The sequence below is a fragment of the Pleurodeles waltl genome, chromosome 6, assembly GCF_031143425.1.
Source record: "Pleurodeles waltl isolate 20211129_DDA chromosome 6, aPleWal1.hap1.20221129, whole genome shotgun sequence".
NCBI lineage: Eukaryota > Metazoa > Chordata > Amphibia > Caudata > Salamandridae > Pleurodeles > Pleurodeles waltl.
In genome coordinates this window covers 344,411,727-344,988,442 of record NC_090445.1, presented here as the reverse complement: position 1 = coordinate 344,988,442, position 576,716 = coordinate 344,411,727, and the positions used below count along the sequence as shown (strand labels likewise).

General features: G+C 45.8%; 1 protein-coding gene across 1 annotated transcript; it reads left to right on the top strand.

Annotated features, from left to right (window-relative positions):
- The first annotated feature begins 273,160 nt into the window (after nucleotides 1–273,160).
- LRP10 (LDL receptor related protein 10) lies at nucleotides 273,161–517,457 on the top strand. The gene is made up of 8 exons (XM_069238242.1): nucleotides 273,161–273,288; nucleotides 273,747–273,830; nucleotides 296,429–296,473; nucleotides 317,597–317,735; nucleotides 323,722–323,906; nucleotides 353,903–354,908; nucleotides 450,703–450,832; nucleotides 513,984–517,457. The coding sequence occupies exons 1-8, from the start codon at nucleotides 273,195–273,197 to the stop codon at nucleotides 514,680–514,682; spliced, it is 2,382 nt and encodes a 793-aa protein (XP_069094343.1). The 5' UTR covers nucleotides 273,161–273,194; the 3' UTR covers nucleotides 514,683–517,457.
- The last annotated feature ends 59,259 nt before the right edge of the window (nucleotides 517,458–576,716 follow it).

Below are 576,716 nucleotides of genomic sequence, written 5' to 3'. Positions count from 1 at the left end.
CCAATCAGAATTGGAATATGGGGTCACTAAACTATAGCAACAAATTTGGTACACAGAGAGAGCATAGGCACTGGAGTTCTAGTTAGCAGAACTCCAGTGACACAGTCAAACATTCTGGCAACACATATAGGCCACAAACTATGAGCACTGGGGTCCTGGCTAGCAGGATCCCAGTGAGACAGTAAAAACACACTGACAAATAGGTCTCAAACTATGAGCACTGGGGTCCTGGCTAGCAGGACCCCAGTGAGACAGTAAAAACACACTGACAAACAATGACAAACAGGCCAAAAATGGGGGTAACCATGCTAGAAAGAGGCTATTTTCTCACAGAGAGGCCTAGGTATCAACCTTGAAAAAACAAAATTTATGGTTTTTAATCCTTGCCACTCCACCGACTCACTAGAGCGAGTCCATACCTTTGAAAATGTGGGTGTAATTTTGACTGAGCACTTCAAATGGCACCCCCACACAAGGTGTGGTCTAAAATTAACTCAAACTGTTAAAGACAATTGGGACCTCACAGTGCTGCCCTGTTTCCCCAGTCCTGCAGGTTTACAAACATCAGTTTCTGGGATCTGCTCTGTATGGAGATGAATTATGGGGACACAGGGTGGTACAATCTTTGATTGCAGCAGAGAACCACTTTATGCAGCAATTGTTTGGTCTACCAATCAGTATACCACTGCTCCCTTTGTGGGTGAATCTGGGACTCAAAAATGTGTCCCATATAGTGAGGTTACGGCTTCTTTTGTTCTGGAGGAGGATTTGGGCAACTACGGAACTGAGTTCTTATCAACAGGAATTGGCAAAGGTGCTGCGTCTGCCAGGGGCAGGTACTATCCCATGGGTTAAGTGTGTGAGGGCTGCACTGACGTCCAACGACCTCGAGTACCTCTCAACTAATCCAGAAGAGGTGCGTGCGATCTCTAAAGGGCAAATTAAGAGAGGCTATTGGTCTCTTCAAATGGGCCTATTGCATCGCCGCCCCAATTTTAGGTCAATGACACAGGCCTTCCTTTAATAGAAAGGTGAATTTGAATAAGAGCAGTTCATGTATAAAATTGAGCCCAGCACTGCGAGAAAGCTTTATTTCCAATTTAGATACAGGAATCTTCCCTTTGCTTTGTACATTATTAGGTGGAATCGGCCGGCAAATTTAAACTAAAGCCATTGTCTAATCTGCAATACATAGCAGGAAACTATAGAGCACATTTTATTATTTTGCCCTACATACTATAGTTTAAGGATGAGATAGGTTGATCCTCTATGTCTCAATCTTGGGGAAAGAGAATTTAAAGAAGCTTTGAGAATTATTTAAACACACAATAGGCAAATTTGTTCCTTTTGTGGTTTCAAATATATTTTATATGGTCGCTCCTTATTTGATGCACTTAGTTTTAACTGCTTTGTATTTATTATCATGTTTTCTTATTTATTCATTTAATGTTTTATTCATTTTATCACATATATGACTTTTTTTATTCCTGTTTTTCGATTAACATTTTGTGTATGTACATGTTTGAATTCTTTTGACTTTTGATGGTGAGATTTGCCAGATAAAGATTTGACTTGACTTAACTTAACATGCCCCTTCCTAATAGCGATTTGCAAACTATTTAGCAGTCACAAACAGACTGATTCTCCAATTGCAACCGCTGAAACCTTTTGTACACGTGGCCCGATATTCTCTGCCAGCAGTCCATTAAGAGGAGTGTGGTAATTGGCTGATGGGGCTCAGGGGCCACAGGGTTTGTCAGTAGCCTGCTACTTCTTTGCCAGTGCTGTCCAAAAGCATGTGATTAAGAATGTTTTAGAGTGGCCAAAGGAACACATTCTAATGCAGTGTTCTTCATTTTTTTAATGCCAAGTCCCCTTGAGTCAAAGACAATTTGGTCCCTACCACCGCTTAATGAAACCTGCTATAAGTTTATCAGTGAACATTAAATTCTGTTGGTGTTTCACATTAGACATAAAGGGGTACTTCTTTGGACCAAAATCTAAGATTTCAGAACAAACCTCATTTTCTATAGTTCTTTTAAACACTTCACTCTCCAAACATGAAATGTTACTTCAAACGCAGCACTTCAATCTTCCTGCATGCACACACTAAACTGTCACACCATAAACAGTGCATATACATATTTTTCTCACACACAAAACATGTACATCTTTAGCAACAGCAATACATGCTGACTTCCGACAGAACACACATAACATGAGAGCCCAAAGCAGAACCTGAGGGCTACCTGACACTAACAGCATATGTAGGCTGGTGTGAGAGGCAGGGTTCTGTTATGATGAGCATCCTGGCATTGAAGTGCGTGCCCGGAGGTAGAGTAGGTACAGAGTCTTCTCCGAGGTCCCCACAATGTATGTAGAAAGGAGGGAGTTGGTAGACACTGGCTCGGATTCGTGGGTCAGTGTCCTGCTAATGACACCTCTGTCATCCCCCAGAACTCCCCAGTCTTCCCTCGATGCTAATCTTCAGGCTACCCAGTCTCTCACATTTTTTCTTCTTACCCATAGGAAGTCCTCAGCCAGCTGTTTAGAGAGCGCCTTGTCTACCTTCATTGGCTGTTTGCTGGCTTTAAGAGACCTTGAATTGGTCCTTGCATTAAATTGTTGCCCATATCTTATGCACTCTCTCATCGGATCATTTGTCTGGAAACCTGTTGCTCTTAGGAAGCTGTGATGGGTGCAATGCTTGAATTAGTCACTGGTAATTACTTGGAAAAACAATCCAGTCCATTATGTTTTTAGTCCACTGCGCCAACTCAGACAGAAACCAGAGAGTTGCATATCAGCCTTGGTCCTGCTCTAATTTTGCATCACTGTAAATCACATGTACTGGCCTTAACTCAGCGGTATATATAGTTTATCAATCTTGAAATTATAAACTTTTGAGACACACATGCTAGAATTAAAAATGTCTACAGGTTGTGCTTTGATGTATGCAGACGGCCCAATAATGGTACGTATCACTACCTATACTCAGTTGTATATAACAAATTGCTAGAACAATCTGATTTCCTTGACTTCAAAATCTAATATTTATTTTGTGTGCTTTGTGTTCCAACAGTGATGCACACTATTAATGGCTTCTCAGCTCCAAGAAAATGAAACAAAGCACTATTAAAATGTATGTTGTAAGTTGTACTTTAATACAAAGGGCTAATGTTATAGACTTTTTTGGAAGGTGAAAGTCTTCTGGCACAGCACGGTCATTTAGCTGCCATTTGAAGGATACTCATTCTAGCTCTTTGGCTTAAATTACAGTTTTGATGGGTACCCTTGCTGTTTGTTGTGGGATGCGAAAAATTGCAGTTTTGACCCCTGATGACTCCCATCTCTCTACTACGAGGTAAGGTGGATGCTGGAGGGTCAAGGTCATCTCAGACACACTCACTCTGTAGGACATGATGTCTGTTCTCTGGGGGTGCTTTGCAGGCGAGCAATGGGGAAAGGACCTTCTGAACCAGGTAGTGAATGGGTCCCATAAACATGCACTAGATTTACTAGTGACTATTCCTACAATGTGTTTATCAACTGCCCTGTTATTTTGTAAGTTGTGGGTGTTTATATAACTTGTTTATGTCGTAAGAGTAGTTTACAAATGGTGTAAAACGATTTGCATGTATAGTAATTATAGCTTGTGGTACTGGGTGTACTGCTGTAATAGGCACACATAGGAGTCTTTCTGGGTTTAGAAGTATTGCTTGCATTACAAAAGTGGGGTGATTGTGGTGTTGTCAATTGCATTTACAGATAATGGGATGTGCTTAAATGTCACACTCCTTGATAATCGCTTGTAAAGTGAAGCACTGGGTTTCCTTTTTGTAGTGAGGTAAGTATCTGTGCCACCTCTTTAAAAGGTAAATGTCTCTCAATCAATCAATCAATCAATCATTGAATTTATAAAGCGCGCTACGTACCCGTAAGGGTTTCAAGGTGCTGGGGGGGGGGGAGAGCTGGTGTTACTGGTCGAAGAGCCAGGTCTTGAGGAGTCTTCTGAAGGTGAGTAGGTCTTGAGTCTGTTGCAGGTTGATGGGGAGGGTGTTCCAGGTTTTGGCGGCGAGGTATGAGAAGGATCTGCCACCGGTGGTCTTTCTTCAAATGCGGGGGACGACGGCGAGGGCGAGGAGTTAGTGGAGCGGAGCTAACGGGTGGGGGTGTAAAAGCTGAGTCTGTTGTTTAGGTAGGATGGTCCGGTGTCGTGGAGCGCTTTGTGAGTGTGGGTAAGAAGCTTGAAAGTGATCCTTTTGTCCACAGGGAGCCAGTGAAGGTTTCTCAGGTGGTGGGAGATGTGGCTGTGGCGGGGTACGTTGAGGATCAGCCGGGCGGAGGCGTTTTGGATACGGTGGAGGCGTAGTAGGTCTTTTGCTGGGATGCCTGTATAGAGTGCGTTGCCGTAGTCCAGCCTGCTGCTGACGAGGGCCTGAGTGACTGTTCTTCTTGTTTCTGTCGGGATCCACTTGTAAATTCTGCGGAGCATGCAGAGTGTGTTGTAGCAGGAGGAGGAAACTGCATTGACCTGTTTAGACAAGGTGAGGGAGGAGTCGAGGATGAAGCCCAGGTTGCGAGTGTGGTCGGACGGTGTCGGCGGGGTTCCTAGTGCGGTGGGCCACCAGGAGTCGTCCCAGGCGGAGGGGGTGGGTCCGAGGATGAGGACCTCCGTTTTGTCCGAGTTCAGTTTCAGACGGCTGTTTCTCATCCATTCGGCGATGGATTTCATTCCCTCGTGGAGGTTGGTTTTGGCGGTGTGGGGGTCTTTGGTGAGTGAGAGGATGAGCTGGGTGTCGTCGGCGTAGGTGAGAATGTTGAGGTTGTGTTGTCGGGCCACTTGAGCGAGGGGGGCCATGTAGATGTTGAACAGCGTCGGGCTGAGGGATGAGCCTTGGGGGACGCCGCAGATGATGTCGGTGGCTTCGGAGCGGAAGGGGGGAGGCGGACTCTCTGGGTTCTGCCGGAGAGGAATTAGACGATCCAGTCGAGGGCTTTACCTTGAATTCCGGTTTCGTGGAGGCTGATTTCAGGGTGCGGTGGCAGACTGTGTCGAAGGCGGCAGATAGGTCCAGGAGGATGAGGGCTGATGTTTCGCCGTTGTCCATTTGGCGTCTGGTGTTGTCTGTGGCGGCGAGGAGGGCGGTTTCGGTGCTGTGGTTTCGTCTGAAGCCGGACTGGGAGGGGTCTAGGATGCCGTTGTATTCGAGGTGGCTGGTTAGTTGTGTGTTTGTGATTTTTTCAATCACCTTTGCTGGGAAAGGGAGCAGGGAGATGGGTCGTAAGTTCTTGAGGTCGTTGGGGTCTGCTTTGGGCTTCTTGAGGAAGGCGCAGATTTCGGCGTGTTTCCATTTTTCAGGGAATGTCGCTGTTTCGAAGGAAATGCTGATGACCTTCCGTAGTTGGGGGGCGATGGTGGAGTCGGCTTTGTTGTATACGTGGTGGGGGCAGGGGTCTGACGGAGATCCTGAGTGGATGGAGTTCATGACCTTGCGTGTCTCTGTGTTGTTCACGTTGATCCAGGAGGTCAGGTGGTTTGCACAGGTGGAGTGTTCAGGGGTGGGGTCTGGCGTGGGAGTGGCGTCAAAGCTGTCGTGGATGTCGGTGATCTTCCGGTGGAAGAAGGTGGACACTGCGTTGCAGAGTTCTTGGGATGGAGGGATGTCGTTGATGTTGGCGCTGGGGTTGGAGAGTTCTTTCACGATGCTGAAGAGCTCTTTGCTGTTGTGTGCGTTGTTGTCCAGACGGTCTTTGAAGTGGGATCGTTTGGCTTCTCTGATGAGTTGGTGGTGTTTGCGGGTGGCGTCCTTGTGGACTGTGAGGCTGTCAGGTGTGCATTTGAGGAGCCATTCCTTTTTTAGCTTCCGACAGTCGTGTTTGGAATTTAGGAGCTTGTCGGTGAACCAGGCGGCTTTTCTTCTGGCTTGGTTGTCGTGGCACGAGGGTGTTGGCGCAGTCGTTGATCCACAGGATGAGGTTGTTGGCGGCGGTGTCCGGGTCAGTGGAGTCGTGGGGTGGGTTCTGGGCGAGGGTGTTGGTAAGCTGGTCTTCCGTAACTTTGCTCCAGCATCGGCGGGGTGGTTGTTGGGTGCGGTGGTACTCGGTAGGTTTCTTGTAGGTGAAGTGGATGCAGTGGTGGTCGGTCCAGTGAAGTACGGTGGTATGGTTGAAGGTGACCTGGGCGCTTGAGGAGAAGATGGGATCAAGCGTATGGCCGGCGATGTGGGTTGGTGTGTTGATGAGTTGTCTGAGGCCGTGGTTGGTGAGGTTGTTGATCAGGGTAGTGGAGTTGGTGTCCTTGTTGTTCTCCAGGTGGAAATTTAGGTCCCCAAGGAGGATGTAATCCGTTGAGGTGAGTGCGTGGGTGCTGGTGAGGTCGGCGAGGGATTCGCTGAATGGTGCTCGTGGTCCGGGGGGTCTGTAGATGAGCGTTCCTCTGAGAGTGGTGTTGGGGTCGGTGTGGATGCGGACGTGTAGGTGTTCGGCGGTCTTGAGGGAGTCGTCAGTGTGGGTGTCGACCTTGAGGGAGGATTTGTGGGCGATGGCTATGCCTCCTCCGATTCAGTTTTTGCGGTCCCTGCGGATGATCTTGTAGCCGCCCGGGATGGCTATTGCGATGTCGGGCGCCGAGGAGTCGTTCCACCAGATTTCGGTAAGGAAGGTTACGTCTGGGGCGGTGGAGTCGAGCAGGTCCCAGAGCTCGATGGCGTGCTTGCGTGCGGAGCGGGTGTTGAGGAGTATGCAGTGGAGGTGGTTAGTTTCGGTCTTTGTTGGTTTTGTTGTTCTGTCACAGGTAAATCTGCAGGTGCGGCATGTGAAGGGTCCGTGGGTGTTCCTTGGTGAGGACTGGGAGCATGCTGCGATGCAGCCGGGTTGAGGGCGTTGAGTTGATCGGACGTGTAGCGGCGTCTGGAGGTGCAGGGGTCTCGCGGACCAGGGGGTGTGGCGCTGGGCGCGGTCCAGGCGCGGACGGGCGCAGATGGGCTTGCCTTTGGCAATCCTTAACAAAGATTGTTAAAAGCCACATTCCTTCAGATCAGAATTTTAAAATGTTTCCTTCCACATGATTACATCTACGATTGCATATCATTGCAAAAAGTATCCACCTGCTATCTTCCTTAAAATCCTGCATGAGCAACTGACCTTGAATTAAATGTAATTGCTCCCTCTCTTATCTATTTTGAACGCACCCCTGCTTCCACTGAATCTTCTGCATGCCTCTTCTGTGTGTAAACTACTTATGCCTGTCTTAAGCTCCTTTTTTTAAACCATAACAATATTTGTTCCAGAAAGCATTAGTGTTGTGTGTTGCTTATGTCATTGTCATGACATAATGGGGTTCCAAGTTCCAAGGATAGCGAGGCTCGACTGGGAGACAGTTGGGACTCTCAGTGTCTGAGAAGTGTGGTGCCCTGTTTCCTGTATTGATGCAACTTACATTAAGGAAGAATCCACATGTACTTACCGTCTGGTATCTGTTTGTGGAACTAGCATACTGCAATTTGGCATCCAGCTGGTTGATGGGCCGGAAATAACCTTCTTTGTGGAGAATCTGTGATGGTGTTACCAAGACCAGCGTGTGTTCTCAAGTCTCAGTCTGGCGAGTCATTGGACCCCAACGGTCGGAGTTTGCAATTGTGGTAAGAAGGGAGGTTGGTAGGATTTGGGGCCACGTAAACTGGATTTTGGTGCCACGTAGTTCACCATTACACCATAGGTTGGAGTTTGCAATTGCAGTAAGAAGGGAGGTTGGCAGGATTTGGGGCCACGTAAACTGGGTTTTGGTGCCACGTAGTTCACCATTACACGGCGCGAGAAGGTGCGTGTGTTATGCACTTCTTACGTCTTGCGACATCATCGTTGAGGTCACGGGGCATCGCTGCCTACGTTACGTGGTGGCCATCTTGGTTGCCAGGACAACAGAGACGCTTTTCAATGCTGCCTACGTTACGTGGCAGCCATCTCGGTTGCCAAGACAACGGAGGCGCTTTTCAAGCCGTGTTCGGAGTATCGTGTATACGTGTTGCTTGAATTAGGTGGGTTGTTGTATGTTTTAAGACGCTTAGCTGAAAATGTGATAGGCGTCTTGGCATCATAAAATGTACAGGAAACAGGGGTAACTGGAAAAAAAGTAATGGAATAAAAAGGATCTTTAGTTACAGGGAAACAGAATATACTGATTGTGTCTCTCCCTGCATAGTGCAATATGGCTCAGCAGAATTTCACTATTAAACTGCCACAAGCATTTTGGTCCACAGGGAATTAACCAATACTAAAATGGGTAGAGTGGAAAGACTATTTTTGAAATTATATTTAATGCAATAGATGAAGAGAATAAAATGACATCAGAACAGAAAAAAATCATTCTTCTGCACTCGTTAGGTCCTCTTGGCCTAAAAACGTACAACAAAATGTCAAAAGTCCTGCATGCGGGGAGTTCAGTGTGTTTAATGCCGCTCTACAGAAGCTTGATAAATATTTTGCACTAAAGGTCTGCATAGGTATCGTCAGATATAAAAAAAATCAGCAGAAACAAAGTAAGGAAGAGTCCGCAGATGATTATGTGTCTGATTTAAAAAGGCTAGCAATTGATTGTAAGTTTGGTGCAATTCAAGATGATTTGATAAGGGACCAACTAGTTATGCATACTTGTCACCCAACCATACAAGAAAGGTTGTAGATTAATGGAGATTCACCTTTGGAGGATGTCCTAGCAATGGTACGGAAGCCAAAGATATCCAGAAGGTATGCCTTGGAACTTAAGCAATCTGAAAAAGGAAGTGAATGTGTTTATAAGGTGACAAACCGGAAACAAGTGAAGGAACAGAGAACAAGTCACAAAGAAAAGAATGATAATGGTGAGAGAAGATGTTATAGGTGCAACAGCAAAGAACATTTAGCATACGCTAAAACATGCCCTGCGTCGAAACAGAGATGTACTAATTGTGGCATCAGTGGGCATTTTGCAAGAGTGTGTAGAAAGAAAAATAAATCTGTTAAGTACATATATGATGGCAAGAGTCAGAGTGGAAATGATGAGGAGGAGAAAAATACGTACTCAGGAGATGCTGGAAATGGACCAGGGAAGTTTATGCTAAATATAAATGACAACAGTACGAGGGACAAACCTGTATGTGAAATGGAAACTGGTGGTGTACCTATTATGATATATGCGGATTCAGGTCACCTTTTACCATAATCAACGAAGAAGTGTGGAGGAGGAATTTTGTGGAGAAGATTGGTACATAATTGTTGGAACTGTATATAAGTCCTGAAAGTTATACCGGCGAGAAGATCGACCTTTTGGGGTTCAGATGGTTACTATTTTCATTTAAGAATAGGAATGCTAGAGGAAAACTTTATGCAGCTAAAGGTGGACCATTGGTCCTTGGATGGAAGGACCAAGGAAATTTACATATGGTCTTGGATCCTTATAGTGAAGAGAACGTTTTGGTGGTGAACGACGGTACTGTGTTGATCAAGGAAATGGAAGAAAAATTCCCAAAAGTGTTTAGTAAACAATTGGGGAACTTGAAGAAATTTGAACATGACATTGTGCTAAAGTATGATGCTGTTCCGAAAATACACAAATTGAGGACTGTATAGATAATGATAAGGGACGATGTGTCTAGGGAACTAGAAAAACTAGTACAAATGGATGTTATCGAACCCATAGAGAGCTCAGAATGGATTTCACCAATGGTAGGAGCTCGACGCAGCAATGGAAAAATGTGTCTATGTATAGTCTTGCGTCATTTGAACAATAACATTGTTGTTGATTGTTTTCCATTACCTAGGATCACAGAAATGGCCTCAAGTCTTCAGGGGCCAAAATGGTTCTCAACTATAGACTTATCTGCAGTCTACCACCAAATTTCGCTCTTCCCTAGGTCAAGGAAACTCACAGCTTTCATAACCCCTTTTGGGTGCTTCCAATTTAAAAGGATGACGTTTGGACTAGCATCGGCTGCTGCTGTGTTTCAGAGTTTAATGCATAAGCTTTTTGGGAAAGTGAAGGGTGTGATGTTCTTTCAGGACGATATATTGGTGTTTGGGGAGAAGAGGGAAGCACATGATGAGAGATTACAGAAAGTGCTACGAGTGTTAGAGGACAAGGGTTTAACAGTGGAATTGAGTAAGTGTAAATTTGCCGAAAGGAGTGTGAATTATCTTGGACATTAAATCAATGATGAAGGAGTGAACCCTAAATCATCTTTGATTAACCCCATTGTTAGCGCACCATCGCCTATCAGCAAAGATTATGTTAGGTCATTCCTCGGAATGGCTGAATATTGTGCAAAATTAATTCAAAATGTTACGGAAAAGGTTTATAACATATGACTTTTACTAAAAAAGAATGTGCAATTTGTATGGAATTCAGAATGTGAGGAGGAATTTGTGAGAATTAAGAAAGAACTTAGTAAAGTAGCTCATCTAGGGAGTTTTGATGCTATGTTGGACTGTTTTTTGACGACAGATGCTAGTAACAGGGGTCTAGGTGCAGTTCTGTCACAAAAAGATGACAAAGGTAAAGAAACTATTATTATGTTTGCCTCCAGGTCCTTATCACCGTCGGAGGAGGCATTCGCTTGTGCATGGGCATTGGAGCAATTCCGTACGTTTGTGTGGGGTAAGACTGTCACCATCCAGTGTGATCATAAACCTCTTTTCAAATTACTTACGAGTGAAGGAAGTGTGGGCGCTTCAGCGAGAATTGCTAGGTTATCCATGAGAATGAAGGATTACTTGTACTGCATGGTGTATGTACAGGGTAAAAATAATTGTGTTGCTGACTGTTTGTCTAGAATGCCTTGTTTGTTAGAAAAATGTGAGAAGGACAGGTGGAATGATTGTAAAGTGGCTTTAAAACATGACTCTGGTAAACCCGCCATCAAGGAAGAGTGTTGGAAGAGGGAGATGGGAAAAGATACTGGGCCACATGTACGAAGATCCGATTTTGCGAGTTGCAAATTGCGAGTCGCAAAACCGGATGTACAACAGTGTCAATGACACTGTCTGCGATTCGTAATGGGGTTGCAAATGACCTACCTCATGAATATTCATGAGGTAAGTCGCAATTTGCGACCCCCTTGGGAATGGCGGCACCACTGTGTCTGTGATTGCTTTTAAATAAAGCAGTATTTTTTTTAAAATGCAGCCCGTTTTCCTTAAAGGAAAATGGAATGCATTTCGGAAAAAAAAAGAGAAGTTTTCTTTTCATTCACTGCCTGCTCTGAAAAAAAGTTTTTGCATGCATTCACAAAGGGGAAAGGGTCCCATGGGCTTCTCACAGACACCCCCTCCCCCACCACAAAGGTAACTAATGTAGCACAAGGAAACTGGCATGGATTGGTTTCCTTTAGTATGCAAAAGTAACCCAAGTAACCAATGGCCTGACCACTTACTGGTGCTCCCGCATAACTCACTGTAATGAGGGGACCCGCAGAGAGAGAGACGCAGTCTAGTCTCTCCGCGGGTTGATTCGGGACGGGGGAAGTGGCGCGCAAGGCGCCCGATTGGACATAAGGTAAGTGGGGGCGGGTTTCTCTAGCTAGGTTTATAAGGGGGGTGGAGGGTGGGGTCGGCCCTTTTGCGCGCCGACTAGGAGGGAAGAAGGTGTAATTTAGGTAGGTTTAATTTAGGTAGTTTTAGGCCAGCTAGGCCCCGAAGCAGCGTGGGTGTTGCCCGGTTGCCAAAGAACCGAGGCGCGGCCGGGAGGAAACAGGTGAGCGCCGGAGAAAAGGGGGGGCGGCCCCGCGGGCAAGTTTCTCGGCGTTTTTTTACCAGCCGGGAGGGGGGGAAGCCACTCCTTGGGCTGCAGCAGAGGGAGCTGGCCCCTCGGGCAATTTCAAAGTTATTTTAACGCGCGGAGAGCGCGCGGGGCAGCACGAGGCGGCCCCCTGGATCGAGGCCAACTCCAGGAGGCCGCGTTAATTTGTGGGAAGGCCGGCTGAGGCAGGCCCAGCGGCGCCAGCGGCCCCCACACCCCCGAGGGGGCCCCCCAGAAGGGGAAAAAAGCGAATAAGGCGGCGTGGGGCCCCAAAAAAAAAAAAGGAGAAAAATACATATATTTTTGTAAGGCCTTGGGAAAGGCAGATTCAGCCCCCACCCCCCCCCCCAAGCGAGGGGCCACTGGGAGTAGAATTGAGGGCAGGACAGCTACAAAAATATATATATATATATATATATACACATATTAAAAATAAAAAATAAAAAATAATAGCTGTTAAAAACTCACCCAAGTTTATTTATAAAAGTCATCAGATACATCCCCCCAGAGCCCGGGGAAGGGAGAACACGACCATATTAGGACGGCGTTGGGCCGGGTCTGCGGGCGGTATGGCCACAGGTCACGACGCAGAGGCAGTGAGGGCTGCGCTGCGCATACTCGGCGAAGCAGGGAGGGCAGATTTGCTCAGGCCAGGGGTTTTAGACCAGGCTTGGGTCGGGATGGCACGCCCCACCAGGGCGGCATCGGGCAGGGTCGCGCCCGCAGTTGCGGCCTGTGAGTCTCTGGAATCCGAAGGGGAAAAGGATGAAGGGCAGATACCCCCCGGACAGGGCACGTCGGAACAATCACTTCACGGTGCACAGAGCCCGCTGATGTTTGGAGAGGGGACACAAGCCCCCCAGGCTAAGGGCACAGACAGCGCATAGGCAGATTTGGACCCCGCTGGCCCGGGCGGGCAGGCAGCGGGGGGGGCCGGGTTTGAAAGGCAAGGCAGAGAGGCAGAGCAGCCCATACCAGGGACTAGCGGGGTTTGCGCCCCCCTAGATTTGTCATACCACAGAGGGGAGGCCCCCAACACAGGTTGGTCCGGGGCGCCAGTCAAGAAAAGAGGCAAGTACGCCGGGAAAAACAGGGGAGGGCCGGGGAGGGCCAAGACGGCGCCCCGCCAGGCTAGGGGGGGAAAGTTAAGTCACCACAGGAACCAAGGGCCGTGGTGAGCCAGAGTTCGCACACACAGGGGAACTGGGACCAGGCAGATACATGGGACCTAGAAGCCAGAATCAGGGAACAGCGTAGGGCGGTATTGGAGACAGAGGCCAGGTGGGCACAGCTGTGCAAAGACAGGGAAGAGGTGTGTGCCCACAGCGAGACAACTCCTAATACTAGAGAGGCCAGCGGGCAACCAGGTATGCGGCAGCCAGGGCAAGAGAGAGGGACCTGGGAATGGGTGCCGCAGGTAAGAGGAGAACAGGGCCAGGAGGCTAGAGCGGCCGAAGGGTTAGTCGGCGCGGGGAAGCCCGGTGACGCAGACGGTCACAGGGTCAGCAAGGCAGCAATGCTAACGACAGAGGTTGGCAAGAGGAGGTACACGCCGACTGGGCGCAAGACGGCCCAAACGCGTTGGCATGAAGCGCTGGAGGGGTCTACAGCGGCCTTCTCCACACCGAGGGACCGAGGACAACGTCAAGAGGACACGCTTTATGCGGGCAGGGAGGCAAACGAGAGTGCCTCAACCAATGTGAGAGATGTGGGTCAAAGCAAAGGCCAGTGGGAAGGCGAAGATGAGTTGGAATTGGATTGCGAGGAGGAAGGGGATGAATGGGAGGACGGTGAAATACGCGATTGGGAGGTGAGCGCTGTGAAAAAGGGTGGCGGGCGAGGGCGCAAGAGCGGCGCAACCTCTTCTTCGTGCTCTGTTTTGCAGGTTACGGCTCCGCTGGAAGGCCCCACTGGTGTTCGGCAATTTACGCCACGTGGCAGAAGCCAAAAAAGAATACCAAGGAGTTTTGGAGACACCGCTGGAGGTAAGAATTGGTGGTCAGTGTGGGGTGAAGGGAGCGGGACAACAAGGGAGACTAACACGAAAAGGTCCATTGGGGTGGGAGAAGGGTCAGTAGTAGAGAAGGCAGGTGACAGCGACATTCAGAAGACTGTAGAGAACAAAGATAAAGAAGGCACCGCCACGAGTGGGACGGACACAACAGGGAAGGTGGATACAGGAGAAAAGACGGGAGACGACAAGGAAGGGGGAGGACACAGAAAGAGATTGCCGTACATGGGTTTAGCCATGCCACTAGGCTTGCATGTGGCCGAGAAAACAAAAAACAAAATATGGAAACACGAATATGTAGATGTGTTTAAACTGTTACACAGGGACATACAGGCAAAGGAAGGGTCCAAAGAGGAAGAATGGGAATTAGCACGTAGGCCCCGGGTACCGATAACAATGGACAACTGGACATCGGCCTTTTTGATATTCGCCAGTATATACTGCGAGAAATACCCGGACAGGGCCATTGCACTTTTTAAATACATGGATATAATTAGGAAGGCCCAAATGCATTTCGGAGGTTTCGCATGGCTCAGTTACGATGAGGAATTCAGGGCCCGGGTGAGTGTCAATCCGGAAAAACCATGGGGTGACGTGGACCCCGAATTGTGGATGCAATGGATGGCATCGGCACAGACAGCGGCGTCCACTCACACCGCGAGTGGCCTGCCAGTGACTTACAAGCCCTTTCAAGCTCGCCCCGCCCAGGGTGGGGCGGGCAATGCCACTAAGACAACAGGGACAACGGCAGGGGCTTGTTGGAACTTTAACAAAGGTTTTTGTTCCCGGGCACAATGCAGGTTCAAGCACGACTGCTCCAAGTGCGGGGGCCGTCACCCAGTCACCCAATGTTTCTCCTTGTCCAGCCCAGCTGAACAGTGGAGGGCCGCCAGAGGGAGAGGGGGACATGGCACTCCTGAGCAAAAAGGGGCCTACACCAGTTAGACTGGAATTCCTGTTACCATGGTTACATAGATACCCAGACAGGGAAAAAGCGCGTCTACTCGAATGGGGTTTTAGAGAGGGTTTTAGAATAGGTTACCAGGGCCCTCGGCAACGGAGATGGGCTGACAATTTGCAGTCAGCCAAAGCCCTGTGCCGATTTTGACTTTTTTGGGCATTGAATTGGATACGAAAGACCTGGTCGCCCGGTTGCCAGCGGCAAAGGTGGGAGAAATGCTGTTTTGCCTAGCGGAGGTACGCACCTTGCATAAAATGGACTTGAGAACGGCTCAGAAGCTATTAGGCTACCTGAATTTTGCGTGCAGAGTAGTTAGGGGAGGTAGAACTTTTTGTAGGCGTTTGGGACTTTCCATGTCAGGTGCTGTACTTCCGCACCACAGGATAAGAGTATCATTGACATTACGAGAAGACATTAGAATATGGGAGATTTTTCTGAGACATTTCAATGGAGTGCCGATGTCTTTTGGGGAGTCAGACACGGTATGGCAAGTACAAATATTTTCAGACGCGGCAGGTGCAGCAGGTTTTGGTTTGTATTGGGACGGGAGGTGGTGTGCGGAGACATGGCCGGCATCTTGGATGCATCAAGGAAGAAGCATTGCGTTTTTGGAGTTTTTTCCCCTGTTAGTTGCGCTGGCAGTGTGGGGACAAGAATTAGCTAACAGGAGAGTGATTTTTCAGATAGACAACATGGCAGTGGTAGAACTAGTCAATAGACAGAGAGCAAGGGACCTCAGAGTTTTGCGCTTGTTGCGCCAGTTCATGTTGTTATGCCTGTCTCTGAATGTTATTTTTAAAGCTGCGCATATACCAGGGATTTACAACGAGATTGCAGACTCACTATCTCGTTCACAGTGTGGGCGTTTCCGCAAATTGGCACCTGGAGCGGATCAGATCAAGACTGTGGTCCCGGCAGACATCTGGGAATGGGGGGCATGATGATCACGGGGCTGGTGGAGATGTCATTAGCAGTATCCACGCGGCGTAATTACAGAATGGCATGGTTGGAGTTTCAATCTTTTGAACAGTTTTGGGGCAATTTTTGGGCACAAAGCCTGCCAATGCTGGAAGCCAGGACTAGACGTTTCGTGCTGTTTCTGATCGGGGAGGGTTTATCTCCAGCCACAATTGGGGGGAAATTGGCGGGCGTGTCTTTTTATGGCAAATTGTTTTTCAGTTATGACCCAGCGCGCAATGATTTATTGGGTAAAATGCTGAAAGGATGGAGCAGGGTTAGAGCGAGCGGTGACAAGCCAGCAAGGGAACCCATTACGTTCGAAATGTTGGTAGAGATGGTACAGGTGCTACCAGTTTGTTGTAGGGATGACTACGAGGTGAGTTTATTTAGGCTATGTATGTTGTGGATGTTTTTTGGAGCATTTAGAGTATCAGAATTGTTGGGGGTGGGGAAAGAAATCGGGGTACGAAGGAAAGAGGTATGCGTGCATAGAGACAGGCTGGGGATATGGCTAAGACGGTCAAAAACCGACCAGCTGGGGAAAGGCAAGTGGATATGGTTGAGAAAAGGGGGTGTGGAGTTAGCTTGCCCGAATGGGTCATTTTCAAAGAGAGATGGCCAGGGGCAGGTGAAACAGGGGTTTTTATACATGCGTCAGGGAAGAAGCTAACGAGTTATCAACTTTTACAAGTTATGAGGATGGCCTTAGGAAGGATAGGGCGGCGCGCAGGTGACTATGGAACACACTCATTTAGGATTGGCGCAGCAACTGAGGCAGCACATTTGGGATGGGATTGGGCAAAGATCAAGGCTATAGGGAGATGGAAGTCTAGGTGCTGTGAGAGATATGTTAGGCCTTGAAGATCACGGAGCGGATAGAAGGAAGAGAAAAGGGGGGGGGGTTTGTATATTTCAGGCATTTGTTACAATGTTTTTTCTTTCCAGGCTGTGTGGCCGGGCCGGAGACGGGGAAGATGACGACATGGTTGGTCGGCCATTCGTTTGTGCACTCGGCAGCGAAATTCGCAGAGAAGCAGGTTTACGGCAGATCATTGGGACTGCCCAGCAGAAGCCATGAAGTGCGTTGGTGGGGCAAGAGCGGTATGAGGTGGGGGAGCCTGCTTCCATTTATCACGAGTAACTTGCCTCAGTGGGGATGCCCAGATTTGTTATTGATACATCTGGGGGAGAATGATCTGGTGAAGCTATTGGGGCTCACTTTGATTCAATTGATGCAGAGGGATTTGGAACTGTTAAAACAAAAGCTATATGGAACATGCTTGATATGGACGGAATTTGTGCCGAGAAGGGTATGGAGAGGGGCGATCAATCACGGAGCCATAGAGCGGGCTCTGAAAAAATTGAACAGAGCTATGAGAGTCTTCTGCTGGGCCCAGGGGATTAAAGTTTTGAGACATCGGGACATAAAAGAACAAGAACAAGTGTTGTTTTGAGACGATGGGGTCCATTTATCTCAGTATGGTATGGTATATTATATCACAGAGTTGAGACTGATGCTAGAAAGCGCATGGGGTACAAATTTGTGTACCCGGAAATAGGGGGGGTGGGGCAGCGAAACGCCTCACGGGTTTCTCTGGTTGGCAGGAGATGGGGGAGGGTGGAGAGCCAGGTGCGGGCTTGTCCACCCTTCCAGGGGGAAAACAAGGAGGTGAAGCATCAGAGCGGGGAGGGGTAGGCTACAGGCAAGGAAGGCATGGGCGGAATAGGGGAGCATATACGGCAGGAAAATTGAAGGGAGACATTTGAGGAGAAAATGAAGGCGAGGGAGTTTTGTAAAAGTTAAAGTCTGCTTTAAAGATATGCAGTTAAAAGGTTTAAAGTATTGTTTGTGTTTAAATCCTGTTCTAATAAAATGACCTTTTACACCAACAAGAGCGTCACGTATGTATGTCCCGATGAGGGGACCCGCGGAGAGAGAGACGCAGTCTAGTCTCTCCGCGGGTTGATTCGGGACGGGGGAAGTGGCGCGCAAGGCGCCCGATTGGACATAAGGTAAGTGGGGGAGGGTTTCTCTAGCTAGGTTTATAAGGGGGGTGGAGGGTGGGGTCGGCCCTTTTGCGCGCCGACTAGGAGGGAAGAAGGTGTAATTTAGGTACCACCCACCCACCCAGCTAGGAAGACAGGGGGAGAAAGGGTTTTTAGTTAGGTATATTAGTTATGTCAGGTAGGGGGGGTCAACAGTCATTTAGGACAGGTGAGTTGTAAAGAGGTAGCAGGAGATGGGGGAGGGTGGAGAGCCAGGTGCGGGCTTGTCCACCCTTCCAGGGGGAAAACAAGGAGGTGAAGCATCAGAGCGGGGAGGGGTAGGCTACAGGCAAGGAAGGCATGGGCGAAATAGGGGAGCATATACGGCAGGAAAATTGAAGGGAGACATTTGAGGAGAAAATGAAGGCGAGGGAGTTTTGTAAAAGTTAAAGTCTGCTTTAAAGATATGCAGTTAAAAGGTTTAAAGTATTGTTTGTGTTTAAATCCTGTTCTAATAAAATGACCTTTTACACCAACAAGAGCGTCACGTATGTATGTCCCGAAGGGTTTCGCTGCCTCGCTAGGAGTAGTAAGCGCTATATAAGTGCAATTTTAATATTAACTAGCCCAAGCCACAGCTTTTAATCGTGAAACTGAAATAATCATGCTCTGTAATAGTCGTTGAGCACCAGTGTACCGCGCATTACTATGACATATCGAGCGCATAAACTGTACTACGTGGTTTAGTGAAATTTGATATATAATTTTCACTAACTTAAGTAGGACAGTATAAACGAAATTGCTTATTTCCCCTCGCCTCTTATGAAGACTGAGCCCAAAGCGATTGGCTGACCGCACACCCCACCTTTAATCGCGCACATCAAAGGTTTGAGCTTTTTCTTTAAATATGACCGCCAAAACTTCGCCCCTCTTCCTGGTCTCCCGCCTTGGCCCAAGTTCTGTGTCATAAGCGCGACTAAAAATCTGCAATTCAAAGCCTCGCCATATATGGTCCGAGTCAGCTTTCTTGTGCAAAGCGTAGCATTCTTCGGGCGGTTTTTCGGTTCTTTCCTTGCGCTCTCGCTCTGTCAGCCCTTTTTTCTGCTGCAAATATTGCACATATCCTGGAAGCCGCCTGGCCGAGGGCCACTAAATCCCGGAGTGTTCCTGTGCTGGAGGTGCCGGCGGCCTACTCATCCTCGTCTGATTCAGCCAGAGGAAGTGATGGGGCTGCCACGCAGAAACCGCCAATTACCTCCTTCCCTTCCTAAATATACCTGTCTCTGTTTACCCGGAAAGAATTAAGCCCACGATGTTTGTCGAAGTTCTATAACCCCCCCACTCCCCGTTGTTTACAAACTTTGAAGGACTGTTTTGGCAGCCCTGGCCTGTAAACAGCCAGGGGTGAGTTTATATGGTTATTTATCACATTTCTGCCGCCCCTCGAGACAGCGGAGACTGCTTTGTAGGTAACCTGTGGGTCACCTGTTCGAATAGATATGTGAGGTAACGGCGCATTTATAACGCTTGACAAACACTTCTTCAAACTAAAGCACTTTCATTTCCCGACGTTGCAATTTATAGCTTTTTTGACCGAACTCGGAAGGATGGAAAGCTAGTATGTTTCCCAGGGATTCGAACTAAACACAGGTCACCGCGGGCAACTTTCTGCTGCACTTGCCCTCAGAGAGTGGTGCTCAGCCTTTAGGGCAACTCTGAATCCATACGGAAACCACATATGTTCTTGGGTAACAAGTAGTCTGCTAAAAAAAAAGCAGTGATTGAACTGTGTTCATTAAAGTACACGTGGGTATCCAGAAATCCGTTTTGGTGCATTGTTGGGACCTATTGTGTTGTGTGGTTAGGGCCCAGGGTAACCAGGGAAACAAGGAGACACATACAGAATGGGTCGTGATTACTAACTGGCTCGCCGGACCATGGTGGCCATTTTCTTGTTAACCTCACATCACTTGTGGGTCCTATCAGTACACCCCCATCCTTCAGGCGTAGACCTTCAGGACCCCATATACATGGGAATTCATGTTACGTGTCAAAGGGACATTATATTCCTCCCCAAAATACATGTTAGAAATTCACCATCACATGAACGCCATAATCATGTCACAACAGCTAAAAAAACTCCCGCCACAAAATCCCGGAGGCGAGTAGATGCAGCTGAATTCACACACACATTGTATCAATGGTGTCCCCTTGATTACCGGTCATCTGGGACTTCGTCTGACCGCTTGGAGCACCACAGCCTCTCCGCTGCAGGGCACTGCCCCAAAGGGTGAAGGAGGCACCTGACATCCAATTCAGCATTATCATCTATAGCACTCTAAGCAAAGTTATCTCTCCCTCATGAAGCTCAAGCACCGTGCCCGGAAGATCCTGAAGAATATACATTTTTCGTGACTCCCTCTCCACGGAGTGCCATCACCATGGTGCCTTCTCAGCAGGTCACCTGCCAGGGGATCAGTTCAAACCCAGTCAGAACTTACTTCAGGAGGAAACAAGCCTTCATAAGGACCACATCACAGACTCCCAGGTCAGAGGATTTGGTTGCCTCTTCCTTCTGAGCTGAGGATTACATTTTTTCTGATTCCGTAGCCCTTGCTCCATGTCTGTGGAACCAAGCACCTAACTCACATGATGTGTGAAAGCCCCTTTGACAACTTGCATCATGCATATCTGGCTCAGCACCTGCCCAGTCCTCGCATGAAGAGCTAGTCGTTACTAATGAAGGATCGACCAGATGGCCCACTGTAGAGGCTGGGAATTGGCAAGGGCAATTCAAATCACCTCGTTCATTGTTCTCATACAACGTTCAACCTCTCTCAGTGTTATAGGATTTTAGGTAGTCTGCCATTTCCAGGCCATGGAATGGGACACTGCTGTCAGTCTGAACCGCTGGTAAAAGGGCATGGGTGGACATGATCTTTTCCAGCTCGGGTAATCCTTTCGTGGTGCCGGTCGTGAATACTATTTCCACTTTAGTGTATTTTCAATAGTCATCCATTTCTTTCAACATGTTCTGCCCATCACAGCTCCCTGGTTGTCTCAGGCCCTTTTCAGTTATAACACAAGCTGGTGGATCAGCTTTTTCTGCAGCCTGACACGTGGCAGACTCCCACCGCCATCTCCACCTGCTCGTCCAGTTGGGGAACCAACACCTTGTTCCATATACGATTTTCAGTTTTCACTATTCCTTGGGGTCCCACATTGGCCAAATGAATCACATGGGCCCCAAGGCTACTTTGAATGACCAGTCAGTAGTCTCTGAGGAGTCAGCAATCAATACCTGCCGGCAATGCATGCTGCACATTGTATGGTACTCTAGTGTTCTCATGGCTTTGGTGGACCGTTGTGACCAATGAGACTTCAGGATCCCCCATTACTCAGTCTTCAAGAAGTCTAACGCCTCCTGCACACAGTCATTTTTGTGACAGGCTTCCTTTAAAGCATCTAACAAGATGGGCACTGATCATGACCATTCGGACCACATACCATACACTTTCTTCTGTTTCGTGAGCTGTTTGTTCTGTATTATGAGTGGCTAGTTGGGGACACCTGGATAAGTAATCCTCTGGATTCTGAAGTTTATATTCTACCCGGGAGGAGAATTTTTGTAATTGAAACACCTGTTTATCTATACAGGATCAGGGTTTAGATGATGACCCTTGGAACAGTGGGATTAAGGGTGTGTGGACAGTATGGACTACAAACAGATGCCTGTACACATACCAGTGGAAGTGGCAGCACCCCCTATGGATGTCTATTGCTTGATGCTCTATTTGTGAGTACCGCTACTCCATGGGAGTAAGCCCATGGCTGGAATAAGCTATGGGGACCACTCTCCACAGTCTTACTTTTGAAACAGCACTACCCTCAACCCTATGGGAATGGCATCCATCAACAACTCAGTGACTCTTGCCTGGCTGAAGTACGCTAGGGTGGTATCAGTAGATAGGGCTTCCCTGGTGCTTTGGTAGGCCTCTTCATGTTCTTCACCACATAACCATAGAGTCGACATCTTGATAATTTCACGTAGGAGTTTGGTAAAAAAATGTATAGTCTTTAATGAACTGGCCACAATAATTTATCATTCATAGAAAGCTTTGTAGAGTGTGAACTGGGGTTGGAGGTAGAGCTATCATAATGTCTTGTACTTTACCTGGTTTAGGGCCTACCTCTTATGCTGAAAATCTGTATCTGAAGAAACTAATCAGGATTAGCATGAACTTGTACCTCTTCGTGTATGGGGTAAGGCCACACTCCTACAGTCTCTGCAGCACCTATCACAGCCAGACATGGTATTCTTTGATGGACAATGCGTATACCATGATGTCATCACTCACTTTGATGACACCAGGCAGTCCAGATAATGCATCTTGGTTCACATTTTGAAAAACGTCAACTGTGGTGAATACCCCAAAGTTGAGATGTTTATAGCGACGGAGACCCAGGTGCATAGAGAATGTCATGGCAAATCAGGATATGGGACCAACAGTATCTGATGATAGCCTGACTGGAGCTCCATCTGGGGATCCACCCAGCCCTGTTCAGTTTACCGACTGTGTCATCCACAGTAAGGCTCATATGCCGTTCCCTCTAAATCATGTAATTCAGGAAGTGTATGTCTATGCATAACCTCACCTCCCCTTGTTCTCTTCCAGATGACAATGATGGGAGGCATCCACGGGATGAGGCCTTGAACTCTCTCAGTTATGTCTGCCTCTTCCATCTCTCTCAGCTGAGCTTTGACGTTTGACCTCAGATGTAAAACCATTTGTCTGACTCTGGGAAAGGGCTAAACTGAGTTGGGCTATGTTTAATGTGATGGTTTTCCCTTTAAAGTACCCTATGCTTCTGAATAAACCCTGGAATTTTTCTAGGATGCCATCTATCTCACCAGCATGTAGTCTTCTGGGTGTCTGGCAGCTCAGCAGCATGCCTGTGCCATCTTGAGTGACAAACACTTTGGCTGTCACTGTTACCTGGTTGTGCTATATGTCTGCCACAGACATCCATAATGGGCAGTGGCTGTGTCTGCTCATAGACATACTATTTGACTTTTGCAGACTGGAGGGCAAGTTGGTCATTCAGAGTCTCGGATGTTTCTTTGACCATGATATTAAATTAATGGAAGTCCCGGTGTCTACAATGGCTGCCACTTGCTAGGTTTCCACTTTGGCCTGTCATTTTAGGGGCAGAGTGAGTTTCTGTGTGGAGCTGGCTAATGGCAAAACAAGTGTGTACCATGCCTTCTGTTTCACCATTGTCCATGGCACCTTATCTCCTTCCCCTTGGGAGTTGGGGACCACAATGACTGATGAGGACATGGTAAGCTTCAGATCACAATATCATGCATGTCACTGCATCTATAAATTGCTTTTTTTGTTTTAAGTTTTAGACTATATCTTTAATATGTTCTTATTTTGTTCATATGAAAAGTCCCTCTAAGATGGGGCTCCTTTTGATTGCATTATGTTTTTATCCCATTTCAAGTAATTCCCTTGCAATTGGATAGGGGACTACATTTCCAAGCCTAGACCCCCTTTCAACCAATAGGGTTCTTAGAAGGCCGGACCACAATTCCCTGCTTCCCCTCTCTCTGTGATGCCAGTATTCAATAGGAAATGTGATCGTCATACCAGGATCACGTGACCTGGATCATATGACTAGAGCCTCATTTCCTCACGCAGCTTAAAAGACAGCCTGACTCAGGGCAGGCTGGAGTCGGAGGAGTACGGGGAGCCAAATAGATGATTAGGAGGACGATATCCCTTGGTGTAGTAGGTGCAGGGAGTACCATGACATTCAAGTTCCTTCCTCTTGGAACAATTAGGTAAACATTATGTTTTCTACCTCTGTCGAGTGTGACTACAGGGATCCCCTACTGCCTCATGGACCCTGAATTCTTAAGGATTACGAAGGTGTCTTAGACATGATGTATGATTTGATTTAACTAGCTTGTGCATGCTTAACACTACTGGCTATTTTTTTCATTTGTGTTATTGTTTTATGTGTGTGTTTATTTGCATATACTTGTTGAGTCTATCACCTAGGGAAACTCATGTGACAGCATGTTTTTTTTGCACACAAGAACTGCAGTGTGCATAAGCATGAGACAACTACATGAACATGGGCGGTAACCACCCATTAATAATACTTTTTTTGTGTTTTTGTGTTTTTGTGTTTCAGAGACCATTAACCGGAAAAGGTCCTAATGGTCTGTATGATTGCATGCTTCCTGTTTAGCACACTTTGTAGGCCAGCATTAGGAGTTGGTATATATTATAATCTGTAGAATTTCTACTGATGTAGTCGGTCCTGAAGAAAGCATGCTGACCCTAAGTGGAACTTGAGATAGGCTAAAACATGTCGACCTTATTGAATTATAAATGTTAGGGGGTCGTTGCACCCTTTATACATCACACCGTTTTTATCCCAGCTTAAGGACCTTATTAATAAACAAGAAGTAGGATCCTAAAGGCTTTTTTAAATTGCACTTAGGTTTAGAGCTCATCTTACAAACTACATTGAGCACACCCACGCACACTAGGTGAAGTGGGTGAGAATCCAATGATGAAGCATGCCACTGGTGGTACTAGTGGGTGAGGATCCTAGGTTTAATTATGTTTTGTTGTGTATATCTTTTTCTTTTTTCAGTTTCCGTTTATTGGGGAAGAGGACTGGAACAGGGCTCAGAATGGCTAGAAAGGTCTTAAGTACTTTGAGAAATTAGGACAGAGCAGCGAGGTTAAGTAATCCAGCCCACTTGGGCAATAGTTTGAGGAATGGGATTGTATATTTTATACTTTACACCTTATTATACATTTTTCTTTTTATATTGTGGCAGATTGTGTTTCCATTGTGAGGTTATAATGAATCAAATTAAAAACTATATATGATGTACCAGAGATTATTATGGAACCTACACAGTAATTATGCTTGTTATGTGGACATTTATATGATTAGAACCTTATAAGATGGCTGCCATCATTACAATTCTTCCTGTACCAGTCCTCTCTCTAGATCAATTTAAGTATGGTATTTAAATGAGAAATGGAAAATGCACTCTACCCGTGAACAAGGCCTAGTGCCGAAACTCGTTGGACTGGTTTTTGTTTTGCTGTTCAATAAATCAGAGAAATATTTTTACGGAGGTGTCCTGGCTCTCTTGCAATTTTAAGAGTGTTTTTTTCTATATTGGGCGACTCGGAGCCCTGGCCAGGACCGCTGTGTTGCTAGCGGCCGCACTCCGAGTTCAAGTTTGTGGATTATTATTATTTTCGTAAGTGCGGCAGCCGTTGCAGTATTGGATTGTTGGTGAATAGGGAGTTCAATATACGAGCTTACGGCATTATTCATAATAGTGTGGAACATCGATATTGTTTGTTTGCGGTCGGAAACGTTCAGAGGAGGACCGCTGTTGAGTACGGAAGTCAATTTCAACATGCATGGAATGCGCAATTCAATTCACTAATGGGAACCCACCACGGGACGTGTAATAAATTGAAGTGTGCCGATTGAAGTTGAGGGGTGCGAGACAGCGCCTCCTTTGTTGATGGACCGGAGAGTGAAGACTGCAATGTGAGACCGAAGGAAATTCCAAACGCACATGGTACACGCGTGTTGAAATGCAAATTAAAAACAATGGAGTACAACTTGTGAGTAACCCTGCAAGTTTACGCTGTGTAAAAGCGGCGCACTGCAGAGATAACTCCTTTTGAATATTGTTCGACGAGTTGTGATGGTTAAACAACGTTGGCAGCGTCCCCGAAGCATGAGCAATACGAGGTAAACTAATTATAACTGTTATGCAATATAGCTGGGGATGTGCTTGAAATGGAATTCCTTGGTATGCAGCACGAAGATATATATATATATCACAGTTAAGTAAGAGGAATGCAAAGCTTGTGATACTATAGGCATATTCTGGTGTGTAAAGACTCCCTTTGGTATTTTGACAAACTCACCATTTACAATAAGGGTTACTGCAACAACAGAGTGGATGATGGAGAATTGGTACTATTAATTGTTGTCCATATCCGTAAAGAGTCTGAAAAGTGTGTTGAGACTGTTATAGCAAAACATGGCTTCTACGTGGGAAGCACGACGCAAAGAGAAATCTAGTAAATTGATTTTTTCCCAAATGGAAGGAATACAATCCACCCAATCTGGTCAAAGCAATTTAGGAATGGAAGTAAGAATACAGATCTTATACGATAAATTGGAGAAATTACATAAAAAAGAGCTTTCCAAATGGTGGGAGGTAGAGTCACTACAAAAATATATAGATGTGGAACGAGTCCATAGGGGACTGAGTATCTATACTATACCAACATATGAAGACCCAGACCGGAGATGTTGGAAGAATGGGCAGAGAATTCTAAACAAAGCTCATTAAATATGATGCGGATACTTACGAAGTACGCAGCTAAGGACAGGAACCGAATTCTAGAGGACATTGAAAAAACTCGCTTGGAATTATTAACTATTACCACACAAGAGTCAGTAGATGAGTTTATGAAGGGCCTGGAGAGGAAATTGATGAAATTGGAGGAAGATATTACGAACAAGAAACAAAGGAAATTGATAAGAGACTTCAAGGATTATCAGTCAGGTCGTATTCTAACCTTCCATCGTAAATATGATCATATGTATAAGGATGAAGGGTCTGGTGTGAAGGCGAAAAATGTGGATGTGACAACTACCTCCACAGAGGAACAAGTGGAAAGTGATGTTTCTGATGGCAATCTATCTGATGTTTTGGACACGACATTGTCCAAAGGTTTGTTCCTTGACAAGGGGATTGAGAGATCCAATTTTTTAAAACAGTTTCGACTTTTAAATCAGGGTGGGACAGACCAGTACAAGGACTCTCAATCCCAGAGGGGCAGGGGTGGTGGATCCAGAGGAAGAAGAAGAGGAACAGACAGGCAAAGAACAGGAGACGGAGAAGGAAACGCAAGATCAGTGGGAGTGGTGACTCGGGCTCGAAAGTAAACACCATGAATGTCATCAACCTATCCAATAGAATGTTGTCTGTTGTGGAAGAAAGGCTCCTGGCATTGGGTCTATTCTTCTGCCCCACAAGCTGCTTTAATTATGTTCAAACTAGGATAGATATGTTTAAATTTGTACGGAAATTGAGACTGAAGAAGTGGCATGAAAGCAAAGCCAAAACTGATAGGATGATGAAAACAGGAGCACGTGAATATAGTAATCTTTGTATTTCAGACATTGAAACTTTACATACACTTTCAGATCTATATGATGGGACATCTGCACATGAAGATCCAATTTTGAATTTGGAAGGGTGTGGCATCCCTCTGGACGATGCATGTCCCAGTAATTTCAAACCTAAATCTACATTCCTGCCCATGATTCATTGTGATGCTATTGATGTGTTTGAACGTGAGGTCATAAAACAATTGAAAAAGATGAGATATGAGGGTAAAAACAACACTAAGAATCTAACGGGAGCTCAATGGAAAGTTCTCCAGGAGTTGAAAGAAGATTGCTCTATAGTTATTCGACAGTCAGACAAGGGGAGCAATGTAGTGGTGCAGGATGTCAACAAATATGTGGCCAAAGGGTTAAGGCAATTGAGTCAAAGTGAATGTTATAAACAAGTTCACTATGAGGATGTCAAATCAATGAATGATGAATACTATAACATGTTGATTGATTGGAGGGAGAAGGGTTTATTAGAGTGGGAGGAATTAATGTTTCTTAGATGTGACTATCCTAGAATCCCGATATTATACCTTCTACCAAAAATTCATAAGGACAGGTTCAATCCGCCAGGCAGGCCTATCTTGTCCGCCATGGGCTCTCTCCTAGAAAACACGTCTAAGTACATTGATTATTACTTACGCCCTTTTGTAGAGGCACTACCATCTTATTTGAAGGATACCACACATTTTTTGAAGATCATTGAGTGCATCCAGTGGGAGGATGATTATCTCCTTGTAACATTGGATGTCACCAGTCTATACACCTGTATAGATCATGATTTAGGTTTGAATGCCACGAAACACTTTTTAAGGGCAAGATCCTTATCGTTGTTCTTCTTTTCAGAAATGCTGTGTGATATGATGAACTTTTGTCTCAGAAACAATTTGTTTATTTTTTATAACAAACTGTACAGGCAGTTACAAGGTACAGCTATGGGTACCTGTTTTGCCCCCAGCTACGCAAATCTATTCATGGGCTGGTGGGAGGAACAGGTATCGGAGTCTATGATTGAATTTGAGAGGCATGTGATTCTGTGGTGTCGTTTCATTGACGACATCTTTGTGATCTGGAAAGGGAATCAGGTGTCAGCAGTGCAGTTTATACAGAAACTAAATGTGAATGAGTATAATTTGAGATTTACAGAACATATACATTCCAGTTATGTAGAATTTTTGGATGTAGAAGTGACAGTGAGCAAGGAGGGCCTAATTCCAAAACTACACAGGAAAGAGACAGTAGGCAACAGCCTACTGGATGCACGGAGTGCACACCCTGCAAATTTAATTCAGAGTATTCCCTATGGCGAGCTCTTAAGAGCTCGGAGAAATTGTGGTAATGTGGTGGATTTCCATCAAGAGTGTGACAGGATGTGTGAAAGATTTAAGGAGAGGGGGTATGGAACAAGGACCATTGAACAAGCAAGAAGGAAAGTTGAAAAATTGAGGAGAGATGATTTATTATATCTTGTTAACAAGAATAAGAGCGAAAATGAAGACACAGTTAGATTTGTGACTACCTTCAGTAATCAAGCATATGGAGTACGCAACATATTAAGCAAGAGTTGGCATATTTTGCAAACCGACTCAGTGCTTAATGATTGTATCTATGAGAGACCTCAGATAACGTTGAAAAGGAGTAGATCACTGAGGGATGAGTTGTGACACAATGACGTATCAAGTTTGAGAGTGATTAGAGATGATCGAGACAGCGGCTTCTCGTGCTGTATGAAATGTAAAGCATGCAGAACGAGCAATAATGTAAAAAACTGAGGATACCAGGGAGAGATCAGGATTTTAACATCAAGGGGAAATACGACTGTATGACAACATATTGTGTGTATTTTTTAATATGCCCATGTGAGAAACTATACAGAGGGAGCACGATTCACTGTGCTAAGAAACGAGTGTTAGAACATAGACGTGCAATCAAAAATAACAATAAAAGTTATCCAGTAGCGAGACACTTTGCTAAACAACATCATGGCAACGGAAATCTCCTAAGGATTGTAGTGATTGACCAGGTTGCAAATAATAAACTGGGTGGTAACAGAGAAAAGGCATTGAGAATTATGGAATCATGTTATATTATAAATTTTGAAACATTGGATACAATAGGGTTCGACTCTAGTGAGGAGTTAAATACACATTTGGGATAAACATGAAAAAATGAAAATGAATGAAAGAATGAAAAAATATTAAAAAAAAGAAATGTACAAGTAATATAAACAATACATGTAGTGTGCTTGGTAGTTTTTATAAGCAGATTGGAATTTTAGGTTTCATTATGTTTTGTTGTGTATATCTTTTTCTTTTTTCAGTTTCTGTTTATTGGGGAAGAGGACTGGAACAGGGCTCAGAATGGCTAGAAAGGTCTTAAGTACTTTGAGAAAATTAGAAGGACAGAGCAGCGAGGTTAAGTAATCCAGCCCACTTGGGCAATAGTTTGAGGAATGGGATTGTATATTTTAGACTTTACACCTTATTATACATTTTTCTTTTTATATTGTGGCAGATTGTGTTTCCATTGTGAGATTATAATGAATCAAATTAAAAACTATATATGATGTACTAGAGATTATTATGGAACCTACGCAGTAATTGTGCTTGTTATGTGGACATTTATATGGTTAGAACCTTATAAGATGGCTGCCATAGTTACGATTCTTCCTGTACCAGTCCTCTCTCTAGATCAATTTAAGTGTGGTATTTAAAAGAGAAATGGAAAATGCACTCTACTCGTGAACAAGGCTTAGTTCCGAAACGCGTTGGAGAGGTTTTTGTTTTGCTGTTCAATAAATCAGAGACATTTTTTTACGGAGGTGTCCTGGCTCTCTTGGAATTTTAAGAGTGTGTTTTTCTATACTGGGCGACTCGGAGCCCTGGCCAGGACCGCTGTGTTGCTAGCAGCCACACTCTGAGTTCAAGTTTGTGGATTATAATTAATATATATATATATATATATATATATATATATATATATATATATATATATATATATATATGTGTGTGATGCAAGGGTCATACTGCTTTACCTGGGCGCAGATCCTTTTCAAATTGGTATATATTTAGACCAGTGATTTTGAAACTCTTAAAACATTTAGAGTTTACTAGCTGCAAGTTTCCCCTCTCTTGTGTAAAACATGCTCTACTTAACCCTTTAATCAATATGGCACTTCATTAATCAGCAGACACTGCTGTTTTCTTAACATCTGCAGTGTGTACTCATATATCCAACACTTTATATTTCATTGGTATAATTTAATCTCTGTGCAAACATACTATGCCTTTGATGAAGTGGACTATTTCACTTTTGTGAAAGAAGCACAGGTTCTTAGCATTTTAATTTCTAATGCTGCACATACATTTTGAACCTTTTTTCGGCAGACCCATATGTCTTATTACAAAGTAAAAAAAGATGCATTAAAAAACTTCCACGGATCTGCCTGCCCAGAGCATCACAACAACCTTAATACAACCATCTGAGCAGCTCTGTTGAAATGTGACATATATAGTACAATTTAGATGGGAGAGAGAGTGAGGGTGACAGAGATTTGTGTGCATGGCACACAATTCCACTCTACACTACACAATGCCACACAATTCCACCGTACACCACACAGTTCTACTCCACTCAATGTCTCACAATCCCACTCCACTCCACACAATTCCACACCACTCCACACAATCCCGCACAATTCCACCACACTCTGCTCCACGCCACACAATATCTCTCTACTCCACATCACACAATGTCATTCAGCCCTAGTCCTTTCCACTCAATCCAGGCAATTCCACGCCACACAATTCCATTGCATACAATGCCACTCCACACAATTCCCCTTCACTCCACTTCACACAATGCCACTCTTCTCAACACAATTCTACTCCGTTCCACACAATTGTATTCCATACAATGCTACACAATTCCATTACACGCCAAACAATGCCACATAATTCCACCACAAGTCACAGAAATCCACTCCATGCCACACAATGCCACTCCATGTCACACAATGCCACTCCATTCCATGCCATATACCACTCCCATCCATGCCACACAATACCACTCCACACCACAAAATGTCTCTCCACTCTATGCTATACAATGCTGCTCCTCTCAAGCCACGCAGTGCCACTCTACTAAAGCCAATAGGTCTCACAAAGGCAAGACATATTGGCCCCAATGATTGTTATTCAGCTCCTCACATCATGTATGTCTTACCATTAAAACCCAACCCCTTGGGTGTTGACCTTCTGGATCCTACCTACATGTGACACCACGTTACGCATCACAGGGACATTACACATTATTGCTCGAAATCGCATCCCTGTGCCTGTGAATGTCGAGCCTGATATATCCATAATTTGGGGTAATATGTCACCCTTTGACTTTTCATGACTTTAGCACTAGTGCTATTCTAGTGTAAAATGAAGACTGTAGTCGTCTTCCAGGTCTCTGGCTATACTGCAGGTAAAAATGAGTTTTTACAGATAACCCTATATACAGACATCAACAAAAGACAAAACCATTCAGGGTTCAAAAGACAGGAGCAAGGATGGTCCTGAGAAACTGAAGATGAAGCTGGCCAAGTGTACAGCCTCCACTGGCGCAGCAGGTGTAGTGGCACCATGATCCAGAGAGTTGAGAGGCCAACTGAAGCCTAATTTCTGTATGTTATAATTCAAGCAGCAGTGAGGGTCCCATTGCCTTACTTGCACTACTGATGCTGGTATTTGTGTTGCTAGCAGGCATGAAACAGCTAAGTAAAGCAGGTCTCTGTTTCTGTGTTATCTAGTGTGCCCTGAATGAAAAATGCCTGATGGTGTATTGGTGGTTTCCAGTTGAAGTGGTTTTGATCAACAATTATGTAATGTTAAAGGTAATCAGATCAGAAGCTGGTACAGTAGATGCTGGTGAAAATTATGATGTGATGTTAGTGATACACAGTGAGGATTTTTTTTTTTTTTTAAAAAGGTGATGCTTGCACTTTCACATCAGCACTCAAAAGCTACACAGGTATTGACATCCCAGCGTGAACCAGTGCATTCCGGTGTGTACATAGGGGGTCATTACAACATTGGCGTTAAAAGGCGCTTACTGCCGTGCAGTAGACCGCCAATACACCGCGGTAGTCCACCACAGCTATTATGACACACATCTCGGAATCCGCCGAAATTCAGACACCCACACAACTCCGCCACACCAAAGGTCAGTGTTAAAGTGGCGAAAACAAAACCTCCACCTCCAAGCCAACAGAAACACGCCCATGCTATTACGACCCACGAATCCACGCAGCGGTCTTTCAAACGCGGTATTCCATTGGCGGTATACACCGCTGCGCTCAAAATACACACACATCTCCAAAACACCACCACATTGGACAATTCAAAACACACACACCTGATACACATACAAACACCACTCCCACACACCCAACTCAATATAAAACACACCCCCACATCACCCACAAACCCCTACGACCACAATTCACGGACGAAGGCCAGAGAGACAGCACAGCCAAGACAACACCACCATACAGAGGCACACAACACCATCACCCACACCACATCCACGCACAAAACACCACACACCACTACACATCACCACACACATCAACACTCACACTGCCCCACACATCACACACACCACCCCATGTCACACCAAAGACACCCCCGCTTTTCCGAGGAGGAGCTCAGGGTCATGGTGGAGGAAACCACCTGGGTAGAGCTCACAGGTACAGCACACCTCCATAGCCAGGAAGATGGAGCTATGGTGAAGAATCGTGGACAGGGTCAACGCTGTGGGACAGCACCCAAGAAATAGGGAGGACATCAGGAAGAGGTGGAATGACCTACGGGGGAAGAAGCGTTCAACGGTCTCCAGGTACAACATCACGGTTCAGTGGACTAGCGGCGGACCCCCACCTCCTCCCCCACAACTAACAACATGGGAGGAGCAAGTCTTGACCATCATGCATCCAGAGGGCCTCGGAGGAGTCGGTGGAGGATGGGACACTGGTAAGTCAAATCTTAACTATCATATCCCCCACCCTACCTGCATGCTATCACAAACCCCCACCCTCATCCCCTCCCCTATCACCCAAAATCCTCACTAATGTACTAATAACACAAACCACCCATCCCAACACCAAGCCCTGCATGACACAACTAAGCATGGGCCCCCAGCACTAAATCATGCCCACTGCACATACCCATAACACCCCCCAGCCATCATCACACAAGCCCCCACACAGGAATGCCTGCACTGGGGTACACAGACACCCACCCATTGCACACCATCACACACACAAATGCATTAATCATGCTTTTATGCCCCTGTAGGAACCCGAAGGACCGTCACCACACCAGACGGTCCAGACAACACCACTCCACCCCCGGAAGAGGCCCACAGTGACGATAGCAGCTCTGCCCTACTGGATCCTGATGACCAGCCCGGACCATCGTGGGCCTCGGGACAGTCGGTTCCCCTTGCACAGGCACAGCCCAACACTGACCTTCCACCCTCTGGTAACACCAGCACAGCACCCACCCAGCGGGCCCAAACCTCCGTACCCAGGACAGGTCAATCAGTGGTGTGTCCCCCACTACAGGGAACCCAGGGTAACCCACCACCCAAAAAACAACAACAGGGACCTGGGGGCAGTGGTAGTGGGCACACAGTCCAGGGGACGGAGGCCCAGGAACACAGGGGAACTGGGAGGGCTGCTGTGCGACAGGAGGCGGACAGGCCAAGGGAACCCACTCTCCACGAGGCCCTATCCTCCATCATGGGAGCATACCACCACTCCCAGGAGACAATGGCAACGGTCCTGGACAAGTTGCAGGAGACCCTGCGTCTGCAGGAGGAACAGTATTTGGGGTTCAGGGAGGAGCTCAGGACCATCAGCTCCGCCCTGGGCACCATCGTAGGGGTGCTGAAGGACGTACACCAGACCTTGAGGGACACCGTGGCACTCCAAGGGGCCCCTGACACTAGCCAGGACGATGAAATGCCCACCACCTCCGCCGGCGCTAGTGGACAGGACGCCCCGCCACAGGACCACCACACCAGCACCCCACCCCCTGCAGACGGACAACCACCACGCAAGCTGTCCCTGAGATCCAGGAACAGGACAGAGCAAGATGGCAAGACCCCCGCCAGGAAATGAGACCACCCTGATTGTCCTCCCACTGTCCCACTTTGTTACCCTGTCCATACTTAAACTGCCCCAGCTCCACTTCCTATGCCCAGATGGGCAGTGCACCTGTGAGACTAATAGACTGGACTCTGCCATGGACATTCCTCCACCATCACCCATCCTCATTTAACAACCCCCTCCCATTTCTGAGCACTTCAATAAACATCCTTGAAACACAAAACAATCTGGAGTCAGTCTATGATATTGTAAATATGTATTATCAATTACAGAGTCATAATGTGTTTCCCATTGTAAAGCCAACATACCTATGTCACACATCACAAGTCCTTGAAGGATGCAAGCAGATGACACACGTTGGTAACCACACCTGTGAAACCGTAATGGAAAGGTACAACTCAGTTACCAGATACTGGTTGAAATCGACAGACAGGATAGAGGTAGACGTGTGAAAGTTAATGTAATGGTAAAAATTAAAATGTTCTCACCTGTGTCTCACTGGAAATATTGCTGTATGACTGACTCCCTCTTGTCGTTGTCTTCTTCCTCAGCTTCCTCCTCATCACTGTCCACAGGCTCCACAGGCTCCACAGCTGCTACAACACCATCATCTGGACCATCCTCCTGCAGAAAAGGCACCTGGCGTCGCAAAGCCAAATTATGAAGCATCGAGCAGGCGATGATGATCTGGGACACCTTCTTCGGTGAGTAGAATAGGGAACCACCTGTCATATGGAGGCACCTGAACCTGGCCTTCAGGAGGCGAAGGTGCGTTCGATCACCCTCCTAGTCCGCCCATGGGCCTCATTGTACCGTTCCTCTGCCCTGGTCCTGGGATTCCTCACTGGGGTCAGTAGCCATGACAGGTTGGGGTAACCAGAGTCCCCCAATAGCCATACACGGTGCCTCTGGAGTTGAGCCATCATATCAGGGATGCTGCTATTCCGCAGGATGTAGGCGTCATGCACTGAGCCAGGGAACATAGCATTTACCTGGGAGATGTACTGGTCTGCCAAACAGACCATCTGAACCTTCATAGAATGATAACTCTTCCTGTTCCTGTACACCTGTTCACTCCTGTGGGGGGGGACCAGAGCTACATGGGTCCCATCAATGGCACCTATGACGTTGGGGATATGTCCAAGGGCATAGAAGTCACCTTTAACTGTAGGCAAATCTTCCGCCTCAGGGAAAATGATGTATCTCCTTACGTGTTTAAGCAGGGCAGACAACACTCAGGACAAAACGTTGGAAAACATAGGCTGGGACATCCCTGATGCCATGGCCACTGTTGTCTGGAATGACCCACTTGCAAGGAAATGAAGCACTGACAGCACCTGCACGTCAGGGGGGATTCCAGTCGGATGGCGGATTGGTGACATCAGGTCTGGCTCCAACTGGGTACATAGTTCCTGGATTGTGGCACGGTCAAACCGGTAGGTGACGATGACATGTCGCTCTTCCATTGTCAACAGGTCCACCAGCGGTCGGTACACAGGAGGATTCCACCATCTTCTCACATTTCCCAGCTGACGGTGCCTACGAAGGACAACATCGACGAATCAGTCATTTTTCATCCAGGTATGTACCCACACTTACACACAAGACTACACCAATCACAAAACCCTTCCTGTATGTGTGTTGAGTGTAGGCCTAGCTATGTGTGACGCAGAGGTAAATGAAACCATGTGGACCCCTGAAATGGCGGCTGCCTGACCTCTAAAGTGGGATAATGGGATTGTGGGGTAACAGCGCTGGCGTTGCACACCGCTGCGGTAGGCGGTCGTAGACCGCGGCGCAATGCTGCATTGGTTAACATAGGACCGTATGGGTCCCAGGAGCCAATGAACAGGTGCGCCGGCGGTGATGATGCGCACCGCCGCGGACGTCACCGCCATTTTATATCTGTTCAATCACTAGATACCTGACCTTCGACAGGAGAGGACCTACACTGCAAGTGCTGCTGTGACCTCGGTCTGGAAGCGACGATGGCTGCTGCGTCTGGGGAAAGGGCCCCTGCCTTCACTGCTCAGGAGTTGGAGAAACTGGTAGACGGGGTCCTCCCCCAGTACACGCTACTCTACGGTCCTCCAGACCAACAGGTTAGTACACAGGGAGCACGTTGTATGGGCTAGGCCTGGGTGGAGAGGGCTGGTTGGAAGAGGGAAGGGGGCAGAGTTCATAGAACAATAATGCATGTGAATGAATGGGTCACATGGCCAGAGTAGGGAGGGGGCCACTCACATCGACGGTGCAGTTGGTAATGACTGTTCCTCTTCACTTGTGACTGTCATGTAGGTCAGCGCCCACCAGAAGAGGGACATTTGGCGTGCCATCGCCAAGGAGGTCCGGACCCTGGGGGCCCACCAGAGACGGGGCACCCACTGCCGGAAAAGATGGGAGGACATTCGCCGCTGCAGCAAGAAGACGGCGGAGGCTCAGCTGGGGATGGCCTCCCAACGTGGGAGGGGTGCCCGTCGCACCATGACCCCCCTGATGTTCCGGATCCTGGTGGTGGCCTACCCGGAGTTGGATGGGCCCTTGAGGGCATCACAGCAGACACAAGGGGGTGAGTACAACCTCATTCTGCGGACTTTGCGTGCAGTAGAGGGGTCTGGGTGGGGGAGGAGGCCTGTGGGTGTACCTAGGCCAGCCAGAAACACGAAGACTAGGCCCCTCTGTAATGCAGCCCATGTGGCACTCTACCCCCCTCAGTAGAGTGCCAAGTACAGGTATAGTTGCCCCTGTGGCATCCATGTGTGCAGATGTCCACCATTGCCATGTAGGCCATATCCCAGAAATTGCATGTGCAGAGGGCAGGAGCACGGCGTAATGCAGGGGGCTGCTGTGTCTGTCTTGTCCGCCAACGGTAGCGGTATGCCATGTACTCAACCTGTCTTTCTTCTGTCCCCCCACCCTTTTTCTGCTCTCCCTGTTCTTTTGTACATCAGCATCATCAGGCGGAGGTACAGTGGCACCAGAGCACGAGGGAGCTGCATCCCACATGGCCATGGAGGGCCACACCACGGACTCAGAATGCACCAGTGGGATGGAGGGTGAGGGAAGCTTCACGTCGGCCACCGGATCACCAACCAGCGACACAGACTCGTCCGCCGATGGGGGCTCCCTTGTGGGGGCGGCATCATCTGTGCACCCCACTTCTACAGGTACAGCCGCCACCTCCCCTACCAGCACCGCCCTCCCAGCAGCCCCTCAGCGTTCGCCCCGTGCCCGCTCACCCAGGAGGGTGGGCATCACCTTCGCTCCAGGCACCTCAGGCTCTGCCCCAGTCACCCCTGCTGCCCTCAGTGAGGAGGCCATTGACCTCCTCAGGTCACTCACTGTTGGGCAGTCTACCATTGTGAATGCCATCCAGGGTGTAGAACGAGAGTTGCAACACAGTAATGCATTCCTGGAGGGCATTCATTCTGGTCAGGCTGTCCTTCAGCGAACCCTGCAATCTCTGGCCTCACCACTGATGGCAGCCATTGCCCCTGTGTCTAGCCTCCCCCCTCCAACTCCCTCCACCCAGACCCAATCCCCTGTACCCCAGCCCATCCCAAGCACACCTACAGACCAGCATGCACACAAGTAAGCACACACAAGTAGCTCAAGCAAACATAGGCACCACACAACCCACAGGCACTCACACAAGCCTCACCCACATACAGACACAGCAACATCCACTGACTCCACCATGTCCCCCTCCTCCTCTTCTCCCTCCTCCCTCCCAGTCTCGTCTACACACACACCTGCATGCACCACATCTACAGGCACCATGAATCGCACAAGGACACCCAGCACCCAAAGCCGCTCACCTGCACTCACCACCTCCACTGCCATTTACACGTCCCCTGTGTCCTCTCCCAGTGTGTCTGTGACGCCCCCTCCCAAAGTACACAAACGCCGGCAATCACACACCCAACATCCATCCATCTCACGACAGCCTCCAGTACCTGCACCTGCACCCAAAACACCTAAAGTGACACCTCCTACAACCACCTTTCTCCACTCCCAGACCCCCTCCAACTACCCATCCCAGTGTTCGTCAGAAAATGTCCCTCTGTAAAGTTGACCTTTTTGCCCCCATCCAATTAATCAGTCCCGTCGTAGCGCCTCAGCCACAAAGCCTCCAATACCAGTGGTGCCTGTTCAAGGTTTGTGGAGTGCACCGGCCTCCAGGGCAGGCAGTGTGACCCGGAGCCAAGGCACTGGCAGCCCACCCCCTGTAAAGGCTCTGAAATTGGAGAGTGGACGACGGGACCGTGTGAAGACTCCTGGTGGGAAAACAACTCACATGGGTTCCAAGGGGATTGGAGAGTCAGCTGTGACTCCACCAAAGGTGGGGAAGGGCCAGAGGAAGTCTGCCCAGAGTGTTGTGAGTATCACGGCGGAGAAGGGCGGCATCATTCCCGGCGGTCGAGACACAACCGCCAGCACCGTCGTCACTGGTCAGGAGACCACCGCCACCACCGGAGTCATTGCCCAGGAGGGCCCAAGTATCGTCACTGGTCAGGAGACCACCGCCGGAGTCATAGCCCGGGAGGGCCCAAGTATCGTCACTGGTCAGGAGACCACCGCCGGAGTCATAGCCCAGGAGGGCCCAAGTATCGTCACTGGTCAGGAGACCACCGCCGGAGTCATAGCCCAAGAGGGCCCAAGTATCGTCACTGGTCAGGAGACCACCGCCGGAGTCATAGCCCAGGAGGGCCCAAGTATTGTCACTGGTCAGGAGACCACCGCCGGAGTCAGTGCCCAGGAGGGCCCAAGTATCGTCACTGGTCAGGAGACCAACGCCGGAGTCATAGCCCAGGAGGGCCCAAGTATCGTCACTGGTCAGGAGACCACCGCCGGAGTCAGTGCCCAGGAGGGCCCTGGCTGCCACAGCCCAGGTGGGCTATGAGGGAACGTCATGCCACACACCAATGCCCAGTCTAGGGAACGTCATGCCACACACCAATGTCCGTACCAGAACCGCCATGGCAAAGCACCGCTGAACAGTCCAGAACCGCCATGGCAAAGCACCGCTGAACAGGGCAAAGACCGCCATGGTGAAGACCGCTGAACAGTGCAAGCACCGCCATGGCAAAGCACCGCTGAACAGTCCAGAACCGCCATGGCAGAGCACCGCTGAACAGGGCAAAGACCCCCATGGTGAAGACAGCTGAACAGGACAAGCACCGCCATGGCAAAGCACCGCTGAACAGTCCAGAACCGCCATGGCAGAGCTCCGCTGTACAGGGCATGCACCGGGTAAGAATGAATAGACCGCCACTTCAAGGATCCTTATCCCATGTGCAGCTGGGACAGTGACAGGACAGGAACTTGCACGGGGAGACTAATCCAGTCTGGGCACCAGTCCCCCTCACGAGCCACTGGCCGATGTTATCTACTTGCAAAATTGAGGCTTTGCACTCCCCAGGATGGAACAGTGGCAAGCCACCCACTTGTGAGACTTGAGAGACTGTGGCTTTGCACTCCCCAGGATGGCACAGTGGGCAAGCCACCCACTTGTGAGAATTGAGAGACTGTGGCTTTGCACTCCCCAGGATGGCACAGTGGGCAAGCCACCCACTGTAGGGACTTGAGAGACTGTGGCTTTGCACTCCCCAGGATGGCACAGTGGGCAAGCCACCCACTTGTGAGACTTGAGAGACTGTGGCTTTGCACTCCCCAGGATGGCACAGTGGGCAAGCCACCCACTGTAGGGACTTAAGAGACTGTGGCTTTGCACTCCCCAGGATGGCACAGTGGGCAAGTCACCCACTGTAGGGACTTGAGAGACTGTGGCTTTGCACTCCCCAGGATGGCACAGTGGGCATGGAGCCCCGTCGTGGATCTGGCTTTGCAGTCATCCGGCTGAGGTGCCCCCCCTTCCCCCTGAGGTGCCTGTAGTATTTCTATCTGATGCCCCGGCAGTGTTCTCTCTGATTGTGGTCAGGTATCTTTTGTGGGCCTCGCCCATGCATTTTTGGACTGTTGGTGCACGGACATTGTTATGTACATATCTGCACTACTTCTCCTAATGTATATATTTCTGCCTGATTTTCGTATATATCTGTATATTTTTGCAAGACATGTATATTGCAACATTACAATGTTTGAACGGATTTCGCTTTGTCTTTTCATTCTTCCAGGGGGATTGTGGGTTGTTACTGTGATTTTTGTGGATGCATTGGTGTGTACGTTGTAATATGTGAGGGTGGGGGTGTTTCGTGGGTGTCCCCCTAACTTTTGCCTCCCCCATGTCGCAGGTGCAGTACTCACCGTTGTCTTCGGCGCCTACGTAAATGGTGGTCGTAGAGCAGCAGAAAGACAAGCGCAGGGAGTATTTGGAGTTCCGGCTCCATGGAGTCCTCGTTCCTCGCGGGATGTGATCAGGTGAGCGTTTTCCATTGCAGCAACTGTTTTCGCCGTGTTTTTATCCACGGTGAATCCGCCCCGGAAAAGGTGGCGGATTGGCGGGTTGTGATACTATGGGTGGTACATTGTCTTCCGCCTGTCTGTTGGCGGTGACCGCCGCTCTGCTTGTCCGTACCACTGTGGCGGGCGGTGTGTTAAAGTGGCTGTCTTTGTTGGTGGTTTCCGCCTGGGTCATAATTCCCTTTTTTTGTCCGCCGGCCTGTTTGCGGTATTACCGCAGCTTTAACACCGTCTGCCAGGGTTGTAATGACCACCATAGTCTTCTAATTTGCATGGCAGGTTTTCATTTTAGCATTGCCATAACAGTAATTGTTCGCACTATTAATGATTAATTTCTTCAGTTCACAGTTATTACTGGTCATACGAGGAGCTGAAATGTATGTTTGTCATGATATGCAGACATGTTACTTGATAATCAAATTGGCTCCAGTACTGCCAGGAGTGTGGTGCATGTCAGACCCAAGTAAACCAGCACAAGTTATTTTGGAAACGGGTCTGGTTCACCCTAACACAAGAGCACACATTGTGCATTCTGGGACATGCAGTCCAATAAGTTGGATTTTAGATTGATCAATTTAGTATTTTCGTCACAGCTATTGCACTGTATTTTAACATGTACATAGGATTTAATTCCCCTGCCTAAGGCCCTGCTGTGCTTCTGGGTTTTAGTTAAGACGCTACTTTTTTATGGTTGGTAGAGAGTGACTTGTAGTATGTGAGAAGGGTTGATTGTGGGTGAGGTTCATAAAGGCAGTCCAGTTGTGTAGCAGCAAACGTGTAGTTCCTGAAAGCATGGACTGTAGCAGAGAAGAGTAAGCTGGAGTACTTCCTACCCCCTGAACTGTTTAGAAACCGATCATGTTTTGGGGAACCGGCAGGTTTTTACTGTTTTGCGGAATATGGGATCGTTGTGGATGAACATCATTTTTTTCAGCTAGTGTTCGACAATTTGGCTGCATTTGCATTGGCATATTTGCATTTTAACATAGCCACAATTATTCAAAGGGATGCTGCTGGATGAAAGCAGGTACAGCAGTATGCACTTCCCAGATTTAATTTTGCAAGGAGTTTGGGTTCTGCTCGGTCTAGGCCCCCACTTTTTTTTAGGTCTTGCCTGATGCTTCGTCATCACTGTCATTTCCTTGCTTCTCTTTAGTCTGCGCATGCTGGCTTCACTTCTTCCAGTGTTTGCCGGCCCCTGAAAATGGCCCAAGTACTGCTTCCTTGTCTACTGTGTGCCCTTCTACTGCACATTGAACTAAGGAGGTATGTTTTTTTCCCTTTTAGTTGCAGCGGGGCATGTTTTTGCAGGCCACCCACCCCCCACTCTCCCATCCGCATGTTGCTTGCCCTGTTGTTTGTTGCTTGCCCTATGTTTATTGGTTTATTGTTGCTTGGTCCTTCATTTGTTGCACCTCCCATCGTTTGCTGCTTGTCCCGTTGTTTGTTGCTTGCCTCATTGTTTCTTCCTTGCCCCGGGGTCTTTGCTTACCCTCATCACTGTTGCCTGCCCCCTCCTGCCCCAACCACCACTCCAGCATTGTTGTTTGCTTCCTCCTGCCCCCCTCCAGGATGCCAGATGAAAAATCATTAGCAAGGCCAATAGGTCTCACCTACGTGAGAGCTATTGGGTTTGTCAATGCTTTTATGTTGTACAACACTGTAGCTGTTAAAAATGTTTTACAAAAAAGTAAAAACAAAAAAGTGTTATGACGCGGACAACAATAACTGCATCATAGCTTTTCTGTTTTTTTACTTTAAGCTGCTATAAAACAGGGCTAAAACATTGACAAAACAATAGCTCTTGTGTAGGTGAGACCTATTGTCTTTGCCAGTCCTTGTTCTCCTTTGTGGTGTACATTCCTTTATCTCCTCCCATGCAATATCAACAAGTAATTTACAGATTAGAAGATTACATGTCCTAGAATGATTGGAATCTTACTGACCTACCAAGACATGTTATCTGTGTGGTATCTTCAGAGAATTTGACCAGCTATATATATATACATCCACTAAAAAAAACAAAGATTACAGGGAAGTTATAGTAAGGAAATAGAATTTAAAAAACATAGAAATTCACTTTAAAAACTAAAGGTTACAGGGACGTTATAGTTAGGCTCACATTCTCACATTTTAAACTTACGAAACCATAGAAATGTACCAGTTATAGTTAAAGTTACTTCAAGTAACTATAACTCGTGCACTAAGGTAACTATAACTCGCGCCCTCGCTATGCACAGTTTTTTCATCAAACATTTGACATTGATATTATCAATGATGTTATCAAAGATGTCATGAGTGCTGTACTTTGTGGGGCAATTAGCAGTGCATGGCAAGGGTGTGAGTTAAAGTTACCTTAGGGCATACCCTGTCTCCCATTGGATGTTCAGGATGGTTGGAGGGCAAACTAATGAGGTTTGGAGGCAGCGGTTGCCAGGAAAGTCCACTGGCTTCCTGTCTCATTGGACCTGCGCCCTCCACCATGAAGAGGCTGGGAAGCCTGTTGGCTGTTGTGGCTATTGTTGCAGTTGGAGATTCCTTCTGTGGCCCGGAAAGAGGCAATTGCAAATTTGGTGTTGGCGAGGGGCCATAGACAGGCCCAAGGACCTGGCTATAGCTTTGCTGTCCTTAAAGCGGTCAGCACTGAATCCGCCTCTTCTCCAAAGAACAACAGCCATTAAAGGGCATGTCGATGAAGGAAGCCTGGACATCCCCCCAAAAAACTGCTATTCTCAGCCAGGCGTGGTGTTGCAAGGCCACGGACGAAGAAATCGCGCTCCCTAGCGAGCCATTGGTTTCGAGCCCACACCTTATGGTGGACTTTGCTGTATCTTGCCCGTCAGCTTTAGCCTGGGCAAGTATGGCTCAGGCCTCCTCCAAGATAATGGGCAGTACTTGTTCAACCGACTTCCTTATCGTAAGGGAATAATGGCCCAAAAGCCACACAGTGTTCACTGACCGCAGTGTTAAAATGGAGGAAGAGACCATTCTCTTATCAAAGTCCAGCCTCTTGGATTCCCTCTCTGGTGGGGTGGTAGGGAATGCACCCGGGTTAATCCTGGGCATGGAGACTTGGACCATCAAGCTGTTTGGGGTGGGGTGCTGGTGAGGAAACTGAGATCCCCAGGAGTGGGGCAATGGCGGCAGGCAATTGTCCTGTGCAAAGAAACCCCTCTCTCTGCAGGGCTTGGACCAGGCCTCGAGTAGTAAGGGCTTCATTGAAGGCGAGAAAGGGTTCCGAAGGGGATACTCCTGGCTGAAGCAGCTCAATCAATAGTACCACTGTAGGCAAAAAAAGGTCCAAAACCTCATCCGCCCTACTCACCACGATTGCAAAACAAGCACCCTCCTCCATAGCCAGGGTAAGAGGAGAGACCAGGCCATTGTCGGGTTAGGTGTCTAACCCTCTGGCCTCTGCCAGTTCCCCATTCCAGTTGTCCTTTTCCTGTTCTTCTTCAGGGATCTGGTGACCATAAGTGTCCATAGACTCCTTCTACTCATCTTCCTCTCAAGGTCTGTCAAATAAATAAGGCATTGGCTCTGCTCCGGGAAGCTTGGTCCCAGTTGGTGCCTCAGTCAGCATTAGATGACATTGCTCTGACTCCGTGTCGGAATCAGGACTAGCGATAGGGGCGGTGCCACCTGGGGGTGTTAGCGACACCTAGGGTGTCAGCATTGGAGCAGGCATCAAGGAAGGTCACGGCCTCTCTGACGGCACAGCTCCAGATCCAGCAAGGAATCTGTGGGGCACAACTGGTGCGGAGGACGAACCCGCCGGTGTGGATCCAGAAAAGATCTATTCCATGCCCAAGGGGCACAAAAGCACTCCAGAGAGCCAGGGCCATCCAAGTATGGGGCTCATGGCCTCATAAAACTCTTTCAGCTAAGCAAGAGTCACTCCAGTTCTGGGAAAATCAGGGAAGCATACAAAGCAGACTCAGGTCCAGGTTCCACTGACTTGGGGGGCCTGGAGTGCCGACGCTCCCTTATCTTGTCGGAAGACTACAATGGATGTGGCAAAATCAAAGACCTCTTCGACTTCTTTGATTTCTTATGCCTGTAGGACTCACCCGATGACTTGGAATGTGTCAACAAATGCCGGGAAGGGCTCCGCGAATGAGCCTGGGACCTTCCACAAAAACAAGACCTGGACCATCGCAGAGTCGACCAACTTCGGGGATGAGGAGCTTGATTGACCGCTCCCTCAATGCCTTGGGATGCATGGCACTTCAGTCCTCACAGGTCTTGGAGCTGGGGTCCCGCTCCAAGCACCACAAGCACACCAAGTGGGTGGTCTATCACTAACATTTGCCTGTGACAGGCCTCACATGGTTTGAAACCAGCCAGTGTCTTGTGTGACATACCTTTGCACTAGGAGGAAAATCTCAAAATAGATAAACAAAATATAAAAAAAGGCAGTCAAAAATTGTCTGAGGGGTAGCACAGACCAGCTCAGCACTATTTGGTGAAGAAAGGAAAGAACTGACATCAGAGCGCCGAGGTGGCACCTAAATAGGTACAGTGCACATCACTTCTGCCACAGGCGACGCCACATAGAGCCGAATAATGCTACCTACCGGTGCACAGTGGTACTGCTGAAAAATCTTCCAGATCTAGTCTGACACTTGTGGATTATTCTAAAGTAAAGAATCTGCAGCTAGAAGTCTCTATCAGATAAAGAAATGTGCTAAAGTTGAAACCCTATACTTTGTACTAACCTGGCTGGAAAAGACTGTGTGGTAAGGTTCTGTGTGGTAAACTCTGGGTGGCAAAGGTTGCTTTCCGAAAGATAATTTTAAAGCAGCATGGTAATGTGCTTTGACAAAGGAACATTTCCTCTGGTGATTTCACAGTATATGTTGGTGAGGATTGTATAAAGGTTGCCTTTACTGGGTGGTCACAATAGTTTTTTGCCTTTTTTCAGGGCCTATTTTTGCTGGCATGAGGACTAAAATTCACTGCCACCTAAAATGGCACTGTTAAAATTGTTTTCTTCCAGTTGGTTTATTTAACTTTTCTAGAAGGCCATGGCAGGTGACGCAGAAAATGTACAAAGGCATTAGAGTTAAATGTAATATGTGGGCTGCAGTGTGTATTTAGATAATCCTGAATTTTACAAAACAAATATGGTTGACAGCAGCACCACTGTCCTCTGGCTAAGCTGCAGTTTAAAAGTTTAAAAGCATTGCAGTTACATATGAAAATGAAAAGTGCCTTTGCTAAGTATGAAAGCCTATTTCACATTGTCAGGTTATACGTCTTCCTGAAATAAGAAACCAACAGCTTGATGGAGGTTTCTTAAAGTTATTATGGTTATTATTATTGTTATTTCTATATGAGGTATTGGGTCTCTTTGTAACTCTTTATTCTTTTTCAGCCAGCGTCTCCAGTTGGGGAATTACCACACCGGGTACCTCGGGAGGGAAGACGAAGAATGGCACAGGCAAGCCTTTCTATTAGGGTAAGTAATAGTTTCAAGTTTATGTTTATTTATGTTAAGGAACTCTCAAAGAGATCCACATAAAAAATAGATAAATAGCCCCCCTACAAACATTACACACATGTAAGTTTAAAAATCACAATAATCAAATTCATTGCAGGTAATACAAATATAAAAAAAAACGTAAACATGTCAAAAATCCTGTAACAAAACATTTCTTTAGGAGGTGCATACAATGATTGTAGTAACTCTGAGGCAGAGAGAACCGACAACTGAAGGTAAATGGGTCTCAACCATTTGCGTTGAAATGGCGAAAGTGCAGGACAAATAAATAACACATGATTAGATCTTGGACTTTAGATTGACAAGGGTGGCAATCCGCTGCAGATCCAGAACCATCTAACCCCATGCAGCACATTCTGTATAATATAGGGTTGCTGGGCTGGACAGAGCCTACACAGGCTCCCAGTCTGCCTGGGAGCGCCCAGCCAGGGCACTCCCAGCCAATCCTGGTGATGCTCTGAGCAGCGTCAGGATTGGCCTCAGGGCAGGCTGGGAGCTTGTTTCTGCCTGCAGCCTGAGGAGACGGAGGAGAGGTGCGGCGAGGAGCAGGTAAGTTTTTATTTTATTTTAATAAATTTTTTGACACGCTTCTGCACGATGCCCAACCCCTCAGCACCCGCGTACCGTCCCGCCCCCCTCCTCATTAAAGATGTGAGCCGCAACTGCATCTGCGTATAATAGACACACTATAGATTTACCACCAACTATCAGGGCAAAGCCTCTATCACCAACTAATAATACTCTGCGCCAGGTGGAAGAATGTAGAGCGATAACTAGATCTAATAGGGTGCTCGGCATAACCAGGTTAGCGAGCTTTTCCGACAGCAAGGCCTGATCTGCTTTATCAAATGTAGTCAAGAAAACTATGAAGGCTGCATAAACCACTCCTCCTTTTGCTTTCACATATTTTTCACTAATCACTTGAAGAGCTACTATGTTGTCGTAGTTTGACTCTTGCTCTAGGCAAGACTTTTGGTTTAAGGATAACAGTACTTATGTTTGTAGGCAACTATGCCAATCCTACAATAACTCGCAACTGTCGTCCCAACCCTCCCGCTCACAAGCAGCACCTCACCAAAAACCCAAACAGTAAAAGGTGATTTGTGGCAGCCTTTTTCTCATGGACTCAAGAGTGTGACATCTCAGGAAGTGTCGTGGTTGAACGGAGATTACCACTTTCTCACATAAACACCATGTCTTAATCAAACACAGTCAATGAAGAAGATGCAGTATAGTTTCAATAGGTTTTATTTAGCACAGCTGCAATCCGTGATAAGTTGCATGGGCTGCAATGATTAGGATAATGAACAGTGCAAGAAACAGAATGGTAAAGACAAGAGTCATTAATACAAAGACCCCCCACCATCTTGCAATAACATGAAATTATATGAAATGTGAAATATTTCCTAATACCCTAGCATAATGAGCCTAACCTCTAACCTAAAAGAGAGCTAGGTATGTTAAACCTAATCTGCCAATGCCATGTCCATGAGAAGAGCCCCCAACCCTCGTTACCTTGGAATGAGGTCTCTAGTTTAGACTCTGTAGGGACACAAAGACTGGGTCAGTGCCAAGGCGACGTGCAGCATCAATAGCAGCGATGGCATCTGATTGGAATCCCTCTGACTATATGTTTAAGTGAGGAGTATTTATACACAGATCTGCTTGGACCCCTGACGTAGGTCTGTTCCCAAACAATAGATAACAAGACATGCTTGGAAAGGTAATTTATGTAAACAATTGCCTCGAAAGCGTGAAGAGGGAAAGTACCTAATGTGAACACCTACAGTTTGTTTATCTTTGTCGCTTGATATTGACTCGTATTGGAATCCTTTTTAATATACATTTACCTGCCATGGCTTTCCTTTAGTTCTTCGCCCTTTTATGTTTTATGCTCCGTCTTTCCCACAGAGTGTGACTATAAGGGGCAACCCCACTTCGTTATCTTCCAGACCAGAGGCTAACCGCCTTTTCTCGCAGGGTAAGTCCAATTCTTTAGGCTCCCCTGTCTTTTGGTCCCCAGTTTTTCCTGCATGTGTTTGATTGTGACATCCATGCCATGTTTCTGACATCCCTGTGTGCTGTGTTTTTGATTGAAGTTGCACTTTCATTTCACCACTGTTTACTTTATTTTCCCTTTAGGCCTCCCCCATAACAAAATGTTCAGGTAGGCCCGACATATATTTATTCAGTTTGAGCACTTTCCATATTATCGAGCATGCATCCGTGCTCCTTGTCCTATAGGGATCCCCAACCCTGATGAATGCCCTAGACCTTCCAGCTCTTAGTGCGGGCTGAAACATGTTGGTCCCTTACTTTTAGACTCCATGAGTCATCGTTCGCACCGGAGTTCCTACCCTGGTTTTTATTCTTACCTACCAACACCTATATTAAAAAATCCCCAAGCGAAACAGGTGATTTGTAAGGTAATCTTATTATTATTCACCAATTCTTTATCTGGATCCCTTGTACTATTCAGCTAGATCTAATTTCAGCACTCCCTCTGCAGTTCTTTTAACAACGAGGTTGATTCCGCCCAGGTAGTATCATCCTACCTGGGTGGGGCTAGGTGGTCAAATGATGAAGCATAACACTATAATGTGTGTGAGACCACCTAGTCCGTAAAGGGAACTCCCTCTAAGGCACAGTCACTCTCCACACCCATTCCCTACCTGGACAATACGCGCCCAACTAGCGCTTCCTGAACAGGACCTAATAGTCCAGTTTCCTCCAACTACAGCCCACACCTTTTGTGTATTTACGCTTGTGACCCCTTAGCCTGGTGGTACTGATAACACAAAACTAAAACATAGGCCTAACTAAAAACAAGGCAGTCATCTTAAAAGATTTTATTAAATAAATGCACTAAAACAGAGCAAGCTAAGTAGGGAAAAAATGTCACTAGGTGACTGTGGCACAAGTCTGCAAGCCAAAGGCTAAGCTAACTCCTGTATCCCATTAAAATAAACTAGGATTCACTTCAATGTTATCCATAGTGCTATGTTTGCTCCTAAACCCTGTTTACTCCAGGGAAATGATTTTAGTTTCTTCCACCCACTCACTTAACCGGGACAGTAGACATTTAGCAATAACTTTGCCCATCGCCTCTAAGAGAGCAATCTGGAGGTAACTCCCTGGAGAGTTTAGATCACACTTCTTGAACAGTGGTACTATAATACTTCCTGTCCAAAAGGGGGGAACTTTTTTTTTTCGTAACAACTTTTAAAAACCAAATATAGTATCTTGCTCCAGGAGTGGGTGTCTTGCTTTATCACCGAAATTGGTAATTCATCTGGGCTCATCGTGGCGAAGGAACACATTCCTTGAATAGCCAACTATCTCTTTTTCAGACGGGAAATCATAAGGGGGTAAATCCCCTTCTGCAATGGGCCATTTCACCTCATCCCCATTATGAGCATAAAGGTTGGAAATAAACTCAATCCAGCAAACATCGTCGATAGCTATGGGAGATGAACGCACTCTAGACTCGCATCCTTCTGCGACCAAGGACCAGAAACACCTTCCCTGCCCTTTTACTGCAGCTTTCCTTAGGATGAACTAAAGCCTGTCCCATGCTTCCCTGTTCAGATGGGACTTCGAAGACCTCATTCTCATCTTTAATAGAGACAGTCTTGTTTTCCTGTCAGAACAGTATACAATTTATTGATTCCTAACTAAGGCATTTAGGGCCAGATGTATGAAAGCATTTTGCATTCGCAAACGGTACAAATGCCCGTTTGCGAATGCAAAATGCTATTTCAGAATGTATGAAATACATTCTGAACGCAATTTTAAGGAATCCCTAAAATAGCGATTCCTTAAAATGCGACCCTGTTTAGAGAGTCGCAAATTGCGACTCTCTAAATTAGAAATCGCAAATAAGGATTCCTTATTTGCGATTTCTTAGCACATATATGAAGCAATTCCTGAATGCAATTTTGGCATTTAGGAGTCGCTAATTACCATCAAGTTGAACTTGGGGGTAACCATGTGCAAAATTTAAAAATGCATTTTTAAATTGTACATGTAAAGCACACATGCCCTTTTGGCATGTGTGCACCTTACGTGTCCCCCAATTTTTTGGGGGGGTGCAGCAGAGGGGGCCTTAGCCCCCCCCAGCACCCTGGGGTTTTGCATTTCCAAAATTGCGATTTCTGGTTCAGAAATCACAATTTTGGAAATGCAAAAAATTCGCAGATATGGGCCAACAGGCCCATAGCTGCGAATGGGGCCGGTATCGCAATTTGCGATTCGGTAATAGCATTTGCGATTTTTAAGAAATCGCTATTACCGAATCGCAAATGTGATACATGGCACTTTGCGAGTCGGAAATAACGATTTCTTAAAAATCGCTATTTCCGAATCGCAAAGGGCCGTGATGATACATCTGGCCCCTTGTTTCTACATGGTGCCAAAGATTCATAAGGATAGTCAGAATCCTCTGGGCAGACCTATAGTGTCAGCGAAAGGCAGCCTTCTGGAGAATGCTTCAATTTATTTAGACTATTTTTTATGTCTATATGTATTAAGTTTGGCTTCTTACTGTAGAGACACTATGGACCTTATTACAAAAATACAAGGTATTCCGTGGAAACCCCACTATATTATGGTGACCATAGATGTAGTATCGTTATATACATGCATCCCACATGACCTAGGAATTAGGGCATGTAAGCATTTCTTTAGGGACAAACCTATTAGGTTATATGAACATTCTGAATTGCTCCTAAGAATGCTAAGATTTTGCCTGGAGAATAATGTTTTCCTTTTTGAGGATCAATGGTTTCGACAGGTTACTGGGACTGCAGTTGGGAGTTCCTTTGCTCCAAGCTATGCCTGCCTCTATATGGGTTGGTGGGAGACACAGCAAGTTATGTCAGATGAGAATGAGCAATGCTGTAATCATATAGTTTTTGGGACAAGATACATTGATGACATTTTTGCAATTTGGGATGGCCCAGAGGCATTACTATATGATTTCTTGAACTGCTTACCTACTAAGGATTTGAACCTCAAATTTACATATAAGATACACACACAAGTTATTGAATTCTTGGATGTTGAGGTTACAGTTAATGGAGACACACTTCAGACCAATCTCTTTAGGAAGAGTACGGCGGGAAACAGTATTTTGCATGCTCGCAGCCATCACCCACCCAAGCTCAAGTGGAGCATACCATATGGGGAATTACTTAGGGCAAAAAGAAATTGCAGTGCATCTCACAGTTTCCTAAATGAACGAGCAAATATGATTAGGAGGTTCAGATCTAGGGGATATCTGACTAGAGTAATCAAAAATGCTTGTCAAAAGGTGGACGAGGTTCAGAGGAATGCCCTTTTAATTCCAAGGAAAAATAATAAAGATAGTGATAATACTTTGAGATTAATAACTAGCTTTAATGCCTATTCGCCTGAGGTAAAGAAAATTATATCTCAATATTGGCATTTGATAAAGGCAGATAAGGTAATTGGTCAAAAGGTCAGTTCCCAGCCAAGAAAGAGCAACTTTTTACAGGATCTGCTAGTACATAGTTATCAACTTAAAAGCAGGGAGACTTTCCTAGGCAAACAATATGGCTTTTACAAATGTGCCAGATGTAAGGCCTGCAGATACAGCGTTAACTGTAAAGGATATCTCCTACCGACAGGGAAGGAAGCAAAGATCAAAAAATTCCTCAACTGCAATTCAGACTTTGCCATCTATGTATCATTTGTCCTTGTGGATTGCGATATGTGGGTAGTACGATTTTCCCCATGAAAAAACGGACTTTGGAACATTGGCGCGCCATCAAAAACAATGATATAACCTATCCGGTGGCCCGCTATTGTAATTTGGTACAGAGAGGTAAAATCGAGGCAATGTCGTTCTTTGGAATTGATAGGGTATCTCCAACCCCGAGGGGAGTTGATAGGGAGCTTAGACTAAGAAGGATGGAATCCCAGTACATAATCCGACTTAACAGTAAGCACCCGTGGGGTTTAAACCAGGATGAGGAACTTTTTGTGCACATTGGGTAATTTTGACCTTGCATGGACAATAGTGTAAATTACAATTGAACCATTCAGAATCTGTTAACTCAATTGGTGTTTTAATATTGGTCATTCCCCAGGAATTATATACCATCTGGATGTGTATTGTTCATTTATTAGGTTTCAACAGGACTGTCATTGAGTATGTTGCTTGGAAGTTTGACAGCAACAACTGACTATTATTTGCTAATTTTAATTGTTTCTTAGTTGGGCATAATTGTCCCCATTTGTGAAAAGATTGAAGATGGAATTTTGAATGCATGTGCTTAAAATGTGTTAGCTGAATTATGTCAAATTGGGGTAGTTCAAATTTACTTTTAGGATTTACTGAAGATTTCTTTTATGTCTATGATGACGAATGGTATTTAATACATGGGAGGGGGGCCTCTGTAATGACTTGGGACAAAGTATATATATATATATTCAATGAAAACAAAACAAAGGTTACAGGGACGTTATAGTTAAGAAATAGAATTAAAAAGCCTTAGAAATTCACTGGAAAACAACAAAGGTTACAGGGACGTTATAGTTAGGTTCTGAATTTACTCGTACAAAACCATAGAAATTCAGCAGTTATACTTAGGGGGTTGGTATGACCGGGTCACTTTCTGAACGAAACCAAAGCGGTGGTCTGACCACTTTGGTGGCGGTCTGACTGCCACATTACCACGTGGCACTACCGCCAGTTTCCCTCCACAGGAGACAGTGGAGACGGGCCCCAGGGAGGCCCCTGCACTGCCTGTGCACTTGGCATGGGCAGTGCAGAGGCCCCCATGCTTAGCTCCGTTGAACTGTATACATTGAAATGCACAACGGGTGCTGGTGCACCCTACGCACTGCAGCATTGCTGCAAGCTCAGTTATGAGCTGATGTCAATGTTGTAGGCTGTTCCCCACTGGGCCAGCAGGCGTAAACACTGTTTCCGCCCGCTGACCCAGCTGGGAACGCGTAATGAGGCCGGTGGAAAGCCGGCCGCACTGACAACAATCTGACCGCAGGAGTTTTGCGGACAGCCTTTTCCGTCCGCCAAACTCAAAATAACCCCCTTAGAGTTATTTCAAGTAACTATAACTCGTGCCCTAAGGTAACTATAACTCGCTCCCTTGCCATGCACTGCTAATTACCCCAGATTTTACAGCAATTATGACAAATTCTATACCCTCCTTAAAACTATAAATGAAACATTAGCATTTTTGAAGCTAAAGCTTTGCATGGCAAGGGTGCGAGTTATAGTTACCTTAGGGCACAAGTTATAGTTACTTGAAAGAAAGTCCCTGGGGTCTGAATACAGATGCCGATCTGCACGTGCACCTGTAATAAACATTAGACAATTTGATGAAGAACTGATGGGCAGACTCTGTAGCAAAAATAGACTTGTTTGCTTTGCAGACAGTAAACATTGTGAGGGTCCTAGTCCACCCTACTGGCTGCAGCATTGCCACTGGCTTGATTACGAGCCAGATGTAATGCTGTAGCTGTTTTCCCACTAGGCCAGTGGGCAGAAACTTAGGTTTATGCCCGCCGAACTAGTGTAAACCCTTAATAAATCCAGCAGGGAGGTCACCAGCTAGGCAATGGTCACCCTGTCTGGAGCTTGGCGGACGGAGTTTGCTGTCCCCCAAACTCATAATGACCTCCTTTGTGTCATTCCGTCCAGCGGTCCAGACTATAGTCGTGTTCTAAACTCCCATGGGAATTAACATAGGAAATAAAAAAAAATTGCTCCCCCCTTTCTCTTGGTCCCCGCTTGACGGATCATCCTAAAACATATCATGTGCAACAAAAATCACTGGCACACTTGTTTTAGAAGGGTTGTGAAGTTTTGCCAAACGATGCCAAAGATATAAGCAAGTCAGAAAATGCTTTTTCTATGGAAACATGGTCCTAACTATAACTACCTACTGACGACCACCAGCAGCAAGTATATATATATATATATATATATATATATATATATATATTATGCAGAATTCCTTCGCATTAAACTCCAGAAAGAAGCCCGCACTCCAGGAAACTGTTACAAAAATGTATAAACGGGCAATCCAGAAAGTAGAACCAACCTGCAGAGAGAGCCTTTTAGCAATTGGAGACAGTATAAAGAAGGTGAAGAAAGAGAATAATGATGTGATCAGAATGATTATTACTTTTAATAATGAATCAGAGAATGTCAGAAATATCCTGAACAAACACTGGTACTTGGTGAGATCGGATCAGGTGATTGGGAATCTAGTGACACCACGTCCTAACATTACTCATAGGAAATGTAGTTCTATGAAGGACATTCTGGTTCGTAGTCATTTTAGTAAAGGTAGTAAGAGCACATGGCTGCAGGAACAAAAAGGTTTTTTCGAATGTCGAAAATGTAAAGCCTGTAGATACAGTACCAATAAGAAAACATTCACATTGCTCACGGGTAGGAATGTAAGGATAAATACATTTATCAACTGTAACAGTGATTATGTGATTTATGTTCTGGTTTGCCCTTGTGGTTTGATGTATGTAGGTAGTAAGATTTTTCTAGTTAAAATTTTTGGAACATTATCGAGCCATTGCTTGGTATTACTGGTAAGGGAATCAAGTGCTTTTTTTCTGCTTAAAGGTTAAATTACAGGCATACTTGTTCTTACTATCTTTCCACAATTTCATAAGTTCTGAGGTAACAACCTCCTGGAAACAATCAATAAAGTCATGGGATGTCACAGGGTTACACTTCTATTTTTCTTTGAAATGATTCGAGCTAGGCCTATCCATTTCTATTCCTAAATTCGAGAGTAACTCACTTTCTGATATCCAATCCTTTTCCCCAATGTACAATTCTCTTAACAAAGCCAAACCCTCAATGTCTCCCATATTCACATTATCGAAGGTATGATCATATTCAGTCACAATATTAGGTGGCATATAGCCTTTCTGTTTCTCTTTCTGTGAGGTAAATACCTTTAACAGCTTGAGCTTTCCTATGAAATTAAACAAATCGATACGCGTCTTAGGATAATCAAATCCAGCAGTAGGACAGAATGATAGTCCTAGTTGTAACAAAGAACGTTCATCTTCACTAAGTACATAGTCTGAAAGATTCACAACAGGTAAAATATCCTCATTCATTATTTGTTTTTCTTGTTTTGCCGAGTGTTCCTCCCATGCGGCACATTTCCTTTTGTCAACATATCTACCCCTCCTGATTCTATTTCTCCTCCGCTGCCTCCTCCTCTTCCTTTTGGAGGCCTGCGAGGGGAAGCTTTGTTCATCTGTAAAAAACGGTATTCCTCAACTGTGGTAAAAGACAATGCATCAGTATCCCTTGTGTCACCTGACTCTGAAAGGTTTTCCGAACTTGACTCACTAGTTAACAATTCTTGTTTCCGTAGATAGTCCATGTGTCTAAACTTCTGTTGTGCTGAATCATATTTCTTTCCAAAGGTCAAGATTCTCCCTGTTGTATAATCAATTTTATCTCGTAAAATTTATTTTTCTTTTTAGACTTGATCTCCTCCTCATATTTCGACAATCTCTTTTCCAGACCAACCAAAAATTGTTCAATCTCTTCCTTGGACTCATGTTCATCAAACAAAGCCTTCATTTCACCTATTTCCTCAGTAATTTCCTCGAGTTCAATAGCTGCACATTTAGATAACAGGCCCAACATTTTCTTACACATTGTTGCCATAAGAGTAGATCATTCTTCAGGAAGTTTGGGATGCGGGTTTTGATAGGTAGGTGTAATTAATATTCTTAAACCCAAGCTAATTGTTTAAAGAAATCACCTCCCAGCATCGATTAATTTCCTTTTTGCTTAGTCTCTCATACCTAAATAGATCTAGTCTGTGTTCTGGATCCCTCCAAATCTGTCCTAACAATGCCTCCATCATCCACATTATATCCCCCATCATTCTCATCAAACAGACTGCGTGCTGCCTCCAAGCGTTTATGTATCGCCTCACGCATTTAGATTCCTTCCAAAAAGATATCCTTCTTTGAGATATTCTTTCTAAATACAGCTCCTGCTGTCTTACATCGAAGAACTACTCGGAAAACGGAACCCTGCCGCGTATTTCACATTCCTAATCAGACACGACAACAGAGAAAAATTAAATCCGAAGCCCCTTCTGAGATGCGGAAAACAACACTCCACAGGCCACAGTCCGACTCAAGAAAATACTCGATAGACCCAAAACGTGGCAGCGGGAATCAGAAAAGAAACGTATTTTTGATGCTCCTGCATTAATCCGATTACTTGCACCAGCCGGCCAGTGCCCGGCAAGCGGGTGCAGGACCCGCTACAGATTATGCAGAATTCCTTTGCATTAAACTCCAGAAAGAAGCCTACACTCTAGGAAACTGTTATAAAATGTACTAAACGCTCACGCTTGTCGACCACCCTGTCTTCATCAGAGCAAATATAGTGGAAACAATGTCACCACATTTAAAGACACATCAGCACATTTTCAACATAAACATAACAGAAATACTTCAAACACTTCAAACACTGTTAATGTGTTTCCCTTACCCCAATTGTTACGGCACAGCAATTGTATACAATATTACATCCCCACATCAACACATCTTATGAAACTAACGAAGGTGGCTAATATTTTGTTTACAGCTGTCCGATCAGCATTTTCCATTCTCCTATAACCATTAACTTCAATTGTCTAAATACTGATCGTTATTACAACGTATATGTAAACAAAACAAGAAAAAGAAAGCTTGCTATCTAGTCTATTTCGACGGCGTTTATATAAAACTATCAAAAATATAATCTATTTTCCTTTGCTAATCAAAGCTTATCAAACCCACCCAAGTGTCTGAGTATCAATTACCCGTTCTAATTGACTGCAAGCTAAACAATTTATATAAGCCACCTAACTAACTTTTCGACAAAAGAGTATAAAAAGCCACAGAATGTGCAAGAAATTACTTCAGAAAAATCCAACACTGCAAGAAATCAATACAGCCAATCTGCTGAGATATAACTAAAGAAAACGTCTCCTCTAAAGAAGAGGAACAGCTTATTTAAAAGTATGTTCAATAAAAATACATGAATTACAGCTATACTACAACACAAGACTAAACTTTTACTTTAACAAAACAAAATATACCTTTCTCTTCAGCACTCCTACATACAGATAACATAAACAGACCCTGACTGAAAACTACAACAACAGAAAAAGACAAGATCTTTCCTACACACTGTATTTGGCAACCCAAATTAACAAGTCAGGGATAACAAAATATTTTAAAAAATGTATGACCGAATTGTAGTTTAAAATTAAAATTAAACCAAAGGACCCCAAAAGTAAATAACATGTTAAAATACGTAACACTAAAAATGCTCTTTTTTTCAACAGACAATATAAAAAACCCATTAAAAAAACTTCCACCATAAAGCAAAAGCGCAAAAAACATCACAGAAAAATTACCACAACATCAAAACTTTAAGGATACATGTGCAAAGATATGTAATATCTGTTTAAAGATATTAGATAAAAATATTATTTTAATTTAATATTTTAAAATCTACTAATAAATGTCAGAAGAGCCATATACGTCAATTCTTAGAAATGGAAATTGTTATTAAGTTATATGAAATATATTTATAATAAAGAAAGTTCAAGCAGTGAGGAAACATGCTGGAAGTGTAAGATACACTATTGTAATGCATGTTGTGGCAGGACTGCTTCAAAGAAAGCACAATAATCCCCTACCATTACAAAAACTGAACTTAGAGATGTATTTGTAGGTACAGTTTTAGAAATATAATACCCAATGTTCCTGATTATACTGCAGGCCAACCCTCAAGCCTAACCTAATTTAAACAAACTCATAGCCAGAACTAGATGAGCAAGCAGAGAAACCCCTCCTGCTCCAAGAAGATTCCAGGATATAAATATCCCTGAAAACTTAACTGTTACTCACACCAAAGAAACTTTCCTTTTTTATCTGCATAAACAACAATCTACTAACATTAACGCAGAACAACACATGGATGATGGATAGCATATTTAGTCGTGTCCTCCACAATTCAGACACATCTACACAATCCCTGAGGAATACTACAACACAAATATACTATTAGTCTATGCACTTCAAGGAGTGCAACATTACAGAAATAATTAAATAAATGCAAAATCTACAATTACTATCCACAGAAAATTATCATTGACTTTGAAAATCAATGACTTCAAGTATATTTAAATAAATAATAACAAAATGAATACATTAAATGTATCCAGTTAAATAATAAAAACAATAATTCAGTGTATAAAATTAAGTTAATTACCATTTTTATAAATTGTAAATGTATATAATTTAAATGTATTCTAAAATGTTAAGTGTTCACACTTTCCTAAACATTATTAAAAAAGCACTTTTGTAAAACAATAATTAAGATCAAAAGCCTAAAAAAAAATTAAAAATGATTTGGATAAAACATATTTCTAAGTAAAATTACAATTATGTAAACCTTATTACTATTCTCACAAAAATATAAACATTTACATGTAAACATAAATATACATAAACAAATTATTATCAATAAATCCTAATAATAACTTTAATTATAAAGTTATATGAAGACATTTCTTAGACTAGCTTGTAATACATACAATTAAAAATAAAGAATAAATATACATTAAAATATTAGATTGCATTGTATTGTTTTAAAAAAAACTAAAAACATTAACATTTTTGATTAAATATTTCACATAAAGTACAAATTGTTTTTTAAAATAAACAAATCCAATTAAAAGACTTCCACCCACACTATTCCTCTATAAACCACACATTTCATCCTAAAACATTTTCAATAACATAAAAACTAAAATAAACATTTCCAAAAAATACACAAACTATAGAAAATAATTGTATATCTGATGAATTACATTAAACACTATAAAAAAATATTCTGTTACCAGCTAACTTTGAAATAATGATATTTGTGTCACCGCAATACAAATACCAATGTATTAATGAATCACAACATTCTTTTACCAATATTTTGGTAAAACACCTCTGTAACATCTATATAAGTGAAACCTTTTTGCCCTCTATTCCAGGTGGACCTTAAACAGCGAGCAACCATCTGGGTGCATGTGCTTTGGCAGAAAAGGCTGGTTTATTAAAAAGGTCACTGGGATAAGACTGGAGTTCAGGGCTCCGTGTGGAATGCAGAAGTGCATTCCAGTGACACAGCATCAAGTCGCCGTAGCAGTGGAACTCAGACATGCTCTCCTTTGATGTGCTGCATAAGCAACAGAGGAAGCCATGTTAAGATGGTGGTTTGTGGAAGGCAACACTGTGCACCATTGATCAAGTCAACCTTTGTCACTGTGGAAGGACCTGTAAACCAAGGAAAGAATAATCTCTGCATCAGGACAATCTGCTGACAGCAGCACGGTGTGTTTTCAACCTGCAAACAAACTGTTCATGCTGGCATATACTGCCAAACCAGCTACGTTTAGCATTTGGTAGAAGGAATTTTCTGCCTCCATGTTGGGTAAGGCTTGTTAACTTCCTTCCTTTACAGTGTGGGTGAAATCTATTCCCCTTTGACTCAGGATTGGAAACTAAGAACCATTCGGTGATGGGCACACCTACACAACACGAGTCAAAAGCATGCATAACTAATCACAACTAATCAGTGACAGTCACAGGTTTGGGTGTAATTCAGTCCAACACAGCTAGCCAGTGTTTGCAACACAATTCCATCTTTTGGGGTGACATGTGCAATGCAACACCCAATTCAAGGCTATTCCACTCTACATTGTACACAGGACTTATCTCACACCTGCCAAAATCAACAGGTTTTACCACAGGGAGGATGCAGCTTGTCCACGCTGTTGCTATGTAGATGCTGAATTACTGTACAAGCTTTTGTCCTGCCACTACTTACATAGATACTAGACCAGTGTCACCGCAAGATTGTCTGCCTACACTGGGCACCCTGAACCTCATAAATGGGAGGTATGTCTTTTGGGACTGTTTTGTAGGGAAAAGAAACATAGTGCTACATCCTGCTTTCTAAATCTGAGCTTCATAGTGGCTATCAACGTTGTTACCCATAGATGGAAAGCTCCAGACCCCCATTGATCACAGCTTGGGAGCATTTGATGCTCAGGTAGGCTCAAGCCGAAGGTGTAGTCCTGCACAGGGAAGACACGCTTGGACTGAAAAAATACTCCATTGCTACTTACTGGGACACCGTATTATCTGACCTGCAGTCTAATCACCCTTCCACAATGGGCAGTAGCCCTGGCACAGTGGAGGAGACACCAGATGAGCAGACAACGGTTATGGGCTGATGTTGCTTGTAGCACTTATGACACCCCTCACACACAGTCCTTTTCTCTAGGGTCTAGGGTGGTGCCTTATTTGCACAGCATTTGTCGAAGACGACAAACAGGGAGAATAATGGTAGAATGTTAAGTCATGGGAACGGTTATGATGTTTTTGTTTGGGTATTATTGTTCCACATTTATCAAAATACATGATTCTGTTTCCAATGTGAGTTATGACTCCATTGGCGCTCCGCTTCTCCTATTCCTTACTGCAGGTGTTGCTGTATAGGAGTCCCATTACTTGTGCAAGTATAAAGATCTTGGTTGCATATTCTACTCTGAAGCTCGCCTCTAAGGTTTTTCATTTTACATTGACTTACCGGTGCACACTCACCACTAGGACTCAACTGTAATTTTTCCCTCCATAACATTACAGAGATCTCTCTTGTGTTGCGAGATAAACATTTTACCACACACAACATTACCTCTGCTTATCACCAGATCAGATGTAAGATCTTACTGCACTTATCACACTCATGAGATCATTTGTTGGAATCATTAAGTTTTGAATAATACTTTCCTGACTAGTTTAAGCAGAATCAGCCATCCAAAAGATTATGAGTTCCTTACTGCGTGATTTAGCAGGAATGAAGTGTTTCCAAACTGATATGCTGATATTTGGTGATACCCTGGGAAAGCATGACAGGGTGCAGGTGTATTTTTGAAAGAGTGCTAAAGAATGGTTTGACCAGAAAGGCAGATAAGTTCAAGTCTGGTGAGAACATACTATAGTTTCTGGGGCATAAATTCTCTGCTGATGGGTGTGAAACCAAAAAAGATTTAATTAATGCTGTTTACAAATTGGAAGCATCAAAGGAAGAAATGTCAAGTTACTGTCTTTCTTTGGAATGATGAGTACTACAATAGATTTGTCAATAACCAGCTGGGGAGATGAGGACTATGAGGAAATTACTTTAAAAATAGAGAATTCCACTAGAGTGTATAGTGTAAAACTGAGTAAAACATTTCATTCATTTCAAGGCAAGGAAGCAGCAGTTGTTGCTGACATTAGTTGGAAGGATTTAGAGGCTTTGCTTTTGCAAGTGAGAGATAGATCTGGAAAACCACAGAATAATGTATAGGGTGCTAAATGCAGCTGCTCAGTAACTGGGAACGAGGCATTATTTCTGACTTAGGCATTCAAGAAATTCAGGATTTTTTGTGGCACAACATTTACTCCGTAAGATGTAACCATAAACCAGTGATGAGGCAATGGGTGAGCCCACTTTAGCCAATGATCAATTACTGTGCCATCCACATTTTACTTCCGCCCATCGCAGCATATATTGTGGGTCAATGGGTGAGCCCACTTCAGCCACTGATCAGTTAGCCAGCTGTTCACATTTTACTTCCACTCACCACAGAACAGGGCAAAGTGTCACTGATCAGTTATGGTGCCACTCACATTTCGTTTGCACCCATCACATTCATCCCCCTCTTTATTTAGTGTATTGCCAGGAAGAGAGGACAGAACGGTCATAAACTTTTCCTTCATGGGGGATGGGGGATGGGGTTCGGGATTAACCAGTTTTGTGGAGGTATTTACTCATATCTGCAGGGCTGAGCTCTGACCCTCAAAAATTGTTTTAATAAATAAACAGATCCCTGGTTTCTAGTGGGATCTAGGCTCGTGGTTCATGTGCACCCGCCATCTATGAGCAAGGGCGTGTCTGAAAGAGGCATTTCTTAAAAGGGCAGACACTCCCCTTTCTTGTGATGCCCCCCTCAAGGCATGTGCAGCCCACTGGGAGCCAGAAAATCCCTGGGAAGGAGAAGTAAAACATAAAAATGACCACCCAAGTTTCCCTTCCCTGGGGGAGCTGATTTCGTGCCATTGGGTGCCAAACCCACACACCCAGGGAAGGGAAAATTGTTCACTTAAGTCTGGGCAGTCGAACCATGCCTGTACCCCCCATAACACACACACAAAACATATATCCCTGGCCTCTAGTGGGATCCCTGCTTGTGGATCACAGTGGTGCACTCTTGATCTGCAAGCAGAGATTTGTTTGAAAAGGGCTTCCTTTCCAGCAGTGGCTCCCTCAGATTGAGAAGCAGAGGTAGGGGGTAGATATCCTACTCGACCTATGCGGAGCTCCCCTTACCTGCTCCTAGTGGTGCAGTTTGCTGTGATTTGTAACATCTTCACTTGAGGTTACTGATGGATGAGGGGAGAGAGGGGTTGACCTGTCAGTCCCCAAAGGTGCCTACATGTGGGGAAGCCTCCAGTGCAAGCACTGGAGGTTCCACCAGGCTCTCTTCTCTGGACCCAATGACATCCTATGCACAGTCAGTAGATTGTCCTCTGCAGTAGAGGGGTTAACTGGCATGCAATGCCAAATAATGGTCTGCCACAGAAAGAATCTCGCCTGAGGAAAAAAACATTTGTTTGCTAGCTTATAGCCATTTAACTGCAATGTGAGGAGGAACAGGTTGAGACAATAGAGATTTCTCAGAGTAATAAAAATCAATGCACAAAGCAGGGAGTTTTGAAGATGATGCCTTGTTTTATTGTAAGTCAGTAGAGCCTACTGTGATGTAAGATGATCAAATCTGTGGAGTTTAAAAACCACAAAAACTGACAAATTTTGAATTCTTAGCAGTTTCAAAAGGAAGGAGTCTGGAATGCCCAAGTAGAGGGTGTTACAATAGTAAGGTCTTGTGAAAACACACAGTGAGATCATCTGAGCATACATGTGGACAGGCAAAAGTGGAAGGATCTTTTTCAGAAGTTTTAGTAAGCAGAAGATGGCAAAACTGAACTGGTTTGAGCTGAGAGTGGCATGTCATTATCAAACACCTTCCAGAGATTTTCTTTTGGGTGTGAGGGAAGAGGAGTCATGGCTTTCAGCAACTCATGTGGCATCCACAAAGTAGTATTCGTATAGCGCTGAAACCTTGTCTGTTCTCTTGCCCCCTTTTAGTACTGTGCTTTTAATCTTGGTACACCCCTGACTTTTTAATGCCAAGACACCCTCAGGTACTCGCACACTCTACAAATTAAAATTCAAATATTACCAATTTGGTATAATTAAGCTTTAGACAGTTAGACAACATATAGCTGTAAACTTTTAGGAGACAAGCTGATGAGCAAGTTACTTACCTTCGATAATGCTTTATCTGGTAGAGATTCTATCTAGCTGCAGATTCTTTACCTTAGAATTTTCCCCAGGCGTCAGACTTGATCAGTAAATCTTTTCGTGAGCAGTACACCTGTGCACAGGTAGGAGGCATTGTTCAGCTCCATGTGGAATCGTTGCACCAAATTCACGTGTGCGATGCCTATGTTGGCACTACCCCAGCGGGCTGACGCTAGTTTCTTTTAACGAGTTTCCATACCAGAAGCACTGAGCCACAAAGAACACTGATCACTAGTGTGTGAAACTAGAGCCATGAAAGGGGAAAGCCCTGTACCTGAAAATCTGTGTGCAAAGCGGGGGGGATGGATGGGTCAGTAAGGAATATACAGCTAGATAGAGTCTCTACCAGAGAAAGGCATTACCGAAGGTAACTATCTTGTTCATCTGACAGTGACTTCTAGCCGCAGATTCCTTACGAATAGATACCCAAGCAATACCACCCCAGAAGTGGGTCTGCTAACCCGATTTAGAATAGAAAGTCCTGCAGGACCGAATGGGCAAAGTGCCCATCCCAGTGGACCTGACTGTCCAGGAGGTAGTGCTTGGTGTACATGTGCAACAAAGCCCTCGCTGCAGCCTGACAGATGTCCAGGACCAGAACTCGGCATGTTATACAGTGGTCACAGCCTTTACTCTGGTGGAATGAGTATGCAAGCCCCCTGGGGATTGCTTCTCTGCCAGTGCATAGCAGATCTTAAGGCAGAGCACAATCTATCAGTAGATGGTTCATTTCTGAACAGCCTTTGCTTTCTTGACTCCGACATACCCCACAAAGACTTGATCTTCCACCCTGAACAGTTTTGTGTGGTCATTGTAGAATGAAAATGCTCTTTTTGGGTTCACTCTTTTTCCTTAGAGGGATGAGGTGGAGCACAAAAGGTAGGCAAAGTGATGGACTGGCCTACGTGGAACGGCAAAAAGGATACTCGAGTCCGAAGAACTAGAATGTCCGGGTAAAAGGGAAGGTACAGAGGCTGAGATGTTAGCAGCTGCAGTTCAACGACCCTTTGGGCATAAGTAATTGCCACCAGAAAGGCTGCCGTGACAGTGAGGAGCCTCAGAGGACAGTTATGAAGTAAATTAAAGGGAGCACACTTTAAAAAAGTCTGAATCAAGTTGAGGTCCCATTGAGGCATAACCAAGAGAGATGAAGGAAACATGCTGAAGAACTTTAGGGAACCTATTTTACAATAGGGCACTTGAAAAAGGAGGGTTGATCTGGCAACAGCAGAAAAGCTGAGATAGCAGACAAATAACCCTTCAATGTGCCCAATGCAATGCCATGCTGGGCCAGGGTAAGAATAAACAAAAGAACTTGGGCAAAATGTGCAGATAAAGGGTCAACCTGTTTATCTGTGCCTTGTGGGAAACAGGCTACAGCATCGTCTCTGGCTCGTAATCAAGCCGTCGGCAATGCTGTAGCCTGCAGGGTGCACCAGCACCCTTGCAATGTTCACTGTCTGCAAAGCACATAGTGAACACTGCAAGGGTGCTGGCCGGGGAGGGGTCCCTGCACTGCCCATGCCAAGTTCAAGGGCAGTGCAGCCCCGCCCCCCCCCCCCCGGGCCTGCTGCACCCATTCTCTGCCAGCATTTTTGTGGCGGTGGTACCACCATGAAACTGCTGGTAGAGAAAAGGGTCGTAATCCCCAGGGCAGCGCTGCCATGGCGAATTAGAACCGCCACCACATCTAGACTGCCAGGATCTCTGATCCTGGATGGAGCTGGAGGTTTCCTGGCGATCCGATCGTCAGGGTTGTAATGTGGCGATCGGGCCGCCGTCCTACTGGTGACCGTCAGGTTCGTAATGAGGTCCAAAGTCTCAAAAATGTATTGACAAAAAGTCGAAAAAGTGTCAGTCAAAAAAGACTGGGGTAGCACTTCTCCAGATATGCACTGTCTTGCATGGAAAGAAAAGAACTTATGTCAGCATGCCGGGGTGGCACCTATATAGGTACTGCACGTCACTTCCGGTGCAGATGATGCCATGCAGAGCCGAATGACACCACCTACCAGTGCAGAGCGGTTTTGCTCATAAAAAAATACTGGATCCAGTCTGATGCCTGGCAAAAATGTTAAGTTAAGCAATCTGCGGCTAGACAACTCTCTCAGATATGTCAGCTGTTGAAGAAGAAGCATAGGAGGTGAGCTTGATGATAATTTGGGTATCACTGGCGTACAGTCAAAGGAATGAATCAAGAAGATCAAAGGATAGATATAAACAGTAAAACGCATAGGTGAAATTGCGGAACATTGGGGGAACTTTCACTACCCACAAAAACTAACAACAGATTGGACTGAAAAGGCTGAAGAGACACAAATAGGGTGCAATTAGAGGGAAAGCACATCAGTTCCTCAAGCGCTACGGCTAAAACTGTTTATGTGTGGTGCAGAAACTCAAGATGGCGCTGCAAGTGATTAAAGGTGTTATTGTCTTTCGAATACATGGAATGCTGTACAGCAGAATATTTCTGAGGCATCTTTCTTCGGTTGGCCTTTTTTGTGCATTTCGCCCTTACATTCAGGACAGTGCACTGCTCTCACTTCACCCCAAATCTGCACCAGTTTGGACATAACCGTAAAATTGTCAATCCACTCATAAGTAACTGAAAAATGTGCATCCCTATGGTGTTATGGGACATTTAAATTCTCTGCTGATTTATGGACACAGAGGTAACCAATGCCAGAGCCTTCGGAAATTCAGACCAGCTCATTCTTGGTGTAAACATTGAATGGAGGTGATGTAATACATTGCTCAGAAAAGATGGACTTGATAGGTTGCTTTTATTATCAGATATGAATTTTGCTGGCTGCGAAGGTAGCCCACTTAGGCAAACAGTCCAAAGCCGATAAAGAGCATGTATACCACACGGAGGATCTGGGGATGAATGTCAGTGTTGTGTTCCACCATTCCACGACTTGGCCCTCTTTCTTTAAACATAGCTCTTGCAGTGTTCAACACTGAGAGGGGTTTACAGACGCACAATGCGCGCGGAGTACTCTAAAGATAGAGGAGTGTGTGATCGCTTTCCGCCACTTCTCGGAAAGTAGACGGAAAAGTATGTGGTCACCCCGACTACATTATTTCCCAAAGGCGGCTAGGACGAGAAGCAGATGCATCAGTCCTAGGTAGGGGATTTTTGTGATTACTATGGTAAGGGTGCGTTGTGCACCAGCCATGCCTGACGCACCGCCGACGTGTGGGCAGCAACCCGGACAACCGACATGAGGGCCCGGGGAACGTTCTGTCTCTATGGCAGCAGCGTAGACCGGCTTCGTAGCGTGGAGCCATCTGCGTGAGGCTCGAAAGTCCTACTGGTGAGATAAAGCGCTCGAACACCAGGGGACGTCCGCAGCGATGGCGTGGGGTGCCACAGGACCTCCCACTCCCCCCCAACATTATACGGCGCCTTCCCAGCCTAGCACCCGTGCTATTTCTGCTTCCCGTTTTTTACGACTATGTCATCTATGTGCCTTGTGTAACCTACGGTGACACTATACAGCGATTTAAAGCCTTGGGTAATGGCCACGCTATGTGAAAGTGCATAAGTACAGCAATAAAACGGACACCGTTGTCCTTTGGCTGTACCATCCTCAAATCCATTAGCTCTTCTAGCCCGTGGTCGCCCGCCTAGTACTTGGTGACTGTTTGCCTGTTTCGGTCCTCGGCGCAGTCTGTGGCGGTTTGCGTTTACAGGTCACCTCTGTGACACTGACCCTATAATACTGTGCGTTACTTTGCTGCATTTGACATTTGCGCGTGACTGCGACCGACGACTATGTCCAAGCCCTTTTCAGTATGCGGTATATTAACACCGCCTGCAGTGTCGGTTTCAGTCTCTCTCCTGTGGCCACTAACTCTGAGTGGTCATTATTTAATAAACATGTTTGGGATCCCCGTGTCTCTGGGATCAGTCTCCAGCCTGTGCCCTCGAACCTTGTACCCGGCTTCAGACTCTCTCCTGAAGCCCCTGACCCTGGCGGGCCTCTGTATCGGTTCCAGACACCAGCTTGTGGTCACTGACCATGAACATGGTCATCCAGTGCCTGTGTCTGGAACCACCTACTTAGCGGCGGTGTAAGTCTCCATCCTGTGGTCTTCTGCACTGTACCTACTCATTAAGAGTCAGTGCGCGACGTGCGGCTCGCGTCAGACCCCTCCCGCTGCGCCCCGTGCATCTGGTGCGACACATCACAGGCCCGACGGAATGAAGAGGGAAGTGGCTCACAGGAGCCCTGCTGAGAGCAGCCATATGGCAGCCAGATGTGGGCAGCGTCTGCAATCATAAGCCAGGAAACCCGTGGGGGAAAAGGTGTAGAGGAGGGGTGGGAGGCAGGGGGCATGGGCGGCTTAGGGGTGGGACGGTGATCAGAAACCAGTGATTGGAGAAGGCTAGTCACAGGACAAGTGCTCAAAGATGCACAAACGTATATGCTACGCAGACACACAATAACAAAACACTGACACTGGGATAAAAAAAACACACCCACAACACCCCGTACATGAGTGTACAACCAAAGAACACCCTTCTAGACAAGCATACACACATACAAACCTGGAGTGGAGACACCCCCGCCGGTGGTGCCTTCCGTGGACTAGTACGCGTCCACCATGGTACCACCTATGTGATGGAGAAGATGAGAGCCAGGCATGTGAACTCTCCCCACTACAGGAGGTGAAGCTGAACCACAGCATCCCCTCCCTGCTGGTGGTAATCCTGCCCCACAGCTACAGGTGGGTTATGCTGATTTTCACAAAGACACCGCTTTCACTGTGGAATTTGGTTTATTGAAGATGAAGTACATAAATAATACAAACAGCCAACCCCTGGCAGATTGACACTTCGTCTGGCTCAAGTTCCATTCCAACCCCTTAGTAACCATGGAACACAATGATTTAATGGCTTGCCATAGTTAACTACAGAATGTAACAACCACCCCCTTCCTATACGAACAAAATACATAAAGTAATGAAATAACACGGAGAACATGAACAATACAACTATAAAAATATATGAATGAACAACTCAAATTGCCTAATATACATTAATGAAGTTGGGTCTCATAGTCATCAGATTTGACTGTTTTTTATTACTCTTTTACCCACACTACTCATAGGTATCTGGGGATCCTCACGTTTACTTTCCTTCTCACACAACTTCTTGTGCAAACATGTATATTCCAGTTTGCCACACTTGGTTATTTTTCTCATATTCCATTTTTTCCCATCTTTCAACCAGACATTGTTTTCATTGACCTTTTCAACTCTTTGGGGATTTGACCACCTGGACAATTTACCATCACTCCGAGTTCTTACCCAATCACCATCTTGAATTTCGGGTACACCTTTACTTAGCCTTCCATTGTGCCTGGCCACATATTTATCCTGATACTCACTTACTCGCCTCCTAAATTTGTCACGATCTACCCACAACTTGTTCATTCTCTCCATCCAATGAGGTGCAACCTTGGTGCATGCTTCTTTACCTCTTAGTAAACTAAATGGTGTTTCATTAGTAGCAGTGTGGAGTGTGTTGTGATAACTCCATAATGTGTTTTTAATCTCATTTCTACAGTCTATTTCCGATTCCATGGTCAATTGCACACATTCTTTTAACACCCTATTAAAGCTCTCCACAAGACCATTTTCTGGTCGGTTATATACACCTGTCTTGTGGTGGCTAATACCATGATTTTGGAGAAATTTCTGGAACTTATCAGCTACAAACTGTGGTCCATTATCCGACACCAACCATTCTGGATAACCTTCTCTTCTAAACACCTAATCACAAATTGCTATTATGTCTGGAGATCTTATTTCCTTGGTAACCTTCCGGCCACTTGGAATGATAATCCACAAGTACTACACTGTACTTGCCCTCAAGCCCCTTTGGATGGAATGGACCTCAAATGTCAATTCCAACCTGTTCCCATGCCCTTGATAGAAACTCCATAGCTTTGATGGGGGTATCAACTGGACTTGACACAACAATTCCTCACACATCTTTCAATCTCTCTGTCCATACCTGGCCACCAGAAATCCATCATGCCCTCCTCTTCGTGGCAGACATACCACCATGCCTTTCATGTATAAGTTCCATGAGTCTTAAAAACAATTAGCTAGGAACCACAAACCTACCACCCCTTCTGACAATACCATTCTCCACAGATAATTCAGACCATATTTTAGCATAATCACACAACTCCGGCCATTCCTCTTTGTTGACTTTGGGATGTGATATGTTCAAGAATATCAATTGTAAAACCGTGTCTTTAAACACAGCCTGTTGCTACTCTAGTTGCGAAATTGCCCATTTGACACATCCTTAATGCTAGCTACTAACTATTCTTCTTCATTACCTGGTTCCCACTCACTCTGTAAGGGTGAACGTGACAAACAATCTGCATTTACATTTTTAGTCCCAGGAACATATTTGACTTTGAAATTATACTCTTGTAACCGGAATAACCATTTAGCAATTCTGGGAGTTGCTCGAGTTGCACCTCCTGTGGAAAACAAATCCACTAAGGGTTTATGATCCATCTGTAGTTCAAATGGTGTACCTCGAATATACGTTCTAAAGTGTTGTACTCGCCACCAAGCTAAGGCTTCTTTCTCAATGGTGTAGTACGTTTCCTCTGCTCCTTTTAAAGTATGAGATGCAAAAGCAACCACCCTCTCTTGATTGCCTCTCTGCTGCATCAATACAGCCCCTAAACCATACCTGCAAGCATCTGTAACAACTAACATCTTATCTTGAGGATTGAAAGGTTTCAAGACAACAGCCTAATTGATGGCTTTTTTATATCTTCAAAAGCAGTTTGAAACTCCTTGGTGCAGGCATAGCGCACTCCCTTCTTCATCAACGCTCGCAAAACATGCACTCTGTCAGAAAAACGTTCCACTAATTTTGAATAATACTCGGCCAAACCTAAAAAGGATCAAAGCTGTTCCATATTTGTTGGTGGAGATGCCTTCTCAATAGCTTCCACCAATTTTAGCTTAGGTCGAATCCCTTCACAAAATAAAGTATGCCGAAAGTATTCTGCTTCCTGAACACAAAATTTACACTTTTCCTTGCTCAGAGTCAATCCAGTCCTTTCAACTCTTTGTAACACAGTACACAACACCTAATTGTGTTTTGTTTTGTCAGAGCCCCATACCAAAACATCATCTTGAAAATGCAATACCCCAGTTATGCCCGATAAAATGTTCTGCATCACAAGCTTGAATACAGCTGACACAGAAGCTATACCAAATGACATGTGTACAAACTGAAAAGTACCTTCAGGAGTGATAAGTGATGTGAGAGGTTTTGACTCCGCATGTAGTTTCACTTGATAAGCGCTAGAAAGATCTTGCGAGGAAAAATATTTAGCATCTCTTATGTTCATCAACATTTCATTTATGCATGGAAGAGGATGTCGGTCTACCCATATGCATTCATTTAGGTCCTTAGGTTGACGCACATTCTAAGTTTGCAATTAGCCTTGTTTGCCAAAACCACTGGACTTAACCACTCAGATGATTCTATAGGTTCAGTTACCCCCGCATTACATAATCGATCAAGCTCCTCTTTCAGTTGACCCCTCAAGGCTATAGGTACATTCCTCACTTTGTGTACTTTTGGAATGCTATTCTTCTTCAACACAATTTTGTGTACAAATTTTTCCAAACACCCCAAATGATTTGAAAAGAGATTGGGGAACTTGTTACTCCTCAACTCTTCTATTGAAATCTCTTCGTTCACTGTCAAAAGTACTTCATCAGGATGATTTGGATCTACAATTATGCCTAAACTTCTCCGCTCTTTCCATCCTTACAGTTCTCTCCCATGTACCACCATATATACTATAGCTTCAGAAACTCGTCCTTTATATTCTAGACTGGCTTTGAAAACCCTGATCAAAGGTATTTTAACTCCAGAATAGCCTTCTGGTTGGACATCAGGTGTAACAAGATCAGCATTCAACATTCCTTCCCACATATCACGGTTGATGATGGTAAAGGGAGACCATGAATCAGCTCACATGTGCATCCCTTTGCCATTCACATTCAGCCGGCACACAGGGGGGATGATAATCCACTTTGTAATTTCCAATAAGGTCGTCATGGTGTCTATTATCATTTACCACCAATATTTCCACTTCACTATCATCTGACGAATTCACGTTCAAAACTGGAATTCAATTTACATGCCACATCTTGTACAATATTCACATTCATGTTATCATTATGCATACTTTGTCTACACATCCTCCTGGAAAAATGTCAATTTTTCTTGCACTTAAAATATCTGGCTTTGATAGAAGGACAAGAATCAGATTTTGCTAAATGCCTAGTGCTTCCACACCGATAACATTGGCGTCTGGAAGATTGCCCTTTATATGATGATTGAGTGCTAACATTGCCTCTGAGTCAATCAGGCAGGTTCTTCGTTCTCTGTACTAGATGAACATTGTCAGTTTTGATACCATCCTTTGCCTGTTCCACATTTAACTCCTTCACATACCTGGAGGTATTTTCTTTATGTGTCTAGCTATCATTATAGTGTTGTCAAGTGATGGATTCTTCAACCCTAGAAGTTTTTCTTGTATCTTGGCACAATTTGTAATAAATTGATATCACTATTTTATTTTGCAAGTCTTTAAATTTACAAATGCTTGCTAATATTCTTCAAACCAATATATACTGTTCCACACTTTCCCCAGACTGCTGTGCTGTTAAAAACATATCTGTGACGTTCAACCACTATACTGGTTTTTGTTCCAAAGTTGTCCTCCAAGGCTTTAATTATTTTCCCATATTCATCCTCCATTGCCTCATCATGCTCTGAGGATTCATCATCCTCATTGTTTTCATTGTTGACTTGGATAGGTAAAGTTCTCAAAACGTTCCTGCCTTCCACACCCAAACTAAGTCTTAAAATTGCTAATTTCCATTTAGAATTAAATACTTCTTATCCTACAGCCTCCAAATATGTTTCAAAAGCTTCTTTCCATTCTTCCCATGGCATTATTGGATGGCCTGGATTCTGTACAAATTTTGGAGGAGGTGTAATTGATCGAATATCCATGCTGTATTATATACTCTAAGATAATGTTTCAGAATAACTAACAAAAATATATTATTTCTTTTCTTTTTTTATATAATAACAAAACAAAAGTAGTCACCGTAGTCTAGCAGTTGATAATAAATTCTTTACAATGATCGACTATTTCCTGAAAATGAAATGGTCCCTTTTTAATTTCCATGAACGTCCTGGAGTTGGTCCTTCTTTACTTGCTGATATTTATAATAGGGAGGAACTTCCCGCTGTCAAACTACCTGCTGCAGTCAATAAGGCTTCATTTCCGGTTTGCTGCTACACAGGCAATTAAACATTGAGGGGTAAGTCACATTTACTATGTTTATGTTTATACGCGCTGCCTTTGATTCGCGATGAGGGCTTGGGGAGAGTAAATGGCTAGCCCTGTCTCCCCCCGGGCTTATTGGGCTGTTGTGGAATGATCCACAAGCCCGAAATGGGATTGGTTGGGGATACGGATAGGACGGTGCTTTGGGCAGGGGGATAAAAGGTAGGGGCTGGGTGTGGGCTGCCTCTTTGGCCGTTATCACACCCAGTGGGCGTTTTGTCTTCGTGCCAAGGTTTGTAGGGAGGCGTGTTAGAGGCAAGAGTAGATGGTTTTGAGTTGTGTGGGCAGAGTTTTTTGTATTTGGAGGATAGTTTAAATAGTATCTGTTATGGAGCCGAACAGGGTGGTTAAAGCGCTAAAAGTCCTTCAAGATGAAGGGAGGGAACATTTAATAAAAGAGGGTGTGCTGGAAGAGGCGTGGGTGGGTTTAAGGAGACCGAAACGGCTTTCGGCTGAAGGGGTGTCGGCCGCTGTAGCGGCTTGTTCTTCGGCGTTAAAGGCATATAAGAAATTTAAAACTAAGAGCGCCGCCGGGAGGAAAGTTTCACGCTCACCTGAGCTTGTGGAGGTGCTGGATGACTCAAGCTTGGCTCCGCAGTCTGTGGCGGGGATGCGGGGGAGGCGCGGGGTTTCTTTGCCCTGGCGTCAGGGCTCGTCTTTATTGCAGCGGGTCTCGGCGGGCGGGAGAGGCGCTGGCCTCATGCCTACGGTGACGGGAGGCGGCCGCATGGGGGCTCGGGCAAGAGGCGCGCATGCGCGTTTGGTTACGCGTGCGCAAACTCGATCGCCTTTAGAAAGAGGCGAAGAGCCTAAAATGAGTGAAGTTGAGGAAAGGCCCTTAGGAGGCGTTTCCAATATGGCGGCACCTACAAATTTTTCTCGGATGATGTCGGCTTCGGCAAAAAGTGAAGTGGGCACGCCAGTTAAGAGGGTGGCGCCCGGTCCTAAGGTGATTGAGGAGGTCGTTGTTATTTCTGATGAGGAGGAGGATCTGCAGGCGAGCACAGAAGGTGGTTTAGTTAAGGATTCAAGAGGTAGGTTGGGTTTTCATGGTCAGAGGTGTAGCAGATTTATGCAGTGGATACCTAGGGTGGTCAGTCCGATGCTGCACAGGGTGCAGTCTTGGGAGGTAGGTAAGCAGGCTGTTTTTCAGTTAGGTGAGCAGATTGAGTTAGTGGACAATAGTGGGGCTGTGTTTAAAGTTACGTGATGAGGCGAGTAGTTCTGGTGCAATAGGTAGGGCCTACGTTAGTCTAGATCTTTGGCAGCCTGATAGTGGTGAGGGAACCTCTGGGTGTGACACGTCCCATGCTTCGAGCGGACATGGGGTGCAGGTGAGTCACTGGCGATCTGGGCGGATGGTTGGTGATCAGAGCCTGCCGGTGAAGGTCAGGGCGCCTTCAGAAGACTGGCCTGAAGGGAGGGTTAGACCCGGAGCGGTCTACCCGACTTCGGGGGAGACAGCTGGAGCTGACGATGCACAGCCATCCACTAGCCAGGGCGCTGGTGTTGGATGGGCTTCTATGGACGAAGAATTACTTGATTATGAAGAGGACATGGAAGAACCAGTTACGTCACAAAAGTGGGTTGTGATGGCAGGTGACGTGCCTGGGGTGGTCCAGGGCGGCCATACTAAGGCTCACCGCCAAGATGTGTCGACTGGCAATTTGCCTAGAGGTGAGGATGGGTTTGTTGGGTCTTTGAGAGTGCATGAGTTGCAGGAGAATTTTGGGGGTTTGAGTCGGACAAGGGCCTTGAATGTTATTGGTGGTTCAAGGGAGTTAAGGATGGGTAAGGTGGATGCATCCATTCAGGTGAGTTCGGTCACGGAGGTAGATGGTAAGTTGGAGGTAAGTGGTGGTAATGGTGATGTGTCAGTTAAAAAGGTCGAATCGGGTGAAGGTGGTAAGACGGCTACAGGCGCTAATACGGGTGGTGATAAAGTGGGGGTTGGGATTAAGTCCAAGAAGCTACCTTATATGGGAGTGTCGATGCCTTTGGGGGCACATCTCACTCTGAATTTGAAAGAGAAAATTTGGAAAGGGGAGTTCATTGATGTTTTTAAATTGCTTCATAGGGAGGTTCAGGCGAAAGAAGGGTCAAAGGAAGAAGAATGGGAATTACCTAGGAGGCCTAGAGTCCCAACTACGATAGAGAATTGGACGTCGGCCTTTTTGATCTACGCTAGTGTTTATTGTGAGAAACATCAGGATTCTTCTGTGGCCTTGTTAAAGTATATGGACGTTGTGCGGAGAGCTCAAATGGATTTCGGTGGTTTTGGATGGTTTAGGTATGATGAAGAATTCAGGGCAAGGAAGGCAATGGACTCGACTAAAATGTGGGGCGAAATTGATAACGAGTTATGGATGCAGTGGTTACGAACTGCAAGGAATGCGCCCACAACGCATACGACGAGTGGATTACCGGTTCAATATAAGCCCTGCCAGGGTCCTCCCACCCAAGTTGGGGTGGGTTTCGGGCATAGAGGACAATTTCAAGCTAATGGGGCGTGCTGGTCCTTCAACAGCGGTCTCTGTAACAGACAGCAATGTAAGTTTAGGCATGATTGCTCCAATTGTGGTGGGAGACACCCAGCGTACCAATGCTTCGGTGGGCTACAGTGGTCTTGGCATGGGCCATCGTCAAGAGGTGGCGACAGAGATAGAGGTCATTTGTAGCAAGTGGCAGGAAAAGGGCCCTACACCTATTAAATTTGATGTGATTGCGTATTGGTTACAGTTTTATCCATTTTCTGAGGAGGCCAAGGTTCTTTTTAGTGGTTTTTCAGAAGGTTTTAGGCCGTGTTATCAAGGCCTGAGGTTGAGGAGATGGGCTAATAATTTGAAGTCGGCAAGGGAACATCCTGAGGTGGTGAGGGCTAAGTTAAAAAAAGAACTGGAATTGGGCAGGATTGTGGGGGCTTTTCTCGAATGGCCATTGCCGAATTTGACTATTTCCCCTTTGGGTGTTGTCCCTAAAAAACAGGCTTGTGAGTTTAGGCTGATCCATCACTTGTCTTGGCTGGCGGGTGCTTCAGTTAAGGATTTCATTGCAGCGGAAGATTCGATGGTGCATTATGCATCGGTTGATGAAGCTATTGCGTTGGTACGGAAGTGTGGGAAAGGTGCAGAAATGGCGAAATCAGACGTTGAGTCAGCTTTCAGACTGTTGCCGGTCCACCAGGGCGATTTTTCATTATTGGGAATGCAATTCGAGGAGGCAATATATGTTGATCGGATGTTGCCTATGGGTTGTTCAGTGTCATGTTCTTTGTTTGAGATGTTTAGTTCATTTTTGGAATGTTGTTTTAAATTTCCGGGTGGTGGCAGATTAGTGACTCATTACTTGCATGATTTTTTCTTTGTTGGGAGAGCCAAGTCGGGGGAGTGTGGCAGAGCATTGAGCGAATTTGAGCGTTTGATGTCTCTTTTTGGGGTTCCGTTGGCAAGAGACAAGACTGAAGGGCCTGCAAGATACCTCAATTTCTTGGGTATTGAATTGGACTCTGACAGAATGGAAGTGAGGTTGCCTAGGAATAAAGTACAGCAGTTGATTTCTATGTTGGACGAGGCTGTGAGAAAACCCAAGCTGGAGTTACGTCAGGCACAATCGTTGCTTGGGCATCTGAATTTTGCTTGCAAGGTGGTAAGGGGAGGCAGGGCGTTTTGCTGCAGGCTCGGTTTCGCGATGCGTGGTGCCTTTTTGCCACATCACCATATTCGCCTTCGGGCATGTGTTAAAGAAGATTTACGGATGTGGATTATGTTCCTGAGGGAGTTTAATGGTGTGTCAATGCTGGTGGAGGACGAGGACTGGTTTTGGCACATTCAGATATTTTCGGATGCGTCCGGTGCTCATGGATTTGGATTGTTCTGGGACGGTCATTGGGCGGCAGAGGCCTGGCCTGTGAGTTGGAAGCGAGCTAAATTTAGCATTGCATTTTTTGAATTTTTTCCTTTAGTGGTTGCTTTGACAATTTGGGGTCGGTTTTTGGCCAATAGGAATGTCGTTTTCAATGTGGACAATCAGACTGTGGTACATTTAGTTAATTCCCAGAAGTCAAAAGATAAGAAGGTGCTTAAGTTGTTGAGGACTTTCTTGCTGAATTGTTTGAAGTTCAATATTTTGTTCAAGGCTCGACATGTGCCTGGCATTAATAATGACATCGCTGATGCCCTATCTCGTTTTCAGTGGCAGAGATTCCGTGGTTTGGCGCCGGGAGCAGATGTTCAGAAGACGGTCATACCTGGGGAGTTGTGGGAGATAGGAGATTGAGGATGTTGAAGCTAGTTCAGCAGTCTATAGCTCTGTCGATGAGGAGGACTTATTTTCAGGCTTGGTTGGAGTTTCTGAACTCAGGTGCGGTACAAAGATCGGGTGGGTTTGATGTGATCTCTAGGAGATAGGATGATGCTGTCCGTTTTGTTATGCAACAGATTGAGGCTGGTTTAGCGGCGGTCACCATTTCGGGTAAGTTATCGGGGATTTCTTTTTATGGTAAGTATTTTTGGGGTTACGATCCTGTGGAAGATGAGTTATGTAGAAGGATTTTGGCAGGTTGGGATCGGTCAGGTGGTGTGAGGTGTGATCGGAGGCACCCCATCACGTCTCATATTTTGAGGGCCTCCTTGGGGATTTTGGGCGACATTTGTTTTTCGGATTGGGAAGTATGGGCCATATGTACAAACACATTTTCCCATAGACACAGAATTGGCAAAACTGCTTGCTACATCTGGCCCTATGTTTGTTTCCTCTATGTATGTCTTGGCTTTTTCATGGGGCATTTCGTATTTCTGAGCTTTTGGGTGTGAAAGGGAGAGACAGGCTTACACATGAGCATGTTCAAGTTGGAACCAAAGGTATTTGTATATGGTTGCCCTTTTCCAAAGGGGACCAGCTGGGGAGGGGTCAGGCGGTGATATTAAAAGCTAAACAATCAATTGATTGTCCAGTGCAATGTTGGTTTTCCTTTGCAGCGCTGTTGCCACACGCGTCAAGGTTTGTATTTGTCCATCAGGATGAGACGCATTTGTCAGCATCGCAGTTATTAGCTGTATTGAGGATGTCTGTCAGGAGGTTGGGCTTGGATCCCAGTAGCTACGGTACTCATTTATTTAGGATTGGGGCGGCTACTGAAGCGAGAAGTCAAGGTAAATCAGACCAGTCGATTAATCAATTGGGTAGGTGGAAATCGAGATGTTTTCAGAGGTATGTGCGCTCTTTTAAACAGTAGGATTTCTTTATGGGGTTCTTCAGATTGTTGTATTTTTTCCGTTTCATGCTCTTATCAGTCTTTTCTATACCCTTTACCCCTTTGCTATGTACTATTCCTTTTTCTTTCTTAGGGGCTTTGGTATACATGAATGCAAAATGGGTTACTCAACATATTTGTTCTTGTAGGTTGCGTCGGGGGCCCAGATAAGGCATGCGCCGTGTGGATTGTAGGACACTCCTTTGTTCGCTGGGCGGAGAAACAAGCTTCATCGAGGCATTTTGGGAGGCAATTGGGGCTTTATTGGACAAGGATAAAGATTAGTTGGGTGGGAAAGAGTGGTACGCGATGGGGTGAGTTACTTTATGTGTTGGCTAAAAGGATGGAACAGGGGGTTTGTCCAGATTTATTGGTATTACACTTGGGGGAGAATGACTTGGTCGCATTGTCAGGTATTGGTTTGTTAAAGGTCATGAAGTTAGATTTATGCAGGATTAAAGAACATTGGTCAGGGACGCATATCGTTTGGATGAGTTTGGTGCTGAGAAGGAGGTGGAGGGGCGCTAATTCCTTTAAAGGGATAGAGAAGCAGCATAGGAAAATTAACAGGGAAATGAGGAGTTTTTGTAAGTCTCAGGGGTTTTCGGTTCTTACACATGAGAATATTGTGGTTTCTGATGTGGAATTATTTCGGCAAGATGGTGTGCACTTATCGTTTTTGGGTAATGAGCTTTATTTGTTGGAGCTTCGGCTATTGATTGCTGAATTATTGGGGGAACGTTTATGGGACAGGTAGATGGGTTTTTGGGTGGGGCAGGAAAACGCCTGTTCGGGTTTTCCTGTGTGGCCTTTCGGGGGGAAGGGGTACATCAGAAAAGATGAGAGGGCAGGGAGTTTTCACAGACAAGGGTAACTGGAGAAGGTTACTGCAGGACAGATGGGTTAATGGGTTGGTGGTGTCAAGGTGGGGATGGGACAAAGAGTAGTGCGGTGGGGTCAGTTAGGAGGGAGGGGGAGGGGTTAGGTGATGAATTTGTATTAGTGAGGTTTGGGTAGTTTTGTGAGGCTTTTATGCCAAGGTTGTATTTTTTGCCAGACCTGTTCTATTAAAGCGGCCTTTTACCCCTTTTAAGGAGTGTCGTGGTCATTTCACTGTTTCAGCCCGATGGGGGCTTGGGGGGAGCAAAGGGCTAGTCCTGTCTCCCCCGGGCTTATCGGGCTGTTGTGGAATGATCCACAAGCCCGAAATGGGATTGGTTGGGGATACGGATAGGACGGTGCTTTGGGCAGGGGGATAAAAGGTAGGGGCTGGGTGTGGGCGGCCTCTTTTGCCGTTGTCACACCCAGTGGGCATTTTGTCTTCGCGCCTTCCCGTGAGAAATGTTTCCTTCCTTTTTGGTGTTTTCCTTGGGGAAGGGGGGGGTGGGGGGATGGGGTAGGTTTGTTGGTTATTCCCAGTTCCTTTTGGTTCCTTTCCCTGGGTCAGTTTTTCAAGTTTTAACAGGGCAGGTCTAATTGTTGTCTGTTTTTTTGCTTGTGTTGACTACGGTGTAGTGGGAATATGGAATTATTGGGGGGGGGTTTGTTGTTTTTGCCGCTGATAGTCAGGTCTGGTATGGGTAGGGTGGGTTAACTCTTCATTGAGGCCTTTTGGGGGGGAAGGGGTACATCAGAAAATATGAGAGGGCATGGAGTTTTCACAGACAAGGGTAACTGGAGAAGGTGACTGCAGGACAGATGGGTTAATGGGTTGGTCGGGTGAAGGTGGGGATGGGACAAGGGGTAGCGCGGTGGGGTCAGTTTAGAGGGGGGGGAGGGGTTAGGTGATGAATTTGTATTAGTGAGGTTTGGGTAGTTTTGTGAGGCTTTTATGCCAAGGTTGTATTTTTTGCCAGACCTGTTCTATTAAAGCGGCCTTTTAACTCTTTTAAGGAGTGTCGTGGTCATTTCACTGTTTCAGCCCGATGATTATATAAAAGTCTGGACACACGCTGTTCCCAGCTCGCGACGCACTGCTTCTTGCAAGCAATGTCCCAGCAGCGTGCCAAACTATTCGGTTGCTAGCTGTGATGAACATGTGCTGCTGCTTGCGACGCGCTGCTTCCTGCACACAATGTCACAGTGGTGTGTTAACAGAAGAGTAACTGGTGCAAGTAACGGTTACTCAAGCATTACTGTACTTGCCCATACATCAATAAATACATCGCCCAAAGTTCTTCCATCGTCCACAGACAGTAAATCAATACAAATCTGTCAGAGCGATGTGAGGAAAAAGGAGAATATCCTCCTGTTGGCTTTTAGGCAATACTAACGTGTATTCGCCCGTTCCTTTGACACAGTCCTTCAGGGGTTGAACTTCGCAGGTCCGTTGCTATGTACTAGCAACCCTTTTCTTGTATGTACAGTGATCACTGTTGGGAGGTTAGGTGCACATAAGTTAACTTAAACAGTACTGGCGTTTTTGTATGGATATTGCAAATTGTGTAGTTATATATATATATATATATATATATATATATATATATATATATAAACATATATATATATTTCTCTCTCTCTCTCTCTCTATATATATATATATATATATATATATATATATAAAACAGAGTTGACCCCATTCTTGTGTTTCTTAAGAAAATAGCAATTTCTTTCTTTAACCCACATTAAAACTTGAACTGAGGGCCCTGTACCACCTAGAGACCTACTCCTTAAAGAATGTCCTTGCCCACAAACTCTTAGTATGAATTCCACAGTTCTAGCCACTGCTGAATTCTCCTAGAAATAAATCTGACTCCCCACCATCAACCTTTGTGAATTCAGCCTCCATGTTAGGCTACACCTGAGGTTGTGATGCCTCCTGGTGGTGAATTTCATGCATCTAGGTGCTAAACTGGACAGCACTTTGATGTGTCAATCTTGGAGGGTAGTCACATAGACCAACCCACCCAATATAGCTAGCTTTTTGCTAAGAGAAAACACCTGCTAGGCATTGAATGTGGCTGTATAGGAACGTGAGCAAGCACACTGAATGTTTTCCTCAAGAACGCAAGACGCAGGGCAGTCGAGTGCAGTTCATACAGGCTGCACAGACAGGCTACATAGACTTACCATCTTACTGCTTGACGCTCTTACCCTCTGATGTGACTGCTGTGGGTTTTGCCCATGGCCCTGTGGTGTACAAGTACACAGCAATGACACCATCAATCACTAACTGAACAGGCTGGGAATAAGAGATGTACCACATGCTGATGGCCAATGGAGGAATGACATGTACTCCTCCACTGTAGATCTCAACAAGCTATATACCAAAATCATGTATTTTAACATCTCACAATGACAATCAGACATGGAATAATAATAACAAAGTCCATCCAAGCAGAACTCACCAACAATTCTTCGCCCAACCTATGCCTGCTCAGGACCATAAACTTTAAACAAAATATCTCAGAATGGGCACAAAATAGTGCTGTAACCAGCTAATTGAACTATGATCATACGAAATGCCATAAAGGGACCTTAAGAGCTGCTCGCTTAGTGAAAAACATAAACTGTGCACGTCTTCATCCAACACACTGCTAAGGGCTGCATACCGTAACATGATAACCACACCTCGGTGGACATAACGCACATCATGGAAACACTTCCCATGTAGGATGAAGACAAACCTTCCACCTACACACCCTACAAAGTGTAACATGCTATCCATGTAGGCAAGTGCTTCAGCTCCCAAAATGCGATTTTAAGAGCTATATAAATGCTGTAATACAATACAATACAAATAGTGTTAAGGGATACTCTTAGATGATTCAGGCACGCACAGATACACAAATTGGTATCCTCACATACAATAAACAGCACAGTTCAAAATACTTGGGATATATAATAAGCACTGGCAAAGCCAATAGATCTTGCCTTGTACATCTTTTTCATATGCAAGTGTTTTTTTGCTGATGCTATGCTGCATCAGCAAAAAACAAACAAACACAAAAAAAACACAATGATGTGGCCGCTGTTGCCAACTGTGTCATTCTGTAGGTGCATATGTGATGTGGTCACCATTTTTTCTAATTGAGCAATCTAATACGGCAAATACCACCCACATAGGTAAATAAAAAACACAGCACTGTAAAAAAAAAGGTAAAAAAGGCACATTGACACAACCACCTATGGTCATTCGTCATTTCAGTGCTGGCAGTCGAGACATTCCACTGGCGCATCCATGCTTGATGTATTGGTGCCAGAGCAATGATGCAGGTGGCATTTTCTTAAATTTTGTATTTACTGTTCCAAGATTGCTGACACTATTTGGATCAGTAAATAACATTTCTTTAAGCAAAAGTGCATTTTTGTAAATAAAAAGAGTGCAGGAGAGAATAGGGGGAGTGGGTGGGACTGATGAAGGAAAAAACACCACAGGAGGGAGAGGGAACTCTGGGGGAAAAGCACACATTGGGAGAAGAATGCAAAGCACAAGATAGAAGCACACAGGAGAGCGAGAAGCACACAAAAGTAACAGCTACATGGTAAGCGGGTAAAGCACACAAGGGTGAGAACAACACGGAAAAAGAGGAGGGTGAGGGTCAGGTACACAAGAGAGAAACACAGTTCAAGGGGAAAGCATTTCAGAGGAGCTCAAAGGGAAGACAGAGGAAAGAGCTAAAAAACAAGAAGGAGAGAGCTAAAAATGTGCACTCTCATGTAGTAGTTAACCAGAAAGATGATACTGGGGCAATACTCCAAGCTGGGACAAGGAAAGCCATCAAATGAGTGAGCAAGCGACAGTGAGAATGAAGCCAACCTAAGGTAAAAGAGGGGCAGGCTGCAATCCCCTGTAAGCCCACAACAGGCATTTTACAATTAGCTTGCGGTGTCTTATGGGCTCAGCCTAAAAGGTAGTTTCCCAAATGTGAGTTCTGGAAGATTACAAGTCACCCATTCAAAAGGATGATAAAGAGGATACGCTCCAGGGAGGTACAACCACAAGACAGACAAGGGAAGCCATTGAATAGAGAACAAGCCAACAAGTGTGACAAGAACAGCAAACAATGTTAAGCAATGGATTGGGTTTTTGATTGAGAAATAAAGAAAGGATTCCCACATAAGAGTGTGTATGTTTCTAGGAACACCAGAGACAAATCATTACCACGTTTGCCGGCAACCTATCTTACTGCAGCCTTGAGAAAAGCACAGAGTGAAAGAAATGTCTTGTTTAATAACGCAGTGCTGGCTTAGGCAAAGAACAGCTAGATAGAGAAAATAAAACAAGACAGCAAATGTAGCTATTGTTAAAATAATAAAACAAAGCTGAATAAAATATTTCTAGGTTAAAGTGAACAGCGGCAGGCCTGGTTCGCTAAAATAATGTGTATGAAGCTATAACTAAAATGGCTACACAACACCCTCCCCTTGATGGTTCATAGGTATCTCAAAGCCTAATTATGTATAAAAGCTACTAAAATTCAACCAAAGACATATATATATAAGAATGTCAATAATGACAAGTTGAAAGACACTTGAGCATGTATCAAAAGGACAATTTAAAAATGTTAACTGTGGCATTAAAAAGGCTGAATCATTTTAGAAGTTGCCAATCGAATCCGAGATAATTGAAGACAGGAAATCTTCCACTTCAGCAGGTGGTAATGTAGGAAATTAATCGCCAAGGAAAACCAAGGAGCATTCATGTTCCAAAGCCTGAGCTCTAGAACAAGGCAGCAGCATTCCGTGGTGGGCCCAACAATGAGTTTAGAGCTGCATCCTCCACGAAGGGCAACTCATAAGCAGCTTTCGGTAGCAAATGCACCCTCAACACGTATGTCTGGTAATAAGCCCTCAGCCAGAACATCAACAGATCAGCGTTCAATGAACGCAAGTGCTGCGTAGAAAGACAAACTTTCGGTGCATGTTCGAACGAGCACCACAGGCACAGGCTGCACACAATACAAAACCGGTCTAAATGACAGAAACCAGTCACATTCCAATTGCTCCAGGAGTGATGCTCCAAAGTACTGCATCATGCGTTCACGACACAGCTGCGCTGGTGGAAGCCCTTTCAGTCCTCCTTGTTGCTGCGGGACAGCCATTGCGCGGAAAAAGTAGCAACAGCAAAATGCCACCTATTTTAGCCAAAGTTATCGGAAATCCCCCGAAAATGCTGGAGAATATTGAGTGGATGGTTGATGGTATTAAGCCGAAAATGGAGGAGAAGGTGTGAATGAAACTAGAACCAACAGCCTTAAAGAAATTTCCGATTCCAGTAATACTGGAGGCATTACATATTCGTCCCACAAGCTCACCAAAGTGTCGCGGAAAGTTGGTACTTAAAAGGGACTGTATCTTTGCTGATGACCTTGCCACCTGAAGCGCATAGGTCTCAAGTGAAGATGTGAGCGCCACGTGTTTTTGAAACAATAAAGCCTTGAGTCTGCTCAACTTGTCAAAATTCGCATTTGAAGTAGCGATATGGGGCCAAATCTCAGCTACTTTCCTCTGTTGTGTAGGAGGAAAAAGTACGTTCCCGCAGCATATAACAATCTTAGAGACCGAAATTACATAAACTATTCCAGCTCACATCCCACAACAGTTTTCACTATTGAGGAGGACGTAGCTGCCATTCAAGAGCACCTGGAACACAGTTCTAATCAAGGGGACTGGAACTCCCTTCAGATAACAATCCAAGTTCGCTGCCGAAGCGTTACACGCCCTATGCAAGGACAGCTGTTTACAAACCATTAAATGGCCGACAGACGTCTCACATTCACTACTGCTAAGAAAAACCTCTTTACTGCCACTGAGACATTTGTACGAGAAGGGTAGCTCCAACACCTCATGGATGTAACTACCTCCTAGCCTTTCATATCTGCCTACTGGAATGTGTTTTAAGCAGGACATGAACTGAGGTGCTGAAATAGGCAGGTTAATGACCCCGTGTATTAACCACTCAGAAGATGGTATTACAGTGTAGGAGGCTGGCCTGGCTTATAGTGGGTACCCAGTGGTACTTACACCTTGTGCCAGGTCCAGGTATCCCTTATTAGTAGAATAGAAGTGTTTCAAGCAGCTTAAGCTGTTAGAGGTAGCTATGGCAAAACAGCTTAGGCTGAACTAGGAGACATGCAAAGCTCCTACAATACCACTTATATCATATAGCACAATATCATAGGAAAACACAATACTCAGAGTTACTAAAAATAAAGCTACTTTATTTTAGTGACAATATGCCAAAAGTATCTCAGAGGATACCCTCACTTAGGAGGTAAGTAATATACACAAATTATATGCACACAAACCAAAATCAGGTAAGTAACAGTAAGTAACAGTAAGAACAGTAGTGCAAACAATGTAGAATCACAATAGGATGCAATAGGTAGACATAGGTCTAGGGGCAACACAAACCATATACTCCAAAGGTGGAATGCAAATCACAAATGGACCCCAGACCTATGGGAGGTTGTAGAGGGATGCTGGGACTGTAAGAAAACAGTAAGGGTGTCCAATAAACCCCACCCCAAGACCCTAAAAAGTAGGAGTAAAGTTACCCTACTACCCCAGAAAGACAGTATAGTCGCGATAGGGGTTTCTGCAAGAACCACAAGCACCAGCAAAACACTGAAGACGGATTCCTGGACCTGGGGACCTGTAAAGGAAGAGGACCAAGTCCAAGAGTCACGCAATTGTCCAGGAGGGGCAGGAGCCCACTAAACCTCAGATGAAGGTGCAAAGGGGCTGCCTCTGGGTGGAAGAAGCCGATGATTCTGCAACGACAGAAGGGGCCAGGAACATCTCCCTTGGATGGAAGATGTCCCACGGCATGCTGAAGGTTGCAGAAGTGTTTCCACACAGAAGTACCGCAAACAAGCCTTGCTAGCTGCAAGAGTCACGGGTGAGGAGTTTGGGTGCTGCTGGGGACCAGGAAGGACCAGGATGTCACCCCTTGGAAGAGGGGACGGAGAGGGTGCTCAGCAACTCAGAGAGCCCCTGCAGAAGCAGGCAGCACCTGCAGAAGTACTGGAACAGGCACTTAGAAGATCTGAGGACAGTGGACGACTCAGAGTCACAAAGGAGGGCCCCACGATGTTGGAGTCCAACTCAGCGAGTTGGGCAATGCAGAACGGAGTGCTGGGGACCCAGGCTTGGCTGTGCACAAAGGAAGTCCTGGAAAAGTGCACAGAAGCCGGAGCAGCAGCAAATCACGCAGTACACAGGTTTGCTGTCTGGCGTGGGGAGGCAAGGACTTAACTCCACCAAATGTGGACAGAAGGGCCACTGGACTGTGGGAGACACTTGGACCCAACTCCTGTGTTCCAGGGACCATGCCCGTCAGGATGAGAGGGGACCCAGAGGACCGGTGATGGAGAATTTTGGTGCCTGTGTTGGCAGGGGGAAGATTCCGTCGACCCACAGGAGATTTCTTCTTCTTACCTTCCAGTGCAGGGTGAAGGCAGGCAGCCCTCAGAGCATGCACCACCAGGCAACAGTCGAGAAAGCCAGCAGGATGAGGTGCTACAATGTTGCTGGTAGTCGTCTTGCTACTTTCTTGCGGTTTTGCAGGTGTCCTGGAGCAGTCAGCGGTCGCTCCTTGGCAGAAGTAGAAGAGGGAAGTGCAGAGGAACTCTGGTGAGCTCTTGCATTCGTTATCTGAGGAACAGCCCAGAGGAGAGACCCTAAATAGCCAAAAAAAGGTGGTTTGGCTACTAAGAAAGGAGGTTTGGCTACTGAAAGAGGTAAGCACCTATCAGGAGGGGTCTCTGATGTCACCTGCTGGCACTGGCCACTCAGAGCAGTCCACTGTGCCCCAACACCTCTGTATCCAAGATGGCAGAGGTCTGGGACACTCTGGAGGAGCTCTGGGCACCACCCCCTGGGAGGTGCTGGTCAGGGGAGTGGTCACTCCTCTTTCCTTTGTCCAGTTTCGTGCCAGAGCAGGGCTGGGGGATCCCTGAACCGGTGTAGACTGGCTTATGCAGAGATGGGCACCATCTGTGCCCATCAAAGCATTTCCAGAGGCTGGGGGAGGCTACTCCTTCCCAGCCCTTCACACCTATTTCCAAAGGGAGAGGGTGTAACACCCTCTCTCAGAGGAAATCCTTTGTTCTGCCTTCCTGGGACTGGACTGCCCAGGCACCAGTGGGGCAGAAACCTGTCTGAGGGGTTGGCAGGAGCAGCAGCTGCAGTGGAAATTCTGAAAGGCAGTTTGGCAGTACCTGGGTTCTGTGCTAGAGACCCGGGGATGCATGGAATTGTCACCCCAATACCAGAAGGTATTGGGGTGACAATTCCATGATCCTATACATGTTACATGGCCATGTTCGGAGTTACCATTGTGACGCCACACATAGGTAGTGACCTATGTGTAGTGCATGTGTGTAATGGTGTCCCCGCACTCACAAAGTTCAGGGAATTTGCCCTGAACAATGTGGGGGCAGCCTGGCTAGTGCCGGGTGCCCACACACTAAGTAACTTGGCACCTAACCTTCACCAAGTGAGGGTGAGACATATAGGTGACATATAAGTTACTTATGTGCAGTGAAAAATGGCTGTGAAATAACATGGACATTATTTCACTCAGGCTGCAGTGGCAGTCCTGTGTAAGAATTGTCGGAGCTCCCTATGGATGGCAAAAGAAATGCTGCAGCCCATAGGGATCTCCTGGAACCCCAATACCCTGGGTACCTAGGTACCATATACAAGGGAATTATAAGGGTGTTCCAGTGTGCCAATGAGAATTGGTAAAATGAGTTACTAGCCTTCAGTGACAATTTTAGAAAGCAGAGAGAGCATAAACACTGAGGTTCTGGTTAGCAGAGTCTCAGTGATACAGTTAGGCACCACACAGGGAACACATATACGCCACAAACTTATGAGCACTGGGATCCTGGCTAGAAGGGTCCCAGTGACACATATCAAACATACTGACAACATAGGGTTTTCACCATGAGCACTGGGCCCTGGCTAGCAGGATCCCAGTGAGACAGTAAAAACACCCTGATATATACTCACAAACAAGCCAAAAGTGGGGGTAAGAAGGCTAGAAAGAGGCTACTTCCTACACACAGCCACAGTAAAAGGCAACTTTTCTAATTTTTCAATATTTAACATGACATAAGTTGCTTCCTTCTTAGCCATTAATTGTTGTTGTCTCATTAAATAAAATGTGGAAAATATGTCCCTTGCGCTGGCGTGTTGCCAAGGAACGCAACCTGCCTTCAATGTTTGTAGTGTCCAACCCAACTGCATAATCGATCTTAGTTGACTCTGTCCATGATGTAAAGAGGACATATCACTTTGTATTATGTCTATTGCAGAAGAAACAATGTTGTTTAAGGTGTATATTCTGTCGGACAGGGGTTTAATCCCATTATCTACAACAGCTAATGACTTTTGTAAGTTTTCCTGATCTATTTGCCTTAACCGGGCAGCAGCTTCTTGTTGAGAAAGCTTCCAAATTTCATTATAAACTGCGTATAAGAAGCTCTTTCTGCAATGTTTTCTGGGGCCTAACAGGAAATCCTGTAAGTCAGTGTTATTAGACAGGAGACTGGGGTGTTCTTTAACAGCATCTAGTGAGGAACTCTTCAACCATTGCTGGCATAGTTTCCCTACACTGTATGTTGTTACTATTCCCGTATGTTCAGATGACACATAGCGAGGGTCAGGCCTACTTGTTCTAAAACCCCCGTGGGGTTTATAAAACGTTTATGACACCCATTGGTATGTACTGACCACAATAACCACATGCCAGGACATGAAAGTGAAGCGTTAAAAGTGCCATTCTGGACCCAGTCATCAAGCTGATCTTCAGTTGCATTTATATACTTTTGCCATTTGTAAAATGTTGCTGGGGCAGGAATTCTGGGCGCATTAAATTCCTTAATTTTTGCTAAGCCTAAATAGCTTGCCTGTTGTACAGTTTAATTTAAAAATATCATTTGAACAGCTATCAGGCATGCTCTAAATAAAGCTTCCTTTCCCCTTATTTGCCAATTTTTTGTTCCCCATACACTTTTAAAGTCAATCGACTTAAGCCAATATTCATAGCCTTCTATAGCCAACCGAGAAACAAAGGAATCCGAATAAATTAACTTTGTATCAGTCAATAATATATGTACATTTTCCATCAATGGCAATTTGAAAATAATATGACTCAGCATTTTTAACATTGTGCCCAGAAAAATATGCACATTTTTCAGAATATGTTTTAGAACTCACTTGTGGTGGAGGTGGACAATGTTCCCATTGCGTGTAATTAAAATTAGTCTTTGGGTACTTGCTCTATGAATTAAATGGTGTCCATAATAATTATAGATAAATATGTCACCATAATTCTCTTTGGATTGATAAACATCCTCACTTTCAAATACAGTAAAATACTGCAATTCAGTCATCATAGAATCAACTGTTTTCACATCCCAGTCATCAGAAACAACTCCGGGTATTATTACATCGTTCATAGAAAGTTTAAACACATATGGTATTTGAATGACCTCTGTAGGGCCGTATATATCAAATGTGACTTTGTCCCAAACAATCCCATCAGGAATTCGTATAGCAGAAATGTTCACGAAAGACAAGTCTCTGCTGACCTTGTGAGAAGGAAAATGGGGTTTTAGGACCTCCGCCACCAGTTCAACTGTCGATCTTTCAGGAATGTTATGACAAATCCAAGCCAAAGGAGGAAAGCTAATACAGTCAAGAAAAGCCACAGCTAGTTCCATGGGAAAATAAAGTAATTTGTTTTAAGCCAGTTTATCACCTTACGTGTTTTTGGCAGTTCAGATATAGAAGAGGCAAATGAGTCTGAGAAAGTGTTGTTGATGTCGGCAAAGTGTCCAGAAGCAGTTTGTGCAAAAGCTGGAGCCGTATTTGTAGGAGGAGAATTGGTAGGGGTCTCCCGTGGTGGTTCACAGTAAATCTGTCTGTGTAGAAGTTGCGTCAAATAAATCAGTAATCTCTATATCGTTTGTTGTAACAGATGTTAGTGGAACTAATGCAAGATCATTTTCCACCCTCCCGAAGCTCAGAGAGGTGTCAGCGTTGCTGCTCAAAACTTATAGAGGGACATCTCGGCCAGTAGTGAGAGGGATTCGGGAACTACTGGCTGCTCCTCTTGGTCTGCTGTGCAGGATCGGCCACATGGTGTAACTTGACATTGTCGATAGATACAAAGCGGTTTCCTTTAGCGCCGGGCAACGGTGGTAGAATGACAGTTCTGGTGCTGTGTATTCCCAGGACTGGGACTCGTGCACGATAAAAAGGACCAAACTCCTTTTTCACAGCAACTTTTTCACGTATTGGAATCCAGCTGGTAGATGTTATTGGTACATCCTTAATTCCTGCGGAGACAGCACTGGCAGAAGCGTTGTCATCACGGAATTGTTGTAATTCCTGCAAGACAGTGACACGTTCATTTATGTCAAAAGGTGTTTCTGCCGCCTCCACGCCAGGACCATCAAGATCTGGAACATACCTTTGAGTTCCAAACTGGCACTCGTATGAAGTACGACCCTCCAGGGACCTTCTAGGCAGAATATTAAGTGCTCTCTGAACTCCACATAGGTGATTAAGCCAACTACGACCTATACCTAATACTCTGGCTGTTAAGGATTGCTTTAAATCACGGTTTTGTTGCTCCACAACACAATTTCCCTGGGGATGAAATGGAGACGAGTAATGGAGTTGGACCCCTAACAAAGTCATGGCGTCCCTGAATGCCCTTGAGGCAAAAGCAGAACCCTGGTCCGAGTGGAAAGCCGCAACTCCATATGTGCCATTAAAGACATGCAAATCTTTCATAACAGTCTGAGCGTCAGCTGAGCATTGTGGCCACACCCATAGAAATCTGGAGCAAGAGTCAACAGCGACTAAAATGTATTTGTTGCACTGTCCGGTGTTAGGGTGCCACAATGGTCCAAGTGCACACATTGTAAAGATTTGTTTGAAATTAGGAAGAGGTATCTGCAGTGGGTGTTTGACAGTGGAAGCCTTAATTTGTTGGCAGATGTCACAACAAAGTATATCCTGCTTGGTCTGTATAGACCTGGCCACCAATAACGTGCTTGCAATAATGATATAGTAGCCGCCACACAAGCTTGGACAGATGCGACCCCCTCATGCGCTGCTTTAATCAACTCTGGTCTTTATTTGGAATTATCCAAACCCCCACGCCTGGTATTTTTACTTCTGCGTCAAGGAATCCTCCCATGCAGTAGGAATATTTAGCAGGAAATGCTTTTGGATAGGGCGTCCCTTCAGCCGTGGCTTTCACGGGAGCCCAAACGTCATCATCCAGTTTTGTTCCAGAACGAGTTACTGCAGCAAACAGCAGCCGTGGCTACGGCTGATGTGGCTGCTTCATCAGCCAGTGTACTTCCAGCAACATGTGTTACAACATGCTGGTGTCCAAGTGTATGTACAACATGGACGTTTGGTAGCATTTCCTTCAGATCCGCTACTTTCCCCCACAGAAGTCTGTGTTTGATGGTGTTGCCTTTGGAATCTCTGAACCCATTCTGGCACCAGTAATGCAGGTATTCATTGAAGGACTGGACACAATAGTACGAATCACAGACAATCAGTGTTAGCTATGCAGGATCCGTATGTTCCAGTGCCATCACCAGAGCCTTGAGCTTTGCTAGTTGCGCTGTGCAATCCTCCATGGTTTGTCTGAATGTATGTTGTGGAAATGTATTACTCTCCATATAGCCACTTACGACTGCGGAAGCAACGGAGTATTGATGCTTTGTGCCTATTGCACACTGTGCTGAGCTATCGGTGTACATTACTCTTTGATATTGACCAATAGGCAGTGTATTTACCGGAACTGGATATTCTAGTTCACATTGCAAAAATTCTTGAGTTTATAATTTTGGGTCGAAGATATAGTCAACATCGGTGGCTGTCAACGACGTTGCCCATTGAATCCAACATGGATGTAATGCTTTAGCGTGTGGAATGCTGGCTTTAGTAACAGCCTCAAGGGCTGGAATTGGAGTTATCACAATAATGCGTTTCCCCTGGGGCAGTGGTCTTTCCTTAATGACAGCCATCTGAACAGTAGTGTTGGAAAATGGGTTATTGGTAAGGGCAGGTAAGTACCTACACTTAGCAATAGGCCACTAACCTCCACTTAGGTCCAGTCAGGTCTCAGTAAATTAAACCCAGCTCAACCCTTGGTAGCTTGGCAACGAGCGACAAGGCTTAACTTAGAAGACAAAGCGTGAAGCATTCAAATATCACAAAACAGTAATTAAATAAAACACAGTAAACCGTTTAAAAATCCAAAACCAATTTATAGAAATAGATTATATTGTTATCTTTAAAATGACACCAAAACGAATAAACTCGGATAAGGGGAACCGGAGATATGAATTTTTAAAGAATTAATGCTTTCTAGTGCATAGAAGCAACTAGCGCTCAAAGAGTTAAAAAAAGGTCACACTGGAAAGGAACAAAGTCCAGAGGTCAGGCCACCCACGAGGTAGTACTGTCACACCTACTTTCAGAAGTGTTTGATTCAGGAAAGAGGTCCACAGCACCAGCCAAGGGTTCAGAGGCTCTGGTGTGACTCTTGGGGTCTGGGACTACAACTCCCACAATGCACCTCTTCAACTTATGGAGTTGCTCCAAACATCTCCAAACTTCTGGATCTTCTTCCAGAGGTCCTTTTTGGGTCCTTGAAGTGTCCACAACTTGATCCAAGGTTCCAGAAGCTCTGAGTTGCTCCTTGGGAGTTGGGACTACAATTCCTAGAATGCACCTGGTCAGAATCCTCAAATGGCCACTAGACACTAGTCAGCTGGGCTCTGCTTGTAGGACTTGATGCAGGGGACTCTGGGCAGCTCCTTTGTACCTGTAGCAAACAGAGAGTCCCTTCTTGAAGCAGTAGAAGACAGGTAAAGTCCTTTTAGTGGTGAAGCCCAAGTGTGCAGCTGGTGCAGTCCTCTAGAGTGCAGTGTCCAGGTGCAGGTCAGGGGCCCAGCAGGTCAGTCCTTCTTCTCCTGTAGTTCTTCTTTGTTGGAATCTGATAGGGATCTGAGGTGTGGGTGCAGGTCTGCCAGTTTTATCCTTGCTCCTGGGTGAAAAACGGGGGGGAGGGGGTCCTGGTTCTCTAGTCAGGAGCCGGGTCCTTCCCCCTGTGATGACCACTTCCTGGGAAGTGTGTCAAAAATCAATCCCAGGGAGCAACATTCCTCAAACATCTGTCATGGCTGAAAGTGATTTTTGGAGGTTACCCACTGGTGTAGCTAAACATCCTAAACATAACCCTCTCCTGCCCTCTCCTAATCTAATCAAGGGGGCACCTAATTGTCTGGGTTTGCAGGATGTGAGGGTGTTGCTGGGTTGCTCCAAATATCCTTCTCTGCCTTTGAAGACCAGTTTGGCAGCCCTCCCCCTTCCTGCTTCCTCATCTGCTGAGGGGAGATCTCCTCCTCCAGGCACATCTCTTTGTGTGGAGCCAGGCCACTTCACACCTCATCAAGGCAGGCTGGCCAATCAGAGCACAGCAGCAACAACACTGCAGGGCTGAAGTTGGCAACTTTTAAGGTAAAGTTTAAAACTCTTTACCTGAACAAGTTATATTAAATCCCACAACTGGAAGTTGTGGGATTTATTAAAACAAATAATTTGAATACCAAACTTCTGGTATCTGTTACTTAAGGAGATTTTTAAAATTAAAATAAAGTCTCCCCATTCTAGCCAATGAAGGCCATTCACTACAATGAGGTAAAAACGAACTTAGCTGTTTTACCTCACCAGGGCTTATAAAACTATTTTTATAAGGTCCCTGCTTATAGTTACATGGCACCCAGCCCTAGGGGCACATAGGGCACACCTTAGGGGTGACATATGTAAAAATAAGGTAGTTTAAGACTTTGGAACTGCTTTTAATTCCAAAGTCGAATTTGCATGTAACTTTTATTTAAAAGCAGCCAGCAAGGCAGGCCTGCCTTTAGAATGACACTGGGCACCTCAGAAGTGCACCTATGGAGGCAATACCTATGCTGGGGTCCCTAAACCTCCATGCCCAACCATATACTAGGGACTTATAGGTAGGTTAATTTTGCCAATTATAATGAGCCTAATTTGCATACTGATTTTACACAGAGCACAGGCCCTGGGACTGGTTAGCAGTACCCAGGGCCCATCAGAGTCAGGAAAACACCAGCAAAAAGTAGAGAATGGGAAAAAACGTTAGGGGGCCTCTGCAATCAGCCCTGTTCTCTCACAAGTAGTGAGAATTTTCTCAGTGGGAGCAAAGCGTTGTTCTGCTGCAGAATACAAATGTGATTTGTATGCAATCGGGACTGCCTCACCCTAATTGAAAGTTACATAGGTGAAACCAATGGCACCAGCAATTACTATGATGACCAGATGTTTTTTATTGTGCTTTGTGTGTTAGTGTTGTGCTGCAAGCATGTCTGTTTTGCAAAGCTCTGAGAATGCATTTGTTTGACTGTCCAAAATTTACTGGAAACGTCAGGACGTACTAAGTCATATAATGGTTTTATACGTGATGCATAATCTGGAATGTAAGTTCTGACAATATTTAGGAAACCCAATAGTGATTGGAGTTTTTTTATGGTATTTGGAGGTTGTAAATGCACATATTTTTCTAAGAATTGTGGCTTAAGGCTCTTTCCTTCACTTGATAATTCGTATCCCAGAAACAGGACACTAAGGAAGGCTATTTTTTTTTTTATTGAATTTATAGCCGCATTTGGCAAATCCCACAACAGTGTGGGCTACCCGTCTTAGATGTTGCAGTCATTCATCATCTGTGATATAAATGTCATGTACATAGGACAATGCTCCAGGGTCAATGTCGTGCAATATTGAAGTCACACGAGCCGTGAACAGTACTGGACTGTTCTTGTACCTCTGGGTAAACTACTGAAGTTTTTCTGGGAGTCTAGTTCGCTGAAACTTGTTAAGTCTCTACTCTCAGGCACTATGTTTTGCCAGAAGAAACCATTGGAAATATCCAGTGTTGTTCTGTATTTCTTGCACACTATGTTGTTCATGAGTGCTGTGCTGTGAGAGTTTTGTATAGCATATGTATGTGTATGATTGTTTAAATGTCTGTAGTCTAAGACTATTCTGTACGAATGGTCCGGTTTAGCTACTGAGAATAAGGGATTATTCATTGGTGAGACACAAGGTTCGATTACACCCTGGTACTCCAGTTGTGTGAGGATTTCCCTCACAGGAGCTTTAGCATCATGTTTTATTGGATATTGTGATTGAGGTTGAGGTTGATTTTTTATTGGAATTACATGATAGGGGGAATCTTTCTCCCCCTCGGGTGCCTGCGCCAATGCCCAATTGATGGCATAGAATTCTGTGAGCTCATCGGGAACAAGGGCTGAGAACGAAGGTTTGATAACCTTTTCCCCATATGGGCAAGTACTCACAAATTCTGGTGGTCAATCCCTTTCGGCCGGTAGAATATCATATATATTTATGACAGGGTCCCAAAAGATTGCCTCTATTGTGTGTTCAATGTCTTCTTCTAACTGTAACATTACTTTGTACACCCTATCAGGCGTGGATACATGCATGTCCACAGTTTCAACTTGTTAGAAGTCATCAGTTGCTTTTACCTCCAGATGCTCTTGAAGATCCCGGTGAACTATTATGACCTCTGCCGCGCTAATAGCGCTAATGCCCACTTCTTGTTCTTCAATAGAGCCCTCTTCTTGAGTGGTATGATGGACTGCAACTGCTGCCTCTATTGTCTTTTTAAATTGGGGTTTTTGTTGTGGAAGTTTCTCTTCTTTTTTAACAGAAACTTCTGTGGAGCGTTGTGATTCCTGTCTCGGTTTCACATACTCATTTCTTCGCTCTGACCGCCCACCTCTCTCACTGTGTTTTTCCGGTGAGTCCTGAAAGGAACAAGATTAGGCGTGTATCAGTATGTTGATATCTGTCAGGCATTTTTATATTATCTCTATTTCTGAGATTATATCTATTCTGTGGGGTCTCCATATGTGGAGATTCTCCCTTTTCTTTTTTAGGTGTTTGTTGTTTTTTTATCCCAGCATTTCTTAGTACCCTCAGGAGCTTGCTTGGTAGAATCTTTATTAGATGTATCCTGAAATTGTGGTTTTGTAGGTCTGGCCCCCAGACTATCTTGACCAATACTAGAGTAGGTCTCCGCGATAATCTTTGGCAGCTCACATTCTAGATCATGTGAAGGAAGATCCCAGAGCCACATGTGCACTACTAGTGCAACTGCTCCCCCTTTAAGGTTACTTAATATTATTGAGGATACTGTGGCAAAATTGCCCATTAGTTGTATCCCTAAATCCAGGACTGGAGCAGCCCTGTATTCATCTTGAATTTGTTTTAACACTTTTGGTAAATTGGCAAGTGTTGGTGTATCATGTGCTGTAATATAGAGCGTGGCAAATACCGTGCCCCATGTATTGAAGTTATCTACTGTGGGAACCATCCAAAATGGCAAGCACATAGTTAATATTCTATGGTTATCCTGAGGCCCCATATCGGGAAATACTGCTTCCAGTGCATTTATTTTTTGAACTAACCAAAACAGAATCTCTTCTCGTTTGGTGGGTACTTCACCCATGATCGAATGTACGGTCGCAGGATTGAAGCCTGGCGCTACTGCATGTGGTTGCTTCGGAGCAGCACATGCTGGGTTTGTGTTTATTGTTAGCATTACAAACTGTACTAATCGTCTGTATATTGCAGTAAACTTAGCATATAAGTTACGGACTTCAGCTACCGTTAGGTTCGCTGCAGCAGGGTGAGGTGCATATGTGGTCAATAAAGGCCAGGTAGGACCATCTTTACTTAGAGGACCTAACCTAACATGTAGAATTGTATTGTGTTCCCATTAGCTGCTGGAAATGTGACACAGGAATAAAAAATGTCTGTTGTATAGGCTGCATGAGCCTAAAAAACAAATGTAACTAGACCCCCCTGGGCCGTTAGGCCATGTGCCAATAAATGTGCAGTAAGGGGTGGTCGCATATTGTTAGAAATGGGGTTTTTGGTTGGCAGTCAGGTTACCCTCTGTCCAAGCAAGAACCCTCACTCTAGTCAGGGCAAGCCACACACAATCCAAACTATCCTGTGCCCACCCTCTGGTAGCTTGGCACGAGCAGTCAGGCTTAACTTAGAAGGCAATGTGTAAAGCGTTCGTGCAATAAATCATACAATGACACAATATAGCACCACAAAAATACACCACACAGTGTTTAGAAAAATATATAATATTTATCTGGGTATTTGCAGGTCAAAACAATCAAAGATGCAATATGAATTTGTAAAGATATCACTAAAAAGTGATATGAAGTGCCTTAAGTCTTTAAAAAGTAAACAAAGTCTCTTTCAAGCACAAAGTACCTGGTTTAAAGTGGAAAATCTCTGCAAAGGGCCACAGGGGAGGAGATACGTGGAAAAATGGTGTGTGCGTCGGTTTTTCCCATTCACACACGGACTTGCATCGTTATTTTTCACGCGGGGAAGTCGTGCGTCGTTTTCCGGCACGCGGACAGTCTCCTTCTGTGGTTCGCAGGATTACCAGATGTCCCAGGGTCTGTGCGTGGAATCCTAGGCTTGTTTTCCGGCTGCGCGATGTTACGGTGGGCTGTGCGTGGAATCTTCTTCCTCATGGCCGGTGTCGCATACGATTTCCTTTCTGAAGTCGGGCGGCGTTGTCCAGGCGAGGCCGTGCGTCGAAGTTCCTGTCGCACCGCAGGCGGCGCATCGAGCGGCATCTTTGCAGATCGGCGTGCAGTGAATTTTTCACCGCGGAGCAAGCTGTGCGTCAAATTTTTCACCGCACTAGGAATCCAAATGAAAAAGAGAAGTCTTTTTGGTCCTGAGACTTCAGGGAACAGGAGGCAAGCTCTATCCAAGCCCTTGGAGAGCACTTTTGCAGCCAGAAAAGAGTTCAGCAAGGCAGCAGGCCAACAGCAAGGCAGCAGTCCTTTGTAGAAAGCAGACAGGTGAGTCCTTTGAGCAGCCAGGCAGTTGTTCTTGGCAGGATGCAGGTTCTGGTTCAGGTTTCTTCTCCAGCAAGTGTCTGAGGTGGTGGGGCAGAGGACCTGTTTTATACCCAAATGTGCCTTTGAAGTGGGGGAGACTTCAAAGAGTGGCTATAAAGTGCACCAGGTCCCCTTTCAGTTCAATCCTGTCTGCCAGAGTCCCAGTAGGGGGTGTGGCAGTCCTTTGTGTGAGGGCAGGCCCTCCACCCTCCCAGCCCAAGAAGACCCATTCAAAAAGCAGATGTATGCAAGTGAGGCTGAGTACCCTGTGTTTGGGGTGTGTCTGAGTGAATGCACAAGGAGCTGTCAACTAAACCCAGCCAGACGTGAATTGTAAGGCACAGAAAGATTTAAGTGCAAAGAAATGCTCACTTTCTAAAAGTGGCATTTCTAGAATAGTAATATTAAATCGAACTTCACCAGTCAGCAGGATTTGTATTACCATTCTGGCCATACTAAATATGACCTTCCTACTCCTTTCAGATCAGCAGCTACCACTTCAACAATGTACGCCTTTCTGAACTCAGTGAGGCTTCTTTGTCTATACTCTCTGGGGCCACTGATCTGGCCCATGGGGAACCCTTCTCATCACCTGAGGACCCCATCTGTAAAGCACCTAACCTTAATTTGCTTACAGATGCATCCCAGTATGCAGACAGTACCACCATGGCCAAAAAAGTGATGTGGCCCATTCCATTCCTTGGGTCTGACTTCTGTCCCCAACCCAGGGAAAACTCTGCCCACAAGGACAGAAACCAACAGATGCCACTGACAGCTGTCAGTGTCATGAGCCAGGCCCCAGGCCGTCCGCCGCTAAGTGGAGACCCTGAGGGGGGGCGTTAGATGAGCTTCTCCTCCAGCTGGGTGGCTGGTGGGGAGCTCCCAAGGGGCTCCTGAAGCATCCCAGAATGGGGGGCAGTAGCCCCAGAGGTCTTGCACCCCTTCTCCATTCTCACCAGGTCAGGGGTGGGTCCCTGATACTGGTCACTCAGCCCAGGGTCTGTACCCTGAGGCTGAACAGAGGACAGGGGTGAGTCCTTCCTCACCGTGCCTCCCCATCTGGGCTCACATACCCTCCTCTGGGGAGTGGTACTGCCAGACATCTGAACTGTCAGGGCACCCTTAGGGATCAACCCTCTCAGCTCTCCTGACACTAAGGGAAACTCATTCCCTAGAAAGCAGTCAATGGGCAGCTGGGGACTAACTATGACCCGCCTCTGGGTCACCTCCCCACCCCACTCTAGGGACACCCGGCCCAGTGGGGCGGAAGAAATCTCCCCCAATGGCTGGAGTCACTGTACACACATGTCCGGTGTACTGCTCTGGTGACAGTAGTCTCTCCACAATCATGGTAAGACTAGCCCCTGTGTCTCTCAGAGCGGTGACTGGGACCCCATTCACTCCCATCTGGTGGAAGTGACGACTCCCACCCTCAGGGATCACCAGTTTACCCTCTGAGTCCACCTCCCAACTAAAGGAGATGAAGGCATGGTCTACGACCGGCCCCTGGGGACTACTTTCCCCTAAGGCCACATGGGCCACCCCTGTAGAGGTCCCAATACTGGGTGAGTTCTTTGGACAGACAGAGTCCCCCTTCCTGTGTGCTAGCTGGGAACACTCAAAGCAGCAGGGTTGGGAATGGGATGCTTTGGGCTACTGCCCACCAGAACCACCACCCTGTTTCTCAGATGAGGCATGGGAACCCTTTCCTCCCCCCTTACTCTGGGACTCGTCTGGGTCATCTCTAACCTCCCCCTCACTCTGTCAGGGGGAACTGGAACCACCCTTCTTGGGGTCACTCCCAGATACCTTTTTGGACACTCTGGTGCTAGCCCAGCGGTCCGCCTCCTCAGAAAGCTTCCTGGGATCAGTCAGCTTACTGTCTACTAGGTGCTGGCGCAACTCTGTAAAACAAATACTGAGCATATGCTCTCTCAGAATCAAATTATATAATCCTGTGTAATCATCTACTTTGCAGCCCCGCACCCATCTATTACTGGAAAAGTCAAAGAAATCTACCCATGTTTGTGTGGATAGTTTGGTGCTGTCCCTGAACCTCTGACGGTATTTCTCAGGGGTCAGCCCAAACTTGGCAAGTAAAATTGCTTTCTGAAGTGGGTATGTGTTTTGATCCTTTATATCCAAGGTGAGAAGTGTGTCCCTCCCCAAAGGTGGCACATAACTCCACATAGCTGTACCCCATTGCCCTTCAGGAACCTCATGAGCCCTTAGTGCAACTTCATAAGCAGCTAACCATTTATCTATGTCATCTCCTACCACAATACTGGACACCACATTTTTGGGTATACGAACCTTCTTTTCTCCAGCAGGTCCTGTCTGTATGCTGCCACCATTACTGCTGGATTCAGACTGCTTTGCCTCGAGATCCAGCTCCTTGAGACTCAATTCATAAGCCAACAAAAGTTTATTTTCAGCCAAGGCTCTCTCAGCTGCAGCTTCAGCTCTTTCAACTTCAATCTGTTTGGCTGCTCTTTCAGCCTCAGCTTGCTTGGCTTCTCTCTCTGCCCTTCTTTCCTCCTGTTGAGCCTCAATTTTCAGTCTTGCCATTTGCAATTGGAACTCCCTTTCTTCTCTCCTTTCCTCTGCAGTCAGGCTTTGCACAGAGACATTGCTCCCTGGTCTGGAAGGGGGCACAATTGCAGTGGTAACATCACCCACGGATAGCAACAAATCCTCTGAGGGGCCATTTTCTGGCTCCTCTTCCTCATCATCCTCCTCTAAATGGGCTTCTGCCTAGGCCCTCAGGGTCACTGGAAATTCCTCCTTTTTGGAGGCCCCTTGGGTGTGTACTCTCATCACCTTGCAGAACCCTCTTAGCTGTTTGACAGTATCTGTATCCAACAGGGCTAGGTCAAAATCTCCTGCTTGAGACTCAGCCAGAGACATGTTGAGTGAGGATTTAGATTTAGAAAAGTTTCAGGAAAAAACTAATTTGAAAAAGAGATAAAAATCAATTTGACCCTCAACTGTGGGTAGGTAGTGAAATACTTAGCTACTGTATGTCACTGCACAAATACAAGTCCTATCCTCACTGCTGATCACCAATGTTAGAAATGGGGTTTTTGGTTGGCAGTCAGGTTACCCTCTGTCCAAGCAAGAACCTTCACTCTAGTCAGGGCAAGCCACACACAATCCAAACTATCCTGTGCCCACCCTCTGGTAGCTTGGCACGAGCAGTCAGGCTTAACTTAGAAGGCAATGTGTAAAGCGTTTGTGCAATAAATCATACAATAACACAATATAGCACCACAAAAATACACCACACAGGGCTTAGAAAAATACATAATATTTATCTGGGTATTTGCAGGTCAAAACAATCAAAGATGCAATATGAATTTATAAAGATATCACTAAAAAGTGATATGAAGTGCCTTAAGTCTTTAAAAAGTAAACAAAGTTTCTTTCAAGCACAAACTACCTGGTTTAAAGTGGAAAATCTCTGCAAAGGGCAGCAGGGGAGGAAATAAGTGGAAAAATGGTGTGTGCGTTGGTTTTTCCCCTTCCCACACGGACTTGCGTCGTTATTTTTCACGCGGGGAAGTCGTGCGTCGTTTTCCGGCACGCGGACAGTCTCCTTCTGTGGTTCGTGGGATTACCAGATGTCCCGGGGTCTGTGCGTGGAATCCTAGGCTTGTTTTCCGGCTGCGCGTCGTTCCGGTGGGCTGTGCGTGGAATCTTCTTCCTCACGGCCGGCGTTGCGTCGATTTCCTTTCTGAAGTCGGGCGGCGTTGTACAGGCGAGCCCGTGCGTCGAAGTTCCAGTCGCACCGAAGGCGGCGCGTCGAGCGGCATCTTTCCGGATCGGCGTGCAGTGAATTTTTCACCGCGGAGCAAGCTGTGCGTCTAATGTTTCGGCGCACGAGGAGTCCAAATGAAAAAGAGAAGTCTTTTTGGTCCTGAGACTTCAGGGAACAGGAGGCAAGCTCTATCTAAGCCCTTGGAGAGCACTTTTGCAACCAGACAAGAGTTCAGCAAGGCAGCAGGCCAACAGCAAGGCAGCAGTCCTTTGTAGAAAGCAGACAGGTGAGTCCTTTGAGCAGCCAGGCAGTTCTTCTTGGCACAATGCAGGTTCTGGTGGCACAAACAGTGCTGCAGGCCCACTAGTAGCATTTAATCTACAGGCCCTAGGCACATACAGTGCACATTACTAGGGACTTATAGGTAAATTAAATAGTCCAATTGGGTATGAACCAATGTTACCATGTTTAAAGGGAGAGAGCATATGCACTTTAGCACTGGTTAGCAGTGGTAAAGTGCGCAGAGTCTAGAAACCAGCAACAATGAGGTCAGAAAAAGAGAAGGAGGAAGGCAAAAAGTCTGGGGATAACCATGCAGAAGGGCCATTTCCAACACATATTGACTGCAATTGCTACCTGTTGTGGGTTTACCATAATGAATGGTGATGTTTGTTCGGAGATAAGCATACCAAATGGGGATTATCCTTTTAGGGTTCAGGATTGAATAACCTACAGCGTTAGTTTGGTATTCCCTACTTAGCTGAAAAGGAAAATCCTCAATACCACGGACGTCTCCATATCTAGTACTGAAGTGCCTTTGTATGTTTTGAGACAGAGATACTCAGGAGCTCCCGAAAATTAGAGCCTGACCAAACATTGGTAACCAAGAGACGTATTTGGTCGGAGTACTGGTAGCCTGGAGTTGACAGAGATGTAAAGCACCATATCAGAGAGTGTCTTTTGCGAAGTGACAAATCTCAGAAGGTGGTGAAAAAGCCTCTTATTGAATAGAACAAGTCTGATGGACCCTGGAAGAAAATATCCATTGATGTCATGGGGCCATTATATGCTTTGGGTAAGATATCTAAGTATGCTCTGGTGGTGGTTGACTATTTTTCAGGATGGCCAGTGGTAAAGTTTGTTGAAAATGTCACTAGTGAGTTAGTGGTAGAGTTCTTAAGCATATTATTTGAGTCAGAAGGTGTACCTGAAGCCACTGTTTCCGACAACGGGTTACAATTTTTGTCTACGGTCATGAATTATGTTTTTTAATTGTATGACATTGAACATATAAGAGCGTTGGTATACTACGCACAGAGTAACGGACTGGTTGAGAGGTCGAACAGAAATTTAAAGAAAGGCTTACAGTTGGCAATAAGCAATGGTGTGGGTTGGCGTAAACCAGTTAAGGAACTTATATGGTCATACCGCACAACTCCCCATAGTTTGATGAGAAAGTCTCCTTTTGAAGTGATGAGAGGCGGAAGTATAGAGCTTTGATTTTGAAAGGGGTAGAGAGGAAGAAAGTGGTGAGTGAAAATGTGGATGGGGGATTATGACATTAGTGATTGGGTACTCATTTTGAAAAGGGGTATGGTCAACAAGTGTGGGTCTATCTTCTCTGAATCTTTGAAGGCTGTGAAAGTATACAAATACTCTTTGTTGTTAACTGGTGGAAATGTGTGGAATCATAGAAAGATTGTGAAAATTCCAGAGTGTATTGATTAAAAGGCAATAACTCAAGATAACTCAAAGTCAACCATATTGGGAAGGAGTGGACATATCCCACATCTCCTAAACAAGGCAATTATAAGGTTGCCCAATAGATTAGAAGATTTTGAAATGTAATAAGTTTCCTTTAAGAAAAAATAATGGGGCATTGATCAAACCTCAATTTTGATAATGTGATATCTTATGCAGACAATGCAAGTGTAGTAATGTTTTCATTTGAGGTTAGTGCTGAACCTCTAAAAATGAATAATTGTTAGCACGTTCTAATTATTTCATAACAAGTTTCTTAAATGCTGTTGTGCACATTCATGAGGGAAGGGGGTGTGTTATGTTCCATGTGTTGGGTTCCATGTGCAAGCAGCTGTGTGCTGCTGAGTGTTGATGGATGAAAGATCACTCTTGGAACTATCAGGGGACAGTTGTTGGCGAGTCCGACGTATAAAATAAACTTGCCCTTTTTTTACCTGCCTATGGTGTACAGCAAGTTATTTCAATAAGCTTCGAGGAAGTGAGTAGAGTAATCAAAGGGCTGAAAAGGGGGAAGGCTTCAGGCCTAGATTGTTTACCTAACAAATTATATAGGATATTAAAGGGTGAGCTAATGCCGGTCCAGACTAGGCTGCTAAATGCTATATATATGTAGACAGTTGTGCACAACCTGGTTCATGGGATGAAGAGGTAATCAATATACTTTTAAAACCAAACAAAGATCCCAAAGCTTGTCACTCATATTGAAATATATTTTTGTTAAATAATAACTATACAATTTACACACAGGTCATAGCTAGAAGATTGGAAGAAGTGATGAGAGGGTTGGTGCATGAAAATCAGAAGGCTTTAAGAGAGGCAGACAATTACATGGGCTAAAGATGTAGCAATAGAAGGAAACATACCTCTCACTGTAATGACATTCGATGCTGCAAAGGCCTTTGACAGATTAAGTTGGCCTTTCATGTATGCAGTAATTAAGCACTACGGACTGGGGTATAGGTTCCTCAGAGCAATCAAGGCTATCTATAGGAAACAATCAGCAAGGAAAAAAGTTCATTTGAACCTAACTACTCAAATTCAGATACAGAGAGGAACACAGCAGTGGTGCCCCTTATTGCCACTTCTTTTCAATTTACATATTGAACCCTTAGCTATTCGGTTGAGGGGTGACCAGAAGATTGTCCCTTTTAAACATCATGAGTGGGTAATAAAGTGGCATTATATGAGGATGACCTGATGATTTATACACACAATTGTATAGGATACCTGCCCACCATTTTAAACATCGTACCTGATTTCAGGAGAGTAGCACAGTATTTAGTGAACCAACAGAAAACAGAACTAATGACCTGGAACACCCCCGCAATCAGCTCCTTTGATAGAAATGAGATTAGACATTTAGGGGGCCAGCTTGCTAACTGCCAAGCTTTTTCCTCAAGAGATCGTCAAGATAATCTGGCAGTTCTTCCGTGCCTCTCTAAGTTTATTATTGTGGTTAGTCTGCTCTCCATTGTTCCACTAGATTCTAGATCCCTTTGCTGGATCTCTATCTTCAATTGGAGCCCTCTTGTGCAGAAGGATCTCATGTTTGACTGCAGAGTGATTGGATTGGTGTTCCGGTTGATGCGCTACCTCTTTTATCAATCCGAGAGAACTCCACATATCCTCCAATCTCTCATCAAACAATGGACACAATCCCTCATCTTAGGGAAGTTAATCATTGGTCTCGATGATTATTTAGCTTGAGTGGGGTATATTAAAATTAAAATCCCCCCTCCACAAAATAATGTCCCACCTCCATTAGTTGTCTGTACAGCTCCTCGAGAGGGTGTTGGGTCATCGGTATTAGGACAGCAGTACTCTATAAATGAAACTTGGGCCCATATTTATACTTTTTGATGCACAACTGCGCCAACGCAGTTGTGCGTCAAAAAGTTTACCGCGGCTAACGCCATTCCAACGCACCATGCGGGCGCCTTATTTATGGAATGACGTTAGCCGGTGCTGCGGACTGGTGTGCGTCAAAAAAAATGACTCACGCCAGGCAGCGCCTGCGTATGGGAAAATGGGGGTTGTGCGTCAAAAAATGGGGCAAGTCAGGTCTGAGGCAAAATTCAGGCCTCAAACCGGATTTGCGCCATTCTTTTTTACGCCCAACCTCCATTTACATAACTCCTGTCTTAGCAAAGACAGGAGTCATGCCCCCTTGCCCAATGGCCATGCCCAGGGGACTTATATCCCCTGGGCATGGTCATTGGGCATAGTGGCATGTAGGGGGGCCCAAATCAGGCCCCCCTATGCCACAAAAAAGATCGGGAAAAAATACTTACCTGAACTTACCTTTACTTCCCTGGGATGGGTCCCTCCATCCTTGGGTGTCCTCCTGGGGTGGGCAAGGGTGGCAGGGGGTATCCCTGGGGGCAGGGGAGGGCACCTCTGGGCTCCTTCCGAGCCCACAGGTCCCTTAACGCCTGCCCTGACCCAGGCGTTAAAAAACGGCGCCCATCAGGCTGTACGCCGTTTTTTAAGGCCCACCCCCTCCTGTGCGTCAAAATGACATCAGAGTATAAATATGGGGCACAGGCCTTAAAGTCATTTTTTGGAAGGGAACGCCTACCTTGCATATAATTAACGTAAGGCAGGTTCCCCCTTCCAAAAAATGATGCACATGGTGGAATTTTGACGCCCGCGGGGTCGGACGTCAAAGTATAAATATGGGGCAGAGTTTGCGCCGATTGTGCGTCAAAATTTTTGACGCACATTCGGCACAAACAGAGTATAAATATGCCCCTTGGTCTTTACTATCAGTCATATCCCTCCTGGATCCACTGCATAATTTTCTACCTTGTCTGCACTGAGTTATTCAGCAGGATAGCTACCCCCTTTCCAGTACACCGCTGAGTTGTACATGGAAATTGACTGATCCATTTCTGCCCTTTTAGACTTTTTATACTGTTATCCTTGGAGTAAATGTGTTTCCTCCAGTATTATGACCTCATAGTCTGAATGTTTTAAATATTCTAAGATTCTTCTCCTTCTACATGTACCCTAAACCTGTTTACATTCCAAGACAGGAGCCTAATCTTGTTTTGTTCTTCATGTTAACTTTAGGCCCCTAGTTTTTATATCACTTGTCTCATATGAGGAAATCATTTTTCTTTTTTTTCCACATGCTCCCCACCTCATGAAACACCTCTGACCCCTAAACCTGCTTGTGTGTCCCTCCACCCCTTCCCCACCTCTCCACTCTCCCTAGGGAACCCTCTAAACCTCCTTATTGGGTATCTCTGATACCCTAATATGTCTTAAAGTTGACCAATATTTTCCTGGGTTTTTCCTTTTGTGGATTTCTCTTAAAAGGATCCCTGTGAACCCTCTGTATATCAACCCCAAATCCTCTAAGGCTACTTGGGATACATATTTCGGTACCACATTTATTCACAAAACGTTTTAGGCCTCCTCCTTCCATATCCCCCGAAATGTTTAACAGTCTAATATTATTCCCTCTGGCATTACTCTCCAGGGACTCTATCTTGTCATGTAACTCCTTTTCCCCAGATTTTATCGTTTGACTCTCTATGGCTCGTGTCAATCTCCTTATTCAAGGCCTCAATAGAAGCTTCCATGTTACACATCATCTCCGAGATGTCCTTCATTTTAATCTCCAGACTCTCACAGACACCCTGGAATTTTGCCTGGTTCTTCTCAGAAAGTGTGAATTTCTGTTTAATCTGCTCTGTGAGTACTGCTAGTAATGATAGCGAGGTTGACCTACAGTACTCTGCATGTGATTGCCCATTTCAGGAGGCACCGTTTAAGTTCCCCCTCTCTGTCCTCTCCTGTAAATCCTTGAGAGAGGGCATGAAACGTATTTGTGAGTGCTAGCTCTGGCCTTCGCCCCAGTCAAATTCTGTCTTGAATCCATAATTCTGGGGGCAGCTGTTATTTGTGGAGAATCTCCCCTCAGTAGGTTCTTCTTCTCTCCTACCCCATGTCTGGCTTGTACTTTAAACAGCATTTGCAATGCAACGGGTCTCGTGTTTGCTCGAGTTTGAGCTATTAGCGTTGTGAATTCCTAGCTGGACTTTTCTTGCAACATAAATTGAAAATGAAAAGTAAAACAGTTGACATAAGCAAGTCATTGCCAAGCGCCATAGCTGCCATGAGTGTGAGCACGAAGGAGAGACAAAAGGAAAAAGAAGTTTGCTCACAGTCAAATATATTGGCAAATGTGCAATTATCTATGTAACAGGGTCGGTCCCCAAGGAGGTAACAAAACCGCCTCAAGGGGGGACAAACGTAAAGCATTTACCAATGTCATCAAAGGATTTTTGAAAGGGCAAGCCCATGAACGAGTGAAAGTGATGGGTGTGCGGTCGGCGTGGTTGAAAGCCCAAATAGATACCAACACGTCAGAAAAGCAGTGATTGCACGCTGCTATGCTCAACCTAAAACAACCTAAAAAGGAGCACAGCGAAGGAGTGATTTTTAATCTATCCCCTTGATTTACTGGGGTACCACAGGTTTCCTTACTGTTTGTGCTTTTAATGGGTTGGACCAAAATCACAGGAGTACCAGCCTCACCTTCTGAAACATGTGAGGTAAGACCGAGGGCCAAAGGTGAAGCTACTGTTCTACCCAACTGAGTCTTATCACTGTTTCCCTTCCCACTTAAACATGAAGCAGCCCTTTCACTCTTATTTCTTAGCACATACATGTTTCCCTTCCCTCCATTTACTCCAGTCTTCACCCAGTCCATATTCTCCTTAATTTCTGTAGCTAGATGTGTTGTTTTCTTTATTTGAAATGTTTTTGGGGGATTGGTACTGCAGCAGTCTCTCCGAATCTCCTTTCACTGCCAACAACTGCCCCCTTCCTTGGAGACATTGAATGCTGCTTAGAGCATTCTTGAGTGCCCAACTCCCATTCAGCCGGTCAGACTTCCTTACTCTATGTGTCCCGTGTGCAGCCACTGTTAGCACGACTGATCTTAATAAGTAAACTTACAAGGGAACGCGAATAGGTCGATGAACCTTTGGACTCGCAATTAAGATGATCCCACCATAATTCCCGTACATACAGATCAATAATCAATAATCAACAATAATCAATGACATTAATAATCAATAGAGTCAGTAATTGTCACACACCATGACCTTTCAGTCTTGAATAACCACACCTTTTAGTAACAGTTAGAATATTTATTTCCCTATATTAACAATGCTAAAGTCATGTAAATGAATCTCAAAATAAAATGACACACATACAGAAACAACACTTGCTGTCCAAAGCGACAGAAGGAGCGTAATCTAATCAAAGCTTGAACTACGACACGTTCTAAGGTTATAGTGCAAATTAATAACAAGAAAAATTGCGCAAACGATATCACATACATTTAGGTTCAGCAGAGAAATTCATCAAGCGTTATTCCCTATTAGCAGAGTGAGGAACCTTAACTAACACCAGATTAGCATTGGCATGTGGGCTTCATGCAAAACAATTCAGTAACACAAATTTGGAAAAACATCTAACTATGGCTCTAAAAACATGCGGTTGGTACTTAAAAAAAAAGCAAATATGCATGACATTCACATAGTACAATAATACCTCTCCTCAATTGGATCAGCAAGCTAAGATAGTCATCAGGACATCAGTCGATCAGCAAGGCATCAGGATTCAGCATCAAAGTTCAGAAAACGCAAAGTCTTTAAGCAAAAAAGTTAAGCATGTGGTCTTGTCAAGATGGAAAATGGGCAAGAATGGGCTCAATTAGAAATGGCAAAATTCTTGTTTCTTCTCAGTGCAGTCCTGTTAAGTTAAATTCCCTAAAATTACTTCCCAAATCCCTATTTGTCAAGGGATCGCATGTTCACACTTTGTCCAATAAAACAAAAACTCCAAATCTATTAATTCTACCACTACTCCATTCACATGTCGCTGATTGGTTTTTCCTGCAATGTTCTCATCATCTGGCTCTTCAGGTAACAATATTGTTGCAGCTTCTTCTCAAGTCAGTGTCTCCATTGTTCTCCTCCTGGAAAAGTCAATCTTACACACATTACACACATAGGGGGTCATTCTGACCCCGGCGGGCGGCAGGAGCCGCCCGCCTGGAGGGAGGCGCCATATGGCCGCTCCGCGGTCGAAAGACCGCGGAGGCCATTCTGGCTTTCCCGCTGGGCTGGCGGGCGACCGCCAGAAGGCCGCCCGCCAGCCCAGCGGGAAACCCCTCCCCACGAGGAAGCCGGCTCCGAATGGAGCCGGCGGAGTGGAGGATGTGCGACGGGTGCAGTGGCACCCGTCACGAATTCCAGTGTCTGCAAAGCAGACACTGGAATTCAAAGTGGGGCCCTCTTATGGGGGCCCCTGCAGTGCCCATGCCGTTGGCATGGGCACTGCAGGGGCCCCCAGGGGCCCCACGACACCCCTCACCGCCATCCTGTTCCTGGCGGTCGGAACCGCCAGGAACAGGATGGCGGTGAGGGGGTCGGAATCCCCCATGGCGGCGCAGCAAGCTGCGCCGCCATGGGGGACTCCCAGGGCAGCGGAAAACCGGCGGGAGACCGCCGATTTTCCTGGTCTGACTGCAGCCAAACCGCCGCGGTCAGAATGCCCTGCGGGGCACCGCCAGCCTGTTGGCGGTGCTCCCGCATCCCCGGGTCGGAATGACCCCCATAATGTTACATTTAGCAGGAACAGCATCTTCTAGCAGTCGGTTCTCATGAGAAAAGATTCTCAGCTATGAGCACTTTTACACAATACAATGGAAAATCACAGTTTAACTCTCTAGGACAGCCATTGATTAAACATTAAGAAATACAGCTTGACATGAGGCCTGGCAAATCAACCAGCAAATAACCTTTGTTAAGTTAAGGCCTACAATTAATAAAACTAATACATAATGCATAACCTTTAATGTGACATATTACTACATTAATCAAACATATGCTCAACATTTCATATTAATACTATTAATAAGTACGCTTTGTGAACATTGGTGGCCACTCATCGTGATCACATTTTCAAATGCGTGCATTCATTTTCTATGTTATTATATTTTCTACACAAATCCACTACTCAGAATACATAGACACCTGTTAATAATTTTTATTAAAACACCTGCGCTAGCACCACCAACCTGTGCTGCTGCAGCCAGTGTGCCCCCCCTGCTATGCCACTCTCTACTGACCCCCTGGGCCGCACGCCTCCACACCTCCACTCTTCCCTGAGCTCCCCTGCTGCCGCCATCACTGCCTCCAAAATACTGCTTGGCTGCCAGAACATCCAGCTCCCCACCGGCGCGATTCCACAGAACAAGAGAAGACTGTTAAACCCAGAAGTCCACCGAGGTAAGTATCATAAAGCATTACATCTGCTCATAACCTGCTCAACCTGTGGCTACTGGAGGAAGCGTGAGCCTGCAGCCGGCTCCTCAGCAAGCCACCATGTTCCCCACAACACCCAAGTACAATCTTTATGTTATTGTGATTGGATACAACAAACACTGCACTAAAGGAGAATACAAGCTGAACTTCATCACAATATATATATCAAAGAGATGCCTTCATAACCATTTACTGCCTTGGTGTCACAAGCTTTTAGAGACTGGCCATTTTAGTGCAAAGAAGGCATAAGGCCTGCTCGCTAGGCACATCTAATGGCAAATATTTAATATGGAAATTAAATATATCAGAGCATGCACTTATTGCATGCAGATGCAGACCCCACATACTTTGCTAGCTAGTTTATTGAATGACCTACAAACACCCAAAATATTATGGAAAATGGTTTCATCTTTCTCACACCATGAACAATCAGGGATATTGTATGACTTGGATTCCGACAGGAGGATTTTTGTACAACAACTCCTTGTCTTCTCTTTTGGGCAGTCTCTTTTTTTTTGCACCAAGGGCTACCACCCACAGCTGCTACCTGATTCTGCCCCAGCTGCTCTGATGTCTTTGGTTTGCTTTTGGTTGCTCTTCAGCTCCCTGCTTGCTCCCATTCAGACTTCTTGGTTTTTCTCTCTACCCCACTGTTCGAAATTGGGTTACAAGTTGACTGGGGTGTGAGCCCTGGTCAAGCTGCAACCACAATCCTAGTAAGGAGAAGGAAAAAGCAACCCCAAATTAACCTGTGCTTAACCCCCTGGTAGCTTGGCACAGAGCATTCAGGCTTAACTTAGAGGCAATGTGTAAGTATTTGTGCAACACTTTAAACAGTAAAACCATTGAAACACCACACAAAAAGATGCCACACCACCAGTTGGAAAAACAGAGCAGAATTTAATGAATAAAAGAAGACTAAAACAACAAAAATCCAATCAGTAGAACCAGAGTTAATGATTTTTATATAATAAATTGCAACATAGCACATAAAGTATAAAGTGCCAACCGCGGCCATCTGGTCGTGCTAAACCAGGTCAAAGTCACAAGTTCAAGACAACTGCGAAGGAGCGTGAGTCGCATACAGTCCCCGATTAGTCCAGTTGAAGTTTTTGCCTTCTCAAGAATTATGCTAAGAGTCCTGTTCACGGGGAAGAAGTTCACCACCAGCAACGTGGGCGTCTCTGGGGATGGTCGGGGGAACCACAGACAGATGGGCAGCAGTCTTGCAGTTGTGGGAGGCGATACTTGCTGTGCAAAGAGACAAACTTGCAGCTACTTGCCCTAGATTTCCAGGTGAGCAACAAGGTTCTGAAGCAAATGGGATAAATTCTCTGGAGTATTGCCTGTACCTAGGGAGGACAAAGAAGATCAAATGCAGGAAGAGCAGAGCTCACAGATGGTGAGTGAGTACAACACAACAGAAGATTTAAAAACAAAATTAAAAAACAGTTAGCCTGTGCAAATTTGCCGTCAAAGGAATTCAATGATCCCTACAGGTAGTGTATGACAATGCAGAAACATACCTAAATATTTTGAAAACATTTCATCTCCACAGGCCTAAGAGAAGGAGAAAAGGTAACACGCTATTTACCTGGTTGTAATAATTGTTACTGCAAGCCAGGAACATGAAAAGATTACTAAGTGAGAAAATAAACTCCTCCAGGATACACAGGATCCTGATAGGGGTCTAGTCGGTTTCTTAGATGGAATTACTGCAAACGTGGAGTGCATTAACACTATCCTTCATCAAGTTTGTACAAGACCTCAGAGTACCACGTGAATGTCTCTTTCCAAAAGTCATCTCCATTTTGTTTGAGAAAATACACAAGTCTGAAGGAAATGTATCTGCCACTGTAAAACAACATACAGTAGAACTGAAGCAAGTAATGAATTAACTATGCAGAGGTAGCATAGCAAATAATTCACCTTTGCAAAACCAACAAAAAGAAAGATGGTCAACCTTTTTACCTAGACAAGAGGAACACCAACAGTTTGTATGGTCACAGGAAGCAATGGAATTGTCTGTTACTGAGAAGAAAGCTAAGAGGACATGTTCATGGTAAATTTGTCAAACAAAGTTTAAAGAATCTATCCCAAAAAGTGCATGAAGGTCCACCACTACTGCAATGTAACATAAAGATAACGTTTCTGGGAAAGAAGGAAAGTAAGTCATCAAGAAACATCACTGAGGTAAGTAGGAGCACCACTCAGAACCTCAAACAGGAATACCTGACATGCCAAAAGAAATGCTGAATTAAGAGCTGAAATTTGATTCAGGCCAACAACTCAGACAACTGACTTTGAGAGGTAGTCATACCCAGCTAGAGAGCTGGATAATTCGTATCTCATACTTTGCTGATTGGCCTAAAAGGACCAAAACTGGAATATACTGAATGATAGGAAACCAAAGCCCTTTTGGACCGTGGAATTCAAGAAACCATAATTTATAAAACTGCATCATAAATATGTGGTTCATTTGAGACCATAAATACTAACAGAGTAATTTTGAGTATGTGGGCCAGCAGACATATAGCTGGGTAAGCCAAATCGAAATGCCTCATTATGTTTTTGATTTCCACCAGTGTGACCCATGCGTCCATTCCTAGAATTACTTTGGTGATAGATTCCCAATCCATCATGGCATAATGAACCTTTTCAAATATTTTTTTATTTTCCAAACAGAGATCCCAAAAACGAAGGTTTGACTTAGGAAAAAAATGATATCTCTGATGTGCTGGGAGTTTTAATCCAATGTGTGGGAGACATGTATGTCTTTTTCCGGTCCAGGGCCACCATGATGCACATGGTGGCCCGAGACAGGAAAAAGGACGGCTGGTATTGCTGGAGAGAGGCAGTACTAAATAATGTGGACTTTCGAATGCCAGGTACACTGGAGGGTGCCTCTCCAAATGGTTGTCCTGATACTAGAGCCAGCAATGCCTCTGCCGTCTCAACAGACACGACCCCCAGCCTTGTACATAAGGTAGAGGATGCAAATGGTGGGCCAGTTTTTGGCATATGATCCCTTACTTCTCCCTTCACATGTCTATGACCTCTGCGTTAACTCAACAGACACTACCAATACAGCAAAATGTATGTTTAACACGGAGCAGTAAGCGAACGTTAGTCAAAAGCCAGACAGCACATCAGGTAAAGGAAACTGACGTTTTTTACTGACATTCCTCTGGGTAACTGCCTCAGAGAAATGCTGAAACCAACGAATAACTATAGAAATCAATACACAAACAAAGCCACCAGAGGCTAAGGAATGTTGATGCAGTGTGAACTCCACTGAGCACCAGCATGTCTAGACACAGAAGATAAATGTACCGAACATTGTACATTACAACAAAGCCTTTCCTTGTAAAATATTTTATAAATAAATAAAGGTAAGAAAGAGGAACATCTTGAAAGTAAGAAAGTAACAATGAACAACATATTAGTACAAAATATAATGATGTGATATGGGAGTTTAACACGTACCAAATTCTCGAGAGTTAACATATTCTCACAAGCACCAATTTTCCAGGCACAAACATATTCACTAAATCACTGTTATCATCATTATACCAAATTTTACTATATGATGATTTTTCTGAATTCTCTTTTCTCTGGTTGCCTTCATGCTTGGTAGATGAATATCCTTGCAAAAACACCATTTTATCTAAGTAGGATACTGATTTTTCTTTTAAAATATTATATTAGGATTTTAACATTACAGACAATAAAGATTGGCGAATCATAGGCGTGGCGCTGACCAAACATGCATAAGCAGTTCTAGTGGTGTAGGACCTGAGCGTATAGTCAGAGGGTGGAGTCGTACAATAAAGGGGGCAAAACCACACAGCTGCAGGAGTAATATTCTGTACTGCCCCTAAAGGGGTCTTCTCCACATGCCAAAGGAAACACGCACACAAACTGCTAATCTCTGGCTGTGGTCGCTGCTCCTACTGCCTGAGAGGTGGCAACCTCTCAGGCAGTAGGAGCAGCGACCACAGCCAGAGATTAGCAGTTTCTTCGCAAAACATATATCTTGGTGGGCAACACACATGCTAAATAGCGCTCACATTTTGCGCCATCTGCCGTGGGTCCACTTCTGAGTCCAACGGTGCACCTTCTGTCACATCCCCAGTCACCCTCTCACTCGGATAAATCAACAAAGCCTGATAGGGTCCCCAAATATCTTTCTGACTGCTGGAAACTGGTAACAGTTCACAGTAAGCACCCAACTGTATGTTGCAGTATGCCATTTCTACATGCTAGTCCTCTGGCCCAGTGCAGCGCAATTCGATGCCTCCCCAACAGCAGACCGATGGCCATTAAGCTCCTGGAAGCTGCAGGGATATCTCTGTCATATCCCAGCAGTTCCAAAACGGGGCCAATGACAGTTGATCGTCCATTATCATCCTAAATTGTTCAAACACCATTTCACAAAACCGCTGTATTCCCGGACAACCAGGCCATGTGAGTGAACTCCGCACCTTCCTCGCCACAGAAGACAACTAGAGTCTGCAGGTAGGCCATACCGGTAGAGACAAGCTGGTGTGTAGTACATTCTGTTGAGGAATTCGAACTGGAGTTGCCGGTGTCTGCTATTCAGGGACACGGATTTTACAAAGAAGCCCAATAGTTCCATTGTTTGTGGTTAATGGTAATGTCCAGATCCCTTTGCCAATCCACCCTCACCTTTGTGATGCCCGGTCGCCGCACTTCCTGGGTATACGCATAAAGTGTTGCAATAATGCGGGCATGGAGTAGCCACTTGGAGCAGATGTGTTAGAGCTGGCAGCTAGGGGTTTCCAGTAAGTCATCCCCCAAAAGGATTTGTGTCATATGGCGCGCTCAAAAATAATGGAATTGAGCCATGACAGTAGGCGCATCACTCCGCTCGCAGACCTGTTCCGAGCTGCACAGCACGCTATTGCAGAATAGGTTTCCTATAGTCATCATTCCCAGGTAATTGAGTGCTCTCACTGCCCCTTCCTCTTGTCCAAGGTGGAAACGTGCACAAATCGAGGGGCGCTGTGGGCGAGTAAAGCCATGATCCGGCCTACCACTCAAGGAGCCGCTGCCAGGAAAAGGCCGTTGTATTCAGCAGGTCAAAAACCTTGTAACGCTGTACTGGCATCACAAACAGTATCTGAGGGAGCAACAGTGTAGAGGCAGCATTAAGCTCTAACCACAAATGTGGTAGATCCCTCGGGCTGTGGGCGAACATACCCTGTGCGGCCCTATGATATGTCTCCAAATTCAGCACATTCAGTCCTCCCATATCATAAGGCAAAGTTAGTGTGCCCCAGCTCACCCGCGGCTGCTTCCCAGTTCATGCCAGATGAGCCAGAAGGGTCCGTAAGTTGTCAAACACCACTAGAGGCGGAAGGATAGGGATATTTTTAAAAAAGATATAGAAACCGGTGCAACACTACCATTTCATGATGGCTATACGGCCAGTGACTGATAGCGGGAGCCGTATCCAGTGGACTATGCCGTCTGAGAGCTTCTGCACTGCTTTACCATAATTGTTTTACAGTACCACAGACGGATCTGTGTGGATCTGTATCTCCAATGGACTGATTCAGTCGCCCATTTTAATGGGGATTCGAGTTGTACTGGAGTGGTGGCCGCCATGAGCTGAAATATCAGGGACTTCTCCTAGTTAATGCACAGACTGGAAAGCCCTCCCACAGGACCGCACAACCTCCTGGAAAACTGGGGACACGTTATGTTCCAGATTGCCCACGTACAGCAATAGGTCATCTGCGTATGCAGAGATTATCAGGTTATATTGCAGGAATCAGAGTCCTCTGAGGGTACTCACAGAGTGCACTTGCCTGCATCTCAGCTACCAGGGCATACAACAATGCCGATAGCGGGCAGCCCTATCTTGTGCCCCTTTAGATAGCTCTGATATCTGTGACCATGCCGTTGGTCCCGTGTAAAGTACCCACACCTGTTGCAATAAGTCATCCCCTACCTCGATACGCTTCAGCACCGCCAGCATGAACCCCCACTCCACTGAGTTGAACGCTTTTTCTGCATCTAAAAAGACAGCTGTGCCACGCACCTCTGGGTCCACTCGGGAGATTGCACCAAAACGTGCTTAAAGGTTGTATTACAGGGATTGGCCAGGGATAAAACCGACCTGTTCTGGACCCACCACCTCTAGGAGTAACAGTGGCAGCCGACTGGCAAAGGTTTTCGCAACAATGTTTTTGTCTACATTCAGTAGTGACTGCAGTCTGTAGGATGAGCAACGATCTGCTGGCTTACCTGGCTTCAACAGCGTGACCAGTAGAGCCTCACGCATCGTGGGCACCATACAGCCGCCCTTCACCATCTCTTCATATAAGGTGATCGGGGGGGGGTGAGTTTCTTCTAGTAGGCCTTAAAGAAGGACAATGTTAGCCAATCAGTACCAGGCGCTATCATCCCTAGCATGGTCTTCAGTGCTGCCATTATCTCTGCAGTGCACAGAGGGGCCATGGGGAGTTTCCTATGGGACACAGTGTGCCTCTTCATGGTTATTTGTCTGAGATAGTCTGCCATTGCCTTGTTGTCAAAAGAGAGTTGCAGCGTTTAGAGATCCGTATAATAACAGCAGAACTTTTCCATTATATGCCCAGTCGTACACAGGGGGACCCCTCGCTCATCTCACACCTCCAGGATTGCAGCATCCTCTCACCGAGACCACAGGAACAATGCCAGAGTGGCACCCGGGCGCTCTCCTTCACAGTACACCCTTGCAGTCGCGTATTTCCCTAAGTGGTTAACTTCGCTTTGTGCCACCTCATAAAATTCTTCCATCTTAATTTGTATGTCACTCTTGAGGCCTATCCTTCTGTCACTCTATGTCGCCATTAAAAGTGGGTGATTACAGCCTTACTCCTGCATGTTTGGAAATGGTGACCCCTCAGAAATAAACCTTAAAGGCTTCCCAAACTGTTGTGAAGAGTTCCATGGACCTAATATTATTGTGGAAATACTCATCTATGGGCTGTGCTAACTCATCGCAAAACACTGCATCTGTGAGAGAGTACGCTGGGAACTGCCATTTGAGTGTGTGGTAGGTGCTCACAGCGTTGTACGTGCAACACCAAGCACTGAGACACCAAACAAAAATCAATGTGTGTGTGAATGTCATGCACAGAGGAGTAGTGAGTGTAACCTGCGCCCATGGGGAACCTATAGTCCAATGCATCCAGCAGGCCATACTGGTTGGCAATCTGGCTGAAATTGCCTCCCCACATCTAAGGCAAGTCCTCCCAGTGGGCCAGTTGAGCACGCAAATCATGGTAAAACTGAGATCACCATAATCTGCATCATACACCCCCACCAGCAGCACTGGCAGATCATCTCACATGGGCCCACACATTCCTCCTGAATCCTAACACTGGAGCCCCTTGGAGCCCACACCCTGGCATGTGAAAAAATGCCAGCCACACAGCAAACTCCCTCCATAACGGTGAGTGATCAGACCACTCCTGGGTGGCAGATGCATCTCCTATAGTATATCCACATCTACGGCATTCCTCTGTAAGTATGCCACCACTTTCTGTACCTTTGACAATCATTCAAACCCCTGACATTCCAAGTGAGGAGCTTCAGCAGTGAGAATCTTTCAACATCCCTCATGGCATCCGCCAGTCCATCATCCATCAAGATGCAAAACACATCATATAGACAAGCCAATTGACAAAGCATGCAGAGTCTGAAACCAATGCCAACACCCAATAAACAGTTGCTACACATAAACCCTACCCACACTGTGTACTCCAGCAACAGACACAGCAACAACTCACTATCCCCAATCCCAGCCAAAACCAAACCAACAGAACCCCGAACAAAACCAGGTAGTACACACATGGGGACGGATGTAACCAAGCCAGTCTCCCCACCTCCACGCCGTGCTGCAGGGAACTGTACCACAAACATAATGTGTGCTTCAAAATGTGGATAATTGCCATACTGGACTGTGGACGCTAACCACATACGCTGCCCACACATGCAACTACATGCAAACACCCACAGTATTCCAGACACAATTCAGAAACATGTCCATACCACAGCAGCCCCAGAAAGCAGCCGACAGGTTCAGTATCCGATCACCTGCTATGGCGGTTCTGCACCAGTCCACAGAAAACCTGCTTCTTATGCAGCGGGCCGCCACATCATCCAGTATTTAAAGTTAAACTGCACCCACAATTATGGTAGTACAGTGAACTGCTATACTCGCAAGGCCACAAAGACACACGACCAAGGCAAGGAGCTTATGGGTAAAGAAGTGTCAATCCTGCTCCTCTAGGTTCTGGGATACCGCAGTATCCCCATCCTCCGATTTGGGAGAGCATCGCCATGCTCCCACTATCCCACGCTGCTTAAGAAACTGTTGTACTTGTTTGGGGTCATTTAAGATTGTCGCCTTCCCTTCCACCATTACCCGCAGATGTGCGGGATAGAGCATGCTATACTACATCTGCAGCTCCTGCAGCTTGCGCTTGGACAGAATGAACTGTCTCGAGGCCTCCTGGAGCTGTTGTGTAAAGTCTAGGAAGATCAACAGCTCAGCACCCTCAAGGCGCAGCACTTTCAGTTCACAAGATTTGTGGAGTGCAGCGTCTCGGTCTCTAAAGTTCAGAGGCCTCGCAATGATCGAACAAGGCCTCACTCCCAGCATGGGTCATACTGTGAGGGAGTGGTGGGCATGTTCCACAACAAAAATATCAAAAAGTTTCACGCCCCAGCAGATCAGATAGGAGTTGTTTTACAAACCGCTCCCTGTTGTCTGCATTAGTGGATTACGCCAATCCCACAAATGTGAGGTTGTTGCGCCACAATCTGGCTTCAAGGTCCTCTGCTCTAGCCTGCAGGTGAGGAGCATCTTATACAGCTTTTTTTTGAGCTGTGGAGGCTGTGACCTGTTCTTTCTCCACTTCTAAGCAACGTCTCTCCACCAGGTTCAGCTGTTCCACGTGTTTGTCAAGTCTCTCCAACACGTAGTGCATGATTAATGTCACAGCATCAATCTTGCCGTCTGTTTTCGTTAGACTGCATTGCTGCATTTTGATCACCTCTGGGTCAGCATCCTCCTGCCCAGGCGTCAACGCCACTGCGCCATCCTGAGAAGTTTTATGGGTCTTTCGGAGTTTAAATTTGGATTGTGACTTGGCAATTTCATACTGGGCACTCAGCTACTCCAAGTTTCTCAGATGGCAGCATGGGACACGGTCCTCCCCTCTACACTGCAGCCCCGCAGCAAAGGCAGATAGCCCACCATCACGGCGGGTCTAACTGCACCCGGGGCAACAATGGGAGGGGGGGCGAGTACACCAGTGTTCAGTGAGTCACAACAGTCTTCACTATTGAGAAGGACGTAGCTGCTGTTTGAAAGCACCTGGAACGTAGGTCTATTCAAGGGGACTGGGACTCCCTTAAGCCAAGTTTGCAGCCGAGGCGTTACACGCCCATGCAAGGACAGCTGTTTACAAATCATCGAATGGCTTTCTGAAGTCTCACATTCACTGCCGCTAAGAAAGACCTCTTTCATGCCATTGAAGCATTTGTACGAGAAGGGAAGCTCCCACACCTCATGGATGTAACTATCTCCCAGCTCTTCATATCTGCCTACTGGAATGTGTTTTAAACAGGAGGTGAATTGTAGTGTTGAAATAGGCAGATTAATAACCCCATGTATTAACCACTCAGCCGATGGTATTTCGGCCACGGTAAAGGGCAACTTTTCTAATTTCTCAATGTTAAGCATGACATAAGTCGCTTCTTTCTTAGCCATTAGTTGTTGTTGTCGCGTTAGATTAAAAGAAGAAAATATCTCCCTTGCACTGACGTGCTGCCATGGAACGCGACTCGCCTTCAGTGTTTGAAGCGTCCAACCCAACTGCATAATGGGCCTGATCTGACTCTGTCCATGGTATAAAGAAGACATATCAGATTGTATAATGTCTATAGCAGAAGAGACAATGTTGTTAATTGTATATATCCGGTCGTACAAGGTGTTAATCCCAATATCCACAACAGCTAATGCCTTTTTTAAATTTTCCTGATCTATTTGCCTTAACCGGGCAGCAGCATCTTGTTGGGAAAGTTTCCATATTTCATTATATACTGCATATAAGAAACGCTTCCTACGTGGTGTTCTGGGGCCTGGCAAGAAATCTTGTAAGTCAGTGGAGTTAGACAGGAGATTGAGGTGTTCTCTAACCGCGTTCAGTGAGGATAATTTTAGCCACTGTTGGCATAATTTTCCTACACTATATGTTGTAATGATATCTGCATGCTCTGGAGATATATAGCGAGGGTCTGGCCTACTCGTCCTAAAACCCCCAGAGGAGTTAATAAAACGTTGATGACACCCATTGGTATCTATTGGCCACAATAACCACCCGCCTGGACGTGTCAGTGAAGCATTAAACGTACCATTCTGGACCCACTCATCGAGCTCATCTTTAGTTGCATTCATATATTTTTGCCATTTGTAAAATTTTGCAGGGGCAGGTATACTGGGCATGTTTAATTCCCTGATTGTTGCTAAGCCTAAACAACTTGTTTGTTGCACTGTTTCATTTAAGAAGATCTTTTGAACAGGAATAAGACATGCTCTAAACAATGTTTCTTTTCCCTTAATTTGCCATTTTTTTTTTCCCCAGACACTTTTCAGATCAATTGATTTGGACCAATATTCATAGCCTTCTATCGATAGCCGGGAAACAAAGGATTCCGAATATAAAAATTTCGTATTGGTCAATAACATGTGTATATCCTTAGTAGGTGGTACCTTAAAGTAATATGACTCAGCATTCTTTTGGCTGTGCCCAGAAAAATATGCAAATTTTTCAGAATATGTTTTAGAACTCCCTTGCGGTGGAGTTGGACAATGTTCCCATTGCGTGTAATTAAATACCATTTTGGGACTGCTCGCTGTATATATGAAGTGGTGCCCATAATAATTATAGCAGAACATATCACCATAATTTTCTTTGAATTGGTAAACATCTTCGTTTTCAAAGACAGTATAATATTGCAATTCTGTCATCATAGAATCAACTGTTTTCACATCCCAATCATCACATACAATGCCTGGTATCACTATATCATTCATTGATAATTTGAACACATACGGTATTTGAATAATTTCTGTGGGACCATATATATCAAACATTACTTTGGGCCTCATTCTAAGTCTGGCGGGCGGCAGAGGCCGCCCGCCAGACTTCCTCCCTCCAGAATACCGCACCGCGGTCGGAAGACCGCTGCGGCTATTCTTTGTTTTACACTGGGCTGGCGGGCGACCGCCAAAAGGCCGCCCGCCAGCCCAGTGTAAAACTCCCTTCCCACGAGGACGCCGGCTCAGAATTGAGCCGGCGGAGTGGGAAGGTGCGACGGGTGCAGTTGCACCCGTCGCGAATTTCACTGTCTGCAATGCAGACAGTGAAATTCTTTGCGGGGCCCTCTTACGGGGGCCCCTGCAGCGCCCATGCCATTGGCATGGGCACTGCAGGGGCCCCCAGGGGCCCCACGACAACCCATACCGCCATCCTGTTCCTGGCGGGAGAACCGCCAGGAACAGGATGGCGGCATGGGCTGTCAGAATCCCCATGGCGGCGCAGCAAGCTGCGCCGCCATGGAGGATTCTAATGGGCAGCGGAAAACCGGCGGGAGACTGCCGGTTTTCCACTTCTGACCGCGGCAAAACCGCCGCGGTTAGAATGCCCTGCGGGGCACCGCCAGCCTGTTGGCGGTGCTCCCGCCGACCCTGGCCCCGGAGGTTCCTTACCGCCGGGGTCAGAATCAGGCCCTTTGTCCCAAACAATCCCATCAGGAATTGGCACTGCGAAATGTTCACAAAGGATAAATCTCTTTTGACTTTGTGTGACGAAAAATGTGGTTTCAAAACCTCCTCCACCTGTTCAACTGTTGATCTTTCAGGAAAAAAATGACCATGTATTAATAAGAAAAAGGTAATAACCAAACCAATCCAAAGTAGAAAGGCTAGGACAGTCAGAAAAAGCCATAGATAGTTCCATGGAAAAATGAAATACGTTTCTTTAAGACAGTTTGTTAGCTTACGTGCACTTGACAAATCAGCTGTCGAAGAGGCGAATGAGTCTGAGAAATCATCGTTGAAGTCGGCAAAATAACCAGAGGCAGTTCGTGCAAATGGCGGAGCCGTTGTCAGCGGTGGAGTTGGTATTTCCTACGGTGGCACACTATAGACAGCACCATCCGTTTGGCTTGAAATCGAATTGACCTGGTCAAATGTTTCTAAGTTAGTTGATGTTAGAGGAACTAATGCAAGATCATCTTCCACCCTCCCCAAGCTCGGAGAGGTGTTGGTGTTCGTGTAAACAACTTGTAGTGGAACTTCTTCGCCAGTAGTGAGAGGGATTCAAGAACTACTGGATGGTCCTCTTGCTCGGCTGTGCAGGATCGGCCACATGGTGTAATTTGACATTGTCAATAGAGACAAAACAATTTTCTTTGGCACCTACCAACGGTGGTAGAATAACAGTTCTGGTACAGTGTATCCCTAGTATAGGGACTGGTGCTCGATAAGAAGGGCCGAATTCCTTCACTGTGACTTTTTCACGTACAAGATCCCAAACTCTGGGAATCCAGCCGGTAGATGTTACTGGCACATCCTTAATTCCTGTGGAGGTGGCACTTTTGGAACTGTTGCAATTCCTGTAAGACAGTGACACGTTCATTTATGTCAAAAGGTGTTTCTGCTGCCTCCACGCCAGGACCATCAAGATCCGGAACATACATTCGAGTTCCGAACAGGCACTCATATGAAGTACGACCCCCCAGGGACCTTCTAGGCATGTTATTTAGTGCTCTCTGGACTCCATACAGGTGATTAAGCCAACTATGACCCGTACTTAAGACTCTGGCTGTTAAGGATTGCTTTAAATCACAGTTTAATCACTCCACAACACTATTTCCCTCAGGATGAAATGGAGACGAGTACTGGAGTTGGACCCCCAGCGAAACCATGGTGTCCCTGAATGCCCTTGAGGCAAAAGCAGGGCCCTGGTCCGAATGGAAGGCCTCAACTGCATATGTACCGATAAAGACTCGCAAATCTTTAATAACAGTCCGAGCGTCAGCCGAGCGTTGTGGCCACACCCATACAAATCTGGAGCATGAATCAACAGCGACTAATATATATTTGTATGCACTATCAGGTGTTAGGGGACCACAGTGGTCCAAGTACACACATTCTAACGGTTTGTTTGAAATTAAGAGGGGTGTCTGCGGCGGGCGTTTGGCAGTGGAAACTTTAATTTGTTGACAGATGTCACAACCAAGGGCATACTGCTTAGTCTCTTTGTAGAGACCTGGCCACCAATAACGGGCCTGTAAGATCAAAATAGTAGCCGCCACACCAGCATATGCAGATGCCACCCCCTCATGCGCTGCTTTAATCAATTGTGGTCTTATATCTTTGTTAGGCATGTCTTGTACACCTACGCCTGGTACCTTAACTTCAGCGTTCAGCATACTTCCCATATGATAATGATATTTGTTAGGAAATCCTTTAGGATGGGGCGTACCATCAGCCGTAGCTTTCACGGCAGCCCAAATGTCTCCGTCTGGTTTTGAACTCGAGCGAGTCACTGCAGCTACAGTGGCTACTGCCACTGCTGACTTTGCGGCTTCATCAGCCAATGTGTGTATTCCAACGCGCTGGTGTCCAAGTGTATGTACAACATGGACATTCTGTAGCGTCTCTTTCAGGTCAGCTACTTTCCCCCACAGTAGTCTATGTTTAATGGTGTTGCCTTTGGAGTCTCTGAACCCATTCTGATGCCAATAATGCAGGTACTCATTAAAGGACTGGACACAGTAATATGAATCACAAACAATCAGCGTAGGCTGTGCCGGATCCGTGTGTTCCAGTGCCATCAGCAGAGCTTTTAGCTCAGCCAATTGTGCTGTACAATCCCCTTGGTTCTGTGTAAAGGTATGTAGAGGACAAAATGTATCCCCTTCCATATAGCCACTGACGACTGCGCAAGCAGCAGAATATTGATGTTTAGTTCCAATTGCAGGTTGTGCAGAGCCATCGGTGTACATGACTCTATGATACTGATCAATAGGCAAAGTATTAGCTGGGACTGGATATTCTACTTCATATTGTAGGAATTCCTGAGTTTGTAACTTTGGGTCGAAAATGTAGTCTACATCAGTGGCTGTCAAAGACGTAGCCCATTGTATCCAACGTGGATGTAATGCTTTTGCGTTTGAAACGCTAGCTTTTGTAACAGCCTCTAGGGCTGGGATTGGAAAAACAACAATAATGCGTTTTCCTTGGGCAAGAGGTCTTTCTTAAATGCCAGCATCTGTACAGCAGTGAGAATTTTCTCTGTGGCAGCAAAGCGTTGTTCAGCTGCTGAATACATATGTGATTTGTATGCAATTGGGACTGTCTCACCTTCATTAAATGTCACATAGGTGGAACCGATGGCCCCAGCTATTACTCTGATGACCAAATGTGTTTTGTTGTCCCTGGTGTGTAAATGTTGTGCTGCAAGCATGTCTGTCTGCAAATATCTAAGAATACGTGTATATTCAATTGTCCAGAATTTACTTGAAAAATCGGGACATATTAGGTCATATAAAGGTTTTATGCGCGTAGCATAATCTGGAATGTAGGTTCTGCCAAAATTAAAGAAACCCAATAATGATTGGAGTTTTTTAATCGTATTCAGTGGTTGTAACTGTGCGCACTTTTCTAAGAATTGTGGCGCTAGGCTCTTCCCTTCACTTGACAGCTCATATCTTAGAAACAGGACGCTGAGGAAGGCTATTTTTGTGTTTTTGAAGTTAAATTTGTAGCCAAATTCGGCAAACCCTACAACAATGCGGGCTACCCGTCGTAAATGTTGTAGTAGTTCATCATCCGTGAGATATATATCATCTACATAGGACAATGCTTCAGGGTCGATCTCGTGCAAAATAGCAGTGACACGAGCTGCGAACAGTCCTGGGCTGTTCTTATTCCCCTGAGGTAAACAACAGGATTTTTTTGAGAGCCTAGTGCGCTAAAGCTTGTTAAGTCTCTACTTTCAGGTGCTATATCCTGGCAGAAAAACCCATTGGAAATGTCTAGTGTTGTTTTGTATTTTTTACGCACTATATTGCTCCTTAGTGCAGTGCTATGTGAGTTTTGTATAGCATAGGTATGTGTATGACTATTTAGATGTCTGTAGTCTAAGACTATTCTGTATGAATGGTCTGGTTTAGCTACGGGGAATAAAGGGTTATTCATTGGCGAGACACAGGGTTCAATCACACCCTGGTACTCTAATTGCGTGAGTATTTCTCTCACTGGTGCTTTTGCTTCATGTTTTATAGGATACTGCGGTTGTGGCTGAGGTTCACTTTTAATTGGAATTACATGGTAAGGGGATTCCTTATCCCATCCTACGTGATTTCTGTATAATGCAGGTGCTTGTGCTAGAGCTCATTCAATGGAATAGAATTCAGCTAGTTCCTCTGGAACAAGGGGCGAGAAGGAAGGCTTAATGACATCTTCTCCATATGGGCAGGTACAGACAAAGTCAAGCGGCCAATCTTGTTTGGCCAACAAGACATCATACACTTTTACTATGCGATCCCAAAAGATTTCATCTATTGTGCGTTCAATGTCTCCTTCTGACTGTAGCGTTACTTTGTACACCCTATCAGGCTTGGAGACACGCATGTCCGCTGTTTCTACTTGTATAAAGTCATGAGTTGCTTTCACCTCCAGATGCTCTAGAAGATTCCGGCGAACTATTGTGACCTCTGCCGCGGTGTCTAGCAAGGCTAGAGCCCAATTCTTGTTCTTCAAGAGGACCCTCTTCCTGTGTGGCATGTCGGACTGCGATTGCTGCCACTTTTTTCTTTTTAAATTGTTGTTTTTGTTGGGGGGGTTTCTCTTCCTTTTTAACAGAAACCTCTGAAGGGCGTTATGATTCCTGTCTCGGTTTTACGTACTCTGTTCTTCGCTCTGATCGCCCACCTCTCTCATTTCTCTTTTCTGATGAGTCCTGAAAGGAACGAGATTGGCGTGTATCAGTATATTGATAACTATCAGGCGTTTTGATATTATCTCTATTTCTGAGATTATACCTATTCTGTGGGGTCTCCGTACGTGGAGATTCTCCCCTTTCTTTTTTAGGCGTTTGTTGCTTTTTATCTCAGCGTTTCTCATTACCCTCAGGTGTTTGTTTGTGGGGTATCTTTATTTGATTTACCCTGAAATTGAGGTTTTTGTGGTCTGGCCCCTAGGCTATCTTGACAGATACTTGAATAGGTCTCTGTTATTATTTTAGGCAGCTCTCGTTCTTGATCTTGTTGCAGAACGTCACGAAGCTGCATGCGCACTGCAAGTGCGACTGCTTCCCCTTTAAGGTTACTTAAAATGATTGAGGACACTGTGGCAAAATTGCCCATCAATTGCATCCCCATATCTAGGGCCAGGGCAGCCCCATATTCATCTTGAATTTGTTTCAGCACTTGCAGTAAATTGGCAAGTGTCGGTGTACCGTGTGCGGTTGTGTAGAGCGAGGCAAATACCGTGCCCCAAGTATTACAGTTTTCTACTGTGGGGACCATTCCGAAAGGCAAGCACATCGTTAATATTCTATGTTTATCCTGAGGTCCCATATGGGGAAATACTGCCTACAGCGTATTAATTTTCTGTGCTAACCAAAACGGAGTTTCCTCTCGTGTGGCAGGTACTTTACCCATAATCGAATGTACAGTCACAGGATTTATACCTGGTGTTACTGCATGTGGATGTGCTGGAGCAGCACGTGCTGGGTTTGTATTTAATGTTTGCATCACAAATTGTACTAATCGTCTATATATTGCTGTTAATTCAATGTATAAGCGAAGAACCTCAGCTACTGCTAAATTTCCAACCGCAGGATGTGGTGTATAGGTGGCCAATAAAGGCCAGGTAGGACCGTCATTAATTAGTGGACCTAACCTTACTGGTAATATTGTATGGGGTAGGGCGCCATCAAGCCAATTATTATGTTCTTGATAAGAAAGAGGTATCTCTAAATATGCGTACGCTCTGTATTGTCCAGGCGTGTTCGCGGGTGTATATTGATGAAATGTATTAGTGTTCCCATCAACTGCTGGAAATGTGACCCAAGAGTAAAAAAGTTCTGTTCTATAAGCTGCATGGGCGTCCACCACAAATGTACACGCCGACCGGAGAATGGAACTTGGCTTTCCGGACACGCTATTCCGTGTCCCTTTGCTACTTTTAATATATGGAGGTGCTTATACACACACCCTTAATGCCTTAATGAGGAATTATATTTGCAGTTCTTATCACTGGATCATTAGGAATTGATACGTAAGGGGAATAAAGAATAGGCTCTGAACATTTCGGCATCATTTATACTTCTGTTTCAACAACTTATTGAGCCCTGAGGAAGTCATTGAGATTATCTTCTCTCAAGACGAAACACATGTTGGCTGTTTTTCTGCTATCAGACTTCAAGAATAAATTGGATTCATGCTAACACCTCTCGATCTACGTTGTACTTAACTATGTGAAAGAGGACCTTACCGTACACAGATATGGACTTTTGACTGTTTATTAATACATAAGTGCCTTGACATTTGTTGTCCACCACAAATGTGACTGGACCTCCCTGGGCTGTTAGGCCATTTGCTAGTAAGTGTGCTGTTAGAGGTTGTCTTATGTTAACAGCTATTTGTACATGTTGGGGATTCGCCATGATAGTAACACTCCTAGTTCAGAGAAGGCATACCAAAATGGGCTTTCCTTTTAAAGTCCAAGCTTGAACAACCGCCGGTTGTAGTAGGATTACCTACACAGCTGTGGTGGAAATCCTCAGTACCACGGACGTCTCCCCATACGGCATTGAGGTGTCATTGTATATAATGAGACAGAGATACTTCGGAGGACCCGAAAATTAGAGCCTGACCAAATGTTGGCAGCGCCATGTCGCGTAGGCTCTCATTATTCTAATGAGACTACTTGATTTTGAGCAGCAAGATCATCCACGGTGTGGGAGACTGAGTCTGACCCACAGTGGGTGACACCTGTAGCTTCAAATCCGGGTTTTGCTCCGGCTAACTAGCAGTGCCTCGTCTCTCCCAAGAGGTAGAGATGATTGGGCAGCCGAGCGCATGACATATCATACTTCTCAGGGAAGTCGTGGTCACTCAGGTCGCATCCGGTTCTCTCATTCGCAATTCAGTCTCATTTATACATGACAATAAAAGCTGTGTGAGTTTTAAAGACTGGTTTAATAAAATGACTGCAATTTAGATAGCAAAGCGTGAGCTGCAATAACCAGAATGACACAGCATGACAATATTAAAATGGTGACGATGAGAATGAAGCATAAGAATAACGCTATCATATTGCCGCTAGAATCGATGGACTATTTTCTATCTGAGTCATAATTTGAGCACAGCATGTTAAGCTCTAATTCTGCCTTTCAGGTTCCCCCGGGAGGACATCAACCCTCATACCTGAGCAAAGGCCTGTAGTCTGCGTTAGCATCTGCAGCGAAGCATTCATTAATTGGCATACAGTTGTGGTTCACTGGCTGGAATCTCCCTCTTAACGTGTAACTGGACTAGGAAGTGTTTTTATAATAACACAGCTAATGTTCTAAGAAAATGTCCCTACGTAAGGATGTGAATTTTCTACGAATGTTGGAGACTAACCTTCTACCACGTTCACCGGCAATGTACCAAACTGTAGCCGTGACTGCAGCGCAAAGTGATCAAGAATGTCTTGTTTGAGAACACAGTGCTGGGCTAAGCAAAACAGTTAGATAGATGAAATTAAAACAAGACCGTAAAACTGTTTATTGTAAAAATAACAATGCGAAGCCAAATAAAATATATCTAGGTCAAAGTGCACAGTGGCCCAGTGTATTAAACTAACGTGCATGAAGCTATAGCTGCACAACAGGGCCATCTGGGCTGAGGGGAGGTGTGGTCACTTACACCTGAAAGGGCTGTGCCTGCCTTCACACAATGCAGACTCCAACCCCCCTGGTGTGTGCCTGGTGCCTGGCCTGGGCAAGGCAGGATCTTGTTAACAACAGAGACTTCTCTTTGAAGTAGGCCTACTTCAAAGGCAGAAAGGGGTATAAGAAGAAGACCTCAAATCCCTGAAAATTAGATAACTTCTGGAATCAAGAGGAACCTCTGCCAAGGAGAAGAGCTGAAGAGCTGAGGAGAAGTGCTGCCCCTGCCTGTGACTGTGCTTTGTTGGGCTATCCTGCAGTTGCGGCTTCTGCCTGTGAAAGGGAACAAAGTCTGGACTTTGTTGTGCATTCCTGCTTGAGAAGAATCTCCAAGGGCTGGAACTAAGCTTGCTTCCTGTTGTTGAAGTCTCAGGGCCGTCAAAGACTTCCCCTGCCAGCACCTGGACTCTCTGCTGATACTCCTGCCCTGACAAGTGGTGCCCTATCCAGTCCCTGGGGCCTTAAGAGGTGAAGCTGGCAGCTAAGGACTGAAAATCCAAGACTGTAGTGCGGGGAAACTTTTGACACACCACCCGCCTCGCAGCTGATAAACTACGCAACCGGTCTCACGGCTAAAATCGACGCTCCTCCTGCATCAGAGCTGGAAGATCAACGCAATGTGGCTGGAGAAACAATACGCATCACCCGCAGCGGCTGCTGTTAACGACGCAAGCCCTCACGCAGAGCGGTTTCTTGACACCGTGTAACTGGATTTCAATGCAACATCGCTGGGTGCAGAAAATCAATGCAAAGCCTGCCCAGACCCGAGGTGCCCATCCGGATCGACGCATTGCTCTCTTGCGAGAGAGAAGAAACGATGAACGTTGACCTGACCGAAGGAGGACCGATGCACGTTCTCGCTTGCGGGTGAGAAATCAACGCTTCGCTGGCCGTTTTCGACGTACATTTGCCCGTGCGGCATAATTTTGATGCCACCCAGGGACTTTTGTTCGCTAACAGTGTTCTCACTGTTTTCTAAGGATAAAGACTCTTAGACCCTCATTTAGACTTTGGCGGTCTCAAAGCGAGACCGCCAAAGCCACGGGTGCCAGGAGACCGCCAGTGCTGGCGGTCTCCCGACCGCCATCTTATGGATACTGCCAGACTTCTGCCACACTTTGGGTGGAAATCGAGCAGTAGCCATGCTGGCGGTTGGAGGTGCCTGGGCGGTGCTACCACCTGCACCACCGCGCCAGAAGGATGCTGCCAGCCATATTAAGACCTGGCGGTGACCTGCTGGCGGGGCGCTGCCGTACGACCTCCTCGCCGGACAAGGTAAGTTGGGCGTCTGACAGGGGAGGGGGTGGGAGGGGGTGGGGTTTTGTGTGTGAGTGTGTGGTGTCTGCATGTGTGCATGAATGTGTGTGCATGTGTGAATGCGTCTTCAAGTGTTGTGGTGTATGCGTGGTCATATGCATGTGGGTGAATGTGTGTATGAATGTTGTAGTGAGTGCGTGTCTGCATGTCAGTGTGTATGTGTGTGAATATGCGTGTTTGGATGTATATGTGTTTGTGTGCCTGAGTGCGTGTGAGTATGTGTGAGTGAATGCGTGTGAGTATGTGGGAGTGAATGCGTGTACGGATGAGTGAATGCGTGTATGGATGAGTGTTAGTGAATGGGTGTATGGAAGTGTCAGTGAATGGGTGTATGCGTGGTACGTGTGGGTGTATGTGTGCATGTATGCGGGGAGGGGGTGGGGTGCTGTGACAGTAGGGGGGAGGAGGGTGGGAGGCACTGTGACAGTAGGAGGTGGGGCGCTGTGACAGCAGCGGTGTGGGGGGTGCTCTGTGTGTAGGGGGATTTGGGGATTCAGGTGCTTGCTGGGGGGATGGGGAGCTGTCTACTGGTAACATGGAAGAAATTCCCTGTCACCGCTAGCCCTACTGCCATGGTTTTTTGTGGCGGTGCTACCGCTGCGGAAACCATGGCGGTAGGCCGGCTCATAATGCCACCAGCGGTCTGCTGTGGACTAACGGGTCGGAGATGTACATCTCTGGCCCGGCGGTTTATACCGCCATGGTGGTATGAGTGGAGATGTGGCGGGATGGCAGCGGCCAACTCTCCACACTCATAATGTGGCAGTAAACACCACCAGCCTGTTGGCGGTGATACCGTCACATTAAACCTGGCGGTCAAAAGACTGCCAGGGTCATAATGAGGGCCTTATTCTTTTAAAAATTCATATCTTGACTTGTATATGTTGGATTTTTGTTGTTTTGGTCTTGTTTTGTTTAGGTAAATCTTACCTATTTTCCTAAACTTGTGTTGTGTCATTTTGTAGTGGTTCACTGCATTACTGTGTGTGTTGTTACAAATACTTTACACATCGCTTCTGTAGTGAAGTCTGCCTGCTCGTGCCAAGCTACCAAAGGGGTGAGCGGGGGTTAACTGTGTGTGATTCTCCTTTATCCTGACTAGAGTGAGGGTCCTTGCTTAGCCAGGTGGTAACCTGACTGCCAACCAAAGACCCCATTTCTAGCCCTAACCCAGTGCAAGCTGCCCCAGCGCAACCACATGTAGTCACACCAGACATTAACCATGCAACTGTACATTCGATTATGTGTAAAGTACCTGCCAAACGAGAGGAAATTCTGTTTTGGTTAGCTCAAAAAATAAACGCACTGGAAGCAGTTTTTCCCCATACGGGACCTCAGGATAAACATACAATTCTCTCTATGTGCTTGCTATTTGGGTGGTTCCCACAGTAGACAACTGCAATACTTGGGGCATGGTATTTCCACGCTATACACTACCACACATGGTACACCAACACTTGCCAATTTTCCAGAAGTGTTAAAACAAATTCAGGTGAATACAGGCCTGCCCTGGCCCTGGACTTGGGGGATGCAATTAATGGGCAATTTTGCCACTGTATCTTCAACAATATTAAGCAATATTAAAGGGGAAGCAGTTGCACTAGCAGTGCACCTGCAGCTGCAGGACTTTACTGTACAGGATCAAGAACGCGAGCTGCCAGAGATTATAGCTGAGACCTACTCTAGTATTGGTCGTGATAGTCTGTGAGCCAGACCTGATAAACTACAGTTACAGGGTAAATCCAATAAGGATTCTACCAAGCAAGAAAATGAGGGTTCTAAACTACGCTGGGATAAACAAAAACAAACACCTAAAAAAAAAGGGGAGACTCTCCGCTTTCGGAGACCCCTCAAAACCGCTATAATCTTAGAAATAGAGAACATATAAACTTGCTTGATAGATATCAATATACTGATACACGACAATCTTATTCCTTTCAGGACTCACTGGGTGAACGCAGTGAAAGAGGAGGGTGGTCAGAGCAGCGAACTGAGTATGTGAAACCGAGAAAGGAGTCACAAGTTTCTGTTAAAAAAGAAGAGAAACTTTCCCAAGAAAAACCTCAATTCAAAAAGAAAAAGGTGGCAGCAATTTCTATACGACATGCCACTCAGGATGAGAGCTTTACTGAAGAACAGCAAGTGGGCACTGGCCCTGCTAGACAGTGCAGCAGAGATCACAATAGTTTGCAGGAATCTTTAAGAGCATCTAGAGGTGAAAGCAACTGACGACTTTTTACAAGTCGAAACTGCAGGCATGCGCGTCCACACCCGATAGGGTGCATAAACTAAAAATACAATTAGAAGAAGACATTGAGCGCATAATAGATGCCATCTTTTAGGATCGCTTAGTTACCATTTATGATATTTTATGGGCTGAAAATGTTTGACCACCAGAATTTGTCTGTAACCTCCCATATGGGGAAGAGGTAATTGGACCCTCTCTCTCACCCCTTGTTCCCAGAGAGCTCAGGGAGGTTTGCACAATTGTGTGGGCAAAGGTGCAGGCACCCGCGTTATATCGGAACCATGTCGGATGGGATAAAGATTCTCCCTACCATATAATACCAATTAGATCCCAACCTCAACCCCAATATACAATAAAGCCTGAAGCTAGAGCACTTGTGAGGGAAATCCTCACAGAGCTAGAGAACCAGTGTGTAATTGAACCCTGTGTCTCACCAATGAACAACCCATTGTGCCCCATAGCTCCATGGCTAAACAGGACCATTCATATAGAATAGTCTTAGACTACAGACATTTAAATAGTCATACACACACATTTGCCATAAAAAATGCACACAATACTGCACTTATAAACAATAGTGCGCAAAAAATACAAAACAACCCTGGATATTTCCAACAGGTTTTTCTGCCAAAATTTTGCACCTGAAAGTAGGGATTTAACAGGTTTTAGTGCTTTAGGCTCACAAAAAATGTTGCAGACTGCCACAAGGGTATAAAAACAGTCCAGGATTATTTTCAGCTCATGTTACTTCAATTTTACATGACACTGACCCTGAGGCATTGTCCGACATAGAGGACATCTACCTTACAGATGAGAGTCTCTTTCAACATATAAAACGGGTAACCTGCATTGTTGTGGGATTTGCCAAATTAGGCTACAAATTTAATTAAAAAAAACAAAAATAGCCTTTGTTAGTGTCCTATTTTCGGGAAATGAACTATCAAATGAAGGCAAGAGCCTAGCGCCCCAATTTTTAGAAAAATGCGCACAACTGCAACCACCAAACACTATCAAAAAGCTCCAATCATTATTGGTCTTTTTAAACTTTGGCAGAACATACATTCCAGATTATGCACGACGAATCAAACCATTTTATGACTTCATACGTCATGACTTTTCAAGCAAATATTGAATGGGCGAACACACACGCATTCTCAGAGCACTGCAACAAGACATGCTTGCAGCTAGACATTTACACACCGGAAATAACAAGACACATTTGGTCATCAGAGTAATTGCTGGTGCCATTGGTTTCAGCTATGTAATGTTCAATGAGGGTGATACCGTCCCTTTTGCATTCAAATCACATTTGTATTCCACAGCTGAGCAACGCTTTGCTCGCACAGAAAAAATTCTGACTCCTGTTCAGATGGCTGTCATTAAAAAGAGAGACCTCTGGCCCAGCGGAAACGCATCATTGTCATATCTCCAATACCAGCCCCTGAAGCGGTCACCAAAGCCAATGTTCCAAATGCTAAGGCACTACATCCACGTTGGATTCAATGGGCAACTTCTCTGATGGCCACTGATGTTGACTATGTCTTTGACCCAAAATTACAAACTCAAGAATTTCTCCAATATGAACTTGAATACCCTGTTCCAGCAAACACATTGCCTATTGAACAATATCAAACAATTATGTACACTGATGGCTCAGCCCAACCCACAGTAGGACCAACACATCAAGACTCTGCCACCTGTGCGGTCATGAGTGGTTACATGAAACATGGTGAATTCCATATACAACACACTAACACACAGACCTTAGGGGACTGCACTGCACAACTAGCAGAGCTAAAGGCTCTGTTGATGGCACTGGAACACACGGATCCAGGAGAGTTAACATTAATCATCTGCGATTCGTATTACTGTGTCCAGTCCTTCAATTAACATCTGCATTACTGGCATGAGAATGAGTTCAGAGATTCAAAAGGTAACACCATTAAACACAAATTATTGTGGGGGAAAGTAGCGGATCTGAAAGAAACACTACCCAATGTCCATGTAGTTCATACATTGGGACATCAACATGTTGGAATATACATCACTGGCAATACCTTGGCTGATGAAGAGGCCAAGTCAGCAGTAGCTACGGCTTCTGTTGCTGCAATAACTCGTTCATGGACAAGGTTGGATGATGAAACACTGGCTGCTGTGAAAGCTTTGGATGAAAGCAAGCCCATGCCAAAGGCAGATCCTGCCAAATATTCCTGCCACATATCTAACCTCAATACTGCCCTAGTAACAATACCAGGTGTTAGACTTTTCATCCTTGGCGTGGTTTCCCCTAACGTTTTGCCTCTGTTTTCCTGTCCTGGTTGTTGATGTGTGCTGGACTCTGTTTTTGCTGTTTTTGTTACTCTGGGCACTTTACCACTGCTATCCAGTGCTAAAGTGCAAGTGCTCCTGTATAAAAATGTGTATGTGATTGGCTTTCCATGATTGGCATATTTGATTTACTGGTAAGTCCCTAGTACAGTGCACTACAGGTGCCCAGGGCCTGTAAATCAAATGCTACCAGTGGGCCTGCAGCACTGGTTGTGCCACCCACATTAGTAGCTCTGTAAACATGGCTCAGACCTGCCACTGCAGTGTCTGTGTGTGCAGTTTTAAACTGCCAATTCAACTTGGCAAGTGGACCCACTTGCCAGGCCTAAACCTTCCCTTTTCTTACATGTAAGACACCCCTAAGGTAGGCCTTAGGTAGCCCCATGGGCAGGGTGCAGTGTATGTTTAAGGTAGGACATATACCAATGTGTTTTATATGTCTTAACAATGAAATACTGCCAAATTCAGTTTTCACTGTTGCAAGGCCTATCTCCCTCATAGGTTAACATGGACATGTGAAGTTTGGGGTCTCTGAACTCACAAGTTAAAAATACATCTATTAGTAAAGTTGGTTTTAAGATTGTGTGTTTGAAAATGCCACTTTTAGAAAGTGGGCATTTTCTTGCCTAAACCATTCTGTGAATTTGCCTGTTTGTGGATTCCCTGTCTGGGTCAGTTTGACAGTTGGGCTGTTTGCACCTCTCTATAGACAGTGACACAAAGGGAGCTGGGGTGTAGCCTGCATATCCTGATGAGCCATCTGTGTAAGGAGGGAGGGGAGGAGTGGTCACTTACACCTTAAAGGGCTGTGCCCGCCCTCACAGAATGCAGTCTCCAACCCCCTTGTGTGTGTCTTGGGCCTGGCCTGGGCAAGGCAGGATTTCACAAACAAGAGACACTTCAAAGGGAAAAATGGGTATGAGAAGGGTACCCAAAACCATAGACTTTAGATCACTTCTGGACATCAAGAAGAATCTCTGCCTGGAGAAGAGATGAAAAGCTGAGGAGAAGTGCTGCCCTGCCTGAGACTGTGCTTTGTGGAGCTATCCTGAAGATGCTACTTCTGCCTGTGCAAGAGTACAAAGACTGGACTTTATGTGCCTTCCTGCTTGTGAAGAAATCTCTGAGGGCTTGTCCTGAGCTTGCATCCTGTTGTTGAAGTCTCAGGGCCATCCAAGACTTCTCCTGCTAGCACCTGGACTCTCTGCTGAGACTCCTCCCCTGCCAAGTGGTGCCCTATCCAATTCCTGGGGCCTTGGGAGGTGAAGCTGGCAGACCAAGACTGAAAATCCACACACAGACCGCCGTGCGGGGAAAAATTTGACGCACCTTCCAAGACTTGGCTGAAAAACGACGCACGCCGTCTTCGTGGCAGAAATCAACGCTCCACCGGCATCCCGGCTGAAAAATCAACACATGGAGCTGGAAGAACGACACTCACACCCGCTGATAGAGGCTGTTAACGTTGCAACCCCCATAGTGTGGGTTTGCAGATACCGTGCGGCAGGATTTTCGATGCAAACCTTGCTGGCCACGGAAAAATGACGCAGCGCCTGCCCAGACCCGAGTGCTGCCCGGATCGACGCATCGCTCCCTTGCTGGGAGGAAAAATGACGCACTCCGACCCGACCGGAGAAGGAGAAATGACGCATGGTCTCACCTGCAGGTGAGAAATTGACGCACTGCGTACCTTTTTCGACGCACACTCGCCCGTGCACATTATTTTCACGCTACGCAAGTACTTTTCAACGCTAACAGCGTTTTACCTGTTTGCTCAAGGATTTCAGATTCTTTTTGCTTTTTAATCAATAACTTGACTTTTGTATGTTGGATTTTTGTTGTTTTGGTCTTGTTTTGTTTAGATAAATGTTCTCTATTCTTCTAAACCTGTGTTGTGTGAATTTGTAGTGTTTTCATGAAGTAACTGTGCGTGTTGGTACAAATACTTTACACCAAGCACTCTGAAGTTAAGCCTGCCTGCTTGTGCCAAGCTACCAAGGGGGTGAGCGGGGATTGGCAGAGGGTGATTCTCTTTTACCCTGACTAGAGTGAGGGTCCTTGCTTAGACAGGGGGTATCCTGAGTGCCAACTAAACACCCCACATCTAACATTGGTGATCAGTGGTTGGGATTGGAGATGTATGGTTACTTGACCTACAGTGATTAAGTGTACACTACTGTTTTCAGTGCAGATCACTATGTGACCACATACTACTCGTCTCGTGATTTTGCTTTTTTCTCTTTTTTTGATTTTTCCCTACTTCCATTTTGTGGCAATCCTTGATTGACTTTTGAACTTCACTGGAAACTTTTTTTCTGCCTTTGGAACTTTGCACTTTTAACTCTCCATCATGTCTCAATCTGGAGATGCATCAGATGTAGCTGCTTTTGATTTAGGGAAACTGGAGAGTTACACAGTGGCCCAATTGAAACAGTTCTGTAAGGATTTAGCCTGCCCCATTAAGAGTTCCACCAGGAAGGCACCGAGGGTCTGGGTGGCAGCCAAGGAGGCTGAGGGGCACACAGAAGATGAGGGTGTGGAGGAGGAGGTGCAGAGTATTCACATTGTGGGTGGGCCTGTTCTGTTGGGGGGGATGATCTCCAGGGCAGGTAGCAGTGTCTCATCTAAGGGTCTGACTCATGAAGAGTTGCAGGACAGAGGAGAGGGCTCACCAGTTGGAGTTGGAGAAAATTAGGATGGCCATAGAGGAGAAAACGTTGTTGTTGGCTCATGAGCTCAGCTTGAGGGAGCTGGATCAGAGGAGCCAGTCTAGTAGGGATCGTGGCAGCAACATCACAGTGCAGCCTAAGAGGAGGGTGCACATTCCTAAGGACCTTGTCAAAGATTACAAAAGGGAGGGTGACATACTGCTGTGGTTTAAGGGGTATGAGCCTGCTCTCCATATGAATCTGGTCCCTGAAGCTCATTGGGTGGTGGGTCTGTGGAAGAACTTTGAGGTAGAGGGAAGAGATACTCTGACATCCTTAGGGGATCCCTAGGGGCTCACTTACCCTATCATGAAGGATGCCCTGATCACTAGGTATGGTCTCACCCCTGATCAGTATAAGGATAAGTGTAGGTCTTATAAGAAGAAGGAATCCCAAACACGTTTGGAATGTGTAGATTCATTCTGCAGGTCACTGGATGGCTGGGTGAAGGGCAGTAAGGTGACAACATATTAGGGACTTTACAATCTGATTGCTTGGGAGCACTTGTACAGTTTATGTTTTTCAGAGATGCGCCAGCACCTGATTGACAGCAAGCTGACTGACCCCAGGAAGCTTGCACAGGAAGCGGACTGCTGGGAGAGCACCAGGGTCCAAAAGAGGTATGGGGAAGACCACGCCAAGGGCGGGCAGGGTCCCTCTCAGAAGAAAGGGGGGGTAAGGATAAACAGGGGGAGTTCTCTAAAGGACACCATCTGATTCCCAGGGTAAGGATTCCCAGCCCCCCAGTGTGATGAAGCCATGGTTCGCCAAAGGGAAATGTGGCAGGGGGTCCCCCACGTAAGTGCTATGCATGTGACCAGATGGGTCATGTGAGGGGGGACTCCAAATGCCCAAGAGTACACCGGCACCCACTGGTGCGGAAGTCCCAGGGTTTGGCTAGTATAGCATTTGGGGAGGAGTTGTTCCAGGTGGGTGGGAGCCAGCTGAGATGACCCTTGTCTCACTAGGGGACAGTGAGATGGTCCGGAGAATCCTAGTGCCTGAGAACAGTAAAAAGTGCAGGCAGTGGATGACCATCAATGGACAGAGAGTGGAGGCTCTGAGAGACACAGGAGCCAGTGTGACTACAGTGATGAGTCACTTGGTGTCTGAAGAGCAGATAGATCCCCGGGTACTTCACCAAGTAGTTGCGGTAGACAACTCAGAGCGCCTGTGCAGAGTGGTGCAGGTTCCCTTTGAATGGGGGGGGGTCTCAGGTTCCTTGAAGGTAGCTGTGAGTCCATCCATGCCTGTAGATTGTTTGCTTGGCAATAACCTGAAGGATTCCCCTTGGAAGGAGGTGGAACACAGGTCACACTTGGAGATGTTGGGTCTGCCTGGGTTGGTATGCGTATCCACCAGTTCTATGGCAGCCCGTCAGGGTCATCAGGAGACCCTGGAGCCTGAAAGAGTGGCCCAGGTGTCTGCCAGAAGGAGGAAGGGCAAAGGGCGTGGGAAACCGGACCCAGAAGTTCCCACGGTCCAGAAGGAGGCTAAACCTGAGGGGATGGTCCTGGAGCCTACAGGGGAACAGGTGGCTGAACTGGGTGAGGTCCCTGAGTTGTCAAAGTGGCAGCAGTAAGGGAGGCCACCAGAGAAGCATTCTGAGAGGCACAGAAGTCATGCCCTACTCTGGAGGGTTTGCGGCAGCAGGCTGCAGACCAGGCGTCTGGCAAGGAGCCTCGATCACACTTGATTTACTGGGAGGATGGCCTCCCATATAGCGAGCCTAATGTTCCTGAGCCTGGGTCAGCCCGTGTGCTTCAGAGCCTTCCTCCTGGGTCTGGCTCATGATGTGCTTTTAGCTGGTCATTTGGGGCAGGATAAGACCTTTGAGCGGCTTGTCACCCACTCCTATTGGCCCCAAATGTGCAGGCACTCTGATGCTCATTGCAGGTCTTTCCCAACTTGTCAGGCAAGTGGCAAGAGTGGGGGGAAATGTAAGGCTCCCCTCTAACCTTTTCCTGTTGTCAGTACCCCCTTTGAAAGGGTTAGCATTGACATTGTGGGGCCTCTGGATCCCAAGACAGCCATGGGCAACAGGTGTATCCTGGTCTTGGTGGACCATGCCACCCGGTACCCATAAGCCATTCCTTTAAGATCAATCACTGCCACTGTGGTGGGCCATGCCTTGATGGGAGTTTTTACCCGCATGGGGTTCCCCATGGAAGTGGTATCTGATAGCGGGTACCAACTTCATATCTACTTATATGAAGACTCTGTGGAAGGTGTGTGGGGTAACGTATAAGTTCACCACACCTTACCACCCCCAAAGTAATGGTCTGGTTGAGAGATTCAACCGCACCTTAAAAGGAATGATCATGGGCCTGTCAGAGCCCTTGAGGCGGAAGTGGGACATCTTCTTGCCATGCCTTCTGTTCGCTCACAAGGAGGTACCTCAAAAGGGACTTGGCTGTAGTCCTTTTGAGCTAATTTATGGCCACCCTGTGAGGGGACCTTTAAGTCTGATCAAGGAGGCTTTGGAAAAAGCTCCTAGTAACTCCCCCCAGGATGTATTTAGTTACATGCTGGCTCTGAGAAACCAGACTGTCCGTTTCAGGAGTCTCGCATAGGAGAACCTGGAAGCAAGCCAGGAGGACATGAAACGCTGGAATGACCAGAATGCCACACTGGTCGAGTTTCAGCCTGGACAGAAAGTGTGGGTGATGGGACCAGTGGAGCCTAGGGCGCTCCAGGACAAGTGGACTGGCCCATTTGCGGTGGTGGAGCGCAAGAGCGAAGTCACCTACCTGGTGAACTTGCATACTCCCAGGAAACCTTTGAGGGTCCTGCATGTTAACTGGCTCACGCCACACTTTGAGCGGACAGAGTTGTCCATGCTCCTAGCGACAGATGACAGGGTGGAGAAGGAGAGTGAGCCTCTTCCTGACCTCCTGTCTGCAGCAGAGAAAGATGGGTCTGTGGAGGGAGTGAACCTCTCCCCCTCCTTGACTGCAGAGCAGCAGAGGGACTGTTGCCAGGTGTTGGGACAGTTCGCCTCACTGTTTTCCTTGATCCCAGGGGTCACACACTCGTGCACACATGATGTGGACACTGGGGACAGTACACCCATTAAACAAAAGGTTTATAGGGTGACTGACAAGCTCAGGGCTAGCATCAAGGGTAAGGTATCCAAGATGTTAACCCTAGGGGTTATTGAGCATTCCAGCAGTCCTTGGGTGGGCGGTGTCCACAGTCAAGGATGGTGCATAAGTCATTTGTGGCAATGATGAGGACTGTTTCAGTGCTGTGGTTGTTTTAGAATCCTGATTCTGTGGGTCATCCAGGAGCTTGTGGCGTTCTCGGTGGTCAGAGAGTTATCTGTTGATGGTCTTCTCAATGACTTTGGCTGGGAAGGGGTGCAGCGATATAGGTCGGTAGTAGTTGAGTGCTTTGGGATTGGCTGAAATTGTTTGTTGAGAGCAGTGATTTTGGCATGTTTCCAGCTATCTGTGAAGGTGGCTGTTTTGAGGGATTTGTTTATGATGGAAGTGAGTGCAGCACTGATCATGCTCTTTCCAGGTTGTAGATCTAGTGGGGGGGGAGTCTGTGGGAGCCCAAGTGGACTGTCTTCATTATTGCTGCTGTGTCCTCAGTGGATAGAGGGTTTCATGCTGTCAGTCAGTAGTCTTTGGTTGATGATGTGGGGTTTGAAGTAACTGTGGATCTTGGTGATTTTTTTCATGGAAGAGGTTGGAAAGGTTGCTCCAGAATTCTTGTGTAGGGGTGATGGTGTGGGTTGCGGCTGTTGGGTTGGTGAATTCTTGGATGATGGTGAAAAGTTCCTTGTTTCTTTACATAGTCTGAAAATGCCGCACTAACCTCATTCTGCGTTCCCATCATTTGGCCTATATTACTTTTCACCTGAATGTTCAGGGCTCCCATTTCCCTAGAATGAATAAGCCAAGCTAATAACATCTCAGCTTTGCCCCTCCTCCCCTTGCGTCCAAGCTATGTATTAGGTATAATTGTGGCACTGTCATCTTTTAATCAATTGAACATACCTCTCACACTCTGCCCCTAGTGCTACTAGCAGCTGCCTCATTTTCCAGATTGTGTAGAGATTTATCCAATTCATCTAGCTCTACTTATCTATTAATGCCCTCAACTTTGACAATATAATAACCTCCGATCACTGATTTAAACTCCCCCCACTCGAAAAGAGGGGTTGATGTTGTCCTCTGCATATACTCAAAATGATCATCAACAGCCCTTCTCAGAACTTATCTAAAAAGCTGGTCCTCCAGGTAGCAGACTCATAACCGCCAGGTGGGGATAGGTGACACACTCCTCCCGTCATGTATTTCCTGTAACAGGGGATTATGGTCAGATACTGTTCGCCAGAGGTATTCAGTAGCAGTAATGAGTGGGAAGAGGTCTGCTGTACATAACAACTTGTATAGGAGGACATGTACATTATGAAACAAAAGGAATAGTCCCTTTCTCCATTGTGCTGCAATCTCCATACATCTATAGGGCCCCACTCAGATTCCCATTGTAAAAACACCTTTGCAACCCTAGCTGGCTATGAGCTGGCTAAGGGTGGAGTAAAGTAGTCCAGACAAATGTCTGCAATACAATTAAAGACCCACAATTATCATAGGACAATGCTCCATTCCAGCCAGTTGTGAGGAAAGGGAATCGAGTTATCCCAACTGATCTTGATTAGGAACATATAGTAGAATTTCAGCATTGTCTAATCATTATTTCACCAGTAAATACCTACTCTTTCTGTCTATTTGAATATGTGAGGGGTCAAAAGGCAACCCCAGCTTCACCAAGATCATGCTCTCGCTTGCATATGAGGAGTATTCAGTGGAGAATATCTTCCCTCTCTATCTACATTCCATGCGGGTTGCCTCTAATCTGGTGAGGAATCTTTCCTGCAATAAAGCTTTCCTAATGCCTCCCCGCTCGAGTTACGCATACATTTTGAATTGTTAGACAGCCGATTCCATACCTCTTAAATTCCATGTAAGAAATTAATATTTACTGTTGGTGCGTGACATTTCCAAAACAACCCCCTCTTAATCCCACCAGTCTTTAGGCATCATCAATTTCTCTACATACAACCACTTAAGAATTATCTTGAGTGCCCTGTTTTGCACAAAGTTCATGACTCCATTGACTACCACTATGCACAAGTATGCCACTACAGCCTTAAGCTTAATCTTAAACATTTCCCGACTCCTTCTCCCTAAAGCGAAGTAGAAACTGCTCTTTACCCAAACTTGTAACTTGCAAAACTGATCTACTCCCATTCTCTCTTACATGAAATGGGTTTAAAATGGGAGAGGCATGTCAGACCCTTGCCTTTCGCTATTTTGTTCTGTTCCACCTATGTACTATAAATATTCCCACCATTTTATTACTTATTGTGTCATTGTAACCTCAATGGCACTTGTCTCATCATTATCAACTCATTCCTGAAGGGAGCGGCCTCCAACCCTAGTTCCCATTCCAATCATAATCAATAATACATGCTACAACCATCTTCCACAATCCCAATGTCATAGGTCATCAGCCTGCCATGGGATTATGTATGGAAGTTCAGCTTGACCATCACACTTTCCTCAAATTCCAATTCTGTTCCAGACGAGCCCTGCTCACTGCTGATTTCTAGCTCAAAGGTATATTTTCAGCCAGGTGTTGTTGCAGCTTTGACAGCTTCTGCTTTCTCCTTTCGGCTTGAGATTGTGAGGTGCCTGGCCTACCCCTGAGTACTTAATGTATTTTCCGGTTTCTTTGGGGGCTGGTATCTGCTCCATCTGTGTGTGTCTTTCCTGGCTTTGAATAGTTCCACCCAATCCCATGTTTCCAATGGCTCTGTGAAAACATGAGATTTACCATCATCCAGTAGCTTTAACTTGGACAGAAATATTAAGGCATACATGAGGCCAACTTCTCTTAGGGCTTTATTAATTTTGATGAAATAAGCTCTTTCATTGCTGCATAGGCAACTGGCGCGTGATACGGGAACAAAGATATTGTGGGATTCTCCACTTGGCAAGGGACCATAGATCATGCTTTCTGCAAGATCGTTCCTCTGTCACAGCAATGTAAGAGCAGGGCCACCACTGGCCATGAAGCACCCCCCTGGGGAGGGTGTGTGATGCACAGGGACCCTTGTGTGCCCTGTCAAGGGCAAAACATTTAAAAGTCTCTGGGGGCACTGCAGTCTCCAGCCATTGTTCTAACTAGGCAACCATATCTAACTCTTTACATCCTTTTGGTAGGTCCACAACACATATGGTTTTGAGTTCTGCCCTATATTTCAGTAAGAGCACTCACTCCATGAGGTCTGTCGTCCATTGTTCCAAATCCTTAGTGAAGGCCATATTTCATTCAGTGTATCGTCTGTGGTTTTCACTTTATATGCCAGCTTCCATTGATCATCTCTCAATAAGCCAACATCTGTTGCAACAGTCCTGATCTTTCAGTGCTTCTCTGGAATTCTAGATTGCTTCCAGTATCTTATCTATTTTTGTTGTAGACTGACCTAGATGGGCTGCATCTTGCCTCCGAGCCATTCCTTGACTACTTCTTCCATGTCTCCTTTCTGTGCAGCACTGCTCCCCAATTTTCTTAAACCTTTGATTGGTGTATGTTTAGTTTATAGGTCTGATTCTACTTTATAACGGACTTCCGTGCTATCCCTGGGGAAGCTGCAACCTCGTCCTCAGATGTCTATGGGCACACGCTGTCTCCTTCGTCCAGGATCTTAACTCATTGGCAGCCTCTCACCACCCCTCCTCTCTCACCGCCTGTCTCCAGCAGGCCATCTACTTACCTCAATCGCTCAGCAGTGCAGTGGGTCCCCCTCCGGTCATGCATAAGGGGTCTTACAGCGATCCAGGACCCCATTGCGTCTTTTCCATACCTGCGGTCGCCATCTTGTTTTTGCATTCCTTTGGTCTCTGCCCTGGTCACCAAATCTTTGTTTATAGGAAGGCAAAGCCCCTTCAGGTTCAGGTCCTCAACTTCTCCGGCTTTGCTCCAGAGTACACCTCTGTTACTTAACCTTGGATTTACTGGATGGTCAGGATTATCGAGGGAGAAGGGGGACTCGCACCAGAGTTCAGTCCAATGTGGCTTGCTCCATTCTCTGCAAGCTACACCCTTCTCCACTGCTGTCTCTCCTATTGTCACTGTACTGATATCTCTCTCATTGTCACTCTACTTTTCTTGCTGTCACTCTACTGCGCTCTCTCTCCAATTGTAACTCCACCATTGTCTCTCATTGTCACCCTATTCCTGCTCTTTCACTTTGTCCCTCCACTGCTCTCTTTCATTGCCTCTTTTTCTGTCACTCACTTATGTTTTTCTCTGCCCCCTCTCTTACCCTTTGACACTCCACTTCTGTCAGCATTACCATACTGCCGTCTCGCATTGTCACTTCACTCCTCTTTCTCATTGGCAGCTCACTGTTCACTCCCTCTCTCTCTCTCTATCACTGCAGGGTTGTGTTTCTCACTGTAAAGCCACTGCTGTCTCTCTCATTGTCATGCTGCTTCCCCACTCATCGCACTGTTACTCCACTGTTTTCTTTTTCGCTTTACTAGCATGTCTTAGTGTCACCTCACCACTCTTTCTCAGTATCGCTCAAAAGCCCTCTCCAATTGTCACTCTTCTGCTTTCTTTCTAGTTCCCATGCCACTATTTCTCATTGTCACTCCAGTGCTCTCTATTGTCACTATGCTGCTCTCTCCTTGACACTCTACCGTAATCTCACTTGCCGAGTCTCTGCTGTCTGTCCTGGTCATCCCAATGCCTCTCTTTCTCATTGTCCTTCCACTGTCCTCTCTTTGTCACTCCACTGCTCTTTCTCATTGTCACTCAGCTGCTGTCTATCCCGTTGATACTCCACTGCTCTCTCATTCTCACTCCACTGGTGACTCTCTCACTGCCACTCAATGGCTGCTTTTTCATTGACACTCTCTCTCATTGTTGCTCTACCACACTCTCTTAGCACTACTCAACTACGCCCTCTCATTGTCACTTAAATGAGCTGTTTCTCTGCTTGTCACTACACTTCTCTCCACTATTGGCATTCTACTGCTCTATCTTATTGTCCCTCCACTGCTTTCTCAATCACAATTCATTCCTCTCTCGCTGTCACTCCTTTGCTCTCTCATTGTCCTCCACTGGGTTCCCTCTCATTTTCACCCCTTCCATTTCTCTCATTGTCACTTTGTGTAGGAAAGTACCATCTTGCCTGGCATGTTACCCCCATTTTTACTTGTATGTCAGTTTGTTTTTGCCAGTCTCACTGGGATCCTGCTAGCCAGGACTCCAGTGCTCATACTTTTGGGGCCTATATGTGTTCCCTGTGTGGTGCCTAACTGTATCACTGAGGCTCTGCTAACCAGAACCTCAGTGTTTATGCTCGCTCTGATTTTAAAATTGTCACTGCAGTGACTAATTTTACCATTTCTGATTGGCACACTGGAACACCCTTATAATTCCCTATTATATGGTACCTAGGTTCCCAGGGTATTGGGGTTCCAGAAGATCCCTATGGGCTGCAGCATTTCTTTTGCCACCCATAGGGAGCTCAGACAAATCTTACACAGGACGGCCACTGCAGCCTGAGTGAAATAACATCCACGTTATTTCACAGCCATTTTACACTGCACTTAAGTAACTTATAAGTCACCTATATGTCTAACCCTCACTTAGTGAAGGTTAGGTGCAAAGTTACTAAGTGTGATTGCACCCTGGCACTAGCCAAGGTGCCCCCCATAGTTCAGGGCAATTTCCCCGGACTTTGTGAGTGCGGGGACACCATTACACACGTGCACTACAAATAGGTCAATACCGCTATGTAGCTTCACAATGGTAACTCCAAATGTGGCTATATAACATGTCTAAGATCATGGAATTGTCCCCCCATGCCAAATCTGGTATTGGGGTACCAATCCCATGCATCCCCGGGGCTCCACTATGGACCCTGAGTACTGCCAAACCAGCTCTCTGGGTTTTTCTCTGCAGCTACCGCTGTTGCCAACCCAGAGACAGGCTTCTGCCCTCCTGGTGTCTGGGCAGCAAAGTCCCAGGAAGGCAGAACAAAGAATTTCCGCTGAGAGAGGGTGTTACACCCTCTCCCTTTGGAAATAGGTGTTAAGGGCTGGGTAGGAGCCCAGCCTCTGGAAATGCTTTGGAGGGCACAGATGGTGCCCTCCTTGCATAAGCCAGTCTACACTGGTTCAGGGAACCCCCAGCCCCTGCTCTGGCGTGAAACTGGACAAAGGAAAGGGGAGTGACCACTCCCCTGTCCATCACCACCACAGGGGTGGTGCCCAGAGCTCCTCCAGTGTGTCCCAGACCTCTGCCATCTTGAATCCAGAGGTGTGAGGGCACAATGGAGGCCTCTGAGTGGCCAGTGCCAGCAAGTGACGTCAGAGACCCCTCCTGATAGGTGCTTACCTGACTAGGGGGCCAATCCTCCTCTGAGGGCTATTTAGGGTCTCTCCTGTGAGCTTTTCCTCAGGTAACGACTTGCAAGAATTCACCAGAGTTCCTCTGCATCTCGCTCTTTGACTTCTGCCAAGGATCGACTGCTGACTTCTCCAGGACGCCTGCAAAACTGCAACAAAGTAGCAAGAAGACTACCAGCGACATTGTAGCGCCTAATTCTGCCGGCTTTCTCGACTGTTTCCTGGTGGTGCATGCTCTGGGGGCTGCCTGCCTTCACCCTGCACTGGAAGCCAAGAAGAAATCTCCCGTAGGTTGACTGAATCTTCCCCCTGCTAACCCAGGCACCAAACTTCAGCTTCACTGGTCCTCTGGGTCCCCTCTCATCATGACGAGCATGGTCCCTGGAACACAGGTGGTGAATCCAAGTGACCCCGACAGTCCAGTGGTCCATCTGTCCAAATTTGGAGGAGGTAAGTCTTTGCCTCCCCTCGCCAGACAGTAATCCTGTGTACTGCGTGAACTGCAGCTGATTGGGCTTCTGTGCACTTTTGCAAGGAATCCTTTGTGCACAGTCTAGCCCAGGTCCCCAGCACTCCGTCCTGCATTGCTCAACTCGCTAAGTTGACCACCGGCTTCGTGGGGCCCTCCTTTGTAGTGTTGAGACGACTGCCATGCTCAGTTTTCTTGAACCCGTGTTTAAGTACTTCCGCGGGTGCTGCTTTCTTGTACATGGGCTCTCTGTATTGCTGAGGGCCCCCTCTGTCTCCTCTTCCAAGTGGCGACCTCCTGGTCCTTCCTGGGCCCGTGCAGCACCCTTTTTCTTCAACTGCAACCTCTGCAGCTAGCAAGGCTTGTTTGCAGTCTTTCTCCAAAGAAACAACTCTGCATCCTCCAGCACTCCGTGGCACATTTTCTGTACAAAGGAGAAGTTCCTGGCATCTTCCGTTGTTGCAGAATCTTCAGCTTCTTCCACCCAGAGGCAGCCATTTTGCACCTTCATCCGAGGTTTCGTGGGCTCCTGCCCCCCGGAACACTTTCGTGACTCTCGGACTTGGTCCCCTTCCTTTGCAGGTCCTCAGGTCCAGGAATCCGTCTTTAGTGCTTTGCCGTCTGTTGTGGTCTTTGCAGAATCTCCTATCACAACTTTAGTATGTTTCTGGGGAAGTTGGGTCAATTTACTCCTACTTTTCAGGGTCTTGGGTGGGGTGTCTTGGACACCCTTAGTGTTTTCTTACGCTCCCAGCGACCCTCTACTGTAACAGATGATCTCTAATATGGGTTTGTCCTGAAAAGGTCATGGTTATGAAACAAAATCCACATACTAACTGGGGAACAAGGAGTATATTATTTACACCGTCCTGTCCAAAACATTGTCGAATTGACAGAACCCAATCTTTTGATTCTTCAGTCCAGCCCTCAATACAGAATTATGGTGCAGCCATTGCAGCCAAAAAGGATGCTGCTATCCCTTTCAATATGCAGCCTTAGCTGGTGTTTATGAAATAAAAATGGCTAAGTTTTTACCCTGTGCACAAAGAGTAAGATTTGAGATAGATCTATTCCCAGGTTCCAAGGTACCTAACTGCAGAATCTAGTTGTTGGCCTAAGCTGCAAATAACCATTTGAGATACCACATAGATAAATACCTGTCCAACAGCTTTATTCGACCTTCAAGATTTCCTGCTCCTTCGCCATTAGTCTTTGTATGAAAATCTAATAACGAACTACTCAGCTGTATTGACAACTGGGCCCACAATAAGATTGATTAAGAATAAGTATCCTTTCCATTTGAATCCTGCCTTGCTTGAACAGGTGAAACAGGCCACAATCTATACAAAGCTAGACCTCAGGAGAGCTGCAACCTGGTACGAGTAAGGCAGGGAGATGGAAACTGCCTATAAAACACACTTTGAGCCCTGAGTATTATGTAATGCCATTTGGGCTTCGTAAGGCCCCAGTTGCAATTCAGTGTTTTATCGATGAAACAATCCAAGACATTCTGGATCATTTTTTCATACTCCATTTAGATGGCATTAGGGTGCACTCTCTCGGTGTAAAAACTCAAATTTAACATGTTTCTACTGTACTGCTGACACTGGGGAAAATCATTTGTACAGTAAATTGTTGAAATGTGATTTTCATGTGACCAACTTAGAATTATTTTTAGGGTCAAATTAACGTATACTGGTGTGAGCATAATGAGTGGAAGGTCCAGGCAGTCCAAGATTGGACAACCCCAAAAAATGTACGTGAAATGCAATGTCTAGGAAGCTGGCTCTTTACATACTATAAAAAAATAAGATATAGGCCCTCATTACAACCCTGGCGATCGGAGATAAAGTGGCAGTAATACTGCCAACAGGCAGGCGGTAATAAATATGAAATTATGACCAGGGCAGAAACCGCTCAGACAGACAGCCACTTTAACACACCGACAACCAGGGCAAAACCAACAGGCACCGCGGCGGTAACCGCCAAAAGGCAGGCGGAAGACAATGTACCGCCCACAGTAATATGACCCACCTATCCGCCACCTTTTCCGGGTCGGTACCAACAACATCAAAAGCCTGGCGGAAACACTGCACAGAAGGGAAACGAGTTACCTCTGGACACTCAAGGAACACCACAGCGCCATGGAGCCCGAGTTGCATGTCTCCCCCATGCTCTTCTACCTTCTGCTCCACTACGAACACCAACGCCGGCGAAGATGACCTCGGTGAGTACTGCCGCCTAGCACACAGGGGAGGGAGGGAGGAAAAAGAGAGGGACACACACACGCAACATGCACCACCCCCACCCCTAATACCACACACACAACCAGATGCACTAACATAACATATACACCCCGTACCCCTCAGGAATAATGCAAGGCAAACTACTATAGTGTAAAAATGCTGTAATAAGATAAATATAGATGGAATTTGTGCATCCAAATAAAAAAGTATATACATATTTACAATGCAAGGGGCACTGCCCAGTCCTCAATGTCCGTGGGCCACAGGGCCACATCACAAAGTCCAAGGCCCAACCTCACTCCTGCAACAACACGGAGAGAACACTGCAGGTTCATCAGGTCGAAAATAAACAGGCACCTCAGGGGGACGGGGAATGGGGGAGCACCTCAACCAGAAGATGGAACACCACTGGTCCTGGAGGGGGCAACATGGCCATCACTCTGTCCTGGGGAGTGCATGGCCACTGTCTCTCAAGTGGGTGACTTGCCCACATACTCTGGAGGGGGCAACATGCCCTGTGCTTGTTCCTGGGGAGTGCAAGGCCACAGTCTCTCAAGTGGGTGATTTGCCCACTTCCTGGTCCTGGGGAGTGCAAGGCCAAAGTCTCTCAAGTGGGTGACTTGCCCACTGCTTGGTCCTGGGATGTGCAAGGGCATTGTCTCTCAAGTGGGTGACTTGCCCACTGCTTGGTCCTGGGGAGTGCAAGGTCACAGTCTCTCAAGTGGGTGGCTTCTCCACTGGTTCTGGAGGGGGCATTGTGCCCAGTGTGCTTCATCCTGGGAAGGATGGGGTGAGTGGATGGCTTCTTCCACTGGTTCTGAAGGGGGCATTGTGCCCAGTGTGCTTCATCCTGGGAAGGATGAGGTGAGTGGATGGCTTCGCCACATGGCTTTGCCACAAGGCTTCTCCACTGGTTCTGGAGGGGCCATTGTGCCCAGTGTGCTTCATCCTGGGAAGGATGGGGTGAGTGGATGGCTTCTCCACTGGTTGTGGAGGGGGCATTGTGCCCAGTGTGCTTCATCCTGGGAAGGATGGGGTGAGTGGATAGCTTCCTCCACTGGTTCTGGAAGGGGCATTGTGCCCTGTGATGCAGATCTTGGGGAGTGCAAGGTCACAGTCTCTCACCTGGATGTAAGACCCACAGTATTTGAAGGGGCCAGGCCGCACAACAGCCCATGGATGCAGGACAACACACTGTCTGCCAGTGGTGACGGCTGCTCAGTGGTGGCAGTGGCAGTGTGGGTGGCGGTGCTGACAGTGGTGGGGGAGGCTCCAGCCCATCCCCTGCAGCCTCGGAAGGCTGCCCACTGAGACTGCTGCTGCTGGCAGTGGTGCTGTTGGCAGTGCTGGCAGTGGTGGGGGGAGGCTCCAGCCCATCTTCCGTAGCCTTGTACGGCTGCCCACGGGGGCTGCTGCTGCTGGCAGTGGTGCTGGCGGTGGTGCTAGCAGTAGTGGGGGGAGGCTCCAACCCATCCACTGCAGCCTCAGACAGCTGAACCACCATGGTTGGTTGTGGGGGCCTTTTGTCCTTTTTGCCTGCTAGTGCAGGCCCCTTGCCCTTCTTGACAGCAGCTTGGGATGGCTCCTTGCTCCTCTTGGCAGCAGCTGGGGACTGCTCCTTGCCCTTCCTTTTATCCGCTGTGGTGCCTCCTTGCCCTTCTTTGCAGCAGCTGGGGGTCCCTCCTTGCCCTTCCTTGCAGCACTTGATGCAGGCACCCTATCAGTGTGGCTGCCTGGTGCGCGGGATCCTCTCCCACCTGGTGTAGCTGTGGACACTACTGTGACCCTGGACTGGGTGGCTGAGGTGCTTGGCTGGGTTCTGACCACCCTGGCCTGATGTGAGGGACGGGGTGGGGAGGGCTAGGGAAGAGGTCAAGGGTGGAGAGGAAAAGCTTCTGAGGGACACTGGGGCAGGAAGAGGTCTGGGAGTGGAGGAAGGGGGAGTGGTTGTAGGAGGTGTCTGTCTGCTGAGTTTGGGTGTAGGTGCACGGGCTGGATGCTGTTGTGAGGTGGGTGGCTGTTGGGTGGGTGGGTGCTTTCGTTTGTGTACTTTGGGAGGGGGGTCACAGACACAGTGCGAGAGGACACAGGGGATGTGTGCATGGATGTGGGGGTGGTGACTGCCAGTGAGGGGTGTGTAGTGATGGGCGTGCTGGTGATGGAGGTATTGGATGAGGATGTAGTGCATGTAGGTGTGAGTGGATATGCTACTGGGAGGGAGGTGGACGAGGAGGGGGACACAGTGGAGGCAGTAGATGTTGGTGTGTCTGCATGTGGATGGTGGTTGTGTGAGTGCCTGTGAGATGAAGTGTGGTGGTTGGTATTTGCCTGAGCCACTTCTGTGTGTTGATTTGGGTGAATGCTGGTCTGAAGGTGTGCTTGGGATAGGCTGGGGTTGACGGGATTGGGACTGGGTAGAGGAAGTTGGAGGGGGGAGGCTGGATACAGGGACAATGGCTGCCACCAGTGCAGAGGCCAGAGCCTGAAATGCTCTTTGTTGGGCCGCCACACCAGAGTGAATGCCCTCCAGGTATGCATTTGTTTGTTGCAAATCCCTCTCGACACCCTGGATGGCATTCAGTATGGGTGACTGCCCAACAGTGAGGGATCTCAGGAGGTCAATAGCCTCCTCACTGACGGCAACAGGGCTGACTGGGGCAGGGCCTGAGGTGCCTGGGGCGAAGGAGATGCCCACCATCCTGGGTGAGCGAGCACGTGAAACACGCTGAGGCGCTGCTGGGAGGGCGGTGCTGGTAAGGGGGGGGGGCTGTACCTGTTGTTGGGATGGGCACAGAGGTGTCCGCCACCACCAGGGAGCTTTCATCGGAGGAAGAGTCGCTGTCTGGTCTGTGGTGTTTGACCTCTCCTGTTGAAGGTCAGGTAGCAAGTGAGTGAATAGATAGAAAATGGCGGTCATGTCCGTGGCGGTGCGTACCATCACAGCCGGCGTACATCGCCATTGGCTCTTGGAACCCATAGGGCCCAATGATAACCAATGCAAAGTTGCACGGCAGTCGTCGACCGCCTACCGCAATGGCGCACAACGCCAGCAGAATTACCTCATTTCCACTTGTCCCTCCTCACAGGTCAGACAGCCGCCATTTCAGGGGGCACAGGCCATGGCACGTAACTGCGTCACAGCAGACATTGGCACAGCAACTGACTCTCGGATTCACATACTGGTTCTGTAGATGTAGAAATGCATCATTATTGCAATAGATGTGTGATTATGACCCTCTGCTCACCGTTTTCCTCCATAGGCTTCAACCGCTGAGGATAAATATGAGATGGAGACATCCTCCAGTGTACAGACACCTGGTGGACCTTGCGACAATGGAGGACAGACACATTATACTGACATACAGACTTGATTGGGCCACAATCCAAGAACTGTGTGCCCAATTGGAGCCAGACCTGATGTTAGCTATCCGCCAGCCCACAGGTATCCCCCCTCTAGTGCAAGTCCTGTGAGTGCTCCATTTCCTGGCAAGTGGTTCCTTCTAAACAACAGTGGCCATGGCATCAGGGATGTCTCAGCCAATGTCCTCCAACGTGTTGACCAGAGTGTTGTCTGCCCTGCTTAAACACATGTGCAGCTACATTCTAAGTACACAGGTTGAGGATTTGGCCACAGTGAAAGCTGACTTTTATGCCCTGGAACATATCCTCAACATAATTGGTGCCATTGATGGTACACATGTAGCATTTGTCCCCCCCCTGGAGAAATGAACAAGTGTTCAGGAATAGAAAAAGCTATCACTCTATGAATGTGCAGATGGTGTGTTTGCAGACCAGTACATCTCCCATGTGAATGTCAAGTATCCTGGCTCTGTGCATGATGCCTTTATCTTGAGGAATAGCAGCATCCCATATGTGATGGGCCAACTCCAGAGGCACCGGGTGTGGCTAATAGGTGAGCCAAAGATTCCCACCCTGTACATGATGGTGTCTGGGTATGGGGTTGTCCCTAAGGGTTAGTTTGTGTCTAACAGTTGTCCCTCAATGTTTTCAGGTGACTCTGGCTACCCCAACCTCTCATGGCTACTGACCCCAGTGAGGAAAGCCAGGACAAGGGCAGAGGAACGTTACAATGAGGCACATGGGCGAACAAGGAGGATCATTGAATGAACCTTTGGCCTCCTGAAGGCCAGGTTCCGGTGCCTCCATCTGACAGGTGGATCCCTGTACTACTCACCCAAGAAGGTGTACCAGATCATCGTTGCATGTTGCACAGCCTGGCCTTGAGACGCCAGGTGCCTTTTCTGCAGGAGGATGAGCCTGGAGATGGTCTTGTGGCAGCAGTGGAGCCTGTGGACAGTGACGAAAAGGAGGCAGAGGAAGAAGATGTGGACAACAGAAGTAATATCATACAGCAGTACTTCCAGTGACACACAGGTAAGACACTGTAACTTCACTTTACTTTTCAGTTTTTTGTTGGACATTGTACATGGCAGCCTGATTTCCCCATGTCTATGGCCACTTACTGTACCCTTTGGCATCTCTATTTTCAGATCTCTGTGGCCCACTCTGACTCCTGGTATGTTTACTGCTGCCCACTAAAGGTCATACCAATGTTTATATAACTGTACATATGAATTGCAATGTTTTCAGAATGTTGACGAATACATATTTAAATCATTTGACAGACTCCAGATTTGTTGTTCTGCTTTCCTGCTTTTATCTCATAACCGAGCTTACAGAACCTCTCTGGAATGCACTTCTGAGTTTAAAGAAGACGTTTATTGTTATTATTGGGTTCCTGAGAGACGAAATTAGTAGATTGGAAGCACACGTTCAAAAGTAGTCGCAGCAGTGAAAGCAAAATATAACAAAGTACTTCTCAGTTGCAATGTACACAGCAAATATATGTGATTATATTACAGCATAACTTCAAAGCAAAGCATAAAAGTCAAAATTCATCACCGTAGGGCCTATAGCTCAGCTTCATCTTTCTGGGGTCTGCAAGTTGATGACTCCGGTCAACTGCGAGAAAGAGATTTTCTACCCAAACGGGAGACAGGCAACTGACATCTCCGTTCCTGTCTGAAGTCAGGCAGATTCAATCTACCCCTGCTGTAGTCCAGAGTCATCCTTAAAAGCAAACGCAGTGTGAGAACCGAAGAAACTTGGAGAGTGGCCACTTCTCCCGAGCTCACTCGTTCTCAGACTGGATTGCGAGGTAAACACAAAATCTACGTGCTCTTATCAGCTAAGGTCTGGTGTGAACAACACTGCTTGGTCTACCATGTGGAAAAACACAGCTTGGAAAAACACAGCTCATCTGCAATGTGTCAACACCAGAGCAGTACGCCCTCTATTGGCGACAAAAATGCAAAAACCCAGCACTCTCAAAACAACGTAATTTATGCATTGTGCTGATATGTTGTGGTTTAACCTTTTGCATTGCAGAGTTCAATCCCGAAAACTTATTTTTAATATGCTTACAAATACTGTTCCTTTGCAATGTATTGCTGCAGGTTTCCATAGTGTGTTAGGGTGTGGCCCCTTTCCAGGGCCTTCCAGAGACTTTCCCTGCGATATGCCTGGGCGTGGTTCTGGGCTGAGCCAAGACTCTATAAAAGAGAGCCAGCCCAACTCCCAGTGCTCACTATTCAAGAGGTCCCGGTGCAGAGCAGCAGCTTCTTCCTGAGCTCCTGTCCCGGCGGCCTATTTGGATCTTACAGTCTTCTACCCTTCATCCTTCATTGGTGATCATTGTTCCAGGCGGTAAGACGGTGGTTGGACTGTTCCGACACCGTTATTGAGAATTTTCATATTCTTGGTTTAATTCTTAAATGAGTAACAGATTACTTGCGCGCTACCATTTCTTGACATTTATATGGTAGTTTACAAATAGGCAAGGCGCGCGATTTGTTTCATAAAGGTTTGACTTTGTCATTGTCATTGCGAGCTACCATTTCTTGACATTGGCATGGTGGCTTAAGAATCGGCAAGACGCGCAATTCGTTTTATGGTGTTTAAACATTGTTGTCCATTGTGCGCTTCTATTTCTTGACGTTTACATGATGTTTTACGAATTGGCAAGACGCGCAACTCGTTTCGTGAGGATTTAACTTTGTTGTTCATTGTGCGCTACCATTTCTTGACATTTACATGGTGGCTTAAGAATTGGCAAAAGAAGCGCGATTCATTTCATTGTACTTTGATCTTGTTATTTATTGTGAGCTGTTATTTCTTGACATTTACTTCGTGTTTTACGAATCGGCAAGACGCGCAATTCGATTAATGATGATTTGACTTTGATATTCATTGTGTGCTACTATTTCTTGGTATTTTACATGGTGACACTTGAATCGGCAAGACGCACGATTCTCTCCTCGAGTTTATTTCATGTTGTTTATTGTATGCCACTATTCTAAGATATTTATTATGTAATATTCGAGTTGACAAGTTATGTGATTTGTTTCCTGAATCCACATTGTGTTATTCATGGTACACAATCCTTTTATGGTGTTTACTGTATATATATATATATATATCTGCAATATGTGCAATTTGTGTTGAAACATTTGAAGAGTATAAAGAAGGCCAGAGTTTCTAGATGTAATATTGTATGGTCCTAGTATACATTCTCAAAACAGGATTTATATGACTGGTTTAAAATTTAGTCAGAATGTTTTTTCTGATTCTCATGTAAAGGAAAGTACTTGAATAAGAAAGTTTTCATTTAATTCATCTTGATTCCCCTACAGGTATCCGGCCATCTTGAAACTTAGTCATTTTAAACTTAACTCTTAGATTGTTCATGTTTTCAGAGTGACTAGGCTTAGAATCATAGTCTAGTATTGATTTCAGGAGATATAGGGGGTGATTCTAACTTCGGCGGGCGGCGGAGGCCGCCCGCCGAAGTTCCCCCACCAAAATACCGCTCCGCGGTCGAAAGACCGCTGAGGGTATTTTGGGATTTGCCCTGGGCTGGCGGGCGGCCGCCAAAAGGCCGCCCGCCAGCCCAGGGCAAATCAGCCTTCCCACGAGGACGCCGGCTCAGAATTGAGCCGGCGTAGTGGGAAGGTGCGACGGGTGCAGTGGCACCCGTCGCGTATTTCAGTGTCTGCATAGCAGACACTGAAATACTTTGTGGGGCCCTCTTACGGGGGCCCCTGCAGTGCCCATACCATTGGCATGGGCACTGCAGGGGCCCCCAGGGGCCCCGCGGCACCCCCTACCGCCATCCTGTTCCTGGCGGGAGTCCCGCCAGGAACAGGATGGCGGTAGGGGGTGTCAGAATCCCCATGGCGGTGGAGCGCGCTCCGCCGCCATGGAGGATTCTGCTGGGCAGCGGGAAACCTGCGGGAGACCGCCGGTTTCCCGAATCTGACCGCGGCCGAACCGCCGCGGTCAGAATGCCCTGCTGGGCACCGCCGGTCTGTCGGCGGTGCTCCCGCCGACCCTGGCCGCCGGGGTCAGAATGACCCCCATAATTTTCATATTGTGAGTTCTAACCTTTTTCTTACTACAGGTCTCCTTCCCAGCTGTTCCCTTCCTAATCCCCTCTTCCCCTCTTGAACTCTCTCAGTCTTTGTGATTTATCTATCAGAGTCTTGGAGCTGTTCAGTGGTGGACGTGCTGGGAACGTGCACAGACCCAGAGGATCTTGTGACTCTGACACAATGTCTCAACTTCAATGTCTAACCCCACGTTAAAACCAATAGGCAGCTCACCTAAATATCAAATGTAATGTCTAATGTCAAGTCAAATCCAATACGCAGCTAAACTGAATACAGAATGTAATGGCTAATGCCATGGCAAAGCCAATAGGCAGCTAAACTGAAGACAGAATGTAATGGCTAATGCCATGTCAAAGCCTATAGGCAGCCAAACTGAACAAAACATATAGGCGGTCATTCTGACCGCGGCGGGCGGCGGTCATTCTGACCGCGGCGGGCGGCGGTCGCCGCCCTCCATGCGGTCACCGCCAAATGGCCGCTCCGCGGTCAGGAGACCGCGGATGCCATTCTGGCTTTCCCGCTGGGCCGGCGGGCGACCGCCAAAAGGCCGCCCGCCAGCCCAGCGGGAAAGCCCCTGCAACATAGAAGCCGGCTCCGAATGTGTTGCAGGGGTGCGACGGGTGCAAAGCAGACAGTGAAAATCTTCATGGGGCCCTGTTAGGGGGCCCCTGCCAGTGGCATGGGCAGTGCAGGGGCCCCCAGGGGCCCCACGACGCCCGTTCCCGCCATCCTGGTTCTGGCGGTGTAAACCGCCAGAAACAGGCTGGCGGGAAGGGGGTCGGAATCCCCATGGCGGCGCTGCAAGCAACGCCACCATGGAGGATTCCTTGGGCCAGGGGAAAACCGGCGGGAAACCGCCGGTTCCCCTTTTCTGACCGCAGCTTTACCGCCGCAGTCAGAATGGCCCTGGAAGCACCGCCAGCCTGTTGGCGGTGCTTCCGTGGTCCCCGGCCCTGGCGGTCATGGACCGCCAGGGTCGGAATGACCCCCATAATGTGCTACTGATGAACATTGAGCAACTAATATGCGCAGTGGTGAAACACAAAGTCATTGGTCAAACACCATTAATAGCATCACATTTGTATTTGTTCCAAGGGTGTTTATTTAAGTGCTCATAAGTAGAAGGGGATGTGCAATGGGCTGGGGTGATGGTGGAGGAATGTCCAGTTAGAGTCCAGTCTCTTGGTATCACAGGTGCATTGTCCAATGGGGCATAGGAAGGGGAGTAATGGCAGTTTAAGGTGGACAGGGTGACAGACTGGGGCAGAAGGGTGACAATCAGGAGAGTCCTATTTCCTGGCGGGGGTCTTGGCAATGTTCTCTGGCTTCTGCCTGGATCGCAGGGACCGTTTGCGGGGTGGTTCTCCTTCTGCAGGGGTGGGGTGCTGATGGCCTGGGTCTCCTGCAACTTGGCCAGTATCTGGCCCATCGTCTCCTGGGAATGGTGGTATGCTCCCAGGGTGTTGGTGAGTGCCTCCTGGAGAGTGGGTTCCCTAGGCCTGTCCTCCCCATGTTGCACAGCAGTCCTCCCAGCTTCCCTGTTGTCCTGTGCCTCTGTCCCCTGAACCGTGTGCCCACTGCCACTGACCCCAGGTCCCCGATCATCCTGTGTTTGTGGGGTTGCCTGGGGTCCCTGTAGTGGTGGACACACTGCTGATTGATATGTCCTGGGGACAGAGGGATGGGCCCGCTGGGTGGGTGCTGTGGTGGTGTTTCCTGAGGGGGGAGGATCTCTGTTGGGTTGGGACTGTGGCAGGGTAACCGACTGTCCAGAGGTCCCTGATGGTCCAGGTTGGTCATCGTGATCCAGGTGTGCAGAGCTGCTGTCATCACTGTGGGCCTCCTCTGGGGGGGACTGGATGTTGCTGGCAACTCCTCTCCGGTGACGTTGAGTAGGGGTCCTTTAGGGATGCAAATGCAGTGTTATTGTATCTCTGTGTGCCATCTTGTGCCTGGGTGTGTTTCCCTGCATGGTTGTGATTGCCCTGTCAGCTTTGCCTTGTGTGCGTGGTGATTTTGTGGGCTAGGTGATTCTCTCAAATGGGCATGCTGTGGTGATGGGTGTCCATGCAGGTCTGTGATGGGGGTTCATGGATTGTAGTGGCATGCAGGGCTTGGTATTGGGATGGGTGGGTTGTGATAGTGGGGTATATGTGAGGTGGTGGAGTGATGGGGGTGAGGGTAGGGGTAAGAGTTTGTGTTTGGCATGCAGGTAGGGTGGGGTATATAGTAGTAAAGATTTGACTTACCAGAGTCCAGTCCTCCTGCTACTCCTGCGAGGTCCTCAGGATGCATGATCGCCAAGACTTGCTCCGCCCATGTTGTTAGTTGTGGGGAAGGAGGTGGCGGTCCACCGCCAGTCCTCTGTACAGCTACCTGGTGTCTTGCAACCACGGAACGCACCTTCCACCGTAGGTCGTTTCACCTCTCCCTGATGTCATCCCTTGTTCTGGGGTGCTGTCCCACTGCGTTGACCCTGTCCATGATTCTCCCCCATAGCTCCATCTTCCTTGCAATGGACGTCTGCTGCACCTGTGATCTGAATAGCTGTGGCTCTACCCGGATGATTTCCTCCACCATGACCCTTAGCTCCTCCTCTGAAAACCTGGCATGTCTTTGGGGTGCCATGGATGTGGTGTGAGTGATATGTGTGAGGATGTGTGGGATCATGTGTTGGGGTGTGCGCTGTGCGGTTCGTGGATGGGGTATGGGTGATGGTGTTCTGTGGCTCAGATTGAGTGGGTGCTCCTGGCTTGTGTCTCTCTCTATTGGCAATCTTTTTTTTTTGTTGAAGGGGTTGTGGGTAATGTGGGTGTGTGTTTTATATTCGATTGGGTGTTCGGGTGTGGTGTGTGTATGTGTGTCAGGTGTGTGTAGTTTGAATTGTCCAATGTGGTTATGTTTTGTAAGCGTGTGTGTATTTTGAGCACAGCAGTGTGTACCACCAATGGTTTACCACGGTTGAAAGACCGCCACTGTGATTCGTGGGTCCTGATACCGTGGGCGTATTCCTGTTGGCGTAATGGTGTGGGTATTGGTACCGCCAGTTTATCACTGACCTATGGTCTGGCGGACTTGTGAGTGTGTCTGTATAGTGGCGGATTTCTCGGTGTGGGTCATAATACTCCTAGGGGTATACCGCCGCAGTCACGGTATGTTGGCGGACATCAGCACGGCGGTAGGTGGCATATACCACCAGGGTTGTAATGAGGGCCTAAGTCTCCCACACCGCAGGTGATTTTGCCGCTCAAAATCCAGTATTCTCATTAGAATATTGAGAGCCTACGCGACATGGCGCCGCCAACGTTTGGTCAGGCTCTAATTTTTGGGTCCTATTGAGTATCTCTGTCTCATTATATACAACAATACCTCAATACTGTATACAGAGACGTCCGTGGTACTGAGGATTTCCGCCCCAGCTGCTTAGGTTATCCTATCTGGTGCTGGAGGTTGTTCAAGCTTGAACTCTAAAAGGAAAAATCCTATTTGGTGTGCCTTCTCTGAACATATTTTCTATCTAGCATGGTGAATACGCAACAGGTAGCAATAGTAGTCAATATGAGACAACCTCTGACTACACATTTATTAGCAAATGGCCTAACGACCCAGGGGGGTCCAGTCACAATTCTGGTGGACGCCCATCCAGCTTATAGAACAGACCTTTTCTATTCTTGGGTCACATTTCCAGCAGTTGATGGGAACACCAACACATTTCATCACTGTACACTTGCAAACCTACCTGGACAATACAGGGCATATGCATATTTAGAAATACCTTTATCTTATCAAGAACATAATAATTGGCTTGATGGTGCCCTACCCCACACAATATTACCGGTAAGGTTAGGTCCTCTAAGTAATGATGGTCCTACCTGGCCTTTATTGGCCACCTATGCACCTCACCCTGCAGTAGCAAATTTAGCGGTAGCTGAGGTTTGTCGCTTATATACTGAACTAATAGTGACATATAGATGATTAGTACACTTTGGGCCTGATTATGACCCTGGCGGACGGCGGAGGCCGTCCGCCAAGGTACCGCCGCTGAATGACCGCACCGCGGTAAAAAGACCGCGGTGGCCATTTAGACATTTCCTCTGGGCCGGCGGGCGCTCTCCAAAAGAGCGCCCGCCGGCCCAGAGGAAATGCCCCTGCAACGAGGACGCCGGCTCAGAATTGAGCCGGCGGAGTTGCAGGGGTGCGACGGGTGCAGTTGCACCCGTCGCGTATTTCAGTGTCTGCTTAGCAGACACTGAAATACTTTGCGGGGCCCTCTTACGGGGGCCCCTGCCGTGCCCATGCCATTGGCATGGGCACGGCAGGGGCCCCCAGGGGCCCCGCGGCACCCCCTACCGCCATCCTGTTCCTGGCGGGCGAACCGCCAGGAACAGGATGGCGGTAGGGGGTGTCAGAATCCCCCATGGGGGATTCTAAGGGCAGCGGTAAACCGGCGGGAGACCGCCGGTTTGCCTCTTCTGACCGCGGCCGAACCACCGCGGTCAGAATGCCCTGCGGGGCACCGCCGGCCTGTCGGCGGTGCTCCCGCCGACCCTGGCCCCGGCGGTCTTGTACCGCCAGGGTCAGAATCACCCCCTTTGTAATGCAAACATTAAATACAAACCCTGTGACTGTACATTCGATCATGGGTAAAGTACCCGCCAAATGAGAGGAAACTCAGTTTTGGTTAGCACAAAAAATAAATGCATTGGAAGCAGTATTTCCCCATACGGGACCTCAGGATAAACATAGAATTCTAACGATGTCCTTTCCATTTGGGATGGTCCCCACAGTGGATAACTGTAATACCTGGGGCACGGTATTTGCCACGCTCTATACAACCACTCATGGTACACCAACACTTGCCAGTTTACCGGAAGTGATGAAGCAAATTCAAGATGAATACAGGGCTTCCCCGGCCCTGGACATGGGGATGCAATTAATGGGTAATTTTGTCACGGTATCCTCAATTATTTTAAGTAATCTTAAAGGGGAAGCAGTCGCACTAGCAGTGCGCATGCCGCTCCGTGACGTTCCTCAACAGGATCAGGAACGCAAGCTGCCTAAGATTATCGCAGAGACCTATTCTAGCATTGGTCGAGATAGTCCAGGGGCCAGACCAACTAAACCACAATTTCAGGGCAAATCTAATAAAGATTTTTCCAAGCAAGCTCCTGAGGGTAATAAGAAACGCTGGGATAAAAAACAACAAACTCCTAAAAAAGAGAGGGGAGAATCTCCGCATACGGAGACCCCACAGAATAGATATAATCTCAGAAATAGAGATAATATAAAAATGTCTGATAGATATCAATATACTGATACACGCAATCTCGTCCCTTTGAGGACTCCTCGGAAAAATGAGGTGAGAGAGGTGGGCGATCAGAGCGAAGAACAGAGTATGTGAAACCAAGCCAGAAATCACAACGCTCAACTGGATTTTTCCAATGGGTTTTTCTGCCAGAATATAGCACCTAAGAGTAGAGACTTAACAAGTTTCAGTGCACTAGACTTCCAGAAAAAATTCTGTCATTTACCTCAGGCATATAAGAACAGCCCAGGACTGTTCGCAGCTTGTGTCACTGCAATTCTGCACGAGATTGACCCTGAAGCATTGTCCTATGTAGATGATATATATCTTATGGATGATGAATTACTACAACATTTAAGACGAGTAGCCCACATTGTAGTCGGATTTGCTGAATTTGTCTACAAATTCAACTTAAAAAAAACAAGAATTGATTCCTTAGCATCCTGTTCCTGGGATATGAGCTATCAAGTGAAGGAAAGAGCCTAGCGCCACAATATTTAGAGAAATGCGCACAACTACAACCTCCAAACACGACAAAGAAACTCCAATCCCTATTGGTTTTTCTAAATTTTGGCAAAATTGACATTCCAGATTATGCTTCACGCATAAAACCTTTATATGACTTGATACGTCCTGATTTATCAAGTACATTTTGCACAATTGAACATACACACATTCTCAGAGATCTGCAGACAGACATGCTTGCAGCACAACATCTACACACATGGGACAACAAAACACACTTGGTTATCAGAGTAATTGCTGGTGCCATCGGTTTCACCTATGTGACATTTAATGAAGGTGAGACAGTCCTGATTGCATACAAATCATACTTGTACTCAGCAGCCGGAACAACGCTTTGCTCCCGCTGAGAAAATTCTCACTGCTGTACAGATGGCTGTCATTAAAGAAAGACCTCTAGCCCAGGGCAAACACATAATTGTTGTTTCCCCAATCCCAGCCGTAGGGGCTGTCACAAAAGCCAGCGTTCCAAACGCAAAAGCATTACATCCACGTTGGATACAATGGGCCACGTCTTTGATAACCACTGATGTAGACTGCATTTTTGGCCCAAAATTACAAACTCAAAAATGTTTGCAGTACGAACTAGAATATCCAGTTCCAGCAAACACATTGCTGCTTGCACAGTCATAAGCGGCTATATGGAGGACAATACATTTTGTCCCCTACATATGTTCAAGGAAACCATAGGGGTTGCACAGCACAATTGGCAGAGCTAAAAGCTCTGTTGATGGCACTGGAACATACGGATCCTGCACAGCCAACGCTGATTGTTTGTGATTCATACTATTGTGTACAGTCCTTCAAGGAATACCTGCATTACTGGCAGCAGAATGGGTTCAGAGATTCTATAGGCAACACCATTAAAGACAGACTTCTGTGGGGGAAAGTAGCGGATCTGAAGGAAACGCTACCAAATGTCCATGTTGTACACACACTTGGACACCAGCGTGTTGGAATACATGTTGCTGGGAATACACTGGCTGATGAAGCTGCAAAGTCAGCAGTGGCTGTGGCTGCTGTTGCTCGTTTGAGTTTGAAACCGGACGCAGACATATGGGCTACCGTGAAAGCTACAGCTGATGGTACACCCTATCCAAAAGCATTTCCTGATAAATATTCCTACCGAATGGGAGGTTTCCTGAATGCTGAAGTTAAGATATGAGGCGTAGGGGTGCAAGATATTCCCATCAGAGATATAAGATCACAATTGATTAAAGCAGCGCACGAAGAGGTAGCATCTGCCCATGCTGGTGTGGTGGCTACAATATCAATCTTACAAACATGCTATTGGTGGCCATGCTTCTACAAAGAGATCAAGCAATATATCCTTTGTTGTGACATCTGCCAACAAATTAAAGTTTCAACTGCGAAACGCCCGCCACAGACACCCCTGTTGATTTCAAATAAACCTTTACAATGTGTGTACTTGGACCATTGTGGTCCTCTAACACCGGACAGTGCATACAAGTATATTTTGGTCGCTTTTGACTCTTGCTTCAGATTTTTATGGGTGTGGCCACAATGCTCGGCTGACGCTCAGACTGTTATTAAAGATTTGCGAGTCTTTATCGGTGCAGTTGTGGCTTTCCACTCGGACCAGGGCCCTGCTTTTGCCTCAAGGGCATTCAGGGATGCCATGGCTTTGTTGGGGGTCCAACTCCAGTACTCGTCTCCATTTCATCCCAAGGGAAATAGTGTTGTGGAATGATTAAACTTTGATTTAAAGCAATCCTTAACAGCCAGAGTCTTAGGTATGGGTCGTACTTGGCATAATCACCTGTATGGAGTTCAGAGAGCACTGACCAATATGCCTAGAAGGTCCCTGGGGGGGTCATACTTCATTTGAGTGCCTGTTTGGAACTCAAATGTATGTTCCAGATCTTGATGGTCCTGGCGTGGAGGTGGCAGAAACACCTTTTGACATAAATGACCATGTCACTGTCTTACAGGAATTACAACAGTTCCGTGACGACGATTCTTCTGCCAATACTGCCTCCATAGGAATTAAGGATGTACCTGTAACATCTACCAGCTGGATTCCTAGAGTTGGGGATCTAGGGCCAGATGTAGGTAGGAAAAATTCGCTAAATGGTATCCAAGTAGAAAAAGCGACTTCATTTTGCGACTCGCAAATGAAGTCGCACCGCAGATTGCGAGTCCGCTGTTTGCGAGGTCGCTTTTTGCGACTGCGCTAAAAACGAACACGCAATTTGCGAGTGGGTGTCGCAAATTGCGACTGTGCTGGAAATTGAATGCAGGTGCAGCAGAAAACTCTGGAAAACACTTCCTGGCTCTTGATGATGACATCACAGCCAGGAAGTTTACAAATACACCTGGGAGGAGGGAGGACCACACCCATTTTCAACTGCTACACTGCAAACAGAGAGAACAGCAGCTACCATGGCTGAGACACCAAGGAAGTGCAAATTGAAATTTGCAGAGAAAGAGCTGGAGGTGCTGACAGAGGAGTGCTGCCAGCACCATGAACAACTTTTTGGGAGGGCAGCCCTCAGTGTGCCAGAGGTGGAGAAGAAAAGAATCTGGACGGAAATCCAAGACAAGGTGAACTCCCTGGGTGTCAGCCACCGGAGCATAGAAGAGTTTAAAAAACGGTGGTATGACCTGCGCTCCCGGACCAAGGAGAGGGTGGCAGAGCGGCTCCGGGAGATGAGGGGCACTGGAGGGGGACCGTCCACAGTACCACCACCCACACCCCTGGAGGAAAGACTTGAGGAGACCTTGGAGCCAGAGGCAGTGTGCGGGATGGGAGAGCTGGATACTTCAGAGCCAGGACCATCAACCGGTGAGTACCATGAGACATGCATGTACACCCAAATATGCCATACCCCCATCCACCTTGTACACAGTAGCATGCACAACCAAAATTGCTCCATTTCAGAGTAGCAACAACCAGAATGGTGCATTATGGGCAATGTAGTCAAGTAGGCAGCTGATAGGCAACAGTTTATTAGGAAGCATATAACAGATGGTAGATACTGACAGTGTGTTCCCTATGTCCCACAGGTCTCCCACACGACACCACCGCCAACCAAAGCATCCAGGGGCCACAGGTCAGCCACCAGCCTGCAGAGGAGTCAGGACCAGCCACCACAGAGACCTGCACCACCCACACACAGTCCCCTCATGATGTACCAGTTGCCATACTGGTGAGTGAGCCAGCACCTGGTCCCAGCCACAGTGCCACTGTAGATGACACGGAGCCTTCACTGCGTCACAGGCGACGTGTAAATATACCACCAGAGCCACAGGCTGAGTCAGGGGACGCATCCATATCACCCGCCGAGGCCGCACTCCTACGGGGTCGGCGCCTGCAAACACGGGAAATAAGGAGAATATCAGTGGCAATGCGGCGCATGGAGCAAAACCAAAACAGTGATATGCAGCTGGTACACACAGAGCTGCAACAACTCAACACACATGTCGGCGACCTTGCACTCTCAATGAGACAACTGGTGGCAGAACTCATAACTGGGTGCAAGGCGTCGTGACAGGCAGCTACTGAACCGGCTGGACCGCATGTCTGCCTCCATCGTCAGGCTGGCAGTGAACACTACTGGCCTTTCAAGGCGCACGGTCAGCCTCCAAGTAGACATGGGCCACTTTGCCAGTGATGTGGCACGTGGACTGGGACGTCTCAGCCACGCCGTAGATATCATGAAGGCACGGCAGGTGGCTAGGGGCGCGGCTGACACGCCGCAGGACAGCGAGGAGGGCTCCACCATCAGCAGTGTCTCAGCCAGTGACACCAGGGTGTTGCGCAGTGGAAGCGCAAGGCAGGGCACTGCTGACACACCAGGCACCAGCCATGCTGGCCGAGGCCGGCGTAGAATATGAGCTCCACACTGTCCTGGGGTAGAGGCACATGAGTTCAATGTGTCCTCATGCCAGATGGACTTTTACAGCCCCTGAACTGTTGTTAATGTATATAGTTTTGTTTGGTGCACATAATTAAATCACTTGGTAGTTCCACTTCACACCTGGACTCTTTGTGTGTGACATTATTGAGTGTGGTGACAGTTAGCACGTACCTTCCAAAGTATTGGTTTGCAATGTGGTCCCGTCTCAGTCTGCCTTGATTTGCAATGCTTCTATCCCCATGATGGCGATGTGGTAGCTCTTGCTCTTCATCCTCCGAATAAGGGTCTTCTGGGGTGAGAGGTAGCCCACGTCTGGTTGCAATGTTGTGCAGGATAGCGCATGCTCCAACTATCTTGAATGCTGTTACTGGGTTATACTGGAGGGCACCTCGACTTCTGTGGAGGCAAAGGTCCTCTCTATGATATTTCGGGTCCTCCTAGGGGCATTGTTGTATCGCCTCTCTGTCTCATTGCTGGGTGTTAAGTACGGGGTGAGTATCCATGGTCGTAGTGCATATGCACTGTCACCTGTTTGGCACAAAATGTACAATGTTAGCTGGGCATAGATGGGTTCCACATTGACCTGTGTGTATGTCTGCAAGGTGTATTCAGCTATACCTAGGAGATATCTGTCTCCAAACTCCCCATGTTCTAGGCGTTGGTGTATCCCACGGTGCCTGAAAATGTATGAGTCATTTGTACTCCCTGGAAATTTGGCAACCATGTCAGTGATAACATAATGGGTGTCACATACCACCTGAATGTTCAGTGAGTGGGTACACTTCCTGTTGCGGAACAGATATTCGAGATTTGCAGGAGGGCAGATCTGTACATGTGTCCCTTCCACACACCCTATGACACGGGGGAAGTTGGCAATCCTGTAGAATTCCAACTTGGTGCTGTTGATTTCTGCCTCATTCCTGGGTAGGTATATGTATCTGGACATGTGTGTGAGTAAGGCATCTAGGAATGCTCTAAAGAACCGTGATAGTGCACTTTGGGATACCCCACCTGCCACAGCAATGACCCCCTGATAGCTACCCGAGGCCAAGAGGTGCAGTGAGCATAGCACTTGCACATGCATAGGGAAGGCGCAGCCGCGCACAGTCTGGCGTTGAAGCTGCGGATTGAGTAAATCTATTAAATCTAGTATTGCTGAGTCTATATTTATCATATATCTCCTCCTCTGTTTGTTAGAAAAGTGTCTGCCTGGTTCTGTATATCTTCTCCTGTCTCTGGCTCCTCCTCCTCCTCTGATGTGCGGCGTGGGCTCTCCTCCTCATTCCTATCACATATATCTCCGCCATCTTGAGTAACCCAGATGCCTTCTGGGTCTCCTTTTATACTTTGGTTCTGGTTACCACTTGCTCTGAGTTAGTGGTAAATTGGAAGTGCAAAACGGGCTTTTTGCGACTGGTCGCAATTTGCAAGTGGCATGCATTTGGTTTGCGACTCGAAAATTGCGACTTCCTATTTGCGAGTCGCAAAATGGGGTCGCTATTTTTGCGAGTCGGTAATGGCTCGCGTCGCATTTTGCGAGTCGGAAATTGGATTTTTGCATCCCATTTCCACTTTTGCAGGGTCGCAAATTGCGATTCGGGCAATTTGCGACTCGCAAATGTTTGCCACATCTGGCCCCTAGTATGTGAAAAGGTCGCTGTGAAAAAGGAATTTGGTCCTTCTTATCGAGCACCAGTCCCAGTCTTGGGGATACACGGTACCAGAACTGTAATTCTACCACTGTTGGCAGGTGCCAAAGAAAACCGTTGTGTCTCTATCGACAATGTCAAACTACACCATGTGGCTGATCCTGCACAGCAGACCAAGAGGAACAACCAGACGTTCCTGAATCCCTCTCACTACCGGTAAAGAAGTCGCTCTACTAGTTGTGAGCATCAACACCGACACCTCGCAGGGGGTGGAAAATGATCTTGCATTGGTTCCACTAACATCAAATAATACAGAAATAGTTGATCAATTCGACACAGCTTCAACACAAACGAAGGGTGCTATTTATTCTGTGCCACCAAGAGAAACACCAACTCCACCAACTAACACAGCTCCAGTTTTTGCACGAACTGCTTCTGGATATTTTGCTGACATCAATAATGACGTCTCAGACTCATTCGCCTCTTCAATACCTGAACTGTCAAGAACACTTAAGCAAATGAACTGGCTCAAAATAACACACTTTATTTATCCATGGAACTATCTGTGGCTTTCCTTGACTGCACTAGCTTTCCTACTTTGGATTGGTTTTGTCATCACTTTCTTTTTGTTAATACATGGTCATTTTCTTCCTGAAAAATCAACAGTTGAATTGGTGGATGAGGTACTAAAACCACATTTTTCATCACACAAGGTCCGAAGAGACTTGTTCTTTGTGAACATTTCCGCGATACCAATTCCTGATGGGATTGTTTGGGATAAAGTAACATTTGATATATACGGTCCCATGGAGGTTATTCAAATACCATATGTGTTCAAACTTTCCATGAATTATATAATAATTCCAGGCATTGTTTCTGATGATTGGGATGTGAAAACAGTTGATTCTATGATGACTTAATTGCAGTATTACACTGTATTTGAAAACGAAGATGTTTATCAATCTAAAGATTATGGTGATATGTTTTGCTATAATTATTATGGGCACCATTTCATACACAGAGCAAGCAGCCCCAAAACTGTTTTTAACTATACACAATGGGAACAATGTCCGACTCCACCACAAGGGAGTTCCAAAACATATTCTGAAAAGTTTACATATTTTTCTTGGCATGATGTTAAAAATGCTGAGTCGTATTATTTTAAATTGCCACCTACTAAAGACATACACATATTATTGACTAATACGAAATTTATATATTCAGATTCCTTTGTTTCCCGGTTGACTATACAGTATAAGGCTATGAATATTGGCTGAAGTCGATTGACTTGAGAAGTGTGTGGGGAACTAGACATTGGCAAATAAGGGGGATGGAAGCTTTATTTAGAGCATGCCTGATACCTGTACAAATAATATTTTTAAATGAAACAGTACAACAAGCAAGTTGTCTAGGTTTAGCAAAAATCAAAGAATTAAACACGCCCAGTATACCTGCCAAATTTTACAAATGGCAAAAATATACAAATGCAACTGAAGATCAGCTCGACAAATGGGTCCAGAATGGTACATTTAATGTTTCACTGACACGTCCTGGTGGGTGATTATTGTGGCCAGTAGATGCCAATGGGTGGCACCAACGTTTTATCAACTCCTCGGGGGATTTTAGAACTAATAGGCAGGACCTATTAGGACATGTGGGTATAGTTACAACATACAGTGTAGGGAAACTATGCCAGCAGTGGTTAAGCACTTTCTCACTAGATGCGGTTAGAGACCCCCTCAGTCTCCTGTCCAATAATACCAATTTACAGGATTTCCTATTAGGCCCCAGAAAACACAGCAGAAAGCGTTTCTTATATGAAGAATATAATGAAATTTGGAAACCTTCTCAACAAGAAGCAGTTGCCCGATTAAGGCAAATAGATCCGGAAAAGCTAAAAAAGGCATTAGCTGTTGTGGATAACGGGATTAATACCCTGTCTGACCGGATATACACTTTAAATATCATTGTTTCTTCTGCTATGGACATTATAGAAACAGATATGTCTTCTTTACACCATAGACAGAGTCAGTTAAAGTCCATTATGCAGTTGGGTTGGACACTTCAAACACTGAAGGCGGGTCGCGTTTCCTGGCAACATGTCAGCGCAAGGGAAATATTTTCTTCCTTCAATTTAACGCGACAACAACAACTAATAGCTAAGAAAGAAATGAATAATGTCATGCTAAACATCGAGAAACTGGAAAAGTTGCATTTTACTGTGGCTGAAATACCATCTGCTGAGTGGCTAACACACAGGGTCATTAATCTGCCTATTTTTACACTTCAATTCACCTCATGTTTAAAACACATTCCGGTAGGCAGATATGAAAGGCTGGGAGATAGTTACATGGGAGCTTCCCTTCTCATACAAATGTCTCAGTGGCATGAAAGAAGTCTTTCTTAGCAGTAGTGAAAGTGAGACTTCAGTAAGCCATTCAATGGTTTTTAAACAGCTGTCCTTGCATGGGGCGTGTAATGCATCTGCAGCAAATTTAGCTTGTTATCTGAAGGGAGTTCCAGTCCCCTTGATTAGCCCTACGTTCCAGGTGCTTTCAAACAACAGCTATATCCTCCTCAATGGTGAGGACTGTTGTGGGATGGAAGCTGGAATAGTTTATGTTGTTTCGGCCACCAAGGTCGTTACATGCTGTGGGAACGTACTTTTTCCCCCTACTAAGATAAAGGAGGTAGCTGACATTTGGTCTCACATTGCTACTTCTAATGTGAATTTTGACAAGTTGAGCAGACTCAAGGCTTTATTGTTTCAAAAGCTTGTGGCCCTTACATCTGCACACAAGACCTATGCACTTCAGATGGCAAGGTCGTCAGCAGAGATACAGTCCCTTTTAAGTACAAACTTTACGAGACACTTTTGTGAACTCGTGGGATGGATATTTAATGCATCCAGTACAACTGGAATCACACACTTCCTTTGGTTCTGGTTTCATTTACACCTTCTCCTCCATCTTCGGTTTAATACCATCGGCCATCGAATATATGACGAAACAACGACTGCAAAAAAAACTACTGCTTTAACAACGAGGTCGGAACACCGACCTCGTTGCTACTACTAATGATTTTACCACGAATGCCTTAACAACGATATTTCGTTGTAAAGGCATTCCTGATAAAATCATTAGCAATAGGCACTATTCACCCTACATCCCTCACCCCACCCCCCCCAACCCCACCCCAAAACCTAAAACCCCCTGACCCCCCACCCACTCCCCAAAACCAAAAACGCCCCACCCCCCAACCCCACCCTAAAACCTAAAACCCCCTGACCCCCCACCCACTCCCCAAAACCCAAAACGCCCCACCCCCCCAACCCCACCCCAAAACCTAAAACCCTCCACCCACTCCCCAAAACCAAAAACACCCCACCCCAAAACCTAAAACCCCCTGACCCCCCACCCACTCCCCAAAACCAAAAACGCCACACCCCCCCAACCCCACCCCAAAACCTAAACCCACCACTTACCTTCGCCAAGTCCCTTCTTTGTACCTTAACCACGCATGTTCGTTGTTCAGAACATACGTAGTTAAGGCACAAAAAACCGAAGTTGTGGTTAAAAAAAGCGTTGTTGCGCTTTCGTTAACCACGACCTTCGTAAAAAAAAAGTCGTAAAAAAGGATGTTTCCCTCGGCCATCCACTCAATTTTCTCTAGTATTTTCGCGGGATTTCCAATAACTTTGGCTTAATTAGCTGGCATTTTGCTGTTGCTATTTTTTATGCGCAATGGCTGTCCCGCCGCAACGAGAAGAAATGAAAGCGCTTCCATCAGCGCAGCTGTGTCGTGAACGCATGATGCAGTATTTTGGAGCAACACTCCTGGAGCAATTGGAGTGTGACTGGTCTCTGTCATTCAGACCGGTTTTGCATTGTGTGCAGCCCGTGTGCCTGTGGTGCTCTTTTGAACACGCACTGGAAGTTTGTCTTTCTATGCAGCGCTTGCTTTCCTTGGACGCTGATCTGTTGATGTTCTCTCTGAGGGCTCATTACCAGACATGCATGTTGAGGTTGCGTTTGGTACGTGAAGCTACGTATGAGTTGCCCTTCCTGGAGGATGTGGCTCTTAACACATCTTTGGGTACACCATGGAATGCCGCCTTGGCTGAGGCTATGGAACACGACTGCTCCTTGATCCTTCTTGGCAATGCCTTTCCAACTTTAACACCTGCCGAAGTGGAAGATTTCCTGTCCTCTATGGTCCCAGAATCGATTGGAACTTTAAAAAAATAACTTTGACTCTTGAAATTCGGTCTTTTTATGCCACATGTTCATGTTTTAATTTGTCCTTTTTTCATATGCTCACGCGTCCCTTCGACTTGTCATAATTGACATTAATTTTTACATGTATATCTTAGATTGAGCTTTTTAGTAGCAATTTTATATGGCACTAGGCTTTGAACCACCTTCAACCGACAAGTGGAGGGTGTTGTGTAGCCATTTATCTATAGCTCCATGAACGTTATTTTAACACACTAGGCCAAGCCGCTGTGCACTCTAATCTAGATATATTTTATTCTGCTTTATTTTATTATTGTTAGAATAGCCACTTTTACGGTCTTGTTTTATTTTCTGTTTATTTAATTGTTTTTGCCTAGTCCAGCACTCTGTTCTCAAACAAGACATTCTTGCTCACTCTGTGCTTCTTCCAAGGCTACAGCACGGTACATTGCCAGTGAACGTGGTAGAAGTTTAGTCTCCAACATTCGTAGAAAACACACATCCTTACGTAGGGACATTTTCTCAGAACATCAGTTGTGTTATTATAAAAACACTTCCCTGTCCCTTACACGTGAGAGGGAGATTCCAGCCGGAGAACCACGTCTGTATGCTGATTGCCGAATGCTTCACTGCAACTGTTTTGCTGACCGCAGGTCTTTGCTCAAGTATGAGGGATGATGTCTTGAAGGGCAGAATTAGAGCTTAATACGCTGTTCTCTATTATAGCCTAGGTAGAAGTTAGTCTACTGACTGTAGTGACAATATGGTAGCGTTATTCTTATGCTTCACTCTCCTTGTCACAATTTCAATACTGTCATGCTGTGTCGTCCTGGTTATTGCAGCTTACGCTTTGCTATCTAAGATGCAGTCGTTTTATTAAAATCATTATTGAAACTTATACTGCCTCTGTTTGTCATTGTATATATGAGACTAATGTAACTGAGAGAAACGGATGAGACCTGAGTGACTACAGGTTCCCTGAGAAACCAATTATGTAATGAGGCATTGCTACTTGGCCAGAGCAATACCCGTATTGGAGTGACAGGTGTCACCTGCAGTGGGTTACACTTAGGCCCTCATTATGACATTAGAGGTAAGTGCCACTTACTGCCATGCTGACTGCCGCCAACATACCGCGACCGCGTCGGTATACCACTACCCGTATTATGACCCACATATAGAAATCTGTCACTATACAGACACACACACAAGTCCGTCAGACCAAAGGTCAGTGATAAACTGGCGGTACCAAAACCCACACTGTTATGCCAACAGAACTACGCCCACAGCATTATGACCCACGAATCACTGTGGCAGACATTCAACCGCGGTAAACCATTGGCGGTACATACCGCCGTGCTCAAAATACACACTCACTAGCAAAACTACACACACCTGACACACATACACACACCATACCCACACCACTATAAAACACACACCCACATTACCCACAACCCTTTACCACTACAAACAATTTACAACAGAGAGAGAGAGAGACACTAGGAGCACCCACAGAACCAGAGCCACAGACCACCATCACCCATACACCATCCACGCACCTCACAGCACACACCCCAACACATCACCCCACACACAATTACACACACCACTCACACTACACCCATGGCACCACAAAGACACCCCAGGTTCTCAGAAGAGGAGCTAAGGGTCATGGTGGAGGAAATCATCCGGGTAGAGCCACAGCTATTCGGATCACAGTTGCAGCAGACATCCATTGCAAGGAAGATGGAGCTATGGTGGAGGATCGTGGATAGGGTCAGCACCGTGGGACAGCACCCCAGAACAAGGGATGACATCAGGAAGAGGTGGAACAACCTATGGGGGAAGGTGCGTTCCGTGGTTGCAAGACATCAGGTAGCTGTACAGAGGACTGGCGGTGGACCCCCACCTCCTCCCCCACAACTAACAACATGGGAGGAGCAAGTCTTGGCAATCATGCATCCTGGGGGCCTGGCAGGAACAGCAGGAGGACTGGACTCTGGTAAGTCAAATCTTTACTACTTTCACCCACCTATGTACATGCCATCACATACCCCCACCCCTACCCTCACCCCACCACCTCACATACACCCCACCACCACAACCCACCCATCCCAGTACCCAGAACTGCATGCAACAACAATGCATGGACACCACTCACAGCCCTGCATGGACACCCATCACCACAGCATGCACACTAGTGACAATCATTTAGTCAATCAAATAACTACTCACACAAGCCAAAGCTGGCTTGGTAATAAAAACCATAGAAGGAAACATACCCATGCACAAGATGTCACAAGCAGAAAAAATAATATTTACATCCCCACAGGACCCCCACACAACGTCACCGGAGAGGTGGTGCCAGCAACATCCAGTGCCCCCCTAGAAGAGGCCTACAGTGATGACAGCAGCTCTGCACCCCTGGATCAGGATGACCAACCTGGCCCATGAGGGACCTCCGGACAGTCCGTTACCCAGCCAGAGTCCGATACCACCACAGAGCCTCCCTCCTCAGGAAACACCACCACAGCACCCACCTAGTGGGCCCATCCCTCTGTCCCCAGGACATGTCAATCAGCAGTGTGTCCACCTCTACAGGGATCCCAGGGAACACCTCGCTCCCAAGACAATCAGGGACCTGAGGTCAGTGGCAGTAGGCACACAGTTCAGGGGACAGAGGCACAGGACAACAGGGAAGCTGGGAGGACTGCTGTGTGAGAGGGGGAGGACAGGACCAGGGAACCGACTTTCCACGAGGCACTCACCAACATCCTGGGAGCATACCACCATTCCCAGGAGACCTTGGGCCAGATACTGGCCAAGTTGCAGGAGACCCAGTGGCTGCAGGAGGGACAATACCTGGGGATCAGGGAGGACCTGAGGGACATCCAAACTTCCTTGGTCACCATTGCAGAGGTGCTGGCAGACATGGCCAACACCATGAAGGAGGCAGTGGCACACCAACGGGCCCCTGACACTAGCCACACCGATGAACAGCCTTCCACCTCCGCTGACGCTAGTGGACAGGAGGCCCCGCCACAGGAACAACAGGCCACCAGCACCCCACCCCCTGCAGAAGGAGAACCACCCCGCTAACAGTCCCTGCGATCCAGACAGAAGCCAGAGAACATTGCGGAGACCCCCGCTAGGAAATATGACTCTCCTGATTGTCACCCTTTTGTCCCACTCTGTCACCCTGTCCACCTTGAACTGCCATTGCTCCCCTTCCTATGCCCCCTTGGACAATACACCTGTGATACCAATACATTGGACTCTATCCTGGACTTTCCTCCACCATCACCCAAGCCCATTGCACATCCCCATTTACTTCTCAGCACTGAAATAAACACCCTTGGAAAAAACAAGTATGGAGTATGTCAAATGATTTAAGGATGTAGTTGTTTAACAATCTGTAGACATTGCAAGTAGACTGTGCAGTGATGTATACATAGTTATGACCTGTAATGTGCTGCAGTCAATACACCAGGAGCCACAGGAGGGCACAAATATCTGCAAGTAGACATGTTAAAGGATACAATAAGTGGCCTTTGTAGTGGGAACAACAGCCAGCCAGAGAAAGTTCACTTCACAAAACAGCAAAGCAAGGTGAGGTTACAGTGTCTTACCTGTGTGTCACTGGAAGTACTGTTGCATTATAGTTGTTCTGTAGTCCACATCCTCTTCCTCTGCCTCCTCTTCGTCATTGTCCACAGACTCCACCGCTGCCACACGACCATCTCCAGCCTCATCCTCCTACAGAAAAGGCACCTGGCGTCTCAAGGCTAGGTTGTGCAACATGCAACAATGATCTGGCAGACCTTCTTGGGTGAGTAGCACAGGGATCCACCTCTCAGATGGAGGCACCTGAACCTGGCCTTCAGGAGGCCAAAGGTGCACTCAGTTATCCTCTGTGTTCACCCATGTGCCTCATTGTAAAGTTCCTCTGCCCTTGTCCTGGCATTCCTCACTGGGGTCAGTAGCAATGAGAGGTTGGGATAACCAGAGTCACCTGCAAATATCGAGGGATACCTGTTAGCCAGACACTTACCCTTAGGGCCAACCCCACACCCATATACCAACATACACTGGGTGGGGACCATGGGCTCACCTATTAGCCACACCCGGTGCATCTGGAGTTGAGACATCAAATATGGGATGCTGCTATTCCTCAGGATATAGGCATCATGCACAGACCCCGGATACTTTGCATTCACATGGGAGATGTACTGGTCCGCCAGGCACACTATCTGCACATTCATACAGTGAAAGCTCTTTCGATTTCTGTACACCTGTTAATTTCTCTGGGGCGGGGACAAAGGCAATATGTGTACCATCAATAGCACCAATGATGTTCGGGATATGTCCCATTGCATAGAAGTCAGCCTTCACTGTGGCCAAATCCTCCACCTGGGGGAAAACAATGTAGCTGTGCATGTGTTTCATCAGGGCAGACAACACTCTGGTCAGCACGTTTGAGAACATAGGCTGTGACATCCCTGCTGCCATTGCCACTGTCGCTTGAAAGGAGCCACTAGCCAAGAAATCGAGCACTCACAGGACTTGCACAAAAGGGGGGATCCCAGTGGGTCGACGGATAGCTGAGATCAGGTCTGGCTCCAATTGGGCACACAGCTCTTGGATTGTAGCCCTATCAAGTCAGTACATAAGGATAATGTGCCTGTCCTCCATTGTTGCCAGGTCCACCAGGGGTCTGTACAAGGGGTATGTCTCCATCTCCTATTCATCCTCAGCGGTTGAACTCTAGGGTGAAAAACGGTGAGCAGATGGTCATATTCAAACAGATCGTCTGAGTAAAATGCCTTGCATGTTGTGACAGAAACAGTATGTTAACGTGTAGTCCCGTAAATGTGCCTATGTCTGCTGTGACGCAGTTAGGTGCCATGGCCTGTTCCCCCCTGAAATGGCAGCCGCCTGACCTGTGTGGAGGGACAAGTGGAAATAAGGTAATTCCGCTGACGATGTGCGTCATTGCAGAAGGCCGTCGAGGACCACCATGCAATACCTCATTGGTTATCATTGGGCCCTATGGGTTCCAGTAGCCAATGGTGATGTACGCCAGTGGTGACAGTACCCATCGCCGCGGATGTGACCGCCATTTTCTATCTGTTCACTCACTTGCTACCTGACCTTCAACAGGCGAGGACCTACACTGCAAGTGCTGCTGTGACCTGTGTCTGGATGCGACCATGGCTGGAGTGTCTGGGGAAAGGGCCCCTGCCTTCACTTCGGAGGAATTGGAGAGACTAGTGGATGGGGTCTTACCCCAGTACTGTTTACTTTATGGTCCTCCAGACCAACAGGTGAGTGCACTGTGAGCACGATGCATGGGGCATGAATGGATAGAGTGCTGTGTGTGTAAGCCTCGTGTAAGGGGGGGGTGACTGATGGGTCCTGGGCAGAGAGCTTCATGTATGCTGGTCAATGTATGTGCATAAGGGGATGGGAGGGATATGGTGGGCCATGAGTGTAACAGGCCAGACGGTATGGCTGATCCCATTTTCTATGTATCATTGTCTGCAGGTCAGCGCCCATCAGAAAAAGGGTATTTGGTGTGCCATCACCAAGGACGTGCGGACCCTGGGGGTCTTTGACAGGGGGAGCACCCACTATTGCAAATGGTGGGAGGACCTGCGCCGCTGGGCAAGGAAGACGGCGGAGGCCCAGCTGGGGATGGCCTCCCAACGAGGAAGGGGTGCCCGTCGAACCATGACCCCCCTGGTGTTCCGCATCCTGTCAGTGGCCTATCTGGAGTTGGATGGGCGCTTGAAGGCATCACAACAGTCACAAGGGGTGAGTACAGTTTCAGAATCAGAAAATTGCACATGGTGAGGTTTTATCTGGGTGGGGAATGTGGGCATGTGGGTTCCCCTAGGCCAGGACGAACATGGCAGGGTAGGTTCCATGTTGGGCAGGCTCTGATGCACTCCAGCCCCAAATATGCTAGTGGGCATATACTACTGGGCAGGGTCCTGTGGGTTTCAGGTGTGCTGCTATTGGCGTTAGGCATTGTACTCCATGGCCTGGTGACTAGTAAGGTAACTGGTAGTGCATGGTCTTGTGCGTAGGGCTGTTCCCTATGTGTTGTGTACGCCAACGGTGGTGTTGTTGCTGGCATTGACCAAGTGTATCCTCTGTCGCTTCCCCCACCTTTTTGTTTTGTCACCCTGTCCTTGTGTGCATTAGCATCATCTGGTGGAGGTGCTGCATCCCATATAGCCCATGAGGCCGAATCCACCGACGGTGAGGGCACCAGTGGGATGGAGAGTGAGGGGAGCACCACGGCGGAGCCTGGAGGGGACAGTTCTGACTGCCACACCTCCTCCGATGGAAGCTGCCTGGTGGTGGTGGACACCTCTGTGGCCACCCCAACTACATGAACAGCCGCCACCACCGTACCAGCACCGCCCTTCCAGCAGCCCCTCAGCGTGTTTCCCGTGCCCGCTCACCCAGGAGGGTGGGCATCTCCTTCGCCCCAGGCACCTCAGGCCCTGCCCCAGTCAGCCCTGCTGCCCACAGTGAGGAGTCTATTGACCTCCTGCAATCCATCTCTGTTGGGCAGTCAACCATAGTGAATGCCATCCAGGGTCTGGCAGGGCATTTGCAACAACCAAATGTATTCCTGGAGGGTATTCACTCTGGCGTGGCAGCCCAACAGAGATCATTCCAGGCTCTGGCCAACTCCCAGATGGCAGCCATTGTCCCTGTCTCTAGCATCCCCCCTCCAACTTCCTCTACCCAGTCCCATTCCCCTCAACCCCAGCCTATCCCAAGCACATCATCAGACCAGCATGCACCCAAATCAACACACAGAAGTGGCTCTGGCAAACACAAGCACCACACTTGATCCCACAGGCACTTACACAAGCACCATCCAGATGCAGACACACCAATATCCACTGCCTCCACTGTGTCCCCCTCCTCCTCGTCTTCCACCACCCTCCCAGTAGCGTCTCTACTAACACCTGCATGCACTATTTCCTCATCCACTACCCCCATTACCATCACGCCTATCACTACACGCCCCTCACTGGCAGTCACCCCCCCCCCACATCCATGCACACGTCCCCTGTGTCCTCTCCCACTCTGTCTGTGCCCCCTCCTCCCAAGGTACACAAACGCAAGCACTCAGACACCCAACAGCCGTCCACCTCATGACAGCATCCAGCCCATGCACTGGCACCCAAACACAGCAGACACCTCCTACCACCAGTCCCTCTTCCTCCACTCCCAAGCCTCCACCCTCTTCCAGCCCCAGTGTCCCTAAAAAGCTTTTCCTCTCCACCCTTGACCTATTCCCTGCCCCTCAACCCCCCGTCCTTCACTTCGGGCCAGGGTGGTCATGACCCAGGCTAGCACCTCAGTCACCAAGTCCACGGCCACTGCCGTTTCTGCAGCCACTGCAGTTGTGAGAGGCTCCGAGAAGACACACGTCCATACAGCCAGTGTGTCAGCACCAGTTGCCAAGGGCAAAAAGGGAGCACCAGCTGGCAAGGACAAAAAGGGAGCACCAGCTGGCAAGGGCAAGGAGGCACCACCAGCTGGCAAAAGCAAGGAGGCACCACCAGCTGGCAAAAGCAAGGAGGCACCACCAGCTGGCAAAGGCAAGAAGGGGCCACCAGCTGCCCAGGGCAGGAAAGGACCACCAGCTGCCAAGGGCAATGACAAAGGCACAGACACCGCAGGCAGGATGGATATGGAGCCTGGTGCTGGAGCAGCATCTGGGCAAACAACACCAGCCATGGCACTTCAGCCGACCGAGGCTGCAGGGGAAGGGCTGGAGCCTCCCCCCACCATAGGTAGCACCACCGCCAGCACCACCACCTGCACCGCCACCTGCACCGCCACCAGCACCACTGCCAGCAGCAGCAGCCCCAGTGGACAGCCATCTGAGGCTGCAGGGGAAGGGCTGGAGCCTCTCCCCGCCACTGCCTGCACTGCCACCAGCACCGCCACTGCCACCATTGAGCAGCCGTCACCGCCGGCGGGCAGTGTGTAGTCGTGCCTCCATGCATGCTGTAGTGCATCCTGGGCCCCGCAAAAACTGTAGGTATGACACCCACATGAGAGACTGTGACCTTGCACTCCCCAAGATCTGCATCACACTCCCCAGGACCAAGCAGTGGGCAGACCACCCACTAGAGAGACTGTGGCTTTGCACTCCCAAGGACCAGGCAGTGGGCAGACCACCCACTAGAGAGACTGTGGTTTTGCACTCCCCAGGACAGAGTGATGGGCCTCGTGGCCCCCTCCAGGGGCAGTGGCGTTGTACCATCTTCCGGCTGATGTGCCCCTCATTCCCCTTCCCCCTGAGGTGCCTGTGTATTTTCGATCTGATGCCCCAGCAGTGTTCTCTCCGTATTGAGGCAGGAGTCAAGTGGGGCCTTGGCTTATGTGATATGGCCCTGTGGCCCACGGACATTATGGACTGGGCAGTATCCCTCCATTTGTATATATTGTGGATACTGTTTTGTGCTTTGAGGATGTATTTCTAGAACTTTATATTATTACACTGACTTTACTCACTTCCTTGTTTTAATCCTGAGGGGTATGGGTGGATTTGTAATGTTGTTGCATCTGTTTGTATGTATGTGGGCGATACATTGTCTTCTGCCTGGCTGTTGGCGGTTACCGCCGCGGTGCTTGTTGCTCCCATTGTGGCGGTCAGTGTGTTAAAGTGGCTGTCTGTGTTGGTGGTTTCTGCTGTGGTCATAATTCCATTTTTTTTACTGCCGGCCTGTTGGCGGTATTACCGCCGCTTTATCACCGACTGCCAGGGTTGTAATGAGGGCCTTAGTCTCCCACACCGTGGGCGATTCTGCCGCTCAAAATCCAGTAGTCTCATTAGAATAATGAGAGCCTACGCAACACCCCGTAGGTCGTTCCACCTCTTCCTGATGTCATCCCTTGTTGTTGGGTGCTGTCCCATGACATTGACCCTGTCCACGATTCTCCGCCATAGCTCCATCTCCCTAGCAATAGATGTCTGCTCCACCTGTGATACAAATAGCTGTGGCTTTACCCGGATGATTTCCTCCACCATGACCTTGTTTTGTTTGAGTGTGTATTTTGATTGAGGTAGTATGTCCCGCCAATGGTTTAACGCCATTGAATGTCTGCAGCGGTGAGTCATGGGTCATAATGCTGTGGGCGTTGTTCTGTTGGTGGACAGTGTGGGTTTTGCTACCGCCAGTTTATCACTGACCTTTTGGCTGGCGGACTTGTGTGTGTGGCTGTATAGTGATGGATTGGTATGTGTGTGTCATAATCTGCTTGGCGGTTATCCGCCGCCGCGGCATTATTTTGGCGCCAGTCAGCATGGCGGTAAGTGGGATTTACCGCCAATGTCACAGGTTCTGCCGGGCCTATGACCGCCAGTGCAGGCGATCGACCGCCAGTGCAGGCGGTCTCCCGCCAACTGTATTATGACTGCTAGCAGCCTTCCGTCCTTTTTCGGACAGAGAGCCACCAGCAGCCATACTGGCGGTTGGCGGTGAAGTGGAGGCTGCTCCACCTCCATTGCCATCAGAACACCGCCCACTGAATCACAACCCAGGATGCGGCGTGGCAGTGTTCTGGTGACGGGGTGCTGGCAGCTGAGCAGCCCCCATGGATCCCGTTCCCTCCTGGAGGATCACCGGAACAGGTAAGGTGATCATCCGTTAGGGGAGGGGGTGGGGTGTGTTGTGTTTTTGTGTGCTTGCATGGGGTGTGCCTGTGAGTATGTAGAGGGGTTGTGTGAGTGCCTGTATGCATGCAGTGGGTATGGGAATTGTGACGAATTTGTGTGCATGTATGTGTGCGTGTATGTATATGAGTGGTGTGGGCGTGTGTGTAGGGGGTGTAGGGGGGTGTGTGTGTATCTGGTGGGGGGCGGGGGAGGGGTCCTACCACCTTTGGGGGTTGGTAGGGGGTTCGTGGGGGTTGGGGGAGGACTCAGGGGAGACCCCAATCAGTGCCAGGGAACGTATTCGAATAGAGGAGCTCTGGACACCTCCCCTGGCAGGTGCTGGTCAGGGGAGTGGTCACTCCCCTTTCCTTTGTCCAGTTTCGCGTCAGAGCAGGGCTGGGGGGATCCCTGAACCGGTGTAGACTGGCTTATGCAAGGAGGGCACCATCTGTGCCCTTCAAAGCATTTCCAGAGGCCAGGAGAGGCTACTCCTCCCAGGCCCTTCACACCTATTTCCAAAGGGAGAGGGTGTAACACCGTCTCTCGGAGGAAATCCTTTGGTCTGCCTTCCTGGAACCAGGCTGCCCAGGCCCCAGGGGGGCAGAAACCTGTCTGAGGGTTGGCAGCAGCGGTAGCTGCAGAGAAAACCCCGGGAAGTTCGTTTGGCAGTACCCAGGCTCTATGCTGGATGCATGGAATTGTCCCCCCAATATCAGAATGGTATTGGGGGGACAATTCCATGATCCTAGACATGTTACATGGCCGTGTTCGGAGTTTTAATTTAGTAAAAAAGTAATCTTCTTCTTTAGTATCTATACACTGTAATGAGTGTTTTATAGTAGATCTGAAACTGTGTCAATATATTAGATGGTAATGTAAATAAGTTGCCAGAAGAATTTTTAATTGCAGATATCGTTCTGGAGGATTCTTGTTGCCGTAATTGATATGCCAAAAGTCTTCCAGGTTTCTCCCCCCTAATTGCATTGACGAATTAAAAAGATACATTTTTCAGCATAAGATGTTTATAGATTGTTAAGTAAAAATTTAACTGAGAGTAAATTCTTTAATATCTCAGGAGATTCGGTTTTATTATAATTTTTCATATGTGATGTAACCTCTTTTTCCAAGGAAAACCTTTCAGTATTTAATTGTATTTTGAAGACAGACAAATCTCTCATGATCATGCCTCTAATTACTGCTTTGCCAGCTCCCCAAAGTATACCAGCATCTGTAACTGAATTGTCATTTTCTTTAAGAAATTGTTCAACATGTTGACATAAATTTAGTTTTGCTTGAGGTGTTTTATATGAAAAAACATTAAATCTCCAGTTGGGTTTGGGTGGTGTCTGTGTTAATCCAACATTAATGCATATATCTATTAGATCATGATCTGGAAGGCTGCAGGGAATAAATTCTGCATGTGTTATCAACTGTAGTGTTGTAGAGGATATCAGGAAATAATCTATCCTAGAACGAATTAAATGAGAACAAGATGTAAAGGTATACTCTCTGTCATCTGGATGTAATAATCTCCATGGTTCCTGTAGTGCAAAATCTTCCATATGATCTTTTAAGATATGTCTGTCAAGTGTGTGATGGGTATCAGGTTTACCCGATCTGTCAATGAATGGGTCTATAGTGACATTCCAATCTCCCCCAATTATTAGTAGTGTGGATCCAAAAGATGATAATAACCTACTAATCTGAGAAATAAAGATCGTTTCGGAGTCAGTGGGTGCATAGATCGTACGCAAATGTTAGCAAATGTATATCTACCGTTATCATCTATCATCTAACCTCAATACCATTACCTCAACAGACGACTCTCCTTCTACACCCGACCCTGCATCTCCGCTCTGCCGACCTCGTCCTCGCAACTGTCCCACGGATCCGCAGAACTACAGCCGGCGGTAGATCATCTCGCACCTCGCTGCCAAAACGTGGAACACTCTTCCCACCCACCTGCGCCAGACCAAAGACCTCCTTTCCTTCAGGAAACTTCTCAAGACCTGGCTGTTCGAGCAGTAGCAGCACCTCCTCCCCCGCATTCTCCCCTCCCTCCTCAGAGCCTTGAGTCCCTCACGGGTGAGTAGTGCGCTTTACAAATCCCTGATTGATTGATTTATTGAACCATGTTTGAATCACTTTATATGGCAGATTTTTATGAAAAAGAATAGCTACCCTGCACTTACGAATGTGAGTATTATCATTATTAGAATTGCTATGGGTTATGCTAGCATGTATAACTTGACCAATCCAATCTCTTTTCAATTTTTCGCTTTCTGATTCAGTGAAATGAGTTTCTTGTAACAGTGCAATATCTGGTTTTCATTGTCCAAGATAATTGAGTATTTTCTTTCTCTTAATAAAAATGTGTTAAACCATTAACATTTAAGGAAACAACAATCAAAGGTTTCATCTTATAAGTTAACATATTCAAAATAAAGATAAAAAATTTATAATAAAAATAATAGAATTTATAGAGACGCAGAGAAATACAATTTTAACTTTATAAAAATAGTTGATGTATAGGAGAGAGGAAACTTAAAAAGGAGATAGAAAGAAATGCAAAAATTAGAATATGTCAATATAGATAAATGAATGTGATCATGGGGAAAGACAGAAAAAGTCGATACAGATTCAAATTAAATATTAGAAATAAGTTGAAATAAGAAATTATTATATAAGAAAACTATCAATACAAATTAGTTTTGTCCAACACAGAGTGATAAGACAATCACGTACACTTAACAACTAAGGCCCTCATTCTGAATACTGCGGTAAACACCGTCGACTGCCGTGGCTACGGTGAACAGAAGACTGCCATTGGTGGTGAACAGAAACAATGATCAAAAAATCTGAATCCGACAAAAATCACCCTGCCACCAGTCACTGCCAGGACCTTGTCGACGGAAATGCTGGACCTCCCACCCGCCACCCCCAAGCACACCAACACCCCGCCCAACAAATAATGAAGCACAAATCACTGCAGCGGTCAGTGGAAGCCGAACGACCATTGGCGGTGCAGACCGCCACGGGCAGCAAGTGGACCCAACAGTAAGAAGTGCACACATTGGATAAGTTAGAAACCCACACACATCCACAACACTGTAAAACACTCACAGACACACCCCACAAACCTTTGCAATGAAAGTAGGCCAACGAAGACAGAGAACACCAGAAGCAGACACCGAACGCCACAATCCATGATACTGACACCCAACCACACAAGAGCACCCTCACCTAGATTCACACAAGACACCATTCACAACACTCACCATGGCAACCCCCAAACACCCACGCTTCACAGAAAGGGAGCTAAGGACCATGGTGGATGAGATCCTTAAGGTCAAGCCACAACTATTCGGGGCACTGGTGCAGCACACACTCATCGCCAGGAAGATGGAGCTATGGCAGACAATAGTCAACAGGATCAATGCAGTGGGACACCATCCACGCACGAAAGACGACATCCGCAAGAGATGGAACGGCCTGCGAGGGAAGGTCAGGGCCATGGCATCCAGGCACCACATTGCAGTCCAGAGGACTGGGGGAGGACCTTCACCAACACCACCCGACTACACTGAGCTGGGAGGAAAATGTACTGGCCATCCTGCACCCTGAGGGCCTCACTGACCTCACTGGAGGAATGGACTCGGGTAAGTCGTCTACAATTACCCCATATCACTCACACCTGTAATGCATGCACCACCCCACCCCTCCAATACCCACCAGGACCACTACCCCACCCAGCCCACAAGCACTTAATCCAGTCCCCCTGCATGCCCACTAACCCACTAACAGGCCCACATCCCTCCCCCTGTGCACAGCCACCCACCCCTGCGAGGAAACACAATGGCCTACAGCACCCACAATGCTAAGCCCCACCCCTGTCGGAAACCCCCATCCCCATCACCTCCTGCCCTGTTCCCTGAGGTGCCTGGATGCCCCGTTGTTGCCCCTATGAGGGGGAGTACCGTAGCGCTTGTGGGTGTCAGGTTGGGGCCATTGTGGCCCATCTGACTTGTTTTCTGAAGGACTGGCCATTGGCCTTATATGCACTTCGGTTGCTCAGTGAGCATAATAAAGGTTAATGTGTGGCCTGTGTTTATGGAGGCACACCCTGGAGCCGTGGTCACTCGTTTCATTGTTTGTGGGTGTAGGGCACTTGTATGTACTTTGGTCAGGTTGGATTTGCCTTGTGTCGGGTAAGTACCTCTTGCTGTGGGGTGTATGGCTTGTGCTGCAGTGAAGGGTTGGGGGGAGCGTTGCAGGGTGGTTGGAGTGGGTGGGTATGTAACTGTGCCCTTTCTTCCCTTGTTTAGTAGGTTGCAGTACTTACCGTCGTCGTCTTCGTCATCGGTCTCGGTCATGGAGGAAGGACGGTTGGCACGATCTGCAGCTCTCTATCCATGTCTGCTTCATTGTGTTGTGTAAGCCTCCGGTGAGTGTTTCCTTATATTTGGTTCGTTTCTGCCAGGCTTTGTGTGGTGGCGGTTCCTGCCCCAGAACTGACGGCGGTCTTGTGCTTCATTATTTGATGGGTGGGTAGGGCCTTTCCATCGGCCTGTGGGCGGGCTCTGCCGTTGTTTTTCGGCACTCCTCTGCTGGCGGTGAGTGGTTTTCAGGGTGCCTGTGTTTCAGTTGGTTCATTATTTGGCGGTACGGACGTCTGTTGGCGGTTGTTACCGACACCGCCGGCGGTGCTGTGTTTACAGCCGTGTTCATAATGAGGGCCTAAATCTTTAAACTGAGGGGATAGAGAAATTGTGCCGTGGAGTGTTGAGCAGAGACTATAGTAATAATGCCAATTCAAATATAAGATAAAATATCCGAAAACATGTTAAGATATAATTGGAAAGAAAGAGAAGAGGACACCAACGGAGAAATTTATATATTTTTTTTAAATACACTAAATCCAAATTGGAGAAAAACAAGATGCGGAAAACTTCAGGACACAAAGAGGAATGAAGAGTGCAAAGCCGTAGTGCATAAATTATTATGTTTCTAACATAATCAAGGTTTCAAACATTATGTAGATTTAGCTCTAGGTTGATGTTTTTTCCATGCTTTAAGTTTACCGCCATGAGACCAATGACGTTGAACAGTCTCCCATTTCCCTTAATCCGCATCGTCTCGAGTAGTAGATGTAGAAGGTTCTTTTATGGGTGGTGGAGATGAATATTTGAGGTCCATCTCCAAATCTTTATTGTCTAAGTCATTCAAAAATTATTCCAAATCAGGAGGATCAAAATGTTCCTTGGTTTTCCCTTGAAAAGCCACAATCATAGTGGCAGGTTCCAAAAGACCATATTTTGGCCCTCATTATGACATTGGCGGTAAATCCCACTTACTGCCACGCTGACTGCCACCAACATACTGCCGCTGTGGCGGATATCCGTTCACCATATTATGACACACACACACCAATCCGTCACTATTCAGCTACAGACACAAGTCCGCCACACCAAAGGTCAGTCATAAACTGACGGTATCAAAACCCACACCGTTACGCCAACAGCCCATAACATTATGACCCACGAATCACCATGGCGGAATTCAATGGCGGTAAACCATTGGCGGTACATACCGCTGCGCTCAAAATACACACACACAAACAAAACAACACTACATTGAGCAATTCAAACTACACACACCTGACACCCATACACACACCACACCCCCACACCCACACCACTATAAAACACACGCCCACATTTCCCACAACCCTTTACGACTACAGTTAAGTGCCAACACATCACACACCCCAAAACAATACCCTACACACCCTCACCTACACACCTTACACAACAACCATGGCACGACAAAGACACACCCGATTCTTAGAGGAGGCACTAAGGGCCATGGTGGAGGAAATCATCAGGGTAGAGCCACAGCTATTTGGGTCACAGGTGCACCAGATATCCATTGCTAGGAAGATGGAGCTATGGCGGAGGATCGTGGACAGGGTCAACACAGTAGGACAGCACCCAAGAACCAGGGATGACATCAGGAAGAGATAGAACGACCTACGGGGGAAGGTACGTTCCATTGCAGCAAGACACCAACTCGCTGTACAGAGGACTGGCGGTGGGCCCCCACCTCCTCCCCCGCAACTAACAACATGCGAGGAGCAAGTCTTGGCAATCATGCATCCTGAGGGCCTGGCTGGAGTAGCAGGAGGACTTGACTCTGGTAAGTCAACTCTATACTACTACTACCCCCCTACCTGCATGCCATCACAGACCCCCACCCTAACCCTCGCTCTCATCACTCCACCACCTCACACACACCCCACCATCACATCTCACTTATCCCAATGCCAGGTCCTGCATGCCATTCAAATGCATGGACACCACTCACAGACCTGCATGGACACCTATCACTAAAGCATGCACAATAGAGAGAATCAGCTAGCCCACCACATACTAACTTAAACAAGTAAAAGCTGCCAGGGCAAATACAACCAAACAGGACAACCCACTGATGCACAATATTTCACACACAGAAACAATAACACTGCAGTTACATCCCCACAGGTACCCCAGCCAATGTCAGCAGCGAAGAGGTGCCAGCACTATCCAGTCCCCCCACAGAAGAGGCCCACAGTGATGACAGCAACTCTGGTTACCTGGATCTGGATGACCAACCTTCCCATCAGGGGCCTCTGGACAGTTGGTTACCCAGGCACAGTCACACACCACCACAGAGCCTCCCCCCTCAGGAAACACCACCACTGCACCCACCCAGCGTATCCATACCTCTGTCCCCAGGACACGTCAATCAGCAGTGTGCCCACCTCTACAGGGACCCCAGGCTACACCTCGCACCCAAGACAATCAGGGACCTGGGGTCAGTGGCAGTGGGCACACGGTTCAGGGAACAGAGGGACAGGACAACAGGGACACTGGGAGGACTGCTGTGCACCAGGGGGAGGACAGGCCAAGGGAACCGACTCTCCAGGAGGCACTCAACGAGATCCTGGGAGCATACCAACATTCCCAGGATACGCTGGGCCAGATCCTGGCCAACGTGAAGGAGAACAGGCGGCTGCAGGAGGGACAGTACCAGGGGATCAGGGAGGACTTGCAGGCCATTAACACCACCCTGGTCTCCATTGCAGGGGTGCTGGCAGACATGGCCAACTTCATGATGGAGGCAGTCTTACAACATCGAGCCCCTGCCACTAGCCAGACATCTGAATTGTCTTTCACCTCAGCTAGTGGACAGGAGGCCCCGCCACAGGACCAACAGGCCACCAGCACCCCTCCCTCTGCAGAAGGAGAACCAACCCGCATACGTTCCCTGCGATTCAGACAGAAGCCATAGACTATTGCCAAGACCTTCTGCCAGGAAATGAGACTCTCCTAATTTTCACCCTTGTGTCCTACTCTGTCACCCTGTCCACCTTGAACTGCCATTGCTCCCCTTCCTATGTCCCCTTGGACAATGCACCTATGCTACCAATAGACTGGAACAATGCCCTGGACTTTCCTCCATCATCACCCCAGCCCATTGCACTTGCCCCTCTACTTCTTAGCACTTAAATAAACACAATTAAAAAAAATACAAGTATGGAGTATGTTAAACTTATTTTAGTATGTATTGGTTTAATCAGGTTCAAACATTGCAATTCAACTGAACAGTAATGTTTAAATAGGAAAGACTTGTAGTTGGCTGCAGTGATCACACCAGGAGTGATAGTGGGGCACCAACATCTGCAAAATGAGTTGCCAAAGGGTACAGTGAGTGGGCATAGAAGTGGGAAATAACAGCATGCCAGTGACAAAGATAAACCATAAATTGAAAATGAAATATGAAGTAACGCTGTCTTACCTGTGTGTCATTGGAAGTATTGTCGAACCACTGCAGTTCTGTTGTCCTCATCCTCATCCTCTGTCTCCTCATCCTCACTGTACACAGGGTCCGCTGCTGCCACACGGCCATCTCCAGCCTCCTACTCCTGCAGAAAAGGCACATGGTGTCTGAGGGCCAGGTTGTGCAACATGCAGCATGCCACGATTATCTGGCAGACCTTTTTGGGTGAGTAGCACAGGGATCCACCTGTTAGATGGAGGCACTGAAACCTCGCTTTCAGGAGGCCAAAGGTACGTTCGATAATCATTCTTGTTCACCCATGTGCCTCATTGTAACGTTCTTCTGCCCTTGTCTTGGCATTCCTCGCAGGGGTCTGTAGCCATGATAGGTTTGGGTAACCAGAGTCACCTGCAAATATCGAGGGGCAACATTTAACCACACACTATCCTATATGGCCCACACCATACCCATACACCAACATCCAGTGGGTGGGAACTAGCGCTCACCTATTAGCCACACCCTGTGCCTCTGTAGTTGGCCCATCACATTTGGGATGCTGCTATTCCTCAGGATATAGGCATCATGCACCGACCCAGGATATTTAGCATTGACATGGGAGATGTACTGGTCGGCCAAGCACACCATCTGGACATTCATTGAGTGAAAACTCTTTCGATTTCTGGATACCTGTTCATTTTGACGGGGGTGACAAATGCTATATTGTAGGAAAGTACCATCTTGCCTGGCATGTTACCCCCATTTTTACTTGTGTGTCAGTTTGTTTTTGCCTGTCTCACTGGGATCCTGCTAGCCAGGAGAATGCTCATAGTTTGTGGCCTGAATGTGTTCCCTGTGTGGTGCCTAACTGTGTCATTGAGGCTCTGCTAACCAGAACCTCAGTGCTTATGCTCTCTCTGTCTTTAAAATTGTCACTGTATGCTAGTGACCATTTTACCAATTCTGATTGGCACACTGGAACACCCTTATAATTCCCTAGTATATGGGACCTAGGTACCCAGGGTATTGGGGTTCCAGGAGATCCCTATGGGCTACAGCATTTCTTTTGCCACCCATAGGGAGCTCAGACAATTCTTACACAGGACTGCCACTGCAGCCAGAGTGAAGTAACGTCCACGTTATTTCACAGCCATTTTACACTGCACTTAAGTAACTTATAAGTCACCTATATGTCTAACCCTCACTTATTGAAGGTTAGGTGCAAAGTTACTCAGTGTGTGGGCACCCTGGCACTAGCCAAGGTGCCCCCACATTGTTCAGGGCAAATTCCCCGGACTAAAATGTAATGTAATTCGAGATTTATAAAGCGCGTTCCTACTCAGAGAGCATCGATGCGCTGGGAAGAAAGCACGTAGTAAAAAATAGACAGAGGATAAGAAAAATAACAGAAATAATGAAGATAGAAAAACATCCAATAGAAGAAACTGAAACAAACTAAATCAAAGACCCTGATCTTGATGTACCAAAAAATTAACGAGTTAAGATCCAAGTTTTCAGCATTTTCCTAAATTTCATATAACCTGATTCTTGCCTAATATTCTGTGGGAGAGAGTTCCATCCTCTGGCTGCAGGTACTGTAAAAGCTTTGTCTCCCCATTTGGCTTTATGTGTGCGAGGGACCTGAATCAAGTGAGCTTGGGAAGACCTCAAGCTTCTTTTAGGTATATGCAGGAGGAGTCTGGAAGTCAGGTACCGTGGTCCTATTCCATGAACTGCCTTAAAAGTAAGGCACAGCGACTTAAACTGGATACGTTGCGCCACTGGTAACCAATGTAATTTCCTAAGACTCTCTCTAACTGATATACATTGTGGGAGATTAAGAACCGCTCTGACAGCGGAATTCTGAACTAATTGGAGTCTTTTTATCAGCCCCTTATCCAGATTAAGGAACAGTGCATTACAGTAGTCTATCTTGGACATTACCAATGGCAGGATAGCAGATACTCTCCATTTATGTAACAGATAGGGGAAGATTTTTCTGAGCATTTTAATTGACCATAAACTGATGTTTACCACATGATGATTCTGTTTTTTAAAAGACAGATTTTCGTCGAACAAGATGCTGAGGTTTCTAGTAACAGTAGTGGGCACAGGGCAGTTACCACATTCAGAGGGCCACCACCGTGAGTTCCATAAATTCTTTCCAGGTCCAAAACATAAAACTTCAGTTTTGGTGGCATTCATTTTTAGCCAATTGGTCTTCATCCATTTACTCACTTCCACCAATCAATTACTAAACTGATCTGCAACCTCCTCCCATGGCTGATGAATAGGAATAATAAGCTGGGAGTCATCAGCATAGGAAGATGGACTGAAACCAAAAGTACGAATTAGACTAGCCAAAGGCGCTACATACACATTAAACAATGTGGGGCTGAGGGAAGATCCCTGCGGAATCCCACATGGCAGAAGATAAGGTCTAGATTTGAAATCACCACAGCTAACTGTGGTCCATCTATTTGTAAGAAAAGACTTCAAAAGTTTAAGCGCCTTGTCCCTCAAACCCACATGATGCAAACGGGACATTAATAGTGTGGGAGAGATAGTGTCGAAGGCAGCAGATAAATCTAAAAGAACCAAAACGGCCCCCTTGCCTTCATCAACCATCCTTCGAATAGTATCAGAGGATGAGATTAGGGCAGTTTCAGTACTATGCCCTTTCCTGAACCCGTGTTGGGAGATATCAAGAGCATCCGCTTTTGTTAAAAACTCGATCAATTCAGGGTTCAAAGTTTTTTCTAGAATCTTTGCCAAAAACGGGAGACGTGCTATTGGCCGCAAATTACTCATGTCCTGATTATCCCCCTCTGGTTTTTTCTTGAGGGGTTCTACTATCGTTTCTTTCCAGATAGATGGGTACTCCCCAGACATAGCTACCTCTTGGTAAATGGGGACCAACATCCGTGCCATTAAATCCGGAACCAAGTGAAAAATGGAAGGAGGACACGGATCCAGAGGGGAGCCCGATTTAATTTCAAGAATATTCTTTTTAATAGTATCCATGGAAGGGGGTTGGAAATATGACATTAGTGACTGGTCATCTGCTGTAGCACTCTCTGTTATCATGGGGGCTAATGATCTGGGTATCAAAGTTGCTATGTATTTGCAATATCTTATTTTCAAAATGAAAAGCAACTTTGTCACAGAAACCCTGAGAGTTTTCTAGACCAGCCGGCTTCATGGGCACAGTTAGGGCCTTAATAGTCTTAAAAAGTTCCCTGGGGGCCTTAATAGCCTCCTTTACTTTGATAAAATTTAGATTTGGCCATAAATTGTGCTGCTTTATAAGCCTTTAGAGTGGACTTAAGGGCCACCCTTTCCTCAGGTACTGGATTAAGTTTCCACCTTTGTGAGTGCGGGGACACCATTACACATGTGTACTACATATAGGTCAATACCTATATGTAGCTTCACAATGGTAACTCTGAATATGGCCATGTAACATGTCTAGGAACATGGAATTGTCCCCCCATACCAAATCTGGTATTGGCGTGCCAATCCCATGCATCCCCGGGGCTCCAGCATAGACCCCGGGTACTGCCAAACTAGCTCTTTGGGGTTTTCACTGCAGCTACCACTGCTGCAAGCCCACAGACAGGCGTCTGCCCTCCTGGGGTCTGGGCAGCCCAGTCCCAGGAAGGCAGAACAAAGGATTTCCTCTGAGAGAGGGTGTTACACCCTCTCCCTTTAGAAATAGGTGTTAAGGGCTGGGGAGGAGTAGCCTCCCCCAGCCTCTGGAAATGCTTTGAAGGGCACAGATGGTGCCCTCCTTGCATAAGCCACTCTACACCGGTTCGGGGATTCCCCAGCCCCTGCTCTGGCACGAAACTGGACAAAGGAAAGGGGAGTGACCACTCCCCTGTCCATCACTACCAATGGGGTGGTGCCCAGAGCTCCTCCAGTGTGTCCCAGACCTCTGCCATCTTGAATGCAGAGGTGTGAGGGCACAGTGGAGGCCTCTGAGTGGCCAGTGCCAGCAGGTGACGTCAGAGACCCCTCCTGATAGGTGCTTACCTGACTAGGTGGCCAATCCTCCTCTGAGGGCTATTTAGGGTCTCTCCTGTGGGTTTCTCATCAGATAACGAATGCAAGAGCTCAACAGAGTACCTCTGCATCTCCCTCTTCGACTTCTGGCAAGGATCAACCGCTGACTGCTCCAGGATATCTGCAAAACCGCAACAAAGTAGCAAGAAGACTACCAGCAACATTGTAGCGCCTAAACCTGCCGGCTTTCTCGACTGTTTCCTGGTGGTGTATGCTCTGAGGGCTGACTGCCTTCACCCTGCACTGGAAGCCACGAAGAAATCTCCAGTGGGTCGACGGAATCGTCCCCCTACTAACGCAGGCACCAAACTTCTGCATCACCGGCCCTCTGGATCCCCTCTCATCTTGACAAGCATGGTCTCTGGAACACAGGAGCTAGATCCAAGTGACCCCGACAGTCCAGTGGTTCATCTGTCCAAATTTGGTGGAGGTAAGTCCTTGCCTCCCCACGCCAGACAGTAATCCTGTGTACTGCGTGAACTGCAGCTGCTAGGGTTTCTGTGCACTTTTGCAAGTAATCCTTTGTGCACAGCACAGCCCAGTTCCCCAGCACTCCATCCTGCATTGCTCAACTCGCTGAGTTGACCACCGGCTTCGTGGGACCCTCCTTTGTAGTGTTGAGACAACCGCTGTGCTCAGTTCTCTTGAACCTGTGTTCAAGTGCTTCTGCGGGTGCTGCCTGCTTCTGCGTGTGCTCTCTGTGTTGCTGAGCGTCCCGTCTGTCTCCTCTTCCAAGGGGCGACCTCCTGGTCCTTCCTGGGCCCGGGCAGCACCCATTTTCTTCAACTGCGACCTTTGCAGCTAGCAAGGCTTGTTTGCGGTCTTTTTGCGTGGAAACAACTCTGCGTCGTCAGCACGCCGTGGGAAGTTCCTGGCACCTTCCGTTGTTGCAGAATCATTAGCTTCTTCCACCCAGAGGCAGCCATTTTTCACCTTCATCCGGGGTTTAGTGGGCTCCGGCCCCCCCTGGACACTTTTGTGACTCTTGGACTTGGTCCCCTTCCTTTACCGGTCCTCAGGTCCAGGAATCAGTCTTCAGTGCTTTGCAGTCAGTTGTTGTCTTTGCAGAATCTCCTATCACGACTTTAGTGTGTTTCTGGGGAAGTAGGGTAACTTTACTCCTACTTTTCAGGGTCTTGTGGTGGGGTATCTTGGACACCCTTAGTGTTTTCTTACACTCCCAGCGACCCTCTACACACTACACTAGGCCTGCGGTCTCTAAGTGGTTCACATTCCACTTTCTTAGTATATGGTTTGTGTTGCCCCTAGGCCTATTGCATCCTATTGTATTCTAGTGTTTGCACTACTTTTCTAACTGTTTACTTACCTGATTTTGGTTTGTGTGTATATTTTGTGTATTTTACTTACCTTCTAAGGGAGTATATCCTCTGAGATATTTTTGGCACATTGTCACTAAAATAAAGTACAATATTTTTAGTAACTCTGAGTATTGTGATTCTTGTGATATAGTGCTATATGATATAAGTGGTATAGTAGGAGCTTTGCATGTCTCCTAGTTCAGCCTAAGCTGCTCTGCTATAGCTACCTCTATCAGCCTAAGCTGCTAGAACACTACTAATCTACTAATGAGGGATAACTGGACCTGGCACAAGGTGTAAGTACCATCAGGTACCCACTATAAGCCAGGCCAGCCTCCTACAAATATGTGTACCATCAATTGTCCCAATGATGTTGGGGATATGTTCCATTGCATAGAAGTCAGCTTTCACTGTGGCCAAATCCTCCACTTGGGGGAAAACAATGTAGCTGCACATGTGTTTAATCAGGGCAGACAACACTCTTGGAAGCACTAATGAGAACATTGGCTGTGGCATTCCTGCTGCCAAGCCCACTGTCACGTGGAAAGAACCAGTTGCCAAAAAATGGAGCACAGATAGGACTTGCACAAGAGGGGGGATCCCTGTGGGGTGACGGATAGCAGAAATCAGGTCAGGCTCCAGTTGGGCACACAGCTCTGTTATTGTGGCCCTGTCAAGTCTATAGGTGAGTATAATGTGCCTGTCCTCCAGTGTTGCCAAGTCCACCAGGGGTCTGTACACGGGGGTATGTCTCCATCTCCTATTCATCCGCAGCAATAGCAATCTATGGGGCAAAAGAGTGAGGAGCCGGTCACAAACTGAACATCGTAGCCACAACAGTACAATGCATGATGTTAACTTTCAATGTATAAGTGGCATTTGTCCTGTATGTCCAAATTTGAACTGTGACGCACTTATTGTCCAGGGCCTGCCCCCCCTCCCCCCCCCCCCGAAATGGCGTCCGCCTGTCCTGTGTGGACGGACAGGTGGAAGTGAGATAATTCCACTGACGTTGTGCGCCATTGCGGGAGGCGGTCATGAACCGCTGTGCAACTCCTCATTGGTTATTATTGGGCCCTAGTGGCCAATGGTGATGTACGCCGGCGGTGACGGTATGCATCTCCGCGCATTTTTATCTGATCACTCACTTGCTACCTGACCTTCAACAGGAGAGGACCTACACTGCATGTGCTGCTGTGACCTGTGTCTGGAACCTACCATAGCTTGTGTGACTCGGGAAAGGGCCCCTGCCTTCACCTCAACGGAGTTGGAGCGACTGGTGGATGGGGTCCTACCCCAGTACAACTGCTGTATGGGTCTCCAGGCCAGCAGGTGAGTACACTGTGAGCACGATGCATGGGGCATGAATGCATGGAGTGGTGTGTGTGAAGGCCTCGTGTACGGGGAGTGGGTGGATGTCCCCTGGGCGGTGTGCAGCTTGTGTGCTGGGCCCTGTGTGTGCAAATGGCGATGTGAAGGGATATGGTGGGCCATAAGTATAACAGGCAGGACTGTTCTAAATCTATTTTTCTGTGTGTATTACCTCTGCAGGACAACGCCCATCAAAAGAAGAGTATATGGCGTGCCATCGCCAAGGAGGTGCGGTCCCTGGGGGCCTATGGCAGGGGGAGCACCCACTGTCAGAAACGGTGGGAGGACCTGAGACGCTGGGCACGGAAGACGGCAGAGGTCCAGCTGGGGATGGCCTCTGAACGAGGAAGGGGTGCCCGTCGAACCCTGACCCCCTTGATGGCCTGCATACTGACGGTGGCCTATCCTGAGCTGGATGGGGCTTGAGGGCATCACAGCAGCCACAAGGGGGTGAGTACAGTTCCCATCATAACAACTTACGCATGGTAGTGGGGTACACCGGTGGGGGATGTGTGTCAATGGGTGCCCCTAGGGCAGTCCTGACATTGCAGCATAGGTCCCCTGGTGGCTAGGGTTCTGAAGGGATAATCCTGCTACCTAGCTTGTAGGCATCCACTGCTGGTCAGGGCTGTGTGGATCCAAGGTATGCTGCAGTTGGCGGTATGTGTCCCTCCCCATGCCCTGGTGGCTAGCATTATCACTGGCAGTGCATTGGTTTGTGCGTAGGGCTGTTCCCTGTGTGTGATGGTGGTGTGTATGCCAACAGTGGTGTTGGAGCAGCCATTGACCAAGTGTATCCTTTGTCTCTTCCCCCCCTTTTTGTTTTGTCACCCTGTCCTTATGTGCAATAGCATCATCTGATGGAGGAGCAGAGGCACCAGTGACGGAGGGAGCTGCATCCCATAGGTCCCAGGAGGCAGAGTCCACCGACGGTGAGGGCACCAGTGGGACAGAGGGCGAGGGGAGCATCACAGCAGAGACAGGAGGGGACAGTTCTGACACAGATACCTCCTCCAATGGAAGCTCCCTGGTGGTGGCGGACACTTCTGTGCCCACCCCAGCTACAGCCACCACCCCCCTACCAGCACCGCCCTCCCAGCAGCCCCTCAGCAAGTTGCCTGTGCCCGCTCACCCAGGCGCGTGGGCATCTCCTTCGCCCCAGGCACCTCAGGCCCTGCCCCAGTTAGCCCTACTGCCCTGAGTGAGGAGGCTATTGACCTCCTGCGATCCATCTCTGTAGGGCAGTCAACCATTATGAATGCCATCCAGGGGCTGGCCACCCAAATGCAACAGACTAATGCATTTTCTGGAGGGCATTCACACTGGCTTGGTGGCCCAACAGAGATCAATCCAGACTCTGGCCTCCTCTCTGATGGCAGCCATTGTCCCTGTTTGTACCATCCCCCCTCCAACTTCCTCTTCCCAAACCCATTCCCCTCAACTCCAACCTATCCCAACCACACAGGCAGACGAGCATGCACACAAGACAACATACAAGAGTGGCACAGGCAAACACAAGCACCACACATCATCCCACAGCAGTCACACGAACACCATCCAGATGCAGACATACCAACATCCACTGCCTCCACTGTGTCCCCCTCCTCCTCCTCCTCCACCTCCCTCCCAGTTCCGTCTACACTCACACCTGCATGCACTGCACCATCATCCACTACCAGCATCACCACCACACCTAGCAGAACATACACCTCACTTGCAGACACCACTACAACAGCCATGCACACGTCCCCTGTGTCCTCTCCCACTTTGTCTGTCCCCCCTCCCAAGGTACACAAACGCAAGCACTCAGACACCCAACAGCCATCCACCTCACAACGGCATCCAGCCCATTCACCTGCACCCAAACACAGCAGACAGACACCTCCTACAACCACTCCCTCTTTCTCCACTCCCAAACCTTCTCCCTCTTCCCACACCAGTGTCCCTAAGAAGGTTTTCCTCTCCACCATTGACCTCTTCCCTACGCCTCCCCCCATCCTTCACGTCTGGCCAGGGTGCCAAAAACCCAGGCAAGCACCTCATTTACCCAGTCCACGGGACCACTAGTCACCACACCCACTTGTGGTGGGAAAGGATCCAGGGCACCAGCCAGCCTCAAAGTAAGTGTGCCTGCCCCAGCTGCTGCCCGGAAGGGCTAGGAGCCATCCCCAGCTGCTGCCCGGAAGGGCAAGGAGCCTACCCAAGTGCCGCCCAGAAGGGTAAGGAGCCTGCCCCAAGTGCTGCCCTGAAGGGCAAGGAGCCGGCCCCATCTGCTGCCCGGAAGGGCAAGGAGCCTGCCCAAGTGCTGCCCAGAAGGGCAAGGAGCCATCCCCAGCTGTTGCCGGGAAGGGCCAGGGGCCTGCACCAGCAGGCAGGAAGCACAAGGGGCCTGGTGCAGGGACTTAGTCGGAACCCCCACTACCAACCATGGTTGTGCAGCCATCTGAGGGATGGGCTGGAGCTTTGCCCCACCACCAGCATCAGCAGCAGCACCGCCACCACCAGTAGTGGGTAGCCGTCCGAGGCTGCAGGGGATGGGCTGGAAATTGCCCCACCGCCACCACCAGCAGTGGGCAGCTGTCTGAGGCTGCAGGGGATGGGCTGGAGCCTCCCCCCACCACCAGCAGCAGCATCACCGCCACCACCAGCAGTGGGCAGCCATCCGAGGCTGCAGGGGATGGGCTGGAGCTTCCCCCCACCACCAGCAGCCGCACTGCCACCACCAGCAGTGGGCAGCCATCCGAGGCTGCAGGGGAAGGGCTGGAGCTTCCTCCCACCACCAGCAGCAGCAGCACCACTACTACCACTGAGCAGCCGTCACTGCTGGCGGGCAGTCTGTAGTCCTGCCTCCATGGGCTGCTGTGCGGCCTGCCCCCTGCAAATCCTGTGGGAATGACACCCAGCTGAGAGACTATGACCTTGCACTCCCCAGGATCAGAAGCACAGGGCACAATGCCTCCTCCAGAACCAGTGGGGAAGACACCCACTCACCCCATCCTCCCCAGGATCAGAAGCACAGGGCATGATGCCCCCTCCAGAACCAGTTGGGAAGACACTCACTTGAGAGACTGTGGCCTTGCACTCCCCAGGACAAAGAGCAATAGGCATGTTGCCCCCTCCAGAGCATGTAGGCAAGTCACCCACTTGAGAACCTGTGGCCTTGCACTCCCCTGGACCAAAAGCACAGGGCATGTTGCCCCCTCCAGAGCATGTGGGCAAGTCACCCACTTGAGAGACTGTGGCCTTGCACTCCCCAGGACCAAGAGCACAGGGCATGTGGGCAAGTCACCCACTTGAGAGACTGTGGCCTTGTACTCCCCATGACCAAGAGCACAGGTCATGTTGCCCCCTCCAGAGCATGTGAGCAAGTCACCCACTTAAGAGACTGTGGCCCTGTACTCCCCAGAACCAAGCACAAGGCGTGTTGCCCCCTCCAGGACCAGTGGTGTTGTTCTATCTCCGGGATGAGGTGCCCCCAGCCCCCCCCGTCACCCTGAGGTGCCTGCCTATTTTCTAAATGATGCCCCTGCAGTGTTCTCTCTGTGTTGTTGCAGGTGACAAGTGGGGCCTTGGACTTTGGCCTGTGGCCCACGGACAATATGGACTGGGCAGTGTCCCTTGAACTGTACATATATATATATACCATTAGATTGGTTTTTCGTATTTCTACTGTATTTATATTATTACACTCACTTTTCATCAATTCCTGTAGTCCTTGCATTATTTCTGAGGGGTGCGGGGTAATTAGGTTTTATTATTGCATCTGATTGTGTGTATGGTGTTGGGGGTGGGGGTGTTGCGTGTGTGCCACTGTCTCCCCCCTCCCCTGTGTGTTAGGCGGATGTACTCACCATTATCGTCTTCGCCGTCATTGGTGTTCGTGGTGGAGCAGGTCGTAGAAGAGAATGGGGAAGATCTGAAGTTCAGGCTCCATGGAGGCGTGGTTGTTCCCTGTGTCTCCCAAGGTGAGTCCTTTCCCTTCTGTGCATTGTTTCTGCCAGGCTTTTGATGTCGTTGGTACCGCCCCATAAAAGGTGGCGGATTGGGTTGTAATTATATGGTGGGCGAAACATTGACTTCCAACCTGGCTGTAGGCGGCTCCCGCCGTGGTGGCTGTTGTTTTCGCCCTGGCGGTCAGTGTGGTAAAGTGGCTGTCTATCTGAGTTCGCACCGCCATGGTCATAATTTGGCGATAGTTACCGCCAGCCTGTTGGCGGTATTACCACCACTTTATCACTGACCGCCAGGGTTGTAATGAAGGCCTTTATGTCTCTCTTCTTCAGTCTGGTGCAAAAATGAATACATTTTTTCCTTTTAAGATTGGTGGGTGCTGAAAAGTCTACAGTAATAATAACTTGTGATTTTTCATATGCATATTGACCATGTTTCTTTGCTACCATAATAATTTGATGAACTTGTTGATGTCGCAGGCAGCAAGCTAGAATATGTCGAGGATTTGTAGAACGATCTGATGTACAGGAGCGTACACGATGGACCCTCTGAAGTTCCAACGGAAAGGTGATGTTCATCAGGGTTGGTATTAAATTGGTAAAAAACTCTAAAATGTAATCTTTCTCTATTTGTTCTCTATTTGTTCCATAAGACCTACGATTCTAAGATTGTTCCTTCTACTGCAGTCTTGTAAGTCAGTTATTTTCTGCTGTAAGTCTTATCAAGAGGAAACTCAATTTCTGTGATGCGACTATCCAATGTTTGCATATGGGAATTAAATTTAGTAACATCATTTCTTAATCCTTGAACTTCGGTAGTATTTACAGAAACTGCATTATTTACCAACATAATTGAGGATTTTATATCTAATAGTTCTTTCAAAATTGTGTCCAGAGCTGCAGAAGGCAGTTCAGTGAATTCAGACATTTTACGCTTTAAGTCAGTGGTGCCTGATTTAGATAACAGAGCAGTGCTATATGATAATTGTTGCTTTAGATATATATATTTATTTTTTAATTTTCTTTCAGATAGTATAACTTGAATTTTATGCCCCTTGATGATAATATCTGTAGGGAGAGTAATGTCAGTTTTTAAAGACACTCTGGCAGCTAAATGAAATGAACACCAAGTGGCACCAGAAGTGACATAATTTCCTCAGGTACAAATTACCAACGGGCAGTTTAAGGCCTTCTAATGTGTGCCTGGGCCTCTCCAATCCCAATGTGTGCTTGCTGCTCTACAGTTTCCACAACCACACTATTACACCGATCACCAGGTGGGAGGGCTCACTCACCAGGGTGCACCTCCTCCGATGCAAGTATCCAGACCAGGCCAGGACTCTGTGGTAGAAGGCCCAAGGTCAAAATAATTCACCCTCACCAGAGTGGCAGCAGTGCCCATTCCGGCAGAGAGAGTGATGGTGCAGGTAGGAGCCCTTTGGAACTACTCAACGCAATGCCACAGCTGGCCACGCCACCAGGCTGTATAATACACCAGTGGCAGTGTCTCAGTCTGTCCCGGTACCCTCTCCTGTACTCCACTTTCACTGTCTCTCCTTCTGGTGAATTTAGCAGGCTTGTAGAAATCTCTGAGCAATGTAGATAAGAGTAAAAGGGGCTCAATAACCTGCAATACCCATAGTCAGCGGCAAATTGGGCGTCGTATCAATTTTGCACGTAAGTCGCTGTACTGGGGATGCACCTGTGTGCAGTCCTCTATTTTATTACTTTCTCTCGATGTTTACCTGCCCCTCAAGCAAGTGCACGACCTGAGCGCAGGAGAAAGCTGCAGTGCTTAAATACGGAAGAGGTTAGAATTCGTTCTTGGTAATCTTGAAAACTCTTCCCCCTTGGACCTCCAGAATAGCAGATTATAAACGTACTCCTTTTTTCTACAGGCGTTGTCATAAAGAGTCCAGCCTCTCTGTCTTCACGCTCCTCTCAGCCCTGTTCCTGGTTGGCAGTCCCGGCTCTGTTCTCAGTAATTAATAATGGCTGAAGTTTCTGGAGATGGCTCTCATAGGGGTGTGCTGCTCTTCCCGCTTGGATTTGTAAGCCTCTGCTTGGCCTCTCCGTCTGACGCTGCTGTTTCCTATCCTCAGGATTGATGTTGTATAGTGTAAGTAGAGGTGACAGGATTCACGGGCCGAGTCCAGGAACTTCAGATTATATGACCGTTGTCTCGTCAGCTAGCCACGCTCCCTCCATGTCGCCATTTTGAGCTTCATAGATCGTCATTTCTTTAACCCATAAGTTCAGTTGTAGAGTGATTTTACTTTAAACAATGAGTCAAGTGTTGTCCTCTCTTCTTCCGATATCGTATTCTCCTTTTATTTATGTCATAGAGTTCGGGAAAACGTATTTTGGCATGTTTCCCTGTCTCCATTTGTTCCGGCTCTAGATTGGAGCTGCCGTCTTCCTTGGCACCTGGCCCCGCCCCTTAAATGTGAAAAATTTTAACGTGGGCTCCTATGGAGACAGTGGGTATTCGGAATCAGGTCTACCAGCAGGTAAGTACCTGCGGCTCGGAGGGCAGACCAGGGAGGATTAGAAGAGCACTGGAGGGGCCACAAGTAGACACCATACACACACCCTCAGCAGCACAGGGGCGGACGGGTGCAGGGTGCAAACAGGATTTCGGGTTTCCAATGCTGGTCTACGAGGAGACCCTGGGGGTCACTCAGAGGCTGCAGGCGAGGTCCAGGAGGGGGTCTCGGGCACACCACCAGTCGGACATAGAAGAGGGCTGCCTGTTGATCGTTACTGCACCCGGTGTCGGTTTCTCCAAGGCTTAGGGACTGCAGGTGCAGTGGGTCCTTTGGTGTTGGATATCTTCGTCCGAAGCCTTCGCGGTCAGGGGGGTCCTTGGGATTTCCTCTGCAGGCATCGTCGTGTAGGGGTGGGGGGGTCTACCCAGGGTCAGCACTTACTCAGAACCGCCTGGGGACCCTCTCTGGCTAGGTGGACCACCTGAACACTGGCCGTGGGCGGTGCAGAGTGGTCAAGACTCACGCTTCTGGAGTGAGATGGGAGTCCTTTAGAAGAGGTTTCTTCTTCTTTTCTTCTTTGGACAGGGCCGCTGTCCACAGGAGTTCTTAATCCTCTGTGATGTAGGCAGTCCTCTGGAAGTTTTTCAGAGGACACTGGACCTACAGGATGCAGCGCCTTTCTTCTGCAGGTTCTTTGAAGCAGGAGACAGGCCGGTAGGGCTGGAGCCAAGTCAGTTGTTGTCCCCTTTCCTTCTCTGCAGGGGTTTCAGCTAAGTAGTGCTTCTTCTTCTTGTGAGGTCGTCAAGAATCTGGTGGGCTGGGTTAAGGGGAGCCCTTAAATACAAGGTTTAGGGGCATTACCGGGGTCAGAGAGCAATAGCCAATGGCTACTGTCCCATAGGGTGGATGCACCCTCCTTGCGTCCACTCACTTTGGGGAGGGGGGCACACTCCTATCCCTATTGGTCCCTGTCTTCTAAACCAAGATGTAGGATTCTGCAGGGAGGGAGTCACTTCAGCTGCTCTGGACACCTTTGGGTGGTTCCACCTCAAGTGGTCACTCCTCCTTGTTTTTCTTAAGTTTCCAGCCGAACTGGCTGCCAAAAGTGGGGGCTTGTCCGGGGCGGGCATCTCCAATAGCTGGAGAGCCGTGGGGCACTGTAACACGAGGCCTGAGTCTTTGAGGCTCACCGCCAGGTGTTACAGTTCCTGCAGGGGGGAGGTGTGAAACACATCCACCAAGGGCAGGCTTTGTTTCTGGCCTCAGAGGGCACAAAGGCCCTCACCCCAAGGGATCAGGAACTCATCTACTAGTGGCAGGCTGACACAGACCAGTCAGTCCTACACTAGAAGATTGGGTAAAATACACAGGGCATCTCTAAGGTGCCCTCTGTGTGCATTTCTTAACAAATCTCACACTGGCATCAGTCGGGGTTTATTGTGCTGAGAAGTTTGATACCAAACTTCCCAGTATTCAGTGTAGCCATTATGAAACTGTGGAGTTCGTTTTGACAAATTCCCAGACTATGGCCCTCATTACAACCTTGGCGGTCTTTTAAAAAGACCACTGAGGCTGCGGGAGCCAGAATACCGCCAGTGCCGGCGGTATTCCTGGCTCCTATTATGACTTTTCCGCTGGCCCAGCGGAAAAGTCACATCAACATTGCTGCTGGCTCGTAATAGAGCTGGCGGCAATGCTGATGTGCAGCGGGTGCAGTAGCACCCATTGCACATTTCACTGGCCGAAATTCAGGCAGTGAAATACGCGACGGGGCTATGCCTGGGGGCCCCTGCACTGCCCATGCCGAGTGCATGGGCAGTGCAGGGGCACCCAGGGGAACCCCAAGTCCCCCTTACCACCAGCCTTTTCATGGCGGTGTTTACTGCCATGGCCAGGCTGGCGGTCGGGGACTCATAATCCCCAGGGCAGCAGTGCTTGCACCGCTGCCCTAGGGATTATGACCACTAGGCGGAAGCCTGGCAGTATGTTGGAGGGGCTGGCAGTATGGCCGTGGCTATTGCGCCACGGTCATAATAGCTGGCGGAACACCGCCAGCTTACCGCCGGCCGCCAGGGTCGGAATGAGGCCATATATACTTAATATGGCCACACTGCACTTACAATATCCAAGAATGGACTTATACATTGTAGGGGCATTTTGCTCATGCAGCTATGCCCTCACCTGTGGTATACTGCACCCTGCCTTAGGGCAGTAAGGCCTGCTAGATGGGTGACTTAACTATGCCACAGGCAGTATTGTGTAGGCATGGCACCCTGATGGGGATGCTATGTCGACCTTGCCTTTTTCTCCCCACCAACACACACAATCTACAATGGCAGTGTGCAGGTGTCGGGTGAGGGGTCCCTTAGAGTGGCACAACACATGCTGCAGCCCTTAGGGACCCTCCCTGGTCACAGGGTGCTGGTACCTTTTACAAGGGATTTATATGTGTGCCAATTGTGGAAACAATGGTAAATTTTTAGGGAAAGAACACTGGTGCTGGGGCCTGATTAGCAGGATCCCAGCACACTCTCAGTCACGTCAGCACCAATATCAGGCAAAAAGTGTGGAGGAAGGATAACTGCAACAAGTGCCAGTTTCCTACACAATGCTTTTTGGAGTTTGCCAACTTCTACAGAACCGGCATTGACCACTTTTTATATAATTGCCCCTAGTATTCATCACATTTACTCAGGAAGAAGATCCCCTTTCAGTGGCCAGTGCAAGCAGAGTAGATTTTCCCAGACCTAAAAAAGACTTTCACTACTACCAGGGCCACTGGAATTATGCAATTTTACACAAATGCTGTTTTCTGCATAATTAAGGATTTGTCATATTATCCATTTTAACAAAAAAATATTTCTAACTCAAACAGATCGAAAGTTAGTAAAACATGGTGAAGTGTTGCTGTGCAGCAGGGGGGGGCTTATAAATGTGGACTGGCTGCCTTTCAGTTGTTTACTGCTGCATGCATAAAAAAGAGAAAATAATGAAGTACTAATATCACAAAATGTGCTGCTTTGTACTATATAAGAAAGGTGTTTTTTACTTGTAGTCCTACTTCTGAGTCGTAAGAATCTTGAAAGTATAAAAGCTGGATTAATTCTGCGCTGTGTGTGTAGACCTGGAGATGTGTAGACATCTGGATCTGCAATTTCTCACAACACACAGCCTCACTTAATAACAAGCATCCTGTATATGTTATCTGTGTCTAGGGAATAATGTCTAGTACATTTATGTACCGATTTCAAAGCGGCTTTAAAAAAATCAGTGACTGGAACATTCCTTCTTGTAGCCGCTATAGCCCAGGTGAAATGTGCTTTAGGATTGATTGTGAGAGGCTTGCTTCCTACATTATAGCATGTAGTAATGTAAGCAACTATTCTTCTAGCAACAAACTGTTTAGAGAATGGTAAACCCTGGTCAAGATGGCCCCTATTTCCATGTCCGGTGAGGACTGTGCAGCCCTCCTGAAGGACATAGACCTTCCAACACTCTCTGAGGATGATAGAAATGCCCAAGAGCGTGAACTGACAACAGAGGAAATAGCTAAGATGATACAGGCCCTCCCGTCAGAAAGGCAGTGGGGCCTAACTGCCTGCTGGTGGACCTCTTTAAAAGTATGGCAGATAAGATATTGGGACACATGTTGGCTATGTTCTACGCAGCACCAGAGGGGGAAAGCTAACCAGAGGATCAGAGGATTGCTACAATAGTGGTTATCCCCAAGAAAGACCAACCACCATCTGAATGTGGATCCTACAGACTGATATCTCTGCTTAATGTATAGGTCAAGGTGCTGCCAAAAGCCCTGGCGACCAGGCTACAGAAGGTGATCACCACAGTAGTTCATCCGGACCAATCAGGTTATATGCCGCACAGGGGAACCCGCTTGAACCTACGGCGTTTTTATGGAGTATTACACATGGCCTCTGCCCCAGTTTGAGCAGCTCCTGAGTGCTCCTATCCTTGGATGTCAGGATGGCATTCAACTGCATTGAATGGAACTACATTTTCGCAGCCGATAGTAGAGTTGGCTTTGGCCCCATATTCTGTGGTTTGCTGAAGCTCTTACATCAGAGCCCACTAGTGAGAGTACATGTTAATAACGCAGTGTCCTGAGTCTTCTCCCGCAGAAGGGCATGAGACAGGAGTGATCCATGTTCCTAATGATATTTGTTAGAGCTCAAACACTTGGCAGTGTGAAATCGCCAAGATCCCCTCATAAATGGGATGCGCAGCAATGGGGAATGGGAAGAAACGCTATCCCTATATGCTGACTACGTACTGATGTATGCCACTCAACCTGTCCTGTCTATAGATAGAAAATTGCACATTTTCAGAATCTTTGGGGACCACTCCAGGTACTGTATCAATTAGGGAAAGTCCTTGATTTTTTCTTTGGCAGGAGAGGTCCTGAGGCTCCTCCTGAGATGTACAGCACCCCGGGCGCTGAGAGGCTTTCGATACCTCAGGAGCTATGCCAGCCAGGATCCTGGGGAATTCCTGCAAAGGAACCTGTTTTTGCAATTAGATAGGCTCCACAGGGATGTTGAGCATTGGAGAACTCTTCTGCTCACCTTAATGGGCAGAGCTGCCCTTTATAAAATGATGACCTTCCCATGCCTCATATACGTTTTCCAGAATACACCATATAGAGTCCCCCCGGAATTCTTCAAGAAGGTCGACCATGAAGTAAAACTATTATTGTGGGACAGGGGTAGTTCTAGAATGGCACTTCACAAATTGCAGAGGAGTGTTTATGACAGGGGATTGGAGGTCCCCGACATACTCATATACTATTGGCTACACAGTTAATGGCGGTTAACGACTGGGTGTTTGCAGACCACAGCAACTCAGCTTCTGGGGTGACAGAGAGACGATGGGGTGCAGGGGATACCTGCAATTCTTTACAGACAGGAGTGGGAGCGCTACCTGCCCACCATACTCAGACAGTGGTGAGGTGAGCGTGTAGAGAGAGGCTACTAAGTACCTTGGATAGGAAGGTAAGCTGACAGATCAGACCACTCTCTGGGACAGTGACCTACTAAGGAAGGCTGGCAACTGGGGAGGTTTTTTGTGAGGGATCCTGATTGGCATAGAGCGCTAGGACGACCTTTGGAGGGGACAGTAACTGGTGGCATTCAAAGTCCTGCAGCAAGAATATGAGATGACGGAGACTGAGAGTTTTAGGTATCTACAGCTGGGGCACACCCTCAGATGCCTCATTCTTGAAGGGGAACAGCTACCTGAGGTGGCACCACTGGAGGACTGCCTCCTCCTAGGCCCGCTGACAGACAAGGCTATTTCCATGATCTATAGGAAAATATTGAATAACTCCCCTGACCCACTGACGTCTTTGAGAGAGGCCCGGGAAACAGACAACAGGGCCTGAAGGAGGTGGCTATATGGGCCTGATTCAGGCTAGTTTAATTGCGGATCTTGCATAGGTCTTACTATTCTAGTGTGCTTCTCCAAAAGATGGGGAGAGGTGACTCTGCATGCTATCTGAGGGGCCAAGGACAGACAGGCACCTTTTTCCATATACTCTGGGGCTGCCTGGAAAAACAACTTTAATTGGCAGGGGTGGTACAAATAATGACCTGTGTGCTTGGCCTGGTGGTTCCCCAATATGCAAAATGGCTCCTGCTAAACTTCATGGGATTGGCGACATGGCCTAGATAACAAAATATCTGGCTGACTGTAGCGTCGGGGTAGCTAAATGCAACATTGCGCATGCGTAGAGTACAACGTCGGCCCCCGAGATCACCGACTGAGAGTCTTACGATTGGTACCAATGGGAGGAGCAAACGGGCCATCAGAGAAGATACTGCCATAGGAAATGGGACAAAGTGTGGGACAACTGGCATACTTACAGAGGCTCCTAAGCCTGCAGGGATGAGGGTGGAGGGTGGGGTGGGAGGTGCCTGGCATCTCTGTGTTCCACAGCTGGGAGACTGAGATCTCTTCATTATGGCTCTGCTCATACCCACTGTCATTCTTATGCTGTTGTCTCCTCTGTTTGCAGTGTACACTGTACAATTACCACAACTATAGACTATTGCATTGATTGTACAATGAGCTAAGTTTAATATAAAGATTTTTTTTAAAGATGGCCCTTATTCACAAAGATCTGGTTGAATTGCCAAAGTTTTTTATCTTGTCAAGGTAGAATGAAAGTATTTTTATGGCTAATGTGTGAACAGTTGTTGAAGAATTAGGGAAGAAGGTGGGTAGAGTGATGGTTGGATGGATATGAAAATCAGAAGTTACCTTTGGAAGTAAAGAAAGATGTGTCCTCATCACTGCTCTGTTAGAATGGAATACTGTATTAGGTTTTATGGAAGAAAGAGCCTATATCTTGCTCACTCTTCGAGCAGAAGTGATGGCTACTAAAAAGACTGCTTTCCATGAAAGGTGCTGCAATATAGCCTTGTCAAAAGGCTCATAAAGAGGGCCCATTTTTATTTATTTATTGATTTTGCATAACCAAACAACATACAATGCGTACATGGTATCAAGAATCCTTAACATTGCAATCATTTACATTGCACAGAGTGCATTATACCTATAAAAATAAGTGTCATGTTCAACCTGGTGAGCAACGTCTTCAATCAATCAACATTTTGGAGAATGAACACAATCTCCATTTGCTACTCGCCGAAAAGTGCTTCAATGCCTCGTCAGGGGTAGTAAGCACTATATAAATACAATTACAATATAGCACAAGCATCCAGTCTATACCAACCAATAGCAACAACGCAATGATATCACTTCAATACTGTACTTAATTTTAGAATGGGGGCTTCACATTAAAGTTGTTAATAGAGTGGTGGTACTATGAAAAGAGGGTACCGTAGCCCGTATATCTTGAGGGTGGTTGGCAAGGGTTACAGTTGAGTGATAGGTTTCCAGTTCTTTGTTAAAATATATGAAATCTAACAAACAAGCTTTAATTACAGATGAAGACTTCTGTCCCACAAACAAGCGACTCGCCTCTGGGCAACAGGAGTGTCACTGATACCAATCTCTGAATACCTTTTGGAAGGTGTAGTACACAGCCCTGCAGCACCAGGGCTGGTGAAGGGGATATATCTACCCCAACCATTTGGTAAATATGACTAAATATTTCGCCCCAGTATCCATGCACTGAGGGGCAAGACCAGGTAAGGTACATAAAATATGATTCAGGGCATGACAGCATTGACAAGCGGAGTGTTCTATCAGGGATCGCTTTAGTAGTATCAAGGGAATGCTATACATCTGATGTATAAACTTAGAGTGTATAAGCCTCAGCATAATATTGGGGTAAATAGCACCCATCTGGGTGCAGCAATAGAGCCATTCTTTAACTGTAAGTGTGATGTGAAGACCATTCTCCCATTGTTCTTTGGTGCTGGAGTTCACTATAGGAGCTTCTGATTAGACTGATCTATACATCCTAGTAATGCTATGTCTAGCATTTGCTGTAGTAAAAAGTAGCAACCCTGTTTTACAGATTGTAGGCTTTTGTGGGAATGAGGGGAAATGCCTTCTGTATATTGCCTGCAGCCTACAGTAGTTCTGGCTCTAAGGCTGTGCAGTTGTGTTGTGTTGCAGGGTAAATAAAAACTTTAAAATGGCAAAAAAGACAAACTCTTATTTAGCAATGGAAAGACAGCCCTTTACTGTGGTGACAGGGAGATCGACCCTCCTCACATAGGGAGACAGCCGTCTCAAGTTGCTGTGGCACAGACAGTCTCTTACACAAAAACAAAATCACACAATGCTTTATAACAAGACAGTAAATAATGATTGACTGGCCAGCCACAGATTGAAACAGAAAAATGTTTGAATACCTGTGATCCCGTAACCCCTTAGCTCTAAACTAATATTCTACACATCGTTCACTTGTGGGTTTAACAATATTCAACAAACTATTCTTCACTCTTGAATACATACATTTCTACAGCAAATACAAACGTAATACTATGTGTGCCGTATCATTGTAACCCTAAGACCTCGGTGTAGACTGAGCGGATTGGATTTCTTGCACTCATTGTCTAAACAGGTTTACAATCTATTTGAAAATACAAAGTACTTGTCAGTGATCCTGTATGCCTGAAGTCGTAAATTCCTACATGTTTGCTAAACACGACTTAGCTTTTAACTGCAATCTTTTCAAGTTATTAATTTCAGTGTGTCCTCAAGTGAATTATTCACCTTATTCTGGTCAGCATCGGATTTTAGCTTTCAGTATTCTTTTATTTCATACAATGTAAAGTTTTCTGCTAATGTCTGTTGTTGAGCTATATTTTTGCATACATCTTCTACATTTTCTGGAACATTCTCCCTCTTGTTGATATTTCAACTATTGAATCTAAGCCTTGGTCTTCATTTGGCACCAAGTGATACACATTACCCTGACAATCGACCACACATGTTGGTGTCCTAATTGGAAACATCCCTGCCACCTTAGCACCTACTCTTTTACAACATGCCAGAATCAGCTGTATGACACAATATATTAATTATAAGGCTACAATAGATGGAATCAAAACTCCCGACATCCAGGATGGCAGTAATATCAACCACCCACTAAACCAACTATCTGGGGCACCACCTTCATCTACCATTTTCTTTTGTAGAGTATGCAGTGTATGTATAGGTTTTGATTACGTTCGATTATCTGCATCATTGTCTGGAAAAAAAGGTAAAACACAATGTTCCAATTAATTTACAGATACCCCCTTGCATGGCCGTCATGAGGTCAAGTCATAGCGGTACTGCACCACCATTATTCTCATTACCCGCAGATATTCTTTAACAGTGGTGAACCTATCCTTTGTAGCGTTGATAATCTTAGGAAGCTCCCATTGAGTTATCTACAACCATCGAGCTGTTGCTTTGGCCTGAACAAACAACAGAATACTTCTAAAAAATAGCTGTGCATCATTAACAAAGAGGATTCCTGAAGAATGTCCCTCCAAGTACTCGTACCATAATACTCTGCAGTTCTCATCTTTTGGTTATGATGCAGCAAGGTTGTTAGACGGCTCATGGAGTGTTCATGCAAAGTTGTTAGATTAATTCCAGGGATTATCAAAACCAGAGCGTGCAAAAATCACAATGGAGCATAGTCCACCCAAGTTTGGTGGCAACTGGGCATACAGTGGTTCTCCACACTGTCAATAATAGTCCATGAGTTTGGAAGTGCCCCCATGCATGTCAATGCCATCTATAGTAGTCTTACATCCAGTAATCTGGCCCATAACAATAGTGCCATTTCCTCTGAAAGATAAAGAACATAAGTTAGTCTCGTAACATGAACTGTTTTCATCCCAGATATGAGTAGACTTCCCTATTGCATCCTGACTAACATCAATACCTTTCTATAAATATATAACCCTACAAGAAAGTTGGATATCAGGATGCCATTGATCGTGGGCAAACACTGATCTGGTGACTCTAAATCCTAGCTCACTGACACAATTTGGGGGCAAAGGATTTATAAATAGCCGTTACACTCAGTGGGCGGGTTTGTTACTTGTAGAAAACCTAGATCTAGGACCATCTGAATCCAATCTGTAGTAGGAGGACAACCTGACTTCTTCATCTATGTAATCTCTTCTTTGATATACTTTCTGTCTGTGAAAATGTACACCACTTCTGCTAAAGAATCATATTTCGTTACCTTAACCAAGAAACGTGCTACTTTAACATGTGTCAACTGCATTTGGGCTTTAACCTTACATAAGTAAAGATGTAATAAACAAAATACTGTACTTGGGGGCACTTCTCTTGCTAAATATAGCCCATCGAATCCAGTAGCATGACGCATTAGGGAGCACACAAAACAAGACTCAATAGTAGTTTCCAAACCTATGTCTAACATATGCCAATACCACATCGTTTTTAACAAGTAAGTATGGGCATTACGGGTCACATTGTTACGATAAGAAAGTTATCTTTGTACATATAAAATATTATGGCAGAAGAACTCATTGTTGTAGAAAAATAGAGAGGATAGAATCAAGAGACAAAGAGAAACAAAAGAATTGCCCAAAAGCAGAGGTGGAGGGGACTATTTTTACAATTACAATCTTATTCCCCCCTCTTGTTCCATTTACATTGTTTAGAAGTCTTAATGAGATGCTGGACTTAGACAAACGTGGGTGCAGTGAATCCAGGGTTTTCTGCCATCCACATTGAGGGTGGTAGGGCTCACCGTGGTCACAGTGTACGGTCTAGTGATGTCCTCAGTGATATCACTGACCATGTCATGAATGATGTAATATGTGAGGTCATAAACAGTGCATTATGGGAGCGCAAGTTATATTTAGCTCAGGTACCTGCTGAATTTCTATGGTTTTGTACGAGTAAATTCAGAACCTAACTTTAACGTCCATGTAACCTTCAGTAAATGTCCAAGTTTTTTTTTTCTATTTACTAACCATAACGTCCCTGTAACCTTTGTTTTTTCAGCAAATTTCTAAGCTTTTTTTATCCCATTTCCTAACTTTAATGTCCCTTTAACCTTTTGTATTTTTATGGAACGTCTAAGATTTATTTAAGTGTATTTTAAAACTATAACTTGTGTATAATGTTTGGGTGTTTTAGGTAATTATAATTTTTTTCTCATACATACTTAGATATTAACCCCTAGATGTCTGTGGAAAAAAGAGTTAGGAATCCTTTCATTAAGCTCTCTGACCCAATGAAATACACCAACCCTGTACAGTGTTGCACATTAAATTGAAGAGGTACAATCCTCATTATAAAAGTGCTGCTGATACTGGTTTATACTTTATTCAGTATTTACACACTTCTGAAGTAGTATTGTAATAGTAATATTTTTTTAATTAATTTTGGAACCACAACGTTATTTGCGGGTCCGAAGAAACAGAGTGGCAAAGCTCTATAGTTTCCGTTCTTATCATGTGACCGGAATAACAATAAAAATACAATATGCACCTGATTCTTTACCATATAAATGGAAGAGTGAAAATATTTAGTTACTTACAATAGAACACAAAACTTATATTACAATTTTTGTGAAACCACTACTCCAGTTCAGAACCGCGGGCCGCTCAATGTGAGAAGAGCAATCTGGCATTTAATTGGTTACTTTTCAATCACACCTGATTTTGGGTAGGGTCACTCCCTAAAACAGTTATTATTCTGCTAGCTCTTGAGGGAGAAGCATCTCAGCTGTGATCATCCTGCTACAGAACTTTCCAGAATGGCTGAAGGGAGTGCTCTACCTGCACAGTCTCAAGATGTTTCTGAAGAAGATGATTCTCAACAGGTGTCTTTTTCATATAAAAAAGAGAGTGAAGTATGGACAAGTTTTACTATACCCGGAGGGGGGGGAAGTATGTGCAAGAATTGTGCAATGCAACCTCTGTGAAAAAAGCTCTCTCGTTGTACATCAAAGAAATACAGCCACGGAACATTGAGTATGTGGAAACATCTGCACACAACCCACGAACACACATACCGACAAATGATGAGTACATCATCATCTAGCCAAGCTACTGCTCAGAATACCAGCATGCCAGCCACATGCACTGAATTAGGATAAATGGTAACATCCTGCAGCATCTGCCATACTCTTGTGGTTGCAAAAGTTAAAAATGTCAACAACTTCTTTTTGCAGGTCAAAAACCATTGTTGTTAATTTGTTTTCACAAGGTTTTTCCTCAATCTAGATGTTAGTGCAAACTGTTGTGCTTTCAAACCGCAAACATATTGCATTTCAGTTTTTCTTAAGTTTTCTGTACATTAGATTAAATAGGGGTGTAAGAAAAATCTGTTCCTTAATAAGGCAAACTGTTTGAAAACAATGACGACATTTGAATATTGTAAATAGAAGGACTAATAAGATTTTAGATTTAAATGTTTTGTGATATATATTTATATATGTATGTATGTACTTATGTTATATATGTTTTTTGTATGGTTCTAGCCCTGAAGAAGTCTGTAAGGATGAAACACGTTGGCTATGGCTAGTCTGATTACTACAGTTTTGAGGATTATGGCCCTCATTATGAACATGGCGGTCTGTTACGCGCCGCTGTCGGTGGCAGTAAAAACCACCAACAGAAGAGCGGGCCGGACCGCCAAATAATGAACCAAATGAAAGACAGGCATCCCGAAAACCACCCACCGCCAGCAGAGGAGTGCCGACGACGATGGCAGAGTCCGCCCACAGGCCGACGGAAAGGCCAAAGCCGCCCATCAAATAATGAACCACCAGTCCGCCGCCAGTTCCAGGGCAGGAACCACCGCCACGCAAAGCCAGGCGGAAATGAACCAAATATAAGGAAACACTCACCGGAGGGCCACACAACACGCCGAAGCAGACATGGATAGAGAGCTGCAGATCATGCCAGCCCTGCTCCTTGCCATATACCTCCACGACCGAGACCGGTGACGAAGATGACGACGGTAAGTACCGCATTCCACGAAACAAGGGAGGAAAGGGCACAGTTACATACTCACTGACCCTGCTACGCCCCCCCAACCCTTCACAGCAGCACAAGTCATACACCCCACAGCAAGAGGTACTTACCCGACACAAGGCTACTCCACCATGACCATAGTACATACAAATGCCCATAAACAATGAAACAAAAGACCAGGGTTCAACAGCGTGCCGCCAAAACACAGGCGACACAGAAATCTTTAATGTGAAGCTCACAGAGCCAAACAGTCCAAACAGGTCCAATGGCCAGTCCGTATGGCTACAATTGCCATGGGCCACAACGGACCCAACCTGACTCCCACAAGTGCATGGTACTCCACCTAATGGGGCAACATATGGGCATCCAGGCACCTCACGGAACGGGGGTAGGAGGTGGGGATTTGCGACGGGGTGGGCCTTGGACTTTCATTTGGAAGGTGGAGGGGGTGGGTTTGTCCTTTGAAGGGGGTGAGGGTGTTTAGATCGGGTGGAGCTAGATGGACTCGGCTCAGTCCCGGACTTTTTTTTTATCTGGGAAAGGGGCACGGAAATGTGAAGGGCGGACATGGGTGGGCTGTGATGTGGAAGGAGTGGAAAGGGCAAGGAGGTGAGCACACTTGGGGACAAGACGGGGTGGCCCAGTGGGTTGGAAGAGGTCAGCACGGGAGAGGAAAAGTTTCTTCTGAGCAATTGGGGTGGTCCTGGATGAGGGCGTGGGAGTGGAGGCAGAGGCAGTGGATGTATGTGGTGTAGGGGTGCGTGTAGTGGGTGCAGGTGACTGGACAGTATGCTGTGGTGTGGTGGATGTCTGATGGGTGGGTGTCTCGGTGCGTTTGTGTGTTTTTGGAGGAGGGAGGTGGACACAGTGGGAGAAGACAGACAGCTAGTGTGGATGTATGTTGTGTGGGTGTCTGCAAGTCTGGTGAGTGTGCTGCATGTGTCAACTACAGTAGTTGTGGTGAGTGCAGGTGTGGTGTATGGGGTGCATGTATGGATGTCTGCTATTGTGGTGAGTGCAGTAAGAGGAGCAGCAACAGTGACTGAAGGTGCAGTGCATGAGGGTGTGGATGTAGAGGGGACAGACAGGGAGGCGAAAGAGGTTGGCACACTGGGGGAAGTGGATGTTGTTGTGTGTGCATGTGTCTGTTGGCTGTGTGAATGCTTGTGGTGGGAGGTGTGGTGCTTGTGTGTTGAAGTGTGTTTCTTGTGTTGAGGAAATTCGATTTTTAATACGATCGTATCGACCCGCCATTTTGTGGCCCGCCGCCATTTTATGTTGCCTTCACTCAGGCAGCACAGCGAACGAAGTCCATTCTGCCTTTTCTGCTTATTCTGCAACATGGTGTTCAAAACAGCCTTCTGCCTCTATCTTTACAAGGCTGGTATTAAGGTCTGACCGAGTACACTAATCCCTGTCTGGTTTTCTAATCCTTGTTTCAACTATCTGTAGGCTCACACTATTCTCCGCCGATCTTATCTTATCGTCTGGCCTTCGCTGTCCTTTGCTAGTATTCTCTCATTTCACAACTGTCCTCCAAACGCACACAAACTTATCACACCACATGCAACTTCGTTGTGGATCGGTTAATGAATTAGTTCAAGGGAGGGGTGACAAACACAGCTGGAGGGGAGGCAACCTTAAGTCACTTGATACTTTGTTTTCCAATTCCTTCTATTGGTGCTGTCTTGTTTTCCGACATTTCTATTGGCTCTGTTCTATCTTTACATTATTCTTACTGGCTCCTTTCTATGTGTTCTGGGAGTGTATGTAGTTAATAAATGGTTTTTATACGGTATATAAGATTGTGCGCCACAAAGTAAAGTGGCAGTCTCCTGAGAACATACCTTGTGTACTTCTTGGACAACTGTACTAGCTGCAGCTAATAAAATCTGATCTTTTACGCCTGACAGAGTGTCCCGTGTCTCTGTTAGTTGAGGCAGGTGAATCCAAGGAGATTTCAGGCGTACCCTGCGCCGCCAGGCCCATAAGGTTCTGGTTCTTCAACTGGCGCCCAACGTGGGGCGGCTTCAGCGGTACCGGTTCTGCCTGAAGGTCGTGAGGAACCCCGCAAGAAAATTCTGGAGGAATCGCGAGCCACGTCAAGCGACCCCTGTATGTCGAAGTGGTCCGAAGGTCTTTTTCAGCGCGGTTACTCCTTCCTGACGGCTACTGACGACTGCTGCCCTGACTGCCGCCCTGCCTTGGCCCTTTCTTTGATGATGTATGGTAAAGCGAGACGATAGACGGGCCTCTGTTGGTGTAAGAAGACATCCTTAGTTAAGTATTTGGTGGGTCGCGCCCACAAATTTTGGTCTTTGTTTTGTCCTTAGGTCCTTAGATTTGGCCATTGCAGTGGCCAAAGCCGAGGGGTAAGTGCATTTGTGCTGTGTAAACTGAAAGTTTTACCCCCTTGATGTTTGTGAACAGCCAGTAAAAATCGTGAGATGTCTGGTCTGACTAAGTTTGGAAAACTTTGTTGCTTTGGTTGTAATAGGGACTCCCAGCTTGAGGACTCCTGTCCGATTCCTTCGGTTGGAACTCCCACATATGAGCTCTATTCTAAACATGGTGTTGGTCCTATTGCCTTTAATAAGACATGGACCCGATATACAAAGAAAGATGGTGTTTTAAAATGGCCAGAAAATGGTAGTTTCGAAACTGATGTGCTAGATAATTTAGAAGCAACGTTATTTAAAAGAAAAGCCCGGCCGGCAATGTTTGACTCTTTTCGCCTTTGGCGTAAGGAAGCCAAACAGAGAGAAATTAAACAAGCGAAACGAGATAGGAAAACACAGGGAATGACGATTATACAGGCTGCTCAGCAATTCAAAGATGATGAAATAGATAATGCAATGGAAATTTCAGACAGACAGCATCGAATGGCAATAGATAAATGCTATCCGACGTTGCCTATCTCTTCCCTTGATAAGAGAAAAGATTTTGAGGAAGATCCCTTAATGTCCCACTTATTGAAATTGCCTCCGCCCTATGTACAAGGTGCTAATGCACCCCCGATGTTACAGCCTGTTCAGCCGCCAGTTGTGCTTCCGCCTGCTCCAGCTTTTCCACATTTGCCTCCTCAAGTATTGCCTATGCCAGCTTTGCCTTTAACTCCTTTGCCTTCTGCTCCTTTGGCAATTCCTAATGCTCCTTTAGTTAATTCACCTAATACCTTGTCCCCTATCCTTATGTCAAATTCTCCATCTATGCGTAAGCGATTTGCAGATACTGTCTCTGGTCTCTTATCACCTTTCTTTGAAGCTTTAAACGTGTCTCCAGCTTTTTCTCGAAGACAGTCTCGTAGTCAATTCCCAGACTCCGAAGAGCGAGAAAAATTGGACTCACTTGCTTGTAGATGGATCAAGAAGGGTCCCCAATATAGTACGTCTGATATTATGTCCACCTTTCTGCAATGGAATGCACCTACGCAGAGATATGTTTTTAAAGTTATGTGCGATACTCTCGCTAAAGAATGGGAGGATATGAATTTGGGTTCGGTCCCACAGGATCTGTTAGATGTTCAGGCTGACTTTGACAAAGGACTTATTGTGGGTCCTAAGGTTGAAAACGCTGTCAGAACACTTATTTCTTTCAGATCCCTATTGTTCTCACAGACTTTTCCTGATTCTGATCCTTCAGTTAGGACAGCACTGAAAAACTATCCCATGAGAGAGGTTTCTCCAATATGGAAGGAAGAAGTTGCAGCAGCAGGTGCTAATCCAGCTATTCCTGCGCATTTTCAGCGCATATGGATACATGTCCCCTGGAAAAGGTCTGAAGTTTTAGCACTTAAACAGTCACTACCAGATCCACGCAAAAATCCTGCTGGTTACTATAAAGAGTTGTCGCAAACAGTTGATGCATGTACTATGAATCTAGCAGATATTGACATGTTGATGGGAAATGTAGTTCCACAGACAATATGGGCTAAAATTCGTAGAGAGGATCACGCTCAAGAATTAGGCGGCGATTGGAACGCTATTATTGCCGCAGATAGAGGTCAAGTAGGTGGTGCAAAGCCCGACGCTTTGATCTCAGAACTCCCTGGTAGGATTATTACATTAATGAAAACAATGATGCCTGCTTTGAGAGTTAATTGGGATAAGCTAGCAGCATGTAAACAAAAGAAAGATGAAAGTGTTTCCGATTTCTTTACCCGATTCGAGGAGACATTCATTGATCACAGTGGTCAAGATATGGCTACAGAAGGGGGACAGCGATTATTTGTGGATAAGTTCGTATATAACTTGCTTCCTGAACTATCACACAAGCTAAAAGACTCCGAGAGTTCATGGGCAGTTTCTTCTTCCGCCCAGATATTGGCTACTGCACAATATTATGAAAATAGAGACAAAGAAGAAAGGGAAAAACAAGAGAAAAAGACGAAAGAATTAAAAACTAAAGTTCTCTTGCAACAGGCTTATCCTCCTCGTTATGTTCAGCCTCAGTTTCAACAGCCTCTGCAGTTTCAGAGGTTGTATCAAAAGCCTGAACCATTCATTCCAAGACCTTTGCTAGGTCCCAATCAATGTGCTTATTGTAGGGAGGAAGGTCATTTTAAGAACAGTTGTCCGGCATTGTTGCAGCGTAATGGAGCAACATCTGCTTCACGAGGTCGTGGTGGTCTTCAGTCAGCAAATAGAGGTAGAGGTCGAGGTGTGTTAACCCAAGAGCAGCGTTCTTTTGTTCCTCCAAACTCCGGAAATTACTTTGACCAGCAAAATGTTAGGTCTACACAGTATTACAGTGAGGATCAGTATATTGAAGGAGGGAATGAAAGTCTTCATTTTGAATAGGACAGCCATGGACAAAGTAAGGGGGTTACGTCAATTCCAGTGGATCAGAATGGACCTTATGTTAATGTCACTACAATGGGTGTTTCAGAGCCATTTCTTTTAGATACTGGTGCCATGAGAAGCTCTATCATTCATTCTAAACTCCCTGGCGCACCTTTGTCTGGCTTAACGAATGTATCTGTAGGATTTTCTGGCGCCCCTGTTCGCAATCCAGTTTCTTGCCCTTTGCCTGTTTCAATAGGCCCTTAAGATTTAGAAGCTCCGCTTCTTCTGACGAATGGTTGTGGTGAAAATCTGTTGGGTTTAGATCTATTAAAAAGAATGCATGCTACGATATATTGTTCACCTTCTGGTGTATACCTCACTCTAGGACAGAAAATGACTAGTCCAATGTACTTATCAAAAGATCAATTCCCACCTGAATTGCTTTCTCTTCCCGAAACGCTTTGGGCTACGGGTCCGAATGACGTTGGTTGTCTTGAGATCCCACCTTATGTTGTTACTCTTAAGCCCAATGCTGAAATGCCACGTATTCCGCAATACAGAATCTCTACTGAAGGTGAGAAAGCACTTCTGGAAATTGTCCATGATTTGATTCAGAAGGGTGTGGTTGAGGAAACGAGAGGAAATACATGTAACAGTCCTGTTCTTCCGGTTCTTAAACGCACTGATCCTTCTCAGCCTCCTGTTTATCGTTTTGTAATTGATCTTCGGGAGGTAAACAAGATTGTCGTACCGCAGTTTCCTGTAGTCCCAGATATCACTGCTCTGTTGACGATGATACCTTCTACAGCGACTTGGTTTTCAGTTATTGATCTAAAGAATGCTTTCTTTAGTATTCCCATCGCCGAAGAGAGTAGAGATATTTTTGGTTTTTCCCTCGGAGGCCGAAGCTTCCGGTTTAAACGCGCACCTCAAGGTTATTGTGAAAGTCCCTCTATTTACAGTCAAGCTCTAAAATGTCATCTTGATGCCTTTTCCTTACCGTCCGGTGCCGCTCTCATTCAGTACATGGATGACTTATTAGTTGCCGCTGATTCAGAGGAGATTTGCAAAAACGTGACCGTTGCACTGTTGCGTCATTTGTTTGATCTGAATCACAAGGTTTCTCCTTCTAAATTACAATATGTCTGTCGCGAGGTGACTTATTTGGGTCATCTCTTGTCAAAGGAGGGACGGCGATTGACCCCCGAACGAATTCAGGCAATTGCACAAATGTCAGTGCCATCCACACAAAGAGAGGTACGTGCCTTTTTGGGCATTACTTCTTATTGTAGACAGTGGATTCCGAGTTTCTCTTTATTGGCTAAACCGCTGTTGGCGCTAACTTTAAAAGATACGCCTCAGCCTCTTCCGTGGACTGACGAATGTCAGAAGAGTTTTACTGATTTGCGTATTGCTTTGTGTTCTGCTCCTGTATTGGGTACTCCTGATTACAGTAAGCCCTTTACGCTCTATGTCCACGAAAGAGAGGGTTGTGCATTGTCAGTCTTAACGCAGCGTTTTGGAGATCAACAGCGACCATGCGCATATTTCTCAGCTACGTTAGATCCAGTAGCTAAAGCATTGCCTAGTTGTCTTAAGGCGACAGCGGCAGCAGCAATTTCTATTCGACAGTCTGCTGGAGTAGTGCTAGATAATACTCTCATTGTTATGGTGCCACATGCAGTGGATACTTTACTAAATAGGACAAAAACGCAGCATCTTACGAGTGCTCGGTTGTCCGGATATGAGCTGACGCTTTTGGCTAGTCACATACACATCAAACGATGTAATACCCTGAATCCAGCTACTTTGTTGCCTCTTCCAGAAGAGAGAGATGTCTCTGAACAGCATGATTGTTTTCTCCGTACTGAAGAAGAGACTAAGGGTAGAATTGACCTAAAAGACACGCCATTAGTGAATCCAGATGGAACACTATGGGTAGATGGTTCTTGTTTCAAGCTCCCGAATGGAGATACAGTTTCAGCCTACGCTATTACTACTTTGCATACGATTGTGGAGACAGCACGCATTAGACATAATTCAGCTCAGGCAGCTGAATTGATAGCCTTAACTAGAGCGTGTGTGTTATCCAAAGGAAAAAGAGTAAACGTGTACACTGATAGCCAATACGCTTTTGGTGTAGCGTTTAACTTTGGGCGTTTATGGAAGGAAAGAGGATTCTTTACTTCCCATGGTACTAAGATACAACATGGTCCATTAGTGACTGAACTTCTTGAGTCACTTACAATGCCTACTCAGATAGCGATCGTGAAGTGTAGTGCACACAAAAAGATTGTGGACGATGTTGGTCGAGGAAATGCATTTGCAGATGAGGTAGCGAAAAAGACAGCCAGAGACAACACAAGTCGAATGTATGTTGCAGGTCCCGCAAACTGCGTAAGAGAAAAGGGAATGTGTGAAGATACAGTAGAGAGTGTGAAATCAATTCAAGGAGAGGCTACGGAGAATGAGTTGAGAAAGTGGAAGGAAAGTACAGGAATGTTAGATGAGATGGGATGTTGGGTTGAATTATCAGAACATCAACGTTGGCTGTTACCAGATGCTTATGTACTACCTGTAGTTACTATGGCACATGGTCCAGCTCACCTAAGTGCAAAAGGAATATGTAAACTTCTGGCTCCAGTGTGGCAAAATGAGGGGATCCCAAAGTGTGCAAATAATGTAGTAAAACATTGTATTGTTTGCTTGATGTACAATCCGGGAAAGGGAACCCCAACTCCAGCAGGTCATTTTGCTCCTCCAACATATCCATTTGAGGTGTTGCAGATCGATTATATTCACATGGAACGATGCAACAACCTCAAATATGTTCTGGTGGTAGTATGTGCTTTTTCTAGATGGGTAGAAGCCTACCCTCTGAAGGACAATACTGCTTTATCAACTGCCAAAATACTTTTGAAAGAATTCTTCCCTAGGTTTGGTTTGCCGCGCATTGTCTGGAGTGACAATGGGAGCGAATTTGTGGGTCAAGTCATGCAAAAAGTTTGTGCAGGTCTTGGCATAAAACAGAAGTTCCACGCGGCGAATCACCCACAGTCGGCTGGTTTAGTAGAATGCTACAATGGAACCTTGAAGCTTAAAATTGCTAAGGTGCAAGCTAGCACAGGACTTAATTGGCCTGATGCTTTACCATTGGCTCTTCTGTCCACCAGAACAGCAGTACACTCTCGTTTGGGGCTTAGCCCTTACGAAGTGATATTTGGTCGCCCAGCTAATGTATGGGGAGTTCCTCGCCCTAAGAAATACTCAGACTTGCCATACCCGATGTTGATTGACTACTTGCATGACCTTACAACTAAATTGCGTGTTCTTCATCAACAGGTTCAGAGTGCTCTACCAGAAGCTTCCACAGACCCAGGTCATTCCATCCGACCAGGTGACTGGGTCTGCACGAAAAATTTCCAACGACAGAGAAATTTGGAGCCCAGATGGAGAGAGCCACGCCTGGTTCTTTTGACCACAAGAACAGCAGTTAAAGTCGAAGGAAAGAAAAACTGGGTGCATGCCGTGCACTGCAAGAAAGTGCCTTTGCCCTTGCCTTTCGATCAGTGGGTCCGTAGAGGCATCAGTGACTCTGAAAGTGAGAAAGTTCCGCAATTTGTACCATTCAGTGATGCGCGTCTAATTGGAACACTTTCTGAGAAAGAGGACGACGACATCCTTCAAGAAGCAATACCATCGCATCGTCGCTTGAACACGACAAATCCAGGAACATTGTTTCAAAACCAGACTGCCTCTGGACAGGAACGCTATAATTTGAGACCAAGACCAAAGAACTTGTAAATTTCTCTCCTATGTAGTACTCTATCCCGGTTGCAGGGTCACGGTAGGAGTCTTAGTTACGACCTGAGTAAGTGGCAATAGGCCTGCAGGACCTCACAGTGTCATAGGACGGTAGATAATCGTGACTACAGTGATTGAGGAAGATTGCCGTGAGCATCCACTTAGAAAGATGGAGGCTACATTAGATAAAAGAGAAAGTAAAAATGTAAAGAATAATTGTAAAGAAATATATAGTCGTTGTAGTATTGCTCTATGCGTCATTATATTGTCGTGTATTCTTTTGGCATCTGTAAACTGGATCAGTATTACTCTGCAGCAAAAAGTTGTCTCTTCTCCTACCTCTACATCTTCTTCTACTATCTCTCCGCACCTATTTCACACTCTTCCCCAGCATGAACTCATCAGAAGAACTGAATACTTTAACAATTCCTTCGTCCAGTTGTTACATCAACATCAGTTAGTGATCAATACAACTGACTGTTGGGTGTGTGGACTCATACCACATACGGTAGAAAAAGGAATGCCATATATAGTTCTTCCATTCTCCTATGAAGGTTCCGCTTGGGCTTATTTTGTCATTTTCAATAATGCATATCAAAGTAAAATTAAACAACCTGTCAGTTCACATAGTGTTGGTTCAGATTTCAGTCATAGTTTATTGATAAAGGGAATGGTAGCTATGGCTAAAATCATGGAAAAAAGTGAAGCTTCCATAGATGAAAGAAAAGCATATACCAATTGGAACATAACTAATTACATTTCCAGCCTCAATGATAAGGTTAAGCAAGGAAAATCTCCTCCGATACGGGTCATACCCCAACAAGGAAATTTCTGTCTGCAAATAAATGGTAGAACTCCAAACACCGGACAAAGAGAAAGTTTATGTTCCCATACATATGTTTATTCAGCCCTGAATTCACTGCCGTTAGTACCATCTCAAGGTACATACTTCGTTTGCCACGATAGGGCTTATACATGGTTGCCAGCTGATTTCTCTGGTACTTGTTATATAGCCTTTCTTCTTCCCCCTACATACACCGCTCCTGCGAACCATCATAAAAATAGATATGGCAGAGGGATTGTAGATTCGAAAGACACAGCAGGACAAGAGGGAGGAGATTTCCTCAAAGGATTTCTTCCCTTCTGGGGTCCAATGGCCAACAGCAGAAATATAAGGGAATTGGTTTGTGTCGTAGAAACCACCATAGACATCACTGTAGGAGCTTTAAGTAACATTACAGCTGAACTACAGGCTGATCGTCTTATGACCTTGCAGAACCGTGTTGCCTTAGACTTTGTTCTTGCGGACCGTGGTGGAGTATGCAAATTGATCGGATCAAGTTGCTGTATTTTCATACCTAATGACGCTCCGACAGTATACCAAGCTATCTCTAAGTTACACATAATCTCCGAGTCGATTCATCAGGACGAAGGAGATTGGTCCTTTTCGGAGTGGTTTTGGGGATTACTGTCCAAATGGGGTTGGAAGGTATTGACATTCTTTGGAGTAATTTTAGCTTTTATATTCTCTTGTTGTCTTTGTATGCACTGCGGTCCTGCCATCTGTAACCTATGTGCTACTGCATGTATTCCCAAACCCAAGTCACAAAGAGCAGAGAATATCAAAATGATGGTACAGCAACAGCTTGATGACCTCATGGCCATAGACATCGACTCAGATTAACATGAGTTTGTGTATCTTGCCTGAGTTCTGGCAAAAGGAGGGTCTGAGGAAATTCGATTTTTAATACGATCGTATCGACCCGCCATTTTGTGGCCCGCCGCCATTTTATGTTGCCTTCACTCAGGCAGCACAGCGAACGAAGTCCATTCTGCCTTTTCTGCTTATTCTGCAACATGGTGTTCAAAACAGCCTTCTGCCTCTATCTTTACAAGGCTGGTATTAAGGTCTGACCGAGTACACTAATCCCTGTCTGGTTTTCTAATCCTTGTTTCAACTATCTGTAGGCTCACACTATTCTCCGCCGATCTTATCTTATCGTCTGGCCTTCGCTGTCCTTTGCTAGTATTCTCTCATTTCACAACTGTCCTCCAAACGCACACAAACTTATCACACCACATGCAACTTCGTTGTGGATCGGTTAATGAATTAGTTCAAGGGAGGGGTGACAAACACAGCTGGAGGGGAGGCAACCTTAAGTCACTTGATACTTTGTTTTCCAATTCCTTCTATTGGTGCTGTCTTGTTTTCCGACATTTCTATTGGCTCTGTTCTATCTTTACATTATTCTTACTGGCTCCTTTCTATGTGTTCTGGGAGTGTATGTAGTTAATAAATGGTTTTTATACGGTATATAAGATTGTGCGCCACAAAGTAAAGTGGCAGTCTCCTGAGAACATACCTTGTGTACTTCTTGGACAACTGTACTAGCTGCAGCTAATAAAATCTGATCTTTTACGCCTGACAGAGTGTCCCGTGTCTCTGTTAGTTGAGGCAGGTGAATCCAAGGAGATTTCAGACGTACCCTGCGCCGCCAGGCCCATAAGGTTCTGGTTCTTCAGTGTGTTGATGTGCTTGACTGCGTGTCTGAATGTGTGGCTTGGACGGGTGAAGGGAGTGGGGTGCTGGAAGGGGTAGAGGAGGTTGGAGGGGGGGCGGAATGGCCAGGGAAACTGGCTGCCATCCGAGAGGAGGCCAGAGCCTGATAAGATCTCTGTAGGGCAGACACGGCACCGTGAATGTCATCCAGATAGGCATTTGTCTGCTGCACCTCTGATGCTAGCCCCTGGATGGCATTGACAATGGTTGTCTGCCCTACAGAGATGGTTCTCAGGAGGTCAATAGCCTCCTCTGTGAGGGCAGCAGGGCTGACTGGGGCAGGGGAGGAGGTGCCTGGGGAGAAGGAGACGCCCACCTTTCTGGGTGAGCGGGCACAGGCAACTCAGTGGGGAGCAGAAGGGAGGGCCGTGATGGAATGGGGGGTGGCGGAAGATGTCACGGTAGTGGTGTGGCCTCTAGGGTCCGCCATTGCCGGGGAGCCCCCATCGGAGGAGGTCTCGGAGTCACTACCTCCTGTGGTAGTTGCCTCCCCCGTGGAACTCCCCTCGCCCTCCCACCCACTGGTCCCCTGAGAGTCAGTTGTCTCTGCCTCCGAGGATCCGTGGGCCGCTGCTTCCCCACTTGCCGGTGCCTCAGCTCCCTCGACAGATGTTGATGCTGTACCAAACCAACACAAGAGAACAGGGATGGGGAGACAAAACAGGAGGGACAATTGTAAGTAGCTGAATGGAGGTACATAATGGCCAGACATACATCCACCCAGAAGACACACCCAACAGGCAGCACCGTTCACTTTGCCCATGGCCATGTCCCTGACTACTGACCAGGGTACTGCTCTACACCCATCCCCTGGACTACCTAAGGAGGCAACGTATGGGAGACCTGACAAAGACACCCCTACACCCTTTGGGGGCCATAAAGTAGATGGACACCAGCCGAAGTCGCTGCCTCTAAGCAGCATGAACCCTAATGCACACACAGACCTCCTTCCAGACTGAAGTATGTGAAATGAGTACTCACCCCCTTGTGACTTCTGTGCAGCCTTCAAGCGCCCATCCAGGTCTGGGTACGCCACCACCAGGATCCGTCGCATGAGGGGGGTCAGTGCCCGATGGGCACCCCTTCCACGTTGGGAGGACTTCCCCAGCTGGGCTTCACTGATCTTACGCGCCCAACGCCACAGGTCCTCCCACCTCTTTCTGCAGTGGGTGCTCTGCCGGTTGTAGACCCCCAATGTCCACAACTCCTTGGCAATGGCATGCCAAAGTGCTCTTTTCTGGTGGGTGCTGACCTAAACGGGTGACACAGAAATGGAACACAGAGGTCAGGCACTTGCACAATAAGTACAGCTGGCTATTCGTCCACTATGGGACGGACAGTACTGTCAGACATATAGGACATACGCACGCAGCATGCCATGCACCATGGCCCATGCAGGCTCAGAGGTGCACACATATGTCCAATCAACACCATCCATTACACACACACAGTGCCCCCCAAACCCAGACTCACCTGTACCTCTGGCCATCCGTACAGTCTTGCGTACAGGGGCAGGACCCCGTCCACTAGCTTCTCCAGTTCCTCTTGGGTGAAGGCCAGGGCCCTTTCCCCTGCAACACGTGGCACATCCATAGCCAGAGGCAGGCCACAGCAGTACACACAGTGGAGTACCTGTCTGCACGAGATCAGGGAGTCAAGTGATCAAACGATGATGAACGCGCGTACGTTACGTGGCGGTGTGCACCATCACCGCCAGCGGCGATCATGATATGCCAGGATTCCCCATTGGCATCCATGTTAACCAATGAGGGTGCGAACAGCGGTAAACACCGCCTTACGCTGTGACGTCAACCGCTAGCAGTATGAGGTCACTTCCACAACGAAAGGGCAGAATTACAGTGGGCAGACATTTTGCCATGACCTACGCATCTAAAAAATAAACATTTCACAATGCAGGCCCTACTAGCCACATGAAGCACCTAGGCCTCTGTCCATTCAGTATTCTACCACACATGAAATACTCTGTTCCCTCTTGGTGATGTACATGTATATCTGTCAGGTAGCAGTTAATGTAGAGTCACTACAATGAACTATGTAGTGCACAAATGATGACAACTGTGCCTATGTATGTGTCTTCATCACACCTTTTTGAAACCCCTCGTAGGTACCGACCCTTGTGGCGAGGAAGGGCACAATCGGTGTACAGACCCCTTGTGGATATGAGGACCATGGTGGAGCGTCAGATCATAATCAATTACAGACTCACACGTGCAACAATTTAGGAACTTTGTGCTTTATTGGATCCTGCACTAACTCCGGGAAATCATAATCAGCATGTCATCCCAACTGAACTGCAGGTGCTCTCTGCACTCCATTTCCTCGCCACAGGCTCATTTCAAGTGACAGTGGGCACAGCCAATGTTCAGCATGGTACTGACAAGATTTCTGAAAGCATTTGTACGACACCTGCAGTCCTATGTCAGGTTTCCCCAAAGTACTGACCTCCCTGCCATCAAGTCTGAATTCTATGCCTTTGCCAACATACCCAATGTTATAGGTGCCATTGATGGCACCCACATACCGATCATCCCCCCAAGAGTGAGTGAACAGGTGTACAGAAATAGAAATAACTTTCACTCCATGATCATCCAATTGGTATGTACTGCAAACCAGTACATCTCACATGTGAATGCCATGTTCCCAGGTTCAGTCCATGATTCCTTTGTGTTGAGGAACAGTAGTGTGCCACAGAAGATGGAACAACTCCAAGAGAACAGAGGGTGGATCATAGGTAAGTGTGCCTATCACTAACTGACACATAGCAGACAGCCAGGCTTTCTGACTAAGGGGCATAACAATGACAACTCTGTATTGCTCCTTTTTCTAGGTGATTCTGGCTATCCAAACTTGAGTTGGCTCCTGACACCAGTGAGGAATCCCAGGACGGATGCAGAAAGGAATTACAATGAGGCCCATGGACGTACTATGAGGGTGATAGAGCGAACAATAGGTCTCCTGAAGGCTAGATTTCGTTGCCTACATATCTCTGGGGGTTCCCTGGCCTATGGGCCTGATAAGATGTGTAGAATAGTGGTGGCCTGCTGCATGCTGCACAACGTGGCAGTGAGACATTCTATCCCCCTCTTGGAGGTGGAGGGTGCTGTATGTCCTGATCAGCTACCTCAGAGAGGTGAGGAGAGTGATGGTGATGATGAGGAAGGGGAAGATGTCAATTCCAGGAACCAACTGATACAACTCTACTTCCAGTAAATGTGTGGGACGTGGGCCTGACTTTGGGGTTTGTGACAAATACTGTCAGTGTGCTCAGTCATATGGGGGGGTTGGTAATGATAGGCGAAACATGGTCCACTTCTGCATGGTACAGATTGAAATTTTATGCATTTACTCATTGCCACCATTTAGGCACACAGGACTCCCTTCAATCACAGATTTGACAATAAAGTAGTTCTCAGCCAGTTGAATCAATACTTCACTTTGTTCACAATTTAACACAGGGGACAGTGTTGCAGGTGTGATATGTGTTTTATTGGTTGAAGTGAGTGAATAGTGCTATTTACAGTGATGGCAAGTCGTAAGGGGTGGGTGTCCTCAAGACCAACATGGTGGCAGCCTTGTTGGTACTAATGATGGGTCCATCTTGTCTTACAGTAGTTCATATTGCCTCTTAGCAATGTGTGGTTGGTGACTGGGTGGGATGGTTGCTGTGCAGATTGTTGCTGAGTTACATTTTGAAGGGGGCCTTGTTCTTTGCTGGGGTTCCAGTGCCATATCTTGGCCTGAGGGTCCGTTTGGGCGCCTGCTGTTGATCTTCAGGGGAATGTCATGGTAGGCCCTTGGGTTTCCTGTGAGGGTAGTTCCTGGGATGTTTCTGCAGATGGGGTAATCTGATGCTGGTTGTCCGGTGCTGTTGTGGGGGCCTCTTGTCCTGTGTGGGTGTCAGACTGGTTTTGGACCTGCTGCAGCAGTGCTCCTGCTATGGTGGCCATTGTGGTGTGTGCTGTTTCCACTGCTCCATGGCCTGTTGGTGGTGTTCCTGCTGCATCCTCTGACTGTGCTCCAGGGTGGACACAATGTGTGCCAACCTGTCATGGGTATGCTGGTAGGCCCCCAATACCTCTGATATCACGTCTTGGGCTGCTGCATCCATCCTGTGGCCTCGCCCCTGGCCCACTGCCACCCTTGTACTTGCCCTAGCCCCCTGTGCCTGTGTCCCCTGCACAGGTCTGGCAGTACCACTTGTACTGGGGCCCTCGCCTTCCTGCATGTTGGGAGTGGGAGACTGTGGCCTCTGTACCTGTGTTCCACCAGTCTGTGGACTGGATATACTGGTGTGGGGACGCTTGCCCTGGCCTGCTGGTCTTGACTGGGTGGTAGGGGTGACAGTGGTTTCCTGGGTGGGGCTGCTGCATGGTGAGAGTTCAGGACTGTGTGATGGGCCTGTCTGCTCATCAGTGTCCAGGGATCTTTCACCAGTGTCCTGTGAGGTGCCTCTGTCTCCCTGGGGGGCACTGGCACTCCTTGTCCCGTCCGTTAGGGTTGCATGGGTGGTGGTGCCTGTTGGGGGACATAGACATGTCTGTTACAGCTGCATGAACGTTTAAGGTGAACAGGACTGGCCTATTTTGTGCTGGTGTTACTTTCAGTGGCCTTCCAGGGTGCCTTTGTGAGGCTGACATTACATTTAGCGCCAGTGTGGGGTTGCATTGTGGTGGGGGGTGTCGTTCCATTGTGGGTACTTGCAGGGGTGGGTGGCTGTGCACAGGGGGATGGATGTAGACCTGTTAGTGGGTTTGTGGTCATGCGGGGGTGGATTTAGTGGCTGATGCCTGGGTGGGGTGTTGGTCCTGGTGGGTGTGGGTGGGGTGGGGTGGTGCATGCATTACAGGTATGGTGTATATGGGGTATATGTTGATGACTTACCCGAGTCCATTCCTCCAGTGAGTCCAGTGAGTTCCTCAGGGTGCAGGATGGCCAGTACCTTTTCATCCCAGTCTGTGTATTCTAGTGGTGTTGGTGGCGGTCCTTCCCCAGTCTTCTGCACTGCAATGTGGTGCCTTGATGCCATGCCCCTGACCTTCCCCCACAGGTCATTCCATTTCTTCCGGATGTCGACCCTGGTGCTTGGATGGTGTCCCACTGCATTGACCCTGTTCACAATGGTCTGTCACAGCTCCATCTTCCTTGCGATGGGTGTGTGATGCACCTCGGCCCCGAATATTTGTGGCTCCACCTTCAAGATCTCGTCCACCATGGTCCTTAACTCCCTTTCGGCGAAGCGTGGATGTTTGGGGGGTGACATGGTGAGTGTGGTGAATGGTGTCGGGCTGGGAACGAGGTGAGGGTGCTCTGCTGTGCGTCAGTGTGCGTCTCCTGTATGCTGGCGTTCGCAGTCTGCCTCTGGTGCTCTCAGTCTTCTTGGCCTACTTTCGTTGCAAAGGATTGTGGGGTATGTCTGGTGGTGTTTTATGGGGTTCTGGATGTGTGTCAGGTGTGTGGGTGACACGCTAATCCAATGTGTGCACTTCTTGCTGTTGAGACCACTTGCCGCCAGTGGCGGTCGCAGCCGCCAATGGTCGTCCCGTCTCCACTATCCGGCAGGATGTGGGTGTGCTTGGCGGTGGTGGGGTAGGAAGGTCCGGGATTCCCGCCAACAGGATCATGGCGGGAGTGGTGGTCTGATGATTTTTGGCAGGGATGGGATTTTCGTTTATTATATGGCGGGTTTCCATTCACCACCAACGGCGGGATTCTGTTCACCGCAGCCACGGCGGTCAGCGGTGTTTCCCGCCATGTTCATAATGACCGCCTAAATGTGTATTACAAACTTGAAGAACATATTTATGGACAATGAGCGTTATGAATAAATAAATACTTTTTTTATGAAGAACTGACTGGTGGAAAATTACAATATATGGCATCCCACAAGGATATGTGATACAAAATAATTCTCTATTATAACACTGAATACATATGTGTATGGAGTCCCTTGTCAATTTTGTCTTACCAGGAATTTGTCCTGGTGTTCTGAGGATTAGGGACTGGTCCTCAAGACTCGTGCACTGTGTACATGGACTAAACTTCTACTTAACAGGGTTTAAAGGTGCGGCAGTGATCGCCTTGGCGCTTCTCTTTTTTATCTGGTTTACTGATTGGGCATTGTCTGCACTTTCACTCAAGTTATTTCAAAGAAAAGGACCATATAATGGAGTTTGACGATGATTGCGAGGCATTACTGGGGGATCTTTTTGCAAAGAATACATTGAAATCTACAACACAGACAATCACCTTGTCCAAAAGTGAGGGATTAAAAGCTAAATTCATGAATTTGGAGAAAATGAAAAAGCAGGAGTTGGCAAAGTGGTGGGATGGAGCCACTTTAAAGAAGTATAGAGAGAACAAACGAATACCAAGAGAACTTCGAATTTGGATTTTTCCAAATTTTGAGGATCTAGAGGCAGATCTTCTACTGAGTGGGAGGAAGGCTTATGTGAGGAATCTTATAAAATGATGGGCATTCTAGTAACAAATTCAGAAAGAAGAGCAAAGAAATTGAGGGAAGAGATTAGCTGTCTTAAGAAAGAAAAAAAAGAGATGCATTTACCAGAAGTTATACAGAAGAATATGAGATCTCAAAGAAAGAATTGTCCTGTTACCAGCTATACTTAAAGGATAAAAACAAAGAAAAATCAACCGTGATGACAATGATTATGCAAGAGGTCATATTTTTACTTTTGCAAGACGATATGATGATGTTGTTGTCAAGTCAGGCCATGTTGATCGTAGTAGACAGATAAGTACCTCTTCTAGCAGTATACCTCTGTCTTCGTACAATAGTGATCCTGGAGAGGGCACAAGTAATAATTACTTGACCAATATCAAATCAAGGTTTTTATGCGAAGTGCAAAGATTCAGCTTGGGCAACAAAAAGAGAGTCATCAAAGCAAAAGACATAGGACCAGAAGAGGAGGAAACAAACATAAAAGCAGGAGTACAGACAAGACCGCAGTCCAAGAGTCTACAAGAAAAGAAATGAATTCAGAATCTAAGCAGCATAATGATGATAAGTCAAATGATATTATATGTGATGATCATGTTTTGAATGATTTAAGGATTATCCATTTGTCCTCCTGAGTTCTAACTGAGGAGGAAATAAGAGTTTTGGGCAAGGGTTTAAGTTTTTGTCCAGGTGAAAAATTTAATTTTGTGGATTTACATGTGGATTTATTCAAATTTGTAAGAAGTCTAAAATTTAAAAAATACTTCAAAGAGCATCCTACTAAATGCGACCCTCCTTTGGACGCATCATGTTTATCTAGATTTTCAATTGCAGATTTAAAGGATATACATACTATTGCCACAATAGATGACACAGAGGAAGTGGGTGATTTAACTCATGTAGCAAGTGATCTTGATATACAAGAAAACATGAGAACACATAGCTGTCTGAAACTTCCATCGAAATGTATACCTCCAAGCACACAAGACAATGTGATTGACGAATTTTATCGTAGAGTGACAAAAGATTTGTATAAGATGGAAGATTTCCACTATAATAATAAGAAATGCACATATAAATTCAACTTAACAATAAGAGAAAAGGGTATTTTGAACATCTTGAAAAACAATTTGAATCTAGTCATACGTGATGCAGACAAGGGTGGTAATATTGTACTTCTGAACAAGATTGATTATTTAAAAGAAATTGAAAGGCAGCTGTTATGAGAAATTAGAAAATAACCCCACAATAGAGTTACAACAACAGATTAATGCCAAACTTTTAGATTGGCATGAATCATGTTTACTCACAGCCGATGAGTATAAATATTTGAGAGGATGTCATCCGAGATTTCCATGCATATATACCCTTCCCAAGATTCATAAATCAGGGATTTTTCCACCGGGAAGACCTATTATTTCTGGTAATGTGTCCCCTACTGAACATATAGCAGAATATGTAGATAGCTTTCTGTAACCTCTTGTTAAGAATTTACCTTCCTATTTGAGGGATAGTAAAGGTCTACTTAATAGATTAGAGGACTTTCCATGGGATAATGCTGGTCTTACTTTTGTAACCATGGATATTGAAAGCTTATATACATGTATACAAATGGAGTGTGGACTTGAAGCATTGAAGTTTTATCTCTTGCAATGTAATGCCAGTTTTGTGGACCATACGCTTATGTTACTAGATATGGCTAAGATGATTTTAACTAAGAACACCTTTCTGGATAATGGGGCATGGTATTTACAGAAACAAGGGACTGGGTTCTAGGTTTGCTCCCTCTTATGCAAACCTATTTATGGGTTTGTTTGAGGCAGAGCATGCCTGGGACCCAAAGCACATCAATGGATAGACAACATTATCTTTTATGTACGTTATATAGACGATATCCTTATTATATGGAATGGCAATATCAATTATCTTTTCACATATTGTGCTTTTTTTTAAATAAGAACAGATTTAATGTAAAGCTGACTTTAAAATATAATAAATATAAAATTGACTTTTTGGATTTACAGCTTTTTATACAGGATAATGTCATTAATAACGATGTTTTTAAAAAGCCCACTGCCTGTAATAGTGTACTTCATGCTACGAGTGCTCATCCTAAAAAGACCATTGAATCAATACCATATGGTGAAATGATAAAAGCTTGACGTAATTGCAGTCAAGAAAAAGATTTTGAAAAGAGACTCTAGGCAATAGAGTTAGAATTCCGGATTAGAGGCTATGATGAGGGTGTCCTTAGAAGGGCTAAAACTAAAATCTAAAGACTGGATAGGAGATTCACATTGAGAGAAGATTGTACAATGAGAGAAGAAAAGAAAAACAGGGAAATTAATAGGAAACAAGAGATATGTTTTATCACAAAATACAATATGTACAGTAATCATATTTTAATGCACTAAAGAAAATTTGGCACATCTTGGAATCATCAACATTACCGGAAGGGATTCTATCAAGAGACCTTGAAAGACGCGGCAGTGAGGACTAGGCTGTTTTTGTATGTTTATATCCTCACTGAGCTGGCATTTTTAACAATTTTAAATATTTTATAATCATTTTTAAGGTGGGATCTCTTTTAATCGAGGGATACATACCTCGATCTTTTGTCCTCATCCCCAATTTGTACCTGTATCCCGGTCTAGTATGGCTGTGCCAGTCCGTGTTCAGTGACCGACACGACCATTCACATCTGACCACCATTTTTACCCCTCGTAGGGGCACATTTCACGAGCACCATTTTGGGAGGTCAGCCGTCTAGCAGCTGTCTTCCCAATTACTTAAGGCACCCGATGACGCAGACGCGCCGAAGGCGTGCACAAGGCAAGCCCGTCTGCGCCCGTCTGTGCCAGGCCGGGCCTAGGGCCCCTCGTCCCTGGGCAATTAGGCCCTAAGAGGTTGGCCTATGACAGAAACGCCTTATAGTCCTGCAGGCCTGACACAGTATAAATAGGAGGGAAGGCTGTGGAACTTACTGTGGAATCAGACATATTGCCAAGCTCTTCCGCAGAGCGCTATTTCTCTTACACATATCAGGGATTCAACAGTATATAGGCAATACCTCGCTAATTGCAGATCACTAGTCGCACACAAATTGGATATTAACATACTCCTCAGTGCACAGAAACCCACAGTGTTTTTCATAACAGAAACCTGGCTACATGATAATTCAGAGCCTGACCTAATGTTGGCATTGCCAAAGGAGTATGCAATAAAAAGACTAGATAGACCTTCAGGGAAAGGAGGTGGAATTGCTATCATTTACAAAGACACCGTAAAGGTTTCCATTCACCCCTTCCATCTTCCTGACTGCAAGAGCCTTCTCTATTCAATCTATTTCAACCCCAGTACACCATGACAGGAGTACTATTACATCGGCACCCTGGGCCAGCACAACAGTTCCTTGACGCCCTTCCTGAGAAGGTGGCAGATTTAATCTGTACTAGACCAAATTTCACGATTTTAGGGGATTTTAATATCCACATAGACTCATCGAATAGTGCAGCGAGTAACCTTCTAGATAATATGAAAGCCTTAGATCTGATACAACTGGTGAGAGGACCTACCCATAATAAAGGGTACACCATCGACTTGGTCTTCAGCAATTTCCCGGAGTTAAGCACCCTCACACCGTCCTTGCTAGTCTGGTCCGACCATATGCTAATTCCACTGACCCTAAGACTAAAAAAAATCTGCCTCAATCTCTTCTACGAAATCTCTACCTTACAGACGGTGGTATCTGTTGAAGGCTAAAGAATGGGAGAGTACATTGGCTGGCTCGGTCCCAGTTTTTAATGGAAAGATAGCGGACACCTTAGTTGCCTTCAATAAATGGATAACCGACAGTCTAGACACTGTGCTTCCCCTAACAACTGGAACAACAAGGAACCGGAAAAAAGGTCCCCCTGGTTTTCCCTTCAGCTTCAGGGAAGGAAAAGAGAATGTAGGCGTCTCAAAAGGAAGTGGAGGAAATCCTACGACATGGTTACAAAAAGGGAATATAGAGAGGCGATTAGAAGATTTCATGCTGAAATTAAAACAGCACTGAGTAATATAAATTATTATGCCACAAAGTTTGAACAAACAGATAACTCACCGAAAGAGATCTTTCGTATTCTGAAATAAATTGTAGGTCCCAATACTCCACCTGAAGACAGAGAAGCCTCAGTGGAACATAGTAATAAGCTTGCCTCTTACTTCCAAGAAAAGATCGCGGACATCTATTTAACCTTCCCTAAACAGTCCCATAGTCCTCAGGAAGGAAGTAGATGCATGGACAATCATCCAACCTATTTAGCCAAAATCCTGAAGTTGTCCACAGAAACAACAACTAACCTCCTCAATGCCTTCAAATCTGGCTCCCCCTGGATCCTGTTCCCCCGTCTATCCTGGCCCAGGTGGCCTTGATTACGGTTCCCATTCTAACTGACCTGCTGAACAAGTAGTTCCCTGCCCCCCCCCCCCATGGAAACATGCCATTGTAAAGTCACTGCTAAAGAAACCCAATTTGGACTCAGCAGTAATGAATAACTATAGGCCAACCTCTATGCTGCCAATAGCAATAACAATTTTGGAAAAATATGTAAATACTTACCTGTCAAAGTACCTGGAAGAAAATCATATTCTCCACACCTCCCAGATGGGTTTTAGACCCGCTCATAGTACGGAGTCAGCCCTGCTAGCAATGACAGAAGAAGTAAAGATGCAAATGGATCAGGCCAAGATATCTGCAGTGGTGCTGCTTGACTTAAGTGCTGCATTTGATACCGTGGATCATGGTATCTTACTTCACAGATTAAGGGAAATCGGCATCACAGGAAGTGCCCTGAAATGGCTGTCGGCATTTCTGGAGGGAGAACCTTTCAAGTTCTCGATCGTGCCTGTTTCTCAGATAGTTTTGAGAGCCATTGGGGTGTTCCACAGGGCTCATCTTTAAGCCCCACGCTCTTCAATATTTATATGACTCCATTAGCGAGCATAGTGGAACCCTTTGGACTCTCGTTAGTGTCTTATGCAGACGACACCCAGTTGGTGGTCTCATTGTCATCCCCACAAGAGTCCTTCGAATCCCAGCTTGCCCCATGTTTACAAGCGGTTTCCAATTGGATGGCTGAGTGTGGGCTTAAGCTCAATGGCGAAAAAACAGAGGTTTTAATCATGGGACATCCTTCTCCCTTAGCCCGTGTATCACCGACTCAGGACCCGCCAGGAGCTCTACCACCACCCAAGAAACAGATTAAGAGTCTAGGGATATGGTTAGATCCAGGACTTACTATGGATCACCAGGCAAAGACAATTTTGTCCATATGTGTTGGGATACTTAGACTCCTGAGAAAGGTCTTTAAATTTCTTCCATTCACGGCCAAAAGACTTATAATACAAGCATTAATCATCTTGCGATGAGATTTTGGTAATGCTTTGCTTTTGGGATCACCAGCCTATGTCAAGATGAGACTTCAGGTTATCCAGAATATGGCGGCACCCAGATATTGCTCGGCCAAACCCGCCCTCTCAGAGCTACACTGGTTACCGATCGAGCAGCGGATTAAATTCAAGACCCTATGCTGCGTTCACAGAGCCTTGTATGCTACAGGCCCTCTGGTTCTACATTCTTTAGCCACTTTTTACGAGCCTACCAGGTGCTTGAGATCCTCACCAGCGCTATTAGCAACCCTGCCTTCCATAAAGAAAGCTAGATGGGGTGGAAGATCTATGGCATACTTGGGTGCCAAGCTCTGGAATTCTCTGCCGCTGTCCCTTCGGCAGATGAAGAACGAGCTCGCATTCCGGCGCCTAATAAAAACATGGCTGTTTTAATTGCCTCCTTCTTTTCTGCCATGGATTTTGAGGTCCTCCACAAAGAGCTGGGAAGCCTTAGGGCAGCTACGAGCTATACGAATTCATACAATACAATATAATATGCCAAATGGGAATCAATAAAATAAAGAAGTTTACATGTAATACTCAGATTGAATATACTATTGAATCTTTCGGCAATTGTAACACCACTCATGTAGTATATGTGTTAGGATGCTCATGCGGAAAATTATATGTAGGCCGTAGTGTTCGGAGTTTGAAAACGAGGGTAAAAGAACATATTAGGGCCATAAAAAATGCAGATGTGAGATATCCTGTGGCCACTCATATACAAGTGATCCATCCTACCAATACACGAATATGGTTTCCTGGTCTGGAACATGTGACTCATCATGAAAGAGGAGGAAATAGGGAATTCTTGCTTAGACAAGCGGAGGCAAGATGGATATGTCGCTTACGAACAGCACATGAGGGTCTGAACATTAATAATTAATTTCATTACTTCTTAGGAATTTGAATAGATAGGTGGCACATAATGGATAAAGTAGAGGTAGTTTTATGTACATGCTATCTAATATATTATTTCATTTTTTATGTTCATTTTCACTGGAAAGTTTGACTTCCCCCACCTAAGCATGGGTAATTCATGAAGATTGTTATGCATTATTTATATGAAGGTTTCTGTTGATGATGGATATAGAAATTTTAAGGTGACTATTAAGATTGACAAAGATACAAATAACCAGCATAATCTGGATGCCTGTTTTTTGGGGGTTGGAATGTGATTAGCATGGATATAGCTTGTCACATATTATCATTATATTGTATTTTAGAATGGTTGTTGCACATCATTTCATTTTTGTTGTGGTATTCGAAAACAATATAGGGCATGTAGAACACACAAATAGAGATATATATATCACATATGAAATCCTTTCCTCTTGATAGATTTAAGAACTCCAAGATGGCCTCCATGATTGCTAGAGATATAAATAGAGAGTTCAAGCCGATTGCTCGTTTACTGGAGGGTGAAGAGCTAGTACATTAAAAGGTACATTGGGCCGCTATATTATGTTGGAGATTATTCAATATTCCGGACGGATAATTTTCAGTAAAATCCTTAGTGTGTTACTTAATAATATCAATAGCTGATTAATGATGACCACAAGGTCTGAAAGAAATAACAAAGGCCTTCAGAAGAGTATGTTACTGCGTTAATGTTTTGATTACATATAGGTTTTCAACATATAATTTTGAGTAAGTAAAAGAATTGTGCAACATAACATGGGATATAACATGCTATTTAATACATACGCCCATAGCATTTCAAAATGGCCGCCACATTTATGCATGTTTGATTGCGGTCTGGGAAGAAAATCACAGGTGTTATCCATCACCCTGGACTATAGAAACAACGCAAATAAACGTAACAATATTTTTATGGTTTGTCGCCAGATGGGACGTCGCTATAATGGACACCAGAAGCTCTAAATTTGAGGTATGAGTTTGTGCAGGATAAATTATGAGTATGAATAGAGAGTTTCATCTAACTGCCCGTTTTTGGAGGGTGAGGCGACAGTACACTTAGAGTTATATTGGGTCGTTACATTATGTTTGAGATTAATCATTATTTAGGGTGGATACATTTTGGCAAAACTGCCAGTGTGCTAGTTTATAATATTGTTGAATAAGTAAATGAGTTGTGTATCAACACAACATTGGGCATAACACACTGGTTAATACACATGATCACTACACTTTAAAATGGCCGCCATATTTACGCTTGTTCTATTGCAGTCTAGACAGGCGTTATTTATTACCTTGGATTATAAAAATGACAATAATAAATGTAACAATATCTCTATGGGTTGTTGCCAGATGAAATTTGCATGATTATTTTTTGCCCATGTATTCGAGTAAATGTGGAATGTGAATCATGATATCATATGGTGTTTTTGAACAGATAATTGGTTATGTATAGATCTCAGAGAATATTGTTGAATAAGTAAATGACTTGTGTTGTGTGATAACACAACATCGGGTGTAACACTCTGTTTAACATACGTGACCACTACACTTTAAAATGTCCGCCATGTTCACACTTGTTTCATTGCGGTCTAGACAGGTGTTATCCATCATCAAGAACGACAATAATAAACATAACAATATCTTTATGGTTTGTTGCTAGATGAAATTTGCATGATTAGTTAGCCCATATATCCGAGTAGATGTGGAATGCGAACCATGATATCATATGACGTTTTTAAACAGATAATTGAATTAAATCCCCAGTCTGCCTTCTGCTCTGAGGACCTTTGAAATACATAATGATGTAGGAATGAGATATGATAGATACAAATAGATGTGCCCCTTGAAAGGTTGATAATAAATAGGGGTGTAAGAAAAATCTGTTCCTTAAAAAGGCATACTGTTAGAAAACAATGGCGGCATTTGAATATTGTAAATAGAAGGACTAATAAGATTTTAGATTTAAATGTTTTGTGATAAATATTTAGATATGTATGTACTTATGTTATATATGTTTTTTGTATGGTTCTAGCCCTGAAGATGTCCGAAAGGACGAAACGCGTTGGCTACGGCTAGTTTGATTACTACAAGTTTTCAGGATTATATGCGTATTACAAACTTATGAATTGAATGTTTATTTTATTAGGTAATTAAAACCATAAAAGTAATCCCTCAACATAAAATTTGACAGAACCATGTTAATACACTGAAACATATGAATTACACAAATTTATAAAACTGGGAAGAGCTAAATATATTCCACAAATTTAAAAAACTCCTACTTGACTCCGGATTCTGGTGCAGGACTTCATAGCGGTCTAGCTGTGTGGCGATGTTACCAAATTACCTTTCTTTCTTTGATGTGTTTACTCAGAGTAGGTGGATTATGTCTCTATTTGTGCCCTCCCTATCACAGGCTTGCTCCAGCAGACGTTATTTTACTGGAATAGATTTCCAAAAATTGAACCAATCTAATATTCAATATGGTGTTTTGTGGGTTGAATGCTTCAATTAGTGCTTGTCTACAGGATCTAATCCCTAGGCCGTTTAGTTATTTTTTTAGTAAGTGTTTTCTTTCTACAGCCAGTGCAGGGCAAATGCAGACCACATGCACCAAGTTTTCTACCGCCAGATGACAAAGGCGGCACTCATGTATGCCCTCTCGTGGCCCCTTCTTTCAATTTGGCAGGAGGTCTGGCGTTGGGACATCACCCAGCCTGAGCCTTAGAAACCGTTGCTTAATTTTCCATGAGTAGGGGGCGGCCATAAGTGTAGATTCTTTAAGAGTTTTATACGAATTAAGGGTCAGCCAGCCATGCAACCTTTTGGTCAGAGCCTCTCTGTCTTTTAACCAGCTAAGTAGTTTACTTGACTTATTGACTGCTTTGTTAAAAGCCGTCATGGTAAGCGACTGATCCCATACCCCACCTAGATTCAAGAGGCTTGTACTCATTTCCAGATACCTTTTGTAGTTTCCATTCCCTTTTTCTAGGGTGATTTCCTGCCAGACTAGGTTGGCTAGAGACCCTTTTTGGGAGTGGCTCAGTTTGTAACAACATTTGATGAATGCTGCCGGGCGAGCCAGCGACTGTTTAACCAACATGAATTCTAGTCTGACCTGGGCTGCGGAGGCATGCCTTGGTAGCCGAAAGACATGCTTGTACGTCTTTATCAAAAGCTTCTCCAAAAGAGCTACCTCCATACCCCTCATTATTTCTGCCCCATATGAGAGGGTTGGCAATAATTTTGCTCTCATCATGGCTGTTAAGGGATTCAAGGCATGGCCACAGATTGAATTAGAGAGTTTGCAGAAGGCATAAGCAAGAGTCTGCGCCTTGTTTTTTATTGCTTCTTTTAGTGACGCAAAGTTGCACCTGGCGTCGACCATGACTCCTAGGTATCTGTAGGAGCTTACTTCCTCCAGGGTCTTTTCATTTAGGAACCATTTACGCTGGCCGGTGGGTCTGCGATTTATGGTAATCATTTTAGATTTGTTGTGGTTGATTTCTAATTCATTTATCCTTGCAAACTCTTCTAATTTGTTTAGCAGTTTCTGCATGCCTATTCTGGTGTTGCTAATCAGTAATAGGTCATCTGCATATAACATACTAGATAGTTGCTGGCCACCCAGTGAGGGGGAATGGGATGATTCCACATTGAACTTTGCAGACAGATCCGCTATATACAGGTTAAAGAGTGTTGGGGCCAATAGGCAGCCTTGTTTAACACCAGCTGTTGTTTTAACCGCCCTGGATAGATGTGTGCCGCCCCCTAGTTTTACCTTCACCCATGTGTCAGAATAAATCATTTTGATGGCTTTTAAAATAGTAGCTGGAAGTCCCCAAAGCTGTAGTTTAACCCACAGTTTACCACGGGGGACACAATCAAAGGCAGCTTTAAAGTCAACAAAACACAGATAGGTGGAAGTCCTGGTTGCTTTTGCTCTTTTGGTAATGAGTCCCAGTGCCATGAGGTTTGTTAGTGTTCCTTGATATTTGGTAAAACCACTTTGATTGAACTGCAGAATGTTGTTGTCTGTAATCCAAGTCTCTAGGTGGTTTAACACACAAAATGAAAAATACTTAAGGTCGACATCTAGGAGAGCTATGAGTCTGTAATTACTTGGAGAAGCCGCGTTCCCTCCTTTGTAAATGGGGTGAATTTTTGAGCCTCTCCAGGCTGCAGGGACAATTCCTGTTGTGAGCACACAGTTGAACATCGCTGCCAGGAATCTGGCCCATCTTTCTGTTTCCTGTTTAAACAGTGCCTGTGGTAAATTGTTATGCCCTGGAGCACAATCAGTTTGCGACTTCCCAATAATGTTTATTAATTCTGATGATGAGATCTTTAGGCTTTCTACAAACTCGGGTTCTTGGCTTTCCGAAAACCCCTGGGTTTGCGGGTACGATTTTGGTGTCCAACTCCTTTAGATGCGACTTTAGATGGCAGACCCATGCTTCCTCTGAAATGTTTGCGTTATTAGCTGCCATTGGACCCTTGTCCATTGTATTGATGATTTTCCAGAATCTTTTGGGGTCAGATGATTTAGATGCATAGTGAAGTTTGGCCCAAAGTGTCTTCTGCTGCAGTTTTTTAAAGGACCATAATTCGCTTTTTTAAAGTTTCCTTTGATCTCGCAGGGGAGCCAATAGAGTTCTATTGTCTGGGAATTTTCGCATTTGCCTTAGTAGTTTAGCTACGATTGCTTTCCTGCTCCGTGCAGGCTGTGGTAGATGTAAACACTTTTTGTGGATCAATTGTGCTCCCTTTCTCGTGCTTCCTACGTTGACTTTGTTAATAAGGTCGGTAGCAAAGTTCTCCCAGACCGTTGTCAAATTCGCCCTGCCCGTGGCCATTGATTCTAGCCTTAGTAGAGCCCCTTCTGCTTGGCTTACAATGGTATTGGATGACCATTTAAGTCGTTTTAGGTTTTCGGTGCCAAATGCCCCTTCCCGGGCTACCTCTTTTTCCGGTTTGTGTGGTGATGAGCAGATCCCGATTATCTGAGTCTTGCGATCAATTTCCACTTGGTCCAAAATGCTGAAATTACTCACTAATGTATACAGGGTGGGGTTACCAGTGTATAGTCTAGGTGGGAGACTGATTTCCCAGAGGATCTTGTCCATGCTGGTGGGATGTCAGGCAGCTTTAGACAATTTAATGCGAACAGGCCTACACCTTCACAGGTGTGTATGAAACTCTCACCTAATTTGTCCTTCCTGTTTTTTTTTGGGCGGGTTTGGGCGTGCACTGTTGCCACTGTTTGGATGTGATTTTCGCCAGGAATATGGAGTAGATTGAGGTTGACATCGCCCGATATTAGCCAATATGCTGATTGTACCGTACTTTTCATCCTTATCAGTTCGGGTAATAACTTATTTGCTTCAATTGTTTTGGTTTTTGGGTTGATGTATATATTGACTAAAATAAAATCATTGGTTCCTGTATGTTCTTTCCCCATCCATCAAGCCTGATAAGTTGGAAGGGTAGGTCTTCCTCATTGTGCTCTGAGATCTTTGCTAGGATGCTCATGCTAATATATGTCACTAGGCCTCTCTTTGGCCGGCCGGGCCTGTTCATTTTTGTGGCTGGATTGAGATAATCTGTGAATCCTACTAACGGTATTGATTCCATCGCCCAGGATTCCTGTAGGATTATGATATCAAAGGTGCTAAAAAAATGTGTTACCTCTGGGTCCTCCATTTTTGCCCGCAGGCCACCTATGTTCCACAAGCAGATGTTCAATACTCCTTGTGGGAATGATTCTCCAGCTGTTCAGCTGTTATCCATCGCTCCTGGGGGAGGAGCCGGCACTACCCATTCCCTTCCGTGGAGGGGTCCCTGACCTCGAACCAGTCTTTTCCTGCCTTCTTCCTTCCAAATTTGGACTCGCAACGGGGATTTGGGAAGCCTTTTCTCGATAATGGTTTCTGCAGGGGCTCTGCTGTCAGGGGTGACTGCGCATGCTCTATGCAAGACGGGCTGCATGCCTTTTGGCGTTTCGAGATGTTGAGAGTCTAATAGTGGGGATGGATATCGTTCACCTTTGTAGATGACTACCTCAATACCCCAGGCTTTCAATAGGTCCCTTCTTTCCATAATCTGCATGGGTAGGACCAACTCTGCAAAGATACTAAGGTGGTCATTACAACCCTGGCGGTCGGTGTTAAAGTGGCAGTACGACCGCCAACAGGCCGGCGGTAAAAAAATTGCAATTACGACCATGGCGGAAACCGCCAACAAAGACAGCCACTTTAACACTCCGACCGCCACTGCGATACAAACAAAGAGCTTGGCGGTCACCGCCAACAGACAGGCGGGAGACAGTGTACCGCCCACAGTATTATGACAGGCCAATCCGCCCGAAGGGAAAACGCTCACCTCTACACACCCCACGAGGAACGAGGACGCCATGGATCCGGAACTCCAAATTCTCCCTGCAATGTCTTCCTGCTCCTCTACCAGGAGCACGAATGCCGGCGGTGAAGACCACAGTGAGTACTGCACCTACGACACAGGGGAGGGGAGAGGGAAAAAACAGGGACACACACACGCAACACCCCCACCCTCACCCACTACAAAACACACACTAATGCAAATCAATACATCACAGTTACACCCCCCAAACACCCCGGAAGAATCCAAAGACAATAGAAAATGAGTGCAACCAATGTAATATATTAAAAGCAAGTAGGCAGAAATATATTTATACACCATGTACAAAATATATACCAAGCATAGCAGTCCAGGTAGTGCTCTAAGAAAGTCCGTGGAACACTGGGACCACACGGTATGGGCGAGGCCCACACAAGATCCCCGACCATGATGGAGAGAACACTGCAGGGGCATCAGAGATCAACTAAACAGGCACCTCAGCGGGAGGGAAAGGGGGGGCACCTCAGCCGCTTGAGTGCACAACGCCAAATCCACGAGGGGGCCACATGCCCACTGTTCAATCCTGGGGAGTGCAAAGCCACAGTCTCTCAAGTCTCTACAGTGGGTGGGTTGCCCACTGCCATATCCTGGGGAGTGCAAAGCCACAGTCTCACAAGTCTCTACAGTGGGTGGTTTGCCCACTGTTCCATCCTGGGGACTGCAAAGCCACAGTCTCTCAAGTCTCTACAGTGGGTGGGTTGCCCACTGCCATATCCTGGGGAGTGCAAAGCCACAGTCTCTCAAGTCTCTACAGTGGGTAGGTTGCCCACTGCCATATCCTGGGGAGTGCAAAGCCACAGTCTCACAAGTCTCTACAGTGGGTGGTTTGCCCACTGTTCAATCCTGGGGCGTGCAAAGCCACAGTCTCACAAGTCTCTACAGTGGGTGGTTTGCCCACTGTTCAATCCTGGGGAGTGCAAAGCCACAGTCTCTCAAGTGGATAACAGTCTCCACTGGTTCTGGAGGGGGCATGGTACCCAGAGTGCTTCATCCTGCTAAGGACAGAGGTAGTGGATGGATCTCTCCACTGGTTCTGGAGGGGGCATGGTGCCCAGAGTGCTTCATCCTGCTGAGGACAGAGGTAGTGGATGAGATTCTCCACTGGTTCTGGAGGGGGCATGGTGCCCAGAGTGCTTCATACTGCTAAAAACAGAGGTAGTGGATGCTTTTCTCCACTGGTTCTGGAGGGGGCATGGTGCCCAGAGTGCTTCATCCTGCTAAGGACAGAGGTAGTGGATGTGATACTCCACTGGTTCTGGAGGGGGCATGGTGCCCAGAGTGCTTCATCCTGCCAAGGACAGAGGTAGTGGATGATAGTCTCCACTGGTTCTGGAGGCTGCATGGTGCCCAGAGTGCATCATTCACCCCGTGACGGACTCAGTTGCGTCAGCGCCCCTGCCGCTCATGGGCCTGCGTTGCTTGAGACGGCGGTGCCCTGTTCAGCAGTGCTTGAGATGGCAGTGCCCTGTTCAGCGGTGCTTGAGATGGCGGTGCCCTGTGCAGCGGTGCTTGATACGGCGGTGCCCTGTTCAGCGGTGCTTGATACGGCGGTGCCCTGTGCAGCGGTGCTTGAGACGGCGGTGCCCTGTGCAGCGGTGCTTGAGACGGCGGTGCCCTGTTCAGCGGTGCTTGAGACGGCGGTGCCCTGTTCAGCGGTGCTTGAGACGGGCGGCGGTCTCCATTGCAGGGTCTCAGCTGCTGGCGGTCCTTCATGGCCCAGCTGGGCTTTTGCTGGCGGTCCTACATGGCCCAGCGGGGCTTTTGCTGGCGGTCCTTCATGGCCCAGCGGGGCTTTTGCTGGCGGTCTTTCATGGCCCAGCGGGGCTAGTGCTGGCGGTGGCCTCCTGGGCAGGTGGGCTGGTGCTGGCGGTGGCCTCCTGGGCAGCTGGGCTGATGCTGGCGGTGGCCTCCTGGGCAGGTGGGCTGATGCTGGTGGTGGCCTCCTGGGCAGCTGGGCTGGTGCTGGCGGTGGCCTACTGGGCAGGTGGGCTGGTGCTGGCGGATTCCTCCTGGCCAGGTGGGCTGATGCTGGCGGTGGCCTCCTGGGCAGCTGGGCTGATGCTGGTGGTGGCTTCCGGGGCAGCTGCTGGCGGTGGCCTCCTGGGCAGTTGGGCTGATGCTGGCGGTGGCCTCCTGGGCAGCTGGGCTGGCGGTGGCCTCCTGGGCAGCTGGGCTGATGCTGGCGGTGGCCTACTGGGCAGGAGGGCTGATGCTGGCGGTGGCCTCCTGGGCAGCTGGGCTGGTGCTGGCGGTGGCCTCCTGGGCAGCTGGCCTGGTGCTGGCGGTGGCCTCCTGGGCAGCGGGGATGATGGCGGTCTTCTCCGCCGTGCTGCTCTTCCCAGACTTGCCAGGTTTCTTGTGGCCCTTCCCCACCTTGGAAGGTGTCACAGCTGACTCCACACTCCCACCGGGACCCCGGGAGTGGCTTTGGTGGCTGGAGTCTTCCCCCTCTCCCGCCGGGCACTGGCCAACTTCTGATGCTTCACAGGTGGGGGACTGTCTGTGCTGTGGCTCCGTGCCACACTGGCTGCCCTAGTGGGCGGTGCACTCCAGATTCCGGTGACTACAGGCACCACTGGTCCCGGAGATGTTGTGGCTGAGGTGCTGGTTCGGGACCTAGGAGACGGACGGGGTGGGGGAGGTGTGGGAAAGAGGTCAAGGGTGGACAGGAAAAGTTTTTGGGACACACTGGGACGGGTAGCTGGAGGGGGTTTGGGAGTGGAGGAAGAGGTGGTGGTTGTAGGTGTACTTTTGGTGACTTTGGGTGAAGGTGCATGCGCTGGAGGCTGTCGTGAGGTGGATGGCTGTTGGGTGGGTGTGTGCCTGCGTTTGTGTATCTTGGGAGGGGGCGTCACAGACACACTGAGAGAGGACACAGGGGACGTGTGAATGGTAGTGGGGTGGTGACTGCACGTGAGCGGGTGTGGTGGTGGGTGTGCTGGTGATGGCAGTAGTGGCTGTAGAGGTAGTGCAAGCAGGTGTGAGTGTAGACTAGACTGGGAGGGAGGACGGAGACGACGAGGAGGGGGACACAGTGGAGGCAGTGGATGTTGGTGTGTCTGCATGTATGTGATGCTTGCGTAAGTGCCTGTGGGATGTGTGGTGCTTATGTTTGCCAGAGCTTCCCTTGTGTGTTGACGTGTGTGCATGCTGGTCTGGACATGTGCTTGGGATAGGCTGAAGTACAGGGGATTGTGTCTGGGTGGAGGAAGTTGGAGGGGGGAGGCTAGAGACGGGGACAATGGCTGCCATCAGTGCTGAGGCCAGAGTCTGAAAAGCTAACTGAAGGGCCGCCTGACCAGAATGAATGCCCTCCAGGAATGCATTTGTTTGTTGCAACTGCCTCTCTACACCCTTGATGGCATTCAAAATGGTAGACTGCCCAACAGTGAGGGACCTGAGGAGGTCAATGGCCTCCTCACTGAGGGCAGCAGGGGTGGCTGGGGCAGGGCCTGAGGTGCCTGGGGCAAAGGTGATGCCCACCCTCCTGGGTGAGCGGGCACGAGGCAAAGTCTGAGGTGCTGCTGGGAGGGCGGTGCTGGTAGGGGGGGTGGCGGCTGTACCTGTAGATGAGAGGGGCACAGATGGTGCCGCCACCACAAGGGAGCTCCCATCAGAGGACGAGTCCGTGTCACTGGTGTCAGCTCCTGTTCCCGCCGTGGAGCTCCCCTCACCCTCCGTCCCACTGGTGAACTCTGTGTCCGTAGTCTCGCCCTCCAGGGCCATGTGGGATGCAGTTCCCTCGTGCTCCGGTGCCACTGCTCTTCCGCCTGATGATGCTAATGCACACAAGAACAGGGAGACCACAAAAAGGGGGGGGGGGAACAGAAGAAAGACAGGTTGAGTGCGTGCATTACCGCTACCGCTGGCGGACACAACAGACACAGAAGCCCCCTGCACTACACCGCGCTCTTGGGCTCCACTGTTCAATTCCTGGGAAATGGCCTACAAGGCTATGGATGACATCTGCACACATAGATGACACAGGGGCATGACTAGGTGTACTTGGCACTCTACAGAGGTGGGTTGGGGTGCCACATGGCCTGCCTTACGGAGGGACCTTGCCTATGGAACTCGCCCTGGCCTAGGAAAACCCACAGCCCACCTCCCCCACCCAGACCCCTCCACTGCGCGCAAAGTCAGCAGAATGAGAGTGTACTCACCCCCTTGTGGCTGCTGTGCTGCCCTCAAGCGCCCATCCAACTCCGGGTAGGCCACCGCCAGAATCCTGAACATCAGGGGGGTCATTGTGCGACGGGCACCCCTCCCACGTTGGGAGGCCATCCCCAGCTGGGCCTCCGCCGTCTTCGTGCTCCAGCGGCGAATGTCCTCCCATCTTTTCCGGCAGTGGGTGCTCCGTCTGTGGTAGACCCCCAGGGTCCGGACGTCCTTGGCGATGGCACGCCAAATATCTTTTTTCTGGTGGGTCCAATGTTAACCAAAGCAGCATTGCGCTGCGGTCTTCGACCGCCTACCGCGACGGTGTACAACGCCAGCGCAGTTACCTCACATCCCATTGTCCCACTTTACAGGTCAGGCAGCCGCCATTTCAGGGGCCCTTATGGCTTCATTTTCAACTGCGTCACACATACCTAGGCCTACACTCTACACACATACAGGCCATCTTTTGGGTATGAATGGTGTTCTGTGTAAACTGTGGGTACGTACCTCTGAGTTGTTTGACTCTGTGCTCGCTGTTGTCCTTCATAGGCACCGTCCGCTGGGACATGTGAAGAGATGGCGGCATCCTCCGGTGTACCGACCGTTGGTGGACCTGTCGACAATGGAGGAGCGACATGTGATTATCACATACAGGCTTGACCATGCCACAATCCAGGAACTGTGTACCCAGCTGGAGCAAGCCCTGATGTCTGCAATCCGCCATCCCACAGGAATCCCCCCTCAAGTGCAGGTGCTCTCAGTGCTCCATTTCCTTACAAGTGGGTCATTTCAAACAATAGTGGCCATAGCATCAGGGATGTCCCAGCCTATGTTTTCCAACGTATCTACCAGAGTGTTGTCTGCCCTTCTGAAACACATGCAGAGCTACATCGTTTTTCCTCAGGTGAAGGATTTGCCTACAGTGAAAGGTGATTTCTATGCCCTGGGACACATCCCCAACATCATGGGTGCCATTGATGGGACCCATGTGGCTTTGGTCCCCCCCCCACAGGAGTGAACAGGTGTACAGAAACCGGAAGAGTTATCATTCGATGAATGTACAGATGGTATGTTTGGCAGACCAGTACATCTCCCATGTGAATGCCATGTTCCCTGGCTCAGTGCATGACACCTACATCCTGCGGAATAGCAGCATCCCTTATGTGATGGGTCAACTCCAGAGGCACCGTGTGTGACTATTAGGTGAGCACCTGGAAGCAAGTCAGTGGGAATGGTTGTCTGGGTTTGGGGATATCCCTCCAGGTTAGTGCGTGTCTAACAGTTGTCCCTCGCCATTTGCAGGTGACTCTGGTTACCCCAACCTGTCATGGCTACTGACCCCAGTGAGGAATCCCAGGACAAGGGCAGAGGAACGCTACAATGAGGCCCCTGGGCGAACTAGGAGGGTGATCGAGCGGACCTTCGGCCTCCTGAAGGCCAGGTTCCGCTGCCTCCATATGACAGGTGGATCCCTATTCTACTCACCAAAGAATGTGTGCCAGGTCATCGTGGCCTGCTGTATGCTTCACAACTTGGCTTTGCGACGACAGGTGCCTTTTCTGCAGGAGGATGGTCCAGATGGTGGTGTTGTGGCAGCTGTGGAGCCTGCGGACAGTGAAGACGAGGAAGCAGAGGAAGAAGACATGAACAACAGGGACTCAGTGATCCAGAAATATTTCCAGTGAGACACAGGTAAGAGTACAGACCTGCCTACTACATGTACTTTAACACTACTACCTCTCTACTGTCTGTCGTTTTCACCCAGTGTATGGTCACTGAGTTGTCACTTTCCCTTACGATTTCACAGATGTGGGTCCCACTGTGTGACATCTGCTTAGATTCCTCATGGACTAGAGCTGTGTGACATAGGTATGGTGACATTACAATTGAAAGAGCATTTTGTCACTGTAATTGCTAATACACTATTTCGAAATCACAGACAGACTCCAGATTGTTTTGTGCTTTAAGTGTGTTTATTTCAGTGCTCAATATTGGAGGGGGTAGTGAAATGGTGAGGGGTGATGGCGGAGTAATGTCCATGGCAGAGTCCAGTCTATTAGTCTCACAGGTGCATTGCCCATATGGGCATAGGAAGTGGAGCTGGGGCAGTTTAAGTATGGACAGGGTGACAAAGTGGGACAGTAGGATGACAATCAGGGTGGTCTCATTTCTTGGCGGGGGTCTTGGCATCGTGCTCTGTCTTGTTCCTGGATCTCAGGGACCGTTTGCGGGGTGGTTCTCCCTCTGCAGGGGGTGGGGTGCTATTTGGTGGTCCTGTGACGGGGCGTCCTGTCCACTAGCGCCGGCGGAGGTGGTGGGCAGTTCATCGTCCATGCTAGTGTCAGGGGCCCCTTGTTGTGCCACAGTGTCCCTCCTGGTATTGAGTACTTCCTTCAGCACCCCTACGATGGTGCCCAGGGTGGAGCTGATGGTTCTGAGTTCCTCCCTGAAGCCCATATACTGTTCCTCCTGCAGGCGCTGGGTCTCCTGAAACTTGGCAAGTACCGTTGCCATTGTCTCCTGGGAGTGGTGGTAGGCTCCCATGATGGAGGAGAGGGCCTCGTGGAGAGTGGGTTCCCTTGGCCTGTCCGCCCCGTCGCACAGCAGCCCTCCCAGTTCCCCTGTGTTCCTGGGCCTCCGTCCCCTGGACCGTGTGCCCACTGCCACTGCCCCCAGGTCCCTGTTGTTGTTGGGGTGGTGGGTTAGCCTGGGTTCCCTGTAGTGGTGGACACACAGCTGATTGATATGTCCTGGGGACAGAGGTATGGGCCTGCTGGGTGGGTGCTGTGCTGGTGTTTCCAGAGAGGGAAGGTCTGTGGTGGCCGGTGACTGGGTAAGGGGAACCGACTGTCCCGAGGTCCCCGATGGGCCGGGCTGGTCATCTAGATCCAGTTCGACAGAGGTGCTGTCATCACTGTGGGCCTCTTCTGTTAGTGGTGTGGACATGTCTGGACCCTCCTGTCCGGTGACGTTGGGTAGGGGTCCTGCAGGGGTATAAAAGGATGGTTATTACATCTGTGTGTGGCATGGTGTGCAATGGGTGGGTGACCGTGTACCCCAGTGCTTGCATTCCTGTGTGGGACCTTGTGTGATGATGGTTTAGGGGGTTGTATGGGTATGTGCAGTGGGCATGCTTTAGTGATGGGTGTCCAAGCTTTGTTGTTGCATGCAGAGCTTGGTGTTGGGATGGGTGGTTTGTGATGTTGGGACATATGTGAGGAGTTGGGGTGCTGGGGGTGAGGGTGAGGGTTGGGGTATGTGTTGGCATGCAGGTAGGGTGGGGGATGTAATAGTTAAGATTTGTCTTACCAGAGTCCATTCCTCCACCTACTCCTGCGAGGCCCTCAGGATGCAGAATCGCCAAGACCTGCTCCTCCCATGTTGTTAGTTGTGGGGGAGCAGGTGGGGGTCCGCCGCCAGTCCGCTGAACTGCCAGGTGGTGTCTTGAGACCACAGAACGCACCTTCCCCCATAGGTCGTTCCACCTCTTCCTGATGTCCTCCCGATTTCTTAGGTGCTGTCCCACTGCGTTGACCCTGTCCACTATTCTTCGCCATGGGGTGTCTTTGCCGTGCCATGGGGTGGTGTAGGTGATGTGTGGGGTGGAGTGTGTGGTGATAAGTGGGCTGATATGTAGTGGTGTGTTGTGTGAGGTGTGTGGAGGTTCTGTGGGTGATGGTGTTGTGTGCCTGTGGATGCTGTTGTACTTGCTGGTGGTGTCTCTCTCTGGCCTTCTTTCGGAATTTTTTGTCGTAGGGGTTTGTGGGTGATGTGGGTGTGTGTTTTATATTGTAATGGGTGTGTGGGAGTGGTGTGTGTATGTGTATCAGGTGTGTGTATTTCGAATTGTCCAATGTGGCTGTGTTTTGTATATGTGAGTGTATTTTGAGCGCGGCGGTGTGTACGGCCAATGGAAGTCCGTGGTTGAAAGACCGCCGCGTGGATTAGTGTGCCGTGATAGTGTGGGCGTTTTTCTGTTGGCGTGACGGTGGAGGTTTTGTTTTTGCCAGTTTATCACTGACCTTTGGTGTGGCGGACTTTTGTGGGTGTCTGAATTTTGGCGGATTCCGAAATGTGGGTCATAATAGCTGTGGCGGAATTCCGCGGCCGCGGCGGTGTGTTGGAGGTCTTCTGCGCGGCGGTAAGCGGCTTTTACCGCCAGGGTTGTAATGACCACCTAAGCGTTGGGTCCGTGTGTTGGCTACCTCTGGCTTGGATAAATTTAATTGCAGCGATGTTGTCCGAGGCCATGTGCTGTAGATTCGGGAGTGCCTTTATGAGTCTTAGAATAGTAGAGCGATTGAGAACATTGGTGGGAGATCTTGAGGTGAACTCCGGAACCCAGAGCAGCTGGAGGTTTGGTTTGTCATTTTGGGTACCTGAATGAGGGGCCTGGATTTGCTCTGCGTGCTCGATATGTTCCATGTAGACCACTTCACCCAGCTTTGTGCCGTGGACATTCCTCTTGCTGCTTGAATTTGCCTGCGGTGGCTGTCTGAATTGTCCGAGCATAGTGGTTTATGATTTTGTGCTCTGCTGGTCCCCTTGGGGACTTGTACGATTGTCCATAGGTTTGCCAAGCACAGGGAGGGGCCCCAACGGGGGCTTTGTTAGCTGGACGACCCATATTGGGTCAGAAGTGGTCTTAGCTCCAGCTCCAGTTTTTGTGTCGATGCTAGTACTTGCTGGAACGTGGATATCGCCGTTCTGCCTAACACTTGAAGCCAAATGCTCCTGACTTTGTTCATATGAAATAATTTCTGTGGTTTTTGAGATGGATAGTTGAAGTGATCGAGCAGATCTCCTTCCTTTTCTTGGCCGTTTGCGTTCTCTTTTTTATAGAACCCGTATTGAGGGTTTCTCACAGTTCTCATGTTTGGCAGTGGCTTGCGATGAAAAGTGATTCTCCATGTTTTCCATTCTGAAGCTTGCTGAAGCAATACTTTCTGCCTGAGATCTTTTCTCTCTTATGGTCGACGGTGAGGTTGTTTGAGGAGAGCGGGGGTTCTCCTCTTGTTTTTGCACAAATGGGTCAGATGTTAGCAAGGTAGCAAGGGGAGTTGTATGTGCGTGTTCATCGTTCTGGGCGGAGCCGATTTCTTTAAGTATACCTTCTAGGATTTGCAGCAGTTGAGACAGTTTATCTACCCCCTCCTTGCAGGAGCAGATGGTAAAGTCATTGGCTTGTTTAGCTTGTGCCCTTGTGATTAAGGCGTTTAACTCTTCCAGCTTGCTGTCAATACCGGAGACAAATACTGCCATTGTATTTAACAAGTCTACTTGAATATCCATTTTATTTGAGTGGAACTGCAGAGCCATAACCGTTGCTTGCATTGAGTTTAGGATTGCAGCCCACATGTCATCTGCCCTTGTAACATCCGGGGGTCGTAGTTGTGATTGTGGTTGCAGGTTGGATTTGTAGTCCCTGCTTGGGGTACTTTCAGCTTTAGTTGCTTTATGGGCGTGGATCTGAGCGACTATCTCAGTTTCTTTCTCGGGTGGTCTAGATGGACAACCCTGATCTGTATTCCAGAGCTCTAATTCCTCACTTTCACATGCAAATGCTGGGAAGGAATGGAGTTTGAGGCTTAGGCACAGGGGGTCGCCTTGCCGGGGGTCTTGTTCTAGGATTTCCGCAGTTGCTACCATCTCTGAGTCCAGAATCAATTGGTTTGCCGAGCTGGATGTTCAACGGAGCTTTGCAGGATCTGCACTGGCGCTCCTTATGGTTCTCTCTTGCCCGAGAGTGGGGGGCGCTCCTTGTGCCAGAGTGCGGGGCTCCTGCGCTGTGTCCGGATCGCCTAGTTTCAGAGGCTGCTTCCTCATGATCACTATTGCTGGCGAAAGAGGGACGGGGAGGGGGACAGGTGAGTTCACTTTGGGACTCTCTCCGAGGATTCCTGGCATTTGCAAATCGGAGAAGGGTGATAGGCCGCCCCCTATGGATTGATAGCTTGGTGCCGGTGATCTGGTCCTTTTTCTGGCACCAGAAGTTGTTACAGCAACGAAGTAGTCAGTTATCTTGCGGTGACTGGGTGATGGGTTCCCCTCTTCCTTAGTGTCTGGTTGTCCCCAGTTTGTTTCTTCCGTGCTAGAGAATTGTTCAGCCTTCCCCCTGCCTGGGCCGTTGCCTGGGAAGTGTCTCCTTCACAAAATGGGGTGATCCAAGTCTAGGTCACTGCTTGCTCTCCTTTTTACTGCAACTCCGTCCGTAGTCGGTTCTCCTTTCCTTTTCCTATTCGTTTGATTTGTGGGTTGACTGGTGGCATTACTTCGTGCTTTACCTGATCTCATGCTCCTACCCCTGGTTGATCAATCTGTTTGCTTGTTTGCTGGCGGCAGGGTGGTCTACTCGAAGAGACCTTCAGAAAGCTTTCAGTTGAGAGTCGTTGAGAGTGGTTGTTGAGAGGCAATGGGAGTGTTCGCTCGCTTTTTCTCGCTGACTGCGCAACCTCCTATTGGAATTGGGGTTGTGGGTGATATGCCACTTTGCTTGCTTTCTCCTTGCGTTGTCGATGGGCGGGCAGGTGAGGAACTGCTACCCTGTGGCGCCAAAAGGCGGGTGCAGTGAATCCGATACTAAGGCTATCAGGGGTTTTGCTGGGCCGCCTCTCACTTCTTTCTGTTCCTGGTGAGGTTGAGTTGGGTTGAGCTGCGGTCGTGGTTTAAGGCTTGTGGCTTGGTATGCGGACTGTCAGTGGGCTCGCATGTCCAGGCCGAGCTCCTGCTCCGCTTCTCGCTGCTGCAGGACACTGAGCACTTTTACACACCTCTGCGCGCACTTCTACACTCCACTGCAGTCTGGGGCTGCTGCACGTGGCCTAGCAGGCGCGGTCCAGGACCTGGCCAGGTTGGGCTGCGCAAGGTTGGAGCTGGGGCAGGCGTTGTAGGAGGCTGCGGGGGGCCGCAGAAAAAAGACAGCGTTCTGGAGTTTTCTGGAGCCCAGTGTTGCCCCCTCCACCCCGCCACCCACTTCCAATGGTGCTTGCGGCGCTGGGGGCAGGCGGGATGGGATGGATTAGAGCTTTTGAACTTTGAGGTTGAACTTTAGTAGCAGGGCCTTGGGCCTTGGCCTTCTCAGCCAGATCCAAGGACTGGGGCCCTCACCCCCCCCCGCAAGCCGCACCCGCACAAGGCTAGAATAGTTTCTCTTTTTGTAATTTTGGTTCCCTCATGCCTACTCATTGGCTATACAAAAATATGCTCAATTATTTTATCATTGAATGTCCCTTCTTTTGGCCAGAGATACATATACGTTTTTGGCTGGCGTTAGACCATTCTAAAGAATATTGTTGTCATTTTCTTTGATTATGGGGAAACAAATTCTGCATATGTGGTAAGGGAGTCTCCATAATTACTTGTCTTCCCAATATGTTTAACCTTTTTATCTATTGTCGTGGGCCCATTTTAGTTAGTCGCTTGGCACAGTGATAGCTTAGCATAGGCTTCAGGCCTGTGCCCTTTTACCTAGTTATTATGCTCTGTATTCCTGTATTCATTTTTTCTTCATTTTATTATTACTTCTTTTAGTACCATTGTCTTAATTTCATTATCAGTGGCTATTCTGCGAAAGCGTCATTATCAGTGCTATGGATGACATATTTTACATCATGTTCTTTTCCTCGGAATTACAAGAACAGTATGCGAGACACACAGAATAATATTTTGTATTGCCAGCCCCAATACTGCGCACACAGTCCCACGCTTACGTTCATTCCCGCGTCACGTTTCTGTACATAAACATACAAAAACAACACAAAAACTATAAAAACATCTTGTAGGACAAAGGGCATTAGAGGAAGTTACAGACATAATTTCTATCCATGCTGCATGCAGGTTTTTGGCTGACCTCAGCCTTTGTGTCTCCATGAATCCTGATCTGCAGACTGGAAGCCTGACCTTGTACCATGGTAACGGGGGTGATGTGGGCTTCTCATGGACACTGTACAGACAGATTTGGCCTACATAGTCATGCTCTCGATCAGGGGCTAGAGATTAAGCTTTTAGGTAGGAATGTTATACTAATATCATGACAATATGTTAGGGCTGGTTATATTCACCTCTCTAATTTTCACAATCCTGATTTTGTTATTCCTCATTATCCTAATGATTGCAGCTAATGCACTTTATCATAGATTGCACTCTTTTCAACAAATGTATTGAAAACTGTCCTGTATCTCTTTTCTTGCATATTTGTGTGTAAGAAACTTGTATGTGGAGAGAAAAGGGTAAGGCTTGTCTGACCAGGGTTTCCCTGAGGGGGTCTTCAGAGTTCCATGCGCAAGTCTGCCACAAATCACCTTTACTGGTTGGGTTTTGGTGAGGTGCCTCTAGTGAGCCAGGAGGGTTGAGCCGACAGATGGCAACTGGTGTGGGAGTGACTCAGTCGCCTACAACGCAGAGGTGCTACCGCCCCAAATAGAGCAGTCTTGTTGGAGTACGAGTCCTTCTGACATGGCGCCACAGTAGTGTTATTTGAGTAGTGACCACTGATGTCGTGTCACACCGCTTTGCACCTGGCTTAGCTGCCTATTGTCACTTTAGTGGTCACTGGTTATAGACTCCATTTTGTATTCAGCCTAGACTCCATTTTGTGTTCAGCTTAGCTTCACCACCACGTTAAAGTATTTTTCTGTGCAAACATATTATGCAATGTGTTTTTCTACTTCTATGTGTTTTCTTTCTTACTGAAGAGCTAGGACTGGTACACGACATGTAGGGGGTGAGCAGTCAGTACGATAAGCTAGTGTTTATCATAGGCAAGAGAACAGTTTGACTTTGGGAGGCGTGCCTTGGGAAGATGGCCAGCTCCCGACGCATTCCTGTCAAGGTTTACCTAAACTAGCCAGCATTTTTTAATATTTCCATCTGAGGGGGGTCTTCTAGAAGGCTCTTTCGTGGTTGTTTAAGCTATAAAAAGGTGGCCCAGCTCAGTAGCGATGAATTCCGAGACCTCGGTCAGCACTGGATATCAAATGCCTGACACTGTTCCCGTGAGGGTGAAGATCTCTTTCTCGCAGTTGAACGGGGTCATCCTCTTGCTTGCATGAGAAAGATGAAGCATCTGGCAGGCCCTACAGTGATGAATTTTTATTAATTATTTGCTTTGCATTGCATATGAATACATATCTATATATCAATATAAGTGTTTGTATCCTTGCATGTATATATTTGCTGTTTATAGATTGAAGATTCTTTATACATGGTCTTACATTGTTGTTGCACATTTTGAAAGTACACTTTTTTACTATTCAAACCTTCCTTCACGAACCTTGCAAAAAGCTATAATAAGTGTCTTCATCAGATTAAGAAGTGCATTCCAGAGAATCTTTTCAACTCCTTTCAGTGTGTATATCTTGGCTCAGTCAAAAGTAAAGCAAAACAGCCACCAACGATGGAGTGGGCACTAATTTTACGAGCCTTTTGAGTATCTCTCTCTCACACACACTAAAGGTACCCTAAGTACCATCACACGGAGACGTCCACGGTCTTAGTGGCTATCCTCCCCAGCTAAATAGGTAGTACCTATCTAGGGTGTGAGTTGTTCAAGCTTGAACCACAAAGGGACTTTTTCCCCTGTTGGGGTTCCCAACCCTAACACCTATTCTCAAATATGACAAATTCTGTAAACATCAGGGATAACTGCAGACTTCCGCTCACACCGTTTCTTTTAGCCCACGGCTGAACAGAAGAGGGCATGTGTCACATTTGTCGTGGAAGCCCACGATGCATATAGGACACAAATATTCCACTCTTGGGTCACCTTTTCAGAAACAGATTCAAATTCACATACTTTTTATGCATACAGAATAGCAAACGTAACCCAACAGTACCAAGCTTATCAATACTTAGAGATACCTCTCTCTTTTCAAGTTCATCAAAACCTGTTCTATGGCAACCTCAACATGTAATACAACCCGTGAGATTAGGTCCTTTAAGCAATGATGGACCAATGTGCCTGACACTTGGCACTTACACACCACATCCCAATGTGCAGGCTATGAGAAGCTGAAGTACACACACTGTACAATAAGAAAGTAGAATATATAGACGGGTAATATAATGCGTAAAGCAGATACTGAACACCGCCCGAGCAAGGCTGCTCCAGCTTCCTATCAATTGGCTGTTCTGGGAATTAATCCACAAACAGTCCACTCAATAATGGGAAATGCACCCACAGAGCAGGAGAAAATTCTGTTCTGGATTGCACAAAAAACAAATCAGCTGGAAGCAGTGTTTCCCCATACAGCACCCCAAGACAAACAAATATACTTGAATTATATGTTCTCTTGGTTTGCCATGATTCCGAGGGTCACAGCTCAGATCTGGTGAAAAGCAGCACCATTAATCTTAATAACCCAATTATGGAAGACACAAGGTTGGTTCCCCACTCTTCTGGAGATGTTGGTTTCACTTTCCATTCTACTTCCAGTGTTACTGCAGCTTCTCTTGGATCCAGTGGGTTCTCCCCATCCTCTTCTGTTCCAAAGCCATCAAGTTCTCATGGCTTGGAAAATATCGGGAGACATGGTCAAGTTGAAGGCATTTCAACAGCAGGTGCCGCATTTATATAAGCTTGGGCTCCTTCCACCCACAAACTATATTCTTCTGCGTGGAAAAAATGGATGGGTTGGTGCCTTCAATGGGATGTGGATCCCATGGGATCACAGGGCTCAAAAAATTCACTCAACCACAGGCATTGGCGAGCCTTATTTGATCAGGGCGAGCTATTTTTAATACTTACTCATCCCTTCTGGTGAGTTGACACTGAACAGGTGTTCTGTTCAGTTGAAAAGTGGAGGGGCAATAAAAGATGCCTTTAAATGTTGTTCTTATGTCACATTTGCTCTGTGTTCACAGACAGAGGTCAAAAGTCAGTTTTTCTAACAATTAATTTCCCTTCTGACTGCAGAGTTCCAGGGCTTTGTAAGGTGAACTGTGTGACCTGCTGCTTAGAATGTAAAATAAAAGGGTATAGGGTATCAGGTGTTTCCTAACACACAACATTTAAATGAGTAAGTCAACTGTGCAAACATTTCAAAATATATTTCAGTAGTTGTGAAAGCCCTTTTTTATATTTCTGTGTGATGAAAAAATATTTTAATAGGATGAAAACATATCAGAATACTTTACATGTTGATGTGCAAAGGATATGATTTCTGGAACCCAATCTTCACAGGTTGGTAATACACTATATAGTTTTATCAGTAAAGCTGCAAGTTAGTGGAGAGGTTTTTGGACATTTTTTGGAAAGGTCCTGTTTTCTTGGAAAGTTACTGTGTGTAGATAACAATATGTTACCATATCATGGTTTAGTAATATACTTATTAAAATTGAGTGTTTAAACAAACTGAGAAACACTCCTGCCCCTGATGGCAATGTTGTTAGTCAACTAAAAGAAGTCCTAGGTTATGTGGGCTAGACCTCATGGGTAGGTGGGCTAGATTCTTGTGATTCATGCAGCAAACTTTTGTCTACTTAATCAAACAAAAGAGGGTTTTTTGTACTGAAGGTGCAATCTTATGTGAGAATGAAGAAAAAGGGCGACTCTGTAAACTAGTTCCCTAGGACCACACAATTTGAGACCCGTTTACGGGTCAAGTACATTACAGTTAGGTCGAGTAGATTATTTAAGTCACCCGACCTGCAGGTCTAGTAACATTTTTATGATTTTTTGATCCCTGAGAGCTCAGAGTTGAAAGATGTGCTCAATTTTCTTTCAGAATATGCTGAACCTGGGTTATGTTACAAGTCAGTAAACGATTTCAGATCACCTTTGTCTGCTTGGCATGACCTCATTGATGGTAAGTAGGTAGGTATACACCCTTTGAAGTGCAAAATGCTTAAAGGTATATGGGTAGCAAACCCTCCGAAACCTATATATTCTCAATTCTGGGATTTTAATAGTGTTCTCTCATTAATTGATTCTTGGCCAGATAATCCTGAGTTGTCTATCAAACAGATTTCTGCTAAATTATTAATGCTTCTATATTTGGCTTTGTGTCGAAGGGTGTCAGATATCAGAGCCCTTGACTTAGCTTGCAGGTTAGCGCCTCGAAGCCCTGACGGGTACATAGTGCGCTTTATAAATGTAATGATTGATTGATTGATTTACACCTGATGGAGTTTCATTTATTATTTCAAAACGGACAAAAACTATGTCTCAAGTGATTGATTACCCAGCTTTTCCTCATAATGCAATATTATGTTTAGTCAAATGTTTGAAGGTGCATGAGGAACGCATTCTGTCTTGTATGACTGATTCTTTAGGCCCTATTTTGTTAGCTCCTCAGAAACCTTTCAAACCAGTTTCTGCCGTGACCTTAGCCCGCTGGTTTAGTTGGATCACAGCAGAAGTTGGTATTGTTGTGTCTGTTTATGGAGATCATTCTGCTCGGGGCGATGGCCTCTAAGGCATTTGAGCTTGGCTCCAGACTGGAAGATATTTAACATGCAGCTGATTAGTCATCTGTGTTTAAAACCTTTTATTCTAAGCCTATTGTGCATGCTTCTTCTGCTGTGGTTTGTCAGCTTTGAATCAGCATAATTGGAGCCTCCGGTCCTGCCATAGAATAGAACATTTTCTAGCATATCCAACAAGGATTCTAAATTCCATTAAGGACACAGGGGTGAGGATTATTCCACCCACTAGGACAGGTAAGATATTGTAATACCCTTTCGTTTGATTTTTAATATGCATATTGATGGTGATGTTTACCTTTTGCCTGCCCTTGTGAAGATTTCAGGGTGATGGGCCTGAGTTCACATATCCATTCTTTATTTCCAGGATCAGATCAGAAGCAAGGATGAAGTGTTTTGGAGTACCAGAATTCTTTGGATGTCGATGCCTAGACTTTGGTTCCAGTTTTATGTTGGACTGTACTTACAGCAAAGAAAGAGGCAGTCAAGATGGTGCTTCACTCTTTTGTAGGTTATGCCTCGTTACTATTGGTCGATTATGAAGGAGGCGTAGTTCAAAGCATCATGGGAAATATGGTTTGTGGAGAATTGTTTTAATTTACTGTTTTTCGATTGGCTGCTACATTGAAGTAGTAAAGGCAGAGAAAGCATAATTCTCACCTCAGTGTCCTTAATAGAATCTAAAATTCTTGTTGTGTATGCTAGAAGATTTTCTGTTTGGCTCCCATGAGGAGTGCTCACATTCCTGCTATACTGTTGCATTTTTCCCTCTGAAGCAGTTAGCATCGTGTGGAGGTTCCTGGCTCCACTGATATTGGGAGCCATCTTAGAAGTGACTGCCCACTCTTAATTCGTTTGTGTTGCTTTTCCCTTTAGTTTACTGTTTCATTTTGGTTCCCAGTACTCTCTTCTGGAGGGGAAGCCTTCCAGTGGGGAGGGAAGTTGGTGGACTCCAGTTTGTATTTTAGTTGCCCATCGATTTTATGTGTGCCGTCACACCCACAGCCATGCTCGGGCTATTTTTACACGGAGGGTGAACGTCCGTGCAGTGAGTGCCCCAATGTCAAGCCCATCACCGACCGTCCATGCTAGAATGGCAGCAGGGCCCCTGGCCATTTTAGATCAGGCTCCATCTGGTACACTAGGCAGGAACTCTTGGATTGTCAAACCTAGACTATAAGGCCACCAAGCAGTGGACCAAATATCAGGCTGATTGCCCAAAATCAGTACCTCAGTCTTCTTAGCATTTAATTTTAAACAGTTATTATCCATCCAGCTGGCTACTTCTGAAAGGCGTAATAACAGTCAGGGGACAGTGATATTGCGTTTTTGGAAAAGACCATGGCCATGTATGCTCCTTCGTCTTGCCCAAGACATCATTCTTGGTATCCTCATTGACACCACTCTGACTCTCTTCAATGATTTGTTTAATCAGCAGATCCTGAAGTAGTCTTTGTAGGCCCTTTTTATATGCATAAAGGAGCACCTCTCAGTTTATGTTTCATGGGTATGTAACCTTTTTTAATTTGATAGTGCATTAATCCAGATAGTTTACTCTAACCAACACTGAAGGTATTTGGAAATTTGTCAACAGGTTTTGAACTTCATTTTTCCTCTTGAACGACCAATACTGAGTCAGGAGCACTAGGTTAAAAACAGTTTGCCCCTAGTCTCCCATATCGTGTACACAAAAAGCTTGTGAACTCCTTCCTTCGGAACTCACATTGGTGGTGAAATTACCACTGAATATTTTTGTTGTTCCATTGAAAGCTATGGCCTTGATGTTGGGGTTAGAAAGTACAAACTAGAGGTGCAAATTTCAAATCAAAATATTCCTGTTTTGTGATAGTGTATGTTGATCCAGAGTCATTCTAATTCTTGATTTGGTACTCACACTGTGCACGTTCGCAGTTTATCTGCCTCTTCAACCTAATTATTTTTAAGTCTTCAACTACTAAAATCTTGCTTGGTGGCTTAGATTCCTGTTCCATAAATCGGCCCATATTTTGGTTAGTGTCAGTTAAAATCTTAGCCAGCCTTGGACTTTGAGGGTATTTACCTTCCTTGCATACATTATTTGCCAGTGGGTAGACAGTACTTATAAAAAGCACAATGTGAATTGCTGCCACAGCTGAAGCAGGACAATTTTGATTTATTTTCTTCTGCTTGAAAGGTTCCATTTTGCTGGTCTTGTACTACACTACATACTTCATTGTTTTTGTTGACAGGTTGCTCTTCGTTGACTTATCCTGTCACGACTCACGTGCTGCTTGCGCCTGGAGTTTGCAGATCTTGAGGCGTGGATCTTGAGAGTTCGACTTTGGCCCAAAAAGGGGCGACTCTTTCTGGTAGCCACGGTGCTGTAGGCAAGGGAAACGCCAAGGACAGACCGTGACCGTGAGAAAGTAGCGCCAGAGGGAAAAAAAACCTTCAGAAGAAGAGGAAAAAACCTCCAAGAAGATTCGCAGAGGATTCCTGAAACAAGAACAGAGGAACAGGAATCAAAAGAACTGACGAATAACCCAGAAATGGCGAAATCCAGAGCTAAAGGCTAGGAAATCAGGAGCGAGGACACTAACTGAACAGAAAGTGTTGCAGCGCAAAGAGGAGAAGAAAGCACCACCCTTAAATACCATAAAACAGGAAGTGACCCACAGGAAGAAAAAGGACACCATCTTGGATAGGGAAAAGTAGATAGAATAGACTGGAGCAGAAACCATAGAGAATAGGGAAGGAGGAATGCTGGGAAGACAAGGGTAACCTGGGAAGGGGAAAAGACATAAAGGAAAGAGTAAGAAACAGACCCAAAAAGGAAGAAGACAGAAGAAAGAAGAAAAGGAGCCCAAACAGGTAAGGGGGGTCAGGAGACCCCAACAAAACGGAGGGAGAGAGCAGCGCGAGGCCCCAAGTAAGCCCTGGGGCCTCGTAGTGTGCAGGAAAGGCTCGGGGCGCGCCGCGTCCTAAAGACGCGAAGCGCGGCCCGAGCCGAACGCGCGGCTTGTGCCGAACGCTCGGCTCGCGCCGCACCGCGCGCCGCGACATATCCCACACAAGAAACTGATTGTGTAATTGCCACTACGGATTTGATCACTTTATACCATGCTGGATCTCCTATAACTCACAGCTTCTCCTGTATACGGTTGCCATTACTTTTGGCCATCAACTGGTCGTGTATAATCTCATCAGTTGGCTCTCCAAAAGTGCAAGTGGTCGACTATCCCCTCAATGCTGTAATACACTCCTCAAAAGATTCCCCTTACCTTTGTTTCCTTCTATATAGACATAGGGATGTGTGATGTTTATTGTAGGTTTAAACTTATTTTATTTTAAGTCTCATTAAAGCCTCTTCAGAAGCTCCAGCCTTTGGTACTATGCCGAAAATATCCTAAACCTCTGATGCCAAGAAATGCAGAAGGATGCCATTCTTAAGTTCCACTGACATCTTATTAGCCTAAATGTCCAGGAGATACGTTCGCAACTCATCTAGCCAACATTTCCAAGGAACAGGAGGATCTCTTTTATTTTGCTTTTTTTGTGGAGGATCAACCTGCATAATTGTAGGAAAGTACCATCTTGCCTGGCATGTTACCCCCATATTTCACTTTATATATGTTGTTTTAGTCTATGTGTCACTGAGACCCTGCCAGGCAGAGCCCCAGTGCTCATAAGTATGTGCCCTGTATGTGTTCCCTGTGTGATGCCTAACTGTCTCACTGAGGCTCTGCTAACCAGAACCTCAGTGGTTATGCTCTCTCTGCTGTCCAACTTTGTCACTAACAGGCTAGTGACTAAATTTACCAATTCACATTGGCATACTGGTACACCCATATAATTCCCTAGTACATGGTACTGAGGTACCCAGGGTATTGGGGTTCCAGGAGATCCCTATGGGCTGCGGCATTTCTTTTGCCACCCATAGGGAGCTCTGACAATTCTTACACAGGCCTGCCAGTGCAGCCTGAGTGAAATAACGTCCACGTTATTTCACAGCCATTTACCACTGCAGTTAAGTAACTTATAAGTCACCTATATGTCTAACCTTCACCTGGTGAAGGTTGGGTGCAGAGTTACTTAGTGTGTGGCCACCCTGGCACTAGCCAAGGTGCCCCCACATCGTTCAGGGCAAATTCCCAAGACTTTGTGAGTGCGGGGACACCATTACAGGAGTGCACTGTACATAGGTCACTACCTATGTACAGCGTCATAATGGTGACTCCGAACATGGCCATGTAACATGTCTAAGATCATGGAATTGTCACCCCAATGCCATTCTGGCATTGGGGGGACAATTCCATGATCCCCCGGGTCTCTAGCACAGAACCCGGGTACTGCCAAACTGCCTTTCCGGGGCTCCACTGCAGCTGCTGCTGCCAACCCCTCAGACAGGTTTCTGCCCTCCTGGGGTCCAGGCAGCCCTGACCCAGGAATGCAGAACAAAGGACTTCCTCTGAGAGAGGGTGTAACACCCTCTCCCTTTGGAAATAGGTGTGAAGGCTGGGGAGGAGTAGCCTCCCCCGGCCTCTGGAAATGCTTTGATGGGCACAGATGGTGCCCATCTCTGCATAAGCCAGTCTACACCGGTTCAGGGATCCCCCAGCCCTGCTCTGGCGTGAAACTGGACAAGGGAAACGGGAGTGACCACTCCCCTGACCTGCACCTCCCAGGGGAGGTGCCCAGAGCTCCTCCAGTGTGTCCCAGACCTCTGCCATCTTGGAAACAGAGGTGTCTGTGGCACACTGGACTGCTCTGAGTGGACAGTGCCAGCAGGTGACGTCAGAGGCTCCTTCTGATAGGCTCTTACCTCTCTTGGTAGCCAATCCTCCTTCCTAGGTAGCCAAACCTCCTTTCCTGGCTATTTAGGGTCTCTGCTTTGGGAATCTCACCAGATAAAGAATGCAAGAGCTCCTCAGAGTTCCTCTGCATCTCCCTCTTCACCTTCTACCAAAGGATCCACCGCTGACTGCTCAGGACGCCTGCAAAACCGCAACAAAGTAGCAAGACGACTACTAGCAACCTTGTATCGCTTCATCCTGATGGCTTTCTCGACTGTTTCCAGGTGGTGCATGCTCTGGGGGTAGCCTGCCTCCTTTCTGCACCAGGAGCTCTGAAGAAATCTCCCGTGGGTCGACGGAATCCTTCCCCCTGCAACCGCAGGCAACAAAAGACTGCATCACCGGTCCTCTTGGTCCCCTCTCAGCACGACGAGCGTGGTCCCTGGAACTCAGCAACTCTGTCCAAGTGACTTCCACAGTCCAGCGACTCTTCAGTCCAAGTTTGGTGGAGGTAAATCCTTGCCTCCCCACGCTAGACTGCATTGCTGGGTACCGCGTGATTTGCAGCTGCTCCGTCTCCTGTGCACTCTTCCAGGACTTCCTTTGTGCACAGCCAAGCCTGGGTCCCCGACACTCTAACCTGCAGTGCACAACCTTCTGAGTTGTCCTCCGGCGTCGTGGGACTCCCTTTTGTGACTCTGCGTGGACTCCGGTTCACTCTTCTTCTAAGTACCTGTTCAGGTTCTTCTGCGGGTGCTGCCTGCTTCTGTGAGGGCTCCCTGACTTGCTGGGCGCCCCCTCTGTCTCCTCATCCAAGTGGCGACATCCTGGTCCCTCCTGGCCACAGCAGCATCCAAAAACCCTAACCGCGACCCTTGCAGCTAGCAAGGCTTGTTTGCGGTCTTTCTGCGTGGGAACACCTCTGCAAGCTTCTTCACGACGTGGAACATCCATCCTCCAAAGGGGAAGTTCCTAGACCTCTTCGTTCTTGCAGAACACCAAGCTTCTTCCAACAAGTGGCAGCTTCCTTGCACCCTCAGCTGGCATTTCTTGGGCTCCTGCCCACTCTCGACACTGTCGTGACTCTTGGACTTGGTCCCCTTGTCTTACAGGTACTCAGGTCCGGAAATCCACTGTTGTTGCATTGCTGGTGTTTGTTCTTCCTGTAGAATCCCCCTATCACGACTTCTGTGCTCTCTGGGGGTAGTAGGTGCACTTTACACCTACCTTCCAGGGTCTTGTAGTGGGCTATTTTTCTAACCCTCACTATTTTCTTACAGTCCCAGCGACCCTCTACAAACTCACATAGGTTTGGGGTCCATTTGTGGTTCGCATTCCACTTTTGGAGTATATGGTTTGTGTTGCCCCTATACCTATGTGCTCCTATTGCAATCTACTGTAACTTTACATTGCTTGCATTACTTCCTTTTGCTATTATCTGCATAATTTGGGTTTGTGTACATATATCTTGTGTATATATCTTATCCTCATACTGAGGGTACTCACTGAGCTACTTTTGACATATTGTCATAAAAATAAAGTACCTTTATTTTTAGTACTTCTGTGTATTGTGTTTTCTTATGATATTGTTCATATGACACCAGTGGTATAGTAGGAGCTTTACATGTCTTCTAGGTCAGCCTAAGCTGCTTTGCCATAGCTACCTTCTATCAGTCTAAGTTGCTAGAAACACCTCTTCTACACTAATAAGGGATAACTGGACCTGGCACAAGGTGTAAGTACCTCTGGTACCCACTACAAGCCAGGCCAGCCTCCTACAATAATGATAAGAGGCAATGAGAAGGCAGGTAACAAAGAGAATATAACTGCAGTCAGAAACCAATGGAACTCAAAGTAGAAACAACATAGCTGGTAACTAACAAGACTTTGTAGGAAGGGAGCAGTCTGAATTGATTAAAGTCTAGTAAAACAGAGAGCTCGTCCAGAATAACCATTACATTACAACTGTCAAAGCAAAACTCTGCAGCTTTCTTTGGAATGCACCAACGCGTGAGAGACAGGGATAGAAAGGAGCAAAAGGGAAGAAAGAAAAAAAGGGACTTGTAGTTGTACAGTGTATTCAATGGTGAAACATTTATAATGGAACAAAAGGTAAGTACAATAGAAGCACAGGGATTCTCGTTGCTAAATAGTTGCAAAAAAAAATATTTCTTTAAGTTCTCCATTCCCCCATGTCTTCTCGTGGCAGCACAAACAAGCTGCAATTTACCTGAGAAGTGCATGAATCACTTCTACAAAATATATCAGTCACCTCTGCAGTATCTTCCTAAACTTGGAGAAGAAATGTGGCCCAAAGGCCAGAGGTGCTGATGCTTGAACTGGGGAAACAGATTCAAGTCTCAGCACTGCCTCAGCATCCTTCTGATGCCAGCATCTAAATTAATCTCCCTTTACCCACATGGAAACATATATCTGGTCATATGTAATGTTGTCTGGTGCTAATTTACTTCGACAACGTTTGCGCTATATAAAAAAAAGAAATCTATTGTATTGTAATTGCATTTATATATCGCTTACTATCCCTGGCGAGGCGTCGAAGCACTTTTCGGCGAGTAGCACGCTACTCTGGAAGCCAAAAGGATTAGCATAGAGAAATATGAGTATAGTGTTTAGTATAGGGAAATATGAGTTAACTTGAGGGGTGGACATGGGAGTCTTTTATTTGGATTGAATAGAATAATGGAGGAATAGAAGAGGGGAGAATCCAGAAAGAGGATCTATACTAAAAAAAAAGAGAATGAGACTAGGAAGTGATTGCTCACAATGCACCTTGCACTTCTTCCCCTGAAGCACTTTGCGCAAACTGTGAGCCGCAAAGAGGACCATCACTGCAGAACAGCTGGGAGGTTATAGAATACATTGGCTGAGACTGAGGCTTAAGGCTTCTACACACTTCACACTTATTTCCCATCAGCGACTCTGCAGATCCCAGTGCATTTTTATAGTGCTGACCAGCAAATGCATGATTTAATCGCTCATGGATATGTTTCCAGACTGTATGTAATTATGGGACTGGCTTGAAGAGTTTTCGATGTGGGGAGGTGATGGGGGATACTTTAAGTCTTGAGAGTAGGCTGCAATGAATTAGTGAACTGAAAGTATCTGCTGTATGCCATCCTCATTCAATATATAGAGGTATGATGTTAAAGTCTTGATGGCTCAAAAATGCCAGATCTGGAATGAGATAATAGCTGGTCTCAGATGAACGACAGATTGGACAGGCTATCAGTAAGCAGTTTTCTGAATTTGAGAAAGTCATTTTTAAGTCTGAAGTGTAACTGAAGAGAATTATGCAGGGGGAATCCCTGTTTGAGAATAATTATTCCACTAGTTTGATAAAGTTGACTTGTCAGCGTCCATTTGTTAAAAGAGCATGGTCATTCTGACCCAAAAACTGATACATACTCCCGATAGAAATAAAGTCCACCAGACCCAAGTTGTTCGTCTCCATGTTGATGGTGGCCGTTCTTTCTCCTTTTTTTTTTTTAAGAAGATTGCTCCACCAGTTGCAGAGCTGGCAGTTTTGCTAACACCAACACTCTATGATAGCATCTTCTAAGGCGACCAAGTTCGTACATCACTGAAAGCTAGACCTTAAATAAGTTCAATTGCAACAAAATTTGAATATTTTATTTTGTCACATCGATGACCATTAGAAACGGGAAGTAGCTGGCTAGCTTTGCATTATGAACTCGAGGGGTACAGCAGATGAGATTAATTTCCCAATCCCACTACATTACACAGATGGGGAAAGGTCATGTCCAAAATACGATAGCATCACATAGCATCACACATACCTCATTGGTTATGTGTCACTCGCAATTCCATACATAAAGCAGTCACACAGACACGGCATACATCGGTAAACCAAAATAATTCCAGGAACGTTTTAAAAATGACACGTGCCTTAAACATTGTCCGCTACGTTTGGAAGACCTGAGCACCAGAAAGAAAGGGTCTATCTGGATGCCAGTAGTGAACTGGCCGCGACAATATCCAACTCCGCTCGCATTACTCTGCTCTACGATAAGCTCACTCCTCATTTCTATCCACAACGGCGGGGGTGGGGAACAGCCTAACAGGACGAGAGATCAAGGGCAGCTTCCGCACTACCTGAAGTCACCACAGACTAAAGCACAGGTTCAGCTCAACTAACTTTCCTCACTTCAAGAAAGGCGTCAGTCACCAATTACGTGGGGCTGGAGAGGGAGCGTCTGGCAACGACATGTGCAGATTCCTCGACCAATCAGCATTTAGGAATTCTGTGTAACGCACTATGATTGGCTGGGAACCCCAACGCTCCAATCCAAGGCCATTTTACTCATTACCCGTATGCCCATTTCCAGAAAACACCCAGACTATGTTCAGGCGTGGTATTGGTTGTTATGCAACAAGGAAGTGGTGAATACAGATACTTGACATCCGTTAAAAGATCGCCTACGAACAACGGATATGAGGTTGATTTCACGGACGATCCGTGTAAGTAGTTGACGGAAAGTCACCGTAGATGAAAATCCTGGTCCCACTAGCATGTGCTGGACGTGTATTCTAGTATGAGTAGGTCTCCATCTGGCTTGTATTTACTTTGTTAACTAAACTTCAGTTGTTGTGACATAAAGTCCACGGGCCTAGTATTACGCGTGGCCTTCCTTTATGAAGATTTCTCAACAATGTAGCCAGTGCCGTGACACTTTTTTACTACTATTATGTGAATGTTTTAAAACACAGTAAATTCATTAGTGACCAGTAATTTGGCGTTTAGTTACAGCTTCCATTTAAGCTATTATCTCCTCCCCGGTATACCCTTCCTCCCAGCTTCCCTCCTTATACGTTTCTTGTACAGTCACTTAAGGTCTTGTTACCGACGGAGTGAAAAAGTGTAGAGTGTTTCATTCGCTGCTAATGGAAATCCTCCTAACCATTTCATTTCCTTGCAGGTCCCGGTTATTCCCCAGAGATGGCAGCAGTGCCTGTAAAGTGCCGGATGCTGCTTCTATTGCTTCACCTTCTCCCACTGATTGGTAGGCTTCTTTGCTAGTTCCAATACATTCCACAGACTCTGGCACTCAGTAGTGGGCACTCCAGTACATTATTGTGTCTCAACGAATAGCTTCCAGGAAGAGTGGCGAGTCCAGTAGAACAGGCGGCGTTTGGGTCATAATTTGTGCATTTGAAATTTACTGTCCTGCAGAAAGCAAAATCACGGAGAGATCAGAATTCACCGCATTAAGTCTGTGATTGCGAAGTGGAGAATTAAAAGTTTAGCAATCCAATTTTAGAGTCAGTTTCCCCTAAATCCACATTGCTCCACAACACCAGATTCTAATTGGGCCCCAAAAGTCAGGCATGCTCCACATCCTTTGTGGTCAATGTTACAGGGGACACCACCTGAATTTGGCTGGGAGATTTCAAATTTACTTCCTATCTCTTACAACCTACAATCTGCCACCCTGTTAACTTTACACGCGTTATCAAGCAATCCTATGCTTGGCATCATGCCAGCCAGATTACCATTAAGATATCGCAGGGCACAAATCCTAAAAAAAAAAACCAGTGGGTGGACTAACCAAGTTAGACAGTATTCAAGTGACACCATGGCACATGATTGCACAGCATGTGACATCATGGCGTGTTATATCACAACTGGCATCACAGGAAGTGACATTACAGGAAATGGCACTACAACCCATAAGCTCACATTAAGTGACATCACAAGAAGTAACATGTGATCTTTAGACCTCACACAGATGTGTATCAGGTCTGTAAGGAGTACAGTTGAGCGAATTGCCAGATTTAAATATGAGATTTTGAGTTGGGGATGTGCCACAAAAGTGACACAACCCTGACCCAAAATCTGTGTCTTAATTTCAACATTTATTTATGAAAATCTCTTCCACAAAGAAATTAACACAAGGAGGAATGTGGCAATAAATCTGTTCTCCTTAATTGGTTGCAAAGACTGCATTTAAAAAAAAATCTTATGGGAGTAAGGCACCTGCTGCAGAGAGCTTAGTGTGCCCTGTAATTCGCATGGAAGAATAATAATGGTAAGATAACTCTGGTGCTTAACGCATTTCCTAAAGAGATGTAGGTTGTGTCTAGTCCCAGTTCTGAATCAAAGTACCATAGAGGGTTAACGTGTCTCTTGCATAGTATCATGACAGATTTTTATTTTAGGTAGATAGGTAAGTGGGCCACTATTTTTAACACATAGATCCTTTTGTTACTTGCAGTTCATAAATTGTAATCCTTCTAATATAGCAGAGAGAGCTAAGAAGGACATGTGACTCCTACACCTTGTAACCCTCACTGTCCTATGTAACACATCCTATACAAAGATTTACACTTATATGATTTATTGTCAATGTATAACGTGTACATGTGATGTAAAACCTTTTGACACTGCATAATAAAACAAACTAGTGATATTTAAATTGCTATTTGTGTAAATACAGGAGCAGACCAGCATATCTAACATTCTTACTTTGCATGCATATCCCTTAAATCCAGTGACTGACCAGTCAAAAGCATGCCTCTCTCAAGTACCTGTGAAGTGATAAGCTGTGTGCCTTTGTTTCCACTCCCTTGCATTCACAGGTGTGTGTGAGGCGCCGGATAGCTCCTTAACTTTATCCTTTTGTTTTGGCCCAAGAACAAATTTATAATAAAAAAAGCCTATTCACTGCTGCCTGCACGTTGCTGCTTACAGGGAAAGCAGGCAACATGCAGGAGCTGCTGAATGAGTTGCAGTGTTTAACCCTTACACCGGAACAAGTTCAGCATTTGACAGTGGTGCACAAATATTTGCAGGGTGGACGGCGTCCTTCTTGTGAAAGTAGGGGGTAGACACTATGTACCCGCGTGTATCCCCGACTTGTGCCCTGAGATATCTCCTTGCTCCTATAGGTCACACTGTTTACCGTAATAAGTAGTCACTGGAGATCCCCAAACCTCAATGCTCTTGCCACTCTTCTCCAGTACTTCAAATGTCACGCTTCTTTGTTTGTTTATGTTGAATAATGGAGGATGCAGCAGTGCTTTAGCCAGCGCGTCCTTGATGTTTTCTGATTATGAACCTTTGAAGATGCAGCTATGCTTTAGCCAGCGCATACTCCATGTTTTTGAATTGTGAATTATAGAGAACACAGCTGTGTTTTGCTTCCTATTCCTCCATAGTACCTACTTTTGTAGAACAGACCAACATATCTAACATTCTAACTGTGCATTCTTACTGTGCATGCATATGCCTTAAATCCAGTGATTGACCACAGTCAAAAGCATGCCTCTCTCGAGTACCTGTGAAGTGATGACAAGCTGTGTGCCTTTGTTTCCACTCCATTTCATTCACAGGTGAGTGTGAGGCTCCAGATAGCTCCAGCGAGAGCAGAAGGAGACCTGATATCCACTCAACCTCAGCCTTTTGCTTTGGCCCCAGATCAAATTTAAAATAAAAAAGCCTCTTCACTGCTGCCTGCACGTTGCTGCTCAGAATGAAAGAAGGCAACATGCAGTAGCTTCTTAATGCATTGCGGTGTTTAACCATTACACCGGAACAAGTTCAGCATGTTACAGTGCGGCACAACTACTTGGCAGGGTGGACGGTGTCCGTCTTGTGAAAATAGGTGCTGGACGCTGTGGAGAAGTGTGGCTCAATGGTTATAGCGGCAGACCCTGAAGCAGAGATCTGGCTCAAGACCAGGGTTCAAGTCCCGCTTCGGCAGGTCTTGGGCTCAATTCCCCTTGACCAGATAATTCTCGCCTCAGTGCCTAATCTAATTCATGGGTCCCACTCTGCAACTCTGGGCAATAGCTTGCTTAATCTCCACAATGGTCCCAACAGCGCTTGGATGCCTGGCTTCACCCTGGGGGTGCTCGGGAGTGGGCGCCTCACAGGGAAAAGCCAGGAGGGGTTCCATAGCGGTATGAGTACAGCGCCTTGAGACCCTAACGGGTGAGTAGTGTGCTATACAAGTGCTAATTTACATTTTTTTTACCTGCGGGTACCCCCGACTTGTACCCTGAGATATCTCCTTGCTCCTGTAGGTCACACTGTTTACCGTAAACAGCAGTCACTGGAAATCCCCAAATCTCAGTGCTCTTGCCCCTCTTCTCCAGTATTTCATATGTCACCCTCCCTTGTTTGTTTATGTTGACAGGGGTGTGGAATTTATTAAAATATCTACTTGTCCAGGGGACAGGTTGCTTCTCAAATCTACTTGTCCTGTAAAAAGATCTTATTGTCCCTTTGGTGCCATGTAGTGTGGCGACAAATTATGGCAGCAATTAATAGCCTCTCTGATTATGCCAGGGCTACTACCATAGTAGGGCTTGAATACTTGGAGTTTCAATCCCTACTGTAGCAATTTCCTTATTTTGCCACCTTTCTGCAGATCTGCATACTGGGGCTGGAGGAAGCAGTAAGCAATAGTTCCAGGGCTGGAATGCCTTTGAGTCTGCAAACCTACTAACCTGCATGTTTTAAAGATTTTTACCAGCTTCTCTCTAATATTTTCCCATAATAAGAAAGGTTGGACATTTACTCCTGACAATGGCAGAATTAGAACTTCTTCCAGGGTTGGGAAGAAAGTGGCTGGAGGGAAAATGAACTTGCAAATGCTCAATAGATTTTCACATGAGCAAATCTACACATCGTATTTACCCACGCTAAAATACAGTTCACAAATATTTTATAGGGGTACGACATATACCATGGGTGCACTTTTGTGACTTTCTTTAAGAATTTGGGGCCACAAGTAGGTAGGTTCAGATTTGTGACCTGCAAATTGCGAGTCGCAAATCCGAATGTAGGATGGTGTCCTTGACACCATCTGTGATTCGCAAGGGCTTCGCAAATGCCCACATCATGAATAATCATGAGGTGGGTCGCAATTTGCGACCCCCTCACGAATGGTGGCCTGCTGGAGACAGCAGACCACCATGTCTGTGACTGCTTTTCAATAAAGCAGTTTTTTTTGTAATGCAGCCCGTTTTCCTTAAAGGAAAATGAGATGCATAACAAAAACGAAAAATGAAACGTTTTCGTTTCATTTTTTCAGAGCAGGCAGTGGTCCACAGGACCACTGCCTGCTCTGAAAAAATGTTTACAGTGACATTCACAATGGGAAAGGGGTCCCATGGGGATCCCTTCCCTTTTGCGAAAGTGTTAGCACCCATTTGAAATGGGTGCAAACTGCGATTGGTTTGCGCCCGCGGTCACAAAACAATCCTACATTGCAGTGCGAGTTGCAATTAGGAAGGGAACACCCCTTACTAATTGCGAGTCGCAAACCCGTTTTGTGATTCGGTAACCAGGTTACTGAATCGCAAAACTGGGTTTGTGCATCGCAATGTGCTTTTTGCACGTCGCAAACAGCGAAAGTCGCTGTTTGCGACATGCAAAAAGCTACCTACATGTGGGTCTTGGTCCCTAATTAGGTCTGGTGTTAACAAAGACATTTTGTTTTTATTAAACTTCTATTTCTCTCTCTTTCGGCTGGCTTTACTGTGAGTGATCGCATTCTGCTCTTCCACAAGGAGCATATTGCCACACAAAGTAGTTTTGTTCAGTGTCAGGAACTACAGTGGCAATCAGTGACGTAACGAAACTGGAGGGTGCCCCTTTGCAAAGAACATGGAGGAGCCCCCTCTCCAGACTCACTCAGGGCAGGTGCTGTGCTGACGGGGCCCCCTGGAGGGCGGCTGCGGGGCCTTTGTTATGCCGCTGGTGGCAACGTGTGCTTTAAGAGTTCAAAAACTTTTTGGGGGGGTTTTGCCAATGTTTGTTACAATGTTGAGGGCCTGGTAGCTCCCACAACAATAAAGTGTTACAAAAGCCATGTCAAAACAAGACACGCATTGATGAAACTAAAAGACTTATAAAAATATGTCAGATCAGTTGGCTTTGTCAGTGTTTGTTTATTTTCATGCTTCCCATAATCGTGTTGAAAATGGTTACACTGATTTTCCATTAGAAATATTTTTGGGAAATACTAGCATGCATCAACACATTTTACTAAATGACACTTCATTTGCACATAATCAGAGAGCATTCTGGGAGCATTATACTTAGCCTCTTAGCCTAAACTTTTCAAACATGTGTGTACACATTTTTTTTTTTTGTACTGGAACCAACGTCAGTAGTGAAGTGTGACCTTAAAACATTTATTTACAGCACGCACCCTAATAATGAAGGCTTTCAAATAATGAACCATAAATACAAGTTCGAACAGCATTATCCTTTGGAAACACATTACCTCAACTGCAGAGAGTTCAACTCTCTGTAAACAGGCAGCCAAAGGGTTTGTGCTGCAGGGGGGTTGGGCTTACTTGTCCCAAGGACAAAGTAAACATAAAAACTTGTTGCCCTTGACCCCAAACAAGATGTCCCGGGCGTCGGGCGATAGGAATTCCACATCCCTGGTTGAGTAATGGAGGGTGCAGCAGTGCTTTAGCCAGCGCGTCCATGATGTTTTCTGAATATAAAATTTTGAGGACGCAGCTATGCTTTAGCCATCGCATACTCCATGTTTTTGAATTGGAAACTATTGAGAATGCAGCTGTGTTTTTCTGGTTTGTCCTCCATAGTACCTAATCTTGTAGAAACTGCTAAGCTTAGCCAATGTGTCCCAGTGGGCCTCCATTTCCCTTTGAGTAGGAAGGGCAGTCGTGCTGCACTAGGTGTGTCTTCCTGCCTTAATAATATTTAATTTAAGAAGGGATAGGCAGTGCCAATGTCCTTCTTTAATGTTATTTTGGTAACTGAGCCACTGATAGCATGAGGCTTGAGGTCTCACACACTTACTGTATCAGAAATTTCCTTTTTAGGTTGAGCCTCAGCAGCGCTGCCTGCAAAACATGTTGTATTCTATCTATGGGCTTTTAACTGCACCCACTCTTACCATTAGTTCTTTGTTGTGCTTGTCTTAAATGCTTCACTTTTATTGGTGCATTTTTCTAAATGTCCCTCCCTCTGTATGCTTAGTTCCCTCCGGGGCGATTTCACTAAGAGAACATTTTTGTTGGCCATCACACTACGTATATATGCTTCCTCCTGTTAAAGCTTGTGATGGCCTCCCCTCCCAGCGAACTTCACTGATTGAACATTTTTGTTGCCCATCTGTTACCTCTTCACTCGCAGCCCCTCCCTCCCGTCCTTGCTGCGCCGCTGCTTGTTCTCTTATGTTATGTGCATTACCTGCTCACCATAAAAAGGGATTCCGCCACACTCGGTCTAAAATATCCAGAGCCAACAGTCACCACATGCTGAACACGCAGTTCATCCTTACCCTACTTTACGGCTGGGTGTGTATGCAGAATGCTGGAAGGGTCATAATTAGCTCGTAGGAGATAAACAAAAGGATTTGTGTGATGGCTGCTGAAAGGACAGAAAACAACTAGAGCCCTGAACATGTGCCTAATTTGATCACTTTCTTGACAGCTTTTCAGCAGTGCCGCTCTCGGAGATATTGCATATTTTACCATAAGCCACTACACATCTGTTGCCCCAGCAATTCTAAAACTGGATAATACCATGCCCCTAATTTGCATGAACATCGGAGGAGAGGTCTTTTACCTCGAAAAAGCCATGAAAAAAGTGGTGTGGTGCCCTACCTCAAAATGTGGTGTAGGTGTGACGTCTCTCATAGCTCACATATATTCAAAGGCTTGCCTTGGGCTGAATGAGGGTCCCCCCGAAGGGATTTAGACGGGGGAGGTGCACTGCAGGGGCCTGCGATGCGCCCCTATATGGAAGAGCTTAAAATACAGATTGTGTTTTAAATGTGTCAGAGTCCAAATAGTGTTTTATTTCTATAGAGAATTATGGGGGTCATTCTGACTCCCGCCGGACGCGGTCACCGCGCGCCCGGCGGGAGCCGCCAAAATACCGTACCGCGGTCGGAAGACCGCGGTGGGTATTTTGAGGTTTCCCCTGGGCTGGCGGGCGGTCGCCAAAAGACCGCCCGCCAGCCCAGGGAAAAACTCCCTTCCCACGAGGATGCCGGCTCGTAATCGAGCCGGCGGAGTGGGAAGGTGCGACGGGTGCTGTTGCACCCGTCGCGTATTTCACTGTCTGCCAAGCAGACAGTGAAATACTTGTAGGGGCCCTCTTACGGGGGCCCCTGCAGTGCCCATGCTAGTGGCATGGGCACTGCAGGGGCCCCCAGGGGCCCCGCGACCCCCCCCCTACCGCCATCCGGTTCCCGGCGGGCGGACCGCCGGGAACTGGATGGCGGTATGGGGGGTCGGAATCCCCTCGGCGGCGCAGCAAGCTGCGCCGCCTTGGAGGATTCCAACGGGCAGTGGTAAACCGGCGGGAGACCGCCGGTTTACCCTTTCTGACCGCGGCTGAACCGCCGCGGTCAGAATGCCCTCGGGAGCACCGCCAGCCTGTTGGCGGTGCTCCCGTGGTCGGTGGCCCCTGCAGTGCCCATGCCAGTGGCATGGGCACTGCAGGGGCCCCGCGACCCCCCCTACCGCCATCCGGTTCCCGGCGGGCGGACCGCCGGGAACTGGATGGCGGTATGGGGGGTCGGAATCCCCTCGGCGGCGCAGCAAGCTGCGCCGCCTTGGAGGATTCCAACGGGCAGTGGTAAACCGGCGGGAGACCGCCGGTTTACCCTTTCTGACCGCGGCTGAACCGCCGCGGTCAGAATGCCCTCGGGAGCACCGCCAGCCTGTTGGCGGTGCTCCCGTGGTCGGTGGCCCTGGCGGCCACTGGCCGCCAGGGTCAGAATGACCCCCTATATGTGTTATAAAAATGACAAGACAAACGTATGTGCCACTGTGAACTAGACAATTCCAGCTCCCAGGTGATTTCACTAAGAGAACATTTTTGTTGGCCATCAGACTACGTTCACGCTTCCTCCTGTTAAAGTGTGTGATGGCCCCTCTTCCCAGCAGACTTCACTGATTGATCCTTTTGGTTGGTCATCTTTGGCCATCTGTTGCCTTCTTGCTTCAACCTCCTCCCTCCCGTCATTGCTGCTGACCTTCCTGTGCTGCGGTTTGTTTTCAATCCTTGTCCTGCAAATGCTTATACTTCTAGTCATTTCTAGTATGTGCGTTTAAATACAGGTGATTCTTCAGCGTTCTAGTGTTCATGACCTGGTTAAAGTCTTGATCATATGCATGTTTAGTGTCCAGGGTGATATAGAAATAGACCACACATACTTCTGTTTTTTCTGGCACTCAGAGTTATACAATGGTTATTTGTAATTACGGGATGCAGAATTTACTGTGGTATTACTATTTATCTGTCGAGAAACATGGATTCGCCATAGAAATAAGTGTTAAATAATGGCAATATTTTCATTTGGTTGTCTGCACCCTCAAGGTACTACCCCAACCAAGGAAGCATGTAGCATCACACCATGCTCTTACCACGGTTGGTGTGTGCACCGGCAGCGCACTCGCAGGGGCGTAAAGGGCTCGCTCATATCCACCCCCGCCCATCATCTGTCTGTCCACTCGAAACGCCGGGTCCCCCTGGTCCGCAAAGGCCCAGTCATTAATAGTCACCAGTTGGGATGCCCAATAGTAACGAAGAGGGTCTGGAATAGCCAGCCCGCCCTCGTACACCCAGAGTTTCAGCTTTGTCAATGACTCGCTGGAACAGCCGCCGTCACACAGCAGAAGCCTAAAATTGCGGTCCAGACGGTGAAACACCTCTGCCAGCACCCTATTAAGGGTGTTCTGAAAAACATATAGTAGACTGGACAGAATCATCATCTTATAGAGGGCTGCTCTTCCCACCAGAGAGAGAGGCAGCTTCCTCCAGTGGGCCACATTCCTACGAAATCTGTTGAGCACTGGCTGCAAGTTTTCCTGGGGAAAAAGCTCCTGATTCCTGGTCACATATATCCCCAAGTATTTGAACCCATCCAGTGAGGTCTGTACTTCATAACCCGGGGGCAGGGACGGGGGGGGGGCCGCTAAAGGGAACACCAACGACTTGGCCCAGTTAATCCAAAAACCGTAATATGCGAAGAATCTGCATGATTCTATCAATGGACCATCGGGGCCTGGTGACATACAGCAGAATATCATCTGCGTACAGGGAGACACGTTCCGTCCATGTAGCTCCAGAATCGATGCCCCGAATCAGGGGATCCCGTCTGACCCATTCTGCCAGTGGGTCAAGTGCCAACGCAAAGAGTATTGGGGAGAGCGGACACCCCTATTGGGTGCCCCTATATAGAGCTAAGGGCCTGGACAGCATCACATTGACCCGCACCTGAGCCACCGGTTCGCGATATAGCAGTCGAATCCAGGCCAGGAACCGCGGGCCCACTCCAAACCTTATAAGGACCGCCATAATATACGGCCATTCCATGCTATCGAAGGCCATTTTAGCATCGAGGGACAGCAGCGCTGCCTGTTCACTATTCTGGTGTTCTGTCATGTGCAGAACCCTGTAGAATCTCCTCAAGTTCAAACGCATGGATCTGGATGGCATAAAGCCCGACTGATCCAAATGGATTAACCTGGTAATAATTGCACGAAGCCTGGTTGCTAGGACCTTTGCCAGGACCTTGACCTCTGCATTTAGAAGAGAGACGGACCTGCAGGAGGCACAGATCTCCGGGGGCTTATCCTTCTTCCGGATCAGTACGATAGTTGCTGTCCGCTGATCCGGCAGCAATACTCCCACCTCCCTTGCTTCCCAAAACATGGCCAGCATATGTTTAACTACCTTGCTCCCCATTTACTTGAACAACTCCATCGGGAGTCAATTTGGTTCTGCAGCTTTACCCGACTGGAGCCCCCACAAAGCCTCAGCGACCTCCTCCTCTGACAGCTCAGCGTCTAGCTCATACCTCTCTTCTGCCGAGAGCTCCGGAAACGGGATGTCCAGTTAGAAGCCCGAACAGTCTGCCTCAGTCATCCGAATCAGTAAACAGCAAAGGCATTGGCAATGGTCTCATTGGTCCCACGCATAGCACCATCCCCAGACTTCGCCTCCCTAGTCCACGATCTCTCACGGTCCCTCCAGTCCAGCCAGGCCAACAGTTTATTAGCTTTATCACCCACATTATATTATCAACGCTAAGTCGCCAGCGCATGGCCCGCGCATGCTGTTCAGCCAAGGCGTGCAGCTCGCAACACTTGAGTTGAAGTTGGTGTTGCAGATCGCCCTCCGCCTCCCTGTCTGCAGCAGAACGGGCCTCATGTGTTGCTATTGCCCGCTCAAGATTTGAGGCTTGCATGTTATGTTCCTTTTTTTGGCCGCCAATCTATTCCTGCGTGTGGCCCCTAATTACAGTTTTAAAGGCTTCCCACAGTGTACACGTCGAGTCAACGGATCCCAGAGTTTTCTCGAAATACTGGGTCGCCCTTTCCCTCATTTTATAAACAAAGGATTTGTCTCTCAGATACCAAGGGTCAAGCCGAGGCAGCACCGAGTATGACCGCGATGGGCCGAGCAGAGTGACCCCCACCGGGGAATGGTTCGAAATCCCTCTCGAGTAGTGCACTGCCTCCCGAAACATACCCACAGAAGTCCCTGCCTTGAGCAGGTAGTCCAGCTTCGACGAAGAATTGTGGGGAACTGAGTGATGGTTGAACTGCCTTGTTCCGGGATTCTGCTCCCTCCACAGGTCCACCAGGCTGAAAGAGTCATATAGGACCGCAGCACCGTTGGGGCGGCAGGCCTCCTCCCCCCTCCGTACGCGATAGTCTGTCTAACCCAGAGTCTGCCACCAGATTCATGTCGCCACCTAGTACCAGTAACAAGGTCGAGCCCATGTCGGCGCAGGTAGTGAAGAACTATAGTTCGTTTAATACTCCTACCCAGACTATTTACATTCAATGTCATGAACCTAAGGGTATGAACCATCAGTCCTGCCATGTGTAAGCCCCTCCCATGCCAGCCGGGTCACCACCCCAAGCATCTGCGCTGGTAGTTCCTCCCGTGCCACCTCCGCCCGAGCACCGTCGCTTAACAGCACATATCTGTACAATGGCATAGAAACAATATAAAACCCAAAAACAGTATATCCGCAAACCCCAACCAGAAGTAGATACAGCAGTTAATAGTCTGTACGGCTTCTAATTTTGCCGTTAGAGGATCTGCTTATGCTTTATATACTGTTCAGTCTCTGTTGAAGGATGTTCAGTCCTTGGAAGATGAAATTCAGAAAGGTTCTGATTGCACAGAGATAGGTGAGAGTCTGCTATAGCACAGCATGTCTGATTCTTGGTGGACATTTCCTTTGATTTTTCTCACTGCTTATGTTTCTACTTCAGCTTCTGCCGTTTCAGCAGGAAGACCCATATGGATGCATTCTGGGAGAGTTGATGCAGCTCAAAAGACTATGCTGAGCCATTTTCATTTTCCTGGAATTGAATTATTTGGAACACAGCTGGAGGAGTTAATAAGAAATCAGCAGAAGACCAGAAGCTGTGGCCACGCCTCGCCTTTCAGCTAGAGGTTGTGGTTTTTCTGGCAAAATACTTTTGCTTCTCAAAGAGGATTGTGAGGTTCCTTCCAGCCCTTTTCAAGCGAGAGGACATGGCTGGGCTGTCTCTTGCTCAAACCAATCCTGGTCTCAATCAGCAGGAACATCAAAGTCAACACCTCAAAAATCCTGACTATGTTGTGCTAGTTGGAGGTCGTCTGCTTCAGTTTTTCGACATCTGGAAAACATCAAGCTCAGATACTTGGGTGTTGGACATTACAAGTCAAGGGTACAAGATAGAGCTTCAAGAAGAACCAGAAGGTTTTTTGCAAGCACCCCAGTTCTACACTGTCCTCAGAAATTGAAGGCCCCTCTTCAGGGTATAGAGAGTCTATGGAAAGAGTACATAGCAGTACCTGTTCCTTTGGAGGAAATGAGGGGAAGGGACATTTTTCAATAGTATTTTTGTGTTAAAAAAAAAAAAAAAAAATCCTTCAGGGGACTACAGGCCTATTCTAAAGCTCAAGAAACTAAAAGGATATCTGCAACACCGACCTTTCAAGCTGGTAGCACTCCATATCTGGGGGAGATTTTTTTGATTTCTCTAGACTTTTATGCCTTTTAAGCAGCAGTGGTTTGATGAGGAGTGTGAAACCGCTAGAAAGGAGCTAAGGAAGGCAGAAAGGATGAGGCGCTTTAGGGAACTCCTTAAATGTAACTGAGGAATATAATTGTGAGAAGAGGGAGTATGGGGGCCTGGTTAAGAGAAAAAATGCCCTCCAGTCCATTGTTATTCAGACACAATAGTTGTTCAGTACTTAGTTGTAGAGACTTTTTAGTTGTTTAGCAGTAGTGGTTTAGGCTATAGTTGTTTAGGACCTAGTTGTTCTGTCACATATTCAGGTAATAGTAGGGTTGAGATCGTAGCATCCTATAAGTACCTTGGTATGACGTTTACTAGACAGTTGAGTTGGGCCCTTCATAAAGAATTGGTGGTGATGCAGGCAGCAGGAACTATTGGGGGCCTACTCCGTTTTAAGAATGCTTTTGGGGGCCCCTCCTGGTCTCTCCACCTTTGACAGATTACAATGCTATGGTCCCTACTCAATGTGTATATTGGCCAGAGGTTTTGTATTTAAGTATGGAGGAAAGTTGGATGAGATTCGAGAATAAGTGTCTGAAATAAATGTTAGCCCTCCCAAATAGTGCAATGAGTCAGGCAATACGATTGGAAGCAGACTTGCAGGCTGGAAATTCTTATCTTATGAAGTAACCCTGTAATTTTGGGACTAACTTTGGCCTTTGGAAGGACAGAAGATATGAGCTTTGTGTGCTGCTGAGATAAGAAGGAGCAAGTTAACGTGGGCGGTGCAGGTCAGAAAAAGGTTAGCAATTATTGCGAGGTACTAAAATTGGAGGAATTCAAGATAAGGAGGCCTCCCATATGTCGAAAGCTGAATTAAAAACGGTCTGTAGAAGAGAGTCCTGATTGGCAGACATGGAGTATGTTGGGAACAGACCCTCTGCTAAGTATAGGGAAGAATCCTGGGAAAATAGGAGGGCATTTTGGTACAAATCAGCACTGCCTGATGCCCAGCTACGCTCTGTCATATTAAAATTCTGTCTGGCTCTGAAATTTCGATATATAAACGCTGGGAAATTTGCAGCCCTTGTAGATGCAGAGAACAATTGTTCATGTGGTTTGCGGTGTCAAAATGTTGATGTTCATCTGGTGATTGATTGTCATTTTAATAGGATTCATCGTTTGATTTTGAAGCCATTGCTTAAAAGATATGACATAAATCAACGCAATGAGGCACTTGCACCTTTGTAGAATATGGAATTTTTAGATGCTGCATGCACCTTGGCATCATTTTTAAAAATGTGTCTGAATTAGTGATCCAAGAGTGCTGGTTATGTGTGTTAAATATTTTAGGGCTGGGGTGCTGGGGGAGGACTGCTTAATGTTTTTGATGTTGGGCTCTGGGTCATAACATGTTTTAGAAGTATGGCAGGTGGTGAGGGGTAAATTATGATTTTATCTGTTAAATGTTTTAACCCGTTGGCAGCCAAGGACGTAACGGTTACGTCGTTGGCTGAGGCGCCAAGGACATAACCGTTACGTCCTGGGACCGGCTCATGGGGGGAGCACTAGCGCTCCCCCCATGAGCCTTGCCTCGGCACCCCACTGCAGGGATGGAAGGGAAATCGCTTCCCCTTCCACCCCGCTCCCCACCCCCCCTAACCCCTGTGGCGTCTGATGACATCAGCAAAGTGATCGCGTACTGACCTCATCGGAGGCCTGAGCTTCCAGCACGGATCGGAGGAGAAATGCTTTTGCATTTCTCCTCCGATCACATGGAGGGTCCGAGAAAGGCATCAAAGGAAAGGAAAGGCTACTTTTAGGCCTTTTCTGCCCTCCTTGGGGCAGATCGGCCTATTTTTATTAGGCCAATCTGCCCCCAGTGGGGCAGAAACCTCTAGACGCCAGTTTTTTTTTTTTTTAATGTTATTGAACGAGGGGAGCAAAATATTTTTAGGCCTTTTCTGCCCCACCTGGGGGCAGATTGGCGTATTATAATTAGGCTGATCTGCCCCCGGGTTGGGGGGGGGGGGCAGAAACCCCTAAACCCCTAGACACCAGGGGTAGATATATATATTTATATAATATATATATATTTTTTTATATTTGGGGAGCGACCCCTTAGGTAAGGGTCGTTCCCCTGGGGGGCAAATTTATTTTAGACCTTTTCTGCAGATCGGCCTATTTTTATTAGGCTAGGCAACAGGGATTTTCTTTTGGCGCCAATTTCACGCAAGGGGGGTCCATTTCTGCTTCCCTTGGGGGCAGATCGGCCTATTTCTATTAGGCCGTTCTGCCCCGGTGGGGGCAGAAACCACTAGGGCACCAGGGATTGGTGTGTATGTGTGTGTGTGGGGGGGGCAGCCCCTTGGGTAAGGGTTGCTCCCCATGGGGGCTCATTACTGTTGGCCAGATCGGCCTATTTTTGGAAGGCCCATCTGCCCCCAAGGGGGGGGGGGGGGGGCAGAAAGCCCACCAGAGACCAGGGAAGATTTTTTTTTTTTTTAAATAAGAGGGTGGGGTATGGCCATATTCCCACCCCAAATAAATGGGGCCTAAGTTCTGCCCATCAGTGGGCAGATTGGGCAATTACCCCCGATCCACACCCGGGGGGTGGGCGGCGCAGAAAGTCTACTAGATGCCAGGGAATTAAAAAAAAAAAAAAAAATAGTGGGGTGGTGGCTACCAACCAGTATGGGCCTGGTTATGCCCCCCCAACTGAAGGGGTAACAGTCTTTCAGCTCTCCCTCCGCTCACTAAAACCTCTTATCCCATGGCAAGCAAGAGGACATTTGATTATTTTGCATTTTGGTTTTACGTTTGGGCCATGAGAGCTTGGCTAACTCTCGAAATTGTCCCACTTGGAATGGTGAGGGCTGCACTTTTTGGACTTTGGGACGCTGTCATGGAGAAAAATCCACAAGACCTAGACACATCTGAAAACTAAACATCTGGGTGAGTCCAGGGTGGTGTGTTTCACATGCGTCCGGCATCATTTTCTTACCCACAATGCCCCGCAAACCTCCATCTTTGCTGGAAATCACACATTTTTTCCACATTTTTGTGATGGAACCTTCCGAAATCTGCTGGAATCCAAAACTTTCCTACCACCCAGCATTGTCTCATCTATACCTATAAAAATTATGCCCCACTTGTAAGCGTAAACATGTTTTTTTTTTCCCTCTGATACCGCTTTCGTTCCCCCTCAGTTTCAACATGTTTTTGGCTCTTCCCTGTGACAGGCACTTGGCCCACCTACACAAGTGAGGTATCGTTTTTACCGGGAGACTGAGGGGAAGGTTGGGTGAAAGGAAATTTGTTCCGGTGCGGTGATCCCACACAAAAATGTGGAAAAAATTAGATTTTGTAGCTAAATTTGAGGTTTGCTGAGGATTCTGGGTAAGAAAACACTGGGGGATCCACGCAAGTCGCACCTCCCTGGACTCCCTCGGGTGTCTATTTTTCAGAAATGTCGGTGTTCGTAGTTTTCCCTGTATGGCTGCTGTGTCCAGGACCAAAAACGCAGGTGCCCCCCGCAAAAACAAGTAGTTTTGTATTTGATAATTTTGATGTGTCCAGATAGTGTTTTGGGGCATTTCCTTTCGCGGGCATTAGGCCTACCTACACAAGAGAGGTACCATTTTTATCAGGAGACTTAGGGGGAATGCTGGGTGGAAGGAAATTTGTGGCTCCTCTTACAGTCCAGAACTTTCTGTCACCGAAATGTGAGGGAAAAGTGTTTTTTTGCCCCCAGTTTGAGGTTTGCAGAGGATTCTGGGTAACAGAACCTGGTGAGAGCCCCACAAGTCACCCCATCCTGGATTCCCCTAGGTGTCTAGTTTTAAAAAATGCACAGGTTTGTTAGGTTTCCCTAGGTGCCGGTTGAGCTAGAGGCCAAAATCTACAGCTTGGCACTTTGCAAAAAACATCTCTGTTTTCTTTGGGAAAATGTGATGTGTCCATGTTGTTTTTTGGGGCATTTCCTGTCACGAGCACTAGGCCTACCCACACAAGTGAGGTACCATTTTTATCGGGAGTCTTGGTGGACGCTGGGTGGAAGGAAATTTGTGGTTCCTCTCGGATTCCAGAACTTTCTGTCACCGAAATGTGAGTAAAAAGTGTTTTTTTGGGCCAAATGTTGAGGTTTGCAAAGGATTCTGGGTAACAGGACTTGGTGAGAGCCCCACAAGTCACCCCATCCTGGATTCCCCTAGATTTCTAGTTTTAAAAAATGCACAGGTTTAGTAGGTTTCCCTAGGTGCTGGCTGAGTGCTAGAGGCCAAAATCTACAGCTAGACACTTTGCAAAAAAATCAGATTTCAATGTAAAAATGTGATGTGTCCATGTTGCGTTTCCTGTCACGAGCATTAGGCCTACCCATGCAAGTGAGGTACCATTTGTATCCGGAGACTTGGGGGAACGCAGAATAGCAAAACGCGTGTTATTGCCCCTTGTCTTTCTCTACATTTTTTCCTTTCAAATGTAAGACATTGTGCAAAAAATATGTCTATGTGAGAAATGCCCTGTAATTCACATGTTAGCATGGGCACCCCGGAATTCAGAGATGTGCAAATAACCACTGCTTCTCAACACCTTATGTTGTGCCCATTTTGGAAATACAAAGATTGGCACTCCTATCACCTTATTGGTGGTATATATTGGTGCCTTCAACATTCACTCTAAACCATGTCTTCCAGAGCCGGGTATTCTCCTGCTTATTTAGCTTAGAATCTATTTAATTTAACTGGTACAAACAAAGCTTTGCATTGAGGACAGTCAGTGCTTCAATTCAGGCAAGCAATATATAAGCGCATTGAACATGGTGTGGCATAGCCTCATAAACGAGTACAAACATTGCATATATTGGTAAGTCTATTCCAGGCTGCCTGAGCCTACAAAGAAACAAGGAGGAAATGTAATAATTTTCAATAAAAAACAGCAGACAACGATAATACATTTTTCAGGTCTTATAATGTAGGGGTGATATTGTGAGCCTCTAGGCACGTGGTGTGTATCCCCATTTGTCTATATATTGTGGAGGGCAGACCTAGCTGATGTGGTGTCAAGTGTGGGGGTAGCGAGGTGTCGCAGAAAGAGTTGTAACGCTTTGAGCCGGGGCAGATTAAAGCAAGTAAACTCTATACCTGAAAGATAGTTTATCAAGGGCTGCCATATAGCCTGAAATTTGTCATAAGTAAGGGACAGGCTATGTGAAATTCGCTCCCTAGCCATGACGTGCCAGAGACGACTGAACCACTAGGCTTGGAAGGGTGGTGTTTTCTTCTTCCCTGCTATAGCTATTAGTTGCCTAACTGTATGCATCATATAGCTAGCAGGAGCCCAGTCTGTTAGTCATGGTTGTCAGATGGGTGGGCCTGTGTCCCAGGACCACTGTGTAATATGTGGCTAGCAGGGGAACCCCACTACGTCTTTTATATGGCTTAGAACTTCCTTCCAGAAGATAGCGATGGGTGCGCACGTCCACCATATGTGAGAGAATTTGCCCAGCTCCAAGACGCTTCTCCAGCCGTACACATCTGAGGTACCAGGATACATGGAAGCCAGCCATGCAGGGGTATATTACCATTGGTACATAAGCTTATAATCTGTTTTTCTGAGGGAGAGACTGAGGTATAATTAAGGATTGTCCGGCCATAGTCTTTCCTGTTGTTTGGGAGAGATATCATCGGTAGGGGCTATAACCCACTGGTGCTGGTAGTGGTAAGACTGCTCAGGTGTGGAGTGTTGCAGAACTCGCTAAGTGTTGGATATTAGCCCCCCGGATCTGTCATATGTCCTGACGAGCGATTCAAAAGGATTGTAAAGGCTTGTTATACCAGGATATTCTGAAGGGTGAAGAGCCCAGTGGCGAAGCTGGAGGTATTGCAAGCTTGCAGCTTCAGGCAGCCAACAGTCTTTTTTGCACTGCTCATACGTTTTTATGTTATCACCCTGGAAGAGGTCTCGCAGGGTTCTACATTCCACGTCCATCCAGGCACCAAAGGTGTGCGGGATGAGAGCTGGGGGAATGCAGGATAGCGTGTCAAGGGTGCATTAGGTGATGGGAAGGTGGTCAGCCCCATGACTACGCCAGACTGTGCCACACATTCAGGCCCATCCTAGTCGGAGTTGCTTGATATGCACTATGGGGTCAAGTGTCAGGGGAGGCACGCCAAGTCCCACAAGGGGCGGCATGCCACCACTCTGTCCATGTGGAACCAATGGGTCTTGCAATCTCATGCCGTCCATAAGGTGTGCATGGAAATTGCTTAGTCCATATTGTGAGTGAAGTAGTCAGTGATGCCCTTTCGGATTTCCAGTACGTCTAGCGGGTCACTCATCAGCCTCGCCGGGAATCGCCACCTGGGGGATTCTCCCTGGACTCTGTGGGGTGAGGGCCATACCGCTTCGATATGTGCATGGTCAGAGATGGCTATATTGTAGATCGCAATGGTGTTGAGGGCTTGTAGGAGCTTATGTGAGAGAAAACGGTAATCTATGCAGGAGTACGTGGTGCAGCCGTGAGAATAAAAGGTGTATTCAGGTGTGTCTGGGTGCCGGTAGCGCCAGGTGTCTTTAAGGCCTAGGTCGAGGATGTCCCATTTAAGTTGCGCTGGCATCCTGTCTCCTGATGTGTGCCTGTCTAGGGAGGGGTCCTACACAAAATTCAGATCTTCCCCCATTATAATGTCCCCTCCCAAGTTTCTCCAGTTGGGATTTCAGCATGCAAGGTAATTAGGCATCCTGGGCAGTGTTAGGCCCATATCTGTTAAGCAGGTTGAGGCACTCTCCCTCCTTCTGTAGGTGTATGGTCTGATAGCACTCCTCCCTGTCCCTGATTACTTTGGTAATGTGTGGGCCAAAGTGTGTTTCCCAGAATATGGTAACCCCCAACGAGGGTGTCAGTGTGTGCCCAGTGTCGTACAGGGTATTTTGGATGGGCCATTCTATGTCTGTCCATCCCGCGTAGATGTATCTCTTGGAGGAATACTAGATCAGGGTTGTGTTGAAGAATATATCTCCAGATCTGTTTACGCTTGTTCGGAGAGTTGATTCTGTGGACATTTATAGATAGTAGATTCATACCCCTCCCCCGCCAGTGGCTCATGCAGAAATAGGCAGGGACAGGCAACGGTTAAGGCGTAGGCTCTGACTTATCATATTGAGGGGCCCTTTTCCACCATGTGCCCCTACCCAGTGTGTCTGCTATGACGTGTGTCTCCCCTCTTACGCCAAAGACCTAATGCAGACCTGAGGAGTAACAAATAAGAAAAATATTCAAAAACAACCAACGAGGCCTAACTTGTGTACCCGCCCTTGTTAGAGAGCTGTGTAGAGCAACAAGCTTCTCAATGGAGGAGTCTCCCTCTAGCAGTGCAAAATACCGATGACAAATCAGCAATATTGCAAACAGTTGTTTTATCATTCATTTAGAGGTTCGGCAGAAGCTCCAGTGGCTTCCCAGGGGCCGGCGCCACCATTAATGTAAGTTCCAAACAGGGAGTGGCCCAGTCCAGGAGAGGCATACCACTAGGGGTCAGAGTGTCGGTCATCGCTGTAGGACGCTGTCCTAGTTCCCTACTTGAAGGTTGTGGACTTAAGGGTGGTAGACCAGGGCAGGATGGCTCCTGCGGTACAGGCTCCACCCTGGGTGTGGTTTCCTCCCTCAGAGGAGTGGGACCCTCAGTGGGAGTATGGACAGGAGGTAACTCTGTATCCTGCCTGTCTGAGTTTTTAGGAGTGCCCTGGGCCGTTATTCCAGGCTCCTGGGCTCCTTTCCCTCCTTGCTTCTTAGCCCGTTTTGAGGTTAAGGTGATGAGGTGTTTAGGGATGCCCAACATGGCTGTATGGGCTAGGAACTCTACTTCAGCCCAAGCTGAGGTCTCAAGGTCAATACCTAGGAGGCCCGCTACAGGTAGGTTAGAAGAGACTGCCACCTGTTTAGGGCCAGTAACTCTACCCCAGCTAAAGTCTACCATAGCTATGGGGAGTGCATGAGTAGAGGTGCCCCTAAGAACTCCAGCTCCATCTTCCTGGACTTTAAGTGCAGGGAAGCCATTTTACCCATGTACTGGACACAGGTAACTACCTATGTCCAGCTACACAATGGTAACTCCGAACCTGGGTGTTTTCGGTATCAAACATGTCGGAATCCTACCCCAATACTGTTGCCAGTATTGGTTGTATGATTCCATGCACTCTGGGGGCTCCATAGAGGACCCCCAGCTTTGCTTCTACCAGTTTCAGGGTCTTCCCGGGCAGCCCATGCTACTGGCATCCCACAGACAGGTTTCTGCGAAATGGTGTTAAGGCTGAGGCCTACAGGGACACAGGTGCCAGTGTCACCATAGTTACAGAACAACTAGTGTCACTTCAACAACACCTACTTGGTCACAAGTACCTGCACCTCTCCACTGCCCTCATGCGGCTCCCGGGCCCTTTGCAGTAGATGGTGCCGAGCTCCCTCACTGCGCGTCTTACTCTGTGCGCATGCTGGCCACCCTCTGCCTGCTTATTTAACCTGTATGTGATGGCGTTGTTTAAAAAATGTAACCATTGTCTTCACCTCAACTTTATTTGTTGTTTTAGTGACTCCCAGTAATACTAGTCATCAAGATTTGTGTCTCATCGTCTATGACTGGTACATTTATCAGGACCTCCAATATTTTTCAATAAAACAATTAAAAATCCGAACCCATAAAGGATACACAAATTATTATCGCAAAACCAGTTGTCTTACCAGGTCATAGAAGGTCCACTTCTACACAAACAATCTGAATAAAATGAGGGAAATTGGGAGTTGGTTCTTTAAACAACATCCAAGTGAAAATTTAGATTTAAGGTTAAAAGCATAGACCTTTTAGTGGCTGCAGCAGACAAATCCATGCACTTCTGTGTGATATCAAATATGGTACACTATCAACATCAGCAATACTACCATCTTCACAGTCTAAACATCCTCCATTATATATTGATTTTTTTGTTTCCAATCTTCATCCCTTGGAGGCTAATACTGTTTTAGATCCTCCAACAAAAATCCTAATATGGAAAAAAGGAAACACCCATTCACAGGCAATTGATGCCGTACACGAGCGTTATAGTATAGGACATTTAAGAGAATTATTTTAAAGAAGAGGTAGCGATATGGAGGTCAAGACCTAACTGTGCTGCTTGCTGAGTTTAACTCACAATGTTTCTTAGTTTTGAACACAGAAAGTAATAAAAAATCTCAGATCCGTGCACTTTCCTTGGTTTTACACTAACACATAATGTCTTCCACATAGCATTACACCTAGTAATTCTTTTTTACTGACGTGGAAAAAGTTTGTTTGCTTTTGGGCACCCAAGGGTGCATTTCAGAATGCTTGTAGGTGGGAGACCTAAACCCATATAAATGGAGATATAAGGGTGGAAGGTAGAAACACCAGAACCCTGATCCTTATAAATGCATTATGCAGACAATTGTGTCCAATATCATTTTCTCAATTTTCTCTTACATGTTGAATTTGAGCCCCCCCCCCCCTTATTGCAAAAACGTTTTTCATAAATTGTTTTGTTATAGAGTTCATTGTGTAAACGATATACTTTTGTATAGACAATTGCTGAGGACCGGCCCTATGGTTACAAAGCAAGACATTGCTAGACACTGGTCGGAGAGCATTCCCCCCCATGCTGAAGGAGGTGAGTGGACTGGTGCGCCCAGGTGGAGAAACCTGTTTACGTGCAAGAGGATGCCCATGGAAACATACTAAAATCTGGTCTAAATGGATAGGTGGGCAAAGGGCTGATGTGGAAGAGGAAATGTGATTGTGTTATACATGTGCTGCATTGACACGACTGAAAATCTCACCTGTATTATATGTTTGGGGAACTGGGTATGCCGGAGGAGTAGTTGTATCAGTTCTGATGTGACCGCGGTTACGTCAAAGAAAAAAAAATTGGTTATAAAAAAAAAACGATATAAGTTTGTAAGCACAATGTTAAAGCAGGAACTATATTATTTGTCTACATTTAATCTTTCATAAAATGAGACTAGAGCAATTTGTCTGTTATGTATTACACATTCAGAAAAGAAACTCCACTCTGGCCTACTAGCTTAGGCTGCAAAAATATAGCCCTTTTGACTTTGAGTCCTTCTGTGCGTTTCAAATAAAGAAAATGCTAAGGAGCATGGTTTGAGTTCTCACTGTTATGTACTGAGAACATGCCTGACATGTCTGTTACCATCCCCATGATTGAAGAGATACTCCAGAAACATAAGCCAGAGACTGGTATAGTCCAGAGGTACAACAGTTACCTAAAAGGTACCTCTCATTCTATCTTCCACCTTATCATGACTGTTGCTTTTGCAGCATGTCAGAAGGGACCTGTTGCTAACGAGAAGTGGGAGTTAAGGACCAGGAAAATATGCACAACCTCAATCAGGCGCTCCTTCAGCCACACCCATTTTAGATAAAAGATTAAGAAAGCTAGTGCTATTCTCCCCAGAAAGGTGATTTACGGCTTTCTGACCAATTTACTTGTGCACTGCTCAAACTTCTTTAACTGGTTAGCCCTGCCGTGTCTGGCGAGTAAAAGTGTGAATCCTATTTTTCCTCTTTCCATGACATTTTTAACTGTTCCAATCTTTTTTTTCCAGGATCTGTGTTGGCAGAATACGCAGAATTTAGCAAACCCAGCTTTGGTAAGACTACTGTTCAGAAAAAAATGGAGCATGGAAACAGTAGGGTTTTATCATAATTACTTGCCTCTTATCCCTTTTCTCCTCTTTATCATTCATGTTTCCTTTTCCTCAGTACTTTACCAACCTCACTTCTGATCCTCTTAACCCACAACCGTCATCTTGGTCTGGTTTCACATTTTTTGTCACTCGCCCACCCATATGTTTCTCTCCTCCTCTTCAAAACTCTTCCTGCCTTTTCCTAACTCCTCGCTTCTCATCACCTTCATTTTTTTTTTAGACTTACTATTCCTCTTTCTCCACTGCAGAATTTGTTCTCCATGTCTTAATTTTTAATAAAACACTTGGGTACTGAAGCGGTCTTGTCAAGAATGTGTGGAAATAATGGAGACCATCGATCTGAAAATCAACTTTTTAAAAGACCATTACCTCAGTAAACTTGTTCTACTACCTCAATTTTACCTTTTGCATGTCACTCCATGATCCACTAGATCTTTTCTAATGAGTTAAATTTGTATATTTTGCAGCAAAACTTATCAATGCACCCTGCAAAACTAGAATCTGCCAATTTTAGATGCCACGAAGAAGTGTTGGAATTTATTGCAGGTTTTTCATAGGTCTTTTTATAAAGAGAGTATCACCAGTCAGCCGTCTCATCTGTCCACCCTACGATGAATCTGAAAAAACTTAAGAACGAGTTGGGCTAAAAAGATTTAGTATGTACGTTTTTTTTACAGAGATGTATGGGGGCAGGGTTATCAATAAGAATAGTGTGAGTAACGGTGGCCTATTCTATTCAGTCATTCTTGGCAGACCAAATTTTCAGTTGTTAAATGGGCATTACACATTGGATACTGCTTTTGCCGATTGTCGTTTGATCCTGGACACTCATTTCACTGGCACATTCACATATTTGTAAACGCCTGTTTTTCAGTGATCTTTGTGTCAAACTGGTAAGCAGATGATGCAGGGGTCCTACAGCAATCTACGAATGGAGCTTTTGATCCTCCCCAATTAAGCTGCTTCTATCCACAGTCAAAATGTGCATGTTGACTGATTCAAAGACCAAAGTCCTACTTGTCTTTTACTTTCAACAGCTGACCAAGTTTCTCTTCCCCATTATATTCCTTAATATTCACAAATGTGATGGCCCCATTGTCAGCTTGTTTTATCTGTATCCATTGTATGTTTGACAAAGCAACACCAAATTAACATACCCCTTTGCTAACGTGCAAGAACATAAATGCTCACGTACCCTGGAAAAATTGTGCTGCTCTTCCCTTTTAAGTTTCTTTTTTCTTGTTTGTTTCCTGTCTTTCCATCTGCAAGTCTACTTGAGGTGTTGTGTGATGTTGTGTGGCATTTGATAGAAGAGCCTTGACTCTACCGGTTAAGAGGTACATCCAAATAGTATCTCCCCTATCCAGTATTGAATCTTTCATAGATTCCCATGCTTGAATCTTTCCCGTCGTCGAGGTGGGAGTCCCACGGTATCCTATAAAGCAGTACATAACAATAACCATAGAGTTTACAGTGCAAACAGGCCTAAATTTTCTAGTCTGTCCATGTCATTTTTTAAAAATTGATCAAACTTGAACCATAACCAATCAGGCAACAGCACCCTCTTGAACACTCCCAAGAGAAGCTCCCTTCCTCAGATTTTCACCGCACGTCGAGTGTGAAGGGAGTCTCCCTGAGCTCTGCTCAGTTCTTTCCACAGATTTTCTTCAGAGAAGGTTTTGACTTTCTTTACTTCCTAACTATATCTGATTCTAAAAGCCTCTTTCATCCGTGCAAGACCTGTGGGAAAAAGAGTTCATGTGGATGATCCTCATAAAAGCTGTATCTATTGCCTTCACCCTACTCATAAGGCAAAAGAATGCAAAATCTGTTGTACTTTCCCACCAAAAACTCTGAGAGACAGAGAAGGCAGATTGCTGCTGTGACTACAAAAAACTAAAGCCCAGAAAACATCATCTGATGAGGACAGTGACTTTGTTCCTAAATCTCACAAGAGGGCTAAATCTTTAGAGGGAACTTCTGAGGAGAGCAGGAAATCCCTCAAAATCCATCATCAGTCTAAGGAGTTAGAAAAGAGAGAAAAAGAAAAACAGCCCTCTTCAAAGGTAGCTTCATCTGCTCCAGCTACCCCCTGTAAGCCACTAAAACAAAGGGGACAAAAATGTCCTGTTGTCTTGCCATCGACGAAGAAGCCACTGCCGACGGCAACATCATCGATGACCGCCGTCACCACTGTATCGTCGACGAGACCATCGGCGTCGACAACAACATTTTCCATGCAGGTTCCAGTTTCATCTACGAGAACCTCTGAGACGTCTAAGACTTTGCCGGCGGCACCGTCGACAGCATCACCACTAGTGACGCTTCCATCGTCGCCGCTTCCACCGTCGACAGCCCCACAGTCTACGGTCCCACCGTCGGCGGTACTGCCATCGACGCTTCCATCGCCGAAAACACTGTCGACGAGGATCAAGATTAAGACTTGCCATAAACCCACCATGGCATACGCGGCAAACATTTCACCTCTTCCAAATCACCTTTTAGACATGGAGTACTCGGATGATGAAGGACCTTTTGGACAGGCTCATAACCCTTCGGAACTCCATGTGAAATATCAGGAAGAAGACAACGAATATTGTGAGGATGATCAAAGTCAGCATGCTGAGGGATACTATCGCATACCCTCTACTCAGAAATACACTGAGCACTACTATTATCCAGAGTACCATCGTCCACAGGAGCAGGCATTTATGCCTCGTTCACCGTTAGAGGATCTTCAGGACATGTTGACAGATTACAGACGGCGCTTTCCTCCACAGACAGAAGTACCACCATCTACTCCGCCAGGTACAGCTTCTGTTCTGCCACCAGACATTCCACCTCCAATAACGCCCAGGATTACGCCACCACCACATGCTGTTCCCCTGCCTAGGGACAATCTTTCCATATCGGAGGATGAAGCAAGGGAAGTAGGGGAACTATCGTCTCAGCCTGACGACTGCCAGGATTACGTTATTCCTACTCCATCTCCTCCTCAATACCCTGTGACTGATTCTCCTCCTGAAGACATTGGGGGGTTTCATTCTATTATGGAAAGGGCAGCGGAAAGATTTCACCTACCCATCACAGTGAAGCATTCCAATTGCTTCTTGTATGATTTCAAGGATCAGGCGCGAAAATCTGTAAGATCCATTCATATCATTGACCACCTATGGCAGGAGGGTGTCCGGATTATGAAGAACCCCGCTATGGTGCCAGCAGTTCTGCCACGTATTGACAAGAAATACAGGGCTCCGGATGATGCTTCTGCATGTCTCACAGGGCACCGTAGGCCGGACTCTGTAATATCACAGGCTGCAGAGGGACCATCTAAAAATCCAGCAGCCCCTATCTCAGTGCCACCAGATAGAGACGGTCGATGCCTTGACACTATAGGCAAAAGATTTTCCCTCATGTCGGCCGTTACAGTGAGAGCTGCTAATGCTTTAGCTATCCTATCACACTCTGATAGGCAGATGTGGTCCATAATCAAACCTATGGTAGATCTCATCCCTGAAGAGCAAAGGCAGGAAGCAAAGAAGATCTTGCAAGAAGGAGAACGAGCCTCTTCTGAGATCATTGACAATGCCATGGACATAGCCTCAATGGGGTTTCGTCAGTTGGCAGGTGCCGCTGTTCAGAGGCGTCGGGGCTGGCAGAAAGCCACTTCATTTTGACCTAAGGTGCAAACAAAGATTTTGGATATGGCATACAATGGGAATATGCTCTTTGCAAGCTCATAGATGAGGCCCTTCTTGCCCTTAAAATGGAAACGTGACACTGCTAAGTCCCTTGGCACCTTACAGTATAGAAGGCTGCCTTTCCGAGGGACAAGGGGACGTGGCTCTTCCTCCTATAGAGGATCTTACTTCTGTTCCCAACTGTTTCAACCTTACCAGCAATACAGACAATCACAGTTGTATCGCCAACCAACTACGGCTGGTTTCTCTAGACAAGGAGCCCGTCGGAGGCCTTCGCATCAACCCAGAGACACAGGACGCAAGCAGTGATCTAGTAGAAGTACCAGCTACTCACCTTTCCCAGCATCAAGTAGGGGCAAATATATCCAAATATCTCCACAACTGGAAAACTATCACCTCGGATCAATGGGTATTGAACATATTGGCTTATGGCTACACCCTAGAATTCACTGTCAAGCTGCCAACCACTCTCCCAAAAGGGGTGCATTCCCCTCATCTTCACTTATTGAAAAAATAGATCAAATTGATGCTTCTCAGAGGAGCAATAGAAAAAGTTCCAATGGCTCAGAGAGGGAAAGGATTCTATTCCCGTTTTTTTCCTCGTGCAAAAGAAAGAGGAATGGAGACCTATTCTAGATCTCTGGCATCTCAACCAGTACCTCCAAAAACAAACTTTCAGAATAATCACTCTTTCAGGCATATTAAATCTCCTAAACAGAAAAGACTATATGACATCACTAGACTTGGAGGATGCTTATTTTCATATCCCCATACACCCCAAGCATCGCAGATATCTTCAGTTCACAGTGGCTGGTACTCCCTATCAGTACTGAGTCCTTCCCTTCAGGCTCAGATCTGCTCCTCGCATATTCACCAAGTGTCTAGCCCCAGTAGCAGCTGCTCTCAGGAAGCAAGGTCACCAGATATTTCCATACCTAGATGACTGGCTACTGAAAGCATCAACTCCGCAAGGAACATTAGCAGCGACAAAAGATTGCATTACACTTTTTCAAAGACTAGGCCTCACACTCAGTGTCAAATTTTTTTGCACAATACCCACTCAGAGGATGACTTTTCTCAGAGCTATCCTGGACACGCAGCTGAACAAAGCTTTCCTTACACAGGAACGACAGGATCGGCTAGCATCTCTGGACAAAATAATATCAAAAAGAATGTTCGTTTCAGTGAGGTCTTACAAATCGCTCCTAGGTATATCTTCCACGGTCAACCTGGTACTAAATGCACGTCTCAAAATGCGACTGTTGCAGGAAGAATTGCAAGTTCATTGAAACCAATCGCAAGGTTTGTTCGAGGATCACATTCTGGTTAAGCCAAAAATGATGTTAAAGACATTGGGCTGGCGGGCTCACCAGTCTCATCTTTCTCAAGGCCTCATGTACATTCCGTTAGTCCCACAATTTATAATTACGACGGACGCTACCATGGAATGATCGGGAGGTCATCTCCAAGATCTTGCAAATCCAAGGGAAATGGTCAAGCCACCAAAGGCTGATGCATATCAACCGCCTAGAACTCAAAGCCATCTTTTTCACATTGCAGGCATTCCTCCCGAGGATAAAAGGGTCTTGAGTGCTGGTGCGGACAGACAACACAACCAGCATGTATTATATAAACAAGCAGGGAGGCACGAGGTCTTTAACGCTTTCACAGGAAGCTCGGGTACTATGGGATTGGCTCACAAAACACAACATCTCTCTGAGGGCCGAGCATGGTCCAGGAGTGCGCAACACACTGGCGGATGCACTCAGCAGGACCAACAGTGATTGTCACGAATGGAAACTGAATCAAGCCCAACTAGACAACATTTTTGTAACATGGGGGAAGCCAACTCTAGACCTCTTTGCAACGAACGGCAATACCTAATGCCAATTTTAAGCAAGTCGGTTTCACCTTCCAGGGTCTTGGGGGAATGCCCTTTCAATGTGGGATCTATGCATACGCTTCCCCCCCCCCCCAATCCCATTGAAGATGGAGACTTATTAACTAATACTAATCGCTCCCAAATGGCCCAGACAATGCTGGTACACAGAGCTTCTTCTAATGTCAGAAAACGCACCAATACGTCTTCCTCCAACTCCAATGCTACTTTCAAGGCGTCCAGGGGAGATACTACATCCAGATTCGATGTCACTGCAATTGCATGCATAGCTCCTGAATTCCAACATCTCAGAATAACCCCAGAATGTAGAAGTATACTTTCTAAGGTGAGAGCAGACAGCACAAACCAAATGTATCGACTTACATGGAAACGGTTCTGTTGTTGGTGTCAGCAGCACAACTTGCACCCTTATGAGGCCTCTCCGGAGTAAATTTTACCTTACCTGTTAATGCTGGCAAAATCTGGGCTGGTGCATTCCTCAGTGAAAGTGCATTTGGCAAAAATCTCGACATACAGATGTTTTTCAAACACGACCTCACTTTGTTCGTCAGATCTTATTAAACAATCCATAATAGGTTTATTCAGGGTCTTTCTTCCAGTAAATGTTGCCACCTCCTGAACGGCACCTTAATGTGGTACTCTCACAACTAATGAAACCTCTGTTTGAACCCATACATAAAGCAGATCTTAAGTTCCTTACGTGAAGGTAGCTTTCCTTCTAGCTCGCTGAAGATAGAACTTTTCGCAATTCTGATCAGTTTTTACTCTCCTATGGACATGGGCGTCTGGGTTATTCAGTAACAAAGTCAACGATAGCAAGGTGGCAATCGGCAACTATTCAGTTCTTCCATTCTGCAGTAGGAAAACCTCTACAAAGACAGCCTAGAGGGCATTCAACAAGGGCAGTTTCTACCTCCGCGGTTCTGTTTGCTGGGGTTCCGCTAGATCAGATATGCTGTGCTTCTACTTGGAAGAGTACCCACTCCTTCGCAAAGCACTATTGCCTTTAGGCTACAGATAGGGCAGATGCAGCCGTGGGCCAAGCAGTTGTGGGACACCTGTTCCAGTAAAGGTGAGCCTCTTGGTAATGTAGAATTTTGTTTTCCGTTGATATTGAATTATAACTATTGTTCTCGTATATTCTGATTACTGTTCCAAGTTCAGCATATCTACATACAGTATGGTGTTACTGTTATTGGCATGTATACTTGATTATATGACATTAAAAAAAAAAAAAGAGAGAGAAAAGAGAAACTAAATACTTTCATTACCTCCATCTGCTTCAATTTTATTATACTGCTTGTTATTCGGATTTATGCATGTGAATCTATGAAAGATCCAAAACTGGATAAGAAATTAGTTACTTACCTTTAACTGCAGTTATCCAGTATTGGTATCTTTCATAGATTCACATGTGACCTGCTCTCCTCCCCTTAGAAGCTCCCTTTTACTGACTCAGGTAACATAGTTCACTCTCAGGCTGACAATCTGAGGAAAGGAGCTTCTCTTGGGAGTGTTCTAGAGGGTGTTGTCGCCTGATTGGTTATGGTTCAAGTTTGGTCCATTTAAAAAAAATGACATGGACAGACTAGCCAATTTAGGCCTGTTTGCATTGTAAACTCTATGGTTATTGTTAACTGCTTTACAGGGTACCGTGGGACTCCCACTTCGACCGGAAAGATTCAAGCATGTGAATCTATGAAAGATACCAATACTGGATAACTGCAGTTACAGGTAAGTAACTAATTTCTCATCATACTTTGGGACAACTAGTGGCTGTGATAACTAATAGGTACCACGTAGTATGCACATTCTTACGCTAAGCCTTGATAGAGAGACTCTCTACTGGCCCTTCCTACTAGAACCCTACCCAGAATCTTACATGCCCTAGAGTGCTTGTGATGTGTGTTCCTTCACATGTGTTTACACTACTTGGGACTATGATACATAGTGAAATATGACTGTTGTCAATAGAAGGCCCTGTATGTCGGTCTGTAGAAGAAGGTGGTTTGCATTCAGGGTCCATATCCCCAAACCATAGTTGGCTGGTAGCTATTCCCATCACCTTGCTGCTAAACCCATAATTCCCCCTTTCCTATGATGTTCTGGTTGACCGATTGCAAAGCCTAGGAAAGAAATGGATAAAGACACAGCATTCACTTCCTTCTGATTTGAGGAGTATGTCAAAGTTTGAAAGATGCTTGTACTTTGGTTAGCCCGGCTTTCCTTCCAAGACCCCCAGTGTGGGATAAACACCTGGTTTGTATTTATCTAGTTGTGAACGACATACTCTTCCTGTACCAGCACAGAGAAATGCTTAATTAGGGACTAGAATCTGCTCAGTGTAAACCTTTATTGGGGTGATGGGGTGTTTTCCACTGCTGGAACAATGTCTGAATACTTGAAGTTACCATGGTGCTGGTCCACTCTTAGAAAGAGAAGTTTTCCGCCTAGTAAGGGGAAGAACTGGTCCCTGACCCAAGAAGAAGACCTGTGCATGGCAGAATAGACTGAGAGTCTGTAGGAAGGTTATTAAATAGTGCAGTAGCCACAATAATCTTAAAGCCAAGTTGGCTATAATCACCAGAGGTAACCTGTGTGACAAGAGTTCATAATGAACTGAAACTTTGCTAAGCTTGCACCGCTGTACACTCAGTGAACCCAAATCTTCTGTTCTACTTCATGGGAATATAGATGTTCTCCTCCAACTTATAGATCCTACATCTACATTCTGTTGGCTGCAGTCAGTTGTTTCTCCTATTCCATAATCATTACACAAGTCTCCAGTTCTTTTGTTTACAGAGATATTATGATGTTTAAAGTTGTGACGACCCCGACCATAAACATGAGTTCACACTACTAATTAGTGGAACAGGTGGTTCTAGTGGGTACCCCCAGTCCGATGGGTGTCCCCCAAACCAAAAAAAAGGCATGATCATGACTAGCTTATTTTAAGATATGAACCTCAGAAATTTGGTACACCTGTCAGATTGCTTTGTGGTTTGTAGTACCTTATTTTCCTTTAGTTGGACTGGTTTTGCCCCAGAACTGGGTATTACTGTACTTTGCCTCCAGACCAGGTGGTGTGGTTGTTTTGAGTTGAGTTAATATGAACCGTTCAGTCTGGAAGCTGATCTCAAACCCACTCATTTGTTGAGCCATATGTGTAGTTTATATGATGACCCATGCATCATTCGAAGAACAGTTCTGATGTAATGCTGTATCTCGGAGATAGAAGCTGGCACCTTGGCTGGCAACACGAATTCTCATATCATGTATTGTACATTGCAGCCTTGGACAAACACACAGATTATATGTGGTACAACAGCTGATTAAACGTGCAGCATGAATCTCGCCTTTAAAGATGAAGCTGCTGATAAAATATTGAAAGGGAATAACTAAAAGCAGGCTTACTAAAATTTGAATAAAAGTGTATAAAAGTAAATCAAGGCACAAGCTGTGAAACTAAACTAAGGCAGGGTGCCAAACTTGGGTACTAAAAGCAGTGCTTACAACACCCTCCTCTTGCCAGTTTTGAAGTGTAGATTCTAGTGACTCCTTAAAAGGAATAAAAACTATATAAAAATACACTAAAACTATCAAAAAATGTCCATAGCGACAAGCTGAGCAATCCAAAAGTATATGGCAAAATAAAAAAAATAAAAAAAGTTCATTTTTGGTAAAACGGTCAATTAAAAGTCATTGGAATCCCACACATGATCTGTAGCCTAAGCCACAGCCGAGGAGGCAGCATTTTGTGCCGTGCCAGATGGCGGGGCACTAGGAGCCGAAGCGACCTGGTCCATGGAGGATGGCTCATAGAAGAAGTCATGGAGGAACCGCAGCCTCATAGGACAACTCTAGGAATGAACCCTGATCTGGAAAATCATCAGATTCATGTCCATAGAAAACACTTGTTGCTAAACAAGACGCACTTCCATTTCGTTCTCGAAAGAGCATCATAAGCAGTGGAAAACAGGCTGCACACAGCAGAAAACTGGTTGAAATGACAGTGACTAGTCTTCATCAAGTTCCTCTACCAGTGATACTGCAAAGTACTGCATCATATGATCACAACATAGTTGGACTGGTGGGAGCTCTATTATTATTCTTGTTTGTGATGGGGCAGCCATTGCATATCAAAAATAGCAACAGCAATATGCTGCCAATTAATGCCAGTACAATCGGGAAGCCTCCAAAAATACTTGAAAAAAGTGAGTGAATGGCTAATGGAATTGAAAGCATTACAAAATGCGACTCAACAATTCATGGAAGTGTCTTGGGAAGTTAATACTTATGAGGGACTCTATCTCCGTGAATGAGCTTGCCACTTATAGGTCATAGGCTTCATGGGCCTGTGTGATCGCCACATGTTTTTGAAGCAATAATGCTTTGTCTGCTCAGCTTATTGAAATTAGAAGTAGGAATGTGGGGCCACAAATTTGCTTCTTTTATCTTCTGCCTGGGAGGAAAAAGTACATTTCTACAGCAGGTCACTTTTTGAGCAACAGAAATCGCATATGGGACACCTGTTCTCATCACACAACAGCCTTGATCACTCAGCATCAAGTAACTCCTATATGACAGTAACTGAAATACTGAGCAGATCACAGAGATGAAAATACCCGTCTAGTAGCAGGTTAACTTAGCCACCGACGCATTGCATGCGCTGTGCATTGACACCTGTTTACAAATCACTGAATGGCTTACAGAAGTCTCGCTGTAGCAAGATGACTGTATTATGTGGTATGACAGAAGTTATCTGACCCCTTTCCCCCAAAGAGTTGTCTCTAATAGCATTTCAATAAGCCGGTCTATTCATGATACTGGGGCAAAAGAATATAAATCTGACTGAGGAGTCTTACCATGTAATACTAGCACATTATCCAGTAGTTGACCTCGGGTTCACACAAGTAAACCTTAGCTCAGTCCTGGTAGTGTGGCAAAGAGCAGTCCGGGTACTTGGAGAAACGTGTAAAGCATTTCACAATACCAACATGGGTGATAAGTAAATGACACGACTCAAAAGAAATCCAACACCAATTTAGATAAAATAAAGCAGATTTTTATATTAATTTAGACACCCAAACAAATGTGTTAGTATACATACAACTGGAGTTGTGAATTTTAGAAGCTTTGGAGAATCACTGTAATTCTGTCACAGTTACCATTGGAGTCAATTGGGAAAATCAGAGTGTGCACTTGGGCGCTCAAAGGGTGAGTTCTGTGTAACCCACCTGGACTTAGAGTTCTGCGGGCCCTAGACCAAGAGTCTACAGTCAGTTCCTTATTCCCTTGCCCAGGGAGTCCGGGTTCAGAGATGCTTGGGCTGTCCTTGGTGCTGATAGGATCTGTGAAGTCTGTCAAAGTTGCAGGACTTGGCAGACGTGTGCTTTCGGCTGCACACACACTCTACCCTTTGTATGTAGAGGTCTTTGCTGCTAGTAGAATATAGTTGTATGCACCACCTGAATTTAGTGTACTGCAATGGTCCAGGCACACACACTGCATAGGCTTATTGGTTATTAAGAGAGGTGTCTGCAGTGGGTGCTCAGTGGTGGAACCTTTTATTTGTTGACAGCTGTCACAACTAAGGACATACAGTTTGACCTTTTTTTATAGACTGTGACACCAATAGAATTTTCGTAAAAGTGAGCTGCTTTGATCATTTCTAGCCTGTGATCTTGGTTGGGGATCACACGATCACCCACCTTGTATTGTCACTTGAGGAATGATTTGGGCACTCAAGTGATAGGAATGTTTTGTTGGGTCTGCTTTTGGTAAGGGCTTCATGTCAGCCGAAGCATTTACAGAAGCCAAAATGTCATCATCCACCATCATATGAGAAAGAGTTATCTCAGCAACAGTTGATGTAACAACTGCAGATTTGACAGCTTCATCAGCCAATTAATTCCCTACAACGTGTATTCAAACACGTTGATGGCCAAGTGTATGCAGTACATGAGCCCATGGCAGTCTGTCTTTTAGCTCTGCCACCTTCCCCTAAAGTATTTCATGCCTTATGGTGTTCCCTTTAGAATCTCTGAATTTGTTAAGGTGCCAATAGTGTACGTTTTCATTGACCGACTGGTCGATACGAATCACACACAAATCCATTCAGTTAAGGATTCGTATGTTCAAGTGCCAAGATCAGTGCTTTGAGCTCAGTAAGTTTATTGTGCAATCCCCAAGGGACTTGGTGTAGGTTTGTAGAAGGTGGAACTCATCATCCCTCATGACTCCATAAATGGTTGCACAAGGCACGGACTATCGGTGTTTAGTAGCTACAGCAGGTTGAGCTGAACCGTCAGTGTAGATTATATATTTATAGTGGTCTACAGGCATGACATTAGTGGGCATGGGATACTCAAGTTCATATTAGAGAACTTCTTGGGTCTGTAGCTTTGGTTCAAAAACCTAATCAACATCAGTGGCAGTCAAGCAGGTGACCCACTGTATCCAGTCAAGGAGGTGGCCAACTGTATCCATCGTGGATGCTGTGCTTTTGTGTTTGGAACGCTGGCTTTGGTAACAGCCTTGAGAGCTGGGACTGGGGTAATGACAATCATGCCTTTACCCTGGGCCAATGATTTCTCCTTAATAACACCCATCTGAACTGCAGTTAGTATTTTATCAGTAGATGTGAAATGCATTTCTGCATTTGAGTATGTGTGATTCACTTTCATTGAATGTGACATATGTGAATCCAGTGGCACCCAGTATTATCCGGACGACCACATTTGTTTTGTTTTCACACGTATGTAAGTGTTTTGCTTCAAGCATGTCAGTTTGTAATACTCTTAAGAATTTGTGTATGTTGAGGTGTCCACTGTTAGCTTGAGAAATCTGGACATATTAAATCGTAAAGTGGTTTTATGCATTGGACATAATCTGGTATGTATGTTCTGCTAAAATTAAAGAATCCTAACAAGGACTGCAGTTTTTTATGGTATTTGGTGGTTGTAATTGTGCACAATCCTCTAGGAAGTGTGGTGCCAGACTCTTTCCCCTCATTTGGAAGCTCATATCCCAAAAACAGAACTCTGAGGAAGGCAATTTTTCTTTTCATAAAATTGAATTCATAGCCCTGATCAGCAATCCCAATGCAGTGCGCTCTACCCTGTCCAAATGTGTGTTTTAATCAATGTCAAATTAATGTCTACATAGGACAACACCTCAGAATCAATATCGATGTCACGTGGGCTGAGAACAATCCCGGACTGTGCTTTTATCCTTGGGGGAGTCAACAAAATTGGCTTTAGAAGCCGAATGTGGAGAATATGCTCACATCCTAGCTTTTAGGCCCTATGTTTTGGCAGAAAAAACATTTGAAATATCCATGGTTGTTTTGTATTGCTTACAAACGTTGTTCATAAGAGCTGTGCTATGTGAGTTTTGTATGGCAGGTGTGGGTGTGTGACTGTTTACATGTCTGTAATCTAAAACTATTCAGTATGAAAGGTCTGGCTTAGCTACAGGGAGCAAAGGGTTATTCATTGGTGATACACAGGGTTCAACTACTCCCTGGTACGCTAGTTGTGAGAAAATCTCCCTCACAGGGGCTTTAGCATAATGTTTTATTGGATACTGAGCATGTACTTGTGAGCTGGACTGTAGAGGTATAACATGATAAGGATATTCCCTATCCCAACTCACGTGGTTGCAGTACAGCCCTGGTGCGTGTGCTTGAGCCCAAACTGCAGCATAGGCTTCTTTTACTGGATCTGGAACTAGGACTGAAAACAATGCAAAATGACATCTTCCCCTTGTGGGAGTGTTCTGACAAACTCTGGCGGCCAATCCTTTTATGGCAGAAGAATGTCATAACTCAGCGTTCATCTTTCCCAGAAAATTATTTTAATTGTGCGTGTTATGTCCCGCTCAATTTAAATAATTAATTTGTAAACCCGATATGGAGGGGCAACTCGCCTAGCTGGGGTTTCCATTTCAATGTTGTCGTTAGTTGCTCTCACATCCAGAACCTCTTGAAGATTCTGGTGAACTATTGTGACCTCTGCTGCATTGTCCAACAGAGTCACTGCCCATGTCCTGTTCTTCAGTAATGTCCAATATGTTTGGCATACTTAGCTGAAATCCCTGCAACTTTCTTTTTTTTTTTTTTTTTTTTAATTAGGTTTTTGTTGTGGAAGTTTCTCTCTTTTTTTATTATGACATCAGATGAGATTTATGAGTCCTTCTTTGGTCTCACGTACTCTTCTTTTCTATGTTCTGACCGCCCACCTCTCTCGGTCCGTATATGGGATGAGTTCTGAAAGGAACAAGAAGGGTGTGTGTCAGTATACTGATACCTGTCGGGTTGTTTCAAATTATCATGATTTCCTAAATTATAGTGTTTCTCTGAGGTCTCTAAATGTGGAGTTTCTCCTCATTGTTTAACTTTATTTTTGTTAGATTTTTGTTTTTCCCAGCGGTTTGTCAGAAGACTCCTGTGCTTGCTTGGTATTATCCTTTTTGGAATTACCTTTAACCCCTTTGCTGCCAGGCCTTTCCCCCCTCAGATGCCAGCCCTTTGTTTGGCTATTTGGAGCAGTTCGCGCTTAAGCCCTCTTTTTTTTTTTCCACATAAGCTTCCCACGCCAAATTTGCGTCCTTTTTTCCCAGCATCCTAGGTATTCTAGAGGTACCCAGAGTTTGTGGGTTCCCCTGAAGGAGACCAAGAAATTAGCCAAAATAGAGTGGAAATTTCATTTTTTTTTTATGGGGGAAGAAAGGGCTGGAGAAGAAGGCTTGTGGTTTTTTCCCTGAAAATGGCATCAACAAAGGTTTTGCGGTGCTAAAATCACCAGCTTCACAGCTTTCAGGAACAGGCAGACTTGAATCAGAAAACCACATTTTTCAGCACAATTTGGCATTTTACTGGGACATACCCCATTTTTACTATTTGTTGTGCTTTCAGCCTCCTTCCAGTTAGTGACAGAAATAGGTATGTAACCAATCCTGGATCCCGGACAGCAAAACATTTCTGAAAAGTGGACAAAATTCTGAATTCGGCAAAGGTGTAGATCCTACAAGGTTTTCCTACAGAAAATAACAGCTGAAATAAAAACATATTGAAATTGTGGTGAAAAAACAGCCATGTCTTACTCTGTAACTTTTTCCTGCGATGTCAGATTTCTGAAAGCAATATACCGTTACGTCCGCTGGACTCTTCTGGATGCGGGGCTATACAGGGCTTGTAGGTTCATCAAGAACCCTAGGTACCCAGAGCCAGTAAATGAGCTGCACCTTGCAATGGGTTTTCATTCTATACCGGGTATACAGCAGTTTATTTGCTGAAATATAAAGAGTGAAAAATAGGTATCAAGAAAACCTTTGTATTTCCAAAATGGGCACAAGATAAGTGTTGAGAAGCAGTGGTTATTTGCACATCTCTGAATTTCGGGGTGCCCATATTAGCATGTGAATTACAGGGCATTTCTCAAATAGATGTCTTTTTTTTTACACACTGTCTACATTTGGAAGGAAAAAATTTAAAGACAGACAAGAGGCAATAACACTTGTTCTGCTATTCTGTGTTCTCCCAAGTCTCCAGATAAAAATAGTACCTCACTTGCGTGGGTAGGCCTAATGCTCGTGACAGGAAACGCAAGATGGACACATCACATTTTTACATTGAAATCTGACGTGTTTTTTGCAAAGTGCCTAGCTGTGGATTTTGGCCTCTAGCTCAGCCGGCACCTAAGAAAACCTACCAACATTTTTGAAAACTAGACACCCAGGGGAATCCAAGATGGGGTGACTTGTGGGGCTCTCACCAGGTTCTGTTACCCAGAATCCTTTGCAAACCTCAAAATGTTGCCAAAAAAAAACTTTTTCCGCACATTCCAGTGACAGAAGGTTCTGGAATCTGAGAGCAGCCACAAATTTCCTTCCACCCAGCGTTCCTCCAAGACTCCCGATAAAAATGGTACCTCACTTTTGTGGGTAGGCCTAGTGCTCGCGACAGGAAATGCCCCAAAACACAACATGGACACATAACATTTTCCCAAAGAAAACAGAGCTGTTTTTTGCATAGTGCCAAGCTGTGGATTTTGGCCTGTAGCTCAGCCGGCACTTAGGGAAACCTGCCAAACCTGTGCATTACTGAAAACTAGACACCTAGGGGAATCCAGGATGAGGTGACTTGTGGGGCTCTCACCAGGTTCTGTTAACAAGAATCCTTTGCAAACCTCAAAATTTCGCCAAAAAACATGTTTTCCTCACATTTTGGTGACAGAAAGTTCTAGAATCTGAAAGGAACCACAAATTTCCTTCCACCCAGCGTTCGCAGAAGTCTCCAGATAGAAATGGTACCTTGCTTGTGTGGGTAGGCCTAGTGCCTGCAAAAGGAAATGCCCCAAAACACTATCTGGAGACATCAAAATTATCAAATCCAAAACTACCTATTTTTGCAGGGGGTGGGAGTGGTGGGGGGGTGGAGGGGGGCACCTGCTTTTTTGGTCCTGGGCTCAGCAGCCATACCGGGAAACCTACAAAACCGAGACATGTTTGAAAACTAGACACCCGAGGGAGTCCAGGGAGGTGTGACTTGCGTGGATCCCCCAATGTTTTCTTACCCAGAATCCTCAGCAAACCTCAAATTTTGCTAAAAAATCATATTTTCCCCACATTTCTGTGTGGGATCATCACACCGAGACAAATTTCCTACCACCCAACGTTCCCCTGTAAAAATGATACCTCACATGTGTAGGTGGGCCAAGTGCCTGTGACAGGGAAGAGCCAAAAACATGTTGAAATTGAGGGAGAACCAAAGCGGGTCCAAAAGGTCATTTTTTTTTTTTTTAAATCCCTGGCATCTAGTAGACAGACCCGGGGTGTGGATCGGGGGTAATTGCCCTATCTGCCCACTGGTGGGCAGAACAACATTGGCCCCACTTATTTGGGGTGGGGGTATGGCCATACCCCTACCCTCTTATTCTGAAAATAAATCTTCCCTGGTCTCTGGTGGGCGTTCTGCCCCCCTTTGGGGCAGAATAGCCTTCCAAAAATAGGCCGACCTTGCCCCCCTTAGGGCCAAAAGTAATGTGCCCCCATGGGTAGAGACCCTTGCCCAAGGGGCTGCCACCCCAAACAAAACACACACATACACACCAATCCCTGGTGTCTAAGTGGTTTCTGCCCCCGGGAGCAGATCGGCCTAATAGAAATAGGCCGTGCTGCCCCCAAGGGGAGCAGAAATGGCCTAAAATAACCTCTCTCCCCCCCCCCCCCCCCAGACAGGGGCCCTTGCCTAAGAGGTCGCTCCACAAATATAAAAAAATAAAGTAAACAAAAAATATATATATCCTTGGTGTCTAGGGGTTTCTGCCCCCCCCCCCCCCGGAGGCAGATCGGCTTAATTATAATAGGCCTATCTGCCCCGGGGGGGGGGGCAGAAAAGGCCTAAAAATATTTTCCCGGGGGGGCGCTCCCCTCATTAAATAATATAAACAATACAAAAAAATCCCTGGTGTCTAGTGGTTCCTGCCCCCCTTGGGGCCAGATTGGCCTCATAAAAATAGGCTGATCTGCCCCCAAGGGAGGCAGAAATGGCCTAAAAGTAATTTAGCCTCCCAGGGAGCGACCCTTGCCTAAGGGGTCGCTCCCCACATCTTAAAAAAAATGTATCCCTGGTGTCTAGCGGTTTCTGCCCCCGGGGGGGCAGATAGGCCTAATTATAGTAGCCCGATGCCACCGGGGGGGGCAGAAAAGGCCTAAAATAATTTGCCCCCCCCTGGGGAGCACCCTTGCCCAAGGGGCTGCTCAGGTTATGCGTAAATTAGGAAAAAACAAACTCCCTTGTGTCTAGTGGGCATTTCTGCTGCCCGATCGCATCTCGATCAGGCAACAGAAATGCTGAGAAAGACATCAAAGGAAAGGAAAGGCCTTTGCTTTCCTTTGATGCCTTTTTCGCCCCTTCACGTGATCAGACGAGATTTGCAAAAGCATTTCTCCTCCGATCGACGCTGGAAGCTGAGCTTCCAGTGAGGTGGGGCAGGCCTCAGATGAGGTTAGTGCGCAATCGCGTGCTGATGTCATCAAATGCCCCAGGGGGGCGGGGGTGGGGGTGGAAAGAGAAGCGATCCCCTTTCCATCCCTGCCCTGGGGAGGGGGGGTGACAGGACCTCTGGGGAGTGCCAGCGCTTCCCCCGAGGGCCGGTAGCTGGACGAGGTGGTTACGTCCCTGGTGCCTGTGCACCACTTCAGCGGATGTAACCACCTCGTCCTGGGCACCCGAGGGGTTAATTTGTGGTTTGTTTGGTTTGGCCTCCAAATTATCCCCATCTATACTATTATAAGTCTCGAAGATGATTTTTGGTAGCTCAGGTTCGTGATCTATTTGAGGAACCTGCGTAAGCTGTTGGCACACTGCCAACGCTGCTGCTTCCCCTTTAATATTTCATAAAATTATTGAGGATACTGTCAAAATCGCCCATTAATTTCATCCACAAGTTCAGGGAAGGGGCAGCCCTGTATTCATTTTGAATTTGTTTCAATACCTCCAGAACATTCAACAGAGATGGTGTACCATGCGGTATGGTATATACTGCAGAAGCAGTGGCCCAGTCATCGACTGAGGCAACCATCCCAAATGGCAAGCATATTGTGAGAATCCTAGGTTTATTATGGGGTCCCGTATGGGGAAACACCGCTTCCAGCTGGTTTGTTTTTTTTGTGCAGTCTAGAACAGAATTTCATCACGTCTGGTGGGAATCTTACCCATAATTGAGTTAATAGATACCAGATTTATCCCAGGTGTAGCCACTTGTTGAACAGTTAGAGCAGCCCTCCCTGGGGCAGTATTCAATGTTTGCATTACATACTGTGTTAAGCGTCTGTATAAATTCACTAAATTATTACAGAAGAGATGAAAATCCACTGCTGCGGATTTTGTATATTTGGATATGGTTTATATGTAGCCGAAACTGGCCATGTTGGTCCTTCATTGCTGAGAGGACCTAATCTAACGTGCAACTACATCTGGAAGAGGGCTGTGATATCAATTTTGGTGTTCTTGATATGATAATGACATTTCTAAGCAGTTATTAGCTCTGCATTGTGCCAGTGCATTAACCGCAATGCACTTGTGAAATGTATTTGGATTAGCATTGATTGCAGGAAAACTGACCCATGACCAGGATGTTTCTGTTTGGTATGTATTGTGGGCCTCAACCGCTTCTCCACCCCCATTAGGAAGCCCATTAGCAAGTAAATATTGTGTGACCGCATGTCTACAATCTACTGGAATTACCGCTGGTTGTACCATGTCTTGTAAGATCGAATTCAGAGACAGGAACACCAAGTGGGTTATCCATTTAAAATTCAAGCTTGAACAACTTATACTAGGTGCTTCCTATATAGCTGAGGCTGATTTTCCCTTACACCACAGACCTCTTCGTATAATAGGTGAATGGGGTACCTTTGGCATACCTGAGAGAGCTACTCAGGAAACCCGTTAAATGAGTCCCTAACCTTGATTCGATGGTGGTGCCATGTTATGCAGTTCCTGTTTTGGTAATAAGACTGCAGGTTTAGGACAGCAGCACTGCAGAGCGCTGGGGACTTAAGTGCAATCCACATCACGTGGTAGCTGTTGGCAAAACTCCTGGCTGGCTTGCAGTGCCTCACCCAAACCAGTCTGGGTGAATGGTGATTTGTGGCAACCTGAACCTCACACTCTGACTCCTCCGGGAAGTTGTGGAAACAGATCGTCCCCCTTTCACTTGGTTACTCATGCATGCCAAGGCAAAACACAAAATGTGAACTGAATTTCAAGTCATTTATTGAAGCACCCAAATTCTAGTATTAAAAGTATGTGCTGCAATGAAACAGAGCACTGTAACCAGCGTTACAGCCAAAGTGAAGAAGATAAACAACCCCACCACTTTGCATGATTCTAGAGATTCCTACTAAAACTCTGTGCCTAGCTCTGAGAGCATAGTAGTTGTAAGATTCTGCCTGGCCATTCTTAAGATGTTAGCTCCATACCTGCATTGAACGGTAGATGCCCGCCTGTTGTATGGACATATGTGTAGTTTATATAATGACCCATGCATCTTTCCGAGAACAGATGTAATGTAATGCTGTGTCTTGGAGATAGAAGCTGGCTCGTGGACTGGCAACGCGAATGAGCATATCAAGTACTGTACATGACAGCCCTAGGCAAAGGTAGAGATTATATGTGGTACAGCATCTGATTAAATGTGCAGCCGGAACCTTGCCTTCCTAGAATAAGCAGCTGATAAGATATGTAAAAACAGTAGCTAAAATATTAATAAAAATTTGTATGAAAGTAAAGTAAGGCATAAAGCTGTGAAACTAAGCTAAGACAGGGGTGCTCGACCTAGGTACTAAAAAGGGTTCTTGCGACAGCACTACATTTTTCACCTACAACTATGGACAGTATGTTGCTAATTAAATTCCAAATTATATTTAATGCTTTGGACATATGCTTTCTCTTTTGTCCCCTTCCGCCCTTAATGTATGTGAACAGACATTCCGTCTCCTCAAAGCAATTTTCTGACCTAGTGTCCCAGCAGAAAGATCCCTAAATGAAAGGTTACCCATTACCCAGTAAGGTTTCATATTCTCATAGCTAGGCCCCAATATGTGTATTCTATCATTTCTTTACAGGTACTTATTTAATCATATAATTAGTCTCCTCATTGTTCCAATAGTCTATACTTCTTTGAGGTGCTCACATGTATAGTGCTTGAAAACCCAACCATGCATTTGATACTATGTAAGCTGTGCTCTTAAATTTTATGATATGTGTACTCCCCATACACGTGAAGTATGTCCCATTCAGAAAAGTTTGTTTTGGATAGGCTTTTCCCCAATGAAGCTCTTGACAAGACATGTCTCCTTCTTGGAACCTCTTTCACCCAATTAAAAAGCCTATTCACTGCATTTGTAAATCTGTAAAGTATCTGTTGTTTTTTAAGTGATTAACCTTGAGACATTTGTTTGACCACATGTTCCATTAGTCCAGTTTAGTGTCCTGAACATTCACTTTGGTTGTTATGGAGTAATCTTGAGACCTACTGTCTTTTAAAGTTGATGTGTGAGGGAAGGTGTGCTTTTGCATTTCCATATTGCCTTTGCTATTTCAATGGTCCAAGTGAGAATGTGCCAATTCTTTCAGAGCCAGTGACTCAGTGAGTGTTACTGAATGTTGTTTTTGTTACGTCTTTTGCCACTCCTCACCTCTCCCCCATCCTTTGTTTGAGCCTCCTCTTTCTCTCCTTGTTCTTAACATATACATATTCTTCATTGTTTTTCACATCTATCTTTTTCTACCTCTCTAACTTATTTTCTCCACTCATTTGCCATTATTTGTTTCTTGTGTTCTTGCAAAGTTTGTCCTGTTTTTTGCTTCTGATTTTCAATCCCATACCACCCCCTCTTCCTAACCTTCAACTTACTGTTTCTCTCCCCCACTCACTTTTTTTTTCCTTTACGCAGTGGCGTGCAACGGAAATGCCGTTATTTTCACCAACATTTTCGGGATCATCCAGAGCCCCTCATTTCCAAAACATGATGGGGCTATCAGCAACTGCACCTGGATCATTGAAGGAAGGAGTGAGGAGATAATCTCTATCAGGTGCACACTACTTTATATGTCTGTCTTGTGTCTAAGTCCCAAAGTGCCTGGCTTATTTATGGTCTCTATCTTTCTGTCTTGCAGGGATGTTGGTCTTTTGGCGTTTCTGCCTTGTGGTGTGTTTTTTTTTAGATACTGTGGAAATCGCATATTATTCTGAAGTGACCTGTGTGGGTTCCGTTTACCACTTTATGACCGGGACCAAAATTAATGATGCATTCCAAACTATATATTCCAAGAGACTCTCTTTAGGCATTTGACTCACTGTGTAGCAAGGGTGAGCAGCTAAGGCTTACTCCTGAAAGCAAGAGGGCTTCCAGTTTCAGAGGCAGTTTCGTACAATAGAAAAACACTATAATGTCATAGCCCAGTCAGTGATTCATTTTGTAAAGTGAATACACTTTATAAAGTGAATACACACTGGGCACTTAAACACAAATGCGTGCTCTTTCACTACCTGGACTCACGCCCCTGATATTTCCTTCTTAACAGAAATCTGAGTGGATGAGTTTTCCAACCCTGATTTAGCTGCTGCACTTCCTGCGGGGTATGCTATCAGTAGCTTAGATTGAGAGGGGAAGCACTACGGAGGATTGGCAATAATATGCATAAATTGTTTTGAGACCATCTGGGAATCAGTTAAAATAGCTGATTGTGAAGCTCTTTTCTTTAATTGTAAATTGAATTGTCGCTCTAGGGTCTATTACTTGTTGATCTATAGACCTCCCAGCCCTAAAATGACATTTTTTGGAACAAAGGATGATAGAGATAGCTATCGGGGGATCAGCTCTCAATCTCTTATGTTCTTTTCTTGATGTTAGAGAACAATCGGTGTCTTTAGGAGATTTCACCTCTAAACCATTCTCGTTACTGTGTGGTGCCCCGCAAGGGTCATCACTGAGTCTCACAATATTTGTTAAATATGTGGCTCCACTGGCGAGACTGATGATGACTTTCATTTATTTCAACCATCTCCAGTGCTGATAATACTCAGATAGTAGTATCTATAACCAGTAGCGTGGAGGAGGTGACAGATCGTTTCAACAACTGCATGCAAGTTTGCTGGATGAGTAGAAATTGTCTTAAACTAAATCCCTATAAGATGGCGGTGCATCTCTTTGGAAGTGACACTTCATTTTGGGGCAATGTCTGGTGGCCACAGACCCTTGACCCTTGACCCTCTGCCCTCTCCTGTATCAAAAGTGAGAAACCTGGGAATAATTTTTGATTCTAAACTCTTTCATCCATCAGACCAATCAGCTTGTTTCTTCCTATTTCTTTCTTTTTAAAAACACTGAAGAAAATTCTGCCCTTCATACCTTACGATCTCCCGAAGACAGTCATCACTTCTCTGGTCCTGTCGAGGCTGGATTACTGCAATGCCCTTAGTTTGGGCAAGCAGCAAGGGATGCTAAATGCTTCAGAGGCTACAGAATGCAGAAGCTTGTCTGCTTAAAAACATCAAGAAGTTGAATCGGTCTCTAAAGCATTGGAAGATTTACATTGGCTCCCTGTTGAGAAGAGGGTAGCATTTACGGTGTTATTCTCAGCTCACAAAGCCCTCATTCTGACAGGCCCTGAAAATTTCAAGAGAAAACTCTCTTGATGTTCACCAATAGATACTTTTTTTTTTAATATATATATCTTTTTGAGTTTCCGGATTAGGAAAAAGTACAAACAGTAATAAAATACAGAAAGCATAGATCAGAATGGTAATTAGCAGTTTCAGATATATGGCAAGTACGATACATTTTTTTTTTTTTTTTTGAGGCAGTGACTCAATTCCGCAAGTCCACAGTCTATTCACTCACATTACTGGTATCATCTAATTCATTTCAACCCCCTTCATGGGCTTTCCCATTTTTGGGGGGCATTGTCTGCTTAGGCAAATCGTTTAGTCGGTAAGTATACACCAATCCATGTTATTTTGTTAGTCTTGTAAGTCCAGCAGTTCTGCCGCTGACGATTTCTGGGCTATGTTCCTCTTAGCTACTCCAAGAGACAACCACAGTTTACTATATCAAGGTGAGTCATTACCCCAGATACTGAGTATGCAACATTTGACTGTGTCTAGCACAGTGTATCCCTTCACTGTGTGCAACTTGTCCCTGATGGATGATCAGTTAGGTTTTATTCAAGACAGCTCCAGACCACATGAAGGAACGCCCCCCTTTTGCCCACAACCGTGCAAGCAGTCCGTTGTTGGGCATTTACTCATGGCATGTGGAGTAATGCGTGAGTAGTAGGAGTGATATAGAATGTGTTGCTGGATCAGCTTGAAGCCGGATTTAACTGTGATTTCTCTAGATGCTCCTAGGGCCTCCTTCCCTTCATCTCCGTCAAATTGTCCCACGTCCGTCTCCCATTTGGCTTTAAGAGTTTGCATTGTATCATGGGCATTAATTAACAACTTTTTATGTATCAAAGAAATTGCTTTCGTGCATAGTCGCTCTGACAGGACATGGCCCTCTAGTGGAGAGTGTTCCGTGATGATTGTATTTGTAGGTATGTGTGAGGCAAGAATATGTTTGAGCTGGATGTATGTATAACTTTGTGTAGGCGCCAGTTGGTATTTGTTGGTCAGTTTGGTCAAGTCCAGTAGTGTCAGTCTCCCTGTCATACATCGCCAGCTTTGTCATACCTATCAGTTTCCATTTTGCGAAGCCCTGTAGTTTCCCTACCTCCGATAGTAGGTCCCTGGACCATAGAGGAATCATTTCCATTAGACGACCCCTACAACCCAAAAGTATGGTGGTCTCCCTCAATATCTGGGTGACTGTTCTGGGGTGTACGGGGAGAATGTGAGCTAGTTTGGGCCTATAAAGTCCCCCTCATATCCCTCTCTACCCCACACACATCTGTCCAAACGTATTACCAATTTGTCACAGGGTGCAAAGACCCAATCATTGACTACCATCAACTGTGTGGCCTAGTAGCATTTACATATATCGGGTAGGCCAATTCCCCCGTCATATACTCCCCTGGTTAGTTTTTGGAGGTAGATATGGGGTGGGCTATTGCTCCAGAGTCAAAGTCCGATCACTGTTGCCCAAAGTCTGTTCTTAGGAAAGTCTTTGGGCACCAGGTATAGGGTATTTTGCAGTGCATATATAATGCGTGGCAGGGTCATCATTTTGAACATTGCCGCTCGTCCCAGAAGGGAGAGCGGTAAGGTCCTCCAGTGCTGTACGTCCGCCTCAAAACGCTCCAGGATGGGTTTCAGGTTATTCTTGTAAAACACATGTGGGTCTTTTGTGACATAAAAGCTGAGGTATTTGAATCCCTCGTCTACCATGGGCATAGGTATCTCGTCCCATAGGACCGATTGCGGCCCTATGTTGAGGTGCATGAGTGATTTCTGCCAGTTAATCGTGTATTCTGAAAAAGTGCCAAAGATGCGGAGGATTTGCATTACCCTGGGGCTAGTAAATGTGGGTCTATTACATAGAAAAAATATTATCTGCATATAGGGATATGCGTTCCTCCCATGTCTCCCTCCCCAAGTGATCCCCTGAATCTGTGGATGACCCATGATTCAGATCGCCAGGGGCTCTAGTGCTAGGGCAAATATCAGTGGAGAGAGTGGGCATCTCTGTCGCCTCCCTCGTGTAATTCAGAGGTGCACGAAGACCAAATAGATACTTACGCTTGGCAGTCTCCAAAAAAAGTGGTGGCGCAGAGAATCTACAAATCCTGCTGGGGTGGCAGAGGATTTGTTTGCTCTACTTGCCAGCTCTGGAACCAAATGCCTGAGCATTTGAGAGGCCAGTCTAATTTGCAGATTTTCAGAAAACCTGAAAACATGGCTTTTTGCTCTCCCACTGTAGTTTGATTTGTGATGTAGTATATGTTTCCGATAGCAGATGTTAGCGCCAAGACGGCTTCGGGCATACATCGCTCTCTATATAATCAAAAGTAGTCATTAAAAGAAAAGTACCTTATTAACTTTGAAGTAAATAGGGCATTTATAATTATGCTAGATAAAAACAAAAGCTAAATCCCCTGAATTATAATTCTCATGCATGATTGCATACAGATATGGATGTCAGTACCCTAGAATGCTCTTGAATAAAAGGTGACAACTCCAATTTAACCTGAAAATGGTTGTAACTAAAACCCACCACTCACACATGATTCCCACCCTCAAAACGTGAGCTTCCAGAGATGTAGGTATGTGGTATTTGTATTGCACAAACCTAGCTGGAAGGCAGCAAAGCAGTGTGCTAAGTTGAAGGCAAATATAGAGTCAACAAATGATTGGGTGGGAAGTTGGGCCCTGAATATAGAAGTGGACTGTTACTGTGCAATGATATGCCCAAATGCCTAATATTCACTCACTAAGGGTGTGGGGGGGAGGAAGAGGAATCGCTGTCTCGTCTCTCGAGTTCCAGGACTAGTTAAGAGCCCAAACCTGTCCCTTTGGCTTATGTATGAGGACAAATAACTATTGAGGACCAGCTCCCAGAGGATCTCTCAAGATAATAATAAAAGCTCAAGGTATTCTAACTTAAAATCTACTGATCACAGTAGAGATTAATCAGTTGTGGACCAGCCACTGGGACCACTGGCCCCAACAGTGAACCAGGATCATGCAGATTACCGCTGGTCAGTTCAGGTACATAGGATATCACAACTACATCTGTCCTAGAATAACCATACAGTTCCTGGTATATCTCTAGATGTTTCAAATAGTCATTTATTTAAGATTGTTTCTTCCAGCTGACGGGGCTGGGCCCTGGGCCAAGGGTGTGGAGACTGATTGTGTTCTGGTCCTTCTGGCTCCGGGGGACGTATGCAGGAACTTAGAGGCCAGCATGTATACCTCTCTGGCAGATTAGTTGGGCTGCCACAATCAACATTTGGTGGTTCCTACATTCATTAGGGAACAGTCTGTTGCTATTGCTAATGAGGCTTCGTGGGCTCCTTGCCTGATGTCCACATCGATTCTGTGGTGTGATTTGCATTTTTGTTTGTATTGATGCACCCTCTATTCCAGAGATAGCCACAACACAGGAAAGCGTTGAGGGGTGAGTTCCTCTCAGTCACTGGCAACGTACATCCGGGACAATGAGAATGTTCTGGAGACCGCAAAAACCCACCACACCAAGAAAACCAGGCATCAGCAGAGTAAGACAATGTGTGTTTATCTTGAGGCAGGGAAATCCGAGACGGACATCACCAGCTTAACAAGAAAGACAAACATTGTTTTTTGTAGTGCACAAGCTTGGTCCAGTGGACTTCAGTACTCAAGTCTATTCACAGCTCGTACAGACTCAAACATTCTTCAACATGACGAAAACTAAGGACCACATTTATGGAGAATATGCCTAATTTTAAAGGCAAAAATCGGTATGCACTCTGCTATTGGAGGTGAAGGAAAAATGCTTCTGCCCTAACTAAGATCACATAGTCACCACTGTCTGTCACCATCTAGCTGGTTTTGAGAGGGCATGAGGATACACTTTAAATTTCCTCTGACATCTGAGCAGAATTCAAAATCCTAATCCCCAAAGAGCACCTCCAGTGAAGCAATGTTAATGAAATAATACTGTACCGGCTAAATACCTCATCCTGTGATTTCACTAATGCTGGGTGTATGATTAGAGAATCTGTATTAATATAACTTGCATCATGAGGTCCTCATCCACTCTTCATCCCCAAGCTGTCATATGTAGGTCCTTATCCACTCTTCATCGCCAAGCTGTCATATGTACAGCATCCAGTAAAGCTCAATTCAAAGGCAACTACAGTACAGTTTCTCTTTGCGTATCTCATGACTGTTTTTCTTAATACTTCCTGTTGGATGCCTCATGCTGTATATGTCTTTAGCTCAGTCCTGCTGGTCTGAAATTGTTGTTGCTGTTATTCTGTCTCTGATGTCAATGTTCCATATTGGGTGTGACAAATTTGTGTCTCTGTGACCACTTGTCCATCTCTCTTGTGTTTCCATTACCAAAGTTCCTAAGTTGTTTTTTCCTTCATGAAGGTTTGGAAGGTTTGTGGTCCCCTGCAGCTTGGATATTCTCACCATCTATGCATCTGGGCAGCAGGCCTTCAGACTATGTGGCATAAAGCCCCCGAAGTCCATGTACCTTCCTGGGGGCAATGTGACCATTCTGTACAGCACCCATCGGGGCCCTGATGTCGGCTTCCAGTTGTCGTTCACCAAAGGTATGGGACCTTCCTAGATCTATCATAAACTTGCAGCACAGACATAGCCACCCACACCTGTTATTCACATACAACATGCAGAGAACACTTAAACCTGTCATACCCGCATGAAATCCCCCCCCCAACCCTGTTCTACATATATATCATCTAGATGATCCCATGACGTGCCAAAAATATATAGTATCCACAGATTGCTCCTTTCTGTCATACTAGAACATCAGACAGAGTTATCATCTAAACTGCTTCCAGGCACATCAACAGCTTCTCTTTGGCCCTTACTCTTTTGTGTTCTCAATCTATGTCTATATCTACCCATACCTAAGAGTGACAAGCCCTGATGTTGCGTAAACTAAGGGGTTAGCTTAATTCTGCCAGGTTCGACTTTCCCATCTATGGATGCCTGAATTTAGTTCAGTGAACCAATGCTTGAACGTGAAAGTACAGGTTCCCCAGTATTGGATCTTTCATAGATTCACAGACTTGAATCATTCCCCGTCGTTGAAGTGGGAGTCCCACTGTATTACAATAAAGCAATGTGCATTATTATAATGGATAGACTAGCATTGAACCTTAGGTTTTATAGTCTATCCATGTCTTTTTTTTTAAAAGGACCAAACCACAAACCTTAGCCATTCAGGCCACAGCACGCTCTAAAACACTCCTAACAGAGGCTGATTCCCTCAAATTTTCTACTGCACATCGTGTGATGGGAATCTCCTTGAGCTCTGCTCAAATTACTTGTTTCCTCTCAGCTTTTTCAAAGGAATTTATTTCCTAGCATCATCATTTCTTCTATCTGCGGATTTTGAGTGGATACTGTCCCAACTCACCAAGAAAGGACTTTTCAGAGCCTGTGGGAAGAAGAGGCTTCATTCGGATGACCCAAATAAAGAAAGCATGTATTGCTACTATCCATAGCATAAGGTGAGAGGCTGTAAATTGTGTCGCACCTTTTCTCAGAAGACTCTCAAGAGACAGGGAAGGTAGACTTTAGCTGTGGCTACTAAAGCTAAAGACCAGAGAGTGCCAGTTATCTGAGGAGGATAGTGATGACTCTTCACACACGTCATCTTCCCTTAAAAGACCTAAAACTGGGTGTAAAATCACCTCGGAACCACCTCAAAGGTCATTAAAAAAATGAAAACATAATACTACTGGGCACAAAAAGAGACAGGAGGACCTTCCTTCATCCTCCAAAAAACTTGCCTCAGAAAGGACTCGCTCTGAGTTCTTCCCTGAAAGTATCACTTCCAAAGTGCTTCACAGTCTGTGCTGTCGACGACAAAAGCCAAGAAAATGTACCCTCGTCGACAAAGGCACCTTTAATGATGTGCTCGTCGACGACCACGTCTACAGTAACAACAACCACAGCTATGTCGACCTTTTCTGCATCAGCGTCTCCTATGATAATCTCATAGTCACCGCTCCCATCGACTATTATCACAGTGAATATATTGAAACTCCAGTCAACGAAGATACCATAGACCTCATTTGTCAACTTATCGTTGATGAAGATCCCATCAGCGTCAAAATACTCGTCGGTGCGCTAACAGTTGGCGTCAATACTGATATTGATAACGATTGACTCATTAAGGACACTGCTGACCATACCACCGACGAAGCACTCAACAATGATATTGTTACGATGATTAGCTAGTCAACGATGATACCGTCAACGCCCCCGTTGACACCCCCAATGATGCTACTGTCGATGATACAAATGACGAATACTTGCTATTGGCGGAGAGAACAAGATAGAACCATCAAAGTGAGGCGTAAAACCACCTACAAAGGTGACATTTTCTGCGTTGCCTTTAATCTTTGTAAAGGGAAATCATCTTCATCCATGCTTTTGACAATTCACATCCCCCCAAGTGGGGTGTTGCCCTATCCACCTGCATGCCTCTTGGATGAGGATGAAGACTCGGACGATGAAGGCCCCCTTGGGGTAGCAAATAGTCCATCCCAGCTGCAGGTAAAATGTCAGCACTTTGGAAATGAAGAAGAATTTCAGGAGGACTATTTATCTGCTGGGGAGCACACAGAACCACACCATCAGAAATATTCAATGCAGGACCAACAGGAGCCATCTATTTCAATGCCTGTGTCGCTATTAACAAATTTACAAAGTATGCTCCAAGGCTGTTATCGCAGATTTCCACCTCTCTGAGGCTCTGTGCACGGAATAAGACAGAATATATGCCTCTACTAGTGCTTAGACACGACCTGAGTACGAAATTGGTAGAATGTGAGTAGGCTAATGGTGCATGTTCCAGATTTGCACACCTCAAAACGTGCAAAGCACTCTACTCAGTCTCTCTATATGGAGATGCTCAAATCCAAATAATAAGATAATACTGTACTGGCTAAATAACTCATCCTGCGATATCGCTAATACTTGATGCATAACTAGAGAATCTGTATTAGTATAACTTTCATAACGGAGCCCTCAGCCACTCTTCTTCTGCAAACTGTCATATGTACAGCATCTAGAATGCCTCCAGCCTGTAGTACATGCACAACACCTTAAACCTCACCCTCCACACATTGTCCTAAATGTCCAAAAGTTGTCTCTCCAAATATATGTGCTTCTGAAAAACCTTAAATATGTCTACATTGCATCGCATCCAGAAGGGTACATAACTATGATATAGATGTACAACAAGGAGAGTCATCTCCTGGACTTTAAGCTGTCACTGACCAAAGCTGTAAAATAACTGAAAAGGACTAATTGCCGTTCTCAGTACAGGAAAAGCAGGAACTGCTGAGAAAGCTTGGGGTGCATGGGGAGAGATATGATAGAGGACAGAAGGGAGATCTGGGACTGCTAACACAGGAGAAAGAGCTAACCAGGTCTACCAAGACATGTGAAAGAAGTATGACCAGACACTGCAGTGAAGAAAGAGTAGGGAGATTAGGGTCTGCTATCACTTCATATCTGTATTTTTGGATAAATTGTCCATTGTGTTTTAACCCAGATTTCCCGTTTAACCATGCATATGTATATGGTAGCCAAAAATGTTTAACCATATTTAGCCACTGCTTCACTATACAACGATTTGAATGACTTGAGGCAAACGTTTTTCTTGCTTTAATATAAGCTAAGTACGTCTTCACTAGAAATGTTATGTGCAGTATTTAAACCTGCCATCCCATAGAGTAGTATATAGATACTTCCGCCTATCTTAAAATATTACACGATTACCAAAACCCATATAGACACCTACTTATGAATTCATACATGTCTGGATTAGATGTCAAACGTTATTATAAAATCTGCGGTTTGTAACTCTGAGTCCCTACCACTTTTTTGCACTTTCTTTTGGCATAATGCAATGCAGAACCAATACTACAATGTATGAGCTATGTCCTAGCTGTTTTCTTAATACCCATTCTGCTTTCCCAGGACCTCTGCGTAAGTACTCCGAAATTACTGCTTTCAGGGGTGATGTAATCCTGAGTTTATCATAATCACTGTATGGAGCAGTAACCTTTTGAAAAGTACTTTTTTTTTGTTAAAATCTTTATTTTTATTGATTTTCAAAAGCAATGATACATATGACTTGTCATTCTCACTGTTCTCAGTGGGCCCATCGGCCAGTGTTCTTGGCAAGTCAAGGGCATCAGAGATCATAGACCAGAGACGACAGAAGAAAGACTGAACAGGACACCAACACCCAGTTCTGGCCCAACCATATTTCCTGTTTAGTGATTGGTCATAACTTGTCCCCATCCCCCAAATCTCAATACATTTGTTGCTGGTGGTAATCAATTATTTATGTCCTAGAGAGGAATATCGCCAGAAACAGATCCTTTCCACCCATTCTGTGTTCCCATTTTATTCATGTTATTTGGTCTGAAACATATCCTTCACAAGGCTACCCAAGGTCGTAGATAGCAACAGATATGTGTGTGACCCAATGTCTAGTACAGATAAAGGTCTTTTTTCCCCCAAGGTGCCGGTCAGCCTTGTCTTATTTTCACTATAGTTGCATCCCCTGCGTTTCCCACAAACATTCAGAATCGCTGTCTATGTAAGTGGGAGCTGTCCATGTCACTGCCAGGTCTGCTGATTCCTTCTGTTTACCAGATATGGTAGCATCCTGACCACCAGTGTTATCTTATGTCTGACAAGGCGATAGGCATCGCTTCTCGTTCCCTGCCTTCCTCTGTCCCACAGTTCAACCATTAATCCAAACTCTTTCCTCCTCTGGTGACAGGAAGTGGGGTTTCCTCTCCTGATATTACACTCAAACGTTCAGGGAAAGACAGCCTGTATTAAAAGTCCTTTTTTCGGAGATCACCTTTTACCCACTCAGAGTTGCAGCACTGTTGCTGAACAACCCTGGTGAAGTTTGGAAAAATCATAATCTTGACTGCCTCCACTTACCCACACCACATCCTTGCCTTTAGAAGTTTTTCTTTGCCTCTGTAATAGACTGAGAGTGCTAAGATGGGCTTCGGGCGTGGCCTAGTTCTTAGTGGTGACACGTGCTGTTCCTACCCTCTGCAACATATACAATGTTGGGAGACCCCTTAGCCTCAGTACTTCCAGAATAGAGTGATTCACAAACAGTTCCTTGCACTTCCCTGCGCACATTCATGCACCCTCACTAATATCATATTGTTGTACATCAAATATTCTTCTGCATCTTCAACGTCCGTTGGATGTTGTTGTCACAGACTGCCTCTACATGTGTATTTTGCTTCACAGCAGATCTTTTGCCTCATGCTACCATTAAGAAAGCCGTGCACGTGGGTTTCGGCCCCCTCTTTGAAGCAGGCACTGGGCCTGACTTGGTCTCCTCATATACAGCAGGCCTTATGTGGAAGGTATATTTTTCCAGTTTGTTTTACCCCTCCTTTTTTTTTTTTAACAGGTTTATGGTCCCTTTTCCTTGATGGCACTCCGATGCTGGGGCACAGTGTCGAAGATCAGTTGCCAATGTATGGGCAGTCATTTTTAGGGTCAAGCCTGGGTCGCATGCGAGACGCTTTAGGAGTTAGAAAAGGGCTCGGAGCTCCGTCCATGTCACGTCACTGTCTTTCATTGGTTCGTGGGCTTGCCTGTTAAAATCTGCTTGCTTTCATTAGTGGAAGGCATGCATAAGTCATGCCTTTTCCGGTGGTAAGCCCTCCTCGAGCGCAGCGACCAAGTACTGAAAACATGCAAGGCTCGCTGTTTTCCGTCAGTTTTATGGAATACTTTTTATCTTTGTTCGTAGCGCGATCTCGCTTGGTAGAAGTCGAGCGCTTTCCATGTTACATAGTTAATTGTACTTTTGCCGGTTACTTAGATAATTGCACTTTTACCAATAGGTTTCACTACGAGTGAACTGTAGCAGCGCGATTGCGCTCCTTTTTTTCCCCATTTAATGTGGCAAGAAAAGTCTGGTTGGGCGTTTACAACTGCTGATAGCTCTAACTCTGAGAAATGCGAGACCCATTGCATTGCAAATGCTTGTTTTGTTGATGCGGGGGAACCCACTTGTGAAGCTTGTCTACTCCCTACTTTGGGCCACCAGTGAGGATGCCTCCTCAGCTTGCTTCCTTGGATTCTCTGCTTGCAAGTTGGTTTCCTAACTGTTTACTTAGTCCTCCCCACCCCCAAGCCTTTACCCCTCATAAACCACTGGTAGATGTTATGCAGGCTGGAGAGAGCAATTGGGACGCAGATTACTTACAGTTTCGCCTTCCAAAGACCTCCCAGCTGCAAGTAGGGCCCCCAAGGCCTGTCAGCCCCACGACACACATCCCTAAACCGACTCAGTTTCAGTTTAACCCCACCCAGCAAAACTTAATTTGTATTGCATTCCAAGTCACTGCAGTCTTCTGAGGCAGGACAGCTCATCAGCTAGCCCCTACGAGGCACCTGGCTTCCTGGGTTCTTCATGATGTGGAGACCAGCTACTATCTCCATTGTAAGGATCTCCACCATCCCGTACGTGCACATCTAGGCCATAGATGTCAATAAAGCAGTCCCAGGCGTAGGGGTACGTTGCCACCAATCACTGTGCTTTAATTATCTATCTGTCCTTGGACTTAACCTCACCAGCAAGATCCAGGGCACATTGGCGTCACAGAAAGAGTTGCCCCATCTTCTCCCCCTAACAGGATGAGGTAGGATTTTATTGGCTGGAGCCCTGGCTTCTGAGAGTTCTGCTAGAAAATGGCCATTTGATCACCCTGCAGGCCACATTCTGTACAAGGTAATTTGTTGATCTTCTCTCCTATGTCCTCACCCTATTACATTCACTCATCTCACCCTGTCCCATCTGCTGGTTTTTTGTCAACATCAGATAGGAAATACTTAAAATTTACTTAGCGTCACTTAAATCAACGTTGTTGGTACATTGACCATCCTGCAGTGGACACGATCCTATCTCGTCTTACTACCAAACTGCTGTAAGAGACAATGAGTTGCATCCTGGCCAGGATTTTTAGCACTTGGGACTTTTTCCATGATCTAAAATATTTGCTTCCTGAGTTTTTACACACAATAGCTGTATGGAAAACAATGTAGAAGAAATGTTTACCCCAAGGTACACTGTAGAGGCATAAAAGCACAAGTGACATTGAATACAGTGTTCTTTCTGAGCAGAGTACTTTGCACCAGTTACAAAATATAGTCCCTCCCAAGGGCTACGTACGTACGTACTGCTGAACTAGGTAAAGATGAGTAATTGGGTGCTGCTGTGAGATGAGATAGGGAGAGAGTGCAGAGACTACAGAGAGAAGCGGAAATAGCAGTCTGAGGCTAGAAAATACAAAGGAGAGAGAAAGTTAAGAACTGCTATGAGAGCAGAACAAGGACTGCTTGGACCGAAGGAAACAAGCCAGCTGGTCTGACCTTGGCAAGCCTCCATTTTATTTAGTTTTTTTTCCATATGCAATTAACTTTAAAAGTGCATACGTAATACATTTAGGAATGCAACTGCATGAAGGTGGTGTGAACTTGTTTGCACTTTAAAGTATGTAAAAACAATGACCCATCTAAAAAAAGATTAAATTAGAGCAGAGATTGGACTTGAAGCCCTGGCACTGAAGTGGAGAACTTGCTAAGCAGATGAGCACACATCCAAGTACTAAATGCAATCAGCCACACTGAAAGAGCCAATCAAGGGCGTCTGTCTACTTACTCATTGCTCCATGCCCCTGGTAGACAGAAGCAAAATGTTAGGCATTTGAAATAGACCAATATAAGAAGATAGCAAACTGAAAGTCCCTCTGTGTACTTGTATATGTATTTTGTTTTATAAAATATGAGGCTGATGCAGTTAAAGCAGTCTGTAGGCCACACCTAAACAATAGGGAGTGTTTGGTCTTCAGACAGAGGAACAAGTACGACACACTTGAAAAGCTAAAGCATGACCTGCTGACGAGAGTTAAAATAGCAGGGAGATTGTGCATTGCAGTGTAAAGGAAGCAGAGGCAGAGCTCCAGTGAAAGGGTGAGCAGCTACTACTGAGAATGAGGATTGCATGGAGAAAGTACAACAGCGTAAGAACAATAGACTGAGGATAAATGGGTAGAACAGGAATTGCTGAGAGAGAAAAAGGAGAGCAATGGGGAAGAATACAGCAAGGGTAAGAAAGCAGAGGATTGTGGAACTCTATGCAGGAGCTGCAGATAATAGATAGCAAAGGGGACAGCAACTGCAGTCAATAGAGAGAACAAAAGAAATAACTGTAAATGCTGAGGAGAATGAAGAGGAGGTATTGCTGAGAATGGACAGAAGCTAACGTAGGGACTACCTAATGGAGACAGGACAGGCATCAGGAACTTCTGAGTGGTAATCATGAAGTGTTTGGAGGCAGTTGCCCGTGGCCAAGGGAACTCTGGGGTGAGGGGCAATACCATAGCGACAAAGTTTATAGTTTGCATGTGTGTGACATTTTCCTTAGGGAACATATGTGTGACAGTTCACTGCCCTATGTGTGAAAGTGTGAGTGGTACTGTATAGCAAGTAGAACAAAGTAGGCATATCATGTGATGAGATAAATGTGAGAAATTACCAAATTAGTGGACTGTCATGGTTTAGCAGCTGTCTTAAAGCAGTTGCAACACACCTGAACGTGCTTATCATAGGTCACTAACCTATCGATTTTTAACAAGACACAGGGAGCTCTGGTACCTAAATGTTTTAGGGAAAACAGAAGATATTGCAGAAGAATGATTGTAAAAGTCTTAGCCACTGGCAATAGCGCAGGCTGCATTCTAGTTGTTTTTTACCCACTGTGGCATTTCAGACTGATATAAGACATATGCAGTCATGGGTGACAGTCACATCCTGTCATGCATATCAGGAGACATTTGGAGATGTGGACCATTCCCAATAGATTTTCAGTGGCTCAGTGTCCTTGTATTGCGGGTTCCTTCAGTTACAGAGGTTAACATCAGATACGCAGGGTACAGAGGAGAGTTCGGGAAACAGCCTTTTTATGCTTCTGGCAGACGACAGTCCTAGGACATAATTCTGAGCTGAGTGACAGTGAACATTCCGCATTGCATGTGGTATTTGTCAACCACGATCTTAGTCAAAAGGTAGGGAAGTGCTGTACAGTGTCAAAGGCAAGCATACAGTCAACGAGTGATAGCAGTAACTAGATTCTGGGAGCAGAAGCTTAACACTATTGCTTAGTGCTATAGGGACGTACTCTTCTGCAGTTCAGAAGGTTCTCCTTTTCAGAGGCATACACCTAGGGAATAATATTTCATCACAAATAACCATAGTAGAGGGTGGACTGTATAGCTAAAATACAATATTTCCAAAAGCTCATTTTCCCCCATCAGAAGAGAACTCCAAGACCAGACTGCGGCCTGCAGCAGATGAGCGTGGATAGGAAATCTCTAGTTCTGGTGATCTGTATTTCATTCCTCAAATCCTATGCAGCCTTAACTTTGGCTGGAAGCAGGACTTGCGGTTTGGGCGTCCATCTGCGCTTGCTCGAGCCTAGAGGAGGCTCGGTAACATCTCTAGGCTTATTGCTTTGAATCGGAGTAGATATTTTGCCATTACCTTTCATTGTGGGGAAAATAAAAGCCACTTTGACTAAAGGCAGTAAGGAGTCGCCGCATAATGCTCTGAGATTGTAAGAGTTGAAGAAAAAATAGCTGCTGCGCAGTGCCAGGGCCAGCAAATATCTTTGAATGGCCACATGATTGCTGTAAATCAAGTGGAAGGCGTCAGTTGTCTGCCCCAGGGCATTACTGCTAGTAATACTAAAAGGCCTGATTGACGTTTTTTTTTTGTTGCAAAGCCCCCACACAATTAGAACTGCTATGAAAGAGGTTCTCCAAACAGTAGAGGGTGAATTTGCTGTTTTAGGAGAGACGGAGGGAGGTAAAGTGTGCATGTAAGCAATCAGTGGTTATCTTCCAGTCTGTCACTAATATTAGCAAGGGGCAAAAATGTCATGTACAATAATCTTTTCGCAATGTGGAAGATGGAAAAAGGGAGATCACAACTTTGCACAATAAATTGATGGAGTATTGTAATAATTTAAAAAAGACATCAGCGATCACGATCCACGTGTCATCTCTTTGAATATAAATTTGAAGAACAGTTGCTCGTCTAAAAGTGTCGGGTCTATTACGTACACGAAAAACAAGGATGGGAGGACAAAATGGGATAAAGTCGACCCTAAGAGGGTTTGTTTTTTTAACATCAGTTTATTACTAAACATTTTGCAGCTTTCCACGCCTCTTTTGCTTTTGAGGCAGATTCTCACTCAGTTTTTGAAGGTTTCAAAATAATCTAGTCTTCAGTGTCCAACATGCTAACCGTTAAATCAGCATCAATCAAGAAATTACCACATAAGTGGTTTCATTCAGACTGCTCTGTTGTACATAGTTTCCTTAACTCCTAATGCTTTTTCATCTCAGTTTTGAGCCTTTTTGGCTACTTCACACTTAGGCTTCCATAACTTTTTTCCACATAAGATATCTATGCCAAATTTTCACTCCGGGTATGTGGATGCCTCTGGAGGTGACCAGGAAAATAACCAAAACATAGCTAAATTTAGTTTTTTATGAAAAAATAGCAACAAAAGTGCTCCGGAAAATAGTGTTTTTCCCTAAAAATGGCAAAAGATTTGCTGTACTAAAGTCACCATCTTTTCAGTTCAGCTTTGAGGAACATGTAGAGCTGTATGGGGAAAACGTTTTTTTTTTTTTTTTTTTTTTTTTTTTACCACAGTTCTGTCATTTTTGTAATAGGTAGCTCGTTTTTCTGAGTTTTAGTATTCTCAACCTACATCCATTTTGTCATGGATACCGATGTGAAACCCATGGATGATTCTGGAATGCTATACATTTCTAAAAAGTAAACAAAAGCCTGAATTCAGGGGGCCATTTCTGGAGATCACTCAAGGTTTTAACTATTGAAATAAAAAATATTGTCAATGAGTAGAAAAAAAAAACCTGCCATTTCTGACAACGTTTTAATCTGTACCTTCTTTTCACAATCATTGATTTACAAAAGCAATATAACATTACGTCTGCTGGACTCTTTGGGTTTGTGGAATATATATAGTGTTTGTAGGTTCTCCAAGGTATTCAGAGCCAACAACTGAGCTCCACCTTACAATAGTTTTTCATTGTGTACTGAGTATAGAGCAATTTATATAGTAAAGACCGAAAAATTTATATGAAGGAATTCTAAGTATTTCTGAAATGTACACCTGATACTGACTTTAGAAGGAGTAGGCATTCATTCATTTTTCAGTTTGTGGGTATTCACACTAGCATGTGATTCATAGGGCATTTTTCAAAATGTCTTCTTTCTTACCCACTGGCTTACATTTGGAAGGTACAAATGCATAGAAATCTAATTGAAAATTACAAATATTTGCTATTCTGTATTCCCATGTCTCCCGATTACAAATGATACTTCACTTCTGTGGGTAGGCATAGAGCCTGCGAGAGGGAAGGGCCCAAATTGCAGTATGGACACATCACATTTTCTCACTGAAAACTGACCCTTTTTAGGTTGAGCCTAGGCAGCGAGCATGCGCTGTCTCTTGACATGCTGTAATCTATTTTCAAAGCACCCATCACATCCCCATCACATTAATTTGTTCCTTGGCCCACCTTTCAAAATTCCTTTGGTTTGTTAGGTAAATGCCTTAGGTTTGTCCCCCCTTGAGGCTGTTTTGTTCCCGCTCTGGAGAGTGACCCTGTTACATGGATTTTTGCACGATCGGCCATATACCTTAGTGTCAGCACACAACTTTTATCTTTTGTCTCTCTGCTTCATGCTCGTGGCAGTATGTTTTTTCTTCCTCTGGCACCTCTCTGTTTCTTTGCTGTATCTGCACCCGAAAAAGGCTGCAAGTTGGAAGGGGATTGTTTTTTATTTATTTATATAGTGCAAAACTCAACTGGAAGATTTGAGCATTTTACATGAGCACGGTTAAATTTGCAGCCCCATTCCTTAATTCTTCCCAAGTTTAGCAGTTCAAAAATATACAGATTGGCACCTTTTAAATAGAAAAAACACAAGGCACACCCTCAACTCAGCTCTCCCCGGCATAATGGGAGTGCCGATACTACAAATTCACTGCACTCTGAAAACTTGCCCCATAATGGTTTGCGGGGCATTGACAACACCTTTTTGCACATAACTCATTCTCTAGCGGCCAAAGGACAATGGACCACCATCAAAACGTTCAGCACAGCATGCTCTTTCTGCCCAGCTCATTTTCTGGGTCCCCACATTAGGTTGGGGTGGGGCAAAATCTTAACCTCTCCCACCATTCAACGTATTTTAAGCTCTCTGATGGCTGGAGTTTTTGCTTCACAGATGGGAGTAGTTTGTGTTCCAAGGGCCTTGTTTGTAATAACATTGTAGCAGGACTGCTAGGCCTCCAAATGTGTAATGCACTACGCCCTCAAGGGGCTGCAGTGCTCTCTGCCCTTCTCTTCTCATGTGGGTATGCTCTCTCGCGGCTGCCTATATGGTTACATGACCCTGTTTCTTCCAAATGCTGGTTTTATTGTGGTGCCCTCTAGGGGATGCTCTGACCATTGCAGTCTAATGCCAAGTGTATGGAGGAATGCACAAGCACAGTTTATTTCTGATAAAGGTTTAATGTGCTGCAGAAAAACTGTAATAAACAAACAAACATTTTTTTTGGGGGGGCAGCCTGGGGGAGATCTCCTGTGGCGATCCCCAAGCAGGGAACCACTGGGTAGAGATATCACTGGAAAGGGGAGATTCTCCCTTTTCCAATATTACCACTCCCACATCAATCAATGTTTGGGGAGCTGAGATATACCCCTGCGAGCACTGATGCAGTGAAAGTAAACAAGCCCATCAGCTTATTTTACTTTCGTTTTTATGATAATGACGTCCACTCATGTAAGCACCAGAGGATTCTTTAAATCCCTCCTCAGCGGCGCCAGTTGTCCATCACACAAACTGTGGAGTGAGTGCGGGCAACACCCATTGGCCGACACCTGCACTTAAAGGATTAAAGCTGTATTACAATCCTTCCCTAGTTGAGAATTATAAAGACACTGTGAAGTTTCAAACAGTCCTTGTTTTGCTGAAAGCAGAAGTAAGATCAAAGGTGTGGGATGATCTGTTGGAGGCAGGCAATGCAAAGGACACTTAAGGGTTTTGGACGGCAGTAAAGGCACATTTTATTGGGATGTCCCAATAAATAATTTTAAAGAGGGTGTTTCTTTATTGGCCCACATTTTGTGCATGTCTTGAGCTGCAGTTGTAATTGCCGTGCCGGACTCTTGGAAGGAAGCTATTCTATTCCCTATTTTTAAGAAAGGAGATGAGAACCAACCCAGTTGCTACAGACCAGTTTGTTTGTTGGACTCTACAACTAAGATCTTGGGTCGAGTAATTTTGTCTACATTGGAAAATTGGGTAGTAGACATAACATCAATCAGAGATTCAGTAAGAGTTTCGTCCAGAATTTGGTACAAGTGAGTAGTGGTTAAATCATTATTTGTTGATTGGTAAATATATCAAGACCAGGGGAGGCGCCATACATTTAGCTTTTATGGACCTCTCCTTTGCCGTTCATTGTGGACATTAATGGAGAACCTGGGGATGGAAAAGGAACTTTTAAGCTTGATTAGGCTCTTACAGTGGGGTACCTCAGTGAGGATGTGTTACAGTCCACAAGGGAAATGTCCCTCAAATGAATTAAAATTGAGGCATTCGACAGGACTGTACTTTGGCCCCTTTTTTGTTTCTATCATTCATCTACGATATGTTTTTTTTTATCACATAGAGATAGGACCTGACCACCCTTGAATGGGGAATGGTCCCATACTAATTTTCCTCTGGCTCCCTTGGTTAACCACCTACCATTCCTGCTCATACCGCTGCTGGATACATACTCTGCAGCCCTCCTCATGAAGTTCACGCTCTGGCCTCCATAGTTGGTTAGGTACATGCAATCCCTACGCATTGGGCTCTCGCTCTGGGTCCCTTGATTAGTCACATGTTTTAGGGCTCATGGTCTGCTGGTTAACCTAAACAAATTTCGGAAAAAGCATCAGAAGTAGTTTTAGATATGTATGCATTCCTCACTTTGAGTGTGGGTCAGTTGGCAACTCCATCCTTTCCTTCACAGGCAATGCATTGCTTGAATGATGACCTGTAGTATACCTGTGCCACGTGTGTTGGAATTAAGCAAAATAGACCCGAAAATTAAGAGATTCAGGACACGCATGATAATGTTGCAGTAAGTACTAAGTTCAGAGACTCAAGTGTAGAAAACCTATTTTATATAGTTTGTAAAAATGTATGTGTATTTGCAAACCTCTTTACCAGAACAAGTCAGACAGCAGGTGAGAAACACTAATGCATGACATTCCATTTCCAAAGGTTGTAACCAAAGCATAAGCTACTCAAAGCAGTGATACAATGTTGTGTCCTATATGCACACCATTTGAACTGGCAGGTGGACAGTCCAGAGTCCCGCTGGGCCTGATCTCCATAGTTCAGCAACATGGGGAATCTGCCCCAACCATACAGTAATAAGAGCTGTAATCTTGACATACAGGTTAGTCAATCTTTCCGCCCTATGTAATCTAACCTGGCACTGCAGTTATATTTTTCAGCACAACGCCATACATCCGGGACTAGTTGGCCATCACTCAAGGTATGCGCCTAGATAATTTGTGCTGCCAGAAGACACCTTCTTTAACTATTATCTTGCCGAATGCTAACGGTGTTACCCATTTAATCAAAAGAAAGAAGGTACAATCATATTTGAAACTCCAATATCCTCATATGGAAGATCAGGACAGTATGGGCCAAGCATCTTTTAGGAAAGGCAGTATTTCTATTTTGTTCCACAAAACACTGCCTTACCACTTAACATAACATAGATGGACCAAAGAGGGAGATATATATTTGCAAAAATTAAGAATCAATACTTAGACATGGTGGTGAGTTCTGTCTACTCACCTGTCATGGATGTGAGTTCTGTCTACTCACCTTTAGGTACCAGATTGGCCTTTCCATCCTCCATAAGTAAACTTCCCACAGACTTTGGGAAACATTAATTAGTGCTGGAGGATAGATATAATGCAATATCATGTTGGATCTGGTGGTGGATAGATCAGCCAAATTACAAATGGCACATAATAGAGACACTTTGCCCTGAAATATTTGATGGAAGAGTTTGCAGTAGTAGACACATGGAGGTTATTATGCCCTAGAGATAAGAAATGTCTTCTTTTGTGGGCATGGTACCAGCACACATTTATTTCTTACTATTTTGGCAGGCATTACCTTTTGCATTTTTGCAAAGTCAGCCCTTTTGGGTGGTCACCTCCAGTGATTTGTTTTGGGAGGGGGAGATATCACCTGATGGTAATCTGGAACTCTTTAGCACTGGGACACTGCTATCCAGTGCCCGGTGTATGTTCTATGACACTCCCAAAATATGTCAAAATTGTCTTAAAACCAGATTGTTACATTTAATTTTCCTATAAAGCCATAGTATGTGGTGCAGAAGTACTCCCTCGGCATAGAAAGGTAAATGCCCCTTGTGCATTACAGCACCTTTTGTGCCATCCACTACAGTGGCAGTGAAAACACAGCACAGGAAACTACCCTGTGTAGCTGCTACAACCCTGCTGCACAGATCTATCAAAATTGCTCTTCTGATGGGTAGGAAAACCTGATTTTAAGTGTTAACTAAGTCACTCAACTAGGTAGGATGCATAACATGTAAGAGTGGAACATGTGCAACATTAGAAAGGTTATGTCCCCCCCCACCCCCCCCAAATGGCTAGGCACAAAACAAAATTGTCGATAGTCAGGCTGTAGCTGGCTTTCTGCTTTGCTTGAATTGAGAGGAAACTGTGCCAATGGATGCAGCACTCTTAGTTTGAGTAATTAATTTATTAAGGCACTCCCTAGATACCAAATAAAAGCACACAAAAATATGAACCTGAGTATTTAACTTGAATGCAGTAAAACATGTGTAAATGCTAAAATACTCACATCATTTAAACAATGACAGACATAAGAAATGCAATACATCAACAATGAATATATGCAGTGAATATATAATTAAATATATATATATATACATATATATATATATATATATATATATATTTATGTGTACACAGCCAAGCTAGATAATTTTGAATAAAAATGCATCACCGTGGGGGTTGAACTCTTCATCCTTGCCAGCATCATCAAGCCGAGCAACCCTGAACGGCTGAGGCAGGAGGTTTTCCCAACATGGGTGTTTCTTGAACTGTGCGTCCACGTTCAGGCGAGCTCCTTCTACTTCAGTGCCAAGCTTCCCCACCTTATATACCTTAAACAAACCCAAGAGAAAGATTCTGGCAATCTCCCCCTCTCTTCGAGTAGATTATGAAATGTAGGCGCTGGCTGTACTCTGTCCACGCTTATTACCTCTGCATCCCCCACAATTTGTTCCCTGCTCTGGTGAGAAGAGAAAAACCATGTTCAGTGTAGAAAACAAGCTTTGTGGAAAAATACCTTCTTGGAGATGAACACTTGTCCACTCCAAATGCTCCACTTTCCTACAGCCGTAAAATGTGAGATCCTAGATAATGGTATTTCAGGCCATGCACCAGTGATCTTAAGCATCGCCCAAGACATAGTTGTTCACCTTTCTAAAATAGGGTGGATAAACACAATTAGGTATAAGCTCCCTGATGAAAAGAAAGTTACGAAATATGTTAGCTGACGTTACTCCAGTATTGGAACTTTCATAGATTCACATGCTTGAATCATTCCTCGTCATCGAGATGGGAGTCCCCGGTACAATTACACAAGTAGTGTTGAAATATATTAACACAAGGGCCCTAGGCCTCTTCAATTTAATAGTCTATCATAGTCATTTGAAGAAAAAAGACCAAACTTGAGCATCCACCAATCAGACAACACCACCCTCTAGAATCCTCCTGAGAGAAGCTCCAGCACCTCAGATTTTCTACCGCACGTCGTGCTAGAGTCTCCTCAGAGTTCTGCTCTTTCTTCACACCTTTGGATTAGCTTGAAGCAATTTTTTTCTGTGCTAAAACTTGTTTTGACTGATTGGGGTTTACACCTACAACATGTCTGACAAGGAGAAAAAGGGTTTATTCGGAAATTGCAAAACTTGTGGTAAGAAAAGACTACATCCTAAAGACCCTCATCAGGATTGCATATACTGCCTCTATCCAGACCACTCAGCCAAGGACTGTAAGGTTTGTCGTACCTTTTCCTCTAAGACTCTTAAGGATAGAGAAGGCATATTATTGATTTGGCTGCAGAAACTCAAGTAGAGAGAAAATCCAGTCTGTGATTCTGATAGTGATGACTCTTCAACATCCAAAAAGTCATCAAAAAGGGAGAGATCAGACACAAGATCTCCTTCCCAACAATCAAGAAAGGCCCACAAAAAGACTGCCTCAGGGTCTTACAAGGGCAGCAGCCCCTCTACTTCACCTCATAAATCTTCCAGGAAAGGGGAGAGGTCATACCAGCAGTTCTGAAAGGCATAAGAAGTCATCCTCTGTACCACCATCTGTGCCTTTCAAAAGGCCCTCATCTACTTCTGCAGCTAAGAATGTACTGTCAGCGACGGACTCATTGTTGACGAGACCGTTGGTGAGTGCTTTTCCACCGTTGACGACGACTTCCACTGTTCCACCGTCTATGACAGTTGTGATGATGACATCGTCGACGACGAGTGCCCCACCGGCGACGAAAGCAGCGTCGTCTTCGTCGACGAAGATCTACACCTCATCATCGTCGACGGCGGTAACAACGGTATCTGCTTTACCATCGTCGACTGCCTTGTTGACGGTAGACTCTTCGGTAAGGCTGTTGACGATCAAGATCTCCGTTCGTCGTCGACAACTCCACCGTCGACGAAGACTATATCTGCGCCGTCGACGAAACCTTCGACGAGGGAAAAACAACATAAAAAATAAGAAAGACTTACCCCAAAGCACACCTCACCTAGTAAGGTGACCCCTCTCATACCAGCTCACTTGTTAGAGGGGGATGAAGAGTCAGACGACTAGTGTCCATTTGGAACAGCCCATAGCCCCTCTCAATTGAACGTCAAATATCAGGACAAAGACGAATTTGATGAAACTTATGACCCTCAGTACTATGGAGGAGATCAACAATATCAGGAAGGGGCATACATTCCAACCTCATTGCTATCTGACCTCCAAGCGATGCTGGCTGATTACAGTAGTCGTTTTCTCCTCAAGGTGAGCAACCTCCTCCATCGCCAGTCTCCGGGGTTACCACTCCACGTCAGAGACCGACCTCTTTGCCACTAACAAATGTGGCCACGCCGGATATGACTTTACCTCAGGACACTGACATGTCGAAAGGTGATCAGGAAAAAAGGGAGCTCCTTGACCCTCACTCGGAGTGGGATAAATACATTATTCCTGCTCCTCCTTCTCCTTCCCAGTCAAAGGTGGATTCCCCTCCAGACGACATCGGGGAATTTCATAATCTTCTGGAGAGAGCAGCTAAACGTTTCGCTTTGCCAATGCCGTCCAAGCAAACAGATTGCTTCCTATGTGATTTTAAAGAGCTGTTCCAGAAAGCTGTGCGCTCTATTCCACTGGTCAGCTACTTATGGGAAGAAGGGTTAAAAGTGATGCACAACCCCGCTACTGTCACAGCAGTGCTCCCCGACTAGACAAAAAAATGCAAGGCATTACAGGATGTCCCAGCATGTCTAATTGGTCATCCTCATCCGGACTCGGTGGTGGCTCAGGCGGCACAGAGGAAGTCCAAGAATCCGTCTGCTCCGATTTCTGCACCTCCAGACCAATAGGGTAGATGGCTAGACAATATTTGAAAGAGGTTCTCGTCGATGGCTAGCCTAGTGATAAGAGCTGCTAACTCCAGAGCGGTGTTAGCCAGGTAGGACAGACAGCTATGGGCAGACATTGCCCCGCATATTGACCAGTTGCCGGAGGATGGAAGATCAGAGGCAAGGAAGACGTTGCAGGAAGGTCAGCGGAACTCATAAACTGTGCACTGGACATAGCCAAGACTGCATTTCGCCAGCTCGCAGGTGCGGCTGTACTTAGGAGACAAGGCTGGCTAAAGGCTACATCATTCCGGCCTGAGGTACAGAATAAGATTTTAGACCTACCTTTTGATGGCCAAGCATAATTTGGTAAACATATTGATGAGGCTTTACAATCTATCAAATCCGACATGGATACAGCAAGATCGTTAGGGACTCTCCAGTTTCGGAAGCCTATCTTTCTAGCTACAGGACGAGGACTGCCTTCATATAGAGGAGTCTATCAGCAATATAGATACTCAACCTATCCTTCCTCCTCTCAGCAGTTCCGTCACTACTACCCACAAAGACAACCACCATAAGCAGCTTATGGTAGATCTGGCACTATGGGACGCTCAACTCGCCCTGCTAAGGACTTGGCTCGTAGAGCTGGATACATCCAAGGCTCCAGCTACATCCAACCCTCCTCCTCTGGTTTTAGGCGGAAAGATATCGCTGTTTGCGAGGCGTAAAACCCACATTGCGATGCCCATTCCCATTTTGCGAGTCGGTAACCTGGTTACCGACTCGCAAAACGGGACTGCGAGTCGCAAATAGGAAGGGGTCTTCCCCTTCCTATTTGCGAGTCGCAGCGCGATGTAAGCAATCGCAGTTACCACCAGTGTCACACTGGTGGTAACCCATTCCCAAAAGGGAAGGGGTCCCCATGGGACCCCTTCCCCTTTGTGAATGGCCTTGAAAACATTTTTTCAGAGCAGGCAGTGGTCCAAACGGACACGTTTCATTTTTTCGTTTGTAATGCATCTCGTTTTCCTTTAAGGAAAACGAGCTGCATTACAAAAAAAAAAAAACTGCTTTATTTAACAGCAGTCATAGACATGGTGGTCTGCTTTCTCCAGCAGGCCACCATCCCTGTGAGTGCTGCGACTAGCAAGGGGGTCGCAAACTGCGACCCACCTCATCAATATTAATGAGGTGGGCCTTTGCGACCCCCTTGCAACTCGCAGATGGTGTCAGGGACACCATCCGGCATTGCGACTTGCAAATTTCGAGTCGCTCAGACTCGCAATTTGCGAGTCGCAATGCCGGAGTTTCCTACATCTGGCCCTAAGTCCTTTCGCCGCTCCAATCAATTGTTCGTAGCTTACAGTGTACCCAGACGAGGTCAACCGCTCTCCAAGCAGAGTATAGCCAGATGGATCTCCTCAGCCATTCGATTCTGCCATCAAGCAGCGGGCAAACCACTGCATTCATTGGTCCGTGCTCACTCTACGCGGGCAGTTTCTTCCTCAGCAGCGCTGTTTGCTGGGGTTCCCCTGCAAGACATTTGCAGAGCAGCAACATGGAAAAGCTGCCATACATTTGCAAGACATTACTGCTTGGAAGGACTATCTCAGGGAGAGGTAGCAGTGGGTCAGGCATTCCTCAGGAACCTCTTCAGGTGAAGGTGAGCCATCTCTTTCATCCCTCCATCCTAGATCAGGTATGCACATTGTTTGTCTGTTACTTTTGGATACGGATCCAATGCTTTTCATGTAAAAAAAAAAAAAAAGAAAAGAGAAAAGGGAGAGAAGTAAGAATGGGGTTAACAGACGGTATTTCGTTTGAAGTATTGCTTAATTTATATATATATATATATATATATATATATATATATATATATATATATATTATACGCAGGTGTTCTGTGACATACATGGCTACATAAGTACTGCTCGCTACTCTGATTCAAGCATGTGAATCTATGAAAGTTCCAATACTGGAGTAAGAAAATTAGTTACTTACCTGTAACTGTAGTTTTCCAGTATTGGACTCTTTCATAGATTCACATGTGACCCACCTGCCTCCCCGGAGAAGCTCACTTTCACCTCTCTCTCTCGCTCTCTTTCTCTCTCTTTCTGTTCCTATCCTTAATACACTTGTGCTTGGAAAATCTCAGGTGCTGGAGCTTCTCTCAGGAGGATTCTAGAGGGTGGTGTTGTCTGATTGGTGGGTGCTCAAGTATGGTCCTATTTCTTAAAATGACTATGATAGACTATTAAATTAAAGAGGCCTAGGGCCCTTGTGTTAATATATTTCAACACTACTTGTGTAATTGTACCGGGGACTCCCATCTCTATGACGGGGAATGATTCAAGCATGTGAATCTATGAAAGATTCCAATACTGGAGAACTACAGTTACAGGTAAGTAACTAATTTTCTTCTTATTTGTAATGAAAGTTCAGTGTTCGGAACCACCACTACACCCTTTCAGATTTTGTGGTCAGCGGCAAGGCAGTACTTAGGAGTAACCTCATGCAAGAATCTATGAAACTTCTCCGGGATAAGTCAAACTCATTAGAGTTGTAGTCAAAGCTCTATCTTCTAGACATAAAGGGGGTTATTCTAACTTTGGAGGAGGTGTTAATCCGTCCCAAAAGTGACGGAAAAGTGACGGATTTACCACCAGCCGTATTACGAGTCCATTATATCCTATGGAACTCGTAATACGGCTGGTGGTATATCCGTCACTTTACCGTCACTTTTGGGACGGATTAACACTCCTCCAAAGTTAGAATAACCCCCAAAGATTCCTTCACATCCGGTTCACAATGGGCTAGTATAACCTCAACTTTTTTTTTTTGTCCTGAAAGTGGAACTGCCATATATGAACATGGAAAAAAATGTGTTTTGTCCTCTAGTCCACTACCTTAGACAAAGGGAAACTGAAATGCCATCCTTGCCATACAATGGTGATACTGCCTAATACTTACACACCCAGTGGGTATTAAAGAGTTATTTGTTACTTACCTCTGCACCGTATACGATTCATAGCAGGCTTGGTTTAGAAGAACACTTATTAGCTCCACTGAGTTTACCAAAACTAACTGATGAAATATGAATAGATATGGAGGGTGAAATCACTTATGGGGATAATTAAGTCAGCTAAAGAGGACATCTGGGAAGACACTGAAAATGATGGGGTTCCTACAGATTTAAATAAATTAATAAAACCTTTATGGTTTACGTTCTACATTTTCAAAGCTGCAGAGTAGAACAGATCATATAAACAAGAGTTAAATAGTCATGTTAATAGTCGCTGTCATGCGGATCCGGTGGGGATCGTGATGAGTAGGAACTAGTTCCCTGATGCTGCTGAGAAGCTGAACCCTCATCATGGAGAGTGACATGACATTCGTTTGGCGTGTTCTGTTTTGGTTGGCATACTTAATGTCTTAATTCAAGCTCTGATGCAATGGTGTGACATTAATGTAGTACCATCTCACAACAACAAAATGGACAAATATAGTAAACTAGTCACCAGGTCAAAATGCACCTGCCCTTCTTGCCCAGAATAAAATCACTGGTACAGCGGAGGCCAAGAACTAATCTACTATGGCTGTTCTCTAGGCAATCCAAGACACTTGGACATTGCTTGAAAATTGGGGAGATGGGTCTAGAATTGTCTCTTATCTGTCTGGATCTTCGAAATGTGGTCTCTCTGTTACTGATACAGATGGCAGAATTGTGGTGATTGGTATTGTCTATGCTCTTCAGGGTGTAGTGACATTTCTGGTGAACACTGCAAGACATCTAGAAGGAAGCATCTAAGCTACAAAGGAGAGGACACTCTGTGAATAACATGAAGGTTGTTGGGGTGATAGGGTACCGAAGTGGGCTGAGGGTGTTCGTCCGGGGCAATTCTTGTACTCGAGGCTCAAGACATGGGACCTCCTGAGGATCGGTCTTACTGCTTTATCCTTGAACATATGCAGAGGCAGCTCCTGTTGAGATGTCACCCATGGTCTGCCCAGACCTTTAATGGTGAGACATCCTCGTTAAATGCACTACAACATACTACGTGCAGCGCACTTCAATGTAAGGTATTTTGCAGCTCATCAAAAGTGCTGCTCTTCTGCGTACTAGTTTGCCCACCTAGCCTGAAGGTAAACCTCAGTGGTAATGCACTTTTTTTTAAAGTCCTGGAGCTACATTGGACTGTGTGAAAGAAAGGAAAGATTTCACCAGCCCTACCCTATGGGTAGGCACAGTCGGACTATGGGCAGCAAACAATAACACATTGGGCTGGAAGATAGGATAATTCTGAGCTGGAGGTACTATCTTGGTTTGTCCATTTACACCTACCTGAGTGATGTTTAATGAGTGGTGAGTGATTTGGAGAGACAGAACCAGACAACTTCCTTTTAACCCCTAATGGCCATTATTGATGAAGCCACTAAGACTTTTGGGGGGGAGGGCAAACAAAACATAATGTCATTTGCTATTGCCTTTCTCACATCCTTTGGCAATTTCCAGGCCTGACAATTTTGGCTCACTGTTTGAAGTGATGTTTCTGCTCTTTTTAAGACTGTTGGTGCATATATGTGTGATCTGTGCCTGAAAAGATAGGAAAGGCAATTCTGTCGGTCATAGTTTCTGCTTGAGTTTGCAGGAATAATGTTTCATAATTAGCTCTCTTACATAACCTTAGGCCACTACACCTCCCTTTAGCCAACTCACAGCAAGATCACCACCATCTAGAACAATTTTGATCACCAACCCACCACTCACAGCTTCCATAACCTCAACCAACAACTAACCACTGAACACCAGCCGGACGATCACCACCTGGTTGTCGCTCACCACTTTGACGATCATGTCGTCCATCCATTCCAGGGCGCCCACCAACCTCTTCCCCTCACCATCTCTTCAACCTGGGAACCTACCCTATCGCTATGGAGCTTACCAGCATCTTCAAAACCTCCATTTCCACAGCAACCTTCCCTGATAGGTGGAAACACACAGAGGTCAGACCCCTTCGAAAGGAACCCTCTGCTGACCCCAGCAATCTAAAAAATCTCCGACCAATCTCCCTGCCCCTTTCCCAGCCAAAGTACTCCAGAAAGCCATCAACCAACAGCTCACCAAATACCTAGAACAAAACCACCTACTCAACACCTCACAATCAGGATTCCGTGCTAAGCACAGTACTGAGACCGTGTGGATTGCTGCCACAGATGACATCAGAACTGTTCTCGACTATGGAGAAACGGTGGCCCTCATCTTTATTGACCTCTCTGCCTTGTTCAACACCATCTCCTACCACACCCTCATCGACAGACTCCACAACATTGGATACCCCAAAACGCCTTCAAGTGGATTGCATCTTCCTTACAGGACATTCACAGAGCATCCAACTGCCTCCCTCCACCTCTGCTTCCAACACATCATGTTCGACATACCCCAAGGATCATCTCTCAGCTCCACCCTGTTCAACAGTTTCATGACCCCCTAGCAAACATCGTCAGATCTCACAGACTCAACATAATCTCCTTAGCTGATGACATGCAATTAATACTCTCACTCACAAGGACCTGACGTAGCCAAATGGATGAGAGACAACTCACCTCATACAAAACAGATGTACTGATCTTTGGGAACAACACTTTCATTTGTGACCACAGCCGATGGCCAGCCAAGCTCGGTCCAGTACCCCACACCTAAAAGACCACCCATGCAACCTTGGTATCATTCTCGACAGCCAACAAACTATGAAATGCCAAATCAACATAGTCACCCCCTCCTGCTTCCTTACCCTTTGCATGCTTTGCAGAAACTTTAAATGGATCCCAAACAACGCCAGAAGGACTGTCATGCAGGCCCTTGTCACCAGCTGCCTCAACTACGCCAATGCTCTCTGTCCCGGAGTCCCTTCCCAGCTCCTCAGAAGACTCATCCTAGACCTCCCCAAAAGGACCCACATCATCACCCATCTCAAAAACCTCCGCTGGCTCCTCATTCAGAAGAGACGCCAGTTCAGGATCCTTGTGCACGGCTACAAAGTTCTACACAATCAAGGACCGTCATACATCAGCCATCGGCTTCCACCTGCCTGCAAGACACCTGCACTCTTCTTTACTCACCCTCGCACATACATCTTCGTGCATCCGTCGGGACCTCAGCAGGGGCTGCTCCTTCTTCTACATCACACCAGCACCCTCCCAGGCGGACTTCAGGAAGAAACTCAAGACCTGGCTTTTCGACGATGACACAGCACCCTCAGTGCCCAGATACCCCTAGGGATGACAGTGTTGTGCTTTATGAATGCTGATTGATTGATGAATAATTGACCTAAACATATTGGCTACAGTTTTGGCCAACAGGCTTAGAGTGATGCTCACTGTAAGAAATTGGGTTATTAGTTGAGAGGGGTGAAAACCCCACTCAAATAATAAACACTATCCTTGTCAGGGTGATCAACAAAAGTCACTAAATAAACCTGTTTTCAACCCTCTGGTAGCATAAAATGTTAAGTGAAAATAGCACTAAAAAGCACAAAACGCCACTCGGGGTTATCTGATCAAGTTGGACCAGAAGAAAGTAACAAGTTCAGGCCTACTGTGAAGGAGCATGTGTCGGGTAAAAGGACCAAGTTTGTCTCACTGAAGAGTTACCTTTTCAAGTCTGTGTGAAGAGCGCCGTTCACAGGGGCCGTAAGTTCAAAGTTGTCTGCGTGAGAAGCAGGTCAGATGTTCCGGATGGTCACTGCTGTAGTGTGAAGAGCTGGTCTCGCGGGAGCTTTGCTTTGGCAGATGTTGTGGGCGGTTGATTCTCAGCACAAAGAGGGCAGTATCCAGTCGCATGGAGCCCAAAACTTCAGTATCTTCCCCTTTTCTTCAGGAAGAGTACACTCTGATGCCAGCCAAGGGTACATGACCTGGGTGGCACCTTTTGGAAATTAAGACACACTCTAGAAGAGGCCAGCAAGGCTCAGGCAGGTCCAGTTGGTGCTGGCATAGGTGTAAGCTGCATTTGTCAGTGGCAATGCAGAGACTCCTTAGATGTCAGGAAGAGGGTAGATACACCCTGAGGCTGCCCCTTGAAGTTCAGGAATGCTGAGTACACCCCAGGAATCTTGCTCAGGAGAGCAACACCGTGCCCCAGTCACAAGGCCCTTTTGTCTCCCATATCTGGACGTAATACATAAAATAACCCAGGAGAGCCAATCATAGTCATTTGGTTTAAGCAGAAAAATGCCAACTTTCTAAAAGTGTCATTTTCCAAAAAGTAACTTAAAAACTGACTTCGTAATTAAAACAGATTTTTAATCACAAGTAATTTGAGCGTAAACAGCATATCTCTATCTGGTCCCAACCTGAAGTTATCGCTTATTAAGTGTAATAAAGTAACCCAAATTTAGTCTGTGGGAGAGATCGCCTTACAGTACAGCAGTGAAAAACAACTTTAGGAGTTTTTCACTGTCGGCACGTGTAAAATTAAACCCAAATGCCATACTTTTTAAATACCATGCACCCTGTCCTATGCTCCTTTAGGGCCTACCTTAAGGGTAACTTGTAAGTATTAAAAGGGATGGTTTAGGCCTGGCAAAAGATGTATTTTGCCATGTCGAAAAGGCAGTTAAAGACTGCACTATAGGCTGCAGGGCAGGCCTGAGAAATGTTCTACAGTGCTACTTTGGTGGGTGGCACATTGAGTGCTGCAGCCCACTAGGTGCATTCAATTTACAGCACCCAGGTACATGTAGTACCATTTACTAGGGACCAGCAAGTAAATTAAATGCACCAATCAGGCCAGTTTTACCATGTTAGGGGGCAAGCACAAACACGTTCCCACTGGTTACAGAGTCCTAAAAGATAATAAAAATTGATTCAGGAATTACAAATCTGGGGTGCCCTGGTAGAAAGGGCCAGGTCCAGCACTCACTTTATGTACCCTGCACAGGCAGGAAGTGGCCCTTCCTAAGTAAAAATGCATTTCTGTATACTGATTACCTTCTTATCCCACTCTCTAACCCATTGGCCTTCATCCCAGCTGCATTGCTCACTACTGACTGCTTCTCCCACTTTTTGGGTTACACGATTATCTGGAGGACAAAGTGAAACTCTTCCTTAGACATTTCCACCTGATAGTGGGGATGTTTACCTCATACCCTTTCAGGTGGATGCCTGCCCCCATTAAAGTACTTGGTAATTTATTGTGCCACTGGTGTAAGGGATATGGTCAGAGATGGAATAGACCCACTTAGACTGAAAGTACTGGATGACTTTCATTGGTGGATGTTAGTAGATCTGTCATTATGGGTAAAAGTTTAGGTCTTTAAGATGAACATGGCAGCTAAGTTCAGTTATGTATTTAGAATGTTAGCCATACCCATCCCCAGAAAAATCTGTAGGGTTATTGAAATGTACTTCAAATATTCTGTTTGAAGTTGTTGGTGAATAAAGTTGAAAAGCTCTAAACTGTATGCCTCTTTGAAATTTGGTGGTCTCAGATTGCCACATATGATGATCTGTTAAATTGCTAATAGACTGGCCCCTCTAACGTATATTTTTGGGGAAAGGGAGCTAGCCCCAGCGTGGTTAACCATTGGAAAACACTTAATGACGGTCCAGTGTAGGGTAGAATTTGTGTATTGGTGATGTAGGAAAGCAACAGGAGACTAAAATCTAGTACTAATGCCTACCAGACAAAGCTGCAAAAACAACAAGTGATGTAAAGAATGCTTAAAATAATTTCAGCCACTGACAATTGTTCGGTGGCCACATTCCAGACTATCCTTTTTTGCCCTTTGTGCCATTCTAGATAGAGACTTGACTTATGCAAATCTTAGTCTTGTCATAATAGGAACAGTCTAGCCCAAACTGCCAGGCCATGTCCCCTTCACAAGTGATCCTAGACCAGTTTTGACCCCCTTAGTACTCCTCAGTGGGATACTGCTTGAGTCCTGTGGCACAGTGAGTTTGATGACCCTCTTCTGGGCCTACTTGTTGCACTTCAGGCATCTAGTGCAAAATCAGCAATTGATGGATATTTAGGCAAGCCTAAATAAAAAATGTTTTCCATAATCTATAAAAGTCACAACATTCACTAAAGTTTAATGGGTGCCAAGAGGAAGAATGTGCTTCATCGACTTGAGGGTTAAAAATCACATGGCTGACCCATTAACTGCCTACAGAGTGAAGGCAGTGAATAAAAAATAAAAAATATGATGTGGTGCTTATGAGGTCCAGATTGAGTCAAAATAATCTAAACATGAACGTTGGTTTATAGAGATTAGCCGTCATTCTGCTCCATTTGCACATATACTGTTGTAAGTCATCATCCAGGGAACATAGACCCCCTACTCACCCTCAGGGCAACCTGGATCTCTTGAGCGTACATACTAAAATGAATATTAAAGCTCTAAATGAAACCTTTTTATTTCAGAGGTGCCACATAAGTGCTTATGCAGAACTGAACTAGGAAACAATTTCTGTGAAGCTCCATACAGCAGTGAATGAAAGGAGTGGTGCCTGGACCCTGTCCTGAATTTTAACCAGATGCAATTTGGAATTTAAGACTGCATCAGACACTACTAATAGGTAGGGCATTGCAAGTGCTGCAGCCCTGTTGCATTCTGAAAGTAGATGTCCTCCATAAATAACAGCTGCTATGATGTATTCTGTACTGCAGGCAGGGAAATATCCCACTTGCAAATAACCCAAACAGAGCAAGGTATCTCATTCCACAAAGCCCACAGCACCCTTTTTCTGGGTGTTACCCATCTCCATTGGGATCGGGAGCTTCCAGATGACTGAATACACATAAAACGCAAAAATAACTTCAGCATGGCCAGCAGGTGAAGAAGCCCATGCATTGTAGAAGGCAAACGCACTGTTATTCTCCCAAAGGACTGAAGGAACATTTGAGTGTTTTGGAGGCATGAAAGAGTATCTTTTAAAACCATTGGTGGCTAGATAAAAGAATAGCCTTAATGCAGTTATGCGTGTCTGTATTCTGTATTCAAACCTTTGCACGAATGAAGAGCTAAGCCTTCCAGAACATTGTTGAATGGGCCTGAAGCTTCCCCCATGGAATATCATTAAACATAGGGCTTAAAGTTTCTAGCACCTAATGTGAGGGAGCTGTGAACATGTTTGGAGTTGGATCTCTGGCCCGGAAGGTGCTAGGTTCTCTTTGCAGATCATATTTTAAGTGATTTTATTTTTTATGTGCCTCTAATTAAAGTCCTCTGCTTTCTGAAATTAAAGTACAGACTGGATGTCTAGTTTATTAACAGTTATCTATTTTGTTAAATTTTATTGTGAGTCTCTATGCTTCTCTACCTCTTGGAGAGTGACTTGACCCCCTCATCCTCTCTACCCTCCTAAAAGGGAGTACTTAGCCTGTTCAGTTAGACCAGTTGGAATACAGTAGTATTGTTGATCAGACACTAGTGGTAAATGACAGTACTCATACCAGCTATTGCCCAGTAGTCTCTGACCACCCTACCACAATGTCTCACAGTGCACAACGATGAAACAGGTGGAAAGTTGGATGGTAATAAAAGGTCCACAGAAGGCTTCTTAAGCCACAACTGCATGAATACTTTTAAATCAGACGGTGTCCCTGTTGCCTAAGCTATCATGAAGATAACAAAGCTGGAGCTCCTTTTTTATGTTTTTGATCTTTATCGAGACAGAAAGTTAAAGGTGACGACATTTAAGAGAACAGACTTCTTATGTGGAATACGGCATTGTCAAATTAGAAAATCTAGAAAGACAAGTTGTCTGGTCACTAGAGTTGTTAGCTAGTGTATGGTGCGCACACTTTTTTTTCTCTCTCTCTCTCTCTCTCTCTCTCTCTCTCTCTCTCTCTCTCTCTCTCTCTCTCTCTCTCTCGCTCTCATTTTCCCTCTAGCGCTCTCTCTCTCTCTCATATTTCTCTCTCTCTCTCTCTCTCTCTCTCTCTCTCTCTCTCTCTCTCTCTCTCTCTCTCTCATATTTTCCCTCTATCTCTCTCTCTCTCTCATATTTTCCCTCTAGCTCTCTCTCTCTCTCTCTCATATTTTCCCTCTAGCTCTCTCTCTCTCTCATTTTCCCTCTAGCTCTCTCATGCTTTACAGAGTACTGTGGGGCACCATAAGGTGGCTTCTCACTCTTTGGATAGCCTATGGATAACTTCAAGTCAGACTCTTGAAGCTACCCTTACCACTGGTTAGAAGTAATAAAAACACACATACTGTCAGATGTGGGTTTGTGGAAACACTCCAAGTATCCAGTAAACCTTAAGAGGTTTGAAAAAAATATTAAAACAGGAAAACTGGGCTAGAGAAGAGTGCAAGACTGCTGAGAGACCAGAAAGAATGACAGCAGGAAAGTAGAGATTGGGGGGGGGGGGGAATCAAGGAGTACACACACAGCATGTGACACTGGGACTGCACACCAGAATGAAAGCAGGCTTAACTTGGCTGCATGAAATGAATCACTCTGGAGAATGTGGCTGTAGTGAGGAGAGAAAGAGAGCAGGGACTAAAGGAAGGATGTCAGTAAGAAAGTCATCTCAATACCAATCAGCAGATGGGGATGATAGTGGGTATGATACAGAGGGAAGAGGACTGCAGAAAAGATAACTCAGCACCTGGAGCTCAAGAAAAAGCAAGATGACAAATTTGAGTAGGTATGCAAGAGCTGTTCTCAGTCATCTGTTCTCATTACCTATTCTTGCCTCTACAGATCTGGTCCTCTGCCTGCAAGAGGAGTTCCAGTGCTTGAACCATAAGTGCATTCCTGCGATTCGTCACTGCAATGGAGTGGATGACTGCGGGGACCTGTCAGATGAGGAAAGCTGTGGCCATGCCGTGGCCCCGGAGCCACCACACTGCAACCTGACTCTGGATGATTTTTACAGTGTCTTCTCTACACCAGGCTACCTAAGTTACCCCTATCGCACACCAGGGCCCTACAGGTGCCGCTGGATACTGGATCCGCATGACAGCCAGGGCCTAGTGCTCAGTTTTGCTGCTTTGGAATTGGGGCCTTTTGATATGGTCTTGGTCTATGATGGGCCATTGGAGGATCCCAGTCACCTGCTGCGTACTTTGGACTCGATGAGCAATGGCAAGCCTGTAACAGTTGAATCTTCTGGTAGTAAGATGGTAGTCATTTATCATACTGGATCCTCCAATCCGGGCCGTGGCTTTAATGCCACTTACCGTGTGCGTGGTTACTGCTTGCCTTGGGATCATCCCTGTGGTGCACATGGGGTCGGAGGAGAAGGGGGGTGCTATTCAGATACCCAACGGTGTGATGGGCTGTGGGACTGTGACAATGGCAAGGATGAGGCCTACTGTCCTGTCTGCTATAACTTTGATGTGACTGAAAACAGGGTCTCCCCACCGCCACAACGCTTTCCATGCGGTGGTAGGGGTGGTACATGTTACACCTTGGCAGATCGCTGCAACTACCAGACATTCTGTGCCGATGGTAGTGATGAGCGGCATTGTTCCTCATGTCAGCCGGGGAACTTCCACTGTGACAATGATCGCTGTATCTATGAGACCTGGGTTTGCGATGGGCAGGCGGACTGTATGGATGGGAGTGACGAACGCCATTGCTCCTATGCACTGCCACGTAAAGTGGTGACTGCCGCAGTGATTGGGAGTCTCATCTGTGGCCTGCTTCTGGTCATTGCCCTAGGATGTACTTGCAAGCTGTATGCCATCCGGACCCGTGACTACAGGTATGGGTTGATAGGGGCATAAAGGAGGGATGAATCTGGGCCAGATCTAGAATTCTGTATAACTTTCTGTGGTTTAGTGATAGGTCTGTACTCGATAGGAGAGCATGGTGATCGTTGCAGGGTTTTATTCTGTTGTCCCAGGTAAGCAAATATCCAAACAGGGTTATATGAGCCCATGCCAGTATTTTTCTCAGCCCCTATGATAATATAGTGCTTTAATGCCATCTCTATTGAAAACTAAGATTGGATCTAGCCACTGATCTCCCTATCCACACCACAGATTTTTTTAGAGTGAATTGTCTTTCCATAGGGGATGCAAAAATCTAGGCAAGCATTTCTCTCATAGCTTCTGGTCTTAGAGTGTCCTCCTCCAGTCATTGGAGAGTAAACTCAATAATCTAGTCCGAAAGTTCATTTAACTACTTGCAGTTAAACATTGTGCATTGCTTATGATGATATGCTTGCCCTCTAAATAATGGTTTGCTAAAGTCAGCAGTATTATGGTTTTGACTTGATTCTTCAGGCCACTTTGTACTGGCTGTCAGTTAAAAGATCATAGGGGCATATGCTTAAATTTTTATACCGTAAGTCTTGCAGTTCGGTTATTTATTTTTTAAATCAATTTTTTAGGCTTGCTGTGTTCAATACATGTTTTGAGTTAATATGCAGTTTTTCAAGGCCAAAATAATCCTAGATTGCAATAATAAAAATTATTATTTGCATCAAACCACAAAAAAGGGTGTACTTTCCACTATATACACAAAGCTGTTTTATTTATCTAAACATAAAATGGCGAGGATACGGAAACCTTGGTTTCCAATCACGTTTAATTGTCCGAAAATAGTTTAACAGGCTACAGAGACAACAAGAAAGTATTTATCATTACAAGTGGCAATGTATGTATGTATGCCGTTTTTGTAATGGGCATTCCGACTCACAAAGAGCATTGAAGCACTAATGTAGAAGGAGAGGAGGATCCTAAGTAGCTACTATCGGGGGAAGAGCCTTGTTTTGACCAATTTCCTAAATCTTAAATAGCACGGTTCTTGCCGAATTTTCAGGGGGAACGAGTTCCAACTTTTGGCAGCAGCCACGGTAAAAGCTTTGTCCCCCCATTTGACTTTATAAGTCCAGGGAACCTGAATTCGATAGGCATTCAAAGACCTCAAATTTCTCTTGGGAACATGTCAGCAAAGCTTGGAGGTAGGTAGCGAGGACCAATCCCATGAGCAGCCTTATACGTCAGGCACAGTGATTTAAACATAATACGCTGAGCCACCGGAAGCCAGTGAAGTTGTTTGAGGCCCTCTCTAACAGATACCTGCTGTGAGAGGTTCAAAACCGCTCTAGCGGCTGCATTCTGTACCAATTGCAGTTTATTGATCGAGGCCTTATCCAAATCCAGAAATAAGGCATTGCAATAATCTACCTTAGACATCACCAACGCTAGAATTTTTCCTGAGCATTTTAATAAACCAAAGGCAAGTCTTTAAAATATGATTTACCTGGTTTTTGAAAGATAGGCAGTCATCGAATAGAATGCCTAAATTTCTACTGACCGTAGAAGAGACAGGGAGCGTGCCACATTCTGAGGGCCACCAACGTGAGTTCCATAGCTCTTTTCCTAATCCAAAACAAAGGATTTCAGTTTTGGTGGCATTCATTTTCAGCCAATTAGTCTGCATCCAGTTGCTAACCGCTTGCATACAGTTATTAAACCGATCCGCGATCTCCTCCCAAGATTTTTTTCCAGGTATGATGAGCTGAGTGTCATCCGCATATGAGGATGGGATGAAACCAAAGGAGCGGATCAGACTGGCCAGCGGGGCAACATACACATTAAACAGGGTAGGACTCAAGGAAGACCCCTGAGGGATTCCACAAGGTAATAAATAAAGTGAGGATCTAAAATCACCACAACTTACAGTGGTCCATCCGTTAGTAAGGAAAGATTCCAAAAGCTTGAAGGCTCTCTCTCTTACCCCAACTTGGCCAACGCGAGACATCAGCAAGTGGGGGGGGAGATGGAATCAAATGCCGCAGATAAATCTAATAGTACTAGGATAGCCCCTTGACTCTCATCCACCAATTTCCGAATGGCCTCGGAAGATGAGATCAAGGCCGTCTCCGTACTATCCCCCTTTCTGAAACCATGTTGAGAGGTGTCAAAGGCTCCCACTTCCCCTAAAAATTCAGCTAATTCCAAATTCAAGATTTTTTCTAGAATCTTAGCCGGATAGGGGAGAAGTGCAATTAGCCGTAAATTATTGAGATCTTGGCTGTCTCCATCAAGCTTCTTTTTAAGGGGAACCACTATAGTTTCTTTCCAAACAGGGGGATACTCTCCAGATGTCAGAACCTCCTGAAAAATGGGTTCTAATGCCCATGCTATCATGTCGGGGGCTAATTGAAAGATAGAGGGGGAGGCAAGGATCCAAAGGGGAGCCTGATTTAATCTCTAAATTCTAATGACATCCTGGGTTGGAATATGAAAGTCAGATAGCACTTTACAACTAGCTTTGGAATCAGTATGCTCCCACGACGGGAGTGCCCTAGCAGTCTCATGATGAATTAAATTAGTGTGTATTTGTAGAATTTTATTTTCAAAATGCCCAGCTACCTTATCACAAAATTCTTGAGAATTTTCCAAATCAGATGACCTCAAGGGTTGATAGCGCCTTCATCACCTTGAATAATTTTCTAGGGGCATTTTGCGCCTCCTTTGCTTTGGCAGTGTAAAAATTAGATTTGGCCTTAAACCGCGCCGCTTTGTACGCCTTAAGGGTAGACTTTAAAATCGCCCTTTCTTCTGGAGTTGAATTTAGTTTCCATCGGCGCTCCTGTTGTCGATATTTTCTCTGAAAAGATTTAAGTTCTCTAGTAAACCAGGGTTGACCGAGCTTCTTCTCACTGCCAGGCTTCCGAATCTTAGGGGGAGCCAATTGAGCCATGGCCAACTTAACCCTGTGCTGAATACTATCAAGCAGGGGCAGGGCTAGCTTCTTGGCTCTATCCCAGCCATCTTCCAAGGCCGGGACTAACTCTTCCCCTTTAATCTGCTTCCATGGCCTAAAAGCATTGCATTTCACATCGCCTAGCGCAGGAGAGTGCGTGCTGTTTATTTTGAAATTTAGCAGATAATGATCAGTCCAACTTAACTGGATGTTAATTATCGCCATCTGTAAAGAGGTACGAACAAAGACCCCGTCTAATATGTGTCCTGCCCTATGGGTAGCTGCTGATACTCTGAGGGTCCAGTCCAAGGCCTCCATCAAATCTAAGAACTCCCTGACCATAGGAGTACAAACCTCATCAAAATTAATATTAAAATCACTTAATATTATTGCTTTTGGGGACAGAACCAAACGTTCCATCAACTTAACCCAGGATTGTACAAACTTTGTAGGAGGGCCCGGCGGTCTATAAATCAAAAGGCCCTCCAACAGTACTCTATTGTTCTTGAAAATTGTAAAAATCATTGCCTCACAAGTTTCCGCAGAGGGGCCAGTCCAAGCACACACTAGAGACGCCCTACAGATAATAGCCAGGCCCCTGCCCCTATTGTGGGCCCTATCTAATCTGTGATAAGTGTAACCAGGGGGGGATGCGGCCACAAAATCAGGATCTGATTCTATTTTGCCCCAGGTTTCAGTTAAGAACAGGCAGTCAATATGCCAGGTATCAATCATTTCACAGATTTCCAATTTATGTTTGGGGAGTGATCGAACATTTAACAAAGCTTACAAGAGCGGCTGGTCGTGCACTTCCTTCTTTTTCTGAGCTGCCATTACCGACACCCTAGGCCTCTTATGTTGAGCTCTGGCCTCATACAAGGTTAATGGTGCTTGTACAGTCCATTTGCATTCCTCACAAGTCCAAGCTACCTCATGGACCAAAGGTGCCTTATGCTTACATGGCTTGCTCCTATCCTTAATATCGCCACTGAACCCCAAAGGTGCCACCTTTAAACAAAAGGGCAGCATCTCTGGCCGCTGGGCACGGACGGGCGCAGACGGGCTTGCCTTAGACGCGATCGCTGCACGCGTCCGCTGCGCGTCCGCTCAGCTGTGTTCATTTATGGCGCTGGGCCAAGAAACCCTGCGTCAACTGGACCGCTAACTCGCGGTACAGCCGACTCTGAAAACAAAACCGGAAAGAGGGCTCTAACTGACCCTCACTTCCGGCGCAGGCTTTAGAGAAAAGCCTGCCTACCAATAAAGTAAATGGGTAGGTCCAGCGCCTGTTAAAAAACAGCACAACTCTCCCCCAATATTCTCCCCACCCTGGATGCATTGTGTGCTAAAAAAGGTTTAAAAGTTAAATAAAACAGAGAAAATAAAAACTAGAAATTCGCAATAGTTAAAGAGTTAAAGAATAAACCTTGCTTATGCCACTCGAAAACGGCCGAGTGACGCGCTCTCCTCTCCTTCTGTAATCATGCAGGTTGTTTTGCTTGTGGCTCAATTAATTTCCAGACTCCTAATTAATGTATACTTGTTAAACTTTTCTCTTCTGTAGAACAGACCCGGCTTCTAAAGGTTTGAGTCCCTAGACCAGATGCATAAAATTTCCCAGTAGGAAATTCAGAACATCCATGCTTCAGAGAAAATAGGAAACTTTAGCTCACATATGTTTTGTGGTTAGATATATTGAAATGTTGTTCTAAACAGATTATGTCTTGATGAGCTAAACCAGATTCCTATAGGAACAAGCAAACATTGGAAAACAGTCCAGTACCTTACTACCAGTCTGGAGTGGGTCACGGCGTGCCATATGTTCAGGATATCCGCATAAGATCATTTTATGTACGATTAATATAAATTAAAGTCTGCATCAAAGGATATTTTGATTGTTATAAATGCTTCAAATATTTTGCGCTGTCTGCGTGGAATCAGCGCATGTTAAAATATATGTGTTGTCCATAAGATACAGTGTATGTTACATATGTCCATTTGTTAATAGGCTGAGTTACACCCTGCAGCAGTGTATCAGAGACTGGACTTTTCTGGAATTGATGAATAACTTCACTCTAGTAGCATTTCAAGATTACTTTACAACATCTTCGAGACAAAGGAGAGTTGAAATTGTGAAAAACAAAATGCAGCCTGACAGACTTGTGTTTTAAACAAAGTAACAAGTCTGTTCCCTTTAAGAGTTCCAGGTGATTCTCCTATCCATAATGCACTGTGCTGGCAGTTTGCTTCAACTAGTCAGTTATTTGTTTCTGGCCCTAGTAAGAGGGATCTGACCACATATGAGGTTTTATATCTCCAGTTTTCCCTCAGAAGTCGTTTTAAGAGACCTTTTTCTATTTTTACTCACCATTTTTAGGCAGCTCTCTGTGGAATGGAATATTTTGTTCCATCTTATGGACCAATTTTCCACACAAAGTGCCTTCTCTGTTTGAGAAGTGTCCCTCTTGTGGGAGAAAGAAACAGTTACAGACCTACCCAAAGGTCTTTATTGTATGTCTCTCATCATTCCATACAGTGAAGGATTGTAGTATTTACCAGAAAATGTCCAAGAGAACTCTGAAGGACAGAGACAACATCAGGCTTTGCATGATGTCTCAGAATGTGAAGGCAGAGGAGGAAAGAAAAAAAAGAAAAAAGCTGAATGAGATAGCCTCTCAGGCATTCCTTCCTGAGTAAGCACGTTCTGGTAAGGCTCCTCAGGAGCGAGATCATCGAAGAAAAGGCGAGGCTAAGGAGCCCATCATTGGCATCACTGCTCTGGATGTCATTTGAAGTAGACATCAACGCTGTTAAAGTCGAGAGTCTCAGACCTGACATGCTCGTCCTTAAAGGTGGATTCAACATCTTCCCACCACCTCCCTAGAAACAAAGGCTATGGGTCCTTAGAGCATGCTGCATCTTTGACATTGAGGACACCGTTGTCGGAGGCAAAACGATTATTTTTTATACCAAAACCACACTCCCAACCGCCTTGGGTGTCAAAGACCTTTAGGTGCAACACTTCAGCGTTGCTGCTGGGACGCCATCATTTAACACCAGCAAAAACAGTTGCTTTTGAAAGAACACATTCACATTCAGTGACAAAAAAACTTCCATCAATGTCACATAAACTCAGTTGAATACAGGCTCCAGTGTGTTCGCTACATTCCTGTGTGCAGTTCTCTCAGTTACCGCAACCACATATGAAGGTCTCAAGATCATCTCTTCCAGTAGCGTTCTCCATAAAGTCCACTCATTTCTCCCCAGAGAACTCTCATTTGGCAGATTGTCAGCTTCACCCCTACAGAAGAAGTCCAGTTCCGTTGTTGTGTTGGAGTCTAAACCTCCTCATTCAGCGAGACTACCTTTAACACCAGATCCTCATTTTTTACCAGTTAGGTCAGTTAGGTCTATCATTCTTTTGAGGATCCTGTTTGAGAGCCTTTTCGACCACTACAGCTGTCTCCTCTGAGGATGGTCTCCAAGATGACTTCTGTCTCCTCCATGTCTCATTCTGCCGAGACTCCTTTATCTCTCAGGGAATCTAGATGCATTCACTAAGGAAGAAAAGCTGCCACTTCACCTTCAAAGTCGAAATCATTATTTTGTTGTTTAGCTGATTCACACTCTTTTTTCCGTTCTGACATCACCTGCAGGTTCTCCTGCACAAATATCCCCCCTGCGGATAATATCAATGCCTTCTAGAAGGTTTTGGCTAGATATGCAGCTAAGCTAAATATCCCTGTGGAGTCTTAAAAAACAACTATTTCTGCTTTTCTTGAGGCACTTCATGCAAGGGCAGCTCCAAATCCCTTGCTCACTTTGGTCCCAGGCGTCCTGGGTGTTGCACAAGAAAACAATCTTGTCACCGCTAACAGTTGAGGCTGCTTTGCCCAGGTTATTTAAAAAGTATAAAGCTCAGCATCAAGGTTCACACTTTATAAAAAAAAACTGATCCAAAACTGCATTCTGTCATTGTCACTTCAGTTAGGAGTTTGCTCCAGAGACAAGAGCAACCCCCAAAAAAGAGAGTTACAAATTTGACTATGCTGGTAAAAAAGCATGTAGTACAGTTGCAATTCATCTGAAGCATGCTAAAGTCACTGCTTTTATGACGATATACCAGATGCGCATCCAAAAAGCTTTTTCCTCATGCAATTTCCGATAGAGATTTTGAGCACGACTGCAGCTCGAACTGCTGGCCGGAATTACACCAAATTTGACAGAAAGGTATCTTTAGGTCCAGAAAGAGCCCTTTTTTGTTATTTGGTGTAAACCTGTTCAGTCACTTTTGAGTTATTAAAGAAAAACATATATAGATATCTAGGGACATGAATCTACCTGTGGAGGATCTGTAGATCTGGGTGGAAAGCAAGGCTCTGATTGGCTGGCTGCACCCTGAGAAGGAAAGTCACAGCTGCCATTTTCTTTCTTGCATCACGATGGTGGGAGGAAAAAAACACAAAAAGTGACATAAGGGCTCAGGTTACAGGAGAGATCCTGACCCTATAGGAGAGATGGAGAGGGCCCATGTGGGACCCCTCATGTGCAAAAATATTAGGGCTTATAGGTTCACTAAGAGCCCAAGGTACCCAGAGTAATAGCTGCGCTGCTCTTTGCAATGTTTTTCTTTGTGTACCGAATATAGAGCAATTAATTTGGTAAAATATAAATAGTGAAAAGTAGATCTCAAGGAAACCAATGTATTTCCGAAATGGGCAAAAGATGTATGGAGCAGGGGTTATCCAGTGTTGGATCTTTCATAGATTCACATGCTTAAATCTCTTCCGTCGTCGACGTGGGAGTCCCACAGTATCCTAAAAAGCAGTACATAGCAATAACCAAACTGACCATAGCGTTTGTAATGCAAAACAGGCTTAAATTTGACAGATTGTCCATGTCATTATATAAGATGGACCAAACCTGAATCACAGCCAATCAGGCGACAGCACCCTCTCGAACACTCCCAAGAGAAGTGCCCTTCCTCGCATCTTCACCGCACGTCGAGTGTGAAGGGAGTCTCCCTGAGCTCTGCTCAGTTATTTCTACAGTTTATTTTTCAGAGAAGGTTTGGATTTTCTTATTTCCAAAATTATGTCTGATTCTAAAGGCCTCTTTCGCCCCTGTAAGACCTGTGGGAAAAACAGAGTTCATGTAGATGATCAACATAAAAACTGTATTTATTGCCTTCATCCCATTCATAAGGCAAAGGACTGTAAGATCTGTCATACTTTTCCACCAAAAACTCTGAGAGACAGAGAGGGAAGATTGGTATTGTGGCTACAGAAAACCAAAGCTCAGAGATCATCATCTGATGAGGACAGTGACTCTGCTCCTAAATCCCATAAGAGTGCTAGATCTCTTGAGGGAACTTCTGAGGATAGAAGGAAGTCCCTAAAAATGCATCATCACTCTAAGGAATCCAAAAAGAGTGAAAGAGAAAAGCAACCCTCTTCAGAGGTAGCTTCCTCTGCTCCAGCTACCCTCTGTAAGCCACTGAAACAAAAGGGGCACAAATCTCCAGTTGTTTTGTCATCAACAACGAAGTCACTCTCGACTGCAACATCGTCGACGACTACCGTCATCACTGTATCATCGATGAGACCATCTTCATGCTGGGGCCAATTTCGTCTGCGAGGCCCTCTGAGACGTCCAAGACCTCACCAGATGCGTCGTTGACGGCATCACCTCTAGTGACGCTTCCATCATCGACACTGCCATCGTTGACGCTCCCATCGACGTCTTCTTCATCGTCGACACTCCCGCCGTCGACATTTCCAACATCAACGCCTCTGGTTCCTCCGTCTACAGTTCCATTGTCGATGCTCCTGTCAATGAAGACAATGTCGACAAACATCAAAATTAGAACCTACCACAAGCCTACCATGACTTATGCGACAAACATTTCACCTCTTCCTCCAAGTCACCTTTTAGACATGGAGGACTCGGATGATGAAGGACCTTTTGGACAGGCTCATAATCCCTTGGTGTTCCATGTGAAATATCAGGAAGAGGAAGACGAATACTATGACGATCAGACTCAACAGGTTGAGGGATACTATCGCCAACCCTCTACTCAGAAGTATGCAGAACACCAGTATTATACAGACTACCATTGTCCGCAGGAGCAGGCGTTATGCCTCGTTCACTTATAGAGGATCTTCAGAACATGCTGGCGGACTATAAATGCCGCTTTCTGCCACAAACAGAAGTACCACCATCTACTCCGCCAAATACAGCTTCTGTTACTCTCCCAGACATTCCACCTCCAATGACCCCCCCACCTCATCATGCTGTTCCTCCGCCTAGAGATGATCCTTCTACATCGGAGGACGAAACAAGGGAAGAGGGTGAATTACCATCTCAACATGACGAATGGCAGGATTATGTTAATCCATACCCCATCCCCGCCTCAATAGCGTCATGAAGACGTTAGGGGGTTTCATACGATTATGGAAAGAGCAGCAGAGAGGTTTCATTTACCCATCACATTAAAGCATTCTGATTGCTTCTTGTACGACTTCAAGAATCAAGCACGAAAATCGATAAGGTCAATTCCGATCATTGACCACTTATGGCAGGAGGGTGTCAGGATCATGAAAAACCCTGCTACAGTGCCAGCGGTCCTGCCACGGATTGATATAAAATAAAGGGTTCCGGATGAATCTCCTGCATGTCTCACGGGGCTTCCTCAGCCAGACTTTGTGATATCACAGGCTGTGGAGAGGCGTTCTAAGAATCCAGCAGCCCCCATGTCAGTGCCACCTGACAGGGATGGTTGAGCCTTAACACGATTGGGAAAAGCTTTTCTCTCATGTCGGCCATTACGGTAAGAGCTGCTAATGCCTTAGCCATCTTAGCATGGTATGACAGGCAGATGTGCTTATAGCCTTAGAACCCGCCGTAGCGGGCTCTACCGGCTATTAAAGGCCCGCTCCCCGCGTTAAATGCCCGAGCCGAAGGCGAGGGCATTTAACAAGGGAGAGGGACTTTAATAGCCGGTAGAGCCCGCTACGGTGGGTTCTAAGGCTATTAGAACATTCTGCCACACAGGGCAGAATGTTCTATTTAAAAAAAAAAATGTTCACGGAGCCCGAGGGGATTTAAATCCCCTCGGGCTCCGTGAGGCTTTGTTCACAGCTGTTGCTGTGAACAAAGCGAACATTGGAATGTTGGCGCTGCGGGCTTTTACCGGCCTGTAAAAGCCCGCAGCAGTCCATTGTCTTCAATGGACATGCCAACATTCGAATGTTCTAATAGATATTACGCCTTTCCTGGATCTCATCCCTGAGGAGCAGAAGGAAGAAGCAAATAAGATTTTACAGGAGGGGGAGCGGGCCTCTTCTGAAATCATTGATAATGCCATGGACATAGCCTCAACCGGGTTTCGGCAATTGGCAGGTGCTGCTATTCTGAGACGCCAAGGATGGTTGAAGGCCACTTAATTTCGCCTGGAGGTACAAACAAATGTTTTGGGCATGGCATACAACGGAGACATGCTTTTTGTGAAGCATATAGTTGAGGCTGTCCTTGCCATTAAATCTGACACTGATACCGCTAAGTCCCTTGGTTCTTTACAATATAGGAAACTGCCTTTCTGAGGGGCAAGGGGGAGTGGTTCTTCCTCCTACAGAGGATCATATTTCCGTTCTCAACAGTTTCAGCCGTACCAACAATACAGACCATCACAATTGTTTAGACAACCAACTACGGCTGGTTTCTTTAGACAGGGTGCCCGTCAAATCTTCTCATCAGCCCAGAGACACAGGACGTAAACAATGACTCTGCAGTAGTACCAGCTACTCTCCTATCCAAACACGAAGTTGGAGCGAGCATAACCAGATATCTGCACAATTGGAAGACTATCACCTCAGACCAATGGATTTTGGACATCGTGGCTTACCACCACACCCTAGAATTCACTGTCAGGCCACCAACCACCCCACCAAAAGGAGCGCTTTCCCCTCATCGTCATTTATTGAAAAAGGCAGTCCGATTGATGCTTCTCAAGGGAGCAATAGAAAAAGTTCCAATCGCTCAGAGAGGCAGAGGATTTTATTCCCATTTTTTCCTTGTGCGAAAGGGGAATGGAGACCTATTCTTGACCTTTGGCATCTCAACAAGTACCTTCGCAAACAAACTTTCAGAATGATCACCCTTTCAGACATATTAAACCTCCTGAACAGTGGAGATTAAATGACATCTCTAGACCTGGAGAACGCTTATTTTCATATCCCCATCCATTTCAAGCATCGCAGATACCTCCGTTTCACAGTGGCTGGTACTCACCATCAGTTCTGAGCCCTACCCTTCGGACTCAGATCAGCTCCGCACATATTCACCAAGTGTCTGGCACCAGTAGCAGTTGCTCTCAGGCAGCAGGGTCACCAGGTGTTTGCATATATGGACAACTGGCTCCTCAAGGTGCCCACCACGCAAGAAACTTTAGCAGCGACAAAAGATTGTATTGCACTTTTCCAAAAACTAGGTCTCACACTCAATGTAAAAAAAATCTTACACAACGCCCACTCAGAGGCTGATTTTTCTCGGAGCTATTCTGGATACACAGCTGAACCAAGCATTCCTTAAGCAGGAACGCCCGCATCGTCTAACATCCCTTGCACAAACAATATAAAAAAGAAGGTCCATTTCAGTGAGGTTGTACAAATCGCTCCTGGGTGTGATATCTTCCACCATCAATCTGGTGCCACATGCGCGTCTCAAAATGAGGCTGTTACAAGAAGAATCGCAGGTTCAGTGCAACCAATTACAAGGTTCGTTCGAGGATCGCATTCTTGTAACACCAAGAATGGTAAGAACATTGGGTTGGTGGACTTGCCAGTCTCCTCTTTCTCAAGGTTTCACATTCATTCCGTTAGTCCCACAATTTACCATTACCACATCCTTGGAAGGTTGGGCAGGACATCTCCAAGCTCTCCAAATCCAGGGGAAATGGTCAGATCGCCAAAGGCTAATGCATATCAACAGCCTAGCACTCAAAGCCATTTTCTTCACATTGCAAGAATTCCTTCCAAGGATAGAAGGTTCTCGAGTGCTGGTGCGGACAGACAACACAACCAGCATGTATTATATAAACAAACAGGGAGGCACGAAGTCTTTAACACTTTCAGAAGAAGCCCAGGAACTATGGGACTGGCTTACAAGACACAACATTTGTCTGAGAGCGGAGCATGTTCCAGGGGGGCGCAACACGCTAGCGGGCGCACTCAGCAGAACCCACAGCAATTGTCACGAATGGGAGCTGAATCAAGTTCAGCTAGACCGCATTTTTGCAACATGGAGGAAGCCAGCTCTAGATCTATTCGCAACAAACAACAATGCCAAATGCCGATTTTACGCAAGTCGGTTTCCCCTACCAGGGTCTTGGGGGAATGCCCTTTTGATGCAATGGTCCGGGATCTATGTGTACGCTTTTTCCCCCATCCCATTGATCCCCAGGGTTATAGCCAAGATGAAGAGGGAACCCTGTTGCCTAAGACTCATCGCTCCCAAATGGCCCCGGCAATGCTGGTACACGGACCTTCTTCTAATATCGGAAACCGCACCAGTACGCCTTCCTCCAATCCCAATGCTACTTTCAATACGTCAGGGGCAGATTCTACATCCGGATCCGGTGTCACTACTCTTGCATGCATGGCTCCTGAATTCCATGAGTTTCAGTCTCTTAAAATAGACCCAGAATGCAGAGATATACTGTCTAACGTTAGAGCAATCAGCACAAACAAAACATATCGACTCAAATGGAAGAGGTTCTGTTGTTGGTGTCAGCGGCACAACTTACACCCTTATGAGGCTTCTCCAGAGCAGATTCTACCATACCTGTTGCTATTGGGAAAATCTGGGCTTATGCACTCTTCAGTTAAAGTGCATCTGGCAGCAATTTTGACCTACAGGCGTTCTTCAGTTACGGCCTCATTTTGCTTGTCACGTCTGATTAAGCAGTTCATGAGAGGTCTATTCAGAGTTTTTCCTCCAGTAATGTTGCCTCCTCCCAAATGGCACCTTAATGTGGTGCTCTCTCAACTAACGAAGCCTCAGTTCGAACCCATACATAAAACAGATCTTAAGTTCCTTACTTGGAAGGTAGCTTTCCCTCTAGCGATCAGGTCCACCAAAAGGGTCAATGAAATTCAAGCCTTCACAATACAGCAACCTTTTCTGTGTTTCACGGCTGATTTTGTCATTCTCAAAACAAATCCATAGTTAATTCCTAAAGTTCCTTCTCAATTTCATCTGAATCAGCCAGTTATTCTCCAAACATATTTTTCTAATCCGACATCTCCTGCGGAAAAGTCCCTCCACACATTGGATGTGAAGAGATGTCTTACGTTTTATCTCCTGCAAACTAAGACTTTTCGCAAATCTGATCAATTATTACTTTCCTTTGGACCTGGGCGTCTGGGTTCTTTAGTGACAAAGGCAACAATAGCTAGATGGCTATCGGCAACTATTCAATTCTGCCACTCTGCAGCAGGGAAACAAGTACAAAGGCAACCTAGAGCACATTCAACAAGAGCAGTTTCAACCTCTACGGCTCTGTTTGCCGGGGTGCCGCTGGATCAAATATGCTGTGCTGCTACTTGGAAGAGTACTCACTCCTTCGCGAAGCACTATTGTCTTCAGGCTACCCATAAGATGGATGCTGCCGTTGGCCAAGCAGTTCTCAGTCACCTGTTCCAGTAAAGGTGAGCCTCTTGGTAATGTAGAATTTTGTTTTCTATTGTTATTATTATTATATCTCTTGTTCTCGTATTTATCTGATTTTCTTTTCAAGCTCAATGTCTATGCTTTCACCATAGTCTTGATATGATTTGTATACTTACTTACCTCTTTGTTTAAAAAAAAAAAAAAAAGTGTGTATGTGTATAAATATATTAGGAGTGAGAGAGAAAGGGAAAACACAATGTTTTTTTTTTTCATTCCCTCCACCCATGTTAATGTTATGATACTGCTTGTTACTCTGATTCAAGCATGTGAATCTATGAAAGATCCTATACTGGATAAGAAATTAGTTACTTACCTGTAACTGCAGTTATCCAGTATTGGTATCTTTCATAAATGGTTGCTTCTTAAATCTACTTGTCCCTTTGGTGCCATGTATTACGGCGACAAATTATGGCAGCAATCTCCTTATGTAAGAGCTCTGATATTAGCCTCTCAGATTATGCCAGGGCTACTTCTATAGTAGGACTTGAATACTTGCAGTTTCTGTCCCTACTATAGCAATTTCCTTATTTTGCCACCTTTCTGCAGATCTACATACTAGGGCTGGAGGAAGCTGTAAGCAATAGCCCAGGGCTGGATTGCCTTTGAGTTTGCAAACCTACTGACATGTTTTCAGGTTTTTCACCAGCTCTTCTTTAATTTTTTCCCAAAATGAGAAAAGTTGTAAATGTACTCCTGACAATGGTAGAAGTTCTTCAAGGGTGCGGAAAAAAGTGGATGGAGAGAAAGTGAATTTGTAAACGCTCAATAGATTTTCATGTGATCAAATCCACACGTATATTTGCTCGTGCTAAAATTCAGTTCACAAATCTTTTCTAGGAGTACAGTTTCCTGGTCTACTTCTGTAAGCTCTTGTGAATTCATGAAAGCCACTAATTCAAAGACATATACCATGGGTGCACTTTTGTGACTTTCTTTAAGAATTGGGTCCCTAATTAGGTCTGGCATTAACAAAGACATTTTGTTTTTATTAAACTTTTATTTCTCTCTCTATCAGCTGGCTTTACTGTGAGTGATCGCATTCTGCTCTTCCACAAAGAGAATATTGGCACACAAAGTAGTTTTGTTCAGTGCCAGGAACTACTGTGGCAATCAGTGGGGTAACGAAACTGGAGGGGCCTCCCTGCAGAGAACACAGAGGCTCCCCGCCCTCCAAACTCATTCAGGGCAGGTGCTGTGCTGACGGGGCACTCTAGAGGGGGCTGCGAGACCTTTGTTACACCACTGGTTGCATGTGTGCTTTTTGAGACCAAAAACTTTTTTTTTCTTTTTGCCAGTGTTTGTTACAATGGTGAGGGCCTGGCAGCTCCCACAACAAAAAAGTGTTACAAAAGAAAACAAAGACACGCATTGACGGAACCAAAAGAATCACAAAAAAAGTCAGATCGGTTGGCTTTGCCAGTGCTTGTTTATTTTCATGCTTCCCATAATCTTGTCGAAAATGGTCACACTGATTTTCCATTAGGAATATATATTGTAAATACTACTATGCATTAACACATTTTTAATAAATTACACTTCAAAGAAATAACACCTAAAATTGCATTGTAGAAAAGCGCTTTTTTTACTGCTTGCATTTTTTCTGAACATTTTATTTTGAAAGCAAACAATCAAAACTCTTGCTTACAAGCTTCTGCAAACATTTGCATCTAATCAGAGAGCAATCTGGGAGCATTATACTTAGCCTCATATTGTTAAACATTTGTACACTTTTTAAAAACTTTTTTTACTGAAACTACTGTCAGTAGAGCAATGTGACCTTAAAACGTTTATTTACGGCGCTCATCCTAATAATGAAGGCTTTTAATTAATGAACCATAATTACGAGTTAAAACAGCATTAACATATGGACACATATATTACCTCCACTGCAAACAGTTCCCTTCTTTGTAAACTGGCAGCCAAAGGGTTTGTGCTGCAAGGGGTTGTTCCTGCTTGTCCCAAGGACAAAATAAACAAGAAAACCTGGTGCCCTTGATGCCAAACAATATGTCCTGGGCATCAGGCGATAGGAATTCCATATCCCTGCAATTTATCCACCTCCTTCAAATTATTATAAGTAGCGGATTGTACAATGTAGGGGCCTGTCGAGCAGTAGAGCTGACTGTTATACAGTGGCGTGTCATCGACTAGAGTGTCATGAAATGGAGTGTGGGGGAGTGGAGAGTCGTAGAGTGGTATAGAGTGATTATATATGTCTCTGTATATATAGTATAGCGTATTTAATGTTCTTCCTAAAGCTTGATATTCTATTCAAGATTTTGAGATGGTCACTGAAGATCATGTGATACAGAATAAAATATTACTTACTTGTTTGTAGTCCTGCACATTTTGAAAATAAATGACCCAGCTGGTTTTATGCTGCTGCCTATTAAGAAATTTGATTTTATTTGTTTACTCCAGTATTGGAACTTTCATAGATTCACATGCTTGAATCATTCCCAGTCGTCGAGATGGGAGTCCTGGTACCTAAGAAAAGACAATATCCCCAAAGACATAACAGCAATAACATTAAAACTCTACATTTTAGTAATCTATCCAAGTCCTTATGCAAAAAGGACCAAACTTGAGCCTCAGCCAGTCAGAGTGCCCCTCCCTCTAGAACCCTCCTGAGAGAAGCTTCAGCATCTCACATTGTCTACTGCACTTCGTGCTATGAAGTCTCCTCTGAGCTCTGCTCAGTTTGTTCTTGTGGAAGAAGATTTAGTCACTACATCTGAATTTCTACTTGCTTATTGAGTGTGATTTACACTCATACTTACTGGATCCAGCATAATGTCTGACAGAGAAAGAAAAAGTATCTTTAAAGCCTGCAGCACTTGTGGGAAGTAAAGGCTCCATTCAGAAGATCCTCATACAGATTGTATATATTGCCTCTATCCTGAACATTCTGCTACTGACTGTAAGGTATGTCATACCTTTTCCTCAAAGACTTTAAAGGATAGAGAGGGGAGATTGTTAATATGGCTCCAGAGGCTTAAATCAAGAAAGAACCCTGTCTCAGACTCTGACAGTGAAGAGTCTTCATGGTCTTCTAAGAGATCACAAAAGAGGCAAAGATCACCTCATTCTGAAAAGGGTTCAAAACAACCCTCAAAGACTTTTAAAAAGACCTCACAGGGGTCTGGTGAAGGCCGCAGTCTCTCATCCTCCCCTAAACCTTCCTCAGAGCCTTCTACGCCTTTTCCAAAGGTTCTGACTGAGTTAAAAAAGCCTTCTTCAGCTCCCGAAGACAGACCGTAGACGACGATTCCACCGTCGACGAGGTCATCGTCGTCAACAAGAACTTTCACGGTGGCTGCATCAACCAGTCTCTCGATGGTGGCTTCCTGCTCCTGCTCGTCGACGACATCCACGTCGACGGTAACAAAATCTAGGCTGTCGACGTTGAAGATCAAAATGACGTCGTCACGATGATTCCAAAGACGGCTTCGTCGACGATACCATTGACAACGAGGATTCCTATGTCTACGTTCTCGTCTGCGACACCGTCAACGGGGGCTGGTGCAGTAGGTCAATTGGACACGACTTCGTCGACACTGTTGACGAGAAGAAAAACGCAGTTTTTTCTGCGACAGGAGATATACCTCCAAGAGCTACATCCCTAAGTAAGGTTACACCTTTAATCCCAACTCATATTTTGGAGGAAGATTCTGATGATGATGGGCCGTTTGGGGGCAGACCACAGCCCTTCCCAACTCCATGTTAAGTGTCTAGAGGATGACGAGGAGTATTATCAGCAATATTATTCTCCTCAACGACAGCAGCCATATATACCAGAAGATATGGTCTGTGTCCCGAGTTCCCTTATTTCTGATTTACAGCTTATGTTATCAGATTACAAAAAGAGGTTTCCACCAGTGCCACAATCGGACATTCAAATGGTGCCTCCTCCCTCGATGCCTGCCACTCCAGTGCCACAGCCTAGGTTATTTCCTAGATCAGCCAGAAGTACCCCACAACGGTCTTTCATGCAGGTTACTGACTCTTCGGATGAAGAGAGAGAAGGAGAGTTGCAGGATGTAAACTCTGATTGGGACAACTATAAATTGCCAACACCCTCATCTCCATCGCCTACTCCGATGGATTCTCCCCCAGGAGATATTGGGGGTTTCCATAATCTGCTTGAGAGAGCAGCAAAGAGATTTGCATTGCCCATGCCATCTAGGCAGATGGATTGTTTTGTATATGTCTTCAAAGAGCCTTATCAGAAAAGTGTCCGCTCCATACCCATAGTAGGCTCCATCTGGGAAGAAGGTCTCAAGGTGATGAGAAATCCAGCTACGGTGACTGCAATCTTGCCTAGATTGGACAAAAAATAGAAGATCCCAGAAGACGCCCTAGCTTATCTAGTTAGTCACCCGAAGCCGGACTCGGTCATAACCTAGGCAGCGCAGAGGCGTTCAAAAAATCCATCAACGCCAATTTCATCTCCTCTAGACAAGGAAGGAAGAAGAATGGACAACATCGGGAAGCGTTTCTCTTCCATGTCTGGTCTGATAGTAAGAGCAGCAAATTCATTGGCAATCCTGGGGAGGTATGACAGACAGCTGTGGCCCGAAATTGCCCCGTATCTAGACCACTTTTCGGAAGGCTCTAAGGTGGCGGTTAAGAAAACCCTCTTGGAGAGAGAGCGCACCTCGGCTGAGGTGATAGACTGCGCCATGGATATAGCAACCACAGCTTTTCTGCAGCTAGCTGGTGGGGCAGTGCTGCAGCGTCAGGGCTGGCTTAGGGCGACTTCCTTTCATCCAGAGGTTCAGAATAAGGTAATGGACCTCTCGTTTGATGGTGAGGCTCATGTTGATGAGGCCCTACAAGCCATCAAAACAGATACAGACACTGCAAGATCCTTAGGAACCCTTCAATTTGAGAAGATGCCCTTTCATGCCTCCAGAGGTCGAGGAGTTTCGATATATCAAGGGGGTTACCAGAGCTTTCTTTACCCCTCCTATACTACACAGCAGTTCCGACTACAATACTCCCAAATGCAACCGTCTCAGGCGTCCTATTCTAGATCCCCGCCTAGGGGTAGACCGCGTCAGAGCAAAGAGGTGGTCAGATGTCAATGACATGTACCAGGCTCCGGCTACGACCTTACCACAAATCCAGAAGATAGGGGGAAGGATATCACACTTCTATCGGAAGTGGGAACAAATAACATCGGACCAGTGGGTTTTAAAGATTGTTTGATTTGGCCATACTTTAGAGATCATTCAACGCCCACCTTCTCATCCTCATATCTTCTTTCAGAAGCATCTAAAACAACTCCGGCTGGAGATCGTGACCATGTTCAGGAAGAAGGGAGCGATAGAGAGGGTTCCTTTTTCAGAAAAAGGCAGAGATTTTTACTCCCTTTTCTTTGTGGTGCGCAAAAACTGGGAATCTTGGTGTCCCATTCTCGATCTCAGGGACCTCAAACATCAAACCTTTTGCATGGTTACATTGCAAGACATTCTTCTCCACATGAATCACAGAGATTATATGACGTCCTTGGAGTTACAGGACGCTTACTTTCATATTCCGATTTCACCTGCCCATAGAAAATATCTGCGTTTCACAGTAGCTGGCAGCCATTTCCAATTCAGGGTTCTTCCATTTGGCCTGAAGTCTGCCCCCAGAATCTTTACAAAGTGCCTAGCTCCGGTAGCGGATTCCCTGAGAAAGAAAAAACTGCACAGTTTTCCCTACTTAAACGATTGGCTAATAAAAGCGCGGTCGTCTAAGGCAGCTCACGACTCAAGGCTTGCATAGCATTATTCGACGAGCTGGGCCTCGCTCTGAATCTGAACAAGTCGAACATATTGCCAACAAGAGTGACAACCTTTTTAGGAGCAAAATGACACCATCAGAGACGGGGACTTTTTTTCAGTGGAGAGGCAAGCGAGACTCATTTGCCTAACAAACAGAGTACAAAGAAAAAAGTCTCTTTCTGTGCGCACCTACAAATCGCTTCTGGGGAATGATGTCTTCTTGCATACTGTTAGTCCCCTTTTGTCGGCTGTGGATGCGTCCCCTGCAGGAGGAACTAGATCTTCAGTGGATACAGAGAGAGGGCTCAATCAACAATTTAATCACAGTAACTCACTGGATGGTTCAAGCGCTCCACCGGTGGAAAGACCAGTTAAACATTGCAGTTGGTCTTCCTTTCCTACCTCCTCGCCCTACGTTAGTCATCACCACGGCTGCCTCTCTAGAGGGGTGGGGAGCGTATCTTCAAGACCTTCAGATCAGCAGAAAGTGGAGCAACTCCTTCTGAAAATATCACATCAATTTCCTGGAGTTGAGAGTGGTTTCCCTGGCCCTGCAGGCTTTCCTCCCGAGAATAAAACACTCAGCGATTCTCGAGAACACTGCAGCAATGCGTTATTTAAACAAGCAAGGGGGAACGAAATCTCTTCTCCTGTCTCGGGAATCGCAGACTATTTGGAATCGGGCCATCCGCAATGGCATCAGTCTATGAGCAGAACATCTACCAGGAAGGCTGAACGAGACAGCAGACACACTCAGCAGACTGACGTCCTCCTGTCATGAATGGGAGCTGAACCAGGAGGTGCTCGACCAGGTCTTCAGGAGGTGGGGGAAACCCAAACTGGATCTTTTTGCAACTCCGCAGAACACCAAATGCCGCTTTTAGGCAAGTTGTGTTCACCATTCGGGCTCTTGGGGAAATGCGTTTTCGATGGCATGGTGCAGAATATTTGCCTACACTTTTCCGCCCATTCCCCTGATCTCAAGAGTACTTGCAAAGATCAAACGAGAGCATTGCAGGCTCATCCTGATAGCTCCATTTTGGCCCCACCAACATTGGTTCTCTGAACTCCTCCTGCTCTCAGAGGCGGACCACATTCCACTGAAAGTTTCACCACAACTCTTGACAAGGAACGAGGGTCAGATTTTACATCCGGATCCCAGATCACTCAAATTATTGGCCTGGCCCTTGAACACAATGAGTTCGCCCCTTTAAATATTCACCCCGAATGTTGGGATATTCTTGCAAAAGCCAGAGCAGATAGCACCACCAAATCGTACTCTTTAAAATGGAAGAGATTTTGTTTGTGGTGTCAGAAGGGGCAGATTGATCCGCTGCTATCACCGCCGGAGCAAATATTGCCCTATCTCCTCCATCTGGCGCCTACGGGCTTGGCGCATGCATCCATCAGGGTTCACTTGGTGGCCATACCTCACTTCAGACGTTCGCCGAGATCGCCATCTCTGCGGTCTTCTAGATTGGTCAAACAATTTCTCAAAGGACTCTTTCGAGTTTTTCCACCAGTAAGGCCCCCTCCACCGTCTTGGCAACTCAACACGGTTCTCTCTTAGCTTATGAAACACCTGTTTGAACCGATACACAGAGCGGATTTAAAGCACTTATTGTGGAAAGCAGCACTTTTGCCAGCCCTTACTTCTTCTAGACGGGTCAGTGAGATCCAGGCTTTGACCATTCAAGAGCCTTTCCTTCAATTTAAACAAGATAGAGTGATACTTCGTACAAACCACAAGTTTCTTCCAGAGGTGCCATAAGACTTTCATCTTAACCAACCGTTGGTTTTGAAATCTTTCTTTCCGAACCCACGATCTCTGGCGCAGAGAGCTCTGCACTCGTTGGACATCAAAAGAAATCTCAAATTTTACTTGGAAAGAACCAAGCCTTTTAGAAAGACTACTCAATTGATTGTCGTGTATTGTGCCCCTAGGAAGTGACAGGCCCTTTCCAAGCGGAGTATAGCCAGGTGGATAGTAGCTGCTATAAGCTTTTGCCACCAAGCAGCTGGTAAGCCTTTACATTCTTCTGTAAAGGCACACTCTGCAAGATCTGTCTCAGAGTCCATGGCACTGTTTGCAGGTGTACCCCTGCAGGACATTTGCAGAGCAGCCTGATGGAAGACTTCTCACATGTTTACGAAGCACTACTGTCTGGATGCCATCCCTAAAGGAGATGTGGCGGTTGGTCAAGCAGTCCAGCGACATCTGTTCCAGTAACAGTGAGCTCACTTTGCCTCCCTCCATCCTTCTTTTCTGCTATGCACATTGCTTGGTTTAATCTTTATATGTTTCATTTGCATACGCCTTTCACAGTATATAAATATGTGTACGGATAGATGATACTATCTTTATAGAATGTAATGCTTTCATGTTATTAAGGACAGCTCAGTGATCCCTTATTAATTTGAATGATGTAGAGTCAATGCAATGTGCTCTGAATACTGCTTTTTAGTCTGATTCAAGCATGTGAATCTATGAACGTTCCAATTCTGGAGTAAGAAAATAAGTGACTTACCTGTGACTATAGTTCTCCAGTATTGGAATCTTTCATATATTCACATGCAACCCACCTGCCTCCCAGGGGAAGCTCACCTTCAATATCTATTGTTCAGCTCACTAGTGCTTAGAAAATCTGGAGCTTCTCTCAGGAGGGTTCTAGAGGGTGTGGCACTCTGATTGGCTGAGGCTCAAGTTTGGTCCTTTTTGCATAAGGACTTGGATAGAGTACTAAAATGTAGAGTTTTTAATGATATAGCTATTATTTCTTTGGGGACATTGTCTTTTCTAAGGTACTGGGGACTCCCATCTCGACAACGGGGAATGATTCAAGCATGTGAATCTATGAAAGATTCCAATATTTGAGAACTATAGTTACAGGTAAGTAACTTTATTTTCTTCCAATTACCAACAAAAATAGAAAACGAACTGGCTGGGGCAAACTGCCAGTACAATCAATCAATCAATCAATTTATAAAGAGTGCTACTCACCCGCCAGGGTCTCAAGGCGCTGGGGGGGGGAGGAGCTACTGGTCGAATAGCCATGTCTTGAGTCGTTTTCTGGAGTGGTAGGGAGTTCCAGGTCTTGGTGGCGAGGTGAGAGAAGGATCTTCCTCCGATGGTGGTGCGGTGAATGTGGGGAACGGAGGCGAGGCTGGCGGAGCGGAGCTGGCTGACGGGGGTGTGGAAGGTGAGTCTGTCATTGAGGTAGGCCGGACCTGTGTTGTGGAGGGCTTTGTGTGCGTGGGTGAGTGGTTTGAAGGGAATCCTCTTCAATACGGGTAGCCAGTGTAGTTCTCTGAGGTGGGCAGAGATGTGGTTGCGGCATGGGACGTCAAGAATGAGTCGGGCAGAGGCGTTTTGGATACGTGGCATTTTCTTTTGTAGTTTGGCCGTGGTTCCTGCATAGAGTGCATTGCCGAAGTCCAGTCGGCTGCTGACTAGGGCGTGGGTGACTGTTTTTCTGGTTTCAACGGGAATCCACTTGAAGATCTTGCGGAGCATGCGGAGGGTGTTGTAACAGGAAGAGGAGAACTGCGTTAACCTGCTGAGTCATGTTGAGTGCTGAGTCAAGGATGATGCCCAGGTTCCGTACTTGGGTGGTAGGAGTGGGGGCGGCTCCGAGGGAGGTAGGCCACCAGGAGTCGTTCCAGGGGGAGGGGTTGTTGCCGAGGATGAGGACCTCTGTTTTGTCTGTGTTTACCTTGAGGCGGCTTGATTCCATCCAGTTGGCGATGGCGTGAAATCCCTTGTGGAGGTTATTTCTTGCTGTTGTGGGGTCTTTCGTGAGGGAGATGATCAGCTGGGTGTCGTCTGCGTAGGATACTATGTTGATGTGGTGGGATCGTGTGACGTTGGCGAGGGGAGCCATGTAAACGTTGAACAGTGTTGGGCTGAGGGAGGATCCCTGTGGGACGCCAGAGATGGTTTTGGAGGATTCGGACAGGTAGGGCGGAAGGCGGACTCTCTGGGTTTTGCCGGAGAGGAAGGAGGAGATCTAGTCGAGGGCCTTGCCACGGATCCCGGTGTTGTGGAGGCGTGTTCGAAGGGTGTGGTGACAGACGGTGTTGAAAGCTGCAGAACGGTCCAGGAGGATGAGCGCTGCGGTTTCGCCTTTGTCGAGCATGTTCCTGATGTCATCTGTGGCGGCAGTGAGTGTGGTCTCCGTGCTGTGGTTCTCGTGAAATCCTGATTGGGAGGTATCGAGCGCTTTGCTGTCTTCCAGGTAGCGGGATAGTTGGCTGTTCACGATTTTTTTCAATGACCTTCGCTGGGAAGGAGGGAGATGGACCAGTAGTTTTTGGGGTCGTCTGGATCTGCTTTGGGTTTCTTCAACAGGGCGTTGACGTCGGCGTGTTTCCATCTCTCCGGGAAGGTGGCTGTATCGAAGGAGCTGTTGATGATGGCGCAGAGGTGGGGTGCGATGATGTTGCTGGCTTTGTTGAAGATCTGGTGCGGGCAGGGGTCCGAGGGGGAGCCGGAGTGGATGGAGGCTATGGTGTTGATGGTGTCTTCATTGTTGACGTGGTTCAAGGAGCATAGAGGGTTGGTGTTGTTTGATGCATTGGGTTTGTGGTCTTCTGTGGTTGGCTGAAGGGTCTGGGGTTTGAAGCTGTTGTGGATGTCTTTGATCTTTTGACAGAAGTGGGTGGTGAGGGAGTTGCAGAGTTCCTGTGATGGCAAGGGTTCGTGGGAGCCGGTCTTGGGGTTGGTGAGTTCTTTGACAATGCCGAAGAGCTCTTTGTTGTTGTGGGTGTTGTTGTCTAATCGGCTTTTGTAGTAGGTTCTTTTGGTAGTGTAGATCAGCTGGTGATGTTTGCGGATGGCAGTCTTGAGGGCGGTGTGGTTGGATTTGGTGGGTGCAAGGCGCCAGGTCTTCTCCAATCTTCGACATTCCCGTTTGGAGGCCTGCAGGTCGGGGGTGAACCAGCTGGCCTTGGGTCTGTGGTGGGTGTTAGAGGGTTGTTTGAGTGGTGCGAGGGTGTTGGCGCAGTCTTCTATCCATTTATGCAGGTAGGTGGCGGCTGTGCTGGGGTCCTGGGAGGAGGTCCCTGGGTGAGGGTGGAGATCAGCTGTTCTGTTGAGATTCTGTTCCAGTAGCGGCGGGGGGGTTTAGTGGTGAAGTGGTGAGTGACCGGCTTCTGAAAGGAGAAATGGATGCAGCGATGGTCAGTCCAGGGGAGTTTGGTGGTGTGGCTGAAGGAGACGTGGTTGCTGGCTGAGAAGATTGGGTCGAGAGTGTGTTCTGCGGTGTGGGTGGGCGACGTGATGAGTTGATTGAGGCCGAGGTTGTCGATTAGGTTGGTGGTGTTGATATCGTTGTTGTTTTCTAGGTGGAAAATCATGTCGCCGAGGAGGATGTAGTCTGTTGAGGCGAGGGCTTTGGAGCTGATGGCGTCGGCGGTGTCGTCGCAGAACTGCGGTCTGGGACCTGTGGGTCTGTAGACCAGTGTTCCTCTGAGGGTGGTGTTGGCGTTGATGTGGATTTTGAAATGGAGGTGCTCGGCGGAGTTGATGGTGTCGTGGGAGCTGGTGGAGACTCTTATGGTGTTTTTGTGGACTATGGCGATTCCTCCTCCTGGTTTGTTGCTGCGGTCTCTTGTGGTGATCTTGTAGCCTTCTGGTATGGCTATGGCTATGGCTATGTCTGGTTCCGAGGCCGGATTCATCCAAGTTTCGGTGAGAAATGCGACGTCAGGCGAGGAAGTGGTCAGTAGGTACCAGAGTCCGATTGCGTGCTTGTGGACAGAGCGGGTGTTGAGCAGGATGCATCTTAGGCAGTCGTCTGAGGCTTTGAGTTGGAGGTTAGGTCGCAGGTGAAATTGCAGGCTTTTCAGGAGAAGGTTTTTTTGGTGTGCTTCGGAGTGGACTGGAAGCAGATAGAGGAGCGTCCTGGATTAAGGGCGTGGAGGTCCTAGGCAGTGTAGTTGTGATTGGTGGTGCGGGGGTGTGTGGGCCAGGGGGGACTGGCGCTGGGAGGAGGGAGAGATCTGCCAATGGGATAGCAGGGGGGCGGGGCCGCAGGGCTCAGCGGCGGGAAGAGGGACGACAATACGAGGTGGAGGGAGGGGGCGGGGACGCAGCGGCGAGGGTGAGAGCGGGAGTCAGAGAAGCTGGGAAAAATAAGGAAAGGCATCTGAGAGGAGCCGGCAGGGGCAGCGGTGATGGAAGTGACCTGCCTGCTAGAAGCAGGGTCAAGGGTTGCTTCTTTTACCGCGCCGCGGCTGCCATAAGAGGGGAGGTGGGTGGGAGTGGCAGCTGGGAGGAGGGAGGGATCTGCGAATGGGATAGCAGGGGGGCGGGCCGGAGGGCTCAGCTGCGGGAAGAGGGACGACAATATGAGGTGGAGGGAGGGACGCGGGGTCGCAGCGGCAAGGGTGAGAGCGGGAGTCAGAGAAGCTGGGAAAAATAAGGAAAGGCACCTGAGAGGAGCCGGCAGGGGCAGTGGTGATGGTAGCGATGTGCCTGCTAGAAGCAGTACAGTACATCATAGGTAAAAGGATCCTTTGGAACTCTTAAAGTGACAGTTGTTTTTACTCTGTTTACAATATAGGTCTATCACAGTGCATTTTTTCTTTCATACATTCCCAGTTCTCCTTTGCATCTAAGATGTTGCAATTTCTACTACTACTAGGGCAAAGTTATTTCTCTATCTGTTCTAGAAAAAATACAGTCTTTGATAGTCTGTTACAGGGTGCTTGCTACCCCTCCTGAGGACAATGGACATTGTCACCTTGTACTGTGTTGGATGGACAGTACATCTGTTTTAAGTGCTCCAGGCCCATACAGACAGCGAGGATCATTCAAGCGTTCATGACTTCCTTGACGAGTTCTACAATGCTTAACAGCTAATATTAGCCCTTTGAAAACAAGCTGGACTGCAAGATACCTTGGAAACCAGCTAGCATGCAAACTACCTTGCCCAAGCAATGTGAGCAGCACCTCTTAGCATGTCTGAAGGGCCAATAGTAACCTTATTGTTGCAACAAATACCTATGCTAGGTGGCAGTAGCACCACGTGGTGTTCTAGCAGTTTCTGTTTCATGCACTGGCATCAGTACAGAGTGGCAGCTGCTAACCCTAAGTCCCTCTTTAGTTCTCTTTGCTATCCGTTTTAATGGACGGGTGTGCAGAAGGTCAACTTTTACTGGAGCCCGTGAACAATAATTCGAATGATGTGGGAAGAGATCATTCTTGTAATAAATTTGTGGGTTCAATGGCGCGTGAAATCACTTCTGATGCCTTATCCTTTCGGTGATGTTATGGTCTCATAGCATGAAAAAATAAATACTGTTAAACTATCAAGAGACCCCTTCTGCGTGTAATCCCTCTTTGCTGCTGACCTAAAGTACACACAGAACTTGCCAGCGTATAACACGTTTATAATGAGGGCCAGCACCTCTCTTTCAGCCTCAAGTATTTACTGCGGGCAAAGTACACATGGGAAAGCCGGCGGAAAATAAAACGAAAAGGCGTCACAATGGGAGAAAGCAGAAAGGTCCAAGAGCTGGACTTGTATCTGCTCCTGGAAGCGTTCACCTGGCTATCTGTGACAATCTATTAATAAACCTCTTGGCTCATTAACTATATCATGTATGCCGCCCCAGCTGGCACTCTTGCAAATATGATAAAGGGAAACCTACTTAAAGGAATCGTGCTGTTGCAGGGAAAATGGTTCATTTTAGTAATCCTAACCACTCGAGTTTTACTCACAAAAGCCAACACAAGGCTGAGAATGAGTTGGCCATGAGGAAAAAGGAAAACCGGAAGAGCGCTGTTCTTCCTAAGGCCTGCACTCTGCCGTAGGCCTCTGCAGCATGCTGCGACTCAACTTTGTAGAAATGTCAGGAACCCCATCGCAGTTTATTAGAATATTGTGATATTAGAGGCTGCCACATTACTAATAATGTTAAAAATAAAATACAGATATAAGCAGTAGCTAAATGTAAAACAAAATATGAAGGGTGCTTCAGTTATTGAGCCTGCGCCAAGTCTCGAACCCAGAATTTCAGTTCCATAGTTGGCAGCTTTGGCCGTTAAGCCACATCCTCTCCTCACTAATGTGAGTTATGAATTAATTACCACAAGATAAAAAATGTGCACGACAGACTACTGTATAAATAAAATGTGTGTTGTTATTCTGTGATAGTGGACAAAAGAGGTGGTAAATGCTCGATTAGCCCATTAGCATGTGAGTGTATTAAGGCACAAATGCTAAAATGTTTACCGGTTCTTGTGGAGTTTCAATGGCTCGGGCCACTATATCTGGTTCTAAGCAATCTTGCAAATTATAAAAATTGAGCTGGGAGACCAGATGCCTTTAAAAGTTGGCAGGTGATCGATCAGTTGATGTTACTGCCCGGCTTTTTTTTGTTTTTTTTGCAGTTTAATATAGCGCAAACTCGACAAAACCACCAGTTACATTACCCGATCATTATTTGTAGGCACAGAGTCTTTAAGTGACTTACCTAGCATCACTGGATGTTGACTGTTCATATATAGCGCACACTCGACCCAAAGGTATTTGGGCAATTTACACAATGACAGCTTCATTTTGTGCAGGCACATGAAGATTCCGTGGTTTGCTTTTAGTCACGAGATGTTGAGCCAGCACCAAGACTCGAACTGGGACCCGCATACTAGCTAGTTTCATGAAATAATTACATGTTTATGAAGTGTTACGCATTGGGCAGCATTGCATTTATTGTCCAAGAGGGGGTGAGCCTGGCTCAAAGTCTGCACCGTCGTAGTAATTATTTACCTGAAGGGTTTCCAGTTGACTGCTGAGCTCTGCACGTCTCTCCCTGGGCTCCATTCGTCCATCTGCGGTGGTGATGGCACTCCTGGGAACGCTGATGGGGCAGCACGGCGAATTGTGCAGGGGGCAAAGCCACTCTGTTGCCTCGGGAACCTGAGGATGGACCGATAAGCAGGGCAATATGGTCCAAATAGTTTCCGTCCAAGGCCTCCGGACAATTTGAATGGCGCCGACCAGGTACATTATCCTCCGTTCCTCCTTCTCAAAATCCTGTGCGCTGTCCCTCCTCCCCCACAAAGTAATTTCTGCATGGGCAGCCAAATCCTTTTAGTCCGCCTTCCAAGCTGAGGGCGCGACGATGTCCCCCCCCCATAGTGGGGTTTGAAAAATGTCTTTATCCTTGCTAGGCCCTCATTGGCCCGTGTCCTTGGGCCAGCCTTTATGCACTTCGCGCTTCCCGCTCTCCCTCCCTATGGGGGATGCAGGATGCCCTTTTGTTGGTTTGCCGATGAGGCGGCTTGAACCAGTAATTCCTGGGTCCCCAGCGACTGTTGATGCGCCGGCCCCTGATGCCCCCTTCGTGGGTGGCCTTCGCCAGAACCAGGACTACAGGTGATCTTTTTCATCATGTACCTAGTCAGTGGCAATTCTGATAACGTTGCTTGGATCTAGCCCTCCTCGGTGGGACGCCCTTGGTATATCACCTTAAAGAGACTATATAGATCATATATAGATCAGGATACTCCAGCAGAATAAGTCAGTACTTCATAAAGGTATGAAACAGAGTAGCAGGTTTGCAACCACATCCTTTAGAAACACTTTTAATGCATATGTTGTATGTCTTCTTGGAGACCACCATAGATGTGTTCTCTCAGACAAACCTCTATCAAGAAGTGAAGAAAGTACCACACTTGACTCCTTATTACTAAAGAGGAATTATTCTGTGGATGCGCTCTCCTGTAGATTATGTTGTTGTCATTGCTCCCTTGGACAAGGAGACCAACCATCATGTAGATTACTGGCAAGAACATTTGCCACAAAATAGCACCCCTCCAAACTCTCAGCTGCTACAATCGTGCTCTGTGTGGCTCACTGACATATATAGACTAATTGCCAGAGTTTAAAGGAGTGAATATAGACATCTTACATCAGGAGTCATCACTTCAAAGTTCTGCAAGGGATTTAGTGCAGCTCTTCACAACTTCCACTACCTGGTAATCTTGTCTTGTAGCTATAGACCTCTTCTGTTACTTCAAAAGCCAATGAGAATTCAGGGCCTGGATTATTATTGAGACACTGCATGTCATGCATGTAGAAAATTCAGAAGATAAAGGCTTAAGTTAGGATCTTTAAACCTACTTCGTTTGTTACAAGAATTGTTATCCAGAGTACGCGTGAAAACCTCTAGGAGGTGATTCTCCCAAAAAGTGGGTTCGTACAACCTACTGATCAAATCAACAGTACCAACAACCGTATCCTACTGATCACTAGGAAAGGCAAATACATAGCACAAAGATTAGAGGATGCTATTAGCCTTTAACAACTGTCTGAAATATCACATGAATTGCAACACTTCCATTGATGCTGCCTCTGTTTCCTCCCAATATGATGCTGAGAACCAAAGACTTCAGACTATCTGTAAGGAAGGGAAAGTTTGACAAATGGTTATAAGTATTGTTCACAATGTTAATAAGATCAGATTTGTGAAGTATTTCTTCCACTCTTTCACCTGGACATGACAGTCTTCTTTCCTAAATCAGATGGTGCAAGAGGCCCTTTAGATGTATAAAAAACACAAAACAAAATTCTTAGATTGCAAAAAAGCTAATGGATTTTCCTCTAGTCGCTTGTATTGAAATACAGTGATCCAAAACAGGGATTCCATAGCATTTTAGAAGTCAATACCTCAGTCAGTGTGGGTGAAAAAAAATAAGTTTTCCACTTTGCGCTCTGCATGCCTTCTCCATGGCACTGAAGCATTTCTCAGGTGCCAGATGTATTTGCTTACCTGTATTTGGGGCAAGTTCTACCAACCTTTTCAATCAGTATGACTATGCTCTTTGAGGCTTAATAGGACAGTTTGCAGATTTACTGTGCAAGACTGAAGAGCAGAATTCAGAGAAAGATTAAAGCGAGAATGATCATTTCTGACCTATTGATCAGTTCTGCAAAATACTCCACTCCTGGCAATACCGTAGTCTGGATTTGAGGTGTTGATTTATTTGTATTGCAGTCTGGTTGAAAAAAAGAAGGATTGCAATCAAGAATACTTATACATTAAGCCTGCATACTGAAATCAACTGGCCAAATGGGAGGAAGTGGTAAAAGTTTGACCTGCTTACCTTCTCCATCTGCTTATAATGGGGCAGCTTATTGTTGCTGAGATTTGTATACCCATAATTTTCTGTGTGTGTATTAAAAAGGAATGGAATACCTGTCCGGGATGTCTTCACAATCTTGCAGGACATTCAAAGTTCTGTCAATCTGGTAGTCTAAAGCTCCAGATAAGCCATGAAAAGTTGAAAGCACTTTACTTAATTCAGTAGGTGGGTGCAGTTCTGGACATAATGGTCAGAAAGATCAAATCGACTTCTACATACAGAATGTGCATTTGGCTTAGGACAATCCCTCTTCTGAGAACCAAACAGATAGCTTGTCTTCTAACTCCTGTGTCACTATGTATAATTTTCTCCTTGATGGCTGGGCTCCATAAGGACCCTTTTTTAGAATGCGTAGAAGAGCAGCGATCACAGAAAACCAAGTAGTGGGTGTATTGGTTGATCATATTCCCTGCTGCTTTTTGGTCATTACCTTGGTGATGCCAGAGTAGATTGACATTGGTATCTTCCAGGAATTTTATCAACTATACCTTACCCCTGCACTCTCAATTTGCCGTCAATCACAACAGATCTCTCAATACAGATTTGGAGAACTCACTGAGGTTACTTAACAGTCCCATGGAAGCGATCAGCCAGAGGACAGTTCTGTCACATCAAAATGTTAAAGTTGAGAGACGTTTGGTCGTAAGGTCGCTCCTGTCCTCAATGTCAGAATGCCTTATTATTCCAAAAGACAATGCCATGGCAGTCTATTATTATAACAAACCAGGTGTCACTAATTCCAGATCAGTTTTGAAGGATTTGCTACTAGCTTCTGGCTCAATAGCTCCAGGTCACTGCAGTCCAACTACCAGACCAGAGGAAGATGAGCTAAGCAGACGTCTCTGAGATTGAAGGACACAATAGTTTTATGTTTATCCTACTGAAGAAAAACAGCAGACTTCTCCGACTTCAGGTAATTTCCCAGACCCCAAATGGAAGTGGAATGCCTTTTTAAGTGACTAGTCAGACATGTCTTTATACGTTTCCAAAAGTAGGGTTTCTCTCAATATTTATCAAGGGGGCATGGCCAAGGCTGTATGGAGTCGACTGCCTGAAGCCTGAGCTCTGGCGTCCCAGGCCCATGGCTGCTTTTACCCTGCCTCTCCTCCCCCCACACCCCAACCCAGGAGTACAAAACATATAGCCCCACTGCCTTTGGAATAGGGGCCAATGGGTGTGACGTAGTCTACTATTGGGACTGCTCCCTGCAGCTTGTAGGTTGCAAAAACTGAGATAGAGGAGCCAATTTGGCGGAAGACCCCCAATAGTGCAGACCCAGACAAAGCAAGCAGTGAGTGTGGATGAGGTCAGCGAGGAGCCGGAGAGGAGCGACAGGGCCTTGGCAGTAGCCCAGGCCATGGAGGGCAAAGAGCAAGAGCCACCCGGGGAAGGGGAGAAGGTCAGGATCCCTACCCCAATTGTACAAAGATGGGGTGGTAAGCCATGAGGGGCAGTGAGCCCACTGACTTTACCGCTGGGATGAGCCCTGTGGCCACGGTGCAGTTGGTGCAGAGAAGGAGAGTAAGGCCTGGAGCAGTGAGAGAGACCCAGAGAAAGTCTGATGAGCACCTCAGTGCGCTAATTTGTCTACCTGGGACGAGACCTTAAAAACAGGGCATGAAAGTGGATGGACCTCTTGCTCCCAAATGAGGGGGTAGCTCCCCGCAGAGAGGTGCTAATGCCCGGGGCATTGCTAGCAGACTTGCCCATTGGAAGGAGTGCCTAGAATACTGAGGCTCCCCCGCCTGTGGTTTGGCGGGCCACACTGGAGTAGGCTCGACCCCAGGGGGGGGACACAGCGCTCACTCGAGGTGGCTTTGCACCATGATAGCACAAATTATGGACACTTACATTGGGGTCGGCTTTCCCTCCCTTATCTGGTAGGCACCTTGGATTGATCAGCTGGCGGGGCAGCGCCATAGCATTGGTGCAACCAAAACCCACCAAATCCTCTTCCACAGAAACATTGGCCTGGGGGTGGGACAAGGAGGGAGGACCCACACCAGATGCAACCGACAGCTGCAAGTATAGTTACTGTGTGATCTGCCAATCAACCATCAGAGATACCACAATGGCTCTGCAACTGAAGAGAGATACAGTGGTCCAGGATATCCATCTTCCAAGGGCAGGCCATGGGAAATCGAAGGACAGGGTGACTGAGACAGAGCTCATCCTTGTCAAGGTGGATCGCACAAACACTGAGCATACTAACAGGGTGAGGACACTGGAGGGAGCAGTGACTGTTTTGGCATAGAAGGTAAATGACGGTGAAGGACGGTCACAATGGAACAATGTCTGGTTGGTGGGTGTTCTGGAGAAGGCGTAGGACCCCAGCAGGGAGCTTTTCTTGGAGTACTAATTATTCTCTACAGTGCTGAAAGGCAAGTCATCCAAATAGTTCACTGTTGAACAAGCTCACAGAGTTCCCAGGAGGCCACTGTGCTGAGGGCACCGCCAAAAGTGATAGTGGCCACATTGTTTAACTTCTGGGAGCAAAGTGCAATCCAGGATAAAGCCAGGATGCAAGGCCCATAGAACATCAAGAGCGGTACAGTAAATATCTACTCGGATTACACAGCCACCACGGGTGAAATGACACTTACAGACTTTAAATATTCGCTATGCCTTACTGTTCCCCGAAAAACTCTGGATCAAGGAGAAATGCCTTGCTTCTCAGCGGCAGATGATATATGGGACTGACTAGAGGTCCAGAGCCACTTGAGACCAGGAGATCAAGAATAAACCTGGTCTCCGGAAGGATAGAGTAGATGAAGACTGTGGCGAGAGCGGTGTAAACTTCAGGTGGCCTCCACCAGAGATCAAGCTGAATCAAAAAGGGCCAAGGTGGTGACAGACATTCACCAAATACTGTGCAACTGAGTAGGTGGTTAGGCCTGGCAGAGGACTCTGGGGTTTCGGAAGAAGGGAGCCATGCTATTCTAGTCTAATCTTGAGATTTATATAGCACATGACTACCCAACGGGCCTCTCAGTGCTGGTAAACCTCCACTGTAAGATGTTGAGTGCCTGCTTGATATTAGAATAGATGGGTTTTCAGTTACTTCCTGAAGCTGACTTCGGAACTGTCTAGCCTGATGCAAAGGAGCTTCCACTGCCTCTTGTTTTCTTCACCTTGAGGACAAGAAGTAGTTTGTGACCCAACAAATGTGGGTTATGTTTTGTTGCATAAGGTGTTGCAGTACGTTGGATGAGTGGGTAATTATTTCTGGCACAATGGATCTGAGCAATTTGAATTCTATTCTCTTTTGGATTGGAAGCCAGTGAAGTGCTGCCCGTTTGGAAGCTCCGACCGAGGAGGGAGCTGTGGGGTAGTCCTCTCAACCAAAGGTTAACCAAATGACAGCAGATGACCTATTTAAAGGGGGGCCTGGTCCTCTCTTCCTGGCCACAACCTAGGGGGAGAGGGGAGTCTGTATTGGCAGGATAGAGGTGTTGGCCAAGGAAGAGGAGGCACCAAAGGGGTAGAACGACTGTACCACAGTCATGGCCTGCCACACTTACCGTTAGAAATGTATATTCTGTTCACATTACGAAGGTTTGATGTGAGGGGACGACAGACAACTTGCGTATTGGGATGGTGGGTGCTTGTGAACCTGCAGTATGAGAAAGTGGCTGACAGAGTTTGAGGGGGGGGGGATTCCACAGGTTTTCACACATAGGCACAAAAGCACCACCCGGAGACGCATAGTTATATGGAGACTAAGCTCATGCCGCCTTTCAGGGATAGTCACCCCACAGATAAACTGACCCTTAAACTATTGTTCTGGAACGTGAATGGCCTGATCTGCACACTAAAGAGGGGACTAGTCTCTAAATATCTGAACAGATACGATCATGATATTGTAATGTTAGAGGAGACACACCTAGCAGGGAACAACTATGAGTTTTTAGTGAGAGGGTGATATAGAGTACTGGCCCACACTGGGCTTTCGATGTGTTTGAGGGGAACAGGAATACTTGCGTGTGGATCCCTACCACTACAAATCACCAACAGTTGGGTGGACCCTCTTGGGTGCTTAGTGACAGTTGCTGGTCAGTGGAATGGAATAGGCATAGTGGTGGCCTCCTGGTACCTTTTCAAACCCTCCCCCCCCCCCCCCCCCCCCCCCCCCCCAAGGCTTGCAAACAAATGGATTGGGGAAACTGGGGAGGTGGTTCGCAGAGGTGCCTGATCGGATCATAGTGGTTGGTAGGGATCTCAACCTCGCCCTTAATGGGGACTTGGACAGATTAGCTACGTCCAGCAGAGCACCCAAACCAGATATACGCCTGCAAAAGATTTAGTGGGTATGTGGAGGGAGACCCAACCTACTTAGCGCCAAATCCTATAATCTTCCAACTTCCAGATAGGGCTATATGCTAGTCTCTAAACACCAGCAGGGAGTATATGGTGACACACATTACCTTCCAAGGGGCATATCCGATCACTCTCCCATCACAACCATTGTATTGTCCTCCCTGTAAAGACAGAGAGAGGGGTGGAGACCTGGGACCTGACAGACTGGAACATGCGGAAACTTGTACTCCAGGAAATGGAGAACTACCTCCCGAAAAACACTGGGTTGGTTAGTTCCAACACAGTCCTCTGGGAGGAATACAAATCAGTAATGAGAGGCCTTGATAGCCCATATAGTAGGGAAACGGAAGGAACAGGAGAAGGATCTGCAAGAATTAGAAGAGAAGCTGGCACGTGAGGAGGCTGACTACATAGCCACCCCCACTGCAGAGCAGGAGAGACCTCTAAAGGACCTCCGGGTAGATTATAGGACCCGAGCCACTCTGGAGGGGAGGGCTCTTTTCCAGAGTAAGCAGGCTCACCTATATAAAGTGAGCAACAACGGCAGGAAACTCCTGGCCTGGCTAGCCCATGGAGAGGAAGAGCAGAAGTGGGTTCACAGGATTTGTGAACTGAATGGGACCCTGGTGACCACAGCGGATGGCATAGTCCAAGCATTTGCCAGCTACCTGAACAGTCTGTAACAGTCACAGGCAATGCAGAATGGCAGTACCCTAGATTACTTTGTAAGAGACTTACCAGTGCCCCAATTGAGAGCTCAGGCAAGACTTACCTTGGAGGCGGAGATCACAGAAATGGAGATCTCCGAGACGATAACCCAGCCGCAAAGCTGGAAAGCCCCAGGCTCTAATAGTTTCCTGGTTGAATACTATAAATGTGCGAAATCCAAAATTGCGAGAAAACTTAAGGAAGTATTGGAAGCGGCCAGGGAAGGTGTGTGTTGGAAATGGCCCTTTTTGCAGGGTTATCCCCAAACTTTGTCTTCTTCCTCCTATTTTTTCAGATCTGTTTAGTGGTTTATAATCTCTGCACACTTTACCACTGCAGATCAGTGCTAAAGTGCAAGTGCACCCTGTGTAAATTGCATTGTTGATTTGTTTATCCATGATTAACGTATTCGATTTACTAGTAAGTCCCTAGTAAAATGCACTGTGTGTGCCTAGGGCCTGTAAATTAAATGCTACTAGTGGGTCTGCAGCACTGATTGTGCCACCCAGAGCAGTAGCCCTGCAAACATGTCTCAGACCTGCCACTGCAGTGTGTGTTTGTGTAGTTTTGCACTGCCAGTTCGACCTGGAAAGTGTACCCACTTGCCAGGCCCAAACCTTCCCTTTTACATGTAAGTCACCCCTATGGGCAGGGTAAAGTGTATTTAAAAGGTAGGACATGTACTGGTGGGTTTTACATGTCCTGATAGTGAAATACTGCCAAATTTGTTTTTCACTATTGCAAGGCCTATCTCTCCTATAGGTTAACATAGAGACTGCCTTTAAATATCTTTTAAGTATAATTTACAATTGGGAGCAGACAGAGTTTGGGGTCTCTGAACTCACAATTTAAAAATATATCTTTTGGTAGAGTTGGTTTTAGATTGTTTGAAAATGCCACTTTTAGAAAGTGGGCACTTTCTTGCTTAACCATTCTGTGCCTCTGCCTGCCTGTGGAATCAATTTCTGGGTCAGACTGACAGTTGGGCTGTTTGTGAATTCCCTCTAGATAGTGACACAAAGTGAGCTGAGGTGTGTCCTACATATCCTGATGAGTCTTCCTGGGCTAGAGTGGGGAGGGAGGAGCTGACACCTGCACCTCAAAGGGCTGTGCCTGTCCTCACACAATGCAGTCTCCGGCCTCCTGGAATGCGTCTGGAGCCAGGCCTGGGCAAGGCAGTATCTTGTGAACAACAGAGACTTTCCTTTGAAGTTTGCCTACTTCAAAGGCAGAAATGAGTATGAGTAGTGGACCCAAAACCCCAAACTTTTAGAACACTTCTGGATCAAGAGGAACCTCTGCCAAGGTGAAGAGCGGAAGAGCTGGTGGAGGAGTACTGCCCCTTTGCTGTGTGTACTTTTCTGGGTTGGCCTGCAGTTGCTGCTGCTTCTGCCTTAAAGAGGGCAAAGACTGGACTTTGCTGTGTATCCGGCTTGTGAAGTTTCTCCAAGGGCTTGGAGTAGAGCTTGCCTCCTGTTGGAAGTCTCAGGGATAACAAAGACTCCAGGTTCATCTGCCTACAGCACTAGGAACTGTGTATTTTGTGCTGCATAAGATAGAGGAAGAAACATTGCTAGAGATGAAAGTCCTGGGAGCCCCCTCCACTAACATGTGGTGTCACAGGTATTTGCCACGCTGCTTACCAACAGTCTGAACACTCACCATACCCCACAGCACTCAGGGATAATTGAGAATGGGACCAATGGAGGCTTGAGGATGACATCTGGGCGGAAGCATGTAGATTCCCTAGGGAAGTGGCCATACGTTTGGGCTTCAGGCAGGTACAATTAAACATATTCCATAGGGTATATTACATTAGAACGCGACTACTAGCAGTGGGCAAGCTAGCTTGCACACTGTGTGACTGCCCACGTATCGAGGAATAATGGGATACGATCTGCAAAACAATGTTGAGAGGCCTGAGCTTCACCCTGAAACTTACTGCAGCTCTAGTAATGCTGGGAATGTAGGGGGAGCAGTTGCTAGACAAATATGTGCAACTGTTCTGTAATGTGGCATTGTCAGTGGCTAAGCGGGACATAAACCGCAATTGGCGAAACGTTGGTCTGTCAGTCAAGTGGCACCCGTCAGAAATATGAGAAGGTATGTGGGACTGTGGAAGCAACTCACAGAGTCATGACACATGGTTAATTTCCTCCCCCCCCCAACACACACACACACAAGTCTAACTCAAGTTACGCCATCCCCAGGATTTGTTTGCAGTATCAGCACCTCTTCTGTTTATCACATATTTGGGGTCTATAGTGCATTAACAATTCCTGAGGAAAAGGATATCTACTCACACTCTGAAATAATAGCTTCCATGCTAGCCCGAACTCTGCCTTTTCAACTGCAGCAACACAAGCAATACTATCCGATTTTGAGGAACTCACTTTTTTTCATAGTTTCAATGATATATATATATATTTTAACCCTTCATGTTTTCTGACTCTTGTAATAGTGTTTTAATTTTTCCGTCATTTATTTAAAGTGATGTTATGCTGCAATGCCAGTTAGGGGAACAGGTATTTAGGTCGAAGCCTACTCTGGTCTGCTAAAGACATCTTGGGGACATTCAGCAAGCTTCCCTGGGAGTGCATTCCTCCCAATGCTCAAAATTGGCTTTGCGATATGTGATTTACATTTGCTTGCTTTCTATTTGCTGCCTTTATTTTAGACTGTCCAGCTTGAGTCTGCCTGTTCCTAGAGCATAGCCCATTTACCAGTGCTCCTTGTATTCATCCACAAGAGTGCTCGCTTCCAAGTCTTTAATTTGTGCTCTTGTCAAATTTGCTGTTCATTCATACTGATATCAAATGTCAGGCTCTGTCTTCCGAGGAAGCTTAGTTTCTACTCTTCGTTCTCTGACTTCAAAGTGAGAGGATGTATGTGACAATCTTTCTGGGTACTCATGTGAGATTAAAGCCTGTAAGATGTTATTTTTACTAGCACAACAAAATGTAAATGTATGTAAATGAACTGAGCAATTGTTTCAGAATATATCAGAATTAAGAAGGCACAAATGAAGCACTTTGTTTTGTAATTCTGAAGGGTGAAGGAAACCAATATTTTAATATGATCAAAACAAATCAGTACACTTTCTGATGCCATTTCCACACATTCTCATTTGTGCACGCTATAGTCTTATCAGTAAAACGACATGCCTGTACAAAAGTAATGGACATTTCACCTACAAATGTGTTGTCTGTTGCACCATGCATATTCCAATCTATGCTACTCCACTCTACGCCACTCCACTCTGTAACTCCACCCTACACCAGTCCACTTTATAACATAACATGGCACACTATGATACTCTACTCTTCACTATGCCACTCCACTCTCCAATATGCTATGCCACTCTATGCCAGTCAACTCTGCCACTCTATGCCACTCTACTCCACTCTGCGCAATTCCACTACTCTATGCCATTCTGTGCCACTTCGCTCCAGGCCATTCTACGACACTCCAGTCTACGACTCTCCATTCTACTCCACTCTGTCACGACTCTCTACTCCACTCTGCCACACAACAGTACTCCACTCTGACACTCAAGGCCAGTTCACTCTAGACCACTCCGCTCTGACCCTATGCCACTTTATTCCACTGTAATCCATTCTGTGCCACTCCATGGTCCGTCACTCCACACTGACACTACACCACTCTACTCCACCTTATGCCACTCTGCTCCACCCTATGCCACTTCACACTCCGTCACTCCACTGACATTCTACGCCACTCTACTCCACCCTACGTCACTGCTCCACTCTGCTCCACTCTACTCCACTCTACTCCATCCCACTTCACTCCAGCCTCCTCCACTCTTTCCCCCTCCCCTCCACTCTGCGGCAATCCATTCTAATCCACAACACTTTGCTCTAATACATGACTCTCCACTCTACGACTGTCACAAAACAACACTCCGCGACACTCTGCCACTGTACTCCACTCTGCGTCACTCCATTATACGCCATTCCACTTCCCAGTCTCCGCTACACCACAAACATTTAGCCATGCTGCAATACAAGATGGCTAAAACACATTGCCAAAGCCAGTAGCTCTTGCATAGGCGAGCCTGCTTGTTTTGCAAGTGCTTGTTCTTGGCCTCTTTTCCCTGGTACCTATTGACTGAATGAGCAGTAGTATATTTTGGTAATCTTAGATGTAACTGTCCGCTGTTCCTTGGAGCAGCCCGGGAATTACTTTATTCCTGTATGACCGGCAAGCCCTTCTGCTCCATTTTTCATTGCCACTTGTCTAGCTGAGGTTCGAGATTGCTACACCTGCGTATTTGTACCCGCTAATTGAATGCCTAAGAATTGTTGAGCTCTCGTATTTCTGAAGGGCTGTCACTCAGATTTTCTTTTGTCAAGATGTAAAACATTTTTTTATATCTATATGTTCGATGGCATATGTTGCTGCAGATACACATGTGTGGCACAGTCCGCTGCCTGGTGTTGGGCTCGGAGTATTACAAGTTGTTTTTCTTCGAAGAAGTCTTTTTGGTCACGGGACCGAAGGACTCCTCCCTCTTCGGCTCCATTGCGCATGGGCGTCGACTCCATCTTAGATTGTTTTTTTTCCGCTGTCGGGTTCGGACGTATTCCTTTTCGCTCCGTGTTTCGGTTCGGAAAGTTAGTCAGAATCTCGGAAGAAAGCGTCGGTATTGTTCCGTTCGGTATCGGGATAGTTAGGTACATCGACACCGATCATCGGAAGACTTTGGGGTAGTTTCGATCCCCCATCGGGGCCTGGTCGGCCCGACCGCGTGCGACATCGAAGCCGATGGAACGGACCCCGTTTCGTTTCTGCCCAAAATGTCACAGTAAGTATCCTTATACAGATCAGCACTTGCTCTGTAACTTGTGCTTGTCCCCCGAGCACAAGGAGGATACCTGTGAAGCCTGTCGAGCCTTCCGGTCCAGAAAAACACTCCGGGACCGAAGAGCCAGGCGTCAACAAATGGCGTCCACGTCGACAAAACAACGTTTCGACGAGGAAGAGGAAACATTCTCGGTTCCGGAATCAGAATCCGGAGACTCCGACGTCGAACAACAGCAACAAACCGTGAGTAAGACGTCGAAAAGTAAATCCATCGACAAACCGAAAGCCCAGGGGACGCCACTGCCAACAGGCCATGGCTCGACCCATAAAACAGGCGACCCGTCGAAGGCGCCGAAAAAGGGCACGCCCATAGCGAAGACACCCGACTCCGGTCGAGGGACCGCCACGGAGCAACCTCGGAGCCGAGAAAGCGGCTCCGAGAGACAAAAACAAGATACCGGCACCGAAAAACATCGGCACCGAGAATCCATGCCGAAAGGAACAAAAATTCTGTCGGTGCCGAAACCGAAAAAAGATTCTCTCTCGGCGCCGAAAAATACCACACCTTCATCCTACTCAGAGGAACAAGGAATAAGTGGCCAAATGCACAGATTTGGACAAGAGCTCCAAAGTGTAGAATCGGACTACACACAAAAGAGACTGTACATCCAGCACGACACAGGGAAAATATCAACCCTTCCCCCAATCATGAGGAAAAGAAGGATCGAACTTCCAAAGGATGACGCACAACCACAAGCCAAAGTGGTTAAAAAAGTCACGCCTCCGCCCTCTCCACCACAGGCATCGCCGGCACAAACACCGCCACAAATGCACTCACCAGCGCAAACTACCATAAGTCATGACGATCAGGATCAAGACGCTTGGGACCTGTATGACACCCCAGTGCCGGACAATGATCCCGAGTCATACCCCACAAAGCCGTCACCGCCAGAGGACAGTACCTCATACTCGCAACTGGTGGCTAGGGCAGCAGAATTCCACAATGTCCAACTGCATTCCGATCCTATAGAGGATGATTTTTTATTTAACACCCTCTCGGCTACACACAGCCAATATCAATGTCTCCCAATGCTACCAGGGATGTTACGGCACGCAAAACAAATTTTTGAAGAGCCCGTAAAATCAAGAGCCATCACCCCAAGGGTGGATAAGAAATACAAACCACCACCCACAGACCCAGCGTTTATTACTTCGCAGTTACCACCTGACTCCGTGGTAGTAGGGGCAGCTCGCAAGAGAGCAAATTCACATACATCTGGCGACGCCCCACCTCCGGACAAAGAAAGCCGAAAATTTGATGCGGCAGGGAAAAGAGTAGCATCACAGGCAGCCAACCAGTGGCGCATCGCAAATTCACAAGCGCTGCTGGCCAGATATGACCGAGCACACTGGGACGAGATGCAACTTCTCGTAGACCATCTTCCCCAGGAATACCAAAAAAGGGCGCAGCAAATAGTGGAAGAGGGACAAACGATCTCAAACAATCAAATCCGCTCTTCACTAGACGCAGCCGATACTGCAGCGAGAACAGTCAACACTGCTGTCACCATAAGGAGACACGCTTGGCTACGCACTTCAGGCTTCAAACCTGAAATCCAGCAGGCTGTCCTTAATATGCCCTTCAACGAGAAACAACTTTTTGGCTCTGAAGTGGACACAGCCATTGAAAAACTTAAAAAGGACACAGACACGGCCAAGGCCATGGGCGCACTCTACTCCCCGCAGAGCAGAGGCTCTTTCAGAAAAACTCCATTTAGAGGGGGGTTTCGTGGCCAACCCACAGACACCACCAGCCAACAAACAAGAACCACACCATATCAGGGTTCCTTCCAAAGGGGAGGTTTCAGGGGATATCGGGGGGGTCAATTCCCAAGGAGTAGGGGAAGATTCCAGACTCCAAAAACACCTCCACCTAAACAGTGACTTTCAAGTCACGCAACCCCTTCACTCAACACCAGTGGGGGGAAGACTAAGCCAATTCTACCAATCTTGGCAACAGATTACAACAGACAATTGGGTATTAGCAATAATCCAACATGGCTATTGCATAGAATTCCACAACTTCCCACCAAACATCCCCCCCAAAACACGCAAAATGTCACCACAACATTTAGAACTTTTAGGACTAGAAGTTCAAGCACTACTGCAAAAGGATGCAATAGAGTTAGTACCAGTACAACAAAAAAACACAGGAGTTTACTCCCTGTACTTTCTAATTCCAAAAAAAGACAAAACATTAAGACCAATATTAGATCTCAGGACACTAAATACCTACATCATATCGGACCATTTTCACATGGTCACACTACAAGACATCATTCCACTGCTCAAACAGCAAGATTACATGACCACATTAGACCTAAAGGATGCGTACTTTCATATACCAATACACCCTTCTCACAGAAAGTACCTACGGTTCGTATTCAAAGGAATACATTACCAATTCAAGGTGTTGCCATTCGGAATAACAACTGCACCAAGAGTGTTCACAAAATGTCTAGCAGTAGTAGCAGCACACATCAGGAGACAACAGATACATGTGTTCCCTTACCTAGACGATTGGCTAATCAAGACCAACACAGTAAAAAAATGCGCAAACGACACCACATTTGTCATACAAACCCTTCACAAACTGGGGTTTTCCATCAACTATACAAAATCACACCTAGAACCGTGTCAAACACAACAATATCTAGGAGCAACCATCAACACATCAAAAGGAATTGCCACTCCAAGTCCACAAAGAGTGCAGGCATTCCACAAGGTAATAAGTGCTATGTTTCCAAACCAAAAGATACAAGCAAAACATGTGCTAAAACTTCTAGGCATAATGTCATCATGCATAGCCATTGTCCCAAACGCAAGACTACACATGCGACCCTTACAACAGTGTCTAGCATCACAATGGTCACAGGCACAGGGTCAACTTCAAAATCTGGTGTTGGTAAACCGCCAAACATACCTCTCGCTTCTATGGTGGAACAGCAAAAATTTAAACAAAGGGCGGACATTTCAGGACCCAGTGCCTCAATACGTTATAACAACAGACGCTTCCATGACAGGGTGGGGAGCACACCTCAATCACCACAGCATTCAAGGACAATGGGATATACACGAAACAAAATTTCATATCAATTACCTAGAACTGTTAGCAGTATTTCTAGCGTTAAAAGCCTTCCAACCCATAATAACACACAAATACATTCTTGTCAAAACAGACAACATGACAACAATGTATTATTTAAACAAACAAGGAGGAACACACTCAACACAATTGTGCCTCCTAACACAAAGAATTTGGCAGTGGGCGATTCACAACAACATTCGCCTAATAGCACAATTTATTCCAGGAATACAAAACCAACTAGCAGACAACCTTTCGCGAGACCACCAACAAGTCCACGAATGGGAAATTCACCCCCAAGTTCTGAACAAGTACTTTCAAATTTGGGGAACACCCCAGATAGATTTGTTCGCAACAAAAGAAAACTCAAAATGCCAAAACTTCGCATCCAGGTACCCACACCGCGAATCACAAGGCAATGCTCTATGGATGAGTTGGTCAGGGATATTTGCGTACGCTTTTCCCACTCTCCCTCTCCGTCCATATCTAGTAAACAAGTTGAGTCAAAACCAACTCAAACTCATACTGATAGCACCCACATGGGCAAGACAACCTTGGTATACAACTCTACTAGACCTTTCACTAGTACCGCATGTCAAACTACCCAACAGGCCAGATCTGTTAACACAACACAAACAACAGATCAGGCATCCAAACCCAGCATCATTGAATCTGGCAATTTGGCTCCTGAAGTCCTAGAATTCGGACACTTAGACCTCACACAAGAATGCATGGAGGTCATAAAACAAGCTAGAAAACCTTCCACTAGACACTGCTATGCATCTAAGTGGAAAAGATTTGTTTACTACTGCCATTCCAATCAAATACAACCATTACATGCCTCTACTAAAGACATAGTAGGATACTTACTACATTTGCAAAAAGCAAATCTCGCTTTTTCATCTATAAAAATACACCTCGCAGCAATATCTGCTTACCTACAAACTACTCATTCATCGTCTCTATTTAGAATACCAGTTATTAAAGCATTCATGGAAGGGCTAAAAAGAATTATACCACCAAGAACACCACCAGTTCCTTCATGGAATCTTAACATCGTCTTAACAAGACTCATGGGTCCACCTTTCGAACCCATGCATTCCTGTGAAATGCAATATCTAACCTGGAAGGTCGCATTTCTCATTGCAATCACATCCCTCAGAAGAGTAAGTGAAATACAGGCATTTACCATACAAGAACCATTTATTCAAATACACAACAATAAAATAGTTCTAAGAACAAATCCAAAATTTCTGCCAAAAGTAATCTCACCATTCCATTTAAATCAAACAGTAGAATTGCCAGTGTTCTTCCCACAACCAAATTCTGTGGCTGAAAGGGCACTACATACATTAGACATCAAAAGAGCACTAATGTATTACATTGACAGAACAAAGCTAATCAGAAAAACAAAACAACTGTTCATAGCTTTTCAAAAACCACACATAGGAAATCCAATCTCTAAACAAGGCATTGCTAGATGGATAGTCAGATGCATTCAAACATGCTATCTTAAAGCCAAAAGAGAATTGCCTATTACACCAAAGGCACACTCAACCAGAAAGAAAGGTGCTACAATGGCCTTTCTAGGAAACATTCCTATGAGCGAAATATGTAAGGCTGCAACCTGGTCTACGCCTCACACGTTTACTAAACACTACTGTGTAGACGAACTAAATGCACAACAAGCTACAGTGGGCCAAGCTGTACTAAGAACATTATTCCAAACTACTTCAACTCCTACAGGCTAAACCACCGCTTTTAGGGGAGGTAACTGCTTTATAATCTATGCCACACATGTGTATCTGCAGCAACATATGCCATCGAACTGAAAATGTCACTTACCCAGTGTACATCTGTTCGTGGCATTAGTCGCTGCAGATTCACATGTACCCTCCCACCTCCCCGGGAAGCCTGTAGCCGTTTAGAAGTAGATCATAAATCTTAAACATCTGAACATTTGTAAATAATTATTAGAAACTCTTAACGTACATACATATTCACTCCATTGCATGGGCACTATTTATACCAAACAACTCCATCCTCACCCTCTGCGGGGAAAACAATCTAAGATGGAGTCGACGCCCATGCGCAATGGAGCCGAAGAGGGAGGAGTCCTTCGGTCCCGTGACCAAAAAGACTTCTTCGAAGAAAAACAACTTGTAATACTCCGAGCCCAACACCAGGCAGCGGACTGTGCCACACATGTGAATCTGCAGCGACTAATGCCACGAACAGATGTACACTGGGTAAGTGACATTTTCATTTTTGGGCACTACAACATATATAAACAGCAGTACATAATTTACTATACTACGTACATCGTAAATATTTATTTAATCATACAAGTATCTACTTTCTAAAGGTATTTGTTCCTCTTTTGCATACTGTCAAGCCATTTTATGTTGTTTCTAAGACATCTAAACATACGTAACTGCAGTAAACTAAAATAATTCCCCTAGCCCTTTATAATCCTAAATATACATGCTTGTCCCCTCATCTGACTTTACAGATCCTAGGCTGTATATCATAATCAATTTAATGTTGTTTTATGGAATAGTGTCCTTAGCATCACAGTTCCCTTTTTTGAAGGAAAAAAAAAAAAGGGTCTTATTATGTTCAGTCGAAAGACCAACGTATGTGTATAGTGTTCCACAAATTAGATTGATCGGAGTCTTTGTCAGAGGGAGTTCACGGATGGGGTTCATCATCTTTGTGATGAGATTTTAGAATTTATAACATATTCCAGCTGTGAGCAGAAACATTTTTCCATATTCTTGCACGCTTTTCTCTGTGCAAATGCCGATTCTGAGCTTCAAGCTATTGAATAGCGGTTGAGTGCCATCCAGTGGCGGATGGAAGATTAGCATTCTTCAATTTCATAGTAATATTTCGGCTAACTAATATTAAAGCCAGTGAACTTTTTGGTACTCAATTCTTGTTGCGAATGTGGGAAGAGGCCAAGTATACACTCCTCGAGTGTATTACGTACTTCGTGACCCCGAGGCGTGTTTAGGTGTGGTTTCTCCTCAATAGGAATGTAAAGAAGGACAAGACCAAAACATGTGGAATATCAACGTCGGATACATTTCACTGAGGGCAATTTATGGAGGCCCCAGGAGAAGTACTATTGATCCTACACTGTTAACTGTATTAAACCACATTATTTTAAATTGCACGTTCTGTTTTATCTTAAACAAGTAGGCGAGTATCTTTCTTTGAGTATCTTGCCAGATAGTGTCTGGCAGGCCATCTACCTAGCCATTGTGATTGGGTCACCATAGAGTCTTATTTTCCCAGGTTTGGAAGACCAAATCCGCCCACACCAACTTGTAATTGATGTGTTGATAGATCTACTTGTTGTCGGCCACCAGTCCAGAGCAAACCAGTTGGTCCAAATTGGTCTAAGTTTTTGAAAATGTATTGTGGCAAAACCAGGGGTTGATTTACAAAATAATAGGAGTGCGGAAGCTTAATCAAATTGACAAAAGCCTCTCGACCCTTCAGCGAAAGTGGAACCGAGGACCAGAATTCAATTAGTGTTATTTTAGGCTTCACAATGTTTTACCAAGATTATAATCCCGCAGGTTATCTCTTGTGTGGTCTATATTGATTCCGATATATCTGAAAGATGTTACTTCCCAGTGTAGCTGATTATTTAATATGGAATGAAGTGGTGGAGTGTAATGCACATTTTAGAGGAAAATGCATGATTTAGCCTAATTTACCTTAAGCCCAGATATACGCTCAAAGCCTGCCGTTGTTTGAGTGATGCTAGGGGTCATTGTGGCATCTTTTATATAAATGAGAAGATCTTCATATAAGAAGACTGCTTGAGATACCTCATGTTGCGAGATTTCCCGTTGTGCTCCAATACATTGAAACAAGCTGCTAGTGGCTCTATGGCAGGGGTCTTCAAACTGGGGGGCGCCCCAAGTGATGCCCATGGGGGACACCAGGCTCTGGCCAAAAGAAGCATTGCGCAGATAACAGTTCTTTGTTTTAAACTGAAAAGCATCTATTGCATTTTTTTAAAGATAACAGAACTTAACTGTAATGTTTAAATAAGTCTAGACATGTTTAAACATTGCCAAATTACTAGAATAATTGTGAAAATTTTGGGGTTCGGGTGATTTTTTTTTTTTATCGTCCATTGGGGGGTTGGGAGGTAGGGGGGAAGGCTGCATTGAAAAGTTTGAAAACCACTGCTCTATAGCCATAGCAAAAAAGCAGAGGTGATAATGGGCAGTCTTGTTGCTTGCTATTTTCGATGCTGCGGTAGTCGCATATACTGCTGTCTGCCTTTAACCTTGCAGTAGGGTAAATATAAAGGACCTGAATCCATTTATCCATTTATGCATATATGCACAGATGCCATACAAATGTCGGATTTTGTGCAAGTAAGGCCAATTTAAGGGATCAAAAGCCCTTTCAAGGGGCGGGCTATGCAAGCCGCTTGAGAACATAGGTCTGTAGAAATAGAGATGGTGTCCCATAATCTGCGCACATTAGGTGAAGTGTTACTCTGAGGGATAAGCCCTTTTTGGTCCTGATGAATCAAGTTAGGTAGTAGTGGAAAAAGGTGGTAAGCTAGGACTTAGTCCGTACTTTAGAATAATTTGCATTTAGAATTAAGGATCTCTGTTTGGTTTTAGAATAGCTGTAATTGATGCCTCCCGCTGTAGTTATTGCCTTAAATATACTGGTATAGTTTGAATAATTAGAGCACTAGCAGTGTGGATAACATTGCATAGAATTCTGTTAGAATGCCGTCTGTTCACTGCGTTTCCACCTGGGTAAGTCAGAGGACCACTTCGATCTTTTGGCAAGTGAGGCTTTCCTTTGCCCCAGTGTTTCAATCTTGGAAGACGTAATCCTGTCTGAAATAGCCTAAAACCATCCTGAGTAGGGTTTGGAGTGTTGCTGTGTTTATGCTTGTAGTACTCGTAAAAGATCGAGCATATGCAGACGGGTATTAAAACCACATCCTCGGCAGGTGTGGCAATTTAAGGGAGAGATCGAGAGGGCATGGGCTGAATGAGCTGTGCTAGGAGTCTTCCAGGTTTATCACCTTCTTTGTGTACTTTGTATGGAAATAGGAGTAATCATGCCAGTGAAGAATTTTCAGTTAATCTTAATAGCTGTTATTTAAATTGCTAAGTGTGTCTGCGCAATCTGGGGACAGTCATGGTCCTCTAAACTATGCAGCTCTATCTTAAGTTGCAAAACATCTCTGTTAATCATTTGCTTAGTTCAAATGGCTTTCTGTATACAAAATCCTCTCGTGAGGAATTAAAAGATCTCCCATTTGATTAAGTCGGAGGACGCCGTGTCTTCATTCTCTTTAAAATATGCAGCTATGTAATTTAACATAGATTGCTGGAACACATCATCGTCCAAAGTTATTACCTAATGCCATCTAGGTATCGGAGGTAGGTTTTTTTTCGCAATGCAGGAGCGCCAGAAGGGGGTTATGGTCTGATATGATTTTAGGGTAATATGTAGTCATGATGTTTCATGTGTTTAGGTCAGGTGTGCATATAAATCTGCATGTTGTGCATCGCAGCGTAGTACGAATATTCATGACGTGTAGGATAGCAAATGCCCCTTATAACACCAAGATGGCAATCTTGAAGCCAAGTTTTTAACCCTTTTTGCATTGCGTATAGCTGAATTGAAGGTAGCCATCTATCTTAGTGAGAATTCAGGGCACAGTTGCAGTCCCCTCGAATAAAAAATGAATTATTCAACCTGTCCGTAAGGCAGGCAGAGACCCGAACCCTGTATGCAACCTGAGGAATATTAAGGGCATATAGACAGCCTAACTCTAGTTTACCTTTCATCTAGTTTACCTTTGAGTAAAATATATGGTTCCTCTGGATTAAAGTATTAATTCCCTTTGCTCATTTATAGACGTAAACTAATGCACACCTTGCCTATGATGAGCACATAGTGCCAAATATTTGGCCTCGCCACTTGCATTGTAGACGTGGGAGTGCTGTCTGGGTCATACGCGTCTTCTGCATGAACGTTATTTGCATTTTATATTGTTTCTTTACAGAGTTCAGGGCCCTGACTTTCCATGTTATGATTCTATACAGTACATAGAGTTGCTGATGACTGTAAGACAACCTGTGAGGAGGGATCTCTCATACTTACTTGTGTACGGTAGGTGGTAAGGAGCTGTACACAGCAAGCACCGAGCATGAGGGGGTATGAATGAAAATGTACTAAAGTATATAAACCGTGAACTCCCAGGCGACAGATCCCCAAGCATATCAGTCCAACCCAAACAACAAAACACGTTTGGTTCCACAGTCCAATGATAGGGACAGGGAACCAATAGGAGGGGTGGGTGAAGTACATCAGTTGGGCCATACAGACCTACTTACGCAGGATATTATTATAGTGAACGAGCACCGGAGTGGAGGAGCAATGTATCGCTCCTCACAATAAGCAGTATGGTGATAATACAATAGGCACCCTCTAATCTAACGAAACACTTACATAAAAGAAAACCATCATCAGTTAACCAATCACTAAGTCCAGGAGTGTGTATAGTTCAGTACTTTCAGATAAGATTGTCTGCAGTTTGCGGATAACGAGAGGCATCAAACACGAGTCCTACTCTTCGTTGTTAGTAGGAGGAATCAAATACGAGTCCAACTCTCTGTTGTCAGCAGGAGGAACATCACTGGATCCCAGAGAGTTGCACATCAGCAGTGAGAGTATAGAGGTCAAGTAATTCAGAGCAGTATCCGCCACAGCATCATGATTTTTCTTGCAAATCTGAGAGGATCAAGTTCCACAACGGTGCAACCTATCATGTGTAAGCTTGGGAGCCACTGCAGGTTGCAACTGTTTTCTTATGCCACCCTTGGTCGAATACATCTTCACTCAGTCCCAGGCCACTGCCACATAAGTAAAAGAAATAAGCTTATAGGCCTGCCACCATTCAGAGCTTCACAGGAAACAGCAATGCATAATTTTGACCCGGTTGAATTTGAAGCCAAAAGCTGTGATTCACTTCCACCTCAGTCAGTCCATCACTCTCCTTTGCCCATCCTACAAAGGAGGAGGAGACGTTGCATTGTTTGGATCCTAGATGGGTTGTCAGCTACTACCTAGATTGCCCCAAGGATGCACAAATGAATGAACAGCTTTTCATGGGGTGCTGGGAGACCAGGGATATGCAAGCTGCTTCGTAGGCATCCTTACACACCTTCGTCAAACATTACTGCCTGGATTTCGAAGTGCGGAGAGATGACCAAGCACTAGATCAGGATTTCCTTGTATAAACATCCATCAACCCATCTCCAAGGCAGGTTATTGCGCTGTAATTTACTTTACAGGTGAGGAATCTGTAGGTAGAATTATCCATCAGAAGGAAAAGTTACTTGCAGTAATGATCTTTCTGGTGGATACATCTACCTGTGGATTCCTCACCTTTTGAATACTCCAAATGCGCCAGCATTCAACAGAACATTTTTCTTTCTAGCTCTCCATGTCACCAAGGACGTAATAATGGAACGGCACCACAGGCGACTCCATCTGAGGTCACCGTAGCCTCAAGAAGTCCTCGCTGGCGTGCTGACTGACATCAGTTTCACCCATTTTTGTTCTGTGCCTTTGAGGAGGATGGGTGAACACCAACATCTCAAGCACAGCATGTGCAAACTCAACTCAAGGATTTATATACATTGATATATAAACATACATTCTGTATATACAATTTGAAACATATATACAATATATACAAACAGTTTCCTTCTTGGCATATCCAGACAGGCAATGGGGAGGCGGATGGGGCGGTAGATAATGCATTCACCAGAAAAAGCGTTACCGAAAATAAGTAACTTGTTTTTTCTCATGGGTACATCTACCTGTGGATTACTCACCTTTTGAATAGTCTCCCAAAGCAGTCCTGCACTTGCATGTGGGTGCCCGTCTTTCTATGCCAAGAAACCCTATAGCACTGAATGGCAAAATAGCTGTCACTCCTCACTTCCGAGTCCAAGCAGTAATGTTTTGCAAAAGTGTGGAGGTAATCCCTAGTTGCTGCCTTGCAGATGTCAACAACAGGTACACCTCTAGCCAAAGCCGAAGTAGCAGACTTAGCCCTGGTCGAATGAGCTCTAATACTCTCAGGAGGTTCTTTCTTTGCCAGTGCATAACATATTTTGATGCAAAGGATGACACCCTTGACAGTGTTCTTTTGTGGACGGCTTTGCCCTTCATCTTGCCTATGTAGCCGATAAACAACTGATCGTCCTCTCTAAATTTGCTCGTTCTGTCCATGTAAAAGCTCAACTCTTTGGATTCAGTCGATGCAGCCTTTTCTCCTCCTTAGAGGGATGGGAAGGAGGGTAAAAGGACGGAAGGGTGATAGACTGCCCTATATGAAAAGGAGTCACTACCTTTGGCATGAAATCCACCCTCATTCTCAGAACCACCTTGATGGCATGAAAAGTGGTAAATGGGGTTTAGGTTTAACACTCAGAAAGTTCTATTTATTGGGGTTCCAACCTGAGGAGTCCCCTGGCAGGTCAGCAGTTCATAGTGAGGCTGTCACTCAGCCTGGACATATCTGTGCATGTAAGGAGCTGACATGACCATTCCACTAACTCTAAGCATATTTGTAGATCAGATCATCGTTGGTGACCCCTGTGCACTATGAGCCCTGCAAGCGAAATTGGGAGAACTTTGTTTACCAGTTTTGTGGGTGTTACCATTAGGTGCTTTGCTCATCCAATGCCTCAGTGCTGTTGGGCCCCCCATCTGTGGGGCAATTGTCATACGGGCTACCTCTAATCGGAAGTTCTTCTGCTGCCACTCTGTTTCAAGACCTCCCCTAGGGAGTAGAGGGAAGGAGCACACATCCAGGAGTACTATAATAGCCCTGTAGCCCCCACCCCACTTTTAAGGCAGGGATGAGCATGAATGCCCAGCCAACTCCTGCATGCTGTTGTTGGAATGAGGTCAGTTGGATCTTTTCTGCACTCTCCTTTTTGCAGCCAAGGCCCTGTTCAAGGCTACCTTCTCTTCTACTAGTCAAACTCCCCTAGGGGGTTCTTCACGGCTTACTAGCCTATCTAGGACCTCTAGTTTGTGTGGGTGCAAGTTTGGGGTTGGATTCTAAGTGCTGTTTCCTGCTCTTACCACATGGGCCTTGATTTCTGCGGGCTGCCTTGCTGGTCCCCCATACTGCCCTTCGCAACTGCTTCAGCCATTGTGCATCTAGAGGAGTGTCACTTATGTGCCCGAGGAGGATGGTATTCCTCAACTGCAGTGTTTTCGGCTTGGAAACTTGGCAACTCTAGGGTCCCCGGGCATCCAACCTCTGACCTCGCATCCACTGTCATCTTGAAGGTGGCAGTCCTGTGGGAAAGCTAATCAGATGCTAGCAGGAGGCTGGTTGTGGGGGGCCCAAAAGCATGCAGGCGTCCCCAAGCTCATGAGAGGTCAAAAGGATACTGTTTGTCAGGTGAACGGGCAGGGGATCTCAGCACAGACCTGGAACCTCGCGGACAAGCATGAGCCATCTTTGGCCCCAGCATTGTACTTTAGAAAATGCAAATCTTGATTTTTGGACACTGATCTAGCCTTTTCCTTATAAGGAGTTCATATATTTTCCTCTGAGATCATTATGGGAAGCCTTGCATCTAAGATGGAGTATGTAACAGTCTTCAGCTGAGAAATGTTCTGAGTCGCTTCCTCATTTACCTACTCTGTAATTGAAGTCACCCCTCATTAAAATCTATTTATCTTTTCACTTTTTGCTTAATGGTATCACTGATGGCCTCAACCATAGTTTGGTAACCTGTCTTTTCTTTACATGGCATGCATAGATATTAATCATGCATAATGTTTGTTCATTCAAAAGGATGCTATCTGACAGTAGGTCATATGGAGAAATGTCCCTGTTCTTTATTTGTTTGCAGCAATTTGCAGGCCTGAAAAATTCTCGACCCTTCATTTTGTACTTACCTTGTAGAAATGCCTGGAATCTCCCTAGTGGTTCCAAACTGTTTCCTGTAGAACTAGTGTTTCTCTTGGTAATCCATGAGATCAGTGTCTCCTGCTTTTTGGATAATGCCTACCACATTCCAGGAGAGAACAGTTGTCATCTTTTTTTTTTTTCTTTCTAGATATTGCATCTCCTCCACTGGGCCCTTGCCATTGAACCCCTGTGCTGTCTTTCGTTAAACTATCATCCCTGAATGCATTTTTAATGGTTTAAATAGGTTCCAAGCTCTTTCTAGCCATGATCCCTATGCAGCTTTGAACTGAATTTTGTCAAACAGTTATTACTTCTTACTTGAAAAAGTCATGTCATACTTTAATAAAGTCAAGTGCAAAGTCAAGTCGGGGGACAAAACCTTCACTGCAGCCGCAGCTAGACATTGGAATGCTCTCCCCATCTATATCAGTAAGGAATCTAATTATTTGAGCTTCCGAAAACTGATTAAAACTCGACTTTTCCCGTGCTAATTTCTGACCCGTTTCCCTGGCCTCTTTTTTTCTTCATGGTGGCACTGTGTTTCTGTTTTCTTCCTCTCACCTTTGATTAGCGATTCGATGCTCATTTGAGCCAGAATGCGCTCTACAAATCCACTTACATACATACTTACATACATACATACATATATACATGTTCGATGGCATGTGTAGCTGCAGATACTCATGCTGTGCACATCCCGCCATCTGGTGTTGGGCTCGGAGTGTTACAAGTTGGTTTTCTTCGAAGAAGTCTTTTCGAGTCACGAGACCGAGGGACTCCTCCCATTTCGGCTCCATTGCGCATGGGCGTCGACTCCATCTTAGATTGTTTTTTTTCTGCCATCTGGTTCTGACACCCCCTACCGCCATCCTGTTCCTGGCGGTTCTCCCGCCGGGAACAGGATGGCGGTAGGGGGTGCCGCGGGGCCCCAAAATGAATTTCAGTGTCTGCCTAGCAGACACTGAAATTCGCGACGGGTGCAACTGCACCCGTCGCACCTTCCCACTCCGCCGGCTCAATTCTGAGCCGGCGTCCTCGTGGGAAGGGTGTTTCCCGCTGGGCTGGCGGGCGGACTTTCGGCGGTCGCCCGCCAGCCCAGTGGGAAACCCAGAATGACCGCCGCGGTCTTTTGACCGCGGTACGGTCTTCTGGCGGTTCCCACTTGGCGGGCGGCTACCGCCGCCCGCCAAGCTCAGAATCACCCCCTAAGAGACCGAAGAGCAAGGAGACTGCAAATGGCGTCGGCGCCGACAGGACAAGAGCGTTTCGAGGAGGAGGAAGAAACATTCTCCATCCATGAATCGGACTCGGATGAGATCGATCCCGAAGAAATGCCGAAAACCGCGAGTAAGACGTCGAAACACAAAACTCACGAAAAAACCACTAAAGCCCAGGGGACGCCACCGCCAACAGGCCATGGCTTAACCCGAAAAATAGGTGACCGATCATCGGCACCAAAAAAGGGCACACTGGGGGCGAAGTCATCCGACTCCGGTCGAGATACCGCCACACAGCAATCTCGGGCTCGAGATAGTGGCTCCGAGCAGGTTCGGTACCGAGATAGCGGCACCGAAATGGGTCGGCACCGAGAGACCACAACGCCGAAAGTAAAGAAGGTTTCGTCGGAACCGAAAAAAGCAGCCGAAAAGGTTTCGATACCGAAACATCCGGCCTCGGAACCGAAAACAAGTTCCTACACTGAGGAACAAGGACTGTCCACACAAATGAAAACACATAGATTTGGACAGGAATTGGAAACAATAGAGCCAGACTCTACACAAAGAAGGCTCCATATCCAAAAAGAAACAGGGAAGATCAGTACTCTCCCTCCGATTAAAATGAAATGCAAACTTGCCTTTCAGGAAAAAGACAAGCAGCCACAGGCAAAGGTGGCTAAACAAGTAACCCCGCCACCATCTCCACAATGCTCTCCGCAACCATCACCGGTAGCCACTCCACCAATGATGCAATCCCCAGCTCATACAGGAATGAGTCAAGATGACCCTGACGCATGGGACCTTTATGACGCACCAGTGTCAGATAATAGTCCTGAATGTTATCCAGCTAGACCGTCGCCACCAGAGGATAGTACAGCCTACGCACAGGTGGTGTCGAGAGCAGCGGCATTTCATAATGTCAACCTGCATGCTGAGCCCATTGAAGACTTTTTTTTTTTAACACACTGTCGTCCGCACACAGCCAGTATCAAAGTCTTCCTATGCTACCCGGAATGCTAAAACACTCCAAACAAGTGTTTGAAGAGCCTGTAAAAGGAAGGGCCATTACTCCAAGAGTGGAGAAAAAATATAAACCGCCACCAACAGACCCCGTGTACATCACACAACAGCTAACACCGGACTCAGTTGTAGTAGGGGCTGCGCGCAACAGAGAGAACTCACATACTTCAGGAGATGCACCACCTCCAGATAAAGAAAGTAGAAAATTCGACGCAGCAGGCAAACGGGTGGCGGCACAGGCAGCAAACCAGTGGCGTATTGCCAATTCACAGGCTTTGTTGGCCAGATACGATAAGGCCCATTGGGACGAAATGCAACACTTTATAGAACATTTGCCCAAGGAGTTCCAAAAGAGAGCGCAGCAAGTAGTAGAAGAAGGACAGAGTATCTCCAACAATCAGATACGGTCAGCAATGGATGCTGCAGACACAGCTGCTAGAACTGTCAACACAGCAGTAACAATAAGGAGACATGCATGGCTGCGTACATCAGGATTTAAACCAGAAATACAGCAAGCTGTGCTGAATATGCCATTCAACGGACAGCAGTTGTTTGGGCCGGAGGTGGACACTGCGATCGAAAAACTTAAAAAAGACACTGACACGGCCAAATCCATGGGCGCACTCTACTCCCCACAGGGCTGAGGCACATTTTGTAAAACACAGTTTAGAGGGGGGTTTCGAGGACAAAGCACAGAACCCACAACCTCACAGACAAGACCCACTTACCAGAGCCAGTATCAGCGGGGAAGTTTTCGGGGACAATATAGAGGGGGACAATTCCAAAAGAATAGAGGAAAGTTCCAAAGTCCCAAAACTCCTCAAAACAAACAGTGACTTCCAAGTCACACATCCCCAACACATAACATCTGTGGGGGGGAGATTAACCAAATTTTACAAACATTGGGAGGAAATAACAACAGACACTTGGGTCCTAGCAATTATCCAGCATGGTTATTGCATAGAATTTCTCAAATTCCCTCCAAACGTCCCACCGAAAACACACAATATGTCAAAACAACATCTAGATCTTCTAGGACTAGAGGTTCAGGCATTGCTACTAAAAGAAGCAAATGAATTAGTACCAAAACACCAGAAAGGAACAGGAGTTTACTCTCTGTACTTTCTCATACCCAAAAAAGACAAGAGTCTGAGACCTATATTAGATCTCCGAACATTAAATACCTACATCAAATCAGATCACTTTCACATGGTGACATTACAAGACGTAATTCCACTACTCAAACAACAAGACTACATGACAACACTAGACCTAAAGGATGCATATTTCCATATACCGATACATCCTTCACACAGAAAGTACTTAAGGTTTGTATTCCAGGGGATACATTACCAATTCAAGGTGTTGCCATTCGGAATAACAACTGCGCCAAGAGTTTTCACAAAGTGCCTGGCAGTCGTAGCTGCACATATCAGAAGGCAGCAAATACATGTGTTCCCGTACCTAGACGATTGGTTAATCAAAACCAACACGCTAGAAAAATGTTCACAACACACAAAGTATGTCATAGAAACCCTCCACAAACTTGGTTTCTCAATCAACTACACAAAGTCACACCTTATACCGTGTCAAACACAGCAATACTTAGGGGCGACAATCAACACAGCAAAAGGGATTGCCAATCCAAGTCCACAAAGGGTTCAGGCATTTCACAATGTAATACAGGCCATGTATCCAAAACAAAAAATACAAGTCAAAATGTTGATGAAACTCCTAGGCATGATGTCCTCATGCATAGCCATTGTCCCAAACGCAAGGTTGCACATGCGGCCCTTACAACAGTGCCTAGCATCACAGTGGTCACAGGCACAGGGTCAACTTCTAGATCTGGTGTTGGTAGACCGCCAAACATACACCTCGCTTCAATGGTGGAACAGTATCAATTTAAACAAAGGGCGGCCTTTCCAAGACCCAGTGCCACAATATGTAATAACGACAGATGCCTCCATGATAGGGTGGGGAGCACACCTCAATCAATACAGCATCCAAGGACAATGGGACACTCACCAAAAACAGTTTCACATAAATCACTTAGAACTATTGGCAGTATTTCTAGCGCTGAAAGCATTTCAACCCATAATAAGCCACAAACACATTCTTGTCAAAACAGACAACATGACAACGATGTATTACCTAAACAAACAGGGAGGGACACACTCAACACAGTTGTGTCTCCTGGCACAAAGAATATGGCATTGGGCGATTCACAACCACATTCGCCTAATAGCACAATTTATTCCAGGAATTCAGAATCAGTTAGCAGACAATCTCTCTCGGGATCACCAACAGATCCACGAATGGGAGATTCACCCCCAAATACTGAATACTTACTTCCAGAGTTGGGGAACACCACAAATAGATCTATTTGCAACAAAGGAAAACGCAAAATTCCAAAACTTCGCATCCAGGTACCCACAAGATCAGTCTCAGGGCAATGCGTTATGGATGAGTTGGTCAGGGATATTTGCTTACGCTTTTCCCCCTCTCCCACTCCTTCCATATCTAGTAAACAAGTTGAGTCAAAACAAACTCAAACTCATACTAATAGCACCAACATGGGCAAGACAACTTTGGTACACAACACTACTAGACCTTTCAGTAGTGCCCCATGTCAAACTACCAAACATACCAGATCTGTTAACGCAACACAAACAACAGATCAGACACCCAAATCCAGCATCGCTGAATCTAGCAATCTGGCTCCTGAAGTCCTAGAGTTCGGACACTTAGACCTTACACATGAATGTATGGAGGTCATAAAACAAGCTAGGAAACCTACCACTAGACATTGCTATGCAAATAAGTGGAAAAGATTTGTTTATTACTGCCATAATAATCAAATTCAACCCTTACACGCATCTGCCAAAGACATCGTAGGATACTTACTACATTTGCAAAAGTCAAAGCTAGCTTTTTCTTCCATTAAGATACATCTTACAGCAATTTCAGCTTACCTGCAAATTACGCACTCAACTTCTCTATTTAGGATACCAGTCATAAAAGCATTTATGGAAGGTCTAAAGAGAATTATACCACCAAGAACACCACCAGTTCCTTCATGGAACCTCAACATTGTCTTAACACGACTCATGGGTCCACCTTTTGAGCCCATGCACTCTTGTGAAATGCAATACTTAACATGGAAAGTTGCATTTTTAATTGCCATCACATCTTTAAGAAGAGTAATTGAGATTCAAGCATTTACCATACAAGAACCATTTATTCAAATACACAAGCATAAAGTAGTTCTACGGACAAATCCTAAATTTTTACCAAAAGTCATATCACCGTTCCACTTAAATCAAACAGTAGAATTACCAGTGTTCTTCCCACAGCCAGACTCTGCAGCTGAAAGAGCACTATATACATTAGACATCAAAAGAGCGTTAATGTACTACATTGACAGAACAAAACTAATTCGAAAAAAAAAACAATTATTTATTGCTTTCCAAAAACCTCATACAGGAAATCCAATTTCTAAACAAGGCATTGCTAGATGGATAGTTAAGTGCAGTCAAACCTCTTATCTTAAAGCAAAAAGAGATCTGCCTATTACACCAAAGGCACACTCAACTAGAAAGAAAGGTGCTACCATGGCCTTTCTAGGAAATATTCCAATGACCGAAATATGTAAGGCAGCTACATGGTCTACGCCTCATACATTTACCAAACACTACTGTGTAGATGTGCTAACGGCACAACAAGCCACAGTAGGCCAAGCAGTACTACGAACATTGTTTCAAACAACTTCAACTCCTACAGGCTGAACCACCGCTTTTGGGGAGATAACTGCTTACTAGTCTATGCACAGCATGTGTATCTGCAGCTACACATGCCATCGAACGGAAAATGTCACTTACCCAGTGTACATCTGTTCGTGGCATTAGTCGCTGCAGATTCACATGCGCCCACCCGCCTCCCCGGGAGCCTGTAGCCGTTTAGAAGTTGATCTTGAACATCTGTATATTTGTAAATATATTACTTTAAACTACATTATGTACATTACTCCATTGCATGGGCACTATTACTAGCATACACAACTCCTACCTCACCCTCTGCGGGGGAAAACAATCTAAGATGGAGTCGACGCCCATGTGCAATGGAGCCGAAATGGGAGGAGTCCCTCGGTCTCGTGACTCGAAAAGACTTCTTCGAAGAAAAACAACTTGTAACACTCCGAGCCCAACACCAGATGGCGGGATGTGCACAGCATGTGAATCTGCAGCGACTAATGCCACGAACAGATGTACACTGGGTAAGTGACATTTTCCATATGTCTTTATATGCCTTTCCAGATGTCGCCTTCTTCACATTTTTATCCTCACTAGCAGAGACCACACTCCATGAATGTCAGAAAAGCAATGAGATATTGCCTTAAGAAGACTAAAGACAATCACAAATCAAAATATCTATTTAAAAGCACTGTTACCACTAATTTGTGTGTTTTAAATAGTATTTGATAGGTAGTTCGGCTATATTCGCACAATTGTTTGCATCCCATGCGCTTTTGTGGGATTTTGTAATTTTTGCTATAAATATCTCCCTGATCCACTCTTTGCAGAGGGAGGAACGGTGGTAATTTTTTCTCCTTGGCAGAAGCACACTGCAAGGCGCCTATTTTGAAGGTCCATTCTGTCACCCACCCCATTCACTCTGGCACCTTAAATAGACTAAATGTTCTCTCCCCCACTCATTTAGCACTCAGACAGACACAGGGAGGACAAATACCTGAGAGACTACCATTGTCAGCTCAACCTCTCCTACTCAGGGAATCCCAGATTACATATATGTGGTCTACTTAAATATGCGCTCCTTAGTAAGACACAAACCAGAAATATTTAACTTTCTTAACATAGAAAACCCAACATCCTTTTACTTTTTGAAACTTGGTTAATGGAGGAAATCCACTCCAGATTTGTTAGCAGATTTACCCAGTAATTATGGTGTCTTTCAGGTGAACAGGAAGGGGGGCAAGAAAGGGAGTGGAGTGGAGTGGCAGCTATTGTCAATCCAAATCTAAAATCCGTATTGATTCAATGTGAATCTGTACCTGACGTGGACATATTTCCTCTCAAAGTTAAATTAAACCTTCAGCTATTGATTTGCCTAATCACATATTTGCCTATCTACTACGTGATTGATTTTCCTCAACAATTTTATAACCTCATTTGCCCTTTTTTGGTTGGTTACTCCCAGTTGTTAATAATTGGAGACTTCAACTACTGGGCAAGTGATAACAATCAAAGCTAGCTAGGAATTCTTGGAGTTATTGAACTGTCTAAAACTCCATCAGCATTTATCAAGCCTGACTCACATTAAAGGTCATTCGTTTGACTTGTTATAGAAGCGTAACTTTAATTTATCTTCGCTATAACTCTTTCCCTGCATCTGGTCTGACCACTACATGATTGCATGTATGTTACCTATTCCGTCTCAAAGTAACAATGGTGATGTTTCATATCAAAATTATTGGAAATGCATCTAGTTAAACCGGGATTATATGAAACATACTATGTCACTCAGTCACTCCTTTAAACCCTGATATAAACTTGGTGGCTAGAGACTTTAACTAATGGCTGGTTGGGGCGAGTGACCTACATGCTGTGTTTACAAAGTCAAGAGTAATGGCACGGACAAAACTCGTTCTCTGTTTGTCTCAGGAACTAAAAGCTGCTAAGCTAAAACTCCGCCAAATTAAATGCTAAATGGCGACATGATAATTTTGTCAAAAAAGGAGTACCTTTAAGAAAGGGATAACTTACTATAAATCACTTTCAAGTCAAACTAAGACCCTTTTTTTACCCAATACATTTTTGGAATCTTCTAGTAGACAAAAATATATCTTTAGAACTGTGACTGAGCTCTTGGCTCTGTACAGAATTACTCAAGTCACTACGCCCACACAAGAATTTTGAGATTTGCTGAATGGCAACTTCATAGACAAAATAAAAAAGATGAAAGGTTGCATTCCCAATACACAAATTAATTTTGAGACACTATCACTACCATCTAACTGGAACTCCTACATTATGCATGCTTACTCTCAAATCAACAAAGAAAGTCTGCTCTTCCTGATTTAAACCCAGAGGTGAAATTGTGTTCTCTTTCCGGTGATCCTTGTCAGTAGTCATAAGCACTCAATATTCCCGCCCTCTTGCGTGGATCCCGGAGCATATAACAAATTTATATATAAAGCATATAGTATACATATATACACATGTGAAATCATTATATATGTTCAATGGCATGTGTAGCTGCAGATACACATGCTGTGCACTGTTCCTGCCATCTAGTGTTGGGATCTGAGTGTTACAAGTTGTTTTTCTTAGAAGAAATCTTTTCGAGTCACGGGACCGAGTGACTCCTCCCTTTTGGCTCCATTGCGCATGGGCATCGACTCCATCTTAGATTTTCTTCTTTCCGCCATCAGGTTTGGACGTGTTCCTCTTCGCTCCGTTATTCGAATCGGAAAAAGACAAAAAATCCTCAAAAAGCGTCGGTATTGTTTGCGATCGGGAAACATCTTGTATCGACACCGATGAGACACAGCTTCGGTGGCCGTTCGGGGCTTCCGCGCCCAGCCGAGGCCTGGTCGGCTCGACCATAGACGTCGTTGAAGCCTAATGGACTGGACCGGACCCCTTTCCGCTTCTGCCCGAAGTGCCACGCTAAGTATCCCTATACAGACCAGCATCGGGTCTGTAATCTGTGTCTGTCACTGGATCACAGGGAAGATACTTACGAGGCCTGCAGGTCCTTTCGATCAAAGAAAACCTTGAAGGATCGGAGGGCAAGACGGATGCAGATGGCGTTGAAAAGCTCGGAACACCTCGACGTCGAAGAACAGGAGATGGCTATCTCCATCCAAGGATCGGAATCGGACGACTCCGACGGAGACCGACCACCTACAGCAGGCCAACATGTGAGTACGCCTGCCCCGACCCAAGCCCACAGTTAACCGAAAAAGCATAAGGCCTCGGGGACGCCACTACCTGAAGGCCATGGCTCGACCCATAAAAAATCAAGCAGTGACCAAGTTACACCTTCGTCACTGAAAAAGGCCAAAATCGTGCCAAAGTCTTCGGACTCGAGCCAAGAACCCGACATCGAAAAACCTCGACACCGAGTTGTCGAGTCGACAAAGCCTCGAAAGAGCCTTTCGGAGCCGAGGCCTTCCATAAGCTTGGGCATTTCGGTGCTGAGAAAACCGGCTTCGGAGCCGAAAAAATCCTCGTACACAGAGGAACATGGCCTCTCTAAGCAGCTCAAAGAGAGGCACCGATTTGAGGAAGAATTTCAACTGAAGGAGTTTGACCAAACGCAGACAAGGATACAGATCCATAAAGATACTGGGAAGATCCAAACTGCCCTCCTCTCAAATTTAAAAGAAAACTGGCCTTCCAGGAACAGTCAAAGACTGAACAGCCAAGAGCTAAAGTGGCCAGGGAAAAATTGCCAACTCACCATTTTTCACCAGAACTTTCTCCTCCACATTCACTACAAAGGACAGTGTCACCTACTGCCACTCCCACTGCACGGTCACCCACGCACACTGTGCAGTCTCAAGACGATGCAGACCCTTGGGACCTCTACGATCCCCCTGGGTCGGACAATAGCCCTGAGTGCTACCCTGCAAATCCATCACCACCTGAGGATAGCACCTCATACACCCAGGTTTTGGCCAGGGCTGCTGCATTCCATAATGTAAGCATGCACTCGGAGCCATTGAGGACGATTTTCTCTTTAATACCTTGGCCTCCACACATGCTTCCTACCAAAGCCTGCCTATGCTCCCAGGCATGCTTAAACACGCCCAACAAGTTTTTCAAGAGCCTGTGAAAGGCAGAGCCATCACACCGCGGGTGGAAAAGAAGTACAAGCCACCACCGTCGGACCCAGTGTTCATCACAAAACAGTTGCCCCCGGACTCTTTAGTGGTTGGAGCTGCAAGGAAAAGAGCCAACTCACAGTCATCGGGAGATGCACCACCTCCAGATAAGGAGAGTCGTAAGTTCGACGCAGCAGGAAAGAGCGTAGCGTCACAGGCTGCCAACCAGTGGCGTATTGCAAATTCTCAAGCCCTCCTCGCACATTATGACCGAGCTCATTGGGACGAGATGAGCGATATCATCCAACATCTCCCCAAGGAATACCAAAAACGGGCTCAGCAAGTGGTAGAGGAGGGACAGGCAATCTCGAACAATCAGATACGTTCGGCATTGGACTCCGCTGACACTGCTGCAAGAACAGTGAACACGGCAGTCACTATTAGACGACACGCCTGGCTAAGATCCTCAGGGTTCAAACCCGAGATACAACAGGCAGTACTGAACATGCCATTTAATCATCAACAACTCTTTGGGCCACAAGTGGACACAGCCATCGAGAAGATGAAGGACGACACTGATAAGGCCAAAGCCAGGGGCACGCTCTACTTGTCCCAATATAGAGGGACATTCAGGAAACCGCAATATAGGGGAGGTTTCAGACAACAGCCTTCAGAGGCATCCACCTCTCAAGCAAAACCCACCTACCAATCCCAATATCAGAGAGGGGGGTTTCGCGGGTCCTTCAGGGGACAATTCCTAAGGTCAAGGAGAAAATTTCAGCCCACTAAGCAGGCCACTAGTAACAAACAGTGACTTGCCTGTCACCCTCCCCCAACACACGTTACCTGTGGGAGGAAGACTAAGATTTTACCACAAACATTGGTCACACATAACCACGGACACATAGGTCCTATCAATTATCCAACATGGTTACTGTATAGAATTCACCCATTTTCCTCCAGATATTCCTCCAAGAGCACACAAACTGTTGGCGCAACATTTAGAAATGTTACAAACAGAGGTGCAGGCACTATTAACAAAAGAAGCCATAGAACTAGTACCCCACCAACAAAAAGGAACAGGGGTTTATTCCCTATATTTCCTTATTCCCCCCAAAAAAAAACACTAAGCCCAATTTTAGATCTCAGGACTCTCAACCTATTCATCAAGTCAGAACACTTTCACATGGCCACACTACAAGATGTAGTCCCCTTACTAAAACAGGGAGAATACAGGTCCACACTGGATCTAAAGGATGCGTATTTTCATATACCCATCCATCCAGCTCAAAGAAAATACCTCAAGTTTGTCATACAGGGAAAACATTACCAATTCAAAGTATTACCCTTCGGGATAACAACAGCTCCCAGAGTATTTACAAAATGCCTCGCAGTAGTAGCAGCCCACATAACGAGACAACACATGCACATATTCCCATATCTCGACGATTGGCCTATAAAGTCCAACACTCAACAGCAGTGTCAAAACCACACACAGTACGTAATGGATACCATACACACACTAGGGTTCTCTATAAATTACCAAAAATCACACTTGCAACCATCCCAACTACAACAATACTTGGGAGCAACACTCAACACTCAAAGCGCGACTGCCACTCCAAGCCCACAAAGAGTACAGTCATTCCAATCCATGGTACCAAAGATACAACCAAATCAGCACTACACAGTCAGATTTGTCATGAAACTCCTAGGCATGATGGCGTCATGCATCGCGATTGTCCCAAACGCACGGCTACACATGCGGCCCTTACAGCAGTGCCTTGCAAAACAATTGACGCAAGCACACAGTCCACTCCAAGATCTAGTGTTGATAGACCGCCAAACACACTATTTGCTTAAATGGTGGAACCCTGTAAGTTTAAACAAAGGGCGGCCTTTTCAAGACCCTGTGCCTCACACCATTCTCACAACAGACGCATCAATGATTGGGTGGTGAGCACACCTCAACAATCACAATATACAGGGACAATGGGTCAGTCAACAGAAACGACTACACATACATCACTTGGAACTGCTAGCAGTCTTCCTAGCACTAAAAGCATTTCAACCTCTTCTAGCTCACAAAAACATTCTCGTCAAAACAGACAACATGACAACAATGTAGTACCTAAACAAACGGGGGGGTAACACACTCATCACAATTATGCCTCCTAGCACAAAATATTTGGTATTGGGCAATTCATAACAACATTCGCCTAATAGCGCAATATATTCCAGGCATTCACAATTAGCGGACAATCTCAGTCGTGATCACCAGCAAACTCACGAGTGGGAAATACACCCCCAGATACTACAAGAATACTTTCAACAGTGGGGGACACCAGACATAGATCTGTTCGCCACAAAACAAAACGCAAAATGCCAAAACTTTGCATCCAGGTACCCACACCCTCAGTCCAAGGGCAGTGCTCTATGGATCAATTGGTCAGGGATATTTGCTTACGCTTTTCCCCCTCTCCCACTCATTCCTTTTCTAGTCAACAAACTGAGTCAAAACAAACTCAAACTAATACTCATAGCACCAACGTGGGCACGCCATCCGTGGTATACCACACTGTTGGACCTCACATCAAACTCCCAAACAGACCAGATCTGTTAACACAACACAAACAACAGATCAGACACCCCAATCCAGCAACACTCAACCTAGCAATCTGGCTCCTGAAGTCTTAGAGTCTGGCTATCTAAATCTTCCAAATGAGTGTATGGAAGTCATTAAACAGGCAAGAAAACCTACCACCAGGCATTGTTATGCTAATAAATGGAAAAGGTTTGTTTTCTACTGCAAAGCAAACAAAATCACACCGTTAGATGCCTCCATACCTCCATCAAAATTCATCTCACTGCAATCTCTGCTTACTTGCAGATTAAACACACAAAATCACCATTTAGAATACCAGTTATTAAAGCCTTCATGGAAGGACTAAAGCGGATCATACCGCCAAGAACACCACCAGTGCCCTCGTGGAATCTTAATATTGTACTTACACGACTCATGGGCCCACCCTTTGAACCCATGCATTCTTGTCAAATCCAATTCTTAACTTGGAAAGTGGCATTTCTAGTGGCTATCACCTCACTACGAAGAGTTAGCGAAATACAGGCTTTCACTATTGGAGAACCCTTTATACAAGTACACAAACATACAGTGGTTCTACGCACAAATCCAAAATTTCTACCAAAGGTAATTTCACCGTTTCATTTAAACCAAACAGTGGAACTTCCAGTCTTCTTCCCACAGTAGCAGAAAGAGCACTGCATACATTAGACATAAAAAGAGCTCTAATGTACTATGTAGACCATGGATACTCAAAGTACGGCCCGCAGCATCATGCAGCCCCTCTGACCTTTACATGCGGCCCCTTGGGCAACAGGAGCACTGGCAGTTGTTTGCTCGACTCTGCACTAACAATAAAAATATTAAATACACACACAATCATTTATTTCAAACTTAATTGGTATTAAAGAAAGGAAGTAACTAGGGACTCCTGCACTTAACTTTAGAAATGCCTTCATTTTTAAAGACATCTTGCAGCACAAGTGTAAAACTAAGACAGTCTCTTTAAAAATAAAAACGTGTATTTAGTTAACATGCAGAACCTTTTTGCCTTAGTACAATTTATTTTATCAGTGCACTGAGATGTATTCCTTTAAAAGTGATAGTTTTCAAACATACATTTGGAAACATAAATTTTGAAACATTAATTATTTCCCTTATCCTGAGAACACAACCAATAGTAATTTGAAGAGGCCAGTCACTTGGTATGTGCACTTTATAGGTGCCTGGGTTCCTATCATACATTAACAACATTATAGTTTATTAAATCATACATAGAGGCAGGTTTTGTGCAGCGCACACCATGAATCATGTATTTCGAGGTCATCTTAAATGTGATAATGCTGAAAAAGGAGTGAAGTGAGACTAAGCAATTGCCTAGGATCACACAATTTGGAAAAGTGGGTAAGCCGGGATTCCTTCCAGGTTTTCTAGTTTTCCATTGCTTATTTCAGCCACTAGATGTATATCATTTGCTTCTCCTACTCCTACCTTGCCACCAATCCCCTGAGCCACCCCACTTGACCGCCACAGCACTGACATCAATGCGGCCCCCAGGCGCGTGACAGACCAAACGTTTTGGCCCCTGGTAAAATGTTTGCGAGCACCCATGATATAGACAGAACAAAACCATTTCGGAAAACTAAACAATTGTTCGTCGCATTCCAAAAACCCCATGCAGGTAACCCTATATCCAAACAAGGTATAGCCAGATGGATAGTTAAATGCATACAGACTTGTTACCTAAAAGCTAAAAGAGAACTACTCATTACACCAAAGGCACACTCCACTAGAAAGAAAGGGGCAATAGTGGCCTTTCTAGGTAACATACCAATGCCAGAGATTTGTAAGGCAGCCACTTGGTCCACACCTCATACATTTACCAAACACTACTGTGTAGATGTGTTAGCAACACAACAAGCCACAGTACGACAGGCTGTACTAAGAACATTATTTCAAACAGCTTCAACTCCTACAGGCTGACCACCGCTTTTGGGAGGATTACTGCTTTGTAGTCTATGCACAGCATGTGTATCTGCAGCTACACATGCCATTGAACGGAAAATGTCACTTACCCAGTGTACATCTGTTCGTGGTATGTTCCGCTGCAGATTCACATGTGCCCTCCCACCTCCCCGGGAACCTGTAGCCGTTTAAGTTGCAATTAGAAATTGTATATATGTAAATAAACATTCCTTTAGAGCAAACTATGCACATACATATCTATTCCATTGCATGGACATCTTTCCTATTCTCATTCTACCACTCCTACCTCACCCTATGTGGGAAAACAATTTAAGATTGAGTCGATGCCCGTGCGCAATGGAGCCGAAAGAGAGGAGTCACTCGGTCCCGTGACTCGAAAAGACTTCCTCGAAGAAAAACAACTTGTAACACTCCGAGCCCAACACTAGATGGCAGGAACAGTGCACAGCATGTGAATCTGCAGCGGAACTTGCCACAAACAAATGTACACTGGGTAAGTGACATTTTCCACATATATATATATATATATATATATATACACGCATGCAGCCTACAGAAAATGCAAAAAATGCCACTTACATTAGCTTTTCCTTTAATAAACTTCTTACCAGACTCTAACATTTCTGTAAACAAATACAGAAGAAAGAGAGTATAGAGTGCAAAACCGCAGCTTTTATTAAAGCGAAAACTGAAGAGAAATGCACAGGCTTTATTAGCCAATAGGCTGCATTAAACGTATAACAGAGAAAAAACTGGCACACTGCCTTTAAGACCAACAGGACCTCCTGTGTCCCATCATGCCCCAGAGGTGACTGTTGGGTGACAGGTCAGTTCTTTTTTTCCAGCTCCTTAAGTGAGGATCCCAGAGCACTACCTCTTCAGTCTTTTGACTAATTCAGGAAAAGATTTCTAACAAAATGACAGGATTTCACCTTCATTCAACATTTTATGTCCCTAGTGTACTTTAAAACCTTTTTTAGACTGGAAAAAATATTTTTATGAGTCTCAAAATGCCATCTCATCATCTCTCTTACCCACACTCTGTCTGCATTGTCTGTTTGCCGGTATCTCATCAGCCTGAAACATGCTACCATTGTAAACATGTCACTAAGAGGACTCTGAAAGACAGCAAAAAGAGCAGACTGCATGCAGTCCAGCAGAGAGGGGGAAGGGTCAAGAGCCTTCTTTAAAGAGTCCTCCTCTCAAGAACTCAGAGGAAGACCATGAGAATAACGCCGTTCAGCATCACCGTCAACAGGTAAGAGATCTGCAGCAAAATAAATCCCTATCAGGTCGCTGTAGGTCTCAGGATCATCGTCGAGGGTGCCAGTTCAACCGTTGTCAACATCGAAGAGTCTGACCGTGGAGAAATCACCATGAGACACTCTTTGAAAGTCCTGTTGATGCACGGATAGTCATCGTCAAGGCAAGTAGATCACTGGCAACAAGATCGGCGTTGACCCAGGTGATGTCGCACAGAAGATCGGTGTTGCATCAGCCCTCCAATTTACAAGACTCGACGACGAGACTTTCACCACGGCGCTCAACGTTGCCTACAGAGACTCCTGTACAGACGTAGAAAGACATTCGACGTCGGCCACTGTCTATGTCAAGACACGTACAACGTCACAATGAGAGAGTTAGGTTGACATCACACTCAAGATTGTTGACGTCGAGAAGTAGATCTCTTTCTGTAGAGATCACAATTCTACTTACAGAGAGTGCACCAGTGGCAGAAAAATCTCCTGTCTATTCACCATGTCTCTCATATCACCGGCAGAGTCCAGTATCGAATTAGTCCCAAACCTACCCGCTGTCCAGATATACATCTACGCCTTAACGTACACCGCCATGTACTTTTTCACCTTATCCTGCTACTCCTCAGCCGCAGCTTTTACTGTGAACAAGATCCAGGAGTCCACACAGGCAGAGGTCTCCATCTAGGACACCACAAAGGAGTTCAGTCACGGTCTTGTCACTCCTACCACCCCAGATCTCACCGCAGACATAGATCACCTCCTTGGTCCACGACTTCTTGCTCATCTGTGAGAGAATATTCACAAACGTTGTCCTACTCACCTCCTGTGAGGGTCTCCCCGGTGAACGACCCTGGCACTTTTAATGATGTGCTAGTCAGAGGGGCAGCAAAGTTGAACATAGACATTGCAACACCTGTGTCTATGTCATCTGTAATTTTTGACCCCACTACAGATAGGCTTCCAGATCACTCCTGCTACAGGTGCAGGTACTTCTGGAGCCTGCAGTGCAAGTCTTCCTGACTTCAGCTTCTGTGCGTGCTGCACCATCAAGACTTCTAAAGAAATACAAAGCTCCTGACCAGGACCCTCTGTTTCTCTGGTCTGATGCACCTCCAGACTCTGTGATAGTCGCGGCTGCAAGAAAGACACATGTTACTGCGTCATCTTCTACAGTCCTGCCAGATAAGGACAGTAAACAGTTTGATTCAGTGTGGAAGATGTGTAATACCTCTGCATAAAAGGTGGCCAGCACCTCTGCATTACATGGACGGTATGATAGATCATTGTGGGAATCCTGTCCAGATTTACTGAGAAATTGCTAAAGGAGGATAGACAAGATTTTCAGAAAATCCTAGAAAAAGGCAGTCTGGTTGCAAACCAGTTCATCAGTGCTGCAGCTAATGCCTCTGACCTCGCTGCTCATGGCTATTCTCATGGAATATCAGCAAGATGCCTTTCTTGGCTCAGACTTGCAGTACTGAAACATGAAGTGCAGCAAAGAATCTTGGATCTTCTCTTCACTGGAACGTTCCTCTTCAGCAGACATGCTGATGGCGAAATGGCCGAGATGAAAGCAGATTGGATACTAAAGGCAGTGGACCTCGAGAAGCTCAAAGAATTCAGACGCAAATACAGACCTTATGACTGACGACTTTATCAACAGAGGGTTCAAACCTCTCACTGGGTTTCACAACAGCAACATCACGCCCAATCACATTACCATCCACAGCTTCCAGGACAAGGAAGAAGTACTCCCCTCCCCTCCGCATCTTCATCTAACGTGCAGCCAAAACAATGAGCCAATGCTTCTCTCTTCTCCATTTCCCACTCCGATCGTGCAAAGTATAGTCAAGCACCTAAAGAGTGGTGCAATATAACAAGCGACAGATGGATATTGAACATTGTTCAAAATGGTTGATTACTCCTATTCAAGTCTCCTCCACCAACAGTCCCACCAAAAACAACATCTGGTCATCTACAAGTCTTATTGCAAAAAGATGTAGACGCGATGCTAAAAAAAAAGCGATAGAGGAAGTTCCTTTCTCACAGTGGAGGACAGGAGTTTATTCACGCTACTTTCTAGTTCAGAAAAAAAGCCCAACTCGAGAGCACAGACCAGTTCTAGACATAAGGCTTCTGAACAAGTTAATTTGCAAGGAAAAAAATATGAATGCTTGCCCTTCACCAGATTTACCCCAAACTCCAACTGGGGACTGGATGTGCTCCATCGACCTTCAGGATGCCTACTTCCACATTTCAATTGCAAGAAAACTTCTAAAGTGTTTGCACTTAAGAATGACATCCATTCCAGTACAAAGTGTTACCCTCCGGGCTCAGATCAGTGCCCCAAATGTTTTTGAAATGCATGGCAGTAGTTGCTGCCCACCTGAGGAGGACGAAAATATTTGTCTACCCATACTGAGACAACTGGTTGATCAAAAGTACCTCCCTAGCACTTATGCAAGAGCATTATCAGACCTGCCTTGAAACTCTACAAAAGCTGGGTCTCTTGTATCTTTATAGTCCCTAATGCCGCACTGCATATGAGGTCGCTACAACAAGCACTGGAAGATCAGTGTTCTCTGTATTCCATCCTATAGGACGACAGAGTACTCATCACACAAAAAGCTAAGCAGTTACTCAGATGGTGGATGCAGAGCCAGCACTTAGAGATAGGAGTGCATTTTCACCAGGAACTCCCTATGCAGACTCTGATAAAGGATGCCTCCCTCCAGGGGTTGGGGAGCCCACATGGAGTCTCTGCAAGTTCAAGGCTTGTGGTCAGACAAGGAACAGCTGTATCACATAAACATGCTGGAACTCAGGGCAGTCTATCTAGTGCTGAAATCTCTCTATCCATTCGTAGAGATGAGCTCTCTGCTCATTCAAAAAGACAACACAACCACAATGCATTATTTAAACAAACCAGGAGGGACTCACTCACGTCTCCTATTGCTGGAGGCACAAGCCATCTGGAAATGACTACTGGCCAGAGACCTCACAATTTTGGCTGTTCACCTACCAGGTTCTCTGAACACCCATGCAGACTCCTTAAGTCGCACCTTCACGGAGGCTCACGACTGGGTTCTGAATGACAATGTCGCTCAAGCTATTTTTCAGGAATGGGGACAACTGCAATTAGACCTGTTTGCAGACAAAGCAAACAAAAAATGTCCAGACTTCACATCCAGGTTCTACCAACCAGGTACCTCACTTCTTTTACGAAAAAAATGAAGTCCTGTCTTTTTAAATAAGCTCATTGGTACCCCTAACAGTTTCATGTGACTCCCACTGATATATACCCCACAGTGCCAAGAAACCATTGGTGAACATGTGCCTTCCGAGATGAGATAACATAACATGTAGTAGTTTTATATAAAGCAAGCCCTGCCTTGGAGCCGTGTTCCTCTTTTCAAATGGTACCTTGCTGTACTTGAAAATTAATTCAAACAAAAGTTAGATTAGGCTGATATACAATAAGCAAAAGTAGGATAAACTGCATTTGCACAATTTAAATCATGGACTCTGTATTCTGAATACTAAATCCAACCATTGAAAATGCCAGTCTATGTTAGAACACAAATAAACAGTAATATGATGTTAACATGAGTCTAAAGTACAAGTAATCACATTGGAGCCTATTTCTGTTAACCATTCAGGATCTTGGCAAACTGGTAATAGATCTCTATTGAAGGTACCTTGGAGTAAAATGCATTTCAGATCTTTCTTGAACACTTGTCTGGATCTCTTAAATAAATGACTTACAAATCTTGGAAGAGCTCACTGTTTTTTTGTTGTTTCTAAAATGGAATGTTCTAGTAGGAGGTTGCTGGAGCTCTTAAGAGCGTGGATGCCTCCAGAAAGAGTTTCTCAGGTTCTTGTAGTCTCCAGGGTGGAGAGCTTTATAGAATATACCAGTGTGAATAGCATTCTGGCTTTAATATGTGGTCATTGGAAAGTGATCAGGACTGCAGAGATGTGGTCTAAATATTTGCTGCTGAACTACAGTATGGCCATGGTTCGAATAGGCACAGATCTCATGAATTCCTGACAAGAGCTTGTTAGGATAGTCCTAAGATCATGCTAATTAATGCTCCACCTTCTTGAAAGCAGATTGAGGAAGGTGTGGTTTTATCCCCACTTGCAAGTCTTGAGTTAATGGTAGAGAATTTATATGAGCATTGACATTTAGATGTGTTTAGTGGGATGCTTAAGGATTTGGTATAAAGTATACTAAAAAGCTTACAATCTAGTTCAGTGAGTGAATCTAGCTAAGCTTGAACAGGATCGTCTTTTTGTGGATCAATGTCAACAAGAACTCTACAGAGGTTTATTTTATGTTGGTGAGAAGCTGTCCATACTTGTTATTGGTATCAGAAGACTAATGGACCTCTTCTAGGAGAGCTCAGAATCAAAGCCATTTGTTTTTACAGGCGCTGCTGCAGGCCATCTCCAATAATAATCTTAAGCACCGCATATTCCAACAATGTGTTCCTTTCCAACGCACTTCCCTCGAATATATCTTCTTCTGGGTTTCATGTTCGTCTTACTTCTCGAAGGCCAGATGTTTTTTGCATAGTGCAAATATGTGTGAAGCCTATAAAATCAGCTGTTTTGGCCAGTTTCTTCAATTGACTTTTAAAAAGGACAAAATAATATACTCCCCAGTTTTTAGACACCAAACAGTATCTGGCAAGTGCAAGTTTAGACCAACTCACTAACTTGAGCCAGTGAGTCAGGAGACTGTAACCTGTATGACTCCCACGTCTTGTTTGGGGATGGTGTGTATTGGGTAACATTTGGAGCTGTATGAGTCAACAGGTTGTTTACAAGTGAATCCTGGAGCCCTTTCGCTCCATGAATGCACACCAACTGGAAATCCACACTAAGTTTAAAAGGCTTTATTAATTAATGTGTAATTCTACGTCAGCTGCTTGAGGAGAGTGGACGCAACGTGGTAGTCAATGCGGGAGTTCTGCAGAGAGCATTCGTGTCATCTTGGAATACAGTCACCTAGGAGTAGGTCTATCTCTATGATAGATTTCAAGTTAATTCTGAATCCGCTCGGTGGGCCGAACGACCTTCTAAGTTTCAGCTCACTCCGTCCTCAGCGACGCGCGACGTGCACGCGGTGGGCGTGGCCTCAGTGGGAGCGCACTTGCAACCCCTGACGGATGCGGAGAGCAGAGGCGGCGCCCCTACGCCCAATAAGCTGTTGCAACTTCCAGCCACCTACAGGTGTGCTGTTGAGGGCAGGAGCCCTTCAAAAATTACTTTGCGCACCCCGCCTCGCGGGACGCGCTTGCTGCAGGTGTGCTGGTGAGGGCAGGAGTCCTTTAAGGAATACATCGCGCTCCCGCCCCACCCATCATCGCCAGGAAGAGCCTGGGCTAGGCCCCCCCTTCAATTTTGCCATTGCTGGCTCGGTGGATAAGACTGATTCACTGCTGATGCAAGGGAGGGAAAGAGCAGCTTTTGCCATTTTTGGTATTCAAGACACTTTTACTTAGCCCCTCTTGTGCCTTGCTGATTCATATATGTATTAGGCGACGGTAAAGATTACGGTATTATAATTTTAGGGCATTTGTGGTAGGAAGCTGTGACCGGAAATTTTTTCAAGATAGGAGTCGTATAAAATATAGTTTTTACTCCCACCTAGCACTGGGCACTGGATCTTGCTAAGAAATATACAGTGTTTTTACTTTGCTAAAGGACCAGTCCGTTTTGATGGGGAAACGTAAAGGAGACTGCAGGAGGAGGGATCCCATTCAGGATCCCACCCCCGGCTGATAACTAGTTACCTAACCTCAGTGATGGGTGCTATTGAGTCGTAGATAGGGAGAGTGGAAGCTACCTTAGAGTCATCCCTCGAGAAAATAGGGAAGGGTGGGGGGGGGGGAAAGGATTCCTCTTGCAAAATCTCCACTAGGCAAGATAAGAACAAGAAATCCTTGCGTAATAACGGAAGAAATGGACTCTCGAATTGACTTAATCACTCCCATGACCCCAGAGAGTCCACCCTCAAAGAAAAGTAAGCAAATAATCCCCCCCCCCCCACACACTGTAGCACCTTCCTCAGATTCAGCCCGGTCTCCCATAAATGGTTACGAGTTCGAAAAGGACTTGGCAGGAACAGAGAAGAAAAAGGGGAAACGTTTACCTAATCCATTAAAAAAAAAAAATCACAGGAAAACAGGCAAAAGACAGAAAGATCTTGGACTCCTCTAATAACTGTCTTTCCCAGATTGAGGACCAACTCAGGGACATAAAAAAGTTATGTTCTTTGGTTCTGGAGAAAGTGGCCGTCCTTGAGGAGAAGGTTGAATTTATATCAATGACAACGATCTCCACACTACCAAGGGCTGAACCTCAGAACAATCATATCACCCTTATACGCTCACCCGTTCCGGCCATCCATCAACATCAAAATTATAGGTCGATTCCTGCCCAGAACTCGTCCCCAAAGCCCCTGAACTCAGAGGCAACACAAAACTTCATAAATTTACAGCTTCAGCGGGGCATAAATAAATGGGAGGGTTCAGTGGGTCAGGTGACTATAAGAACCCAAACAGCTTGTCCAAGGATCCCGCTGGCATGTGCTCCCTATATTTTAATCCTGGAAAATGTTCCTATATTAGGAAACACTCACCATGAGTCTCATGCATCATTGTTAAATAAAGTGACGCACTGGGTAGGAAAGCACTCTGGAGGGAGGGTAGACTCCCACAGGGACATTTTAACCGGAAGAAGGGTCCCCTGGGTCGGCCCATCCCCTAAAGTTTCACAAGGGGACTGTATCATTATAAATTTCAGGAGTCCCTGGATAGTCAATGCTCTGTATCACAATTTTTCAACTATAAGGCTACCTGCAGGGTCTATAAGAGTACAACGATTATCTGTGTTTATTCCCCCGACACCCAATCTATGTCACTCTGACTCAATTCATTCTGGGAAACAGAATTTTGGTAATCTTGGTGTCTCTAATTTTCCTGATATTGCCCTGCCACTGTCTAATAGATTTGAGCCCTTGGCTTCACTGGACCAGCTAGATTGACCACCAGCAACCGGGCCCCCTTTGCAAGGCCCCTTGGAGACAAACACATTGCATCAGTCTTTCTTGCAGCCCAAGGGAGTTTTGGACACACATGGTATGACAGCCTCAGGGATCATTTCTTGGAATGTGGCAGGCTTAAAATCAAAAATTGGAAACCCCGACTGGCTAGAATTAGTGACGGAAAATCTTTTTATTTGCTGCCAGGAGACCTGGCTTGTAGAGCCCCTGCATATTAATGGCTATTCCACACATAGCATCCCTGTAATTAAGACCTCTGCAGGTAGGGCTAAGGGAGGCCTGCCACTTTTGTATCAGTAAAGGCTAGGGGGGTAGATGCGCATGTTGTGGCACATCCCCCTTTTTATTGGCTTTATTACTGAAATTAGCAGAGCCATTTGATATATTACTGATTAATTATTATAATAACACCTTCAATAACTCAGACACTAGTGTGGTTGGTAGCTTGGAGATGATAATATATAAGGCAACAAATATTAGTAAAAAGGACTTAAGAATAATTTGGGTCGGCGACTTTAATGCTCATCTGTGTGAGCCAGAGTATTTGGATTGTTGTGGACATTTGGATGAAAATGACAGTCCCATTCAGCATTTCAAACACTCTTTATACGGGAATGCTCTTAACTCTCTGATAACAGCCAATTCTCTACTCTTCCCTATACCGGTTTTCAGAGGGGTACCAACGTTTATAAGAGGAGACGCTCACACTACTATTGACTTTATCATCTACTCTAGAGAATTATCCTCTCTTGTTGGGCAGTCCAGGATGACTCCGACCTGTATTAGCGATCATAACCCTTTATCTATTGAAATAAGTTTGGACTTGAATAGAGATTCGAGAAGAGAGAAGCGATGCCCGATATAAAGTTTTCAGCCCAAAAAGGCCTTACAATTAAATGGGGAAAAATAGATAGCAATAGCCTTTTTAAAGATCTAATGTTGAATAAATGGTCAGATGTCATGATAACCTTGGGTGAAGATAGGTCTCCCCATGAAATTGTCTGTGCATTTTCCTCTCTGACAAAATCTATGGCTGAGAAATTACAGTTCTTTGGCACCAATAAAGCACATGGCCCGAGATGGTTTAACCACACATGTACTATATCCTTAAATAACTTAAAGAAAACAACTAACGCATCTCCCCAAGATCGGCAAGCAGTTAAAGTTGCTAGGAAAAATAATAAGGAAGTCCTTGCTAAGAGGAAAGCCGAATTAAGTGAGTCTGCCTGGGAGGAATTGATGGAAGCTAGTAAAACTAAAGACACAACTGCGTTCTGGCATGTGGTCAATTCTCCACGGTTGAATGACAAGCATGAGACGTCTATGGATACTGTTATTCCAGCCCAAATTTGGGTGGACTATTTTACAAATATTTTGCAACAGAGACTAATGATCAACTAGAAAAGACAAACTGTTCGAAGATAAGAGAAAACAATCAGTCTAGTGTGGCTTTCAGCAATGCTATAAGTGTGGATGGTGTTAAACAAGCTATTCAAGATTGCCCCTCCGAGAAGGCCCCTGGCCCAGATAAAATCCCTGCTGGTTTATATAAAGCGCTTCCAGATTTCTGGGGGCCATTGCTCACCAATGTCTTGAGATCTGTTGTGACAGGCCCATTAGTAGATACTTGGAGAGAGGCGATTATCGTCCCAATTTTTAAGAAGGGGGACAGGGCAGATCCTTTATGCTAGCGACCAATTTCTTTACTGGACAGCTCGGTTAAAATTTTAGGCTGAGTGATCCTAAATAAGTTGGAAAACTGGGCGATTGAATCTCATTCTCTTTCAGAAGTCCAATTTGGCTTTCGGTGTGGGCACAGTAGAACAACCTCTCAATCGGACCCTTATAGTACAAAAATATACCAAAGTTAAAAGGGGGTGCATACATCTAGCATTTATGGATCTGTCCTGCGCTTTTGATACAGTTAACAGAGAGAAACTGTGGGCGGTCATGTTGAATATGGGTGTGGACAAGACATAATCATTTTACTTAGTAGACTCCAAGCCTGCACAGTGGCTCGGGTCCGCTATTCCCGGGAGGGTGGTCTAACAGAGAAGTATTCCTCATTAAAGGGGGTTAGACAGGGCTGCGTGCTGGCCCCTTTTCTTTTTCTTTTATATATAAATGGGCTTGAGAAATGTATCTGTGAATCGGGGAAGGATTCTCCAGTTATCAACAATTCCCCAATTCCTGTATTACTGTATGCGGACGACGCTGTACTCATTTCAAGGACAGCAAATGGCCTCCAGATTTTACTGAATGCTTTTAACACATTTATGGGAAACCTTGGACTCAAAATTAATAGATCCAATTTATTTGTGATGAAGACTGGGCCCAAGCTAGCAAAAACAAAAAAATTTGCCTTAGATGGGTATGAGATACTCAAGGTTCCACACTTTACGTATTTGGGGGTCCCTATTGATGTAGATTTTATTTGGAAATTTTTAGTAAACATCCGTTCAATACAATTTCAAAAAGCCATAGAAGCAGTTTTTAGGTTCGCGAAAAGACTGCGACACAAACCTGTTAAAGAAATGATGACTGTTTTTTCCACCAAATGTCTTTCTATTGCGACCTTTGGAGCCGGGGTTTGGGGATATGCAGAATGTTCGAGCCTCCAGATTGTAGAAAATACGTTTCTAAGAAGGCTACTAGCAGTCCCCCAATCAACATCAATAATGTTCTGTCATGAAGAAGTACGTACATAAAGCTTCAACCCGTATTATTCTGGTTAAAAACTTGGACAAAGCCAGAAGCCTCTTTATGTAGAAAGGTGATACAGGATTGTCTCCTTTTATCACGATCTTTGGATATACCTTGGCTTAGATATGTCCACTTCTCCCTAAAACCGGATGTTTTAAAAAAATGGGATATTAAAAAGGTAAAAGATATATATTGGTGGAAATGCCATGACCCGGAGTCAACCCCGGGCACAAGTAGAACACAGGCGAGGAATCAGATACAGCAACTGTATCCAAAGCTATATCTGACTGCCATTAGTCTTGAGCGACAAAGGTTCCTACTTACGAGGTTACGCTTAAATACATTACACTACTTGGTAGCATTTCCAGTACGTGGGACTTGGTTCAAGAATCTTCCCCTGTGTTGCTGTGATGGAAAGACACCCCAGAACACATTGCACTTTATGCTTTTTTGCACTGTCTATGCTGTTCCGAGAAAAAGGGTTTTACGCCCGTTATTTTTATCAAAAAGTATTAGAACTAGTCAGCTTGCTTATTTATACATACATAACCTGGGAAATGTGGATATAATCCAGGCCGTGTTAAATTTTATATACGCTGCTTATGGAATTCGAAATATGTATTAACAACGCTTTTACGACTAAGAAACTTGTATGTTTTATTTATCGGATGTCTTTTATGGTCTTTTTTGTACCGAATAAAGTAAACTGATGATGATAATGTGTTATTCTAATGCAGCTCGTATGAATAAATGTTATCATAAAAACCAACCTATTAAAATACAATTAAAAAACAAACAAGACCACATAATAGATTATATTAATTAAACTAAGTATTTGACGCAAATCAGTGTCTATAGGAATCACTCCCTTCTAAGCCGAACCTATTCAAGCCATAGTGCCTCTACGAGTTTCCTATATGACCGTTGACACAGACCTATCTCTCTTTCGTTGTGCTACTGTGATTTGCTTTGAGAGGCTAAGTTACAGTCTGCCTCTGTGAAGTTGTTAACTACACACTAGCTGAACTAGTTTTTGGCCTACAGCTGGAATGTCTGCATCGCTTAAAAAGCTCATTCTTTCTCTGGGAAATCAGAAAGTCTTTTCTTCAGTGAAAGGCCTTTTCCTTAGGCTTAAATACTGTTTCAGCACAATTTAGTGGTTTGTAGTGTAAAATGCACAAATTGGAATTATTTTGCACATGTGCTTAAAATAGTTATTCTCTCTCACAAATCGCTATTGATACGTAATACATGGGATATTGGTGCACTATCGATGCAGTACGTTATATGGAATGCTGATTAAAAGATGCATACATGAGCACATAAATAAAAGAAATGCAAAACGTAAGCAGTGAGGGGAACAGGAAAAAGCAAAGTGCATAACACATAGTAGTATGAAATGTGGCCACTGTTTCCTTAATTTGCCAAACCTGCAATTTGAATTGAAACAGATTCCAAAATAAACTGGTGGGGCAGGTCTCTATGAGCAACTTGTTTCAATGACTGAATTCTCAGGGCTTTTTTCTTCAGTTTTCCCAAAATGCTCACCTTCTTAGTTGAGGGATGAGTTTACTATAGCTTATTATTTGGTAGTATGAAAGAAGACCCCATGATAGAAAAAGAGATAAGTTATTGTCCTCCATCATGGATATTGTTTTAAACAACCCACCTCTTCCTTATATTTGAAAACTGGCACAAAAAATACTACTTTAACTGACACTGCGATGTATTCTGGAAAAGTGAAAATTCGAGATTCCGGAGCCAAGTCGCGTCAACATTCTCCTCTTCCTGTTCTATTTTTATGGGGTATTAAATTGGACTGTTAAACTGAATGTATTTTATAGTGCCCTTCATATCCTGGCTTGTTAAAAAAAAAAAATGCTGATTTTCTTTGGCGATTAATTTAAAACTGTTTATTTGCGGGTTACAAGTGATTCGAACAATAGGGGGTGGTGAAGTGTGTAGTCTTTGTGTGGAAAGTTTGCATGATTTCCTGTCAGCAGTAAGTGCGAGTAGGGTATGCAGACACGTGTCCATTAAGAGTGGTGAATTAGGATCCATATGACATGCCAGCCTTCCTTGTAGCTCATTTGCCCCCCCACTATCCCCCCCCCCCCGCCTGCCTGTGTTAAAACCTATCCCACTGTTAGTAACAGTTCAGAAACACTTTGAATTGCACCTCATACGGTATCTGCTCCCCCTCCCCCCAACCCCACCCCAAATCACACCTCTCTAGGGTTCTGTTTGTTTTTATACATTGCTCACTGGACATTATCAAACGGGTAAAAATTTCATCTCAGTCTTCATTCCATTTTTGTGTTAAACAGTTGTGGTTTTTTTAAGGTTTGGTCAAGAAAGTGCTTTAGATATTTCATAAGTCATATGTAATAAAATATAAATAAAAAATACACATCCACATATGTACATACATAGAGGGGCTCTGGGGCAATCCTCTTTGCCGATTAGCCTGTTTAAATGTTGTTCGCATTTTGTTTTAACCCACCACAACATGGGTCAGTGGCTCTGCCTCCTTCGGCTGTTGGCTCTCTTGCACGGAGTGTCAGCATTTACCCGATCACTTGTGCACGTCTGCTTAAGAAGAAGTGCTATTTGACTTATTGGCCCCTCTCGACACCAAACGGGTAAAAACGAAGCACTTAACCAACCCCTGGCTCAATGAGATGCTCAAGATGACAAAGTCACTAAAACAGCTTGAGTAGAACTATAGCAGAACTTGCAATGCAGCCAATAAGGAAGTGTACCTCAAACAAATGTGCAAATATAACTAATTAATGAGGAAAAACAACAAAACGTTCTACTTCAGTAAAATTGTACTCAAAAAGCCTCGAAACCGCACCCCAAACAGCAAACTGAAACCCCTTTTCAACCTGGCCGGGGAAGCTAAATGATATCAAACCCTTTCCAGAACTAGTTAACTCGTTATCAAACATATTTTGTGAAAAACTCAAGAAAATCAAAGCCAACCTACACAGTAATTTTGCTACTTTGAAATAACTTATCGTGACACTGGACTCCATTCTAATATCAGTGATGCTCATAGTCAATTCACTTCCATCTCAGTCAACAAATGTCTTGCCCTCAATAACTATAGGAAGGCTTTGGGTTCCCCAATGGACCTGCTGCCTTACAGATCAACTCACAACCTTTGACTCCTTCATTGCCCTCAGTAGCAGCCAAATTATTAATACCTGTCTGGCAGAAGGACTGGTCCCTCCGCTTGTTGAGCAGGGCCTTACAAACTGAGACCCTCAGATACAGCAAACTGCAGTCTCATCTCTCGCCTACCTTACACAGGCGGGTTGGTGGAAAAGGTAGTCATCAAACAACTGCAGCTCTTTGTAGAGGAAATTAATATCATGAGTACTTCCCAGTCTGGTTTCTGGCCTGGTTACTGCACTGAACATGGTATTACTTCAACCATTGATGACCTGAGGTGGATTGTTGAAAGAGCAAGTTCAGGAGTGGTCACATTCCTGGATGTGTCTGCTGCTTTTGGCACCATTGATCATCAAATTCTATTTAATCTCTTTAAATCATTAATGATTCGAGATAAAGTATTTTCCTGGTTCAAATTGTTTATCTCAGACAGATTCCAACAAACCCAGTAGGATCAGTTTTGCTCCCCTTCCGTCCTTCTACTGTGCTGTGTACTTCACGTGTCTGTCCTCTCAACTTTATTATTTTTTTAGGTTTCTGTAGATAGCGCATGCGGTGCCTCTGTGAGATATTTTGTTTACATACTCTGGGCTTATAGCCCTCCCTTAGCTTACCATTGATTACCTTCAGGGTCCCTCTCATGTGCTTCTTTCCCTTTTTCACGGCATGTGGGTGTCATGACCTCTTCTTCTTAGGTTCGGCCCTCCCCTGGAGCACGTGCTCCTGAAAACTAAGAAAACCCGGGACTGGAAGGACTGCTTACTCTTGAATCAAAACAACAGTCTCGACCTGTACAGTGTCTTTGTTGTTTCACATTGAGACATGGATACTTATCTTAAATTGCAAAGGACCTGCGATCCATAATATTTATTATCTGCATACAATTTTACCTTTGTAGCAAAGAAGAGAGTGCATTAGTTCTTAAGTTAAGCTATTTTATATATGAATTATTGAACAGGATATTCATATCCACTGGTTTCCGGGTTTGAGATAATTAGACAAGAGTTAAAAAAAAAAATCACCCCAAAATGGATATGCGCATCTATACAACATGAAGTGTGTTTATTGAACATACACGCTTTCAAATAAAATGCTGATTTTGAATTGGCCGAGTATTTTTTTAGGGGCATGTGTGTGTCGGTCCCAACATTAGCTCTTTATTTGCCCCCGTTACTTGTAGTCTTGTGTTGAATGCATGGGAACATCACAGATACCAGAATGCGAACAGAGAAACAGGAAGGTTTTACTCCTCTCCTCTCACGTGACCCACCGATATCTGTAATAAAAGCAGCCAGGGTGCAGGTTTGCCTTCCTGATTTTTATGGAGTCGCTGGACCTTCGACCTTCTGATGACCTGATTTAGTTCTCTGACTCATTTCAGGGGGCAGTGAATCATCAGCATGATTAGGAAGACATTACTGCTAAATCAATATACAGAGGAAACCCATCTACCAAATGACTGAACCGACCCTGCCGGCAGAAAAAACAGGCAGTGGCAAAGCTAATAGGTCTCACCTTTGGCGTTGTCGGTGTTTTTAGCCATGCTGTGCAGCATACCTAAAAATGTTTTTTTAAACTGCTATTACGCAGTCAACGCCGGACACGTAATAGCATTTTTTTGTTCTTTCAACCATGCTGCACAAAGGTAGCTTAGCTGTACAGCATGCCACAGATAGCACTGAAAAAGGGTATTTGGCTTTTCAATGTTTTATAAGTCGTGTTGTGCAACTGCATGGCTGCTGTGCAGCATGGTTGAAAGTAAAAAAAAAAAAAAAAAAGTGCTATAAGCGTGACCAGCGTTGACTACATCATAGCGCTCTTTTTTTTAATGCTTTCAGCCATGCTGAACAGCAGGTGGGCTGCTGTACAACATGGCTAAAAACATTGCCAAATCCAGTAGACCTCGCTTGTTGAATTTAGCCTCTAGCCACCCTACTTAAACAATTTAATGTCAAAACATTTCTAATCAGGTGACACCAAAATCGTCATCAGGGTAAAGGTAGACGTAGGGCAATGAAAGATGTACATTGTCACTGACACAGGTCACATTGCAGGAAGACCCCAGAGAAGTTGGACTTACTGCAATGAAGAAATGAGACTGGCTTTTGAGAAAGCCCTATCACCAGAACTGAGGGCTTTTCCCATACCAAAGAGAAAGAGAGCCAAACCAGCAGCACAGACACCTATGTGTTCACCTCATACTGGCAAACTCGAAGTCTGAAGGAGCTATAGATCTAGGTCACAATAACTAGGACCCAGAGTAAGGATGAGAGCAAGATGATGCTTGTAATAGATATTGTATAGACACTGCAGATTAATAAAACAGCAGAATATAATTTTAACTACCTTCCACCATAGGAAATAAGCCTGTATCAGAGTGTAATAAAGAGGGAAGCATTGCACCATGGTGTAACAATCCAGGTAGAGGAAGATGAGGAATATCTCCCAATAGGTTATCCTGTTATTAAAAAAAAAACTAACCCAGTTCTGCTAGTGCTAAAGACTGTACTTAAAAGCACACAAGACATTTTCAAAGATCGGGATGGTCGCAACTAGGCTGGATAGAACATTTAGAACCACTCTCCAAGAGACATTGTTCATCCGAAGCCATGTATTCCCACATAGAAGAGTTGTACATTCCTCAAGGAAAATAAATTCAGGCAAGGTGCCACAGATGGACCGCCATGAAAAGATACAGTATGCAAAAGTGTTACATTTGGAGGAGCTATCAGTGGTGTGCTGCCAGATCTCAAGTGCTACTAATCCAATATGACAGATGTCACTGGGAGGCTCAACTTCTAGAATAGGCTTCTGATCCTCAAAGAGCACAAGAAATTGAGCAAATGGGAAACACAGTATCAAACACATTAGTATAAAATGCATATTAGTTGTAGTACATCCAGGCTCTTGGTGTGTTAACACTAGCATATTATTATGCAGACATGCATGGTTGCTAATTTCAGGCGTTAGTCCTGAAGTCCAACAACGTTTGGTAGGTATGTAATTCAATAGTGAATATTGCCTTGGCTGCAATATCGATAAACGTTAGGGAAGAGAAAAAGATGCAAACACCCTTAAGTGCATGGGTGTTCTTCAAAACCCTTTCTATTGAAGAGAAAGATGGTTCAAGCAGTTACACATTCAAGACTGTGTCCTGCTACTAATAGAATAAATCTAGCTGGTGCATACTCAGCAACACTCCTAAATTAGGAAATGTTTCACAGTAAAGATAAAGTCTTGGCCAGCTGGCCATGGGGGAATTTGTGCTCCTGGACTGGTCTGTTGGCACCTTCCATGCAGGTTCTCAAGTCAGCTGGATCTTAGACAGAGCTTCCTGGTGTTAGGCTGATTCCTCCTGATGGACTAGGTATAGCTTCTCATTGTTTAAATCTGTTTATTGCATTTATGTGGATTTCATACTTGTGACAATACTACATGCACACATATATAAAGCATTACAATATAGGCATATGTCTGGACAGTTTTACACAGTCATTACATTGTGGATATATGAGAGAACCAGTTGTAGGTTCTGTAATTGCTGTCAGCCGCATAAAGTTACATCCAGATAATCTATACAGGTTGCCTGTAAATATTGATCTGCAATAGGTAATACTTGCGGTAAACAATCAGAGTAGTTTTAGCCCTTGCTGTAGCGGGCATTAAGAGATGTCATGTATTGTGTACTGATGCCAGTTGTATGCAATAACCTGTGTGTGGAACTAGTGGGTCCAAGTCCAGCTCCTCATGTAGGAAATTAGATCTTCTGTCTCTCCTTTGCACTCTGGAGCAATGTTTTAAGCAGGAGTCCCAAACTTAGGGCCATATGTACGAACACATTTTCCCATAGACACAGAATGGGCAAAACTGCTTGCTACATCTGGCCCCTAGTGTCAGTAAATAGTGAGAGCAGCTATGTGGCAGAAGTTTCACTTCAGGTGAGTTGTCTTCTCTATCTTGGTGAGCAGGTCTGCATGGTGCCCAACTATCTACAAAATGCTGTCTAAAGGGGCAGTATGTATCCTAAGACAGGAAGCCAGACGAACAAGAGGTGTGTTTTAATTATAATGTCAAACACTGCTTTAATAGTGGAAATGTACATCATCATGTGTTGCACCATTCTCTGGGCTTTAAAGTCAAGAATTACAATTTGAACTAGCTAGGACAGATCGAAGTAGTTTGTGATCTCCATGCAGGACAGAGCTCTGCATCTGCTCTTGTGGCATGTAGACCTGAAGCCACACAGTAAGAAAGGGATGTGTGGGTTTTCACGCAAGCTGCTCTGGATAAAGCTATGGGCTTATGACGTCCTCCTCCCCACATCCACCAATTAAAAAAATACATCTGGCATAGGGCAAAGCTAGCCTCATCTGGGGAGAGCTGCCATAATGTGAAGCACAAACATGGAGCCCAAGTGGATTTCCTAATCTAATCTGGAACACAAACTCACAATTTACCCTCACTCCATCCACATAGTGCCACACTCTGTGAAGGTAAGGGACTATGATTCTGTAGGCTGGTTGAACCCTTCACTTGGAATGACATTAGTTATCCTAGCCATATGCTCATAGGATTAAAGCAGTCCTGCCGCCGCTGTCAGTCACATCATCACCTGGGTTGAGTAACTAGTAGCATTCTCAGAATCATGATACCCTTTAGGTGTTTCTCTGTTGCCAACGTAAGTTTTTATGATTAATGACAAAGAAAAAGAAGGTTCACCTTCAGTGGGACTTTAGTAATTTTCTGCTTCACTGGAGAAAGAACTCAATGTTAACTAGAAGAACAAGCAATGTCAAAGCCATTAGGCCTTGCTGTTGTGTGTATGCAGACGCAAGGGTCACATAGGTTCATGACTTGATCAGACTGAGCTAATTGTTCTCAGGAAAGATACACATTCTTGTAAGTATGTGCATTTCATTTTTTAATCTGACCTTTTTTTCTGTTAGTTGAGATGATTGTTCCTTATCTGATCGTAGGGTTTATTTTTCCATTGTTAACACATCCAGGAATGTATGGTTTGCCATATGAGTGATGCATGTCTTCAAAATTACATCAATAATTATAATGCTATTTTTAGTACCCATCTTGGGTGTTTTTCACTTACATAACTGTAAGGAATTCTCTCTTTTTGCATGTTCACTCCCACATTTTTGGACTGATGCTGCTGGTTTTTTTTACTCTTGAGAGTGCACTGAGTCTTGCTAACCAGGCCTCAGTGCCAGTGTCTTAATCCCACACAAATCACATGTTGAATTGGATACATCCAATTGGCAAAGCCTGACTTACTCTTAAGTCCCTAGTATATGGTACCCAGGGCACATAACACATAGGGGGGTCATTACGACCCTGGCGGTCTTTAGACTTCCAGGGTCACGGTGGCGGTCTGCCTGCCGCCAAAGCGGTGGTCCAACTGCTTTGGAGGCGGTCTGACCGCCACAATACGACAGTGGCGGTTGCACCGCGGTCGGACCACCAGCACCAACAGTTTTCCTCCACAGGAGAGACTAGCGGTGCTGGTGGTCCTAATCCTTCAGGGCAGCGGTGCAAGCAGCGCTGCCCTGGGGATTAAGACCCACCTCTCCGCCATCTTTTACATGGCAGTAGCACCACATGTAAAGGCTGGCAGAGACAGGATGCTGCCCTGCCCATGCACTTGGCCTGGGCAGTGCAGGGGCCCCCATGGCCTGCCCTGTTGCGCTGTTCACTGTCTGCAGACAGTGAACAGCGCAACAGGAGCTGGTGCACCCTGTGGCACTGTAGCAATGCCGCCGACTCAATTAATACCCAGCAGGAAACTCCCAATAGGGCCTGCGGGTAGACGACTGCCAGTTCTTCTTTGTTATGTAAGCCTATGGCAAAGCCACCCTGTCCCTTAACATTATATGTAAGTCTGTAAGGAAGGCCTATCAAGTCTTATGGCAGAGAGCAATATTTTGTTAAGTGAGACAAGAGCCCAACACCCAGGGCGTATTGTTTGGCGTCATGGACAAGTTTTCATGTTTATTTTGTTCTTGGGACAAATAGGCACAACCCCCTGCAGGAAAAACCCTTTGGCTGTCAGTTTACAGTACTGCATTATGGAGCAGGGAAGGGCATTGTCTGCATTTAAAGTAGTATTTGTGTCCAAATGTTGTTCGAACTTGTACTTATGGGTCGTTAACGCAAATCCTTTATGTGTAGGGTGAGCGCTCTAAATAAAAGTTGTAAACTCGGACTGCACTACTTACGATGGTTCCAGTAAAAAAAGGTGTCTGCATGTTTGCAAAGTTTAACAGTGAGACAGCGAGGCTATGTATAATGCTCTCAGATTAGATGCAAATATTTGCAGAAGCTTGAACTCACGATTGATGATTCTTTGCTTTCAAAATAAAATGTTCACAAACAAATACAACTAGGAATAATTAATGTTTTGCTAAATTACTGTGAAATGTTATCTACAGTTTCTTTGAAGCATCATTTAGTAAAATGTGTTGATGCATGCTAACATTCCAAAAATATTCATAATGGAAAATCAGCGTAACCAGTTTAAACAAGATTATGCGGAGCATGTAAATAAAAAAAACATTGGTAAAATTCAATACGTCTAACATTGGAGGGGGTGTCAGTCTTTTACGTTTGTCAATGTGTGTCTTGATTTGACATGGCTTTTGTAAAACTTCATTGTTGTGAGAGCTGCCAGACCCTCACCATTGTAACAAACATTGGCAAAAACAAAAATATTTTTTGATCTCAAAAGGCGCACATTGCCAAAGTAGTTCCTGGCACTGAACAAAACTACTTTGTGTGCCAACATTTTCCTTGTTAAAGAGCAGATTGCTATCACTCTCAATGAAGCCAGCCAACAGATGGATAGACCGAGAGAGAGAGAGAGAGGAAGAGAGAGAGAGAGATAGATAGAATTTTAATAAAAACAAAAGGTCTTGGTTAACGCCAGACCTAATTAGGGGCCCATTTCTTAAAGAAAGTCACAAAAATGCACCCATGTTATATGACTTTGCATTAGTGCAGATTTGCGTATTTCATGACTTCACAAACGTTTCCAGAAGTAGACTAGGAGATAGTGCTCTTAGTAAATATTTATGAATTGTATTTTAGCACAAGCAAATATGCATGTGTAGATTTGCTCATGCGAAAATCTGTTGAGCGTTTACAAGTTCACGTTCTCTCCACTTTTCAACCAACCCTGGGAGAAGTTTTACTTCTGCCCTTGTCAGGAGCAAATTTATTTCCAGCCTTTCTCAGTATTGGAAACGATTACAGAATAGTTGGTGAAAACCCTTAAAAATGCAACTTAGTAGGTTTACACAGACTCAAAAGGGCATTGCAATGCTGGAACTATTGCTGACTGCTACCTCCAACCCCAGTATGTAGATCTGCGTAAAGGTGGCAGTGTAAGGAAATTGCTAATATTCAAGCCCTACTATAGTATTAGCCCTGGCATAATCAGTTAGGCTTTTATCAGAGCTCTTATATAATGAGATTGCTGCCGTAATTTGTCGCTGCACTACATGGCACCTAAGGGACAAATAGTTTTTTTTTACAGTACAAGTAAATTTATGAAGCAACCTGTCCCATGGGCAAGTAGATATTTCATTAAATTCCACACCCCTGGGCAGCCCCATTGGCTAGTATAGGATTACTGTGTGGCATCCCCATTCGGCTAACGTTTGACTGGGACTACCAAACTGGTTCATGTGAGGTATCAAATTAAATGTGGCATTAACTGCAACCTGATGCCAGAGTCAAAATTAATTTCACTAATCATAGTGGGCAGCTTTTAGAAAGTTGCCCCTTGGTGCTTTACTTGTACAGCAGCTTCACAAAGCCATACACACTCTCACAGGCTTCTGGGTGGGCTACCTTGCTTCTCACAACCGAGGAAGGATGGTGCCATCTTGAAAGGGGCAAGAGTGTGGCATTCAGGGATAGCCAGATGCTGCACATCACAGGAACTCCATTACTAGGTCGGAGGGGACCTAGTGTGGTCCCCTCAGGGCACTTTCCTGGGATAAATATGGGACCCTTGGCACGTTGATCATCCGTACTCGCTGGACTTGTAAGGAGTAAGAGAAGAAGACCACTTTGCTCCTGTTGGAAGCTCGCAAAGAGAGGCTGCAACATGGGAGCGACTGCACTTGCTGCACTTTGGGCTAGCAGAGTTTGAACCTGTTCTGTGTGCCCGACTTGGGGGAAAAGTCAATCCACAGTTTGAGGCCGAGACTCCAAGGGTCAGTTGGGTGGCCCCGAGAATGGCACTGGGGACATTACAGCTAGAAGAGCTCAAATCGCATCGCTGGTAGCCACCACAGATGTTTTGCTGCTACCAGATACTGGGCACCCCAAAGGACAAATCAGAGGTAGCCAAAAGGTGTAGCCTTGTCTGCTGGACTCGTGAGTGTCGGTCGTGACTGCATTTGTAACCCAAGGCGGACACCAGCCTCCCCCAAAGATTTGCACCATGACCGTTCCTTTGCAAAGTCTGCATCTCCAGCCCTTGGAACCCTATAGAGAGGACATTTGTGGGATCCAGAGATCTGTGGGCAGTCGCCCCCACTCATATGTGAATTCAAGACTCGACTGGACTTCACCCCTGTGGACTGCACAACATCCGGAACATCCTTCAGCATCTTTAAGACTCCATCCCTCAGCATTAGGACCACTCCTTTGTCGTCTATGGCAGTGGTTCCTAACCTTTTGACTTACGTGGACCCCCACTTTATCATTACTGGAACTCTGGGACCCCCATTGAATCATTATTGGAAACCGGGGAACCCCCACTAAATCATTACTGAAAACTTGGGACCTAATCTGTAAATATTATTTAATTTTCTAAGCAGTTGTGGACCCCCTGAGGAGGCTTCGTGAACCCCCAGTGGTCTCCGGACCACACGTTGGGAACCACTGGTCTATGGCGTCATCATGTAAAGTTTGGATCTTGCTTTAAAAGCCCAGTTGTAGCCAGGCAACTGCACAAGGTGTTCATGTTGGCCCCCAAGACCTCTGCTCTGCCGGACTTGAGCTCTGTGTTTTTTTTTTTTTTTTTTTTTTTTTTTAAACTCTTGTGTTGTTTTTTGTGTTGTGTGACTTTCTTATTTTGTTGTTTGGTGCTTTTAAATGCTTTACACATTGTTTCTTTGTTAAGCCTTACTGATCAGCCACAACTACCAGGCATGAGCTTAAGGTTAAGTAAACATACCTGACTGGATCCAAGATGGTATTTGAGAGTGTGTACTGCACGATGGGGCTACCCAGCCATATCATATAGTACACTCAGGTCCTCACAGTAACTTAGAGACAATGGTTATCCTTTGCAAATATCAACAAGGCATCCCTCAGCATCAGGACCACTCCATTGTCGTCTATGGCGGTTATCCTGTAAAGTTTGGATCTTGCTTTAAAAATCCTCTGGTGGCCAGGTAACTTCCCAAGGTGTTCATTCTGCTGCCAAGGAGTAAGTAATCAAGAAAAAACCTTATTACTTTGAATTCTTCAGATTGTAAGTGCATACAAACAGCCAGAGGGTTGCATCTATATCGGGTTCAAGGCTAGAAAGCAGCCAAACTGTATACATGCTCGATATTTATTTCAGATATAGATGAAGAAAATCGGGAGCACTTTGGAATAAAACCATTTGTATAATAGACTGAAAAGAAGTTCAGCTGCCTTTCAACGTCTCCTCTCACCAGGAGCGATTAGTTAAGTGTGAATGAAAAGTATGTCTAGGTTAAGATGTTTGAAATATGTTGATATAGCTGTTTTAAGTGACTGTGCAAAATGTATATATTTTTGATATGCGGCTGATATTAGATTGTTTATTCATTAAGTAAAGTTTGATAAATTGTCATAATATGCAGCAAAATAAAATTTTCATGATATATGTGATTCTCTCCTTTCGTCGTTTGGATTAAAACATTGAATAAGTAAAATTGGCAAGATATTAGAGGTTTTAGATAAGTGCAGTTAACTGAAATCAATAGCAAAGCCATCAAATCATGAAAAGGACAGAGTCCAACCCACTCCTCTAAGTATATGTTAAAGTATTGGTAACAGCAGGTCTCCTAGACAGCTTTCTGTAACAATCTACAAAAAAACCAACAAAAAAAAACTGACCGGGAAGGAGAGCACAATTCCTAGCAATGCAGAGGACTTTCATGCCAGCATTGATCAATCGAGATGTCTTTCTGCATTCACTAGCATTCCTGGCTTTAACCAATATATATAAATAGCCTTCACAAACAAATGGGGCAGGAGAAAAAACAAGAGTGGCACAGTATATAAATTGATCCTACAGAAGTCAAAAAGGCGGGAATTGTGGGGTCACTCTATTCAATGGCAGAAAATAGGTTAAGAAAAGGAAGAAGATGTAAGGGATATAGTGTGGCTAAGGACAGGAGGCAGGTTATTTCCCTTATCGTGATTAAGCCACAAACCTGGAAAGCTTTTAAAAGGAAAAGTGAAATCCGAAATTTGCAATAAAAGAACATTGCTAATCCATGTATGGACTGAAATTAAATAATTCTGATACAAACTAAAGAAATGTACCAAAATGCATTTACTGGAAAAAAATTGACAAAAAACTCCTGTAGAAAGGTGGTTATAAAAACCAGTATTTAAGAGCTGGATATGATGTCAAATTCATTCATTTTAAAAGTAGTCCAGGTTTACCCTGTTGTCATCAAAGCCCCCTGCTTACCTCTGTTCATTCCAGAGTGCCCATTGCATAATGCATTCTCTGCTCTTGCTGCCACTTGGAAGCAGACAAACTCTATTGATCAGAACACTATGTGCCATTGGACCTATCCTACTTCACTTAACATTTATGCATGATAGATTAATTAACTAAAGTCCAGGTTCACAGAGAATCAATTCAATGTACCGAAATCTTGAATTGTAGGTTTCCTTGTATGATTTGTGTAGATTTACTGGGATGTTTACAAAGCTATACATATTGGACTTCTTAAATTTTCCAGTGCCTGCCTAACTCCAAGATGACCCAAAGATAATGGATTTGTGATTCTGTTCAAGGGACACCTTAACTTGTTAAGTTTGGATACCACTTTGAATGAGTATACTCAAGGGAAGAGTTAATTTTTATTGGTCTAGTTAGGCACCCTGTCCCCTTGTAGTGAGGGGCCCTCTCCATGCTATTACTCTTGATACAAAGCCCAGACCGGAATATATGAGAACTGCATCCATGTAGAACAGGGTTCTAGCAGCAGGATTGTAGGAGATGAAGCAGGATTCCAGGTGACAGTAACCAGGAGGGAGAACCTTACTTCCACTCTCACTGGAAAAATTGTGATGCCATGAGTGGCAACACACGCCCCCCAGGAAATAAAAATATGGAAGCTAGTAATGACAAAAGAGGAAGTAAGGTAGTTGTGGTAGATTGATTAGTCATAGCAGTCAGCAATGGAAAGGAGACATCTTAGATTCGGAAGAATTCCACCTCCCAGTAATATGACCATGCATAGCGAAAACATCAACATGTGAGTAACCAGAAACCTAAAGAAATTAGATTTTAAGTAAGTTTTAAGACAAGAAAAAAAAAACTGGGAGTGTTTAAGGACCAGGTCTTGAATGGAGTGTTTTATATGCACCTGGTGCATCTGTTTTGCCGACAGGAAACCAAACGTCTTGTGCACCTGGGTGAAAGCAAGCAAGAAAACAGCCAGTGGTCCTGCCCCATGATTTTTTCTTTCTGACAGCACTATAACAGGTAGGCTGATTCCTATCCCTAGAAAATCAGACTACTTGGTATAGTGCTGTCAGAATGAAAAACATCAGAGGTCCAAGCTTTTATTCTGGCTTTATTAGTGCAGTGCCATATGTTCTGGACATCCACGTTGCCAGCTGGGCAAGCTTCAGGGAGCACAGAGTGGTGCCACTGAAACCATCACTGGCATGAGGAAAGGAAACCGTATCTCTGCCACTTCTAAGTCACTAAAATGGCTCCCAAAGATGGTTTTCAGCCAGTTAAAAATAATTTGCCTCTCCTTTAAATGCCTTAATCAGCCAACATGTAGTCTAAAGAAATTCCAGACTGGGAAATTTAAGAGTAAAGATAATTCTGTCTAAAAAGTTAGTGGGCTGTCTCTCATCCAAGGGTGATTCTCCTTCTTTGTACAGGGCCTGTTGTTTTGAAATGCAAAGCTGCTTAGGCTTATACCCTCACTGACTATCTCCAGGAGTAAGCTGAAGATTGGTTTGTTTGGTTTAGCAGGATTTTTAGAACCCTCACCAAGAGACTTAGGGGGTCATTACGAACTCGGCGGGAAAACCCGCTGAGTTCAGCGCTGACTGTCAACAGAAGGACGCCAGCGCACAGAACCCCCCTGCCGGCCACATAAAGTATATCCAGCTGGGCCTGAACATTGACGCCGGCTCCAGGTGGAGCCAGCAGCAATGTAGCAGTGCGGCGGGTGCAGCAGCACTCGTCGCACATTTCACTGCCCGGAAACCGGGCAGTGAAATGCGCAACAGGCTGTGTATGGGGGCCCCTGTTTCACCCATTCCGCCAGGCTGGTGGAACCTGAATCATTATCCGGCGGGCAGCGCTGCTTGGATATGAATCTCCGCCACTGCCAGGCTGCCTGGTGGTGGAAGCCTGGCAGTGGCGGAGTTTCAAAAGTGGCAGTTCTGGCACAAACATTATATCGCGGTCTGGACCGCCATGACAGTGGCGGTAATTACCGCTGCATGGCGGCCCAGACCGCCATGTTCATAATGACCGGCTTAGTTGGGTAGTATGAACTATATACATACTTTCACTCAGTTACTAAGTAGTCAAGTTGAAGACGCGTTCAGAAAGTGGTTCAAGTGTTTTTCTCGAATCCCACAATATTGAGGCAAATTAGAACTGACTTCCATGTTCTTAAAAGATGATCTGGAAATTTTAACATTATCATAGTAAGATGAAGGCCCTAGTCATACCTGGGTTCCAACCAAACTGGATAAGATAAATTAGAGCATCAGGAAACATTACGATTAAATGAATGGTGCTGGCTGTAATTCAAGGCTGAATTAAAAAAAAAAAAAAGACTGATTAAGCAGTGGAGAGGAGTTTTACTATAAATTCTGTAGGTGAGACTTTATAAGCGTCTCTTTTTTTCTGTACTAAATAGCATCTCCCCATAATATCTCCAAATCAAAGTAAGTGATATGGAAATTTGTAAAAAAAATACATAAATTTAAAAGAGTTAAGAACAAAATGTTTGCTGAAATCCAGGCAGCATATTATTAATAATTTAAGATTAGTCATTTGAAAGGAAAGTCCAAGCAGCCGCCCCTAAAGACCACCACTGCATTCAACAATATATACACTTCTTTTGCAGCATCTTTGCCCCGTTGTCCAGCATGGACGCTGAGATCATCCAACAGCAGGCTCCTCCCTCCTATGGTCAGCTGATTGCACAAGGTGTCATCCCACCAGTAGAGGACTTCCCGACGGAGAATCCAAATGATGTAAGTTCTTCAGTAAAGAGCAGTATTTGTCACCAGGGATTTATGTTGAAAGCTGTTTTGTTAATTTCTTTGTTCAACCCAAGCAAATGATTATGTTGAGGGAATTACTTCCACTTGTCGTACGGTTCACACAAAAAGGGAAGAAACTAATTTCTTTAAGACAATTGTGACAGCATATTTCTGTTTGTGTTTTAGTTCCTGGAAGTAGGTGCTTTCTACCAAGAAGTTGTGCATATCAGGTCTCAGTAATTTTCTGCATATGTATTTTTCTATGGCTGGAAACTGAATCTCCCCTCCATCTCCAGAACGTGAATCTGTGTGTTCCGTAAACAATTTCTCAGACCTCTGCAAGACTAAAAGTAGCAGCAACAAGTGCAGTTATCTTGGTCACCAATGAGTCCAACCATAGGCCCAGAGAATACTGTTCTTTGACTTGCAACAACCAGACTAATAGATTCTCTTGGGAAGGATGCTCTCCATTCAAGATGATAATTTTCACCTTCTTTTTGCTTAGAGTCGGCGTGTTGCACTTTTACGTACAGGTTTTGCCCTCTCTCCCTTCATGTTTACAGATGTGGTTGCGATCTATTTGTATATTTAGATTGTGCCTTTGGCTTCTTATTGTTATTTGTCTGCATATCATCTTAAAAGCAAGCAATTTGTCCTTCGCCATTGGGAGTTTATTTGTTACTCGTCAGTTTGGCCTTGCTTGTCCATATGTCCCCTGCTCACAGTGGTTGTGTGTGTCTCAGAATAGCAGTAGCTGGTAGGATAAAATAAGTGCATGTGACACCTAATCTCCCTGTTTGGTTTGATCTTTGATGCACCAGTTTTGTGTTTGCTACTTGATGTGAGTAAGCTTTAGAGTATGGAGGAAGTCTGGGATTTAAATGTAGAAGATAGCCATCGGGTAGATGAAGATGAAGTTGCAGCCTCCAGGCAGGTAGTTGTGATATCCTGAATAAAGCTGCTTACCGTCTCACTCTGACTCTTCTTGCATTGCTTCTTATCTGCAGCACGAGCTTGGTGCACACAAATGAGGAAATCATTCACCATTACTGCCTAATGTATCTGTAATACTGCAAGCACTGCTGTAAGGCACAGAGTGTGGAGTAAAGCAGCGGGCATAAGAAGACCCCTAAGACGAGTAGCACACATGCAGCCATTTGTAAGCACTGGGTTTAGTAAGGAGGAAATTGCTCAATTTCCTGAACAGGCCCCACTTGAGTGTGAGCATCCAACAAAAGTGGTCTCACTTCTCATTCAGATGTGAATAGACCTGGCAAAGAATCTGCTTGTCTCTGTGAGCAACACAAAATATCCGTTTACTTTATGGATGTCTGATAGGCCTGGTTCTCTGAGTAAAGCCTTCTTGATCAACTGAGACCTTTTTTGCTATGCCTTTCCTCGTCTACTAGATAATTAAGTAGCTCATCTCCAGAGAAGATGTGCAATATTTTTGCAGCATGAATATGTTAAAAAAAAAAACTATATGCTTCATTTCTCCTGCAATCCATTGGCCAGGTCTTTATCTCTCCTTGTTTTCGTAAAAGTTTTAAATAGTGTTTGCATTCATAATGGATGTCTTTTGCAGTGAAAAATCCTTATGATGTTTACTGGTACTCCACATTGGCCCTTGCATCAGAACACTCTTTGATTATATTTTTCCACCATTGAGTTTAGTTGCATTGAAGAAGAGCGGTATCACTTTTAATTTAAAGTACATTCGAGGATGGGAAGGTTGCATTTTAGATCTTTTTTTAATTTTTATTTTTTTAACAGGTTGTTTTTGGAACAAACGTTATATATGTCAATACTTACATTTTTGCAAATGTTACCAAAGCCGCAGCTATGGAAAGTATTTCAAAACACCCACAAGAGTCTAAGAAACTTTGATTCTTATATTAGACTAGCACAGAGTGGTGTAACGTATGCTTTCCTTTGGGACATTTTGAGATATGGGACCATTTTTTAGAAAGTGTGATGGGGCACAACAGGTGATTGTAACTGCTTTTTACACCCTCAGGGGACTTTGGCGTCTGTACAGCCCCTTCTATAATGTTGAGCCAGCACGTTCTCAAGGCAGCATTACCTCACTTGCAGAGAGGCATTAATCAACACCGATGAGGAAATCCTCTTCACCCTCACCATATTATAGTGAGATAGAGGCAAAGAGGTTTCCAGTCTGTGCATCACATAAAGGTGACATAGTTGTTGTGCTTCCCAAGTATGCCCCTTGGAGGAGTGGCCAGGAGATCAATGGACCCCTAATCATATCCCCAACTGGCAGATGCAAATGGGGAAGTTTGCGCCACACTAAGATGACAATTGGTATGTGGACATACAAGATGGCTGTGGGTTGGACACCTCACCCGATACTCAGTTTTTCCCCTCCCTTTGCCCCGGCCACCTCCTCAAATATAATTAAAAGGGTCAGAGGTTCTTGACCTCCTCACTATGGAGGTGAAAACTAGTGTGCTCATGTAGGTCAGTCATCCTGGTCCAGCACCAACTGAACTTCTTCCTTTCAACAAAATCCTTACTGACATGCTCTTGGAAACTTGGAATAAACCATGCTATGGTCCTCCGGTCAACTGGCAAATCACCAATCACCGTAGACCAGCCCCAGGTGACCCAGATTTTCTAACCCAGCATCCAGCTCCTGGGAGTTTGATGATGCAGCATCCACCAATAAAGTTAACTCTAACGCATTTCTGACTACTTATTCTTACAGAATCCAAATGCATAGAAACATTTGGAAAGCTATTGTTTTCCTCTGTTAGCCTTGCCTTGAGGCCTTTCAGTGCCATTTGCCTCCCTAAATGCTACACCCACATGCTGTGGGACATGTTAGATTAGATTTTACTTTCATTCCCTAAGGACTTACGAGCATCTTTGGCCCAAATGATTGAAGACAGCTAGGATGCGACCACTTTTGTCATCTGCTCTGGTCTAAACTCCATGGATTGTCCAGAAAGTGCGATTGGAAGGAGCATGGTGCTCCGGTGTCACGCATGTATGAGATTCACGGATTTGTTCAGGAATGTCAAGAAATCCCTGATGGACATATGCCTCTTGATGGCTCTAACCTGTTTGGAGAAAAGGCAGACTAAGCCCTCAAGTGTTTTAGGTAAAGGTTAGCTATGACATGCTTTTTTAGGCCATTCAACACCAGTCTGGCAATCCCCAACAGTTTTGTCCTTTTAGGTGATATGCCAGGGGCTTGGTGTATCAGCTGTGTCAGGCCCCAGAGCACAGGCATGCCAGCCCTATCACGGTGGGGTTGTGGGACCAATAGACCTAACGAACTGACCATCCCAGGTAATGTACATCCCAATCCCCTGTCCCTGCTGCAACAACCCCAAAGCCTTGTTAGCAATCTAATAGGAGGTAGGGTAGCATAGCGACCTCTTCAGGTGTGGCAGAACATTATGCCCGACAGGTGGGTTCTTGAAATTGTCCATCAGGGCTAATCCCTGCCCATTCCTTTTTACTTTTCAACGTACTATACTGGTCACCTCCATCACAGCGGCTTTTGGGAAGACCATCTCCCTGTCTTGAGCCAGGAGGTGCATGCTCTTTTGTCCAAAGGAGCCATTGAGAGTGTAATGACCCTGAAAGTGGGAACTGAATGGTATTTCCACTAATTTGTTGTGCGAGAGAGGCCTTTGTCCCATTCTACAACTTTGCCCTCTTATTGCCTGCCTGCGCAAGGACAAATTCAAGATGCTTACACTGGCCCAGGTTCTAAATGCCCTGGAGACTGGATGGTGGTATTGGACCTGCGGAACGCCTAGTTACTCCAAAATTGGAACGTTCATAGATTCACATGCTTAAATCATTCCCTGTCATCGAGATGGGAGTCTCCTGTACCTTACAATAGCAGCGTAATGTAATGCATAAAGTATCAAGGCCCTTAGGCCTTCACTTTTGTAGGCTATCTAAGTCTCTTTAGAAAAGAGACTTAATTCCTTTAAGAGGGCTTCTAAAGGAAACCATTGACGACTAAAGCATCTACAGCGACGTTGATGACCATTACTACAACAATAGTCTCTACGGTGTACAGTGCTCCGACTTGCACACAGCGACGACACCATGACTGAATGCGCGGTCGACGTTGAATATAAATAACTGCCTCTTCTACTCCATTGATGAAAGCGACGACTATACCATCGTCGACAACTGCATCTCTACAGTCAACGACTGCCTCATCAACAGGCCCACTAAGATGCAGCAGGTTGCACTGTTGCCGTCGACACCATCAACGACACCGGCGACGGTGGAGAATAACAAGAGACAATGGATAACCAGGTATTTGACTCCGTCCCACACTTCTCCTAGCAAGGTGTCACATGCACATCTATTAGAGGAGGGTGATTCTGGTGAGAAGGGGCCATTCGGTGTTGCTCACAGCCCATCTGTTTTACATGTGAAGTGCCAAGAAGTGGACGATGACAATCAGTATGCGTCCAACGCGTATGATCCTCAAGCCTTTTATACACCTCATGAGCAGCACTTATATCAAGAGGAGATGATCCCTATTCTTAGATCCCTCATATCGGACTTGCAATTAATGCTGGCAGATTATCAGAAGTGGTTTCCACCTACTTCTACTGTTCCTCAGCAGACACCTATATTACCAAGGTCACCAGTACCACTACCTTCCACACCTGCTCAAACAGGGTTATCTCTACCTGAGAAGCCCACACATACGCCTCAGGCAGCTCCTTTGCAAAATCCCCCAGCCTCTGATGATGCTAGAGAAGATGGGGAGTTGCCAGATGCTGCTACGGAGTGGGATGATTATCTGAATACCACATCGTAATCTCCTTCACCTGTTGCAGTGGATTCACTACCAGGTGACATCAGTGGTTTTCATAATCTTTTAATGAGAGCTGCAAAACAATTTGCACTACCTATGTCAGCGTAGCAGATGGACTGTTTTCTTTATGACTTTAAGGAACACTACCAGAGACGTGTAAGATCCATACCCATAGTCGACTACATATGGGATGAGGGCCTAAAGGTGATGAGAAATCCTGCAACCGTTACTGCTGTCTTGCTCCACCTAGACAAGAAATATAAGACACCAAAGGATGCCCCAACCTGTCTGACAGGACATCCCAAACTGGACTCAGTAATCACTCAGGCGGGCCAACGCAGGTCCAGAAAAACTTCTGCTTCAATCTCTGCACCCCCTGACAAAGAGGGACGGAGACTTGATAACATCGGAAAGTGTTTCACCTCGATGTCTTCTATTACAGTCAGTGCATCAAATTCCTTATTATTATAGGCAGATACAACAGGCAGTTATGGGCGGACATCACTCCTTACTTGGACCAGCTGCCAGAGGATACCAAGGCAGAGGCAAAGAAAATACTTCAGTAGGGGGAAAGAGCCTCGGCAGAGGTTGACTGTGCAATGGACATCGCTACCACTCCTTTTCGATAGTTGGCAGGAGCCGCCATTCTTAGAAGGCAGGGTTGACTTTGTGCAACTTAATTCAGACCTAAGGTGCAAAACAATATTCTCGATCTACCTTTTGACGGCAAAGCCATTTTTGGTAAGCATATTGACGATGGCCTGCAGGCTATGAAGACCGATACGGACAGGGCCAGATCTCTTGAAACCCTTCAATTTAAAAAACAACCCTTTGGAGGTGCCAGAAGGCAGGAGTTTCCATCCTACAGAGGTGTTTTCCAGCAGCATGAATACCCAGCTTTCTCCTCTGCTTACCAGTCCTTTCATCATCAATACCCCCAGAGACAGCCTCCGCAAGCTGCTTATAGCAGGTCCATGCAAAAAAACAGAGTAGAACATCAAGGAAAGGATGCAGGCTGTAGACAATGACTTTGTACTGATGCCGGTTACCAATATTTCCTGAAATTAAACAATAGGAGGAAAGATTTCACATTATTTTCACCAATGGCAAGACATCACTTTGGATCAATGAGTGCTGAACCGTATCCAATTTGGCCATATCCTGGAGTTCCTGAAAATTCCACCAGCAAGACCTCCACCACACACTCAAAAGCACCTTTCATCTCCTCAAGAAAGACGTTTTGACAATGCTCAAGAAGGGAGCAATAGAAAAAGTTTCTGTTTCAGACAGAAAGAGGGGTTTTAACTTGCGTTTCTTTCTCATCCTCAAGGAATGGCATCCAATCTTGGACTGAAGGGAGCTGAACACGCATCTCAGGAAGCAGTCGTTCCGTATGATTACTCTAATCAATATTCTCTTGCTTCTTAATTTGGGAGATTATGGCCCGTATTTATACTTTTTGACGCTAAACTGCGCTAACGCAGTTTAGCGTCAAAAATGTTTGTGCCGGCTAACGCCATTCTGAAGCGCCATGCGGGCGCCGTATTTATTGAATGGCGTTAGCCGGCGCAAGCAGACCGGCGCTGCCTGGTGTGCGTGGAAAAAAACCACGTACACCAGGCAGCGCCGGCGTAGGGAAAAATGGCGTTAGGGCGTCTTAAAAATGGTGCAAGTCAGGTTGACGCTAAAAAATCGCCTCCACCCGATTTGCGCCATTTTTTACGACGCCCAGACGCCATTTACATGACTCCTGTCTTAGCAAAGACAGGAGTCATGCCCCCTTGCCTAATGGCCATGCCCAGGGGACTTATGTCCCCTGGGCATGGTCATTGGGCATTGTGGCATGTAGGGGGGCACAAATCAGGCCCCCCTATGCCAAAAAAAAAAAAATTAAAAAAAATATATATACTTACCTGGACTTACCTGAATGTCCCTGGGGTGGGTCCCTCCATCCTTGGGTGTCCTCCTGGGGTGGGCAAGGGTGGCAGGGGGGGTACCTGGGGGCATGGGAGGGCAGCTGTGGGCTCATTTTGAGCCCACAGGTCCCTTAACGCCTGCCCTGACCCAGGCGTTAAAAAGCGGCGCAAATGCGGGTTTTTTTGACCCGGCCACTCCCGGGCGTGATTTTTGCCCGGGAGTATAAATACGACGCATTTGCGGCGCAGTCATTTTTTTGGACGGGAACGCCTACCTTGCATCTCATTAACGCAAGGAAGGCGTTCACGCAAAAAAATGACGCTCTTTCCTCCTACTTTGGCGCTAGACGCGTCTAACGCCAAAGTATAAATATGGCGTTAGTTTTGTGCCGAATTTGCGTCGAAAAACACGACGCAAATTTGGCGCAAACGGAGTATAAATATGCCCCTATATGTCCACTGTCGATCTCCAGGACACATACTTCCACATCCCGATCCATCCGTCCCACAGAAAGTACCTCGGGTTAATGGTATAGAGAAATCACTTCTAATTCAAAAGCTCTCCCATTTGGCCTCAAATCAGCCCCCAGTATTTTCACCAAATGTTTTACTCCAGTCACAGCATTCCTGAGAAGACAAAAGCAGCAGGCATTCCCATATTTGGACGATTGGCTGATCACAGCCACGTCCAAGGCACAGGAGCAGAGATCAACAACTGCGTCTATACAGCTATTTGGAGAATTGGGTCTCACTATTAATGACAAGAAGTCAACCTTTCAATTCTCAAGAAAGATTACCTTTCTGGGTGCACTCCTGGACACGTCACTCAACAAAGCTGCTCACACAAGCGAAAGAAAGCAAAAACTAATCACCTTAGCCAAATTGGTTCAAAGAAGACAATCTTTCTGTTCGCCTCTTCAAATCCCTGTGAGGGATGATTGCTTTCCATATCCCTCTCATTCCATTCTGCCGTCTGAAAATGCAACCCCTTCAAAAACATCTGAACAGTCCGTGGACACATTCCACAGGGTCTTTCGATAATGCAATCAGAATTATGGAAACCATATTCACATCTCTTGGTGGGCCTTGAGTTCCCATCTGTCAGTGGGTCTTTTATTCCTCACTTTGCCATCCTCATGGCTGATCATAGCCGATGCTACCCTGGAAGATTGGGGAGCCTACCTCCAGGACTTACAGGTCATCGGCAGGTGGAAAATCCATCCTAAGACCTTCCACATAAATTATCGCGAGCTCAAAGCAGTTCACCTAGCCCTTCAAGCTTTCCTACCAAAGTTGAAGAATTCATCAGTCCTTATAAGTACGGACAACACTACAGCGATTCATTATATCAACAAACAGGGAGGGACCAGATTTCTGCTTTTATCTCAAGAATCACAGCATATCTGGAACTATTCCATCCTCCACGGTGTCCATCTACATGCAGAATGTGTGCTGGGGGAGAAAAATGTCATAGCGGACTCTCTCAGTAGGCCGACAACATCCAACCACGTATGGGAGTTGGATCAGAAGGTGCTAAGCCACATCTTCTCTCAATGAGGCAAGCCAAACCTGGACCTTTTTGCCCCTCCCCAGAATCTGTCTTTCCATGTTTGGACAGTTGGCTAGTAAAGACGTTCAGCTGTTGATCAAGGAACATCTTCACTCCTAATTACTTTTCTCCACAACTACAGTTTTACCAACAGCGCCCACAAGTCCCACCTCACTGTAGTTCAGAAGTTATCCTTCATAGTTGTGGTCATCGGCATTATCCGCATCAAGACCTTTCCTCCACGGAGTATCATGGATATGCTAGAGATGATTCATCGTGGCCTCATGAATCTTGTTGGTTCCATAGGCCAATGAGATAGCAGTGGTTCCATCACCAAGGGAGTGTGAGCTCAGGTGCAACCAAAACAGCTCTGGCTAAAATGCTTAAACCAGCCCTGCTCCCTTGGTCTCCTCGACTAGCTTCCTTTCCATCCATCCATTCTCTATCTCACCTTCTCTACTCTCTCTCTGATCACTTTCTCTGTACATTTACCCTCTCTCCATGACTTTCTCTGTTTTGAAGCCTCCCAGTGCCTGTTGCAATTAAACTCAGGGCCCTGGGAAAAGGACAGGTACCCCGAGCGGCCTGTGACTTTCAAATCATAGAATAATTAAAGGTCCATCTTGCCCTGTTGAGGTCCAGATCTTCCAATCAATCCTCTTGCACCTCACTCACTGGATGGAGCTCTTTAATCTCTGATAGGCTGTCTTTTCAGCTCACTACAAGCACGGGCTAACATGGTCACTAAGGACTTCTCACTCGACTGGGGAGCTCATCTAGGCAACATGACAATGCAAAGCTTTGGCCTAAGTTAAAGCGGCCTTTGCATGTAACGTTGTAAAGCTACGGGGAAGTCTGCTATTCCATAAAGTCATTTCTCCCTTCTGTATACAGTGATGTGGGGTGACTGTGCTGGAAAGCGATCCGCCTGTTGCAGTGGGCACAACAATTGAGAGTTTCTCCTATAGAGGCTGATATGGCCGGATATCTCAAAATTGAGGACAGATAATCTTGTCTGGATGATCATGAATGGGAGCTGCACTCTGAAATGACAGAAGTGATCTTCTCCATATTTAGGTGTACTTTTGTGGGCCTTTTTGCCTTGGACCATAACTGGAACTGCCATAATTTCTGTATCATACACTCCTAGGGGGACTTACAGATTCAGCCAGTCTCAAGGGCTGTTTTGCGCATTTCCACTGATTGTGGTTGTTGAATGTCCTCTAGAAGGTGACCATCATCAACCCAGATTGGGCTAGGAGAATCAGGTATGCTGATCTGTTGGCATGCAGCATTCTGGGTTGTCAGGCCCTCCACTGCACATTTAGGGTTGTCAGGTCCTCCAATGCTCATTCAGGGTTGTCAGGTCCTCCACTGCACATTCAGGGTTGACAGGTCCTCCACTGCAGTCTCCAAACTGCATCTGTGTGCGTGGAGCCAACTAGAATCCTTGAAGCTGCAGGTGTTATCATGCCTGCTACGAAATCCTCTATAAAAACATGTCTGCAGGTCACAGAAATGTAGTGGTGGAAGTTAGAAGGCTTGGATTCCTTTAAGTCATTCCTTTTCCAACGTCCTGTGTTTTGCACGGTTTCTTTCACAGCAGAGGATGGCAGTAGATACATTTAAAAGTTACCTTGCCCTTTTGGCTTTCATATGCTTCCCTGATCAGCCAGTGTTGTTTAGAACACCCACAATGCCACGTTTTCTGAAAGGTGTGCTTTCCTCCTTTCTTCCTACAAAGATGTTTCGACCACAGCAAAGGATTGCCTCATTACTACCTAACCCTTTGTCAGTCCTACCGGTCTTTAATATTTTATTGGTCACCCCAGATACAGGAACAACAACAGTCTGGCTAAGGACTGAGGACCAGCAACCACTGTAGGAGGAAAGTTGCCGCCTCAACCAGCCTCTGATAACGACATATTCCTTTCCAGCATCTGAATCATGTGAGGGTGCAGAATACAGGACTTGAATGGGTTCTGAATGCTTAATTTAGACATACTGTATTCATTTAACACAGCTATTTCTTTTAGAGACACAGCCGCAGATTCCTGGCCTTTTGAATATTCCTCAGGCATTAGACTAGATCTGGAAACTTTTCCATAGTACCTCTGCATGTGCCAGAGGGTGGAGCTGTGCGGCTGTGCTCTAACCCCATTCCATGCCAGAACTTACATGCGGGCCTACATACATATATTAGCACCACCCCGCTTGCTGACATTGGTTCCTTTCTTTCTGCACCACAAGGCGTGGATCCAGAACTTCCGTCTCTCGGAGACTACTGTTTTCTCAAAATTCTCTACAGTGTGCAAGCGGTGTCACCTCTAAACTGATAGGTTTGAAAACCTATATGGACTGTTGCAAACACGTTTGTGATAGATTCCACACCAGGTTTTGCCTGTGATGTCTGGGTTAAAGGTATGATTCAAGACCTGCAGAGACTATGCACCGATTAACCCGAAGGCCATCAAGGAAAACGTGAAACTCAGTCACCAAGGATCAGAAGACTCCGCACCAGGACTGCTCCAAGTCCCTCTCTAAGGTCCGTTCCCTGTCCCGCTCCCGGACTCAATGGAGCTGCTCTAGTGCCTGCTCTTTGTCATGCTCCAAGTCCTCCGATAAGCACAAAAAAACATAAGAAGTTGAAGCGGGGTGCTGCTCCTTCCCACTATTTCCACTCTCCTGATGAATCTAGTTGGGGGTGCCAACAATCCTATTGCAGAAGGAAGTCGATTAAGGAGCTGATTCCACAGATGGTGCTGGCACAACCCAAGTTTCCTGGGCCTTCAGCAATGCTGCGTCAGATTGTAGAGTTTCTTGCAGGTATGCTCTGCTTCTTTGGCTCTCTATCAACTCCTTCTGGCACACCTTTGGCTCCACAGAGCCGAGAGACCCTCCACCTGGATTACCTCCGGCAGCTGAACCATCTGCTCCACGTCTGTTCTCTGCTTCAGGTCAGACATCGCAACAAGCATCCTAGATCCCTACAGACCTCGCTGCCTGAACAGGTGGCTGATTGTCCTTTCTGATGACAGTCCAACTTTGACCGATGTTGTATCCGAATCAGAAGAAGGCTTCGGCACTTGCTGTACAAGGCACTTGCTGTAGTGTTGTGTACCTATTGATGGTTTCTCCATGCAAAAAAAAATAATTTTGCCACACTGTCTATATCCTTTGACTACCCTATATAACACGGTCCAGGCCCTCTTGCACATGTGGCACGTTTTAATCACCGAAGTGCCCATAATTTTGCTGCTTCTCCCCTCTCTTTGGGCCGTTGTGAAAACTACAGAACTTTAGGCATCTGGCCCAGACAAACATGTATATTTTCTGAAATTCAGGCCAGGCCAGTTTCATGTGATGTATTCTTGGAGTGGCTTTCCTGAAGAAGGCACAAGCTCCCCGAAACCTGCGTAGAAATTGAAGCCACAGTTTTTGGAGATTGTGATACAATGAAATTGAAGCCTTGAGTTGCATATAGGAAATACTGCAATTGATGATGATGATGAAATAATTTGAAGCCACAGTATTTGAGATTGTAAAATAAAAAAGGTTGGAGTCACAAGGTGTGACCCACGTTGAAGAGCAGTAACCCAAATCTTTGTATGTAACTGTACACAAAATTGATTGGGAAGTCATCTTAGCATAAAATGAGGCATTCAGAAGTGGTGTATATGTAAGCGGGCAGAGTCCCACACCATATCAATCCTTTGGAGCTGAGGTCAATCCACTGGGCCTGAAAGACTTCCTGCCACCCATCAAGGGGAGGCTGGTACAGGTGTCAATGGACAACACACTGCCACATGGTACTTCAAAAAACAGAATGTGGTGGCATCACAGGCCTTCTGCCACGAGGCCTTGCACCCTTGAAAATGGCTGGACCACCCGACAGGCTCACTGAATGTCCGGACAGGTGAACGTAGCTGTAAGAGCCTAGCAGGTTAAGAGTGGCAGTCACACTCAGAGGTAGCACAAGATCTCTTCAGTGAATTGTGAGAATCTTGGCTCGATCTATTCACCACCAAGAACATGCAATGTCCCTACTTCTAGCGTTGGCATTTCCAAGACTTTCTCGCCCAGAGATTCGTTTCACCACTAGTAGAAATCTAGACTCCTGTATGCCTTTCCTCCGATACCAGTCCTGCTCCAAGATCTCAAGAAGATCAGGACAGACCAGACCCAAGTCATCCTATTGGCTCCGGAGTGGGCATGGTGAATTTGGTATTCAGAACTCATGGGATGAGACATATGTCCTTCAATCAGACTGCTCCCTCCAGGAGGACATGCTGTCGCAGCAACAGGGCAGGGTTCTGAACCCGCACCTTCATAATTTCCATCTTCATGTATTGAATATTGCTCTCTAAGTATCATAGCAACCTTTATTCATTGTACTCGTTTAAATGGCAGCTCTGACCAATAAATGGGTTTACAAAACCAATAGAAAAAGCAACCAGTTCAAGGTGCAGCAGAGAGATACATTAAATTGCAAATTAAATCTAGCATCTCATGCTTGAATGCTATAAATACATTTTATGGGATTGTACCTTAGCTATTGAATATGCTGGCACCCTCTTGTTTTCTCTGTAAATAGCTCTATTGCTGACCAGGAAAATACAAATCTACACTTCTCTAACAGAAACAAAACACAAATCTAATCTTTCCGCCTCTTGTGTCACAATACACATTACAGACACCACAGGCAACCCTAAACTCCTCTACTGCATTCTGGAAGTTGGTTGCTAGAAACTGCACCCTGAGAAATTTGAGAAGGCTGTCTGAAAACCTGCACATCATTCTGCCTCTTAAGTGGGACATCCACTTTTCTTTCCTGGCCCCTCCCCACCAAGGTCGGTGAGAATCTAGTAGTACACATGGCCAAGAACCAAGCACTGATACTACCACTCAACATTTCTACTGTATGTGGAGGTGGAAACATCATCCACAACCTGCCCTACCCAAAGAGTATGTGGACCTTAAAATCACTAGTCATATCACACATAGAATGCTTGGGTATACTCTGCTTTGTATCGTAAAAATGTGTGAGATTGGCTTGTGCATCTCTTCTTTCAGAGATGGCATGGTATACCAGCACATTGAACTCTTGCCAACTTCCATCAACTATAGGGTCAGTATCAAACCTCATGCATAGCCAACTAGGTTTTCCATTGTAAGGCCCTTTAACCTACCATTCTAAACCTCACTAAGTATGTCTGTGAGACCATTCAGGAGCGACACACCTGCATTCAGATCCACATGTGCACAAGAAGGACCTGGGAGGATGATCTTTCTTAATCTTGGCCATCGCTCTCTTGCACATACTTACCAGAAACCTTCCACCTTCTAGGTTCACCTTCCTTTAAGGAAAACATTAAAAGCTGGCTATCATATTCTGGCCCTCTCAATGGCTGTAACAATCGAGCAGCAAACACTGACTGCAAACTAGAAATCATCACAAAGGCCATGCATCTCACGTACTACACACAGCAGTACATGCACATACTGCACAATCATAACTACCATCATTAGCATCCATACATCTCGACACATAGGGGGTCATTAAGACCCTGGCGGACGGTGGTAATTTGGGGAAAGGTACTGCCAACAGGCTGGCGGTACCTTTTCCCAAATTACGACATTGGCGGTTTGGCTCAAGCCAAACCACCAATGTACTGCTCCGTCCGCCAGGGTGGTAACAGCCGCTGGGCTGGAGACCATGGTCTCCAGTCCGGCGGCCTTCACAATCCCACCCTCGGGATTATGACCCCGCCTACAGCCATTGTTTTCGTGGCAGTCTTACCGCCACAAAAACCATGGCGGTAGGCACTATCAGTGCCAGGGAATTCCTTCCCTGACACTGATAGGGGTCTACCCCACCCCCTCCCCAGAGTTCTCCCCCACACCCCATCCACACACCCACAAACACACACTCATACACACACATACCCACATCCACCCACGCATGCACACATACATAAACATACACTGCAACACACACTAACGTACATTGTTGCACACACGCATTCACAACAGACATACACTCACATTCAGTCATACACGCACGCATTCCATGGACTCACACCTGCATGCACGCATACAAAAACAGACACACACACATGTGGCGGTAGGCGGCATTTGCCGCCAATGTCATAATGAGGGCCATAATGCTTATAGTGTGCATGCACACATCGAGCACAATGTGTATATTAGAGACGTTTTCTGTGTGTCTTGTGATAGTCCTTTCCAGGGCATTATCAATGCAAGGTACTGTCAAGTATAACAATCGCAAAGGCACCAGGTCTCACCTTTAGGACCTACTGGTTTTACCAATAGTTTTAGGGCATGGTGAACAACATAGCTAAAAAAAAAAAAGGAAAATGCTGTTAAAACAGCTGACTGTGTAGTTTTTTTTTACGCACACACACGACACACCACACATTCACACACTTATAAGTTGGATTGGCAACTATAAAGAAAAGAAATGTGTGCAAGTTTTTTTTTTCCCTTTCAGAGCTCTTTGGGTGGGAGAAGCACCAATGGGGTACAGAAGCAATACGTGAGGGTGCATGTGGAGGGGCAGAAGCAATACAGGGACAGAGGATGGAAGCAACATGGGGGTGGGGAAGTAAAGCAGCGGCACAAGTAGGAGGAGGCAACACTGACAGCGCGTGTTGGGGAAAGCAACATGGAGGGCACGTGTGGGGTAAGCAAACCGAGAGCGCAAAGTTGAATGCTGGGGTCATGAGGCAAAGGGGTGAACGAGCAACAAAGAGCTGGTGAGAAAGCAATGTGGAGTGAGTGGGAGCGATCTGGGAGAGGCACGCCTGCGAGAGAGTAGCATGGTGCGGAGTGGAGGAGAGAAGTACACACGGAAGATAGCTGGAAAATACGGGCACTCTTGGAGAGAGCTTAAACCAAAAGGAAAAAGCACCTGAAAAACCGAGCAGTGGAAGAACATAGTGATGCGTCCATGTTCCAGGGGAAGGAAAACACAAGAAGAGGAAGGAAATCCCACACAAACTATGGATAAGAAGCAAGCAAATGAGTTACAGTAAAGCCAACGAATAGTAAAATAGTGGGCTCTAAGCCAACTGTAAGCTAACATCGCATGCGCTTTGTCTTAGCGAGACCTAAACAAGTTTTGGAGGGCTTTAGAAACTGCTGCCATGATAGCTATGTTGTGGCTCCTTATATGTTACTGTGTTCTAGGTCGTGTACATTGTGAATGATGCAGGGAATCTTGACTGTAATCCTTGACCCCATTGGGTACTAATAGAGTAATTACAATGCAAGGTTTGCATAGTTTTCGGTGGTGTAGGAATAGTTTGATTAGCTGATTTTATCACTCTTATTTTTGAAACCCAGTGAACTACAGCAGAGCAAAATGACTTGTTGCTTTCTTTGTCAAGGATAGTTTCTCCTAGAGTTGTTGTTAATGCTGAAACTGCCAGTCATGAAGGGAAGAGGTTGTTCAATCTGTCTTTTGACTTTATTTTCCATGAAAATGAAGACATCTCCTCAAAGAGCACTGAACACCTCTAGAACCCCTTTTATCACCTACCTTTTTGTCAGTTATGTTGAATCATAAACCTGATCCTTGCATGATGATCAGCATCCCGCAGCTACCCAGCTGTGTTTGCACTGTACAAGTACCATTGCATACGTTTTGCTTCGATTCAATACGTTTGTGGCCTGATTGTAATTTGTCATGATACGTGAGTTCACTGTTAATTCTCCAATAGGTGTATGATGATGGGATGGCTCAGGGTGCTGGGAATAACACCAGTTCAGAGGCAAGTGCTCGACTGGTAATGTGGTATAATGTGGAGGACATTTTTTTATATACATAAAATACCTTTCATCACTGTACCAGCGGGTTAGATGATTTGTATGCATTTTGCCATCCACACTGCTGCCTGCTTTTCTCGTATGCCCAACGGGAAAGCTGCAGCAAGCAAGTCAACTCTAATGTAGGATGAAGGCCTACATTCCACACCGAAATACAGAAAATCTGAACCTGGAAGAATGGCTCCTGAAGTACCAATATTGTGTCACAGAAGCATCCCACAGTGCTTGGGAAGTCTGAAAGAGAATCAGCTAGAGAGTGTTATCCTTTAAATGTTAATGTTTTGTACGTTGTTTGCAAAAAGAGCGATTTATATTTGTCGCATTTTATTATTTTTTCTTCTCTTGGTTAGTGGAGTACATGCATGCCCATCTTTGAGATTGCACCTGGTAGTTTCCACCTACGTTCAGGAAAAGGCCCGGAGCCTTCTATTCAAAGGTTTAAATAGCTCCCATTTTCTGATACTAAGAGAATTATCTAAACTCTCGTGCCAGTTGAGCCTGTGACCAGTTGTGACTGCAAACTGCTGTGGAGGAAGCTTTATGCTAGTCACGTACACTATTGGAGCAGTGAACCAAAAGGTTTTCAGTTGTTGAACCTTTTATGCTTTCTTTAAAAAAATTAAATACAGCCTCACCCACAATTCCTTCTGGACATTTCGCTGTATAAATCAGTACATTGCTTTTCTTGTTATGTTCACAAACCGACTTGAAATAGGCAAACGTGATACAGAAAAGGCCTTCCTTGAAACCGTAAATATTGATGTTCTGTTTAAAAACGACTTAGAACAATATAACAATCATTGTAGTTATAATTATGGAGATTAAAATGTCATTGGCATTTAATCCACAACCTCTATAATGCACCTTCAGTTCATGCTACTCCACACAAGGCAGATCTCCTGGCCGTTCCCGAGAAGCCCATGGAGTCTATTGTGGTGTTAAATGTGGTGCATGGAACTTTTTGCTATATAATAGTTTCACGCTGCTGGGTCTTGCACATTCTACAAAGGAGATGATGGGAATTGTGAATCTCTTTATTCAAGCCCCAAGCCCAACGCTGATATCCAAATGAGTTGAACCCACAATTAAAATGTGCACCGTGACCCAGCAAACGCTAGGAGGATGCCACATACTGGACATAGAGCACATAAGGGAATGAAGAGTTTAGACTCAGTGGAAATGTGAGGGGCACAGACAAGACTGGTTGGTGAAACGGTCACAAAGAGGGCAAACCAGGAGTACAACTTAAAAAATAAGTTTGAACAGTATAGGAAGAAGCAAATACAACATATCTCCCTTTTTCCACACCAGTGAGATTAAGCCTACAATACAAAGGCAGCATCACTTTTCATGAAGTAATGTTTCACTTTCAGGTATTTTCATAGCCAGTAATGGGCTTGTCTCTCAACTAGTGCTGGGATGCCTCTAGGTCACCATGTGCTCTATAAATCCTGTAGCATAATACACTATACTAATTCCAGTAAGGGCCACATAAAGAATGAATTCACGCAGTAGGGGTGCAATGTTTGTGGCTGGATTCCTCAGATAGAAGGTGACATCATCCGTGTACATGAACACCACCAGCCGCCTCAATGTCTAGCAAAGAAGGCAATCAGCATGGTGTTGCCAAAGGTGCACCATCAGGGCTCCATTGCAATGGCATAGAGAATCTGGGAAAGTGAGTAACCTTGTGTTCGATGGCATCTGTCGCTGTAGATACGCATGTTTTGCAATAGCTCGCCATCTGGTGTTGGGCCGGAGTGTTACAAGTTGTTTTTCTTCGAAGAAGTCTTTCGAGTCACGGGACCGAGTGACTCCTCCTTTTGTCTCCATTGCGCATGGGCGTCGACTCCATCTTCGATTGTTTTTTTTCCGCCATCGGGTTCGGACGTGTTCCTGTCGCTCCGAGTTTCGGAACGGAAAAATAGCTAATTTCAGAAGATTTTCGTCGGTATTGTTGCGTTCGGGGTCGGCGTAGTTAGATTCAACACCGCGTCTAAGATCGAAGAGCTCCGGTGCCCTTCGGGGTAATTTTTTCGATCCCCCGTCGGGGCCTGGTCGGCCCGACCGCGTGCAGAAGAACGCCGATGGAACGGACCCCGTTCCGTTTCTGTCCCAAATGCCACAATAAATACCCCTATACAGACCAACACTTGGTCTGCAACCTGTGCCTGTCACCTGAGCACAGCGAAGACACCTGCGAGGCCTGTCGTGCGTTCCGGTCCCGAAAAACTCTCCAAGGCCGTCGAGCCAGAAGACTTCAGATGGCGTCCGCGCCGACAGCCCACCGGGAGTTCGAGGAACAAGAAGAGGAGGGATCCTTTTCGATCCAAGAATCGGACTCCGAAGGATTCGACGATACACAAACCGTAAGTAGGACGTCGAAAACCACTCAAAAGAAGATTTACAAGGCCCAGGGGACGCCACTGCCATCAGGCCATGGCTCGACCCATAAATTCGGTGACCGACCGTCGGCACCGAAAAAGGCCCAAACAGTGCCGAGATCGTCCGACTCGGGTCGAGACACCGGCACGCAGCCTTCTCGGGACCGAGAAAGTGCTGGAGACAAGCATAGACACCGAGATACCGGTGTAGACACGGCTCGACGCCGAGACAGCGGCACCGAAGAATATCGACGCCGAGAGGTTTCGGCCCCGAAAAAGAAAAAAGTCACCTCGGAGCCGAAAAAAGATGCAGACAGGGTTTCGGTGCCGAAACAAACTGCAACCGACCCAGTTTCAGGCTCTTATACAGAAGAGCACTCGCTAACCTCCCAAATGCAAAAGCATAGGTTTGAGGAAGAACTACACTCAACGGATGTAGACCATACGCAAAAGCGTATTTTCATACAGCAGGGGACAGGAAAAATAAGCACCCTTCCCCCTATTAGAAGAAAGAGAAGATTGGAGTTCCAAACTGAACAAACACCACAAACAAAAGTGATGAAAAAAGTTACGCCACCACCCTCTCCTCCACCTGTGATTAACGTCTCACCAGCACAAACTCCATCACATTCCCCAGCTCACACCACCATGAGCCAGGGTGACCAAGATCAAGACGCATGGGACTTATACGACGCCCCAGTGTCAGATAACAGTCCGGAGGCATACCCTACGAAGCCATCTCCACCAAGTGGTGGCTAGAGCAGCACAATTTCACAATGTAAGCCTCCACTCAGAACAGGTCGAGGATGACTTTTTATTCAACACACTCTCCTCCACCCACAGCTCCTACCAAAGCCTGCCTATGCTCCCTGGTATGCTCCGGCACGCAAAAGAAATCTTTAAGGAGCCGGTCAAAAGTAGGGCAATCACACCAAGAGTGGAAAAAAAGTATAAGGCGCCTCCTACAGACCCGGCTTTTATCACTACACAGCTGCCACCAGACTCTGTCGTCGTAGGAGCAGCTAGGAAAAGGGCCAACTCCCACACATCTGGAGATGCACCACCCCCAGATAAAGAAAGCCGCAAGTTCGATGCAGCTGGTAAAAGAGTCGCAGCACAAGCTGCAAACCAGTGGCGCATCGCTAACTCCCAGGCACTACTTGCGCGCTATGACAGAGCCCATTGGGATGAGATGCAACATCTCATTGACCATCTGCCCAAGGACCTACAAAATAGGGCAAAACAAGTGGTTGAGGAGGGACAGACCATTTCCAACAACCAAATCCGCTCCTCCATGGACGCTGCAGATACAGCTGCACGGACAATTAATACATCTGTAACTATCAGAAGGCATGCATGGCTCCGAACGTCTGGATTTAAACCAGAGATTCAGCAAGCAGTTCTCAATATGCCTTTTAACGAAAAAGAACTGTTCGGTCCAGAAGTGGACACAGCGATTGAGAAACTCAAAAAAGACACGGACACTGCTAAAGCCATGGGCGCACTCTACTCCCCGCAGAGCAGAGGGAATTACAGCACTTTCCGTAAAACACCCTTTAGAGGGGGGTTTTGGGGTCAAAGCACACAAGCCAGCACCTCACAGGCAACACCGTCCAGTTACCAGGGACAGTACAGAGGAGGTTTTCGGGGACAATATAGAGGAGGGCAATTCCCTAGAAATAGAGGAAAATTTCAAAGCCCCAAAACCCCTACTACTAAGCAGTGACTCACACGTCACTCACCCCCTCCACACAACACCAGTGGGGGGAAGAATAAGTCATTATTACAAAGCATGGGAGGAAATCACTACAGACACTTGGGTTCTAGCAATTATCCAACATGGTTATTGCATAGAATTTCTACAATTCCCTCCAAACATACCACCAAAAGCACAAAATTTGACAAAACATCATTCCAATCTCCTGGAGATAGAAGTGCAGGCACTACTGCAAAAGAATGCAATCGAATTAGTGCCAAACACACAAATAAACACAGGAGTTTACTCACTGTACTTTCTGATACCAAAGAAGGACAAAACGCTGAGACCAATCCTAGACCTCAGAATAGTGAACACATTCATCAAATCAGACCACTTTCACATGGTCACACTACAAGAAGTATTACCATTGCTAAAACTACACGACTACATGTCAACTTTAGTCCTCAAGGACGCGTATTTCCATATACCAATACACCCATCGCACAGGAAATACCTAAGGTTTGTATTCAAAGGAATACATTACCAATTCAAGGTACTGCCTTTCGGATTAACAACCGCACCAAGAGTCTTTACCAAATGTCTAGCGGTAGTCGCTGCACACATCAGAAGGCAGCAAATACATGTGTTCCCATATCTAGACGACTGGCTAATCAAGGCCCATTCGTTAATAGAGTGCTCAAATCACACAAATCAGATCATACAAACCCTCTTCAAACTAGGGTTCACCGTCAACTTCACGAAATCCAACATTCTGCCGTGCAAGGTACAACAATACCTAGGAGCCATAATAGACACAACAAATGGAGTAGCCACTCCAAGTCCCCAAAGAATTCAAAATTTCAACACCATCATACAACGCATGTATCCAACACAAAAAATACAAGCAAAGATGATATTGCAACTCCTAGGCATGATGTCTTCATGCATAGCCATTGTCCCAAACGCAAGACTGCACATGAGGCCCTTACAACAGTGCCTAGCATCACAGTGGTCTCAAGCACAGGGTCATCTTCTAGATCTGGTGTTAATAGACCGCCAAACTTACCTCTCGCTTCTGTGGTGGAACAACATAAATTTAAACAAGGGGCGGCCTTTCCAAGACCCAGTGCCACAATACGTAATAACAACAGATGCTTCCATGACAGGGTAGGGGGCACACCTCGATCAACACAGCATACAAGGACAATGGAACGTACATCAAACAAAACTGCATATAAATCACCTAGAACTACTAGCAGTTTTTCAAGCACTAAAAGCTTTCCAACCAATAATAGTTCACAAATACATTCTCGTCAAGACAGACAACATGACAACAATGTATTATCTAAACAAGCAAGGGGGGACACACTCCACGCAGTTAAGCCTGCTAGCACAAACAATTTGGCGTTGGGCAATTCACAACCAAATTCGCCTAATAGCACAATTTATACCAGGGATCCAAAATCAACTCGCAGACAACCTCTCTCGAGATCACCAACAGGTCCACGAATGGGAAATTCACCCCCAAATTCTGAACACCTATTTCAAACTCTGGGGAACACCTCAAATAGACTTGTTTGCGACGAAGGAGAACGCAAAATGCCAAAACTTCGCATCCAGATACCCACACAAACAGTCCCTAGGCAATGCCCTATGGATGAACTGGTCAGGGATATTTGCTTACGCTTTTCCTCCTCTCCCTCTCCTTCCTTACCTGGTAAACAAACTCAGTCAAAACAAACTCAAACTCATATTGATAGCACCAACTTGGGCAAGGCAACCCTGGTACACAACGCTGCTAGACCTATCAGTAGTACCCTACATCAAATTGCCCAACAGGCCAGATCCGTTGACACAACACAACCAAAAGATCAGACACCCAGATCCAGCATCGCTGAATCTAGCAATCTGGCTCCTGAGATCCTAGAATTCGGGCACTTACAACTTACCCAAGAATGTATGGAAGTCATAAAGCAAGCCAGAAGGCCATCCACCAGGCACTGCTATGCAAGTAAATGGAAGAGGTTTGTTTGCTACTGCCATATTAATCAAATACAACCTTTACACACAACTCCAGTCATTAAAGCATTCATGGAGGGCCTTAGGAGAATTATACCACCAAGAACACCACCTGTTCCTTCATGGAACCTAAATGTTGTCCTAACTAGACTTATGGGTCCACCTTTTGAACCCATGCACTCCTGCGAAATACAGTTCCTAACCTGGAAGGTTGCATTTCTCATCGCCATTACTTCCCTAAGAAGAGTAAGCGAGATTCAGGCGTTTACAATACAAGAACCTTTTATACAACTACACAAGAATAAGGTCGTCCTAAGGACTAATCCTAAATTTTTGCCAAAGGTTATTTCACCGTTCCATCTAAATCAAACAGTGGAACTTCCAGTGTTCTTTCCACAGCCAGATACCGTAGCTGAAAGGGCACTACATACATTAGATGTCAAAAGGGCATTAATGTATTACATTGACAGAACAAAGAACATCAGAAAAACTAAACAACTATTTATTGCATTTCAAAAACCTCATGCAGGAAACCCAATATCAAAACAAGGTATAGCCAGATGGATAGTTAAATGCATCCAAATCTGCTACCTTAAAGCTAAACGACAGCTGCCCATTACACCAAGGGCACACTCAACCAGAAAGAAGGGTGCTACCATGGCCTTTCTAGGAAACATCCCAATGCAAGAAATATGTAAGGCAGCCACATGGTCTACGCCTCACACATTCACCAAGCACTACTGTGTAGATGCGTTATCCGCACAACAAGCCACAGTAGGTCAAGCCGTATTAAGAACATTATTTCAAACTACTTCCACTCCTACAGGCTGAGCCACCGCTTTTGGGGAGATAACTGCTTACTAGTCTATGCAAAACATGCGTATCTACAGCGACAGATGCCATCGAACTGAAAATGTCACTTACCCAGTGTACATCTGTTTGTGGCATCAGTCGCTGTAGATTCGCATGTGCCCACCCGCCTCCCCGGGAGCCTGTAGCAGTTTGGAAGTTACCTTCAACTATTTGTATATGTATCATCTCAACCTTAAATAGGTACATACTTAGTCACTCCATTGCATGGGCACTATTACTACAATTCAACTCCTACCTCACCCTCTGCGGGGAAAAACAATCGAAGATGGAGTCGACGCCCATGCGCAATGGAGACAAAAGGAGGAGTCACTCGGTCCCGTGACTCGAAAGACTTCTTCGAAGAAAAACAACTTGTAACACTCCGGCCCAACACAAGATGGCAAGCTATTGCAAAACATGCGAATCTACAGCGACTGATGCCACGAACAGATGTACACTGGGTAAGTGACATTTTCATTAGTGCCTCTATCACTATAGGTTTGGGTACCTTGCCATTAATGCACAGCCTCACAGACAGTAAAGTATATATGTGCCAGAGGAGGGAAAACAGGTAAGATAACTCCAATGAATCAAACACCTTAATGGCGTCCAGGAAGGCAGACAATTTCTGGAGTTGCAGGTTTAAGATGTGGAGAAGAGCAAAGAGAGACCGAGGGTAATGGCTTGTCGAGTGACCAGGGACAAAGCCCAACTGGCATGGTCTCAATCTCAGGGAGAAGGGGCAGGATGCCAGCCACTATCATTTAGGTAAGTATTTTATTATACACATTGATGATAGAGAGAGGACAGTAAGAGTTGCAAATGTTAGGTTTATCTAGCTGAAGGAGCATGGCCTCCTCGTACATTGATAGGTGATGGGGCGCCAGTAGCTCCACATATTCCTTATAGAAACGGACCATACAGTTATCCAGACCCGTGGCCCTGCCCCCGCCCCGCCATGCTTCTAATAGGCTGGACAATCTATTTTGTGGTGAATGGGATATCTAAGTAGAGCATGTGGTTATTACCTAGCCAAATGAGGTGCATGGAGTCAAAGTATAGGTTAACATAGAATCTAAGCATGGTCTTGGAAATGCCCTCAGTCGAGTAGTGGAGTTCCCCTTCAGCATCCAATAGTACAGTAATGTAGCAGCTTCTCCAGATCTTCCGAAAGGTGTCAGAAGTGTTCTGCCTACCCTATCTCTGTCTCCATAGCGACGAGCTACAGCCTCCTTGTGCAGGAAGCGGACCTCACTGTCAGCTCAATATTTGTATTCTAACAATGTATTACAGAGTTGAGGGAGCTATTGCACATTGGTCGCATAGAAAGACCTGGTGTGGCTCTCAATTTAAACTTTAGAGTCATTTGTACAGGTCTGCCAGAATGGCAGACTGTTTGGAGGTGCAGATTCCCCACATGTATGCCTTTAAAGCCTCCCAGACTACTCTGGGGAAAGTCTACAGAGCCCGAATTGTGCTTGAAGTATCAAATGATAACGACTCATACCTCTGAGTGAAAGCAGGGGTCACTGAACGGCAAGTGAAAATGCAGGCCAACGGCTCACCCAAGAATAAAGTAATGAGCACAGACGCATGGTCAGAAAGTGTCCGCATCAGCTGTGCCCCACCGTGACCACACAGCCACAAAAATCATGGGTGAGGAGTCGATTCACAACCAGGCACCTCTAGAGGCAGTCACACACGTGGCCTCAGCCACATGGGGGGTGGCGAAAGCATCAAACATCTGCTAGAGTATGGTAAGTCAGAAAAGCTTGGAGTTCTGCAGCCGAATGGGGGTGCTGACACCAGCTGGACTGAAACCTGTCAGCTAGGGGGTCTAGGACAACATTAAAATCATCACCTCAAACCACAGTATTGTGACCAAGGGCATCAATCTTTTCCCATACGTCCACAAAGAAATCTGGGAAGTCTACATTAGGGCCATACACACGCAACCCATGCAAGATTGCATATTGGCCCTCCAAATCAATAAGGAATCTGATTGTCCTACACTGCTGATCTCTACTGAATAGCAGAGCCACTCCATGGACATAGGCTGAGAATGTGGAGGTGTGCTCCTCACCTGTCCACCTGGATCGCAGACAGTCTCGGGTATGCGGCTCTAAGTAGGTCTTTTGCAGTAGTGTGATATCCACCTGGTGGCTGCGAAGCTAAGCAAATGTTAACCATATTTTCCAGTCATTGTTCAGGCCACGTGCATTCCAGGCCAACATTGTGATGACCTACGTAGTTAAGGGGAGCCCATCCAAGGCGTCCTAAGCAGCCTGAGCAGCCATACCACTGAAAGAAAGTCCCAGTAGAGGGCCATAGTGTTAGGAGGACATTCATATAACACACATAAAGCAATGAGAAGCAGCGTGGAAACTTCAAACAAACCCATAAACCAACATTCCCACCTTCCATCCACGTAAACCACCCAAACCAGTTGAAGAAAGATACCCTTACAACAAACAAAAACACAGGTAGCAAACAACATGGGACTCATCCTTTAGGTAGGCCAGAGAGGTGGGCTGTCTTCTGATACTGCAATTGGAACAGGGGGTCCTGAGTGAACATTTGAAAAGCCGTGAAAACAATGAGTCATTTTCATTGAGGCGATTGTCGTCATCAGTCTAGGAATCCATATTGTGGGGCCAGCAGGAGCATCTGGGACAGAACTTAAGAGCCAGTTTAGGATCAGTGAAAATTTGTGTCTTCCTATTAAGAGTATCACAGAGCTTGGCGGGTTAAAGGAGAGCATAAGAAAAGGCCAATTTCATCAGCAAGCATTTGTCTGAGAAATTTCTTGCAAGCAGTCTGTTCTGTGGAGGTGAAATCTGGGTAAAACAGTAGTTTGCTACCTTGATACCAAAGCTCTCCCGAGCGAGGTGCAGGATAGTGTTCCTGTCTCTGTACAGAGTAGGCAAGCTATAATGGGTCTTGCAGGCCCCCTCACCCCCCACACAAGTGGAGGACATGGGCCTAAGTAGCGATGCGCCCATTCCACTGAAAACATATGAGTTAGATGTTTTCCAAGTAGGGAGAGCAGGAGACCACGTAGAGTTCCACCGATCGGGCGGTCGGGGAGGGGAACGGAGTAGGTGCTAAAGTGAGCACCCCCCTTTGGAGTATGTGTGACTATAAGGGGACACTCCCCCTCCCATAGACCTAGGGCTAATTGCCCGACAGGAATAGGGCCCCCGTAGTTTAGCTTTCCACAAGTAGGCCCTCCTCTCTATTACTAACATCGGAGCTCCTCCTACTGAGGCAGCCTTTCACTCTGCATCTGTAGTGCATGATATTTAGGGATCCGAGGCCCTGAAGAATGCCCCTAGACCTCCTTTGGCTATTAGTAGTGGGCAGAAACATGTTGGCCATTAATTAATAGATAGGTGACCCTTTGAGGCATTATTCTCATATAGGTGTCCCATCACTTGTTTTTAGCCTCACCAGCAGTCACCACGAATAACACAGGTGACGACTTGGTGTTTTTATATGTCCTGTAGCACAACTGGATCCCGCATCTATCCACATAACTTTAATCTCTGCACTCCCTCCGAGTTCTTTTAATGGTGAGGTTGAGTCTGTCCAGGTGGCATTGTCCTACCCGGATGGGGCTAGGTGGTCATATGATGAAGCAAGACACTATATAGTGTGTGAGACCACCTAGTCCGTAAAGGAAATTTCCCCTACCGCACAGCTGTATGCAGCACGCTAAACAAATCTCAAAATTTGAGTTAAAAGGGTCCAGGGTAAATTCGTTGCCAGTGGTTCCCTTACAACACCCCATACTTCTTGTGTTTATGGTTTTGCTTCTGGGGAGACAGTATGGGGTTTTGGTTTTTCTTCTCTCCCCAACTCTCTGTTTGTGTTAAGAGAGTTCCACCGATGTCATGGTGGTGGACTCAGGCAGTCCAGGACCATAATGTTGCTGCATCTGGAGTGACCTTCCAAATCTTCATTTTTGGCCTTTATCGCCTCAGGTACATTTTCCTTGCAAAGGAGTTGCTCCATTTGTGATACGGCTCCATCCTTCAAGTCAGAGATCTGCTGTTCCAGATGGGCCAACTGATCATCATGTTTATTTAGGCGATTTCACATACACTGGGCACAAGCAGGCCGCAAGCACAGGATGAGTAAATTGGGGCCAGGTGGGTTGGATCCTCTGCACTCCCATTGAGTCTTTTTGAAGGCGGCCCACCACTCCCTGAGTGTTGCATGGGGAGCACAAGCAGACTGCAACCCTCTCAGGCTGCACCCGGCACAAACAGCTGGTCCCTAAATGCTAGGCATGGGAAGGAAAGAGGATCTACCTCCCAAATGAGTAAGGGGATAAAAGGAAAAGGTGCAACGAGCGGGACTGCGACCCCGCATCTCCCTCTAGGGAAGCTGTAGCCAGAATTCTGCTCCTTCAGCAAGGCACAATAAGAGCTATCCTCACCGGCCAGGCCCCACAACCACTACCAGCTTCATACCAGCATTTGTCCAACCTGACTGACCTGGCAGTGGTCCCTAAAGAGGGAAAGGCTCCCGGGCACCCGCAGTGGCCTGGGCCTAGGAAGTTGGCCTCGCAGGTGGCCGAGGTGCTCAGTGCCCTGCTAGCTGGCTGCCCAACACCTCAACAGTCGCTCCGGCAGCAGCTCATGATAGACCAGGCATCAAGGAGCAGGGATTGCAGTAGTAACTGCTGGATGTTGCAGGATTTTTCCCCCGGAACAGCAGAGCCTCACGCAGTGGCAGCCATCTTGCTGCTCGGCTCTCTGGTGCTCCCCAAATCTATGGTTTTCCTTTAGCATCTTAAAACAGTCATGCCATTCCATCATCCTTACCTGACTGAGTCGAACATAGCAATGTGGTTTATCAAAAAAGTCTTCAACCACCAACATCCTTGTACTCTTCCAACCAATTTGGATTACAATGTGAGTGGGTAAAACGATGTCTTAGATATTCAAACTGAGGAAACCTTGTTATGGAATGTAGAGTACGATGATGCAACTTAAGTTTGTCATGGTTAAACTCCTTGATCTTCCTGTTAGGTTTGACAGTTTCCTTGCACTCGCTCATCATTCTGTTGACCCATCTGATTGCACCTTTTGCCCAGTCCTCTTTGCTGTCTCTAGCAAATAACACACCATCACTTATCACACAGTCTTCAAGAACACAGTTCCATTCACAGTCCTCTCTTCTGCCTGATAATCTAGAAAGGCAATCTGACATACAGTTTTTCTTGCTTGAAATACACTTGAAGTTGAAATGAAATCCAAATATGTTGGACAAAATCCTAGTCAATCTGAAAGAAGTCTTACCAGTACCTTTACCTCATCAGTCTTCGGAATGTAATACCTGCTCCCACAAGAAAGTTTTGAAACGTGGCTATCTTTTAATGACCTCGTTGCACATGCAATAGTGTTACTACTCTCCTCCTCTCAGACTTCTGAATTAAGATGCTTCCAAAATTATATAACGGGCAACAATTGTGACAAGGCATTCTTTCTATTCATCAAAAGATGAGCTAGGGCATTGATTATCTTTTCCTTAATGACTTGAAAATCTCTGGTCGTTTATTGTGTCCACTCGAATTTGGAATTCTGATTCAACCTCAGAAGAGCATACGCATAGAAAATCCCTCCACAAAAAATGTAGTACTTGCATAGTCTCAGACATTGGAGTATTCTATCTTTATCAGTGTACATTTTAAATTCTTTGATCACTAATACGTCTTTTCAGCTTTAATAACCTTGCAAGGAACGCTGTGTCCCTCAATACTCAACCTCTTTATCTGGGAATTTGATTTTTACTTCTGTAAAGTCCTCCCTATACTTCAAAGTATCTAACGCACTTTAAATAAAGTGCTGCTATGCCCTGAGAGGGAATATAAACACAGGTATATCAACCTGAGATGCAGAAATCCCTCCTACTTTCAAATAGGTTTTCCGTGATCCTCTGCAACACAGAGTTGGCAGATGCCCGACCAGAAGACTGCACCATCTAAAATGTTGTTAAATGTTTGCAACTGCCAGTCAGTTCAATTTGATGATAGCCAGCACACAAACCTAAAATTGAAAAATATCACCTATGGAGGCAAACGGGTCCTGAATTTTGTTTAACGACTGCTTGCTTAACGACCAGAGGTGAGAGCAAGCTGCCTCATTTCTTCCATACTGGGACTATAGGTGCAGCCCATTCCGATGATTTCACGAGCTCCATAGCTCCATCTTTGCCCTTGTCTTTTAGCATCTTTGAGAGCCCTTGTCTGACACAGTTGAACATATTGCCATTGATGCCTCACAGGACTAGCATTTTCCTCTAATTTAATTTTATGCTAAAATCACTCAACTGTTGCAAAATACGTCCTTGTAATGTGAAGGAATATGATCAATATCTTAAATGTAATCTGAAGTATGCAATAGTAGTGCAGCTGTTAAAGATCTTAGTCATCCCCACATTCGTTCAATGAGCCTTCCCTAACAAGTTTGGATTTTTTTACTATTTTTAGCTATATACACCTTACCCGTTTGTTTTACATTTAGACTAAACACCCGATGTCATAAAACCTAACATATCAATAGTGTTCCCACAATAAAAGAAGGTTTTGATATCTGATTCCTGTGGTTGTTTTGTTGTCCTTTCATTCTGTGGAGAATTTAAAGTCAGTCACAGTATATGGAGACCCTGAATAGTCTAGAACTCCAGTAAACTTATTGGCTATGTACATTTCACCGTCTGGTAGCAGATAGCTTTCTTCATCAGTTCCCTGACCAAAATGCAGAACAACTTAATTCACACCAGCATTGGGATAAGAAGACTTTGGAATATCAGCACTACCAAGTATAATGCTTTTTTCAGGATTCACAATACTACATTGATTCTTCGTGTGCAGCTGGTGCGCCTGTTATAAAAGTGTTTTTTTTGCGTTTGAAACATTCTTGTCAAGTAGCCTCGCAAGAACATGAACCCAACAATAGCATCTGTGGCTACAGTTTGCTCAAGGGACAAGTGTGTTTTTGCTTTTAGAATGTCTGTCCTGTGTTTTTGCTTCAACTTTACTTCTGATGCCACAGACATCATTCGTAGACAGTTGTACCTCTCCAAGTTCCTTGACATAGTGGAGTATAATTTGAACTATATGTAAGGAAATGCCTCCTTGGCATGGTTATCCCCTGACTTTTTGCCTTTGCTGATGCTAAGTTTTGATTTGAAAGTGTGCTGAGGCCTGCTAACCAGGCCCCAGCACCAGTGTTCTTTCCCTAACCTGTACTTTTGTTTCCACAATTGGCACACCCTGGCATCCAGGTAAGTCCCTTGTAACTGGTACCAAGGGCCCTGATGCCAGGGAAGGTCTCTAAGGGCTGCAGCATATCTTGTGCCACCCTGGGGACCCCTCACTCAGCACAGACACACTGCTTGCCAGCTTGTGTGTGCTAGTGAGGACAAAACGACTAAGTCGTCATGGCACTCCCCTCAGGGTGCCATGCCAACCTCACACTGCCTATGTAGTATAGATAAGTCACCCCTCTAGCAGGCCTTACAGCCCTAAGGCAGGGTGCACTATACCATAGGTGAGGGCATAAGTGCATGAGCACTATGCCCCTACAGTGTCTAAGCAAAACCTTAGACATTGTAAGTGCAGGGTAGCCATAAGAGTATATGGTCTGGGAGTCTGTCATGCACGAACTCCACCGCACCATAATGGCTACACTGAAAACTGTGAAGTTTGGTATCAAACTTCTCAGCACAATAAATGCACACTGATGCCAGTGTACATTTTATTGTAACATACACCCCAGAGGGCACCTTAGAGGTGCCCCCTGAAACCTTAACCGACTATCCGTGTAGGCTGACTAGTTTTAGCAGCCTGCCACACACCAGACATGTTGCTGGCCACATGGGGAGAGTGCCTTTGTCACTCTGTGGCTGGTAACAAAGCCTGTACTGGGTGGAGATGCTTCACACCTCCCCCTGCAGGAACTGTAACACCTGGCGGTGAGCCTCAAAGGCTCACCCCCTTTGTTACAGCACCCCAGGGCACTCCAGCTAGTGGAGTTGCCCGCCCCCTCCGGCCACGGCCCCACTTTTGGCGGCAAGGCCACAGGAGATAATGAGAAAAACAAGGAGGAGTCACTGGCCAGTCAGGACAGCCCCTAAGGTGTCCTGAGCTGAGGTGACTCTAACTTTTAGAAATCCTCCATCTTGCAGATGGAGGATTCCCCCAATAGGATTAGGGATGTGCCCCCCTCCCCTCAGGGAGGAGGCACAAAGAGGGTGTACCCACCCTCAGGGCTAGTAGCCATTGGCTACTAACCCCCAGACCTAAACACACCCCTAAATTCAGTATTTATGGGCTCCCCAGAACCTAGGAACTCAGATTCCTGCAACCTAAGAAGAAGAGGACTGCTAAGCTGAAAAACCCTGCAGAGAAGACGGAGACACCAACTGCTTTGGCCCCAGCTCTACCGGCCTGTCTCCCCACTTCTAAAGACACTGCTCCAGCGATGCTCTCCCCAGGGACCAGCGACCTCTGAATCCTCAGAGGACTGCCCTGCATCTAGAAGGACCAAGAACTCCCGAGGACAGCGGCCCTGTTCACCAAAGACTGCAACTTTGAAACAAAGAAGCAACTTTGAAACAACTTGCGTTTCCCGCCGGAAGCGTGAGACTTGACACTCTGCACCCGACACCCCCGGCTCGACTTGTGGAGAACAATCACTTCAGGGAGGACTCCCCGGCGACTGCGAGACCGTGAGTAGCCAGAGTTCAGCCCCCCTGAACCCCCACAACGACGCCTGCAGAGGGAATCCCGAGGCTCCCCCTGACCGCGACTGCCTGCTTCCAAGATCCGACGCCTGGTAAAGACTCTGCACCCGCAGCCCCCAGGACCTGAAGGATCCGAACTCCAGTGCAGGAGTGACCCCCAGGAGGCCCTCTCCCTTGCCCAGGTGGTGGCTACCCCGAGGAGCCCCCCCCTTGCCTGCATGTATCGCTGAAGAGACCCCTTGGTCTCCCATTGAAACCTATTGAAAACCCGACGCGTGTTTGCACACTGCACCCGGCCGCCCCCGTGCTGCTGAGGGTGTACTTTCTGTGTGGACTTGTGTCCCCCCGGTGCCCTACAAAACCCCCCTGGTCTGCCCTCCGAAGATGCGGTACTTACCTGCTGGCAGACTGGAACCAGGGCACCCCCTTCTCCATTGAAGCCTATGAGTTTTGGGCACCACTTTGACCTCTGCACCTGAGCTGCTGGTGTGGTAACTTTGGGGTTGCTCTGAACCCCCAACGGTGGGCTACCTTGGACCCAAACTTGAACCCCGTAGGTGGTTTACTTTCCTGCAAAAACTAACAAACTCTTACTCCCCCCAGTAACTGTTGAAAATTGCACTGTCTAGTTTTAAAATAGCTATATGTCATGTATGTGAAAACTATATATGCTATTTTGCTAATTCAAAGTTCCTAAAGTACCTACCTGCAATACCTTTCATTTGAAGTATTACATGTAAACCTTGAACCTGTGGTTCTTAAAATAAACTAAGAAAATATATTTTTCTATACAAAAACCTATTGGCCTGGAATTGTCTTTGAGTGTGTGTTCCTCATTTATTGCTTGTGTATGTACAACAAATGCTTAACACTACTCCTTTGATAAGCCTACTGCTCGACCACACTACCACAAAATAGAGCAGTATTATCTCTTTTTGCCACTATCTTACCTCTAAGGGGAACCCTTGGACTCTGTGCATACTATTCCTTACTTTGAAATGGTGCATACAGAGCCAACTTCCTACACTATGGCTACTGTTTAATGGATGAATCACCAGCGGTACCAAGTAACAGTTCTTGTGGATTACACTACATTTTGCAAGGTAACAAGTCTGTAGCAACTGTTACAATGAAATGCAGGACAGCCAGGGTTCATCAGCATTGTGCGAAGGGAAGCCGACTTGCACAGTAACATGGTGTAATACCAGGACTTTAAGTGGGCCGGGTCCTGTCAGTGCTCAGCACCTGCAGTTCTTAAAAATTAAAAACATAAAAAATAGGTGCATAGACGGGTCCCTATCGAGCTCTCAATTTTTTCTCACCCTCAGAGTGAAAACAAAATCTTAACTCTGCAGCAGTACCACTCTTCACTGCCTTTTATCTAACATCAGAGACTTGTTATAGTTCTTTCAGTCTCATAGTTTCAGAACCGAAACATTTTCAATATTATATACAACGACGCCATAGTTGTTGCTTATTTATCTTATGCAATTAACAGCCACTGACAAAGCCAATAGCCCTGGCTCGTTGTAGGTCTAATGTCATTTGTTGTATTAAATATCTGAATGCAACGACAGAAGCAGCAAAATACCAGTCGGGGCACACACTATGCTAAACACAGATTTTTAGCTTAGGTGTTTTAAGCCCTGCCCTTAATTGTATCAGTCACGCCCCTTTGAGAGACAAACCCCAGCCCAGTTTTTTTCACCCCACTTAAAGCCTTGCGTAATACTGACTGGAAATGGTGGTTTCTTGGGATGAATGTACCCAGAAACCCAGAGCTGTCACAATGAGTTCATTTGGCTACAATTCAAGAATGAGACAACTCACTAAACAGCAGACTCTGCTCCTGCCAGTGAGTTGAGAGACAGGGTGAGACCACAGAGTCCAGTGCAGATCTCATGGCTTTGGCACAGTGAGAGAGACTGCTACCACGGAACCGTGCAACGGCACTCGGTTTAGATCTGAATCAGTGGCCTTGGAGATGGCGCTATCACACTCGGTCCATCATTCAGGGTCTGGGTGGATGGTGCAGCAAAGCTTTGTAAGTGTTCTGGCAATACGAGACTGTGACCTCAGGCAACGGCACTGCAACATTCCATCAAGACACCCAAACCTGACCACAGGCACAAGAATCGGTGAGTGAGGGACAGAGGTGCGGAAATCCTGTTCCCAGATGCTCATGACATTGTTTGGGCTCAAGGACAACTGGGTTTACTGTTTGTTGTCCAGTGGACAAGTAGGCCTAACCCCCTGCAGTACAAACCTTTTGGCTGCTAGTTTCCAGAACGGATCTGTGAAACAGGATTGTCTAGCGCCAAGACAAGATTTATATCCACACGTACGTTGTTAAAACTCGTTTATATAATCAATTACTGCAGCACCTCTAATAAGGGGAATTGCTCCAAGGAAACACGGTAAACTGTGAGGCAGCTTGCATTACTGGAAATGGTTCCAGTGTTAAAGCGTGTACACACGTTTCTATAATGTAACAATTTGTGACTACTCTTCCCTGGCTTCCAGAATGTTCCCCGATTAAAGGTAAATGCACGGAGAAGCTTGAAAGCAAGGTGCACTCACGAAAGTAACTTTAGGTACAGTGTGACAAACGAACATTAAATCAGTATTAAATAATATAATGGGCAATATTCAGGGCCCATAACAATAATTAAGGGGCCAAATTCCTAATCAGTCACAAAAGTCCTCCTGCAGATAAATGTTCTTGCATCGGTACACATTTATGACTTTCAGGAATTCGCAGTTTACATAAGCAGGCATGGAAACTGAATTTCTAGCTAACGTTTCATAATTCCATTTTGACTTATATTTGCTCATGTGAAAATTTGCTGAGTGACTATAGAATTACTTGGTATACCCCCTACCCCCATTCTCACCCCCCACCCAACCCTGAAAAACGTTTTTCTCCTACCCTTGTCAGAAGTATATTTCTAATGGTGTCCAGTGTGGGAAAATATTAGAGAGGAGTTCCAACCCTGGAACTATAGCTTCTCCTCTAATTCCCGCCCCTGTATGGTGGAAAAAGCAGGGTCTTGCTAGAATCCAAACCCTGGTGTATTAAAAGGCCTGGCATAATCAGAGAGACTATTATTGGAGTCCAGATATAACGAGGGCACTGCCATAATCGCTCACTGCATGGAACCAGAAGGAACAGGCAGATTTTTTTTTAAAAGAACAGGTAGACTTCTCAAGCATCTCATCCCTTGGATAAGCAGACATTTTGTACATTTCCGTACCACAGGAGTGATTGCTGGTCCTGGGCGTGCGCTAAAAATCGCGTCCGAAGTGGAGAAGTAAAAAGAAGACAGGGGAAATGTATTGTATTGTCAAGCCTGGTGCTGACATCTAACTGAACCAAAATGGCAATGGAAATGTGCAGCACGAGGCATAGGACACTAAAGGATGCCACACGCGGGTCACATGGTTATCTAGAGGTGAGTCACAGTGAAGAAGCACAGGAGGGGTTGGTGGCAAGGACACAAAGAACAGCAAGACATGAGTACAACTAAACAAATAACAATCGTGAGCAATATAGCAAGTAGAAAATACAACAATCATCATCTCTTTGTCATGGGTATAGAAGTCCGTGGAAAGTTAAATAAAAGGCGAAGTTGTAGTGAAAGTGCTGGTGCAAAGAATGAAATGGGCCGAGCGTACGAGACTATTTTGTTGTGACAAAATGCAGTAAAAACTCAAGATTGTCCCATATGTCAGCATAACAGAGTTTCCTTAAGGAAGAATAAGTATTATTAAAAAGGACGCAAGTAGAGGGAATCTTTCAGTAGAGAAAAATGACGATTATGTGGGAAAGCAAAATACAGAAATATAAGATTTAATAAGAGAATACCATCGAAACCTAAGTATAACAATTATTATGTGCAGTTATAACATATTACCTGGAGTGTTCTTGCTTTTTGTTCAAGTTGGATTTCCGTGACTTTGCGCCAGGTCCTGTATATATGAATTTTGACAGAGGGAATTATTCACGTGAAGGGAAGTCTCTTTAACATTAGCAGGCCTGGTGTCTGTTTTTAATCTTTTCCGTAGTCTGCCACTAGATGGCAAGAGTACACAAGTTACGCTAACCTATAACTGCTTTTATTGCTTAATTTTGTAAAGTAAAAAAAAAGTAATGAATTAAGAAGAAAAAAAAATAAGAGCAGGGGCCAGATTGTCTGGTTTATTGTGTCCCTGGGCCTCCTCTTCTTGCTTCCATCTATTATCTTCCTTTATCAGTTTTCCTAGCTTTCTTTTTCTTATTTCAACCTTTCTCATTCTTACTCTGAGCCAAAGTATACTTATTTAAAAAAAAAAACAAAGTCCGAATCCACCATGGATACATACGAATCACAGATCTGACAGAGAATTTTAGCTGCGGATTCCTTACCTTAGAGTTATGCCAGGCGTCAGACTGGATCCAGAAGATTTTTTGTAAGCAGTACCCCTGCGTGCCGATAGGTGCGTCGATTGGCTCTGCATGACGTCCACGGCACCTTTATAGGCACTACCCATGCACGCTGATGTCAGTTCTTTACTTTCCACGCCAGCCAGCGCAGATCCAGGAAGAGCTACCCCTTTAGTCACGTTTTGTCTAAGCTTTTTTTGGTGTTTTGTCAAGACTTTTTACGTTTTTTTCTCTCCTGATGTTGCAGGATGTCAGCCAAGAAGGGCAGCTTCAAGCCATGCGACGCCTGTCATTGGCCAATGTTGATGACAGACCTGCATCTTGTTTGCCTTTGGTGCCTCGAGAGCTACCACGACCCGAAGTCATGCTCCAACAGCTGCGCCATGAATCCCAAGGCTTTGAGGGAGCGATCCCTCAAGCTGATGGTGGCCTTTCGTATAGCACTGCGCCAGTCGAGGTCCCAGTCAAGAGAGAAGCCCCAGAACCAGTCGTGGAGTCTGAGGTCATTGTCTCACTCCAAATCTTTGGGACATTCTGGAAAGTTCCAGCATAAGAACATGTTGAAGCGTGCTTCAACTTCTCCACGTCCGTCGGTGCATGAGATGCAGGAGCGTCAACATTCTAGGCCTTGTTCTGCTGTTGAGCCTGCACCGGGGCTGACTCTGTGTTTCTGAGAATTTCTGGGAGCTAGAACACCCCCGCTCAACTTAAGGAGTTTTATGACACCGTGTACCTCACATTTGGCTGTGTCGACCCCTCCGGTGTAGGACTTCAGGCCCAGCGGTGTCAGCAGGGGCTCATTCTGGTTCCGCACCATCGGCCTTGGCCCGGGCACCAGTGGGGCCCCAGGAATTCATTCCTGGATACGAACCAGCACTGGTTCTACCACCTTGACCTTCCCTGGCACCAGCCCCAATGCCGATGCCCTAGCGCCCACCAGAGGTGCCATCCTCATTTTGATCCCTGACTTTGATATGGAGCCGGAGGGGCGTCACTCAATGTTTTATCTGGTGCCACCAGGTGCTTTGCCTCCCAGTTCAGATTCTGAGACCTATTCCCATGGATTAGGACTCAGGGAGAAATGAGGAGTCACTGGACCCTAATGAGGTCCAGCCTTACGGCCAAGATATGGACTGGTGTAAGGACCTGGGTGAAGTTAGTGGTCAGGACACTTCTCCTAATGCAGGCATGCTTGCTCCTCCTGCCGTTTCTGTGGAGGACGCAGCATCTTTCGCAATGGTGGTGCAGTGGGCTGCGGGAGGTACTCAGTGGCAATCAAGACCAATGTCTTGACAGAGATGCTTCAGCCAGGAGTCTTCCCATTTGAACCATTCCTCCCATTCCATGAAGCCCTTACACATGTCCTTTTGCATACCTGGTCAAAGCCCAATACAGGAGCTGCTGTGAATATGGCAGTCGCTTGTTGCCACCACTCCTCACCAGGGACCACAAGTTTCCTCACTCAGCACCCCACTCCTGAGAGTTTAGTGTGCCAGGCTTCCACCTCCCTTGTTAACCCTGGCACGTTCCCTACCATCCCACCGGATAGGGAATCCGAGCGGCTAGAGACACTTGGGATGAAGATGTTTTCTTCTACCAGCCTGATGTTGCGGTTTGTGAACACGGCATTCGTTTTGGGCCGTTACTCCCATGCTTTATGGGGATATGGTTGCGTAAGTGCTGTCTATGGTCCCAAAAGAGGCCCGGGCTGTACTCTCCGAAGCTGTGGCAGACAGGAAAGATGCCGCAAAGTTCACAATTCATTGTGGACACGACCGACTCGCTGGGCAGCGCATTTTTGTTGACTGTGGCCCTAAGGCCCCACGACTGGCTTCATACTACTGTTTTTTCTTGAGATGTCACGTCTTTGATAGATATGCCCTTTGATGGCTCCCAGCTCTTCAGAGACAAAGTGGGCTCAGTGCTAAAACATTTTAGAGATAGTTGGGCTACGGCCCGATACATGGGTTTATTTTCAGCCCTGTTCTACCCCAGTCCGATTTTCACCCTTTACCCGTGCCAGTACCCACCCACGACCATACAACTCATGCTCACGGGCTCTGCATGGCTAAAGGTGTGGTATCCACAGACCTTGTTGATCATGCAGCCAGAGGTCAGGTCTGTCTCCTCCCCCCCACCCCCTGCCCCACACCCACCCCCCTAACTTCTTACTCTGCCCTTACACCATCACCGACATCTGGTTGGCAGCAGGATTCACCATCACCTTCTCCACTGGCAGTCACTAACAATGGACAGATGGGCTTTGCAGATAGTCGGAAGGGACAACTTCCCTTCGTGACTCCCTCTCCCTCATGCCACCATCTTGAGATAGGCAGACGGAGAATCATCTTTCTTTTTGCAAGGAAGTTGCGTCTTTCTTAGCCACAGGAGCAATAGAGAGGGTCCCAATGCCAGAAGTAGGCCGTGGTTGTTATTCCCCCTACTTTCTGGTGCCGAAGAAAGACGGAGACCTTCAACTTATCCTAGACATGCGGTCCCTCAACTACTTCATGAAGAAGGAGAAATTCATGTTGCTTACATTGACTCAGGTTTTGCCTACCCAGGAGACTGGATAGTAATGTTGGATGTGCAGGATGCATATTTTCACATGCCTAAACTGCCTGCTCACTGGCGTTACCTGCAAATCACAGTTGGCCACAAGCATTTTCAGTTTGCCTTGCTCCCCTTTGGCCTGACCAGCACCCCTCTGGTATTCTACAAGGTGATGGTGGTGGTTGCAGATCACCTGTGGAGATCAGAGGTGTTGGGCTTCCCTATCTCAATGGTTGGCTGTTGAAGACGAGCTCGCCCCAGGCCGTCATCTCCACAGACTACGGCCTCCTGCACTCGCTGGGTTCACTATAAACGTGCTAAAGTCACATGTGACTCCTTCTCAGATGCCCCTTTTTTATCAGAACTGTTCTGAACACAGTACAGTTTTGTGCTTATCCTCCAGATGAGTCCAGTATACTCAGACTATGATACCGATGTTTTAGCCTCTGTCCTGGGTTTCGTTGAGACAGACTCTGAGGGTGCTGGGACTTATGGCCTCTTGCTAGTAACAAATGCACGTTTGGCTTTACAGTGGGACCTGAAGTTCAATGGGCACAGCATCAGGGAAATCTATCTGACATGGTTCAGATCTCGGAGAGAATTGTGAAAGGTCTGCAGTGGTGACTAACAAACCGTGATTGGGTCAGCATCAGGTCCCTCTTCCTTCTCCAACTATATCTGACAGTAGTGACAGATGCGCTCCTCCTGGGATGGGGCGGTCATCTGGGAGAGGTGGAGATCAGAAGACTCTGTTCTCCAGCAGAATCTAGACTCCACATCAATATGCTGAGTTACGGATGATCATACTAGTATCAAAGCCTTCCTATCTTCCATCAAGGGGAGGCCTGTGCAGGTGTAAATGGACAACACCACTGTCATGTGGTAATGCAACAAACAAAGCAGGGTGGAGTCGTGGACCCTATGTCAAAAGGCCCTGCATCTCTGGACATGCTGGAAACATCAGGGCAGTGCCCTGGTGGTTCAGCACCTGGTGGGTTCTCTGAATGCCAGGGGAGACAAACTCACCCCTAGTTGCTTAGCGGATCACAAATGTCGTCTCCAGCCGGAGGTGGCGCAAGGTCTCTTTCAGCAGTGGGGAGAGCCTTGATAAGATCTGTTCACATCCATCAAGAAGGCGCAATGTCAGCAGTTTTGCATGCTGGAGTTTCCAAGTTATCTCTCACTCTGTGAGATTTTTTGTCTAGACTGGAGCTCAGGCTCCTGTACACCTTTCCACCCACACCACTACTGCTCAGAGTGCTCAAAAAGATCAAGAACAACCAGGACCAAGTTATTCTTATGGCACCGGATTGGGCTTGAAGAGTCTGATATCCAGAGCTAGTGAGCATGGCAATCGATCCTCCAATCTGGCTGCCCCTTCGGGAGGATCTTTGTTCACAGCAGGAGGGTCCTCACCCTGACCTTGTCCAGTCTCCACTTTCTTGCATGGAGATTGACTGATAGCAGTTTGCCTTTGACCTTCCTCATTAAGTCTTCGATGTCATCTTGGCAGCCAGGCATTCCTCCACCAAGATGGTATATTCTTGCCATTGGAAATAAATTGTGGCCTGGTGTACTGAGAGAAATGTTGATCCCTTTTCTGCCTAACATTCTCATGTCCTTCTCTTTATTCTGTCTCTTGCCTAGCAGGGTTCTGCTCTGGGCACTCCTAAGGATTATCTTTCTGCTATCTATGCATTTCGAAGATTGCCTGATCAATCCTCTTTTTTTCTAATCTCATGTTACACATAAATTCTTGAAAGGTTAAGTTCATCTTTTTCCCAATCTCCCTATATCATGCCTCAATGGGACTTGAATCTGGGTCTCACGTTCTTGATCTGTCCTCACTTTGAGCCGCCTCATAATTGTTCCCTTCTGTTGTTCTCCATCAAAACGGCTTTACTCGTGGCTATAACATCTCCCCGACTAAGTTATTGAACTTACAGACCTTACCATCTAAGCTGCCCTATTTATCTGTTCATCCTGACAAAGTGGTGCTTCGCACACAGGCCTTTCTTCCAAAAGTCGTCACTCCCTTTCATGTAGGTGAATCCATCACCTTGCCTTATTTCTAAGCTCCATCTCACCCTTCCAAGGATGAGGAGTGTTTCCATTGTCTGGACCCCAAACAAGCATTGTCATTCTACCTTGACCGCATGCAGGAGTTCCAGGTGGACGATCAACTCTTCGTGGGGCATGTTGGAGCTAAAAACGGTTGTGTTGTACAGGAAAGGGCCATCTCCAGATGGGTTGGGCTCTGCATAAAAATCTATGCACTGGCCAAGAGGCAGAGCTTGCATACTCATTCTACCAGAGCCAAAGCCATGACCACTGCGTTAGCATGTGGAGTTCCGGCTCTGGATATCTTTCAGGCAGAAACATGGGCTTCACTTCACATGTTTCCCAAACATTACTACCAGGAGAGTAGGGACTGTTGTGACGGGCATTTTACCCATTCGGTCCTGCATGACTTCATCTGAAATTGGTCCGCAGACCCACTTCCAGGGATGGTATTGCTTGGCTATCTATTCTAAAGTAAGGAATCTGCAGCTAGAAGTATGTATCGGGTGAACAAGTAACTTCCCTTTGGTAATGCCTTATCTAGTAGAGACTATGGGGGTCATTCTGGCCCCGGCGGTCTCTGACCGCCGGGGCCAGGGTCGGCGGGAGCACCGCCGACAGACTGGCGGTGCCCCGCAGGGCATTCTGACCGCGGCGGTTCGGCCGCGGTCAGATGCGGGAAACCGGCGGTCTCCCGCCGGTTTCCCGCTGGTTTCCCGCTGGTTTCCCGCTGGTTTCCCGCTGGTTTCCCGCTGGTTTCCCGCTGCCCTGTAGAATCCTCCATGGCGGCGGAGCGCGCTCCGCCGCCATGGGGATTCTGACACCCCCTACCGCCATCCTGTTCCTGGCGGGTCTCCCGCCAGGAACAGGATGGCGGTAGGGGTGCCGCGGGGCCCCTGGGGGCCCCTGCAGTGCCCATGCCAATGGCATGGGCACTGCAGGGGCCCCCGTAAGAGGGCCCCACAAAGTATTTCAGTGTCTGCTATGCAAACACTGAAATACACGGCGGGTGCCACTGCACCCGTCGCACCTTCCCACTACGCCGGCTCAATTCTGAGCCGGCGTCCTCGTGGGAAGGTTGATTTGCCCTGGGCTGGCGGGCAGCCTTTTGGCGGCCGCCCGCCAGCCCAGGGCAAATCCCAAAATACCCTCAGCGGTCTTTCGACCGCGGAGCGGTATTTTGGTGGGGGTACTTTGGCGGGCGGCCTCCGCCGCCCGCCGAAGTTAGAATCACCCCCTATATCTGGCTGCAGATTCCTAACAAGCCCACCCATCCTCCCCTCTCTGCAAATGGATTTTTAGGGACAGGACTATATCCCTTTCAGAGCCTTAGTTTTCCACACCAGTGGTCAGTGTTATTCATGACTCCATACATATGGCGTGAAAAGTTGTGAAAAAAACTAATGTCAGCGTGCCTGGGTTGCGCCTATACATAGGTGCCATGGATGTCACTTCCTGCGCAGATAACGCCATTGACACATTTGGAGCCTACTGGAGCGTAGGAGTAGTGCTCAGGAAAAGTCTTCCGGACCCAGTCTGATGCCTGGGATAATTCTAAGGTAAGAAATCTACATGTAGATATAGGTGGTAATTACAACATCGGCGTTCTTTTTGAAAGACCGCCGAGGGACCGCTGTGCTGAAGACCGCTAGTGCAGGCGGTTTTCCGCTCGGCGAATCATGCCTGCTGGCAGCCCTCCGTCCTTTTTCGGACGGAGAGCCGCCAGCAGCCATACTGGCAGTCGGCGGGGAAGTGGAGGTTGCTCTACCTCCACCGCCCTGTCATCAGAACAGCGCCCACCGAATCACGTTCCGTGATTCGGCGTGGCGGTGTTCTCGTGATGGGGTGCTGGCGGTGGAGCAGCCCCCATAGATCCCGTCCCCTCCCGGAGGATCAACAGACCAGGTAAGTTGATCGTCCGTCAGGGGAGGAGGGTGGGGGGTGTTGTGTGTTGTGTGCGTGAATGGAGGTGTACGTGTGAGTATGTAGAGGTGGTTTGTGAGTGCGTGAATGCATGCGGGGGTGTAGTGTGTTCGGAAGTGTGTGCGTGCCTGTCTGTATGTATGTATGTCTGTATGGATGTGTGCGTGCATGTCTGTATGTGGGTGTGCGTGTCTGACTGTGTGTGTGTCTGTAGGCATGTTTGTTGGTATGTGTGCGGGTATGTGTGTTGGTGGTGTATGCATGCGTGTACGGTGTGTGTCTGTGTAGCAATGTTGGGGGTAGGGGTGGGGAGGGGGGTCCTGCCACCTTTGTGGGGTGGCTGGAGGGTGGGTGGGGAAGACCCTTATCAGTGCCAGGGAAGGAATTCCCTGGCACTGATAGTGCTCACCGCCATGGATTTCATGGCGGTTCCCAACCCCATGAAATCCATGGCGGTCAGCTGGGTCGTGATACCGCCGGCGGTCTTGTGACGGCTGCCGGGCTGGAGACCCAAGTCTCCAGCCCAGTGGTCGTCTCCACCCTGGCAGTCAGAACGGAGAAGTGGCGGGTGACCATGGCGGTAACCTCCATGGTCATAATTCCATTTTTTTTCCGCAAGCCTGTTGGCGGTAATACCGCCACTTCTCCGCCAGCCGCCAGGGTCATAATGAGGGACACAGTCTGTATCAGATAAGGCGTTACCGAAGATAAGTAACTTGTTTGGTTTAAAGATGTAAAACCAGTGTTCATATATGTTCGATGGCATGTGTAGCTGCAGATACACATGCTGTGCATTATCCTGCCATCTAGTGTTGGGCTCGGAGTGTTACAAGTTGTTTTTCTTCGAAGAAGTCTTTTCGAGTCACGAGATCGAGGGACTCCTCCCCTTTCGGCTCCATTGCGCATGGGCGTCGACTCCATCTTAGATGGTTTTCTTTCCGCCATCGGGATCGGACGTGTTCCTCTTCGCTCCGTGTTTCGGTTCGGAAAGTTAGTTAAATCTCGAAAAATTTGACGGTATTGTTTCCATTCGGTATCGGGTTAGTTATAGCAGATCGACACCGAATAAAAGAAGAGCTCCGGTAGCCCTTCGGGGCTTCCATTCTCCGGCGGGGCCTGGTCGGCCCGACCGCGTGCATTTTCAAGGCTCATGGAACGGACCCCATTCCGCTTCTCCCCCAAATGCCACAATAAGTATCCTTACACAGACCAGCATTTGGTCTGTAATTTGTGTTTGTCCCCCGAACACAAAGAGGATACCTGCGAGGCCTGTCGGGCATTTTGGTCGAAGAAGACGCTACGGGACCGGAGAGCTCGAAGGCTTCAAATGGCGTCGACGCCGTCAGGACACCACGACGTCGAAGAAGAGGAGACTTTCTCCATTCCTGATTCGGACTCGGACGAGGCCGAAATTGAGCAGCCGGCGAAAACCGTGAGTAAAACTGCCCCGGAAAAAACTCACACCAAAATAATAAAAGCCCAGGGGACGCCACCGCCGGCAGGCCATGGCTTAACCCGTAAACACGGTGACCAACCATCGGCACCGAAAAAGGGCACACACGTGTCGAAGACATCCGACTCCGGTCGAGATACCGGCACAGAGTATACTCGGCACCGAGATACTGGCTCCGACCAAACTCGCCACCGAGATACCGGCTCCAACCAAAGTCGGCACCCCGAAACCGAAAAAGGTGGCTTCGGAGCCGAAAAAGACTGCGGAAAAAGTTTCGGTGCCGAAACACCCAGCATCGGAACCGAAACAAGGCTCCTATTCCGAAGAACAAGGCCTTTCATCACAACTACAAGGCCATACATTTTGACAAGAATTAGAGCTGGGAGAGCCAGACTATACACAAAGAAGGCTCCATATTCAGAAAGACACAGGGAAAATAAGAACTCTTCCCCCTATTAAAATGAAAAGGAAACTTGCTTTCCAAGAAACAGAAAAACAGGCAAAAGTGGCTAAAGAAAAAACTCCACCACGTTTTTCGCCACAACCATCGCCACAGCACTCACCGCAACTGTCCCCAATTGCAACACCCCCAGTGATGCAATCTCCAACGCACACAGGGATGAGCCAGGATGACCCAGATGCATGGGATCTATACGATGCACCAGTATCTGACAATAGTCCGGATTGCTACCCGGCAAGACCGTCACCACCAGAAGACAGTACTGCTTACATGCAGGTGGTGTCCAGAGCAGCTACTTTTCACAATGTAGCACTGCATGCTGAACCTATTGAGGATGACTTGTTATTCAATACTTTGTCATCAACACACACCCAATACCAGAGTTAACAGGGATGCCAATGTTAACAGGGATGTTAAAACACGCAAAACAAGTGTTTCAAGACCCCGTCAAATGCAGAGCCATTACACCTAGGGTGGAAAAGAAGTATCAGCCTCCCCCTACGGAACCTGTGTACATCACGCAACAACTAACACCTGACTCAGTGGTAGTAGGCGCAGCCCGCAAAAGGGCAAACTCACAGACTTCTGGGAATGCACCACCACCCGACAAAGAAAGGCGAAAGTTTGATGCAGCGGGGAAAAGGGTTGCAGCACAGGCAGCCAATCAATGGCGCATTGCCAATTCACAGGCTTTATTGGCAAGATATGACAGGGCTCATTGGGATGAAATGCAGCATTTTATTGAACATCTTCCCAAGGAGTTTCAAAAGCGTGCACAGCAAGTGGTGGAGGAGGGCCAAAGTATCTCCAACAACCAGATACGATCGGCTATGGACGCAGCGGACACAGCCGCCAGAACTGTAAACACAGCGGTCACTATTCGGAGACACGCATGGCTACGCACCTCCGGATTTAAGCCAGAGATCCAGCAGGCTGTGCTTAATATGCCTTTTAATGGACAACAGTTGTTTGGGCCGGAGGTGGATACAGCTATAGAGAAGCTAAAGAAGGACACTGACACGGCCAAAGCCATGGGCGCGCTCTACTCCCCACAGAGCAGAGGCACCTTTAGGAAGCCACACTTTAGAGGGGGGTTTCGAGCCCAAAGCACAGAACCTTCAACCTCACAGGCCAGACCCACATACCAGGGCCAGTATCAAAGAGGAGGCTTTCAGGGACAATATAGAGGTGGACAGTTCCCTAAAACAAGAGGGAAATTCCAAAGCCCAAAGACCCCACAAACTAAACAGTGACTTCAATGTCACAAATCCCCAACACATAACACCAGTGGGGGGGAGACTCACAGATTATTACAAAAATTGGGAAGAAATAACTACAGACTCGTGGGTCCTAGCCATTATCCAACATGGTTATTGCATAGAATTCCTACAATTACCACCAAATGGGACTCCAAAAACACACATGTCCAAACAGCACTTGGATCTATTACGACTAGAAGTCCAAGCGTTGTTACAAAAAGAGGCAATAGAACTGGTACCCAACCATCAGAAAGGAACAGGTGTTTATTCCCTGTATTTTCTAATACCAAAAAAGGACAAAACTCTGAGACCCATCTTAGATCTCAGAACACTAAATCAAATCAGATCACTTTCACATGGTAACACTTCAAGACGTGATTCCCTTGCTCAAACAACACGACTACATGTCAACATTAGACCTCAAGGATGCTTACTTCCATATACCCATACATCCTTCACACAGGAAATACTTAAGGTTTGTAATCCAAGGAGTGCATTACCAATTCAAAGTGTTACCATTCGGGATAACAACAGCACCAAGGGTATTTACAAAATGCCTTGCAGCAGTAGCCACACATATCAGAAGACAGCACATACACGTATTCCCGGATCTAGACGATTGGTTAATAAAAAAAACCAGCACTCAGAAACAGTGTCTTCAACACACAAGATACCTCATAGAAACCCTTCACAAACTAGGGTTCTCAATAAACTACCTAAAATCACACTTACAACCGTGTCAAATACAACAATACTTAGAAGCAACAATCAACACAAAAAAAGGGATTGCCACTGCAAGTCCACAAAGGGTACAAGCATTCCAAAACGTTATACAAAGCATGCACCCAAACCAACAATATCAAGTAAAATTAGTGATGAAACTTCTAGGCATGATGTCTTCATGCATAGCCATTGTCCCAAACGCAAGATTACACATGCGGCCCTTATAGCAGTGCCTAGCGACACAATGGACACAAGCACAGGGTCAACTTCAAGATCTAGTGTTGATAGACCGCCAAACACACACCTCGCTTCAATGGTGGAATCCTATAAATTTAAACCAAGGGCGGCCTTTCCAAGACCCAGTGCCTCAATACGTGATCACAACAGATGCTTCCATGGTAGGATGGGGAGCACACCTCAACCAACACAGCATCCAGGGACAATGGGACACTCAGCAAAAACGACTTCATATAAATCATTTACAACTACTAGCAGTGTTTCTAGCATTGAAAGCATTTCAACCACTAATAGCCCACAAACACATTCTTGTCAAAACAGACAACATGACCACAATGTATTACCTAAACAAACAGGGAGGGACACACATCACAGCTGTGTCTCTTAGCACAAAAGATTTGGCATTGGGCGACTCACAATCCCATTCGCCTAATAGCACAATACATCCCAGGAATTCAAAACCAGTTAGCCGACAATCTCAGTCGAGATCACCAACAGATCCACAAATGGGAAATTCATCCCCAGATACTACAAACCTACTTCCAAAACTGGGGAACACCGCAAATAGACCTATTTGCAACAAAAGAAAAAGCAAAATGCCAAAACTTTGCATCCAGGTACCCATACCCTCACTCCAAGGGCAATGCGTTATGGATGAGTTGGTCAGGGATATTTGCTTACGCTTTTCCCCCTCTCCCACTCCTTCCATATCTAGTAAACAAATTGAGTCAAAACAAACTCAAACTAATACTAGTAGCACCAACTTGGGCACGCCAACCATAGTACACAACACTACTAGACCTGTCAGTAGTGCCTCATATCAAGCTACCAAACAGACCAGATCTGTTAACCCAACACAAACAACAGATCAGACACCCGAATCCAGCATCGCTCAATCTAGCAATCTGGCTCCTGAAGTCTTAGAATTTGGACATCTAGACCTTACACAAGAATGTATGGAGGTCATCAAACAGGCTAGGAAACCTACTACAAGACATTGCTACGCAAATTGTTTATTACTGTCATAATAATCAAATTCAACCATTACACGCGTCCCCGAAAAAAAATTTAAGCTACTTACTACACTTACAAAAGTCTAAGTTAGCTTTTTCAACCATTAAAATACATCTCACAGCCATTTCTGCCTATCTGCAAATTACACATTCAACATCACTCTTTAGAATCCCGGTCATAAAAGCATTCATGGAGGGTCTAAAAAGAATCATTCCCCCAAGAACACCACCAGTTCCTTCGTGGAACCTCAATATTGTATTAACACGACTCATGGGTCCACCATTTGAACCCATCCACTCTTGTGAAATGCAATACTTAACATGGAAAGTAGCCTTCCTAATAGCTGTAACATCTCTTAGAAGAGTAAGTGAAATACAAGCATTTACCATACAGGAACCCTTTATACAAATACACAAGCATAAAGTGGTTCTATGCACAAATCCCAAATTTTTACCAAAAGTTATATCAACGTTCCACTTAAATCAAACTGTGGAACTCCCAGTATTTTTTCCACAACCAGACTCTGTAGCTGAAAGAGCATTACATACATTAGACATCAAAAGGGCACTAATGTATTACATTGATAGAACCAAACAATTTTGCAAAACAAAACAATTGTTTGTAGCTTTTCAAAAACCACATGCAGGAAATCCAATATCCAAACAAGGCATTGTCAGATGTATAGTTAAGTGTATTCAAACCTGCTATGTTAAAGCAAAGAGAGAACTGCCTATTACACCAAAGGCACACTCCACTAGAAAGAAAGGCGCCACCATGGCCTTTCTAGGAAATATACCAATGACAGAAATATGTAAGGCAGCCACATGGTCTACGCCTCATACATTCACAAAACATTACTGTGTGGATGTGTTAACAACACAACAAGCCACAGTAGGGCAGGAAGTATTACGAACATTATTTCAAACAACTTCAACTCCTACAGGCTAAACCACCGCTTTTGGGGAGATAACTGCTTACTAGTCTATGCACAGCATGTGTATCTGCAGCTACACATGCCATCGAACGGAAAATGTCACTTACCCAGTGTACATCTGTTCGTGGCATGAGACGCTGCAGATTCACATGCGCCCTCCCACCCCCCCCGGGAACCTGTAGCCATTATAAGTTGATGAAAATAAACTTGTACATTTGTAAATTTGTAAATATATATATCACTTTTAGACACATTTTGTACATACATACTTACTCCATTGCATGGGCACTATTACTATATACACAACTCCTACCTCACCCTCTGCGGGGAAAACAATCTAAGATGGAGTCGACGCCCATGCGCAATGGAGCCGAAAGGGGAGGAGTCCCTCGATCTCGTGACTCGAAAAGACTTCTTTGAAGAAAAACAACTTGTAACACTCTGAGCCCAACACTAGATGGCAGGATAATGCACAGCATGTGAATCTGCAGCGTCTCATGCCACGAACAGATGTACACTGGGTAAGTGACATTTTCCATATATATATATATATATATATATATATATATATATATATATATATATATATTTATATATATATTTCTTTAGTTCCTTGTCTTGCTACTTATCGGAGTGCAAACGTGTTGTAACTACATTGTATCAGTTGTCAGTTCAGTGTCATTGTGTCGCATCTGCATGCCTTGCACTAGTGCTATACATTTGGTAGATACTCGTGAATACATTGTGCATTGGTTGATAGAATGTGAGACATGGCCTTTATTTAAAAACGTTGGACATCTCGTATTTTTGCAGTGAATGAACATGTGGCCGTTGGGTGGTCATTTAGGCTGCCTCCAAAATATATTCTATATATAAGACTATAGTTTAGGGGCATTTGACACTGCGCAGGAAAAGAGCGCAGAAAAAGTGGTCCTAGTGAAAGTCAGAACTCCTGTTGGAAAAAAAAAGAATAAGTGCAGTTGCCCACCCTAAGGTCACTGCTTGTGCTGCTCTGTCCTGCTGCTGCTGTTTTCTATGAACACATGCGCTGCCCCTTCGTCCCTTCTTCTGACAAAAATCCTAGCTAATCAGTATTTTTTGTATTGCTTTTATTGATCCCCCCCCCCACTAAGTTTGCACAGCACTTTATAAACACCAGGGCACACAGCGCTGCTGTATGTTCCAAATAAGCATTGTTCCACTGTCCACATTTATGTAGAGGTGGATTGATCCTTGTCTAGTGTGAATAGCTTCTCCAGTGCCGTTTTTCTTTTGTAGTTTGGTTTTCGTCGTTGACAATTTCAACAGTACAAAAGAAAAAGTACCATAATCATGAAGGAAAGAAGCTCCTGTTTGAGCTCCTGTTTGTTCTGCATGCGGATCTTACGTAGCCAACCAGTCCACATCAATGAATGGCTCAGCAGGAGGGTTGCTGGAAGTAAAGTGCCGAGCCTGCCCCTCTGGGCAGAGATTAGCCATTAGCATGTGAGCAGTGGCTTTCCTTGCTTGAAGGTGTTCCAGGGCCAAGGAGGGGCCTTGCGTGCCACTGGACTTTTGCCTTGGTAACAGTACCATTATCTAAATAAAAATGTTTGCATTTCTTTCGCAAATAGTGGTGCTGCTCAACAATAGCTATTACCAGTGGAGGCTCTTCTGCATTGGCTGAGGGGTGTTGTGCCCCTGGCTGAGCCAGCAGATGAAAAAAAGGATAGTTTGCTATTGTTTTATTTTTCATCATTTTTCATCTGCTGGCTCAGCCAGAAGAGTGTACAGGGAGGGTCAGGGCTGGGTCACTGGAGGTGGTAGGGGGGAGGAGGGGAGACTGCCCTAAGTATGTGTCTGAGGCTGGCCAAACACACATGCGCACTTAGGTTTCTCCAACCCGGCTGTATACACGGCTGGGCTGGAAAAACAGCACAGACCCCAGGTCTGTGTCTGAATAGCACTCCGAGCTACTTAGACCAATCCTGACGCTGCTTACATGCTACATTTCTGCCCCAGCATACCACAAGAGCAGCGAGGTGGAGGGAGACGCGGCGCAAGGGAAACAGTAAGTGTTTTGTGTTTTTTTTTTTTACAAAAATATGTTTTCCCCGTCGTCATTTCTCCCCACCCTCCCTTGACATATGCGGCCGCCGCTAGCTATTTCATGCAAAATGTACACCTATCCAGTCATTGTATCATCTTGAATGGAGGCACATCAATTAAATCCGGGGTCTCTAAAAAGAGTTTCAGAGATGAGCCGTGGCAAACACCTGCTCAAAAGATGGACTGACCAAGGCTTGGCTTGCAAAGAGGAATGTTTAATGGGGAAAGGTAGGTCTTCTTGATAACTGTTTTCCTCACTGTACTGAAAGCCTGAAAAATCCTTTCTGGTTAGTTGCCGAGGCAACACTTTAACCCATGATTATTCTTTACCAGGTGTGGGATATAACACGTCGTCAAGTTTTGGGGTGGATCATGATATGATGGTCGATGGTCGGGAGATGGGTGAGAAGAATGGTATGATGGTGTGGGATTGGATTGTCCCAGGGGTAGAGGGAATGAGGGTTACTGGAACCAGGTGTGAGGGTGAAACACGGTGTGATACGCCGTGTTTGTTGTAATAAGAGAAAAACAGATTTGTCCTCAAAGCATTTTACTAGCGTTAATCAAACGTATGCAAAGCTTGTTTATGGCAAAATTCTGAAAACAATCTCTAAACATTTCCTTCGGGAAAAGGAAAATGCAAACCTTAATTGGAATATGATGCATGTCAAAATTAGGAGTAATAGTGCAAACAGGAGGGCAGAGAACCCTCTATGATCTCCAGACAGCACGTGCAGTTTTACATTATATAGCAGAGCCATTGGAATTATGCGATTTGGTGCCCTAGCGTTTTCCTTAAAATTATGGACTCGCCTCATTTGCTACGTAGTTCATCATTTGCTGCATAATCGGCAGTTTATAGCAAAAAAAATCGTTTCTAGCTCAAACGGTTCAAAGGTTACTAAAAAAAACACTAGTGTTGCTGCACAGTAAAAGGCCCTTCACAAAGGTTGACTGCTAACTTTTCTGTTGCTTGTTTCTGTATTTGGGTGTCAGAGTTTGCCCTGGAAGTGTTCCCATTTGAAAAAAGGCCAAAATAATGAGGTTATACTAAAAAAGAAAAGGCACATTACTCTGCATAATTAGCCTTTTCTTGCCACATAATTTAGTCAGCCCTGCTGCATAATTTGGTCCTTCCCTGGCCCGTAATTCCAGCTGCCCTGATATTTGGTAAGAGATTGTATAGCTTACCATGCTGATGTGGTAAAGCTACACTACATTACAACTGGTGTTAGTAGTGCCGTTTTGCCAGGCGTGTTATCACATGTGTGGCTCACGGTGACTCATTGGACAGGACTAGCCAACCTTCCCCACATAATACACAAGATTACGCAATTAACACACCAAATTGCTGCTTCATTGTCTTTCGAGCAGTATTTCCTGCCACACATCAGAACGAATGACAACGCAAAAAAGCACCGCAAGGCATGGGAATTTTATCAACCCATTTTAAAATCCCACGCTAACTCCATGTAGATCCCAAATTCCAAACTCGTCTACGGGGATCAAAAAGCCTATAACTGCAGCCAATCCGATAAACCAGGTGCAGCCATTTTCTATCCACCTAAAAGTTAAATTTTATTCCATCTTAATGTAAGCTTAAAGTGCACTGTTGTCTTTTTTTTTTTTTCTGGGGGGGAGGGCGGGAGGTCACGTGTAGTTTTCCCGAAGGAAACGGGAGCCTTTGTAGAGAAAAGAAAAACGCACAGGTTTCTCCTTTCATTACCTCTAAATTGTAGTTGCAAGAGTGAAGGTGTGCGAGACACCAAAATATACCATTAAGTGCACAAACACAGACTTGTTTGCCATGCTTGAAGGTTTGCAGGCATATTTCATATTGTCATTGCTGTCTTGAGTGAACGCTGATGAAGTAATAGTGTTTGAACACCATGCAATCAAGTAATATTTGGTATCATCAGGAGGTTGTTTTTGGAGAAGATAAGCCTTTTCTCGTTTCTGGATCTGAAGCACGTCGTGGAGTTCACAAGCAGAATCTATTTTGCTGTCGAGGATTTAATTCCAAGTATGGTAGTCAATCCGTTTCATCTTTTTAGTTTGGACTGCAATTTAAAATGGGTTGTTACAGTGCTTTAAAAGAGCCCCCGTCTTGGGATGCCGCCTCCACCCGTGTGTGAAGCCTGAGCAGCAATGTGCTGGAGATACCATCTGGGTGTTTTAGCTAAACTGATTTGTTCACAGTTGGGCATCGTTTACTGACACACTAACCAAACTAAGTTATCCCCAGGTTTATTGACCCTTCAACGTGTTGGCTGACATGACTAACCTGGTGAGAGAATCCGTCCATAATTTCAACGAATGATTACATTGTTATTTTCCTAAGCTCATTGCTAGCCTTGGCACTCCTGACAATAGAGATCCGCAGTCGGGCAAAGACAGCTCAGCCCTTGAAAAATTATGTTTTTACGTTTTCAGGGAGTACAAGATGATCCTAAGTGGTTTGTTAGGTAGGTCGAAGGAAGTGTGTGCACTTAACGCAAAGTGAAATGTTGGTCGTCAGCCGGTTAGATTATAGACGGGGTCAGAAGCACCCAGCATCAAAAAGGGAAGTCCAGTTTACTTCTCATTGTTTAATTTATACAAAAAAACACAAAGTACCACGCTAAATACAATCGTTATCAGTAATGATGTATTAAAATCTTTAGAGAATCGACAACAATTACGAATCTAACGTCTATAGATTTTGAATGCTTATTATTGATACTGACACGGGTATTTAATGTAAAGTTTGTATTAACCAAAACAATAAAGAGAAATACATTAGAAAGTGAGAAAGAAGGTATGACCTAAATGGCTATAGGTCATGTGATGACAGGTGGACTTGGGAATTATGTTTGCCCAACCCTGCGTCGGGTTTTCCTATTTGAAACTCTCACAGATTAAGACTACGCATTTGTTCGAACTATAGCGTCTTTTCAGGCGCAGACAATATAAGGAAGTTCCCCTCGGCAATTAAAGGAAGATGCTAAAAATATATTCCAGGAATAGCTTATGTCGCTCTTGTATGGAAAGATGAAGGACTTTGTTATATATTTTTTTATCTGTGAGAAGAGTGTGTATGTTGCATACATTGTCAAATATGCATCTTGCTTCGATGCAGTGATGGCACTCGATAATAATACTAATGAAAAATAAAAACCAAAACTATGGAGTGAACATCGACGCTGAATTGGTGAAATTTCTTGTCATAGTAACTCAGTGGTACTCGTTTTATGGATGTTTGAAGTCTGAAAAACGAATTTGGCCCTTTTGTAGCTATAACCTGTGACCTTCGGGTCTCTGTGGGCACTTGAGCCTCTAAGCTGTCTTAGTAACTTCTAAATGTCTTTAAATGTTGACAGCAAATAAAACTGTTTGCTGTATCCACTGAAGAGAGCAGTGGAGCACAGAACATGGATGGAAGCCCTCTGATATGATCCAGAAATTCCTAGGGTGTAAAGATGTAGTGTTCTCAAGTAGCAGTGTCTCCAGCTCCTTTCTGAATTGCAATGGGTGAGCGAAGTTCTGATGCAATTCAGCTCTTTAGCTCAGAGTGTTCGCTCTTTGGTGATAGTTGTTCTTAGTGTTTATTACCCTTGGGTTGGTATGTTTAGGCCTTTGATGTGACATTTCACAACATAAATGAGTTTCAGGAGAGGGTCAATATGGTGTTATTGAGGCTGTAAAGGAGGGTATTGGCTCCATGTGGTTGCAGGAGTAATAAGGCTTGGCCCGCTGTTTGGAATTCTGATTTGGGAAAGAATGCTTTCACTTTGAGGCATCTACTAAATTCTCCAACTGGATGACACCAGATCAGATAGTGCCTCTTTGTAAGGGTAAAGCTAGTTCTCCAGTAATGGGGTATCTTTCATAGATTCACATGCTTGAATCATTCCCTGTCGTCGAAGTGGGAGTCCCACTGTACCATAGTAAGCAGTATATACTAGTATATTAGGCTGTAAAGGCAATACAAAATTCAGCTTAATAGCCTATCTATGTCCTTAAAAAAATTAATGGACCAAAGTTGAACAATGACCAATCAGGCGACAGCACCCTTTAGAACATTCCCAAAAGAGGCATCTTCCCTCAGATTTTCTTACCACATGTTGTGTGACAGGGAGTCTCCCTGAGCTCTGCTCAGTTTTCTTCACTGTTTCTACTAGAATACTTCCAGTAGTGTTCCAGTATTTCAGAAGTGATGAAAAAAGGATTATTTCGACCCTGTGGCAAAAAGAGGCTGCATTCAGAGGATCCACACACAGAATGTATCTATTGCCGTCACCGGTTCACCAGAAAAAGACTGCAAAATTTGCAGAACCCTTTCTACAAAGACACTTAAGGATATAGAAGGACGTCTTTTGCTTTGGCTGCAAAAGCTAAAAATAAAGACTGTGGTCATATCTGAAGAGGAGGATAGTGACTCTTCGATCACCTCTCAACCAAGATCTAGGAAGAGGGGAGAGGTCACAACATGGGTCACCCCAAAGACATAAAAAAGCCTTCAGAAATCCCCACCATCTAGTGTCTAAAGGTTCCTCTCATGAGGAAATAGGTGGACTAGAATTGAGATCAGAGCCTACCAGTCCCTCTGTGGTATAATATCTATCAAGCCTCTAAAATCCTCTTCTGAGCCAGTGAGGAAAAGGAAAAAAAATGGACAGATTCATCATCAATGACTGCGTTGTCATTAAAATCATCGTCGACAATGGTGAAAGTTAAGATGATTCGTGTGTCTCCGACGACCAGATCACCGACGTCTACATCGTCAACAACTACTGCATCGGTGACGATGACAGCGACCACATGGTCAACAACTACGTTTACGACAATACTACCGTCAACAAAGACCACATTGTCGACAAAGACTCCACCGTCGACTAAACGCATACTGTCGACGAGCATATTATCGGGAGATGACAGCGACCACATCCTCAACAACTACAACGTTTACGACGATACTACCGTCAACGAAGACCACACTGTCGAAGAAGACTCCACCGCGACTAAACGCGTACTGTCGACAAAGACCACACTGTCGACGAACGTATCATCGGGAGAAGAGAGTCCATGTTGACGGCATTACCGATGATACTGTCGACAATGACATTGTTTACAAGACCAACATCTTTACAAATAGAAGGAGTAGTTTCCAAATCTGTGTTTGTCCCTCCATCGACCACGTCCTCGAAGAGGCTGTAATCTACACCTTTAGTACTGCAACCAGAAATTACTTCATCTAGCAAGATGTCCCCTTTACCAGGAAGATAAAGAAGAGTATTATGAGTCTGTGTATCAAGGCAGTCAATATGGTAGTCAGTTACATCAGCCTGTGGATCTATCTCATTACCTACCACCAGAGAATATGATTCAGGTACCAGCATTCCTGGTTCAAGACCTACAGGGTATGCTTCATGATTATTATAGACGTTTCCCAATGCCTGCAGGAGTGCAGTTTGCCCCTGAACCTCCTCCCCCTGTCGTTCAGTCATCGCAGTCAGTGCTGCCACAGTCTCCAAGAACACCTATTGCTATGCCTCCTAAGGATGACCCAACATCTTCTTGTTCTTAGGAGGATGACAGAGACAGAGAAGAAGGTGAGATTCATCACTCATGGGCTATTATCCGAGTGGGATGAGTATCTTATTCCATCACCTTCTCCTCCGGCACCACAACCAGTTGACTGTTCACCTGAGGATATTGGTGGATTTCACATTCTCACTGAAAGAGCAGCAACACGGTTTCACTTACGGATAACAATAAAGCAATCTGATTGTTTCCTTATGATTTTAAAGAACAGGCTAGCAATCCTCCAATATCGAAAGACACCCTTTCGTGGCGTACGGTTATGTGGATCATACTTCTTTCGAGGTTGATATCAGCAGTATCAGTCATACTCCTCCTTCCAACAGCCTTTCCGTCCAGGTTTTCAACAGGGGCAAACCTATTGGGCACCACCATCAGCAGCTTACTCCAAACAACAGCCTTAGGGGAAAGAAAACCGCTTCGACCACTGATAACACGAGGAAGCAATGACACCCTTTCAGTAACGGTTACTTCCTCTAAGGAATGCCATCAAATAAGAGCCAGAATTTCGAGCTACAAAGCCCAGTGGAAGAGCATCACAACAGACAAATGGGGCCTAGACCTCATCAAATATGGACTTGCATTGGAGTTCACCGAAATTCCACCTCATACATCACCAACACAATTCCTGCCTTCCCACCTCAGTCTTCTCTGCAAGGAAACATTGGCTATGTTGGCCAAAGTTGGCATAGAAGTTCCATCTTCACAAAGCGGAAGGGGTTTCTGTTCTCGTTTTTTTTCCTGATCTTCCAGAAATTAGGAGAATGGTGTCCCATTCTGGATCTCAGAAAAATCAACAAGTACCTCAAAAATAATCTTTTCATATGATTACACTCCAGGAGATTCTCAATCTTCTCAACCACAGAGATTTTATTACAACACTCTATCTCTAAGATGCTTGCTTCCATATTCCCATACTTCCCAAGCATTGAAATTTTCTCCTGATCAGTTCAAAGTGCACCCGTTTGGTCTAAGGTCCACACCCCAGATATTTACACAATGTCTCACTCCAGTGGCGAGTTACTTACATCAAAAGGGCATCCACGTTTTGATATGATGGTCAGGGATCTTTGCCTATGCTTTTCCCCTTGATCTCTTATTCCCAGGCTCATCAGGAAGATGGAGAGAACCTTGCTGGCTAATGCTGACCACTCCTCGTTGGCCCAGACAAAATTGGTTGACAGTGCTCCTTTTGCTGTCGGAGGAGCCTCATATACAGTCCAAGCCTCAGAAGGGTCTGTTATCAATGAATTGCGGGCAGGTTCTTCAACCAGACCTGATTTATCAGCCTGGCTCCTGAACACAATGAACTCCAACATCTAGATATTCCTCAGGAGTGTAGGGATATCCTTCCAAAAGCTAGTGCTGAGGCAACAAATAAGACCTATCATTTGAAATGGAAGCAGTTCTGTTTATGGTGTCAAAGCTCAAATGCGCATCCTTTCTCTTTACTTCCTGAGCATGTGTTGCCATTGCTACTCTCTCTTGCCAAAGCAGGTCTGGCACATTCTTCTATCAGAGTACATTTGGCAGCGATTTCTAGATACAGAAGGGTCATTTCACTTTGGTCAAACAGACTAATTCAGCAAATTCTCCAGGGGCTATTCACAATATTTCCCTCAATATGATTGCCTCCACCAGTATGGCAGCTTAACGTTGTGCTATCACATCTTATGAAATACACCCTTCGAACCAGTTCATAAGGCAGATCTTAAATTCTTGATATGGAAGCTTGCCTTACTTTTGGCTTTAACTTCAGCAAGGAGAGTAAACTACAGGCATTCACACTTAAAGAGCCTTTTCTTCAGTTCAAGCATAATAAGAATATTATCCTTTGGACTAATCATAGTTTCATACCTAAATTACAGACGGACTTCCATCTCAATGAACCTGGAGTTCTTCATACCTTTTTCCAATGCCTGTGGAAAGAACTTTTCATACTCTTGATGTAAAAACATTCTTAAGGTTCTATATACAGCATTCAAAGGACTTCCACAAATGGAAACATTTGTTTGTGGCATACGGTAGCCATGATAAGGCAGGTCTGGTTACTAAAGCCACCAGTGCAAGGTGGATTGCATCAGCAATACAGCTCTGTCACTCAAAGGATGGCAGGACCCTTCATTCTGAAGCCAAGGCATATTCCACTAGAGCAGTGTAGACTACAGAGACTCTGTTTGCTGGGGTTTCAATTTAAAGTATCTGCTGAGTAAGCATATTTTCATGCATCATTACTGTCTAGATACTGATCACAGCAGTGATGCAGCAGTGGGTCAAGGGTTACTTCAGCATCTTTCCCAATAAGGTGAGCCTTTTCTTACTATATAATGTATATTGTTGTCCCCATCATCCGATATTTTATGCATGTGGATCTTATATATATATATATATATATATATTTTTTTTTTTACTGCTAGCTAGTCTGATTCAAGTATGTGAATCTATGAAAGATACCAATACTGGAGTACGGGAGTTACAGGTAAGTAAGAAACTCTTTTGTGCTGATTCATTTGCTGCATATTATGATGACTAACTAAAAACACTCAAAAAACAGGTGTAACAAGCTTAATGTGCCAGGCATAAGGACAACTTAATACTAATATGAGAGCGCAGTAATGCTCTGATAGGAATTGTTGTCATGCATAAATAAAGAAAGCTTGCACAAATTACAAAATGTCTTCGACATCGGACTCCTCTAAAAAGCATTTAAGGATTGTCACAGGTAACCAACCCAATATTTAATTACACCTCAGTCACAGCATCAAAGAATCTATGCAGCTATTGTGCTTGTTTTTTCACCAAAATAGAGCTTATTAGCTCTTTTACCCATCTTCTGCCTCTTGCATATACTTTTCCATCTGCAGTCCTAATTATAGTCTAGTTTTGCGGACCTACGCCCCAAAACCTTGAGCAGATTTTCTTTAAGATGAATTCCTTTACACCTCCCTACTGCATCCATGTCTGGTCATAGCCTAAATACTTGTCTAAATATCTATTCTGGCTCCGCTCACTAAGATTTTAACCCTATGACTTACCCCGGTAGCAAATTCTCAATTTTCCAGCTTTGTTGAACAGCACTCTTTGCTTGGTCCGGCTCAGTTGGGCTTCTGGCCATCCTATAGAACTATGGAGTCCATCTTAGCATGTTCCTTAGATGGTTATCTTCGATGTGGGAGGACCATGGATTATGTTCCTCCTACAAATGTCTGCCACTTTATACACTACCCTCCTTTTCCATCCAGTCAAGAGTGAGCAAGCTGGGTATTGTGAGCAGCCCCTTAGTAGCCAAGCTTCTTTTCTGAGTGGAGACTTGCAGTTGCTTTGCCTTACTCCATGTCTCCATTTAATAATTTCATGGATTCTAATTTCTTGATAGGCCAAGGAGACACATCCCATTGTGCATGCACAACCTTTATAGCACACCTCTCCCCTGCTGTTTAATTTTAGTTGTCTCTTGTGTCTTCAAGAGGTTTATTTCTGGATGCAGACAAATTACTTTGAAATAAACTCTGTGAAAACAGATTATTTTGTGGTTCCCCAGTCTTTGTGGTGTCATGTCTGGTGGTTGGCGTCCTTGAGCACTCCACTGGGCCTGATTGCCCAACACACAACTTGGGAATTAGTTTTAACCACAAACTATCTCTTTCTCCTCGGCTAAATACACGGACTTCCTCCTATTTTTACACTCTTAGAATGTTGAGATTTTTTCCAATACTGCTTATAGCTCACTGCAGTGATATTACTTAAGCCCTCATAGCAGCCAGTGTAGACTTTAGCAATGCAGTTTGTTTAGGCAATACTGTCCACCGTATGCAGGTCATACAAAACGTGGCACACTGCTTGTTCTCAGTCTACCATGAAGCGGTCATATTACTGAAAATCTCCAGATGCTTCATTGACTAGGCATACAAGCGTATTCTTCTAAAACCTTATGAATTTGTCATTAAGCCTTACAGTAACCAGGGACAGCGCATCGCAGTTTCTGTCAGACATTACTTTTCTAGTATGTATACTCAGATTTGAATCTGCTGATTTGCCTTCAGTTAGTGGGGTTCAGGCAGGTGGGCACTCATTCTCTTTTTGTTTCACTGCATAAATCTAGGACACCTTTCTCATCTGCAATCAGTCAACTATTTACACTTCCATAAGTTACTCAAGACCTGGCTTTTTTCTTCGGCAGTCTTCTTTTAGGCATAATTTACAGACAACTGTCAGCAGAAATTATCAGTGCAAAGATGTCCGGTTTAGGTCATAAAGATATTGCTCTATAAAGATGTTTCATTCATTCATTCTTTAATTTTCTTCGGGAGGAACACATGCTATGATGCTTTCTTGTTTTCTTGCCGATGTGTTCTTCGAAAGAGCGTTCAGTGTCCAGGGTGAATCTAAGTGATTTTTAGTTTGGTGTCTACTAGGTGGTCGAGTTATACAGGTTGCTTTGAGAGAGTCAGATTTTATTTTGTGGTTGGTTGTTGCTACTGTCAAACAGCACGAATTATGTCTCAGTTGGGTAGGCTGTTGATGTCCAGTTCAGAATATTCTAGAGGCAAGTTTAGAAATTTCAAACATTGAGTAGTGGCGATTTTCAGGTATAATTGTGTGTTGCTAACGCCTTGATGGATCTTGATGCTGCTGTTAGTGAGTAGGGCACAATATATTCCCCATAGATATTGATGGTGATGGGGGGGGCAAGATGAAACCCAAGACTACTCCATTAAAAATAAGTAACTTCTGGAATCTTGATGTTCTTCAGGGGTGAACGAGTGATGGTGTCCAGGGGACCACTGAAGGACGATATTAGGTTCATTCTTGTTTTTCATTGTGTGAATTAGTGCTTATTGGTAGAATGTGCCAAATGTTGAGCGAGATTAAGTAAGAATGAGTGGCCGGGGTTCATTCTTGACAGTGATCGTGTTTTGTTAACTATCTGAATGATAGTCGCCTCTGTGCTGCAGCCTGGTTTTAAGCCAAATTGGCAGGCCTGGAGAAGGTAGGTTCTTAGTGATCCGGATTAGGAATTATATTTACTGTTTTTTATATTTGTTGTGATGAATGGCAGTTGGGTGATATTTGCAGTAGTTGATGAGATAGCCTTGGCTCACGGTGGGCTTCTTATGGAGGGGATCTGACCTGTTTTGAGATCATATGTGAATGTTTCTTGATTGATGGTGTGTTGAAAATATTGATGAAGGTCATGAAGACGAAGGCAAGGTTGCACAATAGAAGATGTTAAAATGTCATCTTCATAGGTGGTTGATTTGAAGAAGTTGATATCAGTGAAGTCATAGTGCTGGAGGAGGTTAAAGGCTTTCTATTTGAGGGTTGAGAAGGGTTTGTAGGCAGGGTCAATTTCTGTTCGGTTTTGTTGGTGTGTGTTCTGTTTTTGTGCATCTTCTAGATTAACGCTGATCTAGAAGAAAAATAGAAGAGAAGTAAAACTGTTTCGAGTGGGAAGCACTGTAGTGCCCTATCCATTTGTGGAAATGTAATCTTGTTATATTTGCATACATCTAAATGGTTACATGTATAGTCTAGAAATTGGGTAATACTTGCCATTTTTTTTCTTTTAGCTGTATATATCCCGCATTTATATAGGCAATGAAATCTTTCATCCGGTAAATCCAAACAGTACACAGATATCACAAATGTATTGGGTTTGCGAGTCCTCAGGGTGTGCTTATTCTAATGGGCCTCGTTGTAATTGTATAACTGTGACAGAATATTACTGGGCTGATCTTTGTCCATGTGTGGTAGACACTATTCAAAGTGTCTTTCGAAAAATAAATCCAATTTTCCAACTCCATAAGATATCTGTAACACAAAGGCGTGCACCTCAGTTACTCTTTAAAAAAAAATGCTGTGACTTCGCTCTCCCACTGTTGCCACGTCACAGTGCACGTTCATGTGGCACCCTAACCTGGCACGAGTATTACTGTGTAAAATTCTGCAATGCACCTACAGTCTGCAGCTACCTCAATCGCATAAAATATGTGACAGGTATGAAATTTTTATTAAAGGTATTGTCCAGGACGTGAATTTTCAGTCACGATGTACTAACGCAGAAAATACCTAAATGCTGAGCATTGCCCTACCGTTTTGTAATTGAAACTATGATCTGTTTTCAGTGTGCCCGTGCTCTATGCATGCTAATGTATACATTCACCCAACACTACATTCTTCAATATAACAGATGTAAGTTGTCTACTACTTTCGCTTAGAGTTGCATAGTGTTTCAATCCTAGAGGGTCTCGTGGAAGCGAGCAGAAAGTGACATAGTGTCAGTTAATGACTACAGTTTACGTTATTTAAGCGTTAGAGACTTGTGCTCTGATTGACGCAATCTAAGTGTGGAACTATTGTGTAGCTACAAGCCAATCCTTAATGTAAAACAAATACTGCAGAATGTGTAAACTTTCATCACAGAGAGGCGCATTGAGACGGTCCAGATAGGTTATTATTTAGGGGACTGACTTTTTTTAAACATACATTATAGAAAGGAGTGATATATTGGAGTCGATGCGAAATTTTTATGTGGAAAGGTTTTTCTGTATTTACGTTATAATTTCCTTAATGTATCTCCCTTTTGTTGCCTTTCCACAGAATTCCTTACTGGGGAATATAAGGGCGTTCCTGCAGATTTTGCGACAGGACCAGTCGCAGGCTGCGCCAAACCGCAGGAGGCGTCGCGGACGTCACGCCCGCCGAGTTCTGCGACGCCTGAGGCGATGGGGCCTCCTGCCCAGGTCCACCGTTGCCTCAGGCTTTGGTGGCTCTGACGCCACCCCTGGGCACCAGCCACCATCAGTTGCCACAGAAGTCGCCGACACAACAGATGTCCCAACCAACCGTCAAGCAGTGGCCTCACTTTCCGAAACAGGCAACACCAGTGAGGCTCCGCCTCTGCCCACAAAACTCCCGCCTCCATCAGCAGACGCGTCAGATTCTCTTGCTGTGCAAGAACCTGTTACACCCCGAGGCATGACAGCTCCTCGAGGCACTGAGCAGCACCCATCTGTGGCCTTCAACTTCGGTGTCACCCTCTCCGATGTAGTCCAAGCCTTGCGAGGGCGCCTCTTCTCACAACAGTCCAGCATGTCTCTTGGGAACCCAGAAATGCTCCTACCGACACAGCACATCCTTCCCGCGGATGACGACGATGAAGTGCTGTTACTGCCACTAGCTGAGGCTCGTGTATATCCACCCCAGCAGGTAGCTGGGGAGACCCTGCCATTGAATCCCTCTCTCACATCGCAAGGCCACGCTGACAATGACGACGATGTCCTGCTTCTGCCTTGTTAATTCGAAACAGATGCAGTCACTGGGAGGGGAGTGAATGTTTGTGCACTAGTTGGGCCACCGCCGAGGCCAGGGGAGGTAATAAAACACAGTAAGCAACATCACATTTGCCAATAAGGCCTACCGTCAGCACTAGGTGAGGGAGTCAGCTCCTCAAAAAGCACTTTGGTGGTTTCAGAAAGTCCCGCACTTCCAGCTGTTGAAAACTCCTCTCCCACGTCTTTTCCCTTTCTTTCATTTTGCACTCTGGACTGATTCATTTTCCTTACGAGTCACAGTAAAATGTTCCCCGTCTGCCATTTTTAAACTTTTGAATCAGATGGCATAGTGGGTTAATGCAAAGAGAAATGTGCACCTTGTGAGACATGTATAGACCTAGTGAGGAGGCCAAGTGGGTTCATGTAGGTCAGTGATTATCGTTTGTACTTAAGATATCTGTTGTGATTATCGTGTGTAATGCAAACATCTATAGGACTGGGAGGGTTACAGAATCACATTGTGGTGAAAGCTGAGTGTGAGAGATTTGATTGGCTGCTGGGACTGCTACGCCATTTAAGGAAGATGAAATTACTACGATCGAGTTGGGTATTAACACTTTAATTCGAAAGGCGATTGTGGCAGAAACACAATATAGGTTTATATGGTTAATATCTGACGGGTTTTCATGTTTTTTTGTCTGTTCAACGTTCCTTTGTATTTTTAAATTGTTTTTAATCATACCAATTTTTGCACGTCTGTTCTGTTTTTTCTTTAGCTTACACTTTCATTTTTATGTTTTGTATTTTCATTTTTCCTTTTGGCTATGGTTATTTTCTCTTCAGTTTCTTGTTTTATTTCAAGTTTTAGTGGTTAATGTCTCGAGTGATTTCGCCCCCACTCCCCCAAATAGGGGAAGATTGCCAGCCTTTGTCTGCCAAATTAGAGAAATAGGAATGGTGGTCTTACCTGTGTGAGGTGATTCTTTTTTTAACCTCTCTGCAGTTGTGGGTAGGTTGCCTGACCTAATAGAAAAATGTATATGCCTTTACGGATTGTATCCGAAGTGTGGGTTAAAGGTTTGATTCTATCTGCAGGCCATCTCTCCCTTCCATCGTTCGAGGTCTGTACCAAGAGCACCATCGAGTAATAATAATGCCTACAATATATTTAAATAACGAAGAACTAGATAACTTGGTGGTGGACACTATAATTGATTAAACCAATCAACGCCAATTGTGGAGTGTTTTTTCTCCAGCCTCTCACAGTTGGTGTTCAAAGTACATTTTTTTCCCTGTTATCCGTTTTTTGGGCAAATTAGATGGGGTGTTTCTAATTTTATAGTAAATATACGAAGTATGGTGATCCTAGGATTCTCTTTTTTAAAACTTTTTCAGCGTGTGGCATTGTCCTCAGATTCCCAAAAGGTGGTGCCATTGACTCTTGATAAGAAGGAACGTTGATGGTGTAATGAAAAACATTCACTTTACAATCTTTACACCAAAGCCACGGAGCTGCGATTTTCTTAATGTTTTCAGTTTAAAAAATCAAGGTGAGGTGGATTTTTACGGGGAAGTTGAATATTTGTAACCCGGTTTATAGATGTTTTTAAGTATCCTGTGTTATGAGGAAATTGTAATTCAAATCTGGGGAGCAATAATACAGAGCCAATGGACTCGCTATTTGCCTCCTTGTTTCATGGCAGTCATGAAGTGAAATAAAATGCTGCATAGGATGCAGAACTGCGATGGCGACAGAAAGTTAAACTTGAAATGATAAAACGAGAATAAGGCTATATCAATATATTTTTGTAAGGGGGTGACAGTGGACATGGTAGGACATTTGTTCCCACTCAGATGTATCTCGCTGAAGAAACACCACTACTTGAGTGGACTAATAGCGGCTTCTGTTTTTCTTAATGTCAAGTTCTGACGGTTATTATAGCCATTAGCATTGCGTTGTAGTATTCGGAAACTTTCCACATATGTCCATCGCACACAGAATCTGATTCTGGTTGTGACAATGTGGTTGCTTTAAAGTGAGTTGTGGTGGGATGTCGGGAGTACTGTGCGCTGGCCTGCAAATAATTTGTCCAGTGGGGACCCTTATGCAGCAGTGGCATCCAGTGGCCATTTGCAGCCTGACTGTTCAGCTTAGGTCCTGACGGAGGCATAGAGGCACCACTGCTGCTGGGACCTTAAGTGTTGCTTGACTGGGAGGATTAAAGCATGTAGAAGCACTGGCTACTCCCAGTACCCTCTCAGAGTCTGACATTAACCGTGGTCCTGGAGGGAGTACAGATACTCGGATGCAGCTGTGACACCCAGTGGCCAGTAAATTTATGGCAGTAGTCAAGGATCTGGGGGTGACATAAATCAAATACATTGAAGCGCCATTCACAGGTTAGCATTGACTGATGGTATGATGCTAGCAGACATCTGTGCAATAGCAGATATATATCGGTTCATTGCAGCAGAGAAATGATTTTTAGAGGAAACAATCGCTATCTAGTTCAATGTCATGATTATTTTTTAGATTTCAAAGCAGAAAATAAACTTGCAAAATTGCAAATTTTACTTTTCCTGACATACATTAATTTTTTTTAAGTAGAAGTTTAGATGTCAAAGCTCAGGGAAGTCTTTCAGCCTTTGTGACCTGTGTGAAGTCGTTCTCTTGTAATTACACTCTGCTTAAAGCTGATTAATGTGCTGTGATCAATCGTTGTGGACCGATTGGGGCACACTGATGCTCTGTGAATAATCAAGAAGTAAAGAAAAATATAAAAATTTAATTGCATATCTTTTTTCGCCTCCTGCTTTTTTCTTTTCTTATTCCTCTGCTTTGGCTGCCCAGCTGGTTAAAAAGGGTCCGAACTGGTATGAGATTAAGTGTACCATAGTTCTAATTGTCCAGAACACGTCCTATTTATTCACATTGGCCTCTCTGTGGAATGAGGTGTTTTAGCTGTAAGTAAGAGGGCCACTCTGCATTCCAGTCTACATGTGTATTTCTCCAGTATTGGATCTTTCATAGATTCACAGGCTTGAATCATTCTCTGGCGCCAAAGCGGGAGTCCTGTGGTACAATAAGAAAGCAGTACAGTTCAATACATAGCCTACAATGACTAGGAAACAATCACTTCATTAACTTATCCACATCATTTATCAAGAACCAAACTTCAATAAAACAGGCAACAAACAACACCCTCTAGAACGCTCCCCACAGAGGCTTAACTTTCTCAGATTTTCTAGATGGGAGTTTCCCTGAGCTCTGCTCAGTTTCTGGTAATTTGTCACTTTTATAGAGGCTTAGTCAGCAGAAAAAAAACAGTTTCAACCTACACCTGCCAAGGTCTGACTACACAGAATGTGAGAATCAACAAAGAAAGGACTTTTCAGACCTTGTGGAACATGTTAAAAGAAATTACTACACTCCGAATGCCCACTTTAGGAATGGAATGTATGTATGTATTGCCTATATCTTTCACACAAGGTAAAATATGCCTTACCCTTTCCTTTAAGTCACTGAAGGATAGAGAGAAGGGCTTCTTATATGGCTTCAAAAGCTGAAATCTAAAGAGGCTTCAGTTTCTGAGTAGGGCAGTCAGGATTCCTCAAAAGCAGCACTGAGGTCAAGAAAAATAGAAAGTTCACATCATCATATACCTTCAAAATCACAAAAAAAGCATTAAAAAAACACACTGTGAGACTTCAGGAAAGAACAGAACATCAGGAGAGTGCTCTTTCAATGTTTAGCCTTACAATGGAAGAAGCCCTGTTCAGTGCCGTTGAAGGAAAAATCTGTTTTAATGGTAGCTAGCCTGTTAACCTCAAAATTTACGTCTTTGTCGACATCGACATAGGCGTTGGCATCAACACTGAAAATACCGTCGGCATCCACACAGATGACAACTACCTTGATAATAATGGCAACATCTTTGGCACCTTTGACGACAGTTGCACTGTCGCCGAATAAACTGTCAGCAATGGGCAGAGGTCTCAGAAGATAAAGATTACTGTTGGATCATTGACATTGTCGATGACCCAGTCAACAGTAGAAAAAATACAGCCTGACTGTACATATCTCCCCAAGTAAAGTCTCTTCTGCCAACCCACTTTTTGGATTCGGACGATGACAGACCATTAAGAGCGAAACATTGTCCTTCTAAACTGCATGACAAAAAATATCAGGAGGCAGATGAAAAGAAATACAATGGAGATTATTATTCCTCAAGACCACAACAATATATTGAGAAACCTATTCAGTATGTGTACAAACTCCTACATTATGGTTACCATAAGCTTCAAGAGGGCATGGTTTTAGTGCAGTCGCTTTAGTAAATGACCTCCAAAGTATGTTGCCAAATTATTATAGAAGGTTTGTAGAACCTACAAAGGCATCATCTCCACCACAGCCAATGAGACCTCCACAATCCCCACAAGTACACCCCCATGCACACTGCATACTTTATCTATATCTCTGAGGTCCAAGAGAACACTAGCTTCAAACAGTGCAGTGCTGCCTACGGATTATCCTCGGATGAGGATAGAGAGGGAGAAATTCCTGACAGTGACCACGCTGTGAATGGGAATGATTACCTTATTCCAGCACCATCTGTATTGTATTGTAATGTGTTAAAACAATGAAGAACCTACCTACAGTCTCTGTGGCTTTACCTAGAATAGCTAAAACTATAAAGCACCAGAAAACTCACCAGTATGCTTGACTGGTCATCCAAAACTATATTCTCTAGTAAGGCAAGCAGCTCAACACCATTCCAAGAATCCGTCCGTGCCCATCTCAACACTACCTGATAGAGAAGGCTGGAGCTTGGATAACAGGGAAACATTTTTCGACAATGTTGAAAATGTAGTCCGACATTGCTGCATACATAGATTTCGTGCCAGAAGATGTAAGAGGAGAAGCAAAAAAGATCTTTCAAGAAGGAGAAAGAGCTACTTCAGAAATGGTTGCCTGTGCAATGGGTATCATGTTGACAGGTTTTCGCCAGCTGGCAGGCGCTGCTGTTCTCAGAAGGCAAGGATGGTTAAAAGCCACATTGTTCAGACAAGAAATCCAGAGTAAAAACTTGGACATGCCACTTAATGGCCAAGCATTATTTGGCGAGCACAAGGATGATGCCTTACCCGCGATTAAAGTAGACACAGATACTGCAAAATCCTTAGGTACCTTGCAGATGAGGAAAATACCTTTCTGAAGAGGGTTAGTTTTATTCAGAGGAAGATGTCAACCAGATACATATAAGCAGTATCAGCCCTTTCAACAGAAGTATTGATCTTCATGTCCTAAATGACAATTTAGACAACCGCCAGCAGCATTTTAAAATAAACTAACTCCAAAAAGGAAGCAAACTTCTCAAGGTGTTGTGTAGGTTCTCATTATCCCAAGGAGGCTACTGCATTTGGGCGGCAGAATCGCCTGAATTGTGGGGTACTGAGTACAGTTCCACACCACGTGACGCCTGTCAGCCTAATTTGGGTTTTCCGGCTAACTAGCAGCGCCTCATCTCTGCCCAAGAGCAGGGATGACTGAGCAGGGTACTGAGTACATTTGCACACCACGTGATGCCTGTTGGCCTAATCCGGGTTTTCCAGCTAACTAGCAGCGCCTCATTTCTGCCCAAGAGCAGGGATGACTGTGTCAACCGGGTGCATGACAGAAGGACACCTCAGGGGAATCATGGTCAATCAAATCTCATTCCTTCCTCTCAGCTTCATTAGTCTCACAGAGGCAAAGACAAACAGAAGCAGAGTTCAATAAGGTTTTATTGAAGTAATTGCGTCTTGGATAAAATGGCATGTTTTGCAATAACCAGGATGACAAAACACACTAAAAGCAATATTGTAACAAGGAATGTGAAACACAAAAACAGTCCCACCACACTGTCACTAGGAGTGATATATATTTTTCCTACCTAAGCTTTGTTAAGAGCAGAGCGTGATAAGCCCTAATCTGCCCTTCAGTCTTCCCCCCCTGGGAAGACCCAATTCCCCATACCTGAACAAGGAAGCCTGTTGTGTAAAAAGATACCATACCCATATAGGCCAGGTATTCAGCAGTCTAAGCAAGCAGCTGTAGCAAAGACTTTCAGCAATCAGCATGCAGTTGTGGTCATCTGGCTGCAATCTCCCTCTATGTGTATGGGACAAAGAAGTGTTTGTATAATAAAACAGTTGATATTCTACAAAAAGGTCCCCACGTAAAAATATGTATGTTTCTGTGAATGTCAGAGACACAGCGTACCACTTTTGCTTGCAACCCTATCTGACTGCAGCCTTGAGAAAAGCACGAAACATGATTGTTTCCTAGGCGAAGGAACAAATAGAGAAAATAAAATAGCACTGCAAATGTGGCTAATGCTAGAAAAATAAGGCAATGCTGAATAAAAATGTAACTGGGCTAAAGTGCACAACGGCAAGCCTAGTTTGCTAAAATAATGTGTCTAAAACATGGCTAAAATAGCTATACAACACCTCCCCCTTGCCGGTTCAAAGGTGGTTCAAAAGCCAAAAATTAATAAAAACTCCTAATATCTAGTTATAAAACATATAAATATGAATGTCAATAATGACAAGTTAAGACACTTGAGCATGGATTAAAAGGGGGCAATTTAAAACATCAGTTGTTGCGCCAATAAATCCAAATTCAAATGACAGTGTCATTTTTAAAATCACCAATTATGTCCGGCACAACTGAAGCCAGGAAATGTTCCACTTCGGCAGGTGGTCAAATATCCAAATCGTTGCCAAGGGAAACCAAAGAGCACTCATGGTCCAAAGCCTGAGCTCCAGCTAAGTCAGCAGCATGCCTTGGTTTGCCCAATGTTGAGTTAAGAGCTGCATTATCCACAAAGGGAAACTCATAGACAGCTTCCTGTAGTAAACGCACCCTTCCCGCACATGTCTGGTAATGAGCCCTCAGTGAGAACATCAACAGATCAGCGCCCAATGAAAGTAAGCACTGCGTGGAAAGACAGACTTTCAGTGCACATTTGAAAAGGCACCAGAGACATTGAAACATGGGCTGCACACAATCCAAAACTGGTCAGAATGACAGAGACCAGTCGTACTTCAGTTGCTCCTGGAGTGGTGCTTCAAAATACTGAATGACGCGTTCACGACACAGTTACGCTGATGAAGCGCTTTCAGTCTTCCTTGCTGTGAATGGACAGCCACTGCGCAGAAAAAATAGCAACAGCAAGTTGCCACTTATTATAGCCAAAGTAATCGGAAATCCCCCCAAAACACTCGAAAATATTGAGTGTATGGCTGAAGGTACTAAGCCAAATATAGAGGAGAAGGTGTGAACGAAACCAGAACCAACAGCCTTAAAGAAATGTGTGGTTCCAGTAGTGTTGGACACGTTAAATATTCATCCCTTGAGTTCACCAAAGTGTTGCAGAAAGTTTGTATTTAAAAGTGATTGTATCTCTGCAGATGACCTCACAACTTGAAGCGCATAGGTCTTGTGCGCAGATGTGAGCACCACAAGTTTTTGAAACAAAGCCTTCAGTCTGCTCAACTTGTCAAAATTCACCTCTGAAGTAGCAATATGAGGCCACATCTCTACTACTTCCCTCTGTTGGGTGGGGGAAAAGGACATTCCCGCAATAGGTGACAGTTTGGAAGACCGAAACAACATAAGCTATTCTGGCTTGCATTCTACAACACCTCTCACTATTAAGGAGCACATAGCTACCATTTGAGAGCACCTGGAACGCAGGTCTAAACAAGGGGACTGGAACTCTCTTCAGATATCAAGCCAAGTTTGCTGCCGAGGCATTCCATGCCCCATGCAAGGACAGCTGTTTACAAACCATTGATTGGCTCACAGAAGTCTCGCATTCACTGCCGCTAATAAAAACGTCTTTCATGCCATTGAAACATTTCTACGAAAAGTGAAGCACCCACACCTCACGTATGGAACTATCTCCCAGCCTTTCACATCTGCCTACTGGAATGTGTTTCAAGCAGGATGTGAATTGAAGTGTTGAAATAGGCAGATAACCCAGTGTATTAGCCATTCAGCAGATGGTATTTCAGCCACAATAAAAGGCAACTTTTCTAATTTCTCGATGTTTAGCATGACAAAAGTCTCTTTCTTCCTAGCCATTATTTACTGTTGTGTTAAATTAAATGTTGTAGATATGTCCCTTGCGCTAACGTGTTGCCAGGGAACGCGATCTGCTTTCAATGTTTGTTGTGTCCAACCTACAATGTTATTTAAAGTGTATATCCGGTCGGACAAGGTGTTAATCCCATTATCTACAATGGCTTATGCTTTCTGTAAATTTTCCCAATCTATTTGCCTTAACTGGGCAGCTCCTTCTTGTTGGAAAAGTTTCCAAATCTCATTATATACTACATATAAGAAGCGCCTTATGAGTTGTCTTCTAGGGCCTAACAGGAAGTCCTGTAAATCTGTATTGTTAGACACGAGACTGAGGTGTTATTTACCAGCATCTAGTGAGGAACATTTCAACCATGGCTGGCATAATTTCCCTACACTACGTGTTGTCACTATACCCAAGTGTTCTGAAGACACATAGCAAGGGTCTGGCCTATTTGTTCTAAAACCTCCTGTGGAGTTTACAAAACATGTATGTAGACATTGGTGTCTTCGGGCCACAATAACTACCCACCAGGACGTGAAAATGATGTTTTAAATGTTCCATTCTGGACGCACTCATCGAGCTGATCTTCAGATGCATTTAAATACTTTTGCCATTTATAAAATTTTGCAGGGGCAGGAATACTGGGCGCGTTCAATTCCTTAATTTTTGCAGGCACGCTCTAAATAAAGTTTCCTTTGCCTATATTTGCCAATTTTTAGTTCCCCACACATTTTCAAGTCTATCGAGTTCAACCAATAATCATAGCCTTCTATAGCTAACCGGTAAACAAAGGAATCAGAATAAATCAATTTTGTATTGGTCAATAAAACGTGTTGACTTTCCATTACTGACAACTTAAATTAATATGACTCAGCATTTTTAACATTGTGCCCAGAGAAATATGCAAACTTTTCAGTGTACGTTTTGGAACTCCCCACTGGTGGAGTCGGACAGTGTTCCCACTGTGCATAATTAAAAATAGTCTTTGGGGTACTTGCCCTGTGAATAAAATGATGTCTATAATAATTATAACAGAACATATCTCCATAAGTTTCTTGGATTGATACACAACCTCACTTTCAAATACAGTAAAGTATTTCAAATCAGACATAGAATCAACTGTTTTCACATCCCAATTATCAGAAATTACTCCAGGTGTAATTACAGCGTTCATGGAAAGTTTGAATACGTGCAGAATTTGAATGGCCTCCATTCGGCCATATATATCAAATAATACTTTATCACAAACAATCCCGTCAGGAATTGGTATAGTGGAAATGTTCACTCGGGACAAGTTTTTACAGACTTTGAGAGGAAAAATGTGGTTTTAAGACCTCATCCACCGGTTCAACTGTAGAGCGTTCAGGAAGGTAATGACCATGTATCAGTAAGAAGAAAACAATGACAAACCCAATCCAAAGGAGGATGGCAAGTACAGTTAATAAAAGTCATAGATAGTTCCATGGAAGAATGAACTAGCCAAATGATCAGCTAATGCGCTTTTGACAGTTCTGTTGCAGTAGAGGCAGATGAGCCGGTGAAAGTGTCATTGATGTCTGTAAAATATCCAGAAGCAGTTTGTGCACCAGTTTGGAACCAGTGCATGATAGGAAGGACCAAACTCCTTTTTCACAACAATCTTTTCACGCACTAGATCCCCAAGTTTTAGATTCCAGCCAGTAGATGTTATTGGTACATACCTTGTTGTTCCCAAGGAGGCAGCACTGGCAGATGCGTTGTCGTCACAGAATTATTTTTAAGTCATGCAAGACAGTGACATGTTCATTTATGTCAAAAGGAGTATCTGCCAGGACCATCAAGATCTAGAACATACATATGCTTATCGAACAGGCATTCGTATGAGGTACGCCCCCTACAAGGACTTTCTGGGCAGATTATTAAGTGCTCTCTGGACTCCATACAGGTGAGTAAGCCAACTACGACCAGTGCTTAATACTGTGGCTGTTAAGGATTGCTTTAAATTGCGGTTTCTTTGCTCCAGGACACTATTTTTGCTGGGATGAAATTGAAACGAATAATGCAGTTGGACACCTTACAAAGCCATGGCGTCCCTGAAAGCCCTTGAGACCAAAGCAGGCCAAAGCAGGGCCCTGGTTCGAGTGGAAAGTCGCAACAGCATAAGTCTCAATAAAGATTTGAAAATCTTTAATAACAGTTTGAGTGTCAGCCAAGTGTTGTGGCCACACCCATAGAAATCTGGAACATAAGTTAACAGCGACTAAAATATATATATGTGCACTGTCGGGTGTCAGGGTACCACAATGGTCCAAGTACACACATTGTAATGGTTTGTTGGAAATCATGAGGGGTGTCGGCAGTGGGCGTTTGACGGTGGACCCTTTTATTTGCTGGCAGATGTCACAAGAAAAGACATACTGCTTGGTCTGTTTTTAGAGACCTGGCCACCAGTAACATGCTTGTAATAATGATTTCTGATGGATACAACTACCTGTGGATTCCTCACCTAATGAATTCTCCCCATGCGCAGCATTCGACAGAAACTTCTTTCCAGCTCTGCACGTTGATGAGGACGTCACAATTGCACGACTCCACGAGGCTCCGTCTGACGTCATCGTGGCAATAAGAGGCCCTTGCCGGCGTGCTGACGTTAGTTCCCTTTTGTCCGTGCCTTCAATAACTGTTATTTCTCCAGGTCTTGTATCGTTTGCTGTTGAAAGGGATACTTTGTGTTTTTTCAAATGTCTGCTCCGAAGAAGTCGGGGTTCAAGCCTTGCAGAGAATGCGGAGGTCAAATGTCAGTCACTGACCCACATAACGACTGTCTATGGTGTCTGAGCTCGGACCACGACGTCCAGGAGTGTGGTTCGTGCCAGAAAATGAACCCCAAAGCTCTGAAGGAGCGTGAAGCCAAACTATTTTTAGCAAACGCTAAAAAGGAGAAGAGGAGACACCATAGGTCTTCGGGGACATCGGCGAAGAGTCATAAGAAGCGGCGCCATCACAATTCCCGGCGTCGATCCAGAGGAAGCCGTTGGAGGTCTCCATCTGCTCAGCTCCATAAGTCCTGGGAGGTCAGCCCGACTGTGACTCCTCAGCCTTAGACTCTGCAATCTTCTCCGGTGCCATCGGTCTTTGAGGTGGTGGAGCCTCAGAGTCCTCGCTCATCTCCGGTGCATCCAGATGTACAGGATTCGAGTCCGGCTCCTCAGGAGTATCCTGCTTTTCCTGCTCCGGGGACGAATCCAGCGGCATTCCTTAATGCCATGTTTGCCATGTTTCAGAGCATGGTGCAGGGAGGTGGTGCGCCCGCTGGCCCCACTGGTCCCTTGGCGTTTAATTTAGGCGCTCCGGCTCCCTATAGACCAACGCCATTCATGCCATTCTGTCCGGCAGGAGACACTAGCCCGGCGCCGGTACTGTGGAGAGACCTTCAACGCCGGTGTTTATTCAGATGGAGGCGTCCCGAAGTCGGATGGCGTCGATGGGTGGAGATTGAGTGTCCAAGGCGCCGATGGATCCATCTCTGACGTCGGAGGTGTCCGGAGATCGTGTGGTGACGCCGTCTCGGCGCCGCTCTTTGATGTCGGCCTACTCTTTGTAGTTGCCGGGGCTGGAGGTGAAGTTGCACTCCCGAAGGAAGGCCCTCAGGAGAGAGAATACCAGAGACATCTCCTTGAGGAAGGGGAGATTGTGGAGCCCCTAGGTGACTTTCAGGGGTTGGACACTGCCAGTGGGCTGGTTACTTCCCTGGAGTGGGATTTGGCCTCGCCAGGGGAATATACTGAGGAGGCAGCCTCGTTTCATTCTGTCATCAGGAAGGCTGCTGATTTCTTGGAACTCCCACTTCCGATGGCCCAGGTCAAGAGTAATATCCTGACGGAGGTGCTACATCCTGCCTCTGCTGTTGCGGATCCATTGTTGCCTTTTAATGAAGCTCTTATGGATCCCATAGTTGAAGTTTGCAAAAAGCCTGTTTCTTCCTCAGCCGTGAACAGGTCTGTGGCCAGACGGTACAGGTCAGCGCCTGTGGACCCTGAATTCCTTTCCAAAAATCCATCTCCTGAGAGTCTGGTGGTGGTGGCATCTTGTTCGTCACGGTCTGCTCCTGGCTCCTTCCCTGGTGTGCCATCTGACAGGGAGTCCAAACGCATGGAGCAGTCTGCAAAGAAGGTGTTCTCGTCATGCAGCATGGCACTTAAATCAGCTAATGCCACATGTATCCTGGGAAGATACATTCATGCTATAATGGATGCAGCTAAGGCAGCGTTGCCGGATATGCCCCAAGACTTGCAAGGACTCCTCATGGATGCCGCAGGTCATACAGTCAGGACTGGACACCACGGACTCTGTTGCTAGGGCAATGGGAACCTCCATCGTTACTAGGCGTCATGCTTGTTTGCGTACGTCTGGGTTTTCGTCGGATGTCCACGCCACTCTCTTAGACTTGCCGTTTGATGGCGCTAAACTATTTGGCACTAAAGCGGAACTGCGTTAGAGCGCTTTAAGGAGTGTAGGGCAATGGCGAAATCCTTGGGCCTGCAGGCTGTTTCGACCCCTTTTAGGTCATTCAGACGACTAAGAGTATTTGGACAAGGGGCATCATTTCATGGGAGACCGCAGCAGGCGGGCCAGCAGCCCTCGAGTCTCCAGTGCAGATCTTGTGGGGGGCGGGGTAGAGTCCGCACTAGAGGGGCCACCCAACAGCAGCACCCTACCTCTTCCTCTTCCTCAGGGGGGATGCAACAGGGAAAGCAACGTTAGTCCTCTAACCATTGCATCCCATGTATTTCCGGTAGGGGGAAGATTGTCTCTTTTTCTTCCCATATGGGAGTCGATAACATCCGACTCCTGGGTCATCAGTGTGGTAAGAAAAGGCTATGCCCTTCCCTTTCGGGAGATCCCTCCTCCCTTCCCTCCCCGTCCTTCCTTATGTTGAGAAGATGATCTCCTGTTGTTAGAACAGGAGGTTCTATCCCTATTGTCAAAGGGTGCAGTAGAGTTGGTTCCGGAGCAGTAGAGGGGTCAGGGATGTTATTCAAGGTATTTTATGATCCCCAAAAAGGATGGTTGTTTGAGGCCTATCCTGGACCCCTTTTGAATTGGTTCCTTAAACAGGAGGAATTCAAAATGTTGACTCTAGCACAGGTACTTATGGCGTTGAACAAGGAGGATTGGATGGTGTCTGTCGACTTGCAGGATGCTTATTTCCATATTCCCATTCTGAAGTCACACAGGAAGTATCTCCGTTTTGTGGTGGGGTTGCAACACTACCAGTTTGCAGTCCTTCCTTTTGGTCTTACTTCCACGCCTCGGGTCTTCACAAAGGTGATGGGGTTGGTTGCAGCGGACCTCAGGAGGAAGGGAATAGCAGTATTCCCTTACCTGGACGATTGGGTGATCAAAGCCAAGTCTCCGGAGCTCGTGCTGCATCACCTGCAGATGACAACCTAGTTGTTGTTCAGTCTGGGCTTTTTGATAAACATGCCCAAGTCTCACCTGGAGCCCTCTCAACACCTGTTCATAGGGGCAGTGCTAGACACTACATTGAATCAAGCATTTCCTCCGCCACAGCGGATTCAGGACATTCAGGCGTTGATTCCAATGTTTCAAGGAGCGGTTGTTCCAGTCCTCAAGGTCCTTCGTCTGCTCGGTCTGTAGACTTCTTGCATTCTGTTGGTCACTCATGAACGCTGGCACATGAGGGCTCTTCAGTGGTGTCTCCGCAGGCAGTGGTTTCAGCACAAGGGGGATCTCGAGGAGTAGATAAAGATCTCAAGAGACACTGCAGCGGATCTTCAAAGGTGGGCTGCGGTCGGCAACCTGTCTCAAGGAAAGCCGTTCTCGTTGCCGCCTCAAATGGCCACAGTGATAACGGATGCCTCCACATTTGGGTGGGGAGCTCACCTAGGGGACCTGGAGATCAAAGGTCGTTGGTCTCCAGTGGAGCAGGTGTTTCATATCAACCTGCTGGAATTGCAGACGATACGTTTGGCCTTCAAGGCCTTCCTCCCTTCCATTCGCGGTCAGTCGGTTCAAGTCTTGACGGACAACATGACCGTGATGTGGTACATCAACAAGCGGGGAGGAGTAGGGTCGTATCTTCTCTGAAGAGAGGCTCTGCGGCTCTGGTCCTGGAGTTTGCTTAATATCAATTCGGATTTGCTTAATAGCAAACCATCTGGCCGGGGTTCAAAACGTACGTGCAGACAGTCTCAGTCGGCTACTATCGGCCGATGACGAGTGGCGTCTTCATCCAGATCTGGTCCTTTCCATCTTCCGGATGTGCAATCAGAACATTTATAGAGCGCGCTACTCACCCGAGAGGGTCTCAAGGCGCTGGAGAGGGGGGGGTTACTGCTGCTCGAAAAGCCATGTCTTAAGGAGTTTCCTGAAGGCGAGATGGTCCTGGGTAGTTCTTAGGTGTGCGGGGAGGGAGTTCCATGCTTTAGCTGCCAGGTAGGTGAATGATCTTCCTCCGGCGGTGGTTCTGCGGGTCCGTGGGACGGTGGCGAGGGCGAGGCTGGCTGAGCGGAGCTGACGGGTTGGCATGTAGAACGAGAGGCGGCTGTTGAGGTATTCGGGGCCCATGTTGTGGAGTGCTTTGTGTGCGTGGGTGAGGAGCCTGAAGGTGATCCTCTTGTTGATGGGGAGCCAGTGCAGGCGTTTCAGGTGGGCGGATATGTGGCTGTGGCGAGGGATGTCGAGGATGAGGCGTGCGGAGGCGTTCTGTATGCGTTGTAGACGTTTCTGAAGCTATGCGGTGGTACCTGCATATAGGGTGTTTCCGTAGTCCAGACGGCTTGTGACGAGGGCATAGGTGACTGTCTTTCTGGTTTCGGCGGGGATCCATCGGAAGATTTTTCGGAGCATGCGTATGGTGTTGAAGCATGATGACGAGACGGCGTTGACTTGCTTGGTCATTGTGAGGAGGGGGTCCAGGATGAATCCGAGGTTGCGTGCGTGATCCAAGGGGGTTGGTGCGGTGCCCAGCGCCGTGGGCCACCAGGATCGTACCAGGCGGATGGGGATTGTCTGAGGATGAGGACCTCCGTCTTGTCTGAGTTCAGTTTTAGGCGGCTGAGCTTCATCCAATCCGCGACGTCTTTCATTCCTTCCTGTAGACTGGTTTTGGCGGTGGTTGGGTCTTTGGTGAGGGAGAGTATCAGCTGGGTGTCGTCGGCGTAGGAGATGATGTTGATGTTGTGTTTGTGTGCGATGACGGTGAGGGGGCTCATGTAGATATTGAAGAGGGTTGGGCTGAGCGAGGATCCTTGGGGTACGCCGCAGATGATCTCAGTGGGTTCTGAGCGGAAGGGAGGGAGGTGGACTCTCTGGGTTCTGTCGGAGAGGAACGAGATGATCCAGTCTAGGGCCAGTCCTAGGATTCCTGTGGTGCGGCGGTGGGTTATTAGGGTGCGATGGCACACGGTGTTGAAGGCAGCCGAGAGGTCCAGGAGGATGAGGGCGGTTGTTTCTCCGTTGTCCATCAGAGTCCTGATGTCGTCAGTGATTGCGATGAGGGCGGTGTCTGTGCTGTGGTTGGCTCGGAATCCAGATTGGGAGGGGTCGAGCGAGTTGTTAGCCTCGAGAAAAGCGGTCAGCTGCTTATTTACGGTCTTCTTGAGGACCTTGGCCGGGAAAGGGAGGAGAGAGATGGGGCTGAAGTTCTTCAGGTCATTGGGGTCAGCAGTGTTTTTTTTTTCTCAGGAGGGCGTTGACTTCCGCGTGTTTCCAGCTCTTGAGGAAGGTGGCTGATGCGAACGAGCTGTTGATGATGTTCCGGAGATGGGGGGCAATGACGGAGTCGGCTGTTTTGAAGATATGATGGGGGCAAGGGTCAAAGGGGGAGCCGGAGTGGATAGTGTTCATGATGCTTCTGGTCTCTTCTGAGCTGATAGGGGTCCAGTAGCTGAGTGTAGTGGTGGGGGCTGCTGGTTCGGTGGTAGGGGGCGGGCTCTGGAGTCCGAAGCTCCCGTGTAGATCTGCGATCTTTCGGTGGAAGAACGTAGCGAGGGAGTTGCAAAGTTCTTTTGAGGGTGTGATGTTGTTGGAGCTGGCGCTGGGGTTGGAGAGCTCTTTGACGATGTTGAAGAGTTCCTTGCTGTTGTGGGTGTTGTTGTCTAGTCGCTCTTTGAATGAAGTCCTTTTGGTGGAGCGGATCAGCTGGTGGTGTTCACGGGTGGCGGTCTTGAGGGCTGTCATGTTTTCTGTGGTTCGTTTCCTGCGCCAGGTTTTTTCAAGGGTTCGGCAGGATTTCTTAGATTCTTTGAGGGCGTCCGTGAACCATGGGGGTTTCCTGATGCTGGTCCCGCTTGGGGGGCTTTTAAATGGTGCGAGGTTTTCGGCACAGTTGGTGATCCACTGTTTGAGGCTGTGGGCTGCGTTGTTGGCGTCAGTGATGTTGGCTGGTGGGTTTTGGCTCAGTGTTGAGAGGAGCTGCTCTGTGGAGATTTTGCTCCAGCGTCTGCGGGGGATTTGTTGTGTGCGACGGTGGTGAGTCTCCCGTTTGAAGGTGAAGTGGACGCATCTGTGGTCGGTCCAGTGTAGTTCGGAGGAGTGGCTGAAGGAGATGTGGTTGCTGGCGGAGAAGATGGGGTCGAGTGTGTGGCCAGCGGAGTGGGTGGGGGTGCTCACCAGTTGCTTGAGTCCGAGGTTATCGAGCAGGGTGGCAGTGTTGTTGTCGTTGTTTTTCTCCAGGTGGAAGTTCAGGTCCCCGAGGAGGATGTATTCTGGTGAGGCTAGGGCGTGCGGGCTGATGAAGTCTGTGATGGTTTCGCTGAATTGGGCACCTGGGCCCAGAGGTCTGTAGACGAGAGTTCCTCGGAGGGTGGTTCTGGGGTCAGTGTGGATCTGGAAGTGTACGTGTTTGGCGGCGAGGGGGGTGTCTTCGGTGGTGGTCGTGATGTTGATGGTGTTCTTGTAGATGATGATCCTCCTCTTGTTTGGTTGACGCGGTCCTTCCGGGCAATCTTGTAGCCGTCGGGGATGGCTATGGTGATGTCTGGAGCCGAGGAGGCGTTCATCCAGGTTTCTGTGATGAAGGTGACGTCTGGTGCTGTTGTGTCTAGGAGGTCCCATAGTTTGATGGCGTGCTTGTGGACGGAGCGTGTGTTGAGGAGGATGCACTTGAGGTGGTTGTTGTTGCGAGGGCCGGTGGGTGGTCTGCAGGTTCGGCTGAATGTGTATTTGCAGGCTTGGCAGGTGAAGGGTCCATGGGTTCGTTTAGGGCTGGCTTGGTAGCAGGTGGCTGTTCGTCCAGTGTTGAGGGCGTAGAGGGAGGCGGCGTTGTATCTTAGTCGGGTGCTTTGAGTGCGTTGGGGGACACATTTCAGATATCCTGGAATGGCCAGTTGCTTTACGCGTTTCCCCCCATACCCTTGATTCCTCGAGTCTTGAGGACGATTCTCCAAGATCGAGCCCAAGTCATATTAATAGCTCCGGATTTGCCAAGAAGGGTGTGGCACGCAGACCTTTTCCAACTCTGTGTGCCCTCCGCTCCGTCTCCCTGTCAGGGCAGATCTCCTCTTGCAGTCGCAGGGGCAGGTTCTACTCCCCCACCTCCAGAGCCTGCACCTTCATGCCTGGAGATTGAACGGGGCAAGTTCTTTTTCTCTCCCACCGGATGTGGTGGACGTTATTTTATCGGCCCAGCAACACTCCACCAAATCTGTCTATGCGAGCAGATGGGCTAGATTCATTGGTTGGTGTGGAGAGAGACAAATTAATCCCTTAAGTGCCCATTTGTCGGACATGTTGTTTGCATTGTCCCTGGCACAGCAAGGCTGTGCTGTTGCTACTGTCAAGGGCTATCTTTCAGCCCTCTCAGCCTTCTTATGCCTTCCTGATCAACTCTCTTTGTTCAAATCCCCTTTAGTGTTGAAGTTTTTGAAGGGGTTTACCAATAGGTTTCCTCCCACTCCGTTTCTTATGCCCCAGTGGAATTTAAATCTGGCCTTAACTTTTTTGATTGGCTCTCTTTTTGAGCCGCTACTTTCTTGCCCTTTAAGATTTTTTGTCCTAAAGACTGTGTTTTTTACGGCCATCAAGTCTGCTAGGCGTGTAAGTGAGCTTCAAGCTCTTTGTGTTCACCCCCCTTTTACAACCTTTCATAAGGACAAAGTGATGCTGAGGACCAGGGTGGCTTTCCTCCCCAAGGTAGTGACTCCTTTTCATTTGGGACAGTCAATCACTCTCTCGACATTCTACCCTCCTCCACATCCATCTAAGGAGGAGGAGAGACTCCATCGACTGGACCCAAGGAGGGCTTTCAGTTTTTACATAGACAGGACAAGAGAGTTCCGCTTGGACGACCAACTCTTTGTCGGATCCGTGGGGAAGAGGAAGAGGAAGGGGGAAGGCCGTCCACAAACGAACGCTATCCAGGTGGGTGTATTAAGATATGTTATTCATTGGCGAAGAAAGATCCTCCTGATGGAATAAGAGCCCATTCCACCAGGGCTAAGTCAGCCACAAATCGTCCCTGGCTATAGGTGTTCCGCTGGCAGACATTTATAAGGCTGCGACTTGGGCGTCCCTCCACACCTTCGTAAAGCATTATTGCTTGGACTCGGAGGTGAGGGGGCTTGGCCTTTTTGCACGGTCTGTGCTGCGGGATTTCTTGGTATGATCAGTCAGACTACCACCTCCAAGGCGGAACTGCTTTGGGACTCTATTCATTTGGTGAGGAATCCACAGGTAGTTGTATCCATCAGAAGAGCAAGTTACTTACCTTCGGTAACGCTTTTTCTGGTGGATACACTAGCTACCTGTGGATTCCTCATGGTCCCTCCCGCCTTCCCGTAGTCTGTCTGGTCATACCGAGATTTCCTTTGGTGAGTACATATATATTTGATTGTTTCTGCATTATGAGATTATACATTTATATATATTTGTATATATGTTTATTTGTATGTATTGGTATACATTCATGGCTAGGTAGATTTTGTTTTACGAATGTATGTTGATACTGTTGTCATTATTAGTTATTTACCTTTTCTATAAAAGTTTCCTTGAATATGATCATAATGAGTATGGAATGTCAATATTCATCTATTCGCCTCAAAGGCCCGTCAAAAATGGCATAAACTGATGTCAGCACGCCGGCGAGGGCCTCTTATTACCACAATGACGTCAGGCGGAGCCGCTTGGAGTCGGGCGATTGTGACGTCCTCGCCGACGTGCAGAGCTGGAAAGAAGTTTCCGTCAAATGCTGCGCTGGGGGAGAATTCATTAGGTGAGGAATCCACAGGTAGCTAGTGTATCCACCAGAAAAAGCGTTACCGAAGGTAAGTAACTTGCTCATTGTGGCTGCCACACCAGCATGGGCAGAAGTAACTCCCTCATGCGCTGCTTTGATCAATTAAAGTCTTTGTTGGAAATCACACGATTACCCACCACTGGTATAACTGGTAGGGCTAAATTGAGGCATGATATGCGGTAGGAATATTTAGCAGGATATGCTTTTGGCAAGGGCTTGCCGAGACTTTCACAGCAGCCATTGTTTCATCCAATTTCGGTCTAGAAAGCGTCACTGCAGCAACATAATCCGTAGCTACTGATGATTTGGCTGCTTCATCAGCCAAGGTGTTGCCTGCAACGTGTATTCCAACATGCTGATGTCCTAGTGTATGTACAACATGGACATTTGGTAGCGTTTCCTTCAGAACCGCTTCTTTCCCTCACAGAAGTCTGCGTTTAATGGTGTTTCCTTTTGAATCTCTGAACCCATTCTGGCGCCATGCAGATATTCATTGAAGGACTGGACACAATAATACGAATCATAGACAATCAGATTCAGCTGTTCAGGATCCTTGTGTTCCATTGCCATCACCAGAGCCTTGAGCTCTGCTATCTGTGCAGTGCAGTTCTCTAAGGTCTGCGTGTAAGTATGCTTTGGATGGAACTTACCATCATATAGCCACTCATGACTGCACAAGCAGCGGAGTATTGATGTTTTATGCCTAGTGCTGGTTGGGCTGAACCATCAGTGTACATAGTTGTTTAATATTGTTCAATAGGCAGTGTGTTTGCTGGAACTAAGTATTCAAGTTCGTATTGCAAAAATTCTTGAGTTTGTAATTTTGAGTAAAAATTGTAGTCAACATCTGCGGCCGTCAGATACGTTGCCCATTGGATCCAACATGGATGTAAATGCTTTACCGTTAGGAATGCTAGCTTTGGTAATAGCTTCAAGGGCCGGGATGAGGGATACCACAATATGTTTTCTCTGGGCCAGAGTTCTCTCTTTGATGACAGCCATCTTTACAGCAGTGAGAATTTTCACAGTGGGAGCAAAGCGTTGTCTGCTGTAGAAAACAAATGTGATTTGTATGCTATCAGGACGGTCCCACCCTCATTGCACGTTACGTAGGTGAAACCAATGGCACCAGCAATTACTCTGATGACTAGGTGTTTTTGGTTGTCCCTTGTGTGTAGGTTCTATTTTTTTTCCTTCAAGCATGTCTTGTTGTAATGCACTAAAAATGCATGTGTGTTCAACTGTCCGATATTTACCGTAAAAATCAGGACGTATCAAGTCATATAAAGGTTTAATGCATTGTGCATAGTCTGGAATAAGTTCTGCCAAAATTGAAGAAGCCCAACAAAGACTGGAGCTTTTTAATGGCGTATGGAGGTTGTAGTTGTGCGCATTTTTCTAAGAATTGGGATGCAAGGCTCTTGCCTGCATCTGATAATTTGTATCCCAAAAACATGACACTAAGGAAGGTTATTTTAGTTTTTTTTTTAATTGAATTTGTTGCCTATTTTGGCAAACCCCACAACTTACATGTTGCATGAGGTCGTCATCCGTAAGGTAGATATCGTCCATGTATTACAACGCCTCAGGGTCAATGTTGTGTAAAATAAATGTGACTCGAGCTGAAAACAGTCCTGGACTTTTCTTGTACCCTTGTGGGAGTCTGCAAATTTTATTCCGAGAGCCTAAAGCGCTGAAACTTGTTATGTCCCTATTTTCAGGCGCTGTGTTTGGCAGAAAAACCAGTTGGATATATCCAGGGTCATTTAGTATGTTCTGCACACTACATTGTTCATAAGTGCTGTGCTGTGTGCATTTTGTATAGCAAATGTACGCATCTGACTGTTTAAATGGTGGTAGTCTAAGACTATTCAGTATGAATGGTCAAATTTAGCTATGGGGAACAATGGATTTTTCATTGGTGGGACACAGGTTTCAATTATGCCCTGGTAGTACAACTGTGTGAGGATTTCCCTCACAAGTGCTTTAGCTTCATGCTTTATTGAATATTTGGGTTGAGGTTGGGATTTAATTGGTATTACATGATAGGGGAAATCTTTGTCCCACCCTATGGGGTTGCGATATAATGCAGGTGTCTCCGCCACTGCCCAATCAATGGCATGAATTCCTACAAGCTTTCTTGGAACAAGGGGCAAGGAAGGTTTTTCAGTAATCTCTTCTCCATAAGGGGGATCACGGACAAATTCTGGTGGCCATTCCTTTTCAGCTAATAAAATATATAAATGGGAAAAATGTGGTCCCAAAAGATAGCATTGTTTGTGCATTCATTGTCTCCCTCTAACTGTATAGTTACTTTATACGTCCTGTTGGGCATGGAGACAGGCATGTCCGCTGTTTCAACTTGTAAGAAGTCATCAGTTGTTTCACCTCCAGACGCTCTTGAAGATCCCGGCGAACTATTGTGAGCTCTGCTGCACTGTCTAGCAGTGCTAGTGCTCACTTCCTGTTCTTTAGAAACCCTGTTCCTGAGTGGCATGTCATATTGCAACTGCTGCCACTTTTTTCTTTTTGAACTGGGGTTTTTGTTGGGGAAGTTTCTCTTCTTTCTTAACAGAAACTCCAGACGAGTGTTGAGTCCTTTCTCGGTTTCACGTACTCTATTCACTGCTGTGACTGCCCAACTCTCTTGCTGCGTTTTTCCGGTGAGTCCTGAAAGGAACGAGATTGGCTTGTATCAGTATATTGATATCTGTCAGGTGTTTTGTATATTATCTATTTCTAAGATTAGATCTGTTTTGAGGGGTTTTCCGAATTAGGAGATTCTCCCCTTTCTTTTTTAGGTGTTTGTTGCTTTTTTATCCCAGCGTTTTTTAGAGTCAGAGCCTGATAGAGTCTTTATTGGATCTACCCTGCAATTGTGGTTTAATGGGTCTAGCCTCCAGACTATCTCGACCCATACTAGAGTAGGTTTCCATGATAATCTTTTGCAGCCACGTTCTTGCTCCTGTGCAGGAACGTCCCAGAGCCGCATACGCACTGCTAGTGCAACTGCCTCCCCTTGGAGATTACTCAGTATTATTGAAGACACAGGGGCAAAATTGCCCATTAATTGTATCCCGAAGTCTTGGGCTGGGGCAGCCCCGTATTCGGCTTGAATTTGTTTTAACACCTCCGAAAGATTGGCAAGCATTGATGTACTTTGTGAGCGTGGCAAATACTGTGCCCCAAGTTATCAACTGTGGAAACCATCCAAAATGGCAAGCATATAGTGAGTATTCTGTGTTTGTCTCGAGGACCCGTATGGGGGAAAGACTGCTTCCAGTGCATTAATTTTTTTAGCTAACCAGAACAGAATTTCCTCCTGCTTGGTGGGTACATTACCCATGATCAAATGTACAGTCGCGGGGTTAATGCCTGGCGCAACTGCATGTGTTTGCGCTGAGGCAGCACGTGCTAGATTAGTATTTAATGATTGCATTACAAACTGTACTAACAGCCTGTATATATTGCTGTGAGCTCTGTATATAAGCGGTGAACCTCAGCTACCGCTAAAGTTGCTACATCAGGGTGCAGTGTATATGTGGCCAATAAAGGCTAAGTCGGGGCCTCATTGCTCAAAGGACCTAACCTAACATGTAATATTGTATGTGGTAGGGTGCCATCAAGCCAATTATTATGGTCTTGATAAGACAGAGGTATTTCTAAATAGGCATAAGCTCTGTATTGTGCAGGTATGTTTGCAGGTGTGCAGTGATGAAATGTATGTGTGTTCCCATCAACTACTGGAAAAGTGACCCAAGAATAAAATGTTTCTGTTCTGTAGGCTGGATGAGCCTCAACAATAAATGTGACTGCACCCCCAGCCTGTGAAGCCATTTGCAATTAAATGTGCAGTAAGGGGTGGTCGCATTTTTATTGCAATTATTACCTGTTGTGGGTTCGCCATGGTAATGGTAAATGTGCTAGTTCAAAGATAAGGACACCAGATGGGGATTAATCCATTTAAGGTTCAGATTGAACAACCTACAGCGTTAGTTAGGTACTACCTACTTAGCTAAGGAGGAAATCCTCAATACCACGGACATCTCCGTATACAGTATTGAGGTGCCTTTAGTGAGACAGATACTTAGGAGGATCTGAAAATTAGTGCCTGACCCAACATTGGCTGCGCCATGTTGCGTAGGTTCTCATTATCCTAATGAGGCTACTGGAATTGTGGGGTACTGAGTACAATTCCTCACCACGTGACGCCTGTTCACCTATTCCGGGTTTTCCGGCTAACTAGCAGCGCCTCATCTTTGTTCAAGAGCAGGAATGACTGGCATCCGGGCGCATGACAGAAGGACTCCTCAGGGGAATCGTGGTTGATCAGATCTCATCCCTTTCTCTCAGTTACATAAGCCTCACACAGGCAAAGACAAACAGAAGCAGAGTATAATTCATGAAGGTTTTACTGAAGTAACTGCATCTTAGATAAAATGTCATATATTGAAATAACTAGGATTATAAAACACACTTAAAGCTAAATTTGAACAAGGAGTGTGAAACACAAAAACAGTCCCACCATACTGTCACTAGGAGTGATATGTATTTTCCTACCTAAGCTATGTTAAGAGCACAGCGTAATAAGCCCTAATCTGCCCTTCAGGTTTCCTCCATGGGACGACACCATTCCCCATACCTGAACAAGGAAGCCTGTTGTGTAAAAAGATACCATACCCACATAGGCCAGGTATTCAGCAGTCTAAGCAAGCAGCTGTACCGAAGACTTTCAGCAATCAGCATGCAGTCGTGGTCATCTGGCTGCAATCTCCCTCTACCGTTTATGGGACAAAGAAGTGTTTTTATAATAAAACAGTTGATATTCTAAGAAAAGGTCCCCACACGTAAAAATATGTATGTTTCTAGAATGTCGGAGACACAGCGTACTACTTTTGCTTGCAACCCTATCTGACTGCAGCCTTGAGGAAAGCACAAAACATGATTGTTTTCTAGGCAAAGGAACAAAAAGAGAAAATAAAACAACACCGCAAATGTGGCTAATGCTAGAAAAATAAGGCGATGCTGAATAAAATGTAACTGGGCTAAAGTGCACAATGGCAGGCCTAGTTTGCTAAAATAACGTGTCTAAAACATGGCTAAAATAACTATACAACAAAGGAAGGGGCACTGGTTGAAAACAGTGATGAATTGATGGTGTGGATTACATCCTCTCTATCCCACCATCCAGTTGGGGCGGGAATATCAAGTTATTTGCATCGGTGGAAACGGATCTAATCATTTACAGTCATACCTTGGAATTCACTCAAGCACCACCAAATACTCCTCAGACAAGAGCACCCCACCTCTTCTACATCTGCTTCAGAGGGAAATAGTAACCATGCTCAACAAAGGAGCAATATAAAGTAAATGGTACCTCCACACCCAGAAAGGAAGGGGTTTCTATTCCTGATTCTTCTTAATAAGAAAGAAAACAGGAGGATGGTAACTTATTTTTAATCTATGGAAGCTAAACAAATAGGTAATAAACAACCCTTTCTCTCTTCAAGACGTCAGGCCTCTTTTCAATCACGGAAATTCCATGTCAACTTTGGATCTACAAGATGACTACTTTCACATCGCAATTCACCTAAAACAACGCAAGTCCTTAAGATTCAGGGTGACTGGCACTCATTACCAATTCAAGGTTTGGTTCTCCCTTTTGGGTTGAAATCAACTCCCTGTATTTTTACGAAAAGCTTAGCTCCAGTAGCAGCTCATTTAAGACAGATGGGTCTTCAGGTATTCCCATACCTAGATGACTGGATGATAAAGGCACCAAGTTCTCGTCAGGTAATGAAAGCAAGGAGAGCCTATCCAACACTGTTCAACAACCTTGATCTTATCATCAATCAGCAGAAATTGTTGCTCAATCCTTCAACAAAAATACATTTCCTGCAGTTCTGTATACAATCCAAGACAAAGCCTTCTTGTCAGGTGAAAGGCCAACAAAACTCAGACTTTTGGCGCAGAGAGTACTGACAAGAAAGTCCATTTCAGTTTGCATAATCAAGTCCCTTCTGAGGAAGATGTCATGTTCCTTTTCAGGAAGAGTTAGGCAAACAATGGCTTCAAATTCAAGGGTCATTCGCCAACGTAATCCAAATCATTTGGGACATGACAACATCTTTACCTTGGAGGACGAAGGATGCCAAACTGTCAACAGGATTAACTTTCCGGGCTCAGACACCTGAATTTATTACCACAGATGCTTCCATGGAGGGGTGGGTGCTCACCTACAGGATTTAAGACTCAATTGGAAATGGACTCCGCATCAGATGAAACTGCTTATAAATTTGCTATAGCTCAAGTCTGTAGCATTGAGCCTGCAATCATTCCTACCCAGGATAAAGAGTTCTTCAGTATTGATTCAGACAGTTACCACCACCAGCATGCTTTATATAAAGAAGAAAGGAGGCACAAGATCTCTAACTCTATTACAAGCAGCACAAGACATTTGGGAGTGGGCCCCACAGCAACAGATAACGATCAATGAATGTGGAACATGTTCCAGGGACAAACAATGTTCTAGCAAATAGTTGAGCAGAACCAGGAACAGCTGTCACAAATGGGAGCTCAACCAGGAAATTCTGGACAGAGTTTTTGGGCATTGGGGTCAGACCAAATCAATATCTGTTTTTGACACAGGAAAATCTGAAATGACGGATTTACGCAAGTTGGCAACACTAGCAGGGGTTGTGGGGAATGTGTTTTTGATTGGATGGTCAGGAATCTTCGCTTACACTTTTCCTCTGACCCCGTTACTTCCAAGACTTCTCAGCAAAATGAAGAGAGAACCATGCTGAATAATTCTGATTGCCCTGAGATTACCCAAACAGCATTGGTTCACAGAACTACTACTATTGGAGAAGACTCTCATTCAGCTGAACTCCCTGCCTACATTATTGACAATGAACCCCAACCAGGTACTTCATCCAGACCTGACATCCTTGCGCTTGTCTGCCTGGCTTCTGAATACAACGAGCTAGCGAGTTTCAACATTCCTCAAGATTGTAGAAAAATTCTTCTGAAAGCCAGAGCTGATATTACCAATAGGATGAGTAAGCTGAAATGGAAGCGTTTCTTTTTATGATGCTAGAAATCAAAAATTCACCATATATCAGCACCACCTGAACAGATTTTACCCTATCTTACTTTTAGGAAAGTTAGGTTTGGTCCATGAGTCTTTCCTCAACTAAAGAAACGTCCTCCATCTTGGCATCTAAGTACAGTGCTTGCACAACTGATGAGGCCTCTATTCAAAGCTATTCACAAAACTTATAACCGTGGAAAATGGCACTTTTATTCGCTCTGACATCGGCAAGAAGACTTTTTCAGTTACAGGTCTTCACAACTGAAGATCTATTTATGCAGTTTAAGGATAATGGTATGGTTCTCCAGTCCAATCCCAATTCTATCCCTGAAGTCCCAATCGATTTTTATTTAAATGAACCTATTATCCTAAAGACATTCTTTCCAAATTGTCAGTGCGCAGCCAAGATTATTACATACTTTGGATGTTAAAAGATGCCTGAAATTCTATTTGCACCGGACAAGACAATTCAGGAGAACAGACCAGTTGCTGATTGTATATGGAAACCATTGCAAGGGTTTTCTGGTTTCCAAGCCAAGTATAGCTCGAAGGACTTCAGCGGCTATCCAGCTTTGTCACAATAAGACCTTTAACAGACAAAGTACAAGCGTACTCTATCAGAGTTGTCCATACGACTACTGGTGTTTTCGCTGGTGTGTTTCTTGAGGAAATACGTTGAGCGGCAACATGGAAGAACAGGCACACACTCACACAACAATACTGCCTGGAATCAGAGCAGAGTGATGTGGCTGTGGGACAAGCAGTGTTGCGTCATTTATTCCAATAAGGTGAGCCTTTGCTTTTTCTGTTATTCCTTCATCCGCTATTATATTATACTTATGATTTTGCATGTATTCTAACTGCTAGCTATTTTGATTCAAGCATGTGAATCTATAATACTGGAGAAGAAACTAAGTTACCTGTAACTGTAGTCCTCCGGTATTGGCATCTTTAATAGATTCAGATGCGACCCACCCTCCTCCACATAGGCTTCCCTGATTCTTATGGGGTTAATTTTTTTTACCGCTGATATTTGACAAACTGAGGGTGAGGCTTCTCTGGGGAGTATTTTAGAGGGTCCTGTCACCTGACTGCCTGAAATGTGGTTCTTGATAAATGATGTGGATACATTAATTAACTGAATGTTTTCTAGGCATTATTGGCTATGTATTGAACTGTACTGCTTTCTAATTGCATTTTGACGACGCAGAACCATTCAAGCATGTGAATCTTTGAAGGATGCCAATACTGGAGAACTACAATTACAGGTAAGAAACTTAGGTGGTCATCACAACCCTGACGGACGGTGTTAAAGCGGCGGTAAGACCGCCAACAGGCCGGCGGTAAAAAAATTGGAATTACGACCGTGGCGGAAACCGCCAACAAAGAAAGCCACTTTAACACACCGACCGCCACGGCGGTACAGACAAACAGTTTGGCGGTCACCGCCAATAGACAGGCGGAAGACAATGTACCGCCCACAGTATCACAACCGACCAATCCGCCACCTTTTCCGGGGTGGATTCCCCACTGACAAAAACACGGCAGAAACAGCACTTCGAAGGGAAAACGCTCACCTCTACATACCCCACGAGGAATCCGGATGCCATGGAACCCGAGCTGCACATCCTGTCAGCCCTCATCTTCTTGCTTCTCTACGAGGAGCACGAACGCCGGCGGCGAAGACAACAGTGAGTACTGCACCTACGACACAGGGGAGGGGGGAGGGAAAAACAGGGACACACACACACGCAACACCCCCACCCTCACCCACTACAACACACACACACACTAATACATATTTATACATTATAGTTACATCCCCCAGCCCTCCGGAAGAATGCAAAGACAAAAGGAAATGAGTGTAATCATTGTAATATATTAAAATCAAGTAAGCAAAAATATATATATACACCATAAACAAAATATACACCAAGCTTAGTAGTCCAGGTAGTGCTCCAATGAAGTCCGTGGAACATTGGACCCACACGGTATGGGCGAGGCCCACACAAGATCCCCAACCATGATGGAGCGAACACTGCAGGGGCATCAGAGAGCAAGAAAACAGGCACCTCAGGGGAAGGGAAAGGGGGGGCACCTCAGCCGGTGGAGTGCATGACGCCAAATCCACGAGGGGGCCACATGCCCACTGTTCCATCCTGGGGAGTGCAAAGCCACAGTCTCTCATGTCTCTACCATGGATGGGTTGCCCACTGTTCAATCCTGAGGAGTGCAAAGCCACAGTCTCAAGTCTATACAGTGGGTGGGTTTCCCACTGTGCCATCCTGGGGAGTGCAAAGCCACAGTCTCTCAAGTCTCTACAGTGGGTGGGTTGCCCACTGTTCAATCCTGGGGAGTGCAAAGCCACAGTCCCTCAAGTCTATAGAGTGGGTGGTTTGCCCACTGTGCCATCCTGTGGAGTGCAAAGCCACAGTCTCTCAAGTCTATACAGTGGGTGGGTTTCCCACTGTGCCATCCTGGGGAGTGCAAAGCCACAGTCTCTTAAGTCTATACAGTGGGTGGGTTGCCCACTGTTCCATCCTGGGGAGTGCAAAGCCACAGTCTCTCAAGTCTCTACGGTGGGTGGGTTGCCCACTGTTCAATCCTGGGGAGTGCAAAGCCACAGTCTCTCAAGTCTATACAGTGGGTGGGTTGCCCATTGTGCCATCCTGTGGAGTGCAAAGCCACAGTCTCTCAAGTCTATACAGTGGGTGGGTTGCCCACTGTGCCATCCTGGGGAGTGCAAAGCCACAGTCTCTCAAGTGGATGACCGTCTCCACTGATTCTGGAGGGGGCATGGTGCCCAGAGTGCTTCATCCTGCTAAGGACAGAGGTAGTGAATGCCTTTCTCCACTGGTTCTGGAGGGGGCATGGTGCCCAGAGAGCTTCATCCTGCTAAGGACAGAGGTAGTGGATGACAGTCTCCACTGGTTCTGGAGGGGGCATGGTGCCCAGAGTGCTTCATCCTGCTAAGGACAGAGGTAGTGGATGGGAATATCCACTGGTTCTGGAGGGGGCTCTGTGCCCAGGGTGCTTCATCCTGCTCGTGACGGACTCAGTAGCGTCAGTGCCCTTGGCGCTCATGGGCCAGCGGTGCTTGTAGCGGCGGTGCCCTGTTCAGCGGTGCATGAGGCGGCGGTGCCCTGTTCAGCAGTGCATGAGGCGGCGGTGCCCTGTTCAGCGGTGCATGAGGCGGCGGTGCCCTGTTCAGCGGTGCATGAGGCGGTGGCGCCCTGTTCAGCTATGCATGAGGCGGCGGTGCCCTGTTCAGCGGTGCTTGAGGCGGCGGCCTCCTTTGCAGTGACTCAGCTGCTGGCGGTCCTCTCTGTCCCAGCGGGGCTTGTGTTGACGGTCCTCTCTGTCCCAGCGGGGCTTGTGCTGGCGGTCCTCTCTGTCCCAGCGGGGCTTGTGCTGGCGGTCCTCTCTGTCCCAGCGGGGCTTGTGCTGGCGGTCCTTTCTGTTGCAGCGGGGCTTGTGCTGGCGGTCCTCTCTGTCCCAGCAGGCCATGTGCTGGCGGTCCTCTCTGTCCCAGCGGGGCTTGTGCTGGCGGCCCTCTCTAGCCCAGCGGGGCTTGTGCTGGCGGTGGCCTCCTGGGCAGCACAGCAGGTGCTGGCGGTGGTCTCCTGGGCAGCAGGGCAGGTGCTGGCGGTGGCCTCCTGGACAGCGGGGTTGATGGCGGTGGCCTCCTGGGCAGCGTGGATGATGGCGGTGGCCTCCTGGGCAGTGGGGATGATGGCGGTGGCCTCCTGGGCAGCGGGAATGATGGCGGTCTCCTCCGCTGTGCTGCTCTTCCCAGACTTTCCGGGTTTCTTGTGGCCCTTCCCCACCTTGGAAGGTGTCGCAGCTGACTCCACACTCCCACCGGGACCCCTGGGAGCGGCTTTGGTGGCTGGAGTCTTCCCCCTCTCCTGCCGGGCACTGGCCAATGTTTGATGCTTGACAGGTTGGGGGCTGTCCGTGCTGTGGCTCCGTGCTACACTGGCTGCCCTGGTGGCCGGTGCACTCCAGATTCCGGTGACTACAGGCACCACTGGTCCCGGAGAAGTTGTGGCTGAGGTGCTAGGTTGGGACCTGGAGAGTCGGGCCCTAGGACACGGACGGGGTGGGGTAGGTGCGGGAAAGAGGTCAAGGTTGGACAGGAAAAGTTTTTTGGAGACACTGGGATGGGTAGCTGGAGGGGGTTTGGGAGTGGAGGAAGAGGTTGTGGTTGTAGGAGGTATTCATTTGGTGACTTTGGGTGAAGGTGCATGCGCTGGAGGCTGTCGTGAGGTAGATGGCTGTTGGGTGGGTGTGTGCCTGCGTTTGTGTATCTTGGGAGGTGGCGTCACAGACACACTGGGAGAGGACACAGGGGACGTGTGAATGGTAGTGGGGGTGGTGACTGCACATGAGCGGGGTGTGGTGGTGGGTGTGCTGGTGATGGCAGTAGTGGCTGTAGATGTAGTGCATGCAGGTGTGAGTGTAGATGAGACTGGGAGGGAGGAGGAAGACGAGGAGGAGGGGGACACAGTGGAGGCAGTGAATGTTGGTGTGTCTACATGTGTCTGATGCTTGCGTGAGTGCGTGTGGGATGTGTGGTGCTTATGTTTGCCTGAGCTTCCCTTGTGTGTTGACGTGTGTGCATGCTGGTCTGAAGGTGTGCTTGGGATAGGCTGGGGTACAGGGGATTGGGTCTGGGTGGAGGAAGTTGGAGGGGGGAGGCTAGAGACAGGGGCAATGGCTAACATCAGTGCTGAGGCCAGAGTCTGAAAACTCGCTGAAGGGTCACCTGACCAGAATGAACGCCCTTCAGGAATGCATTGGTTTGTTGCAACTGCCTTTCGACACCCTGGATGGCATTCAAAATGGTAGACTGCCCAACAGTGAGGGACCTGAGGAGGTCAATGGCCTCCTCACTGAGGGCAGCAGGGGTGACTGGGGCAGGGGCTGAGGTGCCTGGGGCGAAGGTGATGCCCACCCTCCTGGGTGAGTGGGCACGGGGCAAAGGCTGAGGGGCTGCTGGGAGGGCGGTGCTGGTAGGGGGGGGTGGCGGCTGTACCTGTAGATGCGGGGGGCACAGATGTTGCCGCCACCACAAGGGAGCTCCAATCAGAGGACGAGTCCGTGTCACTGGTCTCTGTCCCTGCCGTGGAGCTCTCCTCGCCCTCCGTCCAACTGGTGAATTCAGACTCCATAGTGTCGCCCTCCAGGGCCATGTGGGATGCAGCTCCCTCGCCCTCCGCCTGATGATGCTAATGCAAATAAAAACAGGGAGACCACAAAAAGGAGGGGACGACAGAAGAAAGACATGTTCAGTGCATGCATTACCGCTACTGTTGGTGGACACGACAGACACAGAAGCCCCCTGCACTACGCCGCGCTCTTGGGCTCCACTGTTCAATCCCTGGGAAATGGCCTACTAGGCTATGGACGACATCTGCACACATGGATGACACAGGGGCATGACTAGGTGTACTTGGCACTCTACAGAGGTGGATGGGGTGCCAAATGGGCTGCATTATGGAGGGACCTTGCCTACTGAACTCGCCCTGGCCTAGGGAAACCCACAGCCCACCTCCCCCACCCAGACACCTCCACTGCACGCAAAATCAGCAGGATGAGAGTGTACTCATCCCCTTGTGACTGCTGTGATACCCTCAAGCGCCCATCCAACTCCGGGTACGCCACCGCCAGGATCCTGAACATCAAGGGGGTCATGGTGCGACGGGCACCGCTCCCACGTTGGGAGGCCATCCCCAGCTGAGCCTCCGCCGTCTTCTTGCTCCAGCTGCGAATGTCCTCCCATCTTTTCCGGCAGTGGTTGCTCAGTCTGTGGTAGACCCCCAGGGTCCGGACGTCCTTGGCGATGGCACGCTAAATATATTTTTTCTGGTGGGTGCTGACTTACATGAATTGTACATGGGGAAAAGAAAAGTTATTACCAACTGCACCATCACAGTCATTGGCCCCCATCCCTACCCTTGCCAAGTGGCACATGCACACTGCAATCTCCCCCCCCCCCCCTTCTTACATCCACCCCACTCCACACAGGCATAGCCCATACAGCATGCACCCAGTGTACCTACCTGTTTGTCTGGAGGACCGTAGAGTAGCGTGTACTGGGGGAGGACTCCGTCCACGAGTTTCTCCAACTCCTCTGATGTGAAGGCAGGGGCCCTTTCCCCAGACACTCGTGACATTGTCTCTTCCAGACCGAGGTCACAGCAGCACTTGCAGTGTAGGTCCTCTCCTGTCAAAGATCAGGTATCGAGTGATTGAACAGATAGAAAATGGCGGTCACGTCCACGGCGGTGCGTAGCGTCACCGCCGGCGTACATCGTCATTGGCTCCTGGGACCCATAGGGTCCAATGTTAACCAATGCAGCATTGCGCCGCGGTCTTTGACCGCATTCCGCGACGGTGTACAACGCCAGCGCAGTTACCTCACATCCCATTGTCCCACATTAGAGGTCAGGCAGCCGCCATTTCAGGGGCCCACATGGCTTCATTTTTAAGTGCGTCACACATTCCTAGGCCTAGACTCAACACACATACAGGCCACTTTTCAGGTTAGGATTCGTGTTCTGTGTAAGCTGTGGGTACGTACCTCTGAGTTGTTTGACTCTGTGCTAGCTGTTGTCCTTCATAGGCACTGTCCGCTGGGACATGTGAGGAGATGGCGGCATCCTCCAGTGTACAGACCGCTGGTGGACCTGTCGACAATGGAGGAAAGACATGTGATCATCACATACAGGCTTGACCGTGCCACAATCCAGGAACTGTGTACCCAGCTGGAGCCAGACCTGATGTCAGCTATCCGCCATCCCACAGGAATCCCCCCCTCAAGAGCAGGTGCTGTCAGTGCTCCATTTCCTTGCAAGTGGGTCATTTCTAACAACAGTGGCCATAGCATCAGGGATGTCCCAGCCTATGTTTTCCAACGTGTTGTCCAGAGTGTTGTCTGCCCTGCTGAAACACATGCAGAGCTACATCGTTTTCCCTCAGGTGGAGAATTTGCCTACAGTGAAAGGTGATTTTTATGCCCTGGGACATATCCCCAACATCATAGGTGCCATTGATGGGACACCTGTGGCTTGGGTCCCCCCCCCCAGGAGTGAACAGGTGTACAGAAACCGGAAGAGTTATCATTCCATGAATGTGCAGATGGTGTGTTTGGCAGACCAGTACATCTCCCAAGTGAACGCCAAGTTCCCTGGCTCAGTGCAAGACGCCTACATCCTGCGGAATAGCAGCATCCCTTATGTGATGGGTCAACTCCAGAGGCACCGTGTGTGGCTATTAGGTGAGCACCTGGAAGCAAAACAGTGGTTGTCTGGGTCTGGGGTTATCCCTACAGGTTAGTGTGTGTCTAACAGATGTGCCTCACCATTTGCAGGTGACTCTGGTCACCCCAACCTGTCATGGCTACTGACCCCAGTGAGGAATCCCAGGACAAGGGCAAAGGAATGCTGCAATGAGGCCCATGGGCGAACCCGGCGCATAATCGAGCGGACCTTCAGCCTCCTGAAGGCCAGGTTCAGGTGCCTCCATATGACAGGTGGATCCTTATTCTACTCACCAAAGAAGGTGTGCCAGATCATCGTGGCCTGCTGTATGCTTCACAACTTGAATTGCGGCGACAGGTGCTTTTTCTGCAGGAGTATGGTCCAGATGGCGGTGTTGTTGCAGTTGTGGAGCCTGTGGACAGTGAAGACGAGGAAGCAGAAGAAGAGGACATGGACAACAGGGACTCAGTGATTTAGCAATATTTCCAGTGAGACACAGGTAAGAATACAAACCTGTCTACTACATGTACTTTAACACTACTACCTCTCTACTGTCTGTCGTTTTCACCCAGTGTATGGTCACTGAGTTGTCACTTTCCCTTATGATTTCACAGATGTGGGTCCCACTGTGTGACATCTGCTTTGATTCCTCATGGACTGGAGCTGTGTGACATAGGTATGTTGACATTACAATTGAAAGAGCTTTTTGCCACAGTAATTGCTAATACACTATTCCGAAATTACAGACTGACTCCAGATTGTTTTGTGCTTCAAGGGTGTTTATTTAAGTGCAAAATATTGGGGGGGGGTGCAAAATGGTGAGGGGTGATGGTGGAGGAATGTCCATGGCAGAGTCCAGTCTATTAGTCTCACAGGTGCATTGCCCAAGCTGGGGCAGTTTAAGGATGGACAGGGTGACAAAGTGGGACAGAAGGATGACATTCAGGGTGGTCTCATTTCTTGGCGGGGGTCTTAGCATCGTTCTCTGTCTTTGTCCTCGATCTCAGGGACTGTTTGCGCCGGCGGAGGTGGTGGGCAGTTCATCGTCCATGCTAGTGTCAGGGGCCCCTTGTTGTGCCACACTGTCCCTCCTGGTGTTGAGTACTTCCTCCAGCACCCCTACGATGGTGCCCAGGGTGGAATTGATGGATCTGAGTTCCTCCCTGAAGCCCAAATACTGTTCCTCCTGCAGGCGCTGGGTCTCTTGAAACTTGGCCAGTACCGTTGCCATTGTCTCCTGGGAGTGGTGGTAGGCTCCCATCGTGGAGGAGAGGGCCTCGTGGTGAGTGGGTTCCCTTGGCCTGTCCTCCCGCTGTCACACAGCAGCCCTCCCAGTTCCCCTGTGTTCCTGGGCCTCCGTCCCCTGGACCGTGTGCCCACTGCCCCTAGGTCCCTGTTGCTGTTGGGGTGGTGGGTAAGCCTGGGTTCCCTGTAGTGGTGGACACACTGCTGATTGACGTGTCCTGGGGACAGAGGTATGGGCCCGCTGGGTGGGTGCTGTGCTGGTGTTTCCAGAGTGGGGAAGCTCTGTGGTGGCCTGTGACTGTATCAGGGGATCCGACTGTCCCGAGGTCCCCGATGGGCCGGGCTGGTCATCTAGATCCAGTTGGACAGAGCAGCTGTCATCACTGTGGGCCTCTTCTGTTGGTGGTGTGGACATGTGTAGACCCTGACTTTTTGCCTTTGCTGATGCAAAGTTTTGATTTGAAAGTGTGCTGAGGCCTGCTAATCAGGCCCCAGCACCAGTGTTCTTTCCCTAACCTGTACTTTTGTTTCCACAATTGGCACACCCTGGCATCCAGGTAAGTCCCTTGTAACTGGTACACCTGGTACCAAGGGCCCTGATGCCAGGGAAGGTCTCTAAGGGCTGCAGCATATCTTATGCCACCCTGGGGACCCCTCACTCAGCACAGACACACTGCTTGCCAGCTTGTGTGTGCTAGTGGGGATAAAAAGACTAAGTCGACATGGCACTCCACTCAGGGTGCCATACCACCCTCACACTGCCTACAGGTATAGATAAGTCACCCCTCCAGCAGGCATTACAGCCCTAAGGCAGGGTGCACTATACCATAGGTGAGGGCATAAGTGCATGAGCACTATGCCCCTACATTGTCTAAGCAAAACCTTAGATATTGTAAGTGCAGGGTAGCCATAAGAGTATATGGTCTGGGAGTCTGTCATGCACGAACTCCACAGCACCATAATGGCTACACTGAAAACTGTGAAGTTTGGTATCAAACTTCTCAGCACAATAAAAGCACACTGATGCCAGTGTACATTTTATTGTAACATACACCCCAGAGGGCACCTTAAAGGTGCCCCCTGAAACCTTAACCGACTACCCGTGTAGGCTGACTGGTTTTAACAGCCTGCCACACACCAGACATGTTGCTGGCCACATGGGGAGAGTGCCTTTGTCACTCTGTGGCTAGTAACAAAGCCTGTACTGGGTGGAGATGCTTATCACCTCCCCCTGCAGGAACTGTAACACCTGGCGGTGAGCCTCAAAGGCTTGCCCCCTTTGTTACAGCACCCCAGGGCACTCCAGCTAGTGGAGTTGCCCGCCCCCTCCGGCCACGGCCACACTTTTGGTGGCAAGGCCGGAGGAGATAATGAGAAAAACAAGGAGTCATCACTGGCCAGTCAGGACAGCCCCTAAGGTGCCCTGAGCTGAGGTGACTCTGACTTTTAGAAATCCTCCATCTTGCAGATCGAGGATTCCCCCAATAGGGATAGGAATGTGCCCCCCTCTCCTCAGGGAAGAGGCACAAAGAGGGTGTAGCCACCCTCAAGGACAGTAGCCATTGACTACTGCCCTCCCTGGCCTAAACACCCCCCTAAATTCTGTATTTAGGGGGCCCCCAGAACCTAGGAACTCAGATTCCTGCAACCTAAGAAGAAGAGGACTGCTGAACTGAAAAACCCTGCAGAGAAGACGGAGACACCAACTGCTTTGGCCCCAGCTCTACCGGCCTGTCTCCCCACTTCTAAAGACACTGCTCCAGCGACGCTTTCCACAGGGACCAGCGACCTCTGAAGCCTCAGAGAACTGCCCTGCATCTAGAAGGACCAAGAACTCCCGAGGACAGCGGCTCTGTTCACCAAAGACTGCAACTTTGCAACAAAGAAGCAACTTTGAAACAACACGTGTTTCCCGCCGGAAGCGTGAGACTTGGCACTCTGCACCCAACGCCCCCGGCTCAACTTGTGGAGAAACAACACTTCAGGGAGGACTCCCCGGCAACTGCGAGACCGTGAGTAGCCAGAATTGACCCCCCTGAGCCCCCACAGCGACGCCTGCAGAGGGAATCCCGAGGCTCCCCCTGACCGCGACTGCCTGCTTCAAAGACCCGACACCTGGTAAAGGCACTGCATCCGCAGCCCCCAGGACCTGAAGGATCCGACCTCCAGTGCAGGAGCGACCCCCAGGTGGCCCTCTCCCTTGCCCAGGTGGTGGCTACCCCGAGGAGCCCCCCCTTGCCTGCCTGCATCACTGAAGAGACCCCTTGGTCTCCCATTGAATCCTATTGCGAACCCAACGCTTGTTTGCACACTACACCCGGCCGCCCCCGTGCTGCTGAGGGTACTTTCTGTGTGGACTTGTGTCCCCCCCGGGGCCCTACAAAACCCCCCTGGTCTCCCCTCCGAAGACGCGGGTACTTACCTGCTGGCATACTGGAACCGGGGCACCCCCTTCTCCATTGAAGCCTATGCGTTTTGGGCACCACTTTGAACTCTGCACCTGACCGGCCCTGAGCTGCTGGTGTGGTAACTTTGGGGTTGCCCTGAACCCCCAACGGTGGGCTACCTTGGACCCAAACTTTGAACCCCGTAGGTGGTTTACTTACCTGCAAAAACTAACAAACACTTACCTCCCCCAGGAACTGTTGAAAATTGCACTGACTACTTTTAAAATAGCTATATGTCATTTGTGTGAAAACTGTATATGCTATTTTGCTAATTCAAAGTTTCTAAAGTTCCTAAGTGAAGTACCTTTCATTTAAAGCATTACTTGTAAATCTTGAACCTGTGGTTCTTAAAATAAACTAAGAAAATATATTTTTCTATACAAAAACCTATTGGCCTGGAATTGTCTCTGAGTGTGTGTTCCTCATTTACTGCTTGTGTGTGTACAGCAAATGCTTAGCACTACTCCTCTGATAATCCTACTGCTCGACCACACTACCACAAAATAGAGCATTAGAATTATCTATTTTTGCCACTATCTTACCTCTAAGGGTAACCCTTGGACTCTGTGCATACTAATCCTTACTTTGAAATAGTGCAAACAGAGCCAACTTCCTACACCTCCTGTCCTGTGACGTTGGGTAGGGGTCCTGCAGGGGTATAAAAGGCTGTTAATTACGTGTGTGTGGCATGGTGTGCAATGGGTGGGTGACCGTGTACCCCAGTGCTAGCATTTCTGTGTGGGACCTTTTGTGATGATGGTTTAGGGGGGTGTATGGGTTTGTGCAGTGGGCATGCTTTGGTGATGGGTGTCCATGCTTTGGTGTTGCATGCAGGGTTTGGTGTTGGGATGTGTGGTTTGTGATAGTGGTACATCTGTGAGGAGTTGGAGTGATGAGGGTGAGGGTGGGGGTATGTGATGGCATGCAGGTAGGGTGGGGGATGTAATAATTAAGATTTGACTTACCAGAGTCCAGTCCGCCATCTACTCCTGTGTGGCCCTCAGGATGCAGAATCGGCAAGACCTGCTCCTCCCATGTTGTTAATTGTGGGGGAGGAGGTGGGGGTCCTCCGCCAGTACGCTGAACCGCAAGGTTGTGTCTTGAGACCACGGAACGCACCTTCCCCTGTAGGGCGTTCCACCTCTTCCTGATGTCATCCTGATTTCTTGGGTGCTGTTCCACTGCGTTGACCCTGTCCACTATTCTTCGTCATAGCTCCATCTTCCTTGCAATGGAGGTGTGCTGCACCTGTGATCCGAATAGCTGTGGCTCTACCCAGACGATTTCCTCCACCATGACCCTGAGTTCCTCCTCCGAGAACCTGGGGTGTCTTTGTGGTGCCATGGGGTGGTGTGGGTGATGTGTGGGGTGGTGTGTGTGGTGCGTGGAAGTTATGATAAGTGTGCTGATATGTAGTGGGGTGTTGTGTGAGGAGGTGGAAGTTATGTGGGTGATGGTGTTGTGTGCCTGTGGATGCTAGTATTGTTGAAGGTGCTGTCTTTCTCTGTGCTTCTTTCTCAGTTTTTGTCGTAGGGGTTTGTGGGTGTGTGTTTTATATTGTATTGGGTGTGAGGGAGTGGTGTGTGTATGTGTATCAGGTGTGTTTATTTCGATTTGTCCAATATGGCTGTGTTTTGTATGTGTGTGTGTGTGTGTATTTTGAGCGCGGCGGTGTGTACCGCCAATGGAATACCTCGGCGGTGTGTTGGCGGTATTCTGCACGGTGGTAAGCGGCCTTTACCGCCAATGTTGTAATGAGGGCCTTAGTTTCTTGTTATGTGAAGTGATTCCCTGTCGGGCTTGTGTTTTGGGTGAGTGTCACTCTCCTTTTGCAGTCTATCATCTGCCTTACTGTGAAGGGCTGCTCCATCTCGCCAGTTAATGCTCTAATGTGAGGCGGTAGATGTATAATGGGATGGGGTGAGTTGTCTCTACCCAGTCAGTTGTTGACCTTTGATAAAGGGTTTTCCTGTCAACAAAGTCATTGTCCTCTTTGTCAAAGAACGTAAATCTTAAAGTGAATTTTGCCTACATGCCCAGTTTGTCTTCGACCTCTGAGCTGCAAGATGTAGAAGTGAGTTTTGGTTTCAGTTTCTGTGCCAAGTGTGAGAATGTTTCTTGTGGTTCAAAGTTAGTTAAGGGTTGCTGGTTATTATGCTGTGTAGATAGTGTTGTTTACCACTGGAGTCATAGAGTCACAATGCGTGAGCACTGTAAATTGGATAACCATATAGGAACTTGACTCTGAGGGAGCTAGGGTGAACATTCTGGGTTTATTTTAGGTATTGCTTGTCAGAATGTTTAGAACAAAAGTATAGTGGAATAAATATCGAGGGCCAACATATCATGAAGTTTAGGATATAGGCAGGTATAGATTTTCTGTTCTTACCTCCACGTTGGTGTACCTTGCAGATATCGTCAAGGTACATGTCTGCTAAATTAAGCAGCTTAAACCTATACTTACTGCTCATACTCAACTTCACAGTATTTTGGCACTCAATATTTTTCTCACAATATTTTTGTATGATGATTTTATGTCCACAGAACCCTGGTAGTATACTCAGGAGGTCTAGCAAAGCAGCATAGACCCTTGGAACCAGCCCGGCACCATAGATAATGCTCAATAAATTCACTGCTCAGCCATTTAATGTCATTTTAAAGAGAAAAACATATTTAACAACAAATAAGTAAATAGTAAAAAAAAAGGATGATAAGCAATGGAAACTAGGAGGTTCCACTAAATAGTAAAAGGATGATAAGCAAAGTAAACTAGAAGATCCTACTACCATCTGGGTGAAAGGTGCAACCCCAAATATTATGGATCACAAGGTGTAAGATTTTTGGTTAATATTGAGCCTTGTGAAAGCTGTCCCATGAGGGATGCTTTAAGTTGAGTCTCATCTTTTCAGAAGGGTCTGGCCCATTTGGAAAAAACGTGGGGATTGAGTGATGATACAGACAGAAATACTTTTACCCAGCCTTTACTTTAATGTAGCTGCTGTGGTTCATAAGGTTCAGTGAAAACTGGTATTATTTGAACGCAGTACCCTACCCCCCAGTTAAAACAAGTGCGCTTTACTTCTACAAGGTTTTGGGGTGTGGAAGGGGTCCTCCCTCTAGAAAACCTTAAAGAACATGGGATTATACTGTGCATTTCAAAGCACAGTTTTCATATATACTTGCAAAAAGCCTCAGGCTCTAAAAGAAGCAGAGGGAAAAAAGAGGGAAGAGTAGAGTGCTTGAATTAATCTCAGCCTCTTTTTTTTTTTTTTTTTTTTTTGCCTAGTATGCTACTTCAGACAGGAACTAGCCACATGGACATCAGCCTTATCCTGCAATCTGCCAGTCTGGGTCTCCTCTGTGTGGAAACACAAGCAACCTATACCAGTTTCGGCCTATTTGGGCCTTAGCTGTAGGATGCAGCTTGATTTCTATGGCACAGCGAGTACAGGACTTAATTCTGGGGTTGATTGTGTTAACACTGGATGGGACCTCATCTGACAGTTAGGGTTGGATGGTTCCTAATGGGACAGGGCCAAGAATGATTTTCCTATGACAAATCTCTAAAGTGGCATAGTGGGTGAAAAATAATGGGCTGGAATGTGGTCTGAAATTAATTTAGGCATTCTTTCTATCACCTTGCTGTGTATTGTAATAGATGTCCTAAGTGGGAAGGCTATACCAAGGTGTGAGTTGCATGATCACTGTGTCACTAGATTCAAGGTATACATAATTGGCAAGACAGAAATAGTTCAAAACTGGATGCTTGTGCTCTCATCTGGAGGAGACCAGCCTGACAGTTTGGCAAGACTTCTTCTTTGAAGCCAGACCAAGACTGATTTTCATATGGCATTTCTAGGTTGAAGTTGCATAGTGATAAACAAAAAAAAAACAATGGACTGAAAATGTGACCTGGGCGATTGTCAGTGCCCGATATTAATTTAGGCATCCCTTCGATCATCTTTTTGTTTGATATATTAGTGTCTGAAAGGTCACTTCCTTGAAGTTCAAGCATTGGTATTCCTATGAAGTTGGACACTCCTGAAAAGTTGACCTCAATGTGTTTTTCTACAAAATGTTTTGAATGTCCCCCAGCACCAATATTTACTTTAAACAGGAACAATCCAAAAACCACCTGGAAGCAGGGGCACACAGAAATATAAAAACATATGATCCGTGTTAAAAGATTAATTCAAGTTACACCAATTAATCACTTTAAAAGACAAAATTAATTAGCAAACTGTAAATAACCATGGCAGCCCTTTTAAGATTGCATGTCTGAACATATTTAGTGCTTCAAAAACGATGCTTAGGTGATCAAACTGTGAGTGAAGGTTTAAAAAAAAGTGCAAAGAAGCAATGTAACATCAATAGTTTTGATAAGTTTACAGCCTTTGTGCCATTAAATTTCATACAGCATATTCGTTCATAGCAGTTTGTTCCAATTGCCATACTCGTTAAAGGTGTTTTGATCAGTGACTATAAGGGTCATCATCAGGACAATATTTTGTGAAGCAAGAGCCAATCTCTATGAATGAAAGAACTGGAAAAGGTACATTTAGATTACAGAGTGTAGAAAGGGGCAAGGATCCAATTGGCATGTGTGATGAAATATTACTCTTGAAAAATGGGAATGAATTCTGAACAACAATTCTGCAAAATAAAATTGGAATCAAGATATCAGTTTAAAGTGTCACAAGATTGATGTGAATGAACCGTCACCAAATAAGCTGAAGCAACTTGCATTGCAATGATCGAAATACAAGTGTCAAATGGATTGCCTGCAGGGGAATGATCTAACCTAACCATGTTCACACTTTTGGTTAGTTAAAATAGGTTAAGCTAGTAGGTAGTGTCCACAAAGAAAAAGAACATTTTCAATGCAACGGATCTCGCATTTGCTCGAGTTAGAGCTATTAGCGCTGTAAAGAAAAAAAACGCAGCACGATCGCACTATGTAAAATGCAGTGTGATCGTGCTGCATGGAAAACAAACAGATAAAGTTCTCCGGACACCATGCTGAAAGCATGGAGCCTTGTATGTTTTTAGTAGTTTACCGGTGCTGTGTAGGTGGGCTAAACACTAGAAAAGGCATGACTTATGCATGCCTTACACTAATAAAAGGAAGTGGATTTTAAAAGGCAATCCCACGAACCAATATAAGTGACTGACGTGACATGGGCGTGGTTGGAAGCCCAAAGAGAGATTACAGAATGGGACAGAGTGCTTTGCGCTCACCCATAAAAAGGAATGCGCATACCTGAACAGGAGCTTTAGTTGCTGTATGAAAATAGAAAACAGTGTGCCAATTTGTGTACATATCCTGAAAAGAATTTGAAAAATCAAAGAAATAACTGAAGATTTTGTGGGAGGGAAAATGGTAAATGTGCACTGCTCTGAATGATGCTTACCATGAGTTGCTGTACAAGTCAGCTGCTACCTTCCAAAATTATCAGCGTATCGACATATCTATTGATAGATAAGAGGCGTGTGAACGGTCCATCCAAGTTATCCAAGATGGCTGACCGCATAGCAGTAGACATAGACGAAAGCTGTGCATTAGGATTTGGATTCAATCTGACATTTGAAAAGGGAAGAAACTGATTACAGATTTTCATTGAGATCCAAGAAATTTATATCTTGAAAAATGATGTTGAGAAAATGGGGGAAAGACGATATTAAGCCAATTATGTATTTGGAGTAGAAATTAAACTCATGTTGTGGTATTGGTCCAACACAGGAGTGTCCAGAGAAACATTAAATGAAAAACGACACAGCATACAGTCTCATGAGTACAACAATTCAGCTGCTAGATTGACTATAAGCAATTGATAAAATGCAAATTGTGAAACAAAATTTTATGATTATATTCCCTCGGTAGCAATTATAGTCGGGATGTGGCATTTGTTCAACAGAAAAGTATTGAGGGTTACATTCAAAGTAATAAACATGCTCTTGCATTGTTGCAATTACAATTTAGCAAATAAATTGACTGTTACCAGTCCCCAGATACATCTTGTGAAGTACAATATGACAGTCATTTACATAAAAACATGTATATAAATTAATTTAAAAGGCCATCAACTGGTACCAAGTGTAACACAATTATCATAAAATGTACGCAGTTATCGTTTGAGGGACTTTAGGCAGCTTCACATTGTAATTCAGCTCTTAATGATATATGTTGACACACCAAATTCTCAAGTCATGGGAGTAGTTTGTGCAGTAAGATACATGATCGGAACAATAGGTGACACACACAAGATGAGATCAGTGACCAGGAGAGGACTTCAAATAGATACTACAGTTACATTCTTCCATGGTATTTAGTCCACTAGTTATACTGTCATTTTAAAATCCATCAGCACTCAGCCTTATTAAGCAGAAGCTGAAGGTCACCCCCACAGGGTGGCTTCTTTACAAGTTCCACTACAAGCCATTGGTTGTTACTCCTCAATGTGTTTTCTTTAGAAAACTGTGCAAATAGGGGAATAGTCCTCACCTTACACCTTACCCTACTTCGATGTTGTCAATCCCATAGACCACTGCAGTTTCCTAAAAAAAGTATTTGTCCACATTCTCAAAGTGGAAGTAGTCCCCGGGGACCAATTCTCGTTTGCGAATGGCTTACCATCAATTTTGAACTGGTTGGAAAACATTAATACATACCATAAGGAATCAGTATTTGGAAGGGAAGCCCTAAACACACCCCTTCCAAATAGTGATTCCTTAATGTTAATTGGGTTTAGTACATTACAGAAAGTGTTTTAGTGGTCACAGACCTTCTGATGCACTGAGTTCGAAGTACAGGCTAAACGCTATGGAAACACATGGCTCAATCCATGTGCATGGCATCATGTTGCACGGCCAAGCATCTTTTACCACTCAGGTAAGTATCACACAGCCCTTTTTGTACGTACTTTACGACACTGTACTTTACCGTGCATGTAAGCATATATAAAAATTTCTAATAGAGACTTCTAATTGCAAATTCATCACCTTGTGAATTTTCCCATGTGCCAAACAGGAACTGGACACTTGTAGCTATTTCTTCTAGCATTGATAGGTTGTGTTGTGCAGCTCTGTGCTAGATCCATCCCGCTTCGGACATGTTTCACCTAATCCAAAAGCACTGAGCAGTCTGCCTCCTTTGTGACAGTAATTTGGGGAGCGTCTGAGGTGTTAGACCTTACTTTTCCTGCTCAAGATGTTAACACAGCATGTTGACAGAGGTCCTCAGCGCAGTCAAGCCAAGAACCTCTTCTCTTTAGTGAGCCCTTGACAGATATTCTGGTGGGCCCCTGGGGCAAGCCAGGATCTTGCCCATTAATGAATAGACAAGTGGTGAGGCTTCATAGGCCTGCTCTTTGTGATCCAGATTTCCTTCTACAGCATCCTACTCCAGAGCGCTTGGTGGTTCAGGCAGCTACTAGCAGCCTAAACCCCAGTTCTTTCCCAACCACTGCACCTGACATGGAATCCAAATGGATGGAGACACATCCGAAATGAAGGTACTCTTCCGCCGGCATCTCACTCTACACTCCGTCAATACACCATACCTCTTATGCATTATGGGACAGAGTGGCAGATACCATGCCAACTGCCCAGAGGACCATTGTCCCACCTCACCGAAGCATATTTTGGATGGACAGGATGCAGCAAAAAAGTCTGATTCGGTCTGGACATTACTGCCTTCCTGGGTAGGGCAGTTGGCACAAGCATGGGGCTTAAGCGCCACGCCTAGATTTACTCCGTGAGCTTCTCATTTGATGTGCAGAAGCCTCTCATGGACATGCCCTTTGATGGCTCTAGACTGTTTGGAGTGAAGGTGGACTCAGCCCTTGAAAGATTTAAACAGAGTAAAGCCACTGCCCTCTCTCTGGGATTAGCTCTGCCAGTTCAGCAGTTTCTCAATCAGCAGCGTCCCTTTCAAGGCTTTGTCAGAGGCTCCCAACAGAGGCAAAGACTATATGTGTGTCAGCAACAACATGCCTCACAGTAATTTCTCGACTGGGGATCAAGCCAACAGCGTCAGGCCTCCAGGGACAACATGTAACCAAAACCTTAATAGAACAATACAGAGTACTGACATCAGATATCGGACTGGCTGCTACTCTGTTATTTTCTGGTGCCAAAGAACAGAATCCTCTGCCTCATCTTTGGCCTTTGTCCTCTAAACTTCTTTCTCCAGAAGGACAAGTCCTGTCTGGCCTGGACCCAGGAGACTGGATGGCAATGCTGTACTTGCAGGGCGTAATTTTCACATTTTTGTCCTGCAGCCTCACAGATACCTGTGGTTTCAGTTCACCATGATACCGTTTGGGCTTTTCCAGTGCAGCTTGGGTGTTTATTAAGGTGCTGGAGGTGGTCGCAGCTCATCTGCAAAGTTTGGAGAATACCAGTCTTCCCATATTTTGACTGCTGGCTGCTGAAGGCGTACTCACCTCAAACAGTCATAGACCACCGCCAGACAATGCCAACCTGCTGACACTGGTTTTTCTACCAGAGTGCTGAAATCACACATGACTCCTTCACAATGACTGTTGTTCATAGGAGCTGTCCTGGATATGGTGCTTTTCCAAGCCATCCCTCCACCTCAAAGAGTACAAAACATTTGGGCTATACCAATGTTTCAACCCACAGCCTGGGTCTCAGTGTCTGAGGTTTCTTGGCCTCCTGTATTCTGCTTGTGGACCACTCCAGGTGGCACATGCAGGCTCTGCAGTGGTATCTGCAGTCTCAGTGGGCTCAGCACCAAAGGCAATCTGTATGATTGCATCCAGGTGTCGAAGGGGACTGTGAAAGACCTGCGGTGGTGGCTGCTCAACCACAGCTGGACACGTGGCAGATCCCTCACCCATACCTTTCCAGAACTAATGGTTGTGACAGATGCATCATTACTGGGAAGGGGAGGTCATCTGGGAGAGGGAGAGATCAGTGGTCTTGGATCTCAGGCGGGAACTTGCCTCCACATCAACTTGCAGGGGTTGCAACCGATTTACTTGGCAATTAAGGTGTTTCTCCTATCCATCAAGGGAAAACAAGTACAGGTGCACATACACATCACAATTGCCATGTGGTACTGCAACAAACCGGGAGGTGTGGTTTTGTGTTCTGTGCCAAGAGACTGTGGGGGTGATTCTGACCCCGGCGGTCTTAGACCGCCGGGGCCAGGGTCGGTGGGAGCACCGCCGACAGGCCGGCGGTGCCCCGCAGGGCATTCTGACCGCGGCGGTAAAGCCGCGGTCAGACCGGCAACACTGGCGGGCTCCCGCCAGTGTACCGCTGCCCTGTTGAATCCTCCAAGGCGGCGCAGCTAGCTGCGCCGCCGAGGGGATTCCGACCCCCCCTACCGCCATCCAGTTCCCGGCGGTCCGCCCGCCGGGAACCGGATGGCGGTAGGGGGGGTCGCGGGGCCCCTGGGGGCCCCTGCAGTGCCCATGCCAATGGCATGGGCACTGCAGGGGCCCCCGTAAGAGGGCCCCTACAAGTATTTCACTGTCTGCTTGGCAGACAGTGAAATACGCGACGGGTGCAAATGCACCCGTCGCACCTTCCCACTCCGCCGGCTCGATTACGAGCCGGCATCCTCGTGGGAAGGTCGTTTTCCCCTGGGCTGGCGGGCGGCCTTTTGGCGGCCGCCCGCCAGCCCAGGGGAAAACTTGAAATACCCGCCGCGGTCTTTTGACCGCGGCGCGGTATTTTGGAGGGCGGAATTCTGGCGGGCGGCCTCCGCCGCCCACCAGAATCAGAATCACCCCCTGTGTCTTTGGAAGTGGCTGAATGCTCAGAGCATATCCTGGATCGCACAAAACCCTTGGCAGACGAGCTGCTGTTGCCTAGCAAATCATGAATAGCAGTTACACTTGGAGGGTATCGATATAGGGTATCGATCTCTTTGCCACTACAGAAAGTGCACACCGTCAACACTTTCGTGCATTGGAGTTTCCAAAGCCTTTCGCCTTCACTAGGGCTCTGGAATCCTATATGTCTTTTCGCCCCTTCCTCGTCTCCACAGAGTATTGAAAAAGATGAGAACATGACCCAAGCCATTCTAGTGGCTCTGGTCTGGGTGACTAGAGTGTGCTACGCAAAACATCTGGCCATTTGCATTTGTCCTCTGATTTGGCTGCCTCCTCTGGAACCTCCTGTCACAGCAGCAGGGCTGGGGCCAGCAAAGCCCACACCTCCATGCATGGAGATTGAGAGGCAACAGTTTATGGCCTTCATTGTTCCACCTGGAATGGTTGGTGCCACCTTGGTATCCAGTCGTTCATCAACCAAATCTATTTATGGAGGAAGCTGAGATACGTTTGTTGTCTGGTGCTCTTCACCAGGGAGTGAAACCACACCATCATAGAATTCAGTCTCAAAAAGAATTTTGGACAACCTCACTCACTACTTTCTATCAGCGGTGTATATGATATCCACTGATGTACTTGTAGTGGATTGCATTATCATCGGGTCTCGTACATGCGTATGGGGTAGTCCGGGTAGGTATTGCCTCCACCAGGAGGAAGAGTTTCTGGCTACAGGATAATGGTGAATCTGTAAAGGTTTTTAAAATGATCACCCATCCCTATTATAAGAAAAAACGGAACAGGAGTAAGGTTAAAAAAAAACAAATGGGTGTGTTCGGGACAAACTAGTAATCCTTCACATCTCAAAATGGTGGTCTACATGTTTCAGCCATCTTACGCCTAGGTAGGGCAGTAGGCTTTATTCAGGACCAAAAGTTATTCGATCGCAGCAAGGACATTCTTCCAAAATTATATAAAGCTAATAGTACATTTACTTACATAGTCTGAGGAATTAGTATGTAATTCCGTGGGAAAAGAAAAAGAATAAACGAATTCGACATGTATAATACACATATAAACAACATGACTAATTGCTGTAACATAGTCCGGATGTGAAAAACATGTATTGTATTCCCAAGGATACTGGGTAAGGAATGAGGAAACAATTTTCACCTTCCATTCTGTGCACATTGACATTTCTATGTGTAGAGAACAACAATTGTATAATGAGTGGTTAGGTGGTGGAAGTGGGTACTTTGTGGGAGTGTGTAAGTCATAAATGTTACTACCATTCTGCAGGTTAGGGTCCTTTGAGTGTGTAAGTCATGAATGTTACTGCCATTTTGCATATTACGGTGTGGACTAGTATTATCAATCCTAACGGTAGTGGTTACAGTTGTGCAGGCTAGCGCTGAATATTATGTAACTTTGCAGCATTCATAGTTACAGAGTTTGTTAAGAGGCAAAACAGAAGGATAGAATTTTGATGCGAGGGTTGGATTTTCCCATTAGCCAATGTACATTATAGTTATATATGTTAGATCACCGTGGAGCAGTACGTTTACTACGTTTACATAAACTACATTTTGTATTGTCACACAAGGTCTAACATCTTAGGGAGAGGTGTCCCATTTTTCCCAAGGTTTAGGGTGTAATAAAAACCTTACGGGGAGAATCACCATAATGTGTGCTGTACATGTGCATTCTGATGTACCTTTTGTCAGGGTCTGGACTGGCTGCATAGGAGATGGGTAGTTTAAAAATGAAGCACTAGTCAGAAAATGAAAAAATAGTACATTGGATAGAGAACCGATTTATAGGTAACCGGCTATCGTTATTGCTTTTTCACTTACTTGTAATCAATCTGGCCAACTTGCGTGTACTTATCATGCCTTCCCATCCTAGATGTTACTGGTCACTGGACTTGGGGGAATTAATGAGGACGTTTGCGAGTGGAAAGAGCTGTTCTAATTGGCTGCAGGTGTGCACGCTCAGAAGGTCAGAGGTGTGATTCGGGTTCCAGTCTGTTTTCTAGAAATTGAGAGCAAACTGTGCCCTACAATGTTCTGAATTGACTCGGAAAGCTTTTTCTGTCGTTGGGGCTTATATTTAAAGGCGGGGTAGAGTACGATTTCAAAATGTTAACCATAAATAGTAAACATTAAAAAGTAAGAAATTAGTGCCGAATAAGAATGGAAATAAAAATGGAAAACAGAGTGTAAGTCCTTTATGAAGGACACTCCTTCCTAAATGGAGGCGTTAACTAATTTTAAACTGACCAGGCTGGAGCTTACATAGTTGCGCTAAAACTTTTTCTGAAGGGATGTTATTACAGGTTTTAGGAAAGCAGAATATTATATGGTATGGCTGGGTAGCCGTACAATATAATACTATCATGATACCCCAAAGATGATCCTTGGAATCACACTAATAAACCCTTAGCTCAGTCCTGGCAGTGTGACAAGAATACTCGTGCTTTACTAGAGAAAAATGTGTAAAAGCATTTCAGAGTACTATCATGAACGACAAGTAATTGACACGACTCAATAGAAATCTGACACCAATTTATAAAAATAAAGTGTATTTTTATCTTATTTTAAACAACAAAACAAACTGAAAGCATACATATAACCAGAGTTATAACTTTTAAAAGCAATATTAAATCAGTGCAAAAATATACATGCAAAACAACATTGCTGTTAATGGGGGAAAAAACACTAGTGGCAGTCGGTCACTTCGAAGTTGAGTCATGTGGAACCCTTGCATGGTTAAGGTTGTGTGGGCCCTAGGATAAGGCTACGACAGTCAGTTCAATTTTATCTAATCCATGGAGGCTGAGTGCAATGTTGTCCTGGCTGACCGTGGTGCTGAATGGGAGCTGCTGGTGGTGTTCATTTTACAGCTGACACAACGCTGCAAGAAACAAAATGCAAAAAGACAGCAGAGGCTTGTTTGCTGAGGTCAGATGCAACTTGCACGATGTTCCCTGTAGTTGCAATGTTGAGTGTGGGAGATGGTTACTGACTGGTGTCGAACAAGCGCTAAGCACAACAAAAACTTCAGTAGGTCGTGGGGAGTGAAGTAGTAGCCTGAAATTTTGGGGCAGGTGAGACTACAACTCTCACAATGCACTGAACCACTTAGAATTGGGCAATCAAACGAAGGACCCGATGGCCAGCGATTCTTTGGATCTCATTAGTGTTTTTACCTGCAGTTTGCAGGGGACTAGTGCCACTAGTCCAGGGGAGACTGAGGGTGCTTCTGGCTTCCACAGGGGTCCCTCTGGTCGGGAGTGCCAAGTTTGAGCCAAGGACGAAGGTTGTGTATGTAGTTCAAAACCTGCTGCAACAAGGACAAAGCATTTGCTTTGGTGCTGTCTGCAAAGTCCTGTTGTCGGGAACACGGATCTCCTCTCGGTCCTTCTTTGAAGCAAGTTGTTCAAATCTGAGGTTCTGCTGTCCAGAGGGTGGTCTCTTGAATCCTAGATTTAGGGGAGTTAGGTGTGGAGGCTAGTAACCAAGGGGCAGCTAGCTCTTGCAGCTAATCCACCCCTGAAGTGACCACATCCGGTGGGGTGCACCCTCTATTCTGCCACTACTAAACATGGCAGAAAACTACATTTAGTGTACAGACCGAGCTGCTCATCCTGGAGGTGTACACCACCTTGTATATCTAATTTTCTGCCTGTCTGTGAGCAACTGTGTCAGTGGGAGGGCTGTCTCCTCCACTGAGAGTCAGCCCTGATGCCTGTCAGTGGCGGTGCAGTCTTTAAAACTCAGCTCCATGATGTGCCAATTCACCAGCCTGCTTTGGAGGAGGGAGATGTGACTACATTCTTGCCCAAGCCTTTGTTCTCAATTCCTGGGAGTGATCACACTGCTTGGCAGGAAGTCAGAATCTTGTCTTGTTGGCAGCTGGCGCTGGAAAGCACAGGCTGGTTAGCCAGACCATAGTGAAGCTAGGCCAACCAAGTTTGTAACCTGTAAGGTCGCCACCTGGGTGCATGTCACCCAGGGCACAAGATTCAGGTCACAGGTTAAAAGGCATATTGTTCGATACCAAACATGACATATTTTAGTGGTACCATAATGGAGCTGCCAATCTGAGCGGTTGGCAGCCCACGATACTATGGACCACTAATACTTCTAGTAGTTTCCAAGGGGTAAGGCCACTATAGGGACTTATAGGCATGCACATATATGTTCACACCTTTAATATAATGCGCCCTGTCTCCTGGGCTGTGGATGCCTACCATAGGGGTGCTTAACACACACACACACAGACACACACACACTGCAGTGCATACGTCTGTGCCACACATAGTGAGATCACACAGTTGAGTTTGAGCAGTTTGCGTTGCTCCTGCAGTCTGCCATGCCTGTTGTCAGTGGTCTGCTTGGGTCACCCATGGTGACACAGAACCGTGCTGCTGCCTGGGGACCCCTTTACCACATATGCCCTGGGTACAAATACTACCATATACCAGGGACTTAAAAGGGGTGAAGTCTTTGTCAATTTGCAGTTACGGCAGGCACTGGGGTCTGGACAGCAGACTCCAGTGCACTGTAAGAGTCATAACCCTCAGCATTTGGGTCAAAAAAGTGGGAGATGACCATACACAAAGGGGCACTTTCCTACACAGGTGATTCGGAAAAGTCTTTTCTTGGAGCTGGGGATTGTCCCAGAGTCCTCTTGCTGTTTCAGTGGGAATAAAAAGAGGAAAAAAGTGATAACCAATACACAAGTATCTAATGTCTCCATGTTTACTGTGTTGTGCAGCGTTGTCCTCATTGGGCTTTCCAGTAAAGAGGCCTGTGACTAGATTCTATAAGAAGGGTCAGCACTTTGCATCATACCATGAAGTATGATGTGGTAGATCTACTAAACAGATTATACTCCGTATGGCTTAGCAGGAAAATGATGACAAGAGAATTTTATCGTTCAGGCCCTTTTGAAATGTTTTCATATGGCAAACCCACTCCTGTTCTTTCTGTGGGAGGGTTTGTTCAGCATGATTGTCAATGTGCTCCAATGTCACAAGGACTATCCTCTGTAATTCATTGGCAGTATGTTGTCCTGTTAGATAATGGCTACTCATACATGTTGTTACTTTCTTACATCTGATTTATCTTCTGTGTTCCCATATTTGAGTCTTTACTTTCCTGCAGGTAACCCATATGTATCTAAGGTTGCAAAGACAGGTAATCATATAGATGACATGTGTAGTGTTACAATTTGTTTATTACAATGTCATTGTAGACTGACATCTAGGTATATGACTTTTGGGCGTAGTAAGGTTGCACACTGAGCATGATCCAGAAGGGTAATGTCCCCAGACCGCACGCTGTGGAGATGGTGTTGGTTATCTCTTTCAGTTTAGGTGGTCATGTATGGACCAGCTAGGCTCATCCATTTTTCCCTCTTCTGTAGGCGAAGCGAGGTTTTGACCAGTTGAGGGTCCCTGAATTGGTGATGTTCCAATTTTTGTTTATCACTGTTCCCAAGACATAGAGGTTCAGATTTATACTTTTTGCTGCAAAACTGCGTAAACACAGTTTTGCAGCAAAAAGTTTAGCGCTGGCTTGCGCCATTCCACAGCGCCACCCGGGTTCCATCTTAAAGGACTGGCGCTAAACTTGGACTAGTGTCTTAAAAGAAGATGCTAGCCAGGTGGGGGTGGCGGAAGGGAAGGAGGGGGGTGTTGCACCAAAAAATGATGCTAGAGGCATTTGTTTTGCCCCTAACCAGACTACCGCCATTTCCTGGCGCACAACCACCAAAAACATGACTCCTGTCTTAGGAAAGACAGGAGTCATGCCCACCGCCCAATGACCAGGACAGGGGACAAGTGTCCCCTGGGCATGGCCATTGCACCCTGTGCCATGCAGGGGGCCCCAAGGGCCCCCGATGGCCAAAAAAACACAATAATAATTAAGAAATACTTACCCGGGATGGGGTCCCCCATCCTCCGGTGTCCGTCTGGTGGGGGTGTTCCTGGGGCTTGGGGTGGGCACCTGTGTCCACAGGTCCCCTAAAGCCTGGTCTGACCCAGGCTTTTAATAATGGTGCAAAGCAAGCTTTGCACCATTATTCAGCCCCTCCTCCCACCTGTGCGCCATTTTAGCACAGGGATAAATAAGGGGCTATGGGGGACAGCACCATTTTTTAGATGGGAACGCCTACCTTGCATCTCATTGATGTAAGGTAGGTTCACGCATCCAAAAAATGGTCCAAACTCCAATATTTTGACGTTAGATGTGTCTAACGTCAAAATATAAATATGGAGTTCAGTTTGCACCGAATTTGCTTGAAAAAAATGATGCAAATTTGGTGCAAACAGAGTATAATTATGCCGCTCAGTCCCTGAAATCGCATTTCTCCCATGTTCTCTTGTTCTATTTGTCACTGGCCCAGGTTTTGCTATTCCAAGGATTTAAGGATATCTCTCAGCCCTTCAGTAATCTTATGTTTACCTGACCAGCAATCCCTCTTCAAGTCAGCGGACATCTCTGCAATTAGGTTTGTGACTCTAGTCCTTACAGTTGTGCCTCACAATTATGTTTTTACGGATTTTAAGGGTTTTATCTGTTTTAAACATAGTTACTGCATGGGACTATACTTTGAGGGGCTTATATGTAATGTGTTCCTCCTGCGTTTTGCAGGAGCTTTGCTCTCTGACCTTCAGGCCGGTGTTCAGTGGCCTCAGTCAGTTTTGTTTTTTGTGCTTTGTTCTTTATTCGTTTCCCCCCGTTCCTTACCTCTTTTCTGTCTGCTCCTTTGACCTAGACAGTGTCTTTGTTTGCCGTTTTTAGCAGTCGCCTGCTGTACGGTCGCCATTTTTCACCCTTATTTAGAGCACATTTGGTAGCCACCATTTTGAAAGGTTAGCGGTCTAGTTGCGGCCCCTTCTACATTCGGCTCCACATAAGGAGCGAGATTCTGCGGTCATGCAGCAGACATCTCTGCAATTAGGTTTGTGACTCTAGTCCTTACAGCAGTGCCTCACAATTTAGTTTTTACTGATTTTAAGGGTTTTATCTGTTTTAAACACAGTTAATGCTTGGAATTACTTTGAGGGTTTTATCTGAAATTTGTTCCTCCTGTGTTTTGTGGGAGCTTTGCTCTCTGACCTTGAGGCCCGTGTTCAGTGGTCTCGGTCAGTAGAACAAGTTTTGTTTTTTGTGCTTTGTTCTTTATTCGTTTTCCCCCCCTTTCTTTACCTCTCTTCTGCCTGCTCCTTTGACCTCAGCGGTGTCTTTGTTTGCCATTTTTAGCAATCACCTGCTGTGCGGTTGCCATTTTCCACCCTTACTTAGAACTCATTCGGTAGCCGGAATTTTGAAAGGTTAGCGGGGTCTAGTTGCCACCCTTTATATATTCGGCTACACATGAGGAGCGCGATGCTGCGGTTGCGCAGCAGGTGTGCTGCTGGCACGCCTAAGTCAAGCCAGTCTTTGCACGGCCGCGCCCGGCCGGGCCCAGGGGCCAGACCCCTTAGTTATGTCAGGAAAAAGGGGGTACTGAAGTAAATTAAGGGGCACTGGCATTGTGGATTGCTGAGAGGCTGAGTGGGCCCTGATGCGGAGATGTGTGGCTCCATATTCCTGCACTGCTTAACCCAGAGGGAAGGAAGCAGCAACTCTCCCCGGACCGAACACAGGTGGGCTTGTCTCCCTACCTGCGATGCGAAACGAGTGAATCGCCCAGCCACGTCTGCATGACCCCATCACAACAGTCGGACAACACACCCTCCCTGGGTTTATGTTAGACTCCATCCAGATAAGGACCCAGGGAAAGACAGTGCACGTAGTGAGAAGATGGGCCATCAGTAAAAAGGTGGGGATGTACTGATTTGCGAGCAGGAGAACCTCTTCCACGCTTCATCCCACCGGGTAGCCACACTTGTGAGGGGCCCAGGCGGGCAGCCCTTGTCCAGTGCGTCTTTCCATAATAGCAGGGGACAAATGGGCAAGCCTAAAATGCCGAGAGTGCCCGTGGGGAACATGGATGCACCTGCTGCCCCGCCTGGGGAACAGGGCGCGACCTACCAGACACTTCAGAAGATGAAAATCACTTTGCACAACCACACATCGCAATTTGAAAAAGTATTACAGGCCATCATGGACACCAAAACCACCCTGGAATTGAAAATTGTTGCGGTAGTGATGGACGTCAGTTTACTCAGAGCCGACCAACATACGCTGGCAGGACCGGGTCACGGAGGTGGAATGGGACATGGCTGAGTTACCCCCGGCGGTAAAAACACTACAAGAGAAGATGCTACATTTATTAACAGAGGTGGAGGGCCTAAAGCGTAAAGCGGAAGACGTGGAAGGCAGATCGAGACAAAACCAATATCCGCCTGGTGGGGTTCCCGGAATGGGCCAAAGGCCCTAGTGCTGAACTATTTGTGGAGAAATGGCTCACGGAACCGGTCTTACGGGACAAGATCCTGAAGTTTTTCTCAATCGAACGTGCCCACAGAGTACCGGGCAGGCCTCCACCACCAGGGGCGCATCCTTGCCCCATGATAGCTAGGTTGCTTAATTGCTGTGACAGGGACCTAATACTGCAGTTATTTCGCAAACTGAGCCCTCTGCAATACGAAAATGCAACGATCACAACATACCCAGATTTCACCACGGAGGTCCAGAGGATACGTGGTTCCTTTTATCAGGTGAAAGAGCACCTCCGAGGACACAATATTAAATATGTGCTCTTGTTCCCAGCCAAGCTTAGTGTACAGGATGAATCCCAGGTTCATATCTTCACCTCTCCAGAAGACGCCTGGACCTGGCTCCATGCCAAGGGCCTGGCTCGTTCTGCAAGCACAGAGATCACAGAGGAGGGTTGGTGTTCCCCAAAGGTGAAACGCAAACGCCGGACGGGACTGGGAACTAAGCCAACACCAGAACAGGTAGTAGAGGAGCACTCTCGGCTACTTCAGGTATCAACACGCTTTGTGGCCGATTCCCCGACGAGGATGCCAGATCAAGCAGATACTGAACCTGACCACAAGACTTGTTCTGACTCTACAGATTCCCTCCTGGGGCCACTTCTCACTCTGCGTTCGGCCGATGACATTTGAACTGCACTTTTCATCCTGACGTTTACAGGCCCCATGCTGAACCCTGTCCATTGGTCTGGCGTGTTGACTCTGCGCGAATGACCTAGATGAGCAGGGTGGCGCACGGGGTCTGATTGGTGGCTCGCCTCTGCGGCATTTCCCGTTGGGGATTCGGGCAGCGGGTTGAGGACGACCAATCTTGGAGCCAGGAGCTCGAACGTCTGGATCAGGACTACATCACCCACGTCCCGCTCCAAATGGACCTGTTCCACCTTATGCCTGCAAGCAGGCTCTACTCCTCTGTATCACATATAGTGCTATTGTTCATAACTTTTGTTTGCTTTATTATCTTCCATTGGGTTTTCTCCATTGGGCTCTTATGGGATTGTTTTATTAGCATCACATACAACTTATCCTGCAGGGCGGCATGCACATGTCGGGACTCTGGGGGCAAATACGTCGGAGGTGGGTCGCCTTGGGTGCTTCTTGGATACATCATGTGCAAGGCTCCTCGCGATCCCTCGTCAGATAGGCCCTATACTTTTCCGTGATCATGCAGAAACAAATCCCACAGTATAATGTGCTTACATGGAATGTGAGGGGGATGGTGACACGGCGTAGGCAGCAGCGCATACATGCATATCTCAAACGTCACCAGGTGCATTTCGCCATGCTCTAGGAAACACACCTATTGAAAGCCACACCAGACAAAACATGTGGATCCTGGAAGGGGCAATTGATTGACACTGTATCCTCTTCTTTTGCCCGTAGAGTAGTGATTTGGATCACCCCAGTGGTGCCTTATACGGTCGATCACCACAAATTGATCCTGATGGTAGATATGTGGTGTCGGAGGGCAGTCTATACGGCTCACCATTGTCATTGGTAGCACTGTACACCCCCTATACCAACCAGCACAACGTCTTACATACATTATCTACAGGGATGCAGCATGATCCAATGTTAGACAGTATATGGGGTGGGGATTATAACTGTGTCCTAGACACTCATATGGATCGGTCCTTTCCTCCACTTCCAACCGCCAGAGTAATCGGAACTCGCATGAACTGGCAGAGTGGACATCGAAAAATGGTTTATGTGATGTTTGGAGAGCAGGGCACCCGACACAACGTGAGTACTCCTTCTACTCACCTGTCCACTGTTTACACACTAGAATAGACATGCTCCTTGCGCAGCCGGCGGTGGTCCATAAGATATATGCATCAGATTATCTGGCTCGTACCATATCGGACAATAGCACGCTGTATGTATGGTTACTTCCCAAGTGGCAATAAATGATGCCTTCTACACATATTACAGGTCTTTATACTCGCTCCCTCCCCCTGCACCGGTAGAGCAAATGACTGATTTTCTGCTGTCCACCCCCCCAGAGACACCTGCTGATTGAGCAGGTGGACACAATGGATGGCCCAATTAGTATGGAGGAGGTTAGTCTTGCGTTGTCACAGATGGCCCGCAGTAAGGCGCCTGGTTCAGACGGCCCACCAGTAGAATACTTGACATCTCAAGCTGCTCACCTCCTGCGGCCATTACTACAGGTCTATAACAAAGCATACGACCGGATGCAATTGCCAGATTCAATGTGTGAAGCTCTAATAGTGGTACTCCCAAAACCTGGCTGTGACCCTCTTGATGTTCGATCAAATCGTCCCCTCTCCTTACTCAACTCAGACTGTAAATTATTGGGGAAAATCTTAGCCAGCAGACTTCTCCCCTTTTTATCATGTCTGATCCACGAAGACCAATCAGGGTTCATACCCGGCAGAAGCACCTTTTTAAACATTAGAAGACTGCTTCGTATGATACACAATAACAACCCTAAGGAAGCAGTAGCCCTGTCACTAGACATAGAAAAGACGTTTGATACGCTGAGCTGGGATTTTCTTGTAGGCACACTAGAAGCGATGAGATTTGGTGCAGGATACATCAAATGGATCAGAACGCTATATGCTAAACCCACAGCCCGCGTTAAAACAGGGCAGGTCATCTCTGAGTCATTCCCAATAGGCAGGGGCACCAGACAGGGTTGCCCACTGTCTCCCTTATTATTCGCAATAGCCATGGAACCACTGGCTGTCCAATTACGCATGCGGGCACAACTGTGGGGTATCCTGGAACTCAACACGCATCACATTATTTCCTTGTATGCGGATGATGCCCTGATGTATCTACAGGATAATGCTGCCTCCATGGCTGGTGTAATGGCTACACTTAACACCTTCGCAACAATCTCTGGCCTCCGGGTCAGCTGGTCCAAATCTTGCATTTGTCCTCTCTCCCCATACCACTAGAGCTTTGCTTGGCTTTACCAGACTACCACCTACCATGGTGCCATTCCACCTTTAAGTATTTGGGCATACAGATATATCACTCCGTGGACGATCTTAGGGAAGGCAATATAGACAGGGTGCTTCGTTCTGTCCGCAGCTCCTTATCATTTTGGGTGGCGCTTCCTCTGTCACCTATGGGACGTGTAGCCATTGCAAAAATGCTCATCCTCCAGAGATTCTATTATTTTATGGCACTCCCGATATCCTTGACATGTTCATTCTTCAAGACCCTGCAGTCAATAATTACTGAATTATTATGGGGGAAGAACAGACGTAGAGTAGTGCTGTCCATAAGACAGTACCCACAAAAAGAGAGAGGATTGGGCATGCCAAATCTCGAACTGTATTACGCGGCCACCCAGCTCCAGTGGTCAGCTTTATTGCTCATCGAGGCCTCCTCGGCAGAATGAACAGTGATAATGGAATTATTAGTGGCGTTTACGATATTGACTTGGCTATTAGATGGATCGTGCCGACCACAGCTGCCAAATCGTGCTGGCAGAGATACGTCCACGGAAGAAGCTCCTGGGTGCTGTACTCTCCTCTGCTCCCACTAACACAACTGCCTGGTACCCAAGTACTGACAGAGCATCATGACACACGTGGCATAGGGCTGACAAACACTGAGGAATATTATCTGGGCTCTACGTTGAGATCCACTGATAAACTTATGGAAACTATGGGAATTCGCGCTGGTGCCTTCTTAACATACTGCGCAATTAAACACCTGCTAGATGTCATGTGGGAGCAAGGCAACGCTGAACCACAAGAATCACAACTACTTACTTTGATCCTTTCAATTGGTAACACAAGAGGCACCATATCAAGGTTATACTCGACACTGTTGGCTGGGGTCTGCCCCAAACTGCTGCGCGCCAAAGCCTGTTGGGATGAAGTACTCCCTTCCCCCCATCCCAAAACCCCTGGTCAGCGGCACTTTCAGCAGTCAAAAATGTCCCTTGTAACACTAGACTCTGCTACACCCAGTTTAGCTATGTTCACCACTCCTATTTATCCCCATCCCGCATAAAACAGATATAGCCGGGATCTGACCCGGGTATATCCGTGTGCCCCAGATGCGTGGCGCCAGCAGCGGATTTTTATCATATGGTGTAGATCTGCCCCCACTGACCACGGCCTGGCAGGGTATCACCGACACCGTAGCCGACATCACTGATCATACCCTGCACATGGAACCTGAATCTTGTCTGTTGGGCCTGCGCCGCTTTGCCAAAGAGGACAAACAATCACATAAATTCATAGATCTGGCCTTCATAGTGTTTAAACGCTTGATAGCAACGCGTTGAAATGCTTCACATGCCCCGGGATATACTACTTGGCTGAGTGACTTATTACAATGCTCACATGCAAGGCTCAAACGCTACACCAATTACAATACAAAGGGCTAATCCAGGGAGGTTCTGAAATATGGGATGCTTTCATTGTTGGCATTGAGGCTGAGAGCGATGCATACCCAACATGAGCCCCCATGAATACTACACAACACCGAACACACAAAACTCTCCTACCTGGAGATCACCTGCGCCTCACCGTTGATAGCCTATACAATTCACCCACCATATACTGTAACGTAGCCGTGCACACCGCGTACGTGAAACAATACTTAAGTTCCGTCCCACTTGTAAATTGTCAGCCCACTTTACAGTTTGGGTCGCTCCCAATTGCCTAAAAACACCCCAGTCATCTGATGATATATATATCTGGGTGTTAGGCTGTCCCCAGTCCATGGCCCTTTGCATTACCATACCCCCTTATACTAGACATGGGTATATCAATCCGCCCCACACACTATACTACTTATATAAAGGATATTACTGTGATGCAGTTTATAGTTAACTGTTATGTTTATTTCCACAGTACAATGATATGCATATTGCACTGTATACATTCATATATGTGCGAATTTTGGATCCACATTAATGGATGAATGTAATGATGTTTTTCTTTCTAACGATGAATAAACAGATTTAAAAAAAAAAAAAGTTTAGGAGTTTGGCTAGATCCCCAACTTACTCTGGAACATCAAGCTAACAAAATTTCTACTACTTGCTTCGGATTAATGAGGCTTTTAAGGAAGGTTTTTGCAATTCTCCTGTTCTTGGCAAAAAGACTCATCATCCAGGCTCTCATTATCTCTCGATTGGACTATGGCAATGGATTATTTCTTGGCTCCCCCAAGTATGTGAAAAGGAAGTTGCAGGTGGTTCAAACCGCCACGGGTCGTCTTCTTTTGGAGATACCCAGGCATGCTTTTGTTAAATCCGCCCTTTCCTCTCTTTATTGGCTCCCAGTGGAACAGCGCATAGAGTTCAAAATATTGTGCTGTATCCATAGGTCATTATACAGTAGAGGTCCTCCTCTTTTAAGGACTCTTGCATCTTTTTATATACCTGTCAGAGATCTCAGGTCCACATCAGCGGCGCTGGCCATTATACCTAGAGTAAAAAAAATCAAGATGGGGAGGTACAATGATGGCATATCTCTGAGCTAAATTGTGGAATTCTCTTCCCCTCAGCCTTCGGCTAACCAGTCATGAACTTAACTTCCGGAAAGCACTCAAAACCTGGCTGTTTTCGGGCCTGTTTCTCAGACATTGTTTCAGAGATCTGTCTTTCAGTGCTGGGAGGCCCTCGGGTAGCCATGCGCTATATAAGTAACTTAACATAACATAACAAGTCACCCATTATGATGTGTTTCATGAAGAAGCTTGTCCATACGATACCGCCAACTCCATTTTCATGCCAAAGCGGGACCTTAATTTGGTACTAACCTACTTAATGTGCAATCCCTTTGAATCCAGGGATTGTACATTTGCTGTCTTCTTCATCTTACCATCAAGACAGCATTCATCATCACCATATCGGCCAGACGAATTAACATACTTCAGGCATTGTCTGCGGTTCTCCCATATACATTTTTCTTCCTATAAATATTAGCCCCTAAGAAAAAATGCACCATTCCTGCCCAAGATAGTAACACACTTGCACATAGGGCAAGCCATCATCTTGCTGGCTTCTTATACACCACCTCACCACTCCAAGGAGGATGAATGGCTTCAACTCTTGTACTCCAAACTGGCACATATCTTCCTTGTAGACCAAAGCAGAGACTATCCTTAGGATAACCAGCTTTTCGATGATTTCTCTGGGGCTAAGAAAGGCAAAGCAGTGCAAAAGAAGACTATATGGATTATACTGTGCATTACTGTCTGTTATGGGTTAGCCAAGAAACATCCCCCAGAAAGCTTGGGTGCTCATTCCACCAGAGCAAAGGCTGCTACTGTACTGGCATGTAGAGTGCCAGTCGTGGACATTTACCAGGCTGCTACTTGTGCGTGCCTCTACACTTTCATGAAGCATTACTGCCTGGATAGCCTGGTCCGGCGGGATGGGTACTTCG

Coding starts and splice junctions, on each gene's coding strand:
- LRP10 (XM_069238242.1), top strand. CDS start 273,195: ATGCAACAAGGAAGTGGTGAATACAGATACTTGACATCCGTTAAAAGA. Junction 273,289..273,746: donor TGATTTCACGGACGATCCGT/GTAAGTAGTTGA, acceptor ATTTCCTTGCAG/GTCCCGGTTATTCCCCAGAG. Junction 354,909..450,702: donor ATCCGGACCCGTGACTACAG/GTATGGGTTGAT, acceptor CTTCTTTTGCAG/CATCTTTGCCCCGTTGTCCA.